Genomic DNA, 563,107 nt, shown 5'->3' with positions numbered 1-563,107 from the left:
GATCAAAACGATTGGCTGTAGTTTTTATCCAGACATAAAAAAACAGATACAGTACAAGGGAAAACGTTGGGACAGACCTTCTCATTCAAAGAGTTTTCTTTATTTTCATGAAAATTGTAGATTCACACTGAAGGCATCAAAACTATGAATGAACATGTGGAATTATATACATAACAAAAAAGTGTCAAACAACTGAAAATGTGTCATATTGTAGGTTCTTCAAAGTAGCCACCTTTTGCTTTGATGACTGCTTTCCACACTCTTGGCATTCTCTGGATGACCTTCTAGAGGTAGTCACCGGAAATGTGTTTCACTTCACAGGTGAGCCCTGTCAGGTTTAATAAGTGGGATTTCTTGCCTTTTAAATGGGGTTGGGACCATCAGTTGTGTTGTGCAGAAGTCAGGTGGATACACAGCTGATAGTCCTACTGAATAGACTGTTAGAATTTGGATTATGGCAAGAAAAAAAGCAGCTAAGTCCAGAAAAACGAGTGGCCATCATTACTTTGAGAAATGAAGGTAAGTCAGTCTGAAAAATTGGGAAAACTTTGAAAGTGTCCCCAAGTGCAGTCACAAAAACCATCAAGTGCTACAAAGAAACTGGTTCACATGCGGACCCCCCAGGAAAGGAAGACCAAGAGTCACCTCTGCTGCGGAGGATAAGTTCATCTGAGTCAGCAGCCTCAGAAATGGCAGCTTAACAGCAGCTCAGATTAGAGAGCAGGTCAATGGCACACAGAGTTCTAGCAGCAGACACATCTCTACAACAACTGTTCAAAGGAGACTGTGTGAATCAGGCCTTCATGCTAGAATATCTGCTAGGAAACCACTGCTAAAGAAAGGCAACAAGCAGAAGAGACTTGTTTGGGCTAAAGAACACAAGGAATGGACATTAGACCAGTGGAAATCTGGGCTTTGGTCTGATTTTTGGTTCCAACCAACGTGTCTTAGTGCGACACAGAAAAGGTGAACGGATGGACTCTACATGCCTGGTTCCCACCGTGAAGCATGGAGGAGGTGGTGTGATGGTGTGGGGGTGCACTGCTGGTGACCCTGTTGGGGATTTATTCCAAATTGAAGGCATACTGGACCAGCATGGCTACCACAGCATCTTGCAGCAGCATGCTATTCCATCCGGTTTGCGTTGGACCATCATTTATTGTTCAACAGGACAATGACCCCAAACACACCTCCAGACTGTGTAAGGGCTATTTGACCTGGAAGGAGAGTGATGGGGGGGCTGCGCCAGATGACCTGGCCTCCACAGTCACCGACCTGAACCCAATCCAGATGGTTTGGGGTGAGCTGGACCGCAGAGTGAAGGCAAAAGGGCCAACAAGTGCTAAGCATTCTGGGAACTCCTTCAAGACTGTTGGAAGACCATTTCAGGTGACTACCTCTAGAAGGTCATCCAGAGAATGCCAAGAGTGAGCAAAGCAGTCATCAAAGCAAAAGGTGGCTACTATGAAGAACCTACAATATGACATATTTTCAGTTGTTTGAGACTTTTTTGTTATGTATATAATTCCAGATGAGTTAATCCACAGTTTTGATGCCTTCAGTGTGAATCTACAATTTTCATAGTCATGAAAATAAAGAAAACTCTTTGAATGAGAAGGCTTTTGAATGAGTGTCCAAACTTTTGGTCTGTTCTGTAGTTTCAACATTTCCTGCCATTTAGCCCATTCACCCCAGTTAGGTTGGGGCTGTGAGGGGCGATAAGCTAGCGGGAGAGAATGAAAACAGATGAATGATGGGAAAAAGGGGCAGGCTTACTCCACGCCAACAGTCCCGTCCCCAACCCAGAGGTTATTTACTCTGATTACGTGTATTATAATGTTGATTTCTCATGAAAAGAACCCCAGATCAGTATTTGATCCATTCACACATTCCTCCTCTAACCCTGCCCGGCTGAAATACTTTCATTTATGTGAACAACATGCACATCCATCTCTGCAGAAGTTTGGATGTTAGTTTTCGTGACACTGCCAAGGCCGGCTGTAAGATGACGTCAGGAAATGGGCGGTACCCACGCAGAGAAAAAGAGATCGAGTCATCTTACTTCCGTTTGGAAAACAGCTCAGAAAAATAACTAATATTTAATAAATAATGCATTCTTTTGTGTGCCATACGAGATATATTATCAGATATTATACATGGATATTGTTTCCTCTAAAAGGCTTGAGAATAGCAAATGCCCTTAAATGAAATGAAGACTTTCAGAAGGACAAGTCCTCATCTTTCAAAAAAAGTTTTATTTACAATAAAGAGCGAGGATCCATCCATCTGTTTACAACAGGAGAAAAGCCAGCCGTGTCATCATTTCACATCCGTGAAAACCGACCCAGAGATGGCGCTCTGAAGCAGGACGGCCTCCCAGTGCATGAAGAAATTCTAATGAAATCAAATATGGCGTCAGAGAGAGAAAAACAACACGTCTTCCTGACTGACAGGCAGGAGCAGAGTGGCGTTAAACATTCTGCTCCACGCTGCTGCAGCATCTTCACTCGGAGAACAGAGTCCTGCTGCACTTCCTGGTCTTTTTTAGCCTAAACCTGACTTAAAGTCAATTTAAAGTTGATCATTTGATTTTCTTGAAATAAAACAAGGGGGTGAGAAACGGTTTAGTCCAAAACATCGGCCGCCCAGCCGTTTGTTGCTGACAGTTCAGGACTCCCTCAATCTTCCCCCAGACGAAAGCCCTGCCCCCAGTTGTGTCGGCCCCCCGCCCCTCCGCCAGCGGGGTCCTGGGCAGCTGGTCGTCTGCTGGGGGGAGCTCCGAAGCCCGACACGCCTCCTCTCCTGTTGGGGAAGAACCGATACCTGGAAAAAAAGAGAGCGCTGTCAGATGTACCTCTAAAAACCTGCACCAGCCGCTCCCACCCAGGACAACGAGCGGGTCCTCCCATTCATTTGTACCAGAGTGAGGAACAGCCCCCCCCCCCCCGGAAGAGTCTGGGCTGCAAGGCTAACACACACTTTCTCCACTGAGCTTCAGCAAAACTCTTTCATTTGTAATGCACATCATCATCCATCTTTGGAAACGTTTGGATGCGGTTGTGCCGGCGTGTGACATCAGAACCACGTTGGTGTGTAAGAAAACGCCAACTTCTGTCGCTTTAAAACTTACAAGAACTCCGGCGTCGACAGAAAAGAGCGTCCCCCTAGATCCATGGGGTATTTGAACATGAGGAAGAAGAAGAGGTGGCCCACCAGGTTTCCCGTCAGTTCGTTCATAAAACTGCAGACAGGGACACATAAGGGGGAGGGGTTGGAGGGGTCCTGCTGGAACACAGCACTCTACACTTCAGAGGGACATCTTTACTCACGAGCCTCCAATAATGAAGTTGAAGGCCAGGATGACCCAGGGTAGATAATAGGCCTGAAAGAGAGCAGTGATGGTTGTTTATCGCCTTCATCACGGTTTGTTGTCACTGTGATCATGAAAGCATCTTCTCGACCCACCCACCTTAAACCGCGTTCCAAACCAGAAGGAAACAATGGTGTCTTTGTTGAACTGAGCCCAGACGTACAGAACCGACATGATGAGCGGGATCATGAGCAGCTGAAACAAGACGTGAAACGCGGTCAGAACCTCTGAACACGCCATGCAGACGTGACAGAAACATCATGCCAGCTGCAGAGGATCCTCACCTGCATGTTCATGAGCAACCCAGTTATCTGCAGAAGCAGTCAAGAAAAACAAGTTCATCTGGATAAAACATGCTGTAAGCCTCACTCTGACTCTAAAAGCTCAACACAAATTCAGAAAATGACCAGCAGAACCAAACAGAAAGTTTGATAAAAGCCCAAGACATCAGTAAATATAGGAGCTGTGAGCAGCACTGAGCTTCTGCATGTGACCTCTGTTCTGCAGGGTGGACTGACACCGGTCTGCTGGCACAGGGCCACCTTGACAGAGGAAGAGGAGCCGGGTCCAGGAACGAAGGACGAAGGAGAGGCAGGCGGTGCCGCTGAGTGAAGCAGGGGCGGACGGAGCCGTAGGTTGTAATTTATGACTCAGCTTTGAATGGTGGTCAAAGGATACAACAATGCAGATCCAGTTGAAGAGAAGCATGAACACGTAGTCTGCAGGTCTGCCATCAAAGGCCCCTACCACGGAAAAGGACATGATTAATGATGAGGACGTAGGAAAAGGAAAACAGCAAAGCAGAAAGCTCACCTGTCTCCAGCCGAGTGGAGTAATGATAAAGGAAGTACAGGTTAACAAGGTAAAGAAAGCCGGTATTGGGGGTTATTGGAAAATAAAAGGTGGCTGTGATCGGTCTCCAGATCTGAAACATAAAGCAGAAGGGATTTTAAGTATATAGGTTTGCTGCAGCACTTGTGAGTTCACTTCATTTTAACCAAGCAGGACAGTACAGCTCCTGAAGAACAACCTAGAACTACACCTAGAGAAGCCAGAACCCTGACTCCACTTCTCTAAAGTCTGATGGGGCTTCACAACACTGCATCGTACTCTGATGTGCTGCTTTTAGCTGCTTGGCCATGAAAACTTGAAGCCCACATGAGGTTTGGAGGTCTGTAGGGCTGAAAAACGTTGGTGACCTCTGGGCACTAAAGGTCTCAGCATTCACACAGACATGAAAGTCAATGAATTAAACTGTTTGGATGGGTAGGTGAATACTTTTGGCAACGTTACCCATGTTTGTGTGTTTCTGAGAATCTTTTTTGCCTTAAACAAAAGAGCCTCTAAGCAATTTTGAAAGTTAATGCTAGTTTAAAAGACACAGGAAAAGCTTAATTAAAAGAATTGGCGGTAAATTTTGTTTTAGCCAAAAATAAAACTACCAAAAAATGTATTCTTACATACTTTGTACATTTGAAAAACAAATTTGAAAGAGCAGATTTGGTTATTTTGCCGTGAACAGTATCTAATATTACATTTAGATATCTTCTCTTTTCTTAACATCTGAATAAATTTGTTTTAAACTGCTTTAAAAAAAACTTAAAGCCAACAGAAACAGTTATTTGAACTTACCTGAGATGTTAAAGTCCTTTATTTTGAAATTTTGTCTCTCTCTAGTGGAGTATGTCAGTATTGCATTCAAATAAATAACTTTTACGGTACCAAATGCGACACTAAACTGTTGATTGTCACTTGAACAGAAAACAAAACCTACTTATTTGCATTTATAATTTATAAAAATGTTTGCCGTTTGTTCATTCCGTATTCAGAGCACTATTTCCGGAAGATCTCCCCTCCAACGTCGCGGCCTCTGATTGGCTGCGCTCTAATGGAGGCCTGCGCCTGTTAGCCATCTGCTAACTAACTGACATCCAAAACACAGTAAAACGCCCTTTGAAACACAAAATTAACGAAGTAATACAACAACGCGTGCAAAGGGATCCATTTGACGAAACACTTACATGGAATCTGCTGAAAACCAGCTCTGGGAAGAGTAAGAGGTTTCTGAAATCGATCAAGCCTAGCTTCCCGATAAAAGGAACAGCTATGGAAGCAGCAAACCAAGACCGGGTGATGAACGGGATGCTCCTGAACCAGTCCCCGATGTCCGACATCCTTCCATAAGACTTCTGATGACTTCAAGTTCTGAAAAAAGCTTTCTCACTGGGGAATTTTAATAACTAACTTAAAAACGACGAGGCTGCTGTCTTACACCACAACCCATCCACTGCTAAGTTTACATGACGTGGCTAAGCACCGGTAGCAACTCTTACGTGAGAGACCCTCACTTCCGCCGTGACCTTTCAAAATAAAATCTCAACGGACATACATATTGCTTTTGTGAAAATGCATTTGAAATTTTTCAAATGCATGTTCTTAATAATTATGCAGCCAAAATAACAACAACAATTCGATTTAAAATGGTCCGTCAACTTACAAGGGGAAAGGTTTATTTTAATCTTGTTTTTGAAAGTATCTGGTCATGTCTTGGCCAGATTTTGTCTTGCAGACAAAGATAAACTTATAAATATTCAAAACTTTTTTTTAAAGTAGGCCTTGTAAAGGTTGAACCACCAATAACAAGTGTTTAGTTGAAAGCAGTATTTTTCATTTTTACTTTTAAGATTTCAGCTCTTACTGTGAAATTTGCATATTTCCAGTGTGGCCCCTGAAGGCCCGTACACACCGGGACGAATATTCGCCAGGCGTTATTCGGCAGCGTTTTTCACCACGTTTTTTGTGTTCACACCCAGGCGATTTTCGCTGACGATGAGCCGAGCGAACATGCAATTTCCTTCCCTGACATTAGATGGCGCTTAATTTAAACAGAAATACTCCTGTACACAAGGTGGCGCTGCGCTTCTTAAAGTCGCTTTTCACTCAGAAGAAGAGAGCAAGTATTTACGCGCTAGTCAGAATAATAAAAAGAAAACATGAATATTTCAAGCACCAGTAGCTCCAACTGGTGCTTGGTTCGGGGATATTTTAGAATGTCCGTCATTATTTCTTCGCGGCAGTGTAGACGCTACTTGGCGTCTATCTTCTTCGCTGGTATGTGTGCTCAGCAAGGCAGTTTTGTGTTTGAGCGCCCCCAAGTTGTGTTTTACTGTAACTTCAGAAGCTCCAGACACGAGTGCAAAAGCGCCATTTTCATTGGTCGAATAGATTTCGACGCGACGCGTCGAAAAAAACAAACAAACCCGAGGCGTTTTTTTTTTTGACGCTTTGACGCGTGGCGTTTTTTCGCGTCGGTGTGCACACTCTCACTGGTGCCCTTTGTTTAGTCACGAGGCGTTAAACGTGGGCGAAAATCGCCGGCGAAATTCGTCCCGGTGTGAACGGGCCTTTAGGCTGCAAAAACTGAGCAGACGTTCTAACTTTGCATTTTTAAAGTTTCACCCACCAACAGCCATCCGTGTGCTGTGACAGTCCACAAAAAGAAAGAAAAATGAAATCAAGAACTAGAAATGATTATTTTCCTTCATTTATTCATTTCATTCTTGTTTCATTGTTTATCTTGTTTCATCATTCCATTGTCATTGTATTATTTTTTACCTTGACATTGTGAATGGTGGTTGGGCCTTCTTGGATGGTGGTGGAAGGTGCTCTAGTAATGAATAAATTGATAATGATGAGTCAAACAAACAGTTTTCCTGCTGCAGTGTCACTTTTAAAACTCTTGGGCCATTTTTTTAACCCAATTCTCGGGTTATGCATGTTGGGATATATCATTGGGTTCTTTGAGAGCAATATTAAATTTTTTGGTTATAGTGGTTACATATTAACCCAATTTATGAATTATTTTCTTTGTTTTTCCAAGGTTAAAATAACCCAGAATCCATCCGGTTTATCTATGAGGACCACAGGAGATGACTGTGATGGCTCTATGACAGTGTTTTTCAACCAGTGTGCCGCGGCACACTAGTGTGCCGTGGGAGATGGTCAAGTGTGCCGTGTGAAATTGCCCTCATTAACTGATCTAAAAACATTTCCCATCTCCAGGATTCCAGCTCTGTGTTCATCCAAACAGGCCCTGATAAAACACTGAGGAGTTAGGAATATAAAAGATCGTAAAATACTTTTTCTTTGTGTTTATTTTATTTTATTAAAGACATTTTGATAAGAATGACGGCAGCGCGATTCAGCTGCAGCTCCGGCTGTATTTAGGAAAAGTCCCGCCCCTTTACCTGTCTCCACCAATCATTCTTGAAGGCTTAATCACATGTCATCAGTCTGACCAATCAGAAGTGGTTAAAGTCTTCACTTCCTTGTCCCGATTTAGCTCGTAAAGTCGCTCAGTTCTAACAAAAATACCAGCTAAAGCTCGTCTTTAGCGGTGTAGCTTTCCACAGAATCTGGTATCTACGGTGGCCCTGAAGTGCAAACCATTCAACAAATCACTCGATACAAAAACATTTTTAAGATCACAGCAACAATTTAAAAAGCGTATTACATTTTAGAAAACAAAACAAAATTTCAGAAACCAAAACATAAAAAAGAAAACAGAAAAAAAAGAAAAAAAGATTTCAGAAAAAAAAATTAATTTCCAGAAGAAAAAAAAAGAAATTTTGCAAAATGAAAACATTTCAGAAAAAAAAATAATTTCCAGAAAACAAAATGAAATAAAAAAAATGAAAAACATTTCAGAAAAAAAATGAAATATTAAAAAATGAAAAACATTTAAAAAAAAGAAAAAAAGAAAAACATTTCAGAAAAAAATGAAATATTAAAAAATGAAAAACATTTCAGAAAAAAAAATGAAATCTTCAAAAATGAAAAACATTTCCAAACCGGAAGAAGCAGGTACTATGGGACAACGCTGATTGGATGATGTTTGTCAATCATTTGAACTGAAAAGTATTTTAAATGAAGCGATGACGGATTTTATCGTCCAAACAACAATGTACTATAATAATCCACGTATTTACCATTTACATATTAAATCAAAAATGCAGCAAACAGATAATGAAGGTTTAAATTATTATTTGAATATTTCGTCTGAAGCAGAACGGTCACCCGGAAGTAGTTTGTGCGGATGACGTCCGTTCTGCAGGTAAACAAAGAAAGGGACGGTAAAACGTTAACATAAACGTTAATCTTTGAATATTTAGCGGATGTGATGACAGAACGCACGCAGAAATATCAACACCAACCAGGTTTACAAATGTTTCAAAATGTCGTGAGAAGATTCTGTCTAAAGCAGCAGCTGCGAAGAAACGGGTGTTAAAGACGGCGCACATCAGGAAATGCAGTCCCGCCATCCACTGATAAGGTATGGAGGCACATTTGTTTGATCTAATAAATGTAGCGTTAAACGTGATTTCTAGGTGGGTGTTTACAGACAGATCCAAGATCCTTCAGTCATACGTTAATGACAGGTTACCTCATCAGCTGGAGAGGGGGGGTCACGTGGGCAGGATTCTCAGACAGGTGTACCAGCAGCATAAATCAGCAAAGCTGTCAGGTAAACTGCAGCAGTTTGTGTCTCAGAATAACATTTATGAATGCTTCTTATTCACACTATTAAGATCTGTGACTTTAGAGTGTGTCAGTGCACAGAAACATGACAGTAAATGACTGGATGTGCACATCATCAGACATGTACAGGTGTGTAACTAACGATGGCAAAGTCTGTAGTGTAAAATAAATCTTTAAAAAAAAAACGTTTTAGTCTTTCAGGCAGAGGAGGAATACCAAATTGTTTTAGAATCTATTTTTTATAAGACTGAAATAATGTATTTTATTCTGAGTTTGGTGTTTTGACCCCTCCGTAATGAATTTCTGGTTTAACCCATTTTCTCCTCATTTTGATGAACTCAACTTTTTCCTGAATGAAAGATGAACGGCAGCTGATGTTTTTCTGTCAGGGATTTTTAATTTATTAATTTATCTCTGTCAGGGATTTCAATGGAGCTGGAGTCCAGTGCAGAGGAAGCTGCAAGCATGTACGAGCAGGAACTGGGGTCCCTTACCTGTGCATACCTCTGTGGATGTGATGCTGAGCAGCAATGTGGACAAAACTTCCCTGACATGACTCTTTTTGATATAGTTGTTAAGCACAAACAGACTTTTCCCAGATGCATTTCTTCCTCTAATAAATGTGACTGACAGGTACGCTGAGTAAATGCTGATTGTAAGCGCAACATTTGATTGACTGCATGAAGAAGCCCATAAAGGAAAATCCACAACTGTTTCTTTGTTTCTGTTATTGAATAACGTATTCATGTTAAGTTTTCAATAAATATACTGCATTTGCTATGAAACAAATTTGTTTATTTTCATATCCATTATTACAATCCTCACGTCAGCATTCAGTTTTTTCATTGACAAAAAAACATTTCTATACAACAGCTTTGAAAATCAAACATCATCTTTGTTAATAAAGCTTTAAAACCTAAAATGGTAAACATGGAAAAACTCCTAAATGAAGCAAGTCTAATATGAACATTTTAAACTGGAGTTTTGCTTAAAGGAACATTAAGTTGTTTGGAGTTGTACAAGTGTTTGATGCGATTCCTCATAGATGTGATTTCCAGATCATCAGCCCAACGCTAAAGCCAGGAATTATGCTTCGTCTTTCACTCCCCACTGCATCATTTACAACTAATCAGGCTTATGCAGCAGGTTAAAGACTTTTTTTTAAAGGACCTGCAACTTAAAAAAAAATTAGATATTAAGGTTAAATAATATTTATTGATTACATTGCACATAAATCATGGTGACTTGCCTTTACACTGCACAATGATCTGAATGACTTTAGTCTTTTTGTATTCCCATGTAGAGCTGCCATCTGTTCTTCTGCAGCACAAACCTTTCTGGAACTTCGCTTTGAGAAACTTCACCTGCAGAAATATCACATGTTAATTCAATTAAGTATTTTATAAACTTTTAAAGTTCATTTTTAAGTGTCAGTATATGTGTATATATGCATGGTTCAAAAATATACAATGCACTTAAATATTATTTCCCATAAGAACTTGTTTACTGATTTCAGTCTTAAAGTCGATTTTTAGCAACACTGATGCCATATAATTACTGTATAAATCCTAGAATCAGGCTGGCTCGGAGCTTTTTCTCTCATGCTGTCACCGAAAACGGGAACGGCTATCATGTGAAGACGGTTCGTCTCCATGGGGTTCTTTTTGCGCATGCGCAAGATAAAAAGAAATTATCTTTTCAAAGCAGCACTTTAACATCCTAAAATTAACATCCTTAGAGACATGTGACTGACAAAAGAAAAGATCACAGAATTGATACTTACCTAAAGATGATTGACAGCGTGAACCTCGCAGCCGTAGACATTAGCGCACAGCGTTCAAAGTAAAAGTGCTCACAAACTACTTCCGGGTGACCGTGTGTCAGGCGAAATGTTAAAAAAATAATTTTAAAGTTCATTAACAGTTTGCTGCATTTTTTATTTGATATATAAATGGGAAATACGTGGATTATTATAGTACATTGTTGTTTGGACGATAAAATCCGTCATCGCTTCATTTAAAATACTTTTCAGTTCAAATGATTGACAAAAATCATCATCCAATCAGTGTTGTCCCATAGTACCTGCCTCTTCCGGTTTGGAAATGTTTTTCATTTTTGAAGATTTCGTTTTGTTTTCTGGAAATTCATTCTGTGTTCAGAAATGCTTTTCATTTTTTAATATTTCATTTTTTTTCTGAAATGTTTTTCATTTTTTAATATTTCATTTTTTTTCTGGAATTTTTTTTTTCTGAAATGTTTTTCATTTTTTAATATTTCATTTTTTTTCTGGTTTTTGTTTTTTCTGAAATGTTTTCATTTTTTATTTCTTTTTTTTCCTGGAAATTAATTTTGTTTTCTGAAATGTTTTTTTTTTTTTTTGTCATTTTTGTTTTTCAAGTTTTGGTTTCTGAAATTTTGTTTTGTTTTCTAAAATGTAATGCTGCTTTTTAAATTTTTTTTTTTTTTTTTAATTGTTGTTGTGATCTTAAAAATGTTTTTGTATCGAGTGATTTGTTGAATGCTTTGCACTTCAGGGCCACCGTAGGTATCAGACCGTGGAACAAGTGAACAAAACCATGAAGCTCCGAAAACCGATCTCCGCCGGCCGTTTTTATGCACTACATCTCCCATGATGCATTGGGTTGTGAGAGTGACAGCGTAAAAGGAGTTCTGTTGTTAAACGTCTTGAAAACAACGAACACACTTCAAACTTTTTTTAAATCTTCAAACTTAACTTTTATTACATCTTTTAAAAACACTGCTTTATGATACCATCCTTAAACATTTTGGCCTCATGCTCCTCAGTGATCTTCTTTTCCACAGGAGACACTTGATTGGCCCTGGATCTCATTGAAAGATCCTCTTGCAACAAGATAGTGTGCTTCTCAACATTGGTCTTCCCCAGAACACCACAGGTGACTGTAGGCCAGTCGTTCACAAGTTGTTGAAGGGGTTCAGGTGAATCTGTGTCATAGGAGGAAACTGGGTCATAGGTCGTATCAGCCCCTGCAGGAGGAAGCTCACCAGGGCAAAGAGCATAGTAAATATCAACAGGAGAAAGGAAGGACGGTATTGCTGCTCTGCTCCACTTTTTTGGAACTTCAGCTGGAGGAATGAAGGAATGGTAGATTTATCTTTGGTCTTTTTCCAGACCATGAGTATTTTTGGCCAGATTGAGAACGACCCTGGACTTTGAGAGAAAATCCAGACCAGCATACGTGTAAATGTGCTACCTGTGTCAACTACAGCTTCAACCTCACACCCTCTAATGCAGTGTTTTTCAACCAGTGTGCCATGGGAGATGGTCAGGTGTGCCATAGGAAATGACCCATTCACTGATCTAAAACATTTACCATCTCCAAGATATCAGCTCTGCGTTCATCCAAACAGGCCCTGTGGCGGGGTCCCGCCGAGAAAAGATGCAGAGGAGCCAAGGTGAGGAGGTTCTGTCTTTTTTCAAGAACACAATGGTATTTCACGCAGGGCCGCCACCAGCACGCGTCACCTCCGTCACTCCTCCTTTCACTACCTGTGGTGCTCCCTTCTGAACGCTAAGCCACGCCTCTTGGGCGTTGCTCTCAATTATTGTCCAGGTAGCACCACAGGTAGTAAGTTTAAAACATAAAATACACAAATACACAAACAATAAAACACGGTGTGGCCCCCCCTCATCGTCTGATGGTGCCACACCGTCACACCATCCCCCTCCTCTGAGGGATCGACGATGTGCGGCGATCCAAAAACAGCAGCCCGCTGCCGCGCAAGCCCCACGCCATTGGGGCTGCATGGCAAAAAGGCCCCCGGTTCAAGTCCCAACTGGGGGACCTGAACCAGAACATCATAGGGGACCTCTCTGTGTGGAGTTTGCATGTTCTCCCCGTGCATGGGTGGGTTTTCTCTGGGGTCTCCTGCTTCCTCCCACCGTCCAAAAACGTGCTTCATAGGTTCATAGGTGAATCTAAATTGTCCCGAGGTGGGAATGTGAGTGCGTGGGTGTGTGATTGTGGACACTCTACCCAGCGACAGACTGGCGACCTGTTCAGGGTGCCCCCTGCCATCGCGCACAAGTCGCCGGGATAGGCTCCAGCAGCCCTGTGACCCCGAAAGGGAATAAACGGAAGAAGATGGATGGATATTAATATTAGTAATTAAAAATAAATAAATAAAATGTGTAAAATGATGGCATCATAAATACAACAACAATAAAAAGGGTGGTACATTAAAAACATTTAAAAAATAACAGTAGTCCTTATATAATTAAAAAAAAGTAAATAGATAAATTAATAAATAGATGAAGAATGAAAGACTTAAGCAATTACCAAAGTCATGTAAAAGCCAAATTAAAAAGGAGTGTCTTGAGCCTCTTCTTTTAATCCTGAACGACTCTGCAGCCCTGAGGCTCACCAAAAGAATTGTCTTCCTCATCTTTATCATCACTCTCATTTAAATACAAAGAATTTAGCAAAGAAGTTATTTCACTGACCTGTTGATGTGACAAATGGCCCTGCAGTGAATGCTGGGTCATCAAATACATGGCTGGTGCTTGGTCCAGTAACATCTGTTTTGTACTTTTTACCATTCTTTACAACAAAAATATAAAAAAATCTTTGCAAGAAAACCCACCTTTGTCCTCTGACTACTTGTGAACCTTCACAGAGTCCCTTATGTGGGCGTTGATTTCTTTCGTCTTGGACAGGGATGTGGTCGACCCGTTCTGGTAAATATTTGATGCCCACTTCTCTCAGCTGTCGTCGGGCACCTGCAGATTCCTGCCTTTTCTTGACCAAGTCAGCGGATAAGTCTTAATTGAAGGATGTTTCTCTACCATCTATTGGCAGTTTACGTCTTTGTCTTGCAGCGTACAGACAGAATCTTCTGTTTGTAGGTATAGTTGTGTAGCCTCATCAGAACGGTTTGTCCGCCGCCTTTGCCGTCTCGCCCGCTCACAGGGCGGGTACAGTGGGCTCTCTCAATCTTGAACTGCTAACGTCAGGGATTCATCATTCCCCTCAGCAGCGTCTTTAAGACCAATGGTTCAAATGTTTTGGTGGTGGCTTTGGTTCTCGCAGTTGTGCAGCCGTTCCAGCGCCTTCTGGAGAGTTTTTCCACGGACGCCATCTTCTGTGCGCTCTGCGCAGACTCATTCTCAAGGTCAGGACCAGAGTGATCATGCTCTCTTTAATGGAGTCACATCTCAGAGAGATGCGTAACTGGTTTGAGTATGGTCGCGATTTTGTCGTCTAGCTTTTCTGTCATGTTTTTGGTCATTTGTTCCACTCTCCCATTGTTTCTTGATGCAGTGCAGTCTTCCAAATCGTTTTCAGTCGTCACCTGCCCTCTGTTTTAGTGCCGTCTTCTTGACTAGCAAATGCGGCGCTAGCATTAGCTTTATGTGCACCAGTTTTTCTACCGTCCTTCTACCTACTTGGCATCGAGGTGTAAAAAAGTTTTCAGTGGACAATTCTAAACTATCATGGCAGCGTACACAGCAGAGAAAAAGAAAGGTCAATTCCTACTTTTCCTAGGGAGGAGGCGATGACGAGTACTCGTCTATTCAGCAGCGTGCACCACATCCCTCCCAGAACATTATTATTTGATTTTTATTTAACTAATAATAACATGGAAAGGAAAGGCTGCGGGGCATAAGAATGACTAAAATAGCATCATTGTAGTTAGAAAATTGTTTTGTCAACAAAAATGAGACACAAACTCTCTACCTCACATTTAATAATAGAGGGCTGTTCTCAAATGTTATGCTTAAAACATAACTACTGATGAAATAATGGGTTTTTAGAAAAAAAATTATAATTTACCATTTGTTTTCCTAGACTTTTATTGATAACTTCGATTCACAACGGGAAATCACAGTAAAAGAAAAAATGAAATCTGTGAGACGCTGAGACTTTTACTGTACACCTTCCAACATGATGAACTGCAACTTTTTGGGTGCTCTAAATTTTATAGACAAAATTTTTTTTAACATTTTAAATCCTTGATTATACTAAAATAAAAAGAAACTTATGTTGTATTTGTATTATGTCATATTTTATTTGGAGATTATCCTGAATTTGAATCCTGTATTTTGAAATATATGTCTGCAAATATGTACATCAATATATTTTATATGTGTATTACATGATAACAAGATAACTTCACCTTGCAAACAGATTTTCCTTTTATTCCAATAGGAGGTGGTTGTTCTCTGGGTATGTGTCCCATAAGGCGATGGGCTCTGACTCCTGTTCTCTGTGAAAGCTGTTTGCTGCTGTCCTTAGTTCAGCCACGTCCCGTCTCCAGAAGCTTTTTACTGGAACTTAAAGTAAATGCTGGCACTTCCTGTAAGCTTTTAGTGGTGTATAAATGAATCAAAAGGGCCAATATGTCTATATGTGCAATCCTCATATTGGCTGAGGACGATGAACCAATATCCATCCTAATTCTCATCTAATATTGCAGTTTTCTTTCTGTTAAATATAGGCTACACTGCAAAAACAGGCCCCATAGAAACAAGATTAAAAAATCCTTGCCCCATTGGCAGATTATCTTTAACCCTTGTGCTATCTTAGATGACCCCACCCCTTACATTGACGTGTTCTCCCTACCATGACAAAGGTGGATAAAGGTGGAAAGATTTCATGTAATCCATGGACACCAGTGAAGATCACAAATCATTGAAGAAGAAAAAAGGTTCAGCGCACTGTCTAGTGGGTCTAGATGACCCAACTCCCAATGTTAAAGTGCCTAGAATAGAACAAGGATTACATAAGCAACACATCTGCCAGTGGGGAAAGAATGGTCATGCCAAGAATTCTTATTTTAAGAAAAAAAGACATGTTTTCTCATGCATTTAAAAAAATGAATTTTCTAGCAAGACTTAAAACAAAAATGTTTTTCTTGAAACAATGGTCTTTTTGCTTTCTTAAGTTTCACCCCAAAAACATGAAGCGCTGATTTTTTATTCATTTACACAAACACAGTAATTCTCATTTGTACAAAGCTTCTATTCTTCTGACCTGGAGATAAAGTCAAATGTGAGTTACATTATTGTCAAAACAGGCATCAGACATGCAGCAGTTGATGCACTGATTAGGTACCAAGTATAAAGCACGCTAAGAGACACGAGTACAGAGGGAGTTTTGGAGTGAAAATCTGTCTAAAAACTGAATATAACTGCCAAGTTTAAAAACCCACTCTGATGAAAATCTGGTTTTTGTGTTTTATGTTTTTGTGACATTTTTGTGATGATGGAGGACATAAATAAAGAAAGTTAAGGTTAAAGCCATGCTATTCTTAAGCCTTTTATAGTAAACAATATCCATGTACAGTATATGATGATATATGGCACAGAAAAAAACATTTTTTATTAAATATTCGTTATTTTCCTGAGTTCTTTTCCTACCCGGAAGTAAGACGACTTGATCTCTAAGACACCGACTTTTGCTCCGTGTGGGCGGCGCCCATTTCATGACGTCAACATAGAGCCGCTTCTGCCGATCACCAGTAGCTCCGTAGAGAAAGTGGGTGTTAGTGTTAGCCTGGGGGCGGAGCTAGCAGTGCAGACTCTTCCTGGAAGGGGCGGTTCTCACTGGTCTACGTCACAATGGGAGAACCACTCCAGCTACTGCGGCAATGCACAAGCTCACTGCTTACAATAGATCAGAAGATGATCAGAGAGGGACTTTACTGATCATGTTTACTTTCTAAATTGGTCCCTGTTAAAGTTCCCTTGGGATGTCATGTCTTTCAGATGCAGAGCCGTCTGTAGTTCTGAACTGTCCTTTAGTTGTGTAACAAAAAGTAAATTATTAGACATGAGTAGATAGGATGAAGCTGATAATACATCTAAAAAAGAGAAGGAAGGTTTATACCTCAGCATCAGAGACAGACTTGTCTTTGCTGCGCATCGTGACCATAGAGTTTGTGTAGGAGCGGGACACGTCCTCCTGAAAGGCAGACTCTAACACATGCAGGATGGATTTGCGCACTTTGTCCTTGAAATCTTGGCCCATAAATACATATAGTATCGGATTCAGGCAACTGTTTAAAAAAGCCAAGCTTGTTGCTATGGGGAGTCCGATGGCGACGATGTTGTCGAATGTTTCACTTACATTTTCTCTCATGTGAGTTACTAACTCGATGACACCCATGATGTGAAAGGGAGCCCAGCACAGGAAGAAAGTGACGATGATGGCAGCGATGATCTTGAATGTGCGGCTGGACTGGCTGGCCAGGGTGCGGTTCCTTCTGAGCCGATGGATTATGACAGCATAACAGAAGACGATGACGCTGAAGGGGACGAAGAATCCCAGGAGGAAGCGAACGATGGTCATGGTCTGATGGCGAAAAAGGCGCAGCTGGACCACGGCTGGTGTCTCATAGTCTTCGGAGAAAGCAAAGTTATTGAAGCAGGAGATGCTGTCTTCGCTGTGGAAGGACGGCCCCGTGTCTCTGAAGATGAAGCACGGAGCGCTGAGAACCAGAGCCAGCAGCCAAACACACAGACTCACACAGGAAGCTTTGCGCACATTTCTGTGGTTCTGAGCCCAGACGGGCCACACCACAGACACACATCTGTCCACACTGATCACCATCAGAATATAGACGCTGGAAAACATGTTCAGAAAACTGATGGTGGTGTTCAGCTTGCACATGAACGTCCCGAAAGGCCAATGAAAATCCAGGGCTGTGTACGTCACGCTGAGCGGCAGGAATGCTGTGAAGAGAAAGTCAGCCACGGCCAGGTTAAGAAACCAAACCGTGTTAACGGTTTTCTTCATCTTGAAGCCGGTCACCCAGATAACCAGAGCGTTCCCAATCACACCCAGGAAGAATGCCAGGCTATAAACTATGAGAGACATCATGTTGAGGGACTGTCTCAGACCCGCATGCTCCTGCAGGAAACTGTAGTCATCCCTGTAGTCCGACTCATCCTTGTCATCATAAAAAGAGCCATTTTCTTCATGTCCAGCTGATAAATTCATTTGGGAAGCTGTCATTGCAGCCATCATTATCTTACAACCTGAAAATAAAGAAAAAATAAGTAGGGAAAAGACACTAAAAACATTTATTTAGGTCCCAGTTTAACTCCATTCACTGTTTTTAAGTTTTCTACGAATGATAAAAGTTTTCAGAAGACAAAGGCACATTCATCTGAGGGATGAATGCCATGCCTTTGCATAAAACAGGCTTTCATGAGAAAAGAGTTAGTCTTCAGTCTTACTTAACGCTACAGCGGAACAAAGGAAACGGCTTGCGCAGCGCACGCAGAGTAATTAACACTGGAACGGCTCTATGCTGCGCGCGCTCTTAGGAGCTGCAAACCAACTCATTCACCTAAAATACTGGAGACATTCCTTCTGACACATCTCCTTAAAAACAGTCCTCGGTGCGTGGATAGGAGGTCTTACCTGCGGGACAGCAGAGCCCGGTCCGGCGCGAACGTGGAGTCAGATGAGACTGCGCCCCAGAGATTCACGCACCCGCATGACGCGAACGCACGCACCCACAAACCCCTCCTTCCAAAACAAAAACCTGTTACTTTCAGGAGCAAAACACAGAAAACTATAGGGTGCTTGGGAATAAGCGGACACGTATCAAGTTCTGAACTGCTGCAGAACTGATGAGCAGACTCCTGCCTGCTTCACGGCAGACAGGGAAGAAAACTCACAACAGCAATCAAGCAGATGAATGTATGAAGTCATATTTGCAAAGCAGGTTACCAATAAGAAGAGCCTTGACTTTTCCACCAATCATCCTGCTCAATAACAAGTTCCTTTCCTTGTGGGTTGCTTGAGGTTAAGTTTATTTGCCCAACTTTGGCTGTTCCGCTCAACATCTGAGCACACATGCTTTTACCATCCCCTGGCTTCATTCTGCACTTCATACAAGTCACAGCACAGTCTGAAAATAACCTACCAAAGACGTTTTATGGCCTTCTTTACGTGCTGCTGGGTCTTCTTGATTTTAGGGGGCATGCAGATGTGCCTTTGTTGTGTCAAACTCTAAAAATAAAGAAGAACTTTAATCTCTTTTATAATTCTTTTTTTTATAAAAAGTTTGAGCCGTCTTTTGTGATTTTTACCCAGCTGATAGGATGAAGGAAACACCTAATGCACCACAAGCAGACAAAAATGTCTTTAAAGCTTTAAAAACCTTGGAGATAATAGTGTCAGTCTTTCTAAAACTTTTTAGGGAGATTTCATGACCCTGCAAGGAAGGTGAGTGTCCCTAAATAAATCCATCAGTCTTCTTTTTTTCCCTGCCTCGTGAGTGTTTTTTGTAAACTACTTCAAAAATGTCTTAAGGCTGAGGATGATGATGTGGGAGTGATTGTGTGCCCTGCAACAGACTGCCGACCTGTCCAGGGGGTACCCCACCTTCACCAACAGTAGCCGGGACAGGCTCCAGCAACCTCGTGACCCCGAAAAGGATATAGAAAATGTATCGATGGACGGACGGACAGACGGACATGACTTTTTCAGAAGTATTTTTGTTTAAGATTAGGACACATTGGAACAAAATCCCTTGTCAACAAGCCAAGGATTGCAGACAACTCCAAGGAAGGAAAAAAAAGGAACTCCTTACATTTTTTTTTTTTTTACTTTTTCAGTTTTAATCTATTCCTTTTGTGACTTTAATTTTAAATTTTGCATCTTTTAATCTATTTTGTTGTTAAAATACAACTAAAATCACTCGTCAGACTTCTTATCAACTTTAATTAGAGTTTCTTCTCTTAAGAGAGGAAAAATGAATGTCATCAAAGTGCACAATTGGTTTATAACATCATTGTAAACAAGATTTGATAAATTAATAAGTGTTTTTTTTCTTATTGTACTTTTCCCAACAAAACATTTGCAGAAATGAAGCTAAAATCTTGAAATAACAGCTCGTCTTCAGCTGTTTTTTTCACAGAAACTGCAGTCAGTGACATTCAATGACAGAGGCTGGACACTGCAAAGATTTGAAGCTACAGTCTGAAAGGACATTTTCTTCTTTAAAGGTAAAACTAAAGTTGTAGAGTAGGCAAAGACACAGAAAAGCTGTAAAACAGAAGACAGTCATCTACAGACCCTGGAAGTGTGTCTCCAGAGTAAAGCTGTCAAGAAATCTGACCACATGGTGTCCAGACTAAAATGAGACACTTTTAGCTCATTTTTAGGTCGTGAAATGATGATGTTATGGCTTTAAAGCTTAAACTCAAGAACGTCAGGACTAAAAGTTTGATCGGATTAAATCAAATGTTAGTGCCGACACAAGAGCTGGGTGCTAAAACGGACCCAAATGTGAGGAGGTGGAAGTAAAAGAACTGAGAAAAGTGTGGGACCCTAACAGAGTACGGACACTTTTGCAGCCCATGTCTGCACAGAGAGACTTGCTGAAAGCCAGTAGACTAACTCCTGCTGTTTCTACCTCTGTTTTCTTTGGAATATGTACCTAAATACTTTAGCATTTGAAAAACTTCCTTCCTGAGCGCTATGCCTGAACCAAAGGCAATTTATTACAACTTTCGCAACAAGTCTAAAAAAAAGTGGAGCCAGTGAATTTTTTCCTCCCCTCCACCGTTCAAGTCAATTTGTAGCACTGAATGACATCCCTCTTTCAGATTCATCCCTTTTTTCATGTAACTAATCAAAACTCTTTGTGGGAATAAACCTTCTGCATGGGTTTGAACTGAGCAGCGGTGCAGAGCAGCTTAAAGGCAGATCACTTCTCTTGAAGCTGCAGAATATATTAATAGTTATGTCAAAGCTATAGTTTGAGGGAAGCCTTCAGAACCCTGAACCTGCCAGAATTCCTGATTTACCAACCAAACATACAATTATGTGTGTGTCACACAAATACCACTCTGGGTGTGTAAAACCACCAGTGGGGAGTTGAGGAGAAATGAGTCATGGCATAATGAAAAATGCATCGTTGAAGCTCCAGTGTTTATTGTCATTGAGTGGAGCAGCATTGTCCAACCTATCTGCTGTAGCCTATAGATGAGTGCTATATGAGCATATTCTTTTGCTGCATCTGTGGGACACTGAAGTACTAATTACACAGTGTGGCACTGAGCATTACTGCAGTATAACCAGTACTTTTCTGTGTTTTGTGCAAACGCTGTAGTTTAGCAGCTTTTCTAAACTTTACATCTTCAGCTCAATTCTGAGGAGACTTTTCATGCTGTTGTATTTACGTCCCACACCCAAACCTTACGGTTAACAGAAAGACGCAGACTAGGAACTTTGTGAGAAACCTGGAAAGTTTGTTGGTGCCATTGTGGTGCTGACTGGAGTTCAGACTTTGACTCACGGCAGTGAAGATGCCAGGAATTTTGTTTTTTCAGCTCCAAACCCGTGTCGCCCCTGTTCATTCGTATGGCTCAGTGACTTTTTTTTCTTGCACTACTGCACCACAAGCAGGGGGGGGGGGGGGGGGAGCTGAACCCCAAACCACTTCCTCATCATATTGGGCGCTGCTTGCAACCACAGCATCTGGGTCCTTTGGCAGACCTGAGGGGTATGAATAAACAGCCTGGATCATGTCAGACAGAAAACAAGACTGGTTGTGCATAACCACTCAGATTGTGACAAAGTTGCCTCTGTCTGGCCAAAAGTATTTTGGGTTACACATTAGCAGGAAGTGGTTGAGCGGGGCTGCCAGATTGTGAAATAATGTGAAGCTTTCATCTTTTCCAGGCCTTACAGCCAAAAAGAAGAATAGGAAATGTTCCCTAAAAAAGTGTGGATGTGTATTATCACAATTTCTGCTAAGCTTCATGAGCGTTTTCCTGTTAAAACTGAAATGTTATTAAGTTTATTAAAAGAACTGTTTGGAGGAGGGTCTTTGTGTTTCAAAATCAAGCAAAAAGGTGAAACATGAAACATGTTCGTGTGTCTGACAGAAAGAAAACTCACATTCATGCAGATATTATAGTCTGAAAGGGATCAGAGAAGCAAAAGACGTCCTTCAACAAGAGAAGGAGGACCTTAATATGTGATTCATTCCACTTAGAGTAAAAAGCTGAGATCTAAAGAAATACCTACAAGTAAAAAGGCACTAAAGAAACAACTGTAATGTTTGTTTTATGCCTAAAACTAACTAATTGTATGCAGACACAAAAGAAAGTTAATGTGAACGTTCTTGATTTTCCAGAGATCCGTAGAATTTTTTCAATAAATTCATTGTTTGTGTGTGATTACAGACATTTAGTTTCTGCTTCTTTTTGCAACAAAAAGAAATGGAAGATTTGTCAAAAGAGCGTTTTAAGGCCCGGAAGCACACACTCCCACCCTGGCCGATGCCCCCCCACTGACTGAACAGCTGCCACGCCCTCGTCCTGCTTCCATTCTGCCCCTGCCACCCTGGTCAGAGCTGCACGGAACAAATTCATACAAAAACAACGACATTTTTAAAACGGTGGCTTTTCTCTTGTTTGTATCTTCATAGCAACCATTTTAGTTTTTGGTCGTCTTGGGTGACCATCATCTCTCTGTGATTTATATTAGAATAGGCAAAAGTAAATGATAGGGTTATCTTGGCGTGCTCACATTCCTCATATGTTCCTTTCGTGTGTCATGTCACTTTGTTCAGCTTGAGCCAATGTGTTACATTTTCACTATTTTCTGCTCAAAAATATGACAGCAACAAGGGAAAGCCTGTTTTGCGAGCTCATTGAACTGACCCCACTCAAAACTATAAACTTTGAAACCAACATTTTTTTCCCAAGTGGTTTAACCAATGATACATGAGGAGTGATGATAGATTGAAATGCCAAGGAAGAGTTTCAATTTGTCCTAAAGGTGTTTGTTTCTGGAAAGTTAAAGATGGCATCCTGTTCCATTTGTCAAAAGTCAAATAAACCTCGGTTCTGGTTGTAGACTTACCGTAACCTGCTGCTGTGTGTGGATAATTTCATGAAGATTGCTAAAACAAAAGTTTTCTTTTCCCATTTTGTGGAAAAATGTAAAAATCACCAAATTTCAAAATTTTCCCACCAAATGGCCACCAAGCCATAGGTTCTGTGGCCATCCCATAATACATTTTTTTAAGAAGTTAACCTTTGTAAGTACTCATCGTGTGTTGGGTCATGGGATGTATGTGTTAACGGAGGGGAAATGTTGGGTTGGGTTTTTATTTGAATTTCTGTTCTTGTTTTTAACTATAAAGCGCTTTGAGCTAAGCGAGTACGAGAGGCGCTTTTTATAAATAAAGTTTGATTTATTTGGATTTGATTTAAATACCCTTTGGATATTCCTGACACCTCTGTTTTGATTTTGTCACTAGATTTCAGCTCCACTTGTTTTTTTGTTTTTATGGTTTTGCCTGCGTGATGTCATCATTTTTTGGGGGGTGTTCACAATTCCCAAAATTAATTTTAAATAGGTACTAGGGCGGTTCAAATTTTAATGAGTTTTTGGTGGGAGTAAATATAAAGTTTTAGAACTATCTGGCTGACATTGATATAGGTACAAAATCTGTTTAATGTAAGAAAAACTATAAGGAAAAACCTAACATCTCCCGTAGCAGAGAAGTAGAGAGTCCAGAAGCTTTGCAGAGAAGCTTGAGCATCAGCATCGTTTTTTAGTGCAGGTAGTTTTGAACTGAACCTGAGTCATCTGTTACAACAGTGACAACAAAGTTTATTACTACAGGAAGTGCAAATGGTTTTTCCATTTCGTTCATTCAAGATCAAAGATGTAAGAAAACATTTCTCGGCACCGGTGTCTCCCCCCAGCTGCATGCAAACCCAGAACTCTGCATATGTTTTACACATCAATGACGTCTCAAATTTGCAGATGTTGCAGACATATGAAGCATAATCTGACACTAGTCATGAAAAATTATAATAGACTTTCTAAAACTTGATGAACTTGATGAAGTGTCGATACTATGGCCTTAGAAAGCATAACCGTAAAATTCCCTTGAATATTTTTAAAGTTAATCTGACCTGGGGTAATCAAATCTCAGCAGAGGCAGCTAGAGGATTACTAAGAAGTACAAATTTAAAAGAGCTTTATTTTAAACGATTATCACTCTATTCAAAGTGATAGGTAACATCTGTTTTTTAATTTTTATTAATAATCGAAATATTGAACATGGACCAAGTAAAGTCCTGCAGAGGGAGACAAAAATACTGGGCATCTTTTTTTGTAGAGATTTCCAGTACACTCACCACGTCCATAAGGAAGTTAACATGAAGCACCAAGGAACATTGACTATTTGGAGTCTTTGGTCATGGAGAAGAGCACGGTGGCAGCTGTCAGCGCGTCTTTCACCTTCCTTCTTTCCTTCCTTGCGCACCTGTTGCGACCCCATTTAATAACCTTGGGGCGTGACTGCCGTGCGTCAGGTGAATCGTCCATAACATAAATAAATAAACCCATGAACATAACACAAAGACCACATCCAGAAATGACAGTGGATAACATATTTTTTCACAAAAAAACACGTTAGTTGCCTCATACATAAACACAGGTAGGACTAATGTTTCTTTTTTTTCACAGTCATAATGTGACCCCGTCACAGTCTAACAGACATCTTGTGCCTGGAGGGAAGAAACTACATAAGTCAGAGCTCTGTCTCCCCCTCTGGTCACCAGTGGGAACCGTCTCCAGAGCTCTAACCTAAACTTCCTGGATGATCCAAACCTGACTCTCATTCACTCATCAACCACAGCAGACTTAAACACCACACTGAGCTGAGCGCAATACAAAGCATTGTTTGTACCATTCTCCCTTCATTACTGTTTTTTTTTTTACTTGTTTTGTCCAACAGCTGAGCAAACAGATTAGAGCTGAAGGCCTTTTGTGTTGGACAGGTTTTACTATTACAAAAAGAGGTTATAGAACTTCCAGAAACCAGAGTGTAGATGTGTTTAAACCCCTTTTTGTTGTATTATTTTTATTTATTTATTTGTTATATTTAGTGTGTGGGGGGAGAGAGAGGGGAAGAATTGAGGGGGGGGGGCAGTAAAGGGAAGAGAGGTGGAGAAGGTGGGGAATACAAGCACTGATTTGAATAAGTTATTATTTTAAGCTGTAACAATTATACCAGATCTGCTGGAAAGACAAATATTACATTAAAGGTGAAATTCTGACACTAAGATGAGTGGAAAACATCTGTCCATCAATATACACTGTGGGTTAAGAGGGGGGGGTGAAGCAGACAGGGAGCAGTGTGGCAGTGTGCACGTGCACGTGGGGGTGGAGATACATGCATGCTGCCGACGTGAACCGTGTGTTCATAAGGGGAACCAGATCCTCCCCAGCCAGACTAGGAGAGGGGAGGAGAGACACCCAGGCCAGATGCCGAGACAAGGGCCAATGACGAGGCCAGGGCCCCGAGAACCCTTGAGCCGCCCACCACCCGACCGGCGCCCCGTCTCTGTTATACTCCTGAGAACAGGGGAGAAAGAATCACGAGAGTGATTTATGCGTGTGTCCCTCATGCAGGTGTTTATTGCAATGAGGAAGAACAGCGCGACTCCCCCTGGTGGTGTGTGAAGTCATGACTGCTTGTTTCCAGAACATTCCCCAAGACATCACAGTAGATTAGTAGTCTCATAAATATATTCAGCGCTTCAGTAAACGTTTAAAAAAAAATATTAACTTAGAAGTGCAATTATCTATTAACCACCATATCTCCGCAAGCTGCCCCCCCCACCCCCCCCACACCACATAACCCTACCCTCTACCTACAACCCTCCTCACCTGCCATATTATCTGACCCTTCCTCCCAAACCCCCCTAATCCCCACTCTGTGATGGAGAGGGAGAGCCCCAGAGGATTCTGGTGAGCCAGCCCCCTGGTCCGTCCCACCCATGCACTCTCGCACACATACTCACAATCTTCTGGTTGCCCCCCCACCCCCCGTCGCCACGCAGTTGACCGACCCCCCAGCGTCGCACGCCCGACCACCACTACAGCCAACAGGATACCCACAAGCCCGGCCGCCCTGAAAGGACCAGGCAGGTGAAGACTGCCCCCCCCCGACCCCACCCATGTATGATGGTGTGGGTGTGCTGTGTGTGTGCTGCAGGTAAAACAGGAGGTCTCCAGTGTGGCGGGCCCCACTGCTGCCAAGCCACAGAGCCCCCAACTCCGGGGTCCCTCTGTGTGTGTTGTGCATTTGCTGTGTGTGTGCTGCTAACATGCAGTGTGTGTGTCTAAAGTGGAAGTTCAAATAGTGGGGAGGGACCAGTGAAAGATGAGCACGGATGTTTCTTTTCCAGGTTTCAGAAGTAAGATAATGTTGTCACATCACTCCTGTGTTAGTTTCGCTCCATTGGCTCCCAGTTGATTCCAGAATCAAGTTCAAGATCCTCCTGTTAACCTATAAGGCCTTACATGGAATGGCCCCGTCCTATATTAAGGACCTCATAGTCCCTTACCATCCAATGAGAACACTTCGCTCGCAAAATGCAGGACTGCTTGTGGTTCCTAGAATTAGTAAAAGTACGGTTGGAGGTAGAGCGTTTAGTCACCAAGCCCCTGTCTTATGGAATAAACTCCCAGCTCATGTAAGAGAGGCCGACTCAGTTTCTACATTCAAAGCTAGACTGAAAACATTCCTCTTTGGACAGGCTTATTGTCAGACTAGTTAGTATTCAGAGATTATTTAACTTAATGTTAATTTGTTTAAATTAAACTTAATAATAACTATTTCTTTTAAAAGGCTGCTAGAAGTTGAAGCTGGGGTAACTATGGTGCACTGGGGTTCTGTCCTCTTTCCTGTTTTTACTTCTACCCTTCCTCTCCTCTATTCTTGATCATAATTTATCATTTAGTTCTCCATGCCTCTGTTTGGTGCAGTGCGATTCATGTATTGTCCCTCTTTTCCTCTCCCCTCCTGGGGAGTGGGAGTGCTTCCAGACTCCAGTTGGCTCATCCGTGCTCCAGTTCCTGACCGTTTACCTCGCCTTTGCTCCTGCTCCTACACCTGGCTGTGGATCCTGCCTCTGGCTCATCTCTGGCTCGTCTCTGCTCTGTGCCTGACCGAGTACCTCGTCTCTGCTCCTGCTCCTACACCTGGCTGTGGATCCTGTCTCCGGCTCGACTCGCGCCTTTGACTGTCCCCACAACCACGGCTGGATGAAGCTCGTCTGCTGGACTTTTGTATATGTAGTTGTAGATTTAGATAAGTTAATTCTTCTCTAAGATTTCTGGTAAATCGCCTGTCCGTCCTGGGGGAGGATCCCTCCTTCATGTGGGCACCCCTGAGGTTTCTTCGTTTTTTCCGGAATTCGTTTTTTTAGGAGTTTTTCCTTACCGCGAAGGGGGGTCTAAGGGCAGGGATGCCAGTATAGCTTAGTCAGTTTGTTAGTTCATTTTAGTATTTTCTATTGAACTCTTTGTATTCGTGATCCTTTTGATTTCATGTTTTACTTCGAAGCCCATCGAGACGACTGTTGTTGTGATTTTGGGCTATACAAATAAAATTGAATTGAATTGAATTGAATAATATTAGCAGAATTCATATTTGGAGGTAGATAATTGTTATCCTTAATCTCTATTGTTATTCTGAGAAAAATGGGAGCCAAAATTTGCCAAAACTCTTTATAAAATTCTGCTGGGAAGCCGTCTGGTCCTGGGGCTTTTTTACGAGGCATGTTGGTCAATGCTTTATGTAGCTCTTGTTTAGTAAAAGGGAACTCCAGGGCTTTGATTTGTTCCTCTGTTGGTCTAGGAAAATCTATGCTATTGAGAAAACTGTTGATGTCATTGTCTGAAGGATCAATTTGGGATGAGTAGAGAGATGGTAAATGGTAAATGGCGTATACTTATATAGCGCCTTTCTTCCTACAAGGACAAAGCGCTTTACAGTCACAGACCCATTCACCCAGTCACACACACATTCACACACACAGTCTCACACTAAAAAAAAGTTTTTAAAAACAGAATTTATTTCGGCTGGATCATGTGTTGCGTTTCCTGTTAGGTCTATGACTGATGAAATAGTTGTCTTCTCTTTGTTTATTTTGAGTTAATTTGCCAAAAATTTCCCAGATTTATTACTGTGATCAAACCTCTCCAAGCGTAGTCTCTGTAAGAAAAACTGTGTTCTTTGATTAGTTATTTCATTTAATTCGATTCTTACTTTCCTTATTTGTGGTAGAGTTTGTTCATCCGGAGAGTTGCTGTAGGTTTCCTCTAACAGTCTGATTTCTTTGCTCTAAATCCACTAGTTTAGAGTTTTCTTTTCTTTTTTGTGGGAGGAGAAGGCGATTATTTTGCCTCTCATGACTGCTTTCCCGGCTTCCCATAAAAGGCATGAAGAAATACCAGGGTGGTCATTATTTTGAAGATATGAGGACCATTCTTTAGCAAAGAAGTTGATAAAGTTAGGGTCTCTGAACAACGATGTATTGAACCTCCAGCTCCTTAATGAAGGTGGTGATGTTTTGTTTTTAAGAGTCAGGGAAACTGGTGCGTGGTCGCTGATAGTAATGGGGTGGATCTGTGCTTCAGTAGCTAAACTCAACAAAGAGCTGTTGACCAAGAAATAATCTAGCCTGGAGTATGATTGATGAACTGTGGAAAAAAAATATAGGCTCTCTTTATGGGGTGGAATGAACGCCAAATATCACAAAGACCAAAATCCTCCATGTACTGTTTAACAGTGTTTGTGGATTGCCAGATTCTAAGATTTCCTGTGTTATTTAGCCTATCCATCTCTGGATCTAAACACATGTTGAGGTCACCCGCAATGATCAGCGATTTGTCTGTATGCTCAGATAGCGCAGAGAAGAAGGAATGAAAGAATTTAGGGTCATCTACATTGGGGGCGTACACATTAGCTAAACATAGCTGCGTATTTTGAGTGGAAAGAGTGACTATTATAAATCTTCCTTCTGGATCTATGACTGTACTAGTTTCTGTGAATTTAATTTCCCTATTTATCATAATTGTTACTCCTCTCTGTCTAGAATTATAGCAAGCTGAATATATCTTTGGAAAATCTGCTGTGGCGAGAATATTCACTGAGGAATTAGACATATGAGTTTCTTGAAGAAACGCAAAATCACTTTTGAGATCTTTTAATTTGGTCAATATTTTCAGTCTCTAGTTCCAGCTCCATGCACATTCCAAGTAACTAACCTTAGGGTGGACATGCTGCTGTTAAGGTGAATGTTAGAAACTGTTTGTTATTGATTGAGGCAAAAATGAGTATATATGTACACATAATGGTGTGCTTGATGTTGCTATGAGGCTTTATGTGTAATGTACAGTGCATGTGATGTAATGCTGGACATGTTGAGTGTCTAACTGTGTTTTGCAGATCAGTACTATTGTAGTGTGGCTGAGTTATATGGCAGCTTAGGTGTGGGGAAGGGAAAATTATGTGAAAAAAGAAAAAAGGGAAAGGAGTGGAGAGGGGGGGGGGTAATTGAGAAAACAGGGAGGGTAAAAAAAGAACAAACCTATCATAAACAGGTTTGAAGCTGCTGAGGAGACTGGTGGTGATATTACCTAAAGTGGAAAACCTTTATGCCCCGTGAGTTATGCCCAGTGTGTCACATATAAGCATATGAACCTGTGCAGAGAGTGTATAGAGTGTAGGTATATATCTGATTTAGAATAGCCAGGGAGTGACGTTTGGGTCGCGGTGGAGCTGTCCATTCACATAGAGCCGGTCCACAGAGATGACAGCAGGGGCCCCTTCATTCAGAAATTTCTTCCTGATGGGGAACAGGATCCTTCGACGCTCCAAGATTTCTTTGGGGAACTGATCATCCATCCTGAAGTCGGTCCCCCGGAGCTCCCTGCCACGGTGCCTCACTTCTTCCTTCTCTTTGTGGAGCACAAACTTGGCCACGATGGGTCTGGGGCTGCGGTTCCCAGGTCTCACTGCTCCCATGCGATGCACACGGTGAAAGTTTATGGTTTTAACTTTTTCCTCTGGAAGCTTTAGATGGGTTTGAATAAAGTTTTTAATTTTTTCCTCTGCGTCTTCTTTTGGTGTTTCTGGTATTCCCATGAGCACCAGGTTATCTCTCATGGATCTTGATTGAAGATCCAGAATGGACTCTTTGATCTTCTTATTTTCCTCAGAGAGTCGGCTCATTCTATCAAAAAAGAGAACTTACCGACTCTCTCAGCGCTGAGTTCTTTGCAGTCAGGGTTTCCACTTGCTTTTGGGAAAATTCTAGAGAGTCCTTAATTTCTTGAAATTACAGATGAAGAACCTCCAGGAGGGAAAGACAGCTGTCGAAGCTGGATAGCATCAATGCTAAGAAGCATATCCCACGCATTGGATTCAAACTCCGTCTTCGGTGGAGAAGCTCCCGGTGATTCTTCGGGACGGCTTTGCTTGCTGGGGGGCGGCTGACTTGCTTGACTGAGAGGTTTTTCCCATGACGAAGTGCTCGTACTGCTCGTCCATGTAGCGCGTCAGGCTGTCCAGGTCCTTCTCGCTGCTCTCCAGGACGGTCGGAGTTTATCTTCGGTAAATCCGAGGAAAATTAACACTGGGAGGGTGTGTTTATTCCCAAAAAAGAAAAAAGAAAAGGGGGAGAAAAACATATGCTGCTTGTTTGTTTAGCTTTCCAGGATTAGATCATCTTATTTTCCACCAGGTCTTGAACAGATCCGCGTCACAGCTTCATGCGACCCCGGAAGTCTGCCTTCATTACTGAGTGTTATATCTGGACCTGCTCTACTGTCTACTGACTTTGACCCTGACTCTGTTTGCCTGCCATCTGCCCCGACCCTTGTCTGGATTTTGACCACCATGTCTCTCCTCTTATGATCTCATGCCTGTCATTGACTCCTGCCTGCCTGACACTGATTAACTTTTGTGGACTTTTACCTGAGCTAATAAACCTGCTGCATTTGGATCCAGCCATCTGCCTGTTCTTGTGACAGAATACTTCACCAAACTTGGATCCAGCAGCAGGAGTTCCAAGGCCGACAAACCTGAAAGGGTTTGCTTCTTTGTTGCTGGAGCACGGTTGCCAGCTCCAACATCTAAACTGTGCGACTGAAGCCAATATGTCACGGCTGCAAATCAAACCGCATGTCAGTGACACATCCGTTGCAACTCCTCTGGTCGCTCAGTCATCAGCGTCCGCTGGATGTGGCACACTCGGAGCAACACTCGTTCACGCACCGGGACCGAGAATGGCGCTTCCGGACGAATTCAGCGGGGACGCCAAGCAATGTGTGGGCTTCCTCATGCAGTGGATATGTTTCTGCGCAAACAAACTATGCCTCTAACCCACGGAAGATGCTTAACTCTTGCTGGTGTGCTCCCTACTGACTGGAGAAGTGCGAGAGTGGGTGGCTGCGCTTTGGTCTGGAAGTATGTTACCCTTCCACTCATATACTGGCTAACACAGCAGCTTCGGGAGGTGTTTCAGGTTCGAAAAATGCAGTCAAATGGTGACAAAGAGAGGCAGTGCAGTCTACACAGGAGAGTCTCACTCCCAGAAGGAACAACTGCAGACATTGAGGACAGTTACAAGAACCTGGCAAATGGCAAATCCACAGGCAAATGGCAACCTGGAGCAGGCAACAAGGAAAGCTGCCACAGCTGAATACCTCCGACGAGTAAGGCAAGTCCTGAGAAGCCAACTCAATGGCAAGAACAAGACCCAGGCAATAAACAGCTACACACTGCCAGTTATCAGATACCCTGCAGGAATGACAAGATGGCCAAAGGAAGAGATACAGACCATGGATGTTAAGACACGAAAGCTCCTCACCATGCATGGAGGGTTCCATCCCAAATCCAGCACCCTGAGACTGTATGCTAGCCGCAAGGAAGGAGGCCGAGGACTAGTGAGCGTAGAAGCCACTATCCAGGATGTTTCATCCTGGATAGTGGCTTGGGGCTGCGGGTGCTCTCCGGGGGCGGAGCTTGCACTCTCTTTCCCCCAATGCCTCCCTGCTCTCTGGCTTTGGGGGCCCTTTTGGCGGTCCTGCTGGTCCTGGCCTGGGTGACAGATGTGATTGCCCAGCAGCCAGTTGTTCTCTATCTGCTACCATGCGGGTGTTGGGGCGTTCCTGGCTGCCGCTGCCGTTGTGGCGGGGGTCTTGGTGTGGGGATGACTGGACACTCTCCCTCCTTCCTTTTACATTCCATCGTCCAACTTAGACGAACATAAACCAGGGCAACCCGTTTTGACATCATTATATATATTATGCATGTATATATTATTCAAAGGTGCTCATTACGTCGATCGCGATCGACCGGTCGATCTTCAATGACATGAGTGTAGATCGCGGGCCAGAAAAATTAAAAAAAAAAAAACTTATATTCGCGATAGAGAATAGGTTGGGGGGGCAGTGTGGGCGCGCATTCATGTTGTGTGTTACGGAGGACGGTAATAAAAGAAGGTTCCCCCCGTTAACCCGTTCTGGAGAATCTAAGGATCAGAACAGGGAGGAGGAGGAGGAGGATCGCCTCGGGTCCCCCGCGCTTCTGAACACAGTCGGAAAGGGGAGAAAGAAAAAAAAGTTATCGCGGGAAAGGTTCAACACCACGCTCTGCCATTTAGCTGGAATCTTTTTCAAAAACCGCCCAGTTGCGATAAGAGCCCTGGAGTTTGGCCTGAATAGAGCTGTCACCCCAAATATTAATCCAATCGGTGACCTCGCTTCCCTTCCACTGACTGATCTCAGCAGCATCGTCCACCATGGTTGATGTTTACGTTCTCGTTCCCGCCTACTTCAACGCAAAATGATGACGTTTGTTGCGTGTCGATGACGTACGGTTCGGAATCAAGTCGCCTGGCCGGTCAGACGGCGGTCGCAATTGAAAAGAACGGCTACAATTCGGATTCAGGACGGCAAACCCACGGGGCCTGGGTCGCAACTGAAAAGATCGGATCTGTGTCATTCAGGCCACCTTTACACTGCATTGTTCAAGTGACCCAATTCCGATTTTTTCCTCTCACGTGGCACAGATCGGATATGATCGGTGAATGTGTAAGCAGGACAAAAGCGCATGGATTCCGTGTTTCTCAGATCGGATACAGGCCTCTCACATATGTGGAAATAAATCGGAAACGAATTGGATACGTGCATTTGCGTGTGCCATGTAAGCAGACAAATCGGATATTCCCCTGTAAATGCGAGTCGTACGTCAGTGACGGCAACTCAGGAGACCACCAACTGAGATCACATGACTTATTAAGGTGCTTTTTGTGCACTGATTTTGCTGTCAGCATGTTACCTTTCAGCCTCAGGCTTCAGACTGTAGTCGGAAACCGCTGTTATGTCCGGTCTGGTCCGGTCCCGGTCCGGACACAAACGGAAACTAATGAAGCGGGACACCGTTGCTATGGAACAGCAGGCTAGAAGCCGTTTATTTCTTTGGGGGGCGTGTATGATGGGGACAGTGTGTGTGTGTGTGTGAGCGCGCGCACTCGTGCTTGCGTGTGTGTGTGTGTAAGGAGAGAGCCCCCCTCTCTCCTGTGAGCGCGGAGCGAGGGACTGTCGGAGAACCGTAAATTAAAAATAAGATGTCTCCCCCCAAAGTTTTGGAGTCTTTGGGTGAGGCTGAGGGTTCAGAACGGAAAAGAGAACCCCGAGGAAATCTCCCGTGCGTTTCTGACTACGGTCGGAAAAGAGAAGTCATCGCGCAGGAAAGGTTCAACACTTGGATCAAACTGTTAGTACAGCACGTCTGCAAACACTTCCTCATTCAAAACTCAGAGAGAGAACATAAGACGGCCGACCAGCCCTCATTTTTACTCCCCCATGCATCCCCTCAGGAGCGCCCAAGGCAACGCCTCCTTCCGTCGCCGCCTTGCCTCCATGACAACCGCAATCACACAAAAGACAGAAGGAGGTCCGCGGAAGGCGGAAATCCTGCTACGTAGTCCTCAGAATGTCCACGTTTGATAGTTTCAGCATTGTATAGAGGAAATGCAAAAATCAGACACGGGTCACTTTTAAAAGATGATGTAAGCGGGTCGTCAAACAAATCGGATATAGTTAGAAAATCGGATATGAGAATCAAGACCTGCAGTGTAAAGGCGGCCTCAGACTGTCATGAAAAGATCGGAATTGGGCCGCTTAGGGGCAAAAAATTCGGAATTGGGTCATTTCAGCCTGCAGTGTGAACGTAGCCTATGTTCCCGGCAGAAGATTGATTTATTGAAGCCGCCCCGCGTGTGTCCTCCTGCTATCAGCTCTGCAGGTCTCGCCCGATAAATACGAGTTCATTACGAAGCTGTTTTTTACGTGGCTCGCGCTTCATGCGGAGCCAGCAGCGCCTTTGAAATGCCATAAAAATTGAACAAACTAAAATAAAATTTAATTATTATAAAATACTTCCAAAGTCACAGGGAGCCACAACAGAAGGATGAAAGAGCCACATGTGGCTCCGGAGCCATGGGTTGCCGACCCCTGACATAAACACTGACTTGAGCATGAACATATCAAGCTCAAGGCCCCAAAAGATAGTAAGCTCGGTGAATGTCTCAGGCAATAGAGAGTAAAGGATGCAGTGCTGGAGGACAGATCCTCATGGGAGGACAAGGACCTGCATGGCATGTACTACCATAACTGAAGTAGCTGATGTCAAGAAGTCCTACCAATGGCTAGAAAATGTAAGATGCTGGCAGGGAAAATAATAATAATAATAATAATGGATTGGATTTATCTGCGCTTTTCAAGACACCCAAAGCGCTTACATTGTGTCCATTATTCATTCACTCCTCATTCATACTTGGTGATGGTAAGCTACGGTTGTAGCCACAGCTGCCCTGGGGCAGACTGACAGAGGCGTGGCTGCCATTTCGCACCTTCGGCCCCTTTGACCATCACCGGGATCATTCACGCACATGCACACACCAGTGGAACCACACTGGAGGCAAGGAGGGTGAAGTGTCTTGCCCAAGGACACAACGACATTTTGGCTGGTGGGAGCGGGGATCGAGCCGCCAACCCTTCGGTCATTGGACGACCCGCTCAACCACCTGAGCCACTGTCGCCCCAACAAAAACATAACCCTGTTATTTTATTAACAATTTTTTGTTGGACCGGATGGGAAAAAAAGGAGGGAAGAGGAAAGAGGGATGTTAGAGAGGGGAGGGGAGTGATTATAGAAGGGGGGGGGGGGGGGGGTTAGACCATGAAGCAGTATGAAGCAACAAGTTGCTGGATGTCTTTAATCATTACCGTCAGGTTTAGAAATAATACAAATCTAAAAGGGGCCTGTCCACACACACACTCAAATGTTATAAACATATCTGTTGGCTCCAAAAAAGTTCAGATACAAACATGTCAACATGTACACAATGCAATTATTGTTCACACACGCATCCATTATGTCATTATGCCTTTAGACCGGACAGAGAGTGCAAGCCCCAGCCCGGCCAGGAGCGCACCCTGGCTGGGCCCGCGCCAGAGGGCCCAACGCAGGGCCCTGCCCCCGGAGAGCACCTGCAGCCCCAGACGAGCCGCCCACCACCACCCAGGAGTTCTGAACATCCCCCGACCCCAGGCACGGGCCAGGGCCCCTCAAGGGAGACCCACCCAACGTTTCAGGCAGCCAACCACCCAGCCCATAGTTGGTCCAGGAGAGAGCGAGGCAGGTGCCGGCGACCCCTACCCAGGAGGAAGACGCCCCAAAGAGGTGGGGGTCCAGAAGGAGTATTATAACCACACCACAGGGTTACGGACAACCCGAGGCTCAGATGTGATGTGATCCTCGGCTCATGGTCTTGCCAGAGAACTCAGGGATCCCTCTCCCTGCGTGGAGAAAGGGCCGCCGGGCCCAGGAAGTCAGTCAGCACCCAAGAGACACGGCTGCCGTTGCAAAGGGCGGTTGCTGGTTGTGTCTTAAATGTAAACATGTCTTGCACCTCTCGAACACTGTATTAAAGCGCTTCGGGCCTTTGAGGAAGGTAGAACAGTGCTTTACAAGTATCAATTCTTACAAGTAGCAATTCTTTGCAAAAAGAATGCTAAATCAAAAACAAGATATGAATGTTAAAATCTTGCCTGTCCGCTGAATTATATTTGCAGTTTTCAAATGTTTTGTCGTTGTTTTTCTGCTGAAAATGGCTTCAATGCAATAATTTTATCAATTCTGAAGGAGATACATGCGACGGCAACAAACAGGCCCATCAGGGGAAAGAACTTATCAGATTAAAAACAAGATTTAACAGGAGGAGCCAAGTCAAATTTTTTTTCTTTTTTTGGTAATTTAAGAACTTTCCGTATCCGCCCATATAAGTTAGATGATCATTTGCCCAAAAAACCCTGCAACTTTAAGTCTTTGGAGGTGAAGTCAGGAGAGTTTAACTCACTCTAAGAGTTTTTCAAAAAAAGGTAAGTTGAATCTGTTTCTTTATCAAACAAAATAAATAAAATTTTAAATGCTGCAAGAAAATATATTTAATATTTGTGTTCAAGTTTAAAAAATAAATACAAAATATTTTATATTATATTGGCAAGATTTCTAAAACCGCATTTTTCCCAAAAATTTGTTTGCAAATATCTTTTTTTTAAATGAATTTGTAAAATAATCTGACTGCATTGGTTAACAAAATTGAGTTAAAAAACTAATTGGTCAGGCATAAATGGAGACAGCTGCTTCATGTGCCCTTAACGTTTCTAAATATCTACTTTTGTAACAGTCACAGAGCAGTCAGGAAGTACTTCAAAATAAAATTAATAACATTTAATTGGAAAATGTACATGCAAAAGATGAGAAAAGTTAACTGAAATTGTAAGTGTCTTCATTTTTCAAGTTGTGCGCCCAAACATTCACATTTTTCAAGTTGTGCGCCCAGAAAGGAGTTAGACATGATGGGGTTGATAAAAAATGGTGGGCGAACTTCCTGAGACGATACAGTCTTTAAGGGAATATGAGAGTTTCTTATCTGATGACCTCTTCCACATGGGTTAGAGAAGCGGAAAGTCTGAAGGATCAACCATTTTTAACAATTCCACCATTTTTATATTTGTCTGGATGTTTTATTCAAGGTATTTGTTAAACTTTTTTGGATGTGTTGGATGCTAGAATATAGAACTTTTTTCCTTTCTTGCCAATATGTACCAGTTCTGAAAACTGTTCAATGCTTTTTGGATCCACATCTCTGGCCACTGCAGAACATGTTTAAACAAGTACGATGGTTGTTTCTGACAGACTCTTTTCTTCCTTTTCTTTGAATGCAGGTCTCAAGACGGCCATGGAGATAAATGTGACACTGTTTCCTTCCACTGATACGATTGATTTCTCAGAATATGACGGCTTTGATAAGTTTGCCGAGCTGAAACGGGCTCTCCACATCATGTCTCTGGTCGTTTGCAGCCTGGTATCTTTCCTGGGTGTGATTGGGAACGCTCTGGTTATCTGGGTGACTGGCTTCAAGATGAAAAAAACTGTTAACACAGTTTGGTTTCTTAATCTTGCTGTGGCTGACTTCCTCCTGCTGATATTTCTTCCCTTTCACATCATTTACGTGGCTTTAAACTTCAACTGGCCTTTTGGTGCATTTATGTGTAAAATCACCTACACATCACTGATGTTGAACATGTTTGCCAGCGTCTTTCTCCTGATGGTGATCAGTGTGGACAGATGTGTGTCTGTGGTGCGACCTGTTTGGGCTCAGAACCACAGAAATGTACGCAAAGCTTCCTTTGTGAGTCTGAGTGTTTGGATGCTGGCTCTGGTTCTCGGCGTTCCCACTATGGTATTCTTTGACACCTTGGAACTTGAATCTGATGGTATAATGTGTTTAGATAAGGTTGACTTAATTTGGAGACAGGTTATGACAATAACTCCCTTCCTCCTTGGATTCAGCATCCCCTTCATTATAATTGTCACCTGTTATGCTGTCATTATCTATCATCTGAAAAAAAAACGCACCCTGGCCAGCCAATCAAGACACGCCTTTAAGATAATTGCTGCCATCATCATCGCCTTCTTCCTGTGCTGGACTCCCTATCATCTCTTGGGGGTCATTGTCATAGTGGATGAAATGACAGACAGTCTTGATGAAACATTAGGACATATCATAAACATTGGATACCCAATTGCAACAAGCCTGGCTTTTCTCAACAGCTGCCTGAACCCTCTGCTCTATGTGTTTATGGGTCAAGATTTCAAGAAAAAAATCTATAAATCCCTCCCAAAAGTGTTGGAGACTGTCTACAATGAAGATGGGCCGCTCTCATGAACCCACAGAAGCTCAACGGCTCCTAAAATCTAAAGGTTCAGCTGTCAGAATAAAGGAGATCTGCAGTGTGTCTTCATTGACTTTGATTGTTTCTTAAAAAAATATTAAAGTCTTTGTTGGGTTAAAATATATAAACAGGCTATTCAATTGTATGAACTTTAGAGTTCATTCCCATCAAAAAAAAATCCATCCGATTTGAACATTACTTGGATGTTGGTACTAATTTTTGCCTTTTTCTTGTTGATTTGTCTTCTTAGTATAATACAGTTTTAAACATATCATTGTTTTATTGTTTTTAGCAGACCATGTACTCAGAGTTAACTTTTTCAATCTTGTAAAGTTTTCCTATTGCAGTTGTGCAACATATTTTATTTTTACCATAATAGGTTTTTTTGCTGCCTGAAATGTGAACTTTAAATTAGGAAAATAATACTTGATCATTTAAAGTGTTATCATGTGCTTTTATCTTGTTTTTAAATAAAAACTTTATCTAAAATACAATGTAATTAATTGCTGTTTACAATACATCGACATCAACAGTAAATTGGGTCAGACATGACATGATGAAGAATGACCTCTTTTTTAACTTTTGTAAACTCCAGTCAAAAGAGAATAGTTCGAGGTGCAACAAGGACCTGTGGTTCTCTGCTTCTGGAAGAACATGCTGCCATCTGGTGGCCTAAAAAAGATGGGGAGGATCAAACGCATTTACTGAAGTACCTGAGTACTTTTTTTATAATTTCTTGTCGTTTTTTATTTTGCATTATTTATTTTCTTTATAATGTGTGACAGATGTAGTGTACATCATATCATAGAGTATATTACAATGAGAATAGTATTAAAAATAGCTGCAACTACGACATAAATAGTTATACAGTTGTAATTAGATACATAATCTATTCTAGGCTATGTAAACATGGCAGCACACTCGCTGTCTGCAGTTACAAAGTTACACACAGAGGCTAGCTACAGTGTACATTATTTCAACTTCCCTACACTCCTACCTTCTGAACAGTAAAACAGTAGTTATGCATCTTTGAATATTAACCACACTTCTCTACTTTGAGCCCTATTTTCTCCACTTTTCTCTGTTTTCTGAAAGCAGCAGCTGATGCTTTGAGAGTCTTTTCATGTTAATCATTGGTCGGGCTCTAGATGTGTAGACGTGACATCCAGGGACCACGTTTGTAATGTGCATCAACAACACCCCCCACGCTTCCACTGTGACTGTGTCAGTCAGATTCAGGCTGACCAGGTCAGCTCTTCAACACTAACTCAACCTGTCATGTTTGGAAGAAGAGAAATGCTTGCATAGGACCCACAGAACACCGTTCCCACTGTACGCATGGAGGAGTGGTGTTCTGTGGGTCATATGCAGCACTTCCACTGCCAAGCATGGAGGAGGAAACATACTTTGGAGGCGATTTTCTGCACTGGAGCCATGTACCGTCAAATTCTGAGAGGCTCCTGTACTCCACCAAGAGGCTTCAAACGGATCGTGGATGGGTCTTCCAACAGGATAATGATCCAAAACAAAGAGCCAGCAACCAAGGAGTGGCTGAAGAAGCAGCATATCAAGCTCAGGAGGGGCCAAACCATCTCCAGACAATCCATTGGATTGTAAAATACCAGGCTGCTTCTGTGTCCAAATTCCAATAGAAATGCAAAATAGTGCCCCTGATGTCATGCATTTTCATTTGCATAGCATCACCTCTTATATTATGGAAGCGATTCTGTAGCATAATTTAAAATAAAAGTCAAAACCAGAAATGCTTTTCATTTTCAAAATGAAGCTCCATCAAATGACTCAAAATTAAAATGAAAAATCAATCCTTCAAACTGGTTTTTCATTTCTACTTTAAAACAGCTTATTCTGTGTCATAATTAAAACAAAAATGCAAAGAAGGGATTGCATTTTCATTTTAACATCCACCCTGCTAATAGTGTCACATTATTCAATTCGAATAAGCATTTCCAGAGGGGAGGCGGGTCGATGATGTCACTGCTATCTCCATGTGTCCGGCTGCTAACAGACACAGACATGCTAGCAGCAGTGTAGCTTTGTGTCAGCGGCAGAGGAGAGGACTTTGTGATGGTTGTGAACTTTTGATGATTTTACACAGCTTCTCAGGACGACGTAGCAGCGAATCTGATTTTGCTGTTCGATGACAGCTGGAGCCCAATCAACAGATAGCAGATTTCGCCATGCTAAATGTTTGCTGGTTGTACCAACACGCATTCGGCGCGACGCTGCAGGAGACTATCTTCTAAATGTGCTTTACTATTGTGATCATTATTAAGGGCCTGCTCGCTCATTTTTTTTTTTAAATCCGTGCGGTCAGTGCTTTTCTTCGCTGCAAGGAGGACCAAAAGACGGGTTAGCATTAAGCTAATATGTGCTAAATACATTAGCCGTGTAGGTACTAAAAACTCTGAACGGGCAATGACCACCTTGGATGTAAATATGTGGGAATTACATCATCCTTTATTTTGTTCTGGACACCACTGGAAACACAAATTCATATGATGGTTTCTCAGATCGTAGCAGCATTTCCGCCTTCGGCGATCGGGAGATTCGCGTTGCGGGGCTTTGTGCTCCGCTATGTGAAGGCAGCTACCGGTCCGAAGAAAAAAAGCTTATTGGGGGGTTCAACGAACCGCGGTGCGTCTGAAGGAGGACCGCAGAAGGCAGAAATGCTGCTACGTCGTCCTGAGAAGCTGTGTAAATTCATCAGAAGTTCACAACCATCACAAAGCCCTCTTCTCTGGCGCTAACACAAAGCTACACTGCTGCTAGCATGTCTGTGTCTCTTAGCAGCCGGACACATAGAGAAAGCACTGACGTCATCGACCCGCCTCCTCTCTGGAAGTGCTTATTCGAATTGAATAATGCGACAATGTTCGCAGGGTTGATGTTATGAAATGAAAATGCAATACTCCCTTTGCATTTTCATTTAATTATGACACAGAATAATCGTTTTTTAAGTAGAAAATGAAAAAGCATTTTGAAGTATTGATTTTTCATTTTAATTTTGAGTCATTTGATGCAGCTTCATTGTGAAAATGAAAAATCATTTCTGTTAATCCATTATAATTGTCAAATTAGACATTTCTAAATGAATTATGCTACACATTTACCAGAGAACCTTTTGAAAATGAAACGTCAAATACCATTTTCTTTATCATTTTAATTAAATGACAGAATAAGCAGTGTTGAAAAAAATGAAAAAGACTTTTGACGGATTACTTTTTCATTTTAATTTTGAGTCAAAAAATACAGCTTCATTTTGAAAATGAAAAAGCATTTCTGGTTTTGACTTTTTTTTTTTCATTTTTAATTATGCTACACATTCGCTTCCATATTATGTCAAAATTCAAAGTGAAATGCAAACTGTCAGACTCTCATCAGGGCAGGGCCTACCACCCAAATTTGCTAAGTCCTGCCTCCACTTCCTTTGGTTGACCGACTAAAAATATTAAAGACTTAATAAAATCTTTGGTTTCTACTAACGTGTTTGGAGCTGAGGAGGAACACTCTTCCATTCACTGATTTAGGATTTACACTCTGACCCATAAACAGATCTGAAGTAAGAAGTGGAGGTGGAAGGCCCCGACCTGATTAGAGTCTGACAGTTTGCATTTCGATTTGAATTTTCGTAAAGCGCAATGCTATGCAAATGAAAATGTATTACACCAGGGGGCGCTGTTTTACCGATGATTTTAATTTGAATTTTGACACAAAAACAGCCTGTTACTTTACAATACATTAGATTTTAAGATAATTTGAAATCAATTTAAAGCCAACCATCTTTTGAAATGTCATTTTTAAAAATAAAATTGTAAATTCCAAAATGCATTTTCATTTGAATCATGACATCAGAATCCATGACAATTTAAAATGCTATTGATTTTTTATTTAATAATTAATTTTGTTTTCAAATATTCATATTGAATTCTAAATCTTAATTCTAAATTTCAAAATGTATTTTTACATTGCAAGCCTGAATTGCAAATTGAATTGTCAATTCATAATTGCATAATTATTTGAATTAGGACTCAAAAAAACGTCCATAGGGTTTAAATGCATATTTCCCTCATTGAAATGCTAATAAACTGACATCACTCCTCTCCTCACTGCTGAGAGTTTGGGTTCACCCATCGTATTTTCCCTCACGAACAAGCTCCAATTCTAACAGGATTTTTTTTTCCGTCTGCTTCCGATTCATGATTTGAACAAAGAAACTCAGAAATGTAATTTTAAAACAGAAAAATACGGTTTTGCTGTTAACATTCACCCATTGAATTCAAGGACAGAAAAGTAAATATCCTGGTTCTACTGCTCCCTTCATCAAAACATACCTGTAGTCATTCTAACCCAGAGGTCAAACCCACTTCTTTAATGGCAAAAATAGAAAAAAAACTACCATAAAGGTAAAGTTGATTCGCCTGAGCCCTGAGAGGTTAGGAAAGGAAATGTCATTTTTATTTGAGCATTCTTTTATACCAGTACAAAAACAAGAAGACTCTTTCACACACTGCTAAAAGCATAATAGCAGGAATCGAAGGGTCTAAGCCACAAGAAAGTCAACGGCAATGATTACGTTTCCATAAATTGTATCAAAGCTTGGTTGGTGTAGTGTCATGAATAGGGACATTTTTAATTCCTAATATGTTAAATCAAAGTGATTCTTTGCTTCTCGTTTTCACAAAAGTAATCAAGTTTAATTAACAGACATTTCTTACTTCAAATACATGACATGCTAATGACTACAAAAAGAAAGTTTAGACTTTTGTGTAGATGTTGTGTCATGGTGATGGACCACAAATTGAATAACTGTAATTCTGGACCATAATTCCCAATCAGCCCATTCAATGTCACATTTAAAATTCAACAGCTTTCTATTGGCATTCCTTAATCTATCCGCTTTATATTAAACACAACAAACAACACGTTCACAATGTCAACACATTCTGATCTTGCAGGTTTCAGAATTCTTTGTCATGAAAGGAAAGTACAACTCATGTCAGTCTTTCCTCCAAAAAAATAAAAGCTTTCAAAAAACCTTTTCGTGTTTTAATGATGCAGCTCATCTGCTTTGTAACAACACTATACCCTAAAAATGATTACAAGTAAAAGTACTGAGTTCACGTTTGCAAATAAAACACAAAAATGCATAAAAATGCACCAATGAAACAAACAATAGCAAATAACAATGAAGAGCCACACTTTTTACCCCCCTCCAATTTTATTTTGAAATAATTAGTGAGACCTCGCGCTTTAGGAAGGCCACAACCTGTGGGTTCATATAGGGAATACCTTTGCTAGATCTGATATCTGATAGCTGCAGCTTTTTGAAACTGTTGAGTACAAAACAATCCTGTTAAAGCAGTCTGGTAAGTCATGCATTGTTTTCAGAGGAATGAGATGATTGGTGCTGGAGAAAAGAGTCCAAGCAGGAAAAAGTCTGTGTGCACTCTGTGCACTCATAAAGGTCTTCGGAGGAATTCTCCATTTGTTTCCGTTTATGCTTACTCCCATCATCTTCTACATCGTCAATGTTATTCTTTTCCTGGTCAGCCAGAACATTTCCAGACGTCTGTCCATCATCTGGCTCTTCGGTGCTTGGGTGATTCTGAAGATGAAGCTCAAGGGATGAAGAGTTCCTAAACTGCGCTGGACACTGAGGACATTTATTGGGCTCCTTCTTGTGATAGCGCAAGTGGCGTTGGTACACGCACAAAAGCCCGAACTTCTTTCCACACTCCTGACACTTGTAGTTGACTCTCCCTGTTTTCCCCGACTGCTTCTCCTTTGGATTCTGCTCACTTGAAGTCTGCTCGCCATCTGATACATCATCGACCACGCCTTTGTGTTTGTCGCTATCGAGAGATTCTACAGAAGACCCGTTGTGAGGAGCTGCAAGCAAGTGTTTCAAGTTTGGTTTCTTGTCCAAATCAGCTTTGTGGTACATGGCTAAATGTCTTCTCAGATCGCAGCGCTGTGGAAAGTGTCTACCACAAAATACGCAAGTGTGCATGGTACCTTTGTGATATCTCATGTGGCGAGATAAACTACTGGAATGATTGAAGACACGGTGACAGTGCTTACAGGGGTGCAGCTTTCCATTAGGGTTACTAGTTCTACGCCTGCCTTTGGGTGGGATCTTTCGCCTAAAAGGTCTTTGGGATTCTTGATTTAGTTTATCTATTTCTTCCTGAGTTTGATGTGTGATGTGATGCTCCTTTAAAGCTGTTAATTTTTCAAAACGATCCCCGCATAAACCGCACCTGTAGGGCCTGAAGTCTGACTCGGTGTCCATCTCACCGCTCCCACTCTTGACGTTGATGGTTGCACCATTGATGTGGCAGTTCACAGGTTCCGTTTGATCAGCATCGACACAATCCAATTCGACTTCGGATGCAAAACCAGCATCCAGTTCTTTTCCCCTGCAAAGGTAGACTGAGTGGGTCTGGAAATCTGACATCCAGAAGAAACTCAGTTTACACTTCTTGCAAGTATATGTTTTCTCCAACTTCTTCTCCAGTTTGTTCTCTGCTTTGAATGACGCTTTGGGCGAAGAGTGCTTCTCTTTTTTATGAGCACTAAGGGCATCCACCTTCAAGAAGCGTTTACCACACTGACCACAGCAGTGAAACCTCTCTTTGCTGTGTTCCTCAAGATGTTTCTTCAGCCGGAGTCTATCTTCAAAGATCTTGCAGCACAAAGTGCACTTGTAGCCTCTTTCTGTGTTTCGATACTGCTGATGGCGATGCAGACTCTGGAGGCTGGTGAATGATCGGCTACAAATTTCGCAGCGGTGATGGACCTGAAGAGACTTGTCAGGGTTCAAGTCTGTTTTGAAAAGGTCTTTGTGAGGGGAGGGCTGCAGCCGGGAACTTGGAGACGCTGGTTTAGCAGAGTTTGAGAACTGGGACGGCAACACTCCAGAAGAAGCTGGTTTCACAGACGACTGTAAAGAGTTAAAACAGTGCGACTGCGAAAGTCCGTTCACAACAGTCAATGTGCCATTTTCCTGAAGCACGTACTCCCGAGGGATTTCTAATCCGTCAGATGAACCATCAAAGGAAAATGAATCCAAAGGCCCGTGACTGGTCATGTGGGCTAACACACTGGCATACTGACTGAAGCCACCCCCACATTCAGTGCAGATGAAGCTACATTGTTCCTCACTGAAATGAGCTGCAGAAATATTATTCACAGCTTTCTGCTTCTCCATGATGAACTGATTGTGTCTGTGGGCTTATGGCATCCCTCTTTAACCTTGAAGTGCGACTTGAACTATCCAGGTACAGTCGACATTGATCCTTATGTGGAAGACAGCCGGCTCACTCATCACTGGTCCAGATTGCTGCCAGTTTTGTTGCTCCTCCATGCTATCCTACAACCTGGATGAAGAAATACACAAAAATAAAAGAGTAATCAAACAAAACAAGTCATTCAAACACAGAAAACACCATTTTAAGAATGCCTGCACTGTCCCTATTAACCCTTGTGCTATCTTAGATGACCCCACCCTTCCATTGAAGTGTTCTCCCTACCATGACAAAGGTGGATAAAGGTGGAAAGATTTCATGTAATCCATGGACACCAGTGAAGATCACAAATCATTAAAGAAAAAAGGTTCAGCGCACTGTCTAGTGGGTCTAGATGACCCAACTCCCAACGTTAAAGTGCCTAGGATAGCACAAGGGTTAAAAAACAAGAAGATAATTCAGTTTTAAGTCCCACTCTGATCATCTTTTGGTCGACTTTAAAAGGGTTCCCAATGGTCTTTTAATTATAATTATACCGTTTTTAACCCATAAAAAATAGTTTTGTCTTCTAGGACATAGTTTTTGAGAAGCTCATTGGAAATCTGCCGATGTGTTGTGGGTGGGACCGATGATGCAGAACAAATTCAGCTTTTCCCAAGACAAACCCTGTTACCACATTACAGATACAGCTCATCACGCAGACTTAGCAAAGATCCTGAATGTGGGTCTCATCAAAACGGTGGTGACGCCAACCAGGAAGTAACAAAACGTTGCAGTACCGCAACTGACCAGAGGGGCTGGTGCTTAGAGAGCATTTTTGCATCGACCCCCATCTTAAAATAGTAATGTTCCCCCCTCAAATAAATACGACGGAGTTTTAGGGCCACGGTGAGGAAAAAAAATTCTGGCCAACGTGGCGAGATTAAAGTCGTCATGTCGACTTTAATCTCGTCATGACGAGAAAAAACTCGACACAAAGTTTCGAGAAAAAACTCGTCTTGTCGAGATAAAAGTCGAAATAAAGTTTCGAGATTAAAGTCGCAATGTTGCGCGCGAGAGAAAAAAACTCGTAAATTTACGAGATTATTGTGGAAGTGAGAATGCAGAGCAGCAGGTGAACGCCGTGCAGCAGCAGATCAGACCGACTAAACGTAGTTGAACAGGTGAGCTGAATGTTTATTGATAACGTTCCAAATGTCTGGAAGCTCATTTGTTTGATTTACAAGTTATTAAAGTTTTATTTATTGATGGTTGGTTTGCAGGATCTCTGCCTCCATACTCTGCAGCCCGATGATGAAGCCGGCATCGGGTGTCCCTGCAGCTGTTTACTTGAATCCTTTCTTCCTCCACCAAAGACAAGATCTCTATGTTTGTGTGATGCTTCCGTCTGAGGAGGAGAAGCACTTTTTGCCTTTTTCAACGTTGTAATGCTAATATAATAGACTATTTTCATTCATCTTTGTTTTTTAATGATCAAACGGGTCGCTTCATCTGCAGGAGGGGGCGTATGTAACACTGTTTACTTCCGCATTGGTGATCGGATGACAGGTTCATGACGTAATGTGACAGATGAACTTCAGGGTTTGTGAATGAAAAGGAGAATAAAGGCTGCAGCGGTCCACTACACCCAAACGTTTCTCTGAGCTCCTTATTTTACAAATACCCGGAAAGACGGCTCCACTAACAATAATCTGATTTTGAGTCGCCAAAAGGTTCAGCATCTCTTTGTTTTAAACCTATAATCCGAAAATAAAGCTTCACAAAAGGCTCTACATCTTTCATCTTCAAGCTAGGCTCCGATAAACAGATAACTTCGGGGTTTTCTCCTTTTTAATCTATGAATTTTTTCCTGTAAATTTACGAGTTTTTATCTCCTAATAAAATTACTTTTTTCTGGTGGCCATAAAACTCTGTCGTAAACTCTTAAATACAAAGCCACTAGCTCACTAACAGCCATAACATTGAATACTCCTGAAAGACTCAGCTTCACTGCTCGCGCGCAACATTGCGACTTTAATCTCGAAACTTTATTTCGACTTTTATCTCGACACGACGAGTTTTTTCTCGAAACTTTGTGTCGAGTTTTTTCTCGTCATGACGAGATTAAAGTCGACATGACGACTTTAATCTCGTCATGTTGGCCAGAATTTTTTTTCCTCACCGTGGCCCTAAAACTCCGTCGTAAATAAACCCCTTTAATGCCAGGTGCTTCAACTTTTTATGTCATTGATGGCTGCATATTTAATTCATGACAACTGCGGGGCGAAGTGATTTCTTTTTGTACATTTCTTTTCAGCTTTGTTTATTGAACATTTTCAAATAACAGACATTCCAGTGCAAAGTGTTTACAATTATGGATGAGGAAAACAATCCAAGAATGTCACCACTATGGATTCCTATACTGTTCATAATTAAATAAATAAAAATTTAATTAAATAAATAAATAGGACCTCATGCAAATACACTATCAACCAAGAAATCTCTCATAAATATATAAAAAGATCATGAAATTGTGAAAAACCTGCACACTGATTTTAAATTAGCCATAATATCATTCAATATATTCATTTTACTTTAAAAACCTGTTCATTATTTTGAAAGAGCATTTTAAAATATTCATTTTTAATCATGTTGAATATTATTATAATTCTATGTCTTTTATCAGAACCTAGTTTTTCAAAATCAATATTTTCCAAAGTAGCTTTGTTTTATTTCATGTTGCTGTTTTTCAGAATGACATATTTATTTCATGAAGAGCTTTTTCAGCAGAATGAGTCTATCTGTCAATCAGTGAAAGTGGGCAGGATCTAAACGCTCATTGGCTTATCCATGGAAATCGACTGATATTCCTCGATACCCGCTCAGCGGTGTGCCGGTCAGAGAGATTACACATTTCAGCGATATCTGCACGGCTTTGCTGACATTAGAGATCAAATAGAGACAAACTATCCGTCTGCTGCAGAAGATGCAAACATGGACGACTCTGTTTTTTTAGTTTGAGGGTTTGTGTGGACCAAACCACAGAGGATCTCCCGTCGTCCACGTCTCAAAGCCCCCCTTGAAACACTCCTCGTTCTCACGCCATTCACTCAGAGCTCGTCTCTGCAGCTAACAGCTCTGCTGTCTGTGCTCACAGATCCAGTCTGACGTCACGGGAGGCGAGCTGGCGGCCAGACTGGCTGGGGAAAGCGGAACAAGCCTGCTCGGGCCTCCTGAACCTTATGATATTTTTCTATTTTCATTGAGACAATGATTATAAATCAGGTCCTCTGGCTTTATTTTTCCCTCTCGGGGAAAATGTTGAACCTTTCCTGCAATGACATTTCTGACCAAGGTCAGAAAACGCAGCGGATATCCGGGATTTGATTTGGGGTTCACGTCCCCGTTCTGACCCTCCACAGCGAGTTAATAAAAGAACTGTACTTTGGAGGAAACCTTTTTTTACTATTACTTGCGCTCACACACACACTTGCTGCGCGCTCTGATTTACACGTAATTAAAGACGTAGTTTGACTGCAGGAGCTGAAGCAAAGACTCTCTCTGGGATGATCTCATGAACTCAAACATGGAAACATTGATATTATTTAAAACTATTCAAACTAAATAAACCTGATCTTTTAACATTCTCCGTGTGCATTGTGCATCCATGCATTGTAAGTGAGATAATCACAGACACCACTCCACATGTGGCTATCAGGATAAAAACATTAGCTGGTAGCTCCTCCCGCACGCGGCATGGTGCGGGAGGAGCGTCAGAAAGAAAAAAGAAAAAAAAGAAAAAAAAGATTTAAAAAGAAAGGAAGGAAAGAAAAGTGCAGATAGGACCTTTCAGTCATATACACGGCTAAACAGAAATGTTTTAAGTCTAGATTTGAACATGAGCACAGAAGAGGCCTGTCTTACGACTTCAGGGAGGCTGTTCCAGATTTTAGCTGCAGAATATTGAAACGCTGATTCCCCTTGTTTAGTTCTGACTCTGGGTATCAACAGGAGGCCGGCGCCTGAGGTCCTCAGAGTACGAGATGGTTCATATGGCACTGACATGTCAGAGATGTACTTTGGTGCTCGGCCATGGAGAGACTTGTACACAAGCAGAGCTGCTTTGAAGTCTATTCTTTGAGGTACAGGGAGCCAGTTCTGAGACCTGAGCACAGGACTAATGTGATCATACTTCCTGGTTTTCGTCAGGACTCGAGCAGCAGCATTCTGGATGTACTGAAGCTGTTTTACAGCTCGTTTGGAGAGGCCGGTGAGCAGGCCGTTACAGTAGTCTAACCTACTGGAGACAAATGCATGAATAAGTATCTCCAGGTCTCGCTTTGAGATTATGTTTTTGATTTTGGCAATGTTTTTCAGGTGGTAAAATGCCGCTGATGTTACTGACTTGATATGGCTGTTAAAGTTCAGGTCAGAGACCATGATTACCCCTAGATTTCTGACTTGATTTGAGGGTTTAAGAGACAGAGAATGAAGGTAGCTGCTGACAATTTCTCTTTGTTTCTGTGGGCCAAAAACAATAACTTCGGTCTTGTCTGAGTTTAGCTGGAGAAAGTTGTTCTGCATCCACGCACTGATCTGTTGGAGGCAGTGGCTGAGTGAATCCACCGGCCCATATTCACCTGTTGTCAGTGACACATAGATCTGAGTATCATCTGCATAGTTGTGATAAGAAATGTTATTACTGCGTATTAACTGCCCTAGTGGCAGCATGTAGAGGTTGAACAGAAGGGGTCCCAGGATCGATCCCTGGGGCACACCACAATTCAAGCCCATGTAGTCTGAGACACAACTCCCAATTTCAACAAAATATTTCCTGTCTTCCAGATAAGACTTGAGCCAACTTAGGGCAGATCCAGAGATGCCAACCCAGTCTTGGAGTCTGTGCAAAAGGATCCCATGATCAACAGTATCAAAGGCAGCACTCAGGTCTAGCAGGATTAAGACAGAGACTTTTCCATCATCAGTGTTCAGGCAGATGTCATTGGTTACCTTGATAAGAGCAGTTTCTGTGCTATGATGGGGTCTAAAACCTGACTGGAAAACATCAAACGAATTGTTTAATAAGAGAAAGTCAGTGAGCTGTTGGTAGACAACTTTTTCAAGGACTTTTCCTAAAAATAGCAGATTAGAGATAGGTCTGTAATTATTCAGTACAGTGGGATCAAGACCGCTCTTTTTCAGGAGGGGTTTAATGACTGCAGTTTTTAAGGCCTCTGGAAATATTCCAGATTGAAGAGACATGTTAACTATTTGAGTAATTGATGGCAACACACTGTTCAAGACAGACTTTAGAAATCTAGTGGGTAAGACATCAAGGCAGCATGTAGACGAGCTCAGACGGGTGATGGTCTCTTGGACAATTTGGTCAGTGACAGGTACAAAGTGAGACAGCTTAGAGTGAGTAGGTGGCCGTTGGATAGTTATATGTGTTGTGGAGTTGATGGCTTTTTTAATGGCCTGAACCTTGTCATTGAAAAATACAGCAAACTCATTACATTTGGGTGTACAAACCAGTTCTATTGGTAGCTGGGTTGGAGGGTTAGTTAATCTGTTAACTGTTGTGAACAGGATACGAGAGTTGCTGCTGCAACTTCCAATTATTTCAGAGAAGTACCTTTCCCTTGTTCTGCATAAGATCTGGTTGTAAACTTACAACTCCGCCTTATATATTCCATAATGAACCTCGAGTTTTGACTTGCGCCACTTTCGCTCGGCTCTGCGGCACTGTTGTTTCTGTGCCCTGACTAGATCATCATTCCTCCAGGGAGCTTTCTGTCTATGTTTTCTCAATTTAACTTTCATAGGGGCAATGGCATCCAGAACATTCAAGATGCTAGAAGTAACAAAATTCAGCATTTCATCAACATTGGCACCAGAGACGTTTTCAGGGTTTATCATTTCTACAAACTGTGCCCTAGTGCTCTCATTTATTTGTCTCCTTTGGACAACTGCAGGGCCAGGCGGTGGTTTGGGAGCAACAGACAGGTCAAAGCAAAATAAATGAAAATAAAATGGAAAAAAATAATAATAATAAACTCGCAATTTGTAGTAAAATTATGAATTTAGGAGGAAAAATTAGTAGAAAAATAGTTTAGTTGTAATCAGATGGCAAGACCACGGTTTTGACTGTAGAAAGGGATTCCAGGTAGCCTGAAATGATTTGATTGAGCCTTTAAGTGAGAACCACAGCTTCTCAAGTTTAAGATTGTAAAGCTCTTCACGGAGCCAGTGGACATTCGAAGGGGAACAGGGATCTTTCCAGTTCAGTAACTCTACTCATGTTCTGTAGCAGAGTTGTAAAAAGCAAAGGCCGTTTCATTGTGCCTGGTACAGCAACATCCGGAGCAACTCAAAACATTGCAGCGATAATTCCCATTTCATTGCAACAGTTTAAAAATTATACTCCAAATGACCCTCATCGACATAGGTGACAAACATCTAACATAATAGGCCTCCATCCAATTGGTCAACAACTTGAAGGCGTACATCCGATTGGTCAAATGCATAAAGGCATTTATTTGATTCGTTAAATACTTCAAGCTGCCATATGATTGTTTTAGCACATTTAAGGTTTACTATTTATTGCGATTTTTTCCGTCTTCTGCGATGTGCACATTGCAGAGCTGGAAATTGCGATTACGATAAATTTGTGGTATATTGTGCAGGCCTAATATACACTGACCAAAAATATAAACGCAACACTTTTGTTATTGCTCCCATTTTTTATGGTATGAACTCAATGTGAAACCAGTTCTCTGAAATATTGTTCACAAATCTGTCTAAATCTGTGATAGTGAGCACTTCTCCTTTGCCAAGACAATCCATCCCACCTCACAGGTGTGCCATATCAAGATGCTGATTAGACAGCATGATTATTGCACCGGTGTGCCTTAGACTGGCCACAAGAAAAGGCCACTCTGAAATCTTCAGTTTTGCAGTTTTGCAAACGCTGAACAATTTCCCATTTCCACGTCGATTATTACCGACATCTGTAGCTTGTCAGATGCAATTAAATAGATGGAAATAAAATGCCCCATCACAATTCGTAATGACGCAGAATGGCTGATCTTGCGCTCTTAGAAGATGTGGCAAATGGAAGAATTCGGAGTGAACGCATCTTTAGACAGCAAGAAGACTTGCTGGCAAATGAGGACGATTGGCTTATGAGCCGGTTCCGACTTCCTCCAACCGTCCTGTTGGACCTCTGCGGGCTTTTGGGCCCGGCGTTACAGAGGAGCACTCGGAGGAACCACGCCGTGCCTGTTTCACCCGGTGCATCTGGCGCGTCGGTGTCCCCCTCCGCCTCAGTCACCACTCCACTTAACAGGGATTCCCCAATAATTGCCGCCAGTCTCTAATCAAGAGGGGTCAGCTCCGGTGTCCCCTTTCCCCCACCTGTGGTAGACACAATCTGGCGATGGAGCGCTAGACGTTTTTTTGCCTCGACTTTGATGTCCGACCATTTCTTTTTTATTTCGTCCACGGTCCGAAGTTGTGAGGCTACAGCATTTACGGCGTCTGCCACCGTTTGCCACTCAAGTGCCTTTTTGGCATTAGTAATGCCCACACTGTGCCCTCCAAACAACATTTTTCTCCTCTTTTCCACCTCGCCAAAGATAACTTCTACTTCACATTGATTGAAGTTAGAATTTTTTGATTTCCTCTCTGTGTTTGCCATGAATTCGCAATCAATGAATATTAACTTGTGGGTGTTTCACAGACTATTTATGGGCAACTATGGGCGTGTTATGAAGCCGCAAAATCTGTGCTACATTTAGAATTGATTGTGATTTATTAAAGGAAAACTCTGTAGGATGTGCGCGGGCCCGGTTTTATAAATCTGAATATTTCTGTGCGTACACACTTCCTATGTTTCATCCGTACGCCACTTCTGACGCAAATCCTACGCAAAGTTTTATAAATGAGGCCCCAGGTCCTCTACCAGAAGCCTGGGAGCTTGAGGGTCCTGCAGTATCTTAGCTGTTACTAGCACTGCGCTTTTCTGGGCTGAGAGGTCTGAGGTCTTTCCAGGTATCTGTACCACTCCTCAAGCTTGGGGGTTACAGCCCCGAGTGCTCCAATTACCACAGGCACCACTGTCACCTTCACTTTCCATGCTTTCTCCAGTTCTTCTGAGTCCCTGGTATTTCTCCAGTTTCTCATGTTCCTTCTACCTGATGTTCCCATCACTTGGCACTGCCACATCCACCACATAGCTTTTCTCTGTTCTTTATCCACCACTACAATGGTTCGCCATTACCATCCTGTCCATCTGTCTCTGAAAGTCCAACAGGATCTTTGCTCTCTAATTTGACATTGGGGTTTCCGGTCCACAGGGCCCCAGACTGCGACCAAATGGTCGCATTTTGCGACCAAAATTTGAGAGTGTGCGACTGAATATTACATCCAGTCGCACATGTGCTACTAGTAAATTTGCCTCCCCTGCCTTTTGAAACAGTTGTGTTGTAATATTGGGCTATATGAATATAACTGACTTGAATTGAACTTTAAAGTGCAAAAATTTTATTTTACAATGCAAAGGCCCTTTAAAGTAAAAACAAAGACATGCATAAAACTTCCAGAATCCACTGCGACATGAACCTTTATTTTAAGCATTTCCTTTTTTTAAAAGTTATACATTTTTATTGTCTTGTGATTTTAATTTTACGTGTTTGTCTCCATGTTCCTCTCTAGGCCTGTGTCTTGGCATGGACAGTGGGATTATAATCCAAAACAATCCAACATTTCCATTTTTACGGTAGAAAAATGTTTAATCATAAGATTTGTGACGTGTGTGATTCATAAAAAGGAAAGCTTAACATTTGAGTGACTGTTCTGTTTATTCACACTGATGTTTCAATATGCAAGTAAAACAAATGGAACTATGGGTCAAAGTCAGGTCTGTACAACATGTATTTATTTTTGAAACCGGATCAATTATTCAAAATATCAAAAGCATTAACCACTAACAACTCAGTACATTTAATCCCCTGATTTATGGAAAGCATAGGGATTTTTTTAAACAATCACCTGACATGATGGCTGTCTGCCACAAAGCAAAGGGGTGATTGAATTGTTTTACATTCATGTCGAGTAAACACAGTGCTGGGATCAGCATCATGCAGCCTCTGGACATCCTCTTTCATCCTGTGCACCGCCGTTGGACCCAGCAGATGTGGATGGCCGTCACGCCCAAGTCCCTGTGATGGTTTTATTGAGCTTTCTGATGCCCGACAGACTTGACCATCACCAATAATCCAAACTGTAAATGTAAGAAAAAGAAAGTAGATTTTATTTAAATGTTTTTACACGTGGTATTTTTGCAAAGACATTTTAAAATACACAATGGAAAATCTTTTATCTTGCTTCTGCTCCAGATCCATATGTACATATTTATTGACAGAGTCTTTTTTTTGTTCTTCAAAGAACATCACAGTTTTTACTTTGTCAGCAGCAGAACAGCACCAGTCATGTTTAAGCTCTTCAGACCGGCATCCACATGCATGGACATCACATTTAGGGTTCTATTACCACAGTAGTTCATTCTGCTTAACTGGGCCCTGTGACTGTTTGTGTGGAGGGTCAGCTCAAACAGGAGCTCGGGTCTAAAGAGATTAATGACAATATGTTCAACTCAACTTAGGGGGAAAAAGAAAAACGTCTAACATTGTAATCACAACATTATGTATGGTCATATGCCAACAGTTTGATTTAACATGAGAGAGAAAAAATGACGTTTTCGTAGATTACTGTTGTTAAAAAATGTGTATATAAGGGTTACAATAAGATATTATAATTTGATGCAACATATTAAGAACTCAGAAATGACATATTCAAACTTGTTCAGGGTAGAGGTTGGTCATGCTAAACACGTAATACCTGAAAATATGGATTTGTTATCAAAACGTCCCTTGCACAGCTGTACTTTAAAAGTAAGGATGGCTTGATAAAATTGATGAATTGATCTGAACTGATTCAAGCATGATAAATCAATAATCAATCCATAAATGTAGAGAATGATCTTCAATGACTTGCCTTTTCTAGTGACCTAAAGCTTCACAGCAGTAAAGCCAAGGTCTGCTAGCTTGATGATAACGTATAATGGAATTTCCATTAGGTATGCTAATGCTAACGCTCGGTCGACCTAAATATACATTTCTGACTAAATGAACATCTTTATATAATCACAGGCAGGGATTGTCAAAACTCTTTACAGGAAAATAATTTTTCTTTAAGTGACCATTTGTGGTCTAAAGCACAGTATCCCTTTTCTGAAAGAAAGAGCAGAGCTGTAGCGTGAGCTCCACCTAGAGGCCAAACTGAAACACCCTCCAGGAGAGGCAGAACATAATGATCTGCACATTTTTGTTGGAGCTTCTCGTTTTAAGAGATTGTGTAACGCTGTATGGTAGGCCTGCACAATATACCGCAAATTTATCGTTATCACAAGATCAAGCTGTGCAATATGCATATCTCAAAAGACAGCAACATTTGCAATTCATGGTAATCTTAAATGTGCTAAAACAATCTTATGGCAGCTTGATTTATTTAACGAATCAAATAAATTCCTTCATAATTTGACCAATCGGAAAGACCCTTTAACGTTGTTGACCAATCAGATGGAGCCCTTTTATGTTAGATTTTCCCTCCTATGTTGATGAGGGTCCGTTGGAGTATAATTATTAAACTGTTTTTGGTTATTTCGCTATTTGTTTATATACCGCAAATTATATCGTTTTCGCAATATTGATCACTCATATTGCAAGTTTTCCTCATATTGTGCGGCCCTACTGTATGGTGTTAACAATCTTATTGGTTTATTATTTCACCAATACATTTTACAGCGCGTGAACTTTCCCAGATTAATATAAATATCTTTAAAACATATATAGATAATTATTGTATTTTTATACAAATATGTCTAAATGTGTAAGCCGTGTAAAATAAAAATTGAATTGAAATGAATTGAGTGGATCAAAAACTAAATTTTAAACAATTGTGAATCGAATCAATTGTGGAAATTATTGGTGAAAACTCCATTTAAAAGCTTTACGTATTCAGTGTAAAACACCAAGTACTTACCTTTGAAGATTCTTGATGCAAATATTAGTCCACCGCTGCGTTGGGGAGCTGGAGACTTTAGCCAAAGCTGGTAAGCATTAGCATGGAGATGTGTGGACCAGCATAAACCGTGGACAAAAAGGGGAAAAACGGCTTCATTCGGTTCTGCCCCTTTCCCCATATTTGAACCGTCAGAGTTAGTTGGAGTTAACTCCGGCCAATATGGCTGCGTCGGTGAGCTGACAATTCAAGCCTTAGCCAACATAGGGGACTGTAGAAGTCAATGGGTGACGTCAGAGATGCTCCATCCATTTCATATAAATATCTATGGTCTCATCCATAGAAGCTGCTAGGCACAATGAGGCATAAACATAAAGCAAAAATAAAAGAATGCTACCCTTGCACTAAAAAAGAAAAAAAGGGGGGGATTGTGTGTTTTTACTGTTGTTTTTTTACTTTGTCATAAAGAACATGTTTTTTTGAATTTACACAGATCCATTTATAAAATCTAAAATAATCAAAGGTTGTGAAATGGAGAAACGCAGTGGAAGCCTGAACCGTGCGTTAAAAAATAATAATGCACACTTCAAAGGCCATTAACCTGCTTATACCATGGTCACTTACAAAAGCAATACATATTAACCAGGTTTTAGTCCTTAATTCTTGTTTTTTTCCTGATTTGCATCGCTTTTCTCACAAAAAGCGGACTATTTGTTACGTAACAAATAGTCTGCGTCACGCCGCACTACCGCTGCAGTCAAGATTCGGTGATATAAAGCGATATATATATATATATATGCTGATCTTTCCGATGAGTTGAATAAAGCATCAGTTCAGAGTGAAAGTTCACCTCTTACCGCTTGTTTTTGTCCTGATAATGAAGCAAAAGGTTGTTTTAAAGAAGGCGGCGCAGCGAAACAAAACATCTAAGCTAGGTGACCGGAACTTCTTTTTTCACCGTGCAGTTATCCTGTGGAATATCACTTTTTAATGCACACCCAGCAGCCAATCAGAATCGAGTATTGACCCAGACCATGGTATAAGTAATCGTAACCGCCATCCCCTGATGTCAATCATGTTCTGGGGCCTCATTTATAAAACTTTGCGTAGGATTTGCGTCAGAAGTGGCGTACGGATGAAACATAGGACGTGCGTACGCACAGAAATATTCAGATTTATAAAACCGTGCGCACACACATCCTACGCATCTTTCCCTTAATAAATCACAACCAATTCTAAATGCTGCGCAGCTTTTGCGGCCTCATGACACGCCCATAGTTGCCCATAAATAGTCCGTGAAACGCCCACAAATGAATATTCATTGATTGCGAAATCATGGCACACACCGAGAGGAAATGAAAAAATAGTAACTTCACTCAATGTGAAGTAGAATTTATCGTAGGCGAGGTGGAAAAGAGGAGAAATATGTTGTTTGGAGGGCACAGTGTGGGCATTTCCAATGCCAAAAAGGCACGTGAGTGGCAGATGGCGGCAGACGCCGAAAATGCTGCAGCCTCACAACCTCGGACCGTGGCCGAAAAAAGAAAAGGTCGGACATCAAAGTCAAGGCAAAAAAAGTCTAGCGCTGAACCCCCCCCCCCCCCCCCCCCCCACACACACACACACACACACACACACACACTTACCCGTGGCAGACACCGGAGCTGACCCCTCCTGATGAGAGACTGGCGGCAATAATTGGGGAATCCCTTTTAAGTGGAGTGGTGACTGAGGCGCAGGGGGACACCGACGCGCCAGATGCACCGGGTGACACCCCCCCAAAAGCCCGCAGAGGAAGTCAGAACCGGCTCATAAGCCACTCGTCCTCGTTTGCCAGCAAGTCTCCTTGCTGTCTAAAGATGCGTTCACTCCGAATTCTTCCATTTGCCACATCTTCTAAGAGCGCAAGATCAGCCATTGTGCGTCATTACGCATTGTGATGGGGCATTTTATTTCCCTCCATTTAATTGCATCTGACAAGCTACAGATGTCGGTAATAATCGACGTGGAAATGGGAAATTGTTCAGCGCAAATGTAATTTCTTGTTGCTTTCTGAATGGTTGAGACCTACGCCATACATTGTTTTATCAAAAATAAAACAAACTAAAGGCATATGCATGAATACCATAATTCCGTACCTTATGAAGAAATGTTTTACTATGAAAACAACTTTCCCCAGTGGACAATTAATGCATCTCTCTCTATCTATCCACCTGTCCGTCTGATTGCACCTATATCTGCTCCGCCAGACGGACACACTGACGGGAATATCAGTTTTCTACATTATTTCGTTCTGTTAAATATATTATTTATGAGGATGAATTGCACAACATGCCAATATTGCAGAACATATTTCACTTTTCTTTTTGCAAATAATTGTTCATTTGAATTTCTGTTGTAATTTTCGTTTGACTTTTTTGTTTGTTTCACTGCTGATCGATCAAACGGGTGTTGGTGTAGCTGTTAATTGTGAGACTTGCTTTGTGAAGTCTTCATGTTATTTAAGAGAGGCAGTATTGTCATTTTCACTTTCACGTGTTTCTTCCATCTGCCGACGGCGTCGCCGTTTCTCATTTCACCCGTTTTTGTGCGTACGCCTGGGTCAGAGCTTGCGTGAAGGACCGCACATTTTCCCGTCAAGTTTGCTTTTTATAAATCTCAACTATTGCGTAGAGAGTGGCGTACGCCTTCTTTTGTGCGTACGCAACCTTTAGAAATGAGGCCCCTGGTGTTTAAAGTTGGGCTCAGCACCAAAAATGAAAATTTTGAATTGTAAAAACATAAGTTGACAATACAAAAGCAGCAAACAAACAACATTTCTTTTGTCGATAGTCTCTTTCACTCCATTTTCCTCTCATATTTTCCATACTTCTTTTAAGCTTAAAATGTATTTTATTCCTTCAAATTTACAATGTGTACTTTTAGGTGTAACCCCCCTACCCCTACCATCCTTTTCATTCACTTTAAGTTGATCCCATTTCACTTAACAGCCCATCATTTATGGAGTCCCAAACTGTTCTTAATTAAATAAATAAATTTTACCTTGTGCAATCACACAATCAATTATTAAATATCTCATAAATATATAAAAAGATCATGAAATTGAGAAAAACCTGCAAACAGATTTTAAATTAGCCATTTTATTATTAAATATTTTTCATTTTGCTTTAAAAACCTGTTCAATATTTTAAAACAGCATTTTATGTTTATTTCATAATGAGCTTTTTCAGCAGAAGGTTTTTCAAAATTTCATGATCTTTTATATATTTATCAGAGAGTTATTGTTGATTGTGTGATTCCACAAGGTCATGATTATTTAATTAATTATGAAAAGTTTGGGACTCCATAATCATGTAGGTCTAAGAAAGTCGCAATCATATGTGTTTCAAAGTTTATTTATTACTCACAAATTTTCTATAATTTTCTTAATTGTAACAATCTGGGGCTCCGTCACGTTTTCATAATAAAGGGCACTGAAATTAAATGTTTTATTCTTATACACTTATTTAATCGTGATCTCTTTTTAAGTCAGTCCTGGTCAAAATGATTAATGACATTGATAATAATTATGAAAGCGGACACGAATATTTCTATTCATAATAAAAGCTTAAATGTTCCTCATTACTTCAACTGTAAGGATGAACGTATATAATCCACACAAAAAAAAAAATCAACATTTCCACAAACACTTGCATTTGCCACACTTACAGTGGCAATCATTATTTTCATTCGTAATTATATGTTTACAACGCAATAAATACAAATATAAGGCATAAAAAGAAAGATGAGCGATAAGAGGCATGTTTTGGCAGCAGTTGTCCAGTTCCAATGTTTACCTGATCATTTACCCAAATAATAACCGGAAAGTCTTCACAATGACCATTTGTTGCATTATTATGTATTTACAAAACACTTTAAAAGTCAGACTATGGAAAAGGCTCATCAATTATCCTCTCCTCCTTCATCCTCCTGATCCCACAAAGCATGCACTTCTGAACAATCAAAAAATAAAGGGTTTCTGGGGGCGAAAACAGACTTCCTGCAGATTTGATAGTCGAAAAAGATACACTATGTACTTGTTCCACACATACTTTTCGAATGATCTTGCTGTGAAATAAGAGCACGGAAACGTGATGGGACAATGACCGAAAGAGACGACCATAGCAGCAAACACACATCAAACTGTTCACAGAGAATTAGCACGAAACTGTTTTTCTTTGTGATATAATTTCATACACGGTGGCTAAGCTAGCTGTTGTTAGCCGGAGCTTCGCTACTGCAGGGGAAACGGTGTTACGCTTTTGCGACGCAAACATTATAGAGTACCAAACATGAGCCAGTTGCTGAGTCTATTTAGGACTTACCGGAATCTCCGATACTTTCTCGAATGCAGTAAGTATCCTGTTTTAGTCTGCAGGAGACCGTCGCCTGCTAGTTGTTGAAGGCCCGGCGGGTGTCGCTGATCTTCTTCTTCCTGTGCAGTTTGCGCGCGTGGTGCAACCAGCGTTAAGGACCACTGCTGCCACCTACCGGCCACTGCTTTCACAGCTCTTTGTTAATCAGAAGAGAGGGACACAATTTACATATTAAAAATATAAATAAATGTTGTCAAAAAATTAACAAGTAAATAAAATAATGATAATTTTTTGGGAGGGTTGCAATGATTCACTTTCCCCACGATTCAGTTCAAACCTCAGTTTTCGGTCACGGTCCGATGTATGATTTGTGTATTACAAAACCAACAAAAAACTAATTAATTTAGAAAAATCCCTTTTTTAATTAGCTACCAAGCAAGTAGCAAAAAAAAACCAAAACATTTCAACTGGCTCATACTAAGCCTGGTGACATGTCATAAAACAATATTTCATAAATCCTTCAATCTAGTACAGCACATCTTTGACAATCAGCGTAAACATACTGGTATGCTGTAGTGATGCAACGTTTCCCTCTTCCCCACCATTTGGTTCAATGGTGCAACATAGGGTATAAATGTAGATACATCCAGTTTTAAACAGAGAATTGTGGCATCACTATTACTTACTCAGGTGTGCAACCAGACATATTTGGCTCTTTCATCCCTCCATTGTGGATCTTTGGCTTTAAAGAAAAATGCTGACAATTTGAATAAAAAATGAGATTGTAGTTTTAGTTCAATTGTTTTAGTTAGTTAAGTTATTTATGTCATTTGTTTTTAGAATTTTTACATGCCAGATAACTAAACAGTAAAATGGTGACAGATTGAGTCTAATGTAAGGGTTGAATATTATTAGAAAAGGTTAAAGCACATACATAATTTTTGGATTCTATACCAATTTTATAAATTTTATTATTAATAGTAAAAGGACAAAAATGATGACAGTGTACGAAAAGACTAAATGATAGAAAATGTCAGTTTTGACTTGGCTTTCTTTGCATTTTTAATTCAAGTACATTTGCTGCAGCAGGAGGATCTTATTTGTTACAGGGTGGATTTTATTTTGAAAAGAACTTGTGTAGGATGTCAAAAGTAGAAGAAGTAAAAAAAAAATTCAATAACTCAGAATCAGTTAACTTCTCCCTACTCCATTTCAAGCAATAAATCAAACTCTACTTGACCTTAGGTAACAATCATGTTTAATGAATCAAATGTGGCCCAAGTCTGCAATTTATAAATATCTGCAAAAATCTCTATTTATGATTTTCAGTAAGTACATTGTTATTTTCCTCTTACATTTTTCTTAATTTTTCTTTATTTTTTAATCAATGCGTTTTTATATTTCTGAAATGAATTTAAAAATATCTGTGTCGTCTCTGTTGTATTCTCTGCAATTAGTGCCTGATACAAACCTATACATTTGTTGTAAATATTTCAAAGCTACATTTCATAAATGAAAGTCTTAGTGGACTCATAAACATGAATACAACAGTTAAGTGGTACATATGGCGTTTCATGGCTGCCATAAAGTGAAAGGGCGTAAAGACAACTGAGCGGGCGTATTCAGGAACTGAGTGAGGAACCTTACAACATTCTTACCGAGCGACCCCACATTTTACAACTGCATGCCTGCAATCCTAACTGAGCCGTGATCCCGCGTGGTCAATTCTTCTTTGCACCCTCAACAGGATTTGGGCTTAGTGTTAGGGGGTGTGTTTGTCACTTGGGGGCAGTAACCTTTCTGGTTGATCTGATTGGCCAAAATTTGCATGTCTAATCTGGCGAGGCAGTGGGGCGGGACTTTCATTTCTTTAGACCAGGGGGTGGCTGGCCCGCTCTGAAAAATGAAAGTCCCGTCCCGCTGCCTCGCCGGATTAGACATGCAAATTTCACCCCTGAATACCGCCCCCCAAGTGACAAAAAAGCCCCCTGACACTGAGCGCAAATCCTGATGAGGGCGCAAAGGAGAATTGACCACGTGAGATCACGGCTCAGTTGGGATTGCAGGCATGCAGTTGTAAAATGTGGGGTCGCTCGGTTAGAATTGCACCTGCGCAGTTGTAAGGTTCCTTACTCAGTTCCTGACTACACCTGCTCAGTTGTCTTTACACCCTTTCAGTTTATGGCAGAGATGAAACGCCATAAGTACATAGGTAGTCCTCTCCTTCCCCTCCCTTCTCTGCTCTTTCTCCCAAGATTGGACCCAGCTGTCGGTACTCACCTCATCAGTCCTCCTGCTATTTAAGATGAGCCTTCTCCAGCAACCATCGCCAGTTTGTTGCCCCTCTATTGTGCAGTTCCTGGTTTCATGCTCGTTTATGACTAGTTATGGCTTGACCTTTATTGTCTCAAGTACTCACGTCTACCTCCTTGTCTACAGGATTATTCGCCACGAGTGCCGACCTGGGTTCACTCATCACCATCTGGTTACGCCTTAAATTCCAGACCAGCCGCTCCATCAACCCTCATGTCTAATACCGCCGGATCTCCAAACTCGTCCAAGCGTCACTGCAGAAAAGGGTAGGCACAACTTACCGACTGGACCTCTGTTCCCACCGCCTCTTCCTCCGGGACTCGCGCTCATCCATCTCTGAGTGTCGTTCCTCCATCAGCCACGAGAACACTACTACACATTACTTTCAGCCTGGACAATAAATCAGTGACTTAATCCATACCTATGTGTGGGATCTTTCTGGGTTCCAGCAACTGGGTCTTTTCTTTGTTACTACTGATTGGTTTTAGCCAGTGAGAAACTGCCCCAAATGGCTCCCTTAAGGCCAGAACACACCGGGACGAATTTCGCCCGCGATATTCGCCGATGTTTAACGCCTCGTGACTAAACAAAGGGCACCAATGTGAGTGTGCACACCGACGCGAAAAAACGCCACGCGTCAAAGCGTCCATTTTTAAAAAACGCCTCGGGTTCGTTTTTTTGGTTTGACGCGCAGCGTCAAACTATATGACCAATGAGAATGGCGCTTTTGCACACGTGTCTGGAGTTTCTGAAGTTACAGTAAAACACAACTTGGGGGTGCTCAAACACAAAACTGCCTTTCTGAGCACATATACCACCGAAGAAGATAGACGCCAAGTAGTCTCTACACTGCCGCGAAGAAGTAATGACGGACATTCTAAAATATCCCCGAACCAAGAACCAGTTGGAGCTACTGGTGCTTGAAATATTCATGTTTTCTTTGTATTATTCTGACAAGCGCGTAAATACTTGCTCTCTTCTTCTGAGTGAAAAGCGACGTTAAGAAGCGTAAAGTTGCGCAGCGCCACCTTGTGTACAGGAGTATTTCTGTTTTACATTAAGCGCCATCTAATGTCAGGGAATGAAATTGCATGTTCGCTCGGCTCATCGTCAGTGAAAATCACCTGGGTGTGAACACAAATAAACGTGGCGAAAAACGCTGGCGAATAACGCCTGGCGAATATTCGTCCCGGTGTGTACGGGCCTTTAGTGTTAACCCTTGTGCTATCCTATGGGGTCAAGATGACCATTGACGTGTTCTCCCTACCATGACAAAGGTAAATAAATAAAAAATACAAAAAAGTAATAAAACAAATGATTAATCAATTATTGAAAATGGTTAAATTGACTTTTAATATTACTTCACTTGCTCCAAAAAAAAAAAAGTTGATTCATGATTTTTCCTAATGTAGCATAATTTTGCACATATTTTTAAATTTTGATTCTTGATCAAATTTTGCTATGAAAATTCCTGAAACAGTGTAATGTCTATTATACTGATATAGTATTAGATTGTTATCATATCAATGACTTGTTACTCAATGAGTAACATGATCTGCATATATTTTGGATACTTCATTGCCATGTTGATTTCTAAAAGTTTTTTTTTTTTTACAAAATAATTTAAGCAAATCATTTTTGTCATGTGCTTTATTGATATTTCAAGATTCTTAATTCTGTCTGATAAAAGCTAAGAACCGGATATTGATAAATCATGTAATAAAATGGTTACAGTATAACGGGGTGGGATTATATAAGTTCACTTCCTTCCACTCCCTTTCAAGCAATATTTATTAATATTTCTAATTATCCAAAGTTTGATCAGTTATTGTACGAATGTATAACTGATGATTGTATTGTTTTTTGTGTATTCTTATTTGATTGCTTGAAATAAACCATTTAAAAAAAAAGGTGGATAAAGGTGGAAAGATTTCATGTAATCCATGGACACCAGTGAAGATCACAAATAATTGAAGAAAAAAGGTTCAGAGCACTGTCTAGTGGGTCTAAATGACCCAACTCCCAATGTTAAAGTGCCTAGGATAGCACAAGGGATAAGGGTGGCATAGTCGAAGTTTGACAGGTGACTCTGCCTCAGTGACAATCAACTACAACACACACTACGATCTGATGACGAAGACTTCCGTTGAAAAATGTCCGGTATGTTGAAAACATAACCGCGTCTGATAACAAAAGAAGCAAGAAGTCAGACAGTATTTTAATGTTGTGGAATGTATCTGAGATAAACTTATGGAATTTGAATAGTGTGCTGTGTTTTACCTTTGATGTGAAGCACTGTGCAAAAATTTGGCAAATAAACACTTTCTGACCTTTTTTTTTTCCCCTTTTGTTTCTTTTATAAAAGATTGTTCTTTTTGTGTCCCACAGATTCCACATTCTTTTTCATTCTCTTTTTTTAGTTCAATTTCTTTCTATGTTGGGACATGTTGTCATTTCACCTTCTGATGACCTGGAAGACCAGGAAAAATTATGCACAGATTATTAAAAAAAACCATCAAATTTGTCAAACTTCTCTAAAAAATGGGCTGCATGTTGACGTTTGCATGTTCTTCCTGTTCATGGTTTTGCAATTTCCTCCCACAGCCAAGAAAAGAACAACGAAAAAACCCCAAACACATAAGTCTAATCAAAGACTGAAATTTGGGCATTTGTTGATCACTTTTTTTCTGGCTGAAGTCCTGAAGAAGTTCAGGACAAGCATCTATGACTTCTATATCTCTAACATTTTCTATACATCAGATCAATTAATTTAAAAAAGGAGCTGCATTGTGAATTTTCTATCCATAGATGGGTTTGTCAGAGGGTACTGCAGTTTCCCCCCACTGCCAAAAAGAACAGGAAGGATGTTCATGCCTGCTACAACAGCGAAAAGCAATTACAGTAAAAACATGACATAACAGATAAAGTTGCTTGTAATTTCTGCAAAAATAGCACAGTTTATTTAGAGTAAAAGAAACACTCCCAGAAGATTGAGACCTGATGGTAAGGACATTTTTTTATCTTAAAAAAATTGGTGTTTGTTAAAGTCCCACTCCAATCATCTTTTGATCAATTTTTAAAGCGTTCCCAGTGGTCTTTTAATTATGATTACGTTTTTATTGCCACAATAAAAAATCCTGTGTTGTTTCTAGGACAGACTGTCTGCTGAGCTTCAGTGGTTCATTAGCAATTTGCCTTTAAAATGTGGGCGGGACTATTGGCGTGGAGTAAGCCTGCCCCATTTATCATCATCCCCTTGTTAAAACCATTGAATGGCCACTCTCCCTCCACCTTAGAAAAGCATAAACACTCACACGAGCACAGGTGTTAGCTCACCTTTGCACAAATAGTTTGCGTGACTGAATGAAATGTTACACACTAGTTGGTTTGAATGCATAGGTATCCATGTGTGAACATTATTTGTATTGTGTACATGTTGACATGTGAATATTTTTGAAGCCAACAGGTATGTTTATAACATTTGAGTGTGTGTCTGGACAGGCCCCGCCCCTTCTAGATTTGTATGAGTTATCAACCTGACCGTAATGATAAACATCCAGCAACTATTACAAATATAAGTAAGATGAATAAAGTTTAGCCTGAATTACAGAAGGGGTTTGTTTAGACATACCTCTGGTTTGTCAGAAGATTTATAACCCCTATTGTTAAAGTAAAATATGTCCAACACAAGAGGCCTTCAGCTCTCATCTGTTTGCTCAGCTGTTGGACAGGACAAGTTAAAAAAAAAAGAAGAAAAAAACATTGACAGCATAAAGGGAAAGGAACTGAGAAATCCTCCCCCCTAACATTCCAAGTAGGAACTACCTCCAAGATGCCTAAATTCTACTGAATTCTACTGAGGAATAAAGAGCTATTCCTTAGTCATTCCATTTGTCAGAATAACCATTCTTGCTCTGATACCTTTTTCTTCATGTTTGTGCTAATTTCCCAATTATTATCATGATATTTTTTCTTTGTCACAAGTTATTCATGTTATAAACTGACCAATCAGATGCCTCAGTAAAAGCATGTGGTGCCCGATGTCCCCACCTCGAACGTTTGATTGACAGATTCTCTTGATCCGCTTTCAGTGAAAGAGGTGTGGACTTCGAACAAGCTTACTCCTGACTGCCGACAATAGTTGCCATAGAAACGCTGACTCAGACCGACTCAGACGAACCATGTTGTCTGTCTCCAACATGGCAACATTCATATTTTGCTGGAGCCGGAAGTAAGGCATTTTCTATGGGTGACTTCACACCCGCTCAGTCCACTTCCAACAGTCAATGGTTAACACACTCTTCCGCTGGCTTACAGCCCCACATCCCCAAACTAACAATACTGATGCAGCCAAAATGATGAGCAATACTGGAGATATCCATCTGTCACAAGTCAGAGCTCTGTCTCCCCCTCTGGTCACCGGTGGGCTCCAGAGATCTAGACACACTACATCTCCCAGCAACCCCAGCGCACACTTCCTGAATGCCACACACCTGACTCTCATTCACCCAATCAACCACAGCATATTAAAGGAATGCATTGAGCCTCACACACCCTAGCTGTGTCCGAATTACCGCCCTAACCCCTAACTACTAAAACCCTATATAGTGCGGCACTATATAGTTCTCTATATAGTTCTCTGAATTTTCAAAACAATTCGAACACCCGTGCTCACTAGTTTTCTCTTTCGGGTGTTTTCAAATGGCGCTTGGCACGAAAACAAAGCGGCGCATTACCGCCACCACCTGGTCTGGAGGGGAACTACTTCTATTCAACGCCGAGAATGACACCCATTTGTCAAAGTAAAAATATAATAAATATGAACATATTATGAAGACTATTTATGAATCTGCTGTGAAAACGTGGCTGATTTATAAAAAATAAGATTACAAACACATTGGTGTAGATTTTATGTATTTGTTGATAAATAAACCCTCAAGTCATTAGTCCATGGCAATATTTATTTTTGTGCCGCTGAACGATTTACGGGCTCTTGCGAGGAAGCATTTTTTTTCTGTAGTTTTATCTTCTACCTTACTGAAAATAGCTTTATATATGAATCTGTCCGTGTTCCTGGCAATAATTCAACCGTTTTTCGTGAGATCAAACCAAAAACGAGCAGATATGCAGAATCACAGGACAGCAAGGAGGAGGAACAGACGTCTCAGAAGATTTCCTCTGGGTGCTCAAGGTTATACAGTCTGCTGGGTAAGAGTTTAACATTCTTTTTCAACACTGGATTATGAACTGTATAGTCTAAATACATGAAACACTTGTGAGATCAAAGTTTAGTATTTTTTATTCAGAGTCAAACCATATCACTTGTTTTAAACAAAAATACTTTAATTTTTAAATATTTATATAAAAATCCAAAAACCCAGCCAAAAAAAACCCACGAGATTTTCCAGCATTTATAAATACGTCATAAACTAAAATTTAAGACATCAGAATAAAATGAAACCTTAAAAAAAAATCAGATTTCATTTTCTCAATGAAATAATTATTTTTCTATTTTACAGGGTCTTCCACGTCTCTACTGCTTTGCCAACATAAAGGTGTCTGTCGTGGCCCTTCACGCTGACGGTCAGTCCCACACAAGACCAGACCGGCAGACCCGCAGATCGGTTGACCTGCAGGACCATTGAGCATCTGGTGGAGCAGCTTTGGGTTCCTCACACGCTGGGGGGTGTACAGGAGACTGAGGTCCTGGTGTTTCTTTTCTGGCTGGCGTGTGGCACATCTTACGGTGTGGTAACCTGGCCTTTGACATGCCACGGTCCACTGTAAGTGACGTTGTCCACAGGACGGCAGACCGGATCCTCCAGCTGATGAGCAGGGTCACCCAGCATCCAGTGGGAATGAATTGCCATTAGTCACCTCTGGTTTTATAGCAGCTTGCTTGGTCTTCCACCTTCCAAAAGGTCGTGGGGAACACTGATGGCTGCCACATAAGAATATAGGCCCTAAAAGAAAATGCAGCTTGTTATTTTAACAGGAAGCTTTTTTATTCCATTCAACTGCAGGCTGTATGTGACTAATGCCAAATTTAGAGATATTTTTGTTGGGAATCAAGGATCAGTCCACAGTTCACAGGTTCTACGTAAAAGCCCAATTTATGTAAATCAAACATTACCCACCTGAAGGATCCTTTTGGGTGATGGTGGGTATCCCTGCATTCTTCATCCCATCACGCTGCTGACACCCTACAGGGAACTCATGAGGAATGCGGTTCAGGCCCGTTACAACCAGCACCACGCCAAGGCACACTCTGTGGTGGAGAGAGCATTTGGCATTATGAAGATGAGGAGGAGAGCAATATTTCTGGGGGCACTGGAAGTAAAACCAACCTTTGCAATGAAAATCATTGCCTGCAGTCCAGTTCTGCACAATCTGTGCATCAGCGAAGGGGACTGCTTGGAGCCACAGATGTTGAGCCACAGCAGGAACCAGTAGGACGGGTAAAGTGGCGTCCGTCTGCGAGGACAAATCTCTGCTTTCCTTTCAGCTCCAACTGTGACACACATGACTCTAGAAGACCAGGATTATTGTTAAGATGTATAAAAATAAATGTTAACATATAAAACGAAAATGTAAATATGTACATTTGATATTTATATGAAAATTCTTTTGAGATTGTTAAAAATGGCTCAGATTTAAATAATGCATGTAAATAATTCATTTTTGTTACTGCATTTATTAAACAAATTGCAAAAACAACGATGACGTTACATTTTGTGAACAATATTTTAAACTCAGGTAAGCTTAACAGACTCTCCTGTCACTCTTTGTCCCTTCGTGCTCTTTCCTCCTCTCCTCTTTCAACAACAACCTTTACCCCAACATGACAACGATTACAGTTTAATGATAAATAAATACAAATCTGATTAAGTGTGTCTTACTCCCATCCGGCACGAGCTTGCCTGAAAACAAACAGGCTATCTTTCTCCATCCACAGATGGATCAGATTTTCCTTATCCTCGTCAGTCCCTACATATATAAACACATTTAAAAAATGTGTTAATAACTTATTACTACGGTTAGAACTCACTCATTTTTTTATGTAATATCAACAGCGTTTATTTTTAGCATTCGGCGCTAATTCGCGCTAGCGTTAGCTTTAGCATTACCGAAATTGATGAGCTTCCAAACAATGTAGGTTGTCGATTGAGGAATATAACATATTAAACACATCATCTTACGTATTTACAAATATATTTTACAACAGATACTTGATACTTTTGAATATACTTACATTTTTAAGTCATCTTTCTCGCGCAACCGTCCGCCATCTTGGAATAATTCAAGCGCGGTGTATTGTGGGTCACACGCAATGCATTCTGGTATGAACGCAGTGCATTCTGGGCAATATTCCCCGATCGAGTGAGCATCGATCCACACTGGTTTTTCGTAGAGAATTCTGGGAAATTTCTAGTGCACATGATTTTTGAACTGTAGATTCGGACAGCACTACAAAATGGCGACCGCACTATATAGTGCACTATATAGGGGTTAGGGCGGTAATTCGGACACAGCCCCTGTGTCCAAATTACCGCCCTAACCCCTGTATAGTGCACTATATAGTGCGGTCGCCATTTTGTAGGGGTGTCCGAATCTACATTTCAAAAATCGAGTGCACTAGAAATTTCCCAGAAGTCTCTACTAAAAGCGAGTGTGATTCGATGCTCACTTGATTGGTGAGTATTGACCACAATGCATTGCGTTTGAATTATTCAAAAATGGCGGACGGTTGTGCAAGGAAGACGACTTAAAAATGTAAGTATATTAAGTATTATCAAGTATCTGTTGTGAAATATATTTGTAAACATGTAATATGACATTTTCAATATGTTATATTCCTCAATCGACAACCTACATTGTTTTGAAGCTTATTAATTACGGTAATGCTAAAGCTAACGTGAATTAGCGTCGAAGGCTAAAAAGAAACGCTGTAGATATTACATCAAAGGAGATAGTTCTGTAACATCCGGTGTTGTTCGACGCACAGACATAAGTTGATGACGTATGTGACATGTGCCGGAAGTAAACTAAATGTTCATTCCCACTGGGAAGCCGGATGACCCTGCTCATCAGCTGGAGGACGTGGTCTGCCGTCCAGTGGACAACGTCACTCACGGTGGACCGTGGCATGTCAAAGGCTCTGGCTACCACACCGTAAGATGTGCCACATGCCTCTAAAAAATCCACCAGCCAATCAAAATCCTCACCGAGAAGTACGAGACTTGATTGACATGCAGAACGGCCAATCGAACATCCTCTGATGCATACGTCACTGCAGACGTGTGTTTAAAAACACTGAGCGCAAACTCTTTGTCATAAGAGAGTTGCTCTTTGCCCCGCGTCACGTCAAGTTCCCGGCAGAGGACGCGGAGTGTTTATTGAAGCCGCCCCGCGTGTCTCCTCCTGCTATCAGCTCTGCAGTTCTCGCCCGATAAATACAAGCTCATTAAGGAAGCTGTTATGTCCGAGGCACGCGCTACGTACGGAGCCATCAGCGCCTTTGAAACGCCTGATGCTCCCCCTATTGCATGGTTTACAGCAGAGCATGACACACGATGGTCACTGCTTTCTGTCTTTGTAATAAAACGCCTCATCTGTTAATACAAAAGTATCTTTGTGTAATCTCACTGTGTAGTTTTTAATCATCAGTACATAAACAATAATGTTACTAATAAACATAACTAACAAACATTTACTAATAGTACTTTATATATAAATAAATAAATATATATATATATATATATATATATATTTATAGGTAGATCTTCAAGACATTGTCAATTCAAAAGTAGCTCACACGCCAAAAAAGTGTGAGCACCCCTGGCATAGAGGGCCAGGACAGACACCTTTATGTTTGCAAAACAGAGACGTGGAAGACCCTGTAAAATGGAACATTAATTATTTCATTGAGGAAATTAAATCTCATTTTTGGAATGTTTCTATTTATTTTGATGTCTTACAATTTAGTTTATGAAGTATTTATGAATGCTGAGAAATCTCATGTTTTTTTGGCTGGGTTTTTGGATTTTCATATTAATTTTTAAAAATGAAAGTATTTTTGTTTAAAACAAGTGATATGGTTTGACTCTGAATAAAAAATACAAAACTTTGAACTCACAAGTGTTTCAAATAATTAGACCAGTGTTTTTCAACCAGTGTGCCGCGGCACACTAGTGTGCCGTGGGAGATGGTCAAGTGTGCCGTGGGAAATTACCCTCATTAATCATTCACTGATCTAAAAACATTTTCCATCTCCAGGAAATCAGCTCTTTGTTCATCCAAACAGGCCCTGATAAAACACTGAGTAGTGAGGAATATAAAAGATCTTAAAATTACTTTTTCTTTGTGTTTATTTGATTCTATTAAAGACATTTTGATAAGAATGACGGTATTTACCTGCAGCTATAGCGGTTTGCGGGAAAGTCCCGCCCCTTTACCTGTCTCCGCCAATCATTGTTGAAGGCTTAATCACATGTCAGCAGTCTGACCAATCAGAAGTGGTTAAAGTCTTCACTTCCTTGTTCTTAATTCTGCTCATAAATTCTCTCAGTTCCAACAAAAATACCAGCTAAAGCTCGTCTTTAGCGGTGTAGCTTTCCACAGAGTCCGGTGTCAGACCGTGAACAAAACAATGAAGCTCACAGACGCGAGTCTTTCTGCCCTTTTTCGGCAGTTTTCACACTACATCTCCCATGATGCATTGGCTTAAAGGGCCAGTGTCCCAGCGCACAATGAGTGCGCGTGAAATGTCTAGAAACCTCAACGGACAAACAAACAGTTTCTAAATTTTCTAATTTAACTTTTATTTCATCTCTTAGAAAAAACAGCCGCAACTTCCTGCTTTTTTGGCCACAATTATCACAAAATGCACGTGAGATTGCGGGGGGGGGGGGGGGGTGTCGATCAATAGAGACCATGAATTTCTGCTTTTTTTTTTTTTTTTTGGATGCTGGTGTGCCGCGGGATTTTTGTCAAGGTTAAAGTGTGCCGTGGCTCAAAAAAGGTTGAAAAACACTGAATTAGACTACCGTATTTTCACGACAATAAGGCGCACTTAAAAGTCATAAATTTTCTTCAGCCAGCAGGGGGCGCCCCATGAGCCGGTGCGCCTAATGTGTAGTTGTGGGACTGCTTCGGCAGAGAAGTAGTAGACAGCATGAGAATGAGGGGATAGAAGTGAGGACGTGTTAGAAGACAGCATGACAAAGGACAGGGAAGTGAGGGCATGAAAGAAGACACCCCCCAATAGAGAGTTTAACATTCTTTTTGAACACTGGATTATAAGTAGTATACCGTATTTTCACGACCATAAGGCGCACCGGGTCATTGGATGCGGGCTCAGTTACGGGGGATTTTTCCATTTTTCCAAAGGCGCACGTTAAGGTGCGGGCACGTTAACGCCCCGTTCAGACCCTCAGCGCTTCTAGAGTGGTTTAATAAAAGAACCAGTCTATTCTTTTAGAGAAAACGTTTTTATTCTTCTCCCTAACTGGGTAACACAAACTGAAGACACGCACTTACACGCTCACTTGCGCTGAGCGCCTGACCCCCCTTCTTGCTCTTCTTTTGACCTCGTTCTTTCGGTCATGACCCATAGCTCATGACCATAGGTGAGTACTGGAACGTAGATCGACCGGTAAATTGAGAGCTTTGCTTTTCGGCTCAGCTCTCTCTTCACCACGACGGACCGATAGAGCGACCACATAACTACGGACGCCGCTCCGATCCGCCTGTCAATCTCACGCTGTCCGATCTTCCCTCACTCGTGAACAAGACCCCAAGGTATTTAAACTCCTCCACCTGGGGCAAGGACACTCCACCCACCGAGAGATGGCAAACTACCTTTCTCCGGTCAAGGACCATGGCCTCAGATTTAGCGGTGCTGACCCTCATCCCAGCCGCTTCACACTCGGCCGCAAACCGCCCCAATGCACACTGGAGGTCCCGGTTCGATGAAGCCAACAAGACAACATCATCTGCAAAAAGCAGAGAGGAAATCCTGTGGTCCCCAAACCAGATCCCTTCCGGCCCCTGGCTGCGCCTAGAAATTCTGTCCATAAAAACTATGAACAGAACCGGTGATAAAGGGCAGCCCTGCCGGAGTCCAACGTGGACCGGGAACAGGTCTGACTTACTGCCGGCTATGCGGATCAAGCTCCTACTCCGGTCATACAGAGACCGGACAGCCCTCAGTAAGGCTCCCCGGACCCCATACTCCCAGAGCACCCCCCACAGGATGCCACGGGGGACGCGGTCGAACGCCTTCTCCAAATCCACAAAACACATATGGACTGGATGAGCGAACTCCCACAAACCCTCCAGCACCCTAGATAGGGTGTAGAGCTGGTCCACTGTTCCACGACCGGGACGGAAACCGCACTGTTGTTCCTGAATCCGAGGTTCGACTATCGGACGGACTCTCCTCTCCAGTACCCTGGCATAGACTTTCCCAGGGAGGCTGAGGAGTGTAATTCCCCTATGGTTGGAACACACCCTCCGGTCCCCCCTTCTTAAAGAGGGGAACCACCACCAATGTTAAAAACACCAATTTCATTATAAAGGATCTTTAATGCTAAGGCTTTTAATTTTAGGTCATAAAGGAATAATACTTCACTAACTATTAACTGAAAAAACAAAGAAACAACTGCAACCAATACATCACTAAAAAATCAAACTTTTTGAACTACTGTAAATGCTTGAAGTTGTTATTCCTACAAAGATTATTTTATTTCAGATCAGCGAGGCAGCCCCCAGGCTTGACCCCTCCCAAACGCTCTCTCACTCACACATACCCGTCTTGTTGCCCCTTGTCACCACACAGCAACCTCTGCCGGGCCCCAAAAACTCCCTGGCACCGCACGCCCAGCCAGCAGGACCCCCAAAACCCTGGCCGCCCTGAGAGGACCCAGGCGGGTGAAGCCGCCCCTCCACGATCCCACCTATGCACCATGTGGAGTGTATGTGCTGCAGGAAAGATAGGGGGTCTCACTTCTGCCGAACAGGAAAGCCCCCCTAACCCTGGGGTCCCTCTGTGTGTGGTGTGAATGCATTGTGTGTGGTGCCAACGTGTAATGTGTGTTGTTTAAATTGACAATTAAAATTGTGGGGTAAGTCGCTGTGAGACGAAACCGGGTCTTTCATCGTGTCATCGTGTCCCTCCACCTGTACACCCCCACAAGGTGGGGGTGTACAGGTGGAGAGGGTGGAGAGATGAATGAAAATATCTAAGATGCAAGTAAAAGTGGAATGGAGGGCGGGTTCCTAGGTGCCTGTGCGGATGGGCACAAACGGGAGGAGAGGGCCTCCCCTGGCAACCGGCCCCCCACCCCCCTCCCAGGCGATCGAGCAACCATGAGGTCGCCAGCCAGCCGCAGACAGTGGCCAAGCCAGTGTCAGCGCAGGGAACAGCCACCAGAAACGGGCCCAGAGAGGGGCCCAGCTCTGCACCCAAAGGGCAGGAGGCCTCAGGGCCATCATTCATGCCCCCAAACATACCATAAAACAAAGCAAAAAAAAGACCGTCTCCCCTGTGCTGTGGATGCATTGCTGGGCTGCTGCTAAGCAGAGCTGACTGTTTTGAGTGGAAAGAGTGACAATTAGTCGTAGTCGTAGTAAAATATTCCATCTGGGTCTATGACTATGTTGACTTCTGTTAATTGAATTTCACTATTTATCATGATAGCTACTCCTCTCTGTCTAGAATTATAACAAGCTGAATATACGTTTGTAAAATCTGCTGTGGCGAGGATGAAGAAACAAGAAGTCAGTTTTGAGATCTTTTAATTTGGTCATTATTTTCAGTCTCTTTTCTCTGGTCCTGGCTCTGTGCACTTACCATGTAACTAACCTAAGATAAGATAACTAACCTAGATAATGTATATTTTTGATCAATACAAAAATAAGTATATAGCCGTACTAGTGATCATGTGGTTGTTAAGCGGCATTATGTGTAATGCACAGTATATGAGATGTAATGCTGGACATGTTGGGTGTCTAAGTGTGTTGTGCAGATCAGTACTAATAACTGAGTTAAGTGGCATCTTAGGTGAAGGGAAGGGTAGATTGTGTGAAAAAAGAAAGAGAGGAAAAGAGTGCAGAGGGGGAAATGATTAAGGGAACGGGGAGGGTTAAATCAGAACAGGTCTGCAACTGCTTATAGAAGAGACCTGTGGTGATACAACCAAAAGTGGAAAACTTTTATTACCCGTGAGTTATGCCCAAATTTGTCAAACATAAGCATAAACTATCACCTGTGCAGAGAGTGTTAGGTGTGTGGATAAATATCTGGTAGAGCCAGGGGGTGACGTTTGGGTCGTGGTGAAGCTGTTCATTCACGTAAAGCTGGTCCACAGAGATGACAGCGCCGGCCCCTTCACTCAGACGTTTCTTTCTGATGGGGAACAGGATCTTTCAGTGCTCAGAAATGTCTTTGGGGAACTGAGTATGGAAAAAGCTCCCAGCTCATGTAAGAAAGGCCGACACAGTTTCTGCATTCAAAGTTAGGCTTCAGACATTCCTCTTTGGACAGGATTATTATCAGACTAGCTGGTAATCAGAGATGATTTAATTTACTGTTAACATGTTTGAATTAAACTGAACAGTAACAATTAGTTGTTAATAGGCTGTTAGAGGTTTGAAGCTGGGGAAAGTTTGGTGCACTGCGGTTCTGTTTTCTATTCTCATCTACTTCTCCTCTCCTCTATCCTTGATCATTTATTCATGTATTGTCCGTCGGAGTGATTCCGGATTCCGTGCTCCTCTACCTGACCGGGTACCTCGTCTCTACTACTGCTCCGACACTTGGTTGTGGATCCTGCCTCTGGCTGGTCTCGCACCCCTAGCCGTCCCCCAACTCTGTCTGGATGATAAGTTAATTCTTCTCTAAGAGTTCTGTTACATCACCTGTCCATCCTGGGGGAGGATCCCTCCTTCATGTGGACACCACTGAGGTTTCTTCTTTTTTTCCGGAATCCTTTTTTTTTTAGGTGTTTTTCCTCAACGCGAAGGAGGGTCTAAGGGCAGGGATGTCAGTTTAGTTAAGTCTGTTTAGTTTAGCCATTTAAGCCATTACCTATTGAAATTTATGACTTTATTGTCCTTATGATTTCATGTTTACTATACAATTACAGGTATTAAGCCCATTGAGACAACTATTGTTGTAATATTGAGCTATATAAATAAAATTGATTTGATTTGAATCATCCATTCTGTCCCCCGGAGCTCCCTGCCACAATGCTTCACCTCAGTTTTCTCTTGATGGGGCACAAACTTTTCCACAATGGGACTTGTCCTGCTACTCCCTGGTCCCACTGCTCCCATGCGGTGCACCCGGTGAAAGTTGATGGACTTAACTTTGTCCTCTGGAAGCTTAAGCTGGGTCTGGATGAACCTTTAAATTTTTCCTTGGCATTTTCCTCCAGCGTTTCTGGTTTTCCCATGAACACCAGGTTGTCTCGCATTGACCTCGACTGAAGATCCAGAAAGGTCTCTTTGATCTTCATGTTTTCATCCGAGAGTTGGCTCATCCCATTGGTGAGGGATTTTACCAACTCTTTCACTGCTGAGTTCTCTGCAGTCAAAGCTTTCACTAAGAAAATTTCAGAGAGTCCTTGATATCTTGGAATTCCCGATGAAGGAGGGAGAGACGGCTGTCGAAGCTGGATAACTTAACATTGATGCTCAGAAGCATATCCCACATGTTGGACTCAAACTGCATCTTCATTGGAGAAGCTCCTGAGGATTCCTTCAGGCAGTTCCGCTTGCTGGAGGAAGCAGGCTTATCTGTCACAGAGGTTTTTCTCATGATGAACTGGTCGCCAATGTGACCCGTCAGACTAGCCAGATCCTCCTCCCTGCTCTCCAGGACGGTCCAGGTTTTTCCTCTGTAAATGCGAGGTAAAGTCTAGTGGTGTGTTTTTAACCAAAAGGAGGAGACAAAGAGATGTTGCCTAGTTTGTTTTCGTTTTCAGGAGCAGATCATCTTTTTTTCCAGTAAGGTCTCGGACAGATTTGCATCACTGCTGCATGTGGTCCCAGAAGCCCATGCATATAATAGTAAGAGTATTTTTCTTGCAAGACAGAAAATAAAAGAAAATTTTTCTTGAAACAGGGGTCTTTTTGCTACCTTAAGATTCCGTTTTTGCAGTGTGCATAGCTTATTCAGCTCTCAACTATAGGTGTTCTCTAAAAGGTAAATAGCTTATATTTATTTGGCTCTTTACCTTCCTTGAAACCTTAAAGCACTTTACAGTCACAGTCCCATTCAACATTGCACACACACATTCACACACTGATGACAGCTCAGCTGCCAAAAAACTGGCACCAACCTATAACCACCAAGAACAATGCTGGGTTCAGTGTCTTGCCCAAGGACACTTGACACATGGACAGGCAAGACGGGAACTAAACCTGCAATATACCGATCAGAGGTAAACCACTCTACCACTGCACCATAGCCGTCTTGCTATTCATGCTTTTGTGTCGCTAATTTGTGACATACCATTAAATGCAGGATTCCACTTAATTTAACATAACCTTGAACATCAAAAACATTGAAGAATATTTTTTTTCATATAATTGGAAATTAAGTCAGGCATGATGGGTTTAAAATGCAGCGCAATGTGTTTCCAAAAAGAAAAACACATGTGGGAAATAATATTATGTTAATACTTTCCAAATATATACACATTTTTGCGGTGTTTCCATTAAAAAAATGTGAATATTCTCAAATCATTCCCCTATCCCTGATTATCCAGCAGAGGGCAGCATTATGCAAACATTCTTCCAAAAGGCGAGAAGTGGCCCATCTGCAACAGTAAATAAAGACTCCAATGAAAACAAAGTGGGTCTTTTCTTATAATGAAGGACATTTATTGTTGTGCCTTGCAAGGGGAAAGTTACAATAATCCAGACACCTTTATGAAAAAAGAGTCACTTTTAATTGGACATCAAAACAGAGAGACACAACAGTCAGCTCAAAGTCTGCACGCTGCCTAGCAACCACAGTATCTCCAACTGTCACCAGGACGAAACACTCAATTCATCACATCTTTATCCCCTCTTGGCATAGCCACTAAAATGGCGCCAGTGCTATAGATGTGCTGCCGGTCTGCTGCTTTGTATGACTCTGAGTGTGAATAGGGGGACACCAAATCACACAAGATTGCTTACAAGAGAACTGAACTCCTGGCTCTAAAGAAAAGTAAGGTTGGAATAAAGCATGACATTCCCAAAGAGTTGAGAAGGAGATGCAGAGGGACCAGAGCCGGCGCAAAGTTAAAAGCAAACAGTCCTGACATCAATGTGGCGCTACCTGGCTTCTCCTTGGTATGAGCTGACAGAGACACTGCGGCGTGCTGGAAACGTAAAGGAAGCTGCCTCATATTTTACATCAACAATAAGTTGATTTCTTTTTCACTGTTTATTTTTTTTGTGTGTGGTGAATGCAAGCAGCTGGCCGCTTTCTAATTTCCTTTAGGATTCCTTCTTTTTCTTCAATAAACCAATCCCAACATCTCATCAAAAGTATTCCACCGTCAAGGGATGTTCATTCAGTCATCTTCTTCCATTTGGTCACAAGGCTTGTGGGCAAAGGCACGGGCCACCCTGGACAGGTTGCCAGTCTGTCGCAGGACCACATAATATCACACTCTCACACTCACACCTATGGACAATTTACTGTAGAGTTGCCAATTGACCTGTGAAGCGACGGTGGACAGTGGGAGGAAGCCGGAGACTCCGGAGAGAACCCACGCATGCACGGGGAGAACATGCAAACTCCACGCAGAAAGGTCCCCCATTGATGTTCTGTTACAAGTCCCCCAGCCAGGACTTGAACCGGGGGCCTTCTTGCCGTGCAGCCCCGTCAAGGGATGTATATACCCAAATATTACTATACAGGACATCCTTTGCAGAACTTCAATACATGTTGACAAACTTTTTATCTCTCTTTTTTTACAACTTACAAGAACATTAAAAATTTCTAACTTTTTACAAACCATAAGCAATTCTTGAACACATTTCACATAACTCACGGTACATAACACTTTTGTGTTCTAACAGTCATTTGAGAACAGCGTGGAATAAACTGACCAGAGTCCACCCAATCTTACACACTTTGAGGGAGTTCCCCAACACACTGGCCTGCTGACATGTCAGAGTCTTGTTGCTCATAAGCAACTTTAATGTCCAGTCTTCTGTTTGTTCTTCTGATGTCAGTCTCTTTCTGAATCTGGGTCCCATTTGATCACTGTGTCTTCTGAAAACCTTGTCTATCTCACATTTTCTGACCTTAAAGGATACAGAACCTGTTTGCTATGTGATCACCCCAGAAATCCACTTGGGACCTCGTTCAGGTGTGTTTCAAGTATACAGTGTCATGGTTCCCCCGGGAGCTTCCACTGATTGGACCCAGCTGCAGCCACTTCCATCATCAACCCCACAGTATATCAGAGGGCCGGTATCCAGTATTCATCGCCTGATCGTTGCCAACTATGGTGAAGTACCTGGTCTCATGCTCCTCGTGTTCTAGCGAACTTCTGATTACTCCTGAACGTCCCACTCAACCTATCATTCTGTCTTTAGGACAAATCTCTGCAATCAATCTCCTACCGCCTGGGTCCAGTTTTCCATCTCGTTCATTCTAAGCCATCATCACGCCAAGCCCTCCAGCCTCGCCGTGCCACACGCCAAACTCAACCACAGCTCCACCAGCAGTTCTCCGGGATCACCCCCTGAACAAGACCCCGCTACCAGAGGGTTTCTTACCGCCAGTCCGCTCCTCGCCACCGGACTCCCGCTCCACGGATTCCCCTTCATCCTTGGCAAATAAAATCAGTCATTGCCAACAGGCTTCGAGCGTGATCTTTTCGGGTTTCAGCATCTGGGTCTATTTTCGTTCTCAGTCATGACATACAGGTTGCTAAAAAGTAAATCCTTTGCTACTGCTCGCTGATAGTAATAGAACTTTTGCTGGTTTTGTCTTCTTTTTTTGTGTCATGTTTTGATACGGCTTACTGTGTCATTTAGCAACTTATCGGACATTGTTGGAACTGCTTCTTCATTGGTTTCTGGCTGGCCATGTGCGTACTCTGAATCTTTGCCCTTAGAGCTGTTCTTGTTACTCTCCACAAGACTCTCAGCACTTGTTCCATCTGATTGACAGACCATGCCACAACTCCCAACTTTGTGATGGTCTGCAGGATCCAAGTGCTCAGTATTTACCACCCAATCAGCCGTACGGTCCAACTCATCACACTCTGAGTTCACGACTGAAACATCCTTATCAACACTGTTTACATCACTCCAGTTGGGGGTGACACTGAATGATGAATGATGAATGAAGACATCAGCCCTTGTTCTTGATCCAACTCAAATTGTAGGAAGTTCACTAACAGGAGCAAGTTACAATGGACCCCTTTCTCCTGTCCAGTGGCTGTGTTCCTGATCCAGTAAATGTTACACTTGGAGTCTCTAGACACAACAGTGTTAATGGTGGAGCTCCACTTGTCAGCAAGCTTCATTCTGCCGTCTTCCCTCTTGTTTGCCAAGAGAACTTGGTTGCCCTCATCAATGTCCGTGTATTTGGTTCCCATGTTTGGACAAGACAATATAACATACAGTACAGACCAAAAGTTTGAACACACCTTCTCAGATGTTCTTTTATGTTAATGACTATGAAAATTGTAGATTCACAATGAAAGCATCAAAACTGTGAATTAACACATGTGGAATTATATACATAACAAAAAAGTGTGAAACAACTCAAAATATGTCATATTGTAGGTTCTTCATAGTAGCCATCTTTTGCTTTGATGACTGCTTTCCACACTCTTGGCATTCTCTTGATGAGCTTCCAGAGGTAGTCACCTGAAGTGGTCTTCACTTCACAGGTGTGCCCTGTCAGGTTTAATAAGTGTGATTTCTTGCCTTATAAATGGGGTTGGGACTATCAGTTGTATTGTGCAGAAGTCAGGTGGACACACAGCTGATAGTCCTACTGAATAGACTGTTAGAATTTGCATTATGGCAAGAAAAAAAGCAGCTAAGTACAGATAAACAAGTGGCCATCATTACTTTAAGAAATGAAGGTCAGTCAGTCCCAAAAATTGGGAAAACTTTGAAAGTGTCCCCAAGCGCGGTCACAAATACCATCAAGCGCTACAAAGAAACTGGCTCACATGCGGACCGCCCCAGGAAAGTAAGACCAAGACTCACCTCTGCTGCAGAGGATAAGTTCATGCGAGTAAGCAGCCTCAGAAATGGCAGGATAACAGCAGCTACTATTAGAGAGCAGGTCAATGGCACACAGAGTTCTAGCAGCAGACACATCTCTACAACAACCGTTCAAAGGAGACTGTGTGAATCAGGCCTTCATGGTAGAATATCTCCTAGGAAACCACTGCTAAAGAAATGCAACAAGCAGAGGAGACTTGTTTGGGCTAAAGAACACAAGGAATGGACATTAGACTAGTGGAAATCTGTGCTTTGGTCTGTTCAGGTCCGGTGACTGTGGAAACCAGGTCATCTGGCGCAGCCCCCCTATCACTCTCCTTCTTGGTCAAATAGCCCTTAAACAGCCTGGAGGTGTGTTTGTGGTCATTGTCCTGTTGAAAAATAAATGATGGTCCAACTAAACGCGAACCGGATGGAACAGCATGCCGCTGCAAGATGCTGTGGCAGCCATGCTGGTTCAGTATGCCTTCAATTTGGAATAAATTGAATAAATCCCCTCCAAACTTTTGGTCTGTACTGTATGTCCATACCGTAAATGGCTTGCCCTTCAGCCAATGACTAAATTTTTTGCACACTGACCACTTCAGTGCCAAAAATTCTAAACGGTGAGCTGGGTATTTGCTTTGAGTGTGTGTAAGGGCTTTTCCGGCGAAAGCCATTGGCTGTGCTTTTGTCTCACCATCAGTCGAGACATCTGTTGACAGGATGAATGGATGGGATGGGCAAGGATGACAGATTCCATAAGTGCTACCTTAAGACGCTCAAATGAGTCACCACGCTATTGTTTCCAATCATTGACTTGCACATTTTTTTGAAAACATCAGTACCGTGTGCATTTCCTTTCCTTTCTTTTGGGGCGGTTGTGAGTGCAAAATGGTGTTTGGCTATTTTTAAACGATCTTGGATGAACTCCTAATAATACATGACCATGCCTATGAATAACTTGATTTACTTTGGGGAAAGCTTCATCCCATCCTTCATCATGAGGTCTGTCACAGTCATTGACATTATGCCTTTGACCTTGTCAGGGTTGGTTGACACTCCCTTACTGTCCACAACATGTCAGAGAAATTTAACACTTCTTCTTAGTAGCACTTTTTTGGGGGATTACTTCAGCCCATGGGCTCTCATTCTGTTAAAGACCATATCCAATCTTCTCATGGGCTACGCCTCATCAGGTGCATAGACCTCTACATCATCCAAATAACAGAGGAATGTTAAGAATTTCTGGTCATCAAATATGCTCAAAAGTCCCATGAAACTCATTGGGCTATTGCACAGTCCTTGTGTGAGTCTATTGAACTCATAAAGGGCCGTAAGCATTGTCAGCTTCTTGTCCTCTTCAGCCATGGCAATGTTGTAGAAGCCAGAGGTCAGGTTCATTGCACAGAATATGGAGCTTCCTCCCAAAGCTGTGAGACACACTGCTTGGTGTGGTACAGGAAGGGCCTCTTTCATTATGCGAACATTCAATCAGCAGTAATCCACACAAATCCTGAGGTGTCCATTCATCTTCCAGACAAGGACCAGTGGCAAAGCCCACTTACTTTTTGACTAAGGGATGATCTCAAGTTCTTCCATCACCAAGACCCTGAGTTCATGATACTGCCTTAGTAGAATGCTGGAGTATGACAGCCTGAAGGGTCTGGTGTCGGACAGTTGGATCTTGTGAACTATGTCTTTTGCTGACCCACAGTCTTCTGAACAAGCTGCAGGAGCTGACCTTTCCAGTAGTGGGACACCTCACAGGAATCAATGTCCAGGCTCCCGAGTCCAAGTTTGTTATAAGGCCTCTTGGTAATCTGTTGAGACAGGGCCTTGGGCATGGTCTGCACGTTCATTGCACATGGTCTGATTTTGCACCTCAGTTGCATCCAGGTTGGGGGCCTCATCCAAATCTTCTACAGTAATTAAGGCCAACACCTTTGCCAACTTTGCGTTTTTCGTTGTCGGGTGACTACTTTTGCTGGACGTGTTTAGCACCCTGACTGGGATCCATCTCTCACCATTCATGGTTGCTACAGACCTACAAACGATCACATCATTTTATAGCCCAATCCTCTTGACGTTTCGACCAGAACAGCACTGCCTTTAGAAATGGCTGAGGTGGCTGGCAACTTGTTCCAGACATAATGTTCCTGCTTTGGTAGTTAAGTCATGGCCAAGGTCAACTTAGCTGTCCCAATAACATCAGGAAGGATTTCATCTATCCACCTGTTAATGCCAAACATGTTAAGGAACTGGATTATCTCAGGCACCTCTGCTAACTCAGGCCTAATCAGAACCTGCCAGAACTGTGCTCTCCCCTGGACCGACCGTGGGCCGGGTGGGTGGCTGCCTGGAGCGGGGAGGGGGTCTCCCTCATCTCGTGCCTGTGGTTTGGCTGGGGGGATGCCAAGAACTCCTGGGTGGTGGTGGGGTTCTCGTCTGGGGCCGGGGGTGCTCTTTTGGGGCGGGGCCCTGCGTTGGGTCCTCCCGGCGAGGCGGAGAAGCTGCTCTTCTGGTTGGGCTGGAGCTTGCACTCTCTGTCCCCCTATGCCTCGTTGGTCTCTGGCTTTGGAGGCCCCCGTGGCAGTCCTGCTGGCCCTGGCCTGGGTGGCAGATGTGATTGCCCGGAGGGCGGTTGTTCTCGATCTGCTACTGTGTAGGTCTTGGGGGTCCTGGCTGCCGCTGCTGCTGCTGCGGGGGTCTTGATATGGGGAGGACTGGGCACACTCACTTTTTCTTCTTATATTCCATCATTCACCTTAGAACAACATTAACTCACTTAAGCACAGGTGTTAGCTTACCTTTGAACAAATAGTTTGCGTGACTGAATGAAATATTTCACACTAGTTGGTTTGAATGCATACAAATGCATGTGTGAACATTAGTTGTCCTCCACTGTCGGTCCAGCGCTTGCTTCTCCCACAGCACTCCTCCACTGTCAGTCCCGGTGTTTGGTCATATTGGGGCTTCTCCTCCAACTGCTCTGTCTGGCTCTTCTCGGGCAGCAATTCCTAAGACCAGAAGTGGGAGGAAGCACCCTGCCATCTCCTCGCTTTAGAACCCCTCTCGTACGAAACCATATCTCCCATTGGGCACATCTGTGTCCAATCCAGCAACAAAGAGGTGCCCCTCCGGATTTTACAAAACAAACAAGAATATAAACACAGTTCACCCTGTTACATGAGAACATTCGTTTCCCTGATATGGAGGAATATTGCTTGACTCGGCTGTGGGAGGCTTGGAGCAGTCTTTTCTTTGGTGCCAAACTTTTAAGCACCTCAGGCACCTTTTTTCAATCATGCAGTAAGTGTTGAATGTGAGCTGCGTCCACAGACATGGCAAGGGGCATCACGGCTAAATGGGGCAGGTTGTGGCCGAGCAGTAAGAAGGGCAGGCTGACTTGCCTATTTCAGCACTATTCCAGCACTCTGGACTCAAAATTGCCATGATGTTGATTGGAAATTGTCCAAGTCCCAACCTTCCTTATGTCTGGAAGTACACGCCCTCTCTGAAGTATAGGAAGCATTAGATAAACACCAGAGGGAGTAACAAGCTAAAAAGTCAATTTACATCTTTAAAAAACATAAATTTACGAGAAAAAAGTCATAACTGTTAAATTAAAAAAATAAAGTCCTAGATTTACAAAGGTTTTTTTGCAGTGCAGTTTGCTTGAGTTATGGAGGGTAAATAATCCAAAACGACTAGAAGAAACAGGTTGATGGTTGGATCCCTTCTTTATTCTTTGATGGCTAACTACAGTCAGGACCAACAATATTTGGACAGAGACACGTTCTTTCTAATTTAGTTTCTGTACATTACCACAGTGAATTTTAAATAAAACAACTCATATGCCATTGAAGTGCAGACTTTCAGCTTTTATTCCATGGGTTGAACAAAAAGATTGCATAAAAATGTGCAAAACGAAAGCATTTTTTAAACACAATCCCTTCATTTCATGGGCCCATAAGTAATTGGACAATTGACTTCCATGCTATTGCATGGGCAGGTGTGGGCAATTCCCTTGTTATGTCCTTATGAATGAAGCAGATAAAAGGCCTGGAGTTGTTTAGAGGACTCGTCCTTGCATTTTGAAGATTTTGCTGTGAATAGACAATATGCAGTCAAAGGAGCTCTGCAGGTGAAAAGAGCCATCATTGAGCTGAGAAAACATAAAAAAAACATGCGAGAAATTGCTACAGTATTAGGAGAGGCAAAACCAACAGTATGGTAAATCCTGAGAAAGAAAGAAAGCACTGGTGAACTGGGCAACGCAAAAAGACCTGGACGTCCACGGAAGACAACAGTGGTGGATGATCGCAGAATCATTTCCATGGTGAAGAGGAATCCGTTCACAACAGCCAAACAAGTGAACAACACTCTCCAGGGGGTAAGCGTATCAATATCCAAGTCTACCATAAAAAGAAGACTTCATGGACTTCCGGGTGACCGTTGCAGCACATGGACGTGTGAAAAGAAAGCTCCCACTAACCAACTGCAAAATAAGAATAAACTCCGCCAAAAACTCGAGGAGCACGACAGTACAAGGAGCAGAAAGCAAGAATATGAGCGGGGGCCTTTCAAAAAAGAAGAACCCAAACACACAAGGCAAAGAAGACAATGACATCGAGAAGAAAGGCATGCTAGCACCAGAAGCTGACATGGCTAACTTTCAGAGCAGCCTAAACAGCATTAGCAAACAAATCCAGAGTTTGCATAGCGAAATGAAGGCTGACTTGAAAACATTCAAAGAAGACATCACGGCTCAAATGAGTGACAAATTATCCGAATTCAGAGAGGACATCAATCAGAAGTTGTCCAAAATATCAACAGAGATGAACGAACAACAAGAGAAGATAAACGCAGCTGCGGCGCGGACGGAAGGGATGGAAACGTGGAGCCGTGAAGCAAATACTGTGCTGTGTGATTTAATGAAAGATCACAAAAAGATGAAAGAAAAGTTGGATGACCTGGAATCGAGATCAAGGCGGAACAACCTGCGCATCTACGGAGTCAAAGAGGAGGCGGAGGCGACAGAAAACTCGATGGCTGCTTTTATTGACAAATGGCTCAAAGAGGAGTTTTCACTAAACATGGATCTCCAGATTCAGAGAGCGCATCGAGCGTTAGCTCCAAAGCCAAAGGCAAGTCATCCTCCACGGTCTATTGTAATATGCTTTCAACAATTCACCGTGAAAGACTTGGTGCTCAAAAAAGCGTGGGACAAAAAGATCGTCATGTACGAAGAGAAAAGGATCTTTTTCGATCATGACTACGCGGAGAGCATTTTGCAACAACGCAAAGCATACATAAACATCAAAAAGGTGTTAAAGAGAGAAGGAATCCGCTTCCAAACTCCCTTTAATAAAATGCGCGTGCACTGGCCGGGCGGAGTTGTAACATACGCGGATGCCGATGACGCGACCAACGATCTGAGGAAGAGAGGATACGAGGTGGAAGACCCAGTGGGACGCACCAAGGAGTTTGCTCAGGCGGAGAAACTACTGTCAACTGGAGTCGCTACGTGGAAACCGAGCAGGAAAGAGAGACCAGGACAAGCAGCCAGACGAGCACGCACACAGCTCCAGGAATTTCAGCACAAGAACACAAACGAAGGATGAGTAAAAAAAAAAAAAAAAAAAAAAACTTTTAAGTGAATAATTATAGTTGAAATCTAAATTAGAATATGACTTGTTAATATGCTTTGCCTTGATGGGTATTAAACCCGAGAAATGTTGGATATGTGGAAATGTGAATTTGTTGTGCGAACTAGGATGGGTAAATTAATCCGGTACGGGATGAATCTCATCACTAGCAAGGGGCCCTCACTTTTTGTGAGGTCTTACCCCTTAAAACAAGAAGGGAGCCGACTTAATACTACTATTGGTGTCGACTTTCCTTCATGGAAGCATCTGTTCATGTATTTAGTTAAAATGTGTTCTACACTTTTGTTTCAGTTATTGGTTGAAGAAGGTACATCTAGAAACCTGCAGATCGAATATTATTTTGTAAAAGACTCTATAACCATTTATGGATACTAAAAGAAATGAATACCAACTCCTGTCTCTAAATGTAAATGGTTTGGGAAACCCAGTTAAAAGGGCCAGAATTATGACTAAACTAAAGAAAGAAAAAAAGCATATAAACTTCCTGCAAGAGACTCATTTGACAAATGCAGAACACGAAAAATTGAAAAGGTTTGGGTTCAAGAACGCTTTCTATAGCTCACACAGCAATCCACGGAAACGGGGAGTAGCAATATTGATAGCAAACACGGTTCAGTTTACATGTAAAAGGGAGGTTAAAGATAAAGAAGGGCGATTTATTATAATTAAAGGAGTAATTGACCAGACAACAATAACGCTGGTAAATGTCTATGCTCCACCAGAAAGTACTAAAGAATTTTTCAAACTTTTGTTTGACACTATTGCAGTTGAAGCAGAAGGTATATGCATCTGTGGAGGGGATTTAAATGTGATTATGGACTATAACCTAGACACAACCAGTAAGAATAAAAATAAGAAACCAACCTCAAAATTTGTAAAAAATATGTGGAAATCAATGGGATTTATTGATGTGTGGAGAGATCTCCATCCTCTACAAAAAGATTACAGCCACTACTCGGAAACTCATTCTGTTTATTCCAGGATTGACTATTTCTTCATGCAGAAAGAGCAGATGAGCACAATAATAGGCTGTTACATTGGAGTAGCTGATGTATCAGACCACAATGCAATTTATTTAAAAATTAGACTGAAGGGCAGGCAAAGAAATACTCTATGGAGGCTGAACGCAGGAATTTTAAACAATAAAACAGTGACCAAACAAATTAAAATAGATATACAAAATTATCTTGAATTAAACAACAATGGGGAATCAAATCCAGCTATTATATGGGATGCACTAAAAGCAGTGATACGAGGGAGATTTATTGCAATAGGAAGTCAGATGAAAAAGGAAAGAGTAAAACAATATGAGACACTTACCTCAGACCTGAGAGAAATGGAACAAGCCTTTAAAGACAACGCAAATCAAACAACAAGACGGCTAATCAGTGAAACAAAAAAGAAGATTAATGACATACTTCAAAATGAGACCGAAACAAGAATAAGATACTTACAACAGAACTATTACGACTCAGGCCCCAAAGCCACAAGGCTGTTGGCTCGACGAATACGGGAAAGACAAGTAGAACTAAACATTAATAAAATTCGAGACCCTAAAACAAATCAATTAAAATGTAATCCAGAAGAAATTGAGAATATATTTAGGGACTATTATGAGGACTTATACACTGAGCCAAAGACTGCAAAACAAGAGGAGATGCAAACCTTACTAGACTCATTAGACCTACCTTCAATAGGAACGAAACAAAATGATCTCATGACAGCAGAAATTTCCACGGAAGAAATTAAAAAAACAATTGGCAAACTGAAATCAAACAAGGCACCTGGGAGTGATGGCTTTCCATCAGAATGGTATAAAGAATTCGAAGAAATAATTATTCCACTGCTTCACTCCACTTTCAATTGGATTTTATCAAGTGGACAAACTCCACCCTCCTGGAAGGAGGCAGTCATTACAGTACTTCCTAAGCCATTAAAGGACAAGGAACATTGTCAAAACTACAGACCAATTTTATATTAAACGTTGACTATAAAATATACACCTCTATAATTTCAAATAGACTCCAATCATTTATATCAAACTTAATAGATGAGGACCAAACCGGATTCGTCAAAGGTAGACAAACACACGATAATATAAGAAGAACACTTCACATCATAAACAGTATACATAAAAAAAAATTATCAGCTGCCTTAATAAGTTTAGATGCCGAAAAGGCATTTGATAGAGTCAATTGGGAATTTCTATATTTAACATTGGAGAAATTTGGATTCAATGAAAAGTCAATTAAGTGTATCAGTGCTCTCTACTACAAACCAACAGGTAGAATCAAAATTAACGGATCCCTCACAAATAGATTCAGTCTCGGACGGGGGACTAGACAGGACTGTTGCCTTAGCCCTGTACTCTTTGCCCTTTATATTGAACCATTAGCCCAAATGGTGAGGCAAGACTAAAGGATAACAGGATTAGACATCGGTGGACAGGAACATATTATAGGCCTGTTCGCGGATGACGTTATGATCTATTTATCAGATCCAGTCAAATCATTTGGTAATTTGATGAAGATTTTTGATAGATTTGGTCAAAGCTCAGGATACAAAATAAATATAAATAAAACTCAGACACTCATGTTTAATTGCGTTGCAAATCAAGGTTTAAAGGATTGGAAGATAAAATGGGATGCCAAATCACTTGAGTACCTGGGGGTGAATATACCTAAAGACCCAGGAAAACTTTATCAGAATAACTATGAACGTATAAATATCAATATCAGAAAAGACATAGAAAGATGGTCCACATACACTCTAGGATTAAGTGAAAGAATACATGTTATAAAAATGAATATACTACCACGCCTCCTTTACCTCTTTCTAGCTTTACCAGTAGAGATCCCACAATCCCAATTCCAAAAATGGGATAAACTTATATCAAGATTTATATGGGAAGGAAAACGACCAAGAATACGATACCACACTTTACAACTACCCAATATTAAGGGGGGAAGAGCCTTACCTAATCTAAAAGAATACTTTAGAGCTGCCCAAATACATCGTTTAGTATACTGGTGTAATACAGAGTATGTTGCCCGATGGAAAGATATAGAACTTTTTACACCCAAATTCCCAATTCAAACATGTATGGGGGAAAACGGGGTCCCAGCCACTGCTAAAGAGCATTTAGATCTAAATCCAATAACATTATTTACTCTTGAGAACTGGTATTATGTTATAAAACAATTAAAATTAGGTAAAGAAATCAGATTGTTGAAATGGACAGCATATGACGACAAATTTAGACCTGCACAATTTGATCACAGATTTAAACAATGGGCTGACAAGGGTATTACGGCCATGTGCACAATGATAAAGAAAGGTGAAATGAGAGAATTTCAGGAACTTAAGGACACATATGGTCTAATAAATCAGGACCTATTCAGATATATGCAAATGCGAGACTACTATGAAAAGCAAATCAAAACAGAGGAACACAAAGTACACCCAATAATTAAGACATTTATACAGGCCTACAGTGAAAATATTCCCAAGATTATATCAGTTCTATATAAGCACCTTATGGAATCAAAAATGGGTTCAACTCTATATGTCAAAGCAAAATGGGAAAAGGATTTGAGAGAGAAAATCTCAGAGGAGAAGTGGGATGATATGTGGAAAGTTCACCAAACCACTACGCAGTCACTAAAATGGCGAGAATTTGCCTGGAAAAATCAAATAAGATATTTTATAACACCACAAATCAAGGGCAAACTAATTAAAACTCAGCAACTCTGCTGGAGAACTTGCATGGATGAGGACTCAAATCAGACACATATTTTTTGGGAATGTGAGAAAATAAAGCCCTTCTGGGACACCATCCACTCTGCTATATGTGTAACACTCAGGTATACGATACCCCAAACCTGTCTTGTGATGTATCTGGGTTACTTAGAGGGAACAGTACATAAAACGGACCAAAACCTAGTAAAAGTTCTTCTTGTGGCAGCAAAGAAAGCCATAACTAAGAACTGGCAGAAGGCTGAAGCCCCAACACACAAACAATGGATGTATATTGTGGAAGAAATCCAAACAATGGAGAGACTTACATACAAACTAAGAATGAAGGAAGAAAGATTTCTGAAGGACTGGGAAAAATGGTTTTTGTACAAAACAAGAAAAGGTTATGACATATTGTTAACTCTGTGATCAATATCCTGGTTAGGAGGAAAATTTCAACCTGACAACTTTACGTACCTTCTTGTACTAATTTTTCATTTTCTTTGGATTTTTGTTCAATATATGCTGTTTCACTGCTTCTAACTTTGTTCCTGTGTTTAAAAACAATAAAAAGATATTTGCAAAAAAAAAAAAAAAAAGAAGACTTCATGAAAACAGATGCTGGGAACCCTGGCCTGGGTGGCGGATGTGGTCGCCCGGGGGGGCGGTTGCTCTCTATCTGCTGCGGTGTGGGTGTTGGGGGGTTCTGGCTGCCGCTGCTGCTGCGGCGGGGGTCTTGGTGTGGGGATGGCTGGGCACTCTCCCTCCTCCTGTTTACATTCCATTATCCATTTTAGAAGAACATAAACACTCACACGAGCACAGGTGTTAGCTCATCTTTGCACAAAACGTTTGCGTGATTTAATGAAATGTTTCACACTAGTTGGTTGGAATGCGCGTGGGAACATTATTTGTATTGTGAACATGTAGACATTTTTGGAGCCAACAGGTATGCTTGTGGCATTTAGGTGTGTGTGCGGACAGGCCCCGCCCTTATAGACTTCTGAACCTCACTGTAATGAGTATAACCATCCAGAAATTTGTTGTCATGGTGCCTGTCAGCTCTCTTCTCCCTCCCAGCTCTGCTCTGCTCCTGACTCACCAGCTGTGACTACTCAACTCATCAAGACCCAGCTCTACATAAGGAGACCCAGCTCCAGCATTCTTCGCCAGTTCGTTAAACCCTGATGGTGCCTAGTCTTTTTAAGTCCCACGTCTGCCCCCCTTGTCTTGTCCTCACGCTAATCTTGTTTTTTTGTTGCCTCAGGAACTTCATGCCACGAGAGTCACCCGAGTCAGACGCCACCTCGAGCAGCAGCAGCTATCCTCCTGAATCCATTGGAGAGTTTACTCCTTCTAGATCCTCTAGCCACGCCGCTCACCAAGAACTCCAGCCACGCCACTCACCAAGAAATCCAGCCACGCCACTCATCAAAAGCTCCCGTTACGCCACGAACTCCGAAACTCACCTGGACTTCCGGCCTCACCTCGGCCACGGCTTCGCCAGAACCTCCAGCCACGCTCACTCCCAAGTCTCATCAGACCAGAAAAAACAAATCTTGTTTTCTCACCTAACTACTTGCCTGTTTCCTCCTTCCGGGTTACAGCATCTGGGTCTGTCTCGTGTTTGTATCATGACACTTGTTGCTGTATGCTGCTTCATGGTGTTACCCCCCCCCCCCCCTTTCCCTTCTATATTCACCCTCCTGATCCCCCCTCTCTACCATCCCTCTCTCTTCTTCCCTCATTTCCTTTTCCGTCCGGTCCAACACAAAAGATTTTCAAAGTATTAAAATGAATAAAGTTTGGCCTTGATTACAAAAGGGGTTTATTCAGACATACCTCTAGTTTGTCTGAAGATTCAAAACCCCTCTTGTTAAAGTAAAATATGTCCAACACAAGAGGCCTTCAGTTCTCACCTGTTTGCCCAGCTGTTGGACAGGACAAGTTAAAAAATAAAAACAAAAAAAAGAAATAGATCTTGTCTTGCACTATTTCTCTGTGACAATCATCCCAAAGTGAAAAGTCATTAACTGCAAAATCAGTAGTCCAGTGTACAGGATCTATGTGGCAGGGCCTTGCTTCAAAAGATGTACAGTGGCTTTTTTCTTTTTTCTTTTTTTTTTTTGCTTTACACAACATTCAACGTGCTTTTAACATTTATTTCTGTTTTGAGTTACAAAGACTTTCCACTAAACTGCGTTAGAATGCTGATGAAGGGGGTATTCAACAGAATGTGGGTTTAATTACTGATGCAAAACCCCAAGAAAGAAATTTCTCATTTTTCCTTATTAACACTGCGAATTAATTCTAATTAGACAATCTGATATTTTTTCTCAAAGCCTATGATGCTGTCAGAATGCAAATAAATGCAATGATAGATGTAATGATTTGGAATTTGGTTAGATACTGCTTTAACCTGAACCCGACCAGGTTGGTGTGGGCCAGAGTATAACTCTATCCTCAAAGTGCATAGATGACACTCAACAAGGGAGGTGCATCTTTTTTTCTGGCACTCCTTTTACACTGTTGAGCACATAACCCTAGAAAAGGAACATATTGTTACGTTATCTTATATAATATAATTCTCAGTGCTAAGTGGTTTTTATATACTTCACAGTTCTTTGACGTTGTTTTAATCTATTTGTTTTACCTTTAATATGCAGAAATGTTCTTTTTTGACTCTTGCTTCCCTGACTCCCTTTTCTACTTTCCATGTTTTTTATTGAATGATTGGATATGTGTTTTTTTATTTTTTGTGTGTGTGTGTGTGTGTGGGGGGGGGGGGGTTAACAAACAATTTAGCATGAAATCAAAAAGACACTGTTGTTATAAAAAGCATGAAAGGATCCTAAAGTGACCAAAAAGTATAATCCTATTTTTCGAGGCACCATGACTGACAGTATTGGAGTACTGAAGCTATTCTTGAGGTGATTTTCAGAAAAGATTTGCAGTGACTGTGGCACAAGGGAAGGAAACCAGCTGGACAAAGTATTCGATTGTGGTTATGGCTCTTTTTTTTGTTTATTTAAGACAAGATAAAAACACAGAATTATGAAAGTGCCATTATATCCACCCTGTAATTATGGTGCACCAGTGCTACACCTTCATTCAATCTTTACCTTAACTTAAGGTTCCACAGGGAGCATTTCTGAGAAGTGCCTCTAATGACTTGCTAACACCACACCATAATAGGGATTACTCACTGTCCTCAGCTACACTCACAACACTTCTTTACAGTTTGTGCCAGGGCTCAGTAGGTGACAGCGTTTATTCCTTCTTCCGCCCATGAGACACTTCACAGCCTACCTACATCAACAACATGTGACCATTTTTGTTTGTCATCAAGTCTAACAGACACTGAACTTCAGCTCCAGAACAGAAAGACTTAATTATCATAATGCTCACGAGTGATTTTTGTTCCCAATTAAATGGGTAATTGGCTTGTAGCACTAAGAGGTCCAACAATAGGTGTCACAACTTACTTTGTCACATTTCACCCTCACAGCAGAATCATACTCTCAATTTTTATTAAATTGTCAATGCATGAATGTTTAATACCATTCAAAATACCCTGGTGCTGTTTTATGATAAAATATATAGCAAAATCCTCACTTCAACTGCTAACAAGAGCAAATGAAAGTGTCCGGAAGTTTGCGTTTCCCAAGTCGGGTCATAACAATGACTCAAAATTGGGACCTGATTCCTCCACCAAGGACACCAAGCCTAAACTGTTAAACTGGTGGTGCTAAAGTACCAAATGGTACAGAGAGTAGCTGTGAGTAATTGTTCCATTAGGGAATGTCTATAACAACTAGAGCAGGGCAGCATGATCCTGGCCTTCGAGATCTACCACTGTGCTTGTTTTCCAGCTCACCTTGCCCTTCTCACTCATATCTGGATCAGGTCTGCTAAGTCAATCATAACATTGACTTATCTGTGTCAGGTAATGAGCAGCAAATAGGGAAAGGATGGCTGGAGAACAAGCAGAGTGGTAGAGCTTGAGGACCAGGATTGAACAGCCCTGACCTATAGACTTTCTTCAATCTTAATTGTTATTGTGTTGACTTTCTGTGAAATTGACCTGCAAATTTCTAAAGTTTAACCATGACTGATTGCTCAATTTTCTGGGTACCTATGGTTCTGAAGCAGAGCAGATCATGCTAAGGACATAAAGAAGTACTCCTGATGCGACTTAATTGAAAGTCTTACAGATGGAGCAACTCAACCCCAACTCATACCATTGGGGCACAGGCATTAAAAAAACAAATGTAACAGTTTGAAAGACTCTAGACTTTATGGCTCTCTGTGTGGCAGATTATCCCCAATACCATTTCTGTAAGAAAATAATAACATATATTTTCCCTAAAAAAAGGTCAACCATTACCACTTAAACCATTTTTCTAGTCTATAGGCAATATCAGAAAGGATTCAAACTACCCCTCAGCAACATTTAACCACTTGCATATGTTTAACCCTGAATAGCTGATTTGCAAATAAGCATGTGACAACCTGAACAAATGCTGTGCAATTCAACTTGATTTGGCATCTTGCCTCTTCTCAAAAAACAGCTTGCATTATGATCACAACTGTTAGCACTTGCCTTTTTTATATTGAATGACCTGCCAACTACTTTGCGTGGTGGCAAGGACGAGGACCTGTGGGAGGGAGCGGAATTGACTTGAAGGAGGTGCGAAAGATATGGGGGCAAGGTTATGAATGGCTTTGTAGGTTAAAAGAAGGATTTTGTAAGTGATCCGGTAGATAATGGGTAGCCAGTGAAGGTGCTTAAGTACGGGTGTGATGCGATGGAAGGAAGGGCTCTGAGTGATGATGCAGGCGGCTCTTCACGTGTGCTTACAAGCACTACACTTAAAAGAAGCACAACGAAGCCACATGTAGAGTAATACAAGCAGTTTCACAATTCTTTGAGGCTGTGTGGGCAAAGGACCATTGCTTTTTACAGGGGTTTAAATTGAGGGGACAGGGGCAGGGGGGGTCTTAATTGTTTACAGTCAAGGTTTCATAACCATTAACCAAGTAACAGCCCAGATAAAATACAGGGTTGTGTCAGGATGGGCATCCGGTGTAAAAATCTCTGCCAAACCACATGTGCAAATCAGTGAACCGTTATTCACTGTGGTGACCCCTGAAAAGATTCAGGGATTCTTCGAAACATGCTTTTATTATTGTCATGGTTATTATGAAGCGCCTGTTCGCTCATCATTTTATTTTTAATCCGTCTGGTCAGTGTTTTTTTTTGTGGTGAAATGGGGCCGGAAGAAGGGTTAGGAGTAGGCTAATCGGTGCTAACAACATTTAGCCTTTGATGAACATAAATCTATGTGGGAAATGCCGCAATCTGCAGCTTGGCTGCACGTAAATATGTGGGAATAACATCAGCCTTTATTTTGTCTGAACACGACTGGAAACACAAATCCACGAGATTGTTTGGTGTTTCTAATGACATTTTTGCTTTGAAAAGCTCACACACCCCCGGTGTGAGCTCTGCTCGGAGACACAGTTCTACCGGGAGACAAGGTTCTCCTGAGTTCCGGAGCTCGTTCACCTAAAGCTGCAGGACGGATGGCAGTCCGAAGCCTTCTAAAAGTAACAAAGCCTCCTCCCCTCCCCTCAAACACAAAGCTATAAGTCTGGCTACTCTGCTCAGAGACAGCTATAAGTCTGGCTACTCTGCTCAGAGACACGGTTCGCTCGGTCCACCAGCAGCTGTGCCTAGACCGCGCAGAGTTCGAATGTCGTGGGGGGGCATTAAGCACTCCTCCCCAGCGCCCTCTCCCTTGGGAGAGGCGGGGAGCCGGCGCGGCAAGAGCGGAGCCCAGCCGGTCGGTCCTGTTTTGCTCCAAAGCCTTCCCTGGAGCGAAACACCTTCTAAGCATGACGTAAAACCAGAGTAGTAGTGACCCATGATCTGAATGAACTGTTTACATGCACAACGATCTGATCAACAATCAGCATAACCCACCTATCTCGATTGGAAAGAAATTTTGATCTGAACGAGTTTGATCGGGACAGACTATTCCGAACGGCCTGTTTACATGAAGCATTTTTCTTCTGATCAGGCATTCTTTACGATTACCTTTGTCCATGTAAACACAGCAATTGTTAACTACATCGTGTGTATTACTTGACTGCAATAAGAATTATCTGCAGTTCTGTTTTCACAGCAAGGATTTTTTTCCTCTATGTTGGCAACTTGTATAAAAAAAAGATTCCAATGATCTGCCTTGGTCAGAAAAGTGCCTGATGGTTAAAAAGAATCTCGTGAACATTGAATAAAAGTATATGTTTCATTCTCCCTAAAGCAAAATCAACGAGGACCATCCACCAGTGCACCACAAAATAAGATTGAAGTAAGTGTGCATTCAGAGTTTCAGAGATGTCTGTGACCACTTGATCATCTGTTCTAGTGGTGTCTTTTGGCATTGCCTTTGTCTGTGCTTCCTTTTTCCATGGGAAATGGTTCTTGCTGGCTTGCACATGCCCACTGTACAGAAGGGGGTTTTGAAGTAGACCAACAGCAGGAGAGGTGGCGCCATTTTAGAGCAAATCCTGCACACAAAATGGTTGTAAGAGACTTGTTAACCCTTTGTGGTCCACATTCATCCACACAGTCTCTGCTCCAGTGCCTACAGACAGTTGTGCAGCACAGACTTAAAGGTAGGAAAAGTACTCATGGTCGCAACCCCGCCCTAATGAGGACTCCCTCGGGTTCTGAGTCACCCAGTCCACGTCCAGATCTGCCTGTGAATCCCTGAGTTAAGGCAAGCACAGCAGAGGGAACAGACCCGCGCTGCGCCAGTCAGTCCGTAAGGAGTCGTGCCGCCGTCCATCAGGCAGAGCCATAGAACGCGAGGGGGCGGGCTCTATCCGAGTCCCCGCATCTTGTCATTGGTTCTAAGCCCGCAGTTGTATAATCTGCACAGAAATTCGTGTTTATTGTTCGTATATGCACGGACTAGGATCGTGGAGGTGGATTTTAGCCCAGCGGGGCGTTGTAAACTCAATGTTCCACATTCATTGCAGCGCATAGCAAGACGAGGAACTCTGACTGAACCACTACACCTCAGCTGATAATCCACCACGGCGAGATATCTGGTTTGTGCCTCACGAAGATCATCGAAGACGTCGCCAGAGGAAAACTCCTGCCGCTTCCTCCCCCTGACAAACAAAGCCGACTAGTAAAGCCTGTGGATGGGATCTGTGAAGTGATTGTTATTGCCATACGTAACGTAGCGGATAATCTCCGAAAGCGGAGCACCTCGGAGCGACATAGAGCCACAATCTGGTAAGGGTTCTCTGCCGAACCGATGTTGCTAGCTGCTCTGCACCAATGCTAGCTTGCTAGCTCCATGCTACGAGAAGCTAATGCTCCGATTAGCAGCTAACGACTGCGGAAAAAGGGGGCAAACACGTGTCTGGAGCCGCACAAGGCTTCGGTTTTGTGGTATTTTCTTCTTTAAGGAAGATGAGTGTGTTCCACCGTTTTGTCTCGGTTCGCTTGTCAAAGTTCAGACTGGGTAAAACCAAACTAGCAGCGAACTAACCACAACGCTAAGAGACGCAAATCTATCTATCTTCCAGAAGATAATCGTTCGGTTTGTAATACTAATCTGAAAGGAAACGTTAAAGAAGAGGTCTGTGGGAAACTCACTGGAGGCTTTTCTGCTCCAAAATGAGCATGTCTGCTGCCTTCTAGTTCACACAAAAGTAACTAATGATGAATGTCCTGGATCCTGCGAGGTTTTCACAACTGTGACATGAATGATGTGCTTTTTGTGCTGCTGGGGATTCTTTCAGAAAACTTTAAGTCACTTTATCTTTACATTTTTAATCTCTCAAGAGCAAAACAATTCATCGTGTCTTGCTGGTCATGCAGCTGAGATTTTCCCATAATGTCACATCAGCAGTGGATGAGAAATTCCCAAACTGATCTGCATCACCTATATAGTATTTTTTTTTTTTGGCTTAAGCTAAAACATATGTAGTTCATGAGATTGACAGAAATTTGAATGTTGATAAATTTTGTTTTGGAGATTTTTTTAAAGAAATATTACTGTAGTTGCCAAACAGAAAATAAACCATCTGAATTTGTCATATTAATTATATAGATAAACTATAATTTTGGTTTATTACAATATTTTTTGCATTCAAATTACGTGGATGTAAAATTGTAAAAAAAAATACTATACATTAATATATTAAGCAATATGACATGTAGTTTACCTTTAGGGTTCAAGTAGATTAGTCTCAATGAGATTTTGTAGTTTAATTGAAAATTACTATAAAGGTTTCATGCAACAAACTCCTTGCAGTATCTTGAATTTATGTTGTCCAAATTTTTTTTTTGTTATATGGGAAACCAGCAGGTACTTGTGATGAGTCACTATATTCTTTTTTATTTTATTTTTTTGAACCTTTATTATTTATTATGAACATCGTCTTCTTTACTATAACAACCTGGGAGCGTCACGTTTATGAACACAATTTGGACAATCATCCAGCAGCGAATGTAAACAGAGGCACAGGTCGTGAATTGGCAGCACGAATTGAGTTCAGTGTGAACTTAGCATAAGAACGTGTGCATTCCTACTTGAACTGTGGTCTTACTGAAAATCATAACTTCAGTTATCTCGCAATTGAACTGTTGTGTGGTTATTTTGCAGAAGAGATTGACAGCCCCAGCTCCAATTCCCAATTCTACTGCCCAGCTTTTTGTCCAAGCACCCCCACCCATGTAGACTTTGATATGCTGGACACAGTTGATTCAGGCTATCAACAGTAGCTAAGGAAAGAATAAAAAGGAAAAATGGAAAAGAAAATTGGTAAGATATTGGCTTACTTTAAGGTTCAACTCACAGCACACCCAATGAACTGTGCTAACACTCCTAAAGGTGTTGACTTATGTCCCTAGCTACTGCATAAAGTCTTTTACATTCAATTCCCACTTCCCGTGCATGGCAAGCACTTGTGCCGATGCAGTAGGTTGTTCCGATTATATTTATTGGCCTAGAGATCTGTCACTACTTGTACTAACAACACCTCTATAACAGTCTTGAGTCCTGGGCCAGTCCCTTTGCACACCTCTGCAAGGCAGGCCCGTGTTCACGGATACCAAAAGAGCCATATTGTAGGGCCAGATCGACCCTGGCACCTCTGAACTACTGTAGTGAGTTGGCCTCAAGTGTCAATGCTGGGTGTCTCTCTAACACACCAAAAAATAAAAGGAAAACTGAATGGAAAGAGACATGGGTGCCACCAACTTGTCATCGATAAATGTAGTGTTGTAAGGGGTTTCTGAGCCTTTCTCATTTTTGGCCAATGCTCTGCCCATGCAAGCAAGTGCCTGTTTAAAAGCATACCTAACAAAGTCAAGGTGTGAATGCTTCAATATTCATTGCCTATTTAAATAAGACTATCCTGAGTTGTCATCTGTCAACTCAAGCTACAACCATTCATTTAGTCTTAGTCACAACTTCCCTTACAGGTGGATACGGGCTACCTGCGGGCGACAACTGGGGAGATCTAGAACATTTTAAGATGTAGACAACCCGGTTAGCCCATGAGGTAAAAATGTTTAAGCCTCTTTTTTTATATATATATTATTTTTACTATGGTCATGTTGCAGGCGACATTTCATGGTGAACACTTGAACGTGTATTAGGGTTGGGCGATGTCCCCTAAATTGGCCGTTGACGATGTTTGCTGTCAACCATCGGGATGGACGATGACATCGTCGGGGAGGGGGGGCTATTTTTACATTTTTCGTTCTTATATAACTGCTATTTGTTATTTTACTTTTTTTTATTTTATTTCCCAACTAATGACAAATCCGCGATGATCCAGTTTAAACTGAGGGAAGTGACTTTAACAAAAAAAGTAACAAACAAAATAGAAAAGAAGTAGTCCGCGACCGCACTTAACTAGTCAAGTGGACCGGCGGAGCGTGGATTTACAGCTTTGTGTTTGATGGGAAGGGAGGGGGGGTGCTTTGTTACATGAGCGGTATGTGTGGGAGATTTAAGACTGTGATCTGTCCCGCAGCTCTAGGGGTACGAGCTACCGAACTCAGAACTGGGTCTAAAAGTGTGTGTCTGAGCACAGCTTGGATCGTCAGCACACACAGCGGCGGTGTGAGTTTCAAAGCAGAAATGTCGCTCAGTCCTTAGAAAACAATCAAACAATGACGTGGATTTATGTTTCCAGTTGTGTCCCGACTAAATAAAGGCTGATGTTATTCCCACATGTTTACATGCAGCGCCACCCAAAGCTAATGTTGTTAGCTCATGTTAGCATACTGCTAATTCTGGCTTCTTTCCGGCTCCGTTCAGAAAAAGCACTGACCACACGGATAAAAATTCAAATGATGAGCGAACAGGTGTTCCATAATAACCGTAACATTATTAAAAGCACGTTTAGAAGATCGTCTCGTATATTACCAAGCTGACATGTCAATGTATATAGCCGCTCGGCGCTGTTTAACATCGTTTTGTTTTGAATTGTTACATTCTTCAAAGTTTAAAGGAAAAAAAAAGCCGCTCGGCGGAATTTATATCCCCTTCCGGTTTTCAAACCCTACTGCGCATGTGCGAATGATTTATTCCAACCGAAAGTGTGACCTTAGTGAACGTTTTTATATTCTGAAAACATTTTTCTGGGCCCATGTACACGGTTGGATTCTAATCCGACCATTGATCCCATCAAGGTACATGTAACCGCGGCTTGTGGTGTCGACTCACAACGTGGCGGGGGCGTGGCATCACGATGGTGTCTCTCCATCGTGATGTCAGTCACCCATCACGATCGGCACAACCCTAACGTGTATCAGAAAGGTCAGTAAGAAGCCAGTATGCGCAGCTCAGTCATGGCTAGAATGCGGCCTAAAGGCACCAGATGACAGCATTACCCATATGTCATAAGTGCGTGTAACTACATTATCTTCACAATATGGTAAATGGCGTATACTTATATAGCGCTTTTCTACCTACAAGTCCCAAAGCGCTTTACAGTCCATTCACCCAGTCACACACCCAGTCACACACACATTCACACGCTGGTGGCGGCTCCGCTGCTGAACACGGGCACCAACCTCCCACCAAGGTAGGGTTCAGTGTCTTGCCCAAGGACACATCGACTCATGGGCGTGCAAAGCGGGAATCAAACCTGCAATATTACGATCGTGGGTTGGCCGCCCTACCGCTGCGTCACGGCCACCCCCAAATACTTCATGATACACTTCCTACATGTACAACAATCATTTTCATGGCATTCCTTAAGGTGGCAGCACAAGCCTCAACGGAACTGCAAGACACACCCACGATCCCTTTCAGATGCTGCTTCACCTGTCTACTACCCTCTATGGGCACTGACAACTCAAAACCCACAGCACCCATGTTGGTAAACTCCCTGTATGGGTGCATGGGACTAAGCTCTTAGTTTATTTAGTCTTTTTTTTTAATGATTTATGAAGTATTTGAAATTTAGTTTCATACCAAATGACAGAATTTGACTGGGTTTAAACCTACCATTTAATCAGACAAACTATGATAGGTATTCTTTGACTGGAAATATAGTGACAAGGTAAACAATTGTCTGATGTAAAGAGTATTACTGCATATCTTTCCTACAAACTATTTCTTTAAACTGCCAAAAAATATTCAGGCTGAAAAATAAATCTCTAACAACTTTGCTCCATAAAACGTTTGGCTCTTATATAATTTTCCCTCTTTCAATTGATAATATATACAATTATAGTAATTGTCTCATGAAGTATATGCAAGACAAATGTAAGTTGCACATGCTTGTAATGCTGGTATTCAGCGCCCTTAAGCTACACTCTTGCTGTCTAAGATGTGTGTACTGGCCCCTAACTGGTCATCCGCACATGGTTACAGGTGATGCAAAAGTCCCCGTAGGATGACCAAAGAAGTTCACACAAACTATGCTCCGATTATCTAATTTCCTAATTGCTAACAGTCAGGCTGCATGCAAGGAGCACACACCTGTCATGTGAACAGCACTAAACATGTTCTTACGCGGTATGCAGAATTTTGGGGATGGAAAAAATTATTAATCCATATGACGTGCCTGAATCTCACCTACTTCACCCTTAAGGCTAGTTTATACTTCGCAGCGATCACCCATCTCCTCAATCGTATCACGCAGTCACGCAGTGTAGTTCATACTAATGTATGCTGATTTAGCTTGTGACAACTTCATTAAAGTTTTGAGTGGCATTTGTACTTTTCCAGCAACACGATTGTTTCCAGCATTTATTTTTAACATAAAGGATATCTTGCCTATAAACTTGCTTTGTGAATACAAATGCAGGTACGTTAAAGGCGGAGGATTAATTGGTATGTTTGTCTGGTAAACAGAGGCAGGCAATACAGCGTTATTCGTCACTCCAGGGAAGGCGTCTCCACTGTTCTTGAGTCCAGTAGCGGCGTGCTTTACACCACTGCATCCAACGCTTTGCATTGCACTTGGTGATGTGTGGTTTGGATTTAGCTGCTCGGTCATGGAAACCCATTCCATGAAGCTCTCTGCGTACTGTACATGGGTTAATCTGAAGGTCACATGACGTTTGGAGCTCTGTAGCAATTGTCTGTGCAGAAAGTTGGCGGCCTCTTATCACTATGAGCTTCAGGATCTGCTGGTCCCACTCTGTCAGTTTACGTGGCCTACCACTTAGTAGGTTGTTCCCAAACTCTTCCATTTTGTTCTGATAGAGCTGACAGTTGACTGTAAAATATTTAGGAGCGAGGACATTTTACCACTGGATTTGTTGCACAGGTGGTGTCCTATGACAGTTCCACGCTGGAATTCACTGAGCTCCTGAGAGCGGAACAGACTTTCACAGATGTTTGTGAAAACAGTCTGCAAGCACAAGGGCTTGATTTTATACACCTGTGGCCAGGCCAAGTGATTAGGAAACCTGATTCTAATCATTTGGATAGGTGAGCAAATACTTTTGGTAATATTGGTGTGTCTTTCCAGTAACTCGTTTTATTTTCTATCTAGTTGTCAGGACTCTCTGTGTCTGTGTGTGAAGTTACGTATTTCTTAACTTCTTATAGTGTTAAAAATACATTTTTCTGGACAGAGAGCTCCGCCTATACATACTCTAATTGCTCGAAAGAAATTGAGGTTAAACAACGCAATTTGCATTCTATTGCACTACCGGTGTGAAATACCATGTGAATTATGTAATTAGCAGGTGTCACATTTCCCAGATTGTGGCAATTCCCCTCCAATGGCCCTGCGACCCAAGGGATTACAAATCGCTGTGATGTATAAAACAGCCCGTACTTACCCTTGCATGTTGTGAAAGTATTTGGAACAACCTGTCCCCAGTGGCATGCCCTTAGAATAAAATGTACAGTACAGTACTGTACAGTACCGAAAATGGTACAGTTTTATACCAGTGCCACGTCATTAATTTTCAGTAGGCTGATAAGTTTCAGGCCTTGTTTTAGGTATTGTTAACAGAGCTGGTGTAAGAGCAGGGCAACAGTGCAGACACAGAGTGCACTACGTTGTTTTGATGTGGGTTAAAAAGACTGGCCATTCTCCCTCCTATCCTCACTGGTTTTACTTTCTAGCTCCAGTGTAAAGGGGAGGGGCAGCTTACATGCTCTCATGTTCCTCCACTGAAAAGGGACAAATTCACACGTAAAGCAGAGCGTCCCTGAGCAAAAAGGTCCTAATTGTGGCTATATTTTTCTCAAGTAGCTAGCCTGCAGATAGCACGCTTGGTCTTGGACTGTTCCCTCAGAGCGTAGGTTTTTAGAGGAATGCTCAGAAATTGGTGAATGGGGTTGAACTTTATAATACACTTAAAAGCTCAAAAAGTTTGTTTTGCATGTTATAGGCCCTTTAAGGGTCATTATGTTAGTAGAACTTATGTCTATCACTGTGTCTGTTTTGTCTGTCACTAGCCGCGGTTACATGGGCAAAATATCTTGATCGGATCAATGGTCGGGCTAAAATCCAACCGTGCACATGGGCACAGAAAACCTTTTTCCGATTAGAACAAACGTTCACATGGGTCACACATACGGTCGGAAAAAATCATTTGGGCATGCGCAGTAGTGTTAAAAAATCCCGGAAGGGGATATGAGTCCCGTTGTAAACAAACGGCTGCCACATACATTTATGCAGCAGCTCGGTAACATACGAGACGATCTTCCAAACGTGCTTTTGTTAATGTTATGAATATTATGAAGCGCCTGTTCGCTCATCATTTTATTTTTAATCCGTGTGGTCAGTGCTTTTTTTGTGGAAGAACGGAGCCGGAAAAAGCCAGTGTTAGGAGAGGTTAACACGGCCTAACAACATTAGCCTTTTGATGGACACAAAAGCCAGGACCATGCGGGAAACGCTGCAATCTTCAGCTTGGCTGCACGTAAATGTCTGGGAATAACATCAGCCTTTATTTTGTCGGGACACAACTGGAAACACAATTCCACGTGATTGTTTGAACAGTTTCTTAGCACTGAGAGGCATTTGCTTTGAAAAGTTCGCTCAATGCCCCGAAGCCGCTGTGTGAGGTGGCGGCCCAAGCTCTGCTCGGACACACGGTTCTCCAGAGTCCGGCAGCCGCTAACCCAGAGCGGCGGGACTGCTTGTTTATATGACGCGTTTTTCTTCTGATCAGGCGTTCTTTCCGATTACTTTTGCCCATGTAAACTCAGCTACTGTCTCTGTATAAGGCATGTTCATGGTATCCCCAGAACAGAAAAACGGTTCTCAAATCTTACTTTCACTTTATTTTGGGAGTTTCCACCTATTCTTTAAAATGTTTCATTCACTAAGATTGTATTAACCTTTATAGCCCTTGTAATGAATTTTAATGAGAATGACATGCCTTTGTCAAAAGATCCTTATCATGAAGCTTGTCTTACTTCTTCCTGAGATCTGTTACCTACTCTTGAAGTGGTAATAAAGAGTGCCAGTTTACTGCACTGGTGCCTCTCCCACAGTCCAGCACAGAGAAAAGAAACATGCAAAAGATAGTAGGCAGTGTGAGAGACTCCTTTTTTTCTGCCTTTTAACCACCTTGGGTTAGGTCAAATCCAGGAAGAATCAATCTATCAATGCCTGAGATCTGCCCATTTTATTTTTTTGCCTTTAATTGTTTTTGGCTATCCTTCTATTTGTTTTTCCCAACCTTTCCTTCCCTTTTTCTATGATAAGGCACCATTGGACATGCATTTATTAGCTTTTGCTTACTGGCGAGATGACTGTAAAATATAACATAAATAAATGAAACATTAACGTTGACAAACTGAAAGTCAGACTTCCCTTATGACTAAACTAAACAAGTTCCTGGTTTTACATTGACCACTTTTGTCTGTAAATCAAGTTATACATACTTCCTTGCCTTTCTTGCATATCTTGCTGGACCTGCCAAGTCAATCAAGTTTAAAATAACATTTTTCTCAAAGTTTGATCAAATGCCTTGTTTTGTCAGCCATATTTGTTCCATTGGTGAAGTTGGCTTTAATTGGATATGCTACTTTTTAATTTATAAATACTATTTGCAAGTAAAGTTTGTGACTTTTTAGAAAGATAAGTTACACGAAAAGACATTTTGTTTTCTTATTTTTTTGGTGGGTTCGGATTGGTTGCCCTTCTCCTTGTATAGTGTTAACCCAGAGGTGAGCAAACTATGGCCCAGGGGCCATATATGTGGCCCGTTAAACTATGTAATAACTGAATAAATAAGTAATCACTAAAATTAATTATATTAATAATCCTAAATATTTTATTTTTTCTGTATTTCACGTGTCTCCCGCATAGATGGTGCACTACAGAAACTGTAGTTTTCTGACTCAGACAGATCATTCCAACAGCACATGAATGCAGCATTTCTTTATGTTTGTGTTGTCCCTGAGGGACATCAACGTTATGGCGCAGTTTCACCAAATGAGAACAAAAGTCAAAGTTATAAAGTAAGAATTCCAAAATGTTCAGTTGTAATATACATACCCATATACCCAAACCTCGAGTCTTCATTAAGGGTAAAATTTACATTTTGTTAAAAGAGCACTGTCTACCAATCAATACATGTTCAGACCTATCAAGATACATTTTAATTTTTTTCTACATGGCAGGTTTGGTATTAGCATTTTATCACCACTAAGCTATGTTTTTGTAAGGTTTATGTTTCTAAAAATAGGCCACCCTGACAGGAGAGGGCAATGGACTTGCCTCATTTCAGCCGAAGACAACTTGTGCATTTTTAAAAAAACGTACAACTATCTAATTAACTATATTTTTTCTCTGGCTTCTGGAATGATGCAGTGTAACTTCTTGGAATCATCTCAATTGCACATCCATTATGCCAATCTCCCATTCCACCACATACCAAAGGTGATTTATTGGGTTGAGATCTGGTGACTGTGGAGGCCATTTGAGTCCAGTGAACTCATTGTAATGTTCAAGAAACCATGATAAGATGATTCCAGCTTAAGACTTGGCGCCTTATCCTGCTTGAAGTAGCTGTCAGAAGATGCGGGGTATCACATTCACCCCGCAAAAAGTTTATCAGTCCTGAGAAACCTTGAAATCATGTCAATTTGTGTTTCAAATCGTGTCTACACAAAATAAAGGCTGACGTTTTTCCCACCTATTTACAGCCAAGATGTACATTGTGGCATTGCCCGCAGTACGGAGTTTAAATGCATCCTAAGCTAAATGTTGTTGACATATTAGCCTGACTCTAAACCCTTCTCCTGAATCTTATGATATACACATGTGGAGACTATAGGAATATCTACATTAGTTTTTATTCTATGTAATGTTGAATAACCAAACAGACCAATATACAGTGTGGCAAACAAGTATTTAGTAAGCCACCAATTGTTCAGGTTCTCCCACCTAAAAGGTGAGAGAGGCTTGTAATTTTCTTCATAGGTAAACCCCAACTATGAGAGAAAAAATTAGAAAAAAATCCAGAAAATCACATTGTCTGATTTTTAAGAATTAATTTATAAATAATAGTAGAATTAAGTATTTGGTGACCTACAAACAAGCAAGATTTCTAGCTCTCACAGACCTATAACTTCTTCTGTAAGAGGATCCTCTGTCCTCCACTTGTTACCTATATTAATGGCACTTGTTTGAACTGGTTATTTGTATAAAAGACACCTGTTCACAACCACAAACAGTCACACTCCAAACTTCACAATGGCCTAGAACAAAAAAGCTGTCTAAGGACACCAGAAACCAAATTGTTGACCTGCACCAGGCTGGAAGACTGAATCTGACACAGGTAAGAAGCTTGGTGTGAATAAATCACCTGTGGGAGCAAATATTAGGAAATCCAAGACAAAACACTGACAATGTCCCTCTAACTGGGGCTCCTAGCAAGATCTCACCCCGTGGGGTCACAATGATCAGAAGAACGGTGAGCAAAAAACGGGGACCCCCTGCTAAAGCCAGTACATGTGCAGGCCCGTCTAAAGTTTGCTACAAAGCATTTGCATGATCCAGAAGAGGAATGGGAGAATGTCCTATGTTCAGATGAAACCGTAAAGAACTTTTTGGTCGTGTTTGGAGGAGAAAGAATGCTGAGTTGCATCCGAAGAACACCATACCACGTAAAGCCTGGGGTTGGAAACATCATGCTTTGGGGCTGTTTTTCAGCAAAGGGACGACTGATCCGTTTAAAGGAAAGAGTGAATGGGGCCAAGTATCGTCAGATTTTGAGTGAAAACCTCCTTTCTTCTGCCATGGCAGGTGAAATGTGGCTGGGTCCTTCAGCATGACAACGATCCCAAACACACATTTCCCGGATAATAAAGGAGTGGTTCCATGAGAAACATTTCAAGGTCCAGGAGTAGCCTAGACAGTCTCCAGATCTAAACCCCATAGAAAATCTTTTGAGGGAGTTGAAAGTCCGTGCTACCCATTGACAACCCCAAAACATCACTGCTCTAGAGGTGATCTGTGTTGAGGCATGGGCCAAAATACCAGCAACAGTTTTTGAGGACCTTGTCAAGACTTACAGGAAATGTTTGACTGCTGTCTTTGCCAACAAAAGGTATTTAACAAAGTATTGAGTTAAACTAATTTGTCATACTAATTTTCCACAATAATTTACAAATAAGTTATTTAAAAATCAGACAAAGTGATTTTCTGGATATCATTTCTCATGTCTGTCATAGTTGAGATATACCTATGGTGAAAATTAAAGGTCTCTCATCTTTTTAAGTGTGAGACGTTGCACAATTGGTTGCTGACTAAATAATTTTTTTACCCCCCTTTAAGTATACTTGACTGCAAAAGTAACCACAAAAGCATAGTTTCTGGAGAAATATTTAGAGGATTGTCTTTCTCTTTTGCAGGTGGCCTGGAGTAACATCCTCAGGATTTAGATGCCAGCCGACATTTTACCATCAGGTACAGCAAAGTCTTAAGATTCCATTCTCAAAGCTACAGTCAGATATTCAACTCTCACTGTGCGATGGGTAGGCATCGGCAGAATCTTCTACATTGGCTGCCGCAACCCCATCTTTCTCAAAAATTGTTGGTGTAGTCATGAATGCAGAAGGCGGTAGTCAAACGACAGTCAGGTGGGGATGACATCATTACCAAAGGAAGCAACAGCTGGGCAGTCACAGCGACTCCCCAGCTGGAAGCAGCTCTGACTGGATGATGTGTAAATTTTTCTGGACAGCGGCCGTCCATATCAAGTGCTACCAGTAGCCTGGGCAATGTCCCCTACGCGCTTGCTCAACCGCGCACTGTTAACACAATCTCAGGGCACGAGAAAATATGTGCAGCACAAAAAATAAAATCGCATACCACTGACATACACAATTTTACTATTTAAATAAAATAAAAAGTTACAAACTCAAATTCATTAGAGATGTGGTGTTTTTCAACAAAACAAACAAATTATAACATGATGATGGGATAGGACTCACGGTTTGCCGAGAAGCTTTCTTTATTTTATTTTTCCCCTTTCCTCCCGTGTTTTAGATGTTCACTTAAATGCTCAAACAAGTTCATCCTTCGAATTCTAGATCCGAATATCACATCAGTTGTGCGCACCCGATTTATGCAAGTACCTCACGAAAAAGAAGAAATGGACAGCTTCAGAGTCACGGCACCTGCATTGAAAGGTCCTCGCAGTGGTCCTCAATGAGCTCATACAGCTGGTCTGTATGCACAGGTGCATGAAAAATTAGAGGAAACATTCTTGCCACCGGACTAATACCGCCCTACCTCCAAATGTGCCACAGGGTTGGCTGACCAATGATTGTCCAGTCACCGTTGAATTTTAACTTTTTTACTTAAAACCTCAGCAACCTTGGCGCGCCATGTAAAAATGAAACTACCGCTGCCTGATTACTAGTGCCACTGCGATTGCCACCTGCCAAATTTGCTGAAAACTCGCATTTAGGTCACCGCATGGTGGCATTTATGCATATGTGACCGTAGCTAAAGTTGTTTATGTTTCCAAATGTTCCTTCATCAGTCCAGTGAACTGAACATTTAAATGTTTTTTATACATTGCACAAATTAATTATTTAAATTGTTCTTGGAAATGCTGTGATAATCAAATATTCAATTGTAGTATACTTCTAATTTGGGTGGCCTGAATTGACTTCAACTTGAGTAAAGCAAAAAAAAGTTTTTAAAGACGTTTTGCGCTTTTGAAAGAGTTCAAAAACTGAAAAAGTCCCACCATCCATCCATCCATCCATCTAACGCTTAACCGGGACTGTGTCACGTGGACAGAGGTCTAAGCAAAGATGCCCAGACTTTGCTCACCTGGGCTGGGGTGGCTGGGGTGTTTCCAGGCCAGCCGAAAGGCGCAGTGTCTCCAGCGTGTCCTGGGTCTTTCCCGGGGCCTCTGCCCAGTGTGACATGCTCGGAACACCTCCCCAGGGAGTCATCCAGGAGACATCTGGACCAGTTGTCTGAGCCACCTCAACTGGCCCCTTTCGATATGGAGTAGAAGCAGTTCTACTCCGAACGTGACCCAGCTTCTCACCCTATCTCTAAGGGAGCGCCCAGCCACCCTACGAACAAAGCTCATTTCGGCCGCTTGTATTCAGGACCTCGTTCTTTCGGTCATGACCCAGAGCTAATGACGATAGGTGAGTATTGGAACGAAGATGGAGCGGTAAATTAAAAGCTTTGGTTTTTGGCTGCGCTCTCTCCTAACCACAACGGATATAAGACAAATACTGCTACAATCCGCCTGTCAATCTCACGCTCCAATCCTCCCTCACTCGTGAACAAGACCCCAAGATATTTAAACTTCTCCGCCTGGGGCAGGGACACTACACCCACAGAGAGATGGCAAACTACCTTTCTCCGGTTGAGAAACATGGCCTCAGTTTAGCGGTGCTGACCCTCATCCCAGCCACCTTACACTCGGCAGCAAACCACCCCAATGCACGCTGGAGGTCCTGGATGAAGGACCTCCAGTTGGCTTTATCGAGGAGGTCCTAGATGAAGCCAACTGGACAAGATCATCTGCAAAGAGCAGAAAAGGAAATCCTGTGGTTCCCAAACCTGACCCCCTCCGGCCACTGGCTGTGCCTAGAAATTCTGTTAATAAAATCTATGAACAGAACTGGTGATGAAGGGCAGCCATGCCAGAGTCCAACATGCACCGGAAACAGGTCTGACTTACTGCCGGCTATATGAACCAAGTTCTTGCTATGGTCATATAGAAACCGGACAGCCCTCAGTAAGGCTCCCCAGACCCCATACTCCCATAGCACCCTCCACATGACACCACGGGGGATGTGGTCGAAAACCGTCTCTAAATCCATGGAACGCATATCATATGGACTGGATGAACGAACTCCCACGAACCCTCCAGCACCCTAAATAGGGTGTAGAGCTGGTCCATTGTTCCACGACCAGGACATAAACCGCACCGTTGTACCTGAATCTAAGGTTCGACCATCTGACAGACTCTCCTCTTCAGTACCCTGGCTTAGACTTTCCCTGGGTGGCTGAGGAGTGTGATTCCCCAGTAGTTGGAACACACCCTCCGGTCCCCCTTCTGCTTCCTCAAAGGAAGGCATGTTAGTGGGATTGAGGAGGTCCTCGAATTATTCCTTCCACCGCCCAACAATGTCCCCAGTCGAAGTCAACAGCTCCCCACCCGCACTAAAAACGGTAGCTGCAGAGAACAGCTTTCCCCTTCTGGGGCGCCAGATGGTTTGCCAGAATAATATCTTTGAGGGCAATCGATGGTCATCGACATGGCCTTACCAAACTCCCCAGGACCAAGTTTTTGCCTCCGCAACAGTCTAGGCCGCAGCTTTGGTTCAGATCAGGGAGGCCATTCCTACCAATCTCGCCCCTCCATGCTTTACTGTCATTGCCCACGTGGGCATTGAAATCGGCCAGGAGGACGATGGAGTCTCCTGTTGGGTTACTTTCCAGTACCCCTTTGAGAGACACCAAGACCGGGTCCTCTAAACTGCTGTTTGGCCTGAAGCCGAAACCACAAGAGACTCTCCCCCACCCAAAGACGAAGGGACACGCCCCTCTCGTCCATCGGGAGAACTCCAACACTTGGCGGCTGAGATGGGGGCACACGAGTAAGCCTACACCAGCCTGCCGTGTCTCACCATGAGCAACTCCAGAATGGTAGAGTCCAACCCCTCTCTAAGGCAGTGTTTTTCAACCACTGTGCTACTAGTGTGCCGCGAGAAATGGTCAGATGTGCCTCAGGAAATCATTTATTCTCACGGTTCTAAAACATTGACCTTCACCAGAAAATCAACTGTGTTCATCAAAAAAGGCACAGGTTTCATGCTGAGTAGTTTGGTGAACGCTTTGTGGTTTGTTCAGTATAAACTCACTGGATCTTTCAACATCTTGTGCATATGTCATAAGGAAGGCGAGAAAAACTTTTGTCTGTAGCTCCTCCCACACGCGGCGGGAGCGTCTGATTTCTAAATACACTTTTGGACAAATGTCGAACAGCAACTTTGTGTGTTAAATCAGAAGCAGAGGACGTGACTTGTGAACAGACAATTGATTTAAATGAAGTGCGTAGAGGGATGAAGGGAGGGGGAGGGAGTGGTCAATCCGCAGTACACATCTGTGCAGAACTGGGGCAAGTGATCCATATGTATCACGGATCATATATGCACCCCTAGTAGCTTCCCACGGGATCGGGTGTCAGACTGTGTAAAAAGTGAATAAAATAATGAAGCTCAGAGAGATGACTTAGTGCGGCATCAGAACCACTGCTTTTCACTCTAACTCCCATGATGCATTGAGTTAATGTGACGGCGTCTCACACTGCGCTGCTGTTAACTGTAATGAAGCACAACAAACGCAAACAGTTAGTAAATATTCTTTATAAAAGTAGGAAAACAGTTTAGTTTTCCCTCATGCTTGAACAAAGGAATCATTAACAGTCAGAGATTCCAGACTTTGCTCCAAGTCATCTTCACAAAAATAACAGCTATTTTGTAATAATGTCTGCATTGAAGGACAAATTCAATTTCAAACTTTATTCACGTTTGAAAAACCTGAAGAATTAGAATCTTTTTATTGTCTTAATGCAGTGCAAAACAAAATTATTTCCAGCAACTCTCTTTAATAAATACTTATACATAATAAGATATACTGTACAATAAAATAATATGAATATTGCATATAAATTTAAAGTGCAGCCAGAGCATGTCAACAGGGATAGGGGATTGTACTTTCTGCGAATCTTCCCAGAACAGAGAATATAGTGAACTTTTCATGTCACCCTATAAAACTCCAAGTAAAGCAAAGGAAATACATTTCTCACAAAGATATTCTTCGTATAAGTCCCCATAGGGTGTTATGTACATCTTTGATCTTTTTTTAGGTATGTTTCTGTCTTTTCCTGTCCTTTGCACATTGCTGAGACCATGCTTTCTGGTTTTTCTTTATCTCTTCAGTAGTTCTTGTTTCCTCCCTTCCATTTCTTGACTCACAGACTTAGTCCTCAGGGCTGAGTGTTGTTGCACCATTCTCTCTGTCTCTAACCCTCCCCCACTCTAAGCTAGTCTCATTCCCTTGCTGCTCCTGTCAGCCTTGCTACACAATACATCTACCTCTGTCTCTATAGTGCTTACACCTCCTTCAAAATTTGATCAAAACAGTACGCGTTTGTCTTTTTAAGATCTGGAGATCCTAAACCATGTGCAGTCAGTTTTTACCATTTCTGTTCCATCAGCCTAGTTGTCATTTCAGTTTATTCTTGTTTATTGTAGAGTTACCTTAGATGTGCTTTAGAAGTCTAAAGAGATGGAACTTGTTTTTAACAGGAAAGATAAAATATATTTAGATCATCAATATCTTTTTACCTTACTTTATTCCCTTTCATAGTTTTTGATGGCTTTTTTTCTTCCTGGTTGGTTCAGAGGATTGACCACAAGTTCTCAATGGGATGAGTATCTGGGGAGTTTACAGGCCATAGACCCAACATTTTAACCTTTTGTTCCCCGAGCTACTTAGTTATCACTTTTGCCTTATGGCCCGGTGCTCCATCGTGCTGGAAAATGCACAGTGTTCACTAAACTGTTGTTTGAAGAAGTTGCTGTAGGAGGGTGTTTTGCTACCATTCTTCATTCATGGCTGTGTTTTTGGGCTAAATTGTGAGTAAGCCCACTCCCTTGATGAGAAGGGACCCCACACATAAATGGTCTCAGAATGCTTTCCTGTAGGCATGACACAGGACTGATGGTAACGCTCACCTTTTCTTCTCCGGACAAGCCTTTTTCCAGATGCCCCAAACAATCGGAAATAGGCCTCATCGGAGAATATGACTTTGCCCCAGTCCTCAGCAGTCCATTCATCATACTTTTAGCATAAGATCAATCTGTCCTTGATGGTTTTTTTTGGAGAGAAGTGACTGCTTTGCTGTCATTCTTGACACCAGGCCATCTTTCATCTTGGACTCACTGTGTGTGCAGATGTGCTCACACCTGCCTGTTGCCATTCCTGAGCAGCTCCGCACTGGTGGCACTCTGATCTCGCAGCTGAATTCTCTTTAGGGTAGACCATCCTGGCGCTTACTGGACTTTCCTGGATGCTCTATAGCCTTCTTAACAAGAACTGAACCTCTTTCCTTGAAGTTCTTGAGGATCCTATAAATTGGTGATTTAGGGTCAATCTTAGTAGCCGCGGTATCCTTGCCTGTGAAGCCATTTTTATGCAACGCAATGATGGCTGCACGCGTTCCTTTGCAGGTCACCATAGTTGCCAATGGAAGAACAATGATTTCAAGCATCTCCCTCCTTTTAACATGTCTAGTCTGCCATTCTTACCCAATCAGCCTGACAGAATGATCTCCAGCCTTGTGCTTGTCAACATTTTCACCTGAGTTAAGAAGACAATTACTGAACTGATCTCGGCACGTCCTTTATTGACTGCAATGAAATGCAGTGGAAGGTTTTTTCAGGATCAAGTTAATTTTAATGGCAAAAAGGACAATGCAATTCATCTGATCACTTTCCATAACATTTTGAAGTATATGCAAATCGCTATTATAAAAACTTAAGCAGCAACTTTTCCAATTTTCAATATTTATGGCATTCTCAAAATCTTTGGCCAGGACTGTAGTTTAAAACAAGTTCTTTTTTGCTCTCTTTTATAATTGCAATTTGGACAAATGGGTCAAAATTCTGCAAAATGTGTAGTGTAGTGCTTTTTTTTAAGTGTCCTACGATGCAAAGGATTTTGTGGTGTCTTGTACGCATAGACTAATTGTATGCATGAATGTATTTACACACAGGTTCCCGATAGGATGTAACTTGGATTATCCTGGACAGTGTTTACATGTCCAAAAACAGGTGAGATTTTCTTCTATATCTCTGTTTTTAATAAGATATTGGTTTATTCTTCTAGTAAAATGTCCCTGCTTTTGTGTGTTGTTTTTAGGGTTGGAGGCACTAACCCCTAGTTACCCACAGAGCATGGCTCATGGGTGGGATTCATACTTTCCCAGCCTTCAGCCTCGGTCATCAAATCCTGGGACTGTAAAGAGGGCAGGAAAAGAGTCGGAAGGAGCCTTTTCCCAGCATTCGGAAAAGTACATGGGACATCACAATTTCTCAAGTACAGGTCCTGCTCAAGAAGCTCCAACTCAAAACTCAAACCACACAAACTATTACTATAATAGCAGTAATGATAATCCTAGCACGGACTGTGCTTATCAGAGGTACTGTGAAGAAACTGAGTGGCTAGCTGGCAGAGAAAAAATTGAAAAAAACTACATGCAAAGGTGTGGAAATAGCAGTTTCCCAGATTTTGCTAGAGATGGAATACCAACATCAATAGAGTCTTCATCTTTTGAACAAGCTGTTGAAGGACTTAACAAAGACTGTGAAATTACTGCTGCTTCTTGTCTGGGAGACTACTCAAATGTCCACAGTTGTTCTAATCCGGACGCTAGTGAAACAAGACCTTCCTGCAAATTCATGTCAGGTAACAGGATTTTGAAACAGAAACCTCACGACATTTTAAAATTTAGCGTATCCGAATGCTGTTTCTCTGACAGTAGAAATATGAATTTTCAGACTGATAACCATTGCACTGGTTTATCTGGGGCCGAAAAAAGTTTCCCATCAAACATAGCACCTACAGAAAGCCTAATTGCATGTGAGCAAAATGACAGAAGTTTGGATAAAATGGTTAAAAGCGATGCAGGGTACTATCACTTTAAACCTATATCATCTATGTTGCTACCGGCAGAGAGGGAGAATGAACATATTGACAAATTTCATGTTCAGAACGATGAGGAAGCAAAGAGAGACTTGAAAGAAGATCCATACCCAAACTTGTCGATGGCTGATAACTTTCCTGGAGATGGAATTGGTCACTGCCCAGCCTCTATTGAAAGCGAGGAGATCCCCTCAGCCTCTTTGGTTGTATTAGACCATGGGCTAGATCACATTGATCCAGCAATCTTAAATGAAGTAAGTGATGGAAGTGGAAGACCATGTAAACAAAATTCAACTAGTGGTCAAGATGAAAATGTGATTAAAGGAAGGGAAGACAAAGGCCAGGCCCTGACAATCCAAAAGAATGAGTCAAGTTTGTGTAAAACTGAGATTTCTGAGGAGAAAAAATTACCCACAAGTTCTTCTGATTGTAGTGTTGAGAAAGTGGAGTCTGGTGATGACACAAAGGAAACCAAGAAAGATGCCTCTCAATTCTTAAGCTCCCTTCCTGTCAACCAGCTAAGCTGTAAAGATACCCTTCAACTGATCGACTTCCCTTTGAATTGTAACAACAGTAATTTTGAATCCAGTTTACAATTATCTGATCACCAATCTAATGAAAGTGCACCACAAAGTAATCAATCCTTTCCTGATTATGATAAGGGCATGCAAAGTGTGGACAGTCATGTAGGGTCTGGCTTACAGTCACACATTTCAAATGACCAAATACACAAAGAACTATCAGCAAAGCTTCCCAGTGTCACTATTGACCTACCCTCTAAGGATAAAGGCTCTGAAAAGAGTCAAGACACTGGCATTCAGAAAGACTCCTGCACACAGTCTAATCATCCAACTCCAGAAGGGCCAACAAGTTCAACAGAGACTGTAAAAAAGCAAGCCCCAAGTATTTCAGCAGATTGTGCTTATGGTAGCCATATTGCCCTTGGTGACATCCCATCTGGTTGCAGTGCTGATAACAGTAACAATGTTGCACATTATCAAAACTCCTGTTTACAACAAAATATCTCTGACATGAATGTACACTCGTGTCTAGAAATGAAAACAGGTCCACACAAAAATAATACTTCTGACTCTTCTTTGGATTCTGTTGGTCCCAGAGAGACTTGTGATGACCAAATAAATCACTGTCAAGAAAAACTAAGTAAAAGTGAAAAATTTCATAATGATAACTGTAATACACCCAATCTAAATCCAAGATCTAAACTGGAATTGTGCTCCCAGCCCAACTCTCCAAACACAGATGTCGATTCCCATTTTGATAAAGATCCAACTGCCAGTGATAGTAAAATGTCTACCACAGTTGTAGAGAATTGCAGTGTGCAGCCTCCAACATCTGAAAAGGAAAATGACTCTGGTGAAATGGACTGTATCGAGGAACTTCATTCTTCAAATGTTGACATAAATTCATTTTCAGAAAGGGAATGCAGTTGTCCAAGAGAGAAAACAAGTTTATCGTTGTTTTCTGATCCGTGCGAGTCACAGCTCAAAGTTCCCTTGGAGCAAGAACCACCTATTCCTCATGAAGATATTTCTGAAAATGCAAGAGAGTCATTCAAAGAATTGGATTCTTTTACAGTGGACGAATCAGTGTCTGACATGCTCTACGGTGAACCTTTGTCGGGAGAAAGCTCTTCATGTGATGCTGACGAAGCAGATGCTGCATTGGACCAGTGCAAAAATGTATCGGTGAGCAGGTCTGAAGAGAGCAGCATGGATCACACCAAGAGATCATCTTTTCAACTAAAACCTTCCTCACAGATTAGAAAAAAGCTGCACCCCATTGTCTTATTAAGGGTCTCTGATTCTGTGGATAAAAGGAATACCTCTTACCAGTGTGCAGATTGTCAATATACAACCCAAAATGTTGACAATTTAATTGAGCACCACTGTCATTGCCATTCAGAGCTCGGCTTTGAATTCTGCAAGTCTTGCAACACTTACCTAATGAAGAATGAACAGAGAAGAAAGCACATTTGCAATGTGACTGGACAAACCTACAAATCTTCTTATTCCATCCCAGAGAAGAAGAAAAGGACTCATGGACGCCACAAGTGCAATCAGTGCAATATAGTTTTTTCAAAAATACTAGAGTATGTCAAGCATATGCGGGGTCACACTGGCAAAACACCTTACATGTGTAATCGCTGTGGCACATATTTTGCACAGCCCGGTTGTGTGCAGAGGCACCTGAGCATACCTGGTAGATGCAAGCCCTACAAACTGCTACAGACAAATTCAGATGCTGTTGTCATAAAAACTGAAACAGAGTCACAAATAGATGTTACACAAAACATTCTTCATCAAGGAATGAAGGAATGCTACATCAAACTTGTTGACATTTCCAGGATGAATCTCTGTCATATTTGTGGTAAAAGCTTTGCCAGTGCAAAGAAAGCCAAAAAGCACATTTACTCTGTCCACAATAGGAAGAAAGTGCAAGCCTTAGTAAAGGACACAACCACGAATGTCAAAAGTGAGAACACTGCAAGAGTAGAGGATGACACGAGCAGAAAATATCAATGCCCCCTTTGTCCTCGCACTTTTAAATTCTTCTACAACAGGTCTCGGCATTTGCGGGAATGTGCCACAAATGACGTTTTTGGTGGCAAGGGTAAATCTGGAGACAAATACGTCTGTCCCTTGTGTAAAGGCAAGTTTACATCCACATCTAACAGATACAAACATATTAGGGAGGTTTGCATACGGCGCTGTATTAGTCAGCTCGCAAAAGAAAAAACAATGGGATTACACGAGGATAAATGTGAACCACCTAAGGAAAATGATCTGAAACCCCGGTTGACAGAAAAAATAAAGGACAGCCTTTCAAAGGAAAACCAACCACCAACAAAGTTGCCTCGATACAAGTGCAGTCACTGCCCTGCAGTTTTCTTTCATGCCTCTGGAAAGTATAGGCATCTAAAGAAACATGAACTCTTTAAACTTACTGGAAAGATCTTTAAGTATAGGAATTCCATTTCCTCTACAATTTCTAAACCGGAGCCTCCAAGTGATATGCAGACTGAGGGTGCTAATCAGTCCCAAACAACAGCTGAAAGCAGAAGTCCCGTGAGTTGTCGCTTTTGTGGAAAAAACTTCAGTTTGTTAAAACTTCTGAAGAAACACCAACGATGTCATCGTGGTGACAGACCGTACCGCTGTCTTGAGTGTCGAAAGGGATTTAAGCAACGAGCCCATCTGATTGGTCACAAGAAAATTCATCAGAGGAGAATACAGTGCACTGTTTGCAGAAAGATTCTGCCAACTATTGGAGAACTTATCCAGCACAGGCAGGAGCATCTTAAAAGAGGTGTGCTTAAGTGTCCAGACTGTGATTTGGAGTTCCAATATCCTGCATTTCTGCTTCGACATGTGAAAACCCATGAAAATAAAGACAAGAAAGCAGATAAACTGGAAAAGGAAGCATCAACAAAGCCATTGGAATCCTTGGAAGCTGTTGAAAAAAATGAAGCAAAGCAAGTGCAATGTTCCTTGTGCAAAGAAATGTTTGAGGATGCCCACACACTAAGAAAGCACTGCCTTACTCATATTTCAAAGTCCTGTTTGAACCAATGTCCATTTTGCAAAACAAAGTTACGTCATCGTCACAACTTGCTGCGCCACATGGTCAAACATACAGGAGAAAAGCCCCTGTACTGCAAAGGTTGTACAAGACGGTTTTACAAAGAAACAAGTCTCAAGCTTCATGCTCAGAAGTGTTTAAAACCAGTCTCATCACAGTCTCAAAGTAAGACAAAGAAACGCTTCAAATGTTCTATTTGTCCACGGAGCTTTTCTAAAAAGGACCGCTGGAAAAATCATCTTCTGGGCCACAAGAAAAAGACACTCAACTTTTGTTCGAATTGTGAGCAGTACTTCGGCAGTAACAAAATTAGCAGTCATTTGAAGGATTGTAAAGGTGCAGAGCATGCCGTCGACAACAAGTTACCCCCTTGCAATTCGACTAGCTCTTCAGAAATCCAGACTGTCCATCAAAAAGCCTCTAGGGCTGATTCATTCAAGACATTCAGTTATACATGTCCTTACTGCGAACAGAAATACAGGTTTAAATCGATATTCTTGCGACATCTAGTTTCACATACTGGAGTACAGCCTTATCCATGCACGTACTGCCGTGAGAGGTTTAAATCTCAGACCCTGTGCTTACAACATGAGGCTATCTGTGGTGGTGCTGCTAATGAAGGACTATCAAAACCCAAAGCTGATGGTCCAACAAAAATGGACTCCATTAGAGAGACATCTCTGAAACCCCATCCAGACAGTGAAGCTCAGTACAAGTGCAAGTTCTGCACAAAGACTTTCATGAAAGCAAGAAACTTGAGACGTCATATTTTGACACACAATGAAGTGAAGCCATACCGCTGTAAAGCTTGTGACAGCTGTTTTTCACGATATGATCATCTGAAAGTCCACCAAGCTCGCTGCAAAGGTACAAAGACACGACTGGAGGTCAGAATCCCCAAAATCAAATTGGAGGATATTGGAAAAGGTTGGCAGGCGAACTTTGAGAAACAGGAACTTATAAAACAGAACACATTTGACTGTGAAGTCTGCATGAGAACCTTCTCTTGTCAGTCTAAACTGTCCAGACATTTCACTATGTTTCATGCTGTAAAGCCTTTCAAGTGCAATCGCTGTGGCTCTGCTTTCTCTCATGAAAAAACTCTGAAACAACACTTGAAAATAAAGAAATGTGCCCCTAACAAGCATCCCCAACAAGGACCAAACTCTTTTCTTTCATTGGGAACACCTCGTACAACCTCTAATGATAAAGGGAAACTTTATAAAGTAAAAAATCGAATGCTGATGAGGCTCCAGCCATTTGCCAACAAAATGCTGAAATATATTTGCAGTTTTTGCCCTCGTGCTTTTAAAAACTCATGGCAACTACAGATCCACACTCGATTACACACAGGAGAAAAGCCATATCCTTGTGAGAATTGTGGAGAGAGATTCATAAGGAAGGACTATGTAAAGCGTCATCAAGTGAAGTGCAGCCGAAAATGTCAGCAGAAAAAAGTTCTATGTGAGAAATGTGGTGGATTTTTCTCAGAAAACAAGCTTGCAAATCACAAAAAAGTTTGCACTCTAAAGTCGGCTTCACCAGCAGTTTCCTTGCAGTCAAACAGTCACCAAAGTCCACCAAAAGGATTTTCATGTGCATACTGTAGTTTGCGCTTTTTGCTGTTTTCACAGCTGCAGGAGCATTTTTTGAGTACCCACAAGATGGAAACAATGAAAGAACCAGTCTCAACTGCTCCTCTGCAACAACTTCTGTCTGACATGCCAAACATTAAGGAAGAGCCCACTGATGAGGGTTATGAAGGGGAGCTTTGTAATCCTTCAAGTTCCCCCTGTAAAGTAGAGTCAGCTCCCACACCTGTCACCGCAAAACAGTGGGTCTGTCAAAAGTGTAATCTGACTTTTACCAATAAAGCTGGACTAGCTGGTCATCAGCGTGTGCACCAAACAGGACATCCCTTCAACTGTAAAAGCTGCAACAGGGGTTTCTGGAATAAAACTCAACTTCGCAATCATTTTAGAAAATGTAAACCCAGTGCTGTTCATTTTGCAGCAAAAGACTCTGACCTTGAAACATACAATGAACTCCAAATAGAAAGTGAATCAGAAGTGTTGCCATCTATGTCTCGTAAGGATGACTTGGAGGATAAGTCAACAGAAAGCAGCCAAGTTGCAAGCAAAGCAAAGAAGAATGTATCATACCAATGTTCAGAATGTAATGAAAGTTTTACCGATGGCTTGATGCTAATCAGTCACCTTGAGGACCATGGTAGACGAGAACAAGAGAAAAAGATAAATACATGTGCCAAGTGTGGACAGTGGTTTTCCAATCCAGCACTTTTAGAAAAGCATATGAAGCTGCATGGAATTAGCAAGAACCACTCATGCACGATCTGCTTGCAGACATTTTTCACCTTGTCTGAACTTGAAAGACACAAAGCCAGTCATGAAATTAAAAAAAAATTTGCTTGCAAACTGTGCAAATCCACTTTCTGGACCAGGCCATTGTTATGTGAGCACTACACTAAAGATCATGAAGATGTTATATTTAAGTGTCAATTCTGCAGCAAAGCCTATGCAGTGAAGAAATCCCTCTCTAGACATTATAAAAAGTGGCACACCAAAGATTTGAAGGACCTTGCAAGTTCAACCCTAAAAAAGGGCCCAGTTGAACAACAACCTGGCAGTCAAGTAAGCACTACTGGTGAAAGTGATGAGGATGACCCTAACTGTAGTGACAGCAACTCTGATGCTGCTCCGTACTTCCCATGTCATGTGTGCGGCAAGACCTTCCCAACGTCAGAAAGTCTGGAGGATCACCAGCTTTGTCACCTGGGTGAAAAGCCACATGAATGTTCAGAGTGTGGTAAATGCTTTTTCCAGGCATCCCAGCTGCAGCAGCACCAACGAATGCACAAGTCTGAGTTTCAGTGTCAGATTTGCGGCCGGGGCTTTGTCTCCCTTTTTGCATTGCGGAATCACAAGCATTCTCACGGGAAGAGTCGTCCACACCGTTGCTCCAAGTGTGATCTTAGTTTCACTGGACCCATACAGCTGGCAGAGCACATGTCAACCCATCGTGAAGAGAGCTTCCCCTGTGACATTTGCAATAAGGTGTTTCAATGCAAAAGCAGTAGAGCTGAGCATCGGAAAAGCCACTCCAGGTCAGGTGACTGTCCCTCGCCTTCAACCTCAGTGGGAGAGTCTTCACAATCTCAAAGCACCTTTGCATATACGACAGTCTATAAATACCGCTGTGGTATTTGTCGCGAGCGTTTCCGAGATCCAGAGGAGCTTTCAGAGCATGGTTGCATGAAGGCTGTAGAGCGACACTACCCTTGTAAAGACTGCAACAAACACTTTCTTCATGCATCTCATCTAAAAAAGCACAGGAATACTCACCATCCATCATGGCCTCAAAGAGAATATGCATGCAGCCAATGCAACAAGAGTTATTCCTCCTCAGAGCACTTCACTGCCCACCTCAAAAACCATGTGGAAGCCGCAGATGAAAATACAAGCGGAACACCTTCAAACACTTTCATGTGTCCAGTTTGCTATCAGTGTTTTACTGGTGCCTCTGAACTGATTAGTCATTTTTCCAAACACCCTGATGTAATGTCTAAAACAGAAAAAATTAGACTTCACCCCTCTGAAAGCAAGCAGCACAATTTAACACCAACAGATAAATACGAATGCACGGTGTGTAGCAAGAGCTTTGAGGGGGGCGATTCTTTCCGGCACCACCATTGCTCCCAGAAGCAGCTGGTAGCAGCAGAAAGACTGTTGGTAAAAAATTCTAATCATCGTTTAGCGGAAGAGGACGAAGAGGATGAAGAGGAGGACGAAGAGGTAGATGTTACAGGAGAGGACTTGTTCAAGTGTTTTGACTGCACAATGCATTTCTCTTCCAAAAGTGCTTTGCTGGAGCATCAAAACAAACAACATCCAAATGGGAAGAAGTTCAGATGCGGAAAGTGTGGAAAGACCTTTGCCAAGAAAATTTACCTCCGAAAACATGAAAGTAGACATCAGAAAAATGAGGCTGTTCAACCCGCAGTTCAGCACCCTGACAAGGGGCTGACATGTTCCCGCTGTAGCACCACTGTAAACTCTGTGCAAGAATTGTCTTCGCACATGAGACTCCATGCTGAAAAAGAGGCAGGAAGCTTCCGCTGTGACATGTGCTACAAGTCATTTAGCCACAAACTGCTTTTGAAGCAACATCAAGAGAGTCATGTTGGTGAGGTTGTGTATGAATGTACAGAATGTGACAAAGCTTTTGCTTTCCCTCATCTTCTTGATGAGCATCAAAAGACACATGGTGGTTCCTCCAAGTAACCCTACTCTTTGAGTATCTTGAAACTCCCTCCTGCCTCAGTTGTCAGTGTGAACTTCACAAAACGAAAATCTTTGTTTTTGTTTTTCCTGAATCTTGAAAGAGTTGAGCTGATTTTACATCTTGGCCTGTTTATGTTTATGTTATGTTTATCGGTTTGTGTTTGTTCCAAAATTGGAACAGTGGAGCCACATTTTTTTTGAAAGTGTAAATCCAAAACCTTTAGCTTGGGAATTTTCAAGATTGTGTCTTAAATAAACCCAGAATCCTAAGGTCCCTTGGCAGTTTGGTTGACAATGTATTATTTAGTGTATTTTAATCCTCTGGAGTTTTGTATGTTATAACAATTCCTTACTTTGTATATATACATAGAATTCATTTTGCTCTCTTTCCTTAAATCAATGTTTGTATTTTTCTTTCTTAGGATATTGTGTAAAATCTAATGTGCATTGTAAAGATTCTCTTGGTGGACTATTATTTTGACCTGCAAAAAATGGTAAATGTTTTACTGAATTGATTGAGTCGGTCAAGTAAAGTTACCTACAAAGTTTCTTCGTCTTTTGTTTTTTCTTTTCATAATAGGTTTTTTTATGAAGTGCACCATGCAGCCAAACCTGTACCCCAAACAGAAAGTTACAACCATGGAGAAACAAGGGTTAGATGACGTCTGGTTTTCAGGTAAAAATCTAAGCACAGCCTCATAGCTGTGTTGCTATTTCCTAGAACCAGTCATGGTGTTAAATCCCTTGGCAATAGGTTTCATTTTTAACCTAAATCTTTTACATATCTGCAGTTCCAGAAGATTATCTAAGCTGTGTGTGATCTAGCAAACTATTCAGATTCACTCAAACAAACCAAAAGAGCAACCAAACAGATAGAAACCTACAAGCAAGCATCTTCATGTGGACTTTTCTTTGATATCCAAATAACCCTCCAAGGCTTCAGATCCAACCCTTGATGTGACACAGGTGGCTTGTCTTTGAAATCAAACTCTGAATTTCCCAGAGGCAAGTTCACTTCTAAAATGGCCACTTGAGGAAAGTATTCTTCAGCTAGATGGTTCCATTTACTTTCGGTTTATATAAGTTTACGACTGGAACAAAAAAGGCTCTTGCACAAATGGCCATTTTTGGTGATGGACTGATTCTATTTCAACTTTCCAACTACAGTTTTACAGCAATACTGCCCAGACTTCATTTGACAGCCATGTATTTGTCTAGGAAACAAAGTCTCATGAGAACTTTTAAATACGTAACCATTATACTATGGTCTCAAATAGAACTGCCAGCATGTGATGGGGGGGACATTGGCAGAATCTTCAAGATATCATACTGCTGCCCAATTTATTTTGAAAACCGTTGGCAAGGTCATGAATGTAGACGGCGGCGGGGGTCAGGCGTTGGTCAGTAAAGCGGGCCGTCTACATTCATTACCATCATTATGAAATCAGGCGATAGTTGGGCAGCCACAGGGCAGTGGCAGCTGGATTTCCAGCCGGTAGCAGCTCTGATAGGATGATGTGTAAATGTCTCCTGACGGCGGCCGTCCATGTTAATTGCCATTGGCCGCCAGCCGCCCAATAGCCGGCAGATTGAAATGCTCAAAGGGAGTATGACATTTTATCTCATACTGTAAGAGCTTTCTTTCATTTATTTTTGCTCCAGACATTTAATATTCAGTGAATCTTAAGGACACAATGCTTACGAAATCCTCAAAGCCTCCCAACTTTTTTAGTGACCATTGTTGACGAAACCTGCTACTAGGATTCTCTTATAAAAGCCATTACAGAGCTGATAGTTCAATGGTTAACTGAAGCAAAGCACAGTTGGCTTGTTCAAGCTCTTAGTTTGCTTCATCATTTCTAAAGAGCCAGAGTTCAGTTTTGACAAGTTTTAGTACAGTAACTACCAGAAACCTTAAAATTTTAATTTCAATTTGATCTTAAAGTGACCCTGTCTCCTCTTGTATTGTATTATATGCAGATGGGAATGATCTGCAACGGTCAGACTCAAGTCACTATTTTGACAATAACTTGTCCCAACACTGTATACTAATGTCCAAAATGAACAGAATACCACAAACCGTACTTCAACCAAAGGTACAAGAAAAGTGGAATTGCAAAAAACAGCAATTACAAATTTGTGCAGAGCATTTCGCCAATCATCTGCAATAAGCAGTCAAACGTTTTATTCCATCCTGCCTTTAATCAAGTACCTCTAGCCACAGGACGCCAAGAGGGTAGAGATGTGTACGTTTCAAAATCCACAAAGGGTTTCTGACCACTAAACTTTGAACCCTAATAATCCTGGGGTTTCTTGGGGTTGTCTTCTACCCATGGTGGCTCTCAGTAAACACTGCTGTAGGAGTTAAAGACTAAAGGTAAAAAGGGAAGAACAAGCTCCTGCATGTTTTTCTCTCTGAAAGACCAACTGACATTAAGAAAATCTTGCCTGTCTCTGGCTTTTTAGTAGAGCTTAAATTTCTACATTATTAGAGGTGTGCCTTTTTGATTGGCGGATGGGTGGACCCATGGGAGATTATTATTGCACTGCCTGTATACCTACAGTCATAAAAGAAACAGGGTGAAAAAACAAAGCAGAGATACCGAGTATGAAAGGACAAAGGGAAAATGGAAGCTAGTGTCTGCTGTGATGGAAAATGTGTGGTGGTTCATCTGGCTGCCCCCTCCCCCACCCTTCTGCTTCTCTGCATTCAAGTCTGTGTGGAAGCCTGAGTCCTGGCTGGCTCTCCCAATACTGCTGCAAGCCTGCAGTGCAGCTCAGCCAAGAGCTGGAAGGACCCCGCCTGTCTGAGCGGCAGGGCATTGGGACCGACTGAAATGGCTGTACCTCGTCTGCCGTAGTTTGCTGGATACATTTCTATTAGATTAAGACAGGATCTGCATTGCAGTCTTAATCTTTCATGCAGAAATTTAACCTTGATTAAAACCCATTAAGTTAAAATCTATTAGCAATGCTTCAGCTGAGAAGTCTGTCTCTACATGTCTACAGTCATCTAGTCAGTCCATGGTCACACTGCAGGCAGCCTCTCTAGAACATGTGGGTCACCACGCCCCACCCCTCTACAGGCAGAGCGAGACTGAGCGCGGTACTGGCATGATGTCAATCCTACTTAAAGAGACAGTAGCAATATTACTAATTCTGGAAGAAAACACTCATCTAAAATGAAATTATGTTACTTCCAATTAAATTGAATTACTAATTTGTGTATTGTACTTTTCCATAACCTCAGCAGTTTTTTCACTTTATTGTTATTGATCAAGGCCATTGACCTCTAGATGAGACAGGACAAGGATAATCAATGAAGATCAACGATATCAAAGAAACAACTAGAGCTATTAGAAGGGGAATATTTTAAACAAATACTGTGTAACCATAAATGCTACCTTCAAAATCTGACAAAAACTGTGGATGAAGTGAACAGCTTTTCAAAAGTTTTTTTCAGTTTATGGAACAGAAAAATTAATCGGATGCACACTTTGCAAGTGTCAGGGGCGTAATAAACTGAGAAGAAGACCGACAGCAGCCCCGCCTCCTGGATTACCTGACAAACTGACCACAGTTTGTGACACGTCTGACCAGGTGATCAGCACCACAGGGGACTATACTCTCACCTTTCCTGTTCATCATGAAACAAGTCATCTGCTGAAATACCTAAATGATGGACAAAAGACTGAGTATGGGGCTGCACGGTGACAGAGTGGTTGGCACTTTCGCCTCACAGCAAGAAGACCCTGATTCAAATCCCAGATGGGACCCCTCTGTGGAGTTTGCATGTTCTCTTCATGCATCTGTGGGTTTTCCCTTCATCCTACAATCCAAAGACATACTTCATGGGTTGATTGATTATTCTAAATTGCCAATAAGTGTGACTGCGATCAGAGACTACCTCATGAATTGGAATGGTATGCCAGCAGAACTGACTTCAACCTCATGGAACACTTGTGGGATGAGCTTAGGCACCAAAAACCAAACCAGTTGATTCCAAAATAAACAGTTTGGCATTAGCAGAAAATAGTTGGCAATCTTTTCTTGAGTGCATCTGCTCTGCTTCTCATTGTAGCACCATTTGAAAGAGTAATAAACAGGCTGTTATGTCTGACAAAGAGTGCTGTTAGAACAAAGAGAGAACTTGCTCCAGAGTTTATGTTGCAGGTGCAGAATAATGCATAATAAAGAAGAAAAAAATCACATAACTCATGCTGGAGTGTGTTTTATAAGTATTTATATATTAAAATACTGCGGCAAGAACAGTCATTTGATCTTAAAAAAGCAAATCAGTCCCCAAGCCGGTTTTATCATTAAAGGTTGATTACAAACAAAGTCTTTTTTCTGAGGCTGTTTTCTGAAAGACATAATAATAAAGTAATTGTCATGCGTTTTATTTAGAACCACTAAAAAGACTCAACAATCACGGCAATAATTCCTGCCAGGATGGAACATAAGGGTTTGCAAAACTAGTTAAAAGCAAGTGTTGAAAAGTTCATTGAAGTTGTAAAACAAAATCACAAGTTCAGCACCATGAAGTAGAGACTGAAGTCATAGATGCTTTACATTCTGGACACACTGCAGAGGCAAAACTGGTGGTTGATTGCAGAACAGCTTGCAACTGTTCAGGCTGTAGGACACCCATCCCCACCTTTTGCAATCAAGTACTCTTACAGAGAAGGGGCTAGAGAAAGTGCCGGCAGGCTTGATGACATGTGGTAGATACACAGAAATCTCCCTTCTGTTTTATCAAGTCTTTAAGTTGGTTTAACAACGGGTGGATACAAGGTATAGAACCCTGCTTATAAATGTTGAGATGTATACGTTCACAATTTATAGTATTGTAGGCAAGCAATACCTCATCTAGCTTCAATTACATGTATTACAGCAATAGGCACGAGTAGAAATATTTTCCTCCCCATCCTGACCTGGGAGTTTGCTTGGTAGGCTCTGGGTTGTCGGCTCCCATGGAGGTAAGTAGACAGGAGTGGTTGTGTCTTAAGGGGAATGCAGATCTGTCTTGCAGTCTTATTGAGGTTTGTCAGGCCACCTTAAGAAACATCATGAAAATGATTAATATGATTTTCGTGCATGTGGTAAGTGTAATGTGAAGTATTTGTAAAGCAAATGTGAGCGAAAAGAAGGGTCTAAGGGCATGGATTAAGTTTAGCTTTGTCTGTTTAGTTTAGCCATTACCTATTGAATTCTATGACTTCACCTTCTTTAGGATTCATGTTTATTAGAGAACCCATTGAGACAACTATTGTTGTAATATTGGGCTATATAAATAAAACTGAATTGAGTTGAGTTGCATGCACTTATGAGTTGTGCTGCTGGACTGTGTGTTCATGCCTCAATCTAGTCATTAGTAAGGTGTGTGTACTGGCCCCTTTCTTACTGCACACAAATGCCGTACACACAAGGTATATGATATATAAGTGCCTGTGGGATGCCCACACAAACTATGCCCTAATTTCATCATTTCTAACAGCCAGGCTGCATTCAAAGAGCCCACAAAGAGCACACACTTATCTCTTGAACAGCACTAATTGGGTCCTAATGCAGTGTGTGCCACCTGAGTGCCCATTTTTTTGCACGCAGACAGCCCATTTCAATGGTAAGGGTATTTGTAACTAAGCTTTAACTATGAACCCAGTTAATCTCTCAGTTCCAGAAAAAGCTAGCTGACCAAGAAAACCTAGTAGGTGGAGATCCAGTGTTGAGAGACGGAGGGGCCCTCAGGAAGAATTGAAGGGTTAAAGTGGTTGAGTGCAACACCTGCCCCCAGGTGAGCAGACCATTTGATTGTGAAGGGGATCCTCTTCTTTCCTGCATGTCGTATTCCAGCATATGACCACCAAACCAGAAACTTTACGGTGGAATGAAATCTGCTTTAATCTCTTAAGATCTGAGCTAAAATTTTAGAGAAAATTTTGAGCTTTAAACATTTGGTCACAGGACCCAAAGTTGAGTAGAATAAACCACTGCGGTCATTTAACCCTAAATGTGAAGTCCACGCATGACGACTGTGGGTCTGAAAAGGTTAAGCAAATCTCATGTTCTACCTCGACTAAGCAAAGAAAGAAAAAGCAGACAGCCTAACCATTACAGAATGGGGAGCTGCGAACCCAGGCTGATTCCCTCAAGGGTCAACCAACCCCCATGAGGACTCCACTCTATTGCAAATTCAAGGGAAGCGCTTCTATTTCTGTCTGCAACAATGCAGCAGATGGAGCTTGGCATTTTGCCTTCTGTGAGTGAGAGAACAAGCGGTCTAACTCTTGCTTTTCAGCAGCAGTGACACTGGGGTGGGGTGGTATCCCTTCCATCTGAGGGAGTAAAGCACACCACATTTAACTGAATGGTCTGCCAGACCTCTCCCACTTCACAGAACTGGGTTGTCTGCAACTGGTCAAGGTGGGTTCTACAATCCATCAAGAAGGGCGTCAGATTACAACTCATTTAAAAAAATCCTCTTTTACATGCACATCAGGCAAGATTCCTAAGGAGGAAAGTTCCTCTTTGAACAAGAGATGGAAGAGTTGTCCGATACCCACAAAGGAGAATGAAAGCCACATTGGAACTCCAGGCCAAGTACCTTCAACCAAGGTAGTGCAACTTAAGAATGGTGACATGTGTTTTGTTCATTTTTTTTGCAGATAACTGGTTTATGTTAGTGGCCAAACCTTCCTCACCCAAAAAACCTGGTGTTCAGTTTTAAGTGTTTTTTTTACCGGTTTATGGTTCTGCTATTTGGTCTTTCAGTGAGTCCAAGAATGTTTTTAAGTGCCTTTTTAAGTGGCTATTTTGAATCATATGGCTTTATGGCCACGTCCACTAGCCAGGAAGTTATAATAACCCTTTCAAATGGAGAAGTACTCACCACAATTGCCTCTGTTGGCGGCTAGTGGCATACAGAAAAGATCAGTGAACAGAAAATGCATCCTTTTAACACCAGAGATGTTGTCTTCAACACCTTAAAAACATACTCTTTGATCTACCGTAACCGTTCATGTGATCAACTTAAATCAGCTGATTCTGACGAGGGGGAAAGCTGTCTTGCATATCAGCTTTGCACCAAATTGCAACACATTACTAACGCAAAGTGATGCATATTAGCGCAAAGTTGCTTTTCTGCACTTCAGAATAGCTGGAATTATGTTCATTGTATAAATGGTTGAAGAGTTAAGGTAGTCAAGAGAAAGTCAACACTGGAGACAAAGCTTGGTGTTAAAGGATTGTTAAGACTACTTACACAAATTGTTTTAAGGTGTTAATCATCGAAACACAAATAGGAGTTCGGAGACTGTGATTGAACACAGTGGCAGATTGAAACACGGGTCATCCTAAATCTTTGGTTTCTGAAACTAACCGACATTCTGGGTGTTTAAAAATTTGGTGGAGATCTATTGGGTGTGGGGGATCTGATATAAATATGTATATATGGTACTGCGCTCCATCTGAGGATTGTTGACACTATTCAGAGTACTTCTACACAGTCAACTAGGACATTCTATTGTCATAAGTGGCATGCGTTATGCAAAATCAGTGAACGGTTACTGTAACATTGCAAGACTACATTTACAAAGGCAGAATCTGTTTACTGCTGGGGTTTACCAGGCAGCTGCATTGCCTGTCTCTTTGGCTTTCAGGTGGAGACAGTTGGCAACCACCTTTGAAGTACTGCTTCATGAAGAATGATTAAAGGAAGCACTATTATATTTTAAGTTGAACTATGCACAGGAAAACCTACTCCTAGACACCATCTTTCCTCTGGGTTGTGAAAACCATTGCTTTGGCATATAGCAGCAGGAGTCTTCAGTACCGCAATGGTCTTTGTGCACATTCCATAAGGGTGACTGCATGCTTGTGAGGTTTGTTCAGGATGTGTGTGTGGGCTTCACCTCATGCATTTTTAAGGAACCCTTGCACATTCTGTCCCTTGTGTGGGATTCAACTGAAGGCACTACTGGAGCAGCTGTCAACTTTACATGCATGTCTGGCCATCTGTTTTTCAGGGTTTGTCCCCGTAGTGAGGCACAAAGTAATGCTATGATAAAATAACTGTATTTCATGCGCAGTTCTCGGAATACCAAGAGGGAGTGAGGCTCTGAAAACTAGGGTCATATAAGTTGCATAATATTTTCTAAAACATTTTTCAAGGTTTCTGGCTAACCTTGATCAGTCGGATTTTTAACCATCAGTGAGGTCCTTCCCTTTTTTCAATTGTGGAGTCATAGTTTGTAGATGTGTGTCAGCATTTCCTCCTGGTACAGTTGGTTGTTGCCTGATTTTATTGTTTTATGTCCATGTCAATTCTTCAAGGTGCTGAATCATTTCTGGATCTCTTAGCTTATTTTCAAATGTTTCTTGATTGTTTTGAACTTGAGTTTTTTGTCTGCAGGTTTTGGATGATTTTGTTTGCAGTTTAGGGAAAGGTTACAGATGTTGTCCCCATCTCTGAACTTTGCAATTCTGTCAAGAGGGCCAAAAAAACAAGCCACAAAGGATTTTATGAATCATAGCTTGACTGCTCTGCCTTTCCAAGTGTTCTATTGTAGTTTTTTGTGTGTCCACAGAAATTATTAAGGGAATTCAAGCAATAACAGATCTTTTCAATCAGGAAAATCAAAAACTCACGTTGATGGATTTTGCTTTGCCCTGTGCAAAGCAGGTGCCAGGTTGGTAGAACGTTTTGGTAAGAACTCTACTCGTCATGTTTGGAAGAGAAAGAATGCTGAGTTGCATCCAAAGAACACTATTTTTACCATTTTACCTACTGTAGTGGCCTAGACAGTCTCCAGATCTCAATCCCACAGAAAATCTTTGGAGGGAGGTGAAAGTCTGTGTTGCCCAGTGACAGCCCCAAAACCTCACTGCTCTAGAGGAGATCTGCATGGAGGAATGGGCCAAAATACCAGCAACATTTTGGGAAAATCTTGTGAAGACTTCCAGAAAACGTTTGACTGCTGTCATTGTCAACAGAGGGTAAATAACAAAGTAATGAGTTTAACTTTTGTTATTGAAAAAATACTTATTTTCCACCATGATTTACAAATAAATTCCTTAAAAACCATTCAATGTGATTTTCTTGATATTTTCTGATTTTGTCTCTCATAGTTAAGGTTTATCCATGATAAAAATTAAGGGCCTCTCTCATCTTTTCAAGTGTGAGAACTTGCACAATTGGTGGCTGACTGAATACCGTTACTTTTTTGCCCCACTGTGTAACACTATTCTCTCAGTGGATGATAGCGGAGAAACAGGTGCAGCATCACAATTTTCAAGCTACATTCTCACTGCCCTAGGCAAAGCATCCAGGTCCAATAAAAACATCTATTTTAATGCACCTTATTGCACATTTGAGGTTTCTGTGCTTAAAACTCTTTTGTTTACATGTAGGCAAATATTTAGGACTGTTTTAAGGCTTTATGTACAAAATGAGTGGCCAGTGAATGTCCTCATCACCAGGTCTATTCATGATTTTGGTTTCATTTCTCCTTTTTGCAAAAGATGTTCTCTGACCTTAAATGTGCACTAGAGGAGATTACAGTCAATGAGAATTAACACCTAGTTAGCGGCCATGAATCTCAACTGCAAAAGGTGGTTTACCCTCTCAAGGTGGAAGACCTCCTGCCCCAAGCTGAAGAGTTGCAGCATTTTGAGTGTAGTTCGTGAGCGATGGATTGTGAGACTGACTGGTAGACAAGTGCAGGAAGAGCAGTAACGCAGTCACTATATTGATTGGTTCTAGTGAAGAAGGAGCTTGTCATGATATGTATGACGTAGCAGACCCAGATGCTGGAACCCGAAAGAAAACTCAGACGTAGTAGGGATAAACATGAGGTCTTATTTTTCCAGATGGAAAAAGTAATAGAGTCTTTAGAGTTCAGGATTTGGCTGATGGCCAGTAATGGCAGCAGTCTTGCCATAGTTGGAGTTTTCTTCGTGGCTGGATATGAAACGAGGCGAGAGTCGTGGCGTGGCTGGAGCAGAGCATGGCAGGAAGTGAGGCTTGGCAGTGGCAGCTCTTGGAGTGGATGGTTCCAGGCGGACACTCGTGGAAACAGACCTGAGAGGGAGACGACAAGGCAAGGTAAGTTGCACGGGGGACTTGAGAACACGAATAGACTAGGTGACCAGACTAAGCACCGTGAAGGGCAACGAACTGGCGATGAATCATGGGGCTGGATCTCCTTCAGAAGATAGATAGATGACTTTATTAATCCCACAATGGGGAAATTTCATTTATCTGTGGCAGCAAAAATGACATTCAGAAATAATCTATATGATATGACATCAAAAAAGGACATCAAAAATGACATTCATATTTAATTATTAAAAATTATTATTAAAATCATTATGAAAATTATTATCAAAAATGAGATTCGTATTAAATAAATAAATAAATAAATATTAGATATTAAATAAATAAATACAGCTGTAAAAGTGTAAAAAACATGTGGTCAAATGCAAAACATGTGATCAACTGTAAAAAGCATGTAAAACCCTTTTTTTTTTTTCAAATACAGAAAGATAAGTAATAAAGTACAAACCAAAACAAACAACTGTTCAGCAACAAAAACAATTGAAAATTGAAAAACAACAACAACTGCAACAAAAGTAAAATGAATAAATGAGGGAAAGAAAGAAAAACACCCCTGTGACTGTAATGTGTCACTGTAACACGGTGTTGTACAGTCTGATGGCTGTGGGGAGGAATGACCTGCAGTAGCTCCTTCTTGCACTGCGGGTGTAACAGTCTGGTGGGGAAGGAGCTGGTCAGCGCCTCTACAGGTTGGTGCAGGGGGTATGAGGTGTTATCCATGATGGATGTTAGCTTAGTTAACATCCTCCTGTCCGCCACCTCCTCGATGGACTCAAGTGTTCAGCCCAGGACAGAGCCGGCCCTCCTAACCAGTTTGTTAAGCCTCTTCAAGTCTCTGCCTGCACTGCCCCCCGCCCAGCACACAACCCCAGAAAGGACCACTGAGGCCACCACAGTGTCGTAAAAGGTCCTGGATGTTCACCGGTGAGTGTGATGGTGAGGACCAGCTCCTTCGTATTGCTGGTGTTTAGCAGCAGTTGGTTAATTTTACACCAGCCAACAAAGTCAGAGATGACTGTCTGAGAATTTCTGCAGATGACAGTGGTGGGAGTTTTAGGTGAAGTCCGATGTGTACAGGGTGAACAGAGGGGAGAGCACAGTCCAAGCAACCAGATGTTGGTCCACACCTGCAACCTCCAGCTTCCTCCTCAGCAGTGATGGCTGGATGGTGTTGAAAGCACTGGAGAAATAAAAAAACATGACTGTCACAGGGCTCCCAGGGGCCTCCAGGTGAGACAGGGCCCGATGCTGCAGGTAGATGATGGCGTCATCCATCCCAATGCCTGGTCGATATGCAAACTGCAGCAGGTCCAGTGCTGAGCTCACCTGAGTGCGGAGATGGCTGAGGATGATCCTCTCCATAGCCTTCATCAGGTGGGAAGTCAAGGCGACAGGTCTGAAGTGGTTCGGTTCCGTAGGACGAGGTACCTTTGGAGCCGGAACCAGGCAGGAAGTCCTCCAGAGGACTGGTACTTTCTCCAGTCTGAGGCTCATATTAAATATGAACATCATCACCTCACAGAGCTGGTCTGCACACTCCCTGAGGAGCCTGGAGGTGATGTTGTCAGGGCCTTTAGCCTTCCTGGCCTTTGTTCTCCTTAACTCCATCTTAACCTGATTCAGGGTGAGGCAGAGGGGGGTTGGAGGGTGGGTGGCCGGTGGCTGGTCTGGGGCTGTGAGTCGTTGGGGGGGTCCCTTTGCTTCTGTTGGAAGAAGGGCAGAGTGGACTGCTTGGTGCTGAGGTGATAACAGCTGGAGCTGGGAGGAGAAGCCAGAGCTGGAAAGGTGTGAAGAGGGGGCCGTGTGGGTGGAGACTGGGGGCTGGGCAGAATGAAATCTGTCAAATCTGAAGGCGGTGAGCAGATGAGGTGAGTGTCCACAGCTGGTTCTAATCATCAGAGCAGAGGGGAGGGGGAGGAGAGACTGCCAGAGGCACCATGACAGTACAGCTGCTCACCTACAGTCACCAGCCATCATCCTCGCCAACGGATCCACGTCCTGCAAAAATAAATCACCGTAACTTACCTTACACTCTCCTGTCTTCTTTCCGGGTTCCAGCGTCTGGGTCTGTTTCGGTTCTTGCAAATCATGACAGAACGAACTGGCCAAACTCCTGACCCAGCTGACCCGGAAAGACTCCGTCTCACCATCTCGCAGCAAGGTATCCTTCTTAATCATCAAGCTGACGCACTAACTCAAATGGCTTCTGCCCAACAGGACCTTTTCAGCCGCCTTGATAATATAACACAAACTCTTATGGAATGAACCGGACAAGTTTCCAACCCTACAGCTGCAGCATCTCATCCTCCTCCCGGAAACATCCCGGCTCCCACCTCAGCCACGTCCCCAGAAAACTTCCACCTCCAGCAGGAACCTTTCTATGGAGATGTTGAAGCTGTTGAGGGTTCCTACTCCAATGCTAACTAATCTTCCAGCAGGCACCCAGCTACTATCAAACTGATCACAGTAAAATTACTCTCATAATAAATGCGCTACGAAATAAAGCTCTCCAATGGGCTCAAGCTTTTCTGGCCGCCCATCCCATCTTTCATCTACCACTTGAACGTGTCATAGGAGAATTTAGCCTAGTTTTCGACCAGCCACAGAAGCAGGAAGAAGCCATCAGGCAATTGCTTAGCCTCAAGCAACGCAATCGCCCAGTCAGTGACCATGTGATCGATTTCCGTGTTCTAGCTGTGGAGGCTGGTTGGCCTGAATCTGAGCTCAAATGAATTTTTTATCAATCCCTCAATGATAAAGTCAAAGATCATTTGTGTTCCCAGCTAGAAGCTTATCACTTTGAAGACCTGGTTACTGCAGCTCTACAATCTGATGTCCGACTACGTGAGGGCAAGCCGAACGAGACCACCAGGACAGTGAGCAATTATCCAGCTCTTCGAACTACTCTCCCTTGCCTAACCTCTCTTCCCAGTAAGGCCTCAAAGCTACTAATTACATCCCGGAGGAACCCATGCAGGTTGGACACTCAAAGCTGACTGCGGAGGAAAGGCAAAGACGCAAGGAAGAAGGTTCGTGTTTCTACTGCGGAAATCAAGGCCACCTAGTGAACCAGTGTAAGCTCCGTTTAAACTTCAGAGCCCCCCGTTAGTTTACGAACTACGGGGGGAAAATCATGCTCGTTCAGATAAGGATAATTTTTCTTCGCCCCAGTCAAGATCTGTCACGATTCCAAGGTTCATGAGTTAAAAGTCCTTATTGACTCTGGCGCTGAACAAAGTCTACTCGACCAAAACTTAGTTACCCGACTATCACTGCCCACCGAACCCCTCAGTTCTCCCATTAAAGCTTCCGGGTTAGGTGGACAACATCTGTCTAGTATCACGCACCGTACCAAGCCCATCCTACTCCTCACATCCGGTAATCACAGAGAATGTTTACAATTTTTTGTCACCCAAACTCCCCAGACCCCCATAGTTCTTGGTTTTCACTGGTCACAACGTCATAACCCTCAGATTAACTGGTCCAGTTATTATATCACCAAATGGAGTACCTTTTGTTTAGCTAACTGCCTCCATTCCCAAGTCCCATACCGTCTCCAACGTGACCTAAACCGCTGATCTGTCTAAGTACCCTCGTGTTACCATGATCTGAAAACATTTTTTTGCAAACCCAAGGCTAGTAATCCTTCATGGTCGTTTTTTCGGGACCAGAAAGGCTATAAAATTTTGCCTTTAGGCAAATTATATAGCACTCTCGTTGGGTCACATCCGCCCCTCCTCCTCTCCTGTCGGTGCAGGGTTCTTTTTTGTGGAGAAAATAAATAAGACTTTACGACCCTGTATTGATTACCGTGAATTAAACCAGATCACAGTCAAAGATAAATACGCTCTCTACGCCCTTTCGGCCTCACTAACGGTCCTGCATTTTTCAGAGACTTGTCAATGACGTACTACGCGATTTCCTCCATCGTTTGGTTTTTGTCTACCTTGACGACATACTGATTTATTCTAACGACCTCTCCCAACACGAACATTACGTCCGTCTCGTCCTGGAGAGACTCCTAGAAAATCAGTTGTTTGTGAAAGCCAAAAAATTTGAGTTTCACCTTTCCACAATCCCTTTCTTAGGTTATATCCTGGAGGCAGGCAGCATCCGTCCCCGATCCGGCCAAGATCGAAGCTGTCTCTAAATGGGAACTACCTGACTCTCGTTAGAAGCTTCAACAGTTCCTGGGGTTTTCTCATTTTTATCTGTGATTCATTCACAACTATAGTGCCATTGCCGCTTCTCTCACTCAACTCACCTCCATCACCAAACCTTATATTTCTCTTGCAAACTCTCACCCTCTGAGCAGAATTATGGTGTTGGCAATAGAGAACTCTTAGCGATTAAGCTCGCTTTAGAAGAGTGGCGTCACTCGCTGGACGGGGCTGAACATCCATTCATCATATGGACTAACCATAAAAATCTGGCTTACCTATGTTCGACCAAAGGCCTCAACTCTCGCCAGGCTCGTTGGTGCTTGTTTTTTGACCGCTTCAACTTCATCATTACTTACCATCCCGGCAGTCGCAATATCAAACCAGATGCTCTCTCCAGGAAATATAATCACTCTGACTCTGCCGACCACTCCACCATCATTTCTGCCATGCATTGTGGGGAACTTCACTTGGGACAAAGAAACTAGGTTTTTACAGGCCTAGGATGAGGAACCCAACCATGCTCCCTGTCCCCCAGGAATGTAGTATGTACCCTCGTCTCTCAGATCTCACGTTCTTACATGGGGGCACGCCTCGCGTATCTCCTGCCATGGTGGAGTTCACAGGACTCTCAACCTCCTGAAGAAATGGTTCTTCTGGCCTGCTATGGAGAAAGATGTACGTGAATACGTGGCGGCTTGCACCACCTGTGCTCGCTCCAAAACATCCAACTCAGCTCCTGCTGGTTATCTGCTTCCACTGCCCACTCCTAACCGCCCTTGGTCCCACATCGCTGTGGACTTCGTTACTGGTTTGCCACCCTCTCATGGACACACAGTGATTTTCACCATTGTCGACCACTTTTCAAAGTCTATGCATTTCATTCCTCTTCCACAACTCCCTACAGCTACCAAGACAGCTGAAAACCTGGTCAATCAGGTCTTTTGACATCATGGGATTCCCTTGGACATTGTTTCGGATCGTGGCCCCCAATTCATCTCGCAGGTCTTGAAGGCTTTCTGTTCTGCTCTGGGTGCTACCACTACTTTGACGTCCGGGTACCACCCGCAGTCCAATGGCCAGGCGGAGAGGGCCAATCAAGAACTTGAAGCCCCACTCAGTTGCCTGGAACCCCAGAACAGCTTTGATTGGTCCAGGTTTCTGGTCTGGGTGGAGTATGCTCATAATACTCACCCATCATCTGCAACAGGGATGTCTCCCTTTGAGGCCTCCCTTTAGGTACTCACCACCTTTGTTTCCGTCACAGGAACTCGATCTGGAAGTGCCCTCAGTCCAAGTCCACCTCCAGCGGTTCCAGCAAATTTGGCACTAGGCCAAGGCCGCTCTCCTCTGCACCAAGGAGAGCAACTGCCAGATAGCTTATCGCCACAGGGTGGTAAGACCCACGTACCAGCCTGGTCAAAGGGCTCTAGTCGCGGAACATCCCCATCCAGGCTACCTCTCGGAAACTGGCTCCCCGCCTCACACCATCGACAAGATCATCAACTCTTCCTGTGTCCGCCTCAAATTACTTGCGGCTCTCAAGGTACATCCCTCCTTTCATGTCTCCCAGATTAAGCAGGTCCACGAGAGCCCTCTGTGCCCGCCGTCCGCTTCCCCTCCGCCCGCCCGAGTCATCAACAGGCCAGAGGAACGCTCATTGATCTCCCGTCCCCTAATCCTGGACCATTCCCTCATCTCAGACTTCTGCCGGGCTCACCCGGACCGGTGTCCTGGACCGTCGGGTGGTGGTCGTTGAGGGAGGGTACTGTTATGGTGCCTCTGTCAGCTCCTCCCCCTCCCCTCTCTGCTCTGCTCCTGAGGATTCCCAGCTGTTTTCACTCAACTTATCTCACCTGCAGCCTTCTCAAGGAGATCCAGTTCCAGCATTTATTGCTAGTTTGTTGCTCCTCCATGGTTCTTAGTCTGGTCTGTTATGTTTTGCTCTCGAACTCTTTTCTCAAGCTAATCTCTGCCTACGCCTTGCTTCCAGGAAAAAAAACCTCCACGAGTGTAAACTTGGGAACCACCTCTAGAGCCTTCGGACCTCCTTGTTTACGCCACGATCCTGTTCATGCCTGACCTCCAGCACAGCCCTTGCAGTAAGACCTCCAGCCACACCGCAACTTTAAGCCTGAATTCCCGTTTCTCACTCAGATGATCACCTGCAGTCGCCAGCCATCATCTTCACCAACGGATCCACGTCCTGCAAAAATAAATCACCTTAACTTACCTCACACTCTCCTGTCTTCCTTCCGGGTTCCAGTGTTTGGGCCTTGGAGAAACAATCAATCACGTGAGGATGATGGTGTTACCCTGAGAAGGTGTCCAGTGATGAAGTCCATGGCAATGTACGACCAGGGGCGACTGGGTACGGGCAGAGGATGTCATAAACTGGCTGGAGGAGAGTTGGAGGACACAGGTGGTACAAGCTGTGATGTAAGATCTAACGTCTCTCTCGATGGATGGCCAGAAGAACCATCGCCATAGAAGATTAAGGGTCCTCTGGATACCAGCTTGACAGGATATACGAGAAGCATGACCCCAGGAAAGCACATCTGGATGGAGAGATGTGGGCACAAACAGAGTGTTATTAGGAACAGAAGGATGATCTGGCTCCTCACCTTGGGCTTGTAAAACTCAAGACTCAATATTCCAGGTAGGTGAGATGATGGTGGAAGTGACTGGATCTTTACTGGAGCTGAATCTCCGTGAGAGAGTGTCTGATTTAACATTCTGACTTTACGGCCTGTAGGTTATGGTAAAATTGAGGAGGCCGTGGTGCAGCGGTAGGGCGGTCGACCCATGATTTTATTATTGCAGGTTCGATTCCCGCCTTCCACACCCATGAGTCGAAGTGTCCTTGGGCAAGACACTGAACCCCATCTTGCCTCCGGTGGGAGGTTGGCGCCAGTGTTCGGCAGCAGAGCCACCACCAGTGTGTGAATGTGTGTGTGAATGTAAGTGTGTCACGAGGATAATGGGCCGGGATAATGGGCGCTAAGTGGCGCCACTCCTCCAGGGCGAGCTTTATTGCCAATAACTCTCGATTTCCCATGGTGTGATTCCGTTCAGCCAAGGAGAACTTGCGAGAGAAAAAGGCACATGGTTTTAGCTTGCCAGAATTATTTTCTCTTTGAGACAGGACAGTTCCCACACCAGAATCTGAAGCATCAACCTCTACAACGAACTGGCTGGTGGGGTCGGGCTGTATGAGGATGGGAGCTGAGACAAAAAGTTCCTTGAGTTTGTCGAAGGCAGACTGAGCCTCGGGACCCCAAGTGAAGGGTCTATTGATGGAAGTGGGTTGTGTAAGAGGGGACGCTATGGTGCTGTAATTTCTTATGTATTGATAATAGAAAATAGCGAACCCTAAGAACTGCTGTAGTTTCTTTCTAGTTTCCAGAGGTTCCCAATTGGAGACCGCCTTGATCTTAGCTGGGTCAGGTCTAATGTTGCCTGCCTCAAAACTTTAACCCAGGAAGGAAATGGTGGACACATGAAACTCACATTTTTTCCGCTTTAACATACAGTTTGTTCTCGAGTACGCGTTCCAGCACGAGGCGTACGTGATTAATGTGTTGAGTGATGTCTTGTGAGTAAATGAGTATATCGTCCAAGTAGACGAAAACTAAATGATTAAGGAAGTCTCTGAGAACGTCTTTAACTAGACGTTGAAAAACTGCAGGGGCGTTGGTAACTAGATATTCAACGTGCCCTAACGGAGTGTTGAAAGCAGTTTTCCACTCATCCCCCTCCTTTGTACGGACCAGATGGTAAGCATTACAAAGGTCCAATTTAGTGAAAACTTGGGACTTCTTCAACGGAATCAAAAACAGAACTGATGAGGGGAAGAGAATATTTATCCTAAAATGTGATCTGGTTGAGTTCGTGGAATTCAATGCAAGGATGTAAGGTCTTGTCTTTCTTTTCTACAAAAAAGAAACCTGCCCCAACCGGGGACGAGGAGGGACGGATAAGGCCAGATGAAAGGGCCTCCTGAATGTATTTTTCTATGGCTATTTTCCATGGTGGTGTTGCCACCGCTGCAGGGACAGTGTTTGATTCTGCTTGGCTGGGCACATACTGGCACGGAACTGTGTCAGTAACAGGTGTGCGAACCCAGCTAGCTGGGAGGAAGACTGTTACACGGTGGTGGTTGGAACCCAGAATTGTTAGCATGAGTCTTCAGTCAGTGTGTTTTGCTGCTTGTGTTTGTTGGTTCTCTGCTCTGTGAGGGTTGTGGGGACACTTAACCTTAGGTGGGGGCAGTGTAGCGACCTGGGAATTAGCCTTGCCTTCAGCCACTAAAAATTAAGGGAAGTGGGGAATCTTGATGTGAAAACCATGACTGAGAGGGATGGGAACAGAAATGACCTCCATGCTGTTTAACTGTTGTTGTGTTCGGATAAATGGGCGTTGATGCTGAAAAGGAGATTTTGCTTTTCTGCCTACTTCTTCCTCTCTGAGACTGTCTGGAGCACGGACAGCTCTCCAATGAAGCCACTTACCGGATGACTTCCGGTTCCGGGTTACGGGCAGGGCGTGTGGCGTGCCTCTCTGCGAATACAACTATCTTATCTTCAAATTACTTAAAAGGTTGATTTTCCCCAAAAAAGAGAGCTGACAATGCCCCCGAAGAAACCCCAGGAATACGAAGACCTCAAAAAGACTCTTGACATTATTCAAGAAACGCTGAAAAGTTTTATGGAACAAGTGTCGGCTAAGCTAACGCCACTTTGGGAGATGATGGAAGAGTTCCGAAGATTTCGGGCTCAAAACGAGCAGCGAGAAAACCGGGTCGAGATTCTGGAGAAAAGACTGGACGATGTGGAACAGCAAGTAAGGATGAATAATGTCATTCTCACTGGAGTACCAATCAAGCCTCGAGCGAAACTGACAGCAGGAGCAAGCACTGCTAATGCTAGCGCTAGCGTAGCTAGCAGTGCTAATACGGTGATCGGGGCAGAGTCTTTGGAGCAGCAAATACATTCATTTCTCACATCTAAAGGGATTTCCCTGGATCTCAATACCATAGAGACCTGCCACCTGCTCCCCAGGAGAAAGGAGACGGATAAACCAGCGATCCTCATCAGGTTTGTGAATCACAAACACAAGCTAGCTTTGATGAATCAAAGGAAGAATCTGAAGGGATCTGCTGCTTATCTGAACGACCATCTGACCAGAAGGAATGCTGAAATCGCCAAACATGCCAGGCTTCTCAGGAAGCGTACGCAGATTGAGAACACTTGGGTTAAAGGCTGCAGGATTTACGTCAAACCGCTCGGTCCAGAGGACCGGTCCAAGGTTCTGGTTGTGAACACCATGAAAGACTTTGAGAAGTGTTTAATCACGGTCGTCTGAAAAAACATGGAGTAATAAACCAAAGAGCCAAATAATTTCAAGAAATATGACAAGAAATATCCCGATTCATCACTTTCTCTGTATGTCTGACGTAACCTGAATAACAGCAGAGTTCTAACCTGCAGACAACTTGACCTCAACTTTCACCGTCGCTGATATCAGCTGAAGAAGGATATGGACCTGAATCTAATGTCTGCAGACATAACATCGGAGAGAACTATTAACTCTGTTTAAACCCAGAAGTACGGCTGTTATCAGTAAAAGAAGAAATGCCAACCTTGGACAATCGACAGTTATGGACCCTTTTTACTTTCCCCCTACAGCATTACTTTATTATAAAAAAAAAAAGTAAAACAAATGATTAATCACTTATTGAAAATTGTTAATTTGATTGACTTTTAATGATATTACTTCACTTTCTCCAAAAATTGATAAATTGATTCAAAAATCTTTCCTAATGTAGCATAATTTTGCACATGTTTTTAACTTTTGATACTTGAAGAAACTTTGCTATGAAAATTCCTGAAACAGTGTTGTGTCTACTTTACCGATATAGTATTATGTTTTATTCATATGAATGGCTTTTATAAGTAACATAATCTGCATATATTTCAGATGACTGATCTGCATTTGCCATGTTGATTTCTAAAATAGTTATTTTTGACGTAATACTTAAGTAATTCATCTTTGTCATGTGCTTTATCGATATCTTATGATTTTTAATTCTGTCTGATAAAAACCGGGAACCGGATATTGATAAATCATGTAATAAAATGGTTATAATATAACGGGGTGGGATTATATAAGTTTGCTTCCTTCCACTCCCTTTTAAGCAATGTATAACTGATGATTATATTGCTGTTGTGTATTATTTGTACTTAATTGCTTGAAATAAACCATTTCAAATCAAAATCAAAAAAACTTAATTAGCAGCTCTGCTATACTGACGTACCAGCTGGGTTGTTACAGTATGTTTTAGTGTGAATGACCCTAAAGTTACTCAACTTACACACCTGTACCAAAATTGGCACAGGTCAAGTGTCAACATTTTGAATATTAAAAAGAAATGGTGCCTAAAATTAATGAAATGATTCACAGACAACCATAATTGTATTCTGAAGGCTGTGAAGGTTTTGGTGAACTTCAGATTTATAGTTTGTAAAAATAAAATTGTTGAGTGTGATATGTGTTTAATGGCAACATTTTAAAAAATCCTGTATGCTTGTACTTTGATGGATCTCAACCAAACTTGGCAGACTTAAACATCTTAGTGTAGACTACCACTGTAGCAAGTTTGGTATTGATTGAGTTACTGGTAGTTTGGTGCAAATCCAACCAGTAGTTTCTGCGGTATAAACTCCTCCCGTCTATAGCGCCCCCCTAGTGTTGGACTTTTTCCAACTTTGGCACAGGTGTACAAGTTTAAGTTTCCCACCAGGTCCTTGAATTTAATCTTTCAATCTAATGTAATTTACAAGACATAAACAAAAATGTAACGGTTAGCGTTTTGCGTAAACCTCTGATGGCCGTAACTTCGTACAGAAACAAAATGTTTACACCAAAAATCAATTTTGGATAGAGCTTCATTAGTACCTTCAACACACCAAATTTGACATTGATTGGGTGAAAACCCTAGGACAAGTAGCGTTTTAAATGGTTTGCATTCCAGGCGACATAGCATAAAAAAAGTCTTGGCGGAAATGGGCGCGGTATCAAAGGACGCAGAATGATCCAAAGATCACGGGGATGTAAAGCAAATCCAGTGGGACACATGATTTAGGATATGTGAGCCCAAACGTACTTGGTCCTGGTATAGCACCACCTAAAGAATGACACGTCGTTTTTGCTGTCCAAGGTCGTGTCCAGGATCAGACCAAAGATTCCAAACAGTTTAGCTTACAGGGGTCTGGTTAAGGCCACCCATCGAGTTTTAGGGTGGGAAGAAAAAGAATAATGTACAATAATAAAAAACATAATGAAACAATAGGGTTCCAGCACACTGGTGTGCTGGTAACCATGATGCTTTGCATCTGCAGTTCCCAGCCCTCCGTTGGCTTGGACCCCCAAAAAGGTAGTAGAACATGAATGATCATTCTGACAAACAGAATGGTTGCTATCAGCAGGTAATTCCTGTTTGGAACACTGCGGGGCGAAAAGTCACTCACTCCAGTTCTCTGACACAGTCAATGCTTGTGATAAAATCGCACCATTTATTAGCCTACTTTACAATCCAGATTCAAAGTTTAAAGCACCGTAACAGAACCACAGTATGTATTAACCCTTTGGTTTTAAATGGGTTTTAAAAGACAAAAAAACAAAATGTTAAAACACAAAACAATGGTTGCTGTTTAACCTTTTATATTTAGATCTTGGTAGATTGGGATATTATTTACCACGTGTCTTTTGGTCCCCAGTTTAGCCCAGAAATGTTCCATCTCACGTCAGTCTCCTGAGCCTGCCTTCAGTGGAAGGGGTGTGGCCTTCTAACATGCTAACTGATTGGAGAAAGTGGTTGCCATAAAAATGTAGACTAAGACCAACACAGACCAATCCGTGTTCGGCAGCGGACACTGATTGTAAGAAGGTAGTAAAGGGCTTTAAACGGCTGCTGCGGGTTTTTGCCACTGACTTCCTGACCGCACGCAAATGTTTTTGGCATGGGACGTGCACGTGGTACGTAAGTGCCTGTGGGATGCCCACACAAACTACACTCTGATCGTCTAATTTTCTCATTTCAAATAGGGGTGTGTACTGGTGATACGAGACGTATCCCAATATTGTACCAGAACACAATTTTCTTTCTTTTTTTTAAGGATGACTTAGAAAAAAGTACCTGAATTTCAATACGTCTTTCATTGTAATAAAATTGTAAAATTCTGTTTATTTAAAGATCAAAATGTTAAGCACTGCAACTGTTTCTCAGATATAAATTGTTTTTACCCAAGCAAATTCAGTGTTTTTATTTTGGTAACTTAAATATAGAAAGAAAACAGTCGACATTGTCTGATTTTCACAACAAAATATATTTCAGTACAAGAAAAAAATGGAATGAATGTGTTATTTTGACACTTTTTAAAAAATCCCTTTGAATTATCATTTAATCTCTGCCAGTGTTGCTGGATGAAGTCTTGATTTTTACAGCCCAAAAATAATGAATCAGTTAGCCATAATTAGAAGTAATTAATTATCCATTGTTACTTCCTGATTTGATTGAAAGTCCAACTTTAAAGTTTTTTTTTTTACATTTTTTATAGAAAGGGGGGAAACAAATAATCAAACACTCATTCTTTTTTGAAGCGCAGCTTCACGTCAGATCTTAACACTAAATAAATAACAGACAAACGCAAACTAAATGCTAAAAATGTATGTCCCTTGTGCTAAGTGGGGTCTGGATGACCCCACTCCCACTTAACGTGCCTTGGATATCACACAATGGATTAAATAGAGGTGTGGAGATCAATCAAATAATACGCGAGTCTCGCGAACTATCCGTCAGCCCTGCATATGAGCATCTTTCATTATTCTGATTAACGGCCCTGAAGGCGGCACCGCGAGGAAGCGCAGCGACGCCGAGAAGAATCATCAGTGGAGGTCAGACCACCAGCGGCCACGGGCACGCGCCGCCGCGCGTTCATGGAGGAGGACTGCCAGAAGCCTCGCTCGGTGTGCGCATGCGCTCCCTCAAGCACCCCGCGCTTTCTGCAGCCGCAGCTGAAACTCGGTCCGGCGCTGTTCCTCCTGGCAGAGCATCGCGTCTGTTCAGCACAGAGCAGCTTCCCCGGAGAGCCTGCGCCCCGCACGGCCAGATGTCAGCCGAGCTGCCTCATCCTCCCCGTCTTTGTGGATCCTCTGCGGCTGGACACAGCCCCGCTCCTGTGGCTGGTGAGTCGGAATGTGCAGCCGGTCCCCGTGCTCCTTCATGGGTCGTGGAGGCTCGGTTACCGACCACATTCATCCCTCCGGCCTGTTCAAGAACGTGGCCGGCCACCTCCCCCCGCTTAGCTTTCACTAGCACCCCCTCCAATGAGGATCTGGAGTCCGTCCAGGTTTGGACTGGATGCTAATGTAGCCAACGTACTGCTGGTTAACGTGGCTAGGCTGCTATCGGGGGCGGAATTCCTCCTTTGGTTGGTAAAACGGGAAAGACTCGGTGGGGTTTTCGTGAGCTAGAAGCCGTTTCGGGTTATCGGTCCTTGAACGGTCCAGTCTTTCCAAGGATTTGACCGTAAAGCTAGCAAGCAGCTAGCACAGCTGTGCGTTTGTTTGTGCTCCTCTGGTGTTTTGGTTGATTAGAGGAGAACTGGGAGCCTCAGTCCTGAGCTGTTCCTCTGGAGCTGTTCCTCTGGAGCTGTTCCTCTGGAGCTGTTCCTCTGGAGCTGTTCCTCTGGAGCTGTTCCTCTGGAGCTGTTCCTCTGGAGCTGTTCCTCTGGTGCTGTTCCTCTGGAGCTGTTCCTCTGGTGCTGTTCCTCTGGAGCTGTTCCTCTGGAGCTGTTCCTCTGGTTCTGCTCCTCTGGTTCTGCTCCTCTGGTTCTGCTCCTCTGGAGCTGTTCCTCTGGTGCTGTTCCTCTGGTGCTGTTCCTCTGGAGCTGTTCCTCTGGTGCTGTTCCTCTGGAGCTGCTCCGTTGGAGCTGCTCCGTTGGAGCTGCTCCTCTGGAGCTGCTCCTCTGGTTCTGCTCCTCTGGTTCTGCTCCTCTGGTTCTGCTCCTCTGGAGCTGTTCCTCTGGTGCTGTTCCTCTGGTGCTGTTCCTCTGGTGCTGTTCCTCTGGTGCTGTTCCTCTGGAGCTGCTCCTCTGGAGCTGCTCCGTTGGAGCTGTTCCTCTGGAGCTGCTCCTCTGGTTCTGCTCCTCTGGTTCTGCTCCTCTGGAGCTGCTCCTCTGGAGCTGTTCCTCAGCATCAGTCTACACGTTGAAGTGTTGTTTGGGTTGAGAGTAGGAAACTGTCCAGATGTGTTTTGAGGGGAAATTTGGGGCTGATGGATCATTAGCCTTTAAAAGTAAACAAGAAACACTCAATAAAAACAGTCCTGGCAAAACAAAACCATTTTAGTTATGAAGCTGCAGTTTTAAAAATCTGTATTATTAAACTCTGGTGTCAACAAGCCTAGAATGAAGGACACTATGAGGCGTTTTTACCATCATCACAAAGTATTAGTGTTGTTTTTGGAGATGTCATCCAACACAAAAGCATGAATAAATCGAATAAATGTTCAATTCCTCACAAAAAAACAGCCCTGAAGTGGCATTTTGATCTATTCACGCGTTTCTTAGTAATCCAATAAAAACCTGCATTCTGAGCACCAGCCCCTCCCAGTCCACAAAAACGAGCAGGTCCCATTCATTCCTATGAGACTTAGGACCCGCCCCTTCCAGGAAGGGTCTGTTATCCCCGCCCCACCCCCAAGATAAAACACACCCACTTTCTCCACGGAGCTAATGCTGATAAGCAAAAATGCTTTCCATCTTTGCAAAAGTTCGGATGTTGTTTGCCTTTGGGGGCGAAATGCAGACATGCTGCCGAGGACGGCCCTAGGTTGAGGTCATGAAATGGGCGACGCCCACACCAGCAGGTGCCTCCGAGATCGAGTCTCTTACTTCTGGGTAGAAAGGGGGCTGCAAAAATGACTAATTTAATAAAAACAAGAATGTAATTTGAAGTGATATCAATTGATAAAAATTTTAAGGAACCGTTTTGGCCCTTTGAGGGTCACGGGGCTGCTGGAGCCTAACCTGACCACTCGTTATTTGACATGAAGCATATCATCATCCTATCAGTGAGGTCCCATAGTTTGTACCTTTGCCAGTTTCACATTGTGTTATTAACATTTCTGGATATTACTTTTGTTTTCCCAAGTAATTGTCGTTGTGATCTTTCAAATATTTTTGCATGGAGTGATTTATGTGATTTATTCTTCAGGGCCACCGTAGAAAAGCCAACTGAAACATTTTTCTTCATTGTTACTTGATTCTTAGCAAATCCAAAAGCAGGTTTTTCTGAATTTTTGGTTTTCTGTTGTATTAATACCCAGATCATTTATCAAACTGTGACTCAAAAAGTGAGGTTTGAATCAGTTGGTGGGGACAGTGAGTCGGTCAGCTGGATTTTAAACATTTAAAGTAATTTAAGTTCAGTTATTGTTATAAAAATGGTTGGATTTAAAGTAGATGCATTTCTAAACAAAGCGATCATTGAAGGCAGAGACCTTTAAAGTGGTTCTGCCTTTTCTGTGGAAATGACGTTGTGTTTGTTCTTGCAGGAAGGAAGCTCCCGTCTTCTCCTGCAGGCCTGCCCTCACCTCAGAGATGCTTGGCTTACAGGGAAGCTCCTCCTCTCCTAAGGTGTACCGCTGTGTGGCGTGCTCAGCCACCTTCAGTGGGCTGGCCTCTCTGTTAGTGCATCAAGCAACCCACGCAAATACCCTCCACAAGGCGTCCGCCCCGCCTGCCGACCAGCACCAAGCTCCCTTTCAAAGCACGGACTCGGCCAGCGAGCGCCTCGCTCCGCCTGCTGTCCAGCCCGAGAGCCCTTCATCTTCTTTTTATATTTGTGACTGTGGAGAGGAGTTTCAGGACTTTGATCTCATGCTGGAGCACAAACGCTCCCATGCCTCTCAAATGCAGCTGATGCAGCCTTCAGAAGACGCACGTGTCCAGGAGGTTTTGCCCGCGCCCGATGAGTCATTTGCCCCCGTGAGCCAAACAGGCTTGGTCCTTAGCTGCCCCTCTACTTCCATATCCCCCGATGCTGAAGGGCCCACATTAAATACCTATAAAGGTGATGTGGCCTTGGAGGAGGATGTTGCCATGGTGACGCCTCCTCAAGGCCAGTGTTTAACCCCTGAAGATGTCAAAGAGGAACGACTGGAGAATGTCAGCATCTCCTTTGAGCGAATGCCAGATGCTGCAGAGGACGGCTTCCAGGAGAAGGCCGGTCAATCAGACTTCAGTGAAAAGGGCGGCCATTTACCTAAAACCGATGTACTAATGAAACTGCTGGCTTCAGCTTACACCAACCGCTTCCCACCTCCACCGTCACCAACAGATAGTCAAAGCAACACAGATGTTTCACTCAAAGAAGAAGATGTGCCAGTTGACATAATGCCCCTGGAGAAAGCAGATGTGTCCCAGGGGCATGACCTCTCCATCGCCCAACTGAAGCGACTGCTGACGAAGCCTGGAGTAAAGACCAAATGCCCCTCCATTAGCACTGTTCTAAGCCTGAGTAGGAAGAGAATTGTGTCTCTAACAAAGACTTTTTCCCCCGTTGTGATCCTAGAGACCCGGCAGAAGCTCATGGATTCCTTTAACAAAGGCACATACGGTAGATACCAATGCGGGCGCTGCCGCAGAGTCTTTCATAACATCGACCGATTGACCGAGCACCACTTCTTGCACAAAAAAGAGCGCATTAAATGCTGCCGTCGCTGCAAACAGCTGATTATCGGGCGCCTGCCTTTGCCTAAGAATCACGTCTGCCCTCAGATGGCAAACAGAAGCAACCAGGGCTCAGGCTCTGTAAAACCTAAGTTCCCCTTTGCTCCTAGAAAGGTGCCGCTCCACAATCTAAACAACACAAAGAAAGTTTTCTACTGTCCGCTGTGCAAACACAGCTATGCCCGCAGGTGGAACCTCAAAACGCACCGTTGTCATGCCGACGCGTCAGCCGTGTCCAGGCTGGGTAATCCCTTCCACGGAAGGCTCGCGCTGAGGCCGGACGAAAACAGCGAACTGTTCACACATGAAAATCAAAACGGATATTCGGATTTCAGGAACATTGGTGTCGGAACCGAGCTCATGGACCGCGTCAAGGTTGAGGTCCCGTCTCCAGCTGTCAAGCAGTCGGACGTTTCACAGACGGCCTGGACTCCTCCGGCAAAGTGCTTCTCCCCATTCTCGAACAAATCCTCCATGAGGGACGACAGCCTGTCCCTGTCTTTACTGCAGGAGGGAGCAGAGTTGAGCTGGGGGACAGACGCTTTAGTCAGCGAAGGGAGTAACGAAGGAAGGTGGGCAGTGCCAGGGGATGAGGGGATTCTGGCCTTTTCCTCTGCAGATAAAGCCAGCGATGACGAGGATGCTATGGCGTCCGGCTCAGCTGAACAGGCAGACGGGGTGTCCCAGGGCTTGCACTATTTTGTCAGTGATGGTGTGAGGCGGTACCCGTGTAACAGGTGTCACAAGACATACAGTCGAGCCACCACCCTGAAGCGGCACCTGCGGCTGTGTGGGTTCAGGCCCGGTGCGTTCAGGGTCGTCCCGCAGGCTGACGGTCACAGTTCTGTTGTGCCACACGTCAGCAGCGTCAAATTGTTCCCCTGTTTTGTTTGTGGAAAAACCTTCAACCGCAAGGATAACATGATGGTTCACAGGAAAAGATGCCAGTTGCAGCGAACTTTGCAGGATGTGGATAGCGGGGCGGTGCCGCACAGTTTGCCAGGCGGCGCAGGAACAGACCGTCCGCCCCAGGAGGACGAGGCGGGAAACTGGGGCATCATGGGCCTGCCGTCTGTTCTTCCAAGGAGGGTGACATGTGAGTGTGGGGCCAGCTTCACATCTCCAAAGCTTCTGGTGGAGCATCTGCAGAAGCACGCCCAGGAGACGTACACATGCCCAACTTGCGGAGAGACTGTTAATTCTTGGGCTGACTATGAAGTTCACCTGCAGATCCACATGCAGTCTCATCACCAGCTCCTGAAGGGAGTGCAGCCCCCACGGACCCACCCTCTTCTGCTCCGATTTCAGCCCCAGCCAGCGGAGCGTCACCCACTGAAACACCCACAGCAGCTCCTAAATCCTGGGAAAAAGCAGCGCATCGTTTGCTCCAGATGCGGAAACAGTTTTGCGACTCGCTGTTCCCTCCGAAGGCACATATCCTGGAATCGCTGCAAAGGCGTGCGGGCCACAAATCCCCCCACACCCAAGACCTTCCGCTGCTCACACTGCAACTCTGACTTCCCAAACACCATCAGCCTCCTCTTTCACCAGCGGAGCGGAGCCTGCAAACCCGCCATCAAGCCGGTCCGCTGCCCCGTTTGCCTCCGCTGGTTTGGGACTGTGGAGAGTCTGCAGAAGCACCTGCTCACCCACAAGCAGTCCGAGTCGTACCGCTGTGACGTGTGTCAGGGCACGTACCCCAACCTCAAGTCCCTGAAGAACCACCGGCGGAGGATCCATCGCATCATGGCAGGAGACACGAGGCCCAAAACTCCAGATCTGCTGCCCTCCTAACGCCGTTTTAACAGAGATGTCTGTCATTTGAATTCTGCTCTCTACTTTCCACATCAACATGTGTATATATGATCTGCTTTTATACTTAGTCAGTTAGTCATAGAAAACGTTCAGTTTTAACGGAGCGCAAGTGTCGTTTTAGTCAGCTATGTCCAGAATGTCAATCGGTGTACACATTTGACTTTTTCCCCCAGGAAATCAACTCTATATTTCTTTGCCTTGTTAGCCTGTAAATTGTTTAGTGATGAAAGGTTTTCAACAAAAATGTTGATGTAGTTTGATGTTGTTCCCTGTGGTAATAAATCAGCTTGATGACAGTCATTAGTAATTTTATTTTGCTTTACTTTAAAGGTTAACAAAGTGTAAAAAGTTCTAAAAAAGGGCTCTAGTCAGTAAAAGTCCCGTATCTTTGTAGAGGACATCGGGATGCATTACAGAAATTCCCAAATGAAAAATACTCTTGGCAAAACTTTAAATATCCGGGTTCTGACACTTCAAATTGTTTTTCTTTTCAGTTCAATCTTTTCTAACCGTTTTTGTGAAGGATTTGTGTTTTACTTGTCTCGCCCCTGAACATGGATGAAATGATCAATGGATGATCTGGAAATGGTCAGATTCAATTCCTACACTAAGAATGAAGGGAAAATCAGCTGTTTGACATGGAAAGGACGAGCAGGGAAAATGAGCAAAAAAAAAACTGCTTCAGGAAATGTTATCATTTGTTCAAACCACTGGTTTGGTTATAACGTAAGGATCTTTGGAGAAGATTCATGTCCATGATGACTTTTTAATGTAAAAAAATTTAGGATTGATGATGTAATGGACATGTTTTATGCAAAGAGTAAAATAAAACTCACTGCTTCTTTTGGTATAATAGAAAGATTTAATTAAAAATAAAGGGCTACTCATAAAACCAGACATCAAAATTCTACGAAAAAGTGATTTGGAAAAATGTTAGAATTTGAATAAATCCTTATTTTAATTATTTCTGATAACTTTAAAGTTTACTTTGTGATAATGCTGAAGGCTAAATTTCCATCATTGTAAACTACTAACTAACCAAAATTGGTTAATCTTGTACTCCTCCAGAAAATGTACCGCTATGCTGTACTCTAGAAAAACAAACATGTTTTTAGGTTTATAAATTCCTGTAAAAAAAATCTAAGAAAAACTGCTGGATTAAATTTTATTTTTATTATTAGATATTTTAAAATTCAAGTATATGTTTTTTATTATGACATCACGGTTCCAATTTCCAGAAATGATTTTTCTTCTCATTTTGAAAGAAATGTTGCAGATTCGCGTGTATGCCTGTAGGGGGCAGTGTGGAGACAGACACCCGGATATCGCGCCGTGGAGCAGTTCTTTTCCGTAGAATAAAACTTTTTTTTTTCTCTTCCTCTTGTTATGTGGGGTAGTAAGAAGCTAAGTGCTCGCACTCCATTCTCATTTGTCACTAAACTTGCCGGTCCAGTTTGGACATTTTGGCAAACGTTAATTTCTCCCCGTGGCTTTCTAAGGAAATGTCTATCTACCGGTTCGTTCTTATTCCTGCGTGAAGGTAAGGCGGCAGAAACGGCGGTTAGCTAGTTAAGCTACTGTTAGCATAAGCATGGGGAGGCAAGCCCGCCTTAACAGCATGATATTAATTGATAAAAACACGGTGCTACAGCATTCATTGTGGGAAAAGAGACGTGTGACGCCACTTTATTTTGTTACTCATGCATATAGTTGTACAATATTAAGCAAACCAGTTGTAAAATGTGTTGCATTTCTTTACTCTTTTGTAAACAACAACGGCAAACTTTGTCCTATATTTGCCATTTTTGGACATTTTGAGGAGAAATCCCTAAGCAAAAACTGTTCTATTAAGTGTATTAGGTCAGTACATAGTCAATACTAAAAGTGAGGCAGTGTACTTGAGGTTTACCTTTTGGTGTACTATCTTAGGGGTGTAACACTTAATCGACCTGACCGATTAATACATTTAATTCTGCAGTCCAACCACATTGACCATCATTGTTCTGTACCAGGGCTCACCAACCTTTTTGAAACTGAGAGCTACTTTATGGTACTGAGCCATACGAAGGGCTACCAGTTTGATAGGCTCTCCTGAAATAATAGATTTGCCGTTAGTTATTTATGAACAATGGTTAATGATGCTCATATATGGTAAAGGATTCATTTCTCACAATAATGATCAACAATAACAACAAGGCGGGAAAAACATATCAATATTCACCCCTTTATTATTCTCAGTAATGTTACATTTTCAGATCATCCCTTACATTTCATGGGAAAACTGTGCCATTTCACTATGTTGCTGTTTATCAATGATGTAATGTTAAGGAAAACTCAACTTACATATATCTTTAAATCTTGTCACATTTTGAGCTAATGCCCAAATCTGCAGCATTTTTTATTTTATTTTTTTTTACAAAATTGTAACTGCTACGTCATGAACACACTTTTAAATTGAACAAATTTCTTCGACTTTTCCATGGCACTGCCGTGTTTCCACTGACAACATCTGGTGTCATTGTGTGTGTGAGTTTTAGCTCCAGTGTGTTTAAGACCTCACAGTACCTTTCTGCCAGTTTGTCAAATGTCTCAGATGCAGAAGCAATGTCTTTCCTGCATTGACTGCACAGAGGGAGAGAGCAGCACTTTTCTCTGTAAATCCAGAGAAACTGTTTATGATTTTATCAACGGCAGTCATCAGGTGCCCATCTGCTGATGAATGATGCAGTGGTAATGCAGACATTTTGGGAAGTCTGGGTCAGCTTTACGGTAAACGATGTTTTAACGTATACGCGAGGCTGGAGAATGTCCCTCACCGATCCTTCCTCATCAAAAAACCTTCTGAAACATTTCTGATGCTTTGGAAAACATTTATTAAAATGTACAGAACATTTTATTGCTCAACATAGTTTTATTAATTTATTCAGAGGAACTGACTGAACCGTAGGAGTGTCACTCTGTGCCGTTAAACCAGGAATCCCGTGTTTCCTCAGATACCTATACTATACTGTACTACACTATACTATACTATACTATAACGTTTAACAAAAGATGACACCAAACACGGATCATTGCAGTCCAATGTGTGGACAGACTTTGAATAAAGTCATGTGACCATCCAGTGTCTAGAATGTTCTAAGAATGTTCCCTTTGGATTCTTTGGATGTGGAAAAACAACAGTGGTGAACTTTAGGGAACTACCATGTGAATGGATTTGACATTCATTCTAGTTTACTTGTTGGTTTGGACACAGATTTCATTTCCACTTGATGATCTGGAAGAAATCCAAGAATCTGGATATTTCTCTCTGAGTCACACTGGATAAGTTTTGGACCGAATTGGATCGTTCAGAATAAACTAATATCGTCAACCAAAAATGAACATGTGAATCTAATCATTGTTCAAATGAATTGTTACACAGCTATAAATATTATAAAATGTTCCAATTTAGTGTGAAGAACTATTCAGTCTTCAGTCACTAAACATACATTGCCTATAATAGGCTTTTTATACTTATATTCAAGTATACAAAATAAACTACAAGTGTACTTTTTGGTAATGTGGATTCTGTATTTGAGACGGCCAATTAATGTTAGCTAAATAGTCATCCTTTAATAATAATTACATTTCAATGATTGTTTTGTCTCGTCAACAGAGATAATTTTATAGAGGGCTCCACACTACCAGCGCTCATTGACATCTTCCCTGCCTGATGATGAAGAGAGGGAGTCAGATCCTGCAGAACATCCTGAGCAGCAGCCCCAGCACAGACCAGATGAACGCCGGACACTTTTGCTTCAGCTGTGAGCAGATTTTTGGGAGTCGGAAGGTTCTGGAGGAGCATGTGTGTTCCTCCGCCAGTTTTATCTGCTCCTGTGGAACAGAGTTCAAGGAATACAACGCTATGAAGCAGCACAGCTCAACACACGAACCGGGTCACCAGGTGCTGGACCATGAAACCATAAAGAAGCGAAGAATTGAGAAGGTGCTAGAAGAACAGGAAAAGATTAAAAAACTACAGCAAGCCGAGATTCTGAAGACATCTAATGTGAGAAGAGTTCCACCGGTGTCGTTGCAGAGGAAGACGGTTCTGCCAACACCCGGTGCTTCAGCTCTAATGCCACAAAGGCCCGGGCAGTTTTCACAAGTGCCTAAGGTGTGTCCTCCGCTGTCACAACTGTCATCAGTCACAAAGCCCTCTGCCAAAAATGTACAAAGCGTCTTTGGGGGCGCCGGCGCACCAACTGTGGACCTATGGACACTTTATCAACCAGTTGTGTTGATAAAAAGAACTGATGTTTTGAACAGGAAAAAGCCATACACCTGTGGAAAATGTGGGCAGAGCTTCCTATCAAAGGCTTCTCTCGTCTCCCACCACAACTTGCACGTTACAGATAAAGTCTCGGGGTGTGTGGGATGTGGGTTGCTGCTCTCCAGTAAGAAGTTAGTGCCACGCTTCCATGCTTGTAAAGCCACAAACAATCAGACCAAATTCCGACTCGTCACGGCAAAACCGCTAGATTTCAAGCTGCCGAGTGGACCTGCAGTACTCTGGAATGCAGTTCATCAAAAACCTCTGATCAATCTGCAGTTGGAGAACAAAAGTCCTTTTCTAGCTGTTAAAGGTGGCCTAGCACCTAACGTCTCCTCCATCTCAGCCCTGAAAACTCAGAACATCCAGACGTACAGGAAAGTACTGCAGTCAAACAACCAGCCCACTGCATCCAAACCCACTGGCTTTTTATTGCCGGCAAAGAGCCAAAGCCTCAAGCTAACCAATAGAAACTCTGCTTCTGATATTTTCAGCACTGCTGAAGACTCGTCTGCCCTGAATGACTTCCAGTGCAGGGTCTGCAGTATTCTATTTCAAACCCCTCAGCTGCTTCAGAGGCACAAGTGTGTCAAGGCCCAGGAGTTTATGGCACGGCACATGAAAGAGGCCAAACTTCCACCCAAATCTTGCAGCGGAACACCCGCGACGACCAATTTTGCTCACATGAACGGTGAGAGAAAGCTAGGACTTCAGGCAAACCAACTCAGGGCTGTGAGTCTGGAGAAGGGTGTTCCGGGAATCGGGGAGTTGGCCGGCGATGCCGACGATGACTGTTACATTGTTGAAGCCGGATCCGCCAACCCCGCTGAGGTTATTTACCAAGTCACGTCGTCTGTCCCCATCAAGACTTAACGAAGCCCTTTCTGCGTCTCTTTTCACCTAATGGACCAAATGTTTCCTCTGATGATCAGAAACCTTCAGTGAGCAAGAACACTGTGCTTCCTGGACTGTGTTTACCCCCCCCCCCCCCCCCCCCCTTTATATAAGTTAAGTTAATAAAGTATGTGTGCAAACATGTATGTTTGTTGTTGAAGCAAAACATTCAGTCACACTTTGAGAGGTTTCAAATGATTGATTTTAAAGAAGAGGAAGATGTTCATCAGTTTTATTCTGATATGTATAAATACATCTGTTCATCGTTTACCATAGATAATGTATTATAATAGTCCTGGTTTTGTGTTTTTAGTACGATTGAAAATGTAAATCTGTGGCAATTAGGCTCCAACTTTGTTTGTTCTTACCAGCTTTACTGGATTCATGACATTTCTGAAACATTAAAGTATATTTTAAAGACTGTATGGTTTGGTAAAACATCACTATTTAGATCACATTTTATACATGACAAAAAACTTGAATAGCTAAAAATAAAATCTGGACAGATCATAATTTGACAAAGAGACTTTTTTGTAACCAACCTTATATTTACTTTCATATTGATCAAAATCTAATACTTTTATTTTCTATTTCTGATACCAAATTAACATTTTTTTATGATTCACAAAAGGGAGAATTGAAGCTGCAATAATTTAAGGAGATGGGTCGACATGATGAGGTGAACCTCCTCGGCTTCCATCCAAATGCGATTATGAGGCGTTCATGGAACTCCTGTTCGTTGCTAAAGCAGATCAAAAATGCTGATGAACATCTGGTAGTAAGTTAATAAGCTGTCATCGTTTAATGTGTGGGATTTTGGAGTCGATGGTTCTGTGTACAAACCTTATTAACTGCATTTTGTGCGACTTCTGAAGGAAACAGCTACAAATATCAGTGATTTAGACTTCAAGGTATCTGAATAAAAGTGAGGCTAGGACAGAAACATGCTATTTACATATTGCCATCGTTTTCTTCTTTCTTTCTTAATGCATTACATAGTAAGTGAAAGTATATGTATATCAGAGTCCACCGTGAGTTCTTGACGTTGAAAACATTTACGACAGCACGTGAAGCCTCCATCGTGTTAGCCCACGTTGCTCGATAGTCATTATTCGGGCTCTTTGTCCGTGGATATCGCGTGTCTCAGAACTGCAAACTGCTCCGAAAAGAAGACCAGGGCTGGAGGTTTCCAGCAGCTCGCTTCCCGGCTCCCCGTTTCCCCGTAAAAGGTGCCAAACAGCGAAAGTTTGCTTTAGTTAGCCGGTGTTAGCTCGGACAGTCGCGGTTCGTGCGCAGGCAGGCAGGCACCACTCTCCCTCCACGCAGGACAGCTGGCGTGATCCTCCAGCAGCCGCAGGAACGATCCTCGCGCTGGTTCAGTTCGGAAGAGGCGGGCCCGGTTCACTGGTTCACTTGACGGTTGTTCCGCTGGGTTTGTGGCGCCTGTGAGGCGCTGCTCTCGGTCTGGCCTAGCGAACGGGAAGCTCTCTTTGTTATTGACCGCATTAGCCTCTCCTTAAACCGAGACACCTGCGGAAAAACGCCTCCACGAGCCCCACGCGAGCTCCTTCCAGTCTGTGTGGTCACCTATGACACGTGTTTTGTGAGCGTCACCTGAAGTGAGATAGAGAACAGCTATGAGTAACAATATCAAAGCATACCTACATGATATCTGAGAGAATCGGATTACTTATGGTCCTGTAAACTGGATAATCTGGTGTTTTAATCCATATTCTGTCTGTCTGTAATCTCAGAAAATGCGCAAAGAGTCAGAAGTGTTTCTGGTGAACCAAAGACCATCCATGCTGTTCCTGGACTGCAAAGCAATGGGAGGTTTTCTGCAAACCTCAGGCTAACTTTAACCACATGAACCACAGTTTCACGTCCAGGTCTCAGCCTGCACACACATGAAACTCTCCCATGGAAACCGGGTTCTTAACGTGTTCTTTGTGTCTTCTTTATGTTGGAGGACATATATTGAAAACAGTAAGATTAAAAACGGCATTTCTGAGTTATTCTTGGCTCAAATTGAGCCCATTTGTGACGTATGAAAAACGCTGGGTGGGCCACGAGCCCCTGCTCCAAGCTCTCAGCAACGGGGAGGGGAAGAGGGGCGGGGTTGCTCTGCACCAAGCGTCCTGTCCACAACTCAGGTGAATTTCTAGTGAATTAGTGCCGTTTTTCAGAAAACAACACAGATTTGATTGAGGCTAAAACCTCCTAATCATAAGTGAAAGACCACTGGACATGCTTTTCCATAGAGGACGACCAGAGTGGGACTTGAACCAGTTACCTGATTTCTGAAGTGCATGTAAAGACGTTAGATCTGGCTATTGAGAAATAAACAATCACTCAGAATGATTGCTTCCTGACGGCGTTTGGTTGGAGCTGGAAGGAAGATTTTTCCGGTGGGGGACGTCCAGTCCTCATGCAGTCGTGGGTTTCCGCTGAAGAGATGCTTCTTTCATGAAGCTGCAGGTTTTCCTATGAGATCCATGGACACAATCAGCCTAATTTAAGGAGTTGTGGCAAACTGCATATGCATTCATTAACATTTTATTTTTAAAAACTCTTTTTTTTCCTCACTGCAATTGATCGTTCCTAAAGCAAGGCATGGTGACATGGTTGAATTTCCTTTACATGTCGCTGTTTTTGTGCATTACAGCTTCCCTGTTGCTGTTTAATCCACTGACTCTTGACATGGGGAGTAAAATGTCCTCCAGCGGAGGAAGCAGTGAGCAAAATACAAACTCTGACTTAACTTCTGCGGCACTCCTCCCTCGCAGTTCCTTGCCTGACTCCTCGGAACCCAAGCAGGTAGCCAGCACGAGAAATTACAGAGAAAAGACACGACTATTCCTAAATTATAGCAGTGCTGTTGTAACTTCTATACTGGGGCACAAAAAAGTATTCAGTCAGCCACCAGGTGTGCAAGTTCTGCCACTTAAAAGGTGAGAGAGGTCTGTCATTTGCATCATAGATAACCTCAACTATTAGAGACCAAATGAAAAGAGAAAATCCAGAAAATCACATTGTCTGATTTTTAAAGAATTTATTTGTAAATAATGGTGGAAAATAAGTATTTGGTTAATAACAAAGTCAAACTCAATACTTTGTTATTTACCCTTTGTTAACAATGACAGCAGCCAAAGATTTTCTCTGAGTCTTCACATGGTTTTCACAAACTGTTGCTGGTATTTTGGCCCATTCCTCCATGCAGATCTCCTCTAGAGCTGTGATGTTGTGGGGCTGTTGCTGGGCAACAAGGACTTTCACCTCCCTCCAAAGATTTTCTACGGGGTTTAGATCTGGAGACTGTCTAGGCCACTTCAGGACCTTAAAATGGTTCTTATGAAGCCACTCCTTCGTTACCCGGGCAACGTGTGTTTGGGGTCATTGTCATGCTGAAAGACCCAGCCATGTTTCATCTTCAATGCTGATGGAAGGAGGTTTCACTCAAAATTTGACCATTCGTGGCCCCATTCATTCTGTCCTTTACACGTATCAGTCGTCCTGGTCTCTTTGCTGAAAAACAGCCCCAAAGCATGATGTTCCCACCCCCATGCTTTACAGTTGGTCTGGTGTTCTTTGGATACAGCTCAGCATTCTTTCTCCTCCAAACACGATGAGTAGAGTTCTCACCAAAAAGTTCTATTGTGGTTTCATCTGATCCTCCAAATGCTCTCTAGCAGACTGTAGACGGGCCTGCACATGTACTGGCTTTAGCAGGGGGACGCGTCTGACCCTGCAGGGTTTCAGTCCCTGGTGGTGTAGTGTGTTCCTGATGGTAGCTTTTGTTACTTTGGTCCCAGCTCTCTGCAGGTCATTCACTAGGTCCTCCATGTGTTTCTGGGATTTTTGCTCACCGTTCTTGTGATCACTTTGACCCCACGGGGTGAGATGTTCCAGGGAGCCCCAGATGGAGGGAGATCATCAGTTGTCTTGTTTGTCTAGTTGAGGTATGCCCATCATGAAAATTACAAGCCTCTCTCATCTTTTTAAGTGGGAGAAGTTGCACAATTGGAGGATGACTGAATACTTGTTTGGCTTCATGGTTTGTGGCAAAACACACAATTCAATAGTTTGTTGATATTTAAACTCCTTAGTAGGATTAGATTGAACTTTTTACTGTGGGTTAAACCAGCCAAACCCCCTACCTCTAAATCTTAATCTTACTTTCTTCCATCAACAGATTCCTAAAAACTGCGGTGAGGAAGACCTGGATGAGGAAGATAAAATGGGAGCCAAAGATCTGAATGAAACCCCTAATGAACCAAACTCTGATGAGCACATTAACTCTGAAACTCTCGGCAGAGCTGATCATCAGCAGAACGAGAATGGGCCGGCAATGACGGACTCAAACCCCCAGGAGAATTCAGCGACGGGCGGCGATGACAGACCCGTGCAGGTCAGCAGGAAGCGTGGGAGGTCGCGCAGAAGAAAGCTGCTGGTTAAGCGCAAGAAAAGGGCTTTTGACGCAACAATTCCTTTACCAGATAGTTTGATCAACCACAGTGCTGACGCTATGCAGAATTCTGTTGAGGACCACAGTAGTTCACCTCAGACAGACCCTCCAGACTCTGGCCGAAATGATAAGACAGACTTCTCGTTAGGGAAAAAACAAAAAAGAGGAAGACCTAAGAAATCAGAAGCAGCTTTTGATAACTCAATTTCTGCACCTCCTCCTCCTCTTGCTCCTGTTATTGTCAGTGGCCCTTCACGCAGCCTGAGGAGTAGAGGACAACCTCCTTCATTCACTCCAGAACCCTCTGACAAAACACCCCAAGTAGCTTCAACAGAAAACACAAATGCAAACCTTTTTCCTGGTGTTACAAGAAGACGGCGCAAGCCAGTGAGTAACCTGGAAGTCGTAGAAAACATGTCCAAGCAGGATAATTCCCAGAATGCCTTGTCAGCACTGAAAGACGGCAAAAACTGCGGCGAGGGGGCGGATGAACCAACGGAGCCGAAAACCGATGGAAATACTTGTGGGCGAGAGCAGAACACCCAACTAACAGAGAAGTTGTTACCACTGGAGCCTGAAGCAAAGCCTTCAGAGAGTTTGAAATGTTTAATCGAGATTAAATACCCTAAAGTAAAAGAATCAATCAGTGTAGATGATACTGAGAATTTAGAAACTCCAGACGCTTCTGGTTGTCCTGTAGATCCGCAGAAGGATGAGGCTCCGAGCACAGATGTTACCATTGAACAAACGCCGAAAACGGAGCAAGTTCATTCCACTCTTGAGGCCACTAATCCGGAACAAGTTCTAGCTAAAGCTAAACCTAAAGTCTCAGACAAGCAGCAATGTTTTTACAGGCGCAAGAAAGGTGCTAAGAGAAGGAGAAGGCGACCTGTTCCTGTGCTGGAGAACCTAGAAGAGAAACAGGAAACGAGTGAGAATGCTCCACAAACAACAGACTGCCCTGAGGTGAAACAAGAGGACTTTACCGATGCGAACGGAGATGTCACCTACTCGAAAGATGGCAAGAAGCTGCATAAATGTAATTACTGCGGTCGCCTTATTCAATTTCTGTCCCAATTCCTAATCCACCAGCGCATTCACACGGGAGAGAAGCCCTTCAAATGCAACGAGTGCGGAAAAACCTTCAGCAAGAACTCCAACCTCAATCTTCATCTGAAGAACCACAAAAAGAACACCATCTATCAAAAATGTGAGTTCTGCAAAATCCGAATCGCTTCCTCCGAGTACGACTCACATATGAGGATACACGACTTGGAGCAGGAGACGGTCAAGCCGGAGATGAACAGCAGAAGCAGAGAGAAAACCCAGGAGCTCAGCGGGGGCGCCTCCCCGGAAAAGGAGAAGAAGGTCTGCCGGTACTGCGGAAAAACCTTCCCGTTCCAGTCAGCTCTGGTGCGACATGTCCGCGTGCACACGGGAGAGAAGCCCTACAAGTGTGACATATGCGGCAAAGCCTTTGGCCAGTCCTACTTCCTGCGTGTTCACGAGCTCACGCACCTGTCGGTGAAACGTTACAACTGCACGCGCTGCAAGAAGTCCTTCGCTCATTACAGCAACGCCAAAAACCACACGTGTCGCCCCGCAGGAGCTGGCGGCGGCTCTCAGGAGAGCAAATCCCTAAAGCCTTCGCTGTCTTACACGTGCCACATCTGCAAGAACGTCTTTGACCACCTGCAGGAGTTTAACTTTCACATGAGACAGCACACTGGCGCCAAGCTGTTTCGCTGCTTGTATTGTGACAAGCTGTTTGGTGCATTGTCTGAATTTAACGCCCATCGGCGGCGCTGCGCCGCTATGAGGAACTTGGTGGGCAGTCCGATGAAGGAGGAGGAGACGCTGTCGATGATTCACTACACGGTGCCTGCACTTAGACTACACCCATCAGGCTTTAGTCCGGCTCCTGCACCAGCTTTGAGTTACAAAGTGGAACCAAAACGGGTCAGGCGGAAGAAACGCCCCCTCCGTGTTCATGCGCCGTTCCAGGCGACGGTCACGCCGCCTCAGCAGCTCTCTCAGCTGGTGTTAAAGCTTAACAAACTAGACAACAGATCAGACCCCAGGAAGTATCTGTGTCCAAACTGCGGCCGGCAGTTCCGGCACATGGGCCGGCTCCGAGCACACATGCTGACGCACGGCCCCGGTCAGACCTACACCTGTGCCTGCTGTGGCAAGACTCTTGAGAGCTGGAAAAACTTTTGGGTTCATCAGAGAATCCATCGCCAGCGGCGCGGCCGCTTCACCTGTCTGCAGTGTGGCCGAGGGTTTCGCTTTGTCGGGGCTTACAAAAAGCACATGAACGAGCACCCAGAGTTTCGCTGGATAAAAGAGCGACCCAGAAAGCCCTTCCTGCCTTATCAGTGCGAGCAGTGCCGATGCAGCTTCAAGACTCTAGACCTGCTGTTCAGCCACCAGCTCTGCCACTCCTCTGACCAGGAGGCGCACAAAGGCTCCCACTTCGACTTCTTGATCGATGACAACAGCCTGCCGTCCAATGGTAAACTTCCCAACTCCTCCAACAGAACTGGCCTTTCCTCGCCCCATTTAGAGGACATAAACAGCCCTCCTCTGAGCCGCTGCCACAAACATCCAGACCCTGAAAGATCGCCCCTGGTTCCTGTCGTTTCCTTTGCCCAGAGTCCCAGTCTGGATTTGGAGAATTCGTCTCAGGATCCTAGCAGGACACCCAAGAATAAAGAAACCAGTCCTGGCCCAATCAGTAAAAAATCCCCCAAGAAACCGTTTGGGTCTTTAAGAACTGTGAAAAGACTTTTGGCTGAGAATAGCAGCAAACCGAAGGCGTCATCGTCAGACGTACGATGTGCCATGTGCACAGCTGTTTTTCAGGAGGTTTCAGACCTTTATCATCATTATTTACAGCATGCCAGAGGTCAGGTGTAGAAACAGTTCATGTAGGAGTAGATTACAGATTGCGTTAGGACAGATGCTTTACTGAAAGTCTCTTTACTTTGTTGCTTAAACACACAAAACAATCATGTTCTCAGACTCAGACAAATATTGGCTCCAAGATTTACCTTGGTGCATTTGTTGAGGATGGGACCAATTCTACCTTGTTCAGGTCAAAGTCACAGATGTTTCCTAGTTTTGGAGTGAACATAGTCTGCACTTTTTTATCATTGAAAAGAATGTTCGGTTTCATTCCAGCTTTGGCTTTCAGGTTTTGTAGAAGCATAAAACAGAGAGCTGTTTCTTGGTGATGCCTTGCTTTGTTTTATGTAAGTTTATGCAACACTGTTTTCAAAATTAAAATGGACTTTTGTATCATCGTGTTCTCTGAGTCTGTTAGTAATAACAGATCTGTGATTTTTAACCTGCAATGTTTATTGAGCGGGGAGTTACAGTAGTACTTCAAATATGATTTAAAAAAATACAGAATTGGTCTTAGGTCATGATCCCTTTGAATGAGGACAATAAAAAACAAAATGGGGCAAACTTAATTACTAAAGAATCTAGAAATGGTCTTTTCTCCTTTGCCTCATGAAGGTCAAGAGGTCAAAACATTTTATTCATTCTTTTAATTTTTAGTCGGTTTCTTTCAGAGTGACTTTAGTTGGAGGACATGGTGTTGCGGATCCAGGTGTTGTAATTGCAGACCTTGGTGTAGACTCCCGGTCTGTTCTTCTGGGCACAGCCATAACCCCAGGACACGATGCCCTGCAACTGGTTGTTGCACACCACGGGGCCACCGGAGTCACCCTGAAACGCACAAGAGTCGTGAGTTCGAGAGCCCTGCCACAGCCCGCTGGAACACGGGGCCGCTTTGGCTCATACCTGGCAGGAGTCCTTTCCTCCCTCGAGGAAACCGGCACAGAACATGTTGGAGGTGATCTCGCCGGGGTAGGAGTTCCTGCAGTTGGTGTCACTCAGGATGGGGGCATCAAGGCACATCAGGCGGTCGGGGTAGTTGCCTAAAAAAGCAGAAAGTACAAAGACTTTGAGCTTTGGTGTCATTGAAGAGTTTACAGAAAATGTGTCAGCGTTTGACTGACTTCCACTGGCGCTGGTGTTTCCCCATCCGGAGATCAGGCAGGAGGTGCCGGCAGCAGCACAGCTGGAGGGCAGAGACACGGTGCTCACATAGCTGTTCAGGCTGGCGGGCGTGCTCAGCTTGATCAGCATGATGTCATTGTCCAGGTTCCAGCTGCTGTAGCTGGGGTGGCGGATGATCTTGACGGAGTCGATGAACTGCTCGGTTCCCTCATTCACAGCAATGTTGTGCTCACCAAGACGCACCTGGATACGACTGTGGGAGACGCACAGCAGCCATGAGCGCACAACCTCACTCTTTGCAGAGAAGATACTAGAGAATCTATTGCAAATCAACCACACTTATTTAGAAGCCAAATATTTCTGATTGGGTGTTTGCTCTTACGACTGGTAGCAGTGAGCAGCAGACACCACCCAGGTACTGGAGATCAGGGAGCCTCCACAGAAGTGGTATCCCACATTCAGAGACACCTGGTAGGGCACAGAGTTCTTCCTGCACTCGTAACCCCCAACGATCTTGTCATCCTCAAGAGGAGCAGCATCTGCAAATCAAAGCCCGAGAATTTAAATGTCATCGAAAAAACAGGCAAACCAGTCAACCAAACTGTATTTGGAGGCCTACATGCTGCAGCACAAAGGGCTAGGAGAATGAAGAACTTCATGGCTGCGTCCTAAACTGTGGTGCCTCCTCAGCTCTGCTGCTGCTCTTTATAAAGACCTAAATTACGTTATCTTGCAGCTTTTTATCTAAAGTCTCCTCCCAAAGGTTTTTCCATGTCCCTGTTTTTGTGTTAAATATTACCTCTGCGTGGGAAACAGAAAGCTGGTCAGAGACAAACACCTGTGGAGTTCCATGAAGAGTCACATATGTGAATAGGAATTGGACTTTCTTGGTACTGAGGATTCCACTGGAGATGAACATAAAGAACACGAGCTTCTGATTTCTGTCTGGTGCAGTGATAGACAGGTAAACTGTCATGGGTCACCCATCCATCCATCCGTCCATCCATCCATCCATCCAAGCGATCACAAAACATTCAGTTGTCACAGGGTACGCGTCAGGGCTGTCTTGGCACTTAAAACCTTACCATCAATTAGTGGAATCCAAAGGGGCAGTAAGGCACATAGATTATCTTTGTATGCAGATGATTTATTGTTATATCTGTCAGACCCCATTCTAAACTACCCTCACATAATTCATGCTTTAGGAAATATGGGGCATTGTCTGGGTACAAATTAAACTTAAGTAAAAGTGAACTTTATCCTCCTGTTAATGATCTGGCTCTCCAAATACAAAATAGTGCCTTACCATTCCAAATTTTCACAAATGACTTTAAGTACTTGGATATCAAGATTACAAGAGATATGCAACATCTCTATCAAAAAACTTCTGTAATTTATTTGAGAAGACTACATTAGACCTAAAGAAGTGGATAAATCTTCACCTATCCCTAGCAGGAAAGGTTAATTGTATTAAAATGACTGTACTCCCCAAATGTCTTTACCTTTTTCAGTGGATACCACTCTATATCCCTAAACAGTTTTTTAAATCTCTTGATAAGGCTTTTGTCTCATTTATATGGTATAGAAGGAAACCTAGGATATGGCTTGAATTGCTAAAGAGGTCTAAAAATCAAGGTGGATTAGTCTTTCCCAACTTTCAGTACTATTACTGGACTTCAAATGGAAATATCTTACACTGGCTCCACAGTCCTGATGTGGACTGGTGCCTTCTTGAAGCTGCATCATGCATCTCAACTTCTCTCTGCACTCTGGTCACCTCTGACTTGTCTCTCTCTGCCCTTTAACACACGAATAACCCAGTCGTCATAAATACTCTTATGGTTGCAGTTTAGACTGAACTTTGACTGCAGAGATCTCCTATTAATTGTTTCAAAGACATGTACATAAACTCTGTCTTTGCTAGCTTTGATGATCTTTCACATAAGTTTAATGTCCTCCAGTCTGGCCTGTTCCGCTAGGTCTTGCCTATTTGCCACTTGCTTCAGCATCATAACTCAGACTTTCCATATTTACCGTCACGCTAAGGGATAGATGCACTTTTAGAAACCCCAAGTAATTTAAAACATACAATTCCTTTAAGAGATAATGTGTTCTTTTAGCTTTCATATTTTGCATGTTTTATTGCTTTGTAATGATTTATAGGTGGATGTTGTTTTTGGTTTACATTTACCAAAACACTGACACGTCATTTCTGGAGCTACGCGCTGATTGGTCCCCTAACAGCCTGTGCGCTGACGTCAACACTAAGCGCCTGCCTTGGTTTCTGTTTCGGCTGCAGAGCTAACAGCTGCTTCAGCTATGTTTTGGTTAGATTTGGCCTCACGTGTGGAATTTTCACAGGTAAGACATCCACCACGCTCCTCTTCCCGGTGGCGCGTGCTCGTTCGTCGGCGCTAGCTAGCAGGAAGCTGCTGCTCCAGCTGAAGCAGCCTGTTAGCTAACAACTAGCCCCGTTAAGATCAGAACTGACTAATGTATGCAGAATGCGCAACCATTGCGGATGTGGTGCAGAAGGACACTGCGCAGCGATGCGACCGCCGTCAGCTTCCCGCGGAGTAACGGAGCTTTGTGTTTGCGTTCCAGCTCAGGGCCCGACTGTCAGCTGGATGATGATCATGCAAAGCAGCAGCAGTCTGGAGCAAACATGTCGGTCTGCTGCAGTCTGTGCAGCTCACCACACAGCCGTGCACGTCATCTGAAGTGCTAAGGTGGAGTCAGACTCTCTATTGATCAAATAACTGGAACAGCGTTGATTTGAACTCTTGACCAACTATGGCTGAATAGTTTTGGTTGATCAGATCGTCACTAAACTGCCTCTTCATGTAGAGTCCACAGTGAGATCCACTAAATTGTGTTGATGGGGCAGAAGCTGCCCGTCTCAGAATTGGCCTGCAAGTCAGTTCTGCTGTAGAATCAGATCTGATCCATGACTGAGTACTACGAGGAGGGGGGGCTGCTGTATGAGCAATCACCTCCCATGCACATCAAAGTGGAGTCTCCAGAGGGACCCTTTGGAGGGGGAGCCTCCGAGAACGGCTTCCCCAGGGAGGATGAGGACTCGGACGGCAGCTGTGACCAGAGCAGCTCCTTACCTGGAGGACTGCCGTTCAACGTGGTGGTGGTGCATCCCAACATCATGGCGCCCGGCATGTCCTCAGACGACCTGCTGTCCATTGAGCAGAGTGAGTGTGAAAGGAGGAGCAGCTTTTGTTCAGCCTTCCCCTGCTGGAAAACCTCTCTCTCTCTCCCCAGACAGAGCCATGTCTGCTGCTCTGGCTGCAGGCGGAGCGGGAAAGAGAAAGAGCCGTTTCAGCGGAGCGGAGCTGGAAGTGCTGGTGTCGGAGGTCACCCGCTGCGAGGGAGAACTCTTTGGCCCCGCAGGGAGACTCCGGCGGCGAGAAAGAGAGCGCATCTGGGCTGGAATTCTGGAGAGGGTCAACGCTGTGTCCAGAGTCCCACGCACTCTCAGAGAGGTAAAAAAGCGCTGGGATGATTTAAAGAGGCGCAACGGAGGCAGGCTGGCGGACGCCCGCCACCGCACCTGTTACCTGCCGTCCAGCAGGGGGGCGTCCATCCTCGGGCGTCCTTCCCAGCCAAGCCCCAGGCTTCAGCACGCCAGACAGAAGCAGAGCTCCAGGCCAAAGCCAAGTTTTCCCTGCTTTCCTGACTCTGACACAGGTGATAAAAGGTTGTCTGGTGTGTTTTCCTCCTTTTTGCACGCAGACCCAGCTGAAGTCTTGTGTGGTTCTGTCCACGTTCTGCAGGTTTGGGAGTGGACGGGTCCGAGAGGGATGGTTTGGAGAAGGACGAGGACAATCCTGAACGGGACAGAGACATGGGAGAACCTGAGTGTGAACCAGTGGAGAACAGTATGGAGGACAAACTGGGATTGGGATTGGGTCTGGGAATAGGACCGCCCCCTCCATCAGAAAGATGGCTGCCTCCGTCTCCTCTCTACAGTGCGCCCTTCCTCAACGGCAGCCCCCAGCCCAGCAGTCCTCAGCCGTCCCTGGGAACACAGCAGGGTCCTCTGGAAGCCCCCCCACGCAGCTCCTGGCTTGAAGATGAACTTCGGGGGTTGGGCGAAGCTGCCATCCAGCTTGGAAGTAGGATAGAAAAGAGCCTGCAGGACTTTGGCGAGGGTTTCAGACAGGACATGAGGACCCTTGTTGCTTCACAAGAAGCATTAGCGGTCAGTCTCCAACAAAACAATATCCTGTTGCAAAGGCTTCTGGGAGTCCTGGAGGCCCAGCAGCAGCAGCAGCCGCAGCAGCATCGTGTACAACAAACCCACCCGCCACAAACGCCTCAGCACCACTTACAGTCCACCCAGCAGCAGCTTCAGCACGCGGACTCCCAGCAGCACCTGGACACGCCTCCACAACACCAAACGCATCTGCAGCTGCACGTTCCCAAGCACACCAACGACAGCCCCGCTGGAGAAGACGCGCCTGCACCTTCGTCTCCAGAGACACACGACACCTTTCCCTCTGAGCGAACCGTAGACTTATCTGGAGATGCGCCGAGACCGCGGCGAGGAAAAGCCATGGAGCACAGGCGCAGGAAACGGCGCTGAGGAGAACCTTCTGACAGACTCAAATGACAGAACTGATGTTTGAAGGGCAAAATGAAGCGACCCTTTCTTGATTTTTTACTGATGGTACTACTTATATACAGTTTTAATCCTCAAATCTGGGAAAAATCCAAATGTGGAATCCATTTAGCTATTAACTTTAGTGCAGACGGAACGGAAGCAGGTCAATGAAGAAGACTTAAGTAACGGGTGGCCCTATGGGTAATTAGAAACACTGCTGTGACACAGGACTAATGGCACCTTCAGCGTTCAGTATCTGGAAACATAGTAGAGGTGGATGTCTGCCTATAATAACTGCAGCAGAAATGTCAAACCCGGTTCTGCTCTAACTCGTCCAGTAATGTCTTACTACTTCTGATAATCTAACTATTGTCATAAAGTACTTGTAATCTGCAGTGGTTGCCATACATTAGAGGGAAGCAGCTATTGTAAATACCTGCTGACGTATTCTTGTGCTTTTTTTAAACTTTACTTTGAATGGGAGCGCTTTATGGCCCCCCCCTGAGGGAAATACAGGGTGCCGAGTTGTTGATCTAAGCATCTGGCCATGCGGTCGCCGTGGCTTTTACTAGTTTCATGATCCAACATTTGATTGGACCCTAAAGTGTTTGAGTAAGTGCATTTTCAGGACAAATGTCTCATATTTTTAAAGGGTTTTTAAAGGTGTTGGGGGAGAGAACCACCCTTGCCTGTATATACTTTAATATATATATATATTTATGCTTCATTTTAAAAGCATTCATAAATATGGAAGCTATTGATAATCTTGCATGGATGTAAATAGTTTCACCCAGCAGTGTACGGCCATCGTCTGTGTAGTTTTACACAAGTCATGTTATCTGGATAGCAAGTGTTACTGATGAAATGTAAGAATAAAACACAGCCATGGACTGCAAATGACACCAACACTTGTGGATTTTTTTAGATACAAAGCTGCAGGTTTGTGATCCTCTTGTGCTTTTTCAGGAGTCCCAGCACCAAGAGCCTGAAACAGTCTTTGGATTTAACTCGTCTGGTCAGTTGTTGTATTTGGAGATCTATATGCTTACATTTTGTTTGTATTATGAAGTTGTCTTCTTTGAAAATGAAGCTCCAATGCCGCTAAATTCAACTATAAAGATCATTTCAACTTTTCACAACCAAATACTTGTCCTCGACTATAAAACTTTACTAAATGTGTCATTTTATTATACTATGTTCTGCAAATACTTTAAAGAGATATTTTCAGCAAAGTGCCTTTTATTAAATCAATTTAAAGCATTAAATAGTTGTAATAACTTGTGGTAGTGCTAAAAACTTTCTTTTGGGGACTTTGTCATTAATTTAACATACATTTCAGACATTTAACATCTTCAAATTATGAATGTTTTTGCAAACAGGCAGAATCCCATTAATAGGTAAATTCACATCATAAAATCCCAAATTCTTCATATAAAAATACCAAATAAACAAAACAGAGAGGTGAATTGTTTCAAAAACATTTGATAAATGTTAAAAGACCCATTTAAAAGGGCAGCAGTGAGAAAGTCAAAGTGAGGACGGGAAATGCCAATTCAGTCATGAAAAATTACAGTTCAGTCTTAAATTTTTAAAAATAAAATTTTAGAATAAAATCAATTGCATTTTAAATTGTGGGTTTTGGTACCATAAGTTGAAAGGAAAACGCATTTTACAATGTTGAGTTATCTGTATTCAACTATTTTAGCCTGTTTAGCATTAAGCAAATTACAACATGGGGTCACTTTGAAAGAAAAGTAATCAAAATTAACCAAATATGCCATTAATGTTGTGAAAACATGAGAATATGATTGTAAAGTTATCAGAAAAATGCTAAATTTTATGAGAATAAAGTGGTAAAAGTATTATTCCAAACATTGTAATTTTACAAGAAAAAAGTCAGAATTTGTTGAAAAGACGTACTTTCACAAAGACCATGCAGCAGGTTCAGCCCTGAGCCGTGGGATTTTCATCCAGTTTCTCTGAATTGTTTGTAACATCAATGAAACAGGCAGTGGTGGAGCTAGAACATTATAAATAGGGGGTGGGAGGTGTAATAGACTGGCAGGGTGGCAAAGTGTAACAGGCCATTACAAATGAGAGGATAAAAACATGGATTTCAAGCAGTTTTATTATTCTTATTAATATGAAAACAGCAGTTCTTTTAGCCGCGGTGCTATTACTAATGTAAAACTGTAGCAAAGAAGAAGCTTGTACTGATGATTTCGTAATCGTGTGTCAATAATCGTACTACAATTGGCTGTCTAATCCATAACTACTAAAAATGAGTTAGGGGACTATGTAGTGCCCTGGCTTGAAAAGCAATTTGGATACCATGCTCACTACTTTGTTTTAGCTGCAAACATGACGTCATGGATTTGACATCGTAAAAACTTAATAAATACGAACATTTTACAAAGACTGTTAATGGATCCACTGTGTTCTGATGATGAAAACTTGAATGGCTTGTAAAAAATAAATTAAAATACCTTTTTTTTCCCCACAAAATGTGTTCAAGGTGATCCATAATCAGAAGTTTAGTGAGCATCCATGCACACCAGTTTTTGCAGAGAGTTCTGGGAAATTTCTAGGGCACTGGATTTTAGAATTGTAGGCTATGTCCGAATTCCTTCCCTACTCACTACATAGTGGGCTATAGTGCCTTCACCATTTTGTAGAGCTGTCCGAATCTACAATTCCAACATTGAGTGCCCTAGAAATTTCCCAGAAGTCTATGAGAAAAATGGCAAGCGCACTACATAGTGCACTATGTATTGTGTAGTGAAGGAGTTTGGACCCAACCATTGACTCAAGAATGGGGGGCAGCTGCCCCTCAGCCGTCTTCCTATTGCTTCGTCCCTGCAAACAGAAACTGTTTGTCTTTGTTAAAACTTTTTAAAAGCTGAATGAAGTTTTTCCCCCCCAAAAAAGTACAACTCTTTCTTTGTCAAATTATGACTTTTTGAAGCATACTTTCACGATTTTATTCTTTCAAATTGTTGAAGTTTGTCAAAATTATACGAATTAACTATGTTACATTTTATTTTTTTCTATGGTGGCCGTAATTCTGTTTATTGTATTTTAAATATTCGGCAGCATCTTCAGGTACAGGCTTCATCTTCCTGATACACACATACTTTTGTGGGAAATGCAACCTTCAAGTTATTTATTGAGGCTCAAAGTTTGTGCCGTAGAAATAGTTTGTTTCATTAATGGTTTGTGCATCTGAATTTAAACTGACGTTACGTGGAAATGTGTAATTGAACACTTCATAATAAATGTCTTGAGGTCGAGGACTTCATCTGCCTCAAAACGATAACAGCTTTATTTTGAAGGCGCCCGCCGGAAATGTAGATCCTGCCTTCTGTGATCCTTGCATGCCCTGGACAAGGGGCTGCATGGGTGAAACATGGCCGCCGCAGACCCAGCGAAGTCTCCGGAACGGCTGAAAGCCTCCGACAGAGAGGTGGAAGCATCAGTGGAGGAGGCCGAGGCGGCGGGGTCGAGGTGCAGCGCCGTGCCGTCGGACGAAGCACCGGCGGCGGGTCGCCCCGCCAAGGATGGCGGGGCTGATGTTGGGAGCGCTTGTGTTCATAATGCCAGCCTCTCCGAGGTTTGTGGCGAGTCCGGCGCTGGAGCAGACAAAACCCAGGAGCGGGCGGCGGCGGAAAAAATGGCCGAAGCCCCGAGCGGTGCGAAGCGGGCATTCGACTGGTCAGAAGCCGAGGAGGAGGAGGACGAGCGGGCGAAAGCGGTGACGGAGGAGTGCGGTATGCTAGCAATGTTGATGGATTATCATTTTCCCTTTAGCTTTAGCCGAGGGGCTAACCTGGCTGCTGCCTCACTAAACTACAGATATTTATTTATGGACATACTGTTAACGGCTAACGCTGCAAATCTGAGGCTAAAGTCTGCAGCAGTCTGTCAGTCACATGTTGTTGACTTTGTGTTACTCTGAATTGTTGTTTGTTGCAGGTCAGAGTGATGCCACTGAATCTGCTGAAGAGGTGGAGCAGGAGGGGCCTGCGGATAACACCACCACAGCTGGAGAAAAGCCTGCCAAGGAGGAGAACTTACACTGTGATGCAGCGAAGGACTCTGCAGCCAAGGGCGTGGGTGTGAGGGAAGGCGAGGAGGCGGGGCCAGATGAGGGCGAGGCTGTCCAGCTGTCGCCCAAACAGAAAAAATTCACTTTGGAGTGCAAGGATTGTGGGAAGAAGTTTGACCGCCGCGAGACCTTTCAGCTTCACCGCCACTTTCACATGCACGAGGACGAGCTCACGCCCCTCACCTGCAAGGAGTGCGGCCTCACCTTCCAGCACCGCAGCAGCCTCATCAAGCACAGGAACCAGCACAAGGGGAAGGAGGAGCAGCTCCTGACCTCCAGGAAGGAGGAGGGGAGGTTTCAGTGCGCAGAGTGCCTGAGGATTTTCTTGTCAACAGATAAACTGAGGGACCACAACTGCAGCAGCACCGTGGAGAAGCCGTACCACTGCCCGCTGTGCCGCCAGGATTTCCAGTTCAAGGTGTCCGTCACAAAGCACATGAGTAAGCACATGATGACGCGCTCCAACAACCACATCTTCAAATGCCAGGAGTGCAGCCAGATCTTCCCCAACGCCACGGCTCTGCGCTTCCACCAGAAATGCCACCCCGCCCTCAAGCCCTACGAATGCCCCGAGTGCGGCATGGTTTTCAAGCACTACTCCGTCATGGAAGACCACCGGCGCAAGCACGCCGACAACAGCCGCTCCCACACCTGCAGCATCTGTGGCAAGGCTTTCAAGTACGGCAGCCTCCTCCATCAGCACCAGTACCTGCACACCGGACAGAAGCCCTTCCGCTGCCCCGAATGTGGCAAAAAGTTTGCCTTCGCCCAAAACATGAAGGCGCACTGCCGCCAGCACAGACTGCGTCAAAACAACTCGCTCTGCGAGCTGCCCGGCAAGCAGCCTCCTGCTACCGTTCGGGATCCGGTTAAAGGGGCGGGGAAAGAGAACTCGCACCAGAGCGAGGAGCCCAAACACACATTTAACTGCCCCCTTTGTCCTCAGACCTTCAGCGTACCGGCCAACCTGAGAGCACACATGCTCATCCACGAGGCCGAGTACGAGAAGCTGGAGCGATCGCCTCGGCCCCCGACGGAGAACAATAAGGTTTGGGAGAAAGGACACACCTGCCCCTACTGCCCCAGTATTTTTCGTGAGCAATCCAGCCTAAAGTTTCATTGTCTTAGCGTCCACAAGTCAGCCGGTCAGTCTCTGGAGGCTTCGCCAGCGTCTTCTCAGAAGCAGCTGAGCGCAGTGGGCAGCGACGGCATCCAGGAGAAGTTGAAAGGCGAAAGCGCAAAGTCCCACAAATGTCCCGAGTGTGAAAAGACATTTCGCCACCGGTCCGTGCTGGAGTTGCACATGCGCATTCATTCCAAGGACAAGCCTTACCAATGCAAAGTGTGTGGCAAGGGCTTCAGGTTCAGTAGTTACCTGCAGCAGCACCTCATCATTCACACAGGCAAGAAGCCATACAAATGCCCCGACTGTGGGAAGGACTTTGCCTTTCTGCAGAACATGCGAACGCACCAGAGGCTGCACCAGGAGAAGCCGTTCCGCTGCACCCACTGCCGCAAAGGCTACAGCGACGAGGCCCAGCTGCAGCACCACATGCTGTCGCACAACGGAGACAAGCCCCACAAGTGTGAGCTATGCGACAAGAGCTTCGGGCTGGCGTATCTGCTGCGCGACCACATGAACACGCACACGGGGGAGAGGCCCCATCGCTGCGACGAGTGTCACAAAACCTTTTCCTGGTTCAGCAGCCTGCTCGTCCATCAGAAGATCCACTCTCGGAAGAAGCAGAGTTTGGGTCAGATGAAGGGCAGGGGTAGAAGGCCAGGGAGGCCGGTGTGGGGCTGGTCCAGACCCACGGGTGCTTCAGAGACGGGGGCCGCTCAGCACCCAGGTTTATACCCAGTTCCTACGCTGACAGAAGCTGAGTTGCTCAGAAGGGCACCCCAGCCTCCATCTTCCATGCTCCCGTCGCGCCTGGATTTACAGAACCGGCACCCGAAGGAGCCGTGGCTGCCTGAGGCCCAGCCTGTGCAGTGGAAGGTGGACAGCGGGGAGGTGACGCCCATCTCTGCGCTGCAGCAGCAGCACGCCCCGCAGCAGTTCGACTCTGCAGCACAGGCTGGGCTGCAGCAGCAGAGGAGTTCGGGCTGGGCGGAAATGTTGACGCCCACCGGCCCCTCGTCCGCCCAAAGCGCTGACTCGCACGCAAAGGAGAGCGCCTCTCATCCAGCAAATATGCCAAAACCGCCCATCCTGTCCACGCTGGGCGAGTTGAGGCAGCACAAGCCGTCCTCTTGGAGTTCCACGCCCACCTCGGGGGGTCCCGTCCCTTCCACGTCAGTGCAGCAGGACTTTCTGATTCCCTCCTCGTCGTACACGGATGGAGCAGCCCTGTGGAGCATCAGACCCTCGGTGAACGCGCAGATCTCTCCTAACAAGCACGGACAGGACCCTCAGCTGCTGAGGTGGGCGAGCGGGCCGGTGGCACCGCTAAAGGAGCCCTCCACCCCCACTAAGAAAGAGGACCGAGTGTGGGACTTGGCCGGTCCTCAAGTGTTATCGTTGACTGTTTCTCAACTCGACAAACCCTGGACTTCAGGCTTAGCCGGTGTCTCCACCTCAGCCCAAATAGACCAAAGCAGCGCTCTGCCCATCTCAACAGCCCCTCATGGGGTTGGTAGCACTTTGTGGGACATCCAGTCGCCCCCAGGGGTTCCAAAGACGTTAAACTCCCCAGAAAAGCTGCTAAACAATCAGGACTTTCAGCTGCAACAGAAGCAGATATCAGCTGGGTGGGCCAACATGCAGCCAGCAGCTCAGAAGGCCCCCATCTCCCTCCCATACGAGCCGCATCGCTTCGGCCAGCCCATGGCGAGCACAGTGTGGGGCTTCCAGAGTAACCCCGTGGGTCCTCAGGCGCTGCTGTCCGGACCGCTGAAAGCTGGCGGCGCACAGGAGCAGCAGCCGATGGTAACAGGCACGCAAATAATCATAAACCAGCCCTCCCCTTTTTTCTCCCCCCCTCTAGCTCCGCTGCCCCCGCTCGGGTTGCCCGGCCCCCACCCTCTCCACTCCGTTGCGCTCCCACGACCTCCCCACCCAAACCTGTTTTTCACGCCGCAGGCCGTCATGAGCGAGAGGCCTCACATGCCACAGACGCTGCCCCTACCTCAACTGGCCCCGCAGGCCGAACCTCACAAACTCGGACCCCGTCTGCCTTTTGGCCCCGAACGGCTTCTTCAGTGCATGATATGTGGCTGTTCCCTCCCCCGGGAGCTGGATCTACAGATGCATTACCTGCAGCACGCACAGGGGGAGATCTGACATTGACACTAGTATTCTAATGTTGTTCCATTCTTCTCAGTTAAACCTCCATCAGTGGACTTTAGCGGCGCCGCTTCACCAGTATGTGAGCATTAGGTAGGAGATGAAACCAGATTTAGTTTGCACATTTTGACCCGGTTCCTTTCTAGCTTCATCTCTAAATGCAACAGTGTTGTGTGTGTGAAATGAAGTGTGTGCACAGATGCCGTTAACATGGTTCCACGATCTTCTTGATGCGTAGTTATCCCCATTTTTATTGCCAATAACCTGTAGACTGAAATATTATTAGTACTTTTATAGTTTGTTCCATTTGTACTGTGTTCCTCCGTGTACAGTATACTGTGTGCCTTTATGAGTACAGTCTGCATGTCTGCTGTCTTGGTATTCTAGGCCCTAGTTTGTGCATAAGTTAGACTCTGCAGCGAGACTTCGACTCCCAAAATGCAACTTTTCACAACGACTCCATAAAGAAACGTTTTCTTTTGGAGAGGCGATGTCTGCTGTTATGGTCACAGTTCTCAGAAAATACAAGGATGATTTTTGTCCAGAAGAGGAGCAAAGGTGTGGGTCCAAGAATCAGTGGAGAAGCTATCACAGTGATGCGGTCAGAGACCGAGCATCTGTGAACAACGTGTAAAGATTTCTGTCTAATGGAATCACTCAAGTAGTCCAGATATGGTGCCAATGTAGAATCGCTGATGACACTGTTAAGTTTTGTAATAAACTCAACTTGGACTTGAGTTTTGGTTGCCAGGATTTTTTATTTTATTCATGAGGATTTTTCTCATATACTAAGGGTGTCTAAAAATAAGGTTGAAGCTAATTTTAACCCTTGTGCTATCCTAGGCACTTTAATGTTGGGAGTGGGGTCATCTAGACCCACTAGACAGTGCTCTGAACCTTTTTTCTTCAAAGATTTGTGATCTTCACTGGTGTCCATGGATTACATGAAATCTTTCCACCTTTATCCACCTTTGTCATGGTAGGGAGAACACGTCATTGGAAGGGGGGGGGGGGTCATCTAAGGTAGCACAAGGGTTAAAGAGCCTTAAATGCTATAGATGGTTTATTTAGGTTAAAATGAGCATTTATATAAAATTCCTGGTTCAATGAGACCAAAAACCTTTTAACATTATAAAATGCTTAGAAAAAACCCTCCTCCTGTCTGATAACTGCTTTAGGTTTCCCTTTCTTTCAATGGAGATTTCTATTCAACAAAATGAAACAGAATAATAACCACTTTCCATAACGCTGATGGTGTTTCACCCATTATTAAATTCAAAGTTCATATTTCAGGACTTTTTTATAGATAATTCATGCAAAGTAAATTATGTTACACCCGTGTTGTTGGTATTTCTCTTCTGTTCAAATCTTTTCTGCATTTATAGGAAAGGTAAAAGAAAAACTCAAATTTAAAGAAAGCTTCTTTTATTGAATGCTTTTATGAGCTGCTTTCTTTGAAACGGTGTTTTCAAAGGAAAATATTCCAGGATGGAGAGCAAGAAAAAGAAGAATTTAATTCAATTTACAGATAAAAAACAAAGGTTTTTCTCATTTTCAAAAGGACATTTTGAAGGTTATTGAGTTTATGTTGGGACCAGCAGTTCAGTGAAACTGAATGCAGTGACAAGAAGGGCTCAAGTTTAACCTAAAAATAGGCCCAGATTTATATAATCTAGTCAAATCAAACCGATATTCACACCAATTAGTTCAGATCTGTGAGTCAGTTTTCCTTTCAAACGGTTTATTTGTTTTTTCACACAAAAACTGCTTTTCGGTGAGTTTGTGATGTGAAAGATTAGGATTATATTGATCAAAAATCACAAGTAAAAAGAACACTGTGTAATGTTCTTTCAAAACAAGCATTAAAATGTCCCTAATAAGATGAAACTATTTTTCAAACTATTTTCTTTTACTATGCAGGATATTCAGATAGCATTTGAGTCAGTGTTGCAGCTCCTTCAGTAGACCTGGAATAAGACAGCATTCCTATGAAAAAAAAGAAAAACAACTTTATAAAAGCCTTTTAATGAGATTTGTTTTCACAAATTAAAAACAATTTTGACAAATCTGCAACTTTATGAGATTGAACCCTAATCTTCTGCAAGATAATCTTAATCTTATTTCATTGATTTTCATTTTCAAGAATATTTACCTTTGCAATAAAAATAAAGAACTTTTATTTTTCACAAGTCAGAGGCCAGTTTATGTCACAAAGAAAATAACACAATACTTCCTCTGACTGTCAAATTCGAGTCTAAAAAAATATTTAGTCCAACCAAATAATGAAAAGATTATTTTCTGTAAAATGTGCCGAAATTCATCCGGTTTTAAAATTAGTGCAATTCCAACTATTGTCCAGTAGGGGGCAACATCAAACATCTCAATTTTTCTGAAAGTAAACAAAGAAGAAGTTCCAGCAGGCGATAAAGTCGCACTGCGCATGTGTAAGGTAATTGTTTTGTCCATCAAAACATGAATTAATTTATCACATGCAGCACTGATACAATAGTGTAAGTGGTTTAAAGTGTGTTTCTCTCCGTCTCTTTAAATGGACGGTCAGCGAGGACCAACGGCAGTGAGCTACCCGGACGCGAACCACGCCATGATGGACGAGCCCTCCGCCGCAGAGTCCGGACAGGACAGAGCGACATGCAAACCGCCTGTGTGCGGCCTCGGCCTGCCAGACCCCGACAACAACCGCAGCCCATCGGCCGAGGACCCAGCACCCGGTGAGTCTTCGGTCATTCGCTGCGTCCCCAAACGGAACCGTCCCTGCTAGCATCAAGCGCCCCCCCCGGTTCATGTACCGTAACTTCAACAAAACATCAGGCGGACCGCAGTGAATAACGTGGAACAACGAGAATGCTGCTGCCAGAAGAAGCAAATAGGCACTCAAACTGCTGTCTGTCTATAAATACGCGTTTGACTCCGGAAATATGATTCTAAAAAATAAAACGACTGGGATCATTAACCAGAAATCCATCAGGTCTGATGCGTTTACTGACACCCTAAAAGCCGGATAATCCAAAATCCCCTCACACTTTGGTGCATTAGGATTCTTTAAACTCGTGTATAGATAGAACGATCACTTAAACTTATATTTTTGAACATCTAGTTTATAAATTAGAAAAATAAACGTTCGCATTTTTTTGCAGATCAAACGTACAAATTTGCCTCCCAAAACCAAAAACCACAGCATGGTGTGATTATTAAAGGACCGATATCATAAATCCACCTTTTAGCTCCGTGTATTAAAATGTCATGTCCTCACAGAAAACAGCCACAAAGAAATATTTTGATCCATTCATACATTTCTGATCTCTAAAAATCGGCCTCCCAATCCATAAAAACAAACGGTTCTCACATTGTGACGTCAGTAAGTGGGGAACCGCCCCTTCCAGGAAGAGTCTGCGCTGCCTGGGTGAAACCATTTCTTTTGGGGTGGGGGGGTTCGGTAACATTCTTCTCCTTTTCCCAAACGAGTTTCTCAGTAAAATGTTTTTTGGTGGCAGATTAGATAAGATTTGTGAAAACGGATCATCTGAGACATTTGTCAGTGATGTTTACCTCTAATAGAAGTTTACTTTCACATTTGGATTCAAGAACATGACAAGTATTGTGCTTTTTAAATGTAAAGTTCTTGTGGGATGAAATGTTTTTTTATTTACATTCTGTGCCAACAGTTCAAATACTTGAATCTGCTTCATGGAGATTACAATTCTTATGTAGGGCTGTAGCCATTCATTTTAACACTGGAACGACCCGATTCGATCCAGTTCAATGGATCCAGATCATCTTCATCCAAACTTCCAGCAGTCAGACTCAGACAGAAATTCCTGCCACTGAACAGTTTTCCAGATTCTTGGATTTCTTCCAGATCATCAAGTTAAATGAAATCTGTGTCCAAACCAACAAGTAAACTAGAATGAATGTCAAATCCATTCACATGTTAGTTTCCTAAAGTTCACCACTGTTGTTTTTCCACATCCAAATAATCTAAAGGGAACATTCTTAGAACATTCTAGACACTGGATGGTCACATGACTTTATTCAAAGTCTGTCCACACATTGGACTGCAATGATGGACTGATCCGTGTTAATGACGTCACACGTGTGTTGTACGCTGATGCACTTGGTCGTTTTTACGTTTTAGTAAATCAACCCTATTGTATCAATCCAAATGGTATTTCCTAAAGATCGATTAGAATCAAGTCATTTCTTTCTAAAATGAGTTTATAATGGTATACATCTGATCAACAACGTGCCTCAGACAGATTGATGTGGTTGGATCGTCCAGCTTGACATTGTGATAACGATAAATTTGCGATTTAAGATGAATATTGTTTATGAATGAGTTTTTTCTCAGTTGTTAGTCAACTTTGTCATTAAAAGATTTTTCATCTTCTCTGGTTCTGATCTTCTTCTTTGTAACCACAGATTTGTCTCAGTAAATTCAGTCAATTTTGTAAACGTATTACATTTTTATTAAATAATTAAGTCTGGGTCCCCAAATGTTTTTCATAAAAATGAATTTAAGGGGCCTGTGTCATGAAAAATCAAGTGTTTTATAATTCTTCTCTATAATCAACACCAAAGCGGTATTTTCATCCATTCATGCATTTCTGAGTATTCCTCTAAAAAGCTGCTCTCTGAGCACCAGCCCCTCCCAATCCATTAAAACAAGTGTATCCTCACAAAGTGAGCCCCCCCCCCCCCCCCCCCCCCGCAGGAAGAGTCTGAGCTGCCAGCCCCGCCCCCAGGCCAACACACACGCCCCCTTTCTCCGTGGAGCTGGTGGTGATCGGCTAACGCCATTATTTTCTACACACATCCATCTTTGTTTTCGTGTTAGAAACAGACACTCTGATGATGTCACGCCACATCCACAAGGAGGCGGGGCCTCAGAGATTAAGGGCTGCAAAAATAACTCGTATTTCATAAAAAAAATCCTTCTTCAATGTGCCACAGATTATATATTATCATATATGGAAATAATTTACTCTGAGAGGCTTAAGGAAGGCCGGATGCAGGCTCTAAAGAAAAAATGAATGTTTTCATCAATGTCACTCACCTCATTTTCCTTTTTCTTTGTGTATAAAGTTTTTCTGGTGTTTGTGTTCATTTATACATTCTGTAAACTTCATTTTGCTTTGAATAAAGACATGTTTTGCACTTGTTTTGTCATCATTTTATTTGATCCTTTCTTTTCTTCTGTCGAGACAGGAGTGGCTTTGACCTCCTATTTTCCCGTTTCTATTTTTAGGGTTTGGGGTTTTCTGCTGTCAGGATTGTGGAGAAACCTTCAAGGAGGGAATGGTCCACAGGGAGCATCGCTGTCAACACTCGCATCCAAACGTGTCCTTGAGCGATCAGTCTACCGACCCGCATGACGCCAATAAGGACGGGAAAGCCCCACATATTTGTGATCTGTGTTTCCTGTCGTTTACGGCGGTGGATGAACTCCACTGGCACCTGAAAGAAAAGCACGCTCAAACCTCTGCCAAGGACTCGGAAACACTGACCTCTGCTGTAACCAAGACGCTGTGCCATCTGTGTCCAGACTGTGGAAAATCCTACACCGTGATCGGGAACCTCCTCAACCACATGCGTTCTCATAAACAACCCTCCAAGTCAGTTTTTCACGGCCTGGAGCATTTGAAAAAGAAGTCCTTTCAGTGCGAGTCCTGCGGGAGGAGTTATTCTCGCGCCTCGGCCCTCGACGCTCACCGACGATGCCACGAAGAAAAGCTGGTGAAGTCCAACGCCAGAGGCTCGAGAGACGCCACCCCGTCTGTGGTGGAAGCAAAAGAAAATGTGCTGGGGGAGGACTGCGACAGGCTGCCTTTCAGGTGTGCATGCGGTAAAGCTTTTCCGAAAGAGTTTCACCTCAGGTCCCACCAGAGGTTGAGCCACAACAGCCGCTGCTCCCCAGAGGTGAAGAAGAAAGCCAAGAAGAGCGACAAGTTCCAGTGCAGCGAGTGTCAGAAGACTTTCAGCAGCCAAGTTGCCCTCTTGAACCATCAGAAGTGGCACGCCAAAAACACCAGTACTTCAGGAGGACAACTCCAGTGTGAGGATTGTGGGAAAGGATTCACCATGCTGGCGTTTTACCACAAACACCTGCGCACGGCGCACAGCAGCGAGACCCCTGCCAAGTCCTTCCTCCACCAGGTGTGCCAGCTGCAGAAGAAGGCCTTTGAATGTCAACACTGCGGCCTACGCTTTTCCAGAGCGTCGGCGCTCCAGTCTCACGCGCTGCAGCACACGGATATCTTTGGAGAAACCAAAGAGGAGGTGCCGCTTGGTTCTGCAGCTTTATCGCCCCACAAATTACCAGAACAAAAGGAGGTCGAGCACCCGAAAGGTTCTACGGAGGAAAGTTTCCTCTCCTCAAATAGAGCTGAAGAAGTGTGTGCTGATGAGACGGAGGACGACACGGAGAGCTACGATCCCGGGGACTTTATTGTCCAGGTGATCAGCGCGAGCGAATCAGAAGACGAGGCGGTCAAAGACCCAAACCCCGACCTGGAGCTGCTGTGCGAGTCGGATCAGGAAGGAAGAGATCCTGGGGACGCCGAGGTTTTCACTGGAGGTCCGGCGTCCAGACAAGAGCTGGACCTGAAAATAGTTCAGATTGACTTTGGGCAGGCGGGGGAGCTGTGTCCAGAGACCACCGGGGAAACTGAAAGGTTTGATCCTGTGGGGCAATATCCAGGCTTTTCCCCTGCATCGCTGCACGCTCGCACAGCGTGGCACGGGGAGAGTAAAAGGCGAGCTGAAGGTCAGTCAGCGACGGCTTACGCATGTGACGCATGCAGCTTTGAAGCTACTAGCTATGAAACATACCACCATCACCTGCAGAGCCACAATCAGAGCCGCAGCAACGATGAGTGGAGCCGTGCTGAGAGCGCAGAGACGAAAACGTTCACGTGCAACGAGTGTGGAAAAGCTTTCTCCCGTCTGTCTGCGTTGGCCTCTCATCAGCTGCGTCACCCCAAAAGAAAACCGTTCCAGTGCTCAGACTGCATGATGTCTTTTGTGCATGCTGCAAGCTTGTTTAATCACAAGAAAAGCTGCACGGCTCGGCAGACGGACGCCATTTCAGCCCGTAAGAAAGAATACAACCCCAAGAAAACTCTACTGGGCCCAAAGATCTATCACTGCGAGCAGTGCGGAAAGGGCTTTTGGTCCCTGGGGGCCTACTCCCACCACAAACAAAACCAGGCCGAGTGTGAAGATCTGAGGCTCAGGAAAGGCGTGCCGGGAACCCTACAGTCTGTCAATGGGCGCTCGCGCTCCTGTGTGAAGGTGGCGTGCCCGGTGTGCGGCAGGAAGTTCCGGCACAAAGGCATCATGACGCTGCACATGCGCAGACACGAGAACGGAAGTCACCAGTGCGAGCTCTGCAGCCGGACGTTCCGCCTCTTCTCCAGCCTGCTGCGACACCAGGTGGTGCACAGCGCCCAGCTGCTGCCGCCGCCCGCCAAGTCTTTCCAGCATCAGATGGAGCAGCTGAGGAAGAACACCTACGGCTGTCCTGACTGCGGAAAGCTGTTCTCAAGAGCCAAAGCTCTGCAGTTTCACATGAAATGTCACGGTTACGAGAAGGACTGTTCCCCATCGTCCGCACAGTCCTCTGCAGCGCTGGAGGGTCTGCAGTGTGCATCCTGCCGCTCAAACTTCAACAGCAAGGTCTCTCTGAAGGCCCATAAGAAACTCTGCATGAAGAAAGACCGTCAGGGAGCGGAAAAAACAAACGCAGTCCAGGCCAACGCCTTCACACCGGAATGTTCCCACCAAATGACAAAAAATAAGAACTTCAGTCCAACCAACGGGAAATACAAGTGCAACGAATGCGACAGAGATTTTCCCGCTGTGGGAGCTTTAAACTTTCACAAAAGGATCCACACTGAAGACCAGCCAACGTCAGGATCGCATTCTGCAGTTTCTCCTTTGAGAAGCGTAAAGAAAGAGGAGCTGAGGAAAGAAGTGTTCCACTGTCCTGATTGTGGGAGGAGGTTCATGACCAACTCCGCCCTGGGCTCGCACAGGCGATGGCACAGAGAAAAGAAGTGCTCACGCCACCTTCCAAAAGAGGAAGACTCTCAATCCGCTGGCAGCAAGACGGAGGAAGGACCCTTTCAGTGCAACAAGTGCAGCAAACAGTTTTTCAACCACAGAGTCCTTCAGCGCCACCAGACCTTTAACTGTCAGTGTCAAACCCAACCACAGAGTGATCCTGGAGAAGCAGACACGACGTTTGAACAGGATTTAAACTCTAAATCAGAGCGTGTTGAAGTGTTGAAGGCGGCAGACGACAACCCAGTTCAGAGTGATGTCAAAGACCATGAGATTACAGAGACTCCAAAACCAAAGGCTCACCACTGCCCCCTCTGTCCCATGACCTTTGCAAAAGCCAGAGGTCTCCGCGCTCATATGTGGCAGGCCCACTCAAAGGTCCGGAAGGCCAAAGAAAAGCTTTCTTTAAGTGTAAAGGTGGAGCCGAATGTTCCCAACAGTGAAAGAAATAAGACTGAGGAATGGGGACAGAGCTGCATCTCTGGTGAAGGGATTGGAAAAGTCCAGGCCCATTCTTCCTTAAAAAGTGGGAAAAAGGGCGGCTCCACAGACGACAGCTGTGAGGAAAAGCTGCAGATCCCCGGTCCTGGAAGCAAAGCTGACGTTCTGCTCCCTCCCAGCCGCATGTGGGAGCCCACCATCAAATGCCTCTACAAGTGCGACAAGTGTGGCAAAGCTTTCCAGACAGAGGAAAACTTAGGAGCTCACAGAAGCAAGGCCAAGAGCCGGCTCTTCTGCTGTGCTCTGTGCTGCCACAGCTTCTGGACGGAGAACCAGCTGCAGCAGCACCTCGCCTGGCACGACCAAGTGCGCCGCCGCCTGCCCAACCAGCTGCGTTTCAGGATCAACATCCCTGCAGGGCTGAGGGTCCCCGCTGAGAAAACCAGCCACTCCCCTTGAACCAGTGCAAAGCAGACCCCCCCCATGCTGCTGCAGCACTCCTTTATGAAACCCCTCCAGCACAGACGGTCTGCTGCTGCTGCTGCTTCATCAGGAGACGTTAATGGCCTTGAATTATCGATTTGCACTGAACAGAACCCACCCAGTCCACCTGGACATTCTGCTGACGGATTCTCAGGCTTTCCTTCACACTGGACTAACATCTGTCGCTCACATTGGAGAAAATGTTGTTTTTTTACACATGGTCTTCTGAGCCACAGTTTCTTTTTCTACATCAGACATGAATGCCGTTCTTCACATTAAGTGTGACCATAAGGGGATCACAGTTTAAAGTTGATCTTTTGGAGCATTTTCTGAAGCCAATGTGTCGTTACCTAAAAGAAAAGCTGCTCTTCACTAAGTTCTACTGACTTATAGAGAAATTCTGCTGCTACATCGTTCATTTTGGAAATTAAGATTCTGCACATTCCTCAGAAAGTTGAAAATATCTGTTTTCTTTGTTAAAAGTAACGTATATCTTGTTTGTTTTTAGTTGTTTCATAAGCGCTGGTTTCTTTTTGTTACTTTTTGTAATTGCAGAACGACTGTCCTGCTAAAATGTAATAATGTTCCTGCACTAGATGTTAGATATATTTTCTTCCTCTAGGTGACTTTATTTTCCCATGTGACGTGTTTAACTTGCTTATCTTTGAGATAAATACTTTAAAAGGCATATTCTTGTCACATGTGGTTAATTCAGCGTCTTTGACTTTTTTCTTTAAATACATTTTTTTTAGGAATTCGTGCGGTTTCCCTTTAAGATAACGTTTCAGTTTATTCCACATAAATGGAGTTTCTTTCCTTTTTTGATTAAGTCAAAGGTATTGAATGCAGGTTTGAAAGATTTCATGTGAATCAAATGTTTAGGTGTGTTTCAGGTTTGTTGTTTAGAGGCAGCTATATGATTCATAAAAAGACTTTTGGTCAAAAAGACTTTTTTGACCAAAACAGTCAAAAAATAGTCAACTATAAGACTGGCAACCAATCTGCAACATTTCTATCTCGTCTAATTTAGGCCTTCGGTTCCTCTTTTCAGGGTTTTTACCACAAAGTGTCGTTGAAACCAGGAAGGTCACCCAACAGTCAGAACCACTGACTGGATAATAAATTACTGCCAGTGGTTCAAACCAAAAATGATCTGCTATCACTTAAGGCAGCTATTAATATTTCAGTACAACATGCCGCTTCCTTTTTTCTGATTATTGATCAACAGTTTCAGACTGTTCTCTCAGTTTCTTAGCTGTTATTGTAATTAGACCTTTTTAAACACGTTTCCCAGAGCTAGCAGGGACGTTAAAGCTGTTTCCCTTAATCCATTCACATCTATTGATGCAAATGAGCACCAAAGCACCTCTGCTCTAAAAGCAGAGCAAAAACACCAACATTTACAGGATGATGTAATTTTTTACATCTGATGTTGGAACCTCCACATTTTTCTTGCAGATATTTTAGATTTTGCTGTAACGTTTGCATCTGGTTGTTCTGTTGTGAGCTAGCTGTATTCCTGCCTGCTTTCAAATATCAAACATCATTTCAGCTCAAACATTTGATGGAAAAATGCCGACTGAATGTCGTCTTGTCTTTTTTTTGTAGTCGAAGAGTGCAGCCTGACATGTGAGGACTGTGGCCTGAGCTTCACTCAGCTGCACACCTACAACACTCACCTTCACCAGCACAGCCTGGAGGAAGAGGAGGCTCCACTGGGAGAGCGGAGGAGTCCAGGAGCAGGCGTGGGAGATGAAGATGCAGACGTGGGCACTTTAGTAGAAGCAACAGCAGAAATGGCTGGAAAGACGGCTAATCGGGGCTACTTCTGCCACACCTGCGGAAAGGCCTACAAATACCTGGTTTCATTCAGAAAACATTTGAGTATTCACAAAAGCAAACCCCAGAAAGACAAAAACCAGAGTGAGCAGCATTTGCGTAAGTACGAATGTCCGGATTGCGGGATGTCGTTCATCAGGCGGACGCGGCTGATCAGTCACCTGAAAGTCCACAGGGCCAGGAAGATTGTGACCATCCCCAAATGTGACCAGTGCAACAAAGACTTCACATCTGCCAAGTCGTGGCTCTCGCATCTTCAGATGCATAAGGAGAGGCGGTTCTGGTGTCTAAGCTGCGCTCAAGGCTACACGGATGAAGTGTCTCTGGACAAACACCTGCAGAGACACAGTCTGAACAGTTTCAAGAAGAAGATGGACAGTAAAGTTCAGAGAAGTGGTAAAATGGTTTACAAGTGCGAGGCCTGTGGAGAGGGCTTCCCTCATTCCAAAGCGTTCCTATCACACCAGAAGAAGCATGTCCAGACAAACTTTGGGATCTTGACTCAAGAAGAGGAGGGAGATTCTGGGACCAACGCCGAGCTTCTTGGAGATGAAGACTCGGAGATGAACGCAGACGTGGGAGAGCTGCCTAGAGGGGAGGAGGACACGACCGCCGGGAAGAGTCCAAACCTCAGTGTGAATGCGGAGGCGGAGAAGTCTGACGAGTCGGATTGTGGAGAACCCGTTCATTGCTTCAAGCTGGCCAAACTGCTCAGCTGGACTGAATTAGCTGCAGAAAAAGCCCCAGACGATCCCAGCACGCTCAGAGAACACAAGTACTGCGAATGGGAGTGCATTTTATGCGACTCGGGCTTTGATGAAGTGGCCAAGCTACACTTGCATTACACAAAACATGCAACAGGGGAGATACCCATTCCACAGGAGTGAACTGTGTGCAGAGGATGGTGAAGTCAAAGTTCCACCATTGCATATTTTCTTTTTTTTTTAATTCAAAACAAGCCAGTAAGCTTTGTGACACTGACATAGAAACATCAGTCTAAATCTGGTTTTAGATAAAGTTAAGTTGGAAACCCGATTAAAATCTTCACCATTGTGGTTGAGTGATTCCTGTGTCGGCTTTTTGCAAGGACCAGCTACCTGCATGACAGCTCAGTGAAAGATGAAGATGCCTGGTCCTTGAACATCACAGAGGAAGCTGGTGAATGATTCAGGAACCTGCTGCATTATTTTGTGTGAACTGCCGTTTCTTGAGCAGTTTCTGTGACAGACAAACATTTTTTACTGCTCCATTTAAGCTAAAGACTCTCTGAACCAGCAGAACTTCTATGAGATCCTTTCTATGCGAGTTAAAGAACAGGACAACTGCTGTTTGTTCCAGTTATCTGGCAGGATTTTGACCCATCTGTTTGTATCATTGGGTTGGTTGTTTCTTATTTCTGATGACTGCTTTTTCCTGCATGTTGTGTTACAAAAAACTGATTCACCAAATAAAAACACATTTAGAAGAGTCAGTTTGATTGCTTTTTTTTTTTTTTTTCCTCTTTTTTTCTCGTGCAAACCTGTAGTTTTGGTGCAAAAAGTAGGTAAAGTCAGGGCGGTGTTCTCCCAGAGGCTAGATAAAAATAAGCCATTCTGGATTGAGGTAAAATAACCCAACAGATTCTAATGCACACTTTGGTTTTTGTATCTTTTAATTTAAAACAAATTAACTTCAAATGCAATTCAAATGTCTTCAGTTGAGCTTTGGTCCTTGATTGAGAATCTATTTCTAACCATCTTAAGGCAGGTGAAACGTGAGCGTCACAGATAACTGTGTTAATTCACCTTTTAAGACTTTCAAAGTAACAAAGAAGTAGAAAAACGACTAGTTTCCTCCATAAACTTGCCGTTCTGCATCAAGGATGTTTCCATGTCATTAATGGCATAAATGTGGGGTATGAAGCAGTCTTTCAGCTGGTTTTAGTTTTATGCACACACCTGCATGTAATTCTAGAAAAGACATTATCTATCATTTAGATATTGGATTCTATATCGGTGTCATTTGTCATGTAGATTCCATCAAAGTAAGAAGGAAAACAATTCTATTTTTGGTGCAATAAAAAAAATGTCTACTGGCTGCAATAGTGACCCTGTTGACCCTATAGCTACACTATTGAAACATGTAGTTGTAGCGTTAGATACGTTAATTCTTTAAGAGTTCTGTTCCATCACCTGTCAGTCCTGGGGAGGATCCCTCCTTCATGTGGACTCTGTTTTTTTTTTTTTTTATTTTAGGATTTTTTTCCTCCCGCAAAGGAGGGTCTAAGGTAGGGGTGTGTTTGGAGATACGATACGTATCCCGATATTGTACCGGAACACATTTTCTTTCTTTTTTTTTTTAAAGTACCTGAATTTCAATACCTCTTTAATTGTAATAAAATTGTAAAATCTGTTTATTTAAAGATCACAATGTTAAGCACTGCAACTGTATCTCATATATAAGTTGTTTTTACCCAAGCAAATTCAGTGCTTTTATTTTGGTAACTTAAAATATAGAAAGAGAACAGTCAGGTTTGTCTGATTTCCACAACAAAATATATTTCAGTATAAGAAAAAAAATGGAATGAATGTTCTAAAAGTATGATTAAGTAATAAAGTTCTGTTTAATTTCAACATTGCTTAATGTAGCTTCTCCAGAACCTTTGAACGGTTCAGGAGTCTGAATGGTGCTTAAAACATAAAAGGGTAAAAAAACACAAATTCTTTCCAGAAACAACAAAGTGATGATGATGAGGCAGCAGCAGGACAGGATGAAGGAGATGCTTTAATGTGGCTAAGATGCTTTGTTTACATGACAGTCTGCTCTGCAGCTGCAGCCACGCTTTCTCACACGTGGAAGTAAACTAGTAATGGTCATCGCCACGATGTCGGCCTTTTTTCAGAGCGTTGTTCACATCCCTCTGATCCATCAGGTCGCTAAACTAGAATCTATTGCTGGGAGGTTCTGCAGAACTTTGACCCGCTTTGCCTCTTTGACAGCATTTTAGCCGATGCTAAGCGCATTAGCCTATTAGCCGCTGTGCAGCTGCAGTACTTCACTCGTTCTCATCTGAGCCTCTAAAAAGCACCACAATCTGTGTTTTTATTTGATACTGGCAGCAACATGGAACAGAGTTTCTGTTTGGGATCCATCCCAAGTAAAAACTAAGTAGTTCATGACCGCAGTCCTTCGCCTGTTCTGCCGGACTCAGGAGAAGATGATTTTGTTTTTAACCACTGGCAGCTGGAAGGCTCCCTACAAAATACTCTCAGGAAGATATTTATGTTTTATTATTTATGAGCATCCTTCTGCAGATGTTTTTATTTCAATTGAATATTTTTAATTGGTATTTGTGAGGCAGCTGCCTAGGAAGAGTCAAGCAGCTTCCAAAGATGTTTTGCTTCATTTAACTTTTTTTTATGAGGGTTTGAGTTCAAAATTACACATTAAATAAAGCCTGATTGAAAGTGAGTTTTTGCAAAATATAAAGATTTCCTGTGATGGGAAAATACAAATTCTCTTTATAAATAAATGAACAAATATCAACGATGAAAGACCTATTTCTTCTGTGCATTTATTACAGATATTTCTGAATATTTTAGACCTGATTTATGACTTCTGTGGTTTGTTGAAAGGCAAATCACTAATTCTGAACCAAACAAATTAATTAAGGTTTAAAATCAGAACATTTATTTAATATTTTCTTGTCTTTCCTTTTTGACGTTGTTTATTTACCGTTTTTTAAATAATCATTTTTACGACGAATTCTGAGAGAGGTTTTTGAAAAGTTTGTCTCCTAAAAAGACAAATTCTGTCGTTTTATCTTCTAATACTATGACTACAAATCCCAGCGGCTGTTGGGTGTGACGTCACGAGGTCCGCAGCTTGTCTCGTTTGCTTTGTGAGCGGCGGCGCTGGGATGTTTTGGGCGGACTAGTGAGCTCAGGTAAGGCTGCTCCGCATCTTTCTTTTCGCGACGGAGCCGCACGTGCCTCCGTGAACGAGGGCGCGTGCAAACCGGATGACTTTCGGGCACAGCAGGACCAAAATGCAGAGATTTACACCCAGATTTGACATCAGGGAGAGAATTAGGCTAACAGCTACCATTATATCTGCGGTTACAACGTGTGTTTAGAAACCGATAGACTTTTTTTTAGAGTAAATTGTCGTTGTAGTTGGACCTGCGGGAATGGTAAAGTCCGGCAGCTGCCGCGTGCGTGCAAACGGCGAGCTATTGTAATTCAAATGTTGAAAGCTCCACAGTCCCAGCTGTCCCTGCGTGGACAACAAAGATGCTCTTAGCTGCCGAACAGTTGCTGCCTGCTGTTGTATGAAGGAAACTGTATTGTGTGTTGATGGAACTGTGTTTGGATGTGGAGCCTTTGATTTGACAGAAACCCAAGAGAAGCATGCAGAGTCCATCTTTGACCCGGACGGACTCCATCCCTGCCTCCTCATCGGCCTCAGAGCAGCCCGTGGACATGGTGGCTGAGCCGGAGCAGCAGGGACCAGAGGGACAGGCGGGGGACCACCCGGCAGTGGCTCCTGCAGACCCCCAACCACCAGAGACGAGTCAACACACCCAAGGGGGAGCACAGAGCCCTGCAAATGTAGCGGCCATGCCAACAGCAGAGGCTGAAGATGATGCCAAGAGAAGCACTGAGAGCAGCAGTGGAGCGAAGACAAACGTGCAGACCGTCAGGAGATACGTCCCTTCCAAGAAAGCAATGATAGATCCTCTGAAGATGGATATGACCAAATCGCTGGTTGAGCCACTCTCATGTGAGTATTTCTGATGACTCCTTAGGGTTTGACTGACCAATTCCAGGTTTTTAAACTGAATAAATCTGAAAACCTTCTGAAAACTTTTCATTGGAAGGATTGATTTGTTCTCTATGTGCGTTGTCCTACTCAAACTGCCAGAACCTGAACTGAAAAAGACATTTAAAGTCCACCTGAAAATGTTTGGCTTTCAGAAACTTTACATTTCTGCAAAAACATGAAATTATTTTGATTTTTTTTTTTATTGATTTATTTCAAGCATTGTACTCAAAGCAATAAAGCAGGGGTGTCAAACTCATTTTGGTTCGGGGGCCACATTCAACCCGTCTGATCTCAAGTGGGCCGGACCAGTAACATAAAGGCAAAATAACAGCTTTATAATTGTTTTTTTTACCCAATTGGGAAACATGCCTCAACCAACATGGTAGCCTTATCATTTCTTATTACACATTCATTCACAGAGGCCAATGGATCTTAGATAAAATTAATTTCACTTTAAAAAATATTGGTTTATTCAATTTTATACAGACTGAATATTTTAAATCTGACACTGAAGCGATCCTGATAATAAATTCAAGAGGGGCTACAGAAAAAAATGAAACATCTTCCTAAAATGTAAACGTCCAAACGATGACAAAATTACACTAAATTAAACTTGCAAACATTTGTTTGGAGTTTGGAGTTAACCTCCTTTCTCTCCTGAAACTTCACCCGTCCATAGATATCAGGATTGAAATCCTGTGCAGAAACACATTTACTGTCATTCAAATGTGAAAAACACATGAAATGTCAATTATTATTATCATTCATTATTATTAGAATCTTTTCCTGGTTGCTGCCTGAATTTTGTGGCAACACCTGCCTTCTTCCTGACCTTTGATGGAAGCGCCATCAGTGACCAAAATTACTTCATGTGACCAGTTCACTTCAACATCGTCCAGCACAGTAACTAGAGAGCTGACTATGTCATCAGTTGTTGTGTCCAGAAACTCCAGAAACTCCACTGTGACGTCTCTTCAACACCACTAATAAATATGCACAGCTGTACATATCTGTGATGTTGGTGCTTTCATCAATAGTGACAGAAAATACAATAAATGACTGGATTCCTTCAAATGGCTGCCCATGTTTCCTCAGAGATGTTGGATCTGATCGTAATTCTTGACAGACTCAGGTTTAAGGTCGACTGCTTTTTGGGAACAAGACTTCTGCAGAAAATCAGAAAATGGATTTGGATGTTTGCTCCAACTTGTTTGCAATAAGGTAGCTATCTGTCACTGCTCCATCACTGACGTCACGGCTGCAGTAAATCCAGATGGTTATTTATCGGTCCAGCTAATAGTTGCTAAAAAAAAATTCTTAACTGCAAATGGTGAAACTTTTCTTTGTTGAGAGTCTCATAGTGGTGCTAAATGTTATATTCTTGGAGAACCTGTTGATGACATACCAAGCATGCAGGTTTGCATTCAGCTCTGTGAACAAATAAAACGCTTACAGGGCTCCAGACTGCGACCATTTGGTCGCATTTTGCGACCAAAATTTGAGAGTGTGCGACTGAATTTTACATCCAGTCGCACATGTGCGACCAGTAAATTTGCCTCCCCCACCCTCCGTATTTTTTTAGACATTAAACGTGGAAGGGGCACGTCAATGATCAATGAAATAATCAATGAGACGCGAGCGAACACGCACGCAGGCAGACACACACACTCGCGCACATACTCATGAAACGCGAGCACGTACACTCTCGCGTGATGCCCGTCTGTGAGGCGGCCACTGCGTGTGAGAAGAATAGGGAAAGCCACTGTGAGTGGCTAAAATGCGTGTAGGGGGAGGGGCCTAGAGATAATCGAGTGTGCGTAAACATCTGTGGGAAGGAAACGGAGACAAATATCACAACCTGATATGTGCGTCTGAACTATGGGTAAGCGAACTATTGATTCGTTCTTCCGACCTGCGGCTAGTGTACCAGTGCCAGAGTGTACAGCAGGGGTCTCAAACTCGGGTTTGAGATGATATTTTGCGGTCCCCGCCTTAATATGAAAGTTCAATGTTACTGCAGCCCGCCAGTTTTAATGAATGACACTTTTTCATTGTCGTGCGCGGAGCTGACCAACCAATCAGAGTGGGGTATATGACTCTTGGGGGCGTGACAATGACAGGGCTTGAAAGCAGGACACCTGACAGCCCCCTCCCTCCCCGGACCACATTAAGGAGTTCCTTACTTTCCTTTAGAACGTATCTATTCGCTGGTAATTTTCTACATACATGCAGTCCGTGCTAAACTTTTCTCTGGGTCACACAGACCCGGAGGAAGGTTTAGGTTTTGGTTACGGTTACGGCGGCGCATCAAAGGGTTTATGCACGGCCGTTACGGCAGCACATCGCTCCCGCGGGAGTCGGGTCAGCTGAGGAGAATAAATGTCCCACATGTACATGCATGACAGCTAACGGGGCTTGAACTTTAAACACGCTCGAGCAAAAACATTAGTTTTATACTCACTGAAAATACGTGGGGAAAATGCAACGATAGACGTGTTTGAGATGAACCGGCGGCTCGCCTGGATCGTTGGGGAGACCAGGCGGGGGGGGGCTGTGAGATGAAAGCGAATCTGCAGCAAGACTGAAGGAGGACAGGAAATTGGAGTTGTCCTTAACATTCAATTTAGTTTTAATATTCTTCTCCCCCTTAGTATGATCTGTGTTATTATATATTTTATGATTATTTTAATGTTTTGTAATGGATGTAGCCTTTTTTAATGAATTGGTATTTTATGTCACACACTAGGTGATCTGCGCAGCGTTGAGTTCACCTGGGTGATCTCAAACACGCTTGTTGTGCATCTTGGCTGCACCTATTTGGTGTCACAAAGATAAATTTCCATCAGTTTTCTTTATTTGTACTGTCATGACAGCGATGCTGCTGTCAGTTTACCTTCTTGTTGCATCTTCAAAAGTGCAGAATAAAATGTGACACTGAATTTGAAACAGCACATTTTAATTTCTGCATCTATTATTAAATTATTTATTAGTAATACAGTGGAAATTAGTAGATTTGGTTAGCATGTTGATTTTAGGTATGCGCCCCTAAATTTGCTGGTTGTGCCCCTAAAATTTTCAGTTAGGGGCCACTGTGCTCCTAGTGAAAAAAGTTAGTCTGGAGCCCTGGCTTACCATTATCCTGGAAAGCTCAGGACTTCACTTCAACCTTTTTTTTATTTTTGACAACATTTTGGTCATTAGGTTGTCACAAATGATCATCCTTATAGCATTGATGTGGCTCACAAGGAACCAAACTACTGCCTACCCAGACACAGAGCTGTTAGGTTTCGTTTTTGGCACATGCAGAGTTATGTTGTTTCACCTGTTAAGCTTTTCCTTTGCTCCCCCTAGTGGTGGAATTGCGCATTTCGGTTATTTCTTTAAAAAATCATAACTTGCCACAGGAATGGACTAGAAACTTGCTTTCTTTTTTAAACATCCTTATGATTTTTACTCTTCATGTGTGGGCCAGACTAAACCACCTGGCGGGCCGGATACTCGGGCCTTATCCAGCCCTCGGGCCATATTTATGCAACTCATTACAGAAATTATGAAATGCATAGATTAAAAAGACAGAAAATAAAACAAAACAAAAACCTCACTTGAATCACATTTGCTTAATTAAATACAGTGATCATTAACTAAAGTATAAGTAGAGTTTGATTTATTGCTTAAAAAGGAGTGGGAAGAAGCTATCTTATATAATCCCACCCCTACTGAGTTCATTCAATTGATAGTTTTACAGTGTTTTAAATCCAGTTCTGATCAGATAGATTCTCTTGAAAAAAGTCTTCTAACAAAATCCAGTGCCTAGAAATGATTGATGATCTTCAGAAAACATTCATTCATGATTTCTGTAAACAGTAACGGTACCGATATGTAATAATAATTGATTATCATTAGAACACATGATAACATTAAACCTGTAATTATTGCTACACTAATAATTTTAGATTTGATTATGCTTCCATCTACACTTTGAATACTGCAGTATGTTTGGTAGAAGCTTTAAAAAAGCATATTTCTTTGAAACTTTCATTGATAAACATTATCTATACAGTGGGGCAAAAAAGTATTTAATCTTTTGTAAATGATGTTGGATAGGCCTGGGAGAAAAATCCATTGAATGAATTCATTCCAATTTTTTGTTATGGGCGATTTTAAAAATCACTAAATCGAGTTTTTGTGTAATTGTGCATTTTTGGCTCCCCAGAGCTTCCGTAGCGTTAGTTTCACACGGTGGTATGGCAAGAGACAAACAACATCATCATAGCACACACAAAACAGCAAGCGGGTGAAGGCCCGTACACACCGGGACGAATATTCGCCAGCGTTTTTCGCCACGTTTATTTGTGTTCACACCCAGGCGATTTTCGCTGACGATGAGTGGAGTGAACATGCAATTTCCTTCCCTGACATTAGATGGCGCTTAATGTAAAACAGAAATACTCCTGTACACAAGGTGGCGCTGCGCAACTTTACACTTCTCAAAGTCGCTTTTCACTCAGAAGAAGAGAGCAAGTATTTACGCGCTTGTCAGAATCATACAAAGAAAACATGAATATTTCAAGCACCAGTAGCTCCAACTGGTGCTTGGTTCGGGGATATTTTAGAATGTCCGTCATTATTTCTTCGCGGCAGTGTAGACGCTACTTGGCGTATATCTTCTTCGCTGGTATGTGTGCTCAGCAAGGCAGTTTTGTGTTTGAGCGCCCCCAAGTTGTGTTTTACTGTAACTTCAGAAGCTCCAGACACGTGTGCAAAAGCGCCATTCTCATTGGTCGTATAGTTTTTGACACGGTGCGTCAAACCAAAAAAACGAACCCGAGGCATTTTTTAAAAAGTGACGCTTTGACGCGTGGCGTTTTTCGCGTCGGTGTGCACACTCACATTGGTGCCCTTTGTTTAGTCACGAGGCGTTAAACGTCGGCGAAAATCGCCGGCGAAATTCGTCCCGGTGTGAACGGGCCTTGAGAGTGGGAAGTTTGTTCCCAAGAAAGGGATAAACTCATCTGTTGAACTGGTGTGGGTTTACTGCCACAGACGTGGAGGATGGACATTTGGCTAAAGTCCATCGCAGTCAAAGGAGCAGCACCACAATCCTCTTCCAACACCTGGGGAAACCTTTTATTACTGTTCTCCTTCACACGTGACACCAAACATGAACGTGCAGCCCCAACACTTATGCACGCGCTCATTCCTCCTACACGCGCAGCTGCTGACACACACACAGTCATTCTACAACAGCTATATAGTTAGTTCATTAGTTAGATAGTTGTTATTGTTATTTGTTAATAAAGAATACTGCGTTGTCATTATCACTCGTACTGGTATTCATTTGCCGGCGGGGGGTGGGGGGTATTGACCGCAACTCATGCTGCTTCATCAGCGCGGTGATCAAAAATCCCACACCGTCACAGCTCTAGTTTAGATCTTATGGGCACAAAAAAAAAGCGACTTCTCCGGTACCGATAGCAGAACCGTTGAGGTCAGATCTTAAGGATACTGTGGTCTTGAAGAATGTGGCCCATTCCTCCATGCAGATCTCCTCTAGAGCAGTCATGCTTTGGGGCTGTTGCTGAGAAACACAGACTTCCAACTCCCTCCAAAGGTTTTTCTACTTTAGACGGGTCTGCACATGTACTGGCTTTAGCAGAGGGACACGTCTGGCCCTGCAGGGTTTGAGTCCCTGGTGTAGTGTGTTACTGATGGTAGCTTTTGTTACTTTGGTCCCAGCTCTCTGCAGGTCATTCACTATGTCCCCCATGTGGTTCTGGGATCTTTGCTCACCGTTCCTGTGATCATTTTCCCCTAGCATGATGTTCTCATGTGACGACCTGTGATAATGTCCAGCTGGAACCATCATCACTGAATGAGTCAAATGTAGCAGCTCTCAGTTTAAAGCTGAATGGTGGAAAAGTTGAATCCATACTGAATGCCAATATGTTTGTGTTGAAAGTGTCAAACATGTGATTGTGCTGAATTTAAGAGGAATTTCGTATTATAGTTTTATATCATAACACCAGGTTTATAATAAGCCAAATCAAAGCTTTTTCTGCATCATTAGTGGCTTATTGGCAGGTTTTAGAGTAAAGTAGATTTGAGTAAACCCAAATAAAAAACGTGACTAAAACAAACCAAGGTCTGAACCAAATTTTGGGGAAAGTGAATCTCTCTCTCTCTCCTGTGAGAGAACGCTGCCCGTTTTGTGAGGCATTTTGAAGTTTGTGTAGAAAATCTTCTTGTGACTTTCTGTCTGTGAATGAAATTTCTGAGTAACTCAGATGATGACTTTCTTACTTTGAAAAGTTCTTTCAAGACATATTTCAATGAAAGGTCCCAATGAAGATTTAGATTTTATCATTTTGATGACAAACTGGCTTTTTATCAGTCGTTTTCACAGCTGAAAGAAACGTTTTGTGATCATCTAAAGAAACACTTCATGAAGACATTTTAAACTTAAAGAAGTAGCATAATATTCATATTGAATTCCTCTGTTCTCGTTGCTGATCCTTTTTGCCTGCTCACACGTTTCCCCTCCTGTTGTCTTGCAGCCTCTCAGCTCTCTCTGCACTGCGTCGAGTGCCACATCATCTTCAGTGACCACAAGAGCAAAGACCGCCACGTGAAGCTGAAACACCCAGTAGAATATGAAAAGCGCAACCTGAAAAACGCCCTTTTTGCATGTTACGTGTGTGACCGCCATTTTACCAACTCCACGGACCTCATGGCCCACCAGAAGGCCCACACTGAGAAGAAACCCTTCAAGTGTCCCGTGTGCGATCAGGCCTTCAGGAGGTCCTCCGAGCTCACCAGTCATAAAAAAGCTCATTTCGGCCTGTTCGGCTACACCTGCACGGAGTGCGGCAAACCCTGCAAAACGCTGACATTGCTGAAGTATCACCAGCGTACGCACACAGGAGAGAGGCCGTACGTCTGCAAGGAGTGTGGGAAGAGGTTCCCCATGCCGAAAGCTTTGCACAAACACATGATCTCCCACTCTCCAGAGGGAGCTGAAGGAGAAGAAAAAGACGACGCTGCCAAAAAACGAGCAAAGAAAGATGAAGGTAAGAAAAGACTGAACAGAACAACGGACACGTGCAACAGAAAAATAATGTTGTTGTTTTAAAATCTTCTCCTGCATTTTAGGTTCTCCTCCTGTCAAACTCCACTGCTCCATGTGCAAGGCCACTTTCAAGAACTCCAAGACTCGCCAGCGGCACATGAAAATCAAGCACAACGTCCTCCCATCAGGGCAAAGCAAACCTGTTATCACCCCCATTTCGATCTCACAGCCCACGCGGTTGCAGCTAGAGGCCGCTGGACCTCTGCAAAAAGTTGATGCCAACATCGACACAGCGCAAATACGCAAACTTATAGAGTCGCTGGGCACTGTGAAGAAAGTGAACCAAGTGGTTCTGTTGGGTCAGGTGCCGGGTTACGCTCCACCACTGGAATTGCAGGCGGATTCGCAGCCAGCAGGGCCTCTGGATCCCGATCTAAGTCCACCGCAGATCGATTTTGGAGGACTGAAGCCGCCCGAATCCAAGACGACTGGACTGGACACTTCCAATTATCCGTGTGGGTTCATGGACCAAACCATCATTCTGGAACCCATCACTCCTGATGGAGAAACCCCCCCCCTGTCAGAGCTGGCATCCTGTGTAGCAGCAGGCGAAACTGCACAGACTGTGGGAGAGGTGGTTCAGAGGCCCCTGACCAGTGAAATTCTCTTGGATAATATGACCTGCCAGAACGAGGAGAATGACCTTGAACAAACATTCATATTAGAACTCACCCCAGCTTTGACACCAACTGCAGAACTGGAGCACTCCCAGACTGAACCACAGAATATGGCTCCGTCCTCCTCTCTGGTGCTGAACACGGACCAGGAGGCTGCAGATCAAACTGCCAAAAAGTCTGCCCTCAATGGGCAAGACGCCAGCCTGACAGAACCGCCACTTGTCTCCACAGCCCAGCTGGATGGAACATCTCCTTCCTTAGACCCAGAGCACAAAGAACTTCCCTCCAACCCTTTGGATTCACCAGATAAACCCTCACAAGTTGGCCCCAATGAAGGCGATGATGCATGTACGAAGATGACGGGTCAAGACCAGTTGAGTGAGGGCGAATTAAAGACACAGGAACACAATGGAGAGCATTTGTCTGAGAAATCTGGAATGGAAGGTAAGAAGAACCATTCAGAAGTGGAGTCGTCTTCTAAAGCGGCAGTCCCGTCTGACATGCAGTCAAAACATGTTCCTCAGACCTCAGAACTGGCCCTGAATGTCATGTCTGCTCAGGAGCTGGTGAAAGTGCGCAAAAGAAAGCCGGCCAGGACGTTTTTCTTTCCAGGATACATTCAAGATCTGGCCGGGTCCATTTACAAAGACGACTTTCTGATCGACGCCAAACCAGCCAAGCGGCAAAGAACAAAAAAGTCTCATCTTGTTGTGAAATTCAGTCCTCAGAGCAAAGACAAGAAAAATAAGAAAAAAAAGCAGGAACCGCAGCAGCCAAGACCAGAAGATCTGACTAAAGGTAAAGCTCCGGCTAAGAGAACACCTGAGAAAAAGATGTCCTTGTCACCAAAGAAAGGAGCAAAGGGAAAAAAGGATGCTGCAGGGGGGGGCGGAGCATCAGGAGTTGTCACAAAGTCCCCTCCAACCCCAGTTGCACAGGAGAAACAAATCAAAGAAGATGTGGGTAAAAACAAACTAAAAAAAAAAAAAGTAGGGAACGAAGATGCACAAACGAGTGGGCAGAAGGCCGCAGCTTCACCTGTGTTCAAAAAGAAAAAGCAACCAAAGGTTAGACAAGAAGTTTCACCCAAAAGTGCAAAAACTGAAAGAGCTAGGAAAAAAACACCAACCAAAAAAGTCAAAAAGCCAGAAGAACCGAATTTAAACGCAGTACAAGACTCTCTGCTTTTATTAAAAGGCCATAAGCAGCCCCAGCTCAAAGTTTACAAGCTGGACCCTTCCAGGGCGTCGAGTCAGCCTCAGGACGCCTCCGTCTCCAAGAAAAAGGGAGGACGGGCAAAGAAAGCTCTGTCCCTCATGTCTTCCTTGAAGTCTTCTCAACCTCCACCCGATGCTCCGCCCAACAAGCCAAAGGCCACCAGAAAACGCAAAGCCTCGTCGAAAGTGGAAACTGAAGGAGTCATAACCTCTAAGCGAGCCTTGGAGTGCAAAGACTGTGGGGAAAAGTTCAGTGACGTCTCATCGCTTCAGAAGCACAAAACGACCGCACACACCGTAGAGAGTCCAAGTCTCACCTACACCAACGGAAACATATTTGAGGGCGTCTCCAGGTTGGAGTTTTACCCGTCCCCGAAGGTGTATGACGGCGGAGCCGCGGGAAAGAATGCAGCAACAGGGTGGGACACTGAGCCAGAGATGGGAGAGATGACTGTGGAGGACAGGGAGCAGAATGTCTCTTTCCCAGCTCTGATTCCATCCCCATCTCTGCCGGTTTCTCCTCCAAATGTTGACATAAATGCCTTCCAGGGGGCAAGTAGAAGAGACGAGAACAAAGCCTCCCCTTTAGATGTTTGCTCTCGGCCCCGTGACATGACTGCTGGCAAGGATCGCACAGATTTCCTAGAGTCCGCTCAGGCGAAGTCCTCTGAGAGGAGGCCGCTGTTTCCACCAGAATGTGCCTCAAAGAGCCCCAACTCTGAATGTGAAGCCCAGGGAACCACCGAGGAAGACTTCAAGGAAGATCTACTTCTAGAGGTTGACTTGGTTACTGTTGGGGAACAGAATGAGAGAGACAGAAGTTCTCTGGATGAAGACACTTCTACCCAAAAAGATTTAAACACCAGTGATTCTGAAAGTGATAAACACCCCGAGCAGATTTGTGATGGAAGGAGTGAAAATGAGGTAACTTCAAAGACTGTGTTTTGCTCAACCAATCAGGTGAAAGAAGAAGAGGAAGAGATGTTGGTGCAGAGGAGAGGAGAGGACCAGAAGAGCGTTGTGATGAGTAGACGTAGGAGAAGAGGCTCAGAGCCCAGAAGAGGAGATGCCATAAGAAAGACGGGATCTGTTGGAGAGTCTCAGACGGAAACTGAAAGTGAGCAGGATGAATGTCAGGTGGTTTATGAGATACACTCCGTCTTCTCGGACCAGGAGTCTGACACGAAGACCAGCCCTGGATTCAGGACCATGAAAGGCCCTGCTTCTGTTGCGTTCATCCCTTCTGGTCCTTCAGCGTTTGACAAATCCTCTGAAGAGCGTGTAGTGCTGGAGCTGGAGTCTGTAACCACTAGTGTTCAGGAAGTGATGAACGAACACAGGCTGCATGGAGACGGGGAGACGGACAGGGAAGCAGACCAGTCTCCAGGCATCGTGCTGGAGAGGTTCCTGACCTCCAGACAAAGATCTTCTGACAAAGAGGCCTCCTGCAGGGCTGCAGACCAACGAGAGGTGAGAAGGAGCGTCCACTGACAAACCACTCCCACATTCGTAGGATATATCATTTAGCTCAGCTTAAGCCAACAATACTTGCCACTGTGGGAAGTACCTACACATCTGTGTTCAATATCTTCACATTTGAAATCCAAATCCTTTTATTAATAGAGTCCTTTCTAGAAAATCCAGTTTCTTCACACCCTGACTCGTGTCTAGGTGTTGTTTGTAGATTTAGAAATAGCTTTGAGCCCCAGAAGACATTTTGGCTCGTTCGCTATGTAAAAAATCCATTTTCACCTACAGTACTAGGTGTGTGCAAATGTTTTTACTCAAAGCTGCAGAAAGAAGAATTGTCAAAAGAATGTGGTCCTTGCAGTCAGGATTGCTGCAGCCCATCATTATTTAGACATACCTCACCGTTTTTTCTTGTCACAGGGTTTTGATGGTGTTTCTGAGAAAGAAGTACAGTTTGTTGGGAGCCAGGAGATCAAAGTTGAAGAGACCCCGCCGGACCCCACACTGCAGCCCCCTGCCTGTCAAAGCAGGCAGAGGGCCGGTCTCCATCCACAGCATAATCGAGCCATACGGACCGTTCTAGTGAAAGAGGAGAGCGGCCCCCTGCTGAACGCTGCTCTGGACGCCCAAGGCAGCAGACGGATGCAGTGGGCAGTGGAGCCAATCAGCAGCGGGGGGGCCGATGGGCCGTGTAAGTGCTCATCAGCACACACCCAGCTTTTAGGACGTCCTTTGAATACAGTCAAACAAGGAATAAGTATCTGGACATCATGTAGATGTACAGACACACACACAACTTCATATTGTGATTGCTGGTCTGTTGGATTGTGATTTTGTTTTTCTCTGGTTCACAGTGAATTTATGTAAAACTATTTCAAGATTATGTTTCAATGTTATGTAAAACTATTGTATTGTATATGTTAGTCTTTCAAAATTGATACAGTAGTAAAATTTTTAAAAAGTTTGAACGTGTAGATACATTAATTATCTAATAATTGAACCACTTCCTGTTAGAGGTAAGGAACACCATTTCACTAAATATTGATTAGTAATGGAGTTAGTCATGATATATTCACACTGCTTGTTAGGATTTTTGGGTTTCAGACATATTTTATTAATTTAAACATGGACCGGGTCAAATTGACCCAGGAACATCATCTCTGTTCCTCATATATGAACCTAACAGGAGGGTTAAATGGCAGATTCTATCTCCATGTTTTTGTCTGTGCAGTAATTGAGAATGGGCAGAGCCCCAATGAGGCACGCAGGAGTCCAGAGTTCAACACCAAGCAGTGCATCTTCTATCCAGTGAAGGAGGAGGAGCGGGAACTTCTGCTGGCATCTGCTCAGACCAACGCTGACACCTTCAGCCTGGAAGGCTTCGGTGATGGAGCCCCAGCTGAGCATCAACCTGCAGAGTGTGATGCATGTGAGTAGCTCTTTCACTTCCACACGTTTACCTTTGATGAAGAGGATGACTTTGTTCTTCTGCTGTTAAATCAGATGGAGGAAGACTCTCTGCTGCAGGCTACCAGAATGGAAGCCTGCTGTCAGAACCAGAGACTTCAGACTTCACTGACAGTCAAGGTTCTTTCATTTTTCAGCGTGAAAAACAAACAGAACCCTTTTTAATGATCTGGTAACAAGAATGTCATTGGCTCTCTCTTAGCTTTCTCTGACTCGGAGTGGCAGCCGTCAGATGTGCGGGACTTTCTACTCAAGAGTTGTGATGACGACGTGAGCGGCTTCGAACTGCCTGATCCTCAGCGTGACACAGAAGCAGAAGTGATGGCTTACTTCAACAGGAAGCAGTCCAGCAGCTCGCATGAGCCCAATCACACATCCGCGAGGTACAAGGACACTTGGATTTGAAAGTGGAAACAAAAATGGACTCGGTTGTCCTCCAGAAGTGATCCAACAAAGTGAGACCTAAACTTTCACCAACAGTTTCTGTTTTTCATCTTCTAGTTTTTCAACATCGAGTCATCTGCAACCCCAGATGAATGGAACCAGGACCAGAGAGCCCATTGATTACTTTTCCAAATATTTTGGTTGGGATACTTGGGCAGAAACTTCAACTTGCACAAACAAACTCTGCAAAATGTCAGATCCTGTCACGTCTGTAGACGTTGCACGGTTTGTTGGTATCCACATCGCCATGGGAACTTTGAAGGTCTGCACCTTTGCTTGTTTATTTCCCAGAAGTCTTTGTTCCTATTGTTGGATCATCTTCTACCTACATGTGTTGTTTGCTTTCAGTTTCCCAGTCCAAGGCTTTACTGGGAGGACTTGACGAAGGTGCCCCTGATTGCTGACGCCATGCCCCTGACTCGCTTTGTGGAGCTGTCCCGTACGTTACAGCTACCTTCTCCTGCTGAAGAGCAGCCACCTGGTGATGGACAGTCCAGAGATGACGAGGGGAGGGACTTGAACTGTTCACCAACACAGATGGATCCTCTGTGGAAGGTCCAGCCAATCCTGGGCCGCTTCAATGCTGAGTGCCAGTCGTTGAGAAAGGAGGACAACTATGCCGTTGACCAGTATCCACTTCCTCTGACCTGCAAGACTCGCGAAAGTGGGCCGTCTCTGCTCTGCACTGCACTGATTGGACTTGGTGGTTTACTCTTGCATGTGGATCTCAATGTGGATCCCCCAGATAAAGAAGGTGTCGTAGAAAAGATGGCGCCTAAAAGTAGCATGGTGTTTCTTTGCAAACAGGAGCTTTCCACCCCTGCCATGATGGAACGCCTTTTAGATGCTGGGGTTCACGCGGCCGGTAAGGTGGGAGGAGCTCGAGGACAAATCGGAGATGAGTTTGTGAGCTCCGACGGGAAGCTGATGCTCCGCAGATCCCACAGCGGCTTCATACTTTCTACAGCGGGGAACGGTCGGAGGAGCATGGCTTCCCTCACCAGCAGCTTCCAGAAGGCCCAGATGTCGGCTCGCCTCAACAGAGATTTGCTAAACCTGTACTCCACACCTCTCACGGCCACGCCTCCACACAGCTGGCCCCAAGCGGTGCTCTGGTACCTCATCGATTTGGCTTTGGTGAACTCCTGGCTTTTGTACCGAGAAGATCACGGGGCAGCTGCTGGAGCTTTGACTTTCATGGCTTTCAGGCTGGATGTTTCCAAGGCGCTGACCCTCTCCGGCAGCTCAGACACACAGGACTCCATTCCTCCTCAGCCTCCATCAGAGGAAACCCACGGGACAAGCCAAACGCCCAGTCCCATGCTGGTGGAGGACAGCCCCCTGCCCGACGCCGCCACCCGCTACGACGGCGCAGGCCACTGGCCGGAGCAGCTGGCAGAGGGGGAAGGGGGCAGGTGTCGTTTCGGGGACTGTCAGAGGACGTCGCGAGTTTTGTGTCTGAAGTGTTGCGTCTTTCTCTGCATCTCACGAAATCACAACTGCTTTTTGAATTTTCATAACCAGGACAATATAGGCAGAAAATAGTCTTTACTACTGTGTACTTGTAGTTTATTTCACATTGTGTTTTTAGAATGTAATGCTCTACATACACCCTGATTCTGCACATCTTTTTATTGATGCCCTTTTAATCTGTAGAGTCATAACCGTGACCTTATCGTTGACCTTTGTGATGCGACATAACAAGCCCTTTAAGAAACAGTGTTTTTTATAAAAGATGAATGAAAAAAGGGTGACTACAGAGACTATGGAGATGAACTGTGAAGAGAATTGATTTTAGTTTACATTCGACTGTGAGCTGCTTTTTGGATCCCATCCGTTTCACTGTTATTTATTCTGACAATAAAAGACAAATAAAAGCATAAATGATCTGTATTCTTACATCCCAGCTACACTTTTCTACATTGTGACTGATGCATTGTATTGTTTTGAAGTAACACAGGACATGGCATTAAGTAAAATGCTTCACATCAGCTCTTACCTGCTAAATTATAAAATCTGCCTTAGCAGCTGATTTGATGCTTTTGGAAACAAAAGCATCATCTACGTGTAACAGAAATGTTCATAGAATTCAGGGCACGTTTCCAAACTATTAAGGCAAAAGTCAGCCAGTTAAACATTAAGGCCTGTGTTAAACAGCAGCTCTTTTGCAGACATGCGTCGGTTTTCTGATGACATCTTTTTTTCACACATTACAGCACAGTTTTGTGTTGACCTGTTCTGCCTCAGTGTTCTTCATGAATTTTACTGCTTTGTGGTTCTGTGATCAATTCTGACAAAAATCTAAACCAAATGAGGGAAATTGTTTTGACAGTTTCAACACAGTGGGATACTTAAAATTCAATTCCTATTTCTATTTATGTGCAGTTTGAAACGCTGTGTGATCATGAAATAACTTGTTTTACATTTCAGAATGTTAAAAGGAAAAAGTTAGAATGGTATCAAATGTCCTAAAACTGAATTTCAGTAAGGAGAGATCTTAGAAACAGGAGCCATGATGTATTAGTGTTGCAGAAAGATTTACAGAAACAAATAAATCCATGTATTGTTGGCGGTTAGGCCCTGGGCCTTGATGTCTTGTGTGTTTGGGATAAGCTCCGGCATTAGATGAATGAAGCGCAGACCCTGATGGCGGTTTAGGGCCAGACCACAAACCCCCATTCTGGGTAGAGAACGGGAGGAGCAGCGGAAAATCATCTCGAATGGAAAGAATGAAACCTCCATGAATGTAACCCTTGTGCTATCCTAGGCACTTTACCATTGGGAGTTGGGTCATCTAGACCCACTAGACAGTGCTCTGAACCTTTTTTCTTCAATGGTTTGTGATCTTCACTGGTGTCCATGGATTACATGAAATCTTTCCACCTTGGTGAGCTGTTTTGCTGTTGGTTCAGAATCATGCAGTCCCTGGAAGTGAGGCAGACCGTATTGAAATTGCATCAAAGCTTCAGAATACTATATGGATTTTTTAAGACGAATAATATACTTAATATTCTTAAAGAAAACCTTCAACATTAAATTCAGATTAGACGGGTTTAGAAGAGGGAAGAATGGATGGATCAACCTCTACAACATGAGTAAAACCAGGACGTCCGACCACATCAGTCCTGTCCTCAGTCTTTGCTTTCTGTTGCACATAGAATAAACTTTAAAACAACTCGACTTGTGTTTAGGTCCCTCCACGGCTTAACACTAAAGTACAATGCATCTCTGATATTTGGGTCTCACTAAATACTCTTAGAAGGACAGATCTGCTGGTGCTCAGAACCAGGGCTAAATCATTTGTTTAAGTTTTGTGCATCTAAAATCTGGAACAGTTTTTCTGATGTTGGATATGCTTTTAGTAAAAAAATGTCTTGTTCAGGCTGAATGTTATATTGTTTAAATCAGTGTCTGAAAACCTTTAATCTGCACTCTACTCATTTGATCTTATTTTAAAATGAATAATTATACTGGTTTATGTGTAATCATGACTTTTAGAATAATATTAAATAAGAATAGTGCAGATGTGTGTGTAATAGCAGCTGGATGGCTCTGTTGGCTGATGTAGGACTGGGGCATGGCAGACCCGGGTTTGAATCCCAGGGGCCTCGGCGAGCTTCATCCGGTGATTTATGTGTAATCTTTGTCAACATGTTTTAATGTTCTGTTTGTGCTTGGAGGCACTTTGGATCGCTCTGTATGGATTCCGGTGAACAAATGCTTTGCTGTTGGCTTCTCCTTTGGAAAGTTTAAACGTTTCAACCATTTGAGACGGAAAGTTCAAGACTTTTCCCAGATTTAGGAAAAAAAGTTTTAAAATCAAGAAAAGAAAAAGTTTCGATGTCGATGTGTTTTTTGCAAAAAAAACAAAAAACATTACTTTTTAATGCATATTTAAAAACATTTCTTTAAACACATTTTTCTAGTTTTCTTGTGTTTCAACGACTTACATAATTGTTATAAAACCAATTTTTACGAATTGTTAGTTTTAGGACTTTTACAGGCAAAAAAGTAGAAACAACATTTCATTTAAATCTAAAGAAAATTGCCTAATTGTTGAAGGATTGTGTTAAAAATGCCTTGTGTTAGATTCATTGACACAGGTGCTTATTAAACTGTTTGTTCTTTTATTTAAAAATACCTTTTTCTGTTTTTATTTTCTTTTATTAGAAAAAGTAAAATCATGTTTTAACTCAATTTCAAGCAAATTATGTCATTACCTTTGATCAAGCAGTTTTAAGTAAATATTAAAATCATCAACATAATTTTAAAAAGTTCTTTCTGGTCACGTGATAAACACGACATAGAACCACGTTACATAGAATGTTCATGCTACGAAGACTACCTATTTTTCAGTTTTCTTTTACTTTTGTCATTAAAGTGCTTCCGATTTTTACCATTACTTATAACAGTTAACGTGCACGAAAAAATACCCGTTACTTTATGGTAACGATGAGAGAGTTTTTGTCCAGTGCTCTGTTTTTCAGAAAGCATGACCCCCCCCCCCCCCCCCCCCCCCAAGAAGAGTAAAACTGCTTCTTAACAAGAACAGTAAAGCCATTCCCGTGTATTATATGACGATTGTAGGTTTTTATGTGAAAATAAAAACATACACTTGACAGAAAGCAGCACAAACCCCCGCCATCTTGACTAGTCCCCCCTCCATCCAGGAAGTTGTCGATCTTTTGGTTCTATGTCTAGGGACAACTCTTTCAGTCTAACTCCCTGAAAGAGCGGTCAGCAGGTAACGGATGCCCACTTCGATTCTATTATTCTGATAGTTTTGCGATCACGGCGAGGACCGCAGCTGTTTTTCGTAGTCAGAAGCTGCGCTTAGCCTCAAGGTGAGTGGATCAAACTTAGTCTGAACAGATGAATGACGAAGCTCCTCTAGAATGGCATCGGTGTTTTTAGCGCTAAACGGTGGGAAGCTAGCTAACGTTAGCCCGCTCAAAAAGCATGCTAGTTGATTTATGGTGTTAGCTGCGGCAGAATAAATGAAAGTCAATCAAATATGAATGCAAAGTAAATGCTTCTACATATTACCATTTTTGTCTGTGTGGTTTACGCGGGAAACTTAATATTTAGCACTTGTTTGTGTAGCGGTGAGCTAGTTAGCTTAGCAGGCGGCCTTCACGTTCTGAGCGAGACCTTGAGCTAAAACTTCAGACTTGTTTTGATGGAGTCGTGGAGCTATCATCGAGTCTCTTGCTTTGTTTTCTGTTGTCAAATATATATTTGTGTAAACTTCTTAGTATTAATTTGAGGGTTTAATGCTGTAATGGTCTATAATGAGGTGTTTGGATCACCGCGACAACAGGCGCTGTTCGTCAAACTGAGTGTCTGACTTTCTTAAATGAAACCAACCCGTTAAGTTTTCATTTTCAGTCGCAGAGCATCGCAGTATGGAGTCTGATATCTTAAACATAGAGGACATCGTGATGGGCCGGGCCGTGCCGGACCCTCCTCCTGAAGCCCCCGCACAGAAGCCCGCACAGCCGTACAGACCCACCGCCTACAACGGACCCCCACCTCCTTCTGTTCAGCCTTGTAAGCGATGCTGCTGCTGTCTGCTTGGCTTTGGGTCACCAACGAGGCCTGAATCTGATCCTTTATTCACAGATCAACATGAAAACCTGCAGTGTTTTCAGTGCTTTATCACGTTCTGCAACGCCAAAGCCAAGGAGAGGCACATGAAGAAGAGCCACCGAGAGGAATACAAGCAGCAGCTGCAGCAGGTACTCACCCCCCCACAGACCCCCCCTCCATCATGTGTCATCTATTGGAAACACGTCCCCAGTGGTCTTTTCATTTAGCTTATGCTGTTTCAGGCATAAAGACATTTTCTGGGACATGGTTTCTGCTGAGCGGCAGGAGTTCATTTGAATTTTGCCTGAGTTGTGGGCGGGGCGATTGTGGTGCCACCCCCTTACCATCATCCATCTGTTTACATGCCCCCCCCCCCCCCCCCACTAGCTTACAGCCCCTCACACCCCCAACCTAACAGAAATGGTGAGCAGTATTGGAGCGATGCAGCCGAACAGTTGAGATCCAGATTCAGCTCAGACCAGACATTTTAATTTAAAATGTTTCCTCTGCTGCTGATGCACTATCAACAAATACTCAGAAATGACATTTGAAGGTTTTATGTTCTACTGAGTGGGTCTTTAAAGTTATTCCTTCCCCCCATTTATATTTAGTTCATATTTTTAAAGTCTTACAATTAAATGCTTTTTTAATTTTTATTTTACGACAGTCTACTTTTTTTAAACTTCCTGTTTTCTTGATTTACTGTGATGTTAAATATTTGGAAATTCGGCTCATACATATTATATACAAGAAGTGTGTTTTTGTTTTAAGTTAAAACATCAAAATATTATGCTACACAAGTTAAAACCACTAAATGTATTGATTTAGCTTCTTGTTTTTCTTTATTGTCTTTTAATTGGCACTCTCTCATGTTTTTCACAGGGAAACACACTGTTTACGTGTTACGTGTGCGACCGCACATTTCAGTCATCAGAGGAACTAACACAACATCAGCCGACGCACAGCAAAGACGACAAGCCCTTTAAATGTGTTCACTGCAAGGAGAGCTTTAAAACCTTCTCTGAGGTGAGAACCTGTCATTTAGGCCAGAGCACATTATCCTGACAGCTCCTGCTTTGTTTTTGTAGAATAGATCTTCGGTTACACTCATTATTCCTGTATTCTTTTTTTATTTATTTCACTTTTTCAGCTCACATCCCATAGAAGACAAGTGTGTCCAGAGAGACAGCTGTGTTGTAAAGATTGCGATGAAACTTTCCGTAGTGCCGGATTGCTGCGAGCTCATCGGTTGACCCAACATCCTCGCCCAGACGTGGAGGCGGCGGAGCTGCCAGAGGATTCCACCAAAACGCATTGCTGTAAGAAATGCGGTCAGGGCTTTGAGGCTGAAGCCGAGCTCCTAGCACACCAGGAGAAGTACCCCGAAGGGCAACAGTGCAATGGCAGTGCTTCCCCAGTCAAGAAACGCGGGAGACCCGCCAAAGTGGAGGATCCGGCCAGCGGCGAAGTGAAAGGGAAGCGAAAAAAGAAGGAGGAGTCTAAAGTGCCAGAGGAGGCGGAGGAGAAGGCCAGCAGTACACCAGAGGCGGCAGCTGCCCCTGCAGAAGAAAAGGGAAAAGCGGGCATAGCAAAACGAGGCCGTCCGCCTAAAGCCGTGCTAAAAACCGAAACGGAAGATAAGAAAAGTTCTGAAGAAGACGGCCAAGCCTCGACGAACGAGAAGAAACCTAAAGGCGACGCCGCTCCTGCCCGTCAGCACCCCTGTCCTGACTGTGAACTCACTTTCCCCGGCTTGGTTCAGCTCCGCGCTCACAAGAAAGAGAAACACGCCCCCCGGAAAGCCCACCCCTGTGAGGAATGTGAGGAGAGCTTCGCTCGGCCTGAACAGCTGGACGCCCACATGTCCCGGGCGCACGCCGTGGGCCGCTTCTCCTGTCCGACCTGCGGAAAGAGCTTCAGCCGTGAGCGCACCTTAAAAGCTCACCAGAAGAGCCACCCAGAGGAAGAAGCTGAAAACCCAAGTACCAAGAGATAATTTAGACGCTGGGATCTGCAGGAAAGGCTTTTTTCTTCCTCCAATCTTTTAGCATCAAGGTGTCTCCCCTCTTTTTCTTTCTTTTAAACTGAAGAGACTCTGTAGTCAAGATGTTTCTGGAGAATCCAGTTTTAGCAGATTGTTGGATTGATCATTGAGTTTTTGTACAGATGCCTCATGAATTGACTAATCAAGTGTTTAAACCCACATTTTGTCATGAATAGATCATTTGTAAAAAAATTAAACAATTTCTTTTTCTTTTTTTTAAATTAGTGTGTGTTGTACTTTGTGGTTGAAACAGAACAGTTCCCCAGAAAAGATGGCTAAAGTCTATTAGATGCTGAGTAGATATGTTTGGATTATTTAGACAGTTTCTTCAAAGAGATGTGTACAGCTTCCTGGTTATGTTTGTTTTTGTTACGTTGCTTCATAAATTAAATAACATAGGAAAACATTTTAAACAATGAAGTAATTCAGAAGTGATTTTGGCTGGTTAGCTTGTGGACAGAAATGATCCATTGAAAATTTGATTTGTTTTTAGGTTCAAAGTGATTCTTGAAAGTTTTTCTCTTCTAAGCTAGTGTTTCACTTGCTATCCTCTTTTATGACCTTAACTCCAGAAGGAAGCGTGTAAAGTCCTTTTTTTCCACTCATCGGGTTGGTTTTTCACTGCAATGTTTGTGAACACTGTAAAAACAGTAATAAATCTTGTTATCATGAGGGACGAAAAAAGCATCGTCACGAATCTTCTCTTCTCGTGAGTCAATGGAAAAAAAATGCAGAAGGTAAAATGTTTATAAACACTGGAAACGGCTTTTTATTTAAGAAAAAAGCTAAACTTATTTTAATATGTAAATATCGTAAATTGTGTTTCGATTGGTAGAGAACCCATATTCTTGTAGCTTGTATAAGGATTATACAGTTTTTATTTACGTGGCCTTTACTGTCATCACTTGAGTATTTTAACTTCGTTTATACCGCATTAAAGTTAATTTTATCATTCGCCTTGTAGAAAGTACCTTATTTAAACATTTTTAATGGATATTTAAATTGCTTTTGTCACACTTGAAATCCTGCAAAAGTGAAACCAGTTCAGAGCGCCGATGTGTAATACCACCCCCAGACGCTAGGTGTCCTCAGACTCTGCAGCCGCCGTTTTACATTTGCCTTTTGTTGTTTCTACCAGTCTTGGATTTGCCATCGAAAGAACCGAGGGTTGCTAACCTGCTCTGTAGTTGATTTTAGTTTATTATTTCAAACTATAAGCAAACACGTGTTCTCGTAGGGTTTAAGTATCATATATGCATAAAAAAGCCCTTTTCTCCAGTAAAAACCGTCCAGTTGAGCGTAAACGTCCTCAAGCTCTCGTCTCGGCTCCAGCAGACCTGAAGGTGTGTCGCTGCAGGTGAAGGCATCACCAAAGTTTGAACAGGACGGAGAGCAGGAATGCGGATGTAGTCACCAGAGCAGTGAGCGCAAATATTTACTATCACTTGTGAATGTTGTACGTGGCAATTAGCTGACGCTGAACACCTGCGCGTGTCATAACTGTCGTCCTCAGCCAGCAGTCATGTCCACGAAGGGCATCCGGCTGACAGAACGGGGACTCCCGGACGTCCTGCTACCGGAGCAGACCTCCCTGAGACGGTCTGCCCGGTTGCTCCCATCCTCCCCCTCCTCACCCGCAGCCCCGCTGAAACGGAGAGGACCGAAAGCTGGTCGGGAGGGGGAGGCGGTGAAACTGCCCTCTGACGTCAGTCGAAGCAGAATGTCACCCCGTCTGTCAGAAACATCTGCCCTCAAGCGGGCAAGAAGATCCCCGGGTCTTCAGGAGGACCAGAGCGTCAACGGTTCCTCCGCTGGAGATGCCGAGGAGGAGGAAGAGGGAGGTGCCCAGGACCCCTCCCAGAGGACCACCGGGGAGCAGGACGGCGGGGAGGCAGCTGACGAGAAATCCACGCAGGAGGAATCCACGGAGGCGCCGGAGGCTGAGGATGAGTCTGACGACAGTGAAGTGTCAGACATGTACGAGGAGGAGGAGCTGGATGATGAAGATAACGAGGAAGAAGAAGAGCTCAGCAATGGTAATAACTTGACAGAACAGACCATTTCTGTTGTATTTTTGACACACTTGTCACCCCAAATGTTGTCACACGTCATTTTCCAAATCCGTGCGTCCAGCCCTGAACCCTTTTCTCAGCCGCACAGACCCAGAGGAAGGGTTAGGGTTAGGGTTACGGTTAGAGTTGCAGGTTAGGGTTAAACCACCAAATAGTGCCTGAGGGCGGCTGTTTCTGCGGCTTACCGCTCCTCCAGGGGATGGATCAAATGCTGATACGCATTTCACACTCCTAGGTGCCTGACAGATAATGGTACTTTAACTCTAAGCTTGTTTTTAAAATCCATGCTTGGATGCACTTAAAATACGTGCGAGCAATGTGCATGTTGCTGCACATTTAACGTGTGGCCATCATGAATTTCCATCACTTGTGCTGGTCAATAACATCAACCTAAACAAATCTACACCTGTTACACAGGGATGGCTTCAGAGTTAATCATCACAAAAAGTTTTGTTGACCAGGGGTCTTAAACTCAATTTACCTGGGGGCCACTGAAGGCAGGGCCTGGCTGAGGCTGGGCCGGAACTGCAGCGCGTGCACACACGTGACACGTGTTAGTATCTGAGAGCCAATGCCAGTTTGAATCAGAAAATGTAAAAAATCCAACCTTCTCAGACTTTTTACTATATTTTATAACATGAAATAAGATGAACAAGGACCCTGGTGGAAACAAGTTGTGTGTATCTTCCTCGGGTACATCCCTTCTTTGGTAGTAAAAATACATGGAACATGTACTATACTATACTCTAATATTAACTTTTTTCTGTACAAAATTTACGTATAAAACTCTCAACAAATAAAATCTAAATAAAAAATCAACAAGTAAATCAGTAATATGTTTCTGTTTATTTAGTCTTCTATATCTACTGTTTTCTAATTTAAACATCCTTATTAACACAGTTCAGTTAACACTGTTTAATATAACTATTAAACACAAAAGAAGACTCCAATTCTACAGTCCTGTAAATCATTCAATGGTTCTTCTGAACACGGCCTCTCTTGTCTTCTTCTCACTGCTGGACACTTGGCAGCACTTCCTCCCAAATAGCTGAGACCCTCAGTGTGGATGAAGATGATTGACAGGAAATCTGGACTGGACTTGGACTTATTGAAATTGAAGATGGAGAAGTCAGAGAATATGTGCTCCAATTTTGAGTCTGTGTTGAATGTTTTTTTAAGTTTGCTCTTTAAAACGCATATCTGTAAGAGAAAAAAAATTCAGTAATCATTTTTTAAAATTTTCTTTCTTATGACTTCTACACATTTAACCCCGGTCACAAGTCATTTTATAGTAGCCAGTCAGCCACTCCTATATTTTCATAGTTGAATTCAAACTGTGGTTTATAAAAGACCGGGTGCTGTTCACTGGAGATCAGAACAATCGTTACAGATACCTGAGATCAAAGAGAGGCTCAAAAACTGATGGAAATTCATGTTGGCAACACCAAATAAGGGCAGCCAAGATGCACAATAAGCGTGTTTGAGATCACCCAGGTGGACAAAACGCTGCACAGATCACCTGGTGTGCAACCTATGTTTTTGCTCCAATGTCACCTGTCAATCATCACAAAATATAGCGAGAAAAGGGGTGCAAGCAAGGCGCCAACCCATCAAACGCAGCTGGAAATTTAGTTCTGCGCTGACTGCGAGCGCCTGCATGACTACAAACCAATGCATTGTGGGAAACGGTGTCTTGATGGTTTTTGTAGTTAAAGTGATCAATTAAAATACCTATTGATTAAAAAAATAGGCTACATACATTTCAAAACATTAAAATAACTATAAAAGATATAATAACATAGCTCATACCAAGGCTAAAGCCCTTGGTCGGGTCTCCAATAACAGACAGATCCTGGGTGACGAGTTAAAGAGTGGTTCAGAATTCTCTGATGACAAGAAAAATCAAGGACTCAATTACGTTGCCTGGATTGGCGTCACCGGGACCCCACTCTGGAGCCAGGCCTAGGGTTGGGGCCCCCAGGCGAGGGCCTGGTGACCAGGGGTCTTCACACTGGCCACGGTCGGGCTCAGCCCGAAGGAGCGACATGGGTTTGGGTGGTAGTCGAAGGCGGGTGCCTCGGCGGCCCAAACCCCAGTCATGGAACTTGGCTTTTGGAACATGGAACGTCACCTCTCTGGAGCCTGAGCTGGTGCGAGAGGTTGAGAGACCTTTTAAATATAGTTGGGCTCACCTCCACTCATAGCCTGGGCTCAGAAACTCAGTCCTTAGAGAGGGGTTGAACTCTCTACCACTCTGGAGTTGCTCAAGGTGAGAGGCGGCGGGCTGGTGTGGGCTTACTCGTGAGCCCCCATCTCAGCCGCCAAGTGTTGGAGTTCACCCCAGTGGACGAGAGGGTTATGGAGGGGCGTGATTGGTAGGAATGCCCCCCCTGATCTGAACCTGAGTGGTGTTTTGTTATTGGACTTCTGTGCTCGTCATAGTTTGTCCATAACGAACACCATGTTCGAGCACAAGGGTGTCCATCAATACACCTGGCATCAGGACACCCTAGGCAGGAGGTCAATGATCGACTTTGTAGTTGTTTCAGATGACCTTGTGTCTTGGACACTCTGGTAAATAGAGGGGCAGGGCTGTCGACTGATCACTATCTGGTGGTGAGTGGATTCACTGGCAGGGAAGGAGGCCGGAAAGACTTGGAAGACCCAAACGTACTGTGAGGGTCTGCTGGGAACGTCTGGCTGAGCCCTCCGTTAGGGAAGTCTTTAACTCCCACATCCGGGAGAACTTCAAACAGGTACAGAGGGAGGTTTGGAGATTGAGTCCGAGTGGACCATGTTTTCCACCTCCATTGTCTCTGCTGCTGCTCGGAGCTGTGGTCACACGGTCTCTGGTGCCTGTCGAGGCGGTAACCCCCAAACCCGGTGGTGGACACCGGAAGTAATCAGAATGAAAAGTACTTTATTGATCCCAGAAGTGGGTCATTGGTGTATTACCGTAGCAGTAAACAAAAGAGAAAATAGAATAATGTAAAACCAATAATATTGACAAATAAATAAATAAAAAGGGATACCGTCTAGCTGAAGAAAGACTCCTACCAGGCCTGGCTGGCTTGTGGGACTCCAGAGGCAGCCGACAGGTACAATCTAAGCGAGCTGCAGCCCAGACTGTTGTGGAGGCAAAAACTCGGTCCTGGGTGGAGTTCGGTGAGGCCATGGAGAAAGGACTATCGGTTGGCCTTGAAGGACTTCGGGGTGAGGCTGTCTATCACCCAAGCTGAAGTCAGTGAGGTAGTCAATGAGTTCCTCAGTGGCAAGGCTCTGGGAGTGGACAAAGTCCACCCTAAGTACCTTAAGTCTCTGGATAGTAGTTTGAAAGGTAGTTTGCCATCTCTCGGTGGGTGAAGTGCCCCTGCCCTGGTGGAGGAGTTTAAATATCTTGGAGTCTTGTTCACGAGTGAGGGAGATTAACAGGTGGATCGGAGCGGCGTCCGTAGTTATGCCGTCACTGTATCGGTCCGTTGTGGTGAAGAGAGAGCTGAGCCAAAAAGCAAAGCTCTCAATTTACCGGTCGATCTTCATTCCAACACTCACCTATGGTCATGAGATCTGGGTCCTGACAGATAGAACCAGGTCCCGAATACAAGCGGCTGAAATGAGCTTCCTCCGTAGGGTGGCTGGGCGCTCCCTTAGAGATATGGTGAGAAGTTTGATCACCCGCGGAGAGCTCGTTGTAGAACCGCTTCTCCTCCACATTGAAAGGAGCCAGTTGAGGTGGCTTGGGCATCTAGTCCGGATGCTTCCTGGACTACTCCCTGGGAAGGTGTTTTGGGTATGTCCCACTGGGCGGAGGCCCCGGGGAAGACCCAGGACGGGGCTGGCCTGGGAACGCCTCGGTGTTTCCCCAGAGGAGCTGGAGGAAGTGGCCGGGGCGAGGGAAGTCTGGGCATCTCTGCTTAGACTGCTGCTCCTACGACCCGGACCTTGGATAAGTGGAGGAAGATGAATGGATGGACATGAAATAGACCCTTTCTAAAAAGGACAGTAAGGAACTCCTTAAAGTGGTTGGGGGTGGGGGTGGGGGGGTAGGGGTGTCAGGTTTCCTGCTCTAAATGTTTCCCTGCTTCAAGCCCTGTCAATGCCCAGTAACGCCCCCAACTACCGCGGGCCGCAAGTTTGATACCTGTGATCTAGACCTATTTAGTACATTTTCAGGTCTAAATGTTGTCAGTTTGAAGCTGTTTTATCAAAAACATATTGATGGTTGTTTGTTGGGTTATATTCATTTCTAATTATAAGGTTAAAGTTCCACTCTGATCATATTTTGATATTTTGTAAAAGAGTTTTTTAATTAGAATTATGACGTTTTTAGCTAAAATCTAATTACTTGTGTTGTTTTCCAGGACATAGTTTCTGCAGAGTAGCAGTAGTTCATTAGAAATTCCACTCTGGGTTGTGGGCGTGACCGTTGGCACAGAGCAATCCTGCCCCAACTTCTTGTCAGTCATACGTTTACATGTTCTCCCACTCGCTTAGAGCCCCTCACAACCCCTGGCTAACATAACTGATGCAACAAAAATGGTAAGTAATATGTGAGCCATCCAGCCCCACAGTTCTGATCCAGATTCCAGCTCAGACGAGGAAAACAAAGACGTTCATGGATCTATTTGTCTCCAGCTGGATGCATCAGAATGGAGCAGAGCAGGGAGCTTGTGGCTCACCTGCATATTCTCCATCCATCTTCCTCCGCTTATCCGGGACCGGGTCGCGGGGGCAGCAGACTGAGCAGAGATGCCCAGACTTCCCTCACCCCAGCCACTTCCTCCAGCTCCTCTGGGGGGACCCCGAGGCGTTCCCAGGCCAGCCGAGAGACGTAGTCTCTCCAGCGTGTCCTGGGTCTTCCCCGGGGCCTCCGCCCAGTGGGACATGCCCGGAACACCTCTCCAGGGAGGCGTCCAGGGGGCATCCGGACTAGATGCCCGAGCCACCTCAGCTGGCTCCTTTCGATGTGGAGGAGAAGCGGTTCTACTCCGAGCTCCCCGCGGGTGACCGAGCTTCTCACCCTATCTCTAAGGGAGCGCCCAGCCACCCTACGGAGGAAGCTCATTTCAGCCGTTTGTATTCGGGACCTCGTTCTTTCGGTCATGACCCATAGCTCATGACCATAGGTGAGTATTGGAACGTAGATCGACCGGTAAATTGAGAGCTTTGCTTTTCGGCTCAGCTCTCTCTTCACCACAACGGACCGATAGAGCGACCGCATAACTACGGACGCCGCTCCGATCCGCCTGTCAATCTCACGCTCCGATCTTCCCTCACTCGTGAACAAGACCCCAAGGTATTTAAACTCCTCCACCTGGGGCAAGGACACTCCACCGACCGAGAGATGGCAAACTACCTTTCTCCGGTCAAGGACCATGGCCTCAGATTTAGATTTAGATTGCTGACCCTCATCCCAGCCGCTTCACACTCGGCCGCAAACCGCCCCAATGCACGCTGGAGGTCCCGGTTCGATGAAGCCAACAGGACAACATCATCTGCAAAAAGCAGAGAGGAAATCCTGTGGTCCCCAAACCAGATCCCTTCTGGCCCTTGGCTGCGCCTAGAAATTCTGTCCATAAAAACAATGAACAGAACCGGTGATAAAGGGCAGCCCTGCCGGAGTCCAACGTGGACCGGGAACAGGTCTGACTTACTGCCGGCTATGCGAACCAAGCTCCTACTCAGGTCATACAGAGACCGGACAGCCCTCAGTAAGGCTCCCCGGACCCCATACTCCCAGAGCACCCCCCACAGGATGCCACGGGGGACGCGGTCGAACGCCTTCTCCAAATCCACAAAACACATATGGACTGGATGAGCGAACTCCCACAATCCCTCCAGCACCCTAGATAGGGTGTAGAGCTGGTCCACTGTTCCACGACCAGGACGGAAACCGCACTGTTGTTCCTGAATCCGAGGTTCGACTATCGGACGGACTCTCCTCTCCAGTACCCTGGCATAGACTTTCCCAGGGAGGCTGAGGAGTGTAATTCCCCTATGGTTGGAACACACCCTCCGGTCCCCCTTCTTAAAGAGGGGAACCACCACCCCTGTCTGCCAGTCCAGTGGTACGGTTCCCGACCGCCACGCGATGCTGCAGAGACGTGTCAGCCAAGACACTCCCACAGCATCCAGAGACTTGAGGTGCTCAGGGCGGACTTCATCCACCCCCGGGGCCTTGCCACCGAGGAGCTCGTTGACTACCTCAGTGACTTCAGCCCGGGTAATAGACAGCCCCACCCCAATGTCCTCACTCTCCGCTTCTTCAAAAGAAGGCGTGTCAGTGGGATTGAGGAGATCCTCGAAGTACTCCTTCCACCGCCCGACAATGTCCCCAGTCGAAGTCAACAGCTCCTCACCTGCACTGAAAACGGTGCCTGTGGAGAACTGCTTTCCCCTCCTGAGTTGTCGGATGGTTTGCCAGAATTTCTTCGAGGCCAACCGATAGTCCTTCTCCATGGCCTCACCGAACTCCTCCCAGTACCGAGTTTTCGCCTCCGCAACAGTCCGGGCCGCAGCTCGCTTAGACTGCCGGTACCTGTCAGCTGCCTCTAGAGTCCCGCAGGCCAGCCAGGCCTGGTAGGACTCCTTCTTCAGCTTGACGGCATCCCTTACTTCCGGTGTCCACCACCGGGTTCGGGGGTTACCGCCGCGACAGGCACCAGAGACCTTGTGACCACAGCTCCGAGCAGCAGCAGAGACAATGGAGGTGGAAAAACATGGTCCACTCGGACTCAATGTCCCCAGCCTCCCTCGGTACCTGCTTGAAGTTCTCCCGGATGTAGGAGTTAAAGACTTCCCTGACGGAGGGCTCAGCCAGACGTTCCCAGAAGACCCTCACAGTACGTTTGGGTCTTCCAAGTCTTTCCGGCCTCCTTCCCCGCCAGCGAATCCAACTCACCACCAGGTAGTGATCGGTGGACAGTTCCGCCCCTCTCTTCAACCGAGTGTCCAAGACACAGGGCCGAAGGTCGCCTAAAACAACTACGAAGTCGATCATTGACCTCCTGCCTAGGGTGTCCTGATGCCAGGTGTATTGATGGACACCCGTGTGCTCGAACATGGTGTTCGTTATGGACAAACTATGACGAGCACAGAAGTCCAATAACAAAACACCACTCGGGTTCAGATCAGGGGGGCCGTTCCTACCAATCACACCTCTCCAGGTGCCACTGTCATTGCCCACGTGGGCATTGAAGTCCCCCAGGAAGACAATGGAGTCCCCCTTTGGGGCACTTTCCAGTACCCTTTCGAGAGACACCAAGAAGGCCTGGTACTCCGAACTGCTGTTCGGCCCGTAAGCCGAAACCACAGTTAGAGACCTGTCCCCCACCCGGAGGCGGAGGGACATGACCCTCTCGTCCACCGGTGTGAACTCCAACACTTGGCGGCTGAGCTGGGGGCTCACGAGTAAGCCCACGCCAGCCCGCCGCCTCTCACCTCGGGCAACTCCAGAGTGGTAGAGAGTCCAACCCCTCTCTAAGGACTGAGTTTCAGAGCCCAGGCCATGTGTGGAGGTGAGCCCGACTATATCTAGACGGTATCTCTCAACCTCTCGCACCAGCTCAGGCTCCTTCCCTCCCAGAGAGGTGACATTCCATGTCCCAAAAGCCAGGTTCCATGATCGGGGTTTGGGCCGCCGAGGCACCCGCCCTCGACTGCCACCCAAACCACATTGCACCGGCCCCTTTTGAGGTCTCCTACGGGTGGTGGGCCCATGGGAGAGTGGTCCCACGTCGCTCCTTCGGGCTGTGCCCGACCGGGGCCCGTGGGAAGAGCCCCGGCCACCAGGCGCTCGCCTGCGAGCCCCGACCCTGGGCCTGGCTCCAGAGCGGGGCCCCGGTGACGCCAATCCGGGCGACGTAATCGGGTCCTTGTTATTACTTATCATAAGGGGGTTATGCATATTCTCTACATCACAAATACGATCTCTTTCCAATAGTATCTTTTTCATCTGCTTCTGATTTACTATTTGAATACAGAAATACTCAGAAAAACAACTTAATTTTCTTTCTTTCATCACAAGAACATGTTAAAACACCAATAACAGCTTCTGATACAGTATTGTCTTTTCTTTTTTCCCCAGATGTGAGTCATTCCAGTAATTTCCACTGCACGGTCTGCAATCTCCAGCTGTCCTCCAAGTTCAAGCTCCAGGACCACATGAATCTGCACACGGGGGCACGCCCATACTGCTGTGCGGAGTGTGGGAAACGCTTTTGTCAGATCTACAGCTACCGCTTGCACCTGCGCACGCATGCCAAGACCAAGGCGGAGTGCCACTGGTGTCGCATCTGCTTGACTGGCTTCAGCTCCCAGGACCTTCTCAACAGCCACCTGTCAGCAGCCCACCTGGAGGACGTCTTTTACGAGTGTGACCTGTGCAAGCGCGTCTTTACCTCTCTGAGCGCGTGTGAAAAGCATGTGGAGCTGCACAAGTGCATGGTCAACATCCTGTGTGAAGTGTGTGGCCGCAACTTCCCTTCAGAAAAGTCGCTGGCGCGTCACATGAAGAAGAGGTGCCTTCACAACTTCAAATGCACGGACTGCTCCGAGACCTTCACCAAGAGGAACGCCCTGCTAAAACACAGCTTCTCACACCTGGGCCTGCTGCCCTACACCTGTGTTCGCTGCCGCTGCCACTTCCGTCTGGCAAAGCTGTACCGCCAGCACAAGTGTGAACCCCAGCGTATCCACTGTGTGGCGTGTCTGAGGAAGTTCCTTAACCAGGAGGATTTCCAGCAGCACAAAAAGGACACGGGCTGCTGGGGACACCAGGAGCCCAACCAGAAAACAGACGAGATCCGGTGTTTGGAGTGCGGGCAGAGATTTGACACGTCAGAAGAGCTGAAGAAGCACGCCGGCGCTCACCAGAGGGTGCTGAAGTGTGCTGAATGTGGGAAAGGGTTCAGGTCTGCCTTACTGTTGATGTCCCACATGGGGGGCCACGCCGGCCAGTCGCCGTGTTTCTGTCAGGCGTGTGGGCTGGGCTTCCCCCATCAGCAGAATTACGACGGCCACCTGAAAACATGCGGGAAAACCTCGCAGGCTTCGGTGAGTTAGGAGCGTTTCATTGTTTTAGTGCATCATGCATGCCATGCTGGCAGATTTAACAAAAAAATTATTTATTTATTGTCACTTTTAGTTAAGTAAAAAAATGGCTAGCATTAGTTTACTCCAGCTAAACAGATTTGAGGCTTGAAGGCACAAAGAGGAACAATTCCACCAAACCCAGCGTTACTCTGAGTGGCAAATACCGACACCCACACCTACAGCGCCCTCTAGTGGGAAAGTAACAAACACATGAGCCCATTTAGTTCTAATAATGACACAAGTTGCACCCCCGACCAGAAAGCGTGACTTTTACTTAGAAAAATATGGTAGTTACTTTTCAACTACTCTTCTGTCTTTTCTACCAGAGATAAGGTGGTGCATGCAGGATGGTGTGCAAACCTCTCCTGACTTTATTCTAAAGCAATGCAGTTTCATGTATTTTGTTTGTTTCAGAGTGCCACCAAGAAGCACACAAAGTCTCTTTGTGAGAAAAAGAAGCTGCTTTCTAAATCAGCCGGCGCTCCTGATCCTGCGTCCAAGCATATCCCAGAATCCCACACTCCTAACTCCTCTGATGGGCTTTGGAGGCTCACTCTGGACAAGCAGCCGCCTCCCGGTGCAAACCTCGTCTTGTTTCTACCCGTCTGTCAAACCAACGAGCTGCCCCTCCCTTCCATCCCTCAGACACTGTCATTTGAACCAATACAGACTCTGCCTCAAGCATCTCCCTCGCCGGTTTCTCAAGCTGAACTTTTGGGCGTGAAAGCAGCCCTCAGAGTGCAGCCAAACTCTCCATTTGAGCAGATAATGGACATCAAGGACGATGAAACGGCCCCTCTGGATTTGTCCAAAAAGCGCAACTCGACTGAGCTGCAGCTCTCCGGTGTTCCTCTCCTTCCAGTTAAAAGTGAGCCGGAGGAATGTGAAGTCTCAGGGCAGTCCATCTGTCCTGAAAGGCCAGAATTTAAAGAACCTAACAGCCATCAAGTTGAAATAGACGGAAAAAAGATGGACCCGTGTTCTGAAGCGAAGCGCCTTCAAAGGTACCCCATAGTTCTGTCGCTTCTTAATGCCAGAACCGCTTTCCCTGGACCAGGAGGAGATGTTAAGAGAGAAGACCAGTCCCATCTCCATCCTGGTGCCTCATCGACCCGCTGCAGCCAGCTGGAAGACATGCGGCTGAAGGACGAATTCAAAAAGGACCCGGATGCATAAAGAAGGAGCAGGAGTGAGAAGAACTTTAGTTTGCAATAAGCACACAAACCAAAAATGGCACTGATGTTACACAGCCACTACTGATGATGAAGATGAAGCACATTACCAGTCCTTCAGGTCAAAGTCGTCATGGAAGCTCCATTCACAAATGCACTACATTTGTTGACTTGTCTTTGGGATTGTGTCCATTTGTTATATTAACAAATCCTTTTTACACAGTTTCCGTTAAAAGCTAAGTATTTTTAGCCCTCCTTTTGACACTAGCATGGATAGACTGTTAAATTATTGGACCTGAACATATTTAGGATTGTTCTTCTGTGAATATCAAACATTCCATTTTTCATTCTGAACTTTCTAAACTGAAAAGACTATGCAGTGTGTGTGGGATCTCTGCAATAACTAACCTTCCTTCCATGCTTTCCTGGTACGTGAAACAAAACCCTCTGTCCTTTTGGATGTGTTGAGGTTTTTTTCTTGTTTTCTATAAACATTTAAAACATTGGTTCCTGGAGTTTACACTTTTCTGCAATGATGTCTGTTTTCTTGAGGCCAATAAATATTTATCCGGAGAAAGCACACGTGTGGACATTTCTTGGAAGAAAACTAAAACCAAATGAAAACCTTTTCTACAGAGGTTTGCTAAAATGGCTTTATTTATCTGTTAAACTATTTTAAAAGTATTCCCAGCAGTCTTTTAATTAAGACTATGCCTTTTTTTAGATGAATCAAATCAACCTGTGTTGTTTTCTTGGACCTAGTTTCTGCAGAGAAGCTGGAGTTCATCAGAAGTTCACCTCTGAGCTTTGGGTGGGACTGGTGCCGCAAAAGATTGGTGCCCCCCTTCCTTCTACTGAGAGCTCTCTGTCTCCAGCTAGCCTATAGCCCCTTCCACCCCCAACCTAGCATTACTGGTGCAGCAGAAATGGAGGCAATATCTGAGCTATCCAGCCGTACAGTTTAGATCCAGATTCCAGAAAATAAAGACGTTCATGGATCCATTTGTCCAAAGTGATGCATCAGAATAGAGCGGAGCAGGAAGCTTGAGGCTCCGCCCAGCGTAACTTCTGCATCAACCTTTTTTTAATGCCATTTTTTTGTCTGCTACTGATTCACAATTTCAATAAGGAATTACTCAAAAATGCCATTTTAAGCTTAATTTTCTTTCTATATGTCCATCAGAAAAATGCCACAAGATCATGTTGAAACCACCAAACATAGTTTTCATTAGAATGGATCTTTAAATAACTTCTTTATTAGTTGTTCCTGGGAAAAGTCTGATGAGATTTCAAAACTAAAACTGAAATAGTTTTAGATTTTTTCTATTTGCAATATCACTATTATCCAAAATAATGGAAATGTTTACATTTTCAGAAACCGTTATGTATTTTTAAAAACATGATACTCCATGTAGTCACACAACTTAAAATTAGAATTACTTTATTCAACCTAATTTCTTGGGTCTATCCTATGGCAACTTAACCTTCCTCTGTTTTTGGAACCTAAAGCTGAGGTTATCCGCTTCCTTAGCCTCAAACCTATCGAGGTCCAGTAACTCACATAAGTCAATGTTCTGTTTAAAAAATTAAGTCCTTCCTTAATTTCATGCTGTCATTTAGTTTAGGATGTGTTTTAATTTTTAATTTTTGTGTTTTAAATTTTTTTTTTCCATAAAGAAACATAATACTCTGCATACTTTTTTGGATAAGACTTGTCTAAATTAATTTCCTGAACCAAAAATGAACATATAACTAGTGAAATGTTTTACTTTAAAAAAAAAAACTTTATTATACAAAACGGAAGTACAATACAAAACACGATTTTACAAAATAGATATGCCAGGGGAGAATACATATTACATGCATTTAACATAAAAACATTCCGGTTTCTACAACTTTCATATAAACATAAAGCTTTCTGATGAACACTTTTGGAGATGTTACTGAGATACGTTTCAATTTGTTTGAATGTTTTACATTTTTTTAAAAACAGACAGTAAAGTTCATTTGTGATAAAATCAATAAAAAACACAAAGGTTGAGGTTTGCTGGATGACGTCATCACGTCATCTATTTTTGAAGGTAAGGGTTAAAATGGGAAATATTGTCACGTGGTTTCAATAACCCGGAAATAAAAAAATGTTGACGGTTTATTTGAACTGAGGAGTGTGTACATAAATAAATGTGTTTTTCGTGCATGTATATCGGTCGTGTTAAGCCGGGATGTATAAACATGTAGTGACACGTGTCTCTAAATGGTCTCCGTTGTCTTAAAACGTCGTTTCTCGTGAAACCGGCAGAGTGACGCGTCGTTTCTGCCTCCATGGACAAAGACCTGGTAAGTGGGAGTCTGTCGCTGTAACGCGCACGGAGCGGCGGGAGGTTCGCGCACGCGGCCTCGCTTCTCACCCCCTCTGTGCCCCCGCAGCAGGCTCCGTGTTCCTGGGCGGACATGCATCAGTTCATCGGGGACCTCCTCTCATCCGGAGCCCCCCCTAAGGGCCAGATGGACGCGCGGAGCGCTGCGTGGGGGGCCGCGGCTCTGGGGCTGAAGCAGGCGGCCTCGGTCGAACCGATCCAGCCCTTCAGAGCGGCGCCGGACAGGAGGGGGGCCGGCCCGGGAGCACGGGAGGCCGGGCCGCTAGCACGGCTCCAGCCGCTGAGGAGAGGCCCGAACGCGGGAAGGGAGGGTAGGTGGAACCTGGAACGGTAAACGGTGTAGGTAAAGATGGACGGAAAGTGAAGTGGATCAGTCTGAAAACGTCCATAGATTCACTTTGTTTTGGGTCATTTTGATGGTTTTTGAAATACTAAACTACCTCATGGTTAGTATTAGAATGAAAAATAAAATTAAACAAAAACCCTTATTGTACTTGATGAAAGCCAGTGTTGTGCTACTGACCTCCCAACTGTGATACATTACAGATTACTTTTTGTTTAAAAGTAATCCCTTTTCTTAAAGAATGACTCTGGGAATTGTAATGCATTACAGGTATTACTTTTAAGTTACCTTTTAAATAAAACATGCAAAAGCAGATCATATTAAATAAGAAACATAATATCAATATTTGATTTAGGCTAAAAATAACATCATCATAATTAAAAGACCACTGGGGATATTTTTACAATAGATTTAAAGATGACTGGACTGAGACTCTATAGAATAGAATTTCTATTCTATCCAAATGTCAACAGCATAACAAACACAAGATGTACCGAAAAAGGAAACTACAAGTAAAAAGGATCAAAATAAAAATGTAAGACCTTTTTATGTTCAGATGGAGACTGAGTGCTGTCGGATGACGAGGCTAAAGCCAAACAGTCATTTTCCTTTATTCATTCCAGGTGATGTGAGACGCAAAAAACAACCAAAATTCCCAAATACTTTGCAGTATTTTTATGAAAATCTTTTGCTTTGATCAGTTACATTTTTATGAGTTATTCTAGCAGCTCTTGCAACCTAATCTTTTGGCATTAATTAGCTTTCTCTTACCTTTAAGGAGTTAATTGAAAGTACAACAATTTAGCTTAATAGATAAATATCTTTATAGCATATTTTTTGCTGTTTCTTTCTATTTGTTTGGCAGATTTGCATCACACCTGCACGTGTCCCAGCTGCCCATATTCCAGCTCTGCGTCGTCCTGTGAGGCCGTCTGCCCCCTGCAGGCATTGCAGTCAGAGTCAGCCTGCCAGCCCAAAGACCCCAGCAGCATGTGCTCACCGGACACCACCGTTCCCGCTGGCAGCAGCAGCAGCTCAGAGCTGAAGTCCAGGCGGAGCAGCCCACCGCAGGTGGAGGACGCTGACAGAACTGGGAGCGAGCAGCAAAGCTCCAACACTCCTCCTTCCAGGGCCCCCCCGTGCTCTTTATCCCAACTCTCCGTGTTTCCGTGTTTCTGCTGCCATCAAGGCCTGAGGACCTGCTCCCAGGTTCTGGGGAGTCAGGAAGGCACAGACCCCCCTTTTTCTCACACCCATCATCATTTCCATCACCACCACTGTGCCTTGACATCCTGCCTGCCATGTCCTCAGCTTTCGGCTCCCCTCAGCTGTTTGTCCTGCCCCTGTTCCTTCGGGCCCCCCCGGCACAAACAGGCGGAGGAGCAAGAGGCGAGGGGGCGGCGGCCTCTGCTGCCGCATCCCTGCATGCACTGCATGGCCTCTTTTTCCAGGCCGTCACAGCTGCTGCAGCACCAGCGCGCGGAGCATGCCCACAAGCCGCACGGCTTCCTTTGTACGGAGTGTGGGAGGGCCTTCAACTCCCACAGCAACCTGCGCATCCACCTCAACGTGCACACGGGGGCTCGGCCCTACAGCTGCCCCGACTGCGGGAAAGGCTTCAGTCAGTCGGGGGCCCTGAAAATCCACAGGCGGACCCACACGGGTGAAAGGCCGTATGCATGCAGCTTCTGCGATAGGGGGTTCCCCAATCTGGCAGGCGTCCGGGCCCACCAGAGAATCCACACGGGGGAGAAGCCCTACCGCTGCGGCCACTGTGGAAAGTGCTTCACCCAGTCAGGAGCTCTGAAGATCCACGTCCGCATTCACACAGGAGAGAGACCCTTCCTCTGCAGCCTCTGCGGAAAAGGCTTTTCCAACCACTCTGGGATTCGCTTCCACTATCGGACGGTCCACGGCTTGACTGAGGAGCACACCGGGGAGGCAGCTTGTTCCCCTGGGCGCCCGAGGACCTCACATAACCGTCCAGACCCGGCCTCCCACACACCGGCTCCTCCGGGTTCCTCCTCTCTTCCGGGCTCCGCCGCTCTCAGTGGAGCTGAGGGCAGATCACCCAGAGAAGGAGGCAGCAGGCACAAAGCTGGACTCCTGTACGCGTGCGAGGACTGTGGGCTGTGTTTCAAAGATGCCCCCTCCAGGAACAGACACCAGACTCTGGAGCACTACTCCCATGAGAGGAGGGAGGAGGAGGAGGAGGAAGAGGAGCAGAGGGAAGAGTTCAGTACCAGAGAGGCAGTCTGAGAGTTCTATGTCAGTCATTTTAGAATTAAGTTCATATAAAAGTTATATTTCCAACGTTCTTTACCAAAAGCATCCATTTGCTGTAACACATTAAAGAGCCACTCTGAAGAAAATCTCTGCTTTGATGTTTTTAAAATGTTCTTGTGGCATTTTTCTGATGATGGAGGATGAGCTGGTGTCTGACTACTGCTGGTCTGGATGGCTCTGATGTTGCTCACCATTTCTGTTGCAACAGTAATGGGGGGGCTGTAAGGAAGGGGGTGGGGTTGCTATGTCCCAGTGGACCCGCCCACAAATCAGAGGTGGATTTCTCATTTCTATTGCTGCTCTGCAGAAACTGTCCTGGAAAACAGGTTCTTTGCTTTGGTAAAAGAAAACCATAAACTTAATTAACCCTTGTGCTATCCTAGGCACTTTAACGTTGGGAGTTGGGTCATCTAGACCCACTAGACAGTGCTCTGAACCTTTTTTCTTCAATGATTTGTGATCTTCACTGGTGTCCATGGATTACATGAAATCTTTCCACCTTTATCCACCTTTGTCATGGTAGGGAGAACACGTCAATGGAAGGGGGGGGTCATCTAAGATAGCACAAGGGTTAAGACAGTAAAACATTTTATGAAGGTGTCATTCACTGACAGATTTGTGAGCATCTCTGAAAAAGGAAAGCTCCTTTGTCTTTTACTGTGTTACAGTCAGAGCTGTTTTCGATTTTTTTTTATTTCAGTTTGCTACAAGACAGAAAAAAGAACCATTAGATCACATTAGAACACAGTTAGAAAAATAAACTCGGCAGTGCCATCTGGTGGTTAAATGTCATCATAGCACTCCTTTGTTACAGTGTACCACTTTAGAAATAGTCTTGATCTATGGAAGCAATTCTGTAGCATAATTAAAAATATAAAATAAAGTCAAAACCAGAAATGCTTTTCATTTTCAAAATGAAGCTGCATTTTTTGACTCAAAATTAAAAATCAATCCTTCAAAATGCTTTTCATTTCTACTTAAAAACTGCTTATTCTGTGTCATAATTAAAATGAAAATGCAAAGAGTGGATTGCATTTTCATTTTAATATCCACCTTTTGAACATTGTCGCATTATTCAATTCCACTTAGCATTTCCAGAGAGGAGGCGGGTCGATAACGTCACTGCTATCTCCATGTGTCCGGCTGCTAACAGACACAGACATGCTAGCAGCAGTGCAGCTTTGTGTCAGCGGCAGAGAAGAGGACTTTGTGATGGTTGTGAACTTCTGATGATTGGAACAGCTTTTCAGGACGACGTAGCAGCATTTCCGCCTTCTGCTGCCCTCCTTTGGACGCACTGCGGTTCGTCGAAACTTCCCCTCGGACTTACATCATCTTTTATTTTGTTCTGGACACCACTGGAAACACAAATTCATCTGACGGTTTCTCAGATCGTAGCAGCAGTTCCGCCTTTGCCGATCTGGAGCTTTGGATCGCGGGGTTTCGAGCTCCGCTATGCAAAGGCAGCTGCCGGTCCGAAGACAAAGCTTGTCCGGGGAGAAGTTTCGACAAGTTCACAACCATCACAAAGTCCTCTCCTCTGCCGCTGACACAAAGCTACACTGCTGCTAGCATGTCTGTGTCTGTTAGCAGCCGGACACATGGAGATAGCAGTGACATCATCGACCCGCCTCCCCTCTGGAAATGCTAAGTGGAATTGAATAAAGTGACACTATTAGCAGGGTGGATGTTAAAGTGAAAATGCAATCCCCTCTTTGCATTTTTGTTTTAATTATGACACAGAATAAGCTGTTTTAAAGTAGAAATGAAAAACCAGTTTGAAGGATTGATTTTTCATTTTAATTTTGAGTCCAAAAATGCAGCTTCATTTTGAAAATGAAAAGCATTTCTGGTTTTGACTTTTATTTTTAATTATGCTACAGAATCACTTCCATGTTTAACATTGTGGATGTGTTAAATTGTTAAATAAAATGCATTTATATCTATGTTTTTGAAAAGTGCAACTTGTGATTAAACATTTCATCAGTTGTAGAACTGTCAGTACATCTGTTGCTGCTCATCTTCTTGTTTTTTTTAGTAATCAGAAGTCCATGTGGCTCCAGATAATTCAGTGCTGAGTGACGCCATCCATCAGTGAGTGGACACATGAGACACTGTCAGGTCAGCAGCAGTGGACCGCACAGTCCGGTCAGATGTCCATCAGTAGTAGCTCACAAAGGCTCCTCGTATGTGTGTTTGTGGAGTAAATCGTCACTTGCTTTGGGTTCTGCATACACCTTCCTGGTGGGGGGAGGACCGTTGGCATTTGCAGCAGGAGTGCAGTAACCATTGAAGAGCAGGCAGTGTGAGGGGCAGTCATACTGTCTGTGGCTGGGGGCTGCCCTCACACCTGCAGACGGGACGGGGGGTCCGTGGCCAGCCTCGGGGGACAGCTCGCTGAAGGGAGTGGCGTATTCCGGCTCTGGAGGAAGCGGCTCGGCATACTCTGGGAGGCTGGCGGGAGTGTCGTAGTGGACGCTGGCCAAAGGGGCGGAGTAGTCTTTTCCAGAAGACGGTCGAAACGTTGAACCCAGTCTGTGTCCAACAGCTGCATAGTCTGGAAAAGGAACCAAAACCACAGACCTAGACTCAGAAGCATACAAGGAGATCAAATATTCTGCACTATCGATACCGTTACGCCTTCATCAAACTGCTCTTATGGAATGTCTTTGGGAAAACCTGTACGGAGCACAAGGGTGGCCCCCAGAAATATCCAGATCGTGGGCCACTTGGTGATGAAATGTTGATAGACACGTTTTGTCTATGAACATGCTGCAGACATGTTGTAGCAAACATTCAGAGAACACAGAAGGATAAAGTAGGGGAGACATGGCCAGGTTGGACAGAATTTTCTAATTTTCAACCCCACAAACTCTGCGAAAAGTGCAAGGGCCCCCCCAAGTGCTGTTCTGGTGATCAATGCATCTTCCTAACAAGCAGTCTGACTGTAAACATTTGCAGGTACCTGCCCATCACATGTTCACCAGGGCCTGTGGCATGTGCAAGCTGTCAATAAGGAGGAGTCACTAACAACTAGTGTGGCCTAAAGGCACCATGGGACAGCCTCACCCATAAGTGCCTTTACACTGTGTTCCAATTTATTATGCAAATTGTATTTAAGTATCAAAAAGATGAAAATCTTTGTTTTTCAATGAAACTCATGGATGATGTTGTGTCTTGGGGCTCTTTGGATCACTGACATAAATCTCAGACACCTGTGATAATTAGCTTTCCAGGTGAGTTCAGGTAAAGGATAAACTCCTAAAGAAGGCCGTTCCACGTCATAAAGCAGACCAGCATTTTCAAGCAAAACGGAAAAGAAAAAGGATCTCTGCTGCAGAAAAGTGTGTAATAATTAAATGCCTTGGAAAAAGAATGAAAACCGTTGGATATTTCACAAAAACTGCTAGTGTGATCATCGTCCCATGAGAGATTGGAGGCTGATTCAGAGCACATAGGTTCATGCAGATAAGAGCAGAATGAGGAAGGTTTCTGCCAGACAGAAGCTGCTAAAACACCATTACAGACCAGCAAGCACAGATTTGAAGCTGCTGGTGAGTCGCACCAACATCAAGATGTAGGATCCTTGCAGTTCTATGAAAACCTTCTATTCACCCCCCCCTAAACAACACTCACAAGCAGAAACAGCTGCAGTGGACCCAGACATACATGAAGACTCATTCTATAACAGTCCTGTTCACTGATGAGTGCCGTGAAACCCTGGATGGTCCAGATGATCAGGGGCCTCGAGGGCCAACCTCCAGCTGGATTTCCAGAAACCCTGCCTCACCTGCTGCTGATTACCTGCATCAGGTGTGTTTAGCCAATAAGGAGCTTCAATGGCAGGTTGGTTATAAAACATGCAGGACACCGGCCCTTGAGGCCAGGAGTTTGACACCTCTGATAGATGGAGTGGTTGGTGGATGGCCACCACATCCCAAGAAGGCTGTGATGTCAGCAAGGAGGAGGCAGAGTCGTGAGGAGAGGGTTGGTCGGCCCCTTGAGGGCTAAAGACGAGCTTTAGCTGCTATTTTTGTCAGAACTGAGAGACTTTACGAGCTAAATCGGGACAAGGAAGTGAAGACTTTAACCACTTCTGATTGGTCAGACTGATGACATGTGATTAAGCCTCTAAGAATTTCATAACTCATATTCCTAAGATCTCAGTGTTTAATCAGGGCCTGTTTGGATGAACACAGAGCTGATATCCTGGAGATGGAAATGTTTTTACATCAGTTAATGAGGGTAACACCCTGGTTGAAAAACACTGGTCTAATGTTTAGTGACTTGAAAATGATGCTGACTGTCTTTAGAAAAATCATCAAAAACATGCATAATAATTTGGAATGGGCTGTAACTTACGTTACCCTTACAAATACAACTTGCATGACAGTTGTAAATTTGACTTTCATGACGTCCCTTAAGGTCTCCCCCCCCAAACCTCCACGAGCTCAGACAACCCAAAAACCCGCAGCACCCAAACGGGTCATGTGACCGGGGTTTTAGATCAGACGTCCTCAACCTCTGTGTCACAAATGACTTGAGGTTTGTGTGTTACTAAATCGTAACCGCTGCGTCATGACACACGAATAGAACTCTGGGACACACAGCAGGACACCTCTAACGCACACAAGGCCCCACAGCTTCCAGAAGGAGTGCAGAAGCTGACACCCACAGTGTCACCTTCAAGCACAGATGCCCTCACCGTCCTTACACCACCCTACTGGGATTCAGACGCTTTGGTTCTCATCAACACATGAGCAGCTTTCACATTCTTATCTCAGCTGTTTACAGGAGCCAGCAGCTGACATTCCTCAGTGACACTGAAAAGGGAAGAATTTACAAATGATTCTGTAACTTCTACAGGACTCTCCTTCACTTTAAAATCACCAATAATCTCTTTGGATCCTCAGCAAATGAAAGAAATACCAGTTCATTTAAATTGAGTTCAGGGATTGTGTGTGAGAATATGGATCACACTGACACATGAAGCCAAGTCCACATTTTGCTTCAAAGGTTCAAAGAAACCGTCCTGCCGGGTCTTGAATCAAGTAAAAAAAAGTGAAAGAAGTAGATGTTTTAGTCTGATCCAGCCTTCCAAAGCATCAGAGAGCCTCACAGCTGCAGGCGCTTCTGTGACTGCAGACCCCTCCTACACACTTCTCAGGTGTTGCTGCTTCCATGCTGGATTATTTAGCCAAATCTCAGTATAATTTGATGTTTTCAATCATCTTCCAGACACTTTGTGTTTGTTCTTCCACAAACCTGACAAACAGTCGTCAGAGATTCACTTCCAACATTCAAAGCTTTGGGCCAGTTCCAGCGCGAGCAGACACGCTGGAGCCTCCCGGCCTGAAGAACGACAGGCCGCTGTGCTGGAGCCTTCACATACCTGCTGGAGGACCCCCCCACTACAAACACACCCTTAAGGCCCGTACACACCAGGACGAATATTCGCCAGGCGTTATTCGCCAGCGTTTTTCGCCACGTTTTTTGTGTTCACACCCAGGCGATTTTCGCTGACGATGAGTGGAGTGAACATGCAATTTCATTCCCTGACATTAGATGGCGCTTAATGTAAAACAGAAATACTCCTGTACACAAGGTGGCGCTGCGCAACTTTACGATTCTTAAAGTCGCTTTTCACTCAGAAGAAGAGAGCAAGTATTTACACGCTTGTCAGAATAATACAAAGAAAACATGAATATTTCAAGCACCAGTAGCTCCAACTGGTGCTTGGCTCGGGGATATTTTAGAATGTCCGTCATTATTTCTTCGCGGCAGTGTAGACTTGGCGTCTATCTTCTTCGCTGGTATGTGTGCTCAGCAAGGCAGTTTTGTGTTTGAGCGCCCCCAAGTTGTGTTTTACTGTAACTTCAGAAGCTCCAGACACGTGAGCAAAAGCGCCATTCTCATTGGTCGAGTAGATTTCGACGCGACGCGTCGAAAAAAAAAAACGAACCCGAGGCGTTTTTTTTTTTTGACGCTTTAACGCCTGGCGTTTTTTCGCCTCGGTGTGCACACTCTCGTTGGTGCCCTTTGTTTAGTCACGAGGCGTTAAACGTCGGCGAAAATCGCCGGCGAAATTCGTCCCGGTGTGAACGGACCTTTACACTGGAATCTGCAGGTCCTTAACCTGCTGCCATGCAGAGTGGGCCAAAAGCTTCACAGAAAACCAGGCAAACACTGAAACAAGGAGCGCATGTTTGCTGGTTCCTGTTGCTCCATTTCACCGCAAACTCAAAATCTTTCTAAGCCTTTCTGTCCGTCTAGAAGGGATCTTGAGACACTAAGAATTACCACACTCCTCACATCCACATTGACTTCTATCACAGAGCTTCATCCCCTTCAGTAACATTGTCTTACATTCTCTCTCTCATCGTGTTTCTGTGATGAACTTGACAGACCTCTCCTTTTACAGGGGGCAACTTACGGAATCAGTGACTGTAAAACACTTACCTCACTTGCCTCGGTGTAAATGTGAAGTCAAATGGTTTTGTTTTTATATCTGTAACCCTCCCCGTCTTTCTTATAAGAATTGAATAGACGACCATCGAGCTGACAGAATATGATGCTTGCACCTGCAGACAATGCAATTCTCTAAAGATGATGTGTCAGTAACAGCAACAATGGCCTTTTCTGCATGGCTCCAAGATGAGAAGTGTTTAAATACACCGGAAGAAAGAGAGCAAATTCTACAAAAAAGAATCATTTCTAAAACACTTTAGTTACTGCATAATTCTGCTTTATCTTACTGACAATCTCTGATCATTTTAATCCAAACTAATTCTCTTGTAAGAGTTTGACAGAAACACATTCTTTGACTGACATCCTCATTCTTTTAGGATTCATGACGGATGTCTGAGTGACGGGCTCCTTACTACAAGAGCCAAGTTGTGACTGGGGAGGGGAGTGGGGGGGGGGGGGGGCTTTACCCAGCTCCATTTGTAGCCCCCCTCCTTTCAGAAAGGCTTCACAAAAAGGAATGCTTATGGGCTCTGGATGCCCTGGGGAGAGAGCTGCCATGAGCTGTGCAGCCACACAAAGGAAAAGCTCGGATCCAGACCCTCCCAGCATTTAGTCTGATGAAGAAATACACAAAGATTCCTCTGACACTATTTGGTTTTGGAGAAAACTAGTGAGGGGTGGCCACAAGATTTTTCTGCTACTTGGAATCCCATCTTAAGTTATACGAAGAAGTGAAATTTCATCATTTGAACGAGTGGTACAGTGAAGGGAGGAGCAGAGGGTGGGGTGGGGTCATGCTCAAAGTTCTCTACATTTTGATCAATCTTTTATCCCTTTTTTTAAATGCAAAATGCTAATAAAACGTCTTGGTTTCGATAAATAACATAAAGGAATGGTGTGTTTACTGGGCTCACCGTTTAGAGGAGGAGCAGGAAGAGCATCATGGACATTTCTCTGCAGCGGGTAGACCAGCTCTGATGCTGGACAGGAGAGACTCTTGATGCTCTGACAGCCTAAACGCACATCAAAATGTTTGAACTTTGGGTGAGAAAAACACAAAACACACCTTCTGCCTCACCTGAGGGTGTGGTGAACTTCATCTGGGAGTCTTTTTTCCTGTGTGGTGAAAAGAAAACAGCAGTAAAAACAAAGAAGAAGAAGAAAAAACAGAGTGATTTGTGTGGTGTACCTTCTTTTGAACCAAACGCCAGCCACCATGAAGCTTCCACACACGACGAGTCCTAGCACCACTCCCACCACCACCACCATGAGGTGGAGCCTGGAGCCTGCAAGAGTGAGAGTCTGTGTGATGGAGCAGCCCAACCCCAACCAGGGGGCCGTACTGCAAAGGTGGGCTGCTCAAATGTACTTTGTGTTGTTTCCATGATGACGGCGGCTTCAGAGGGACTGGGGGTCGAGTGCGGCTGCTTGGTTTCCATGGTCACTTTGACGGGTGGAGATTCTGCTGCACAAACGTAAATAACATCTGAGAAAACCGGATCCTGCAAACGGATGAATTGGGAGTGAAGCTGAGTGCTGACCCTCAGGTGTGCGTCTCCTTGAAGCTGTCTTAGTAGTCTGACAGCCCATGACCTGGATCTTTGCTGATGCTCCCCCCCTCCAGTGTATTGGCTGCAGCCGCACAAACCGAGCTACCATGGCTGGAAACAGGCTGTTGAGCACCCGAAGGTGGCCTTCTGTGTAGGCCAGAAACACCTAGGAGCCACAAGGTTATGGACTGACAGTGAAGTCTGCAGGTTTTACGTCAACACACTCGCAGACGTTCCGGCTCTCAGAGGGAGGCCGCTGCAGGGGAGTGAGTCAAGAGGCGAACCCTGCACACAATCTCCGTTCCCAAGAAAAGTCCATGTCTGCAGTGGCTTCACAGAACATAATGCAACACCCACCTTTTTGTCCCTGCTTAGACCCCCCCTGTAGGGCTTCCAGTTCCTTCTGTCCTTGCTAAAATAGAGGCTGAAAGACTCAATGTAGGACTCCGGTAAGCCTGTAGTTATTATTCCTAAAAGTGGAAGAATAGATGAATGATTACTTGAAACCATGAGAAATCTAATATTTGCACAAATAAAACCAGCTTTATCCATTCAACCTGTGACATTGCTTCTGTCAAGGAGCTCTATTTCCAGCCAAGGGTTGGGATCGCTGCTGTCTGCCGTCCAGAGCAGGACGTCCATGTTTGTGGAGGATGGGAACGTTCTGTGCTTTTGACCGTCTTTGTCCCAGAAAGACGAGGCATTGAGCCCAGAGACAGGCAGGATGCTGTTACATTCTATTAGAAGAAAGAGGGAGGCGTCCGTCAATGAAAGAGGTCCTTTATGTTACTGGGCCTCATTTCATATACCAGCTATGAATCAAGAAACACCATGAGATTTATGGCTCCCATTGAGGAAAAGGAACATCAGAGCTCCACAGATGAGGACCAATCAGCAGAAACGTAAACCAAAGGCGGATGCTGGAGTCATCTCCTACCTTGGATGAAAAGCAGCTTCTTCTCAGACAGCGAGCCCCTGTCAAAACATCAGCAGTTACAGTTAAAACGGACTACAAACAGAAGATCCAAACGCTGCAACTCACATCTTAGAAAGGATCCCGTTGGAGAAAGCAGATTCATAGAGCGTTAGACTCCTCCCTCGAGTGACAGCGATGCGACCCCCCACGCTGTCAGACGTGGCTCCGGCGTGCACTGCAGACTTGCACAGCACAGAAGTCTGTGGCAGGGAGAAGGCGTGAGTGGTCGGGCCTTGGATTGCGGCTCAGCAAACCAAAACAGGCTGAGCTTACATCTCTGTAGCCCAGCTCAGAGTTCCCCCAGACGTCCCCCGTGACGCTCTTGCATCCAGCAGGGCAGTACATGCTGAGGACGACCACGTGTGAGAAAGGCTTCGCTGAAACCTCCTTCCTCAGGAGATGGAGATGATGAATACTCACCTCAAGTGCTGAGAGCTAAAATGAGATCCTCGTTGTAAACATGAGATCAGGTCTGAAAAGAAGCAGAAGGTAAACTCCTCTCAAAGAGTGGATTGACTCAATCTGTCTGGTTTACAAATAACCCTCAGCATGTTTTATTGACCTGAACACCCGCAGGTTCACAGGGAGACAGGAGTGAGCTGTCATCATGTGTCTGAACAGAAAGGTGATGCTCTTCCTGAGATCAGTGTCTGCTCAGCTTTAGACTCCAGTGAAGTAGAAAACATTTCAGATGAGCTCATTCAGTAAAAAAGCTCTAAGCTGTAATCATGACCTCCCCTCTAGTCTCTTCTGCATTGAGATCTTACATTACAACAAACACTGATTCCTATTTGTCTGAAAGACCATTGTCAATGAATTCAAGCAGTAGAGTCTAAAGCTACGTACACACTGGGCTTTGGATGTGGTTCAAGAAGGTGCTAAACGTGGGTTCTTGAACGTTCCTTTAGCCCTTGGTGTTCACAATGGACAAGCAGAGAGGGGCTTCTCCTTTTTTCTCTTTTGGTACTGAAGCGGCTTGGAGCCAAATGTGGAAGCCGTGCAAATCTCTGGAATCTCGTGAATCTTGCTCCAGGATTTTTCTTCACAGTTCTATTCCGAAATATGAAAGACTTGTTGTCAAATAAATCCAATTATTCATTTCCGCTCCATGATCAACCCTAACCCTTTTCTTCCATAACTGGAAACAATTATGTGACACAAGAAAGGAAATGCCTCTTTTTCTATCCTGAAACAATGAACCGGTTCAATCCGTTCGTCCACCTGCCGTTCTAAGCCCGTCTCAGATGATGGACGCACTGAAGGACGGACAGATGACCCGCAGGCATACCTGGGTGGAGGTCTGTTGCATATGAGATTAGGAAGCCGCGTCCTGAGCGGTGTGGGCCGGACCGGAACGTCACCGTCGCCTCGTTGCTGTCAAGCGTCACGTTCTGTGGTGTTGCATGGAGCCTCCCGCACAGCGGACCTGAAGGCAGACAAACCCCATCAACACGACTGTCACAGACATCAACGCTATCCCACTGTTTGGGTGGACGGCTGCCTGTAAACTGATAGGACGCGGTCCAAATCCAAGGTCAGAGCTGGAGATCGGAAAGTTGAACCCTAAGCAACACACTCACATTTGCCAAAAATGTTCAACATAAAACACTAATGACATCCAAATGTAACCACACCGGCTTTTTTCCGCTGGTTGCTGCTGTGAGGTTTTCCGTCTTCGCCTGCTCTGTGTGGCTGATCATGTGACCTCAAGGGTTTACAGGTCGTGTTGCTCCATCATAACTCTTGTTGTCTTAACTCTGTTTGATACTGATTAGATGAATCCCATATTTCCAGATTTGGATAACTGAACACTGCTGACCGTAGCAGAAACAAAACAGGGATAATCGAAACTAATGAAGCAAATCAACTCCAGACCATGATCCTACCACCACAGTTGAATCTGGCACAGTGCTGTGAGAGTTTCAATTTCAGGTTTATTACTCTACACAGGTTTATTAAGAAAAACCGCCAACACTAAAGTCCACAGATCTGACAGAACAGAAAGACCTTTTTGGGCTGGAGGGGGCTAAAAAGCTGAGCTTTCTGTTAATTCCTGGGTTGTTCTGGACCTTGAAAAAAACAAAAACTTCCATCTAACTTTAGTTCATCCTCTTTACCTCCAATCTACACCGGTAAGGTTTCACTCCAATCACATTTTGATCTATTTTCAAAGCATTCTCAGTGGTCTTTTAAAAACTATTATGCCACTTTTAGCTAAAGTCAAAATACTTGTTTCATTTTCTAGGACCTAGTTTCTGCAGAGCGGCAGTAGTTCATTAGAATTTCCTCTCTGAGTTGTGGACAAGACTGTTGGTGTAGGGCAACCCCCCCCCCCCTCCCTTCCAGTTGCAGAGCAGACCAGTGAGCTTGTGCCCCCCCGGTGTTTTTCTCCTTTTCAAATGTTTTTTTTTTTCTGGCTCCTGATTCACAACAATTTCAATAAAGAAAGACTCAGAAATTCAATCTTAAGTCTAATTTTCTTTATTTATAAGATGGTCCGAGTCAATGCTCGATTCTGATTGGCTGCTTGGTGTGGAATAAAAAGTGATAATTCACAGTGATAACCGCACGCCTAAAAAAGTAGTTCCAGTCAAATGGCTTAAATGTTGTGTATCACTGCGCCGGCTTCTTTAAAACAACCTTTAGCTTCATCATCTGGACAAAAACAAGCGGTAAGAGGTGAACTTTCTCTCTGAACTGATGCTTTATTTAAACCATCCTGACCATGTATATTGTTTTCCTTTGACGCTGCACTCGAGGTCCATGCCAGCTCAGCTGGCTAAGCAGCATGTTACCATGACAACGCGCCGCACCATGTAACAAATAGTCCGCTTTTTGCAATCCATCAAAAAAAACAAGATTAAAGGACTAAAATCTGCTTGAATATTTTTTTCTTTTGTAAGTGACCATGGTATCACGACGCGAAGAACACTGTCGGCCATTATCCCTCACATTTGTCCTCCATCATCAGAAAAATGCAACAATAACATGTTTAAAAACACCAAAAACAGCATTTTCAACAGAGTTGGTCTTTTAAAAGCAGCTCAGACTGAGTGACCCTGACCCGCATAGATTTATGGTCCATTATTGCACATGTACTGATCACCTGACGTTTGCTGTCCAATTGTGTCAGATCACCAACAAGGAGTTATCCAGTAATAGTTACAACCTGAGAGAAATACTTTTCACATGCAGCCGTGCAGACTAAGAAAATCCTAAATTTGACGTTTCCAAGTGGTTCTGTGTTGAAATGATGCATGCAGCTGGAGACCTGAACTAATGGCTGTAAATGTAACAGCAGCAAATATCTACACCCTCAGGGCCCCACCTGATCCAGCACACTGCACAATGTCTGTCTGTGAAAAAACAAGGATCGTCTTCAGTGTCAGCTGAACAGCGAGCTTTGAATGAGAACTCACAGCTGGGAAAAAGTCAACGACAGGAAAGTTAGGAATTCCCTTTTGGGTCAACATACCCATTTTGAGTTCCCCCTTCTTGTCTGAGATGACGAGTGAGCCGTTGCTGCAGGCAGGACTGGTCTCCACGTCGAAGTCTCCAAACAGCAGTTGCAGCGTCCGCCCCTCTGGCACCCGGAGCCTCCACCTGCACCAGATGTTACTTGGGTAGGTGCCAGGGTAGTTCTGGGATGATAGGGTGCCAGACTCTGCACCCAGCAGCGTGTAGCCACAGCCATTTCCTGAGGGACGAAGGTGCAAAAAGAATGCAGCGTATGAACCTCTGCATGTTTTTGCATCAACTCTTATTCAGATACATGACGAAAGAATTTAAGACCTGATCATGTCTTTTCAGGCTGCAACTGCAAACGTTCTTCTCAGAATACTGTGTCATTCTTCACAGAGCATCCACTATATTACCAAAGGTATTAGCTCATCCATCTAGATCAGGGGGTCCAACTCATTTACACTGAGGGCCACATCAGCATAAAGCTGTCCTCAAAGGGTCAGATATAACCTAAATGTAATGAAAAATAAATGTAACTCCTCCTTAATGTTAAATAACTCATATTTATTTATAATAACTTTTTAAAGTGACAATTACAGCTGCATAGAAAACATATGTTTGCTTGTTACTCTAGCATAAATCCTTTTAAATTTTGTCAGTTTATTAAAACTCACATAACTCCGTTAATGAAGGATCAAACTGTCCAAGTGAATAAAGACAAATAAAACTGAGCTAGAAAGAACATGTATGACATCTGTAACATTTTACATAAAAAGGCTGCACACAGCCTTACATCCAACTGATGGTTTGATGACAACAATTTGTCTGCATACACACATAAAACCTGCAAATATTGAAGAATTACAACTGCAGCTACACATAAATAATATGTAATCAACTAAAAAAAAATTATTTTAAGAAATTAAATACTTTTCTGCTCTCGTGGGCCACATAAAGTGACATGGGGGGCCACATTTGGCCCCCGGGCCTTGAGTTTGACACATGTGATCCAAATGATTAGAATCAGGTTTCCTAATCACTTGGCCTGGCCACAGGTGTATAAAATCAAGCCCTTGTGCTTGCAGACTGTTTTCACAAACATCTGTGAAAGTCTGTTCCGCTCTCAGGAGCTCAGTGAATTCCAGCGTGGAACTGTCATAGGACACCACCTGTGCAACAAATCCAGTGGTAAAATGTCCTCGCTCCTAAATATTCTACAGTCAACTGTCAGCTCTATCAGAACAAAATGGAAGAGTTTGGGAACAACCTACTAAGTGGTAGGCCACGTAAACTGACAGAGTGGGACCAGCAGATCCTGAAGCTCATAGTGATAAGAGGCCGCCAACTTTCTGCACAGACAATTGCTACAGAGCTCCAAACGTCATGTGACCTTCAGATTAACCCATGTACAGTACGCAGAGAGCTTCATGGAATGGGTTTCCATGACCGAGCAGCTAAATCCAAACCACACATCACCAAGTGCAATGCAAAGCGTTGGATGCAGTGGTGTAAAGCACGCCGCTACTGGACTCAAGAACAGTGGAGACGCCTTCCCTGGAGTGACGAATAACGCTTTTCCATCTGGAAATCTTTTGGACGAGTCTGGGATTGGAGGTTGCCAGGACAACTATACATTTCGGACTGCATTGTGCCGAGTGTGAAATTTGGTGGAGGAGGATTTATGGTGTGGGCTTGTTTTTCAAGACTTGGCCCCTTAGTTCCAGTGTAAGGAACTCTGAATGCTTCAGGATAACAACACATTTTAGACAATTCCATGGTCCCAACCTTGTGGGAACAGTTTGGAGCGGCTCCTTCCTCTTCCAACAGGACTGTGTACCAGTGACCAAAGTAAGGTCCATGAAGACATGGAGGACAGAGTCTGGTGTGGATGAACTGGACTGGCCTGTACAGAGTCCTGACCTGAACCCCATAGAACACCTTTGGGATGTTTTATTGCAGAGACTGAGAGCCAGGCCTTCTCCACCACCATCAGTGTGTGACCTCACCAATGACCTTTAGGAAGAACGGTCCAAAACTCCTAGAAACACTTCTCTACCTTGTAGACAGCCTCCTCAGAAGCTGTAATTGCTGCAAAGGGTGGACTGACATTATATTGAACTCAATAGAAATGGGACGGTACTTCAGCTCATATGTGAGTCAAGGCAGGTGAGCCAATACTTTTGGTGATATAGTGTGTTTACGGCCCGAGCACACAAGTGTGCAAAGGACCATATTGTTTTCTCGTGGGTTGTTTTTCTTTTTTTTCCCCTCTTCTTCTTAAATTTGACCCCCTGAAGATGCACAAAACACCCACCAGAATTTCAAGGTATCTCCAGTTTGATGAAATAAGATGTATTTTAAAGTAATCGACAGTGCCAAACACATGCTTCTCATGACGTTAGAGAAATGATCATGGGAGGTCTCTGGCACCTGTAACCATCCAAGCACGTATTCACCCAAACAAAAATTAACCTTTGACCCACGGATTGGATGCCATCTAGCGGCAAATTGTGACATCACAGAATGTTTGACTAGCTAAGCATTTACCTACAGTCTCCAAAATTCACACACAGACTCCATGTGACAGAGGTGACTGACTAGAAGGGTTTGCTTGACCTTTGACCATATAAGAGGTGCCAAATGAAGATGTTAGCCATGACAAGAGTTTTTGTGGATCAAGGGTTTAGCACAGCAGTAGCAGGGTGGGGGTGAAGGGGTTTTGGGCGCCGTGGGCAGCCATAAACGGCGAGGGCCATTCAACACTGCTCACAGCTTTATGCCACATTAGTTCATTTACATCCATAAAAGTGGAATTTTACTTTTAAATTGAGAAAGCTGAAAACATTCTCATTTATAAAACATTTTAGTGCATCTAGAATTTGTCACTGCGTAAAACACACTGTTCCTTTATGCAAGTGGGTGACAGAATATTTTGAAAGTCATGCTTTCCTGTCAAAAATAAAAGCAATTTCCAGCTGATTTAAAGATAAAGGCCAAAAATCCAAAGGACCGCAGACGACATCGTCATCCATTTCCTTAATTAAATCTCCGCCAGCTGTTGTTGAGGCGTCAATTGAGTAACAGCCTCCGACTGCATGTGCCCTGCAGACACGGGCATGTTGGAGGAAATAACTTGGCCGTGACTCAACTCCCACTGAGGAACGTGCACAGACACAAGAATCAAACTGCAAATACGGCAAAAGATTGAAGTCTTTGTTTTGTTGTTTTCCTTATCTTAAAGAAGGAAGGAGCAGGAACTGCGGAATAGTTTCCCAACCGGAACGTTGGTTCAGTAAACACTTTCACAAACGCTTTAAGTGGACCAGAAGAACACAAATATTTAGACAGTCTCTGCTGCAGACGGAAAATGAGTCTGCAGGGATGAACGCGGTTTGTGTAGATCCCACTCCAGGTGCTGACAGGACTTCCAAGAATGGTCAGAACGTGGAAGAAGTCGGTGAGGTCAGTCTGAGTGCAAACATCCGCCACTTCCTCAGACTTCCATATTTGTCCTCTGTTTGTTTGTGGAAGGAAAACCTTTAGACGGCCGTGTCCTCTCCATGTGTCACACATCCTGCAACACACCGGACATTTCCCGTCTCCAACCAGACCAGAAAAATCCAAAGATTCTCTGGAAACCCACTCAATCCACTGGATTAGTCACCTTCAGGTGAGAGGCAGGAATGCTGGCTGTTCCCCTGAGTGTCATCAACACACATTCAGGTTAAAAAAAAGAAAAGCACTGAGACTGTTGCCACTGGAGTTTTTTCTGTCTTCACAGCAGCAGACAGGCCGTCCACCTGAGCTGTCCGTCACCACAGCCTCAACATGCTGCAGATGCTGACGGTGTTCTCACACCAAAAGGCCCAAAGCAAACCACCTCTGCTGGGTCACAGAGGAATTCAGCCGCAGTTATCACTCCTTCAATCATCTTCTGTGTGTGGAAACGTAGAAGATGGACAAAAACAACAAAGCCCGGCAGAGAAAACCTGCTTCAGATCCTCAAATCACAGCCTGTTTATTTAGAAAAACCACTGGGATCAGCAGAAAACCCTCAATAATAACAATTAAAGTAGATGGAGGCGCTGATTTAATAGAAACAATAAGATTATTTTCCAGCATTGAACCGACAGTAAATTGGGAAAAAAAGATTCAAATTAAGTTCAGTAAAAACTAGGGTGTGATTCTTTTCTTTTTTTGTTTTTTAGTAATGACAGTTTTTGTAATTTCCAAGTCAATTGAAATAGAAAAGTGTCTTTTTCACTTTTTAATCACAGTGCCGGGTCAACTTTTCAAACCAAACCGGACTAAAGCTAGCAGAGGCTACGACTGTATGAGATCTGAGGATGAGGATTGTGACAGAAAAACGTCAAAGTAAACAGACTTGTTCTCACCCTCTTGGCCGTCGACGTAAAGGACACAAAGGAGCGCCAAACACCCAGAGGCCAGACTCTTCCTGACAGCATCTCTGGAGTCTTCCCGCTCCGCAAACATGATTCCCGGCCAGCGCTAACAGTGAGGCGCTCCGCGGCTCCGTCCGTCCCTGCTTCGCTGAGAAAAGTTGGACCGTGAAGAGTTGGATGTTTCCTATTGGCTACGACTCACAAACTCGACTTTCTATTGGTTACATGGCACTGTCAATCAAGGACCCACGCATTCCAATCTCAAAAAGGGGCGGGCCGATGCGGCAGACGGATGCTGAGTTCATGGAAACGCCTTTAAAAGGAAAATGTGGCGTTTTTACTGCCAGTTTCACGAGCTGGCTACTTTAGGAAGTCACTTGATACAAAAAGACAAAAAAAAGTTATGAAAGTTCGCACGCCAATGTAAAGAAATGTTATGTTTTAGACTATAATTAAGGTGTCCAAACCTGACACCTAGCGGTGAATGTATGCAATTACAAAAACAGGAGACTTGCAAAAGAATGAAGAAACAATAAAAAAGGAACGTATATTAAACCCCACACTAATCCTGCACACATAGAAACTGCTTTATTTGACTCATTGCGCCAACGACCTTGAAACTTGATTTTTGATTCAAATGACCCGTCAGTTCCGGAGCGCAGTGACCGATTTAGGCATCGCGTGCCAAAGCGCCGCTCTCGTGACAGCGGGACAGATGCTTCCCAGGCAAAGGCCGTCTTCACGGCGGGAGCCGCGGAGCGGCAAAGAGGCAGACTGCAGCGTCTCTGTCCCGCAGCGGATGCGGCCCGTCCCGCTGAAACGCGGTGAGTGGAACTTTATTCACTTTAGGAGTCGCGTTAAAGTTGGCATTAAGAGAGGGGAGGTGGGCACGAGCGCACGTCAGCGAAAGGAGGGCACGCGACCGTCCGTGCCCACAGCCTGATCTGCCGTAAGCCACTTAACGACACGGTGTATATAATATGTGGATCCATTTGTTGTGGCCTGTTTTGCATTGAATGACTTTGTGTGTCTCAAATGCAAAATACCAACAAAGAGTTTTTTCTTCTTCTGTTCTCAACATTTTAATGCAACACAATAATTAAATGATGACTGAAAACATGTATCCTCTAATCCCTCACCGCAGCATCTGGTTTCATTGCTCTTCTAGAAATTACAACAATTTACAAAAATTTCAATAATGAATGTCTTTATGTTCACTGTGGCCTGGTTTAAACTACAGAAAATCACATCTAACGTAATTAAGACAGAATTTGTCCCAACCCAATTTGTATAGTTTATCTGTATTTTTGGAATAACGGTTTTACAACCAAATTAGGAAGCGGAGGACACTACTATCTGTGTTTTTTCACAACACATCACGTTAATAATGCTAGCTTTAAGCTTTGGATGCATAGTGCTTTATGCTTAAATGTATTCGGTGTTTTCCATCCCATGAGTGTGTCTGTCTTTACCCTGTTGTTATTGACCTGCATGGAGCAGCAAAGCATCTTGGTTGTGTTTAGCCGCACAAAACATTTTCCAGTTTGTTGCTGCTTATTCTTACAGCTTTTTGGAACAAATGTTAATCTCTTGGTTATGAAAACGAGAACCTTCCTTGACATACTGTTGAATAAATAATAGATTACTTCTTAAATGTGGGCCAAGTTACTTGGCCCACATTTTCTTTTTCACATTCTCTGAAATGGTCAGAGATGCCTAGAATGCAGCAGTTAAGTATTTTATCAGTCAAATGTAAATAACAGTTTTAATGCAGAACTTAATTGGAAAGGTTTTCTTCCAGATCTGTGTATTAAGCGGCGTGCATGCGGCGTGCATGCTGCCTGCATGATCCTTTGTGCGTGCAGCTCAGCTGGCGTTGCTTTTGGCCGGTGCTGAAGTCACTCTGTCTTCAGGGCATATCAGGACAGAGAAGGAGCAGTAGAGGGAACAGAGTTCTCCTGCAGCTGCGTGGGTAGCACGATTATATAAACAAAGAACAAATGAACATTTTGTTGACAACATTACAAAATTACTTATTTTTCTTAACTAATTATCTATCAGTATATTGTTCATACTATGATATATTTAAATAATACAACATGAAGCTAACATAATACATGCATGAAGCTGCTCTCAATAGAAAACTCCTGTAAAGGATGACCTGCAGTGTCGAACTCTGTCTCCCTCTACAGGACAACCTGGGACATTGCACCCCATCCAATCCTCACCATGGAAACTTGTGAAGGTGACAGATCATATTTTTGTTTTTTTGCCTGAACTTTATTTACATTTTTAGGGTAATTCAGATAGAAATAAACTTCATAAATATTGATTTGATTTTGATTTATTGATTTATTTCAAGCATTGTTGTGACGGTGTAGAACCGTCAGCTGCCGCTGCAGGCGCACACGCATGCACACACGCTCGCACACACACACGTGCGCATAGACGCGCACGCTCGGACCCGGTAACACGTCATTTACATCAGCTTACCCTTTTCATTCCGTCCCTATCCCTCTGCAGGTAGCCCTGGGTGCACACTAGGTTGCCGACTCACCATCCCCATGCATACATTAACACGAAGCACACACGACGCCAACATTAACGTTGGTTTGTTTACCCGGAAGTAACCCGGTAACCCGGAAGTGGTCATGGACACCCTGGGTCATGTGACGCATCGGTCACTGTTTGTATTTATTTTTATTGATGATTATTGTTATTTTTCTGTACACGACACAGAATGTTTAGTTGAATGAAACTGTTTATTCCTGTATGTTTATGTTCTTGAACAATGTAAACACTTGTCCCTATTTTCTCTTTGGACTGATGGAGAGCAACGCCCAGGAGGAGGGGCTTACCACTTAAAAGAGAACCAGATACAGCTGTCAGTGTGGGAGTCTGAGTGGAGAAGTTGGAGAGTCTGAGAGGAGAATTTGGAGTGTTGGATTGGAGAAGTCTATGTTGGTTAACCTTTGTGGAGCAATTGGTGTGCTCTATTCTTGCATTAAAGTCAAGAATACTTTCACCTTGGCGCCTCTGCCCAATCATTCCCTGGTGGGACCCACGACAGTTGGTGTCAGAAGTGGGATAAGCAGATGGCTGGCCGCAAAAAGGTGAGACACAGAGGTCTGCGTTCCCAGAAGGAGGAGATGGAACCAACATCGGATGCAGTCCCTCTGTTGTCCAATTCATCCTCTGAGGAGGAGGTGGTAGATCCTGGTGCCTCGGGTGGTTCTCCAGGCCTGACCAAAGGCCCAGAAGGTGACTTGGCGGCTATGATGAGAGACTTCCTCCGTGGACAGCAGCAGCGGGAGGACAGATTCATCGCTGCCCTCCAAGGTTTGGAAGCCTCTTTTTCCAGGGCAGAGCACCATTCTGGTCGGCGGCGTAACATCAGTCCCAAAGCCGCTGGACCAAGCTCAGCCGCAGTGAGTAGCCCAAGGTTGGATCTGCCAACACCAGCTGCAACGTCCCGTCGACGGCATCCAGTGGCACAGGAGGACTCCAGCTGGTCAGATCAACCACAGAGCAGAGTCAGTTTACAGCCACCTGATTGGAGACCTTACATGGAGCCAAAGGTCCCTCCATATCAGACAGGTGAGGACATTGAAAATTACCTGCTACGTTTTGAACGGATTGCCAGGACGTGGAGATGGCCAGAGACTGAGTGGGCATGTCGCCTGGTGCCACTGCTGTCCGGAAAGGCGTTGGAGGCCTACACAGCAATGGACGAGCAGCAAGCCCACATCTACAAGGACCTGAAAGACGCACTCCTGGTAAAATTTGACATCTCGCCAGAAACTTACCGTCAGCAGTTCCGGTCTACTGTGGTGCCATCTGGGGAGAATCCGACTGAGACATACCACCGCCTGAAGGGCCTCTACCGTCGCTGGATCCGCCCAGAGCAACACAGCAAGGAGCAGATCGGGGAGATCGTCATCCTGGAGCAGCTGCTGCGTGTGCTTCCAGCTGACGTGAGGACGTGGGTGAAGGAGCATGACCCGGAGGATGGCCTCACCGCTGCCCGGCTTGCGCTGCAGTATCTCAACGCTCGACGAGGAGCGTCTGCACGGCCGTCGGGTGGGGATCAGCGTCTTCCCATTCAAACCGCTCCACTGAGACCTGCACGGAGAGACTTCCATCAGGCAACGCAAGGTACCAACCCAGCACCTAACCAGCGAGCGGCGGGTAAGGACCTTGTGTGTTTCTATTGCCAGCAGATTGGTCACAAAGCCTCCGTATGTCCAATCCGCAAGACTAAATTCACAGGTGCTTGCTACGCACCCAGGCCAGAGACTGTCACAGGAGCAGGGCCTGTGCACATGGACAAAGACACTTTCCAGCCACTTAAACAGGTGACTGTGAACGGACAGCAGGTTACTGCTATGTTGGACACGGGCAGTTTTTTTTCTCTGGTCAAACAGAGTTTAATCCCTTTTGGTGGACTTGATTATAGCAGGCAAACAAGTGTTGTGTGTGTTCATGGCGACCAACATTTGTACCCAAAAGCGGATGTAACAGTGACCATAAATGAACAATCCTATCTTTTGACTGTCGGGGTGGTAGAGAACCTACCTGTTGATTTAATTTTGGGGTGTGATTTACCTATGTTTGGGGACTTATTAAATGAGGCTACTGAAACAGCTAAAGCTAATGATGAGCTAGCTGTTACTGTCTCAGCACCTGTGCTAACTAGAGCTCAGGCTAAAGCGGGAATGCAAAGTCTTCCACGTTTGGATGACGATTTCTTTGATGGAGGCAAAGAAATGCCCAGAAAATCCCGTCGTCAAAGACGGTTTGAGAAAAAACTTAAGTTGCTGGATCCTGAGATCACAACAACAGCAGAAACATTTGACATACCCGCTGACATTTCGGCTTTGCAGAAAGAGGACCAAACTTTAAAACCATTGTTTGCCAAGGTGACAACAGAGAGTGACAAATGTTTGGGAAATGTGCGGTTTATTGTTGCTGATGATGTTCTGTATGCAGCTGAAGGTGAACACCTACGGTTAGTTCTTCCAACCACCTGCAGGCCACTCGTCATGCACTTAGCGCACACACTCCCATGGGCGGGTCACCTGGGTCGTCACAAAACCTATCTGCGGGTCAGTTCACGTTTTTTCTGGCCATCAATGTACACTGACATTCAGACGTACTGTGCAACATGTCCTACCTGCCAGAAAACTGCAATAACACACAAGTCTGACAGAGCATTACTACACCCACTTCCTATAATTTCCACTCCATTCAGGAGAATAGCCATGGACATTGTTGGACCTTTACCTAAGAGCAGTAGCGGTCACGAATACATCCTGGTGGTCTGTGATTATGCTACACGGTTCCCAGAAGCTTTTCCCCTGCGCACCATTACAGCTCCTGCAGTCATGAGAGCGTTAATTCAGTTTTTCTCCAGAGTAGGAATACCGGATGAAATTCTGACAGACCAAGGAACCAACTTCACCTCTCGGTTGATGAAACTGTTCCAACAGCAGCTTGGCATCACTGCCATCAAGGCGACACCGTACCACCCACAGACCAATGGCTTGGTGGAACGTTTCAACCAGACCCTGAAGAGGATGCTGCAGAAGTTCGTGAGTGACACAGGGAAGGACTGGGATCGTTGGCTACCATTCCTGTTGTTTGCTTATAGGGAAGTCCCACAAGCTTCAACAGGCTTCTCACCATTCGAACTCCTCTATGGCTGGGATGTCCAAGGCCCACTGGATCTCCTCAAGAAGAGCTGGGAGGCCAAATTCACAAAGACCTCAGAAAGGGGTGTGATCCAGTTTGTCCTGGAGATGAGAGAACGGTTGGCAAAGTACAGGGAAGAGGCAGAAGTCAACCAACGAGAGGCCCAAAGGAGTCGGAAGACGTGGTACGACCAGCAGGCCCGTCACCGTGAACTCCTACCAGGTCAGAAGGTTCTGCTACTTCTTCCCTCTTGTACCAGCAAACTACTGGCAAAGTGGCAAGGGCCATACACCATTCTCCGCAGGATGGGACCTGTCACCTATGAGGTGCACCATCCTGACAAAAAGAAAGAAAAGCAGACATACCACGTGAATCTACTTAAAGAGTGGAAGGAAGGTGCTAACCATCCAACAGAGAAGTCTTTGCTAGTGAGAGCTGTGAAGACTGAGGAAGACTTGGACTCTGATCTGGGAGCACTGACTCACTCAACCCCTCCGTCTCTGTCACTTTTACCTCCGGAACAGACTACACAGATAATGGACTTATTTCGTGAAACGCCATCTCTTTTTTCTGCACAGCCAGGAAGAACTACACTCATTAGCCATTCCATACGGCTCCAAGATGGACGACCAATCCGGCAACGGCCTTATCGGGTACCACAGAAGTTGGTGGGAAGGCTGAACGATGAGGTGAGGAAGATGCTGGAGCTAGGTGTCATTGAGCCGTCCAACTCAGAGTGGAGCAGTCCGGTGGTGATCGTTCCCAAAAAAGACGACTCACTGCGGATATGCATCGACTTCAGGAAACTGAACGCCGTTTCGGAGTTCGACGCATATCCAATGCCGAGGATTGACGACCTGCTGGAGAAGATCGGGGCTGCTAATTTCATCACCACTCTTGACCTATGCAAGGGTTACTGGCAAGTACCTCTCAGCAACACCTGTCGACCATACACGGCGTTCAAAACACCTGCTGGACTGTTTCAGTTTACAGTTATGCCTTTTGGTCTGCATGGAGCACCAGCCACGTTCCAACGCCTGATGGACAGGGTGCTGCAGGGATGTAACCACTGTAGTGCAGCCTATTTGGATGACGTGGTGATCTACAGTCACACCTGGGAGCAACACCTAGATCACCTGCGTCTGGTCCTGAGGAAACTACAAAATGCAGGCCTGACCTTAAACGTGAGCAAGTGTGAGTGGGCCCGGAAGGAAACTCGTTACCTGGGGTACCTGCTGGGAGGTGGTGAGGTGCGTCCGCAGGTGGATAAAGTTGAAGTTATCCGCAATTGCCCTCGACCACGCACCAAGAAAGAGGTACGCTCCTTCCTGGGGTTAGCTGGATGGTACCGGCGGTTTGTCCATCAGTTCGCCACCATTGCAGCTCCTCTCACTGCCCTTACAGAGAAGAGGCAGAAAAACCCCGTGACCTGGACAGATGAGTGTGAACAGGCTTTCCAAGCATTGAAAAATAAATTGTGTTCCTGTCCTGTTCTCAAGAGTCCTAACTTTGATCAAAGGTTCCTCGTCCAAGTGGATGCCTCAGCAGTCGGACTTGGTGCTGTCCTGGCTCAGGGAGACCCAGGTGAAGAGCGACCAGTCCTGTACCTCAGTCGGAAACTGCAGCCGAGAGAGACAAGGTACTCCACTGTGGAGAAGGAAGGACTTGCCATTAAGTGGGCGTTGGATAGCTTGAGGTACTACTTACTTGGCAGAGAATTCGACCTTGAGACAGACCACAGGGCCCTGACATGGATAAATACCATGGAGGACCACCACAACCGGCTTACGCGCTGGTATCTGGCGCTTCAGCCGTACAAATTTAACGTACGTCACCGTCCCGGAAAACAAAACATAGTGGCAGATTTCCTGTCCAGATTGCCGCACATCGCCAATCTCCCAGAGGAGGGGGATGATGTGACGGTGTAGAACCGTCAGCTGCCGCTGCAGGCGCACACGCATGCACACACGCTCGCACACACACACACGTGCGCATAGACGCGCACGCTCGGACCCGGTAACACGTCATTTACATCAGCTTACCCTTTTCATTCCGTCCCTATCCCTCTGCAGGTAGCCCTGGGTGCACACTAGGTTGCCGACTCACCATCCCCATGCATACATTAACACGAAGCACACACGACGCCAACATTAACGTTGGTTTGTTTACCCGGAAGTAACCCGGTAACCCGGAAGTGGTCATGGACACCCTGGGTCATGTGACGCATCGGTCACTGTTTGTATTTATTTTTATTGATGATTATTGTTATTTTTCTGTACACGACACAGAATGTTTAGTTGAATGAAACTGTTTATTCCTGTATGTTTATGTTCTTGAACAATGTAAACACTTGTCCCTATTTTCTCTTTGGACTGATGGAGAGCAACGCCCAGGAGGAGGGGCTTACCACTTAAAAGAGAACCAGATACAGCTGTCAGTGTGGGAGTCTGAGTGGAGAAGTTGGAGAGTCTGAGAGGAGAATTTGGAGTGTTGGATTGGAGAAGTCTATGTTGGTTAACCTTTGTGGAGCAATTGGTGTGCTCTATTCTTGCATTAAAGTCAAGAATACTTTCACCTTGGCGCCTCTGCCCTTTGATTTATTGATTTATTTCAAGCATTGTAGTCAAAGAGTTTGATCTATTGCTTGAAAAGGAGTGGGAAGAAGCAAGCTTATATAATCCCACTCCTACTAATATTGCCCTCAGTGGTAAAACGCAAACATTTTTGCAGCAAATGCAGATGTTCTTGTTCTGTAATGTTTAGATGATGGGAAGGTGGAGCAGACTGAGTATGGCTACCGTATCACTTGTGGAGACAGCAGGGCGGTGCTGCTCCTGAAGAAGTTTGTGTGCCCTGGGATCAACGTCAGATGTGTCCAAGTAAGTTTATATATTTGTTTATGTATTTATTTATGTAAACAATGTTACACCACAGCAGCTTTATCTATCCAATGAAAATTTTTATGGATTCATTTATTTTTCATCTAAAAATCTGTCCGTCTGCTGGAGACAAACAACATTTTTCATCAGCTCCTATTCAGATAAAGAAATACTTAGAAATGCAAATTTAAACTTAATTTTTTTATATATGCCCTCCATCTTCAGAAAAATGCCACAAGAACATGTTAAAACATCAGAAAAAAGCTTTTTTTAAAATCAGATTGGGACTTTAAAAATATTGTATTCATATTTTTCTTACTTTTGAAAATCACAAACAGTACATCATCACGACGAAACATAATAATAAAGGGAAATTCTTGCATCTGCAACTGAATCACAATTCCTATTGCTTTTTAGGAGGTCTTTTTGTTATCCGTAAGAATATTTGTAGAAAAAGAGATTATTGTGTTATTATTTTGATGCCATGACATTAACATATCACTAAAAAAGTTTAAGAAGTAACCTGAAGTTGCTGAGGAATATTAGTGTTTTCATTTGATAAGACATGTATTTAAGTAAAAGTAAAATTGTCGTTCTAGACTATACTCTTACTAAACAATTGTTTTAAATTTCTCAAGTGTCATTTGAGCAAATGTAACAGCATACTTATTCGTTTTAGTATAAAAAGTAACCACTACATCAAATGATCTTTTTCTGGAATGTATTTGTTACTCGCTTCCCTTTTATTAAAGATCACACTCACTGCAGAGAGATCGTCTGTCTGCTTTGGCCTGAGAAGCCGTCTCACTCCCAGCATTTATCGCACTCAGCTGCTTCTTGGAGAAAACGGAGCTTCATCTGGGATTTCACACACATGCCGCTCAGCACTTTCCCACCTTTGCTGTCAGACAAACCCAGCAGAGGTGTGAAGTCCACATCAACAGGACTGGCCAATGCTCTCTTGTTACACACACAGTCAGGCCTTGCTTTGCTCCTTCACACTGTCAGGTGTGCATGGATAGATGTCCTGGATGTCCTTCAGAAGTTCTTCAGTGTTTCTTTTGTGGTGCTCTGATTACAGGATATGTTGTTGCTGCATCACTCACTTTGTGTTGTTCCCCACAGTTTGATGACCAGCTCATTAGTCCTAAGCAATTTGTGCACCTGGCAGGGAAAGCTACTCTGAAGGACTGGAAGAGAGCCATCAGAGTGGGAGGGGTCATGCTCAGGTAAATATAGCAGCTGCTCAAACTTCTGTTTATTACTCTGTTGAGTTGGGGTTTTAAGGCTGATGCCTAAAGTGCAGCCTGTAGTCTGCAGTTGCTGTTTTTTCATCTCCATTCCAGACATAGAAGGTAAAGCAGGCGTCTGCTGATAGGAGGATTTGCTTGCTGCCTTGCTGAGTGACGCTTTGTCAGTCTTGGATGTTGTTGGTGTCATGGTAAAGGGCGTGTATGGAAATGAGTTATGTGCATCTTCTCTTTAAACCCTTGTGCTATCCTAGGCACTTTACCATTGGGAGTGGGGTCATCTAGACCCACTAGACAGTGCTCTGAACCTTTTTTCTTCAATGATTTGTGATCTTCACTGGTGTCCATGGATTACATGAAATCTTTCCACCTTTATCCACCTTTGTCATGTAGGGAGAACACGTCAATGTAAGGGGGGGGTCATCTAAGATAGCACAAGGGTTAATCTTAACCATTGACTGGATATGACAAGGGAGGGGGGGCAAACTTGTTGCAAAGAGGGCCAGATGTTCTGAGTAAAACTATGTCAGGACAGCCTGCATTCTTTAAACCCTTAGTAACATTAAATATAAATGAAGAATTTTATGGAACGTTTTTTTGTATTATGATACTTTCAGTTTCTTTTCATCTGAAAAGTGGTTTTACCAACATCACAGAGCCAACTCAGGTGGAGCTGAGTCTGCAGTGCACCTCCACCTGAAGGCCACAGACCACTCGTTCCAGGACAGGGAAGTCCGAACTCTAGCCAGAGAGAAAGGATGGTTAGAGCGAGGAGAGAAAGAAGCCATCTTTGTCAAGAAGGAGAAACCTTCTTTCAGGTCTATGATGGACTTTTAGGGCAAGTTTACAAAGATTTTTTTTTAAATTACGACTTTTAAATTGTAAATTTGCGAGTTTTTTTCTCGTACATTTACAACTTAAAATCTTGTAAATTTACGAGTAAAAAGTAAGATTAACAAGGAAAAAAACCCCAAAGTTGTTTGTTTATATGAGTTTAGCTTGAAGATGAAAGATGTGGAGCATATTGTGAATTTATTTATTTGTTTATTCGAATTTATTTCCGAAACAAAGAAATCCTGAACCTTTTGACGACTGAAAATCAGATTATTGTCAGTGGAGCCGTCTTTCCGGGGTTCGGTGGCGGTAAAGCGCAGTTTCATGTGTAAAATAAGGAGCTCAGAGACACGGTGCGGAGGACTGCTACTTTATTTTGCCATCATCATTCACATACCCTGAAGTCCATTTGTCACCTTACATCATGAACCTGTCATGCGCAGAACACCAATGCTGAAGGTAAACAATAGAACGTTGAAAATGCCAAAAAGTGCTCCTCCTCAGATGGAAGCATCACACAGACTTAGGGATCATGTCTGTCATGGAGGAAGAAAGGATGGAAGTGCAGAGCTGCAGGGACACAGACGTCTTCATCAACGTCTGCAGAGACCCTGTAAGCCCCGATCAATGAATAAAACATTAATAAATGCTAAATGAAACAAATGAGCTTCCAAACATTTGGAACGTTATCAATAAACATTCAGCTCACCTGTTCAGCTGAGTTTAGTGGGTCTGCTCTGCTGCTGCTGTCGTCAGTCAGTCATGTAATTTCTTGTTTGTTTGTCTTCTTTAGTTGTTTTTTTGATTGCTTGAAAAAAAATGATTCCAATTAGAGTTTTATGCTTTGGTGCATTTCTCACAACAGTATTAAAGTTTGGAGGACTGCTAAATGCTTTTTCTCAAAACAATTAGTGCGATCTGGAAAACCTGGTAGATAACCTGCAACAGTGAGTCACATTTCAAAATGGAAAGTCACTTGAACAAAAGCAAGTCTCTTCATCAAAATGGATAGTTTGATCCTAAAGGCAAGTATTTATGACAATTAAAGTGTCAGTGTTGTTAAAATGACAATGTATGACTCCAGCATCTTTGAATAAATGAAGTCAAAAGGTCTGAACATGTTTTCATTGGGACAGATTTCTCTGGAAGTGTTCCCAATGTCCTGTAAAGTGAAGACAGCATCATCAAGACATTTTGAAACTAGAATTCAATAAAAACTAAGACACTGAATGTGCTCTTAGGGGACCTCTTCCTTTCACTCCTTCTAGGTTGTCATGCAATCCTTTATGACGTTAAGAAAAAGAAACAAATGTCAACATGCTAAATGTTTACAGTACTGTACCATAATACTATTTTCTTTATTTTGACATCACAGCACACTATGTGTGGTGAATTGTAAGTCTACATGTAAAGGCTTACCAGGTCATGTCCCAATGCAAACCAGTCGTATGACTATGATAGTACAGAACAAATGAGTTTGTGCTGAATAACCATAAGTTACACCTGTTCTTCCAACGAAACCTAAAGTCTGAATAGAGGAACCTACGGTGCTTCTCCCAACATTTTGCTGCATGCTTTGACCAGCCACAGCCATCGTGAGGCCATCGTTTACCACATGATCCACAAGTGTGCCTGGATTTGATCAGCTATCTGTTTATGTGGTTGGCCTCTTCCTCCACCCATCCTCACCATAAAATATATTTTTAAAAGAATGTACAAAATGATGGGCAACCTGTTCAACAGCTTTGTGTGCAACGAGATGAAGACTATTAGTTGTGGAAACAATGACTATGACCTGTACAAGTATTGTAATTTGGACGGACATGATTCAAAGAAATGAATAATGATCAAAAGCAAGACAAAAGGGATCATTTTGCAGAGATTTGGATTCAGTCATTTGCTTCGTGTCCAACAGCATTTGCTGTGGAATGAAATGAAGATGAAACTGCCAATAGGTTGTGCCCCAATAACTGAATGTTGTGCAAAGTTTAATTCTGTTGTGAGAAATGCACCAAAGTGTTTGAGAAATATAGTATTCTATTCTAACTCCCATGTTGAGATCAAAAATTCCAGTGACAAAAACCCAAATAGAAACTGTTGCATAAAATAGTTTTTTTCCAGATATTCAACGATATTATGGTGTCTTTCTGAAGGAGAATGATGGACTCTGGGGAGATAGATTTCTATCGGCACAATCACATGTGCAGCAACACCTGCCGCAGCACTAAATTCAACGTCCGGACCAACGGCCCACGGCCCTCTATGGGGACCCCCATGCAACCAGGCTCATCCTGTGTGGCCCCTCAGCCGTCTGGAGGACAGGTGCCCCCCATGACAGGTAGATTGTGTTTGGCATGAACAGTTTGCTGTTTTTATGACACACTTTGAATTGACACATTTGCAACCCTTTGAAAGAGCTCTTGTCCCCCCATGATGCAGCAGAGGGGCGTTTGGAGAACGAGAGCAGAGCAACAGCAGGCTGGAGTAGTGGTCTGCCACGGCTTGTACATTTCACAGCATCCAGTTGGCATTCTCTCAAGAGAAAGAGAGCTGACACACCTGGTAAGTATTCACTGGTCGTTCTCTGGGAATATTTAAACTGTGGCTGACCTGAAGTACTCGTCTATGGCTGCACAGTAAATCCCCAATGGAGTGTGTTGTGTGTTCAGTTGAATAATTCTGTGGTTTATATGCAGGTCATGGGTTTCCTGTCAGTTAAACGACGTGTTGTTTTACCTGTGGTCCATCTGCCGTCTTACAGTCACAGCTGTTTGTCCCCTGTATCTGCGGTTCAGCCATTCCTGCATACTGTTGTTAAAAAGCTGCTGACAGCAGACAGGCTCGGCGTCACGCCCCTTTATTTAACAGTAGCTGGCATTTTCAGGTGTGTCTTTTTCCTGCATGGTCCAAGCTTTGATTTAAGGGCATTTGAAGGTGACCTGATTAGGCATTGTTCCAGGTGGAGCAGGCTGGAGTAAAACAGCCTGCGGTGATCCTGTAAATGGCAGACTGCAGACTGCAGATTGCTGCACCCTCAGGATTCCTTTTTGCAGGGCTTAAGACAAATGTACAGTTCCCGGTGAGGCAGCTTGGGTGAAACTTTTGACAAAGACGGATAGATCAACTTAAAGCTATATGGCTTCTACAATGCATTTAATTCTCCTTCAAAATACTTCCTGTTCTTGTGGCCTGCTGCAGTGGTTCACGTCACACCTACAAGCTTGTTCAAATGACATTTTTTCATCTGCCCCTGATTCACATCGATTTGAATAAAGAAATACTCAGCGAAGCTATTTTACGTAATCTTAACTTTCTTTATATATGTTCTCCATCATCAGGAAAATGCCACAAGAACATGATAAAAACACCCGATTCCTCATTTGCAGTGAAGTGGGTCTTTAAATGTTAGCATCCTCTCCAAATCCTGCTCCTTATTCCTCCTTAAATAATACTTTTCTGCTTTCCATCTGGAGATTTCCTCCAGTGTTTTTTCTGTCTCAGATCTTCAGCTCTCCCCTCATTCTTGCTCTTCTGTGTTTTTTCCCTCAGCCCACACACAGAAAGATCTGTTTTCACTCACAAACCCTTGATTCCCAGCTGTGGCCGTCTTTGAACCCCCTCTAGATGGAGTCCTGCGTCTGTGGAGGGGCGTGGCAGACTCGGGCCTGATGGGGGAAGTTCTTTCAAGTGTCCAGAGTGAACTGTTGACAGCTCTCCAAAGAGTGGAGCTTTGCAGGGAAAAGGCCGACCTGCAGGAAGCAGGTACAGCTACTTCAAATCTTTATCTGACAAAGAAGTTTTAGGAAAATAAGCTAAACTTGATTCCAGGAAAATTCAGATAAATGTCTCTAAACCTTCTTGGGGCAGGAAAGGGAAGGATTTTAGTGCATCTTTAGGGATATTGTGAAGATTCCAGGTTTGTAGCTTAGTTTTGATTCTCTTGTCTTTGGCAGATACTTTCATGTTGAATTCCCTGTGTGAGATGTTTGGGCTTTTGGAGTCAGTGAAACAAACTGTGGACATAAGATGCAGGCAGAGTGAAGAGAGCAAAATCCATCACCGTGTTTATGGTGAGAAAGCTGCCGAGAGTCAATACTCTCAGTGCTCAGCGATGCAACTTTTACAGTTAATATCTTGTTTTTCTGCAGCGCTGAATGATATCCTGGGGGAGGGGAGCAAGCTGAGTTGCAGATCTTACACAAACTCCTCCTCAAAACAGTATCAGAGCCGGAAGAACCGCCGCACCCAGCGGGACACTGCAAAAACAAAGACAGGGATCTGTTCTCTGTCTGATGTCGACTTGGGATCTGCATCCCACAATGGGATTTTCCCCCAGTCCTCTTCCTTCACTGATCCTCGGGTTGGAGCTAGCAAGGCATGCGGGGATGGACAGGGCAGTCTGAGGGAGCATGAGGTCAGCAGGGCAGGAAAGCAGGAGACGGCTCAGAGACAGGAGGACACCGTTGTGAATGGACAGAGGTCAGACAAGCTTTTGGGACTCTGCCAACTGAAAAGGGAGGATGTTGGGGACAAAGAAAGTCCAAGCAAAAGCAGAGAAGAAGAGAAACATAACAATATGGCAAAAATGTGAGGGAATGTTAAAAAATGCCAAGATAAAATGTTCAAAGGTTTTAGGTGGGTGGTATTTTGAGCACAGCCTCCCCAGCACTTCTAAGAAGAACATTGGCCTGTAAGGAGATTATCTGCGTTGATGTTGTTTACTCCTGTTTCTGAACGACACATAAATGAGTTATCAGGATTGTTGTTTCTCCTGCAGCGCGGAGACAAGACAAATGTAATTCCCGATCTCAAAACAACAAAAATCAAGAAAACAAAAGCTGTTATGAAGCCAAACTTTACTTGATCATATTTCCTTGATTTTGATCTTATCTCACATTTTCTGTCACTTTTCACGAGATCTCCTTGACATTTTTCAGTTAAATGCCACTCTCACCATTTTTGGATCTTTTTTAAAAGCATTCTTAGTGGTCGTGTAACCCTTGTTCTATCCTAGGCCCTTTAACGTCGGGAGTTGGGTCATCTAGACCCACTAGACAGTGCTCTGAACCATTTTTCTTCAATGATTTGTGATCTTCACTGGTGTCCATGGATTACATGAAATCTTTCCACCTTTGTCATGGTAGGGAGAACACGTCATTGTAAGGGGGGGGTCATAGGATAGCACAAGGGATACGTGTGATGATGCTGTTTTTGGACAAATTTAGAAAAAAAAACTGTGTCGTCTTCTAGGACATAGTTTCTGCAATACTGCTTTGGTATGCACTTTACTGGCTAATTATGTACAATTGTTAAAAAAAAGATTCAGAGAATTGCAACTTTCTCCAAATGGCATACCCACAATGCACCTTCATTTGATAAATTAAAGATACACTTGATATTCATGTATTTGCTCCTGGCCTGTATGTTTGAATATAGTGCACATAGTGCACTATACACCACCTTCACATAAATAATTACTTCACGTTCAAACGCCAAATTCACCACAGGCTCCTGAACGACACTTCAACAGAACACGATGTCAAGGGCCCACATCATGAAATACCTACGCTGACCTACTGCTCTCTTCAAACTCCCTGTCAATCTACAAAATCAAATAAAAAGAGACAGCTAGCCAAGATCTAATTAGTTTATGTAAATTGTTCCTTTGTTGTCATATGTCCTTTTATTTCTTTGTCTTTATTTGTATCCATTTTTGGGTATCGGGGGGGGGGTCTCAACATTAGCACCTCTGCATGTTTTACTGTTCTACTCAATGTAAATGATCGAGTCTTAGCATCTGTTTTATTATCCTGTCTTTTGTGAAAATGCTGTTCATGTGACAAAACAAACAAACAAACAAACAAATCACAAATGAGCTCTTTTTCAAACGGGATTCAAATGAGTGAGCCTGCCCTCACTTTCCATCACTCCTTTGTTTTACATGCTTACACCCCAGCCTAACATTACCAGTGCAAAGAAATGGCGAGTAAATTGGAGCAGTTCTGAGCCAGATGCCAACCGGGATGAGGAAGATGATGTACATGGATCCATTTGACTGCAAGAATGAAACGGAGCAGAAAGGTTGTAGCCCACCAGCTGTAGCTCCTACCTTACGTCACTGTTACAACCTTCTACAAAAGCTTTTTTGTCTGCCCCGATTCACAACAATTTGAATAAATAAATACTCAGAAAAGGCCATTTAAAGCTCGATTTTCTTTACATGCCCTCCACCGTGAGAAGAATGCCTAAAGAACGTGTTAAAAACACCAACAACACCATTTTCATTGGAGTGGGTCTTCAGACATTTATTTTGTTGGGTAAACATGTTTGAAATCCTACGTTTTGGATCAATTCAGAAGTTTTCCATAGGTTTGTTTTTAACCTCAATATACTGAAGATGCATCTAGATCTGCGCAGTCTGTCTGCTTTTTCAAAGTGAGCTGTTAGTGACGTGATGTTAGAAATGACTGTTAACTCAAATCCAGTGCTATCATATATTAGCATCTTTCTGCTGCAGTAAAAAAGGAAAATGTTATCTATAAGCATACAAATTCTAATGGAAATGAAAGTCTAGATTGAACATGTGAGGAAATGATCACAGTTTCATTAAATGCTTAGTACACAGTTAATTAAATTTTTTTTTTTAATGCCAAGTAGTTAAGAATTTAGGAATATGGTGAACTTTCAGCACACTTTAGTTTAAAATTGTGTTTTAATCCTGATAAATCGCAACTACTTGGTTTCTTTAGTTATTATTTTCCTCCAAAACAGGAATTCTATCTTAAAGAACAACTACTTTTGTTTGCCTTGCAGCTATGACTCCCAAATGATGCTCACAGGCGTCATTCTTTGCAAAACAGCTATGGAACTCTGTGGAAGCAGCCCATGTGATTCACTGCTAAGTACGCTGACAGACAACCACAGGCTGCCTTTGACAGCCTCTCTCAAACCTGTGATGATATGTTATTATACATTTGTGCACAGCAGTGGCTGTGCAGATGCACTTGTGTGTCAGAGGTTCTGATTGGCAGCTGATGAAATGACTCTCATCCCTGCATCCCTGCTGCCACATGTCCTGCTGCTGGGAATCAAACAGTGTTTTTCCAACATTCTATTATTGCAATCTTCGCTCGAACACATTCAAGCCCAAACACTCCCCTCATTTGAATAAATTGCTACTCTCTGCTTTGAACACCAGGACACGAAACGTCTGCCGTACATCAAACAGGTGTAATTACAGGTGTTATCCTGACATACGTTCTGCTCCTTTTGTTAAATGAATTTCCCGAGCAACATGTCGTTCATCCGTCATTCAAGGCTAACCACATTAGAGACTGCAGAGTGCACTCATACTGGAAGCATTAGATGCATCATTTGGCTACCTTTAATTCAATCTGCAGCTTTAATGTCCACTCAGAACAACAGAATGAATGATGAACTATCTGCATAATTGCATTCTGATCCAACAGAGTCCTGGATGGTTGGAGGTGTCACATGGAGGAGAGGCTGTGACGCCCCTGCTGCTGGTGTGTTTAACCTAAAAGTTAAAGATAAACAAAAGTGTTTAAAGTGATTAAAAAAAACATTTTAACCACATGAAGACTGCTTGGTAAATCCTGACAAACACTCAACTCCTGTCATGTTTCATGACAGAGAGGAAGGGAGACATTCATCAAATCGCCGACTCCTTGGATAAACTGTTGCACTGGTATTAAATGCATTACACATTATATGTTGTGCTTGAGAAGAGTCAGACTTTCCTAAAGCTATTTTGTCCCACACGATACTTCTTGCAAATTCAAGTCAGGTCTAAAGTTTTATATCTGACTGAAACTAGTTTTATCTTCACAATACAAGACTTTACTACACACAACATGAGGCACCAGACTGTCTTCGATGTGACAACAATGTCAATAGCTACAAAGAAAAAAACAAAGTCTCAAGATAAAGAATCAAATGTGATGGATGCATAAATTCTCCTTCAAATTCTAAAATTATTTTAAAGTTTTATCCTGTTACTCATTATCATTCCTACATTTGTATTCAAAGAGTTTTTAATCAAATGGATTTGATTTGTTTCCCTTTTCTGCCTCTTTGCACAGACCTACTGAATCACAGAAACACACCTGACTCGAGGTGAAAGCTAGTTTTGTGTTCATGCAACATCAACAGGTTTGTTGTTAAATTCTGCACACATTATTATGGTTAAACTTGGTGAAAATTCAGACAATATTAAAAAAAATCTTTAACCTTATATAACCATTCGTATCACATTTTTGAGACTCCTGTCTCACGATTAAAGTGATTAAAACCTTATAAACCCTTTAGTTCATCATCAGTCCACTAGGGGCAGTAGAACGATTTTTCCAGTTCATTTCAAATGGCTGCTTCCATGAAATCATCTAGACCCACTAGACAGTGCTCTGAACCTTTTTTCTTCAATGATTTGTGATCTTCACTGGTGTCCATGGATTACATGAAATCTTTCCACCTTCATCCACCTTTGTCATGGTAGGAAGAACACGTCAATGGAAGGGGGGGGGGGGTCATCTAAGATAGCACAAGGGTTTAATTCAGTGTTATTGGTGTAAATGATAAATGATGTTTCCTCGCATACTTTCTGGCTCCTCAAAGGCCCGAAGCGCTTTACAGTCACAGTCCCATTTACAGTGATGGCGGCTCCGCTGCCAAACACTGGCGCCAACCTATACTGTGTGTATTTTCATTTTCAGTATGAAAGAAGAAATGTTTATGTTTAATAAACATGATATTACACTGCATAGTCAGGTCATTCTAATTGTAAAGATAAAACTCAAACCTTTCTCTCAAAATGATAATTTTTATTTTAATGTAATGTCTTTGAATACTAAACGCTTTAAACAATGTTCAGCTTGTCAAACTGTGGCATTTCTATTTTTAGTTAAGCTTGTTATTTTAACACCTTTAAAATTTTATCCTCTAGCTTAAACAGAGCAGTTCATGTAAAATGTATGTAAAATGATGACTTTAATGTTATCTTATGATCCAGTCTTTTTACACACTTTGAGATACTGTCAGAGGGAATTTAAAACCTTATAAACAAGGCAATATCAACAAAAGTAAAATAAGAAAATCCCTTTTGGACTCTTTTCAATTTTAAATGCATTTAAAACGTAGTCAACGTGAAGTTGATAAATGTAATATTGTGAAAGAAGCTGGGTTTGATGTAAACATACATTTGAAGTTGTTTTTTGATGAGTTCCAATTTACTTTTTGGATTTTTTTTTATCCCATTGAGAGTTCTCATCTTAGCCCTTGTGCTATCTTAGATGACGCCCCCCCCCCCCCCCCCTACATTGATGTGTTCTCCCTACCATGACAAAGGTGGATAAAGGTGGAAAGATTTCATGTAATCCATGGACACCAGTGAAGATCACAAATCATTGAAGAAAAAAGGTTCAGAGCACTGTCTAGTGGGTCTAGATGACCCCACTCCCAACGTTAAACTGCTTAGGACAGCACAAGGGTTAAATCTGGTCAAACGCAGCCTCGATGCTGCAAAGTCAGTTTCGGAATCGCAATCAGCTGTTATGACATGAACTGGCCGCTTGGAGGCGCCCGACTCATATTCCAAGTTGCGTGAAAGCGAAGGCTGTGAGGAGGAAAAGTGGGCTTGGGGAAAAATCTCTGCTGAACTGTTTACCCTGACGTCAGTTTGCAGAAGTGGCTCTGCCCTGTCTGTCTCCTCCAGTGTCTCCGAAACTCCTCTCAGTGAGAGCGGAGGGGGAGCGCATGGGCTCCGCGGTGGCACCGAGCGGCCGGACCCCACAGGGTGAATGAAACCAACGACCTCCTCTCCTCTTCAGAAAGTGGACTAAAACAACCACACGATGAACACCTGCACATTTCTGCTGATCTTGACTGTTCAGATTTACGCCGACGGCATCGAAGGGCCAACAGGTAAGGCCGGCCGGGAAGCTCGGGAAGTTTGGATGAGCGGAGAGAAGCGCGCGGGCAGGAAGAACTGTCGCCACGGGGGAAAACGACAACTTTGGGGTTTCTGTGAGAGCCGCTTGGTAGTAACTTTACTAAGTTAGTAGAATGGAGGACTAAAGTTTTGTTGGTTGTGTTTGGGGGCTGAGGGGGCTCCCGGGTCAGCGCGCGGGGGCTGCGCGCCGCTCCGCCGCGGCTCCCCGTCAGCGCCGCCGGAGCGCAGAGAAAAGCTCCGTCCAGCCAGGTGGACGCTCTTTACGCGCAGTGCCAAAGCCTGCAAAGCCTGCGCATTTGAAACGGGCGAAAAAAGAAAAATAACCCTAAAAAAAAAAAAACTAGAGGCTGGCACCACATTCCAATCAATATTTACGAGCACGATTCCCACAAATCCCTCCGCAGACTGAACCAATTTGTGATGACATCCAAAAGCTGGAGCTCTTCCACGCTGGAAAAGGGCTGCCAAGTCCTGACTCACTCACTGACTGCTTTCAAAAGTTTACGCTCGGATGTGCTGTGCAACCCTGAGATAAGGTCTGGGGCTGATAAAAATCACATGATTGATGGAGAATTTTGTGCATTCAATGGGGCAATGCAGAATATTGGAGGGTTTTTAAGGGCTCCAGTTAGTGTTTGTTAGGCCTGATTGTGTTTGGATAAAGAATTTAAATGAAAACATGTCTTTTCTACACTGTAAATTCCCAGTGAGATATAGACACGGAGACAAAAATAAGCATCTTTTTATGCTCCAATAAACCAAAATGTATTTATTTCCCTCCTAATTTTGTAATTAGTCCTTCATGCACTGTAACAACATCAACATAATGATCCAATTATTGGAAAAATATGGGTTAAGGGAAATGATGAAGAGTGGAAACAAGGCAGTTCCGGTTTTCATCACAGCATTTCGGAGCATCAGACCTGTTGAAGCTGCATGTGTTAAAGGCTGACAGCAGCACGTCACAAATGACAGATCAAAGCTCATTTGGATGAATGTGCCAACCCAAACAGCAGATGCCAGGAGGCCATCAGTGTTAACAGGCTTCCCATCAGAGCTTTTTTTGGCTTGTTGCAAACAGTCAGTGCCATAGCAGGTGCTGTCCTGCCTCTCCACGTTCTGCCGCCTCACACGCTCCTCCAGCTGTGTAGAGGCTCTCCGAAGGCCAAGAAGGAGCAGCGATGCAGCCTGCCTTCCTTCACCGCTGTGATTCATCCAACAGTTATCGAAATTCCACCTCTGATCTAAACCCATATTTTCCCATAAGTCTCCCTCTTATTCTGCCACGGGCTGAAGCTGCTGTGAGATACGGAGACTGTTCCCTGCTCTAGACTGACTGCAGTGCGGATGATAAAAGAAGAAAAAAAACACCAATCTGATACATTAACTCCTCTGTTTTCTCTCATGGGAGCAAGTACTCATGTTCAGTCACCGTGTGTCTCTTCTGTCAGCTCTGGAAATCGTAATTATCGCATGTTTCAAGACTCATTTGCCAGTTTGATGTAAAGTTAATATCCTTTTTCATCATTTGAGGGAATGAAAAGAACACTAGGATCCAAATGAAAAGCACAACCTGGAGTGTAATAAAGACTTTTTGAGTCAAACGTCTGTATGCACCACAAAACAGAATCCTAACATGACACTTACAAGCTAACCTTATGTTTTTTATTGAGACATTGTATGTTTCTGAGGCTGGCTTTATGGCAGAAAGGACAACTTTACTTTTCTAAAATACAATTATTGCAGAAAATCATCAGATTAATTATAGAAACAGACAGATATGCAAAGCTGTAACTGTTAAAGATGCTTTTTGCACACATTTAATATGCTTTCTGGACCAATGTCGATGTTTTCTGCTTTGTTTGGTGTGATTATTTTGACATTCTTCATCTGTCTGTGCCTGTTTGCTGCTCTAGCATCTTGGCTCTTAAGAGTCCATTAGATGTGCTTGCTGTAATGAGCATCTAACTGAAGGGGGGGAAAAAACAAACGAGCCTGAGATGCATTTGCAAATCAGTGTAAAAAAGACATTTATTCTGGATAAAGTGTTGCCTTCCACGGTGGATTCTTGGGTTTCCTGAAGGTCCCCGTCTGTGGGCAGAGCACACGGAGCCAGACGGGCCTGAATCCGACTCCTGGAAAGCCTGGCTGATTTTCTGTATAGTGGGATCTCAGGCAGTAATTCCCGGAGCAGACGGAAAACTTTGCATCAAGGAAAAGAAGAGGAGAAGGAGGTGGAGAGGGAATGTCTGGGAGAGAAGAGGAGAACGGCAGAGGGATTCTTTGTTTTCCACCGAGCCCTCGGCAGGATTTGAGCTCGTGTGCGCTTGCTGTTCTGCCTTCAGCAATCTGTGCGTGATTAAACTGAAACAAAGCCTTTGCTGCTCTGCCTCCTCTGCATCAACTCCATTGTAACACGAGCCCGTGTGCAGTCCAGCCAGAGCCGGGCTGGCTCGCCGTGCTCAGACGACCAGAAGAAACATTCGCATCCATCATGCGTGCTCAGAGAATCCCGCCTCATGCCAACTGTCATGGTAACGGATGGCGGGTGCTCCTCATCAGTGAAAGCATGTAGGGCACCCTTCTGACTCGAGCTGTTCTGGTTTCTTATTCGGTTGGGATGCATCTGGGCTGTGCTGAGTGTGCAGACATTTCTGTATGTTGGGCTGATGCTCCAGCATATCCTGGGAATGTTGTGGTTAATTAATCCTGCCAAGCATTTGGCTGTTCTCCTTTTAATCATCACATGGCTGGAGTTCTAAATGAGCTCTGACTTGCTCTCTGTTCAGTGCTTTGTAGGCAGTTGTCCTCCTTGGCTGAGCATTGTTTGATCCCTGAGGTTGAGAACTGGCTGGGAAGATAGAGAGTGTGTGTCTTTGGTAAACTTGGGGCCCAGACTTTTATGAAGTCTTTCTGGTCACCAGAGAGGACTGCAAAGAGCCACTCAGAGAGAAAATAAATAGCTTGTTAATAATTATATGGGACAATTCTCCCTATGCCAGGGTCTGGAGTTGTTGGGATGCTGTTAGAAGATCATGAACACCAACCACAAAACCAACAGTCCCACTCTGATCATCTTATGATCCATTGTTCAGCATGTTCCAAATTACCGTACAAATACTATGTTTTTATGATTTTTCTAAATACTTAATGCACATAAATGACAGTCTGCATGATTTTCAATTCACTAACCATTAGAGTATATATTACATGTTATTGAACAAACCTAAAGATAACAGTATTTTTGTTTAAATTACAAACCTTCACAACATCTGATAGATTCTAAAGAACTGAAAATGGTCTTTTGTTGAATTTGTTGCATTAAGAGGTCAGATTGACTGAAATCAAAAGCTGTTTCAATCAAAAACATTTGAATTCTTGCATCCATTGAACCTGTGAGTTTTTTGGGAGTTTCTTTGCAGGATGTCAGAATAGCCTCCCAGAGCTTCTGTTGGGATGTGAACTGCCCCCCACCCTCACAGATATTTTGTTTGAGGATGCTCCAAAGGTTCAAAATAGGGTTGAGGTCAGAGGAGGATGGATCATCCACGACCTCTGATCCATCTGGACCATCCAGGGTTTCACGGCACTCATCAGTGAACAGGACTGTTATAGAATGAGTCTTCATGTATGTCTGGGTCCACTGCAGCTGTTTCTGCTTGTGAGTGTTGTTTAGGGGGGGGTGAATAGAAGGTTTGCATAGAACTGCAAGGATCCTACATCTTGATGTTGGTGCGACTCACCAGCAGCTTCAAATCTGTGCTTGCTGCTCTGTAATGGTGTTTTAGCAGCTTCTGTCTGGCAGAAACCTTCCTCATTCTGCTCTTATCTGCATGAACCTATGTGCTCTGAATCAGCCTCCAATCTCTCATGGGACGATGATCACACTAGCAGTTTATCCTTTACCTGAACTCACCTGGCAAACTAATTATCACAGGTGACTGAGATTTATGTCAGTGATCCAAAGAGCCCCAAGACACAACATCATCCATGAGTTTCATTGAAAAACGTTTATTTTTTATTTATTATTTATTTTAGACACTTAAATACAATTTGCATAATAATTTGGAACACACTGTAAAAGCGTTCCCAGTGGTCTTTTATTTAGGATTATGCCGTTATTAGCCAAAGTGGCCAGTATGAGTTTTTATGTAGCAAAAATGATCCTTTTCCAACAGACCTTTTTTGTCTGCTCCTCATTCACAATGATTTCAGAAATGCAATTTTTGTACCAAAGACAGGTTTCAGGTCAATTTCTATCCAAACTCAAACCAGTATCATTAGGAGAGATAAACCACTGATGTCAGAAGTGTGACACATTTGTCAGTAAAATTTGTATCTGTGGAGATTTATTCCTTTTTACCAAAAGGAGCGACCGGAGTTTGTCATCACTTATTCCCATGAACGTTTCCAAACGTTTAAGGTCAAATGAAATAATTAAAGTTAAAGATTTTTTTATTGGTGAAAGTAGGGGTGTGACGATAACCGCATCAGCGCAATTTATTTTTTAAAAGTTTTTTTTTTTAAAGTTCTGCATATGGTGCGTGATTGGAACTATGATAAACACATGAAACACATTCATCTTTGCTGATAATTTACTTTTTCTGCTAGTCCTGTGTTCAGACTTGTTCTCCTTCACTCCCTGCACCGCGTCTCTCACTGCCTCTACGCTGCACGCCGTGCGCTCCCTCTACTCACACACACGCACATGTGTGCAGTTTCAGAAGCGCACATCCTCATTCAACAACAGAAGTTCCGTCTCGTGAGGAAATACGACAAATTTACTGCGTTCTAATTATTCATTTCCATTACAAGCTGCGTGCGTTCTTGAGTGCGCGACACGGCCGCCCGCCAGAGGATTTTGTGTTGGGGGGGCTGGGGGGGTTATTACTGTCCTCCTTCACTCCATAACACCAAACATAAAGATTAGATTTTGATGAATATCACTACATGTTTTGTTTGGGAACTATTTGTTACGTGTCTGCATAATAAAGGCGGAGCCTCCTGCCCCGTGTTCTTCATGGGTGTCGGCTTCATGGCTTCCAGAAAGGTGACAAAGTGTCTGCAGTCTGTTTATTACTGGGGGATATATAATATTCTGAGAATATGTCTGTACCAGAGAGCACAGGTGAAACTCACGTGCAGCTGGAGAGCGGTCCACTGCAGAAGAATCAACACGCACCCCCAACACACGTGTGCGCGCTCCTTCCTCCTACACACGCAGCGCGCTGACACACACACACATAGTCAATCTACAACACCTATGTAGTTAGTTTATTAGTTAGATAGGTATTAGTTAGTTGTTACTGTTATTTGTTGATAAGGAATAGTGCGTTGTAATTGTATTCATTTTTGACACGGCCGTCGGGGGATTTTGTGTTGAGGGGGCTGCGGTTAACCCCGACACCGCGCCCCCTGCTGTTTCACACTGCAGTGATCAAAAATCCCACACCGTCACAGCTCTAGATGAAAGCGCATAAAGCCGAATCTTTACTGAACCCTCTACCCACACCCCCCAAATAAGCAAGCACTTTGATTTGACATCAAATCAAAGCAGATTTCTGATTTCATGTTCTGTTGTGCATTTGTCCAGATTGTCTTCTGTACTTTTGTTTTTTTCCCATCTCTTCCTTCATGAATGGGGAGGAGTTTGCAAATAGTAAGGAAACGAGCTGCTTAGGATGTTTGGAAGTGACGTTGTTCATGTAAATTTGGTCTTCTTCAAGAGCAGATAAATGTCAGACTGTAAGAAATGAAAGCTGACCGTGGGAGCGATTGTGCAACATTGTGTTTTAGGCTGAAGCGCTCAGTGGTTGCAGCACCGCTCCTGGAGCTTTCACCAAACTAACGACATGCGGCGTGTTGTAGCTAAGTGTCAGAGGCTTCTTGTGGCTCATTGCTATGTTCAGAACTCATTTGTTGCCCTGCTGTTATACCTGCTGTGAATGTTTTCAGTCTGGACACATTACTTGCCATGCTGCTGAGACATTGGCTGACCTGACACTGATAGCAGGGGCTCCAACTGCCGGATGTCTGAAAACTTTTTCAGAACCCTGGTGGAGGTGTCACGGCTCTGGAGATTTACAGATGCTGCCCTGCCCTGGCTTGCCTTTTCTGTTCTCAACAGTGGCGACCAGAGTGCGGGTGTCTGGGCTCTGGTGGGCAGGTGCTATTATTGATCCTTCAGACTCTGAGAAAGTCTACTTTTCTTGGATTTGATCAAAGCAGTATCCCTACTGTTGGAAGTGAGTGTCTGCCTAGAGTGAGACACGGCCGCTGGGACAGACGGCTGCTGAAAGATGTGACGGCAGACAGAGAACTTGGTATGCAGCGGAGAAATTGTGTTTGCATTGTGTGGAGTACAAGGAAAGGAAGAAATAGTAAATCTGTCAGTCGTGACAGAACGAGTCACATTTCCATAGAACACGGCATAATGTATATTAATGGAGACTTGCTCCTATTTCCACAGAGTTTCTTCAAGTCTTTGTGAGGAGAATGTGTGATGCTTTGGTTAAAATACCTCATGAAGGCTGCAGTGTGACTCAACTTTCAATTATATTCATATTTTTCAGAAACAGAATCAAAGATTTTTATTTCATGTGATTAAAAAAAAGAAAGAAATCTAAACAAAAACATTAATCAACCTGGTTTTGGTTTACAGCTCATGTGAAATTAATGGATATGAACAACATAAAGGAATATTATTCATAAATAAACATACTGAACACATTAAATACAATATTTGTCAAAAACACATTATTGAGTTTTTGAAAGGGGATGGGAAGAAACAAAAATTAAATCATGTCAATGTTTGCCATAATATGAAACATGATATCTTTATAAGTATACAGAATGTATCATTCCCCAGACAGTAAACATATTATAGTGCGCTCATTTGCAATTAGGGCCTACCTATGTGGCCTCAAGGGTGCTCAAGTCTGGGTCTCAAAAAGGATTCCTCTGGACATTTTTCAGGATTAGTGGATTTTGGGGCATAGTTTGACCCCAGTGCTTAACCTGTTCCTGAGTTTGGTGCCGCACACTAACACAAACACTTTTCTGTGTGCTTCTCAACAATTTGGTTTTGAAGTTCCTAGATCCTCTAGGCCTCCTTCTCTGTCTCAAAACAGTTCTGGGGTATTGCTGGGACATTAGGACAAGCTCTTACAGTTTTAGAATCCCATGATCATAAGATTGCAGGTTCAATTCCCGCCTTGCACGGCCATGTGTCGAAGTGTCCTTGGGCAAGACACTGAACCCCACCTTGCCTCTGGTGGGAGGTTGGCGCCAGTGTTTGTGTTGGCCACCGTGAATGTGTGTGTGACTGGGTGAATGTGTGTGTGACTGTGTCTGTAAAGCACTTTGGGCCTTCGTAAGAAGGTAGAAAGCGATATAAAAGTATACGCCATTTACCATATGATCAAGCCATCAACTTTTGAAGTACAAGGAGAAAGAAGATGTAGTTAACTCCCCAAATTTGTATACACTATGTGAAATATGGTTAAATACATGTGCAAAATAGTATATCTATAGTTTTAAGTAAATACACTTGGATACATAATTGGATGAAACATATTGAAACACGTATAAGAAGTTTTTTTTCCAAAAGCTAAAAAAAGCACACCAAGAAATGAAATCATAATTAACACACATTAAATGCAAGAGAGCTAAAAAAAAAAAAAATATATATATATATATATATATATATATATATATATATATATATATATATATATATATATATATATATATATATATATATATATATATATATATATCAAATCAAAATTGTTTTTTTAAATCAGGTAGTGCCAGGCACAACTGCAACTGATCTAAATTTTATTCACCAGTATTTGTGTTTATGTTGCAATATTCAACTAAGTACTGAAAAATGTACTATCAAATTTACAAAAACCAGAGTGTCCCCTGCCTTCGCCCACAAGTGTCCAGGATAGGCTCCAGCAGCCCCGGGACTCCGAAACTGACAAAACGGAAAAAGATGAATGAATGAATGAACAATTTTGTTTTACTAGTTTTTTACAAACCCAAATTCAAAATCAAACAAACCATCAATCAGAACAAAACATTGAGGTGAACCAGTGTGTGATGTAAGTGCAGTAAATTACGATTGCAAAACTCCCAACAAATACAGTGATTAGAAAACATCTGGCGGGTAAAGGTAGTAGATTTAGGAAGTGTTGCTGCTTATCAGTATCTGATGGTGGACTAACAGGTTTTCTTCTTGTTTCGTCTGGTCTGAGCTCAATGTGAGCAGCTCTGCCCCCAAAGAAGCTGCTTGTTGTATCTGTGTGAAGTTTGCAGGTGGATGTGACAGATTGACTGGATCTTTGTTTTCACATTGCTGTTAAAAAAACGGGGATATCAGTTGGCTAAGCCTGATGCTTTTTTGTTTTCACGTCATAGCAACGCCCATGGTAAATTAATATATTGGCATCTTTCTCTCAACCTGCTCTTAAGCCTCATTTGCAAATGATTTCTACTCAGTGCTTCTTGAAAACATACTTTACTAAAACTGTCTGCGAAGGCCCTTTAGAAGCAGAACTGGCCATTTTCAGAGGGTTAAGTGTTGTACCAGTGGCGCTGAAATGTTGTGCCTGTCTCTGCAGGGCTGTCCAACGTTCAGCAACTGGAGAGGGCTAGACAGTAAAGATAGCATTTAAACAGGGACTTCAGTTTAATACTGAGCTGGAGGTGGAATATGGGGAAAGCTTACTGTGAATAATAGTTTGAAATGAGCCGTTCTGGTAACGGAATAGTCTATTCAAGGTTGTGTAAAATAAACAAAAGATCAAAGGAGACATAATGCTCATAAATAATTAAATAAATATCCTGACAGCATTTTGAATCAATACAAGTATTGCCAAAAAAATTATCGCGATTTTTCAGCAAAACGGCTGAGTGTTGTGGCTCCCTGTGCTTTTATTTCTGTGGGAAACTGATCCAAATGGACTTTGACAGGTTCAGGTTGCTGACCGCTGGTCTATGGTATCATAAGACTGAACCGCACTTCTTCTCCGCTGCTTTTAGCAGCAAATACTGACTCACACACACCTACAGTGCACTCTAGTGTTTGTTCCTATTTATTAAAAAATATCACATATAAGTCGTATCTGAGACTTATATGTGACACAAAACCTGACCAAACCAACTTATATCTTGAAAAATACAATAGTGAGTTTGACATTTTCTACATTTTGTGCTGCAAAATCTGAATTTTTTTCTTATTTTGCAGCATTTCATTAGTATTTCTTTATGTAGCGATAGCTGTCGTGTTTTCATCAATAATCATCTACGGACACATTTCCATTTTCTGTTTGAACTAAAAGAAATTAAGAAGTGAAAACATTTCTCAGAGCACAGACAGAGAATCCATAATCCATTTCTGCTCATGATCATTTCCTTTTATTAAGAGCAAGTAAAAGTCTGAGCTTCTCCCTCTGTGGTGCTGCAGATGCAGCAATAGTCAAAAGTTGAAGTTGGAGTTGAAGATGGGGAGAACAGACAGCTTTCCTCTCGACTGGGCTGGTGATGTAACATTAGTCTGGAAATCGGAAATGTTTTCAGGCCTGCAGGCAGCTGCAGACAAGGTGACAGCTTGTGTTTTTAGAGGAGTATGTTGTCCCTTCAGACCTGCACAGAAAAAGGGTTGCATTCATGAAATACCTCCTTTAGGAATGAGTGAATAAATTAACAAAACAAAGCGGCTGTTATGGTTTTCTGCTTTATTTTACACCACTTCAAAGCATCTGCTTAAGTTGAGGGATGGTCACAGGAACATGTCCAGAATCACAGATGGGCTAATGTTTGTAGAGGAGATACGATTATGGGGAGATTGCTCAAGAAATAAACAGATGAGCAATTTTCCAGAAAAGATCCAAGGAGTGCTGTGAGTTACAACAGATCCAGCCGTTGGGTTTTGTCCCTTAAGGTGGAGCTCCAGGCTGCAGAGAAAGTGGGTCTGCAAGACTGATGCTGCAAGTGCTGCTCCTGATCCCCCTGCCCAGCGGAAAGAAAGCCTCCCAAGCAGTTTATATTTAGACCACTGCTGTGTTTGTCTCCTTTACCTCTCTCTGTGTCAACAGATTAAGGGCTGTGGAAAGGATGCTTGTTTCACGTCCAGGTCGGAGTCAGGGTCGCGCTTGTGTTCTTGATATCTGACCTGTTGGACAGCTGCCTTTGTAATCCGAGCCCCCAACACTGCTTGAAAACCACTTTGTTGTGGATATTCGTCCCCCTGCGGGGGTAAGAGAACCCGCTTGTCTTTGTGCAACGGAGCCTGTCATCACACCAGAAGTGGCTCTTCTGGTTTGACCGGTCCCTTTGGGCAAAGCAGCCCTCTCTGGTGATGTTCTGCACGAGCGTCAAATGGAGTCCTGCACACCAACCTTCATCACAGGGGTCTCCAAACTTTTTGCAAAGAGAGCCAGATTTTATGAGGTGTCAATGTGTGGGGGCCAAACATTTGACCACAGGTTTACAATGAGCTATTTGATGAAAACGTTAGTGCAATGGGATACTTTTGAGCTCTTCACATAAACCAGAAATGATTCTAAATACATTTTTACCAAAATTATCCTGTTCATTTTTTATCTTGAAGACTAGAAATAAATTAAAGAAAAATAGGAAAAAAATCTTTGACAACATTAAATCTGGGTTAACATTAAATGTTACATTTTATTCACTATTAAATGCTCACTGTAAAATTTTGACTGTGGTTTTGATCACAAAAACAAATAAATCTGTTCTTCTAGTTTGGCCTTCAAGCTTTAGGGTCAAGTAGCCAAAGGTTTCCAATGGGTTAAGACTTAATTTTGCAATCATAATCAAGAAATCGTACACAAAGTCCTTAGAAAGTGCTGGGGGTTACATATTTTTGAGTTTATGACAGGAGTTTGGGGGCCACTATGAATTTGATTGCAGGCCGCATTTGGCCCATGGGCCAGACTTTGGACATGCCTCCTTTATCAAGATGGCAGAAGTGGAACAGTTTTGAAATGTATGAAAGCAAGCAGAATATCTTCTATTCTAACCTAAAACAGCAAAGTATATGAGATTAAAGTTTAAAGCAAAGTATATTTTTCAAAAAATATATTTAATATTCAAATTGTACCTTCCTCTGTGTGCTAACACTGTCAGCCGGGTTCTTGGTCATTATTGGAAGGTCATGTGCTAACATTGATATGTGAACCTGTCTAAGAGTGACTTAGAATAGGACTTAGGCATCAACTGACTTTAATTGTGAATGAAAAGTGTCAATTTGAGCTTGTGTTTGATTTTTATGCTAATTTAAATGTCTCTGAAATCCCATTGGAAGTGAAGGGGATCGTCTTCTCCCAAACTGGAGTTGTGGATTTCCTCCAAAGCAGTGAGAATGTTGCTTGCAATTTCATCACAGTTTCATACAGCACAGACTTACCACAGATTCTCACAGACACATTAAGAACAGGATTGCACAACAGCTGTAACCCTCTGCTTCCTTTAGGCCCGCAGTGCCCCGCATCGGTCAGAAGAGGGAATCTGCACGTCAGCCTCCGACTGCTGACTGGGTTTAAAAGCTTTTTCCAAGTGACGCTTTGTTCTGCTTCAGGTGCTGAAGTGAGACCGAACAAAAGCAGAGCCTATTGATTTCTCAAACAGAGCCTGTCACAGTCGGCCCATTGTCTTCCTCTTCCTCTTGAAGTTCTCCCTTTCGATCCTACATGACCTCCCATCACAAGCCTCCTCTCGCTGACATGTGGCCGCTTCAGCAGCTCCTCAGGGATCTGCGGCTGCTTTAAAAAATCTCTTTTTCTAACTCTCCTGGTACTTCCTTTATGGGTGTAGTTAAGCTAGTTAGCTCGCCTTTACCATTCCCACATGAAGCAAAGCAGGGTGTCTGCACATTGAAGTCACTGTTTCTTTGATTAAACCTTGTGTAGCATTATTTTCTCTACCAAGCGTGTGTTGGTGCCTCTCAACAGAGAAGGAATTTTGCGTAAGGAGTTATGTGACTTGTTTCTTGGTCAGATTCTCACAAAGACGATACCTCCAGGTCAAGGAAATGTGCTGTTTACCTGAAAGAAAATCAGGGTTTTCCTGCTTTTTTCTGAAACAAGTAAAGGTTGTCTGATGAAGCTGGTGCTTGGCATTGATTTCTGTAGTGATATTGTTGGCCTAGACAGGATTTTTTTCTTCAAAAAACCCTTCATTTGTCAACCTATATCATGCAAAGCCTCCTTTAAAACCCAACCGAGACATGGATGTTATAGGAGTCAACCTCCCATTGAAGCTCTGTAGATGCCATGAATGAAGTGTGGTCTTTCTTATGGTGAATGAATACAGATTTGTTTTGATTATAGCTTATTGAGTAGGGTAATCAGCTGGTGGGTCACATGTTTGTGGGCGGTGACATTAATTGACTTTAAGTCACCTGTGGGTTTTCCATGTGTAAGATGGAAGGGGGGGGGGGGGGGTGAGCTGGGTTGCCGTATTTTTTGTTGACCGCATTATACGCTTTAGTGCTTTTTTCTTGAGTCCTTGTTTTTTCTCTTTTGTGATCACAATATAATAAGTGGATTTAATTACCTTCATTTTTCATTATTAAAACTTCAAAATACAAACTTCGTTATGCTCTATGGTTGTTTGAGCGCGTCATTCAATACCCGGACCCACCCGGCGAATGTTTGCTTTTGAAGTCGCTTCAAGCTCCTTATTGGCTAAACACACCTGATCCAGGTAATCAGCAGCGAATAAGGCAGGTTTTCTGGAAAACCAGCAGGACGCCGGCCATCGAGGCCTGGATTTGGGGACCGCCGGTATCCGCCAATTACCATTCTTTGTCTAGTTGGTTTGTTTTCACATGGCTCTCACACAAATGAATCAAAAGCGAAAGCAAACCAAAAAGCCTGAAATATTCACACAGCTCCAAACGCCACTCACCTGTTTGACCTAGATTGGAAAAAGCAAAAAGAGGAGTACTGGCTCGCCTCAATACTCCTATGATCATGAGTAATAAATGTGGAACCTCATCACTACATTAATTTTACTCTGACCTTTTACGACTTTTTTAAGAATCCTCCTCCTGCAGTTTGTGCAGTGGGGGGCTTATTTCACACCCTGTAATTTACAGTTCTGAGTAGTTTTTCCCTTCACTTCTGTGCTTTACTTCACCTTGAAAAGGACTAAGACGATTGGACCAGGGTTCACTTGTATGCAGTGCACCAGGGTTCAAGTGAATGAACCCTGCTGTTGATCAAGCCTGCCAGTGCAAATGCATGCTGGGACAGCACTTTGCCACAGAGGGCAGCGTGGTTTACCACACGGAGAGCTTGTGGACTTTGCTGCTCTGATTTTCTTTGCTGTAAAGCTGCACATGCTCTCTGTAGGCTAGTTGAATGCTTTTCTGTTTTTTTAGCAGAAGTGGGAGACTTCAGGAGAACAGAAGAGTATTCAATTGTGAGTCTAAAGCTTTGTGACCGTTTCAGAATCCCCGAATCCAAATCAGCCACAGGCAGAGTTCAGGTATCTTGCGTTAGCACAGAAAGAATGCCTGGGGAGCCCACAGAGTGCCGCTGACAAAGAACTTAATTCAAAACCGCAAAGAAAAGTAATTATTGCCCAGCTCTATTGTGTGAATCAGTGTGTGTGCATGTTGACATGTGCATGTTGGTAGATTTTCTATGAGCCAGATTGGTGATTGTTCCCACCTGATTACTTTGACATGTTTGCTGAACTCCTCTGCCCATTTTGAGCTTCCATAAATGACTGGCTTGTGGATTATTACAGGGGTCTTTGTTTCCTTTATTCTTCTGTGGAAGGAAAATGGAATTGAAAAAATAAAATAAATTAGTAGCACACCAATCCTCAGACGCACTGCTGTGTTGATAAATGTGTTGCTGTGCAAAGTAAAGAAGTCAGGCTTTTCTGTAGAAGCAAGCGTTTGGGGGCAGAGTGTGCTGGTAGAGTATCATGAGTGCTGGAGGCCTCGTTGCATGGTGGCCCTGGCCTTTGTCTGTTCGGACTGCCAGGGTAATTAAGAATCAGCTTAGTCTGGGATTATGGCTGGAAGCAAGCTGATCACAGGGGACAGGAGAAAAAGCATTAGGAGAATGGTGGTTAATGCGGGCTTTGCTCTGCTTAGCAGTGCTATCATGTGACATTAAGACAACAGACAAAGGAAGCCCGTCGATGCTAAGATCCTAGCTCTTTGTTAATGGGCTTTTCCGTAGATAGCTTTGTTTATTCTAATGTACGGCATTTCCTTCTTAAGCCTCCTGTCCGCATGGATGTTTTGGAATTTGTCTTAGCCCAATGACAAACTTCTTGCTCTACATCTCCTTGAGGTTTTTTTGCAATGTTTGAAGGGTATTTAACTCAAAGTAGTGGTGCTGAAATGCAAGGCTCTTTGGCCCCCGTGTGAATGCCCATGCCAACACATTCTAACTGTTTTTGAAACGTTTTTGTGAAATGCAATTAGTGTTCCTATTAGCTGAGTTAATAAGCTGTAAGGCGAGACTAAAAGTGTGATACCCTTGGGCTCTTGTCCTCTTCTACTTAAGGAAGCATGGCCGCTGAATGGATGGCCTTTGTTTTAGCAAGTGAAACAGAATGAGATAAGATACCCAAGTTGTTGTTTGTCCTGGCTTCTTGTATTTAATTATCTATTTTGTGATCTGGTGTAACCCAACGCTTGCAGTTATTACTCCGCCTCCATTTCTACAGAGAGCATATGGACCCAGGCCCATCTGAGAGGGAAGGCATTTATGTCAAACAGAGCGAGGTTTATATCAAATGCATCATGTAATGAATTTTTTAGTTTGCACTGAACCTTTCTACCTGCAGGTAGGTGCACATGACTCAACAATACAGTTGAGACCTCACTTTTGGAGGGGCAAGACCCCGAAAAGCCCGAAAACGCCCAAAGGGGCGTAAATCAAGGAGAACTAAGTCCAGAACAAGCGGCAGACAGGAATGTGTTTTTGTCTGGTTGGAAAAGTTTCCCAAAACTAAAGGAGGAAATTCCCTCCTGCCAACTTGGCTTAATTGGAATTTCAGAGTGAAGAGTGAGTCTTATTGTGTGTCACCAAAAGGAGGAGATAAGGATGGGTTTGGGGAGATGCAGTGGTCCTCTGTGATTATGGCAAATGAATTTCTTTTACCTCAAGAGAGGAAAAGACTTCTCACTTGGCTGGTCACCAGCTGGTGTGGTTAGGTGAGCCCACACCTCTGGGAGTGGGCTCATACAGAGCGGGGGCTGCAGTGCTGAGGATTTATCCCAGTTCAGTGAGTCCCTGTGGCACCACAGGCTCGTCCTGAAAGGTTTAAGATTGGTCTGTCCATCTGTTTGTCCTTTTCCGCAGAGATTAGGGAGAAAGATTTTTCTCCAGTAGAAATAAACGGATGTGAGTTTGGCTGATAAGTCCTGGTAGAACTTAATAATGGAAGCTGTGTGGGTGAAATTGAGGGTTTGCAGGCAGTTTTATTGAAAAGAAAACATGCTTTTCATAACACTGACAGTATTGTGTGGTCCTGTTGAGCTGCTGTGTGGAAGAACTGCAGGAAACGGCTGGAAGGGAGGAAGCCAGATAAACCTCTTTTACCAGAAATGCTTTAGAGACAACTTGATACATTTTAGATTTAAATGTTATCGTGTTTTTGATTTTAAAAGGTGCATGATCGACTAGCGTGGAGCTACTTAGGGTATCAATTATTTGTATTTATTATAATAGAGTCTTAAGTGAGGCGTAGGCTAATCCTCGCCTAATTGTGGTGTGGTCAGTTCAGGAAAAGAAGGGTTTACTCCAGTGAATCTGCTTTAATACATTTGTCTCACGGTAAAACTATTCCTGTTTTTCTGAAAGGCTTTTATGGCAGAGCTGCAAAAATTCCACTCCGATTATCTTTTGATCTATTTTTAAAGCGTTCCCAGGGGTCTTTTAACTATGATTGTGCTGTTTTTAGGCAAAAGCAAAAACCTGTGTCATTTTCTAGGACATAGTTTCTGCAGAGCGGTTGTAGTTCATTAGAAATGTGCCTCTAAATTGTTGGCATAGTGCGACCCCGCCCCCCTTCCCCTTCTCTTTACTGAGAGTCGTACAGTTTTGATCCAGATGCCAGCTCAGATGAGGAAAATGAAGACGGACATGGATCTATGCATCAGAATGGAGCAGAGCAGAGGGGCTTGTGGCCCGCCCTGCAAATTTTCTACGTCACAAATACCATTTTTTCAAACAATATTGTTTCATCTGCTCCTGATTCAAAACAATTTGGATAAAGAAATACTCTGAAATGCTATTCTGAGGTTACATTTCCTTTCTTTTGTCCTCCATCAAGAACATGTAAAAAACACAGTTTTCTGCTTTTTTACAGCTGATTTCAGTGTCACTCACTACAAAGTCAGTCTTTTTAATAGGCCTTTTTTTTCTTTGCCAACTTCAAATACTTTTATTACTTAAATCGACAGAGTTTTTTGAGAAACTTTTCCTAGTATTTTTAAAATGACAGCCCACAGATCCACTATTTTTGAGTATAATGTTCATTTTTAGTTTTTTCTTCTCTCACTGAAATCAGTGGAAATAATTGCCTACTTGACTCTTCAAACTTTAGATTTTTTCGTTGTTGCATTTCTTGGTAAATCTTTTTGTCATATCAAATTTTCTTAAACTTTTTGACAAACTTAGGAATAGCAGATTTGACCTTTTTGAACACAGAAAGTCAAAAGCAGCAAAGAAAACATGGAAGGTTTTACTCCATAACAAAGAGAAGCTCACTAAAGGGTAAAAATACACTTTTTTCTTCTTTTATCTGTCTGAAAGGAGGTTGCTGTGATCAACATTCCTGTGTTGAAGCTTTTCTAGTCAGAGGCAGGCACTTAAATTCCTTCATATTTTTTAAAAAATGTAGCTCATTAGGAGGCTCTGATGATAAATAAATTCCTCAGTGCCCTCTCAAAGACGCATCTTTGGCCCTCTGTGGGCCTCTCTTTACGGCTCTGTGATTCCTCTCTGCATGACGTCTTGGTTCTCCCGTCCCTCCAGCTTTCCTGGTGTCTACGGTTTGCTCTGCGTTTTAGGTTGCAGGGAAAAAGGACGAGCGTCTGATAGCAGAGCTAACTCTTAGCGTGTGTGCGTCTGCACGGCTCCCCAGGCACTCATTAAGCCCCCGTCTGAAGGCGTGTATTTCCTGGGGTTGCTCAGAAACATGCACACCAATGCAGAGGCTAAAAGGCCCCCAACAGGGACATCATTTTCCCATCCTGGGGCTTCTAGAGAAGGTAACTTCATTAGCCAGTTTCCAATGTACGGATTAATTTGATTATAGCAACTAAGTCTCTGAGGTGACAGTGGCATAGATCACAAATGTCACGCCCAGATTTGCATTTTGGTTGGAGGATTGGTGTGTGCGGTGTTTGCATGCTAATGCGGGAGTCAAGGGAGGGTCAGTTGTTTCACCTGGGACACTTTGTGGCTCTGTAATTTGTAGAGGGACTCATCTTTAGGTAATGAGCAGGTAGCAGTCTAAATCCTCCCTCTCTATCATTTGCTTTAAGGAACTCACACTCACTGAAAACACACGCCGCTGCCTGTGAAGCCGCGGCGTTCCCTAAGACCTCAAACATGCTTCATCCACTCCGTCTTTCCTTTTGTTTGCTGCCGCTCGTACACTCACCATCAAAAAATATGAAAGTCGAATCTGCTTTTCTTTTGCTTTTGCCTCATTTATGACACACGTCATTGCTCAAACTGACTAAGCCCATTACACTCCTATAACTGAAAACCATCTTCCTCTTCATTTCAGTCTCTGCTTTAGACCTTTAGGTGTGCTGAGTTTGACTGTGGGACTTGCAGTTTGGAGGACCCCAAAGCTTGTTTAGATTGCAGTGTCCTCAGTCTTCAGCATCATGCAGGGAGGGGCCTCTGGATCAACACTTTGAATCTCTTAAGCTACGTCCACGCAGTGATGCCCGTTCCAGAACAACCTTTTAGCATACAGTGTTCACACTGGACTGTCGCTTCCCGATACCACTGCATTTGGAAGAGGCTTGCTGCGTAATGTCAAAGTGATGCAAATCTAGCAAATCTCACTCCAGGCTTTTTCTTTCACAGTTCTACGCTAAGAAATGTAAGACTTGGTGTCATCCAGTATATTACAGCCAGACACAGACTGCAATGAATAATTTCTCCTCCATGATCAATGTTCAAACGGTTGGCAGTTCTGTGAATGAAATGGTACATTATCCATACGTCACCACCAAATCCCAGTCCCTAACTGGTCAAAGTTGAACTTTCAATGCGCGTTCAATGGTCACAGGTTTTGGTGACTGGTAAATGCGAGAGTTTTGAATGTGGAAGGCAGGCATGCACATTTACGAGCATTTAGGTAGACTTTTCATTGAAAGTGGTTGCTTGAACGCTGAGCCCAGTGTGAGCCTAGCATTAAAGTCCCTCTCCGATCCTTTTTCTTCACAGCAGAGCCAAGGCCTCATGGGATGTATGTGTTCACGGAGCGTAAAGGGTGGTTTGGTTTTTGTAATACCTGTGTATGTTGTTGTTTTTAAATGCAAAGCGCTTGGAGCTTTTTATATAAAAAAGTTGATTAATGTAAAAATGTTGCCAGTGGTCTTCTAGTTATGATGATGCCGTTTTTAGCCAAAATGAAAAAACCTGTGTTGTCTTCTAGGACATAGTTTCTGCAGAGTGGCAGGAGCTCACTAGACATTTACCTGTCCTTGCCTCTGGTGGTAGGCAGGCGCCTGTGTTTGGCAGCGGAACGGCCACCAGTGTGTGAATGTGTGTGTGACTGTAAAGCGCTTTGTCCTTGTAGGAAGAAAGGCGCTATATAAGTATACGCCATTTACCTGTAAACTAGGGTTCATTCAGACTGGGAAAACAGTTGGTTCCAGACCCAGTCCACTTAATTTGGTCCGGATCGAGTCCTGAGCCTTGGGTTTGGTTTGTATTCAGACTGCCGTCAAGCGGCCTTTCCTGATTCGAACCAAAGCTTGTAAACAAAACTACGTGACTAAAAACCTCTTCACTCATTGGTTAGGAATTATGAGGGCGGGGCAAAGCAACTAGAGGCAGAAGTTATGGAAGACCTGCAATTTCCAGTCCTTGTCGGGGTAGTTCATTCAAACTTTATATTTCGCTGACAATTTTAAGCATCTATCAACGTCAGGCTCAACACTTTTTACTCACTTTTCATCATTTCATCATGTGACGACCAGCTATCGTCGTTTTGGTTCAGTTCTTCTGCTCCGAGAAAGGATTGTATTCAGAACCTCAGGGGGAGGGGAGCTTGTGGCAATGGAAATGAAATTTTAGGCTCAATTTTCTTTACCATCAGAAAAATGCCACTAAAGCATGTTTAAAACACCAAAAAGGGCTATTTTTTAATCAGAATGGGTCTATAGAGAGGTGCTGTTGAAGGGGGCTCTTGTGAAGCATTTGACCTCATTGGGATCCTTTTTTAGGGTTTCACCTGTTGAAACCAAATGGGTTTCTGCAAAGGTGACTCCAGCCAATTGTGCATTCTCCTGGCAGATGTAAGATAACAGCGAGGGGAAGGCTTTAGTGTCATCTCAGACTAAAAGGTAAGTCTAAGCCCTCCGCCGGGCTCCCATTGAGGCTGTGTTATCTGACCTAAATGCAGAGGACACTCACACACGCCTGGGCTTGTCAGGAAGCAGCCTTGTATTTAGCCAAGCATTTGGAGCGGGTGCAGGCAAAGCTGCAGAAATATGGATGCGTGAAGATGAGAAGTGGGATACATTTTGCATCACCTGCCGGCAGCTGCGTGGTTGTCGTCAGTCTCATGCTCACAGGCCAGATTCAGAGGAATTCTGCAGGAAATGAAAGGAAACCTGGACTGGCTTTAAGAGGCTCCAAGGGAAAAGAACTAAAGCAAAAATAGATTATAATTCTGACAGATAAAAGAGCAGGTTTGTGCATAAACTGTATATTTAGCAGGAGAAAACGTGATGCTAATTACAGCTTGTGGATTCGCGCCGTCGTTCTCATGGCGCCGTGTGTGGCGGTGTTTGTGGCGGAGCCACCGGCAAACCCAGACAAAGAGAGTCACTCAGGTGAATCATTAGTGGTTTTAGCAACACGAAGGCTCATAACTGCCTTTGTTATGTTATTATCCGAGCTGCAGCTGAACTCCTGTTTTTCTTTCCTCCAGCGACGTGTCGGCTGCAGAGCTTCCTGTTTCTGTAAAACCTTTCCAGCTGCCTCTACGGGGAAGCGCTGCCCTCTCCGCTTGACCTTTGATAAAGTCATCCACATCCAGGCTCTCCCACCGGAGATGGAGCGAGGAATGATGGAGTGATTAGGATTTGCTCTTTCAGCTGCCTGCAGATAGGGTTATGTTTGCTGAGCTGGGTGTGCCTTTTTAAGGTTATTGTATTGTCTGGTAGAAATATGAAATATTGTTGATGAAGAAAAACCACGTTATATATTAATGTCGTCTGACGTTGGCGGGCTGTGGTATTTATTTTATGCTCATTTATAAAGACTGTTTTATTGCTTTATCTTCTGTTTAATGGAGTATAAAAGGTTTGTTCAGTGTTTCATTGAGGCTGTAATGAGTAGTTGATGAGCTGATTAGTTTCTTAGATAGAAAGTGCAGCAATGGTACAGTGTTGGAATAACTCTTTAGTTCATTATGCTAAAATACCAAATATGTGTTATTAATGAACACAATAACAGCCATTTTTTAATAACAGACTTTGGATCAAGACAATGCAAATGTCATTAACATGACAGAACTAGAAGAACAGAATGCAGATAAGATGTTTTTTTTCCCATTTGTTTTAAACTTTCACCTGGGTGTTCCTCAAAGTCTGGACATCTCCTGTGGGAATTTACCTGTGACAGTAAATATGACAACCAAAGCTTTTTAAGAACCCAACACAAGCAGTTAGAAATAATCCATGTGAAAGCATAGAGTTTGAAAAGATACGGTTAAATCCCTGAACAGGATGTTACCCAGAAAACACAGGAAAAACACTGTATAAAAATGAAATGTACATGTGTTACCATTAATAAAGTAGTATTAGTACTACTTTATTAATAATTAAGACTTTTTTGTGTGATTTTGAAATATTTTACTCAAAAATAGACTGAAAGATCTACATGACTTTTAGTTTTTAATTTGATTGATTGAGCTGTTATCTACTTTTAGGGCTTTTTTTAGTCCTGCTTAAAAAGGAACATTCAAAGAAAATAAACTAGATGTTGAATTTCTAATAAATCAAATACTTTCATGAGGAATCTTAAGTAACAGATAGATGTGCAGCTTTAACAAACTAGATGGAAAACCCATGAAAACATGAATATTTAATGATTGTGGACACAAATTCAATTAAAGATGAAAGTGTAAGTATAAAGAGTAGAGCAAAAAAAATGAAAAAAGAAAATACATACAAATAAATATGAATTACTGGCAGTTTTTTCTGTTTAGGACTTTAAAGATGAGCAGATTTTGGTTAAAGTCTGGCTATAATCATCTTTTGATGCATTTGTTACCAGCTTTGCTTTTATTGTAATCATGTTGATTTAGCCCAAATTGCAAAACTTTTTCTAGAACATAGTTTCTGCAGAGCGGCCGTAGTTCACTAGAAATGGGCCGTAGGCACGGAGCAACCCCGCCTGCTTCCCTTCCCTGTTGCTGAGAGCTTCCCCCCCCTCAGCGTATTTTTTTACATCACAATCAAATTCTTTTTCCAGTGGCGTCTTTTCATCCGCTCCTGCCTGATTCACAGCAATTTTAAGAAAGAAATACTCAGAAATGTAATTTAAGCTCAATTTTCTTTATACATTTTCTCCAGAAGAACACGTTGAAAACACCAAAACCCAGTTTTTGTCGGAGTGAGTCTTTAAAGAAGGACGTATTGGTGTTTAAAATATCACGACGTTTTCATGTAGTGCCACACAGATGAATTTTGCTGCACTTTGGCTTTTCTTAGCTCTTCTCTCCTTACTGTATGCTCAGCAAAATTCATTCTTATCATGCAAGAAGCGACACAGAGAGGTTAGAAGAGGTGGTCATGCTATTATAACTCGTCAAGCTCCAGGTCTGTTTGTCATCCTTTTCTTTGCACTCCATTCACATCTCGATCTGCCGGATCTATTCATTTGACACACTTCCAACCCCCTGTACCCCCTTAGGCTGCACGCTCACAGGGGGACCACTGTTGATTTGGCTGCCTTTTTCTAGCTTTTCTTGCATTATCTTTAGATGTGTGTTGGCATGTTCTTGGCTGCAGGTACAAGAGCTTTGCATGTGTTTAATGCCAACGGCATGGAACGCTACAAGTTGAAAATGTTTTTATTTTTTCCCAGACTGAGCGTCAGACTGTTTTGGAGTCATGCAGGTTAGCCATAACACTTTTGTTATCTTCTTCTTCCACTTTCGGCTTCTCCCATCAGGGGTCGCCACAGCGAACAAGTCGCATGGTAAATTTGGCAATGTTTTACACCGGATGCCCTTCCTGACGCAACCTTCTCAAGCCGGGCTTGGAACCGGCAGAGGTAGAGAAGGGAACAGGGAGCAGCCCGGGGTCGAACCCGGGTTTCACGGACGGAAGGCGCCGCAAACCAGCATGAGCTAAACTGGCTCCCATCTAACACTTTTGTTATCTAGTGTTGCTAAAGGGTGAAAAACATATTTTTCGGTGGGCACAGTCTACCAGAAATTCCTCTGGCTCTTCCCCATCTTTCCTCACACTGGTTTTATTCTCTTTGACTTATTTTCTGTCTCATGCTTTCCTCAAAGACTGTCCACCTTGAGATTTGTGATACTCTGCCCAGGATGAAACCTCGCATCAGCCCCAGCAGGAGGAGCAAGCAGAGCCAACTCTGTCCCTCAGCAGAGCCAGAAAGCAGTGTGAGATTGACGGGCCGTGCAGCCAGATGCGTTCTGCTTCACTGGTCTTTGTGTGTCTGCGTGAGGGTTTGTCATTTGCCAGATAGAGGGATGACTGCGGAGCGAGGGAGGGGGAAAGCCAGGGCCAGGAAGCCATTTTTTGCTTTCACCAAGTTTACATAATTAAGGCTTTGTTAAACACACCGCGTCTGTTCCAAGTATCTGCTCTGATCACAAATGCAAATTTGTCTCGTGGATGAGCGTCGAAAAGCTTTGCAACAAGTGAAACACAGCTTCCATACAGTCAGTAACTCTCATGTTGGATGAAACTGAATTCCAGGTATTTAAAAAGTTAAATTAAAAGAAAACACCTATTATAGGTTAACGATCTTTTAAATATTATATCTCAGATCCTCAGACTGACAGGCTACAAGGATACAGAGACTCCAGAGAAACCACAATGATTAGCCACCCCCCAGGACTACACAGATTTGTGGGGCGTCAGCACCAAACTGGACATTTATCACACACTCCACCTCGCTCTGTCTCCCCCCACAGTACGGAAAACCCACTTCTCTATATGTGCAACGAAACAACAGCACACACCAACACTAGCGTGTGGAAATAATGAAGACAGGAGGAATGTTTGCTTTTTGATCTGCGCCGCTCCGATAAACACAAACGAGCGGGAGAGCGGTGCATTTAACAACAGAGCTTCATGCATTGAATAAGAAACGCTGACAAACGGCGTGCACGAACCTTGATGATTCACAATCCTGAATACAAACAGAAACGCCAAACAATATGCCGCCTATGTGGCTGGAATGTCTTATGCATTCAGAGGTCAGAACAGCCATTAGTATTGGCTATTTTTTTATATTTGCCTCCAAAGCAATTCACACGTCATTGAAAATAGTGTCGATTACAAATTGAGTATAGTCGATTGTCAATATATTTCTACTCCACAGCAGTTGAATTAAGCAGTTCGGAGTAGAAATTCTGCTGTTTTTTAGTCAGTATTTTCGTATTTTCAACAAACAGCTGTAATAAACTAAGAATGTCATCTCCAGACCAGAGAAGACATGTTTTACACTACACAACTTACTGCTCCATAAGGCGCACTTAAAAGCCTTAGATTTTTTTCATAAAAAAACATTGCATCTTAGAATCTAGAGTGCCTATAGATTATATCTGGCTGTGCTCACTGATGTCAAAGCAATTTTGGGAGGTACACGGGACTCTGTCAGAATGTCAATCTGTTTATTCACGAGTTCCAAGCAAGTTTGGGATTTGGCATAGTCACAGTAACCTTTGTTTTATCCGTATCAGTCTGGGTTTTATGTATTACAAACAAGTTGGAAGTTAAAAGTATTGTGTGTAAGCTAATGTGGCTAACGCTTCTAATGTGGCTTATATGTAGGGATCTGCAAGCAAGTTCTAGAGTTACTGTGAACGCAGTGAATAAAATCGGACTGACGGACTTATCTCTGACTTTTTTGTCTTGCTTAACCCTTGTGCTATCTTAGATGACCCCCCCCCCCCTTCCATTGATACCAGGACAAAGGTGGATAAAGGTGGAAAGATTTCATGTAATCCATGGACACCAGTGAAGATCACAAATCATTGAAGAAAAAAGGTTCAGAGCACTGTCTAGTGGGTCTAGATGACCCAACTCCCAATGGTAAAGTGCCTAGGATAGCACAAGGGTTAATGCGCCTTGTACTTCAGTGTGCCTTATGTATGGCATAATTAAGAAACACAAAACATTCATATAATCTGGTTGGCTCTACAGAGTGGAAACGAGTATTTGGTGGCTTACGTTTTTGACTTAAACCTAAAAACTTTGTTGCTGCTCTTGAAGTAACTTTACCGACTTGTTTGAAAATGGCCCTGATTGGCACGCTGATTGACTTTTCCAGTCCCTCTTCCTCACTCTGTGAAGATTTGACAGGATTGAGGTCTTGTTTTCCTCTTGCAGTCACGCCCTCTCTCCGCTCCGCTGTGAGTGACAGAAAGGAGCAACAGATCGAGTTGAAGGGAAATTAAAACTTAATTAGAAGATGATTGGCATCCAAAGATAGCAGCTGCTGAGTGTTCATGGTCTCCTGAGGGCTAATAGAAACCAAACAGTGTGGAAGTTGCATCAATCAGATGACCTGAACCATGGCTCTAATTAAATGCTGATACATTTTTGGCAGCTTTCGTTTTCTGTATTCCTTCAGAAGGTTAAATTGTGCTTCTTCTTTGAGACCAAGCATTCGTGTTAGAGTTTTTAAATTAAAGTCATGCATAATTAAGCCTGTACCTGAAACAGTATCTTATCTTTTAGTTATTTTTAACATGCCTAATGCACCCTTTGTCACTTGCTCATGAGCTGGCAGAATACCTGCCAAATGCAAATAACACAAAACACAAGATGGAAAGTGTTTACCAAGCAGTACAGTTAATGAATCTCATTACGGCGTGCACACACAGCACTTATCTATTCATATACTGTGGTGACACTTCAATCCAAATTCAATGCTGTGATGTTGAAATGAAGTGACAGACAACATATTAGGTAGTGAGATGATAAGAAGAAAATGATAAGCTGTCCTGTTCGTGCCGTTGTTCATCTGCACTGCAGTGTTTCCATGTCTGCTTCTTCTTGGCGCCTGGGTTTCACTTACAGGCTGGCAGTGGGGATGGGCTTGTTTGGGCTTGCCTTAAACGAGCTCTTTGCTGGCTAAACAAGAGTAAATTGCATGTTTTGTCCTCCTGCACCTGGATTTGTCACAACGCGGCCTCCTTCGACCTCTTCCTGTAAATAATCTCTCAGTTGGGCAGACAAAACAGAATACAGCAACTGCTTACAAAGGTATTCTGTAGAAAAAAAGTGTTTGAATTTAGCTGTAATCTAGTCTTTGTGCTTCAGCAATGACAGAGTTGGGGAAAAGATCTTGTTCACTTTATACCCATGAAAAGAAAATGGATCCCTTTCAGAAGTGGGCCGTAGGAAGCTGCCTGCACCCAGAGAGACCTGATGGGAAATGTCTGAAGTGTGAGGTCATGTGACTCAATGCTTTGTGTTGGATCGATTTTCAAATAGTTTAAAAAACAAAGATTGGCTATCTTAGCAGACAACATAAATACCCTGGCTTTTAAAGACAATATTAGAAGTTAAGATGCTAAAGGTAAAATAAAGTTGAAGGCTGTGTTCAGACTGCTTAAAGTGACCCAGTTCATTTCCCCAATAATCTGGAACAAATTTTCAATCTGGGACCAGGAACTGCTCTCTGACCCGTCTTTGGAGACTGAGTCTCCTCAGTCTGAATAGGCTCCGTGCTCAGAGCGGAACAGGTGGACTAAAACGGCCTCCGTAAACAAGGAATAACCATAGCAACCATGACGATAAGATACAGTAACTCACTGAAATGTGGTCAGATGAATGCAGGCTCATTAGAACAACTTTAACATGATACACACTGCTCCACACACTGTTTTCCTGACCATCTATACCCAGCAGCATCTTTATTACCCTACTGTGGTGTTCATGAGCAAAGATCCTGACTCCAATTCATCCATTAATCTCGAGGAGCTGCTCAGTGGCCACAGGTGGACCTGCAGTTTTTCTGGGAAGCTCCCAGTTATGAAAATGTGTGTGTTTTTGAAGACAGAGCTTGCTCTGTGTTAATCAACACTTTGGAGTGAAAGTACTTTTAATCTGAATTGAATTTCAAAGCTTACACTTTATGTTGTAGATTTTAATTATTCATTGTTAGAATAATTCAAGACTTTTGAATCTAGTGTCCCTTTACTCCATTTAGGTCACTTTACCCTTAAAGACCCACTCTGATGAAAATCTTGCTCATGAAGGAGGACATATATATAAAATAATCAAGGTTAAAATTGCATTCCTGATTAGAAAAGGGCAGTAGAACAGGCTTGGCATATTTGTTTAGAAGTGTCACACTTTTCTCCCAAAAGTGCTACTAGCAGTCTGGAGTGACCTATATATGTTCAGTCATACCTGTTAGTGTGAATGTGCCCTGATAATATCCATCCATCCATCCATCCATCCATCCATCCATCCATCCATCCATCCATCCATCCATCCATCCATCCATCCATCCATCCATCCATCCATCCATCCATCCATCCATCCATCCATCCATCCATCCATCCATCCATCCATCCATCCATCCTCTAAACCTGCTTTGTCCCAGGTCATTGTTAGGTTGTGGTCTATTACAGCTCTAGGGCGAGGTACACCCTGGAGAGTTCGCCATTCCATTCCAGAGATACCCTCATTATTTTCGATAACTCATTTTAGAACCAAGTCTACATTAAATGTATAGACAAAGTGAAAATATGAGATGCATTAGGTGGTTATAAGGTCAGAGATGTATCTGTTTTACTTGATTTGTTGGATCAATGATGAATCAATGAACCAACTAATTAGAAGAAAGTGGTTAAATGTCAAGAAAAGGTACAACTGGAAATGTTAGTTTACCCGAATCCTTCTTTTTTTCAAACTTAAAATCGCCACAGATTTTGGTAATTGTTATGGTGTTCATACAATATTTATGGTTTGCTGCTTTTTTAGTAAATTATTTGTATTCTTATTTAGCTCTAAACAATATAAAAATATTCAAATACTAAAGGTTAATATATTTTAATAAAAGAACTCCAGCAGAACATGCACAATAAATGAATGAGGTATAAAAGATCATAACTTGAGGTTCACTCAGAGGAAAAGTTCTATATTGTAATACCTAAATTACAGATCTACATGCAAAATGTCAATACTGGTGTGCAAAATAAAGAACATCTGTCGCTTGCATTTTTTACACCAAACATTGGACAAAACATATAAACCATGTGAAACATCCAATAAGTAAATTATGATATAAAAGTTCCTTTCACATGAATAGTAAAGAAAAATCCCAGGAAGCTGCTGCACAACAGTTTTGGCACACATGTCAAAAGCAGTCGGTCTCACCTAAATGCCCCAGAGTTCCATAAGTCATTTTCATAATGCACAGCATGTAACGAGGTAGCAGCAGTTAACATTACTCAGTCACTTCAAGGAAGCAGCTTTAATGTGGCTCTGACCTATCGTGGGCCTGAAGAGCCTGCAGGAAGCATTAAGCACACCATAGCTTTGCTTGCAGCCAATCAATAATAGATCTGAATGCTAATTAAATATTCTGCCTTCATTATGTGCAACTCCTTGATGATAATCTTCATAAAACTACAACAGCATGTTTGGTTACCACTGAGAGATGTAGATTCATGAAGACAGAACTCTGTTCTGTTTCTGTTCTTCAGAGAAAAAAATCGCTGGAATAGAGTCAAATCATTTGTCAAGTTGTATTTTTTCATAGAATGACATCTTTTGATTTTATAATAACAATAACATTTTTTTTAATTATGATTATTTTTTTCTTCATAAAATGAAATCTTTTGAGGCTGCACGGTGGTGCAGTGGTTAGCGCTCTTGCCTCACAACAAGCGGTTCAAGTCCCGGCTGGGGGACCTGAACCAGAACATCATGGGGGACCTTTCTGTGTGGAGTTGGCATGTTCTCCCCGTGCATGCGTGGGTTTCTTCTGAGGACTCCGGCTCACCCCCACTGTCCAAAAAAACATGCTTCATAGGTTCATCGGTCACTCCAAATTGTCCCCAGGTGTGAATGTGAGTGTGAATGTGTTTGTGATTTGTGGTCCTCCGACAGACTGGCGACCTGTCCAGGGTGTCCCCCACCTTCGCCCACAAGTGGCCGGGATAGGCTCCAGCAGCCCTGTGACCCCGAAAGGGAAAAACGGAAGAAAATGAAGGAATGAATGAATGAATGAATGAATGATATCTTTTGAGTCTCTTTTTTACAAATGTTAATCCCTTTCAGGGACAATTATTTTTTACAACTGAAGAAACAACAGTTTGAGCCGTTCTTTGGTCGTTAATCTTTTGAAACGATGGAACATTGTGTGCTCAGTGAAACAGATAAGTGTGGCTCAAACTGTCTCCTTTGACCATTGATTTTCTATTTTGTGGAACACCGTACAATCTGTAAAGCACATCAGGCCATTATTTTTATTGCATTTCTAGGATGATTCTCCCACTGCTCTAACTGTCACACTGCTGCATGTCAATTTGGGAGTGCTGGTTGTTAGCCAGAGGGGTGTGAACAGGACTGATACTGGAACCTGCTGTAGCTCATGTCTGGCCTCTCCCGCTCTCTTTCCATGTCAGTTTGTTTCTGCTGCTGCTGTGAAGTCAAAGTGACATTCTGAAGTAGCCTTTCACCGGTTTTCTTAGACATGGTTCTGTCTCCTGTGAGGTCAGTTGCGAGACCCTCTGCGTCTCCTCTTAGGCTTTTTTCTTCTTAAATGTTGCAGCTGTTGCCTTGGCATGCTTGCTGTTTGTTCATTTAAGTGGAGTGCACACTGACAGCTAATTTGTCCTGCTCAAGTCATGGCTGTAATTGTGCCTGGAGATGTGAGGACTCAGTGTGAGGCAATGAAGGGACAACCAACTTCATGCAAATTTCAGATTACCAGGGAGCTTTAGAACATTTGCAAATTCTGCTTCATGGAGGATTCCAAAGTTTTGGTGTGATTTAAAAATATTTTGTAGTGGGAATTCTTGCCTTAAGTGTCCCAATGAAGACACACCTTTTTGTCAAGATTGGTAAAGCTGTTGTTGGCAAAGAAAGCAGGTCAGGCCTACAAATAAGTCAGCTGAGATCCTCTCTGCTGTAGAAGATAGATGGGCACAGGGGCTAAAATGCTAAAAACAGAACAGCCTTGTAAATGCAGGTTTATGGACTTTATATTTGTATGTGCTTCTCATAAATATATGGCTTATAATCTTGCGAGATTAGCGATTTTTCTTTAACTGTTTTCCTCCAAATCTTACAAAACTGGCAAAAACACAAAAAGAAAAGCAACAATTTAGAGACTATCCCACGCATTGGTGAACCATGGCAGACTTGAATTGTTTTTGACTTTTTCAACCCAGGAGGTGTCACCGGCGACGCCTAAACGACACACGCTGTGTGACACACTGTAACTTCTCTGCTGTTCACGTGATCAGTGTGAATACGCTGATTCTGACACGGAGAAAAGCGGCTTTTCTTATCGGCTTTGCACCGATATGCAGTGCAATACAATACTAACGTAAAGTGTTTCATGATGACGCAAAGCCGCTATAATATATAGGATAACCTGCTAGGTGTTTAACGGCGCTCTGGAGCTCCTGTTCTGCCCCAAGCTGCAGTCCTCGTCTAACAAGGTCCGGAAATAATGCTTATTATCTCATACAGTGAATAAGAAGGAGAAGGAGGCAAAATACAAACCAATCAAGAATGATAAGTGTGAAGGAGGTGTGCATAAATTTACTCATGCAGAGACTTTGGTCTCCCTTTCATATGGAATTTCTTAGACTACAAGGACTGCCAGACACCCGGGTTTATAGCAAGGTGAAAGCGCCACAGGCAATGTGGTTGATTTATAATGTTCACAGACTTTTCCTTTGATTGATCGGCACTACGCTCTTTGATTTAGAACTGTGTATCAATCAATCAATCATGTGTGCGGCTCCAAGCTTCGCACAGACTGTTTTATTTTCTTACAACACTCCAAGCAATCCATGCAGTTACTCCTCTAGGGGGAAAGTGGTGTTTTTTCCTTAGTCGCTTCATACCTGGATGAATGTCTTCCGAGTCTTAAAGTGATTTCATGATTTCAGGACAGTGGACTTTTTGGTTTCAGCTGCTAGAGATGAAGGAAAAACAAAAGATTTTTGAAAATTCAAACACATAACCTCATAGAGAAAGACTATATCGTGTTTTATTGTCACGTCTTTTTTTTTAAGTCACTGGAATGTTAATATTTTATACTTGTACACCAGCATCCCTTTTTTGTGTTCAAAATCACTGTCGCTGAATGGAAACTGATCCTTGATTCTCTTTTAAGATGCTTCTAGACTACACCGTGACACTCCTACATTCTAGGACACACAGGAGTTTTGGAAGTATCTTCTTGTTGAGAAACATGACGTATCATCATGTCTGCGCACAGCATCCCAGATGGGTGGGATGTAGCGAGGAGTGTCAAAAATCCTCCAATTTATTGACCATAACATAAGATTACAGGGCAAAACAACATGATAGATGACATCAAAACCACGACACTGCATTTCACAAGACAACACAAGATGCCATGAAATAATAACACAACATAACATAATATGGCATGACAGTGTGACAGAGGCATTTGGTCTAATTTCTTACTGACCAAAAACAAGAGCTGGGCGATATGGTCAAAAAAGAAAATCTCAGATTTTTTCATTCCAAATTGGATTTTTGATTTGAATAGATTTTTTTCTCCCTGCTTTTATTTTCTTTAACAAAAACGACAAATGATGGAAAATATTTAACAAAAAGTATTTTATTTTAACATCTCCTTTGCAAATTGGCTCTAACATAAAGTTCAACTAAACCCAGCTGTTAAATTGCTGCAAATCAATGCAGCAGATGTTTTGGGAGCTACTGCTAGCTCGAGCATCTCCTAAAGAGAAGTACTAGAACGCAGTCGGCAGAACAATCCTGGTAGAAACAGCCTTAACACAGATTTTGATGTTTGTGGTTTGATGCTCCAAGTTAAAAGTCACAGAAACCAAAATCTCATTTTTGACTGACCAGACAAGTTGGCTGGTAGATAAAAAAAAGTCTAACGACCAAATTCTGTACCATAAAAACAATATCATGTTAAATGCAAACAGAGAGGAAGTCACAACATAACGCAAACAGATAAAAAGTTCTGAAGAACTCCTGTATTGTTTTCTAATCAATCTTTGTTCTCTGCTTTTGGCGTTTTCATGCTGTCTATGAAAGCTTTGATTTTCCATCCCAAATGAGTTGTTTGTGTTTTCCTCCTGGAAACGGGGTTTGAGTCAGTTACCTTTAGTCTGAACCAACGGGAAAGATTCAAACCTGCTGAGAAATCAGAGATTTACTGAAGGGGAGCAGATTGACAGAAAAAGCCTTTTTTTTCTAATTCTGCCTCCAATTGATTCATTTTTACATGAAGCCATAACAAAAACAGCCTAAAAACATGATCATGTTTTGGATGCTTGCCATTGAAAATAAAGATACAGCAATCTCACAAGGGGGGGGGGGGGGATTTTTACCTCTGTAATGTGGGAGGGACAGTACATGAATCGCACTGCACCAAACAGAGGCATGTAGAACTAAATGATGAATAATGATCAAGAATAGAGAAGAGAGGAAGGGTAGAAGTGGATGAGAAACGAGGACAGAACCCCAGTGCACCATAGCTACCCCAGCTTCAACTTCTATTATTTCCGGACCTTTCAAAATAAATCAACAATCCTTGTTAAACTTTCAGTTGCTGTAAGTCCAACAGGTTTATCCTCCAGTTGTATCTGGATCCTGGTAAAAATCCTCACATGTTCTGCTGCTTCAGCAGCTTAAACTGAAGTTACACAGAGAAAAGTAGCAGAATTGATGGGGTGGGGGGCACTTCTCGCAGCACATGATTGCACTGTTTTCCCATTTTAAGAAAAGAGCAGAGAGCTGGAAAAAATAAAAATCTTGATTTTCCCAAAAATAAATTTTCTAAAACAACAAATTCGAATTAATCGATCAAATCGATTAATCGCCCTACCAAAACTCAACGAGAGTCGCTAAGCATCACTTTGTTGTTTAGAAAAAAACACTTTTTAAATATTTTTGTGACAACTAAGCCATTCCTAAATATGTACAATAATAATTTCTTTGGCTTAAAACATTAGTAAATATAAGAACATTTTAATATAAAACTCTGCTGTCAAATAAAATCCTTCTGCTGCAGATCTACTTGAAATTAAAATGTATAAAAGCCAATTCAATCGTTGTATTTTCTACAATTATGAGTTTGGTCTGCCGTCATCGTTTTTCCTCCTTTTACTTTGGAACATAAACATGACAACCTGGATGTAGAATCAATAAAAATGGATACATGTAAGTGCAATATTTAACATATTTGAATTTATGAGGAATGGAAAAGCACCTCTGGATTTTAGTGAATTGTTAGTAGTGGTCCAAAAAAGTTATTTTACTTTTTTTAAAATACCCTCAGTTAAAAAATGTAAACATGACAAAATTAAAATGATCTATTATTTATTCAAAGTATTATCTTATTTCTCTGAAGCCAAAGGTCACAAAAGATAAGATAAGATAAGATAAGATAAAGATACAGTACTTTATTAATCCCAGCTTGGGAAATTGGGTTGCTCGTCCGCACACAAACACACAAACAATGGGTGACAATAGAAAACAGAACAATCAATCAGAAAAAAGAAGCATCAGGGAAAAACAATCAGTTTGTATGACTGTTCTGGAAAACCAGACAGACCTCAATTTATCTATTGCAAATGGATGATGAGTTATAGAGTCTGACAGACTGAGGTAGGAATGATCAAAAGAGAGATTAAAGCCTATGGTTCAGCCCAAAACTCTCTGGCTGTTCAACTTCCATCCAGTACATCCACTGTCTCCTGCAAGTGAAGAAGCAAGGATCCTTCCAACTCCCATAGCAAGACATTTCCTCCAAACATCTCATCAGCACTTCAGCCAGGGCTTCTTTGTCACCATTGTTTTCTCTAGTCTCCTTACTGCGTATTCCAAATACAAAGTCGGATTTGCACACAGTGACATTTAGGAACAAATACTTGTGAAACTGTATTCCCAGTATTGGGCAACCAGTGAAATGTAAGCATTGCTGGTGATAAGAAAAAAGGAGTAATCTCATTACACATTTGTGTTCCAGTTTAAAAGAGTCCTAATGGCATTTGGGATCTGTGGTAATTCAATCTAAAATCTGACTGCTAACATTAGTACAGGAGGATGTTTCTGCATTCCCAAGAGTAATATTCAAATAGAATTTCATTTACATAGTTCTGTAACAAATACATCTTTACTATTATTAAATCAGTTTGATTTCAACTTTTGTACAGAAAGGAACAATTTATAAATTCTGTATGAAAATTCTTTTATACTGCGACTTTCTCCACTTAATAAATTGGACTAAACACATTAATATCTCCTTTAAAAATAAAGGTTACGAATTTGTGTAGAAAAACTGGGTTCGTGTGGCAGATTTTGCAACGTGCAGCTCTTCTTTGTATAGCTTTTTTCAAAGTATCAAGCTTTTCTTTTCCACACAGTGATTCTGGAACAGTGTTTACATTTTGCAGATTGGCAAGCTTACCCTTGTGATAGGTCCTTTTTAGAGGAAAGCCAGACTTTATATGCAGATTAGATGCAAAGTAGTTTCTACAAAGCAAACTCTGGTCAACGCTCACTGTTTGTTTGGGCTATCTGATGCTTTGTTGAAATATGTAGACATTCCAGCGACAATAGCAAAGAATGGGAGTGAGAGTGTGCATGCAGAGATAAGTTCTCATCTGGAATTGATTTCCTAGATATAATGACACTAGTTTGGGTTTATATCTTTATATTTGCTATAACATATAAAATGTAAAATATTTTTTTCTTTTTTAGCTGCTCTCTTTTATAGGGGTGTAACTGTACGCTAAAATCTCACTTCGGTTCGGTACATTTTGGTTCCGTACTGCTGTTTAACAAATCTGCCTGATATGAACTTCTATTTTATAAACTATTATTTCATTATTATTTATTGTGTGTGTTTGTGTGTGTTCTGCTGCCAGACAACTGGATTTCTCCCTTGGTAGATTAATAAAGTTTTTAACTCTATGACTTTGACAAAGCCTCTTGGATAAGAGGCGAAACGTCTTCTAACTTTAATAACCAAGTCCAGATGACATCCCCTAAACCTACTACAATGGAACCAACCTGGATGAATGAGAGTCTTCATAGACATGTTTCTTCTAACTTTGGAAAGGATACCCTCCAGCTGGTACAGGAATTGGAAAAGACAGCTAGGAAATTGGCGGACCACAAGAACCACGTCAGGTTCAACATGAGGTGCAGACAAAGCAACGTGATTCCCAAAAGCCTACAGATAGGCAAAGGGGTTAAAGGACACAGAGCCGAGAACATCATGCACAGAGCCAGAACCCAACTTTTAAAGGACAGAATCAGACAGACGTATTTCATCATCAACAACCTGGAAGGTAAAATGAAGAATCTACAGGACAACTTGGCCGCAACTGTTACTGAAGAAGTTCTTGAGAAGATTGTCGGTTTCAACTGGACAGCACAACTGGCACAACACCACAAAAGCAAGCAACGGCAAATCAAGAAATTTCAGATTCTCACAAACCAACAACAGATCCTTAAGGACAGGCTCAACAGGGAGAATAGAGGAAACCACACCAAGGCACGGATTGATAGAGAGAGGTGGATTAAGAATATTTCTGACCGGGAGCTGACTCAAACGGAGAAAGAGGTAACAATGGGGACACCAAATCATATCCCCGTGGTAGACCTCATCACAGCTACAGAAACGGCCATAAAGAGGAACAATCTGACTGGATCTCAAGCTGAAGAATTACGACTCAAAATTTCGGCGGCACTGTCCAGTGCCAAACCACCACCGTCCAATCTTTCCTCAGATGAAAGAAAGGCCTTGACAGCCCTGGAGAAGGACCAAGTATCAACATTTTACCAGCGGATAAGGGGAGATGTACTGTGATCCTGAATGCGGCGGACTATGAAGCCAAAGTTACCAACCTACTCAGTGACACCACCACATATGAAGCACTGAGAAGAGACCCAACCAGCGGCTACAAGAAAAAGGTTATAGACTGCCTACAAAGACTGGAGAGAGATCAAATCATCGACAAGCCTCTTTATTACAGACTGTACCCGGTTAATACCACTCCATGCATTTATGGCCTCCCAAAAATCCACAAGGAAGGAATACCACTGAGACCCATTGTCAGCAGCATTGACTCAATAACTTACAACATGGCTAAACATCTGGCTACTATTTTGGTCCCTCTAGTTGGCAACACAGAGCATAATGTTAGGAATTCACAAGATTTTGCAAACAAAGTCAAACATCTTCTGACGAGACGATGGTGTCTTACGACGTAACTTCCCTCTTCACCTGCATTCCCACCACGGAGGCAGTGATTTCAGTGAGGAAGAGATTACTGCAGGATTCTCAGCTACAAGACAGAACAAATCTGACACCAGACCACATCTGCGAACTGTTGGAAGTGTGCCTCAACTCCACATATTTCCAATTCAGGGGAAACTTTTACATGCAGAGGCACGGCTGTGCTATGGGCTCTCCAATATCACCCATTGTGGCCAATTTGTACATGGAAGAAGTCGAGAGAAGAGCCCTGGACTCTTTCCCAGGTACTACTCCAAGCCACTGGTTCAGATATGTGGACGACACTTGGGTCAAGATCAAAAGCCAAGAAGTGGAGACTTTCACAGATCATATCAACGCAGTTGACAAGAACATAAAGTTCACCAGGGAAGACACAAAGGACAACACCCTAGCCTTTCTAGACTGTGCTGTGATCATTGGAGAGGTCCTGGAGTGATAAAGCAGCTGGGTCGGTACAATGCATATGGAAATGAACCGAACCGAAACTGCCGTATGGAAACAGTTCGGTTCAACCACGTGTATCCTTACACCCCTACTCTTTCATCACCAGAGGGATTTTTAAAGGGACAACCACCAACATTCTGTTTTTATGCTGCGTGCAAACACAACACAATTCATGAATCAAATTCGCAGTGGATGCTTCTATTTGGTCGCTTGTCAATTTTGCTACTGGACGCTTGTCCAAAAATATGTTCAAAAACTTAACTTGGACTCCAAATTAATAATAATAATAATAAACTTTATTTGTATAGCACCTTTCCAGATAAAAATCACAAAGTGCTTCACAGTACAACACGATAAAACAACAGTAAAACACAGTAAAAACACATGTTAAAAAGAAATTAAGAAAAGGCTATTTTAAAAAGATATGTTTTTAGCTGCTTTTTAAAAGAAAACACTGAGTCCACAGATCTGAGGCTGAGTGGAAGAGAGTTCCAGAGGGATGGGGCCACCGTGGCAAAGGCTCTGTCTCCTTTAGTCTTTAAACGGGTTCTCTTAACAGCCAGCAGACCCTGGTCACATGACCTCAGTGACCTGCTGGGAGTGTATGGCTGCACCAGGTCTTTTATGTAGACTGGTGCTTGGTCATTAAGAGCTCTGTATGTTAAGACCAGGATTTTAAAATGCACTCTGTAGTGAATGGGGAGCCAGTGCAGCTGCATTAACAACGGGGTGATGTGTGAGAACTTGGATGAATTGGTTAAAAGCCTAGCAGCAGCGTTCTGGACAATCTGGAGCCGTTCTAGAGATTTTTTACTTAAACATGTGAAGATGGAGTTGCAATAGTCGAGACGGGAGGATATAAAACTGTGAATGAGCATCTCCATCTCAGAACGGGACACAACTGGACTCAATTTTGAAATGTTTTTTAGATGATAAAAACAAGAGCGAACGAGTGACCCGACATGGGAGTCCAGGGATAAAGCCGGGTCTAAAGTTACACCTAGGTTCCTGACAGAGGGCTTGATAAAAGAAGCAAGTGAGCCGAGCTCATGGATTATCTTGGGGAGACAACTGTCAGGAGCACAAACTAGGACCTCAGTTTTGGCTTCATTGAGTTGGAGAAAATTGCGTCTCACAAGCTCTGATCACTGACATAAAATTGTAATTGGATGCTCCTGACACGTGAATTGTATTCGTTGTCAATGCAGCTTTAGGCTCATTAAAAAAAAAGCACCATATTGAGCCATAGAAACCACTAGATAGCTTAATACACAAAACACCATGTCTTATGTACTCCAATGATTAACAGTCCAATTTTACATAAACAAACCCTCAGACCCACTGAATTCATCATGAGCCTGGATAAATTGTACACAATGCCCCTTTATGTAGAGACAATTGTAATCAGTTCTGTATATACACAATAGGGAGGTTCACACTGTAACTGTGCCATGGTGTAAGCCAAGGGTTGGCACTGCCAGGCCTCGAGGGCCGGTATATCTGCATGATTTCCAGATATTCTTGCCCTACTCATGGCTGATTACCTGGTTCAGGTGTGTCCAGCCAACCAGAGCATGCCAGAGCAGGATATGTTGGAAAACATGCAGTGCCCACCCTGGGGTAGGCGAGCTGCTTTGGTTCTGTTTTCACCTCAGTCCATTTGGTTATTTTCTAAACCTTCTGAATCCCTTTCATGGGGTTGCTGGAGCCTATCTGAGCTACGTTTGGGAGAGGGCTAGAAAGGCCCGGACAGGTCACCAGTCCGTTGCAGGGCAATACAACCCCAAAAACGCACGCCCAAGTGTCACAAATTAACCCATGAAGCAGGTTTTTGGATTTTTGGTAGTCAACTAGATTTCAGCCAGGGTCTTTTCATTGTGAGGGGAGAGCACTAACCACTACACCCTGATGAAGCCTCTCTTCATCTTAGTCCATCCAGTAAATTTTACAAGGATGGTCTTTTCATTTGTTTTTTTAATTGGCCGAAATGGCGACCACCACAAAGCTACCAAAACTGGCTTCAACTGATGCAAACTAATTGGTGGAATCAATGCATACTTTGTCCAACTGCAGAGACACAGAGCCATTGGTCTTTTTAAGATGCTTAATTTCAGGACAATCACTAAAAGTAATGGCACAAATCTTTTATCAGTTTTAAGTAATATACATCCATTATTGTATTGATATGGATATTCCTAATCTGTTTTGGGTTAGTCTGAACAAGAAGGACGTAACTAAGGTGCTTGTGATGCACAATATTTTCTTCTGGATTATTGTTTGAGCTCAAGGCAAACACTTAGACTGCTGTTTATTGATTCTGGAGATGTTTAACTGCCAGATAGAAAACATTGTAAACAACTGCTCTGTTTAAGAGAGACAGCGATCTCTTTAATGACACGTCTATGTATGAATGGAAAATCAATATTTTAGGGGGATTCTTTCTGTTTTTGTTTTCCACTAAACCACTCACATTTGACAGATAAACCATAAAGACGCAGATCTTGTTTGCTGTTTTTTATCTTAAGATGAGTCTTTTATTGGCTTTTCAAAATCGATTTGCATGCACACCACAGGAAAACTTGGCCCAGATATTGGCAATCCGTTTTTTTTCTACACTAGCAACTTAAAAACGCTGGCCTTTAGAAACTATGTCAGCAGACAGCAGCCAATAGACTGCAGGATTGGAGAGTAAATCAAGGAATGAAAACACACTTAGTGCAGAGATCATAATTACAGCATGGTCTGACCTTGTCATGTGCAATATCCATTTAGCGCCAGTGTTAAGATAGGATGCAATATTCTACTGAATTGTAAATCCAAACTCACAGTGTAGGAATGTGTGGATGGTCTTAAATTACAGCGAGAAAGCTGGATACTTGATGGAGCCTGAAACAGATCCCAGGGCTTTCTCATGGAGGAACTTGAGAGGTGGCTCAAATAATTTTAGAGTTTAATTATTGCTAACGTTCATGCAGCGTTTCTACGACGAAGCTGAACACCGAGTCCTGAAGGCACACACTCCCTGATGCGTGACCATTTTCTCCACCTGTAATCGGTTTGGATGCAAAGGTCTTGTAGACCCGGCCTTGTATATCCTTCTCTCACGCCCACTTCCTGACCTTACTGTTCATGGTCTAAAAAATGTGTAATTCTGGAGGTGAACCGCTGCTCCTGAGATTAAGTTATGCATCACTCTCTTAATTCCTGCAGACAAGTGTGCGTACACGGTGAACCCAACTTCTGCAGCATGTCACCAACTAACACATGGCATAAATCATTCTCTTAAACGCTACATTAAGTATTAATCATTCTCAGTGCTGTCACTGTCACACTGCTTGGTGGGCCACAGGCATGCAAAGTGTGATTAATGAAGGTGCAGATTTACGGAGCCATTTCTGATCCTGCACCCCTTTCACCTGATGGTCGACATCAGGAGCAGCTGGACTGCTGATCTTCTCAAACTCCAGCACCCACCGTTATGTGGGATAACATTTTCTTTGGTGTGGAAAAGCTTATTCCTTTCATTGGGCAGGTTATAACAGGAGATATGTAATACTTGAAGAAAAGTCAATTGAATTGTATTTCTTTGAGTTTAATGTCTACTTATTTGAATATTCTTAAATTTCAAAAGCTGTACTCCATTTTCTTGACTCATCTTAATGTAATCTCTCTCAATCATATCTAATAGCCCACAATCTTAGACATACCCTTCTTTTCCTGTGTTCCTGTCACTGACTGTGTATCAGAACTGGACTGAGTTTTTTTTGGTTGTGAAACGAACGTCACAATGTTGGAGCCAGACGACGTCAGTGAGCAGCAATTGGTCCGAGTCACCGTTTACCAATCAAACTTTATTCATAAAGCACCTTTCATATAAAAGCATAACACAAAGTGCTTTACATTAAAACAAAACAGAATAATATAAAAACAAGCATGAAAATTAAAATAAACAAGCACAATAAATAAATAAATAATAGGGCCCCCTCCCTCCGGACCTACACACAGCCCCCCACTCCTTTCACACAACCCACCCCCTAACTGATGGGGAAAGACAATGAGAAATAAGAAATAGGCTGGTTAATAGGTTTCTATGGTAACGACTCTTGCCAAATGGGAGTGAGGAAGTCCACACCCTTACCATCGAAAGCAGGCTCAGGAGAATCAGTCAACCAAAAGTTTCAAACACTCCACGTGAGACCAAACACTTCCATTGAGTGAGTTATAAACTGATGGGTCAGTTTATGACTTGAATAACTAGCACTATAGAAAAAAATGTGGAAAAAAAGAGAATGATTAAGAACGTGTTATAAAAGGTACAAAGCAAGAATGGTTGTTCTGACGAATAGAATGTTTGAGTAACAGCTAGAGATGGGTTTCGTTTAGGTTTTAACGGTACTACTACTCTTATTGATACTGCTTATCGATCCGGTATTTTAACGATACTCTTATCGAAAAATAAATAACTAACAAATTTAGAACATAAAGTGTTTTATTTCCTTATTATGCAACAACATTGTTTTATTAACAAAACATTTCACTTTATACATGATAATGTTACAATACAACCCTGGAATGCACGTGGATGTGATAGACCAGGGCTCGGCTACCTGAACCACTCAAAGAGCCATTTGGATCAGTTTCCCTCTGAGATGAAAGCACAGGGAGCCGCAACACTAGATGTGTTAGAAAAAATGTTTTTACCGATATATCACCATAGTTCATTTGGCAATACTTGTATTGATTCAAAATGCTGTCAGGTTATTCATTCAATTATTTAAACTAATTATTATGTGTAGCAGCAGTCCCAGTATAGCAAAAAATCAAAAATATTAAATATAGACATTTGAGTTAAACATTTAGATCCTGAACTGAGGTGAGGATTCAGACGGAGACCAACAGGGAAAAAGCGATGACCCTTATAGTACTTCTTGTCGAGGAGGTTTATGAAGAGGCTGCATCTACAGTAAAACCAAAACACAAGAGTTTGGGGAGCAGTTGGTAAAAAAAGAAAAGGTTTCAACAACAGAATTGAAGTCTGAGTATAAAGTAGAAAATGTATCAAAACGAAATTTGTTCACATTTCAGCTTATCCCTTGAGGAGTCGACACAACAAATCAGCTTTCTTTGACTCACACAGGTGGTTTGGCAGAGATTTTTACCCCGGATGCCCTTCTTGATACAACCCTGTATTTTATCTGGGCTGGGGACAGGCACAGGGGGACCCAGACTTTGTCCTCTTTGTGGCTATATGGTTGGGCAGTAGCATGAAGGGTCTTGCCCAAGGATCTACAATGGATGAGGCTCATTACGCCTCCTGGGAAACAAACCCTGATTTCCCATGTTCTAGTCCTAGGTTGGGAACCACTAGTGTTAAGAACAGACACAGACACAGAACACAGAACCAGTGGGTACAACTTATAGATGCTGCAGCGATTTTGCGTCAGGATGGATGGCCTTGAATTCTAATAGATCAATGTGCCAAACTTATGGAAACATCCCTGAAGATATAATTAATACCAAAGGGATTTCTACGAATTTTTCAATTTAACAATAGACTTTGTACATAGACTTCAATATTCAGTGTATTTACATTTTTTTAAACTATTCACCTCCCAAAGGATCAGGTTTGTTCATCCTCGCAGTTTTTTGCAGCTCTTATCCAAACAGCAAACACAGCACTGCCTTAAACGCAAAAAGATACATTTAGAAAAGCCTTTCGTTTACTTCCATCATACACCTTAACAGTTTAAAGAAAGAGGAAGTTGCTGACAAGAGGTTTTTTTATAAATAACATTCAAACATTGAAATAAACACCTAAAAATGTTGATATGAGAAAAACACGTTTCCAATAACTTTTAAGCCTCAAAATATACAGTGAAGTGTTTTTAATCAAATCTAATCAAAGAAAAACGTTTCAATAATGCTGTCAACAAAAATCTTTTCATTATTGCAGTTTTAATGGCCACCCAAATCCTCAGTGGAGGCAGAGTTCTCTTCGTCATGGCTCATCATGTTTCTAAACTGGCCTTGCAGATATGTGCGGTGGCAGCATTGGCTTCAGGATTAACACTCTCCTGTCTTGCACGCCCCACTCTTGCCACCCCTTTACCCCTCGGTGAATCCGCTCCTGCTCTTACTGCCACTGCCCTCGCGCTGATGTTGATGCAAAGTGAAAGACCACTGGCGCTCATCTGACATCCCCTTTCAGCCCCCTTCTGTGTTCGGTGTCCAATCTACTGCCTTTGTATTCCATTTGCTTAGCTTGGGGCCCTGAACATTAAACTCCCGCTCCACCCTTCGTCCCCCCCCTTTACTGCACTGCTGCTGGGTTTTTGAACTCTTACTTGCAGCTTATGTGGTTTGGCGAGCCGAACGAAATGAGATACAATGCATAATTATGCTGTCAGAGGGCATCATGATGGGATCATCATAGTCCCTTGATGTCCTGAAAGGGCCCCTTCTCCTGCGTTTTAACACTACTATCTTCATAGCCACAGTGGATGTTTTGAGAACTTTTGCCTACTGACAAATATTTGCTAGACATTAGGCCTGGGCGAAAAATCGATTGAATTAATTAATTTGAATTTTTTGTGATTTCAAAAATAACTAAATCGAGTTTTTGTGTAATGGCGCATTTTGGCTCCCCAGAGCTTCCGTAGCATTAGTTTCACACGGCGGTATGGCAAGCGACAAACAACAACATAGCACACATGAAACAGCAAGCGACAACATGACAACCAGTGAGAGTGGGAGACCGCGACTCCTGCTGCTTCATCACCGCTCTGATCAAAAATCCCGCACCATCACAGCTCTAGTTTAGATCTTGTGGGACACAAAAAATGCAACTTCTTCAGTACCGATAGTCTGCTACAATGACAATGTTATTAAAAAGAACCCACAGACTTACTGTACTTTAAAAGTGTTGAAATTACATGAAATGCACACATTCCCTTGTATGTTTAGTTTTAAAGAAGTTGTATGGCTCTCACAAAAATACTTTTAAAAATATGTGGCCTTCATGGCTCTCTCTGCCAAAAAGGTTCCCGACCCCTGCTTTAGAAAATGGTGCTACTCTCAAGGTGAATGTTTGTCTCCTTTTAGTCTAGACTACAAAGTGTGACTGAAAAGGCCCGTTCACACCGGGAAGAATTTCGCCGCGTTTAACGCCTCGTGACTTAACAAAGGGCACCAATGTGAGTGTGCACACCGACGCGAAAAAACGCCACGCGTCAAAGCGTCAAAAAAAAAAAAACGCCTCGGGTTCATTTTTTTTTTTCGACGCGTCGCGTCAAAATCTATTCGACCAATGAGAACGGCGCTTTTGCACACGTGTCTGGAGCTTCTGAAGTTACAGTAAAACACAACTTGGGGGCGCTCAAACACAAAACTGCCTTGCTGAGCACACATACCAGCGAAGAAGTTAGACGCCAAGTAGCGTCTACACTGCCGCGAAGAAATAATGACGGACATTCTAAAATATCCCCGAACCAAGCACCAGTTGGAGCTACTGGTGCTTGAAATATTCATGTTTTCTTTGTATGATTCTGACAAGCGTGTAAATACTTGCTCTCTTCTTCTGAGTGAAAAGCGACTTTAAGAAGCGTAAAGTTGCGCAGCGCCACCTTGTGTACAGGAGTATTTCTGTTTACATTAAGCGCCATCTAATGTCAGGGAAGGAAATTGCATGTTCACTCCACTCATCGTCAGCGAAAATCGCCTGGGTGTGAACACAAAAAACGTGGCGAAAAACGCTGGCGAATAACGCCTGGCGAATATTCGTCCCGGTGTGTACGGGCCTAAACACTGCTGGGACTTTGATTCCAATAGTGAGTTCATTCATTTATTATTTATCCCAGAGATGGGGGTTACATTTGTCTTGCGTTCGATTAAATAAAAGCAAAATTTGCTTTAAGTTGCCTGCCGTTTGTACTTTCCTTGCTTTCCTTAAGTAAGGGGGGGGGGGGGGGGGGGGGGCACAAGAAAAAGTCAGAAATAGAAATAAAAATAAATAAATAAATAAAATTGGAGATTTTATTTTTAGGCCATATTGCCCAGCCCTACTAGACATATTCTTTGGGACTAGATGAATGTATATGCATGAAGATTGCTCTGATCCTCCGCAGGTTGAACTTTGCAGATAACTGTTGCACTTACCCCATATGCAATTGAAGTTTGGTGGCTTTGATGCCAAATGGGAGTGTTTTCCCTCTTTTTCCACTAAACTTATTGTGAATGAATTCTTGTAAGAAAAGAGTTAAAAGTCCAACCAAACCAATACAAAGCAATCATAGCATCAAGCTGTGAGAGAAAATAAAAGAAATGCTACATCTCACATACCATAATCTTGCTTATTTCTGTCCTTTGGTTACTTCTTATCAACATCAAACCAAAATTCTTTTCAGTGCTGTTTTATTTTTTCCAAATTATCAGTGGTTTTATTGTAAAGGCCTCTAAAAACAAGGTGGAAATGTGCAAACTTCAGTTGCATTTGCATCATTTGCATCATTTTACTGTGGAAGAATGAACCTTTAGTTCTGTCTGGATATTTTCTAATTTAAACAATCACCATGCTCTTGAAGTAAAATGGAAGGTGGACAATCCAGTGAGACTCAGACTCAAGAGTGTGAAGTTAAACAGTTTAGAAAAATATTTAAATTAAAGCTACAAGTAGCATTCAGCAGGGTCGAGCACGTGCGACTGCCCCACCAGCAACTTCCTGTTCGAGCCGTTTCATGTCGTTCTTCCTTCTGCATTCTGGAGCTGCAAGCTAATGTTAACATGACATTAATCCTGTTAGATAAAACAGGATTAATGATAAGAGCGCAACTCAAAAAGACGATTTCAGAATAAAAGTGCAACTCAAAAAGACAATTTCAGAATAAAAGCACAACTCAAAAAGATATTTTCAGATTAAAAGCACAACTCAAAAAGACAATTTCAGAATGGTGCAAAAGCAAATCGGCACCTGAGAAATATTATTGTGCTTTGGGTTAAATCTTTTGGTTGCAAATTATGGGTTTTGGTTCTCAATTTAGGCATTTTGATTCGCGGATTTGGGGTTTTGATTCGTGGTTTTATGGTTTTGATACATTAGGCGCGGATTTGACACCATAGGCGTGCACCTAATACTTAAGAGCATATATGATTTAAAAAAAAGAATTTTTGGCTCATATGTTTGTTATTTTCCCACTAACAACCACGAGAGGGCACTGTTGGTTTGTGCATCAGTATTTGCTGCTGACAGGATTGCAGAAGAAGATCTTCCAAAACAAACATGGAGGAGAATCTGATTGTTTGCCTCCTGAAAGTTTTTTTATTTGCTGCGAGACATTATTGTTCTTGTTTTTCAAAATTTGGACTAATGCGTGACAACGCGTCCTCAAACTGGGTTACAGAGAGACAGAAGTACCGCTGAAGGTGCCGTCATTCAGATGCAGCTTCTACAGTAGACAATAAAAGATCACCATAAAAAAAGACCGAATGATTTGTTTAAGTTGATGTGTTTACCGAAGATTGTTTAGAGCTCCTCAAAATACATAAACCTGATCTCTCAATGTCATGCATTGTAAATAAGATACAGTCAATGCTTCCATGTTAGGATGAGGCTGAAAACTTGTCAGTAGCTTCTCCCAGGCACAACTAGAGTATCTAGTGTATGAACCAATTTTTGGACAAGCATTGAGTATCAAATGCTTGATAGAAGATAGAAGATAGAAAAAAAAAGCAACGAACACGACTTTGATGAGTGAATTGCATTCAGTGTAAATGTAGAAATACGCTGGGAACCTCAGAAGCATCACACTTTTCTCCCAAAAGTGTGACTTATACTCCAGAGCGACATACAGTATATATTGTTTTCTCTTCTTTATCATCTATTTTTGTGCTCCTGCAACTTATACTAAAATACTGTAACGTTGGATTTCACATGACCACGCTCTGTGTCCATCTCTTTTACAGCCATTGGTACATAGGCACATACTGTACATTTAAACTGACAGCTAACAAATTCAAACAATGAAACTTTGTGATAGATGTTTGTCTTTATTGAAGTTCCACAGATCTAATAGTAATTTCTGTATAATTTCATTTTATGATTCCGAGTTTTTGGCCTTCTTTGAACATCTTCTCTGTGCCTAAGCTTGATGGATTCTTTAGGAAAAAAAGGTGAAGCGTGCCAACATGGTCCATCTAACCATTGGATAGTGTAAGTAGGATATTAGAGAAGCAGAGCCGCTTAAAGAACCTTTTAGCCTGGCTCTCTGGTCTAATACCAGGTGTCCCCCTGGTATTTTCCCCTTTAATCTTCTCAGTGAGCAGTCTCAAACTGCTTGATCCCTGATTAAGACCTTTAACTTATTTTACTTTGGCTGAGTAATGAGGCTATAAAAGCCTCATTGTGAGGATTGGTCTGAAAATGGCTCATTGCATGCAGTCAGCAATTTAAGACTCAAAAAGATACAGTGAAACTTTCAAAGTAAAACCTGTAATTTTACAGCGCGGTGCAGAGTTTCATCACTATAATGAGGAGCATAATGAAATATAAGACACTTGAGGATTGCAAAATGTCTGTTTCTGTTCTCTTAACGTTTCATTTCCTCCCTTCAAGACCTTTCCAATGACGAATTTGCACCTTTGTGGATATTGTTGCACAAAAGTGCAGTCATTTTCAAAGGGTAGGAGAAAACCCTGAAGTAGATGCTTCTTGAAAGGATTGGATTATTTTTTGACCTTTTCTAAATCGCTCTGGTCTCTGAAAAGCAGCTAAACCCCTCAAAATATATCCAAGGTAAAAATGTGTTAGGGGGGCATAAATGTCCTAAAGAATCTGATTCCTCGTCTGAGCAGAGATTTGATGCTCAGACTTTTTGATTCTTTTCAACTTTGGAACAAAAAGATGTATTTTGCTATGCAGCATTGCTGAGATTCTCACACAAATGTTAGTATAAAGAAAGAAAAAAAAAAGTTTAGTTATTTAATCAAGAAGGACTTGAATTGATTGGCTTTGGGAAATTAAAAGCAAACCCGTCTTTAATTTGACGATGCTGCATATTTGATAGATGCTTCATTTGATGTCTTTCGGCATCCACATTTGAAAGAGAATTGGGTCATCTCAGATGAATTTAAGCAGGGAATTAAATACAGAGGTATAGGCATAAATTTGTAATGTCAAATCTCAAATGTGCAGCACTTAGGCTTGTGTTTTGTCACTGTTTGTTAAAGGGAAACTTCTGCTGCGGATGATGAAAATCAACAATGATGAAACAGCCTTGTCTCAGCATGATCTCAAATTGCTCTGCAGATGCAGCCTCTCCCACATTCCCTTTCTCAGTGAGTGTGAGCCATCTGTGGCTGCAAACCTTTACTTCCCTCCGCACGGGTCCCACGACTGGAGCTCAATATGTGAGGATTAGGTGGACGTGGCCTGTTGGGGTTTCTATCTGTGTTCTGAGCAGCTGGGGGGGACATTGCAGTGGAAATATAGCAGGGTGGAGATACGTATGTGAACCTCCCTAAGCCCTCATGTTGGTTTAGTTAATGAAGCCTGATACATCATAAGACAACTGGGAATCAAAGAGACATTTTCAAGAAAGACTCTTCCATGCATTGCTGTTAAACATGGTTACAGTGCTCATATTTCAGTCTGCTTTAAAAATGATTATTTTAATGATAACATATTTTAAATGGGTAGTAATATGTTACATGTTTGGTAGCTAAAGGAATATTTCCAATTGTGTTTCTCAGCAAATTTTGACCAATAGGCCATCAGTGACAATTTACGTCAGGATTGATGTCAGTTCTTTTTTTTTTTTTTTAAATGAAAAGTCCTTAATGGTCTTTCTTATTTACAAAATGTTGCATGCTATTTTTAGTTAAAACACACATTCTTAGACGTATCACATTGACTGGGTGTGGGTCTGTCCTCCAGTTAGAAGGTCACAGGTTCGCTTCCCAGGGCGGGCAATGAGCCAAATCCAGTGTGGGTCCGTAGGCAAGACCCTGCATGCTGCTGCCTATCTGGTTCTCTCTGTGCCGTGAAAATACAGTGTTGGGTCAGGAAGGGCATCCGGCGTAAAACTCTCTACCAAAACACTTGTGCGAATCAGCCAATTCACCGTGGCAACCCCTAACGGGATAAGCCGAAAGGTGAACATTTCTATCAAATCCCGTTTTTACAGATATGTAAAAATCTGTAATATATCTAGGTATTGGCTGAATACAAAACACATCAGTGTGGTAGAGTCTTTTTAAGATATGAGCTTGAATAAGATTACAATATTGCCAGTCATGTAACTCAGCGTCTGGATTGGTGGCTTGTGGAGGCGACCACAGAACGGGTTAGGTTGGTCTATCAAAGTAAGTAAAGAAAATAAGGCAAGCCAATCAAAAGTAGCCATTAAAAAAAAACTGACTTGAAACCCAAAAAGGCAATAATACAAAAAAACACAATCGTGAAAACAAAAGGGGCTAAAAAAGGATTCTGACCAACATGAAGTAACAGAAACCAGATAGACTGAAGGTAATAAGAAATCAGTTAGGCTAGTTCAATTAAATGTAAACTAAGGTTTAAAGCTTTTCTTAAAAACTCAAAGTCTAATAGATAATTTGTGAAAAGCAGATCTTCACACTCACTTTCCCTAAAGAGGAAAACATGAATGTAGATGTTGTGTGGTGCAGATGTGCTCTATGTTCTTTGTTGGCCAGCAGTCATCTGTAACCGTCGGCTCCTCTGAATCGTGCTAGAGGTCCTTTTTTTTCAGCTTCTGTCTTCACCTGCACAGGTTTAGCCTCTCTGTGAGGCTAATGGGAGCCAAAGAGACCCTGTTCTGCTTTCCTGTAGGTGCTTATAGGTTAAATATGATGTTTGGGTAAACAAATCTGCTTTGGCTTTGGAAATGCCACATGCCTTAGGTATGAAATAAATAACAGAAGTATTCTGGCAGCAATCTGACTAATTATTCTGGATCTCACAACTGCTGTCTTCCTTTAGATCTGTAATCTCAGAACCCGTGCACACAAAAGCACACCTTTAGCATGACCACGGAGTGAACGCACAATTCAGCACGCTGTGTTTTCCTTTGAGACGTCGGCACATGTGAAAGCCCTTCAGCGCTAACGCTGATGAAAGCCGCTCAGGGATTTCTAGAATTGCTTTTCTTGGGTTGAGTCTTAGCTCGCCAAGGAGAAGAGAAAAGACAGCTGATCAGCGGTGAGACAGAGTGGCGTTACTGAAAGACCCTCATCTGCCTTTCTGTATGACTCAGTGGAAAATGTACCCCGGGGAGAGTGGCGCCTCTGAAGTTAAAGTCTGGCTTCTGGGGTAAGTTTGAGCCCATTCTTCAACCCTCACCTTCTTCACAATAGGCCAATAGTTTAATTAGCTCTAACTGTGAGTGTTGGCAGCCTTCCATCCCTCTGTTCCCACTCAGACAACCTAAACACTGCCCCCTACTGGTTGACTGTAGTCCAAATGGCAGTGCCCCTCCCTTTCTTCTTTCCCTTTTTCTGTCACTCTTAGATTATTTTTGCAAGATTTTACTGACAGACCCCAGCAGCATTTGCATTTCCCATCTATTGATTTTTATCTTAAAATTGATTATATATGATAATGGATTAGTTTATGTAAATACATAAACATATTGTTTCTCATGAAATTTCAGATCAGACTGCTAGTATTGATAGATTTTTTGCTTTGGTTTGATATCTAAATGCAGATTGGTGAAAGGCTCCCTCTGGGGGAGTCCTCAGAGAGCTGTGACTGAAGCACAGATAATCGTTTTGAGCGTGGCGTTTTCTTCCTTTCATCTGTGCTCCCTGGAACACGGCTCAAGCGAGGCCCAATGGTCCACGCTAACTCTAAGCCTGGTTTCTGCCCCTCACTCTCCTTTCTCCTATGACACGGTGTCGACAGCACCCTGTTGAGACCCATTGAATGGGTGTGAGCGCAGCCGATTCTTTACCCGCTCTATTTTCTGGTGCTTCCACTTAATTTTGAGTAATAATACCTGAATGGATGAAAATGAAGCAGAATGATGTGGAACATGAGCTGCTAAATTACCTGTTTGAAAAAAAAGGCAGTTAGTGAACAGCACAGTCACAGGTTTTTATGGTTCTATCAAACAGCATTTCATTGACTTTAAATGAGGTACTCCTGGAGATTGTTGTTGTTGGGAGGATCATCTGTCTCTAAACGTAAAAAAATCTTCGAGTTTGAAATCACATCTGGCTGGACCAACAATGTCTAGAAAGTAGACCATGGGGGGGGGGGGGGGTGTTGACCACGACTCCTGCTGCTTCATCATATTCTCCGTGGGAAAGACGGGGTTTGTTATAATTGAATTCAAACCTTAGACCCCAGATATGAGCTGTATTGTTCATCCTTTAGAGAATGCTGCTGCTCTCAAGGTGAATGTTTGTCTCCTTTTAGTCTAGACGACAAAGTGTGACTGAAAACACAGTTTGGACTTTAAGTTAGTAACCTTTTTGTTTTGGACAAGTGAAAACAAGTGTAGAATAACAAAACAAGACAAAAATTATGTTAAACAAGAAAATTATATAAAACAAAATTATATAAAAACACAAGTCAAAAAGGGAGTTAGAAGAAGAAAAATGTTATACTTAACTTTGATTCTAAGAGTGTGTTCATTTATTTATTATTCATCTCAGAAATGGGGGTTACATTTGTCTTGCGTTTGATTAAATAAAAGCAAAATTTGCTTTAAGTTGTCTGCCGTTTGTACTTATTGCTTTCCTTAAGTGTGTGTGGGGGGGGGGCTCGGGAAAAAATCGGAAATTGAATTAAAAAAACTAAAATCGGAGATTGAATTTTTAGACCATGTCGCCCAGCCCTACTAGAAAGCATGAAACACTTAACGACTTATCAGCACGTGTGATGAGATAGACTTAGATTGTTTTTAATGTGATAACACAGACAGAGCCATTTTGGATTGATGTTTTTCTGGAATGTCACCTTAAAGCTGTGGTGAGCGTTATTACCGTTAGCTTTGGTTTCATGGACAGCTTTTGTGTTTGCCCAGTGCCAAAATCCCAGAAGGTTTTAGTTTCCTGATCATCACAACTGTCCTCCTTGTGTGGTGAAGTCATATCGGAACCTCTTTTGTTTCAGGGTTTTGAGTACTTGTGCCTTGGTGTTCTGTGAAATAGTTTCCAGCTAATTGGTATTTTGTGCTTTGGCATTTTTTGATGGTTTCGCCCATTATTTCTCGCGGGGGTCGATCACTACACCCCAAATTTATGTCCACTAGACCAGTGTTTTTCAACCTTTTTTGAGCCACGGCACACTTTAACCTTGACAAAAATCCCGCGGCACACCAGCATCCCAAAAAAAAAAAAAAAAAGCAGAAACTCATAGTCTGTTTTGATCTACAGCCCCCCCCCCCCGGCAATCTGACGTGCATTTTTGTGATAATTGTGGCAGAAAAAGCAAACTGTATGTTCGTTGTGTTTTCAAGACGCTGTCCCTTTAAACCAATGCATCATGGGAGATGTAGTGTGAAAACTGCGAGAAAACGGCAGAAAGACTCGCGTCTCTGAGCTTCATGGTTTTGTTCACTTGTTCCACGGTCTGACACCGGATTCTGTGGAAAGTTACATCGCTAAAGACGAGCTTTAGCTGGTGTTTTTGTCGGAACTGACTGAGTTATGAGCTAAATTGGAACAAGGAAGTGGAGACTTTAACCACTTCTGATTGGTCAGACTGATGACATGTGATTAAGCCTTCAAGAATGATTGGTGGAGTCGTGGAGACAGTAAAAGCTGCGGGACTTTTCCTTACACAGTTATAGCTGCAGCTATTTCGCGTTACCGTCATTCTTATCAAAATCTCTTTAATAGAATCAAATAAACACAACGAAAAAAGTATTTTATGATCGTTTATATTCCTAACTACTCAGTGTTTTATCAGGACCTGTTTGGATGAACAAAGAGCTGATTTCCTGGAGATGGTTAATGTTTTTAGATCAGTTAATGAAAACTTTGTTGTCCCTCATGAAGAGGGAGGGAGGGGATTGTATCCTCATTGAGTTCTATAGCTTCTTATAATAATCATTTTCTAAGGGCAGAATTTGTAAAGTGGGATGTAAAGCTTCAGTTTTTCGTCTCCTTTTACATCTCTCCGGCTTCAGATGTCATTTCTGTTTGTTTTTTATATTTCTTCGGTCCTCCATCTTTGATTGAGCGACTGCCTGTGTGTTTGGGGCCTCTAAAGCAGCAGCGTTCCTGCATATCACACAGAGGAATAGGTGCCAACATGCCAGTAGCTCTCACGCTGGTTTTCCAACAATTATAAATGATCTGAGAGTGGACTGGCTCATTGGGTGTCGCAGCATTAAGATGGATGCAAAACAGCACCCGATTGGACAGGTGGTATGGTGTCAAAATAGAGCCTAAAGTATTGCGCATCAAAACAGTAAAACCGCGCATCAAAACCCCAAATCTGCGAATCAAAATGCATAAATTGAGAACCAAAACCCACAATTTGCAACCAAAAGCCTTTCCCCAAAGCACAATCCTATTTCTCAGCTGCCGATTTGTTTTCTCGCCATTCTGAAATCCTGTTTTTGAGTTGCAGTTTTATTTTGAAATTGTCTTTTTGAGTTGCGCTTTTATTTTTTGAGTTGCGCTTTTATTTTTTGCGGTTTTGATTCTAAAACCTGTCGACACGTAAAAACAGCGACATGTCAGTCAAGGGGAGGGGAGGCGGGACATCCCTGATATCCAGAAGCTCATTGGCTGCCGAATAACACCGAGTCTTACGTCAACAGACCAGTTTAGAATGTGCCGGTAAGTTTTTCATGTTTTTCATATCTTTTACTATATTAAACGATCAAACTTGTACTTTATTTAACCAGAGGACGCCAGCACAGTCAGATGAGGAGCTCCACCAGTAGCTGCTAGTGAAAAAAGATGTTAGAAAGTTAGATGTTGCATGAAAAACTATCACCATAGTTCTCCTGTGTTAGCATGCTAGCTAGCTCAATGCTAGCGGGGTTTCCAGCTCTTTTCATGACTTTTATGGATTAAACAAAGTCGATTTTTTACCACAGTGTCAGGATCGGTCATGTAAACCTGGGAATAATTGCCCGTGGATTGTCACTATGGTTAATCAAATATGTTATAACCTATAAGGTTTCTCAATATTTTTCAGGGTTTATAGACAGAGGGAATTATTGAACAGAGCAACAATATTGCTGTGCCATATTTACAAAATGTATGCGTCTGCACTATGCAGACTGGCATGATTCTGGTATGAGTGAATCAGAGCAGAGTAAATTGTAGCAGACCAGCAAAAACGTGCTTTATTCCCCTTAAAATTATTCCAGTATTAGACATCAATAGAATTATTAGTATATTTAATTGGGTGGTGGTTTTAAAATTGACTATTGCTGTATGTCTGTTGTTTTCTATAAGGGCCGTTGTTATGCATACCATAACAAAAAAGGCAGGAATACTGAGGCAGCTACGACGTGGATGTCTACAACTTCTTTAAGGTAAAGAAAACAATTTTAATCTTAATTTTTCTCTTCTTTTTTTGGTTAATTAACTTTGCTGTTTTTGTTTCTTTCCAGATGCAGGCCCCAAAGACGTCCCAGTGTGATGCAAAGGCTGTCCGGCTGGTTCACAGACATCTCCTGTCAACTGAAAGAGAAGCCTTTAACATAGTTGTCCATTTTGACCATGATTGCATTGACAACATGCCCAGGCACACTGTCTGCTTCCCATTTCTCAGTGCCTGGACGAAAACAGTGACTTTTCCACCTCAAGTCTTTTAAGGAGTTTTAAAAACAGTTATTTTAATTTCTCTGAATTGTGGTTCAGAATTTCACAGAATCTAATGCACTTGACTCTGTGTTTCAAAGATGATATTTGCAAAACCATCAGTCTTTTGTACAAAACACATTCAATGGTCAAACATTAAAAAATGAAGCTTTACAAAATACCAGTGGTGATTATTAGCCATTTATTTTCTTAAGGGGGGCAGTATTTTGTAAGGCAGATGAGATCTGTTCACATTGTTAGTTTTTGTTACATCCTGCTGTGATGACATGCATAGATCAGTACATAGATGTTAATGTCTTGGCCATGGTTTTCTGATGTCCCACAAGGGTTGAACAGGTCTGAGAGGAGAGAGGACAGCCACAGAGGGAACAACGACTCCAACAGTTTCCTGCTCTGCCTGGTTTAAGTTAGACTGTCATCGTCCACAGCATCCTGCACACAAAGAAAAATGTATTTAAGAAAGTTAAAATGTGTGTGTGTGTGTATGTGTATGTGTGTACTCAGTAGCTGCATATTGTGAAAGGTAACTTCCTGTGTTAACCTGCAATCTTTAAGGTTGAGAATAAAATTATTTTGGAATACAGTTCAGAATCAGAAAAACTTGTGGGAAATTTGCTCTGGTACCTCAAATAAAAATTGTGTTTCTGAATTGTGTTTCTTTTATTTATTTATTTTAAATAGGGATTAACTTGATCCCAAACTAGGAAAGGTGTCACTTTCTTGCAGCAATATGTTGCTCTGTTGTTCAATCCATCTGTGTAATCCCTAAGGAAATATTGAAAAACCATATATATACATGAATGTACTTCTTAAAAAACTATTTGATTAACCATAGTGACAATCCACGGGCAATTATTCCCAGGTTTACATGACCGATCCTGGCACTGTGGTAAAAAATCGACTTTGTTTAATCCATAAAAGTCATGAGAAGAGCTGGAAACCCCGCTAGCATTGAGCTAGCTAGCATGCTAACACAGGAGAACTATGGTGATAGTTTTTCATGCAACATCTAACTTTCTAACATCTTTTTTCACTAGCAGCTACTGGTGGAGCTCCTCATCTGACTGTGCTGGCGTCCTCTGGTTAAATAAAGTACAAGTTTGATCGTTTAATATAGTAAAAGATATGAAAAACATGAAAAACTTACCGGCACATTCTAAACTGGTCTGTTGACGTAAGACTCGGTGTTATTCGGCAGCCAATGAGCTTCTGGATATCAGGGATGTCCCGCCTCCCCGACTGACATGTCGCTGTTTTTACGTGTCGACAGGTTTTAGAATCAAAACCGCAAAAAATAAAAGCGCAACTCAAAAAATAAAAGCGCAACTCAAAAAGACAATTTCAAAATAAAACTGCAACTCAAAAACAGGATTTCAGAATGGCGAGAAAACAAATCGGCAGCTGAGAAATAGGATTGTGCTTTGGGGAAAGGCTTTTGGTTGCAAATTGTGGGTTTTGGTTCTCAATTTATGCATTTTGATTCGCAGATTTGGGGTTTTGATGCGCGGTTTTACTGTTTTGATGCGCAATACTTTAGGCTCTATTTTGACACCATACCGATTGGACAGGTGGCAGCTGTAGCAGGGAGCTGGTTCACAGCAGGCCAAAGGAGTATGGACCTGCGAGAGCCGCCCTGATGCCAGCAGACAAACAGGTGGGAATGGATGGTCAGTTGGGTGGGACTCCAGTACGGCCAGCCGGAGGTGGAAGCTGTTAAAAAGCAAAACTACACTCTGATTCCGACTTTTATCAACCTTCCATATGTTTCTAATGCTTCAGACATTGTTGGGGTGTGGTCTGGTACTGTTGTGTAGAAACGTCCCCCGGGACAGTAAACTGAGCTCACAGCCATCTGGAGTAGCAGGTTGTCTGTTTGTTCCGCAGTGGAGGAGGAATCTGATGTTTTTTCCCCTTTCTCCTAAATCTCTCCACGAAAACAATCCTGAAATCCCAGTACAAGGCAGTGCTGGATGTGTAGCTTTAAAGTTGTCAAAATCTATTTTGGAGAAAAATTGCAGCAATCTTTGTATAAATAATCAGCAAGTATTGCTTACAGCGAAGACCTTTTTGACACTGTGGATTATAGCTGTCTGCAGCTGTCTGGGAAAAATATCTGGTGTAGCCTGCTTCCAACCTCCTCCTCACATAAGTAGACTTTAATCCATTCCTGCGTCCCCTCTACTGGAACAGTGTCGCAGGTGGCATTAAACATCTTTGCTTATAATCTTTTTAAACGTCAGACACAAGTCGAAATAGACGGTTCCTTCTCTGATTCTGTCTTTGGAGCAGGGCTGGCCAACCCTGGTCCTCAAGAGCTGCAGTCCATCTTTTCCGTCTCCAGACGGAAAAGATGGACGGAATGACAAAGTCCCAGTGTTTTTACTGTAACAGATTTTTGCTCTTTCAGTCATCAACAGATGAACTCTCTAAACCAGGAAATGGTCTGGAAAAGACTGGAACCTGTGCTGTCACGTCACCTTTTTTAGAGGTTTTTGATACGTTGATGTCGTAGACAGTTAGAACATGTACCTTTCCAATCGTTCCCTTTTTGCTTGTTGGTACTCAGAGTTTTGGACACAGCTGACTGGAAACAGCCCACATGCTTTGCATGTCTGAGTGTTGAATGAGCCTCTTGATGGGGTTTAATAATCTTTTTCATTGTTTCAGCTGACAGCTCCCTCGTTAGGGCCCATGTTTTCTGTCAGCCAGCTGCAAAAGCTTGTTAAACTCGTCAGGCACTCGCTTTCAACTGTGGGAGAAAATTTGGAAGTGTGGAGGTCCATCAGTGCGGTAAAATACTACTGAGTCACATCCGTTTACTCCATACAAAGGAAAACATTCAAATGAAATACAGTAAACCCTTGTTTATCGCGGGGGTTACGTTCCAGAAAGAACCCGTGATAGGCAAAATCCGTGAAGTAGAAACCTCTATTTTTTTTTAACAATTATTATACAATTAAATACTCTGTTATACATTGAAAAGAAGAACAAACCATTTTACAGGCTCAAACATTTGTTTCACAAATCAAAGTACTTTAAAAACGTTTTTTTTTCAACAAATAACTTCTGTACAGTACTGTCAAATAATAATTTTAATCATCAATGTGAACAGAAGGCTTCAAATCGCGGAGATTAGCCCCGCCCACCGCGACCCGAGAGTAATTGAATTAAACGGGAGAAAATTTAAAATGATCATGAAAAAAATACAAAGTACAAACGGACAAATAGTGGCTCAGGTGTATTTCAATGCTCTTCAGTCTGAGAAGCTGCAGTGTTTTCTCCTTCTGAAGCCCGCGGTGCAGCTGTGTGTTTGTTCGGGAGAAGAACATAGTGATTGACAGTTGGTGTCGCTCTTTTTCTATGGGTTTTAGAGAAACAGGAAATTGCAAGATGATTTGCATGTACGTAATTTGGAAAGCTGATTTACGTACGTGTACTTATTAAACTGCAACATTATTGACGCGCAGGTAGAGAAGAAGCGGAGTGACTTTTTTAGCCAATCAGAATGCAGAACACAATGCACGATGCAAATCCGTGAAGTAGCGAAACCGTGAAAAGTAAACCGTGATATAGCAAGGGATCACTGTACTCTAAAAGTGATTATTATGGCCTGCAGTCCTGGACTGCACTGTTTTTTGCAATTCTTCCTTCTTATTGAGCAAACATTTCACTCCACCACATGCTGAAAAACTCACCACATTTTGGATGCAGCTAGTGTCTGGTGAAAGTGAATTTTGGGCATAGCGATCGACCGCCGCAAGAAATTATGACATCAGTGTGCGAAGCAAAGCCATCAAAAAACTGAATGGGGGCAAAACCTCTTACGAGGTTCAAAATAATATTTCAAAATCTGCTAACAAAACCAAAACACAGGCATCGGGTATATTCAAAGACATTGTTCAGAGTCCATGGGAATGACCTGCAACTTTGAAGCCCTATTTGTGTTTGTCAAATTTCACATTATGGCACAAAATGCTAAAGAAAACTCGTTTGTGCAATCTTTAGAACATTTCAAACTCACACCATCTGGTCAAGTCTACAACCACAACCAGAGTTTTGTTGACCTTTGACCTCTAAAAGAGGCCCTCAACTAGAATTTACCCAAAACAATCACTTTTACTAACAGTTACAAATTTGAATTCCTCCAATGCCTCCAGGGATTTGAATGTATCGTCATATGAGCATAATTTGGAAGCTACTTGAAAAAAGTAGTTGACTTTAAAGCTTGTAGATTTTGAATGGCGTTAGCCTGGCGAGCTTGTAAAAGTTACATTTCAATGTTGCTCGTTGGTTTTTTACCAGTATATTGGGAAAATGTAATACATGATTGACATATGACATGAACATCTCCGAAGGGTGGGCGTGGTTAAAAAAAACAACCCTCTGTTGCCAAGGAAGTTAAACGGCTGCTTTAGCAGATTTTTCTAAAAATTACATAGACCTGTTCATCAGGCAACCAACAGGTAAAATGGTTGTTATAGAGATAAAACCACAGAAAAACACACCATTTTGAAAAACAAAAGTTTTTTTTCATGAATTTATTATGTGCAGCTCTGACCAGGGTGGCAGGGGCAGAGAGGGAGAGTGAGTGGCGTGTAGCAGCCGCTCAGCCAGTGATGGCGAGTCAAAAGGGGGTGGTGAGGGCAGGCAGACATGGCGTCCATACAACCCCCCTTGTGACTTTAATTTAGCTTTTTTAAAAACCAAAATGTGACATTTTTTTCACTAATTAACATTTAAATCTTTACATTATTTAATAATAAAAGTCTTTTTTTTCTGTGGGGGCTGCACGGTGGTGCAGTGGTTAGCGCTCTTGCCTCACCGCAAGAAGGCCCCCACTCCACCTGAAACAGAACACCAATGCAAACTCCCACTTTCTGTGTGTGGTTTGCATGTTCTCCCCATGCATGTGTGGGTTTCTCCAGGGACTCTCACTTCCTCCCACCCTCCAAAAACATGCTGCAGAGGTTCATTGGTTACTCTAAATTGCCCGTGACAAAGTTTCTTTAATTTTGATGCTAGCATGTCTGAAGTGACAACGTTTGATTTGTCTTCCTGAGCTGCAGCCTGATTGCTGCTGTTTTAAGATTAAAGGCATGCAGCACATTTCTAGAGTTTGCAATTTAGTTTTGACTACTGTGGTCATAAGCAACAAGAAGGATCAGTTGAAATAGTGGCAGTTTGCTGGGGTCAAAATAAAGTTGGTGGAGTTTTGTGACGGTGTGTTTAGTTGTGAAGCTTCTCATGGATGACGCACTTTTACCTTTGTAAACACACAGGCTTTGGGCTGTTTTGGAATAGAAATCAAAAAGGTTGTAAAGGATTGTGGTGCCCTGACTTCATAAGGCTTTAGTCACAATAATGAGTCACCATCATTAGTGGACGCTTGCACTGACTATTGTTCAAAAAGCACCAATGATGATGGGCGTTTTAATTGTTCTCATCTATTAATGAAGCCTGTTCTCATAGGAAATAAAGTCCCTCCAGTTCCCACCCTTCATTAAAAGCCTTTATGATGTCTGGACAGCTTCCAAAGCTGTCCTTCTAAAGTTCACATTATTTTTTGTCCTTTAAGTGAATCCCTCATGAAATAGTTTCATAGTATAAATGAAAAAAGGTGTTGTGTTTTTTTTATTGATAGAGTATCTTGTGATGATGCAACTTCTTCTCCAGAGCTTCCAGGCTTCTCAGATTTACAAAGCCCTCCCCCCAAAGCCGAACTCTTTCTGAAGAAAAACCTCTTAGAAGCAGTTCACATGCTTGTCTTACAACCAAAAAGATGTATTTCCCAGAGATAAGAATAAGGATGTTTTGTTCAGCTTTTTGATGATTATTACAAAACCTTTTCCTCGGTTTTGAAGTATTTTTTTTAATCTCATGACTTTGATTTTCGTGGCATTTGGAACGGATCCCCAGGCGGTGGAGGGGCTTTTATGAAGCATAAGAACACTTTTTCAGAAGGTTAGGATTGTACCCTGTAAAAAGGGTGAAATTATCTGTTTCTTTTGTCCTCCTCTGATGTTAAAGGCGAGGAAAAGGAAAGACACTGAAGCAGACGCGTCTTCTAGTAAACGGCAAAAGAGCTGTAGATTTTGATGGAGAAACAACAACAGAAGGAAAGGCGAGGAAAACGCTTCCCATCCTTTTGTGTGATCCGTGCATCCGCACGTTAGTCGACTTGAAAGGCTGCAGATTGTGGAGACAGCAATTGGCTGCCTTTATGTGAGTGGAATAGACAGGCAGCTGTGCGCTGAAGCAGCTGCGGGGTATGTGCTTTAGCAGAGTTGATAGATGGAAGTTTTCTTTTCCCCCAAGAATTGTGACACTACAGGTAGTTTGAAGAGGGAGTCAAATCTCTGTTGTTCTGGGTTTGCACACATCTGGCCATGATTAGTTGAAATGACAAGTGCCTCCAGCTCATATTTGTGTCAAAAATTGATTGTGATGCTCAGAAAAGCATGTTTTTTACCTACTTTGCTTGTGACCTTTAGATGAACCTGTTCTCTTTGGGTCAGGAAGGGCTTCTGCAGACGGTTTTATGAACGCAATGATCTGCCTCTTTCCCATAAACTGGTTATACAACCTCAGAAAGGTCATTTAAAGTTGTTTAAATTACTTTTTTTATTTGTTTTTTTCACAATAAACCTGTACTTCTCAGTTTTGCTAAGTCTAAGCTTTAGTTTTAGGTATGTATCTCATTCAAAGTAAACATTTTCTTAGTATCGTATAGCATAAATTATCTTAAAGTCCCACTAAGATTATCTTTTCATCATTTTAAAAGTTCTTTTAGTCTTTTAATGCCCCTTTTAGCCAAAAAAACAAAGCTGTGGTGTTTTTCTAGGTCTTCGTTTCTGTGGAACAGCATCAGAAATTCACCACAGAGTTTTGGTGCTTTACAGAATTGAATCGGTTAGTTCAAAAGGGGCCCAAGTCCAAGAGGTTTTTTTTGATTTGAATTGCATAGCTTAAAGGGAGGCTACACCAAATGATTCCTACTTTACCCAGATTTAGCACCAGTTCATAGCTTCCAAATGCTATAATATGAAGCGCCTCACTTTTATAGTTTCAGAGGACTAGCAAACTAAAGTCTCTGGACTTGGGCCCTTCTTGAATTAAACAGGGGTGCTGCCATATTGAATAACTAGTGCTGCCAGCTATGGGATAAAGCTAAACCAATGCAAGAGAGGCCCAAGTCCAGGAATTTTGCACTTAATGCATTTTAGATGTCAAGCATAGTCAATTCATTACAACGGACTTGGGACTTTTTTGCACATAATCCAATAGCTTTTCCCTTGAAGACCATAAAACATGTAATATCTCTATTTAGAATAATTGTGGACTTGGGCCCTTTTTGAACTAACCGATTCAATTGTAAACTTGGATATTAACTAAACAGTGATAAATTCTATACATTTAGTTTACCTCTTCATCTTATTCTGAAATTCAACTTTATATTGTAGCAAAAGCATCAAATCCTCCATTTTAATTTAATTTGAATGAATTTTGATCGAAGCCTTCACTACAGTTTTTATGATTTTTTTATCTAACCCTCTTTCTTGACTCCCCGGCTTAAAACCATCAACAGCAACACATTAGGATCTTGTGGAACGTCCCTATTTTGAGACTCTCTTTAATTATTTCTGCAAGGAAGCTGTGGATATTCATTTACTTTTAACTTACATTTCCTAATTAGGTTTTTTATGAAGTGGCTGCCCATCATCGTCTCTAAAACCATTGGGTGTGCTTAGAACCGGAGCCCAAAACAGATGCTTAAGACTGAGCCAGCAGGCGCTTGAGACTCTCCTGCTAATTAAACTGATTTATTCTGTGCTCCTTTAGATTTTGGTTTGCTGTCACAGTCCACTTGTGTCCCCCGCCTAACCTTCTGTGGAGATGAAGGGAGCTGCAGAATCAAGATGAATGTTGCTAAGTAAAGAGAAAGGATGGGAAAGCAGTTTCAGACAAGAAACTAACCCAAAATACAGCATTTTGGTTAATAAGTGTCACACTAATCACTGTATCCTATCATGAAAAGACGATTTTTCCCCCCCCCAACTTAAAAACCTGAAGGTATTAAGTAGGAAAGAGATTATTTATGATCTGTTTTTTCTGAGAAGCAGAGAAGAGTAGCTTGGACCACTTTTATCAAGGTCACCTTGTATTTGTTTCCCCTGTTTTGTCCTCAAAGTGGACAGAAAGGACTGATATGAGAAGAATAATGCTTTTGGCTTTATAGTATTGACATCTGAGACACTTTTATCATCAAGCAACCATCAAAGATGAATTATGGCACCAGTGGTTTTACAAGAGAAAGATGAATTATTTTTAAGATGAATTGCAGCTGACTGCTTTATCAGGGCAGAGAGTGAATGCAAAAAAGTGGAATGAGGTTCATGGTTCGCACAGCTCTACAAGAATTGCTCAGTGTGGGGGTCATCCCTATTATTTAATAGTGTTGGATTGTCTGAGTTGATTCTCTCTGAGACTGATTAATCTGGTTTGATCCTAGGAATGGAAAAAATGTAATTGATTAATTGTATATAAATAAAAACTAAAAACTGATCTATCTAAATATCTTTCTGGGAAACCGACGTCCGACTTTTCAAGATAAAACCGAGTGTACACGAACGATGTCACGTGACTTCCGAACGAACCGAGTACGCCCAAAGACGTGAGCGGCATCAGCCTCAGCAGACTGAGTTGGACGTTGATGATGATGACATTTCCCTAGAGGAACTTGTCTGAAATTACTTGCACCTGCATGTCTTGTTTACTGTAAAAGATCAGGGATATTAGTCTTTACTGCTACTGCAGCGCACAATGCAAACATGGTATAATTTACACATGTGTTTATTCGAAATAGATGTCGTATTATATTATCATCACATATAAATATTACTTTATATTTGAAATGCTGTACTAGTCCCAGTCCATGCAAGTGTTCTAAATTTTAAAAATACTCATTAAGTTACAGTGTTGGTTACTGTAATCCATTTTCTTATATATTATAGGGTAAGATAAAGTATTTTCATTTGACCGTAACAGTATTTGATTTACATGGCAATACTTTGTGTAACCAGATGCTTCAATATTTAGTAAAATGTTTGTTTTTAATATTTAAAGAGTTTTTTTTCACAAGAGGCAGTTAATATTAGATGTATAGAAGAAATAAAGATGTAAGTACTGACATCTGAGTAGGTTTCGCTGCTCATGAATATTGCTATCAACGGACAACCAAGAATTGGGGAGGACAACCAAATATTACTTGCCAGGTTATATATATAGATATATATATATATATATCTATATATATATGTCATATATGTATATATATATATATAAGCAGTATGTTTACCTCCATCTCCAAAAGAGATGATTGTACATCATGAAGCCAGTCTTCTCTGACTGATTACCTTTCTTTTTGAAAGGGCAACCATCGCACTTTCAGGAAGATAATCAATTCATGTAGGAAGGAAAAACATAAGGTAGTTGCCCTCTGTTTCTTTGGTACATGACATTTAGGGAACTAATAATGCAATTATTTTGTGACAGACACCTGCTCTAATTAAATTCTCTCCTCAGATGCTGTTTATCCAGTTAATGTAGACTAAACTAAAATGTTATTGAAAATAAAGTATCTGACTCTGTCTTGTGACAGAATTGATGACAACTATGTACCGGTATACCAAATATTTGTAAAGATGTAGTTTTGTCTAGTGTATTAATATTATTTCTAGCAATACATAATTAGAATAAAGTGTTTTATTATGAAAACAGAAAGCAGCGCCTGTTTGGGTTTCATGCTCTGCTGTAACCCTTGCGGGTGTGTGTGTGTGTGTGTGTGTGGGGGGGGGGGTTGTTGACCTAACGACTGCTCCGTGGGTGAAAGTGCTGGCTTCTTGGCAACACTGCTGCCTCAGTGGGCTTGGATCCCCTGAGTGAGAACTGCAGAGCAGGAAGGCTGGCTCAGACAGGGCGTCTCTGTCTCGTCCCTGATTGAGGAGGGGCCACCTGGGCCTCTAATGCTCCTGGTCCTCTGCCTGGGACTGGGCTGTTAGCAGCTGTCATATGCAGAAAGAATTTGCGTTTGGTGTTTTTAACACGCATGTGCAGTGACTTATGTATGAGAGGATGATTGACTGGCCGTTCTGCATGTCAGTCAGGTGACGTACTTCTAAGTGACGATGATTTGCTGACAGATTTTTTTAAAATATGGGCTGTGTCCGAAGTCCCGCCCCTTATCCCTAACTACTAAAAAAACTATAAAGTGCGGCACTATGTAGAGCCCTGGATTTTAAAGCAATTTTGACTCCAGTCTTGCTACTTTATCTTTTATTTTAAAGCGGCAAATAAGATGTCTCCCATTTCACGAAATTAAAATCTAATGGATATGAGCGTTTTGCAACAATCATTTATGAATCCACTGACTTCTGAAAATAAAAACGTTGATAGCTTATTAAGAAATACATTTAAATACATTTTTTCTGCAAAAAGTGATCAGACGCAATGCATTGTGGTCAATATTCGCCGAGCTAGTGAGCATTGATGCACACTGGTTTTTTGCATAGACTTCTGGGAAATTTCTAGGCACTGGATTTTGGAATTGTAGATTCAGACAGCACTATAAGGTGGTGACCGCACTATATAGTGCACTATGTAGTAAGTAGGGAAGGATTCAGACACAACCTAATTTTAATTTTTTTATTGTATTTATCTTTGATGACCTGCGATCCTCCCACATGTCATATGCAATTGAACCGTCGATCGTGATCTAAGAAAAGAGCACCCCTGATTTAAAGTTTAGATTTTACAGAATTATTTAAAAATATTAAATGGAATATTTTGCTGGACGTAAATATTAGAATGCTATAAGGCTATTTTCTGGGTTCGTACGGTCATGAAAAACATGGACAAGTTTTGGAAATCTAATATGCAATTTCTACTTTCCACCACAGGCAGGTGGGGTTCAGTGTCTTGCCCAAGGACTCTTTAGCATATGAACGATGTAGGAGCTAAAGGCCTAGAAACTATTTAACTAAGTTCTAGCTCCTTTGATACACTGAGATGTGCGACGCCAGAGTTGATTGAAGCGGGCTGTCGTTTCCTTATACGACGAAGAAAAATGACTCTTTCACTCCGATCAACTTTGCATTACTTTGTTTCTTTTTTTAATTTACACTACTGAACGGATTGGACTACTCTTTTGCTTCATTTCCCGAACAAGCGGTCGGAACTCATTTCTCCATCTGGCTCATGCACACCTGTGTGTGGTCAGATCATCAACCAATTTATAATTGACAGCAAAACATGAAAACAGCGACACCCACAGGACATGTTTCTCAATAGGGCTCCTACAAACGACTTGGGAGAATTTCTGCCAGGCAGCTCAGCAGTGCGTTTACCTGTGTACACCTCCCCGTGGATGGTTCAGCCCAATTAACTCACCTGTTCTGAGACCTACTTAAAGAACCAGGTGTGAGCTCTACACCCCCTGTCATCCATTTCCACCAGCGCTGCGTTGTCGCCCCCCCTCCCCGGCTTCCACCTGTGAGCTCCGTTAGGGGTAGTTTTATACCCAAAGTTTTTACAGGAAGATCTTGTTTTACTGTTTCTGAACGGAGCCTTATGCCAAACTAAAAGAAAATCTGGAAAATAAAGCTTTCTCTGCTGCTTGAGTTGTCTGACTGAAATGGGTGGACAAGGTTGGAATTGAACCAACAATCCTCCGATAATGTCTATGACACGGACACTTTGTGGCTTTTCTACTTTTAATTGCAGCTCATCTTCTAGTTTTCATGAGCAGATGAGGTCAGAGCCCAGCCTGTTTGCAGTTCTTTACTTTTTAGTTCCTGGTTCTGAAGAGTTTTTTGGATAAAAATATCTATTTTAAATGGATTGACTTTCTCACTGTTATGTCTAAAGGAATTGTTAATACTGTTGTTATGTTTTAGCCTAGATAACTGCTTTTTAATGATATATTTGCTCAAATGTATGAGTAGTGATTTGGCGCCCTTTGTTATTTCTCTTTTTCTCTGCATTGGGTCACAAAAGTCACCAGCATGGAAAAACATTAAGTCTTTATAATTGTTAAAACATTCATATCAAATTAAAGATGAAGGTTTTCCTCCAAAACAGCAGAAACAGTAAGACGGAGGAACTGCCACCGACGACAATAGTCTGACTGAAATGTCTTTAGTTTTGGTTTTGGAATTTCTGTGAAAGGTTATGAAAAGTTATGGAAAACCGTTGCTAAAAAAGTATACGAACCCTGATATATTCAGACTAAAAAGTGTTTGGGTTTCCTGTATGGAAAAGTCTGCCCCCCCTTTTCAGCTTTAGTTTTAGAGAATTAAACCTTCGTGGTTTAAAAAGCTTCGAAATCAAAGGTTTTAAAGAATAATTATATCATTTTCCAGCTCAGGTTTGACTTTTTCCTGCTGAAAGCCTCACCTGCACTCCCTTCTCGGTCATTTCCTTGAAGACTGTTATATTGTCCTCCTTCAGATGCATATTTCATTGTAGTCTGCCCCTGAAGCTGATTACTTTTGCCGTGCTTCCTCACCATCTCCAACCCTTCTTTTCTCAATCTGCTTCCTGTCCCTGTGACCGGCCCCATCCAGCCACCAGGGTTGAGTTATTAATGCCTGGGGAGGCAGAGAGGATTTCATTCTGTATTCAGGTGCGGGGATGGATGGCTTTCAGAGGCAACCAGGGGAGAGCTGCAGAAGAAAGTCCCAGTAGAAAATAAATATACCTGCCTGCTGTTGATGCATAGGGCTGCTATCGCTCCCATGCAAATCATCCACTCAGTCTGTTCCACCCATTCCCACCTGGATCCCCACCAGCCTCCCAGCTTTAGACCGGAGTTTGTGTGAAGGAGTGCTCGGCTTACCAGCAGCCTGTTTGTCATGTGTTCCTGTGGATTCAATAAGCAGTCGTGCCTCATTGAGTCATATTTCCCAGGTGGTTTGATAGGTGGAGGTGTTGCCCGTTCTGACTGCTGGGCCACTCAAGGAAGCATTGGCGGTTGATATCATGCCAAAGAAAAAGGAATGTTTTATTTTTGGTTCAAACAAATTAGTTGGACAATACTGAAGCGTTATTGTAATTAGTCCAGGCCTAGCTGCTTTAAATCCATCTGTTTTCTGAACCTGCTGAATCCTTTGGGGGTCCTGGGGTTGCTGAGGTTTATCCCAGCTGCTGTTGTGCAACCTGAACCCGTTTCCAGTCTGTAGCAGGACCTCACACCCCAACACTCACACCTAGGGACGATTTGGAATCCTTAATGAACCCATGAAGCGTGTTTTGGGGCTGTGGGGGGAAGCTGGAGAGCACCCACACATGAACAGAAAGAACCTAGCTGGGGTTTGAATCAAGACCGTTATGCTTTGAGGTGGGAGCGCTAACCATTTCACCTCTGTGGAGCCCAAAGCTAAATCTTAGTTTAACATCATACATTTTTGTCTATAATACAGATATTTAATGTGAGCCAATCTCCTCCATCATAACAGGCTGTTTGTGGTGAAGCTCCTCCTACACTCAGCGTATTACGCTGATGTTTTCTTCTACTTATCTCACTGTTGAGCAGTCATACCCACGTAACAGTCAGGGACGAGTTGTAAACACCAACTAAAGGCTTTAGACTCTAAAACGGTTTGCAGTGTAACTAACCCTGTCTGTGAACTCTGCAAGCATACAGAAACAGTCAGGACACTCCACAAAACACTTAACTTTAGTTATTATTTTTAGAGAATCCCTGATAAAAAGACTTGCTTTATTCATACATGTACATTGACACTTGATCGTCAGACCGTGTTTGTAGTCTTTAGAAAATACTTCTCTCAAAACTATATCTTTAATTTCATTTAAATATGTTTCATCTAAACTTTTTAAATGGTAACTCCTTTTTTGGTTTAAGCATTATTCCATGTATAAAATGTGACTTTCTGGAAGGAATTTTAAGAATGGTAAAAAAATAGGAAAATGTTTCAGTTCTTCCATTCCTTTATTGACATTTTATCAAACCCACCTGGGTGTTTTAGCCAGTGTTATCACTGAAACCTTCAAAGAAGATTGACTTAGAGAATTAGGACTCAGACAAAGATTGACAGTGTCTGTCTGGGATATTCTATGCAAAATACTTACAGAAATATACACATATAACTATGTTTATCTAAAGTACCTTTTTTTAAAAACATTTAAAAAAACAATTTGAAGAGGAAACATGAACAAAACAGGCTATGAAAATTGTGTTTTTGCTGTTTTTACCATGTTCTTATGCATTTTTCTGATGATGATGGATAAAGAAAACCAAAAGTTACATTCAATTCAATTCAATTCAATTCAATTCAATTCAATTCAATTTTATTTATATAGCCCAAATTCACAAGAACAGTCGTCTCGATGGGCTTTGTAACGGTAATAGAAAAAATAAAACATAAAATCAAAAGGATCATGAATACATAGAATTCAATAGGAAAATACTAAATTGAACTAACAAACTGACTAAACTAAACTGGCATCCCTGCCCTTAGACCCTTTGCGGACAGGAAAAACTCCTAAAAAACGGATTCTGGAAAAAAGGAAGAAACCACAGGGGTGTCCACCTGAAGGAGGGATCCTCCCCCAGGACGGACAGGTGATTTACCAGAATTGCATTTCTGAGACTTTCTTCATTCAATTGTTGTGAAGGAGGAGCTGATGAAAAAAAGCAGTTTGAAAAAGAGCTTATTTGTGAAGTGGAAAATATTTTTGGGCGACAGATGAACGTCTTTGTTCTCCTCGTCTGAGCTGGAATCTGGATCTAAACTTCAGCTGGATAGTCCCAATATTGCTGCCATTTTTGATTGCACCGCTAATGTTAGGTTGGGGATGTGAGGGGCTGTAAGCTAGTGGGAGGGTGTGTAAGCAGAGAGCTCAGTTATGTGTGGTAGGAAGGGGGTTACTCCACGCCTAGACTCCCACCCACAACTCAGAGATGAATTTCGGAGGAAATCCTGGCGCAGGTTTTTGGATTTTGGCAAAAAAGTGGTCTAATTAAAAGAGCACTGTGAAAACCTTTACAATAGAGTTGGTGGGACTTTCAGAATGTCCACCTCTGCCAAAAACCCATGTTTAGCCACCATGAGTCTGTATAATGCAGACTTAGATTTGGACAAATGGTTTGCATCATGTCATGAAAGGATGATGTTTGCTGTTTTTTGCTGTATGTTGTCAAATGACTATAGATCGGTTCCGCTCTAACGGACACCTGATGAGTTTTTTACCTCTCTTTGGCAATTTAGCCTTCCAAACATATAATCAATCCAAACAACAGCCTCCTGTGCGAGACGTTGTGTTTGCTTTTTCTCACTCAGAGAGCTGAAACTTTTAAGAGGCAAAAGAAAGATTAACTACAGTTCTTCACACTTGGATGCATGCAGTCTTAAAGAATCCCACCTTGTTGTCAGCGCTGCCTCAGTCGGAGGGGGGCTCAGCCCACTTTGCAGAGATTTGGGACCTCAAATAAGCTTGGTCTAGATTCCTTTGGCTTAAAAATATGCAAATAAAGACAATGAGCAGGGAGCAACAATATCCAGTGTGCATAGCTGACACTAATTAGATAGCAAGGCGATGGATTATGCCAGCAAAAAGAGGACAAGATAAGAAATGTAAAATGAGAAGCTGCATGTGGCTCTGCTGACAATATGAGCAGAGAGACTTGTCGTCGTGACAAAGTGTAGACATAAAACGAGGGAACATGTTTACGTATCGCAGGGGATGTAGCGGCAAATTGAGGCATCTGATGAAAATGTTTCCACCTTCTTTATGTCCTGATGAAATCAAAGAGAGCTTATTGCATCAGAGTGAGCGACTTGAGAGGGAACATCTGATGTTGGTTTGAATGAAATCAGAGAGCAGCTCTATGAATGCGCTGCTGAACATATAGGATCAAGGATCAAGTCAGGCCTGAAAAACAAAGCTTAATGTATAGATGACTATTGAAATGGTCAATATTAGGGGTGTGTTTGGAGATACGATACGTATCCCGATATTGTACCAAAACACATTTTCTTTCTTTCTTTTTTTTTTAAAAGTACCTGAATTTCAATACGTCTTTAGTTGTAATAAAATTGTAAAATCTGTTTATTTAAAGATCACAATGTTAAGCACTGCAACTGTATCTCATATATAAGTTGTTTTTACCCAAGCAAATTCAGTGCTTTTATTTTGGTAACTTAAAATATAGAAAGAGAACAGTCAGGTTTGTCTGATTTCCACAACAAAATATATTTCAGTATAAGAAAAAAAATGGAATGAATGTGCCTTAACCAATAAGGTTCTAAAAGTATGATTAAGTTAATAAAGTTCTGTTTAATTTCAACATTGCTTAATGTAGCTTCTCCAGAACCTTTGAACGGTTCAGGAGTCTGAATGGTGCTTAAAACATAAAAGGGTAAAAAAACACAAATTCTTTCCAGAAACAACAAAGTGATGATGATGAGGCAGCAGCAGGACAGGATGAAGGAGATGCTTTAATGTGGCTAAGATGCTTTATTTACATGACAGTCTGCTCTGCAGCTGCAGCCACGCTTTCTCACACGTGGAAGTAAACTAGTAATGGTCATCGCCACGATGTCGGCCTTTTTTCAGAGCGTTGTTCACATCCCTCTGATCCATCAGGTCGCTAAACTAGAATCTATTGCTGGGAGGTTCTGCAGAACTTTGACCCGCTTTGCCTCTTTGACAGCATTTTAGCCGATGCTAAGCGCATTAGCCTATTAGCCGCTGTGCAGCTGCAGTACTTCACTCGTTCTCATCTGAGCCTCTAAAAAGCACCAGAATCTGTGTTTTTATATGATACTGGCAGCAACATGGAACAGAGTTTCTGTTTGGGATCCATCCCAAGTAAAAACTAAGTAGTTCATGTCTCATAACAATGAAACAAGCTGCCTCTCGCTGAAATATTGTAATTGTTCTGTGTGCGTGGAGCTGCTCTAAGAGGCTCCATGTTCTCTGCTACCAACTAGTGGTCAGAGGGTGAAGTGGACAACAAGAGTCAGACGCTGAAGGACGCTCAGAAATAATTAAATAAATATCTTCCTGGCAGCATTTTGAATCGATACAAATATTGCCAAATCACCGAAACAATTTTTTCTAACACCCCTAATCGATATGGTTATACTGCAAAGCATTTCCAACACAATTTCTGGAAAGCATGGAATTTTGGATTTAAAACAACCCTATTTTACATGCGGGGCAAACAAGTTCAGTCATTTTCATCAGTGCTCTCCAACTCCCGGGCCGTGCACTGGTACGGGGCCACAAAGAATAAAAAGTACTGGCCGGTCCACGACAAAATTGTCTGACATTAAACTGGTCGGTGGCTTGAAAAAGGTTGGGGACCTGTGATAAAAATTAGTCTATTTGTGAATTTGGCATGTTGTCTAAATAAAGTGAATATATGTCAGGAACTGGTGGTGGAGGACCCAAAATGCAGGAGACCCGGCTCGGTGACAGAAATGAAAACATTTAATAAACTAATGGAAACATGACAAACTATGGGGAGAAACAAAAAGGTGACAAAGAAGAAAAGACAGAGACAGATCAGGAACATGAAACTGACAAAAAGGAAACCAAACACATGACCAGGAACAACCAAACCAAGCCAACTGACTTCCTAGGTTCTGCTATTATCAGACACGGTTGTGTTTTTTCATGTAACTAACATGTTTCGATGGACGTCTTCGTCAGTCGTCATCAGGTGGCAGTGTGACACACTAGTCTAGGTCAGTTAACAAAATGTGAACGTTATTAAACTAAAACCAAACCAAACCACAGAATCCTTACAAAATATTGAAAAGATATCATTTCATTCTGCAACAAAATAAAAAATTGTATATTAATGGCAAAGTCTTTTCAACAAGCTAAGTGATTCAGTTCATTCATAATTAATTTAGCCTAACAGTCCCTAACAGTCTGTAACACTGAGCTGTGTTTATTGCTTCATCTTGCTCAGATTAAATATATGAAAACAAGCTGTCAAATTACCACAAGCAAGCGTCCGTATAACATCCATCAGCTGAGAACGGAGAGAACAGCAGAATCTCTGCCACAGAAAGCTGCCAGCGTCCGACTTTCTGTTGGTCGCTGCACTAAATTATGGTGTAATTACTCAGGTAAAAAATGACCGATGGCATTCCACACACCCACCGGTCCTCTGGAGGCGGCAGAGGTGGGGGAGTCATGACGGATGAGCTGCTTCTCCCCCCTATCTCTCACCCCGTTTGTTCTGAGGAGACGACACTCCCGGCCTAACCTTGCTCTCCTCTTCTGGATGATGAGACGCTTTCTGTGAGCTGTATGCAGGCTTCATTTACTAAAGCAGCAGGGAATAATGTAGCAGCAATGCTGGGATGTGTCAGGTCTCATATCTCTGGCTGGTCTATTGGAAATAGACCCTAGTGCGGGGGACAATTAACCTCTGGCCTCAGCCGCAGATCCGTGCAGTAACATACCAACCCAGGGAAATAAATCAAAGCCAGAGGGGAGGATGCACACTCTCATTCTCAGGTTTGGCTACTAATATCACCCAATCAAGCAGGTAGAGATGCTGCACTCCGCTTCCATCGTGTAACCACTGGACTGTGGGCACAGCTGGGTGATATGGAATTCATTTATGTCATAATATCGTTTTTCATTTCAAGCAATAGTGATAGATATCACGTTATAAACCAAATAACCATTTTTGTCAAATGTAAACGCTCTGTGGCTCATAAAACAAATGTGTGATCTTCAGCAGGTTGTTTTGATTCAAATATGTATTTCTTATCATACTTTAAACATAACAGATGCATTGAAGGAGCATGATAAAAGCTAAAGTTTTCAAGTTTTCAAAGAGAACATATATAAAAACATAAATAAAACAGAAGTTGATCAGAACTGCTCCATCAGTTCCATGGAAAAACAAAACATGAATGTTTTGTATAATTCATTTGTAGAATGAATTCTACAAATGAATTATACAAAACATGAATGTTTTGTATAATTCATTTGTAGAATGAATTCTACAAATGAATTCTAATGTTTTTATGTTTCACAGAACAAACATAAAATTGACAAACATTTTGTCAACATCCTGTGAATCTTCTAGGAACTAAAATGTAATAGTCAGAGTTTCTTCTGCTAGTTCAGACTGTTGCTGCTGTGCAGGTCTGAGCGTTGTTGTTTTTGCTGGAGAATCATCTCTTCTTTCAGTGACATTGATGCTTGAAGTCTCTGCTTCAGCTGATAAAATGGTTGCTGCTATTTCCAGGTTTAAATGGAACCTGCCTCCTGCACAATTTACAATGCAAGCAACTCTGTTTTTTGGGGGGGGATTTTAAATAATAATAATAATAATAAGTAATAACTCCACATAGGGGCCGAAATTTTCATTTTTGAGTAATGTTTGCTGTTAAAAAAAATCTACCAGCCCAACATGAGCGGGGTTTGCGTTTCAGCTGCAGCTCAATCAGCAGCAGCCATGCAGACCCACATGCTTTCCTGATATTTCAATTTATTGTGAATATTTGGGGCATTTTACGCTCCCAGTAAAGGGCTGTGTGTAGACACAACAACTAATGAGGGAAAAAAGATTCCTCAGGGTGTGTTTGTGTCATGTTCAGCAAAGCAGGCCCAACATAACAAGTGTGTCTGTTTGCTGCTTAGTGCCAAAAATATTACGAAAAAACAAAACAAAAAACTGACTCAGCTTTTAAACCTGAACACAATAAAGGAGCTGTTCTAAATTCGCTGCCTTAGAGCCGTTAAAAACAAACATCTATTCAGAGTTCAGGCTCTAACCAAATGGACATAGAAAACCCAGACTAGGTCAGACTTAGGTCTTCATGCAGCTAAAGGTGGACCACGTCACACCACATCTGCTAATGATCATATTAGTTTTCTTTTTTTTTGCATGAATGGAAAATCCAGGGCTGTAAGATACAATATCTGATCACATCAACACCATAAATGTAAAAATCTGGAGAAAAAAAAGTTGAATTTGAGTGAAATGCTGCACTTCTTACTGAATCAAATCCCTGCTTAGACCAGCTTTGGTTTAAAAAAAGAAGTTTTATTTTCCAGAAGGTAACATTATTGAATTTACAGGCTTAAATCCTTGAATGTGGACTTTTTTTTTAAACAAAAGCCACTCAATGGAAATGACACTTTTGTAAAATGAAGATTTTTATATTGAAGTCTTCTTTCTTCTTGAAAGATCCACTAAAAATGGACACGTTCTTGTAGCATTTTTCTGATGATGGAACCATGTATTAAGAAAATTCAGATTAAAATTGCATTCCTGAGTTTTTCTTTATTCAAATCATCAATCTGGCGAGCCACAAGCTTCCTGGTTGACGGGGTTCCACAGCGCCAACATTCCCACAACTGTGAGGTGAATTTTGAACGCACTACTGCCTCTCTGCAGAAACTAGGTCCTAGAAAGCGATATAGGTTTTTTAAATTTTGGCTAAAAACAGCATAATCATAATACAAAGACCACTGGGAGAACTGTTACCAAAGATCAAAAGATGATCAGAGCAGGAGTTCCATTATTTTCTGTTTTTATTGTAAATTTTGAGTATTTTCAACAGTTAATCTTCTAAAGCTTATGTTTGTTTGCTCTTATATGTATTCCTTCTCTTTATTACTTCTCTTATGGTGCCTAGTGTTTCCCTTTTCTTTTAGAAACCTTGAATACTAAAATCCCCAAATATTTTTATTTCAGAAAGTGGCGGTCCACCTTTTTAAAAATCTAGAATCAATAATTCATCATTTATTTGGCATTAATATTATTGAAAATTTAGATTCATAACTGCATTCACCTTTTACCTATGTCATAGCAACATTTATATTAATATTTCCTTAAAGCCACTGCATCCATTTCAAATATTGTTTTGATTTCAGTTCTACCATCACCTTCTTCACACACTTCTATATTTATCCATGTATGTGGACAATCTGGGATCTTTGACTTTGAATAACATCCACTTCAGCTTATAGATATTACCTTGGCAGCTTGAGGAACTCTGTCCGCTTTGTAAACCGCTTTAAGTGTTACCTATGAGACTCCTGCAGGGAACAAGCCCGGCTCTCAGCATTCCCATCCTTCAGGCATAAATTGTTTTGTTTTGAATGAACGTAGCTCTAAATTTAGCTAACTTAATGGAAGGGGTGAAATGTTAAACAGTTTAAAATACGAATGAAATAAACTCCATTAAAAAAAAACATTTCAACTAAAACGCACCTTATTATTGTCTTGTTACGTCACTCCTACTTCACTTCCTCTTGAATGTGACCTTCACAGTCAAAAGAGCAAACACAAATCTATAATTCCAGCAGTTAAATAGACTTTTGTTGCACTGCTATGCTAAACAAAGAGATAAAAATGCACTATTAACCTCGTTTAAAGCTCTACTATTTTACATTTTGATTTAGTCAATGACTCTTTAAACACCAAGACAGCTAAGGACTGGTGGTTCTTTGCTATATAGTGATCATTTATCTTAGTGTTTGATTTGATTTTTTTTTGTTTGATTAAAAGAAGTTAGAAGGTGGAGGCTGTTCAGTGGGGCAGTGGTTAGCACTTTTGCCTCACAGTGAGAAGGCCCTGGTTTGAATCCCCGCCTGAAACCTACAGAACCTTACATGCTCTTCTCTCCGCCTTCCTCCCACTGTCCAAAAACATGTTTCTCAGCTCAATTGGGGACACTAAATTGCTCCTTGAGGTTGTGTTGCCCTGCAACAAGACTACCAACCTGTTCAGGGAACCCTACCTTCACCAAATACTAGATGGGATAGGCTCCAGAAACCCCATGACCCCAAAGGGATGGAGGTTAGAACAGAGTCGTCTTAGCAGGAATTAAACCTTCTTCTCCTTTATTCCTAACTACAGTTGGACTTCCTGTTCTGTCAGCGTTAGATATGATCACATCCAAATCATTCATTGAATTTGGCAATTTAATGAGCGGAGCAGTACCGGGACAGATAAATGCTACGTTCTAACGCTACGTTCACACCGCCCTTGGTAACCCACATTCAGTCGACCACTTTCACGTGTATGCGTGTGTTTCTGGCTTCAGTGTTCAAAATTGTTGCATTCACACGTTGGCACACAAGTTTCCAAGACCATTTTGGGCTCTGTGTGCAAAATATGAAGCCATTGAAAACATGTTGAAAGTTAAACCAGTTGAACTTTGACCAATCAGGGTCTTGGATTTGGTAAGAACATCTGGATGGTTTCAATTTTAATTCATAGAACTGCCAACCATGTTACCCCTGTGCCATCCTAGGCACTTTAACGTTGGGAGTTGGGTCATCTAGACCCACTAGACAGTGCTCTGAACCTTTTTTTTCAATGATCTTCACTGGTGTCCATGGATTACATGAAATCTTTCCACCTTTATCCACCTTTGTCATGGTAGGAAGAACACATCAATGGAAGGGGGGGGTCATCTAAGATAGCACAGGGGTTAATAATAAAATTGTGGTTTTTCCCTGGACGGAATTCTACGACACCAAGTCTTTCATATCTTGGAATAGAGCTGAAGAATTATAAGCCTGAAGTAAGACGAGCAATACTTTGACATCTGACACCAAGCCTCTCCCAACTGCTGGACATGCACTAGTGAACGGTAGCAAAGTAAAAGAAGAAGCCCCTTCACGCTTGTTCAGTGTGAACACGCGTTCAAGAACATGTGTCACATGCCCAGCCTGAACGGGGCATAAGGCTTAACGTGAAACGCGGAAGATAGGTTGATGCGTCTAAAAACACAAGATGTAAGTCCCAAAATATACAAACGTCTGGGAGCAAAAGCAGGAAAAACCCAACAGAGCAGCTGGAAGTCTAGAATGTGGAGAGTACAAAGAGTCTGTGGAAAACACCAGGAGAACTGCAGGAGGCAAATGCATCAGAGGGAAGACGGAGCTGATGGATCCCAGGTGTGGCAGAAGATTGGAGAAAAAAAACAATCATATACTGTATATACACAGCACAAAATTGATTTGGTTTGAATTACAGCACAAATTCTGTGTTTTTTAGTGCTTTTTTATTGTTTTCTATGAAATTAGTTTTTTTGGGGGAACTTCCTTCTTTCAGCCTTTTAGGCAGTGCCACTCAAAAGCTTTCTCCCACAGCCTCCATAAATGAATGACTTTAACCTTCCGTTATCTTTGACATGAGCATTAAAAAGGAGAATAATGAATCCTCAATGCAGGGAGAGCGGCTGTGTTTTTGTCTGCAGACCGTCATATCCAGAGCATTTGTTTAATGGCAGATCAGAGAAAAGGAATGAGCAGCAATAAAGCCGACGAGTGCAGGGGTCACCTTCAGTACCTGGCCGTCATTATTCCTGTCATTAGTATGCCACGTCTCATGCTGTCCTGCTCTAATTATTACTGACACAGGGTCGGCTCTTTTGACTGAGCCATTCAAACTGCCCACTGCCGGGCTGTGGTCCTCACATGATCGACTAATGTAAATTATCGCCACAGATGCAGAAAAGAACGACTGAAGCCCATTAATCTGGACCAAAAGGCCCATTAAAGCCATCGCTATTCAGTTTTGTTCCAAAAATGTGGCTCTTTGGCGCAACAGATAGCAGAATGCGAGGAATTATGCTAATCACCATATTCCCCAGAGAGTCTGCGCTCTCCAAATGTTACCGCTGTTTGTTTATGCCTTTGGAAATGGGCTTTTCGATACGTATTTTTGTGGGTGGTAATTGTCCTCGGACGCGGGGGCAATTATAGCTTTCTGTCTGAGTCTGTTTTCTTTGGAGCAAGACTGCAGTAATTACAGCAGGTGACTGATTAAAGGAGAGCGGATCGGTTGACGTTTTGACAGCACCAGTGCAGCCTGCAGGACTTCTGCAGATTCTTTATTTTACGGTCTGAGGCGTGAGCTCCAACTCCAGTTATGGTGCATATCATCATTTTTAAGATGATCATCGGGTCATTAAAGCACCCGCCAGAAAAGGTTCACCATCCCATGGTTAGCATGCTTAGCTGAGCCACATCAGAGCAGTGGTCAGCCTTCACAAAAACACTCTTCTGAGGCCACTCCTCTTCGTAGAGAGCTGGTCATTGTGGCTTCAACAATTAAAAAAGCTAAACAAATGAAAACAATTACAACATTACATCTTAGAAATCACAACAAAATTCCCCCCGAAATAACGAAATGGAATTCCAAACAAATGAAACAAAGGCTACGTTCACACTGCAGGGCTTAAAGCTCAATTCGGATTTTTTGAAAAAATCCGAATTGTTTGCTAGACCGTTCACATTTCCAAGTAAATCCGAACTTTTGTGATCTCCAGTGTGACCTGACACGACCCAAACGAGACCCGCATGCGCAGAAGCCAGAAGAATACTCAACGGTGAACGACGTCACTTGTTGTTTGCGGAGCAAACGTTAACAATGGATGTCAACAATAGTGTTGTCAAAAGCGGAGCTCTTTTTGTAATATTAAATTTATTTTCACGAAGGAGCAGCACAATTACAATCTTCTCATTTTAAGAAGGCATTGGAGTCGGGATCGTCTGTACCCAATGTAGTGGAAGAGGAATGCGTATGTGTTGGGGCCGCGCGCCCGCGTGTGTGTGAGCAAGCGCGTGCCGCGATAGAGAATAGGGGTATTGCGGCACGCGCGCGCATTCATGTTGTGTGTTACGGAGGAAGGATGACGGTACTAAAAGAAGGTTTCCCCCAGATTAAATTCTATGGACTCTTTATTAACCCATTCTGGAGAATCTAAGGATCAGAACAGGGAGGAGGAGGAGGATGGCCTGGGTCCCCGCGCTTGAGCACGGTCGGAAAGGGGAGAAAGAAAAAAAAGTCATCGCGGGAAAGGTTCAACACCACGCTCTTCCATTTAGCTGGAATTTTTTTCAAAAACCGTCCAGTTGCGATGAGAGCCCTGGAGTTTGGCCTGAAAAGAGCGATCACCCCAAATATTAATCCAATCCGTGACCTCCCTTCCCTTCCACTGTCTGGTCTCAGCAGCATCGTCCACCATGGTTGATGTTTACGTTCTCGTTCCCGCCTACTTCAACGCAAAATGATGACGTTTGTTGCGTGTCGATGACGTACGGGTCGGAATCAAGTCGCCTGGCCGGTCAGACGGCGGTCGCAATTGAAAAGAACGGCTACAATTCGGATCAGGATGGCAAACCCACGGGGCCTGGGTCGCAATTGAAAAGATCGGATCTGTGTCATTCAGACTGTCATGAAAAGATCGGAATTGGGCCACTTAGGCGCAAAAAATTCGGAATTGGGTCGTTTCAGCCTGCAGTGTGAACGTAGCCAAAAGGACATTTTTGGAAAAGCAAAAGTCATTTCCAGGAATCCTAATGAAATGTAAAAAAAAAAGATACAAAAGAAGAAAGCAGAAAGGTGTGGACTATGGGACATTATGGCTGATTGGATGGTGACGTTTGACTTCCTCCAAATGTGCCTTTAGTGTCTGCATATTAAAAATAGTTTTAGTACGGAGCATTTCCAGTGTCGCTTCAAGACAAAAACCCTTTGATTCAAACATCATCTCCAATCAGCAACTTTCAATAATAACCACCTTTTCTGGTAAAAAACTTTGGAAAATAAAAGTAATTTGCAGAAATTAAAATGAAAGGTTAAAAAATGAAACAAAAGAAAGAACAGAAAAGGTAGGTACTATGGGACATCATTTCAACAGAGCATTTTTTGGTGCAGCGATGCTGGAAATGCTTCCTACCAATCATAAGATTTTGTTCGGACATTGAAGACATAGTTTAAAGAACAGCGTCAGAAAACAAACCGTGTCCCATTCCACCCACCATTTCCAATTTCTTATTGTGTTTTCTTTTATAATTCTAATTCTAATTCCTAGAAATGACTTTTGTTTTCTGAAATGTTTTAATTTGACTACATTTGATTTTTTTGTCATTTTATTTGATTTCTAAAATGGAATGTTGTTTTCTTATTATTTGTTTTGGTTTTTAATTGTGATTGTAATATTTAATATGTTTTTGCATCAAGTGATCTGTTGAGGACCACCCTGTAAAAGTGGTATAAGACTGTGGCATAAACATGTTCATTTGCTCCTAGGAACCCATTAGTGTAGCAGAAGAACATCAGAAATGTGTTCTGTATGTCCCACATCATTTTCTTTTTAGGAGAATGGGTCTTGGTTCTTATGGGTTCCCAATCTAGTAGTTTTAGATCTTGTGTACTCCTTTAACTTCCTGGATTTCTATGAAATCTAATCCCATTTTTTGCCCTCTTCCAGCTGCTGGCTGCACGTTTGAAGAGGACTCAGACCCTAATCTGTGTGACTTCACCCAGGGGGAGGAGGATGACTTCGACTGGGTCTTGTTTCGAACCTACAGTTCACCTTTGTCCAGTTTTGACCTCCTAAAGGGTAGGCACTTTTCTGCTTTCTCTCCTCTCTTAATTGGTTTATCTGCATCAATCCTGGTGAACCGAGACGATCTGACAGAAACCAAGTTTGGCTCAAAAACTGCCTTCCAGTCTGATAAATACATAAACATCAAAGTGTAGGAGGGAAACTGCACAAACTAGTCCCGTCCTGTTTCCATTATGCATCAGGTTTAATGACACACCGGCGTCCGGCGCGTCAGTCCTGCACACCCTGAGGATAATTTGATGCTAACCACCCTCACTGGACTAATGGAAACCAGCGTTTTCCTGCAATCATCCCCTCTATAGGTGTTTGCCGTATGGGAGAGACATGCATAACTCATAAGACTCTCCTCCATTTCTGCATTAACAAATATCTACAGGGACCTGACAGAGAGAAGACTCCGTTTTTAGCTTCTCAGCAGAAACAGCGGTGAGCTTCCTGCTGAAGTGCTTTTACTGAAAACCTGAAATATGATTAGGGATTAGGCTTCCCTCGGCTGTGACCAATCAATCTGTCTATAAAATGGTAATGAGAACTGTGCAAACTCATGGGAAAAAAACATGCATGGAAGTGTTTATTATACGGGAAGGAGAGGGAAAACATGCATGCTTGGTAATGGCATGAATTTTATTAAATGTGGAGGGAAAAATGAACCGGATTTGTTCCGGTTCATGCATTGTGCTTCTTTGTGTTTTTAGAAGCTCACAGTCGAGGTTCCTCCATTTGATCAAAGCGTTTAAGCTGACAAACTTCATAAAAGCGGGAAGCTGTTTACATGGACAACAAACCCTACAAACATGACCTGACGTTCAATGGGAGATGTGAAACCCTCAGGAGTTTAAGTCTCCAAGACAACCACCTTTTCCTCCTTGTGATGTACACACGGAAGTCAACAACACTGTGTTGTAAAATTCACATTAGTTCTGACATTTGCTGATAAGTCTACTAATAACAGACAAATCGCATTTTTAAGAATTGCAGGAGATTTGCATCATACCATACATGTGTTCTCAAAAATAAATAAAAACAGGGTTTTTGGGTAATCATGTTTTTAAATATCAGATTAGTCCTGCTTATGACTTTTTGCAGGCGCACTAGACATCCCCTGACATTTCATCCACCCATCCTTTTTCTTAACCAGCCATATTCCTTTCGTGGTCATGGGAGAACATGTTATGTCTCAGGAAAAACGGGAGAGTTAAAGGATTTCTCTGGAATCTTATGGGGGCTAAAGAGCAGCCCTGATGGAGGGTGGCAGTGGGGGCAACAGGTAGATTAAAGATTCATTATTAGGGTTAGACTCACAAATGTTGGGAGAATACCAACTGAACACACCAGTTTATGTTACAAAACATGCTAGCAAGAAGCAAATCCATCCTTTCATGCAACACTAAAGCATTTTGGAGTCACTCCCACTTTTCCATGTCATACTTTGATGTTTGTAAATCTGTTAACCCCTCAGCACCGTAGCCTTAGCCTCTGTGTTGACATTCTTTGGACTTCTGTAACTTTTCAACTGTTTATGCCGTTATTTCCAGCGGATTCTGAAGCTTTGCGCTGAGCTGAAACACTTTACAGGCAGTTATCCTAATTCAATCCTGTGTTCGATAAGTCCCACGTTTAATTCAACGCCATACCTTCTTCACCTCCACATCATCAGCATTCCAGTGAGGATCTCCTGAACTACCATTCACGGCTGGCGGTGGGATGATTAAATCTTTTCCCTTTGGGTTTAATTAGAACGGGCTGCTGCCGTGGCCTTTAGAGCGGCCCGGGACCACTGCAGGTGGACGGAGGCAGAGGCTCAAGTCTGCACACGACGAGGCGGCAGCAAAACCTCTGAGTCTGATCTTTCAGCACCAGGAGATACACCGTGTTTGTTCATCTCTTTGCTCACCCATCAGTTCTGCATGAGCAGCACTGCTTGACTTGCATTATTCAACCCGCTGTTGTCACTTTGAAGTGAAATCTCAGCTTTCTGCTGTTTTAAAGTTAAAACAAAAGTCAAGCTGGATAACCTTGATATACAGTTTATGAAAATGATCAAAGTTTGATCCTTTACTCCACTTTCCTGCTAAATCACTTTTAATGTTGACTTCTGTTTCACACCAAGGTGGGGGATAACAAGAGTTTAGGAGATATTTACATTGGACCAGTATTAGCTGTGTGGAGCTGAGCAATTGTTGTCAGGGGAAGATTAGTAAACACAGCTGAGATAGCAGCAGCTTGTGGCTCCCAGGAGAAATTAGTGACTACCGCTCCCATGAATCATAAAATAATCTTTACGAAAAAAGACGGCACAGAGATCTTAATAAGAATGGCACACTTTTATCACAGCTTGGCTCATTTTTGAATGGGATGGATATTGATCATCTTGGGCTCTCTTGCTGTTTTAATGAATGAGACGTCCATGCAGGAGGATGACCTTGTAGGGAAGAATGTTTTTGCTTGTCAAGCGCTCCTAGTTTCTCATCATTTTTCCTTTTTTTAACCAAAATCATTTGCATTTAAATTCAAGGATCCTCTGCAGTATTCATTATACTGTTTTATATAGGGTTTGCCGTAGGGGGTAAAAAAACCCTATTCATCCATGGCCTTACCAAGTATGCTCCTTGTATGAAAGCAGCGCTCACTGAGCCTCTATGTTGGCATCAGTCAGTCCTGTGTGTCTGTTTGTTTCTCAGAGCTGAAGCAGCAGTCTCTGGAGCTCCTCACCATACATGGAGCAGAGGAGCAGGTGCCCAGAAGTGCTTTCTGGGACTTTGTCCATCTTGGAGGTTTTTTTTCCCTCTGTTCTGCCTGCATTCCACACCACAGTCTGAATAATATTACATGAGATCTCCTTGTATCTGTGCCAGAAACTTCTACTACATGAGTTCAGCATGCAGGATTTGAAGTAGTTAAATGCTGCACCCACCGGCGCACATTGAAACCTAACTTACACACAGAACATTATATGAAATGGGATCCATCATAAAAAACTGGTCGGTTTCGTAACACAGAAGTTTCTCCTGGGTTGGTTGTTGGCCCTCCGCAGGATAGTGGGATAGTGGGGTGTTTCTCCTCCCTTTTCCAAATACAAATCATTATTAATTCCAAATATACCCATATTTTTGGGTATTACCCATTACATACCCAAACTTCCAAATACAATTTCATTACATAAAACAGCACATCACACTAATCTGTTGGCTGAAGCTTTAAGCTTAAGGACTAAACAAGTTGGACATTAATGTCACCTCATCACGAGTCGACGAAAAAACTACATTACATCACTTCCTACACCTGCTGGTCTCACACATAAATATGAAACTGAACGATTTGGGATCGCTGCACTTAAAGGATAACACAGCATTATTTTCTAAATTATTTTGTAAAGCTCTTTTTCGCCTAAAAATGTTAAAATTAATAAGATTTACACTTTTAAATTTGCACTTTGCCTACTTTTGCACTTACACAGCAAAACCCACTGTCTTCCTGTGATACTATAGATGTCTTATTAATAGAAATGTCCCTGGGTGAGAGGCGTGTTGCAGTCTTGATATGTAATCAGTCCACCTCTGTGACATTCACAGCTTAAAATATAAATAATCGAACTTGCATGTCGCTATGGGAGGATGCTGCAGCTTCAGGACATGTTTATCTAGTTTAATGGAAGCACCATATTTTGGACAATAAAACTGTTTTAGTGAAACTATTTCATATTCTTCTTTCATCACCATATTCTGAACAGGAGCTGCACATGCTCAGTTCGTCTCGTGGGAAATTATGGGCCTGCACTCATTCATCGCTCTTTGAACCTGACCCCCCTGATTGCCAACCTGACCTTCAGGCGCCCTCTGTGTGTTGTTCTAGCATTTAACGTCACAGTGAACTCTTCCTGGACAGTTTATGCGTAAAAATCTCTGTTTGACTGGAGAAGGTTTTTTTTTATCCGTGGGAACTAAACAATAGTTGAAGCCTTTTAAGATTTGAAGCTGACTCACAGGCTGATTGTGGGTCCTTAAATAACACGTTTGAGTAAAAGGCATTCATGTGGTCATGAATAAGTTAAGGCAAAGAAAATTGTCCATGACGTTTTATCACAGCCTAAAGAATACTATGGTTTATTACATAATGCATGGTAAAACCGTTTGTATATTACATGTAATGCAATGGCAACAAGTCAAATAGTAATATTTTAAAATAAGAACACATATTAACCAGCCAAACTCCATCCATTCATTTTCTGATCCTGCTGAACCCGGGGTAATTGACTGTTTAATGGAATTAGACTGAGTGACCCCTCCCACCTCAAGTTCCAAACAGGAATTAACTCGTCTTCTAGACGGAGAAATAAACAGCTATTACTCAATCATTGTATCTGCTACAGACTTTTTTAACATGTTCTTGATATTCTTGGTTATTCTTTCATCATATTTTTTCTTTATTGCAAGTTTTTGAAGTTTAATACCATGATCCTGGTTTATACTCGATTCGCAATGGCTGCTGGGTGTGCATTAAAAAGTGATAACGCACATTATTAACCGCACGCCTAAAATAGAAGTTTGGTCACATAATCTATATGTTCTATATCACTGCGCCGGCTTCTTCAAAACTAACTTTTGTTTCATCATCTGGATAAAAACAAGCAGGAAAGAGGTGAACTTTCTCTCTGAACTCAGTGACGTGCGGTGAGGTTAATGGCTGGTGAGGCACTGACGTCATCCGTCAGATTTACAAACATATGAACCATACTGAGTAACTTATTCACCATTTAATTGACAACAAAATATCATTTCAACGTGTTTTTTTTTTCATATACAAACTGCAGCATAGAAAAAAGCACAAACGTTATTATCATCTTACCTTTACTTGTAAATAAAGTCCATATGCCGCTCCTGAAGAAAATGACTTGCCGCTTGCTATCACTTATTCTATTGTTTTTTAGCGTCATAATCTCAGGGCTCACCGGCGCCCCCTAACATGAGACACGAGAACTGCTGGCCTCATCCAGCGGCTTTTTTGCCGGCGTTTAGCGCTCAGCACAAGAAACACGTCCCTCACATACAGTTATTTATAAAAACAAACACTGTACATCATATACATCTGCTAAATTATGTAAACTCAACTCATATAGTACAAGTGATTGGACCGACATACAGGGAGACAGCAGTACCGTCTAAGTGCACAGGTATTGCGCAATCCAAGGTAAGGCTCAGCGGGCTGGTGCCTCATCGCACGTCACTTCTTAGTATCTGAACGGCAAATGCGGAAATTCAGCGATTTTGAAAAGAAAAAACACCCAAAAATGGTACATTTAAATGGAAAATGACTGCAAAGCACAAATTACTGATTAAATATAATAATTGAATTTATTTTTTCTCTTTTCTTCCCATAATAACAGGTGAGGCACAGCCTCACCTGCCTCTCCTGACTGCACGTCACTGTCTGAACTGATGCTTTACTTTTCTAATTTATTTATATATCGCTTTCCTTTGCTGCTGCACTCAAGGTCGGTGCCGGCTCAGCACGTTGTCATGTTACTGTGACAACGCGCCGCTCCACGTGACAAATAGTCAGCTTTTTGTGAAAAAGCAATCCAAACCGAAAAATAACAAGAATAAAGTACTAAAAACTGACAGAATATTTCTTTCGTTTGTAAGTGACCATGGTATAAGCGGGAGAATGGCAGACGAATCAGAAATTTCAAATCAGAAATCAGAAATGAATGCACATAACGTCAGATGGTTCAGGCCTCCATGGCGAGCGTTAATTTCTGATAATGCACACTTTGTTGGCCATTAACCTTTACATAAACCCACCAATTAGATCCCTCAATAACACTATGTGGTTCCTGCTGGCCCCTGCGCCAAGCGCTCAAAATCTTTCATTGACAAATTCTCCCAAGCTTGCTTTTAAATGGTAGAGGTGTGGATTTCCAACAAGCTACTCCTGGTTGATGAGAGTGATTATCATAGAAACGAATACTCAGACCAATCTCTCCTCACTGACGTTGTGTGGCTCCAGCATGCTGGCCTCTGTATCACGAAAAAATGACGACCTACTGTTGGTTTAAAGTGGGGTAAACCCTGAACAGTTTACCAGGCTGTATCAAAGCCACACACTTACACAAAGACTAACACACATAGGGGCAATTTAGAGTCACCAATTAACCTGTGGCACTTTTTGGACTGTGGGAGGAAGCCAGAGTGCCTGGAGGAACCCCTGCATGCACAGCAACAACATGCAAACTCCACACAGAAAGGACCAGGCCGGGATTTGAAGTTTTTACTTAGTTGATTCTCTAGCTTTGACAAATATTTAAAAAATGTGTGATGTGGTTTTTGAAGAAAAGTTTCCTGAGAAACCATTGAACAAATTGAATAAAGTTTGATTGATTGATTGAACAAAATGAACAGGAGACAATTTTCATGTGGATGAGAACTGAACAGTTCTTGTGTGGGAACGCTGCACAAACTGGGAGAAAATAGGTTAAAACTCAGTAAGTGTTTTGTGCATCATTTACCGTATAACTTCACTTGTATTAAGTGTCTGATACTTTTTATGATTTCAATTTAGTTTGAAATATTTTAATAGAACAAATTTAAAAATAATGACTAAAAAATCATCAAACTGATTTTCTTAGTTTTTGTGGCACAAGCTGCTTTTCTGTTTGGTTTTTTAATAGTTATTTTTCATCAGTGTTTTTTCCTTGTTTAGCTTAAATCTCTGTATACTTGAAAATAGTTTTTTTAAATTGGTTTTAGATCAGAAACACTAAAAACTCCATAGTTAAAAATAACCCAAGATATGTTTTTTTTAACCCAACCCCAAGGTTAAAAGGGGTCTAACTTTTTTCAAGATTAATTTTAACTCATAGAAAAGATAATTCAGGAAGTACATACATTGGATTAAAATAAAACCCATATATCCCCCAAAATCAGTATTACTTCAAAAGGTAAACAAAAAATAGATCCCAACATTGAATGACCCACAAATTGTGTCGATGAAATAACCCAAGCATTTTATGAGAGAAATTAAAAAAAGTATTGATATGTAAACAAATAGTCTTAAGTTGTAAATGAATAAATGTAGAGTGAAATTGTAAATTGACATGGAATCAGTTCAGTATTTTGGCAGTGATGCTCTAGTTTTTAATCCAGTTCTGTGTACCGGTAGTCTCTTTTGTTACTCTCTTTTCCACAGAAACTAAACCGAGAATAGTTTGAGATGTTTTCAAGACAGCTGTGGCAAATCTGTGACTATCCTAAAAGGCTTTAGTGATTTTTTAAAAATGTTGGACCCGCCAAAGTACTTAAACACATCAATCAATCAGTCAGTCAGTCAGTCAGTCAGTCAGTCAGTCAGTCAGTCAGTCAGTCAGTCAGTCAGTCAGTCAGTCAGTCAGTCAGTCAGTCAGTCAGTCAGTCAGTCAGTCAGTCAGTCAGTCAGAGTAAAAGGTTTGAAAGTCTTCCCCAAAATACAATCTTAATTTCTTGTTAGGTGTTGCAATCTTAATTTCAACCCTTAATTTTTTATTATCCCAACCAAAGAACAAAATCAATTCAAACATTGTTTTTATTGCTTCTTGCCTTTGGTCAGCAGCATATTTTCCAGAGTATAGGTCAACAAAGATGCGGCTTATACCGAGAAATACGGTAATCGGCACTATCAATATTTTTGGAAACATGTTTTCAGAATGTGATCTACCATTTGGTGGAGCAGGCAGTTACAGGGTTCAGTTTAGGTGTTTTTTTTGTTGCTCCATGAAACAGAGGCTGACCTTTCAAAGTTCTTTTTGTTTAGTTACATCACCTGTCAGCACGTATCCTGTTGCACAATCCGTTTCTATCTCTCACTACAGAGTATTGAATAACAATGCAGTCCATACTTGAGAGCTTTAACACACACACACGCACACCCACACACCCACACACCCACACACACACACACACACACACACACACACACACACACACACACACACACACACACACACACACACACACACACACACACACACACCCACACACACACACACACACACACACACGCACACACACACACACAAACTACTGGGTCAGACAAAGTTAATCATGCATGCTCCAGGACCTCAAAAGAGTTAATTCCTGTATGAATCATGGCTGCTGCAGTATGTGCGTACTGCAGCAGCACACTCTCTGTAATGACCTTAGCAAAGCTGATTCTGATAAACACACATGCCGGCCTCCGTCCATACCTCCGGCATTCTCCCGCTGCTGTCCCCTGGGCAGTTTCATTATGGTCTGTACCATCTGTCACCTCTCACCCCTGGCTGGCCTCATCCACTCACTGGGACCACATATAGTTTACTGTGTGAGGCACTGACAGTGACCTGAGATTCATTTGTGTCTCCACGGGATGAGGCCAAGCAAGGAGACACAAGCGTTCGTGGTGGGAGAGGTGTTATTATCAGAGCTGCTCAGCTGATTTAATACCTAATTAAAGTACCTGCCTCCACCTACCCCCTCTGGGAGTCTGCATGCACAGATGCTGTAAATGTAATTCCTGTTTTCTACATTTTCTTACATATTCTAAACCTAAAGTCAAAAACTGCTTCTTTAATTATGGGACTGAAGTGTCTGGAACACATTTGCTGCATCCAACATCTTCCCAGTGTGTTGCATTTAATGGATGGTCCCCACATATGTAATCTTCCATTGCAATAAAACAATGGTTATATCTGTCCAGCCTTAGCTTTTATATGCTTTACATCATATGTACACATCTGCCTTCCTGTTATGGATGTTGAAATCAGAAGCTGCTTGCATACACTTTCACTTGAAGACTAAATCAATGTATGTTCCAACCAGAACTGTGCAGCACTTGCAGTTTGCAGGCGCAATATCAAAATGATCAATGGCTCAGTCCTATCACATGTCTGTGCCACAGGCCAAACGCTGATGGATCTGTTTTTCAGAGAGCCAGATCTGGCTCACCTCTTCAGGAGGAGCAGTTTCTTGATGAATCGTTGCAGCGTTTTTTACACATTTCGCTCACTAAGGATGTGAAGAGGTGATGGTTGAGTAAACCCTAATGAAAAAAGTCTAGAATAACTTATTTTCTTTACAATAAAAAGGGATGAATTATTGCTGAACCTGTGATTAATGAAGGTGAAGGTCTGCCGTGTCTGTTCAGGCTTACTAATTCATCTTGAATTTGTAAAAAACAGAAGTTCTTTTGTAAAAAGACGATTGTAAAAGCATTCCCAGTAGTCTTTTATTTAGGATTCTGCTGTTTTTAGGCTAAATAAAAAAAACTGTGTTGTTTTTTAGTACATAGTTTCTGTAGAAAGTCACCTCTGAGTTGTGGGGGGGGACTGTTGCCAAAGAGCAATCTCACCCATCTTTTTACACTCTGTACTGCTAGCTTACAGCCCCTCACACTCTAACACAACATAGCTATAAGCATCAAAAATGGCAGCAATATTGGAGCTAGTTGTACAGTTTTGATCCCGATTCCAGCTCAAACTAAGACGGATATGGATCTAATCGTCTTCAAGTGGATGCATCAGAATGGAGCGTAGCAGGGAGGTTGTGGCCCACCCAGCATATTTTCTAAACCCCATTTCTCTATTGCTCCTAAATCACAACGATTTAAATGAAGAAATACCGGGAAATGCAATTTAGAGCTTAATCTTCTTCTTATATGTCCTCCATTATGAGAAAAATGCCACAATGAATAATGCATATACATATTTTTGTTAAAGTGGGTCTTTAAAGCATTTTTACAGAAGTTTTAAGTTCCAGCTCAAACACTTTAATTCAGAGATTGAAATTGGGACTGAAAAGTTTCTGTTTCCCGAAAAGGAAACTCTTGACCCACTGGGATGACCACAAATGAGTCATTACCTTGTGGAAAAGGCAATCTTAATAATTGATAACTGAAGCACAGTTTCCTCATAGGGTATCTGAAGAACATAAAGTCCGTCACCTCGAAGAAACTTTAAAGACATGACAAATTAATTGGATTGTTGTTCAGGGAAGTGAGCATCAGCTCAACACAGTGAGGAGGAATCATTACTGTGAATAATAGAGACACATGGGAATGATGGACATGTTGCCAGTCTTTGAAGTCTGTAGTCTAGCTGGAGTCCACTTCTTTTGTTCTGTGTTGTTTCCTTGCCCACACGCTGGCTCCCAGGTGACGGCGGAGGTATGGTAATGCAGCCTCCTTTGGCTGCAGCCTCCATCTAATTAGTGTCGCTTTAGAGGGAGAGCTGCGGGGCTTTTATGTGTAAGGTTGCAGGTTTAACAACCTAATTGATGCTCAGGGAGCTCCAAGTTGACTGTCTTGGTGAACTACCTCAGCTGGGGGTAACCCTCCCCAGGCAAGAGGGGTGATGAAGATCAGATCGTAGGGAGTTGACACCTCCAAGTTTGCAGTTTTAGTTCAACTTTTCCACAATTACTTAGTTGGACAAAGTGTTTTTTTTGTTTTAATTAGTTAATTATTGCTTATTTACACAAATATCTTATTTGATGTGATTACAACTATCGTTTTTGCTTTTGTTTCCATGAACCAACCAGAGAGTTGACAGACCCTTTGACTCCTCATAAAACTGCCATCATCCAGCTCTCTAAAATGTAACCTGATGCGCCGCATGGTTTGTTACTCAGGACCATGTGGGAAATCCATCCTGAAAAATGTCTGGAAAAGGACTTGACCCTTAAAAAATACTAAGTTTAACCAAATATTTGTCCCCATCTGCCAGCAAAAGCAGTGGGAAAAGCAAACTGTTATAGTTATATACCACAGGATAACCGCACGTTGAAAAAAGTAGTTCCGGTCACCTAGCTTAAATGTTTTGTATCACTGTGTCGGCTTCTTTAAAGCAACCTTTAGCTTCATCGGTTGGACAAAAACAAGTGGTAAGAGGAGAACTTTCTTTTTGAACTGATGCTTTATTCAACACATCGGAAAGATCAGCATGAATATATCGCTTTATATCGCAAAATCTTGACTGCAGCGGTGGTGCGGCGCGATGCGGACTATTTGATACTCGGCACTGATTGATACTCAAGTCAGAGTCTCAGGTCCAAGTCCCCATCTCTGCTTCCAGGCAAACTCAGACCTTTGTGAAGGTTTCCACTGGAGTTCATTGGAGCGGTCACACCTGCCAAAACTATCTGAGGAAGCAAACGCAGGTTGGAATCAGATGTACAGGTGTGAATGCACCAAAAAAGTAAAAAATCACATCAAAAAGAATCTTAATGAACCCCTTCTTGCTACCTGTTGGTAATTCTCAGCATTAAATTTAGAACTCCACTTAGAATCACCTTGAACGGAAAAATCATTAAAGAACAACCCCTTTTTTTTTGTCAGGGCACAGGGAAACCCAGAGAGGCAAAGGGTCTTGCCTAAGAACCAAGGCTAGATTTTGGCCCATTGCTTATCCTGGGAAACACTCCCATGTTACCTGCATGACAGTCACCCAGCCAACTGAGCTATCAAGCCACTTGAAGAGAATCTTTTTCATATGATTGGACAAAAGTAAGGCATGAAGGAGTTAAAGCAGGTTTTACCTCAATTTTGTCGATACCTCAAAACTCAAAGGTTTAGTAGGCAAGCTTTCTAGAAAAGCTTTCAGTGATACTTTTCAAACACAACTTTTATGCACTTTAACTGTACTCTGCTTTGTAATCCAATGAAAGCAAAGTTTCAATAGCTGGAGTGTTTCCCTATGAGTCACTGCCAAGACAGAGTGCACATATTTATTTGTTTTAGGCTTTCTGTTTTTTATTTAAATCCCTATTCCATTGTGATCCACATACAGTTTTAGGATGAATCCACATCTACCATTTTCTTAAAGGAAGAAAAAATAACACAAAGCTGGCATCAAAGGGAAATTTTAAAACTGAATTTGGTTAAATTAATTCCATTTTAGCCACTTTTTTCTAATAGCAATTGATTACCAATGTTCGTATTCAAGAATCAGAAATGGATTTAACTTCAAAGACGTTTCTCTTTGAACTTGTTCCTCTAAATATTTCAAGTTAGATTTCTTTTTCTTTTTATCGCACATTCATTTTTTCTGATGATCTGAAAGTTGCAAATAAGCTTTTTGTGAAGTTTTTTTATTCATATTTGCATGTAGATCAGAACACATTCTATTAAATGAAAAGAGTAAAATAGCAAAACAGGAAAAATATTTGTTCACGAGCTAAAACTCTCATTCCTTTTGCCATAGCTGAGATGCTTGTGGGGATTTGCACACAAATGATGACATTTCAGAACTACATGGATTTAAAATTGCTTGATTAAAAGTCTTCTTGCGTAGTGCAACTTAACATGTCATCAAGGCTGAGCTGGTATTTAGTTTTATTTTTTCAAATATCCGTTTTCTTAGTAAATCAACAATCAGCTTCTATTTGTAAATCGAATCGAATCGAATGTTTGCTGGACATCAGTGATGTGGATATACTTGGAATTAATTGTTGAAAAATAAATACAAAAACCCTAAATAAAACCCCTTCACATGTTCTTTGTTAATATGTGCATTTTGTTTCAATGTCTAGTGCTCAAAAGGAAACTTGTGGTGGCAATAATCTGCTTTGTAAAAGAAGAAAGATTTTATATGAGAATCATTATTTGAAAGCTAAATAAGGCTTTTCATGGAGGTGATTTTTGCTGCGTTGCAACAGGTTCTGCTCAGCGGGCCCTCTGAAGACCGGGCCTCTGAAGACTGGCCTCGGTAACGGACGTTCAAGTCACCACTTCCAATGAAAAGTATATGGAAACGGGTTTCTATGTTCAAAACTCTTGCGATCACGTGTTGTTACGCACATTTTTAAGGACATTTTTGGGTTATATGTAGAAACCGTGTGGTCATTTCATGCACTTTGAAAGTTAAAGCAGGTTGGATTTAGTAGTTTGGTTTCTCTTTTACACACACAAGTGCCAAATGTTTGAAAATTGTTCATGGAGGAGAAATGAATAATTGTGGTTTGTGCATACATTTTCCTGAAAGATAACGGTGCTATGGCTCCAGTATACAATGAAATTAATCCTATAACAAACTCTATGTCATCTTAATTCTTAAATCCTTGGATTTCTTTATCAGTGATTTTTGGTCGTTTAATTGTGACTTTATGCTCGTATTACTGTCCCTTCCATTTTTTCTCTTTTTGATTAAGATTCCCCTCAGAAGCAGGCCTTCACACGACTGAATCCATCGTGCTGTGAGATGAGAAAGCTGTACTCACTGAAGTCTCACTGACAATGACTGACTTGGGCCCAAAATATCAAAGTCGTTTACCGCTTGGTGAGGCTGTAGAACAATGATATTCCTGCATATTTTTTTCTACAGACATGCTGTGGGCAACAGGTCATAGGAAATTCTTAGAAAACACATCAGAGTAAGTAATTGTTAAGGGTAATTGTCATTTTTTCCAACCCCCTAAACCCTGGGCACTGGGTTTGTTAGTGCTGTTCACAAGATAAGTGGGTGCTCCATCCATGCAGCATAACTGTTAGAATTTAGGATATTCGACCATTAGAATGAGGTTTATGTCGGTGTCCTATGGGCACTCACCCTTATCTCCTTCCTCCCTCATGCCTGCAGCATTTGCATGCAGGGACTGAGGGGCCAGTATCATTAACAACTACAGTGAGACTTAAGGGCACTGTACGACAGCATCACCTGTAAGTCATAAGTGGGTGCAACTCACAATGTCCTTACAAATACTTCACAAAACACTTACCATACGGACCAAAATAGGACGCTCCATTTTCACAATGTCCATTGAGTTGCCTGCATATGCCTCAAGAAAACTGCAAAACATACCTGGGCTCCTCTTAAGATGCAGCCACTACGCTTTTAGACCCTCCACGAGCCTGGACAACCCTAAAACCTGCAGCGCACATATGGGTCCACCCCCTCATGTGGGTGCATCTGACTAAGGCTTTATCGGTATCGGCTGCTTTTCAAAAAGAACAGGGGTTACTGCAGTGAAGTCTGCGCTCATTCTTAATAATAATAATAATAATGGATTAGATTTATCTGCACTTCTCCAGACGCTCAGAGCGCAGTCTGTCCATTATTGATTCACTCTTCATTCATGTAACTACAGTTGTAGCCACAGCTGCCCTGGGGCAGACTGACAGAGGCGTGGCTGCCAGTTCGCGCCTGCGGCCCCTGTGACCATCACCGGGATCATTCATACACATTCACACACCAGTGGAGCTGCACTGGAGGCAGGGAGGGTGAAGCGTCTTGCCCAAGGACACAAAGACAGTTGGCTGGGAACCATCGACCCTTCGATCATTGGACGACCTGCTCAACCGCCTGAGCCACTGCCGCCCCGGTCTTCAGAGGGCCCACTGAGCAGAACCTGTTGCAGATTGAAGGATTTACAGAGATTCTTGCAACTGAAGGAATTCATAGATGGTCACACTTTCAAACTTCAGAGTATTGTACTGGAGATCTGTTGCCATATAAAACCATAGAGGTTTGATCAATTCTTTTGTGTATTCATGAATTTAGGATTTTATTAAATTGAGTACAGAGCTTGCATTGTCTGTGTGGTTGGAGGTGGATAATGATAAACAGGAATAATGCATGATGAGAGGAGGCAGCATTGATCCTCTGCCATGAGATTGAATTATTTTGGTGTTTTCTCTGAAGAGGACATGTGGCAGGAGGGCCTCCGAGTGTCATCAACGTCTGTTAGGTTGTCATTGATCTGAATTCCACTTGACTTTCTGAGGCTTGTGTAGGTAGTGCTGACATATGTTCAACACACCTTCTCCAAGGTGCAACTCCTTCCAGCATCGCTAATGTAATAACTCTTGTCGTGCACAACTGTTGGTCAGTAATTGATATGGAGGCACCACTTCTGGGCGGAGCCATTTGCAAGAAATTGTGTAAACTGATATAATAATGAACAGAAAGGGCCTGATGCAAGCAGAATGGCTGACTGCAGATGGATGACTGTTTGAGTCCTACACAATAAGCAATACATCATGTCAGGTCTCAGGGGTCCTCTGCTCTCGATGAATGTGCCGGTTTATTACTGGGTTCAGATGCCTTTGACAGAAATGGAGCCCAGTTCTGACCATTTTCCTTTTTCAGTTTCTCTCGGTAGGTAGAAAAGTGAAATACATTAAAAAAAAAAGTATTTTTATTATCTTGAATATGTATGAAATAAAAAAGTGGGACAGAATGTCACAAAAACAGAAATATTATCTAAAAAAGGGAAAAAAAAATCATAACAACTCACAACAAAATGTCACCACTGTACGTTCTGCACTAGGGCTGAAACGATTCCTCGAGTTACTCGATTACAAAAATTCCTCGAGGCAAAAACTCTGCCTCGAAGCCTCGTTACATTCCTATGACGCGCACTATACGTGCGGCGCAGGGATTTGATTGTGTCACACGGACCGTTTATTCACACGGACCTTTTGAATTTAGTTGGCGCGATGGCGGAGAATAGATCTATAAATAAACGGCAGAAATTGTCTAAAGTGTGGGATCATTACACACTTAATAAAGAAGACAACAAGGTGCAGTGTCTCTACTGCAAAATAGAGCTGGCATACCACAACAGCACATCTTCCATGATTCAGCATCTGAACAGAAGACATCTGCGTGACCACTGGAACCCCGACGCCATAGGCGCGGGACCCGCGCGTGCCGCCAGCATCGAGCGAGTGGCGGTGTCAGCCGCTCCGCCCCCCTCCGCGGCGACCAGCGCGGGCCGCCTCAGCGTGGGCCGCCTCAGCGTGCGGCGAGAGCCCCTAGCTGCGGTATTCAGGCGACCGGGCCTGCTTTGAACATTCTAATTTTTTCAAAGTAAACGCTTCGGACCCCGCGGGACACTCAGCTAAGAGCATCGAGGGGCCGCCGGGAGGCAGGGGCTGGGACAGGCGGTAGCTCGTCTTTCGGCGGACCGCGAGGCTTCTTAAGCATTGTAAAAATAACAAAAGCATTATGTTTACACGGAATATAAACGATGATAATGATCAAATATGTTTTTCTGATTCTTTTATTTTTAATGGCCTTCCACTTTGGTGTTGTGCCACCCTTTCAAAGTCTTCTGCCCCCCCCCCAAAATGTTCTAGCTCCGCCACTTCTCAAGACCAACTTAAAAACACTAAAAGTAACATTTGCATCAGAACGGATCTTTAAAATCAAATGAATGTTCATTTTACAACCACATCATTTTTGTTATGCATTATTTGTTTTGGTCGTTCAAAAACGCACACGAATCGTTTTATCCGATTACTCGATTAATCGATCGATTAAGTACTAGGTTAATCGATTACAAAAAGAATCGATAGCTGCAGCCCTATTCTGCACTGTGGGGTGCACCGGATTATAGAGCGCATTAAGCGAGACAAAGAGTCATAGATAAGTGTGTCAGTTAGTCAGACTTTATTGGCTGTGCTCACAATGACTCTAGAACTTGTAACACACTAGACGTTAGCCACATTAGCAGCGTTAGCTGCATTACCATATTTACGATACCTGTAACTCCTGACCTTGTTTGCAACACTTAAGAAAACGACTGATACCACTGAAACAAACGTTACTGTGACAACGCTATATCCCAACGTTGTTACTAACAGGTACACAAAATAAACACAGTCCAACACAGCTACACGTTAACTGTGTTAGCGTATACAGTAAACCCTTGTTTTTCGCGGGGGTTACGTTCCAGAAAGAACCCGTGATAGGCAAAAACCGTGAAGTAGAAACCTCTATATCTTTTAACAATTATTATACATTTAAATACTCTATTATACATTGAAAAGACAGAACAAACCATTTTACAGGCTCAAGCATTTGTTTCACCAATAAAAGTACCTTAGAAACGTTTTTTTCTACAAATAACTTCTGTTCTGTACTGTCAAATAATAATTTTAATCATCAATGTGAACAGAAGGCTTCAAATCGCGGAGATTAGCCCCGCCCACCGCGACCCGAAGAATTGTCATTATAAAATAATGATTTAAAAAAGTACAGTGGGACAAATAGGTGTATTTAACTGCTCTAAGTCCAGACTAAGCCGCTGCATCCTGACTTTACTCTGCAGTGTTTTTTTCTTTTGCAGCCCGCGGTGCAGCTGCAGGTGTGTTTGTTCGGGGGAAGAAGAACATAGTGATCGGCAGTTGTTGTCGCTCTTTTTTCTTCTTCCCAAAAACATCAAAAACATCCTTATACACCGACATGCCAACATCAAGAGAATTTGCACGTACATAATGTAAATTTGGCAAGCTGTTTTACGTACGTGTACATATTAAACTGCAACGTTATTGACGCACAGGTAGAGAAGAAGCTGAGTGACTTTTTAGCCAATCAGAATGCAGAACACAATGCACGCTGCAAATCCGTGAAGTAGCGAAACCGTGAAAAGTAAACCGTGTTATAGCAAGGGATCACTGTACACATAAACAGCCAATGAGATATATAGGCTAGAGGAGCTGCGCTAGCTTGTTGCATATGCAAAGTTGGACACTATATTGTATATGTCGAGGTCCCTGTTTACTGCTGTGCTACAATAATACAAACATGAATGCGACATTTTACAAGTAAATTATTACCATCAGGTAATAAAGATCTGAGTGAGTTTACTATCAGTAGTAAACATTTAGGCTGACTTTAGCCTATTCAAAGTTAGTGGTAGCTTTGGACTTAACACTCTATTTTGTCTGGCAGGACCACCTTTTTTTTGGTTTTATGGAGGATGACCTTAGTATTTGTATGTGTGTTTGACCAATCTGGTAAGCAGATTACTAAGCGGAGGAAAAGAAACTAACCAGGATTTCCTCAGTTGCGGTGAGTTTAGAGGGAAGAGCCCAGCGCAAAATCCCAGTTGGGTACATGTGGTGTGCGGAAAACTGCCTGCCCAGTGGCATGGGGGTGCCTGAGTCCTTGTGATGGAGGCGGGGGGGGGGGGGGGGGGGGGGGGGGAGAATCCACTTGTGCATTTGCCCTGCGGAAGGCTCCAACTCGATAAACCTCAGTCGCCGTATGTTTTAAGGCAAACCTCGCCGGCCCGCTGACCTGTGCGCACCGTTCCCGGGCGGGGACCGGCCCTTACACAACGGCCGCAAACAGTCTGCAGCGATGTCAGATCCACATTCGACCCATTTATAAACACGGACCAAGGTGTCTAACAGTTTGTCTTTTTTTTTTTTTTTTTAACTTGTCCTGTCCAACAGCTGGGCAGACAGATGAGAGCTGAGGGCCTCTTGTGTTGGACATATTTTACTTTAACAATAGGGGTTATTAATCTTCATACAAACCAGAGGTATGTCTGAATAAACCCCTTTTGTAATTGAGGCGGAGAGAGCACCGCCGGGCCCAGGAAGCCGGCACCCAGGGGACACGGCCGCCGTTGCCAAGGGCCCCGTACCCCCCACCAGGGAAGGGGTAGGGGAAAGATGGTCATAGGTCCCACCTTCCTTGCAAAATGTGTGTGCGTGTATGTGTGTTTGAGAGGATGTGTGTGTGCACGTGTGTGTGCATGTGTGTGTGTTTATGTTTGAATGTATATATTGAAGGGGGAGGGGTGTGTGTACTAATGGGGGTGCAGTTAAAATTGGCGGGTAGGGCACTAAGGGGACATCTCCTGATTACTCACAGTGATGTCCCCTCACCCTCCCCACCAAGGGGCCCTAAATGTCTAAGGTGCGGTTAAAATTGGCGGGTAGGGTGCTAGGAGGACATCTGCTGCTTGCTGGCAGTGATGCCCAAGCACCCCCCCCAACCAAGGTCGCTACATGTCTAAGGTGCAAATAAAACCGAAAGAGGGGGGGCCCACTCCATACGGCAACCATTGGAGAGCCCCCCCCCCCCCAAGTTAAATAAATAAATAAAAGCTCCCAGGAACCTTCAATTTCCTTTTTTTTTTATTTTAGTTTTGTCCCTTTCGGGGTCATGGGGTTGCCGGAGCCTATCCAGGGGACACCCTGGACAGTCTGTTGCAGGGTAGAATGTCCACAATCACACATCCATCCACTCTCACACCTATGGACAATTTAGATTTAGAGTTGCCAATGAACCTATGAAGCATGTTTTTGGATGGTGGGAGGAAGCCAGAGTCCCTGGAGAGAACCCACACATGCACAGGTAGAACATGCAAACTCCACACAGAAAGGTCCCCCATTGATGTGTTTTTCAGGTCCCCCAGCTGGGACTTGAACTGGGGGCCTTCTTGCTGTGAGGCAAGAGTGCTAACCACTGCGCCACCGTGCAGCCCAATTTGTTTTTTGTTTTTTAGATAAAGCTATGAGGTGCAAAAAATACAGTAGCTGCTTACAGACTTAAAGTTAACTGTTCTATATGCCGAAAGGTGAGTAAAAACAACATGCAAATATTCATATTTCATTACATGGTTAAAATAAAGATGAAAATATTTTCTAGGTTGGATGCGAATACTTGTAATTTTTCAAAACGATGAAACCATATGTGGTTAGTTTGTTTTATTGTGGCATCCTTGACTGCAGACAGTTGATAATTAGCTTCTCCTGACTTTATCATTCTTCATTAACACACCTGACATGTTTACTTCCAGACGAAACTATTGAAGAGCAAATGAAACTAAACAAAATCCAAGATGAGATTGGCAAACCTTCAACTTTGTTTTACATGGTTGTAGTTTTTCTTCAAACCTTTACTCCAGCTGAGATTTATTCTCTGCTTTTTATGAGGTCCAGAGTTCAAGGGGAGACTTTTATTTTAGTTAACAGCCCACAGAAAAAGCTGGCATGTGGTGGACAAAGAGGTTTGGAATTCTTTGTGTGCCCTTTTCCCCTCTCATTCATTGAAGGAGGGCAGCTTGCTCTGTGTGGGGCGCATGTCTTAAATTGGGCTCTGCTATCAGCGCCGCAGACAGAAAAAGTTTGTTTGGTGCCACCATAATCTCAAGCATCACAGGCTTCTTCATGCTGAGCTGTTCCCTGCTCCTGCAGAGAGGATGATTGTGTATTTATCCAGGACACACAAAGCAGGACATTTATTTATTTTTCCTTCAATACTATCTGGTCGCTGGCTAACGTTTCCCCAAGTGGACTTCAAGGTTCAACTTGAAAACAGTTCGGAACTAAAACTATTTTTACACTTTGAGTAACATGTATGTGAAAACTTGAGAGAAAAGCTCCACTTAGAAGTCTTTTCTCATTCCTGCATTTGCAAAAATATGGTGAGGCAGGATAAACCCTGAACAGTTCACCAACCCTGCTCAGGTGACAGTACAAACCTCAAAAACACTTTTTCATCTCACAGAAATCACTGAAGTTTTATTTTCCCCTGAATCTGCTGTTGTTCCCTCGAAGTGTTGAATTTCTGGATTATATTCATGTGTTCAAATTCTTGAAAGGAACCTTCAAATAATGGTGCTTGAATCAAGAAAATATGCTTAAAACCCTTTTATTTATTATATTACGTGTTGATAATCTCTAACATCATTAGCACAAAAAAAAAATCTATGTTTTATTCACCTATAATAAGCAATTTAGACAACAATATGACTGCTTTTTACACAGCAGCACAAACGTGTACATTTCATATATTTCAACTTAAATCTGACCAAGAAACAGTAATAATTGAATTATTGTTATGTTATTGAGGTCACTGTGGTTATATTAAAGTTCATTATATGAAGTAGCAGTCTTGCCCCCCTTCAATCATTTTGAAAAGGTTCACCTTTGATGTAACATTCGTCTTTCCAGCAGATCTGGTATAATTGTTACAGCTTAAATTAATAACTTATTCAAATCAGTGCTTGTATCCCCCACCTTTTCACCTTTCTTCCTTTTACTCTCTTCCACCCTCCCCTCACATTCTTCCCCTCTCCCTCCCCACACACACTAAATGTAACAAATAAATAAAAAATAATACGACAAAAAGGGGTTTATACAAATCTACACTCTAGTTTCTTGAAGCTATATAACCTCTTTTTGTGATAGTAAAACCTGTCCAACACAAAAAGCTTTCAGCTCTAATCTGTTTGCTCAGCTGTTGGACAGAACAAGTTAAAAAAAAAAAAAAAAAAAAGAAAATGTTCACCAAAAAGAAGGCACCTTTTATCATAGCTCCACCTCCTGGAACCTCAGTAATAACCAGATTAGATGAGATTTTGCTGGCGTCTCTGATAAAGTGGCCAGTGCACTCGAAAATGTTGGTGTCCTATTTAGAGCCACAGTTGGGATCAGAAATAGAGAAATCTCTCTTGAGCCCAGCTTTTGAGCTACAGTCTGACAATGTTTATTTTAAACAAAACCGAGGAAACTATTTGACATCACTGTAAGAAAATTGTCCTTTTTGTTTTAATATTCAGCCGGAAATCACATATTTAGGAGGACAGCTCCTCTTCAGAGGCAGGAGAGAAGGAAAAGACGAGGAAGAGCTGGCTTGCATGGGGACTCTTCGCTGTCAGTGGAGTGTGGGATGAAAATATGTCTAAGAAGATTATATAAGAAACAAGCGTTGAATAGAGGAAGTTCTGCAGACATTTTGTTTTTCCTCCTCTGTAAATGTCAACATACAGTGCATTGCAAGTGTGGGAGCAGGGAGGTCAAGGCAGTCTCTGGAATGAGACATATTCATTTTGAGGTGTGTGTTTTTATGGTGTCTGCAAGATTATTGCATTCGATTCCTTTTTCACAGTCATTACAGTCTTTACTGCCTCCATCAAATCAGCTCGGTCCCTCCTACCTTCAAAGACACTGACTGCAATTATGGAGTGCCAAGTTGGGTGTGTTTTGCGATCATAATCTAAATCAAAATCATTGGCCGCTGCATGAAGCCTCCACAAAAAAAAAAAAAAAAATCTCATCATCTAAGAGAATCACAAGAAAAAAACAAAATTAGAGAGCGAGGGAGTTCAGTCTAAGCCTTATGATCCCTGCTGTCTTGGAGTCGATGGTGAAGGCCCCACAGGTGTGTTCTTCTGAGGAAAACTCCCAGATTATTAACGCTAATTACTGCCGAGGTTTCTCAACTTAAAGGCGTCTGACGGCTAAAGTTGGGAACGACAGGGAGATCAGACACAAGTGCTGCTAACGCATGACAGAGAAATGGCAAATTGCACAACATCACAAATGCACACAATTTTCTAACAGTTGACTTACAGCATGTTCTGAATTCACAATGATGTGAATAAATCCGCGCTGCCGCTTTATGTGACTTTTGAGGACGATGCCATGAGCTGAAACCTGGAAGCCCTGCATCAGTTTTATTGTGACAGTGCAATTATGATGCCTCAGCTCCCACTGCAGCCATATGTGGGCGGCTTCCTCGTCACCTTGCTGAGGGCCATGCTCTCTATAGAGAGCGATAGAAAAGGCTATAATCATAACTTCTGCAGAAGCTCATATTCTTTTAAGCTCTTTGCCTGTAATGTTTTTCATTGCGGAGAAAACAGGGAATTTCAAATCTAACTTGTGGGAAATAAAAGAGTCTTTCTGTCGCTCTTCTCGTCGTCTGATGTGTCCGCTTTGAGGTGGCGGGACAATCTGCGATGCACAGCTGGAAGCCTCTTATGTGGCTCCCTCAAACAGCTGTGGGGCTCGCACATCGCTTAACCTAATTTCTTTGGGGCCTTTTTTGGAAGCAGAAGAGTCATTCCTGCCCAGGATCACATGTGCTCATTTTTAAATATATACACAAAACCGCCTCCACAGACGCTTAGCTTTTTTCTTATCTTTGGAAAGACTCCCTGTTGACTTCATGCGTTCCATATGATCAGCGTTGTGCTGTAACACATTAAAGATTTCTTGTTACACTTCAAAGAACACAAGCAAGAAACTAAAGGGAGCCCACACTTTTTCAGCATGGGAGTTACTTTCCAGACAACAAGTTTCAGGTATCTGTTGTAGCCACTCCTCCAGCTTGGGGGTTACTGCCCCGAGTGCTCCAATTACCACAGGCACCACTGTCACCTTCACTTTCCATGCTTTCTCCAGTTCTTCTCTGAGTCTCTGGTATTTCTCCAGTTTCTCATGTTCCTTCTTCCTGATGTTCCCATCGCTTGGCACTGCCACATCCACCACAACGGCTTTCCTCTGTTCTTTATCCACCACTACAATGTATGGTTGGTTCTCCATTACCATCCTATCAGTCTGGATCTGGAAGTCCCACAGGATCTTTGCCCTCTCATTCTCTACCACCTTCGGAGGTGTTTCCCATTTTGACCTTGGGGTTTCCAGTCCATATTCTGCACACATGTTCCTGTATATTATTCCAGCCACTTGATTGTGGCGCTCCATGTATGCTTTCCCTGCCAGCATCTTACACCCTGCAGTTATGTGCTGGATTGTTTCAGGCGCCTCTTTGGACAGCCTACACCAGGGGTCGGGAACCTATGGCTCGCGAGCCATATATGGCTCTTTTGATGGTCACATGTGGCTCGCAGACAAATCTTTAATTATACTTTTTTTTATCATTAGACCAGTCCTTCTCGGGCGCGATGCGATGCCAGAGGCGCGCAGTAGTAGCAGTGCTTAGAGAGAGAAATCTGCGCCAGCGCTATCAGTTACTATTATCTATTATTTCACAGAGTTTGTACCAGCTGGAAACCTGTGAATTGCCGTGCCTAAAACTACGCGCTCCCGTCTCTGAGAAAGAGCGCGCAGATGCGGGGACGGGATGTGAGAGGGAGAAAGCAGAGGGTGGGGGTGAGGGGTTGTGGGGACCGGCAGCAGGTGAATCGCGCAGGGATTGTAAAAACGTAAAACCCGCTGCCCGTCACTCACTGCAGCGTGTGAGTGTGTGTTTGGCTCCGTATCTGCATGTGATCAGTCTGTCTCACATCTACAGAACATTCAGACCTACGATCACGTTTAAAGTCTCAACGCCTGCATGAAGCAGAAACTCACCACGTATCAACCAGACTAGACCATCAGCAGAACTACCACGAGAAATACTCATTATTTATTAGCAACAGCATAACGATGTTATTAAAAAGAATCCACAGACTTATTGTACTTTAAAAATGTTGAAATTACATCAAATGCACACATTCACTTGTATATTTAGTTTTAAACAAATTGTCGCGGACTGAGTTGGGTGGCTGTTGGGCCGCTTTAAAAGTTCTGGAGTTCATGGAACGCATCGATCATGCAGAGATCTGATTGGCTCTCAGTTCTGTCGCTCAGCCTGTTGTTAGGTAGTTTGGACCAATGGGGTTCAGCTATGGGCCAAATAAGGGAAATGGGAGGGCTGGAGCGGGAGCAGGGGAATATAAAGTTGGGAGAAGCGCTCTCGTGTCGGCGGGAGAGATTCAGGAGTTGCTGAATTAATTGTACGGCGTTTGTTGCGGTCTACAGTAACCAGAATAAAGAACCTTAAAAGAGGTTAAGTCTCCGTGCCTCAGTGTGGGAAAGGGACACTACATTATTGTATGGCTCTTTCAAAATTACATTTAAAAATATGTGGCGTTTATGGCTCTCTTGGCCAAAAAGGTTCCCGACCCCTGGCCTACACCTTGGGTCTTGTCTGGTGTGGTAGATCTACACCTTGGGTCTTGTCTGGTGTGGAGGATCTACACCTTGGGTCTTGTCTGGTGTGGTAGATCTACACCTTGGGTCTTGTCTGGTGTGGTAGATCTGAGCCTCTATGGCTCTGGTGCTCAGGGCTTGTTCCTGAGCTGCCAGGATGAGTGCTTCAGTGCTGTCCTGTAGGCCAGCCCTTTCTAGCCATTGGTAGGACTTCTTGATATCAGCCACTTCAGTGATGGTCCGCTGGTACATCCCATGCAGGGGTTTGTCCTCCCATGAGGATCTGTCCTCCAGCACTGTATCCTCTGCTCTCCATTGCCTGAGACATTCACTGAGCACACTGTCAGTTGGGGCCTTGAGCTTGATGTATTTATTATTACCAAAGGTACACGCAACAGTAATACCCCCCCGGGTATTACTGTCCTCCTTCACTCTGTAACACCAAACATTAACATGTGCTGTTAGATTTTGATGAAAATCACTACGTTTTGTTTGGGTCTGTGGGCAGGGCTCTGGACAACATCCTGAGTGGGCTCAGATCCCTCGGGCGGGAACTGCGGACCTGGCAGCAGATGCCGTAGCAGGACGGCAGGGTCAATAATTTAGATGTGGAAACATAACTGAATCCAAGGTCATTAGTAAAGCCTTGGACTGCTATGCTAAGATGCATCTTTCCAAACCATTTTAACCATTTCAAGTCTATATAACACTTGTAAATGTTTCCAGTTGGTCCACTCTGCCTCTTTATAAAACTACAACTACACAAACCCTGTTTCTGCAAACTACATCAACACAAAAATGTAAAGTAAAGAAAATGAGTGAGAGTGGAAAAAAGCACAAATCTGGAACAACTTCACTTTCATTAATAAGTAAAGAGGAAGAGCGTGGAGGAAAATAATTCCATGTAGAACCGGCTCCGCAACCAACCTGCACAGGAACCTGAGAGAACCTTCCCCAAAACAGGGCAGATTAACACTGACAGAAGAAACCAGATCGACTCCTTAAAGATGCCTTTGCTCCCTGCTCTGCTTCATTCTGATGCATTCACTTGCGGACAAATATATCCATGTACATTTTTTTTCCTTGTCTGAGCTGGAGTCTTGCTTGAAATTGGATCGCTCGCCCTTTTAGTTGCACCGCTGATGTGGTTGGGGTTATCAGTGCCTGTAAGCTAGCGGCAGAGGGTGTAAATAAAGGGATGGGGGGGTATCTGCAGAGGGTAATAATCGTAATTAAATACTTGGAATGTTTTCACAGTAGATCATAAGATGATCAGAGTGGAGCTGTAATGTAAAACATTGAATGGGACTATTCTTTTATAAATTGTACCTTAGGGACACAATAAACCTCCTATCCTGTTGAACCACAGAAAATAAGAGCTGTTAAAAGTGCTAACAACACAAGACTGACTCACAGATATGTTTCATTTCACTAAGTCCCCAAACTGCACCTTTACACCTGCACGTCTGCTCTGCAGCAGCTTATCGTGTTTTCCATCCTCTCTCCATCTCACACTCTCAGCTAGATGTCTCACCCAGCGGTAGTAAGATATTGAGCATGAGATGACATTACTGTTCTGTTCCCGAGCTTCGTGTTGCTGCATTACAAATGCCTTCTGAGCAGACGTGCTGCAGGAGACGAGCTGGAGAGCTCTCTGGAGAGGCGAGTTGTCTGCAGCAGAATCCAGCAGATTTCTGCCGTCCGGCTCATTGCTGTTGGCAAGAGCGCCTCCAGGTGAGAAGCTTCCCTTTGGTTTTTTCCTCTCTGTGAAATATCAGAAGAGTGTGTCCATCTGAAGAGACTCAGACCTATTTCTCCATCATTAGTCCTTCATGTTTCTGTCCCTCCCCATCCACGACATCCTTCACCCTCCAAAAGCTTAGTGAGACACACAGACAACGGCGATGCTCAACACTTCGATTCAATTAGAGGCTTATCTAATGTGGACGATTTCCGCAACACACTTGCCCACTTTCTGTTTTTAATTGGATCTGGAGAGGGACAAAAATAAAGCCCCCCCCCTCCCCACACACACACTTCTGCTGCTTGATTACAGAAAGCACAGACTGTTCAAAATTCCAGAGGCTGGGTCAGAGTCCCGATACCTCCTGCTAAGATTAGAGGGCCAGATAACCAAGATTTATTAGCCAAACATCTAGACAATTAATTTGCAAGTGAGGCTAGACTAATCTTGTTTTCATAGGCTGGAGGCCCCCCCCCCCCCCCCCACACACACACACACACACACACACACACGCACGCACACACACACACACACACACACACACACACACACACAGAAAATGGCTTCAAAGACAGCGCTTTGCAGACAGCAGTACTGCTTCAGTATGATGGTGTGTGTTTGTCAGACGGCTCTTCAGGGCACACGAGAGGCGTTGGGATGGATGGCTGCTTGTTTACAGAGGCCGATGTAAATCCTCTCCCTGACGCTGGAAAGGTTTAGCTCACTTCAAAGGCCCGGCTGCTGACGCCGCTTCCTCTCGCAGACTCATCTCCCTGAGACCCGCTGCCCCGGGAGTCTGGGCAGGTCACGGAAACATGCAGCTCGCGCTCTCTGTTCTTGTCGTGCTTGACATTTAGACTCAGGAGTTCTCCAACTTTAAACACGGTGCACAGATGGCCGAGGAGCTTTGTTTTAGACATGAAGTAAGCTATCTACTCTGGGACTGCTGCTATTTTGGAGCAAAAGTCTGGCTAAATTTATGTGGAAGGTCGCTTTTAGAGCTGCTCTTAGAAAAGGGAAGAACAAGCGGTCAAGTCCCAAGCGCTGACTAACTGTTAACCGCTTAACTGAGGATTCAGCGTTTGACAGAATCATGATAAGCCGCCGCCGCCGTAGCTCATTATGCACTTAGAGGAAGCAAAGTGATTCCTGAGCATATGCTGCAAAGCCCTCGAGGAAATGGGAATCCGCTGTCATAACAACCCTCAAAAGATGATGGGCAAATCATAGGCGTGCGTGCTAAATATCTGCCTCGTGCAATAATCACGTTTAGATTCCTGCAAACTTCCCAGCATGACATCATATCACACTCCCACCCTTATATCCCTACTTTTTCCTCTCTCTCTCTCCATATAAATAAGCGTTTGATTAATAGTAAAACCAAATCTCGCCGGCACACTGCAGTGAATTCGTTATACACTTAGGATAAACTCTCACTCTCTGCTGTCTCCTTTGACATGTTATGTTCTAATTTCATCGCCTACGTATTTTGCTTGACGATAAAGTATTTATATGATGTACATATACATAAGCAATAACACGTTTATGGAGACAAAAAGCCAATTTTGGAAAGCGGCATGTTTTTTGGCCAAATATTACAGCGCTTTAGCTCCCTGTGGGCTTTGCATAATGCAGCACTCGGGTCCATGTGGGGGTGATATTACAGGAGGGAAGAAGCACAGATGTGCTGCACGCCTTAAAAATAACACCTGCATGCCCAGCAAATTCCAGCTGGATAAAAAGAGGCTGGAAAAACAATGCAAACAGCACAGAGAGGTAAGCAGCTTCATCTCAGGTGCAGCTCGAAGGCCCCGGTTCACTAATCTCTGGCTCTGTGGATCAGCGCCACAGTCATTCTTAGAGCTCATAACCATGACAGAGTGAGATATGAACACCTCCATTCCAAGTTGCCAAATTTGGAGCACAATACATTCACCATCCATTTAGCCACAGCGGTTCCAGACAGGCTTTATGGGGGAACCAGCCAAGTCTGGCTCCATAACCAAAACAGAAGCCAGCATTGGCGGGCCGGATATAGGCATGGGCTAGGAGGTGCAATGCCCCCCCAATGTGATGGCCCTGCAAAATCAACAATTCATTAAAGAAATACAAATTAAAAGGCAAAAAAAACCTCACAAAAAGATCATTTCAGTTCTGCAATGACTTAAAAAAACAAAAAAAACACATGATCTTTTATTTGCTTTCTGTGTCTTTGATGTTTGAAATGATTTTCTTATTGTTCTCTAAAAAAGTGCACTAACTGCATGCTTTTACTGGGTATTCAATCACTTTCTAATCCGTTTTATCCTTTCGGGGTCACGGGGCTGCTGGAGCCTATCCCCGCCACTCGTGGGCGAAGGCAGGGGACGTCCTGGGCAGGTCACCAGTCAGTCACAGGGCAGAAAACAAACAAACAAACAAAAACTATAAAAACGTGAAAATCACCAAATCTCACACTTACCCACAAAATGGCCGCCAAGCTGCAGGTCCTTTGGCCATCCCATAATTATTTTGTTGGTAGATATCAATAAAAAAAAGTCATTTTCGCCCCATTTTTGATTTTGTAACCCTTGTTCTATCCTAGGCACTTTAACATTGGGAGTTGGGTCATCTAGACCCACTAGACAGTGCTCTGAACCTTTTTTTCTTCAATGTAAGGGTGGGGTCATCTAAGATAGCACAAGGGTTAAACAGATTTGTCTACCATTATGTCATTGTATTGTGGGAGGGGGTTGTGCACTGTACCCATAATTCATTTTTGCCGGGAACTGGGTGTGTAGACATTTTGGAGATGTGGCGGGGTGAAAATGTTTGCTCAAAGGCACAGAATATTTATTCCTGGGTGCAAAAACAATATGGTCCTTGCAGTCAGGGACCAAATAAAAGACATAAAACTGCTAGATTAGGAGGTCATGTTTACTGAAATCAAAGCTATTCCAATCCAAAACATCTTAATAGGTCAGGTTCTGTTTGAACATAGGATCCCTCCGTGCTTTGAACGTTCCATTGAAGGTGTGAGTTTTTGGAGAGTGGATGTGGATCCTGAGAGCTCCCTAAGGCTGGGGCTTGGTGGGACTTTTCCCATCCGCTCTTTTGCAAACCTCCGCTGTCTCCTCCACTTCCTAATGGCCACGCTGCAGCCCTTCACACTTTGGCAGTTGACAGTTTTGATCTTTTTTTTTTAAGAAAAGGTGTTGATAAAAGACCTGGCAGGCAGCTTGGTGAAGTCTGAGCTGTCCTTAGAGAGTTAGAAGCTAAGGGGCTTTGGGAAGTGAAACCGTTTTTCTCTGCTGTGCTTTATTGATTGTCTTAAAGCAAGCTTTGTGAAGGCACAGCGCCTTACCGGATGTACCAGGGATCGTTCCTGCTCTTGTCTGTAAATTTTGCAGTTTTTCCTGCATTGAATTCCCCCGCAGACATCGAGCAAACACGACTTTTAAAGGAGCGTATGCTCTCATGTCCTTACAGGCTATTTACTGACACACTGTGCCATCAAGACGCAGATTAAGCACACAAACTTTGTTTCACCATGCGTTTAATGTACAATCAGTCTAGTTCCAGTCTGTGAGGCTAATGACCTGCTGGAGGACAAACAAGTGAATCCTGCCACCAATCACCTTCAGGCACGCTGATTTCAAGGAGGAAAGCGAGGCAGCAGAGCTCAGCAGCTTTGCACCCCTCCATGCTGTCATTAAGAGTCAGAATCTGTTTTCTTTGTGTCGATGTTAATCACTCCTCACTTTTCATTTTGGTGCACAAAGCTGGGAACCCAAGGCGGTGAGATGAAAACTTCATGGCTGCACGGCTGTGCTTGCTTTGCTGCATTTTGGTCTTGTTTTTTTGGCTTTTCCTCATTGAGGAAGGTTTTTCTTCCTCCTCTCAGAGTGTCGCTGTCAGGATGAGGGAGTCGCAGCTCAGCCACAAACAACAACACTGTCACAAAAGCACAGGAGATGGCTTCAAAGACAAACCCCATCCAATGAATTAGGTCTAATATTGTTAATTATACAGACACTGCTGTTTTAAACAGGATTGTGTAATCAGTTTCAGCTTTTCTAATATCAGTTGTTTCCTCATGACCATGTGCAGTGGTCTGCTTATGGCCCTTGTAAGTGTGCATGTTGGTGAGAGTGCTGTCTTGTGAATATTGAATCCCCCTCTCCTTGCTTATGCAGTTGCATGTTTTCTGGCTCTGTGGAGCTGCCAGGAGTTGGATTTTTGTAGTCAGAAAGTAAAAATGTTAATTATGTAGTTCTGGAAGCTTTACAAAATTTGCATTTGTTTCATTCCACAGTGGAAATGATGGGACAGTCCCTCACTGTGACTGTGTCTGCGACACCTGCTCGTCCTCCCATCGGGAAGCTTGTGCTTCCAACTCATCTCTGCAAATGATCAGAGATCTTTTTTACTCAGAATGTTTTTAAAACGGCATAATTTCTGTGTGCATGAATGGAGAAATGTTGCTTTAACTTCATAAGTGTAGTCCATTTACCTCTGCTAATGCAGCTTTGTGGGTCAAATGCAGGTTTTTATGATCCGTATTTAAACCACATTTGGAAACCATTCCATTACCAGTGTTTGAAAACAAAGTCAGAAAATGTGAAGGATTTGTGAATATTTTGACAGAACTGTCAGCCTTCAAGAGTGTTTTATCAAAGGTGTGTTCATATAAAATTATTTCATCAAGTCTAAAAAAGCACAAACAGACAAATTAAATACAGTTTTTAAGTATCCAGTTCTTTTTATATGCAAGTATCTTTTTGGATTTTAGATCTGAAGTCAACAAAAAAAAAAACCAGAAAAACAAAACTATTAAGGTTCTTGATGTTTGTCTTTAAGTTTTTTTTTTCCCTGTCAAGACAACATTTATCAAATCAAATCAAATCAAATCAAATCAAATCAACCTTTATTTATATGGCACGTTTACAACACATATAACACAAAATGAAACGGCAAACAATGCCAACCCCCCCCCCCCCCCCACACACACACACACACACCTATACACACACACCATGATAGAAAGAGTGATAAAATGATGGAATGTATCATATAATAACATAAATAAATAAATAAATATTAAACTAGAAAATTCTAAATAAGGTACTTTTAAATAAGAAAGCAATTCTAAGATTTCTGCCAAAACACCAACTATATTCAAATCCACCGAAACACATAAATGATATGATGATGATTGTTTGCTTATTACAATGTTTTATTTTGTAGATCCTGTTTGCTTTTTGGAAGTTAAAGACCCAATCCAAAGAAAACAGTGTTTTGGGTGTTTTTAACATGTTCTTGTGGCATTTTTCTGATGATAGAAGACATATATAAAGAAAATCAAGCTAGACATTGAATTTCTGAGTGTTTCTTTAAAATGTGTAACTTATTTGGGACATAAAATATAAAACTGGGCGGGCCTCAAGCTCTCTGCCTCACCCTATTCTAATGCATCCCTTAAAGAGGACTAGATCAAATCACACTCACCCTTTTTGTTGCACTGGTAAAGTTTGGTTTGGGGGCTTCGGGGGCTGTAAGCTAGCGGGAGAGCGTGTAAACAGAGAGCCCTAAGCACTGGTGAGGGGAGGGGGCGGTGGGGTTGCTGTTTCTCTAATTTAGGGTGTAATTGTGAAAAACTGTTTTTTCTATTCCAGTGTTTAGCCACTTATGTCTACTACGTAATTAAATAAGTTAATTTGACCAGAAGTCAGACAAATTTAGGTTTGGAGAATATTCTCCAGCACTTATTGAGTTTTTACATCTCTCATGTCATATAGCAATAGTTGATCAAGCAGAACAAAGACCCCATAAAACCTTCAGGCTCTTATCTAAAGTGACAGACTAACCAGCAGGTTTAAAGGTACGACTTTTCCATTTGGACACTAACTCCTCATGGCAAACAGCCAGGTTAGGCATTAAATGTGACAGATTTCCATAAACAGAAGTCAAATGCAGGGGCCTAACTCACTGCTTCCATTCTGTCCACAAAAGAGGTGGCTGACACTCAGCTTTCTGAGCAGCTTCCTAACAGCAGCGGCTTTTTGCTTGTGGCTTTTTTGTGAGATTTTTTCTGCAGAGCAGTATTTCCAGAGGCATTTTGTAGGTGGTGCTTTTATAATCAACGGTTTCCATGGAGTCATTGTTTGGGAAAAAGGTCCTGGAGTGTTGGATGAAAGGAAAGGCAACCAGGTTTCTTTTTTTTTTTACAGTAATAAAGGCTATCCGCTGTGCAAAGGTCAATCTCAGCTGTAGTACACATTGTTACCACCATTTTGCATGTGTGCATAAAAAACACGCAGAACAGAAAATCTTCAGGCTTTAGAGATGATTCAACAAACTGTGATGAAAGCCAATGATTCAGGGAGTACCTGAAATATTATGAAGGGCATGAAAACCACTTAGCTTGTAGTTTTTATGGCCCAGGATGAACAGGTAACCCCCCCCCCCCACACACACACACATACACAGCTGTCTGAACCCCCCCTCCTGCCGTATGGAGGAGGATGCAACAGAAAACAACAGTACACAGTTTGAGCACTGATGACAAACTTGGTAAACTTTCAAATTATTCTCATATCTCCAAACTATAAAATGATGTTCTGAACAGAAATCGCTCTTGCCTCACAAGTTCAAGTCCCAGCTGGGGGACCTGAAACAGAACAGCGGTGGGGGACATTTCTGTGTGGAGTTTGCATGTTCTCCCGTGCATTCATGGGTTTTCTCCAGGGACTCTGGCTTCCTTCTGTCTAAAAACAGGCTTCCTAGGTTCATTGGTTAATCTAAATTGTCCCTAGCTAGATGTGAGTGTGTATGGGTGTGTGATTGTGGCCCTGCCTTTACCCATAGGTGGCCGGGATAGGCTCCAGCAACCCCGTGACCCCGAAAGGGAACAAACGGATTAGAAGATCAATGAGTATTTGAAACAAACACAAAAACGTATCTGTAAATATAGCCGTTTGTTGTCTAGACTCACTATTCATCTCCAGATCACAAACATCCTGCACACTATGTGAAAAATAGAAGTAACATAGTTAAATCAAGTATCATAGAGGTGGAACTATAAAGGTTCGCTTCCTCCCACCCATTTTCAAGCAAACAATTGAACTCTTTTCGACAACTTCACATTTAATGGATTCAGCCATGTACTGCATAGGGCTGTGGATTGTTACTTACCATCCGGTTGAAGATCAGTGATTCACAGATCAAACCAGAATTCTTTCTATTTAATCAAAATGTGTCTGAGTGGATGCTATATGTGTGTCTTTTTACTGGAGAAAAAATAATGATTAATTTCATCAACATCATTTATACATTTATTTGGAACAAGAGATCGGAATCAAGAAAAAAAAACCAGATAAAAACACAGATTTTGGAAGAGAGAAATGACATTTGTCACTTTAAACAGTGTCACACTCAAAGGTTTTTCTGTCAACTTCCCGGTAAACTTTAGCAGGAAACAAATAGAATGTTACTTTTGCTTTGGATCATTTTACAACAAATCCTGAAAATTCTCCACAATTTTTGCATCCTCAAAGTTTTACTGACCACAGTTCCAGTAGTTGGATTACACGAAGAGAGTAAATGAAACACAGCAAAAACTGAATAAAAAAGTAACAAAACACTAAACTGACTACTTTGTTTCCAGCAGACATGACTTTTTTCACCTTTAGAGACTGATCACAAGATTTTCTTAAAATTCCTAAATTCTTTTTCATTACACTTTTTAATTCCATTTTACTAGTCTAATTTTTTTATTCCAATCTATTTTTCCTTTTTTTGAGATGTTTTTTCTTCAGAACTTAACTGGACTTTAGCATCTTTTTTATCTCTGAAAAACACTTGATAGCTTTACTTTGAGAATGTGAAGCTTCACCGACACTTTATCCACTTTGGGTGACAGTAGCACATTTGGTTTGATTAGCTTATATTCTTGGAGGCCAGATGGCTTTCCTGACACACACCTGTAAGCAGCAGCGTGAAGGGTCTCACCTAAAGACCCACTGAATTAGCTCATTGCACACCCAGAGAACCAAACCCTGGTTTCCCACATGCAAAGTCCTACACCCAGCCATCCAGCCATCCAACTGCTCTGCAACACACTACATGTAGTTAAATAGGATTGAACTGAATGCACACTATAGACATTTAAAATGAATAAATAATCTTTGCTTGTGGATTATATGGACTTTCCCTAGAAATGGTGTGCTGTATTGTTGGCTAAGGCCAAGGTCAGAGCTACAGTAGCTGTCAGACTGATGAGTGCTTCTAGCAGAGATTGAACGTCTGCCCACCAAACAGGGAGGACTGACAGTTAATCACAAGCACATTACACCTCTGGGATGGGTGGACCTGCAGCCTCCTGCCTTTAGTTCAGACTTGCTTGTCATTATGATGACTCTGCGGCCTATTAGTGTCTACCTCAGATTTATCCATCAGGTTCTAGACTGTGGCCTTGAATGGGGCTGGTCCTGGCATCTGTCCATCCACCAATTCCCGAAGTTCTGCTGCGAAGCACTGAAGCCAGCCTGGGTCTGCCCGGCTCTCACTGCTTCACGCCAACGCTATTGTTCACCCCGCTCATCCAGAAAGTTCAATTACGCGAGCATCGGCAGTAGAGCGGCGTGCTACAATACAAATCTGCAGAGTCAGAGAGACGCTTTGTCACTGTGGAAGCTTTGGAAGTGCGTTATAACCACATGGTTTCCACTTCACTGAAAGCTGGCAGACTTTTTGGGGGCTTTTTGCAAGGTGGAAAAAAAACAACTGACAACTAGGCCTACTTTAGACAAGCAGAGTAATTACTGAACAGCAGCTGGAGGCACTTCAAGCTGCATCTATCAGCAGGAGTGGATTTATTAAGAGTATGTTTGTGTGCACAGAATGCTTTCACAAAAAGCAGATTTCATAGGGGACTGATTTATTACTTTTCATTTCAATGTACAGGGATAGAATGTGTGCCTGAAGCAATACAGTGGAAATCCAGTGATGCAGACTCTGATGCAGAGCAGCTAAAGCAACTCTGATTTGGTTCGTGTTCCTGTGAAGAGACAATTCTGCTGTTTGAGAAAGAAACGTCACGGAAGACATTCTCATTTCCCTTTGTGACTCAGTCATTATCTCTGCTTCAAGTCACATGACCAAACCCTGGCCTGAATTAATAACAGACTGCGGCCTTTGTCCCCCCCGAGTCTCTCATTTTACCCCAGGGGCACGTCTCCACGCTGACCTGTAAATGGGATCCATCATGATAACGAGGAGTTAATGAAAATCTAATCAAAAAAATTACCCTGTTGCTGGACTGTCTCTCCTCCCTCCGTCTGTCTGTCTTCTGTGCCTGGGGGGGAAGGTTTCAATCCCAGCTCTGATTAGTGGCTGATGAGCAGCGCCATCCTGACCAAAATCCTAAAATGTGTCTTTGCACTCCAGGAGTCAAACTAAATCTAACTTTTAACGCAGAAAGGGTGAGCAGAGGATAAAAGTGACGGGGGTGTCGTCTGTTTCATCCTCCTCTGGGGTGTTGGGAGGCAGGAGCAGCCTGCAGGAAATGTTTTAGGATACGTTCACACCAGTGACACACGTTCAGAATGCACATTCTTGGTGCTTGGTCCAAAATGTCATGGAATGCTCAATTTGTGCATAGAGCCTGTAAATGGTCCTTATAATGTGCGTAGCTACACAAGAACCCCATGAGTTTTTGAATGTGTAAACCTGAAACGGAGATTAACACGTGTTTACGGAGACTTTTATGGTCAGTGGTCGTTTGAATACATGTTGCAGAGGTAGGTGTGAACGTAGCCTAAAGATTTTAGCCGAACCGGTTATAAAGATCTGTCCTTCAGGAGACTTTAGTCCAACTTCTCCCCAATCAGTGTTTTTGTACGCATATATCATACAGCAGGTATCACTTCTATACAACACTCTCTTCATTGATTTACCGTCTACTAATGCATGGAAAGAAAGGCCTGTCAGCTTGGAGAATAAATTCATTTTTATTTATTCTGTTTAGAGTTGTTTTTTCCTGGATGATTAAATTGCTGTTGCTTAATTGATGTCATAAAGGGAAACCTTAAACACGTTGAAGGTCAGTATAGATATTGTGATCTTGGACTGTGTAAATGTAGGCGTTAAATCTTCAATAAAGAAAGAAACATGTGTACAGTCTACAACAATATAGATTCTCAGCAGCCAATACCACAAAGTAAATGCTAACTTGCTTTCTTGGAAATCTGTTGTTTTTTCTGTTATGGGAACAGTCTGCTGTTTAAAGCTGGTGGAAATCAGGCCCAAAGTCTAGGAAAAACATCATTTATAACTCTCCTCTTACAGCAAGATTCTGCCTGTTAGTGGTGTACCTGTACAGACGGCCATTGTAACCCATTAATATTGTATTTCACTGCCTTAATGGAGAAAATACCTTCTCTACAGATCGTGATAGATTGCCGAATAAATGATTCTGCGTTTATGAATATTGCATATTACTGTTGGGAAAGCTCATTAATTGGGCTTTAGGAAAAAAGCATGGCTTTCAGGCGCTTTAATGTGTTCACTACAAGTGATGGTGATCTGATAAAGTGTGGCTGAGAGCCAGCAGAGAGACTTTGTGGCTCCCTGCAGCACTGCTAAGCAGCAGCTAAATGCGATGACAGGCAAATCTGTCCTCACATGTTCTCTTTCATCAGCTTCTTGGGTCAGTGTGATCAAAAAAGGGGAGTTGTGACCAGTGTGGCATATCACTGCTTCCCAAATGTCAACCAGGATGTAGCCTGCAGCTGTAGCGTGACGTGGGCACAAAGAAGAAATGTGCTTGTGTGGAGACTGCAGTTTGGCTGAAGACTTCACGTCTGATTTATGCTATGTCTTTGAGTCTGCTAAACTGTGGTTTTTTCTGCTCAACTGGGAAGCTTTTTGGGCTCATGCTGTCGAGCAGCAGTGTGGGCTGGCTCTTCGACCAACAATGATGCATTGTCCATTGGTCACTCTTTACACCAAGAGTATTCAGGATCACCTGGTTACCTAGTTTGTTTGTCTGAGATTCAGGTTAAATCCTGAGCGCATGGTTGATTACGCTCCAAAGCAAACTGAGGGACCCCGGGGGAGGACAGCTCTCTTCCTGTCATATGCAAACACAAACTGAAACAGTGTAAAAAGCTGAAGGAAGCTGCAGGAAGTGTAGCAATGTGCTGATCCACTAGGGTCATCTTGGATAAAACAATCTTCACACTCCAATTTCATCTAAACCTGCATACGTGACAGATATGTCATGTTTGCTTTACAATTCCATCTTCACAATTCTCAATGTTCTAGGAATCTAACCAGAAATCCAAAGTATAAAAAGAAAAATGGGTTTTATTTGTGTTGATGTTTTGTAGCTGTATAAAGTGTCTGTGGTGAGACTGGGAGATTGTTGGTTTGACTCCATGGTCAGGTCATTCTAAAACCTCAGAGGAGAGGGAACCCATTTCTCCCTGCTTGGCTGACACTCAGGATTAATGCTTGGATTTGGAGGTTAACTCTCCAAATGGTTCCTAAGTGCCAGCAACTGCTGCTCACAGCTCCCTCAAGGGGATGGGTCAAAAGCAGAAAACAAATTTCACATCAGGTGGGTGACAGCTGGTAAGATCTTTTTCTTTACACTCATAGGCTTGTTAATGGAACCATTCCTTACGTTTTGGCAGCGAGGTGATCAATTTTTAGTAAAATACCTGCATTTACGTTAAAGTCTATCTCTCTATAATTGTGGTTACATGTTTAAACACCTTCTAAAGCTACAGTTTTTAAAGTCCTACTCCGATCATTTTTTGATCTATTGCAAACGCGTTCCCAGTGGTCTTTTAAATATGATGATGCCGCTTTTTGCCAAATTCAATAAACCTTTGTTGTTTTCTGGGACCTAATTTCTGCAGAGCAGAAATTCACCTCTAAATTTTGGGCGGGACTGTTGGCACAGAGTACCTACAGTACACTCAACCTAGCTTTACTAAAACAACATAAATGGTGAGCAATATTGGAGCAATCCAGCTGTGACAGATGCAGCTCAGACGAGGAAAACAAAGACCTTCATGGATGTTGTTGTCTACAAGTTGATGCATCAGAATGGAGCAGAGCAGGGAGCTTCCCCTCACACGTCCTATGTCACACCTACATTCTTTTTCAAACAATAGTTTTTCGTCTGCTTCTCAGTCAAAACAATTTAATAGAGAAATACTCAGAAATGCAATTTTGATCTAAATATATATATATATATATATATATATATATATATATATATATATATATATATATATATATATATATATATATATATATATATATATATATATATATATATATATATATATATACCGTAAATTCCGGGTTATAAAGCGCACCCGCTTACAAGCCGCACCCACCTATTTTAACGTGCTTTAATATTTTTGTACATACACAAGCCGCATCAGTATACAAGCCGCTGCCTCGACAAAGCGCGTCCTGACTACCAGAGTGTAAATGGCTCATTACCACACTGTGGGCAGGTACTGGCCTTGTCTCAAACTCATGTATCTAATTACACCCACATCTGAAACAGCATGGACCTCTATTCTGTTCACAAGTTCCTCAGTTATGGGTTTTTTTATTTGATTTTTTAAAATTTTTTTTAACTTATTGACAAACTAGGTATCATACATAAAATTACTAACAGTAACCATATAATCAACATTACATCCCTCAGTTATGATGAGGAAATTTACATCCGCGATCCCCCATTTCCCATGAGTCTTAGGGGCTAAAGGCGGGGCCAACACCCGGCTCGCCACACTGTTGTTCGTGTTTAAGAATGAGCAAGGAGCAGCAGTGCATGGAGGGGTGAAAAGGAACAGCTCTCCTTCCACTTGTGTCGCGGCAGCATTATGGTACTAACGGGGCTGGTTAAAAAACATCAGTAAAATAGCGCGCGCCTCAGCGCGGCGCGTTCGTCAGAAGCTTCCTTTCACAACAAACACTTGTTGCTCCCCGGACGCCTCTGCGCTCCGCGCTCGCCAAGCGGGCTCCTTGTCTCCCCTTCCTATCCGAAAAGCTCACACGGCGGCTGTGAGCTTTTCAATGCAAAATTCCGCTCAGTCAGAAACCGTAAAAACGACCAAATGGATTTGTGTTTCCAGTCGTGTCCCGACAAAATAAAGGCTGATGTTATTCACACATATTTACGTGCAGCCAGCCGAGTCACTATGACTCAGAGGTAAATACACTTGTGAGCATGCGCTGTTCTCTCTGTCACGCAGCTGACCGGCATTTCCATTTACTGATGGGGGATTTTTCACGCTGCTTTTAACGATTGCTTTTAACTTGAAAGCTTTATCATATTGTAGCGGCGATCAAGTGCACGTTGGGTCTAATGGCACCAAAGGATTCTGGGATGCGGCCGGGCATGCGTGTTTCTTTTTGTTGAACCATGACTGAAGTGTCTAAGACCTGAAGTGAGGTCCATGCTGTTTGGCTGCTCAGAGGTGTGTTAAAAAAAATGACTTGTGCTTGGTGGTGGATGGCGCATACAAAACCATTCACCGAGCCCGAATGTTCGTACATGGCGGCCGCTAATCAAATCCTTAACTTAGCCGCGTCACAGAATAAGCCGCAGGGCTGTGAGCGCAGGAAAAAAGTAGCGGCTTGTAGTCCGGAAATTACGGTATATATATATATATATATATATATATATATATATATATATATAGGTAAATGTGGCATTTTTCTCTCCATTATGAGAAAAATGCCACAGGAACATGTTAAAAACCTGATTTTCATCAGAGTGGGTCTTTAAGAAACTATAAATTGAGGATCAATCTTGATCTAGGATCTGAGGAAGGACCACCTTGTTACTGTAATGAATAGCTGGTTGGACAGCATCAGCCATGCCTCCAAAGCACACGTGTCAACTAAAGCTGAGTGATTTCTATGTTGAAGTATCACTGACAGAATGCTCTGTCCTTATTGTGATGTAGCCCGCAGCGTGGAGGCTCAGTTGGCAGTGATGAGAGCGTGCAGGACTGCAGAGAGTGATTTTACTGATTAGAACACTTGTAAGAACTGGAGAGGAAATAATCTCGCTGAAGTGTGGCATCTCTTCAATGGCTGCTTTCCAAAGCTTCTTTGTTGTTTGACTGGAAGAGATGAAGTACTTTGAAATAGTGTTCTTTACCAGTTACTTAAAAGTAACTTAAAATGAAGAAAATAGAGTTTTGGGTGTTTTTAACATTTTCTTGTTGCATTTTTCTCATAGTGGAGGATATGTGTAAAGAAAATTAAGATTACAATAGTTGAGCTGTGTAGTCTGCATTTCTTTCTTCAAATTGTAGTTAATCAGGAATAGATAGAAAAAAGTTGTTTGAAAAAGCTAGTTGTTACGTACAATTGGCTCTGCTCCATTCTGATGCATGTGCTTGTAAAGTAATAGATCCATGTACTTCTTTGTTTTCCTCGGGCGCGCTGGCATTTGGAATCTTCATTTTAAGCAAGCACCGCCCACCTGACTTCCTAGCCAATCGTGATCTGGAATGGGACAAACCCCCACACGCCACACAGAAGACAGGCTGTGGATGTGAAGCACTCTGGGGGGAAAAATGGCTCGCAGTGGATTGAACTACATCAATAAACTGTGAAGTAACACGACACAACTTATACTAAGTAACCATAACGACGTTGTAGTGGAGTAATAAGAATTAGTTAGATTACTCCTTTACTTAACTTGTTATGCCGTTAGTAACGCAGTTATACTTAAACAGTGTTACTCTCAACACTGACGGCTGGAGAGCTCTGATAGTGCTCACCATTGAATGTGAGTGGTAGGGTGGGGTTGTGAGGGGCTGTGAATGAGCAGGAGAGAGTGGAAACAATGGGATGATCGGTAATGAGGGCAGGCTTACTCCACGCCAACAGTCCCACTCACAATTTAGAGGAAAATTTCGGATAAACTACTGCCGCTCTGCAGAAACTATGTCCTAGAAAACAACACAGTTTTTCTAGTCGGCTAAATCTAAAAATGCTTTCACAATACATCAAAGGATAATTGGAGTGATACTTTATCGTTTTTTTCGTCAGCTATAATTTTTTTTTTGCTTTTTTTAGGTAAATAAAACCAGTTAGGAGTCCAATAAAGGAAACGTCTAACTTACGATCCTTCAGAACCCCCTCAGTGCAGTGTGCAGTGTCCGAGAGGCTTTCAAAAAGTCTACATCCTCCTGCTGCCCTTCTTTCTTTCATAATTTGGTTCTCTTGGGTAAATCTGGCTGTTGATCCTAAACTGCCTGAAGGGCGATTCAAAAGGTCACTGCCAGCTGCCTTTTTCTTTGGGAGGAGGACAACAACACTTGCTGACGTGGCCTTATCTCCCCCAAATGCTAGGAGGCTCTGGCTGCTTTGACAAAAGCACGGGTTTTATTTATTTCCTGCCTGATCGTCAGGCGACCCTGCTAATTTCTGTCCCGTACGCAGCGAATCCCCAGACGTGCATGTAATGGTCCGCTGGCCGCCTACTTGAGGCGATAAAAAAGCGTGGAGAGAGAGCAGTCACGGCTCTGGCTTTGAAGGAGAGGACGAGATAAAGTAAAGCAGAGGGAGATGATGAGTTGTTAATGGGGTAGACAAAGGAAACACTTTGGGAAAAGGTTAGGAGAGCCTCTTGGCATCGACTGACTCAATCCTTTCTCTTCTGTCACCTTTGAGCAGGTTTTCTGCAGTTTAAACAAGGGCCTGGGAGAACAGCAGAGCTGCAAAATGCTGAAATGCCAGATGAGTAAGAGTCCAAACAGGACAAACCGCCAGAGATGAACTATGATAGCAGATGAAGTGAATATTGTTCCATTCATTAACATTTAAAAAATGAATGATTGAGGAGACGTTATCAGAAGCTGCTCTTTGATCGATGAAAGAACCACAGCCTTTTTAAAGAACACAGAATGTCTATACTCCTCACTGCTTTGAAAATGGAGGGAAAGAGAGGCTGCTTGATGGATGGGGGCGGCGATAATAAAAAATGATTTGAATGGAAAGAAGGATTCTGTCAGAGGTGGAGCTGTAACTGATGGAAATGAGGGAGGAGGTGGGCAGGTAGGTTGGGGGGGTTGGCTTTGCTCTTCAGGCGTTTGTGTCAGCCGAGTGAAATCACTGTCCTGCAGCAGAGCGGGGGGCTGACAGTCATGTTTCAGTGGCTCTGTGTGTGTATTAGTAAGATCTATTTGTTCAATTTCTATGATCTCACTTCAGAAAAACGTGCAAATCACAAGTTATTTTTGTTCAGTTTTATGTAATCATCTGTAACATGAAATATTGGGCATATTAAGCCCCTCCCATGAGTAAAATGTATCCGATCACAGATAAAGAACTGAGGCCTGGTGTTTAAGGTTTGCTTTGTTGTGCATCCTTTTATCCACATTATGTGGAATGTTCTCTCTTTTTAAGAAGTATCACATATGTGTTTCTTACTTAAATAGCAGAATGCCAGCTCCCGTACCTGAATTGGAAAGCAGGAAGCTCCAAATGTTGTAGCTCCTTAAAAGAACGCTGGAGCCAGTGTTTCCATTTTCCACAGATTTCAAATAATTTCAAAACTTTTGGAAAAAGTTTGATCTTCTCTGATCACTCTATTTATATTGTGAGTTTAAAGCACACATTTTATGCTGTACAACAATGTTTATAAGTTACAGAGAAGGGAATTTCCTTAGAAATCAAGTCAATATCTACTATTTTTATTGGATCTGTGTATTTCTGTCTGCATTTATGTCAAAAAAAGAAGCACAATTTACTTATAATTTAAAAGTAACAACAACACAAATATGAAACAGTCCAACATTTTCAAAAAGGTGAAATAGAACTTTGTGGGTCCAACTAGGTTTTGATTAGCGAAAAGGACCAAATGAGTCTTTTAATATCAATTATTGTAGAACTCTGGATTGGGTGAATTAAACTCCAACCTATGTGCTCAAAATCAAAGAGATGGCATCAGAAATAGTAGCATTTTATCCGTTCTGGTTATTGGAGAGAAAAACAGTAAAAGTCATATTATTTGCTATCTGATGAAACTGCAGTCATCACCTCCTGGAAACTGGAGCAACCTAATTGAACAGAAAAAAGGGTCTATATCCAAAGAAGTCTTATTCCTGTGAAAAGCAGGATGGAAAAGACTCAGCTCGATAAAGCCATCAAGAAGGTGGAGACGTGCACGTCTGGCTTTGTGTGTGGGGTTGTCTTTGTGTGTGTCAGAACGTAACTGCTGGGGATCAATATGAAAAGATCTTGTTTTTCGAGTTGAGCTGTGAGGCCTGGAACACTGTGTGAACAGAGCGGCTGGCAGTCAGGAAGAATCCTTTCAATGGACGTCTTAAAGACATAAATTAAAACAACAAGTGAATAGATCTTGAATCAAGAAATACTCAGAAATGCAATTTGAAGCTTAATTTTCTTTATGTATGTCCTCCATCATGAGAAAATGCTACAAGAACATGTTAAACACACCAAAAACACAATTTTCATTGATGTTTGTCTTTAATCAATATATTTATTATAAAAATGTTTTTCAACAGATTCAGTTTATGAATCAACGTTGTAATAATTGGCAACAAATCACAAGCTTCACGTGGATTTCTCAGTAAACTCAGAGGGGGAACTTCACCAGTCAGAAGGATGGACATAGATTTTAAAACAATGCTTTAAAAAAACAAGCAAAAAAATCCTGTACCTTAAATATTTTAGAGGTTATAAAAAATTCCATTTCTGATCAGAGATGCAGACATTTTTAATGAAAGGGGACACTCAGTGCTTTCCATCTGGATTTTCTCTGTGTAAGGTCAGCTTCAGCCTCCCAGTAGGAACACTGTCATTGTGTGTCATTGCTGTAAGTCGATTAAGTCTGTGTGATGTCTTATTATTGCTTTGTCCCCATATGAGATCTTCCATTAGCAAGGAAACATTTCTATCCTCTCCACGGGTTTCCTTTTATCAAAGCCTCCATCGATGCTGTTTACATGCCTCTGAGCTGCGTCCAATTAGACGGCGGGTCAGACAGGCACTCAGAAAAGAGGAAAGAGACAAAGAATCAAAGAAAAACTTTACTTGTTCTTTACTTGTATGCTTTAATGGCTGAAAAAGTGTCTGGAACGGTAGACAAGAGCTGGTTTTCAGTCAGGTGAATGATAACACTGATGTGCCTTCCAGAGCTCCTCTGCTCCTGCGCTTTGGCTATTTATTCTTTTACTAACTGCAGTGTTGTTGGAGATGTGGAGGACAGCAGCTAACAAAGGGACAGTCGGGGGTCAACCGCCCGACATCGAGGATTCTGCATGGCTTCTGAAGGAGGAGAGAAGAGTGAAAGGAGGAGCATTGATGAGAGCGGGGCTAACAGCAGCAAACAGCATCAAAGAGGCGTTCTAAGCCCTAACACAGCCTCTGATGCCAGTATCGACAGACCTTTGGTCCATCGTGTTCTCTGTGTACTTGAGATTACTTGGACTCTGGCCTTGGATGTCAGAAGAATAAGGCTTTTGCTGAGTGGCTCCTATGGCCAGAAGCTTGAGCAAATGGAAATAAGGGAAGATAAGAATGCTTAAGCATTACTTTAACGTAGCAGCTGCTTTGTTCTCATGATATGTAAATACCAGGGCATGTGATGCACAATCCAGAATGTGTTGAACAGGCACTTCGAACATGCTTTTAGCATACACTATTCACACTGCACTGTAGCTCCCCGATCTTAGCGCATGTATTCCCAGTTGAAAGAGGCTTGGTGGGAAATTTCAAAGCGGTGCAAATCTTGCTCCTTTTCTTTCTCAGCTCTATTCTAACATATGAAAGACTTGGTGTCATATAATTCTGGCCAGGCACAAACTGAATTATTAATTTCTTCCTCATGATCAATTTTCAAATGTTTTGCACTACCATATTTAGAAAAGGATGCCATATATACGTCACTTCCAAATCCGAGTCCTGGATTTGTCAAAGTTTAACTGGTTTAAATTTGAATGCATGCTCAATGGGTGCTTGTTCTGAGTCAGAAAACTGACTCAAAAACCTGCATAGCAACGTGTGGAAGCCCGAAATGCGCATATATACATGCATTTACATAGAATTATCAGCAGGAGGGGTCACTTGAAAGCACGTTTCTGAGCCCAGAATGTAGCATCACACACTATACCAGCTAAACTACACAAGAGTTCCCCGTCTTCTGTCAATTTCCAATGTGCTCCCTGATCCGGTCGATCAGTCCTGTGCCACCACGCCCTGCTCACATCGTCCTCATCTCCTTCCCGTGTCTGATAATGCCACCCCCATCCTGTGACCAGGTTGCAGTCCAGCAGCTCCTCAATATGAATGATGATGCTCTGGATCAGCTCTAATCTTGTTAAGGATGTTCTTTTGCCCTTGGGAGGAACAGCAATAGATAGATGGAAGTTTATCAGATTTGATGGTGCTTTGGAGTGTAATCCATGAAAGGTGTCTGGTGTTTGTGAGTGGGGGCCGGGGCTTTGCCACAGCATTAAGCAATGCAGGTTGATCTTATTTTCCGGTTGATAAGGATCAAAACAGGAAAAACAGCACAGATGGCTGCGAGAAACCAAATGTAGGAGGAGGATAATTAAAGAAATGTAATCTGTACATTTGAAAGATCCTGGTTGTGCCAATTAAATGGTTCATGTCTTTTTTAAAAGCACACACACACACACACGCGCGCACACACATACACACACACACACGACTTATCATCATTTCACTATTGATGAAGTTTTTTTCATATGCTGTAAACCTGACCATGAAAGCACAAGAAGAGGTTCTTTCAGATTCACTACAGCCTGATATTTTTTTCAAAATGTCATAGGTTTGTTCCTTAAATTTTCAGTCGACTTTCAATTTAGTGAGCTCCAGTTCATGTATATTTATAGTGAAATTATAGAAACCACAATGTAAGCGAAAATTGCTAGTGATAAGTTAAGAATTTTGGGCAAATTGTGTCCATTTGAAAGATTCCACAGCTATAAGATGTGAGGACATTTTCAAAGGTTCCTGAAGTTACTCATGTATGTCTATACCGGAACATCTGGAAATAAATGCAGGAAGCAGATCAAGAGGGTTTGGACGCATTCAGAGAAGCGACACTGACAATGTTGGTAAAAGGATGCTGAGGTTGGAGCTACCAGAAGAAGACCATAGAGGAGGTTCATGGATGTAGTGAAGGGCGGTTGGAGTGAGCGAGGTAGTTGCAGAGGAGAGAATTATACAGAAGTGGATGCTTCACTGTGGTGAGCCGTAAAGGGAAGAAAAAGAAGTCAACTTCCTGTCTGACGAGAGTTTAAAGGGGTGAGCAGAAGCTCACTAAATAAATAGTGGGATGCAATAAAATAAAATCAGCCCTCTGATTAAAGTGAAATACTAATATACTGAAGAACTTGGTGCAGGAAATGTGGTCGGGTCTCGAGTGGCAGGAAATGCTCAACAGGGGGCTCAAGGAAGGTTGGAAAAGCAGGTTGGTAACAGGAGGGAGGGATGTCTAATAGAGGGGCGGATGAAAAAGAAATGGGTCTGATAATCCAAAATGCCTTCCTGAGATCTGAGCCAAGTCCAAATACAGAGATCCAGGATGCAGAATCCAAGAAGAGTAGGAGAGGAAGATCTGGTGGGCAGAAAGGGCCAGAGGCGGACAGGGAAGATCCAGTTGACAGGTCTGGTTCCGTATCACAAAACCAGGCAGAGATTATCAAAGCTAGAGTTGATGTAGTGCAGTCAGACGATGGAGCAGACCAAGCTGCTTTAAAATGGAAGACACGGGTGAAAGTAACGCAATTCACTCTTTGAGGTAAAACTGAGGAAGTGGTGAATAAGAGTGCCACTGTGTCAAAATAAAAACTGCAACAGGAAGTAGTGCCAGAACCACAACAAATTTCATAAAACAAATCAAACAGACACTGTTGTCTCAGATGTGTTCAACCCAAAATCAATTGTTCTTAAATGAACTTAAACATTAAAACAACAACAACAACAACAACTGTGTGGAGACAAAAAGAAGAATCTGACATTCTGGACATGAGACTGTTCTGCACACTGATGCAAACACCTGTGTGACGCTGTATGCAGACAGGCAAAACAGAGCTCTTCAGTCAGGGGTTTGCCCATTGAGCAAGACCATTGGTGGTGCCACAAGGGATGTCCTGATCCAATCACGTGATCGGAAATCGGGCGCGATCATGTGATCCATGGCTCGGTTAAAATTGGATTTTGTCTCCGATCAGTATGGGTCATTTAATTTATTCTTATTATGATCAACGCTTTATATTTCAAGCTAATTATTCCAGGTAAATATTCTGCTAGGAGTCTGCATATCATGAACGGATCACAACATTTTACTTTGGCACTAGTTTGTGAAGGAGATTCACAAAACTGTTCAGCTAAGCAAGCGAGATATTCACAGATTTGGACTTTCGGGATCAATAACTCTTTTAGAAACATTTGAAACTGACAGCAAGTGTCTCTGTTGGCTTGTCTTAATGCAAACAACAGCCTACAAAGGCATTTGAACAGAAAAAAGATGATTGGAGTTGTGTTTCTTTTTTAATGAGAACGGTGTCATCCTGCTGCCGACAGACAGAGACGCTGCCGGAGAAGGAAATTCAATCCCTTAAGGCCCAATCCTTTGTTATTTCTTTTTGACAGTTAAGCACAGTTAAACACTGTGGTAATAAAACCCAAAATGGATGTCCATGCATGTGGAAAGGCCTGAGGAGGTTCAAATAAATAATCCCACATTGTCTAAAAAACAACCAAAACTAATCATTGGTTACATTGATGTGAGTTATTCCTTTATACTCGTCATCATATTTATGCCACAGCGGTGGTTTTAAAAGAAAATCATCATTTATTTAAAAAAACTTTTGAATCATATTTGATCAAAGATGTTGAATAGTTCTACAGTCACCAAAAATTCTCCACATGACTACTAACCTCCAGTTTTTACTAGTTGTCAGGAACTGGTGGTGGAGGACCCAAAATGCAGGAGACCCGGCTTGGTGACAGAAAAAGAACAAAACTATGGAGAGAAACAAAAAGGTGACAAAGTAGAATAGAGCAGATGACCTGACAAGGATGAACAGAAAACAAGACACTTAAATAGGCTGAGGGCAATTAACTGGACTGAAGACAGCTGTGGATCAGGAACATGAAACTGGGTTTTTTTTCCAGGGGGGGTATTCCAGGAAGCATGTTTAAACTACCCTGACCTTAAGCCTGAACTCTGGCTGAAATCCTCCTGAACTTGCTTACTCTGGGTATGTCGGTTCCAAAAGACCGGATATGAGTTAGAGTAATTACGCTCGACTTGGTAACCCTGGGTTGATGCACGTGCACAGCAAGTACATAAAGACATTCTCAATAGATTGCCGATTTCTGGAGTCACCATGGAAACGCGTGGACTAAAAAAGAGAGTGCTATACTTCAGTGAGACGGAGATTTGAATGACGGCGTATGAAGATTACGTCCATTAAAAAAGTTATACGGCTGCATCATCAGCAAAAGAAAGAGTTTCTGCTTGGAGAAAAAGAACAGTCAAAGTAAACGCACGATTTTCTGATCTTATTTCCATTGTGACGCATATATATATATATATGTAAATACTGTAAATGAAATACCTCAATTGGTAACAAGTAATTGAGTAAAATTTATTCAACCTAATTTCTTGTGTCTACCCAACTCAATAATTGTTTATACAACTCAAATTTACATATTAATCTAACTAAATGTCATATTACTCCAATTCAATTAAATAGTTTCCCATCTTAATTAATCGTAATTCTTGAACTCTCGTGTCTAACTTTGAGGCCGCAGATATTCTCATTGTTATAACATTAAAATGATCATTCAATGTGGATCTGCACTACGAAGTGAAAAAACCTGTGCTGAATAACCTCATCACCCTCTCCCTCCCTCTCACTCATGGTGCAGAAAGAATTAAACATTACAGGATAGAATAACTCAGCAAAACTCAATAAAACAGATAAACAACTAAACACATTTGGTCAAAAACCAACACTTAAACCCAAAGCCGTCCAGCCAGGCAAAGGGAATGATATCCCACAATTCCTTGCGGTGCCGATCTAACAGCAGCACCAAAGTTACACCTACTTAATTGAATTAATTTGAATGAAAGTAAAAAAACTGTCTGATAACTACGCGTTACTTTTTAAGTTGACTGAACTCAAAAATAATTTATCTTAACTGAAGCAAATAATTAAGTTAGATCAAAGTAAAAAAGTTTATGTTTCCAACATCCATACATGGTCTTATCCCCCTCTCATGGCGGAAAAAGTATTATCTGAGCTTTTTCATCCACTAAATCATCTTCAAATGGACACGTCATGCTGCTTCACCTCTCTGAAAACAAACTAACCTTCAACTAAACCTGCTCCAGACCAGGTTATGTTCAGAGCATGAGTTGCTATGGCAACTTGACATACCCTGAAACATACCTCCATTTCTGGAACCGAAATCTCAGGTTATCAACTTCCTTAGCCTCAAACTTACTGTGATAACTCACATAACCTACTTTCTGGAATACCCCCTGGTGTGACTGACAAAAGGAAACCAAAAACATTACCTAGAACAAAGAAACCAAACTACAGAATCCTTACGTAGATAATAGTTAAACCTTTTTTAGTAGGTGGTAGTTGCATTATTCTTACTTGATTTTTAAAGCTACATCACAGAAGTGCTATGTTCAAGTGTTAAACGATAAAGGAAGGTTAATAATTTAAAAACAGATAAAAAACTGGATCTGTTTAATAAATTTGTTCATTTTTTAAATTTGTTACTAAAGTATCAGATTGGTCCTCGGTATTGGCAGATACTCAAAAACGAATGACTTGGAATCGGATTGGGCCCAAAAAATACTTGGGACATTCCAGCTGCAACACAATGTTTTTGCTAAAATTGAGTATTTTCTTAGATATATTTTTAGTCTTCGCCTGGTTACAATATATCCCAAAGCTGTCCTATGCAGATGTAATTCTTTTCTGTAAAAAGTTCTTTTAATATTTTAGTTTTATTTAGTGAATAAATTAGTGCTGTGTGTCTCATTCTTTAACTATAAACTCTTAGAGCTACATAAAAACATTCAGTAAAGTCGACCCTGTGGTGTAAGGTGGTGTTAATGTTGGCCTTTTGTGTGAAATGGGTTTGTTGAAAATGTACAAGCACAAGAGAATGACTTCAGGGGACGAAAACAAATACATGCATGAAGGTTTTATACACTATTGCCACTTATGCTAACCTAACTTTCAGTTTGTATTAAAAAAAGCCTTTTTTTGCACTCTGGTTTTGTCTAGATAGAAAAACGCACAAGTTAATAATTAGATTTCTAGCATGTCAGTATTTAAAACCAGATCCTTAAAAGCTACAGAGGCAGCACCTTTTTCAGCCAATTTGTCCTTTTTGTCATGTTGGCTGCTTTGCACAGTTTTGAAGTGCTTTAAGGGAAGAAAATACAGCATATCACAGACTGAAATCTGAGTAAACAAGTGAAATGACCTCATGTGGGAGGACAGAATAATGGCAGTAATGTAATCTTAGCCTCTCTCATTGAGCATCATCTGAAGGAGGGGCTGCTGACACTCTGAAGGTGGCAGTTGGACACACAATCATGAGGTTAATGACCAGGGGGAGTACTTTTTCCAATAAATTCAAGGATTTCTTAAAGAGGTATCATTGTTTTGTATGTGAAAGGTGGCAGCAGAGACCATAACCTCTGTCTCTATTCAAGAAACTTCAGCTTTTCTCTGCATATGTCCTCCAGTGTCCCTATTTCCAAACAGAGCTAAATTAAATGGCCTTAGGCCTAAAATTAACCTGCCCAACCCAAAAGCACTCTGCCCTATAGTGTTCCAATCTTTGATCAATGTTTGACCCTGAAAACCTTTTATTTCTGGTCCTCTTATATTAGCCATCCATGGCTTTTTAGAGGAAGTTCACTGGTTTTACCTTGTGGTGTTTTTTTGTTTGTTTGTTTCCTTTCAAACTGGACCCTGCAGATGTGGTGTGCTCCTTTCGGCTCTGGTAAGACGGATAAGCAGAATGCGTAAAGTGGTGCAGCTGAAAATCTTTCCTGCTCGCATTCACAGGCGTGAATTTATGGGGACACTTGTATTTTATGTAAAACTAACATTTGGGAGTTAAACTGCTGATGCCAGTTTCTGCTGAAAACATTAATAACGGCTAAATTGCACAAACAAGTGGAGAAGTATTTGGATGGGGAAAAAATGCACCTTTATGTTGAATAAATACTCCAGAAATATTTTAAAAATCAAAAGTCTAAGGCTGTGTGCAAATGCCTTCAATGTGAGTTTTTTGGTTCCAACCACCGTGTCATTGTGCGACGCAGAAAAGGTGAACGGATGGACTCTACATGCCTGGTTCCCACCATGAAGCATGGAGGAGGAGGTGTGATGGTGTGGGGGTGCTTTGCCAGTGACACTGTTGGGGATTTGCACACTGCAGGGCTTAATGGTCAATTCCGTTTTTTTTGAAAAAAAATCAGATTTTTTTTTTGCAACGCCGTTCATGTGAACTTTTGTGATCTCCTGTGTGACCGTGAAATGACCCAGAAGTGACCCGCATGCGCAGAAGAGTACTTAACGGTGAACAACGTCACTGTTGTTTGCAGAAGTAGCTAACATTAACATGGATGTCAACAACAGTGTTGTCAACAGTGGAGCTCTTTTTGCATTATTACATTTATTTTCCCAAAGGAGCCAGCACAATTACAATCTTCTCTTTTTAAGAAAGCATTGGAGCCAGGATCGTCTGTACCCACTGTTGTGGAGTGGGGATGTGTATGTGCTGCGGCTGCGCATGTGTGTGTGTAAGAAAGAGAAGAGAGTGCGTGCAGCGGGGTAGGGAATGGGGGGGGGGGCAGTGGGGGTGCGCATTCATGTTGTGTGTTACGGAGGAAGGAGAATGGTAATATAAGAAGGTTTCCCCCAGTACGGAAACGTCTCTACTCAGGGTATGCAATGATTTGTTTTTAACTATCGATTCTGGAGCTCCTGCTGTTTTAATCCTTCTTGACCGTACCGCTGCTTTTGATACAGTGAATCATGATATTTTACTCTTACGATTAGAGCACTCTGTTGGTGTGAAAGGCTTTAGTCCTATTTATCCAATAGGAGTTTTTCTGTCCAACTGGGACCATTCTCATCCACAAAGGTCCCACTTGGACATGGGGTACCTCAAGGCTCAATTTTAGGCCCTATTTTATTTTCTTTATACCTGCTTCCACTGGGCTCCATCTTTGAAAAACATCATGTGTCTTATCACTGTTATGCGGATGATATCCAGATTTATCTACCCTTAAGTCCAGGGTGTAGAGAACCTACAAAGGTGTTTAGAGGAAGTTAAAGCCTGGATGAACCTAAACTTCCTCTGCTTAAAAGAAAGTAAAACTGAGGTCCTTCGGTTTGGGTATACGGACCTCCTGACAGAATGCAGCAGTGCCATTGGGTCATTAGACTCTAACCAGTCTTTTATTAGGAATCTTGGGGTCACTTTAGATTGTCGTTTTAAATTTGACAAACAAGTTAGTGCAGTGGTCCAGTCCAGCTTTTATCATCTTAGATTAATCCGTAAAGTGAAGCCATATCTCCCCCATGACACCCTGGAAAGGGTTGTTCATGCATTCATCTTTCCAGACTGGACTATTGTAACTCCCTTTATTCCGGGATCGACCAGTCTCTCCTCCGCTGTCTTCAGCTGGTCCAGAATTCAGCTGCTCGACTTCTAACGGGGACCAGACGGCGTGATCACGTCAGACCAATACTGCGCTCTCTGCACTGGCTGCCTGTTTCTTTTAGAAATGATTTTAAAATCTTACTCTTGGTTTTTAAATGTTTACATGGTCTGGCACCTCCTTATCTTTAGCAAAGGGTTTCACGAATGCAGGAGGTTAACTGAGAACCTCAAATTTTATGCAGCAAATAAGAGCCTGCATATCGGGCCATGCAGCTTTATGTGGAGATGATCAGGAGCGAGACACAGCCGGGCAGATGGAGCAGGGGTGAGTGCTTTTTAAACGGACTCCTGGAGCCTGAGGCTGTAAGGCAGCCAACTATTATTTTGTGCCAAGAAATCAGAAGAATCTCTGAATACCCCTCCTCTTCTTCGCATCAGCAAGGTCATCCAACACCTTGAGAGCTGTCGTCCTGGCACATGACTGCTCCAACTATCATAGCACCTCCAAAGAATAATCGTAGTTATAAACTTCTGCAAATAGAGAAACTTCTGAAACAAAATCAGACACAATCTGTCATAAAACGATACCAGTTTGTGTGTGGGAAAGTGGTGAGTTGTTTTTTACATTTGGCCCCTGGCGTCTTGTCAGTAGAGAAAGTTTTGTCCTCCTTATGCGTAGCTATTTGGTACTGAAAGCTCCACTTTAAGAAGTTCAGTGTGGTTTTGCCAGGGAAGCTTCTCAGTGTGGATGTGCAGACTGTGTGGAATTAAAAAAATTATTCCTTTGTCTAGCCAGTCACCATTTACATCTGAATGGAGAAGAAATGTCTCCAGGACACCTGGTGCCAAGGCTGTGAGTGATTTTGCTCCACTGTGCTCGTTTCAGAAAGACTTTGGTGCACAAAGACAACAGATTTTCTGATGTGGGCAGACAGTCCAAATGTTTCCGTGGTAATCACATTAACCAGAGGTTGGGCTGATGCTTGTAAAAGGGCAATGAGGTTATATTGTCCCTATTAGGGTAGGTTTATAGGAGGGGCGGTTGTGAATGGTGAAAGTTTGTGTCCTCATGCAGAGGTTTACTGATTCTTCCCCACCATCATCCACTTTACAAGCATTATTTGGACTGGCTCCATCCTAATTGATCCCCTTATTCATGCCTTCCTATCAGCCGAGCATAGACAACAGTGAGTCATCTAGTGATACTTTCACTTTTCTCCTCACTGGTTCATTTGGTTTCAAGTAGTTAAATGGGCCGCTAGGTGGCCTGATGGTTAGCACTCTCGCCTTACAGTGAGAAACAAAATGTATGACTAAAACTTCTGTTCCCTGAAGGGAACAGCACATGTACTATGGGATATCGCGCTCTCGTGTGTCTGGCTGAAGACACCTCTGTTCATGACTTCAGGCAGATGATGCACAATGACAGGCGTGCAGACCCACCCCTTTCTTGTAAAGCCCTGTCCTTGGCTTCTTCACTGAGTCACTGCTCAGCGGGGCAAAAGTGGGCTGTAGCTTTTTCCTCTCCTTCAGGAAACATAAGTAATAGTCAACACATTTCTTCGCTTTCAGTCGATTCACTCAGTACAACGCATACACTATGGGACATATATGCATGCTCTGCAAGCAGCTACCAGACAACAGCAGGTATTAGGATTTGTCAGGTCCTAATGTTGTGAGAAGGACATAATGAGCCACTGTGCAGGCTTTCACTTCCAAACGGTAGAACTGTATGAAAGCGTGAGGCGAAGACCAGCTCGCCGCAGCACAGATGCCGCTCACAGGGATCCCTGAAACAGGGCCCAGGACGTGGCCATGCCCCTGATTGAGTGGTCTTTCACACTGAGGCAAAGCCAGGCGTTTACAGCCGTAAGCTAAACGGTTAGCTTCAACAATCCAATGTAAAAGCCTCTGCTCAGATAAAACTCTGCCTTAGCGGGATTAGCAAATCCCACAAACTGCTGATGAGATAACCATGTGGTCCAAAGTGTGGCTGTACATGCAAACTAGATGCAGACAGCACGCGCTGTTTCACATGTAACAAAAATGTGGCTTGTAAGGGCGGGAACACCAGTAACCTGTCTAAACACTGCGCTAAAGTGTCCCATATTCTAGCTGAAAGGTGCGCAGCAGTTGTTTGAACAGGTGTGTATGCTAGCAGTACACATGTGGAACATGTGACTAAAGTGTTGCTTATCAAAGATTATGACTACCGGCAATTTAAAAGCAATGATCATATATTAACAGGCTGAACGTTTATATTGTGCCTTAATAATAATAAATGACCCAACATACAATGCTAAATACTTATATAGCGCTTTTCTACCTTCTTCAAGGCCCAAATCGCTTTACAGTCACAGAACCATTCACACAGTCACACACATATTCACACACTGTACTTTCACAATGTAAAACTAATTAAAATACAACATTGTGCATTTTTATTTCCACTGTTTTTGTTCTTTGCAGTGAAGAGGTTATTTGATATTGTTGGAATAATGTCTATAAGTTATCTCATATTTGTTTTTTTATGCATAAGTGTGTGTGTCCAACTCTGTTTCACCGGAAGGTGGAGGTGACACCCTTGGGAGAAAACGATTATCTTTGCGTTTTCCCAGAATCCTCCTGAGAACTTGTGTGTTAGCTGTGTCTAGAATGAATCGAAGGACGCTCTGTGTTAGTTATCCGTGAGAAAAGGCTTTGCAGGTCCAAAAATGATGTGGGAAGGCTGTGAAAAGACAGACATGTCGTAATCAATGTTTTCTGATAGTGCTGCAGCGCATATGTAAATTAGGGAATACCCAACAAACTTAATAAAAGGGGAAGCGACAGAATATGTGCCAGAGTGGAGAGAGATTTGCTGGGTATTATCTCTGTTCACTCTCCTCGTAAAACGTACTTTGGTCTGTTGTCTTTCTTTCCTTATGTAGTTATTCTGATGTTGGAGGTTGTTTTAACCCAACATATATATTCTGCATTTTGGTTCTGAACATTCACTAAATTCCCAAAAGTATTCGCTCACCTGCCAGGACTTGCATATAAACTGAAGCGCCATCCCAACAGTGGGGTACTTTGCAGTTTGGGGGCCCAGGCGAACAATAGGATGGGGCCCTCTGCAGTCATTTTAATTAATTGTTTTTAGTCTTTACCCATAGAGTAAAAAGTCAAATAACTTCCTTACCGTCCACTTTTGGACAACGTCAATGTCAAAAATCCAAATGATTTGATAAGACTGTATCCCTTGTGCTATCCTAGGCACTTTAACATTGGGAGTTGGGTCATCTAGACCCACTAGACAGTGCTCTGAACCTTTTTTCTTCAATGATTTGTGATCTTCACTGGTGTCCATGGATTACATGAAATCTTTCCACCTTTATCCACCTTTGTCATGGTAGGGAGAACACGTCAATGGAAGGGGGGGGGGGGGGTCATCTGGACCCCATAGGATAGCCCAAGGGTTATTGTCAGATTTGAAGTGAAATACATGAACTATCTCATAGAAAGGGAGGACGGGAATAAAAATGTCTAGAATTTAAAAAAAAAAAAAAAAAGCTTTACATTATTAGCATACCCTGAGTAAACTAAAGGAACAATCAACCTGACTTTATCTACTTGATAAACATTTCCCATCATTCTTCGCAAACCTCTGTAAGACTGAAAAGCCGCTGTATTCAAGTCGTATTTCTAAATGAACACAGTGTTTTCCGTAATCAGTGTAAAATACTTCTATCTGCTGGTTTCATGCAGCCGTCCCTCTTCTCTAGAAAGAAATGTATTATAAATACCTGAATTGCAATATCAGGATACAGTGGCTAATTATTGCATCCGGCATCAAATAGTAAACTTAACAAAAAACAAAAAAAAGATAGAATGTTCTTCATTAAAGTTAAAGCTGCTTCAAGAAACTCTGGCATCACAGATAGCATTCTTCTTTCATGTGAACCAAGCTGCCACTCACTCCAAGCGTTTCTGGGACAGATTCATGTGCGACTTTCTTATTGCAGTTTTTGTGGTTGTAAATAAATTAGCTTGAGATATTTTTTAAAAAGCTACATTTTTGCCTTATTTTTTTTTATACAGATCAATTAAAAGATACTTCTGGGCTGTAAAACAAACCATTTATTTTCAATTTTAATTTAAGTTCAGAGGCAGAAGAAGCCACTTCAAAATGTTAAAAATGATTAAGTTTCAGTGCTGAGCTCTCAAGGCTTTTAAAGTTTTGAAGTTTTAAATGAATTACTTGAAATGTATTCGAACTACATATAAGATAATCTGAAAAATTAATTGGGTGAAAAAATGAAACAATTTGGACATCTCAAAATAAAATTCTGCCTGAGGAAACACTCTTTGATTTGGACTTCATTCAAAATAGCTACTACGTTTCTTTTTGTTAACTATTTTAAAACACAGTTTTTGTTCTTTTACAACCATTTTTATTAAGAAATGAGATTAAAAACTGGATATCTGTATCCAAATAAATATGCTTTGTGGTACAGCTGTTATCGGGTGCTGGCAAAACTTGAAAAGCTGTGATAGTGCTTGAAGTGTTGGAATCCTGAAGTCCTGGACAGCGCTTGTAACTGAGGTGACACTTTTTCCTGCTCTTTTCAGGGTCCTACATGTTGGTGAACTCTTCCCAGCATGCCGCAGGTCACCGGGCTCAGCTGTTGCTGCAGACTCTGAGTGAAAACGACACTCACTGTGTCCAGTTCAGCTACTTCCTGTACAGCCGCGATGGCCACAGTCCCGGGGCCCTCAGAGCATACGTGCGCGTCAACGGTGGTCCACTTGGCAATCCGGTGTGGAACATCTCTGGTTCTCATGGGAAACAGTGGCATCAGGTGGAGCTGGCTGTCAGCACCTTCTGGCCTAATGAATACCAGGTATGAACTTTTTGATCTTTGTCTCAAATGTGGTGAAACTGCTGTGTGTTTCTTCTCTTTGTGCGATGTCACTTGTCCTAGCATTGAGGATTGGTGACTGACAACGCATCATTGACCGGCATCTTGTAAAGCTGGGGGAAAAAGTATCAGAGTGAGACTCTAGTGATCACTTTCATTTTAGCCTCAAGGTGAATCTTCTGTTAATTACTTGCATTTGCAATTTAATTAGCACATTCCCTTGTGAATGTTAACGCTTGAGCTCCCTAACTAGACGTGACGAGGGAATGCCTGGCAGGGATATTACACTGAGGCTTGTGTTTCTAGCCGCCTCCGTTCATTTCCTCGGCATGCCATTACCTACTTAAAGAAGACAGACGCTGACTGGCATGCACCGTAGGTGTCTGATGTGCTGAGGGTTTGTAGACAGCACGGTCAGGTGAGCATGAGGGTTTATCCGTCTATTAATCCAATTTTGTCTCCCTGAAAACACTGCTGAGCTGTCAAAAAGCAATTAGGTTGAGTAGTGGGCATTTTATCAAGAACTGTCAATCCCCTTGACTTAATTAAATTCAATTCGGCCTCGCAAAATGTGACCTTCACTTTGTTAATATTAGTCCTTCGCACTGTACAACCTGGGGTTAGATGCATCTGGAGGCTTTTCAACCAACACCAAACAATAAGATGAAGCATTTTGTTAATAGAGATAAACAACAACATGCACGAGCAGCCCTCAAGGTTCAACAAAGAAAAACCTGCAATTCCAGTTTCCACAATCCTGAATAATAATTTTTCAGTATTATTATTAGATGCTTATTTCAATGTTTATTAAGCATTGGTTTGATGTTTAATCAAACTGACTGCACCAAGATTCCTAAATCCTGCAATTAATGATTTGTGTGTGAATACAAGCGCCCATATGCTACATACACACCGGCCATGTGATGTACATTCAAGAACGCGCTGAATGAGGCTGTGTTCACAGTTGGAAGAGGCTTACTGTGACATTTCCAAGTGATGCAAATCTTGCAAATTTAGCTCCAGGCTTTTTCTTTCATAGCTCTATTCCAGGAAATGAAAGACTTGGTGACATATAATTCTGGACGGTCACAAACCCCAAATATATATTTGTCCTCCATGATCATTTTTCAAGCGGTTGATACTTCCATGTTTAAAAAACACACTCTCTACATGTCACTACCAAATACGAGTCCATAATTGGTCAAAGGTCAGCTGCTTTAACTTTCAAAAGCCATGCGTTTTGTATGAAGAGGACGAAGACTTACTTAAAAACCTGCGGGGGTCGACGCCGCAGTCACAGCAGGAGTTAATGGGTTCACTTGGGTGGGTTTATTTCATTATTATTATTATTATTATTATTATATTAATTATTTTATTATTATTATTAATATTATTATTATTATTTTATTATTTATTTATTTTTTGGGGGGGGTCTGGGGGGGCAGTGTGCTAGTCCTTAGGGGGGCCAGGGTATGAATGGTGGGGCTGGACCCCCTGCCCCCCGTTCTGGCACCGGGACCCTTCCTTGCTGGCTGTCTCTCGGTGCCGCGAGGCTCTGGCCTCCAACTGCGGCTGGCTTGCCGTTTCTGGCTGCCCGGCCGCTCTGGGAGGGGGGGCGCCTACCGCGGCCGGCTGGGGGGCCGGTCGCTCGGGGGAGCCTTCTCCCCCGGTTGTGCCCATCCGCCCGCTCCTCCCCGCTCTCACCCAAACAAATATTGCACACAGGCACATAGGGCCCCGGGATCTGGATGGGAGGGGTATGCTGGCGGGGCTCACTGGGGATGCCCCTCTCTGGGTTCTCGTTGGCACCCGCCCTCCTCCCCGCTTTTTACTTGCATATTAGACACTCTGATTCATCTAGGGCCTTGTGGAGAGGGTCTGGTGGAGGGGGGCACGATGAAACATCCGTGCTCACCTTTCGCTGGCCCCCCCCCACAATTTTAACTTTCACTGTAGACACACACACTGCATGCTAGCAGCACACACACAGCAAATACACACCACTCACAGAGGGACTCCGGAGTGGGGGGCTTTGCGGCTTGGCAGCGGTGGAGCCCCCCACACTGGTGACCTCCTATTTTACCTGCAGCACACACACAGCACTCCCACACCTCCATACATGGGTGGGGTCGGGGGGGGGGCGCCCGGTCTTCACCCGCCTGGTCCTCTCAGGGCGGCCGGGCTTATGGGTATCCTGTCGGCTGCGGGAGGGGTCGGGCATGCGGCGCTGGGGGTCGGCCGGCTGGGGGGGGGGTTACTGCGTGGCGGCGGGGGTAGGGAGGGTAACCAGATGATTGTGAGTATGTGTGTGTGAGTGCATGGGTAGGACCGACCTGGGGGCTGGCTCGCTGGGACCCTCTGGGGCTTTCCCTCCCCATCACAGAGAGGGGAGGGCACTGAGAGGGTTGGGGAGGGGGGGTCAGATATTATGGCGGGGGGGGGGGGGGGGGTTGTAGTGCGTAGGGTTTTAGGGGGGTGGCTGTGGCTGTGGGTGCGTGGCGATCCCTGGGTTGCTAAGGTCGCGTGCCTGGGCTGGCTTGCGGGGACGGGGCGCCGGTCGGGTGGTGGCTGGCTCATGGGTTCCGGGGGCCCTGGCTTCGTCCCTGGCCTTTGTCTCGGTGTCCGGCGCCCGGTGGCCCCCATGGCTGCCGCCTGGTACGGCTAAGCGCTCCTGTCTTGTGGCCTGGGGGCCGGACACTGGGTTCGCTTGTGCCTCTGGGCATTGGGGGGGCCCCTGTAGGGGGGCCCTCTCTGTGCCTGGCTGGTGGGGTGGGCGGTCCCCTCCTCCCATTTTTTTTCGCTCATCTTAGTGTCAGATTTTCACCTTTGATGTAACATTCGTCTTTCCAGCAGATCTGGTATAATTGTTACAGCTTAAAATAATAACTTATTCAAATCAGTGCTTGTATCCCCCACCTTTTCACCTTTCTTCCTTTTACTCTCTTCCACCCTCCCCTCACATTCTTCCCCTCCCCCTCCCCACACACACTAAATGTAACAAATAAATAAAAAATAATACGACAAAAAGGGGTTTATACAAATCTACACTCTAGTTTCTTGAAGCTATATAACTGTCATGACTTGAAGGATTGACAGACCCAGACGCTGAAACCCAGAATGAGGACAGGGGGGTGAACGGTAAGGAAAGGGTTTTATTTATTCCAGGAAAGTTGGTGTGGCTTGGAGGGCAGCTGGAGAGAACAGCGGCTTGTGGCGTGGCTGGAGGTAAGAGCGCAGCTTGGCAGAGCTTGAGGTTTCCACCGGACTGTAGGAGGACTCGGACTGACATCCACACTGGAGACACTTGGAGACTGGAATCCTGAGACAGGGAGAGGCAAGATTAACACGAGGCCAGACTTAACATAGAAACATGAGCTAGACTTAAGACCAGGTTTAGTCACCATAAAGGGCAACGAACTGGCGTTGGCTAATGGGTCTGGATCTCCTTAAGAGCAGAGCAGGTGATGAGGTGAATTGGTCCCAGCTGGTGGAGTCAGGAGCAGAGCAGGAGGGGGAGGGGGAGGAGACTGACAGGCACCATAACAATAACCTCTTTTTGTGATAGTAAAACCTGTCCAACACAAAAAGCCTTCAGCTCTAATCTGTTTGCTCAGCTGTTGGACTGAACGAGTTAAAAGAAGAAAAAAAACGGAAAAAAAAAAACCTGCGTTGTGATGCGTGAATGCAAAAGCTTTGAACGCAGAAGCCTGAAAGCCACATATACGACTACTTTTCATTGGAAGGAGTCGTGTGAAGGACGCACGTTGCTGAGCCCGGTGTGAACGTAGCATTATGGGGGGAAAATGGACAAACCTGGATGGGGCACGCAGGTGGCCACTACAAAACATCGTAGACTGCTTGGTAAGCCCATAGAGCAAAAATATTTATCCTTATTTCAGTTTAGTTTGAGTGGGCATCCTACCAGTACCCTATGGGCACTTGCATATCACTTGCCCACCCCGTGTTTGCAACATTTGCATGCTGTCAATTAAGGGCCAGTACTCACACCTTACTAAAGACGAGAGTGTGGTGAAAGTCAGAGCACCGTACGACAGCATGACCTGTACGTCATAAGTGTGTGGAACAAATTACCGTACAAATACTTCACAGAAATTTTACTACAGGCACAACAAACCATTTTCACGATGTCTCTTGGGGTGCAGAAGTTGACCCATATGGGTTCATTCCGATGAGCTGAAGCTGTTAAGAAGTTAAAATGTAAATGCAAATACAAAAACCCAACATTAACCTAAAAAAAAGAGTACCATTCATTTTTTAGGAGTGAATAATGCTACAGACACACAATACCACAATAATTGCCAAAAATGTAAAGATAAATGCTACATAAACAAACAAAAAACCTTCACTTATCAGATGCAGAAGATTGAGTAGAAGCTAAAATGAATATTTTCTCATTTTGTGTGATGTCATTCAGTAACATGTTGCTACGTAGCCACAAGGGGACCCCGGTCTGGGTCCCCCTGTGCCAGTCCCCAGCCCGGGTAAAATACAGGGTTGACAGGAAGGGCATCCGGCGTAAACATCTAACGTCTAACCACTTGTGCAAATCAGAGAAAGCTGATTTTCTGGGCTGACCTCTGAAGCGATAAGTTGAAAGGTGAACAACAACAACTTATTTAGCGCTTTTCTACCTTCTTAGAGGGCCCAAAGCGCTTTACACAGCCCCATTCACACACTCAGACAGTAATGACAGATCCGCTGCTTGCTTGCTTGCTTGCTCGAATGCATAACCACCAGGAGCAGTGTGGGTTTAGTGTCTTGCCCAAGGACACTTTGACATGTGGGTGGGCAAGGCAGGAACCGAACCTGCGATCTTCCAATCAGAGCTTAACTGCTCCACCTCTGCACCATCATTAAACTCAAAAAGAACCCAAAATGATTATGATGACCTTTTTGGCTTTGAAACAGGACAAAGTTATGGAATGGTTTTTTAGGTGTTCCCATTCATTTTCAATAAGATATAATATTTAAAAAGGCCTTTCAGGCAGTGGCTAATAAGGTTGGAAACCAGGGGTTTTATCTTTCATGATGTCTTGTATCTAAAATCTTGTTACATCAGCCTCTGTGTAAAATCTTCATCCTAAATGTGAATGGTAAATAAAGCTGTCACATAAACACAGCACAGTGGAGGAAAAAAGAATCGTTCCCCCAGAGGTTTATAGAAATATCGTAAAATTATAAAGGGCATCAAATTGCTATTAAGTGCATTACTCATGTAAAACTACTTGGTTACTTTGCCACTTGACTGAACAGGCCAAATACCTCATAAACAAGCTGCTGAGGTTATCTGCCACTGAAACGGCTTAATTTTATTTTATAACAAATAATAAACTTCTCTCTGTTGCATTCCATTTAAGAGGAACTGTCACATTTCCAGAATAGCATTGTTCGATGTTCTGAACAGGAGTTCTTTTCTTCTGAACAGTGAGAGCTGAAATGGTTGAGTGCTCTCTAAAGTGCATTTTTAAAGTGTATGTGCCTTCTGACATTAAAAAGCTCAATAAACACTAGATTTTACAATAGGTAAATCAAAAATCCCGTACCAAGTTCTAACCTGCTTTTTCTTTGCTTTGTTAGTAAGATCCACTTGTTCATCTGTGCTTGGTTAGTTCTTCCTCCACATTTTACTTTGTCCTTTTTTTCCCTGTGTTTTCTAAACGTGTCTGTAAACAGTGATGGCTCATAAGTGAGTCAGATTTATGCATTGGCTGCCAGTTAGAGATTTGGGTTTATAATTGTGTGCATGGGTGGAATGGTGCAGGCAGTACAGGCTATAAAGATGGGCCAATCAGCTTCATTGCCACCTATGCAGTCTTTTTAACAGAACCACTTCAACTGTGAAAAGTCTCTTTTCTCTCCTGCTGGGGAAAGAACTTGAAATTAATTTGGCTAAATTTTATAATACCAGGTTCTTCAACTCCCACAGTTAAAAATTAGGCTTGGCAGATTGATGTGATTGTAAAAATACAGATCTACCTTTGGCTTCACTGCCCACTCCTCCAGCAGTTCCACTCCAACTAAAGCGAAATGAAAGAGATTGAAATGGACAAAGCTGCAGTGTCTTTGTTGGATTTTATGAAACCAAATTGAAACAAGTGTCCCTACAGTCCACTGATGTAGTCCTGAAAACTTATACGGGAAGGCCTATTGCACCTGAGGGCATCGTTCATATGAAAATAAGGCTAAATAATCAGTCTGCAACCCTGCCGATGTATGTTGTGAAGGTCAACGCTCCCCCACAGAGTAGCTTAGAGCCATTAGGACCAGGTGCTCTAGGGACTACTTTTTACCTACTGTTACTTAGATGACATTTTCTCCAGTTTCCAATTGAAACAACTCATCTGAAAGCATTGGATGCAGTGCTGAGACGGTTAGTAGTGGTTTGCATGTAAAACAGGGCAAGTGTTTGTTTTTCAGGACTTAGTTGGGTACCTGGGTGACATTATTGATGCTGCAGGGCTCCACAAGTCACCTGAAAATATGTGCGTGCTATTGTGGAGGCACCTTCACCCAGAAAGCAGGGCAGCTATGTTATTTCCTGGGAATTATTATTTATTATGAACGTCTTGCTACAAAAGAGTCATAAATAGACTTAGTCAAAAGCTTGTGAGTCAGCATTTGGTAAAGCAAAGGCACTAGAGGTGTGTAAAAACTAAGTAAAAACTAAGTAGTTCATGTCTCATAACAACAGAACAAGCTGCCTCTGGCTGCAGTCTTCCTGTTGTCTTGTGAGGTGTGTTGCTGCTCTAAGAGGCTCCGTGTTCTCTGCTGCCAACTAGCGGTCAGAGGGTGAAGTGGACAACAAGAGTCAGACGCTGAAGGACGCTCAGAAATAATTAAATAAATATCGCCCAGGCAGCATTTTGAATCGATACAAGTATCGCCAAATGAACTATCGCGATATATTGCAGAAACGATTTTTTCTAACACCCCTAGAAGGCACTGCTAAGGCACTTCTAAGGCTCTGCTGGTGTTGCAGGATGTGTTAACACACTACAGTGCTTAACTGCTGTGTCTTTTATTCTGTGCTCTCTCATGTGATGCTAGATGGTAAAGACAAGCCTATAGCTTTTGCTTCCAGAACTCTGAGCAAGGCAGAGCCACACTATGCGCAGCTTGAGAGGGAGACTCTGGGGATAGTTTTTGGGGACCGTAAGTTCCATCAGTACCTGTATGGTAACAAGTTCACTCTTCTCATGGATCACTGCCGTTTAACTTCCATTCTGAGCCCTCTATAAAGTATTCCATCAATGGCTGCTGCTAGAATGCACTGCTGGGCTTTGTGGTTTTCAGCTCACGAGTACACCAACGAGGACCACAAAGGAGAGGCTGATGCTTAGCACCTCTACATCCTCTGGTTTGGTCGTCAAGTCTGTGCGAAAGGGTTCATGTGGACTTTGCTGGTACGTTCAAAAGACACATGTATCTGTGTGGTGGATGCTCATTCCAAATGGCCAGAAGTACAAATAATGGACAGCACCATGTTCTGTTCAGAGGAGTACTACAAGTTTCTGAGGTACAGCGATGTCACTCTGCACCTTATCATTCTGCCACCAACTGCTTTGTGTTGTGGAAACTTGATGCCGATCATATGGTGAGACGTTCAGAACCAGTGCATCAGGACGGGCAAAACTCTGTTGTTTGAACATGTTTGAACATGAATACAAAGCATCTTCTAGTCAGCCGGAGTTACCCACTGCTGTGAGCACTCCTGATCACATGGTTGCAACTGATCAGAAACGGAATAAAAATCAAGTATGCACAAAGGCAGGGTTGGGTGAAGCACCTGAGTTACCTCAGGCTGAATTCAGTCCTTTGATGGAGCCTGTGAGGCGCTAGTGAAGAAACTAAACCACCTGCGAGATACTGGGATTAGCCTTAAACATTAAAAAAAGAAAAAAAAGTGCTATTTGGGTTTGTTAAATGTGAGTCACAGTTGTGTGGAAATAAAACAAGATAAGTTAAAACTATCCTGTAAGTGGGGAGATCTTATGTGTTACTACTGGAACTATAGTGGTGACCACAAGGGGGCACCTGGTTATCAGGAACTGTTCTGTAAGACAGTAAATGTGCTGAGAAGCAAGATGAATGTTAAGGGGAGCCTGAATAAACGCAGAGAGTCTGCTCCATGTTTGTTCTGTGCAGCACCAGAGGCCACAAACACAACAACGTATGAATGGCGTCCCTTTCAGCTCACAGAAGTACCAAATTGATCATGAAGTTTGTGGTTAACAGCCTACCTGGCTGGAATTCTATGACAAACAGTCTTTCATATATTGGAATAGAGCTATGAAAGAAAAAGTCGGGAGTTATTCGCGCTATTGCACCGCTTTGACATGTCACACCAAACCTCTTCCAACTGTAGGTGGTGGACACGTTCGTATCAGGTAGTGCCAGTCCAGTGTGAACTCTGTTTGCCAAAAGCGTGTTCAGGAAGGCGTCACATGTTTGCATAGATGAGGTATTTCTGTGTTTGTTAATGTGAAGATAAATACATACAAGGGTTAAGCTGTTTCAGTAGATCAGAATTCTAAGAATTGCTTTTGGATCACATCTCACTCACCTGCTTCTTTTTGACCCAAAATGTATTCCTGTCATGCCCTCAAATCTCTTGCAGCTGAGACATTTTTCTTATAGTGCCCAGTTTTAGACTGCGGGCTGTTGGATTTGGCTCGTTATCCACTTTACCTGTAAAGAGCAGCATGATTAACCTGAACAAAGAGATGTTTTTCTTTCTTTTTTTTGTTGATCCGATCTAGGAGAGACATGATGTCAGTAACCTCTACAGATCTGTCTGGGCATGCACAGGCTGATAGTACTTCAGCTGTACCTTGCATGGTGCTCACCAAACCTCAGTCTGCCTGCAAGACCACTCTGTTTTTTCTGTAATTGACTTGTCATACTTTTGAAATTCCCATTAAATATCTTCAACTTAATATTTTTTGTATCTTTTCTATTTTCCATTTGTGAGGAAACTGGTTATTCTAAATAGGACTTTAAATAGGAAAATTAGGTTCGTACCCACAGCTTCCTGCACACAGAAACAAATTAAATAATGACTCAGAGGCTATACTTATCTTTTTGAGGGAAGTATTGCTTCGTACAAACAGCACAGACATTTTGTACGAAGGGGACAGACAGATGAACATGATGGATTCAAAGTCTGAACTCTGAGGCTCAGGAAGATGGGCTTGGTATAAGAACCCTTCATTTGCATATTCAGAAGATCATACACTGGACAATGGTGTGAAAATCACACCCACAGGTTGTTACTGGAGAGGCGCTTCAAGGCTAAAGTGAAGATACCTCTGAGGCCTTCACGGATGCTTAGCAGAGCACACATGCACAGAAAAAAGGGAGGGTGGGAAGAGAAAATAGTTTACTGTGCTGTCTTCCAATGTAATATAATTTTGAGTTGATAATACGTGCTTAATGAATTAAGTTTGAATCATTAAAAAAGTTAAAAGGGAGTTTCTAACTATTCTTAACACCATTATTTACAAAAAATAGCCTAAATTGAATTTTTAGTGCCCAGAACCCAATTCTAACTGCTGTCCTTAACAATGGCAGGTTTATGTAGTTCTTCTTCCATCTGCGTTTGTCGTGTTTATGAAGTTCAAACTGTTAGTTATCTGAGCTTCACAAAACTGTGCACCTTTTATACTTTCTTTTCCCTGTGACTGTTAACTGTTAAATTTTTATTTTCATGAACTGTTAAACAGACCATGATCATTTAGTTTTAGAAAAGCTCAAGGGGATTCAGGCTTATCCACATGCTGACATCCCATAATTCCAATCAGATTTATCAAAGAAATCTACAAATATGCATAATGTCATAAATCCTTCAATGCAAAGACAATGTTTACATGTTAAATGACAGGCTGATGGTCACACCAACATGCAGAGAATGTTTCCTGTTCCTGCTCACAGGTAAACATGCCTTCCCTTTCATCCTGCTTCCTGCCATGCTGCTCTAAGTCCTCTGACTTCATACTGCCTCAGAGTACAAAGACAGCAAAACAAACTGCCCCCACAAAGTCACAAATGCCGCGGCTTACATCACTAATCCCTTGGCAGTCAAAAACCTCATCATTGTGGAATGACATTGAGTCTTGTCCCGTTGCGAGCTATCTTTCCCAGCGACTGAACAGAGCAGGTTGGGTGGGTAGGAGGGCAACAAAAAGGTGGGTGTTTGCTTTGGGGAAAGTCCTCCCCCAGTGTTAACGCGTACATAAGACATGGAGGTCAATGAGAAAGCAGAAAACAATGGAAATCTGCAGCAGCCTGCCTGTTTTAGAGCAGCCCCTTTGAGTTTTTGCTTTAAAGGTGTAAACTTCAGCTTGTGTGATTATAACGAAAATTTTGGTTTATTCAGATTAGCCCTAAGTCTAATGCAGTCAGTCAGTATTTCAGTAGACTCCTTTAAAAGCAGCAGCAGAGAGGAGGCTCTTTTTTTTTATCACTTCTCAGGACCAAAATGAATCACAACAGACTTCAAATCTGCAAGTTTCCCTGCCTTATTAGATTTCAGGATATATTAGAGCACCCGGCTCCTCGCCTGCAGGACGTTGATATAAAATGTCGGAGATTTCAGTGAAGAATGCTCACATTCTTTGGTGTAACTGTATCTCAGTACCTTGTTTTATCTACACGCAAATGCTGTTTGTGCCAGAAAATGTCATTGTTCAATGAAATTAAAAAGGAATCTGCTGAATGCTCGGATGATCACCAAAACCAAAGGGATTAATATGCTGTTAACCAAATAAATCACTCCACCGTTGTTTACGCTCCTGCTGATGTGTTTTTAGATTATATCAGTCAGGACATGTAAGAAAAAGCTGAATTTTATATTCTGTTACTATTAAACAAATTGTAGTTAAATCCTTTTGTATTTGTGCATATAATTCCAAAGCTGTCATATTTTAAATAAAAGAAATACGTATATATATATATATATATATATATATATATATATATATATATATATATATATATATATATATGTATATATATATATATATATATGTATATATATATATATATATATATATATATATATATATATATATATATATATATATATATATATATATATGTGTATATGACACAAACCAAATAATATAGTTAAGATTTGGATCTAAACTGTTGTTTTATTTTCATGAATAAATCTTGAATTATAAAGAGAAAATTGAATTTTTTTCATGAACAGACAGTACAGAACAAAGGTGTGGACACACCTTCCCATTCATTTGAATGAGAAGGTGTGTCCACACTTTTGGTCTGTACTGTATGTATTTTTTTTTACTGTTTTAAGCACACGCGTTCTTAAAAATAAAACACCCTTTGCAATACAGCTGAAGCAAATTCACTCAAAGAAAAATTAACATAAACATAAAAGTAGCCATTCTGCTGAATACAATCAGTCCACTTTGGTGAGCCATCATTTCAGTCAGACAACTCATGCAGTAAAGAAATATATTTTCACATTCTTTTACTTGGCATAAAGCTCCGTTCAATTACATAAGACAATATCGCCATAGAAAACCTTTGGGTAAAACTAGCCCTAACAGAGCTCACAGGTGGAAGCCGCAAGCGAATGCAACGCTTGCGGGAAAGGAAGAGAAGGACTGGACACGCATGCACGCCTGGACTTAAATAGGATGCTGAACAGGTGAGTTGATTGATTGAATAATCCATTTTATTTAAAGCGCCTTTCAAGAAACCCAAGGACACTTTACAAAACAAAGGTTAAAAAATAGACATTAAAAGCACAATAAATATTAAAGACAAAATCAAAAGTGAATCAGGAAGGGAAGGCAGAAATAAACAGATGGGTTTTGAGCTTAGATCTGAAAGTTGGAACAGAGTCTATGTTATGGAGATAAGGGGGGAGGGAATTCCAGAGTTTGGGAGCCGAGCAGCTGAAGCCTCGGCTTCCCATGGTGACGAGGCGGGCTGGAGGAACAGAGAGCTGAACAGAGGAGGAGGACCGAAGAGAACGAGAGGGGGTTTTGATATGGATGAGGTGGGAGAGTAAAGGAGGAGCCAGGTTATGGAGGGCCTTAAAAGTGAACAGGAGGAGCTTGAATTAGATTCTGGAGGTTATGGGGAGCCAGCGCCGCTGGTGGAGAACCGGGGTGATATGACTGAAGGAGGGGGTTCTGGAGATGATGCGGGCCGCTGAGTTCTGGACCAGTTGAAGCTTATTGAGGGTTTTTTGGGGAAGGCCAAAGAGGAGAGAATTACAGTAATCTAAACGGGAGGTGACCAGACTGTGAACCAGGATAGAAGCAGAGGGGACGGGGAGGGAGGGGCGTAGACGATTAATGTTACGTAGATGGAAATGGGCTGACCGAGTAATGTGATTGATGTGGGACTGAAAAGATAGTGAGCTATCTAGGATAGCTCAATGAACCGCCCTAGGGAGGAGTAACCAGTTCAAACGCTCTGCTCGAGTTGTCTTGTTATACTTTTTACTTCTGCTACTCTATTCCAAAACACTGTTGTGCAGCATAAGATATTGTGTGCTTTAAATCTTTTTTTTATTTTGTTTTACAAAATAGATCTTAAAGAAAGCCAAACTTTTTACCAGCATTTTGCTCTGTAGGATTCACAGAGCACACACAGACCTGCTGATTTAGATTAACGTCAGCAGATTAACTTTACAGTTTACCTGCATCTTTACAAAAGGGCAAACATTTGGTTTAAATTCAACTACCTGTAGAGCTCATGGACATAACAAAGCATACGTACTAAAAGCAATCCTTGCTTGCTTGTGCTTTGTAGCTTTTTCTGAAATTTTGATGTAACACTTTAACCGGAGAGGTTGCAGATTTTTGAAATGCTTTTCGACCTACTGGAACTCTTCCAACGTTTACACGATCATTTATTCTACGGACAACTATGACTTTGTGACGTCACTTTGATGGCGATTATGCTTTCTTTTTGTTTTTCTTTTATTATTTTGTGTTTATGTAAATAATATATTTATGTGTGTGTGTGTGTTTAACGTGTAAAGATTAAATATATAACGACTAGGGGTGGGAATTAATAGGAATTTTCTAACTCTTACTTTCTGTTTATTATGCTTATTTATCTATTTTATTTTGTTTTTAAAAAGTAAAAGAAAAACAATCAATATAATAAGTTTACAAAAATAAATGTTGAATCATAGCGTGAAAACAAGATTTTAGAGGAACAGATGACACTGAAGGGTGGATAAGGTGACATAAGAAGGCGATTGTTTCATTTGGATTCAAAACAGGAGTAGAAGTGTCATGGTGTGGGATTTGGTTCCTCAGTGATGTGATAAAGACAGAACTGCTTTTCGACAAACAATTCCACAAACTGATCTCTTTTGAACTATGACGGTGACATATTTTTAATCTGTCCTGCAGTTTAGAATATTTGACAAAAAAGGTTAAAACTGCAAGAGATGAGAAAAGCAGCTTTGGATTTGGAAATGGAAGTGTAAGATCACCTTGAGGTGCCTCGATAAAAGATGCAGCATTAGTGTGGTGTACATTGGCACACTTCCCTCTTCTTCTGATTGGTAGACATATTGCAGTACCTGGAGAACCCTGTTATCAAATATTAAAGATGTTATCTAACCCTCCAAGGCTCCAGACTCAAACAGAAGACATATGCTCCCCACTCCTTTGGGTCTTTCACTTACCTAGTTTTTTAATCTGCTTCAAATGTCAGAAAGTTCTTAACATTTGTTTTTTTTTTCTGTTTAGCAATACATTTTTTTCCTAGTAAAACTGAAAATATTTTCTATTTTACTTTTCACCTCTTACCTTTCAGTTGTGTTTAAGTCTCTGTGAAAATCTTACATTCTTAGCTGATTCATTTAATCTGTGGATCAGTTCCATTAATTTGCTTCTTAACAGGACTTCTACTCTCACAGATTGAACTTTCAGCTCCTCCCCTTTTCTCAGATGAGTCCTTTACACTCTGCTTGACAGCTTACCGCATTAAATCTAATATCAAATGATTTATTATGTGCAGACTGAAAAAGTATAGGGGCTGCAATACAAGAACAATTAATCAATATTTAGAGTGATAAAAATAACTCAACTGGGGATCTTAGGGAGAAATAACTCATGGTATTTCTTCTCGCCAAGCCAGAGCTGTCTCACTTTCATTTCTTTACACTGACTTCAGGAATTGATCCTCTTGGATTAATCCGATATGAGTTCAAATTTACAGGTTTATACAGAATTTTGGTTGTTTTTATAAAAAAAAACAACAACAACCACTAAATGATATTAAATAAAATAGGAATTATAGACATTGCTGAACTTTTTTAAATTATAAATATTACATTTAATTAAAACATTGTGTGGATTACTAGTCCATAATAAAACAAAAGCATTTCATTTAACGCATTCATTAATAATAAGCTCAGTGGAGAGTTAGGATCTTGAAAAAGTAACTATAATATTTTGTTTGTGTCATTTTCTTTAGCATTATCAGAATCTTATTTTTCCACAATATTTAAAAATCTTTTTATGCCTGGATTTATGAAAGAAAACACTTCAGTTTTGCTTTCAAGTTGATGCTAAATGAACGTCATTTTGGAGTCAAAGTGGTTTGATGCATATTTCCATCAGTAGGGCTTAAATCAGAGAGCAATTTTCACCTTTTTAAAAGAAAATCCAAATCCAAAGGTGGAGTTAGAGCTCCTGTCAAGTTCCAGGGTCCTGCCACAGCTCTTCCCTCTTTTTGGCTCATGTCATTCTCCACCTGTGATGCATCAGTTTGTTGTGGCGTTTCTTTTTATGTTTACATCAGGTTTACATTGCAGATCTTCTTTTCCTTTCTGACCTCTTCCTTATTCTGCTCAAGCCCGCAATCTTTTGCTTCAGCGTCGCACTATAAGTCAGTCTAAGTCCTCACCACTTACCCTGTTTCTATCCTCCAACCATGCTTCAGCCAAAACCCTCAATACCAGGGACCCTCTTGGTGCCGACCATGCCCCCCCCAGTCTGCTGAGCGTGCATTCCTTGCCACCCAGGAATTCCTATGGATGGATTCTGGCCGAAAAGCTCAATATCACATTCAGGGTCCTCTAACTTTATTATCAAAACTTGACATCAGCTCCAAGTCTCCTTTCATAAACCTTAGTCCCAACTGCCCTTTTGGGTGGATGTGTGCTGTCTAGGGACAAAAAAGGATCAGTTTGCACGGGACCCACAGGTGGCTTTTACAAAAAATCAAGGTTGTATATCCCTCGCTAAGCCCATATAGAAAAAATGAATGTTATGGTATTTGAGCAACAGGTCATAGCGAACACTTGTACAACACATGGAAGGTAAGAAAAACAGGCATGTTGAACAGATTTTTCCTTTTTTTCAATCCCCTCATATTCTGCAGACTGTGCACGGGGCCCATGAGTGCTGTTGACGTGATGAATGCGGGCTCCTTGTGTGGAGCCTAGCAACACTTCACGACACACTTACCACATCCATTCCAGTTTTATCAGCCTCAAGGGAACTGCAGGACCTGCTTGCGCTCCCTTTCAGATGCGACTCTACACCCGCCTGGACAACCCAAAAAGCTGCAGCACCCGTCCGGGTCACCCTCTGTACGAGTGCTATAATCTCCATCTGGGGAAGAAACCCACAGTGATCCGCCTTATACGGTATTATCCTGGTTTTGGTGAAACAGAGAGACTGCAGCCCAGCTACCAACGTTGACATAAAAACAATGATCTGGGTCATCCATCTTTCATCAGCGTTCTGTCGCTACATCTCTGCATGTCTGCACTATTAGAAACCTTTTTCCCTTTAATTGGTTGTTTAGTGTGGAGAAGAGAAACGAAGGGAAGCTGTGTCCATTCATTTTATGTGGAATATAGCAGATTGAATTCAGATTCTAAATGTTCATGCTGTGCTCCCAGATGCGGCTGGCATTTCCACCTGAACAGATTTTCTTTGTGACTGAACTTTTAAGGAGCTTTCATTTCATCTTATGTGAGACATGAGTGGAACAGTGAATACAGTGACAGTCCTGTTCTGAAGAAATGTGCTTGCAGGACAAAGAAATCCTCTCTTGGTTTCCTGCTAAGAACCAATATTTCAGGGTACTGTAATAAGTTTTACTGATTTGTATTTTCTATGTGTTGTAAATGGACTCATGATATGCCGTTTTCATTTGCAATGGATAGCTATTGCCTTTTTATATCTTGTGAAAACAAGGTACGTCTTTAGAATAAAGCACAGGCATACAAAGTCTCACTGGGTAAATGGCTTTCAATTAAAATCTTGGAAGCTTTTTATTGAAACAAATGCTCTGAATTTCTCTTCCTTAATAACCTCTCTTCCTAATGGCTGAGAAGACAAGGGATTAACCAGCAATCAATATCTCCAGTGCTTTAGCTCAGGACTTTTTTTCTTCTTTCCTTGTAGGCCTTTGTCATGATGTCCAATAAGTGTTTCTGGCTAATTTTAATGTAAGACTAATGGCTTTACAGTTTGTGTTTACATGCTTAATTCAGGTCAATGTTGCTTGCTGTGAAAACATTCGGTGTGAAAGCAGAGGCTCTTTCTTCAGTGAGTAGACACCCACCCAGAAGTGAGGGATGGAAAACGAAGAAAACAGGAAGTGTTCATATTTTTTCCCTCAAAAGCTGAGCATCTACTAGCTCAAGTTGGAATCTGTGACTCTGAACCAAATATAAAACAGCATCTGGAATTCTATCAAACTGCTAGAGACCCAGCTGTGCCATCTTCATTCCACTGTCACCCCTCCTCTGTCTTGGTTCGCTCCAAGCTTCCACCTTGTTGTTGTTCCTGATCCCCTCACGTATGATGATGATCCTTCATTCAGGGTGCTTTGCAAGGCCACCCAGTTGTTTTTCTCTCTGACTCTAGGATGTTAGACGGTATCTGTCCCACTCACTGTAAATGTCTGGAATGTGGGACACAGGTCCTCAAAAGGCTGTTGCAGTTTAATCATAGACATGAGTGTTTTGTGAAGGGGTCTCCAAACTAAGGCTGTGGAACCAAACATTTTTCAAATTTTGGTCTATCATCAAGAAAAACAAAACAGCCCAGAAAGTCAAACTTTACTCAACTTATTCACAAACAGCTGAAGCACAGTCCCCGTGGACTCCTGACTCCAGAACCCATAGTGCTCCAACAATCCATCAAGTGATGAAGCTTTGTAGTTCACCAAAGTCGTACTAAAACATTTGGACAGATTTTGGAGCACCATGTCGCACAGAAAATCTATTGAAAATTCTAAGTGTGCCTTATGGTCCGAAAAATACTGCAAGGGTCACTTATTTCTGATTTACAAATTTATGGCTAAGGTGCACAAACAACAAAAAATAAAACTGTACTTTTTATTTTTTTTTTACTGCTGACGGTACACTACCTACTACTACATGTACTGCATTGAGATGATCCTATATTGTATCTTTTTTGAAAGGAACCATGTGGACCTCAGTCAGAAGTTATAAACTTTTTTTATTTTTATATAATTTTACAAAACTCTGTGGAGTTTTTGTTTTTGGACCTACACTGTCCTTGTGGATCAGGTTTTTGGAATTTTCTCTGAATTCTGCTTTCCTGAATGTTTGGACCCATGTTTTTGCCTGCCACCTATCTTTTTGTCTACCTGCCAGCTTTTAGGTTTCTTTATGAAAAAATAGTCCCTCTTTACTGCTGGTTCTGTTGGTTAACAACCTTGAATTGCAGAAAAGTGTTTCATTTTTTGTGTTGAAATTTACAACAGCCAAATACTTCAAATTTTGACTCATCAGTCCACCTGCTGCTATTTTCTGCAATCCAGTTCCTGTGTTCAGATTAGAACTAGGATTGGATTCTGTGATCTAATCTGATTTCAGATTCCTTCTTTCCCTTTTGAACAACCCATTTTCAAGATTTGATCCAATCCGATCACCAAAATCCAGCGTACCAACTGGCCCATTGTGTTCACAGAAACAGTTGAAACCCGATACTAACGCATGTACTCACAGGTGAAAGAAGCTTGCTGTAAAATGTCGAAGCAGTTCAAATCTCGCGAATCTTGCTCCAGGATTTTTCTTTCACAGCTCTATTCCGATATATTAAAGGCTGACACAAACAACAGTTACAGATTTTTCCTCCATGATCAATGTTCACATGGTTGTCACTTCCATGGGGAAACCATCCATACGCCACTACACAGCCAGAGTCCCTGACTGGATGAAACTCAATGGGTTTGACCTTCAGCACGCGTTCAGACCGCACGTTTTGTACGTAGTGCCCGAAACCCAAGACTTGCATATGCATGGGTTTACATAACATTTCCATTGAATCAGTTGTTTGAACGCGTGTTCCTGAGCCTGGTGTGAACGTAACAGAAGAATTGATGCTGATATGAAGGCAAAAGGCAGAAACATCAAATATTGAATTGATTTAGACTTTTATTCTATTTGCCCACTTTGCATTTTGTAAATTGATAAAAATAAACAAATATCATTCATAATTGTATGAATGCATTCTTTCTTTACATCATTCTTGCACACCTGTCAAAACATTTGACTGTAGATAAAATATTTTTGCAAACTGGAATAGGAAAATTAATTATTTAGGTCAAGAATCTTTAATAACTCTTTAATAATGATGGTGATGGTCAGAGGGGCCGTAGGCGCGAACTGGCAGCCACGCCTCTGTCAGTCTGCCCCAGGGCAGCTGTGGCTACAACAGTAGCTACCATCACCAAGTATGAATGAGGAGTGAATGAATAATGGACACAATGTAAGCGCTTTGAGCATCTGGAAAAGCGCAGATAAATCTAATCCATTATTACTATTATTATTATAATAACATAAACAGTCGTATTTGACAGACTGAGATTTTAAAAAATCCATAAGATGTCCATCCTTTTGTTGACTTTGTTCTTTTCAAAGACAGACGTGTGGCAGCACAGAGGACAGAAGAACATTTGGGTGTATTTATAGATTTGTTTTTGGCCTTTTGTACAAGTCAAGACACAGTGATTGGAAACATGTTGTAATCAATATGTTCTGAGATTATGAGGAACAATAACTCAAAGTGGCCTTTGATCAAACTTGGTCAAGGGAGGGCCGTCCTTGGTGCTGTGAAAACAAACATCCCCCCTGTGTCTCGTAACTCTCCCATTAATACTGGAATGATGATTTGATATTGATTAGGCCTCATGAGAACCCACCGCTCATCCAGCTTATTGTTCTACAGGACGGCATGAAGGTTTGTCCTCCCAAGTCTCATGGTCTTGTTCAAGCGGCAGGATCTGCTGTTACGGCTGCACAGGCGTCCGTGCCCTGAATCCATAATATGGCTCATGACACATGCAACACATTGTGCACCCGGTGATGAAGCAGTTATTTCCCATGGCCCTGCGGACCAAAACAGAACATATCCATCTCCGTTGTTGATATATCTGCGTTTCTCTTATTTCTCTCGTTGCCTGGGCTTTTGTTTTGGGTCGGCAGATGTGTAATGGGCTGATTAGCAATGAATCCATCTGTCACCGCAGGGAAAGCAGAGCTGTAGACTTTCAGGGCACTCTGCAGCTTTTAGACAGTTGCTCTTAACATCTTGGTCGTCTGCACACGAGGTCAACTCAAGTGTGTGCATCAGCCCCACAGTCACATCTGGTCATTGTGTGTTTGTGCTCACTTTTGCAGGTGCTGATTGAGGCCACCGTTTCCAGGGAGCGTCAAGGTTACATCGCTGTAGATGACATCATGGTGCTCAACTACCCCTGCTGTAAGTGCCCCTTTTGACTGGAGTCCAGCTCAAATTGTTTCGACGGCAGAGCTAAACGGTGTCGAATTTTTTTATATCGCGATATAGTTTATCATAAAAAGCATAAACATTACAAACTAAACGGAAAATTAATACAAAAACTTCTAACTTTTCATAGAGAAAAATAAATGAAACAGATCAGACTTGATCAGAACTGCTCCATCAGTTCCATTTAAAAACAATGGACATTGACAAACATTTTGTCAACATCCTGTGAATCTTCTAGGAACTATCAGAGTTTCTTCTGCTAGTTTAGACTGTTTTTGCTGGAGAATCATCTCTTCTTTCAGTGACATTGATGCTTGAAGTCTCTGCTTCAGCTGATAAAATGGTTGCTGCTATTTCCAGGTTTAAAAGGAACCTGCCTCCTGCACAATTTGCAAGGCAAGCAACTCTGTTATTTTTATTTTAAATAACTGTAAAGCTCCACACAGGGGCAAAAATTACATTTTTTAGTCACCGGAGAAGTTGGCCGGTAGATTAAAAGAAATCTGCCATAAAAGCATATTTTTTACCAACCATTAAACAGTATTTTGCACAGAAAAACCTAATAATTTTTTTAAGAAAATGAAAATGCATAAAAGTAACATAAATGTATGAAGACGTCTTTATTGTCATCTAACTGTAAACTTAAATTCAAACATGTTAAGAAAACAAACAACAAATTAACAATAGATTTCCTAATTCTGCCTCCAGGTGATCACACTCATTCATTCATTCATTTTCTTAACCGTTTTTCCCTTTCGGGGTCACGGGGCTGCCGGAGCCTATCCCGGCCACTTTTGGGCAAAGGCAGGGGACAACCTGGACAGGTCGCCAGTCTGTCGCTGGGTAGAATGTCCACAAAGATACACCCATTCACTCTCACACTCACACTCACACCTAGGGACAATTTAGATTGGCCAATTAACCTATGAAGCATGTTTTTGGATGGTGGGAGGAAGCCGGAGACCCTGGAGAGAATCCACGCATGCACCGGGAGAACGTGCTAACTCCACACAGAAAGGTCCCCCATTGATGTAGTTTTTCATGTCCCCAAGCCGGGACTTGAACCGGAGGCCTTCTTGCTGTGAAGCAAGAGCGCTAACCACTGTGCCACCGTGCAGCCCCAGGTGATCACGTTACGTGAAATCATAACAAAAACAGCCTGAAAACAGATGAATGTTTTTGATTATTGTTTTTAAATATCATTAATCAGCACAACATCTGACAGGTCGCCGTTTTTCCAGAGAGACTTTTTCTTAATTTTATTTCTAGTCTTCAAATGTAAACTTGAGAGTCATTTTGGTTCAAATGTAGTTAGATGTGGTTTTGGTTCTATGTAAAAAATAATAATAAAGGAAAATACAACTGCAATAAAATTGTTGAGTAAACCGATCATTTGGGTTTAATCTTCTCAAAATAGTGTAAGAATGCAGGCAGAATGGTTGGCCCTCACAGTCTGACCTCACCAAATATGGCCCTCTCTGCAGAAAGTCTGGACACAGGTGAAGTGACCACGGGGGTGGGGGGTGTTCCTGTGCGCTTGTTTACCTCACGTGCAGACGGTAGAGGAGGAGAGGACAGAGAAATTCACCAAAAAAGAGAGATAATAAACATTTACTCCCCATTTGGCGAATAACCCTCTAACTTTTACTCGCCGAAGAGGATAAAATGCTCGCAAATGTGTTCATTTCAGACCCTTCAAAACAAAAGTCTATCGCAATTGATTCATTTTTCTATTGATAAACAGTTCTATCCTGATATATATCGTTATCGTTCCATCGCCTAGCACTGTTTGACGGGAAATAAAACCTAAGTAGGATCAGGTGAGAACCTGACCTTTTACTTCAGTTGGAACTGTTGTAAGAACCTGTCATGTCACCTTTTTTCTTCTTTGGATAAGTAAATAAATATAACTTTAGAAATGAAAAGAAAGAGAAAAATCTAGGAAACATAATGTAGGTTTATAAAAACACTACTTCAATAAATTATATCAGAGGCTTTTTGACCACATTTTATTCAGGTTAATGTTAAAATGATGACTTTGTCGATGTTCTTGGGTCATTGGTCGTTTCTATTATCCAGTTTTCCACTTGTTTTTCCTCTTTCATATGTGACTTTAATGTTGTCTTTAGTGTGTTTTGATAGTGTATAATTTTTCAGTCCTCTCAGTGATGAAAAGATTTTCAAGTCAGTAATGTAAAACACGACTGAAACAGTTTGACCTTCAAGCACTGAGCTTAACAGTTTGTACAAAGTATTTATGCAGACGCACTCTTTCTCACAGACAGAGTGTTCTAGACTTATACTTTGTGGAAGGATCATATTTTCCCAGAAGTTTTCTTATTTTCTTTGATGTCATCTTTGAAAACTTGAACACTTTTACATACTTGAGCCTGTTTGTATGTGAAAAGCAGCAAGATTGCATTTGTTTTACAACAGCCCTCATTGGTGATCACCTCAGGGAGATTCTTTACATGCCTACAGAAAAGGGTTGACTGGAATAATCCGATTTGTGCGCATTGACTATGGAAATGTGATCATCAGATCATCCGGATTTTTGGGAACCTAGGAAGCATATTTCCTTAACTTTAATTTTCTTTTATTACTTTAAAGTTTTTCTTTGATCTGTGGTAAACAAGGCGGTTTCCCGACCGTCGGCACCACCTCTACAAATAAGATCACAACTAGAGGATCTTTCTATTGTTGTCACGATACAAATAAGAAAACTATTATAAAGTTCAGAAAGAGAATGTTCTGCTTCTCTTCCATGTGGTACTGAACTCCACCCACTCATCACTTCAACATGTGAAGTGATCACGTCTCAACCAGTTGTCTTCGCCATAGTTCAGAACGCACCACGCCACCCAGACTGCGACGCCTGAAACAAGCAGCCACCAGACCACCGCGCCGCGTCCTACTCCTTAAAACGCTTCGCAGGACCTCTGATCACGTCTGGGCATACAGAGTCCCTGATTGGTCAAAGTTCTGCTGTGTGGCGTTCAAGCAGTCGAAAGTTCAACTAGTTGAATTTTCAGCTCTTGTTCAATGAACGGCAAGTTCATATGTAGAGCTTGAAAATTGGACTAAAGAATTGCAGGACACGAGAGGTTTGAGTGCAGGAGCCTGAAACACCAGTTTACAGGTGTTACATAGACTTTTCAGTGTAAGCGCTTGATCGAATGCCGGTTGCAGAGGCCGCTGTGCTCCTAGATTGACACACGAATTGCTTTTGGTGTGAACACAGCTTTAGGTGTGCAGACATAACATTTGGAAAATCTACATGTGTAGATTGTTCCGTCTACATACCATTTTAGAAAAGAAAAGACATTTTAAGAAATCTGAAAATGATCCGATATTGAGCGTGTAGGTAAACTGGCTCAGTAATGGCACAGTACAGTACATATAGTACATTTTTTTAAGTAATGAAACTCTGCTTTAGCTCTTATATAGTTTTATTTTATTTATTGATTTACTTTTAGTTTTTAGTGCCACCTCTTACAGCTTTTTTAAATGTCACATTTCGTAAAAATCTGTCCAGTTTTGAGACAAATGCCCTGTTTTGTTCTGAGGTCTTTTCCTGGTAAGTGGCGTTTTAAAGCTTCATGAAATTGCCCTCCCTGCAGGGTGGATTCTATTCCTCCCCCAAATGGCTCTCTTTAGTGCAGGACATTTGGAGGCAGGTCAGAAAAACAGAAGTGCAGCAGTTCACCGTGTTGTAGCCCTGAAGTGTCTCCTATAAAACACTGTCACCAAGACCTCTGAGCTTAATACTGCTGTCAGTGACATGCTAACATTGCACTGAACACAAGGACTCTGTGCCTGTGTTTACCCCACATGGCCCATGCTGCTGTCAGCTGAAGCCACCTTGAAGGATATTTCTCCTCTCATATGAGGATTGCTGCTTTCTTTTCCCCTGGTAATATTAATTTGCCCCCTTCTGTCCCAGGAGAAGTGTGGTGATCACAGACACACCTCCAGTGATTTAATCAAATGAACGACGATTAAGAGATTGGGTTGCACTTACACACACCTCCCAGAGGGCCCCCGCGTTACTCTGAGACACAGCAGATGGCATCTCCTGACTGCTCCCACTGAAGGCATTAAATAATTAAGGCTCTCATCAGGACCTCAACATGGCTTCTGATGTGGCACCAGGCCAGTCTGCATCATTCAGCACCAAAAAACAAGAAAGGAACGGAAAGTGTCACATAGCTAAAAATAGAACCAACTTATAAATGCTCTTTCCCTCATTACAAATTCCTGTTAAAGCCTAGTTGACATTTGCATTGTATTCTCCTGAGTCGCAGGCTTTGACTCTGAAAGCAGTGTTGCAGTTCAATGAAATATTTATCACGCTAAAGAGTCCTGAGGATAAGATCTGACACATTTAGCCGTACAACAGTGCAGCTCCAGACAACTGTAGGGTGTGTTTTTTCCTCATGCATCCATTTTAGTGTTTGTTTACTGTATGTTTGCCTCTCAGACATGAATAATGAATGATCCTGAGGTGGGAAAGTCAGTCAAAGGAAACGTGGCCACATGTGGGTCCCAATGCAAAGCATCCCTACTTACTGTGCACAAACAAAGTCTAGAAATTGACATCTTTCTGCAAAATCGCAACTGGGTGTTGTGCAAAACCAAGCAAGACACAAGTGACCCCAAACATTACTCCTCCCTGATGTAGCAGCTTTTCAGTTGCAGTGCCATCTCAGCCTGTCAGTCTCACAGAGTGACACGTCAACTTGTTCTAGCCAGTTTCTCAGAGATGACTGGCAACGCTGCTGGCATTAACCCAGTGATTTGGCTCTGCAGGGGTTTGCTTTTCTCTTCTCTATTGTTGGATTTGGGTGAGAGGTTCACTCCCACACACTGACTCATTGGCAGCTCCGCTCAGAATGCTACAACATAATTAGTAATATTGAGGACAGACAACGCTCACTTAGTGAATGTTTCTTTAGAAAACTAAAAGGTTGGGTTAATCTCTTGATGGAAGGAATTTTTGCAGTTTACCGTGTATTGATCCTCTTCACACTTCATTGATCCTCTGTCTGTTTGTGTCCTTTACAATAAAGAAATTGCATTTTGCATGTATAACTATTTTATAATGTCATGTTGGGGTTACTTGATAAATCTCCAGTACTTGTCTCATTTTAGTGAGTCTATGTGATAGAAGTAATCGTTTTTGTGTTTTTCTATTGGTGTTTCTGTGTTTCAGCAGGTTTGATGAGCAAATGCAAACTGAGGACTGTTGGAAACTAAAAACTTAGTCACATGGAGAAACATATCAGATGCATCAGATAAAATAGCAAATCCATTGGGAAAATTTATTGGAAACAGACATAAATGAGATGTTTGAGAGTCCCTGTTTCATTGTGACTGTCCTCACAATTCCAGTTAAACCTTAATGTTTGGGTCACAGTTCGGTTTCAGTTTGATTATGTGGTATATCATTAAACAACAACAGCAATAGAAATCAGAAAATCCTATTTTAAATTTGCTTAAAAGAAAATAACAATGGAAAAAAACTTACAGTTAGCTTATAGTAAGCCTGGTATAATGTAATAAAAAATAAATAATAAATCTTTCATAATTTAGCACAGCAATTGTTTGACCTGTGTTATTTAAGTTTGTACAAATGCGTTTGCAATACCTGAACATCTTTAATATTTGTACCAGCAGATTCATTTTTGTATCATAGAAAAAATTGGTAATTATGTTTTCAAGTAAAAATCCTTTAGATATTCACTCAATGTAAAAAACTCCAAAAAGAGAACTTTGAAACACTTGTAAAAGCTGAGTGGCATTGTTAGTGTTTTCATCTCACAATGTCTCCCATTGTTGATGTCTTTCTAGATAAGGCGCCACATTTCTCGAGGCTTGGAGAGGAAGAGATCAACGCTGGCCAAAACGCCACCTTCCAATGTGTTGCTGCTGGGAAGGCCTCGGAGGCCGACAAGTTCCTGTTGGAGGTCAGTAGTTCAGGGTTTTGGTTAAATGGTAAAAATGGCGTATACTTATATAGCGCTTTCTACCTTCTTTCCAAGGCCCAAATCGCTTTACAGTCACAGTCCCATTCACCCATGCACACACACATTCACACACTGATGGCGGCTCCGCTGCCGAACACTGGCGCCAACCTCCCATCAGAGGCAAGGTGGGGTTCAGTGCAGTGGCGCCTCCAGAAATTTTTCATGGGGGTGGCCAGTGGGGGGCCACATTTAATCTTGGGGTGGCACACAAAAACCATGAGCTATATTTTTAAAATTCATTCTACCAAACGTAGTAAAACAACCTTTAGAAAACCAACAGAAAGATAAATGCCTACTGATATTTTGTAGAACATGAACTTATAGTAGATACTACTAGTATAATAACTAATAGATACTAGTAGATACCATTAGTAGATACTGCTACTGATATATATACATTTTTTTTGTTTATATTTAATGATTTGGTGTGTCTGCTTGGGGTGTTCGGCTCTTGACTGAGAGATATCTATAATAAACAAAAAATGAAATCTGTTGTTCTGAAATAATAATAAAAATATCCTTCTAATTATTAATTATATCTGTTGACATTTCTATTCAGACTAATAATCATGAAACATTTTTATTATTAGGGTAACCTAATTTTAACTTCACCAGTTGGTCCAGGAACAGGTGGAGCCCCTGCTTATGCTGAGTTCTGCCTTGCTTCTCTGAGCAATGATGCTGACTGTCCCTCCTCTGATGCCGTCTCATCTTTGTCTTCCTCATTCTCTTCTGTCATTCATGCTGCTCTGTCTCATCTTCCTCCTCCTCCTCACTACTCCTCTGTTGCTCTCCTACCATCTCTTTCACTCCTTCTGCTGCACTTTTATTCTTAAAATAAGAATATATGTTGAATTTCTCTTCATTCTCTGAAAATGGACAGACACAAGCATCAACTAATGACTATAGGTAACTCTGTGGAAACAAAAACACATCAAAATGTTGCGGTAACACAACAACCAGTGCTTAAATAGTGCCATGAAAATGAGTGGCTTGTGACAGGGACATCCTTTTTTTACTTATTAATAAAAAGTAATGACACATCTACCACCGCTGATGATGTGGCGTATTTGCACCAAGTATTTGCACACTGGGTTTACATGTTTTGCAGACCGCATGTTTTTTACACCTTTGCAGCTGTTTTTATTTAATATTTAATATATATTTCTTTATTTAATAAGAATCTAATTTTTGATAATAATTTTAGTGATATTTTTAATTATTTAATATAAATGTCATTATTGATGTCCTTTATTGATGTTATATTATACAGATTATTTCTGAATGTCGTGTTGCTGCCACAGATAAATGGAATTTCCCCATTGTGGGATTAATAAAGTCATCTATCTATCCATCTATCTATCTATCTATCTATCTATCTATCTATCTATCTATCTATCTATCTATCTATCTATCTATCTATCTATCTATCTATCTATCTATCTATCTATCTATCTATCTATCTATCTATCTATCTATCTATCTATCTATCTATCTATCTATCTATCTATACAGATCTAAAGTACAGTAAACAGATTGTTAAAGACCCACGGAAAATATTTAACAGGAAAAGAAACGTAGCATTTTGGGATGTGTGATTGTGTGTGCGTGCGTGCGTTCACGCGCGCACGCGTGTGTGTGCGTGCTGAAACCGGTGCTCGCGCAATGCAGGAAGAGAGGGGGGAGAGTGCGTGAGGGTGTGGAGCGCGTACACGCGCGGTCAGTCGCCGTTTTTGACTTAAAGAAAAAGTAATAAAGAAAGTTCATCTTTAGTGACTGAGACTGGTTCTTTTGTCTGACCGAGGATCTGAGGGTTCGAACGCGGAAGTGAACCACGCGTCTTATTCATTCTGCATCCAGCGGCTCCTCTTGTCTGCGCACTCAAAGGCAGCAGGGAGGGGAGGGGGTGAGGGCCGGTTTAGGTGATCAGAGCGACTTGCCGCTTGCTGGCTGTGCATTTGGGATGAAACGCACAACTGATGCTACCACAGCTTATAGTGGCTACTGGGGTGGCCACTGGGGTGGCCAGGTGTCGGAGAGGGGTGGCCGTGGCCACCCCTGGCCACCCCCTGGTGGCGCCACTGGTTCAGTGTCTTGCCCAAGGACACTTCAACACATGGCCGTGCAAGGCGGGAATCGAACCTGCAATATTACGATCATGGGTCGACCGCCCTACCGCTGCACCACGGCCGCCCCACAAACACCTCACAAACTATTGTCTCTTTACCACCAAGTAATCTGGCCTCAAAAAGACCACTTGTTCTGAGAGAAAAGGCCTTTTTCTTTTTTAGTCCGTACAACTTCTTGGAGTTTCTTCTTCCCACAGAATCTGAGATATTAAATTTGTAATTGAACTACAAGCAAAGAAGAGGCCTTGCAGGAGTCTGCTCCTGGGGGGAGTCCCCAGTTTTCTAAAGCACCAGCAGGAACCCTCCAGAACTATGTGATCCAAAAGAATCGATTTGGCTCAAAGGACATTTGAGCAGAAACGAGCACAAAGCCCAGCCTCCAGCTACAAAGATGTAGAACAGACAGAAGCCATAACACCGTCAGCAACTAACCTCTTAGTCAGTATGCATCTTGTTTTTGGGTCGCTTTGGGGTTATTTCTGCATCTCTTTGTGTTTGTTTTTAGCTGATTTTTCTCTCTTTGTACTCCTTTGATTGACTTTCTAGCTAGAAATTGTAATTGCCACTTCAAACGTTGCTGCTGGCTCAGGGGGCAGAAGTGGAGCTTCACATGCCGGCTCAGTCAAGCAAAATCATTTAGTTCAGCTGAAGATTAAATTCTTCTGAATAGTTTACACCTCTAAAGAGTTGGTAAGACAAGGTTTTCTCTGTTTTTAAACCATTCTTCATCCCGGAATAATGCGTTCAGAAACAAAGAGGACTCACTCGTCTGACTGCTGTGAAGGCTGGCCTCAAAGTGGTTTTGCTGCTTTCTGCCAAACTTCTTCTTTCGATTATAGACGTTGTTCTGGGGATTTTACTTTTCATCTACAATGGGTCGCTCAGTGAAGGTCGAGTGGATCCATATAGCCCCCTCTGTCTCTAGAGTATAGCTCAAACATGAGAGCCCCAATTAAAGAACCAGGCATGGTTTTTCTGCACGGCGTTTTTTATTTGATTTTTCTTTTTCTGTCTTGCTTCACTGCAGTCACAGTGAATTCAAGGCTATTTCCATTTTACATCCCGGGCTGCCAGGTGCTAATTATGGTCAAGCTGGACAGACCCACTTTATTGTCTAAATAGGAGCTGAGGCATTCAGGTAATTGAAGTGTCCTCGTTCACACCTCCTTCACCAACCACCCATTTTGTGGCCGTGGAAAAAAAAGGAAGACAAATGCTTTGGGTAATTAGCTGCTTTAACCATCCAGACGCCAGCTGTAATGAGATCTCCAGGCCTCTGGAATCCTTGTTGCTCCGCCTCCTCGTCCTTTTTCACCGCTTTCACATCTTTCGGTCCTTTATATTTTTCCTCCACATGAGGACAAATCAGTGCTTTGTGTTGATATGCACCTGTTATGTGTTTACCTTAACAGCTGCAGAACAGTCTTGGCTGCAAACACATTAACAGATCGTTGTGTTTTCCTCTCCAATTAGTCACAGCCAGATTGGTTTGCTAACATGGAGCAATCTCATGCGTTTTTGATTTTTTTCCAATTCTCCCTCACTGAAAAAAATATAACAGTGGTTTAACTTAAAAAAATTGAAGTAATCTGTCACACCTAATATATTTGCATTGTATCAATGTAAATGAATAATATAGCCTAACCTATTTTTTTTTATTTCGGTTAAACTGATTCTGTGAGGTGAAGAAAAGCAATTATTTTGAGTTTCTCTAAATCAAAATAAATAAGTTCTGTTTTTTACTCAATGGAAATGTTCTACTTTATCTAACCTGAAAAAAACGACTTGATATAATCCATTTTTTAATCTTTGAGCAATTTACTTTTTAAAGTTGTCTCAGATAAAAATGTCAGGTTCACAATCTAATTAACTGAATTAAGCTTTAGAATTATATATTGATGTACACAGACTCAGAACACATTTCTTCATGTAAACAATATTTATTGTTCCATGAACATATCCACATCCAAATTTACAAACATGACATCTTTAAGATGTATAAACATCAAAACTGTTTCCCAATACCAATACACTTAAGTGAGGGAAAAAAACATTAATTGACGCTAACTTATAGCTGGCTGTTCAGTCTGAAAACTTTTTTCATCCATCACTATCTTGATGTCTGTTGGTGGACAGAGAAGATCCTCTCTCCCAGTGAAAAAGATCGCCATGGTTTCAATCTGTGGAGCATCACTGTCCAGACCGTTCTGCAGACATAAAAAAAATTAACATATTACAACTGGCGCGTTGCTCTAAAAGGTATAATTTTGTTTTAGTTAAATAAATAAGCCTCAATGTGTATGCTCACTTTGCTTTATCAATGTTTCGGGATTAGATACATATGCCTGTGACCCCATAACATATTTTTGACTGTTAACGTTAAGCAAAAGTTGTATTCAAAGCAAAGAAAATTTAAAACAGAAATGTCAAATGCAAACTAAATGTTGTATTCATTTTTGAAAGTTGTGCACAAAGTCTTAGTATTTGTGCACAACTTTATCTTTATGAATATGTTTCTTGTTGGCAGTGATCTTAACCCATACAGTGCCATGTTCCATTTCCTACATCATAAAAGAGTGTCATAGTTGAGAGGTGGATAACCTTACCTGGTGTTCTTTAATGAGGTGCTCAAAAGATTCACCAAGTAGATCATCAGAGATTTTAGGATGGCTTCTCCTCTGATGGTAATATCAACAATCTGAAAAGAAAGCTTGTCATTAGTTAAAAGTTCACTTAACCACACAACTACTCTATGGACCACTCATGTCATACAGACCCTTCATCCAGAACTTCTAAGATGTTGGTGGTCTGCTCTTTCACACGCCCTCCATTGCTCCTGATGACCTCTAGAAGTTTGGTGGAGTGTTTGTCCAACTGTGCAAAAAACTTTGCCTCCAAAGTAATTGTTGTAACTCTCAAGAAGTCTGCATTTATCTGAAAATGAAATCAGAGAACATGGATGATGATGGTCCAGTTTGTAATGTTTTAGGAGTTCAGATCGTCTTGAATAAGTATGGGCACAGTCTTTACATTTCCACGTCGATGAGTAACTGCGGAAAACAAACAGGTGTTTAGGGTGTAGGGAGAGCAATGTTATGATTGGGCCTTCATCACAATTGCATAGGTTGTACAAAACAAAAAAAAACTTACCAAAAGTTAGTCAAAGGCTTCCAGACTGGATGCAGAGCAGAAACCGAAGAGTGTCTTTATGAAAAAATAAATAAAAATAGTCATTACAGATGATTACAGACAGTGGAAATCTCAATGATCATACACGATAATGACAGCCACACAGTTTGGAGCCTATTCTCTCTGATTATTTTTATTTTTTGAATGTTGACAACAGGGAAAAACTGGGAAGTGTCACAGGCTCCTGCAGCCGCTTTTGACATTAAAAATGTGTCTGTGTTGAGTGTTAAGGATCCTGCTGCCGTATCCCATAAACTCTTTTTTTGTTCAATCATTATAAAAAATTTAATAGGTTTATTATTATTAACCTCCGACGACATACTCTGTCAAGTGACGTAATATTCACGCATGCGTGAACGGTCGGTTCGGGGAGAGCAGTTGTCCCTGTTAAATTCAATAAAATATCCAGTGTAACATAACGTAACACGGCTCATAGATGTTTTCCTGTAGTAAATAACATTCGACAGCAAATACACCACAAACAGTGTTTGATAGCAGTGTTGCATCAATTTGTACTCCCTATTAAAGTAAATTCACCAGTCGCAAAATACGGCATGAGAGCCTCACTGTTAGTGCTAAATGTTAGCTTAACTGCACAGCAGCTAAAGTTGAATTTGCAGCAGAAAGTGTAAAAGCTTAAAATTCTTGGGGAAAACTCAAACCAATGCAAGCTTCGAAAACTGCCGACTGTATTTAAATTAGTGCTTTTGTCTTATTAGAGGTAAGAACTTACCTTTAAGCTGCTGCTGTCGGTCTCCGGGCGGCGGTTAGTTCCTCTTTTCCAAACAAACTTACTGCTGCTGGGGGTTGGGGACCGACTAACGTCGTCTGAAAATTGTGTCCAGGCAGTGAAGGAAATCCTCGTTTAAATGTACAAGGAGAAAACGACTGAACTAATTAATATACAATGATTTTTGTTGATGTTGTTTTACCTTACTTGTCGAGTTGTCGCTCTGAGAAGCAGTTCAGATTATGGCAGAAATACGGCCCGCCAAATTTGCATTTCATTTAGTGCGCATGCGCACATCAAACTCAACCTAATAATTGTGCTTTCACAAAACGAAAAAATTTTACTTTGGTACCCTGTTATCATTTACATTAAAGTAAAGTAAAAAAAAACAAAGACACATTGCATAACTTCTAAGAATTGAGTTCAAGAGAGTAAATTAAAATTTTTATATTAATGCAATGAGTAGAAACGTATCAAACTGATGACAGCAATGGTTTACTTTTTTCAGTGCTGCCTCCATGCTCTAATCCACGAGCTCGGGGGCAAAGGGGGTATAGAAGATGGTTTGAGGAAACAACCATGTATGAGTTAGTTTTTATTCTTCATTCCTGAGGCAAGGCAGCCTGTTAACCCTAACCAGTGGGTTTGTGTTTATGTTTCTCTTTGTAAATGATGGATTATGGGATTATGCGTTTTTTTCAAGCCTCAGATAAGCTAACGAAAAGAGATTAAGATGGTCAGTCTTTCTCGATCAGTCCTGACTTACCCAACGTGCTTTGATTTGCTTTTAAACAGGCAGGTCTGAGATAAAGCAATCCGTGTTCTCCATGTCGCACAAAGACATTAACCTGACAACACGTGAAGGAAAAAAACATCAGATCATATGTGTTTAGCTAAGAAAGGGTGAGTTTGACAGATGCTATTTCTTTCAATGGTGTAAAACAATGTGAGAAATTCCCTCAATCCAAAGCGAAGCTCCCAGGATTCAGGAGTCAAATGTCCAGGATGTGGTTTTTTACTTTCTTTTTATTCTTTCTTTAAAGACCCACTCTAATGACAGATGTTGATGATGTTTTTTGGTGTTTCTAACATGTTCTTGTAGAATTTGTCTGAAGATGGAGGATGCATATAAAAAAATAAAGAGTGAAATTGCATTTCTGAGTATTATTTATTCAAATTGTTGTGAATCAGGAGAAGATGAAAAAATGCCATTGGAAAAAGCTTCTAGCAGTGATGTACTGTAGGTGCTACAATCAACAGGCCACAAGTCGTACGCCAACTTCAGCATCGTCCGACTTTTAATGTGTAATGAATCAATACAAAAAACCCCAGTTTAAGTACCACTATAATACCACTATAAGTGTTATTTTCTAAATATAGTAATAAACGTGAACCACCATTTGAGGAACTTTATTAGCAGCAACCTCGTAACATTTAGGATGGAGGAGCCTTTTAGTGCCAACATGAAAGAAAAAGAAAACCTATACGGTAACACTTTATATTAAGATTCCTTAACAAGCTTTGTTAACACATTAACAAGCATTATAAATTAATTTATAGGGTGTTAGTAAGACATTTATTAGTACAATAAGTCTAATAAGGTTTATTAAATTACTTAGTTAACACATTTACAAGCATTATTATTAGGATGTTTTCAAGATGCTAATGATGCATTTACTGATATTATAGGTGCCTAACAAATGTGTCAGTGTTAATAAGCTTAATAAGATTTATTAACAACCTTTGTTAACAAATTAAGAAGTATTATTATTGTTTGGGGTTGTAGTAAGATATTTATTAGCATTATAGACGCCTGACACAAGCCGAAGTGTTCATAAGCTTAATAAGTTTTATTAACTAACGTAACAAATTAATAGGCTTTATTAATGTGTCAGATGCTAGGAAGATATTTATTAGCATTATAGATGTCTTGCAAATACCTGAAAGTGTTAATAAGATTTATTAACATCTAAAGTCAGACCATTGTCTTCTAAATCCATATTACTAAACTGCTTATAAGCTTTACAAATGTATTAATTAACTTTGTTAATAGTTTATTAATTGTTTTGCAGCACCCCATCTAAAGTGTGGACGTTTTTTTACCACAAACAACCCCAAAGCATAAAGATTGTAAAAAGAACTTTATGACATTAAAACAGACTAAACATACACAAATCGTTCTGTAAAAGATATATAAAAATTTAATTCAGACAAATAATTTTTTTTTAAACATATATACTGGTGTTGGATGACTAGCATCATAGCTAATAAGGATAAAGTATTAGCATCTATCGTGAGTGAAACATTCATTGCAAATCCCATCACCAGGAGACAATTCTCTGCATTCAATGCCAACTGCATTCAACCACTGTTGCCTTGCTTCAAAGTCCACAAGAAAGTAAGTTGCACAAGCCAGTAACTTTTGAAGAACGAAGACAATAAACCTACAGGAGCCATGCTAAAGCTAACACGCTAACCTGCCCATCTATGAATCAAAGATGGGCAGGTTAACTAATGTCACCATTGGCTAATGAATCTGTCAATCAAACTCAACAGCAAAACAGGCGTGCTCACTTTCAGCCAATTGAATGGCCTCTTAGACTTTGCTTTCACACAGGTGACGAAAAAAGCCCCGCCCATCTTTGATTCTGCACCGGTCGGTCGTTAGCGTGTTAGCTTTAGCATGGCTCCTGTAGGTTTATTGTCTTCGTTCTTCAAACATGACTGGCTTGTGTAACTTTCTTGTGGACTTTGAAGCAAGCCAACAGTGGTTTAATGCCGTTGACATTGAATGCAGAGAATTGTCTCCTGATGATGGGATTTGCAATGAATGTTTCACTCAGGATAGATGCTAATACTTTATCCTTATTAGCTATGATGCTAGTCATCCAACACCAGTATATATGTTTTTTATAAAAAATTATTTGTCTGAATTAAATTTTTATATATCTTTTAATTACAGAACGATTTGTGTATGTTTAGTCTGTTTTAATGTCATAAAGTTCTTTTTACAATCTTTATGCTTTGTGGTTGTTTGTGCTAAAAAAACGTCCACACTTTAGATGGGGTGCTGCAAAACAATTAATAAACTATTAACAAAGTTAATTAATACATTTGTAAAGCTTATAAGCAGTTTAGTAATATGGATTTAGAAGACAATGGTCTGACTTTAGATGTTAATAAATCTTATTAACACTTTCAGGTATTTGCAAGACATCTATAATGCTAATAAATATCTTCCTAGCATCTGACACATTAATAAAGCCTATTAATTTGTTAAGTTAGTTAACAAAACTTATTAAATTCAGGAACACTTAGGCTTGTGTGAGACATCTATAATGCTAATAAATATCTTACTAGAACCCTAAACAATAATAATACTTCTTAATTTGTTAACAAAGGTTGTTAATAAATCTTATTAAGCTTATTAACACTGAGACATTTGTTAGGCACCTATAATATCAGTAAATGCATCATTAGCATCTTGAAAACATCCTAATAATAATGCTTGTAAATGTGTTAACTAAGTAATTTAATAAACCTTATTAGACTTATTGTACTAATAAATGTCTTACTAACACCCTATAAATTAATTTATAATGCTTATTAATGTGTTAACAAAGCTTGTTAAGGAATCTTAATATAAAGTGTTACCAACTATACAAATAAAGTCATAAAACTATGAGATAAAATTTGAACCTTTTATGAGAATAATGTCATAAAATTCTGAGCAAAAGTTGTAATTTCATAAGAACGTACAATTATGAGGAAAAGTTACAAATGACATGGAAAAAGCCACGTTTTTTCAAAAGTAAAGTTTGTTTTGCACACGACCATCCACATTACGTGTTGACTTATATCATCAGAGCATCAATTTATAGAAATCCCATAACGCTTCAGTTCATCACAAGAAGCTGAGATCAATAATGCATTGGACCTGTGCAACTACAGTATAAACAGTACACCTGTCAGAAATCCACTCCTTGTGGGTCAAGAATCTTCTTCTGCACAGGTCCAGTTTCTTGCAAATTCACTTCAATGTTTCAGTTTAGCCTTTTGCTAAAAGACTTAACATATATATTTTTTAAACCAATCCTGAAGTAACTGCGTACCATGTGCTCTACGTCTCTCGTACTGACACATCATTTTGGTTCTTTTCTTTGTTGTTTTCTTGGTAAACGTTTTTCTCATAAATGTATTGATTTAATCTTGTAAATGATCATTTTATTCACATCAAATGTTGATTTTTTTCTCAAAATGGTACGGCTTTAATCTTGTAAAGTTTTTGACTTTATTCTCATGTGAATTTATTTTTTCATTTCCATAGTGGCCCTAATATTCCGTCATATAACATCCGACAGTTGGTTGCTGAATATAATCCATTTTTATTATCATGGTCAGTAGGAAAACCTGTCACAGGAAATCCACATTTGGAGTAAAATCTCCTGGTTTTTGTCTATTTAACGCAGCTTTTCTTTTATTTGGAAGTCAAAGGCTCTTCTTCTGTTTCCTCACTGGATCTTTTCTGCTAAAAGAAACTTTTCAAACATGTCTGTTTTTTGCTAACTTTGCTATCTTGAGGGTTTCGGTTTAGCATTCGGAGCAGCCGCTCAAAGAACGTAGCAGATGTATTTTCAACGTGTCACCGAGCGAGCAACTTGACATTTGTCAAGAATGAGTCCGATATGTTGGGGAGAATTCAGTCATTTAGCTAATAAAAATGTCCTTCAGAATCAGGTTATAAATAAAAGGAAAAACATTAAGTTGTGTTTTTTTGTCCGCAGCCCGGTTCTAATGTCCCATGGACCAGGAGCTGGGGACCAGTGTTCTATAGTCTGGGTCATTTAACAGCATTTACAATCGTAAATCATGTAAAAAATATATAGTTTGAATGTTAAAGATAAATACTGGAAGACAGAAACATTTGCCTGAATGAAGCAGCTCAGACAGCCAAATCAGACACTTTAAGAGACAATCAAACAACTGTTGTCCATCTAATAATGTTGAATAAAGCACTAGATGTGCTCTTCCTGCCTTCACCAGTTTTCTCAAACGTCCTGGTCACAAATCTTCCTTCATAATCGATACCCAGTGCTTTGGTGATGGGGTAGCCCTTTAAAAGCAGTCCTTTCAAATGCACCCCTGTGAAACACTTGCATGCGTGTGCATCTGTGTATGTCTCTGCACGTGCCGCCTGTGATGAATGATATGTGAGAGAGAAGGGCACCGCCTGACCTGTCCTGCCTTCTATAACCCTGTCCTTTTCTGCCTTCCAGAGACATAATGGGGACATTTTAACAATGGCATCGGTCAAGCACCTCAGTCATCGGCGCTTTGTGGTGTCTTTCCAACTGGACAGTGTGCAGCGTTCCCATCAAGACCTTTATCGCTGTGTCACGCAGTCCCTCAGGGGCTCAGGAGTTTCCAACTTTGCTGAACTTGTCGTGAAAGGTAAAAACTTTATTTATTTACCTCTGAACAGGACATTTCATCTTTTTTAATTGGGAGGTTTATAAAGCTTCCATGCACAATTATTGCCTATTACAGCTTTGTTTAAGAGGAGGGAGCTTATGAAGTATGAAGCAATGAAAGTTATGCAGATTCATTGTCCCTGCAAGGACCGGTCAAGGAAAAAAGGCAGAAAAACTAAACGCTTTCTAAAGACTTTTGCTTTTACTCATTAAAACTTTTGTCTGGACTTTAATCTATTTTATATATTTGCATCTCCAGTCAATGTTTTCCTCAAACGTGTTCAGAAGTATTTTAGTTACTGCTATAAAATGTGATGCATTGCAATCAGTTTGGGTCCTAATATTTCTATATATTTAAATCTTTAAAGCCAAAAATGCAAAGCTGCTTTAATAAACCATAACAACCAAATACTAATTTTATTTTTCTCTAAATGTCCCTCAGAAAAGAAAAGAATGAACATTTAAAAGTTTCCAATGAATGCAAATTTGACAGGAAAATAGTTTGATGAATAATATAGTAGCTGTTTCTATACGGACTCTTCTGCCACATTCGAAAAAATATTTAAGATTCAGAGATGTCTAGAAAATAATTAGCTAATCAAATTAAAAATATCTAAGGGCTCAAAAAACGAATAACTTGTTTGAAGATATTATTCCATTCAATTCCATTTTTATTCAGCCCGATATTACAACAATAGTCGTTTTAATGGGCTTTATACCTGTAATTATATAGTAAACGTGAAATCCTAAAGAAGATGAAGTCATAGAATTCAATAGGTAATGGCTAAACTAAACTAAACTAAACACTTGGAAGCTGCACTTGTTAGGTAGTTTCTGCAGAGCAGCAGCAGTTCATCAGAAAATGGATATTAGTCCTCCATCATTAGAAAAAGCCACAAGAACATGTTAAAAAATACCAAAGACATCATTTTCATCGGCGTCTGTCTTTAAGATATTAGTAAAAAGGAAACATGCAAACACTCTCCCACTATAAAAATGTCTTAATGATATGACAGAGAAGACATGTTGTTGATTCAAGTGAATGAAAAAGATGAACTAACTAAAGAATAACTAATTCATTAGAGCTTGTTTCCACCTAGTTTTTGGTAAACACTTCAAACTGAAGAAGAAATAGATGCAACCAAAATAATGAATAAAAACCTAAAAGAAAGACGGGTTAGTCGCCAAGAAAGAGAATAGCCAGCTGCAGGTTTTACTAATCTATTGAATAAAAAAACCTTTATCCAAGGCAGAAGGCTGCTGCAGTTTGGAGGGCGAGCACAGCCTGCTGGCATGGCGGGCTCCGACAGCTCGCGTTGTCAAACATACGGAGTCCTGAGCTCTTCAGCTTTCTTTCAAAAAGCACCTGACCTGACTGGGATTCCTGCAGCCCTTGTCATATCATGAACCACAGATGGTGACCTCACTCTCATTACTCACCACAACCCCACAGTCTGACACCCTCTGACAGCCTAGTAATGATACTGCAGAGTGAAGGTCTGATGGCATAACAGACTGCAGCTCTCAGCTCAGTGAGGATGAGAAGAAGGGATATGTGAACATCTTCTATCACATGCCCTTCATGGATTTCTTTAAAGCCTTAAACCATAAAAGATGAGATTTAAACAGTCTGAAAATGTTTCATGCCAACCTGCTTCCTTTGATTGATCAGTTAGTTGGAGTGATCATTTTTAGGTTGACTGAAACACAGTTTCAACATTTAATTTCTTTATAAAAACCTAACTTTGTGTTTTATATTATATGTTTTATTGCATCAGCAATCAGTAATAAGCGTGATGCTGATCCAAGCAACCATCCTATCCTTGATAGGAATACAATATCCGATTCGGATCAAGTCTAAAAGCGACCTAATGATGATATGAATGAAATCAATGCTAAAATGAATCCTCCCTCCCCTACTGTTCAATGAGAACGGCTCTCTCTGTGCTGACAGAGAGACAGCAGTGAGAGGGCTGCCAAGGGACCGTCTACAAAGTGCATGCTCTGGGAAAAGTGATTAAAAAAATAGAAACCCCAAAAAAAAACAACCAAAACAAATAAACATTCATGCTGAAAGAAAGTCATCATTCATTTTTGAGAACGTTTAATTGAGACATGAATCTCATTTAGTCAAAAATATTCACTAGTTCTGAAGAAGTCACCAGACTTTCTCACATGACTAATTATTAACTAGTAGTAGTAGTTATTGGTTAACTATCTTTTCTAGTTGATAGTTGTTCTCTGTTTCAGTGTTCTGACCATGAAATAACTTTATCAATGTGAAATTCTAACTTTTTAAATCATAAATATAGAAAAAAATCGTGATGAAACTAAAAGAACCACCAGGAGAAAATGTGTGGTTTGAGTGGATACCTGAAGGGAACGATCAACGCAGAAAAACAAACAAACAGACAGAAAAACATATTAGCAGAATCTGCAAACTGTCAATTAAGTGAGGAAGTTTGATCACTGTGGCTGCTTTCCGAAGTTGTCCTTTGATTAAAGATGGAGTGGACCTAAAGACGAGCTGCTGCAGGCTTAGAGGAGCATTATAGAGTGGAGGTGAGCTTGTGGTAATGTTGAAAGCCAAGAGCGAGGAGGGCCATGAAAGACAGAGACGCCTCTTCAGGAATGAGGGATTAGTCACAGCTGCAGATCTCACTCTGATCTTTTCTCATGCTTTGTCCTTGTTTCTTTTCATTTCCCACCTCTGCCTCACACTTTTGCCCGTGTAATTGTTCAGTGGGTTGCAGCGGCTTGTAAGTGACGTTTGAGCGGAGGCCTCCGCAATTAATTCCTGTCCGACAGTGATTGTCCGACTCTTTCTTGGGTGGTGGAGCAGCTTTTGAGGATCCCTCACTTACAGAGATGTCTCTTTCTTTGCATTACATCCACAGCTGCTCCTTTCAGTCTCCACTTTGAGGAGATACATAAAAGGCCATAAATGCCGCATTCATGGCTATGACTAATCTGGCATTTAAAAACTCTTGACCTGCTCACATCCGGCTCTTTCTGAAGAGTTATCTAAGTCTGCCTGCACAGACAGTGTCGGATGTTTGGCCCACATCGGCCGTTTTCCCCTTCCCTGATGATGTGGACTCTAGCTGTGTGAGGCGGCTGGAGTCATGCAGATCCACCAGTTTGGGCCCAAACCTGGCCCGACAGCACTTACAATGACCCGTATTCAATTCAATGTGACCTTTGGGTCCCTTCCTGTCCATGTGACACTTGCCAGTTCTCTAAAGCTCACATATGCCAAAAAGGGGCACCGCACTGCGACCTAAATTCCAATTTTTCAGCAAATTCAGCAGGTGGCCCCGCAGTGGCCCCACGGTGGCCCCCACAGTGGCAACACAGCAACACTTGCATTTGGTGGCGGCAGTCGCATTATTACATGCTGAGCGGCGGCCGAAAAAGTTCAAAATCCACGGCGACCGGACCATTTTTCCCATGGGTCAGCCTCCGCCCTGGCACATGTGGAGGTTTCTCTGTGGGCGTCCATGGCATAAAGTTCCCTGTGATTTTGAATGTGTTTGTGCGTACACACAAGCTCCCTGAGGGCACTGAGGACCACTGTGAAGCCCCCCCAACGCGTGCAGCACACGCCATGACTCTGAGGCTGTCCTTGTCTCCTTTTTCATGCCATAATTATGTTTGTAAGTGGTATGTAATTTCATTTTGTGTGCTGCACATATTTTCTTCTGTCCTGAGAATGTGCAAGCGTACACTACCGGGCGGCTGGTGGCACATCTGGAGACATTTACACATCGCCCAATCAGAGCTCGGCAGCCCGGCTTTGTGATGACATCATCCGTCTGCATTCACAACCAGCTAATGTTGAAGATTCTCCCGATGCCGTCCCATCGTGCCGTGACAGTTGTATGTAGTTGTATATGTGACCGCAGCTGAAGTGAGCAGAAAGCAGGCCAGCAGGCTTAGTTTGGACATCCTCATTCTTTTGTTTGCATATTAGACTCTCTTCTGTACTATCTCATATGAAGACAATAAAGGTTTTAAAGAAGAAAATGAAACGCAGCTCTTGTTTCCTCTGACAGTACCTCCGTCCCCCATCGCACCGCCTCAGCTGCTCCGTGCCGGCTCCACTTACCTGATCATCCAGCTCAACACCAACTCTATCCTGGGAGACGGCCCCATTATCAGGAAGGAAATTGAGTACCGTGCTAGCCAGTCTCCGTGGTCAGAAGTGCACGGAGTCAACATGGCCGCCTATAAGTTGTGGCACCTGGATCCAGACACGGAGTACCACATCAGCGTGCTGCTGACTCGGCCCGGAGAAGGAGGAACTGGCCCTCCTGGACCTCCCCTTGTGAGCAGGACGAAATGTGCAGGTGAGCCCTCACAGAGTTCACTTTCACAGGCCAGCTTCCTCAGTGTGTTTGTTCAGCTAATGTTGGTTAGCTAGTGCTGCACTGAAGCAAGAAGCAAATGTCTTTTTACGAGTAAAGTGGATGATCACACATCTTTCTTCCTCCGCCCTGTGAAGCTGAATGAATTCAAACTGTGGTGACATTTGTCTGAATCTGACTCCTACCTTTAGCCACGTACAGATGTTGAAACCAAGTATACCGTTTATTCAAAACTTCAAAAAGAATTGAAAGAAACGAAAAACTGCAACAAAAAACACATTTTGTTTTTAGTCTCCATTTTAACATAAAAAAGAACAAGGTTTAAATTGTTGTAGCAAAAGAGCTGTTTTTGTGAATTTACCTTCACTTGATGCTCAAGAGGTTCTTACAAACGTTTAAATGCAGCACTAAACATTGACTAATGATCAATCCAGTTCCAAAAGCAGCAGATTCCTACATACACATCAGGTATGCGATTCTGCATTTAAGAACTCGCCAAACGCGGGTTCTTAACGCGAGTTTATTTAGCCCTTGGTCTTTACACTGGACAAGCAGAGAGGGGCTTCTTTTTCTTCTTCTTTTCTACTGTTTACTAGAACATCTCTGCCATCTAAAGCTGGAAGTTGTCTGGTGTGAAGCGGTGCAAAGGAACGTAACACATGCCTGCTCCACCATTTCACCATTTATGGTGATCACAGTTAAATAAATGCAGGTTATAGAAAACAAATAACAGAAACTAAATCAAGTAAAAAATCTGCATCATGTAAAGTCAAACAGCGTGTTTTAGCCGTTTTACTTTGTCTGGATATGGCTGTTTTTTTATTTGTTTTGAAATATATATTAGGCTTAACTTGCCATTAGACACGTAAACAGTATTTTATTTATTTTCTATTTAAAAAAGGGATACTGTGTGCATAATTTGTTTGTGTAATTTGTACATTTGGAGGACTCTAGACTCATTTTTCCACTTGTTGTACTTAACTTTTTCTCTTTGGTGCAGCAGCATGAAAGTTCGGTGCACTCACCTTTTTGACCACAATCCCTTATTCAGCATTTTTACATGGTCCCTTTCCTTTTTATGCACTGTCAATATCAGCATTTGGACTTGAAAATGATTAACTTACAAACTTGTAATCAAAACAAAGTCCTTTATTTGAAACAAAGTTCTACATTAATGATTAATTACATGAAAAAGTTGCTGTTTCAAGACCTACTCCAATGAAATTGGTGTTTTTGACATTTTCTTGTAGCTTTTTTCTAATGATGGAGGACAGATGTAAAATAATTTAAGATTAAAACTGCATTGATGAGTAGCTCTTTATCCGAATCAGAGCAAATAAAAAACACACAGCAAGAGAAAGGGGTGAACCAAAGTTTGCCTGCTCTGCTCCATTCCACTGCATCCTGTCAGACAAATAGATCCATGTGCGTCGTCGTTTTCCTCGTCTGAATCTGGATAGCTGCAATATTGTTGCACCAGTGATGTTATGTCGGGGTTGTGAGGGGCTGTAAGTAGCATAAACAAAGATTTCACGAGAGACCTGCTGAGGATTACTCCCGTACAAACAGTCCCGCCCACAACTCAGAGGTAATGAACTCCTGCTGCTCTGCAGGAACTGCAGTATGCCCAAGAAAACCACACAGTTTTTCACATTTTTGGCAAAAAAATGCATAATCATAATTAAAAAATATAGTAGTAGTGGGACTTTAAACACTTCACTGAGCTAAAATGTAAGCTAAAAAACTTCGTATAAAGTTTTGTGATTCGTACAGAGCATGTCCAGAATTTCTTCACAGGTATGTCCTGTTGTTTAATTTATTAATCAATGTATTTTTTTATAGCAGTGTCGATGTTTGGGTCAGCAGTTACTTAAATGTCTTTGGTTTGAGGCGCTTCATGTCAGATAACAGCATGATGTCCCAAAACACCAACTTCTTTCTAGTTTTTTCTTTGTAATTTTTAACATTTTGATTTCTGAAAATTACCTTGTTTTCTGAAACGTTTCATGTTGGGTTTTTTTCTGTTTCTTGTTTCTTTTTTTAAATAATTATTTGTTTTGTGTTTTTAATTGTTGTGATCTTTAGGATGTCGTTGCTTGAGTGATTAGTTGATGGGATTTGAACTTCAGGGCCACCGTAGTTCATCCTTGACCTAAACAGGCTTTTTGGAGATGATCAAGGTAAATGAGCTGATTGTGACGCAGAGAAAAGCGGCTTTCCTTTCTGGCTTTGCGCCAACATGCAACACATAACCAACGTAGAGCTGTGGTGCAAAGCCCCGTTTCTCTGCGAAGGGATCCGCTGATAGACGATGGTTACACAAACACCTTACAACCGTGTGGTGCTGCATATCAGCACAAGAATCAGCTGGAATTAAGTTAAATGTGTTGACGGTTGAAGGGTTGGTAGTCCAAAGACTGTGGACTGGAGCTAGAGCTCCAATGTTTTAGGATTTTAACAGACTTTTTCCTCCACTCCAACTGCCCCGGCACCAGGCACACGAGCACACGGAGCCAAACTGAACGACTCAGATGTCCATTCTCCTAAACAAAAACTTACATTCTTATTTATGCGACAACATTGGTTGGACTGTAGAGCCCTGATTGGGCCCCTCATGTGGTACATTTATGTAGTATGATATTTATAGTACCATTTAGTTTGACTCTAAGCATAAATGCAAAGTGGGATAGGCAGTTAGTTCTTCGCAGGGATGTTTATGATGCTGTTACTGACACGCGCCTCACAGCTTTCCTCATTCATTGTTGGGTTTCTATTTTATAGATGCCCTCTAGTGTTTCCTTTGCAAGCAATTGAAGGTTATGTTACACATATGGTGTGAGGTTTCCCAGACCTCAGAAACTCCGCAGGCTACCTTCATACAGAGCAGTATGCTTTATTGTCTTTTATCAGCATTCTTTATTCCTCAAAATCAGGCAATGTTTGGAGAGATAAAAGGCTCTTTAGTGTCTTGTTGGTCTTGGAAAAGCATATTATAATGTGTGATTGACAGCACTGATGCTCCTCTGAAAAGACTTATTAAAACATGTTATGTATAGGTTAATTGGAGTGTGCAGGGATGACACAATGCAGAAACCCTGAAAATAGGTGTGTGTGGCAAAAAGAAATGAAGTATACACATGGAGGCTGCACTGATTCCCCAACACAACTCTTCTCTGGGAGTTTCAAAATCACTTAGGTTCTTACATTTGATGCAGGATGTAATAATACCAACTAGATATACAGCAATACCTGCGATAATGCCAGTGTGGAAGCTCTGAGCTGAACCTGCCTGCTGAAGACGCTGAAAACACTGAAGCTGAAACTGCTGGAGACACGGAAACTGAAAATGCTGAAGTCAATAGCTAAATAGAAGGCTAAAGCTGATTGCTTGCTAAAATATTAGCTAAACTCCAAATACGAAGAGAGAACCTCAGTAGATGTCAAACATGACTAAAACAAACTGTTAAAGAAGTGACTGGAGCCCAAAAAGGTAGAGTGATGCTAATACAAAGACTTAGCGGTCATTTACATAATCAACTCATACAAACTGAAATCTGGTCAATGTGTGTAATGAAGTGGATTTGTAATGGATTTTCAGCACACAGGGGAATCAAAGCTCAAACATGCTTCAAAAGCCTTTAGGTGTGTGCGTGTGTGTGAGATGGACTGTTCCGAGGTCGTCATGGAAACGAGCGGGTCCTTTAAAATATAGCTGTGCACTGGGCCCAAACAATGAAAGAAATCATAACCTTTTGCTCATATTTGGGGCTGCTGTAAGAAAACAAAATGCCTCTGGGTTTTCAGAGTTAGATTGTCCAAAAGCCAGGAAAAATGCCTACGTTCTGATGTAAAAACCTTTTCTGTTAGGGACAGAATGACAGAGTTTAAGCAAAATGAACCAACTATCCTCCACTCTCCTGCCTGGTCCGCAGAGCCGTTCACATAGACTATTCATTCAAAAGCTCACATGAGGACTTCAGCCTTGAACATCTCGAAAACCGTAAGGAGTTTTAAAAATAAAAATACAAGTTCAAGAGCCCAAAGTCTGCTAAGTAGTTTAAAAGTTGAATGATTTCTGTAGTTGAAAGTCTTCTTGAGTTCTATTGTTCTGTAGAGCTGAGAGTTTTTAATTGAAAAAGGGGCATTTGAAGATTCTGTTAGGCGTTTTCAATGGAGGTAAAATAGCGGTAGTTAGTTGAATAATTTAAAAAGTTAAAGCTTTTTGTAGTTGAAACTTTCAAGCACCCATCTCCTGAAGGAGCTGAACAACTGCTGAATAGATGAAGGCGTTGAAGAACTAGGGGCGTCCAAAAAGTGTACGGAAGAAAAACAGGAACACTATTGTGTGAATGCGCCACAGCATTCACACAATAAATGTGTCTCCTTTGCATGTAATGAAGTCGATGCAAGAAAAGATCCTCGGCTCATGTCCGATGCCCAGCAGCCACACGTCATAACTTTTAAGTCTTTCATTACAACAGCAGACTTGTCAGGATAATCTGCTGAAAATTAAATCAGAGGAGCTGATAGAGGAGCACTGACGCAGTCACTGATGCACTTATCGCATAAGAAAAGGCACATTTGTTATCGCTGCTGTTCTCTGAACTCTGGAGCTGTGGGAGACAGAGAGCGAGACTTTAATTGCTGCTCACATGGCTCCATTCGTTTGAGGCTTATTCAAAAGATAACAACTAGATGCCTTGAGTTAGCTTTTTGGATATGAAATGTGCACGTTTAACAAAAGAGGGTTTTGATTAAAGAGTTGTGATGGCATGTTGGGTTGGGTTCTACCATGCAGACTATGTGTAATCTGCATATCTATGTCTGCTTTTGCATTGAATCATGTTGGCATGTTTAAATAGCATTCTTTTTGACACACATATGGTTATCTTTTTGATATTACATCAGAAATCTCCAAAACATTTTGATTATATTTAAATTTCAAATTAAAAGCAGTAATGCATGTTCACTTTGTTTTACCTTCATTTTCTAGCGTTTAATAAAAAAACTTTTTTCCCCCCAATATCTGAGGATTAATCTGGATTTGCAGCAGAATAAAAAGACTTTCTCCCTCATTAATGCTGAACCACTGCAATAATTCTGTAAGACGTGGAGTCCCATGGGGTTTTCAAGATCCCAATCACAAAGGAATCCATCTGCCTATGAAGTGAACTATCTTTCCTTGTAAGAAGAAGAACTTTGGATGCTGACAGCTTTAAGCAGGTTTTAGCGCTGATCAAAGAAAAGGAATGTTGGCTTTTGCCCTCTGACTTTGCTAATGTCATCTTAGATTGGATCAGTTGGCTAAAGTGAAAACAGGACACTGTTCTGGTTCTGCATTGCTGCTTTGCAATCAAATATCTACCTTTATTTTGAAATTTGCAGAATTTTAACAAGACTCTAGGTTAAGATGAACAATCCCAATGCATTGGGTTGGTTTAAACTCTTTTTTGGGGCTTTCTGGTTGTCTCTGTCATTTTAGATTTGGGCAGAGAAATAACTCAAACATGATTGACAGCTGTTGGAACATAGGCCAATGGAGAGCTAGCTCTGTCATTCAAAATTCCATACCCCTGTTTTTGCATAATTATGAAGTATAAAATGAAAGAATGCTTAAGAAAAGGTGACATAAGAGATATGAAATTGACCAACAATATATTGGTCCTAAATATAATCTATAACCACAAAGACAAAAATACCATTCATGCAAAAAAACTTGTAAGCAACATTTTCTTTTTTAGTTGTAAAATTCCATTCCAGCCTGCAGCTGGCTAGAGTTTTCCTTTCTCAAAAGAGCTTTTATGTGGCAACTAAAGAAAATTAACTTGAACTATACAAATTTTTAAACCAGTTTTGTCGGGTTTAGTTAATGACCACTATAACTAAATAATCAAATGTGACTTAACTGTGTCTTTGTTTTTTTCTGTTTTTTTTTTTAATATATGCATTTCATCATTTCTGTAAAGAGTTTAATTAATCTGTTTGAATTTTTTATTGTATTGACTAAAATGTTTGAAATCAATCAATCAATAATGCTGCATTCACTCCAAACAGCACTTGTGTGTTGGGGTGTCCAGTTGTAAACACCAAAGATGTCATTGCCAACACCTAAAAAACACGTGCTCTTTGACATACCATAATATTTGACAGTTTACGCAATCGATGCAAATCAGCTGATTGTGATGCAGTGTTGGTTTTGCATCAATATGCTCATCATCACTAATGTAAAAGGCTGCATAACCATGGTAACGAACCTGTCTCCACGACAGGATCAGCCGATTTCTGATAATTGCGTCAACGGTTGAAAAGCCATGAATGTAAACACTGGAGCCAAAGTTCCGGTTTTATCTTAAATGCAAAAACGTTATCGGTGTCTCCAAACAAAGTTCATCTGATTCTAGTCAGATGAACTTTGAAGTCTGTGTAAGAGTACAATTTTAATATCAAGTATCCTATTTGTACTCCAATTACTTGATTGTTCTGCAGTCATTGACAGACCATTTGAGCATCTATCAGTCCTGATGGACCATTATATCATATAAACATTACAACCACTATATCATATCACCATAATAACCATTATATTATACAGTTAAGAACTCTCTTTCAAACTGCTTACACTGAAATTCAATTCTTCACATTAAAAAAGTAGTTTAGGTTAAGTTGTGTCTTGTTTTATTTTCTGTTAAGCATCTAAGCCAGTGTTTTTCAACCACTGTGCCGCGGCACACGAGTCTGCTGTGAGAGATGACCACGTGTAAATGATTAATTTTCACTCCATGTTCATCAAAAAAGGCTCAGGTTTCACACTGAGTAGTTTGCCAACGCCTTTGTGGAGATCTTCAAAATAAATGCACCGGATCTCTCAGCATCTCCTGTGTCTTTTCTGAGGGCGAGGAAAAACGTTGGCAGTAGCTCCGCCCACACGTGGCGGGGAGCCTCATGTGCTCTGCTGCCGAACACTGGCGCCAACCTACCTCCAGAGGCAAAGTGGGGCTCAGTGTCTTGCCCAAGGACACTTCGACTCACGGGCGGGCGAGGTGGGAATTGAACCTGCAATCTTACAATCATAGGTCGACCGCCCTACCACTGCACCACGCCCGCCCAAAATGTCAACATCTTCACATTTTTGTGTAGTTACAATTATTTATAAACATTTACATTATGTTGGTATTTTGTGTGTAAATTTGATCAAACATGCTGTTGTTATATATTTGTTCAAAACTCACTCTTTCACAAACACAAAACAATATTTTAAAAAGATTACAGTTTAAAAAATGTAATTTTATTCAGTTATTATAAGGTTCACATGAAACTTCATTTAAAAAAACTGGAGGGAAAAACAACCAGCTGGGCAAACTTTTAACTACCGTAAATTCCGGACTACAAGCCGCTACTTTTTTCCTGCGCTTACAGCCCTGCGGCTTATTCAGTCACGCGGCTAATTTGTGGATTTATTTTGCGGCCGCCTTGAACGTACTTTTGATCTCGGAGCTGGGGTTGAATGCGTAATCCAACTCCAAGCAGCAAGCCAATTATTTATTTACACACCTCTAAGCAGCCGAACAGCATGCACCTGACTTCAGGTCTTAGACACTTCAGTCATGGTTCAACTGGTGAGTTCTTTTAACCAGCCCTGTTACTACCATAATGCTGCCGCGACACAAGCGGAAGGAGTTCTGCTCCCCCGTTCGCCCCTCCATCCACCGCTGCTCCTTGCTCATTCTTTAAACACTGACAACAGTGTGGTGACCCGGGGAATAGCCCCGCCTTTAGCCCCTAAGACTCATGGGAAATGGGGAATCGCGGGTGTAAATTTCCTCATCATAACTGAGGGATGTAATGTTGATTATATGGTTACTGTTTGTAATTTTATGTATGATACCTAGATTGTCAATAAGTAAAAAAAAAAAACTAAACACACACAAAAAAAAACCATAACTGAGGAACTTGTGAAACAGGAGTGACGTGCATGCTGTTTGTTAGATGTGGGTATTTTCAAATACATGAGCTGACGCTATGCTGACTCCTCCCACAGTGAGGTTAAAAGCGTCATTCAGTCTTGGAGTCAGGACATGCTTTGACAGGCTGGCCGCGTTGCTTATTGCATGCGGCTTGTACACTGATGCAGCTTATGTATGCATGAAGGAAGCTCAACACGTGAAAATGAGTGGGTGCGGTTTGTAATTGGGTGCGCTCTATAACCAGGAGTTTACGGTAGTTTAGTTGTTTAGTTGAAAATTGTTGCAACTTTGAGGAAAAACAGCTGCAACTTCAAATAGTTTGTGCCTCAATTATTACAAAAAATGCATGTGAGATCATGGAGAGACTGCAGATCAATACAGACTACAGAGTCTGCTCTAAGCAACATTTCTTAGCTTAAATTAGTGCCTCTCCAGGATTTGTCACAAATGTAACATTACCACTGGAGGAGAAAAGCAGCGTACCAGACAGCTCCATCCATTCTAATTCATGAATTTGCAAACACATAGAGCAGAAACAATATTGCAGAGAAACAAAAACACACTCAGATGTTGCAGTCATTATCTTGGTCAGACTCTGCAATGAGTGTGTTGTATGGTCACAGCCACAATAAATGGAGAGCTTGGAGTTGCCTTACGGCAGTGAGTGGATTTGTGTCTTCCACGGTCATCACTCTTCTCCGTGCCCAGGGGTCTCTCTCTGCCACACACCATCCCTCACATATTTTCTCCTCCCCTGCTCCAGCAGAACCTCCCTTCCAATGACATATTGAAGCTCGTCTCCTCTCCCAACAGCCAAAGACACCACTCATTCATCAGGCATTGTGTGAGCTCACAGCCCTTCTCTCTCATTCTCTGCACGCCAACCCCAACCCAATCAACTCACATAAGTCACAGAAAAGTAACAACATAATAAATGCAGATGAACAAAAATGTTCATGTGTTTTCAAGAAACGAGTGAAACCGACTAGAAGGCCTGAACCGGTCGACGGTTCACAAAAGATGGAAATAGCTCTCACGGTTGTGAAGTCTCTGAATTCAGTCTTTAATGATGTATTTACATTTCAACCTCTGCAGTATTAGCTTGTTCAGCCATGTGTGGGAAAAGCAATACTGCTGGCTTTGCTGAGCTTTTGAGCAGGACATTTAGATGCAGCACTTGTTTAGTGCAGAAGGATGTAGGTGAAATTAATTTGGCTTGTCATTGTCCCTTGATTTTTTATTTTCCCCAAGGTATCTGAAAAGCTGTATTTGACAGATGGTTGAAATTGTTTTTCTGTTGTGCATCTGCATCAGACTGACTCGTACACGGCTTCATTGGGAATGACGCCTCTTACACGGGACTGTTGTTACACTCTGACAGTGAGCTCCAATGATATAAACCTCATCCACCTTGTTTAGTTTTCCTCTAAGACACTTTCCCCACCTTCATCCCACAGCGCCCCGCCAACCCTCTGGTTTGCTGACTCCACATTCTGCCATCACATTCCAAGCATAAATGATTGCAACTATAGGAAGAGCAAGACAAAACAACATATTCTTGTTTTTCTTGACTATGGCTATTTTCCCCTGTTCTTTTGAACCAGTTAGCTTGCCACCTTGACTGTATACAGAAACATGCACACCCCTTGTAGAGTCAAAGTGTCCTGGTGCGAAGGCTGTAAAACTAATGGCTGTGAATGTGAACAAGATTCCTGCCTGGCTCTGATGGCCATCCAGGTGTGCTTGATGAGCCGTTGCTGTGATTATCAGCACGGTGCATTAGCACAGCTTGAAGTCCTTCAAGTAAAACACAGTAGAGATGCAAGCATTTGTACTGCAGGTGGTCCCCAAACTGTGTTAATGCGCTTCCAGCTGCTGTGGGGTTCCTGGACCTTCTGGAGAGCCCCTTCTCTGTGACCCTTTTGATCAGCTATGACTAGGAAACATAGAAGCATGGCTAAAAAAGAGCCTAAAGGAAGTACAAGAACTATATTTGGTCTTGGCAGGTCATTTATCAAGCTTTCAATTGGAGCAGGAGCTTTTTATATTTTGGCCGTTTGGCCAACGATGAAACCCAGGAGCAGGAAGGTCATGACACAGATCCTCGAATTAGCAAAAGTTTTAAGAATAAACAGAATAAAAAACAGAGAAGGTTCAAAGACGCTGAGACACAGAACCCAAGAAGGCCACACCTTCTTTGGAGCTCAATGAGAAAAAGACTGCAGCTGTGACTCTCACAGCAGTCCTCAGAGGAGTGGAGGGCATCCAGGAGAAGTCACAGCCTGCCAGACTAATCAAAACATAAAACCACCACAACAGGCATTTAATGACATAAAGTTGTAAATCTCTGCTTTTGTTTTCACTATGAGAAGTGATGTTTAAACTTCAATCAGTCTTTCCTCAAGTCCAGTCTGAAAGACAGTTACTTCTTGTGTAATTTAGACTTTCCTAGAAATACATTACAGTAATAATTTCATAGTAAAACACATGCAAAAGCAGATATAACGATTAAATCTTCGTATCTATAGTTGTTATACTCTGTTATGCTACATTCACACTGAAGTCATTCGAGGAACATCTTTCAATGAAAAGTCTACCTAAACATGTGTAAATGTGTGTTTCGGGCTTCTGCGTTCAAGACTCGTGCGTTCACGCGACACTCGACAAGTTTTTAAGTCCGTTTTCAGGCTCTACATACGAAACATGTGGCGCTTTGAAAGTTAAACTAGTTGAACTTTGACAAATCAGGGACTCGTATTTGATAGTGATGGTTGGGCAGTGTCCTTTTCAAAACACCTGAAGTACCAAACTTTTGAAAAAAAGGGCAATTAAGATCTGCAGTTTTTGAATTTTATGACACAGAGTCTTTCATATATCAGTGTAGAGCTGTGAAAAAAAGGCCTGCATTTTGCACCCAGCCTATTCCAATTGTAGGTGGTGGACATATGCTAGTATTACTGTATAGGTATGGACTGTATAACAGTCAGTGTGCACACTGTATGCTAAAGGTACTTTCACAAACCCACATTTAGTGGATTTGTGACCGCCCCACATATACCCGGTGTGTCTGTAGCATGACTGTTGGACTCATAAACGCTGATGCCATCCAGCAAAAATGGAGTTTAAAGCGGTGCTACATATGAATAAAGCTGTTTGTAAAAATGTCACACCTTCACAATTGTCATGAATAGAATCCAAAAGCAACAAACAGTATTACAGTTTTTGACTCCAAGCTGTACATCAAAATAACTCATAAGATTTCTTTTTGGTCGTAATTTAGTTTGTTTATTGCAAATTTATGGACAAAACAAACCATAAATTCCTGCATCTCTTAATCCCCCCTCTGTATTGATCAGTATGCAGCTCTAGGCCTGTATCCATGAATGGACGCCTTTGGAATACAGACAAATAAGACAAGGCAGAGGGGAAGGGGCTGCACAAATATCCACTTTGAGAAAGCTCATAATGAACACACTGTGGCCTCTTTGGTGGTGCTTCATCAACTTTCCCGTTAAATGCCTCTTTATTTAGCTTTCAGACTGTGCGGACTATCATCTCCACCGTCAGACAATCCTCAGTCCAAGTGAATGATGCTACATCAACGTCTCTTACCGGGTGGAGTGCAGCCGGCTACTTTGTGGTTACTGTGTCCACTCGTTTATTGGCCGCCAAATTTCTTTGGATGAGGTTCAAATCAACAGTCTGGTCATTTTCCATCTATGTCTTACAGCAAAGGAAAAGAGAAAGCTGATGAGTTCTGAGGCCTTAGCGTAGATCGGGAGTGATAGAGTAACACAAATATGGACAACAAAAAGGGCTCAACATAGAAAGAGTGATTTCTTTGAAAAAAATGCCAAAAAAAGTTTAAAACAGAAAAATCCATGTGTGGAGTTGTGTTCGTGCATGACTGCTGTAAACTCTTAAAGACATTTTCCATTTCTTTGAGTGTATACAGCTAGGCTCAGTCACACATGCCTCGGCGTTGGACCCAAGACCTTGCCAGCAACCTTAAACTACCTCAACTTCCTCCCATACTTCCTATCTCTGTTGTCATTTCCTGCTTCCCTTTCTCATTACTCATAATGCCCCATTAATGAGTAGAAATACGCTACATTATGTTGCATATTACCAGACAACAAAGAGTTGAATGGGTTAATAATGGCCACTGATTAATGCCTCCATTGATGCAGAGGATGTGCTTTGCCTAACTTGGCCTCTCTTCAGCGTCAGACATCCTCTCAAACACGTGCTGTCCTGTGCCTCTGTGGACAGAGGGTCCCTGTATCTTTCAGTGAGCCGTTACCTGGGGGGGGGGGGGGGGGGGGGGGTATTACAGACAGCGCTGTTGTTCATTAAGTCACAGAAGGTCAGTGTTAACTCATTGGAAACCAACACAAATTTAGCTTCTTCTATAAATAACAAGCGGCCATCGTTCCCATGACCCAGCAGTAGGAGGTGACCAACAGTAGTGGATGTCCTTGTGTGACACTTGTACTGCAGTTTTGGACTTGACTAAACCTCGGGGCAAAGAACTACTGTCAACTGGCTCAGTGACAGAAATAAAGGGGCTGTTGGGAGACGAACGGCTACTCACAGTCTGCACTCCTAATTAGTGCGAATGTTACCCGTCAGCAAACTGACCTCTGTAGTGTGAGCGGGCATTATGACAGCATAAGCAGGGGGGAGAGAACTGCATGGGGAGTCCTGGGATCAGGTTGCACTATTTTTTTATGGCAACGTTTCTGTCTTCATCCAATATTGTTTCTGATGAGCTTTTCTAATGCAAACTTGTCCCCTTCTCCATTTCCTTCTTTTTCCTCAAAGAGCCCATGCGGCCCCTGCGAGGACTCACAGCCACAGAGATCCAGTCCAGGCAATTGACTCTGCAGTGGGAGAATCTGGCATTCAACCTGACTCGGTGCCATACTTACTCAGTGTCCCTGTGCTACCGCTACACTATGGCGGGAGGAGGTGGAGACCACAACACCACCGTGCGCGAATGCCTGGCAGTGGAGCACAACGCCTCGCGCTTCACGTTGCGTGATCTGCCGCCATATCACAGCATCCACGTCCGTCTATCGCTGGCAAACCAAGAGGGGAAGAAAGAGGGCAGAGAGGTCATCTTTCAGACTGAGGAGGATAGTAAGTTCCTTTGGGCATTTTAGTAAATGTAGAATGTAAAATCTGCAAATCATTGATGATTTTCAAAGAAAATGAATTAATGATTAATATTGTTTAAGTATGTTCCACTTGCTTTCAAATAATATAGTGTGATGTATTGAAAATATATCAAACTACACTCCAGCACTCCTTTGAAAACGAGATTTTAATCTCAATGGGACATTTCCTGGTAAAATAAAGGTTGAATAAAAAATTAAATATAAGCACTATGAAGTCGAACGGAAACAGCACTAAAAAAGTCTATCAAATGTGTCTAAAGTTCTCTTCTGGTTCAGGTGAATCCATATGGTGCAAAAGTAACACATTACTGTATTTTCCATGCTAGAGGGCGCACCGGATTATAAAGCACACTGTCAATAAATGGTCAATTTTTAAAATTGTGTCATATATAAGGCACACCGAACAATAGGGAGCAATGAAATACTTGCAATACAGAAACAATATTATTAAAAAACTACAGGATTATCATGAACATGTGAAAAAAAGGTGACCGAGCAGGAATGGTTGTTCTGACCAACAGAATGACTGAGTAATAGCTGTTTATTTCTTTATAGAAGTCTATGGGATTTTGGCTTTTTGGAGTCAGCGGGTACTTTCTATGTGAGGAGGACAGGGTTACTCAGTCCAGTTCTCTCATTCGGTCAGTGACAGCAACACATAATTATCTACCTTGATAACTAAGAAAGAAACAAACTAAACTACATAGACTACTATTAAAACAAGACACACAGGTGTCTGAAGGTCTGCTGTTTTGATTTTCATCAATGATCATAAAGTTTCATCCAAGGCCAAACTATTCTTAGTCTTGGTTTTGTTTAGGCACTTTACATTTGAGTAGAGCAGCACCAGGACCAGCTTAGCAATGGTGACAAGTTACCGGATTCTCTTCACCATGTCCATCTGTCTTGACGCGTTACCTGACTTTAAGCGGCTGCTAAGTTAAAACCCCAAAGCTAAAAAGCTAATGAAAAAACAAACATATTTGGAAAGTTCCTTTGGAGAGAAAAGAGTCAGAGAGTAAAACAAAAAAGAAAAATAAAGTAGCTATTTACAGACAAAACTAGGAGTTTTCCTCAATATACATATTTATTGAGACGATTATTCCCACGTACCAGAAGCCGCTCTTCTTGATATCGTTCATCAAATAGTCTGCAGACGCAGATAATTAAAGTAGCGTTTTTTGCTCCAATCTTTTGGAATAAAGAGCAGAGCTGTAGCGTGAGCTCCACCTAGTGGCCAAACTGAAATGCCCTCCAGGAGAGGCAGAACATAATGATCTGGACATTTCTGTTGGAGCTTCTTATGTAAAAACACTCTATGGTGTTAAAAATCTCATTGGTTTATTATTTCACTAATTCATTTTACATTGTGTGATCTTTCCCAGATTAATATAAATATCTTTAAAACATTTATGGATTATTATTATTATATTTCTATACAAATGTGTCTAAATGTGTAAGCCCCGTAATTTCTTTTTAACCTATAATAAGGTACTTTTACCACTTACTTTGTTACAAACTGAACATTTGTATTTATTTTCAGAATTTAATAAAATAAAATGGGTGCATTTAAAAATGTTTGACTTCTAGTACATACAGTATGTCAATATTTGATCATTTACTTCTTAATTAGCTCTACTCTAAAAGAAAGTCACGTCTATGTTCAGAGATGTGCTTTTATCTGGTTTGTGTCAAACTTCATGGTTTCTGCATTGATGCTGTTTGCATGTCTACGGTGCCTTTATTCAAACCAACAGTTGCTGCTGCGATGTTAGCCACCTCATTTGTCTCAATGAGGGGCAGCTAAATAACAACAACAACTGTTTACGCGGCACAGCCTGCTAATGTTCAATATTATAGCAGACTGTCGCTGCCAGGCTCATCTCATGATTTATTAAACAGAGGAGTGGGTTAAGTAACACATTTTAACCTTGCTGATGGTTGAATTAAACAACATCTATTAGCAAGGTGCCCCTGTTAATATTAAAGCAGGTAATTATTGCTAGTGGAGTTTATTTAGAGTCATGTGGAAAAAAAAAAGGTGCAGCCTCAAAGAGGGATCTCATTATTTCATCTTTTTTGTGTCTTACATCTTGATAATCCAGCATAAGATGAAACACAACTCCTGAAAAAAGTGAGTCAATAAAACTTAAGTCAAAGTCAAGAAAACCTGAAATATAATTTACTGTAAAAAATTGTACCAGCCAGGTTTTGCAGACTGAATGCACCTGATCATGTATTTATGATGGCAAGGACCTTAATAAAAGGCTGAGGTAGTCTGCTGGTCAGCAGCAGTAAAGTTTATGTCCACACAATGTCAAGGATGACAGACAAGAGCAACGATCTGAAAGTAGCAATTCTTACTGTCAGTCAACTCGAGTAGGGATATAGGGCCAATCTTAAACAATTTCCAGTCCACCCTTTCACATTGAGAAAGATTGGTCACAAGTGGACAACATTCAAGATGATCCACAGAAGTGCACGCTGCAGCCATTTCACAAGGCCGTGCAGGAAATCAGGCAGCTGAGTTTTGTTTCCTGACAGGACAATTAGAGAAAGACTGGTCGAGTGTGACGTGAATGGAGGGGTTGCTAAAGGGAAGCCTCTTCAGCCCTGACATGACAATACTGGCAGCACAGTCGAGGTTTGCAATCTCGCATCGGAGCAACAAGACATTTTATTTAGACATATGACCTCCGCCTTGTTCGGCTGCATTTGGTGGTAGAAGGTTAATGATTGGGGTCTTGTTTTGCATTCATAAAAAAGCAGACATCATGTAGTCAAACATTTTTTATACAAAAGTATTGTAACCCTTGTGCTATCTTAGATGACCCCCCCTTCCATTGACGTGTTCTCCCTACCATGACAAAGGTGGATAAGGGTGGAAAGATTTCATGTAATCCATGGACACCAGTGAAGATCACAAATCACTGAAGAAAAAAGGTTCAGAGCACTGTCTAGTGGGTCTAGATGACCCAACTCCCAATGTTAAAATGCCTAGGATAGCACAAGGGTTAAAAGAATTACCAATCTGCTCTAACTCTTTTATTTATAAATGACATTGTTGCACAGTGGCCTTTTGTTTGCTGTTGTAATGACTGAAAATGATTGAGACTAAGCTAAAAACCCAAAGAAACAATGACCAAAAAGACAAAGCTCTGTGATAGAGTGTCCGCCCTGTGACTGGAAGGTTGTGAGTTCAAATCCAGGCCGAGTCACACCAAAGACTCTAAAAATGGGACCCAATGTCTTGCTTCTTGAAACTCAGAATTAAGTTGTTGGATTGGGGGGGGGGTGAATCCACCAAATGGTGTCTGAGGCTCACTGCTCCCCCAGGGGATGGGTTAAATGTGGAGAACAAATTTCACACACCTAGTTGTGTGACTACTAATAGTACTTTAACTTTAACATGTTCTGAACTAAACAACCCTAAGGGATAAGGGACCCTCAAGGTAAAAGCACTGAGTTGTCTGTTTTATATGGATTTATGAAACAGACTTTATGTCTTAGTTAAACATGAAGATAATCCAGAAAGAACAATGGTCCACGCAAAGCCCTCACCTCGAATTGGTGTAAACGGGCAAAAAAAAAACAAAAAACAGAAGCAGTTTTGTAAACAGGTATGGCTGCTTTGATGGTCTTTTAAGCTATTTAACAATAAATAATAGTGATTACTTTAGATGTTAATGAATGATGGAATGTAAAAAGAAGGAGGGAAAGTGCCCAGTCATGTCCACACCAAGACCCCCGCCGTAGCAGCAGCCAGGAATCCCCCAACACCCGCAGAGTAGCAGTTAGAACACAGCCACCCCCGGGCAATCACCTCTGCCACCCAAGCCAGGGCCACCAGGGCCGCCACAGGGGCCCCCAAAGCCCGAGAGCAGGGGGGGGGCAGACAGTGCAAGCTCCAACCCAACCAGGAGAGCAGCCTCCCCCCGCAGCACCGGAAGGGACCAATGCTGGGCCCCGCCCCAGGAGAGCGCCCCTAGCCCCAGACAAGCAACCCTTCACCACCCAGGAGTTCTGGGCATCCCCCCATCCCAGGCACGGGCCAGGGCCCCCAAAGGGACACCCACCCCACACTCCAGGCAGCCACCCACCCACTCCAGGCAGCCACCCACCCAGTCCACAGTTGGTCGAGGTGAGGGCAAGGCAGGGGCCGGCCACCCCTGCCCAGGAGGAAGACACCCAACAGCAGTGGGGTCCACAAGGAGTGTGATAACCATGGCCTGACCAGGCAAACCCACAGTTGGAATTTGGAGAAGGCCAGCGCTCGAGGGGAAGGACCAGAACCCACACCACAGGGACACAGACACCCCCAGGCTCAGATGTGATGTGATCCCCAGTTCTTGGTCTTACCAGAGAACTCAGGGATCCCTCTACTTGCGTGGAGAGAGGACTGCCGGGCCCAGGAAGCCAGCACCCAAGAGACACGGCCGCTGTTGCAGAGGGCCTTGTACCCTCTGCCAGGGATGAGGTAGGGACCACTGCCAAGTAGCTCCTCCCCCCAAGCTGCATTGCAGGCTGATCCCCCCCGTTAATTGAATGAGCGCAAAGACAACTGAGCGAGTGTACTCAGGAACTGAACACAGACGTGCAAGCGCAATCCTAACCGAGCGACAAACCCCCAAGTGTTCGTCACTTGGGGGTGGTAACCTTTCTGCTTAATCTTAAAAAAAAAATGTGTGTCAAATCCGGCGAGGCAGCGGAGCGGGACTTTCATTTTTAAGAGCAGGGGTGTCTAACTGCAGCTCTTGAGAAGCATGCAGCTCTCGGCTAATACGCGTGCAGCTCTTTGCCTCTTATCATATTTTCTATATAGCGTATTTTCACGGCCTTAAGGCGCTCTTAAAAGTCTTAAGTTTTCTCCAAAATGTACAGAGCACCCTATTGTGCGGTGTGTCTAATGTGTTGTTGTGTGACTTCGGTAAAGAGGACAGCATGAGAACAGTAGGGAAGGAAGTGAGGATATGAAAGAAGAACCCCCTCCAGTAGTACAAAAGTGTAGGTATGTGCATGATACAGAACACCATCGTTTTGGAAACCCTGTAAATGCCGCCTGCAAAGAGCCATGGTAAGCAGAATAAAACACGTGTAACCCTTGTGCTATCCTAGGCACTTTAACGTTGGTAGTCGGGTCATCTAGACCCACTAGACAGTGCTCTGAACCTTTTTTTTTCAATGATTTGTGATCTTCACTGGTGTCCATGGATTACATGAAATCTTTCCACCTTTGTAATGGTAGGAATAACACCGCAATGTAAGGGGGGGGGGGGGGGTCATCTAAGATTGCATAAGGGTTAAATCTCAGGTCATTCTGTTTTGAATACTCATTTTTAGAGAGGTGTGTTGAAGTAATCCTATTTGAGATTTCTCTCTTTTCAGTTAAGACAGTTTTCCACCTTTTAACTGGACTATGCAACCCGTTTATATTCATCATTACCAAGTTTTCAGACCTGCTGTTTATTTAGGTAATTGTTTGATTAGCATGTTTAGACATGTGGTATGGACCCCCAAATTCTTCAGTAAAGGTTAAACAAAGAACATATTCATGTACAAACGCAAGAGAACAGAAGAATCAAACTTAACAAACGTGAGCTTCCAAGGTTAGAGGTCTTTTGGTTAAGACCCTGTTGTGCCATTGAAGGCACTTTCCTCATGTCACGGGGTGGGAGGCTCGAGAGCCGGTAGGACCCAGATGCAGAGGCGGAGGCATGTGGTTCAAGGGCAAGGGGTTTAATTATAACAAAAAAGCGCTGCAGAGCAGGATTACAAAACAAACAAAACTTACGTTGGCGTGGCTTGGAACTAGGAACAAGGAACAAGGCATGAAGACAGGATGACAGAAAACACCATGACAAAGCTAATGGACCAGCACAGGAGGAAGGCAGAGACAAGACTTAAATACAGACAGGGCAGACAAGACACAGGTGAACACGATCAGGGCAGATGGGGACCAAAGGAAGTAAAACTCAAGAAACCAGACAAGACAGGAAACCCTTTCAAAATAAAACAGGAAACAGAACCAAACAAGACAGAACAAGAACTAAAACGAAAAACAAGACACAACAAACTCAAACCATGACACCTCATCAAACAATGAAGGGGACTTTCAATGACTTTGGCCTCACTGAAGAAGGTGCATTCCAAAAACCATTCTGTAACTTTACATTTCCCTCTAAAGCAAAATGTGTCTGTAATACTTTATATTAAGATTCCATAACAAGCTTCGTTAACACATTAACAAGCATTATAATAGAATTTTTAGGGTCTTAGTTAGACATTTATTAGTACAATAAGTCTTATAATGTTTGTATGTTTAGTCTGTTTTATTGTTATAAAGTTCTTTTCACAAGCTTTATGCTTTGTGGTTGTTTATGGTAAAAACTGTCCTCACTTTAGATGAGGTGCTGCAAAACAATTAAACAAACTGTTAACAAAGTTAATTAATTCATTTGTAAAGCTTATAAGCAGTTTAGTGATATGGATTTTGAAGACAATAGTCTGACTTTAGATGTTAATGAATCTTTTTAACACTTTCATGTATTTGCATTACATCTATAATGCTAATAAATATCTTACTACAACCCCAAACAATAATAATACTTCTTAATTTGTTAACAAAGGTTGTTAATCTTATTAAGTTTATTAACACTGACACATTTGGTAGGCATCAATAATGCCAATAAATTTATTATTAGCATCTTAAAAACATCCTAATAATAATGCTTGTAAATGTGTTAACTAGGTAAATTAATAAACATTATAACACTTTTTGTACTAAAAAATGTTTTATTAACACAATAAAAACTCTATTATAATGCTTGTTAATGTGTTAACACAGCTTGTTAAGGAATCTTAATTTAAAGTGTTACCATGTCCACTTTGATGTCCACGTTCTTTTTAACCATCTATTTACTATGAAGTACTCACTGATGGATTTTTGGATCAAAACATTCTGATCTTCAGTTAGGCTCAGTCCTGAGCTTTTTCCTTGTGGCCTGGACCAGGCTTGCCCCTTTGGTGGTTCTGCTCCAGGTCGGTTTTGCTCCAGAATGGTCTCTGGTGATTTGACTGTCAGTGAGAATCCTCTCCTGGACATGTCTTTCTTCAGTGGCTTCCTCCACTGTGTTGTACTGTAGATCTTGACTCTTTATATTTCACTTTCTGTCTGGCAGAAAAAAAGAATCTGGATCTGGATTGTCTTGAGGGTTCCGTGTAATTCAGCATACTCTCTCCTCTTCTTTGGAATTAAAGGGGTGGGGGGCTGGGGGTGTGGTCATGGTCCAGGGTCACTTCTTTACCAATTACTATGAATCTTTTCTTTTGCCATCCCTTTCAAATGATGATTTATTTCGCTTTAACACTTGATATACGCCACTATTAAGCGTGGGGGGGTCTTTGAAGGGCCGGGGGCCCAGAGAGTGGTGGGCCAGTTTAAGGTGACGTCCTGTGTCTAACCTACTCTATGCTCTCGTGTAGCAGGTTCTCCACAGAAGTGATCACAGAGGGCTTGTCTCATTCTGCTGCCTCTGGAACCCCGTAAATCTGCTTTCTATATCCTACAACTTGTCCTCAAACTTTATTTGTAACATTATGAGTGCACTCATATGAATTCCTTCTCAGTTTTTCTCGATTCCCTCTGCCTCCTTCAGTCTAGAAGTTGTTTTGGAAACGTCCTGTCTGATAGCCTGTAGCTGCTCCTTGTTTTCTTTTTAAAAACCTTTTAGGTCTTATAAAATGACCTCCATTTCTGCCATGACTCGTTGACTCTGATCTCTTTTCTTTGCCTCGTCTCCGCTTCCCTGCGTTTTTGGCATCGCTCAAGTTAGCCATATTTTTGGCCTTGTAAAAAATCGTACTTCGCTTAAGACAGACTCTGGTTTAGATGTTTATCTTTTCCCCTCTAAATAAGACGTTAACCAGTGCATTGTTTAACTCTTGAGGGAGATTCATGGCTTGTTACTCTGGTTAATCAGCCATCTCTTTGGTGTACCAACCAGAAGTCCCCAGACCTTTTTTAATTACCTCAGCTCTTCTTTATGAGACGTTTTGGAGAACCCAGATGTTAGCAAATGTAAAGATCTTGAAAGATAATAAAATTTAATTAATTAGCTTAAAAAATGTCCCAAACATGCTACATGGGTTAAATGGTAACTCTATATTGTCCATTGGTGTGAATGTGAGTGTGTATGGGTGTGTGATTGTGGCCCAGCAACAGACTGGCGACCTGTCCAGGGTGTCCTCTGCCTTTACCCACGAGAGACCCCGAAAGGGACAAAACGGGCTTAGAAGATGAATGAATGGATGAATGAAAAAGTGTTAAAAACAAGAAGCTAAATTAAGACATGACTCTATCAACCTTTAACTAACAGAGAAAAAATAAGATCACAAAGAATATTTAAACTGAGGACATGATGACTAGTTAGGGATTTTAAACTTGAATTAGATGTGCAAGTGAAAGGGTAAAGGAAAATAGAAGCTGACTAATCTAGCTGCCTATCAACATGGGTGGAACCTGAGGACCAGGAAAGATGAACACAGAACCTCACATATCTGTTATGTCTTGGTCATAGCTCACATAGCTCATAGATCTTCTGATGTTGATAAAGCTTTAAAAAAATCTATGATCTTGTAGATACAGCTCACATTAAAGCAGGCAACCTGACCAATCTTAGGCTGAATTAATATTACATAGGTTTTTTTTCCTCTTTTCTGATGAAAATTGTATTAAAGAGAAAGCTTAGGCAATTCCTGGATGAAATTCTGCACCTCTCACTCTTTAGGTTTTATTTTTCCTTGGGCAGCAAATTGTCTGCTTGGTGGCTGAGGGAGAAATCAATGAAATCCATAAAAATATCAAAGCCCAAAAAATTGTCTGTAGATTACAGCCAGATAGAAGCACAAGATCAAGAGAAAACTAGATGAAGTATCTTCTACTGCTTGGATAACGATGAGCATATTGTATGTACAGAGAGAAAGACTGCAGCGTTTTAATAAGCTGTTTTGTCCTCCAGACTCGAACTCGTTTTAAACAGTCAGCTTCACTGTTTGGCTCTTGCTGTAGCCTCAGGCTAGAATCTCTCACAGCTGTCTGCTTCTGTAAGCTGCTCACTCAGATCGCTGGGACACAGACGGCCACTGTACGGCCCCAAAACATCAGTATGCTTCGACGTTCGTGGTCCTATTCCTCAGCACTTGACTCAAAGCGGCTATTTTGTCCTTTAATATATTAAAATATTGACAGATTATTGGTATGAATTTCTTATACTACTGTAATATTTATATTTTTTTATGTGAGTTATAGATACATAATTTATGCAGCTCATAAATGAACAGACTCTTTTATCTGATATTCCCTGCATGCTCGCCGCGGCTGCCAGAGTCTCGTGTGGCGTATTGTTCTGAGCCACTGTGGCGTTAAATCCTGTCATATTGACAGAACTGGCTCATGGTGGGATCAGCACTTCAATTTCTCTGACAAATGTTTGCTCTGACAATTTCCCACAGTTCCCGGAGGTATAGCACCAGAGTCGCTCACCTTCACCCCGCTGGATGACATGATCTTCCTGAAGTGGGAGGAACCTGTGGAGCCCAACGGTCTGATTACTCAATACGAGGTGAGGCGGCATTTCCATCTGCATTTAATGAAACTCATTTACTGCCCTACTTCTGTCTAAGAGCTGAAGCCGAAAGAATTCTAAATAAAAAAGACCCTCAACTGTTCAAGTCCCAAGCAATCACTTTAACAATGCAGGAAAAAAATCCATATTTTGACACCAAAGGGATTCTCAATGATAGGTGTGACTAAAGGCTTTGTGTCTGTGAGAACGTGTTGGGTAGCATGTATACTATTACGTATTACGTCAATTAACACCAGGAATCTCTTGGAACAAGCAGAAAAAGTATACAATATGTAAAGATAGTAAAGTAAAGAGTATAAGTTGCAGCAGTAAAAAAAAAGAAAAACCTTTGGGAGAAAAGTGCAACGCGTTTGAACCAATCCACCTACCAGCGGAATGCTGCGTTCTCACCAAACGCGATGCACTCGCCAAAGCTGCGCACACTTGCTCCTTTTCTACGCCCAACATATCTGATGCTCAATGCTTGTCCAAAAGTGAACTATAAATAAACTTGATGCTCTAGTTGTGTTTGGGAGAAGCTACCGCTACATGGAAGCACTGACTGTATCTCTCATTTACGATGCATGGCAGACTCGGATGGCGTTTGTATTCTTGAAGAGGTCTACAAAAACATCGGCAAGCACATCTCCATGTCTGGGTTTATCAGATCGTTAATCTTTTTCTTTGTTTGGTGAGGTTTACCTGCAGGAGCTGCATCTGATTGACAGCGTTTATAGCTGTGCTTCTGTTTCTCTGTAACCCAGTTTAGAGACTTGCTGTCTCTCACTAGTCAGAGGAAGAAAAAAACAAAAGTAAGGGGATATTCACATGTATAATCTTAAAACACCTGTGGCCATTGCTGAACATTTTTCTTCGCCGCTCCTATTTTAAAAACTGAAAATATGTGTTTTAATGTAGCCACACTTAAAATGTTCACTGTGCCACTTGGTAACCATTCCAGTTTTTACAAATACCCCTTGAAATATGTGCAGCCAACACAGGAGAAAATTGCCTTGGACACACTTAAAAGATGTGCAGAAAATGCAGCAATGTACACTTTGGCCACACATATTATGTGTGGCCAACATCAATTTCCCTCAGTTTTTGTGGTTTGTCGCATGTAAAATTTGTGCAAAAAGTATCAGCCAAAAAAAGAAAAAAAAATGTCTCAATGAAAATAAAAAATATTTTATAAAGTTCAGGGGGGAACAATCATCTCCTACATGTTTGCATGGCGCTTCTTCTTCTGTGTTGCTGTTAGTAGCAAATAGTGACACATACACCTAAAGTGCCCTCTAGTTGGTTGTTAGTGTGAAACTAAATAACTAAAGACTAAAAGTGAAATAGCTGAAGGACAAATAAAGACTAGCAAATAAAGCTTAAGTCTGTTGTTAGTGGGAAAATGACAAATACGAGCCATTCCTTATTTTTTTATTAAACACATATAAGTCACTCCTGAGTATAAGTTTCCCCCCTGGCCAAACTATGCAAAAATATGTGACTTGAACTCTGAAAAATACAGTAATCACCCAAATCCACAAGTTCTACATGCTTTAGACTGAAAGGTATGTACAACTTCTGGAAGTACGAACCCTAATAAGGTCCAAACGGTGATAGTTTTTTCATGTTGTTTTTTAAGCAGGGTGCTGTGGTTGACTGGTGTGATGGGAGATCGTCACGAGCCATGGAAAATTATTCACTTTTACCTAATTGGTCTAAAAAACATTCAGCATTGCCTGGAAATCTGCTTGGTGTTCATCCAAACAGGTGGTGGTTTTACACCTAGTTGGGAGAAATATAATAGATCATAAAAAACTTTTTTCTTCGAGTTTATTTGACTCTAATTCAAGACACTTTGATAAGATTTATGTCAAGGGAAAAGTGTTTAGATGTGTTTTAATGTCTACATATAAAGTAAAATCTAAATTTGCACTTTTTAAAGCGGCTTTGGGGCGGTGTGTGAGTTTTTCAAGGCAGGAATGCCGCTCAGTCCCTAGAAACCGTTCAAACAATCACGTGGATTTGTGTTCCCAGTCATGTCCCGACAAAAAGATGGCTGATGTTATTCCCACATTAATGTTTAGCCAAGCTGCAGATTGCAGTTTTTCCCACATGGATTTATGTCCATCAAAGGCTAAATGTTGTTAGCATGTGTTTGTTAGCCTCTCCTAGTCCTGGCTTCTTCCGGCTCTGTTCTTCAACAGAAAAAGCACTGACCACACGGATTAAAATTAAAATGATGAGCGACAGGCGCTTCATAATAACCGTAACATTAATGAAAGCATGTTTAGAAGATCATCTCTTATATTACCGAGCTGCCACATATATGTATGTAGCCTCTCAGTGGAACTCATTTCCTCTTCCAGTATTTCACACACGACTGCACATGCCTAAATGATATTCCGACCGACAGGGTGACCCATGTGAACGTTTGTTATAATCGGAAAAATCTTCTGGGTCCATGTGCACAGTTGAATTCTAATCCGACCATTGATCCGATCAAGATATTTTGGACATGTAACCGTGGCTTATGGTGTCGACTCGCAGAGTGGCGGGGGGCGTGGCATCACGATGGTATCTCTCTGTGATGGTATGGTCCACTGCCTTCACCAGTCTGTCACAATCACACACACTTACAGTCACACCTAGAGCCTGATGAACCTATGAAGCATGTTTTTGGACAGTGGGAGGAAGCCGGAGTCCCCGGAGAAAACCCACGCATGCACGGGGAGAACATGCAAACTCCACACAGTTGGTGGTGGAGTCAAAAAGGTCAATATCAGAACAGATAAATAGAAATTGAGGGAAAATATGGATTTGAAGGATGATTTAAAGCAACAGTCACACATTTGTAAAGTGTAATAAATCAATGTTTGTCTGCAATAATCAGTTTAGAGTTGCAAACCTTAATTTTCTGTTCTTTGAATCTAACTGGAAAAAAAGAGGAAGACAGGTTTAAGGTAAACAGATGACTTTGTGACTCCTTCCTGTAACTGTTCGTTGGGTACAGTATTTTTAGTTTGTCGAAAGTTAAAGCTACATAAAAGCAAGCGTCTGCCAATTCCAGGGAGGGATAGAGAAGCACCAAAATTGTTCCAGGGTATTTGGAAACAGTCTTGTGAATGCAGCTCAGGAACAAGAGAGAAACTGTCCTTAGAGCTCGTCTCGAACCAATCTTATGTTCTGTAGGGCCTGGATTCAAACTACTAAACTGGAACAGCTGTTCCCACTTCAACAAAGATTGCTTGTAATTAAATATAATCAGGAATGAAACAAGCATTCATTTCTTGGCACCGCAACCTCTGACTTCATTAAAAGGCTTGATTTTTTTTTAAACAGGCTTATGGCTCACGCAGGAACAACTGAACATTAACAAATAAAGCTTAGGTCTGTTTAGATTGCAAGCCATGGGAAACTATTATATATAGAAATTATAGGTTCATCTTGAGAGCATAAATCTTTGATCACCTGTGATGAGTGGAAATAGTGCTCCATCAAATTTCTGAGAATTTAACCAAAAGATAGGAAATCTTGTTTTTTTTCTCTTTTTGATAGAATATAGTCTAAAACAGCTCAGTTTACATACCAAAACTGACTTCATTGAAATAGCGGCATGTATTCTTCTCGCTTGGATGATATCTGCTGTGAAAATGTATTCCAGTCTCCCAAAGGCTCCTGGAAATCAGAAAATTAGGATGATTGAAAGTCGTGCAGCCTGTAAACCGAAAAGAAATCCCTGCTTTATTACATGTGGTCTTCCAGAAATGACTTGGACAAAATCTCAACCCTTTTTTTTTTGTGCATGTGATTGTAATTTAAGAGTTAAAAGAACAAGCTTCCCTTCAGTTAGTGTCTTGAAAAATGGGACCAAATCAATGCTTTCCTGAAAAAGCTTCCAACTCTCCCACTGGCGCTCATACTTATTCAGAATTCTGTGTCCTTTTCTCTCTGATATGATCTTCAAGCATGGAGCAAGCCAAAATCATCTCTCCATCTCTGCTTCACCTCTGTACTTTGTCTGAAATCTTTGATTTGATTTCCTCTCTGTGCGGTAAAGTACTTTGGATTGTGTTGGGAAAGTGCTTCATAAATAAAGCTGAAGTGCACTGAGGAGCTGTAAGTACACAGTTTATGGCTGAGCCACTTTGCAAACGTGTTTCAACTCTAAACTTCCATCTGGTGCTCAAACATGCATGTACTTAATATGTCTGCTTTGCAATTTAGCAGTCATACCTGGGGACAGAAAGAAAAGTTGTAAGAAACAGACAAGAGAAAACCAAACAAGGATGTCCAGACTGCTGCTGACAGCGACACTGAGAAGAAAAAAAGTGGGGATTGAAAAAAGACCCATTTATTGGAGGGGAAAGAAAATGTATCAAATCTTTTGTCAAATTCCATTACGTATGACCTAAAACAGACAAGTAGACTGGTCAGAGCAAGGTTTGCAGTATATAAATTTGCCCAAAAAAGTTGATTAAGTTCAAATGAGGTCAGTGAAAGTTGACCAAAACGCTTCCTGGTGTTCTATGAGGCAGCTCCTTTAAATTCCCACCCTGTTCATCTGTTGATCCATTGTAAAAGTGTTCCCAGTGGTCTCTTCATTAGTTTTTGGCCAAAATAAAAAAAAAAAACTGTTTTCTAGGAAATAGTTTCTGCAGAGCAGCAGCAGTTCATAAAAAATTCCCCTCTGAGTTGTGGGCGGAGCAGCCCCACAATACAGAACAACCTGGGCGGGAAACGTCTGGTGTCCTTCTTCCTTCATTTTCACTTACCTTGTTTGTGCCTGGTTTTCCAGCTGCACAGTGGCAGACAGGAAAACGCTCCAGAGGGTCACCTCCACAGCCCAGAAGACTATCGGTCAACCTCTCCTATATCTGGAAGAACTATACAGTTCCGCCGCCTCTGAAAACATGTAACGCCATTCATCTCACCCCAGACATTCTCTGTTTACACTGCTGCCTTTGGGCAGAAGATACAGAACAATTAAATCAAGGACAAATAGACTAAAAAACATCCAAGAGCCATCCTAGTTTTAGAATTTGAGTGACTTTTTAATACAATTTTTTAAAAACCTGTTTGCATAATATAGGAGCCATGAATCGGCTGGACGTATGCATGTGTGTCTGACTTATCTATTTGGTTTTATTTCATTTTATGTATGTATTTGTTTACAAATGCACCGGAACTGCACTGCACTCATTTCAATGTATAATGTGCATATAACCCCACTGAACCCCACCTTGCCTCTGGTGGAAGGTTGGCGCCAGTGTTCAGTGTGTGAATGTGTGTGTGCATGGGTGAATGGGACTGTGACTGTAAAGCGCTTTGGGCCTTCAAAAGAAGGTAGAAAGCGCTATATAAGTATACGCCATTTACCATATAATGTTCAATGACAATAAAGTCATTGAATTGAATTCTGTGCATTATTTTACAGTCATTGAAGTACATACACCTTTATAGTAGAAGTGCAGAGCTGTGTGTGTGTGTGTGTGTGTGTGTGTGTGTGTGTGTGTGTATATGCACCGAGTGAAAAACTCAGTGAGGCATTTGCAGGCATTAAACTCCTTTGACTGGCAGCAGGTCTTTGTGTTTTTCCTGATGGGAACGTTCATTTCATAATATAGGCATTCACACAATACACATGTTGAGTGCACGTAATTATGCCTTCAAATGAAGTGGATCTGCTCTCACTCCACTTCCTAATGTGCTTGCCCTGTTTGCCGTGAGGTCAGCTCATTTAGCTCCTCTATAAAAGGAGAAGTGGAAATCTCAAGTAGGCGAAAACATCTTAAGAAGACTTTACAAAAGTTTCCACTTTTCAAGGACACTTGGCGTTTTACATTAGTCGACCGCAAACTCACGTCAACCCTGACTCAAACAATTGAAAGTTTTTTCTGATGGAGTGTGGCTTTGATAATTGTTTTTAATGTTTTCACCTGTCTGACTTCACAGCGACAGCGTTGGTGAAGTGCCCTTCATGTAAAATTAGAACTCCCGAATGAGTAATCACAAAATCAATTTGAAAGGCTAATTTGTTTCTGTGAACTACATTAAACACGTTCTACTGATTTCGATGCGTCTACTTAATGAGTTTGTCTTATTAACTAAGACTCATCTTGTCTTTCTCTGTTGTAATGAACAGATCAGTTACCAGAGTATTGCATCGTCTGACCCGGGCATCAACGTCCCAGGACCCAGGAGAGCGGTGTCCAAGCTGAAGAACGAAACCTACCACATGTTCTCCAACCTTCACCCGGGAACCACGTACCTGATCTCCGTGCGCGCACGCACAGCCAAGGGCTTCGGACAGACAGCTTTGAAGGAAATTACCACCAACATCTCAGGTGCGAGGACTTCCGTCTTGCTTTCACAGCTTAACCAGCGGCTGCAATGTGGCAGACGATCGATGCACAAACAGCTTTGCCATCACTGCAGGCACAGGCTTTGACTGTTTTGTAGAAAGTTGTACCTGAGGACTATCTTTCACAAGAAAGCCTTAAGCTTTTATGCATTTGATTTTTTTTAGAAAATAAGGAGTAGCTGTTGGAGCTGTGGAGCAGATCTGACCGCTGACATCAGCCTTAGCGGCCATCAAGTGCTTTAGAAATACTACAGCCAAAAGATTTAAGTTAGATTCAAATACAAATACATTTGAACTCTGCTCTGAAAATGTGTCTCAAATTATTTATTTTAGAGCAGTGGGTACCAACACCCGGGCTGCGGACCAGCACCGATCTACTGGACAGTTGGTACCGGGCTGCAGAGGAAAAAAAAAACACAACCTACACTCTTTCTGATTCTGAAGCAAGATTTATTTTGAAAAACGACTGGATTCTACCACATCCGAATTATTCTCGATGCACGTCAAGTTGCTAAATACATCCGCTAATTTCTCAAAGCAGCTGCTCTGACCACTAAATTGAAACCCTCAAGCTTGCAAAGTTCATAAAAAACAAAGACATTTGAAAAGTTTGAAAACAGAACAGCCTTCAAAATAAAATAAATCTGCATTCAACAGACAAAAACCAGGAGTTCAACTCCAGTGTCAATCAAAGAATTACATTTTAAAAAGCTAAAGTTCCGTTTGAGGTGAGGGTGGCCGGGGTGTTCCAGCAAAGGTGGCTGTACCGACAGGTCTCAAAAGTGTAATGTATGCCCTGAGAATAAGCCTATTCACACAAAAGAAAGCTGTTGAAAGGGCTCGTCCAATGTTGGACATGCCTTGAATTTAGTGGCGGACCGTGAATTACACACCTGGGCCTTCAGTAGTGCTACGTCTGAATCACTCAACCCCTCATTAAGCATTTGTATGCCTCTAAATAAACTGAATAAACAAAACAGTGAACGAATCTCGCTATGCAACTACAGCCAGCAAAAAACATTAAAAACAACCACATCAATTTGGAATATTATATATTATGAGATTTATCATTTTACTCATTAAAAAATCTGATTATTTCAAGACAAATTCCAGCCTGCTATCTTTCCTCAAAAACAGTTCAATCACCCTGTCATGTAGATCAGCAGTCCCCAACCCTCGGGTCATTTGGTACCGGGCCACACAGAAAGAATAAATAACTTACATGACTTCCGTTTTATATATTTCGGAATCTGAAAGATGTTTTATTTTGAAAAATTGCCTGATTCTCTGTTTCATCCGTCTATGTCTCTTGACGCAGGCCAATTGGCTCTTCTCGGTCATGTGATAGGTTACCGCTAAAATAAAACCAAGGAGCTAGCAAAATGAATAAAAACCAAAAGTCTTTGAAAAGTTTCTTTGCCAAGGGGAAAAGGCCCAGCCAGGAGACAGAAGAGGAGCCTTCCACTTCCAAAAAAGAAAGCTACATTTAATAGACAGTACATTATTTTAACACAGTGAGTGTAGGAAGGGGAGAGGATGATGACACCTGTGCCATGTACAATGTCATGCCTGTCAAAATAAAAGCTCAGGGTTCGTTTTGTCAAGTCTTTGATCCTCCCTCATCCTAGTATTGCTACAATAATAATCCGCCTATATTTGAAAGAACGGTCCGTGAAAGTTTGTGTGACGTCATACCAGTCTGTGGCGTGAAAAAGGTTGGGGACCACTTATGTAGATTATAGCGCTTCAGAAGTCCTTTTCTACTCCATCAAAGCCAGTGCTGAGAGCAGAGTCTGTCCAGTTGTGTTTCTATGTAGGTTTGAATCCGCTTTAGAGCCCAAAATGTCCACTGGACAGACGCAGTGGACATGGGGATGGTCAGTGCCAAACACACATATCGATTGTGCTGCTTCAGGATTCACTCAGAGTTTTCTGAAGAAGGAAGTCATGGAGATCAGTGGAAGATTTTCCTGCTAAATCCTCCATGGAGTCTGTTACAGTCAACTCTGTTTTTAACTGATACAGATCAAAAAGTGCTCCGTGGCTCTGTGTCAAACTGGGCAAGGCTGCATGTGACTTCCTGAAACTTCTGTCCAATCAGAAGGTCTGTATACCATGAAGTTGACGAAGCCTGCTAGAAGGCCCTGCTGACACCAACTCACAATCTGATTGGTTGAAAGAAATGAATGATAGACACTGATTTTGCATCACAGGACCTTCAGAACTCTTGGAAAAGGCTCTTATCTTGCCTGGCAACAAAGGACAGCTGAAATGTGATTGGTTAAATGCTCCAATGTGAAAATACGTCTGTCTGGAAGCATCATGACCATAAACGCTAAATGAGGGAATGGACAGAACATTTGGAGTGATTTAATGAGTACGCATGGACAAAATATAATTAACACATGCTACAGATATTTTTTGAAACCTTCAGAGAAGACTTTGAAGGCCCTGACGGCCCACCGCTCCTTGAATTAGTATAGAACAATGGGTAACAACTCTGGCGAGAGCAGTTCAGATAGTGCAAAGTCCAGCTTTTATTTTGGTAGTCCAATTCTGCTTATGGGCAAGTTAATTTGCATATTAGCAAAATATTTAGTTTGGGGCTAACATTTAGTTTCACACTTAATTCTTTCTCTTTCGGCTTTTCCCATCAGGGGTCGCCACAGCGAATCATCGTTTTCCACCTCACTCTATCATGGACATCTTCTACCCTAACATTAGCCAACTTCATGTCCTCTGTTAAGACATCCATATATCTCCTCTTTGGCCGTCCTCTTGCCTTCCTGCCAGGCAGCTCCATCTCCAACATCCTTCTACCAATATATCCACTATCCCTCCTCTGAACATGTCCAAACCATCTCAGTCTTGCTTCTCTGACTTTGTCGCTAACACAGGCAACATGAGCCGTCCCTCTGATGTACTCGTTCCTTATCCTGTCTAACCTGGTCACTCCCAAGGAGAACCTCAACATCTTCATCTCCGCTGCCTCCATCTCAGCCTCTTGTCTCTGTCTCACTGCTACCGTCTCTAACCCATAGAGCAGAGCTGGTCTCACCACTGTCTTGTACACCTTTCCTTTGAGTCTTGCTGACGCTCTTCTGTCACACAACACTCCTGAAACTTTCCTCCACCCGCTCCAACCTGCCTGCACTCGCCTCTTCACCTCTTCTCCACACTCCCCATCACACTGAACTGTTGACCCCAAGTACTTAAACTCCTGCACCTTCTTCACCTCAGCCCCCTGTAACCTAACGCTTCTACCTTGATCCCTCTCGTTCAGACACATGTATTCTGTCTTACTACGACTGACCTTCATGCCTCTTCTTTCCAGAGCAAACCTCCACCTCTCTAGCTGTTCCTCCACCTGCTCTCTACTCTCACTGCAAATTACAATGTCATCCGCAAACATCATTGTCCAGGGAGATTCCTGTCTTACCTCGTCTGTCAGCCTGTCCATCAGCATAGCAAACAAAAAAGGACTCAAAGCTGATCCTTGGTGTAGTCCCACCTCCACCTTGAACTCCTCTGTCTGACCTACAGCACATCTCACCACCGTCATACTTCTCTCATACATGTCCTGAACTACTCTGACATACTTCTCTGCCACTCCAGACGACCTCATACAGTACCACAGCTCCTCCCTCTGGACCCTGTCATACGCCTTCTCTAAATCTACGAACACACAATGCAGCTCCTTCTGACCTTCTCTGTACTTTTCCATCAACATTCTCAAAGCAAAAATGGCATCAGTGGTGCTCTTACGGGGCATGAAACCATACTGCTGCTCACAAATCTCCACCTTCTTCCTAAGCCTGGCTTCCACTACTCTTTCCCACAGCTTCATTGTGTGGCTCATCAACTTTATTCCTCTATAGTTGCTGCAGTTCTGCGTGTCACCCTTGTTCTTAAAGATCGGGACCAGAACGCTTCTCCTCCATTCCTCAGGCATCTTCTCACTCTCTAGAATCCTATTGAACAACCTCGTTAGAAATCCCACTGCTGTCTCTCCTAAGCACTTCCATACCTCCACAGGTACGTCATCAGGACCAATGGCCTTTCCGCTCTTCATCCTTTTCAGAGCCTTCCTAACCTCATCCTTTCCAATCTCTGCTACTTCCTGCTCCACAACAACCACATCTTCCTCCCTTCTTTCCCTGTCATTTTCCTCGTTCATCAGCTCCTCAAAATACTCCTTCCATCTTTTCTGTACACTCTCCTGGGTTGTTAGCACCTTTCCATCTCTGTCCTTAATCACCCTTATCTGTTGCACGTCCTTCCCATCTCTGTCTCTCTGTCTGGCTAGCCTGTACAAGTCCTCCTCTCCTTCCTTTGTGTCTAACCTGTCATAAAGCTCATCGTAAGCTTTCTGTTTGGCCTTTGCCACCTCTCTCTTCACTCTACGCTGCGCTTCCTTGTACTCCTGTCTACCTTCCTCAGTCCTTTCTACATCCCACTTCTTTTTAGCCAACCTCTTCCTCTGGACGCATTCCTGTATTTCCTCATTCCACCACCAAGTGTCTTTACCGTCTTTCCTCTTTCCAGATGACACACCTAGCACCTTCCTACCTGTTTCCCTGATAATCTCTGCTGTAGTTTCCCAGTCCTCTGGAAGCTCATCCTGACCACCCAGGACCTGTCTCAACTTCTGCCTAAATTCCTCACAAGTTTCTTCATTCTGTAGCTTCCACCACTTGGTCTTCTTTTCTGTTTTCCCTCTCTTCTTCTTCCTGACCTCCAGAGTCATCTTACACACCACCATGCGGTGCTGTCTGGCTACACTCTCTCCTACCACCACTTTGCAGTCATTAACCTCTCTCAAATGACCTCGTCTACATAGGATGTAGTCCACCTGATACTCCTACCTCCACTTCTGTATGTCACTCTGTGTTCCTCTCTCTTCTGGAAGTAAGTGTTGACTACAGCCATTTCCATCCTCTTCGCAAAGTCCACCACCATCTGTCCCTCCAGATTCCTTTCCTTCACACCAAACCTGCCCATCACCTCCTCATCACCTCTATTGCCCTCACCAACATGCCCATTAAAGTCTGCTCCAATAACAACTCTCTCTCCTCTGGGGAAACTCTCTATGACCTCATCCAACTCACTCCAGAATCTCTCCTTCACTTCTAACTCACAGCCAATCTGTGGCGCATACCCACTGACTACATTCACCATCACCCCTTCAATTTCTAACTTTATGCTCATCATCCTGTCTGAGACTCTTTTCACCTCTAGAACACTGTTTACAAACTCCCCCTTCAGAATCACTCCTACCCCGTTTCTCTTCCTATCAACACCATGATAGAACAGTTTGTATCCTCCTCCAATACTACGTGCCTTGCTGCCCTTCCACCTTGTCTCCTGCACACACAGTACATCTACCTTCCTTCTCTCCATCATGTCTGCCAGCTCTCTGCCTTTCCCTGTCATTGTGCCAACGTTAAGAGTCCCTATTCTCAAACCTATTTTCCTGCCTTTTCCCTTCTCTCTCTGGCCACGGACCCTTCTGCCTCCCCTCTTTCTTCCACCAACAGTAGTCAAATTTCCACCGACACCCTGTAGGTTAACAGCATCGGTGGCGGTCGTTGTTAACCCGCGCCTCGACCGATCCGGTATGTCTAAAGTGTTGTGGATGATTCGCATGGTTATTTTGGCAATTTTTACGCCGGATGCCCTTCCCGACGCAACCCTCTCTATTTATCCGGGCTTGGGACCGGCACAGAGGCAACTGGCTTGCAACCCCTGTGGCTAGATTTTTAGTTTCACACTTAATATTTAGTTAATATTTAGTTAATATTTAGTTAAAAAGCTGAATATTTAAGTTGGACCTAAATAATTTGTTACAAAGCTTAAATGTTTGGTTTGGAAAATAAATATTTATGTGAGATCTAAATATTTAATTTGCAAACTAAATGTTTAATCTTATAAAATCAAATATTAGGTTTAAAAACGTATCTTTCTTTTTGTAGACTGAATATTTACTTATAAAAAATATTAAATACATTTTTAGATAATATCCAGCTTGCTAACTTAATATTAAGCTAGTTAATGTAACAATTCAAAATAAATAAATTAAAAGGTAAAAAAAATGCATTTGAAAAAGGAAAGCTGTTTTTTCCCTCCTCAAATAGGCCAAATAACTAAAAATGTTGCTGTTAATATTTGATTGTCACCCTTTACAAACGGGCCCCCAGCCTCAACTGAAGGGAAATAACAGCTTCATGCTCTTACAGGCTGGTCCATGAAAATCTTGTCTAACACTAAACCCGTCCATGGCCTGAAAAATGTTGATCACCAATTTAAACTATTAAGGTCAATAATTTACTTTTCATATATTTCAGTAAAGCTATACTTGTTTGGATTTACCTTTGGTTAAAGAAGTCTTCTTTTCTAGCCATGCCTGTGCATTCTGTCACTGTATGAGCAGCTGCTACCATCAAGAAGGCAAAACATTTCCTCTGATACTTTAGACAGAACTGTTCAAAGGAAACAATTCATCTCTACAGTAGAGACACAGTCCTATTGTAAATCCCAACAATGCATTACCAGTTCTCCTGTTCACAATAATCACGCAAAGTACTGTTTGGATTACTGAACTGAATATCAAAAGAGCTGCCACACTTTTAAAATGTACGCTAATGACTTTTACTGATCTGTGTGCGTGTGGTTACAAAAGAGACTCTCACCTGGACTTCAAAGGCAGTAGATTTTTCTGAAAAAATACCTGAAAATCACAAAAGAAAGCCGAGCAGCTTCCTAAATAATGCTTAAAGTTACTTCAGCAAACGTCATACAGACCATCTTGAAACAAAAACTAGGAGCTTGAAACATCTGGTTACTGAGTGAAGGACTAAAGACTCTTAGGCTACGTTCACACCAAACACAATTCATGTGTCGGGGCCGTTCACTTTCAATGTAAAGTCAATTTCCAGATACAATCAGTGGTCATGCGGCGTGATTTGAGCATCGTGGTGTTTCAAAAGTTCACATTTCTGAACTTTGGCAAAGAAGATGCGTCATGGAGGAGAATCTGATCGCTTTCCTGAACTTTATGATTTTTTTTTTATTATATATGGAGACAATAGTAAAAAATGTCCCTAGTTTTTCTCACTTTTGTTTTTTCCGTCCTCGAACTAATGCAGGACAAGTTGTCAAACTGTGTCACAGACAAAAGGATGTACCGCTGAAAGCGCCGCCGATCATACGCAGCTCCTGCAGTAGTGGCCAAATTTGACCCCTTGGGTTATCGGGTAAAAGATCATGTTGCACCAATGAAGAACATTTGGTTGGACCATTTCTCTTTCGTCCTTCCCAAATAAACTCCCTCATTTGGAATTGTTGTAACCTGCACATAGGGGTTATTCACTAGGAGATCAATCAATCTTTATTGAAATAATTCTGGGACAAAACCAGATCAGTGATGACGTTGCAGTCTGTGCAGCACCGTCCTCCTCCTTCCTTCCTACTCCTACAGTGTGGAACATCACAGAAGGAGAGCTTCTGGTAAATCTGAACTGACAGTTAACAAACACTCAGCACCTTCAGCAGGCTCTGCTGTCACCATTTTTCAGTGATGCCAGCTGCACACATTTCCTTCCAAAAATGCACGAGTACATTCAGGTGGATGGCTGTCACGGTTATCCCCGGGCCACAAACATCAAATTGTCCTTTAGCGCCTCAGACCTTTAAAGCCAACCAGTGCACATCCGCTTTCTCCCTGAAACCTCACCTTAATTGATTTCAGCTCTTCTCTGCTGCTCTGCAAGCAAACTGCTTTTTAAAATGATAATTATCTGTGCCTCATGAATAATTTTCTTCCCCTCTTTTTTCACTAATTGACTGCTTATATAAAAAAAAAAAGAAATGTGCCACTGCATCCCCAGGGAGGAGAACGACTTTAGCCAAATCTGTTTTAAATGAGAAAGCCATTCATTTTAGCGTCACTCTTATGATTTTTAATTGGACTTGTGCCAAACCAGAAGAGGAATTCAACCAGTGCACGCACAGCAAGTGGATATCGAGCAACTGTAAAAGCTTGCATCTTTTATTCGAATTACTTAATGAGTATTTTCCAAACATTAAGTGCAATCAGTCGATGTGACACTTCAAGGATGAGTTTGTTTGTTTGGAAATTTAGAAGCAGCGTCAGCGGCTGAACACTGGCACCAATAAGATGTGCTTTTGTGTGTATGTGCTGGGGTGGCTTCCAACCTGAACATCTGAACACTTCTGTCTCCACAGCTCCTTCGTTTGATTACAGAGACATGCCGGGCCCGCTGAACGAGACCGAAAGCACAATTACAGTGCTGCTGCGTCCCGCCCAAGGCAGAGGAGCGCCTGTCAGGTGAGGAGGATGCTGCCAATGGCTTTGTCCCAATTCTCTTCTTTCTCCGTAACTACTTAAACACAATAAAGTTGTGGATGGTTTAGTAACCCTTGTCCTATCCTAGGCACTTTACCATTGGGAGTTGGGTCATCTAGACCCACTAGACAGTGCTCTGAACCTTTTTCTTCAATGATTTGTGATCTTCACTGGTGTCCATGGATTACATGAAATCTTTCCACCTTTATCCACCTTTGTCATGGTAGGGAGAAGACGTCAATGGAAGGGGGGGTCATAGGATAGCACAAGGGTTAAAAGATAAATTAAATACATTTTTTTCACATGAAAAATCAACACAATTCATTCTGCTCTTTGTATGCCACTCTACTAAGCATCAACTGGCACTGGTCTTTTGCAGAGACTTCTGGGAAATTTCTAGGGCACTGGATTTTGGAATAGTAGATTTGGACAGCTCTACAAAATAATGAACACACATTATAGTGCAGAGACTTGAGGGAATTCTGACACAACCAATGTGGAAGCAGCACTGAATTTGTCAATAAAAATGTCAATGAATATCCCCCCTGCATCCAGCACGTACCAGGTGGTGGTGGAGGAGGAAATGGTGAAGAAGGTGAAGCGGGAACTGGGGCCTCAGGACTGTTTCCCGTTGCCCATGCCGCACAGCGTGGCCCAGGCGCAGGGTTTGCCCCACTACTATGCTGCTGAGATGCCTCCAAGCACCCTGCCAGAGGCCAGTCCTTTCACTGTGGGCGACAACCACACCTACAACGGCTACTGGAACAGCCCACTGGACCCCCGCAAGAGCTACCTCGTTTACTTTCAGGCGATGAGCAACTTCAAGGGGGTGAGTGACCTTAAGCAGGCCTTTTGTTTCTCAACAACTTGATGTTAATGAGATTCTCCGGCGATTGAGGCTGCAGGACGTTTGGTATTGTCAGAGCTCACAGCCCTTTGAAGGAGGGTTTAAACGGTTTGATGATGGAAAAACAAAGCTGGAAATTGTTATTTTCAACCTCTTTTCTTCTCTGCAAACACACTTTCTGAAACTGGAAGATGGAATTACTCAGAAGAAACAGCATGGTCCAGTTTAAGTTCTTTTCCAACATTCCAAAGCTAATTTTTCTCTACTCCTCTCTTGTGTCAAGAAAAAGGAGATAATCAGACCAACATAAAGTCATTTCAAGATCTTTTATTAATCTACTTTGGAGTAAAAAAACTGAAAGTTTACTTCATTTGAATGAAAGCTATTTTGAATATTACAACTCTGTGCTGGTCTGTTGTTTTCAGATGGTATGTTAGGGAATGCTGGGATATTTTTGGTTTCCTTACAAAAACTCTCTGGGTTTTATCCCTTTAAATTGTGATAGTGTGCTAAAATTGCAAACAGCACATTTGAGGATTTTTCCACAATTTGTCAAGAGTTTCAGATGAGTATTGAGAATGCTAAAAATGGCAAAACATTCCTTAATTGAAGTCAAAGTACGAGTTTTGAACAGTTAATAAAAGGCTAATTTTGGTTGGGAACAGTCTAATCATCTTATGACATGTGAAGCAACCTATGATACTAAAAAGTGACAGACATCAGGGAAAAACTACATTCCCCCTGGAAATGCTGACTGGATTTGATTATGGGACAAAATGCAATCCCCTCTTTGCATTATCGCTTTAATTATGTCACAGACTGAGCGGTGTTGAAGAAGAAAAAGAAAAGGTAATTTGGAGGATGGATTTTTAATGTGATTATTCAATTGATGGAGGCACTTTGTGAAAATGAATTTCACAAAGTATTTCTGTTGATCAATTTTAATTGTCAAATTAGATTTTTTTTTAATTGAATTGTGCTACACATTTACTAGAGAACTTTTTGAAAATAAAATATTAAATACCATTTTCCTTATAATTTTAATGAAGTGACAGAGTGAGCAGTGTTGAAGAAGAAAAAAAAGCCATTTGGTGGATTCATTTTCATTTTATTTTTAAGTCAACGAACGCAGCTTTATGTTGAAAATAAAAAAGCATTTCCGGTATTGACTTTTATTTTGAATTATGAGACACAAATGCTTCCATAGGTGTGAAATGTTGAAACAGTATAAATCTTGCCAATTGCTCCAGACTTTTTCTTTGATGGTTTTGTTATGATATATGAAAGACTTGGTGTCATGTGATTCCAGTTACCGTATTTTCCGGACTATAAGTCGCCCTTTTTTTCATAGTTTGGCAAGGGGTGCGACTTATTCTCCGCAGCGACTTATATTAGGAATAAATTGAAATAAATACATTGTTAACCCTCCTGTTATGTTCATTTGTGAGGAACAGAGATGATGTTCCTGGGTCAATTTGATGTATGAGGTATGTTAAGTGTTTAGAGTATGTTAAGTGACTCAGAGAATCAGCAAACTTTTTTCACAATAAGATCTTGAAGGCTAACAACATAATATTTTATTTTAAAATTATTTCATAGATTCAGAAATGCAATAAAAATGACAACTGTTTCTACAAATAAAGGATGAAAACAGAGTATTAGTTGGCCAATGATGCTTCATGAAAAGAACAAATAAATAGGTTTGAGAAAGAATTACTGTGAAATTATGAGATAAACAGTCTGCTATGATTGTGTCATATGAGTTTGTGCAAGTTATTAGTTCTTGGTCTCAGATTTTGTCAAATAAATTTCCCGTCAAAATGCGACTTATAGTCCAGTGCGACTTATCTGTGTTTTTTTCTACTTTATAATGCATTTTTGGGCTGGTGCGACTTATACTCCGCAGCGACTTATAGTCCGGAAAATACGGTATTCATTTCGCCTTTGTGATCACTTTTCAAATGGTTGCCACTTCTGTATATTGAAAAAGATGCTACCCTTACATCACTACCAAGTCTCACTCCCTGATTGGTCAAAGTTCAACTGGTTTAACTTTGAACATGCGAACAGCCGCACGTTTTGTACATAGAGCCCAAAACTGGACTTAAAATTTGAACGTTAGAGTTTTGAACGTAGACGCCAAACGAACATTCATGTGCAATTACATACTTTTTATTGGAGATGGACTTGAGTGCGCATTTCCGAGCTCAGTGCCAACGTAGCTTTCGACCCACAAAATCTTATCTAAAAAGTCCCACATTATTGTACATTTTTCACACCCTTCCCAAACCTGTCTCAAACAATTCTTAATTATTTTTAGCAAGAATCTGTTAGATTTGTTTGTATAGAATTCATATCTGTAGAAATTAATTTAGACTGACAAAAACAAGAGCTGGACATATCTGGCTCACACATGTAGTAAAGTGTACTGCCACATTCATGTGTGCAGAAGGACTTTCTAATAAAAAGTTGCCATTTCATCTATTGTTTTGCAGTTGTGTGTCTTCAGGTGAATCCCAGGGATTTGTTGCCCCTGCCACTCTAACATCTGTTTTTGCTGGGCTTTATTGCTCTCAGACAAAGGCAATCATGAAGTGGCTGTTGATAAAAAATTATTATGAGCTGGGAATAAGTCCAATAAAGTCGGACCACTGATGTCTGCTCTGAGCTCGTCTCTGCCTCTATGAATGTAGGTTAGAGTCACATGATCAGGGCAGGAATTCCATGCGCAGCAGTTCCTGTCTTTCCAACTCAGTGAAGACAAACACAGAGGGAGTGCGGAGTGAGCTCTTCACACAACTAAACTGCTAAGTATTGGATTAGATAAGGGAGGACCGGCTTTACCAGCGGATGGGATTAGGGTCTGTTGTGCCTGGTGGGGGGCCAGAATCCTTAACCCAAAAGAACGGGGGCACAGTGCCTAATCAAGCAGGCGACACTGTCCTCATTCTGACAAACACTGGCACTTCAGCCTGGAAATACAGTAGCAGTTTGGAATTTAGGTTTGGGTGCACCAAAATGGAAAGCCACATGGAGACAATCCCACCAGGAGTCACTGCAGTATAATAAGTGTTACAAATCATGATGGAAAATCAATTGTAAAAAGTATAAAATAGCATATGCTTTTTTTAAACTGTATCTTCTTCTTACCATTTCAACGTAACCGTCCAGTAAAGCTCAAGAATTCTCTGTGGACTAGTGATGTTTCAGCTAATGTTAAGCTTTAATGTCCTTTTCCATGCTGCTGCTTCTTCTCCTGTAGTAATTATGCATGGCAGGTATTTAGCATTTTAATTCTGCTTTTCAAATAAAAAAAGGTTGGGTATAAAGAGAAGACTTTTGCAATCCAAATTATATTTAGTATGAAAACTCATGAATGTGCCAGGAGAAGGATGATTTTGCGTTGTTTCTACACAGAGTGGAGATGCATTTTTTACAGTTTACTTTTCCAGGTGTTTTCCAGCAGCTTCCAGGAAAATGCAGGAGTTCTTACCTTAAAACGTGACAGTGAAAAAGCACCCTGTGTTTGTATTTCAAAAGTTTTGTGATTAAAGTTCCTTTATTTACTGAAGTGCTTTTGACGTTTTGTGAGCTCGTTGGGTGTTGGCACTCACTCACGATTGTCGGTTTAATTGGCTCCTCATTAAATCAGAGTTTGTGTTGTGTCTGTGTGGAGGATAAACACTTGAAAGACTGCAGATTTCTCAAGTTTTTCAGACCTCCATATAGTGATTTATAGCATCTTTATTTGCACTCCCCAGCTCTACACACACTTTTGCTGAGGCGGTGTAAAATTGCGAGTGTGTGCTGCACTGTTGCATGTTGGCATTTGTGTTTTGTATTCAGAGTTGCCAGAAATCAGCAACAGCTCCTCTGGCATGACTGGAACGCTATAGAGAGACATGCGATGTGTCTTCCACAATACAGAGCTTGCCAATTAACTCTTCTGCTTAGCTGGAACACAATGATTTCGATGTACAAATTACAGAATGGGCTTCTGCCCATTACAGCAGCCTATTTATTTTGCACAGTAAATAGCTGAATGTATCTTAATTTGCCAGAGCCTGAAGTAAGTGAATGTATGACAGGTTGCAAATGCCCCGGAAAAGGGCTTAGATGAATCAGCTTTAGTTTGGCCTGAAATGTTCTTTCATAAAAGTTTGTCCTAAAAAAACTCTGCGTCTCCAGTCTGCAGTCTAAAGTAAAGTAGTGCTACAGTTTTATAGATTGTAGCTCGTTAATGAGAATGTAAGATATGCCCATGTAGCCATCGCATCAATCCATATCCGCTATGGGTTCCACATTTTTTCACTTCCGAGGAGCCCATGTTACAGAATGACGAGAGCACAACTGCTTTTGCATTTCATGACGACTTTGAACCCAAGTAGTCCATCAGTTAACTAAGAGGCTGTGCGCACTTGACAGTTGGGCGAAGAGACTAAATTTGTAGCTGAAGGGGAGATACACACCCTTTGCAAAACATTTGAAAAACATGGACATGTGTGTTCATTTCCATAATTCCATTCAAAAAATGTAACTCTCATAGAATATAGATTCAAGACCCACTGTTGAACTGATTTTAAGTTTTTGTGTATTTTTTGCGTGGGTTCTCTCCGGGGTCTCCGGCTTCCTCCCACCATCCAAAAACATGCTTCATAGGTTGAGTGGCAACTCTAAATTGACCATAGGTGTGAATGGAGTGAACGGGTGTGTGAGTGAGGACATTCTACCCTGCAACAAACTGGCGACTTGTTCAGGGTGTCCCCCCTGCCTTCGCCCACAAGTGGCCGGGATAGGCTCCGGCAGCCCCGTGACCCCGAAAGGGATAAAACGGTTAAGAAAATGAATGAATGGATGAATGTATTTTTTTTACTTAGATTAGGGTTTCGGCTCATAAAACCCACAAAAACAGGTTTTCAAAAAATTAGAACGCTGTGGAGAAATCCCCATTTACTTTTTGCAGAGAGATAAAGACAGAGGTTATGACACATCAAATCAATCAAAGTGAAGGATTTTCAAAATCATATGTTCAACTTTAATACTTCAATACAGCTTGTGGTATTGCGTGGAAGTTATGAAATTCTTTCTTAATCATTGGCGTCAGCTATTTGTTCAATGGTCCTTTGCTCCTCATTTAACTTTTAACAAAACCCCATTCATTTTCAATGGGGTTTAGGTCTAATTGGTAGGAGTGAAGTACTGTGATAGCACTGGCATCAAGCAAAGTTTTGGTTTTTCTGGTGGTATGGGCAGGGGGCAGGTCCTGCTGGAAGATAAACTCTGCATCCTCAGCAGAAGGAATCTAGAACATTCTGGTAGACTGCAGCAGTGATGTTGGATTGAAGAAAGCTGAGTTTATTAACACCAGAGCTGGACATTGGAGCCCAAATCATGACTGACTGTGGAGAGTCTACTGTGGACCTCAAGCAGCTTGGGTTCTGCTCCACCAGTCTTCCTCCAAACCCTTGGACCAAGATTCCCAAATTAAAGGTACACTTTACTTTCCTCAGAAAACAGGACCTTGGACCACTGGCCAATGGTCCAGTCCTCCCTCTCCTGTTCAGACGTTTCCTCCGTTGGCCCAGGCTCAGAAGTGGCTTGACCCGAGGAACCAGACAGTTGTAGTCCATCTCTTGAATGTTTTGAAGCTGTTCCTCCACCTCATTCCACTCTTTTGGAATGTCTGCAGGTTCTTGAATCTTGTTGTTTTGATGATCCGCTGAGGTCCATGGTCGTGTCTTTTGCAGGTTCACCTTCTCACGCCGCATTTTGGCTTCCATTGGACTTTCTGTTGATCTTCTTGGACACAGCGCTCTGTGAACAGTCTGCCATTCTGCAATTCTCATTACCTTACTGACCAGAAGGATGCCCTGGACGGCACCCCCCACCCCTATGCTCCTTTCCAGCCCCGCCCTCAATAAATTAAAGCCTGCATCTATACAAACACAAGAATAAAATATATTATTGATTTTGTTTAATTAATCACATACAGTAACTATAATATACTTGTATAGTTGAATTCATTATTAAGAGATAGGATGTAAGTTATTTCATACTTAACACAGGCTGGCTGGTTGTGGTAAAAACAGCCTAATTTTTCAGTTTTTTTGTCTTGAGCTGAGTACAGCCCTGACACGAAAAATGCACTAATTAATTCTGGTCATTTCCGTCAGCTACATGAAAGAACATCAATGGAAACTAAAGGACATATTCTTCTGTTATTTGTGCTTATAATTGCCATGATTGTGTACATTGCATCTGAAGCATTGACTGTATAGGAGAAAAGCAGAAGAGTTAAGATTAAATCCACCAATAAGTTAATTAACAAAACTGGTCTAATGAAGTGCAAACCTTCATTAGCCAAATTCTGCTCAACATTTTACTCCTCCATCAGTAAATGTGGTAAATCTAGCCACAGGGGTTGCAAGCCAGTAACTTCTGTGACAGTCCCAAGCCCGGATAAATAGAGAGGGTTGCGTCAGGAAGGGCATCCGGCGTAAAAATTGCCAAAATAACCATGCGAATCATCCACAACATAGGAGGTATATGGATGTCTTAACAGAGGACATGAAGTTGGCTAACGTTAGGGTAGAAGATGTCCATGACAGAGTGAGGTGGAAAAGGATGATTCGCTGTGGCGACCCCTGATGGGAAAAGCCGAAAGAGAAAGAAGATCAGTAAATGTGGTTGTATTTGGCACCAAGTAGGTTTGAATTCTGGACACTGTCTTCATTCCTTCATTCTTGGAGTGTTTTTGTCCCTCTTCTCTTCCCTTCTCTGGTCTTCTCTGGTCTTCTCTGGTCTTCTCTGGTCTTCTCTTCTCTTCTCTTCTCTTCTCTTCTCTTCTCTTCTCTTCTCTTCTCTTCTCTTCTCTTCTCTTCTCTTCTCTTCTCTTCTCTTCTCTTCTCTTCTCTTCTCTTCTCTTCTCTTCTCTTGTTTCTAAACTAGAGACATGATGTTTCCTTTAATCTTTTGTCCATTTTCCACAACCTTGAATCGACTTTTACGTGTGTCAAACACCCAGAGTTAAGATTAATGAGATGATGGAAACAAATTCCTTTTGATGCAGACGTGTTTTCTATTTTTTCTTTTCTTTTACTTTTCAAAAAATCCAGTAAACCCAACAAAGTATAAAAAATATATTTTTTAAGTATTTATTTATTAAAAGTAACAGTTAGTTTGTTGCGGCTCTGGAATCATAAGCGGTGAGTCTAAGCCCCTCCCCCGCCTCTCTATTCAGGTCCTCTGCAGTCCCCCCCCCCCCCCCCCTTCTCTGCGTGTTCTACACAGACAATGCAAAATGTTGACATTGTTGACAATTGGAGCAACAGGGAGGAGCCGTAGGAGCAGGGAAGCAAATCGGATTCAGCCATAAACATACACAATCTAACCAGCACTTTGGGAGCAGCTCCTACTCTTTGACGTATTGTCTATTATTTAACTGTAGCAGTTCGTCAGAAGTAAACTACCCTGTGGTGTCACTTTGTATTACTGGTTTGGAGGATCTTTAGAAATTCTTCTGAAAATTGATTGTGTAGAGTTAACAGGAAAAAAACGTTTGACTCCTTATAAATATGCCAATTGCATCAATTGTTACACGATGCCTCAATTGGCATCTGATAATGAATCGGTTCCATGGAATGGCAGGAACGGAATCTCATCTCATTCCTGGAGCTCATTAGTGTTCTTTGAAGAAGGCCTTGTTCAGAATGCTACCATTTCATCAGCAGAAATTTGAATAAAAGTCATTTGTTTCATAATGAGTCATTTGGTTTCAAAGCCCCCCCGCCCTTTGAATTATGCAATCTCCCTTTCAAATATCATCCTGCAGCAAGAATCTCTAATCTTCTTCAAGAGTGATGCTGTAGATTTTAAATTTTTTCTTCTAATTTTAAAGCGACCCTCCTAACCCAGAAGGAATTTTGAATGTTTTTTTTTTATTGTCTTTGATAGAATATGAAGCACATTGTTCTTTCCTATAAGCAGAGCACAACCCACTCGTGAATTTTTAATCACATGGTTTACTTCAAATGCTCGGTGGATTAGGCCTGCTCTTCAAACTTTCATTCACCGGTGTGCTTTTATGTGTTGTCATACTATCAGGCTGCTTTATTTCAGTATTTAATGTCATCCTCTCCTCTTTCATCACATCTCTTATGCCAAATGCAAAAAGACGCTCTCCTCCTGATGCCTGTTTTCTTTTTGTTTCAGGAGTCGAGAATAAATTGCATCCGGATCGCCCGCAAAGGTAATGATTGTGAACATTTTTCTTCCCATCAACACTCTGACCTTAAATGCATTCCCGTGGATCCAGTCTTTTGCAGAACTGTTCACTTTTGCATATTTTATGCAAGCATGTAAAGATGTAGCTGAGTTCTTTTGATTTATTTTCCTTCCCGCTGCACTGGTTTTCACCTCTCTCTCAAGCACACGTCTGGACGAATTTCAGAGAAAGGGCAAAAAAACGGGGGGGGGGGTTAGAGGTTAGGCTTTCATCCTGCTTGTTTTGGACAGACGCTGGAACACAAGGCAGTCCCTTTGTTATCATCAGCCCAATGCAGAGCTACATCTGAGGGCATCGACCTCGGTGCCATTCAAAAGGCCTCCTCCAGATCAAAACTTCCAGGTGAAACCACCTTGGTGTATATGAGTGAGCACTCCCAGTACATGAAAAGGGCAGCCAAACTGACTCTGAGCTCCAGTGGCAGGAGAATCACTCCACCACAGAGTCCTGTTGGATCACTGAGAGTACATGCAGGCAATGCAACAGCAAGCCGATCTTTGTGAGTAAGCCGATGTGGCAGGGTTTCTCTTTCAGGGAAGGCTTCAGTTTAAGAGCTCATGAAGAGAAAGAAGGCTCTCCTCAAGCAGAAAGCCAAAAGGCGAGGCTCAGCTCTCACTCCATCTGCCCCACACACACCGCACAGACATTGATTAATTATGCCTCTCCACAGCAGTGGAGTGTACTGCGCTGACTTCTTGTTTTTGACCTTACACAAAGGCAGAATTGGAAACAGCTACAGCAAGCAATTGTGTAATTATTCCATAACATTTGCCTCCTGCTTCCTGCCTTTCAAACTGCTGCAATCAATCAAAGAGTGGACTAAACTATTTTTACCTGAGACATGCAGTCAGATGTCAGACTCCAGGGAGACTCCTGCAAGCCAGAGGATCTTTTTGTGGCTCCTTTGCAAACGCCATGATTCCTCAACCGTTACTGTGCATCATGGGGTCCTGAGCCTTTATTAACAAGCAGCCCATCACTGGTAAAGTGGAGGCAAATGATTTTGGCTTGGATAACAAAGCTGGAGATTGCATTTCAACTTCCAGGTGACAGTTTAATTAAGAATGCTCTGGCAGGCTCAACACAACAATAGACTTCCATTTCTCCTTTAAGTGCCAATTTCCACCAGCAGGCAGCTGGCAGGTGCATGGATTCAAGCAGAAATCCATTTCATGCTCCTGTTTGGCTTAATAGAAATTTTGAGGCTAAATGTGGCAAAACAGCCTTATCTGTTGAAAACTTCACCAAACTGAAATAGATTTCTTACCCCCACCACTAGTTTTGTTTAGCATCTGTGTTAATGTAAATGTAAATGAAGTGGTATCAAACAAACCCCCTGATCGAAGTTGGAGACAGTTTTTATGAGTGGGGTACTTTGCTTTGTCCGGTCACATCGGCTCACAGACAGTTAAATGTCTTTGGACGATTACTTGAAAAGAAGCCAGAAAATCTCTTTACTTTTATTCACCGTCTGATTCAAGTTGACCCCACAGCCTGTCCTGGGTGGATTCCACAAACGGGACATTGAAGTTCCTAAAACAACATTAGGCGTCAACCAGATCGATTAACAAAAACTTCTCCATTCGATCATCCAGACAGTGATTCATATTTTCCACTCCGCTGTGCAGGCTCTTGCCACATATTCAAAGATTCCTGCCAAATAATGAAATGATGTTGTACTACTTTCATCTCTACTTGAGATAAGGTTCAAAAGCAGTCCTGAGGTGCCTGTGGGTGCACAAAGTTGGACTAAAACATGGCTGTGTTTTCATTTTTCCCTGTCCTAGATTCAATTTTTCCCCTAGCTGACTGTAAGATAGAGCCTTATCCCCAGGCGTGTTCTGACTTTCTCCTGCTCTCCAGATAGTTTGTTCTGTTCCAATGAGCTCGTGAGGGCTGGTTTCAGGGCTGGCCAGGCCAGGAGGACAGCCTGAGATAGAATAGAAAAATAAAAAAAAGTAGATCAGTGGGCCCTTCAAACAAGACAAAGACTGGACCGCTGCATGGAACAATGTTTACGGGTGTCCAGCTTTACGCTTCAAAGATGAAAAGCCTTTTATGAAATAAATGACCTCTCCAGGGCTTACTGACAGCAGGGCACCTTGAGTTTATTCCGTGAGTGGACAGGACATTTAACCCATTTTCTATTTGGTCTGAATGTTAATAAAATACATATAAGTTTCCTTTAATGTTGCTAATAATGAATGAGAAGTAAAACAATTTTCATTGTTCATCCAAAAATGAAAGGCGAGTAAAAAGTGTTGTACCTGACATTGATACTGGCGTTAAAAATCTGAAAAAGTGAACTATAACGACAAGGATTGCAAAGTGCAGGAATTCCATCATTTTTGCCTCTAGTTCCTTTGCTTTTCTGGCCAATGACTGACAATGATCTTTAGTCACATGGTTGTTCACAAGCTTTGGTTGGAAACAGGAAGTCTAAATACAGACCAAATGCAAAGTTCAGATCCTAACCCGGACCACGTTAAGTGGAGTCGGCCCGGACCAAAGGTGTGCTTAAGTAAACCTCCTCATGTCTGCTGGGTTTGTGTTGTTGTTTTGTTCTTTACGCTGTTTTGAAGAAACTCTGTTTCTCCAGCATCGTGCAAAGACCACCGGAGCGTTCTGGAGAGGACCCAGCACTCTGAGGACATGGGGCTGATTCTCGCTGTCTGCGCTGGGGGGCTGGTGGTCCTCGTTCTGCTGCTGGGCGCGGTCATCATCATCATTAAAAAAGGGTAAACCTCCTCCAAACGAGCCACTTTGTGCACAGTCACAGCCCAACTTTTCTTCTTCCATCTTTCATTGTTTTGGTGCATTTCAGTGATTACTTCTCATACTTGCTGAACTTTGTAAAAGGTCGTGGACCAAAGCCAGCTCTGCGCTGTTTTCTTTCGTTTGTCTTGCACCAAAGGGACCAAACAAGTCATCTGAGCCTGTCTGAGTGTGAAGTATTTAATTAAAGACGGATGCGATTCAATTAGCCACTTAATTACGCATACCAAGCAGAGGCCTGACCCTTCAATGAGTTGGTAATTGGGAGCGAAAAGGTGTGCTTTTAGAGATTATTAGCCAATAATCCCACAGGTCTGTAGTGAATTGTTTGCACGTCTGTCTCTGTATTTTTATGGCTGCAGCTTTAGCTGTCTGCAGGTCAAAGTCTCATAAAACGCTTTCAATGAGATATCTAAAAAAAATGAGATCCCAGATAAGGATAAGTAGGAGCTCAATTTTCTTTAATTAAGTTGCTGACACAGACTCCAGACTAACATTGCTGGTGGTTCAAATAACCGCTGTTCTGCACAGCTGCTGCACTTCCTGCTTGTTTGAGGAGCCGATTTGCTGCAACAGGAAGCCATATTCTCCACTTTGGAGGAGGTGTAACACTAAGACAAATCTAAGCGAAAGAAAACACGCATTTCTTTGCTTGGCTGTGTGTTTTGTCTGTCAGCAGCTGCCTGATCTCAATAGCTTGTGTCATCTGGCCAGCTGGACACATGAAGGGTGGTTCTCATTTTGTCCGGTTTCAATGCATTCTGCTCTCAGCTGACATTGCTTTCATCATACATTTCTTCCCTCTCTTGACTTTTTATCCTTCCTCTCCTGCACTCTTTCCAGAAGGGACTACTACTCGTATTATCCGTAAGTGGCTCCACCTCTTGCTTCTCCATTGTGTCGACCCATCATAATGCAGTATTTGCTTTTGTCCTGGCTGTCAGTTGAGTTTTAAAAAAAGGCGTTTCTCCCTTTCTTTTCCAAGAAATCTGTGAATTTTATTGTTTTTCCTTTTCTTTCAGTCATTCGGTTCCTCTTAATATGGTATTCATCGTGGGATTTGCGTTCCATAAATAACACGTCATAGGTGTATTCACTAAGTAGGCTTCTAGAAGTTTTAGGGCTGTAAAGCCCCTCAATACACACTACATAGACCTTTCTCTTGCTATGTTCACATTGGGCTCAGAAACACACATTTAAGCGACCACTTCCAATGAAAAGTCTATGTTAAAGCACGTAAATACTCTTTGCGGGCTTCCACATTTAAAACTCTTGTTCACACGTCGCTTTGCAAAATATTAGGTCAGTTTTCGGCCTTTACGCAAAAAAATGGATGTCCATTGAATGCACATGGAAAGTTAAACCAATTGATCTTTGACCAATCAAGGACTCAGATTTGGTAGGGGCATATGGGTGGCATCCTTTTCAAAACACTGAAGTACGAACCATTTGAAAGTTGATCATGGAGGAGAAAACAATAATTGCGGTTTGTCCTCAGCCGGATTGATGTGACACCAAATCTTTCATATATTGGAATAAAGCAGTAAAAGAAAAAGCCTGGTGCAAGATTTACAAGATTTGCTTCTACAATTCACACCAAGCCTCTTCCAGCTGTGAGTACATGTGCTAGAATCGGGTAGCGACAGTCCAGTGTGAACACAATATGCTAAACTCACATGCCTGGTGTGTACGGAGCTTAAGACAGACATGAAGCATTTCTCACTTGTCTCTCTTGTTTAAACCCTCAGAGTTGAAACCCTTGGAGTAAACTAAGTCAGTTTTTTTAAGTGGAAACCAAAAATGGATCGCGGTCAGGAATATATATAAATGTGGCAAACTGAACACATGCTGTTCAGGAGACATGGCACAGAGGCAACTTATTGACAAGGCCTGTAGCCAATAAGGACTCAGAACAAAGTGTGCTGTTTACAAAATGTAAAAGAAAGAGAAAAAATACCATGCAGATTTGCATTGAAAGAAAATCCACAAAACAGCGACACTGCAAAGATGAACCATGATATAGTGGTGGACCACTGTAAAAAGCTTTTGTTTTCCTTTCTCTGTCTTTATCTGTTTGATCCGATACCTTCTGAATGGCTGTTGTTCCCCCATCTTCTTCCCTATGCAACAGAAAGCCTGTGAACATGAATAAGACACCCATCACCTACCGGCAGGAGAAGAGCCACATGGGCTCCATGGAGCGCAGTTTCACAGACCAGAGCACACTGCAGGAGGATGAAAGAATGGCCCTCTCCTTCATGGACACGCACACATGCGGCACGAGGAGTAAGACAAGTCACATGAGCAGCAAACACAACCGTGTCTCTTAGCGCTATTTTTAAGTCGACACAATATGTTGCCCACTATTTCCCTTAGAAAACATTTCATTCCAGTTTTTTGCATGATTTAATACACAAAAGTAGTGAGCTGCATGCAATTCAAGCTGAGGAGAATCCTTTCTGTGGCGTGTGTCAGGTGTTTCTTCTGCAGCACAAAGGAAAAGCACAACTATTATTATTCAGAATATTTTACTGAAAAAAAAAGACAGATTATAAAAGATAGAAATTGCTTTGGCTTCCAGATGATGTCTTCCCTGACAGACAAAGCATGTGACACGCCTGTGGTGTAGACACATAAGTGAAACCAGTGGCTGCTGTCTCAAATGAACATGCAGCTGTTACCGGGGTTAATTCATTTTTTATCGCAACCTGTCAGTTCCTGAATTTTTTTTATTTTCAGAACCTCGCAGAACCTGTACGTGTGCTTGTCGTTGGTTCAGGTGACGCTCGTAGTTCGGTGAATGAAGCCAGCAGTCTGCTCGGAGGCTCCCCGAGGCACCAGTGTGGACGGAAGGGCTCTCCCTACCACACGGGGCAGCTCCACCCGGCCGTCCGAGTGGCAGACCTGCTCCAGCACATCAACCAAATGAAGACAGGGGAGGGCTATGGCTTCAAACAGGAATACGAGGTAAAAAACTGTCTTCTGTCTGTGTCATCGGCTCACACACTTAAATATCAACATTTTCCTTGAAAGTTTTTTTAAACTTTTTTGAAAGACGGAATCAAAAACGTGTACCAACAAACTTTGTGAGAGTGAGAGGAGAATGTAGGACGTGGATCACAGATTTGCTGAATGAGCTTTATTATGATGAGGAACGGCAAGTGCACATGACAGAGCCTACCGTTAGGGGCCGGCACCCAACGGTCCACCAGGCTGATGGCGGTGGAAGTCAGCAATGAGGGCAGCGTCCAAGATAAAACGAGAAGGAACCCACAAACGCTCCTCAGACCCAGAACACTCCCAATCCACAAGGTACTGCACACCCCGGCGGTTCGGCTGGTAAAACACATCATAGACGGCTCCTCATTCCATGCAATTGCAGCCACCAGTGTTCTGAACTCAATAGCAAGTAATGGGATCAAAAACTCTGTTCAGTTCCGTTGCAAAAAGTTTGAACGAGGAACAATTTCTGATCTTTGTTCCTATTCTGCTGTCACCCATAAACCTGCTGTGTCAATCAGTGGAGAGACAGCAAAAAACACCTTATTTTCCTCAGTGGGAAAAAAAGAAGGGTGTAACGTGAAATGGATCTCACAGTGGAGTAATAGAAGCTCTGCACTTTACTGAATCTCCTGCAGAACATTCTGGAGTGCTTCATGGTTAACAACCCAAGCAGCAGGGCACGTGGACGGTCTATCTGATGTAAAATTACTATGTCTCTCAAGCAAGTGATTCATGCTGGCAGATTTGTCAGAAAAATTATGCTCATAAGAAGGGATGAATACCGATTCCCGGTATTGAACGAGCCCCAGGGCAACATTCTTCAAGACCGCAGTATCGTTAAGATCTGACCTCAACGGTTCTCCTATCGGTACTGGAGAAGTCGCATTTTTTTAGTGTTCCACAAGATAAAAGTGTTATCTGACATATTTAACTCACCAAGTCGGTCAATTTTCTGTTAATTAATGATGATATTCTCGCTGAAGAGGAGACGTCTGTCTGGCTATTTGTGTGCACGGGGGGCGGGGCCGTTATTCAGACAGCACGCGGTGCGCGCGTAAAATTAATTAAATCTGCGTTGGTTCCCGTGTGGCGTTGGGGGGGATTCCGGCTGCCGCTGCTGCTGCGGTGGGGGTCTTGGGGTGGGGATGGCTGGGCACTCTCCCTCCTTCTGTTCACGTTCCACCATCCATTTTAGAAGAACATAAACACTCACATGAGCACAGGTGTTAGCTCACCTTTGTACTAACAGTTTGCATGACTGAATGAATGAAATATTTCACACTAGTTGGTTTTAAGGCATAAGTATGCGTGTGAACACTATCTGTTCTGTGTACATGTCGACAGGTGGACATTTTTGCAGCTAGCAGGTGTGTTTAATACATTTGAGTGTGTGTGTGGACAGGCTCCGCCCCCTTTTTTTTGTTTGTTTGTTTTTTACTACATTTGAACCTTACCATAATGATTAACAACCAGTAAACTTGTTGCTTTATGCTGCTTCATGGTCTTATCCCCCTTCCCCTCCTATTATCACCCCCTACCCCCCCTCTCTCTAGCGTCCCTCTCTCTTCTTCCCCTCTTTTCTTTTCCGTCCGGTCCAACACCAAAGATTTTCAGACATGATTGAAATTAATAAAGTTTGGCCTCAATTACAAAAGGGGTTTATTCAGACATACCTTTGGTTTGTCTGAAGATTAATAACCCCTGTTGTTAAAGTAAAATATGTCCAACACAAGAGGCCCTCAGCTCTCATCTGTCTGCCCAGCTGATGGACAGGACAAGTTAAAAAAGAAAAAAAAGAAAAAAAAAAGAAAAAAAAAATCTGCGTTGGAGCACCCCGACTATCGTGTCAACCTGCTGCTATGATGACCGTATTTTGCACTCTGTGTAGGACACACTGAGGAGCACGGGAAAAACGACTCGCTGCTGCAGAGGATATGAACAGGTGAACGGGTAGAGAGGAAAAGCAGGTAGAGAGGCGGGGGAGGGGCTTTGGCTTCAACTGCCAGAGACGGAAACACGGGCGTCAGATTTAAACGCAGCTTTCACTGCAGGAGTTGAAGCAGAGACTTTCTCTGGGATAATTTAATGAACTCAAACATTTATTTAATTTGTTTTATATTTAAATCATGACAGCAATATTTCAAAACATTGCTGTTTATTTTTCTTTTTTTATTCTTTCTAATTTTTTCATGTATTTTACTTTTCAAGTTGGAAAATGTATAAAGTAAAATGTTTTGTTAAAAAAGTATTGTTGCATAATGAGGAAATAAAACACTTTATGTTCTTAATTTGTTATTTATTTATTTTTCGTCATCAAAAAGTATCGATAAGAGTATCGTTAAAATACTGGATCGATAAGCAGTATCAATAAGAGTAGTAGTACCGTTCAAACCTTAACGATACCCATCCCTACTCACAAGCACAGTGTTCTGTATCAACATTAATCCTCCACTCAGCAGCTGATCTGGGGTCCATGGTGGCCAAATCATTCTCTAGCGCCTGAACGCTAATAAAATGGACAACCAGAAATATTAACCAGGACGGCATGCTAGTAGGAAGTGTCTGTAATCCCAGCAGGAAGTAGGAAATTGGTTTAACTTTTAGTTCCAAGTTGCCGTTTTGTAGTCCAGGGAGAAACACGCAGCAGAGATGCATAGAGAGTCGCAGAACATGAACAGGCTTAGTAGACAGCATGGAAACTCTTGAAGACCTTGACTGGATCAGTAAATAGGGACATAAGAGATAGGCAGTCCTATCAAATAGAGCTTTAAAGTTGAGTCCTATTTATTTCCAATGGCAAGAAATGATAATAAATATTTTTTTAAATATTCATATAAAATCAACCAATCTAAATGCTACCAAATGTAATAGCATAGGTATCTTACAGGAGCTCTACAAACTACACGTTGTTGCATCTTGATAGCTGCTTTCTTGTAGGACACATGTTAAACTCAAGCTGGTATATACTGTACTGCTAATACTACAAATCCCACAATGCTTTGCTAGTATGTTGTCGCAGTCAAAAGCGGCAATCACTCCTTTTATCTGTTGTCAGTCATTAACAGCCATGCTCCAGTCACATTGGACAAATTAAGTCTACCCTCCACAAAAATGGCCAAACAAAAGATGGACAACAGGAGCTTTGAAGACAGGTGGAAGGCATATTATCTGATCAGAAATATAAAGACAGACCTGTTTGTCTTATGTGCGGAGCTAACGTGGCTGTACTGACAGAATATAACATAAGAAGACACTATATGAAAAGGTTAAAGATTACATATTAGTTGTGAATTTTTCAATAAACTTTGAGTTTGGCCGTGACTTTAATTCACTGCTTAAGTTTGGCCCACTCAAAATTTTGTTGTGCGTCAAAAAACTGACGGACGCTATTATAGATTTTATTTTCTTGCCAAAGGTCATAAATGAGCAGTTGAAATAGGAATGTATCATTGTTTTAAACTCATCTGGTAACATAGCTATTGTGTCCTGGGTTTGCCGCAATTTTGGTTTTTATTACAATGTTTAGAGAGTGGTTTTTACAAGCAGGCATTTCTTGTTGAAGCAGTTGACCACTGTGCATATATGTGGTTGAGGTTTTTAATATGGATCCTGACTTAATGAATAAACCTCTACATAATGTTTTTTCAGGAAAACGGTTGTCTCATGATGTCTTTGTTACTGCTTAGTGAGCTCACCAGAGGCCTCAACACTGCTGCAGTGACTGCTTTGGGATTACATATTTTCTTTCCCCATTGCCTCCTCTTCTTCTTACAGAAAGAAGTGATGTGTTAGAAACTGATTTGCATAAAAGACTAAATACTTTTCACAGAGTTTTTTTTCATCAAAAGTTTAGAAGAATTTTTATCAGGAACTCATCTTTCTACAGTATGGAGACCTTTTGTTACAATTTGTAAAGGTCTCTTTTTTGTGGTAAAGTTTTTATTTTTAGGTGAAAATTGACTTATTTTATTAGTTTTCCATTCAAAGCTCTTTTTACCCTGCAAACCACATTCACAGAGCTGTCCTGTCTCTAACAGTCCTTTTATGGGGCAGACTAGGGTTAGGTGTCGTTCCTAAAGGCACACGACATGGCAGAGAATCAAACTGCCAGTTTTCCAATCACCATACTCTTGCTTTTCTATTTGAGCTCCCAGCAATTTTTAAAATCTACTTTTGAGTTTCTCTTAAATTAAAAGGTGCAAATCACCAAATCCTTTAACTTCCAGCTATGATCCAGTAGTTCTATATAAAAGTTTTTGATTAGCTGGTAAAATGTGGCACACAGTTAGGAAACTGGCTGCCATTCAATAAATGCGCCGCACCACCGTGATTTCACCATGCGGTTATCCTGCGGTATATCACTTTTTAATGCACACCCAGCAGCCAATCAGAATCGAGTATTCACCCGGACCATGGTACAAATATGGATTCATTCTGTTTCTGATTAATTCTATTTTATGTACAGACTATGCATTTTACGTGTTACTAATTAGGTTGATTGTTAGCGTAGTTACAGTACATTTGTATACGTGTTTACATACCTACAGTGTAACTCTTTTTCTTAAGGTCAGGGGTTACAGGTATTGTGAATGTGCTAACGTGGCTAACAGGTAGCATGTAACAAACAAGTTCAAGAGTTACTATGAACAAAGTGAATAAAGTCTGACTGATGTACTGTCAGAAGTCAGAACTCTGTCTCCCCCTCTGGTCACCGGCGGGACCGGTCTCCTGAGATGTAACCACACTATACAGCTCCCAGCATCCCCATTGCTCACTTCCTGGATGCTGCACACCTGACTCTCATTCACTAAATCAACCACAGTCTACTTAAGCTCTGCACTGAGTGAAGCTGAATGCAAAGTATTGTTTGTGCCACTCTGCATTCCTTACCAAGCATTATATCTGATCTTCTGATTTCCTGACTCTGTTTATGAATCCGTTTGCCTGTCTCCTGCCCCGAATCTCGCCTGAATCCTCACTACCCCTGTCTGTCCTCTGATGATCTCATACCTGTCATTGACTCCTGCCTGCCTGACCCTGATTTAGCTTTGTGGACTTTAAGCTGAGCTAATAAACCTGCTACATCTGGACCCAGCCATCTGCCTGTTTTTGTGACATGTACGGACGTACCGCTTTTTCTTTTGTTTTGCTTAATGTGTCTCGGTGCACCTTATATATGACATAATTTCGAAAATAAACTATTTATTGACTGTGTCCCTTTTAATTTGGCATGCTCTATACTGCAAAAAATACACTACATTTACTGAGGAAAATATGAGTAAGTGAAATAAGGACAATTTACATTTATTAAAACAAGCCACAACTAATACCAATTTCACATATCCTTTGTTATAAATGACCCTTTATGAAGCCAACAAAGTCTATTTCTGTTTTTACACAAGCAGCGCTGACATCTTGCTACCATGCTACATTTTGACAAACACCATCTGAGAACATTCTGCTGACATTTATCTTTGTACAGACAGAAGAAATTGCAAATCATCTTACAAATGACAGAAATTCCTGTGACATTTGAAGTTCCCATTAACTCTGGAGATCTAAGCATAAGAGTTTATTATAAACCCTGATGGATTAAAAGAAGAGTCTAAATACAGTTTCAGCTGCCAACTGTTTCTACTACAGAAATTCTGAGAGTGAGGTTTCGGAAAACAGGCTGATTAAAAAGAAAACAAAAAAGGAACAGCAATGAAATAATTGAAACTTTTTTTTTTCATTAGTGTTTTTGTGTATCTTTGTTATTTGTTGCTATGTTAGAGTTCTATGTTGTTCTATGTTTGTTCTATGTTTACTGTTTGGTAAAAATTGGAAATGTCACTGAAAGCTCAAAGTAAAAAAGAAAGCAGAGCAGCAGATTTGGGCCTTTTGGCTTTTTTATGCTCTACTGTTTATCCATCCATTCCTTTGTCCATCCCTCCTTCCATCCATTAGTCAATCCATTTGTCCAATCATCTACCGTTCATGCATTCAATCAAGCATCCATCCACTATCCCTTGTAGCATGTAAGGGGTCCAATTCAATGAAGAATTTGACTTTGCCTTACACAGGACACCATCAGATTATGTAGCGTGAGAGTGAGGAACATGTAATGTTTTATCCCAATGTTGGCAGAAAATTATTAATTTTAGTAAACTGAAAACTTTATAAAGTTACCCTTTAGGCTACCACATTTGTAATGAAGGAAAAATGTTACTCATTGTTTATCAGCTGTTACCTATAATCAAAAAAGTAATGATTAATTTCTAAGTCTCTCAACCATAGGCTGTTCATAGCGTTTGAAGGGACTTTACTATGGAAGAGAAATAATGAAATGAAAACAACAACGTCCTTTTAATATATATTGAATAAAATGATGTTGAACAAGCAGGAAATACTAGATGTAAGAGCAAATGATTTATCATTTATCACCCATCCACCATCATTCTAAGATCTATCTGTTCATCCATCCCTCTGTTCTTCCTTTCATTCCTTTGTCAATCCATTCAACCATCTTTAAATCTGTCCATCAATTCATTCATCAATGACCCATCCATCTATTCATCTACAATCCATCCATCCATCCGTCCATCCATCCATCCATCCATCCATCCATCCATCCATCATCTGTCCATCCGTCCATTCATCCGTCCACCATACGTCCATCCATCCATCCATCCATCCAACCAACCATCCATCCATCCATCCATCCATCCATCCTTCCGTCCATCCATCCACCATCCATCCGTCCGTTCATCCGTCCATCCATCCATCCGTCCATCCGTCCATCCATACGTCCATCCATCCATCCATCCATCCAACCAACCATCCATCCATCCATCCATCCATCCATCCTTCCGTCCATCCATCCACCATCCATCCGTCCGTTCATCCGTCCATCCATCCATCCATCCATCCATCCATCCATCCATCCATCATCTGTCCATCCGTCCATTCATCCGTCCACCATACGTCCATCCATCCATCCATCCATCCAACCAACCATCCATCCATCCATCCGTCCATCCGTCCATCCATCCGTCCATCCACCATCCATCCGTCCGTCCATCCATCCGTCCACCATACGTCCATCCATCCATCTGTCCATCCATCCGTCCATCCATCCATCCATCCACCATCCATCCGTCTGTTCATCCGTCCATCCATCCATCCGTCCATCCATCCATCCGTCCATCCACCTTCCATCCGTCCATCCATCCATCCGTCCGTCCATCCATCCATCCATCCATCCATCCATCCATCCATCCATCCATGTTTATGTAACCTATTGTCATCCATTTGAGTTTAGTTACTAGGACACTTTTTTCAATTCTACAGTGATACATATGTACAAGTATTTTACATATAATCAAAAAACAACCTCTGATGTGATTTCAGTTGGCATGAGTTAATGCCTTTATCTCTGACTGGTAATTCTCCCTCTGCTGATAACTGACAGCACTGAAGAGAAAATCTGTCTAAAGGGAGAACAGATGAGAAGGCAAAGAGGGATAATTGTAAAGAAGCCCCTCTCCCCCTCTCTTCTAACCCCCAATATCCTTTTCTTTTCCCAGTATAAGTATTTACTTTTTTTGTGTTACCCAGTGTGGTGCAATAAAAATGCAACAGCACCCGTGAACGGCTCGTAGAAAAAAAATTGGCTATAGAGATACATCAACCTTGAAAAATGTTTTTTTCACATCATAATTACCACAAGCAACATTGAACTTATCTGATTTCTTACTGTGGAAATGATAATATATAAAATATATTATCAAAGGATTGACACAAAAGGAACATACTGTAACATTGGTTTATTACTTTTAAAGTACATTTAGGCCACAGGATCAAGGGTGAGTGTAGCAGCTGAAAGCTCATGGGAGAAGATGCTAATAATCTCTCAAACTCTACAACTACACAGTTTCACCCTTTATGATAGTCTTCACACAGTACTTATGGCATCAAGGGGTTAAACATTGGAATTCTAAATCTTTGTGAGGATTCGTCAGCGGTAACATGCATAAAACAAAAAATAGGGCAACCAGGACAGTAAAGACTGCATTTGTTGGTTGTTTGTTCCGTGTATCACGCCGCTTTGAGGTTTGTGACAAACTGCAAGGCCTCGACTCATCATTGTGAACTGTACTCTCGAGTGGGATGGTCTTCTCTGTCCACCAGGAGGTTCAAACACTGGTGCATTTTTATTTACAAATCTCTTCTTGGACTTTTACCTTCCTACATTTGCAGCCTGATCAAGCTGAGGACTGTGGAATCATACGGACTGCGCTCAAATGACCATCTATCGCTCGCCGTTCCATTTGCTCGTACAGAACTGGGGAAAAAGGCTTTTGTCTTTTCTGCCCCCTCCACATGGAACACTCTACAGAAAAGATGGAAATTAAAAGAACTCATTCCTCTAAATATTTTTTAATCCAAGCTGAGATTTGAGGAGAAAGTCACTTTTAACTGTACCTGTTTTACATGAGTTCTAATTTTTATTTGTTTTTAATGTTGACATTTTTATTGTAAATGTAATTTATTGTTTCCCCCCTAGCCAGGACTCCCTCGAAAAAGAGATTCTTAATCTCAATGGGACAATTCCTGGGTAAATAAAGGTTAAATAAATAAAATTTATATTGCTGTGTGGCATGTGCACATTAGCAGACCATCTGCAGGCTCAGCAGGTCTTGAAATACATGTTTGAAACTGTTTTGACCCCAAAACACAAAGGACTGGGGGACGGTTAGTAGAAAGTAAAAGTCTTTTAAAACACACTTAAAATTAAACTTTAAAAAAATGCAGAAAATATATTAATAAAACAAAGTTCTTGTGTTTTTTGTAGGAAGTCATTTGGAGCTCAAAAGAAATCAATGAGGTCCATAAAAATGATGATGAAAGGTGATTTTATAAATATTGATTTGAGCCTTAGAGGTACAATTTAAGTTTTTGAATCCTAGTTTTATCTTTTTTTTAAACTTCTTTTACATATTAAACCAGTGTTGCACCTTGGTTTCATCAGACCTGAAAAGGTCAATTTAATTCAGGCAGAAATATAGTTATTGATTTCTTTGAGGAATGTCATTGAATTTTTTGTTTTTGACACTAATAAGTGATTAGACTTTAAATTAGACAAAACTGAAAGCAGCCCCTCCCCCCTGCCGTCTTATGACATACACTGTAAGCTTCACCAGACTCAAAGTAAACCCAGGTTTTTCTGCTGTGAGAGGAAACCCTTAGCGGTGCTCTACATGTTGATGGGTGTTGATGTACTTGAAGCATCACAGCCCAAATACATGTCTGCAGGTTAGATGAACTTAAATCTATGAAGAATTCATCAAGGCAGGTTCAATCAAATGTAATCACTGAATATTCAGTCATCTCTCCATTTTCCATATTAGCCTCATCCCTCTCACAGTGTGTGTGTGTGTCGGTGTGTGTGTGTGTGGGTGTGTGTGGGGGGGGGGCATTAAAAGTTCCTGTTATGGTCAAACTGAACCCATGAACCCGGAGCCATGCAGAGATGGGAACTGTTGCTATGAGGATGTAGCTCTTTTTTTGTGTGTGGTTTTTTTGTTTGGGGCTTTGTTTCAAACCTACAGCAGCTCATGAAATTCCTTATTAAGAGAAGTGAAGAAGAAGTAAGAGAAGTGTTAATTGTATGAATGCTAGTGATTTTAAAATATCCTGCTGGATTTTTGTTGAGCTGCACAGTGGTGTAATGCACGGAGTTTCAATGGCAGGTTGGTTGGAAAACATTAAAGACACCGCCCCTCGAAGCCTGGATTTGGGGACCCCTGGTGAAGTGGTTAGCGCTCTCACCTTACAGTAAGAGGGCCCTGGTTTAAATACCGGCACAAGCCTTTCTGTATGCGGTTTGCATGTTTTCATCATAAACTGTACATTTATTAATGTTTTAGAACATAAAGTATTACATAAATCAAAAGAATTGTGCTCATCTAGCAAAAAAAAATAAAATTTTTAAAATTTAAACAAATACCTCGTCAGTAGATGTTTTTTTTGTTTTGTTTTTGTAATACCAATCAATGCTTTGCTGTACATCAACATATGCCAAAACATATATGAGGTACAACTTAAGCATAAATATAGTTACCGTAAATTCCGGACTATAAGCCGCTACTTTTTTTCTGCGCTTACAGCCCTGCGGCTTATTCAGTGACGCAGCTCATTTGTGGATTTATTTGCCATTTTTATGCAATACAGACATCGCCATGTTGGAACCAGAAATTGTCAGTAAGCAGTGATTGGTCCAGTTGGTCTGAGTCTACAATTCTATGGCAACCACTCTCGCCATTCTGGAATGAGGCATCTGATTGGTCAGTTTCTAACTTGAGTGCCTTTCACTGCAGAGTAAATACGGAACAAAAATTGGATTAGTAAGAAGAAATATCATGACTGAACAATAGCTGCTTATTTCTCAGAAAAAATGTTGCTTCTTGGAGTCAACAGTTACTTCTTGTTGGGGGGGGCAGTCACATCGGTATTCATATACAGTCAATGATACTAAATGGAAATGACATCTCTAAGCACTTAGCCAATCAAAAGACAGGCCTCTGCGAGCACCTATAGAAGTTAACCAATTAGAGGAAAAGTTATGTCCCCTGAAAGAGGAAGAGGTCAGAGGATAAATGTATCTGCTTTAAAAAAAAATACTTTTTAACCTATTTCAATTATTGTGTAGTGGTGAATAATATATCTTTCAAAATGTGTAATATGGCTTTTTTAGGAATCTCACTAGCAGCCTCTGAAAACCTTCAAATAAGATGTCCTGCTTCCTTAACTCTACCAGCTGGGTCATTGTCCAGCACCTTTTAACATTGTATTTGCTATAAGGCACGCCAGGCATATTTTTACCTCTGTGCAAGTTTTGTCCTTCACTGAACCAGAAGCACAGATAGTTTTTGGGAGAGAACATGATTTATTCCTCTTCCTGCTGCTGGGGTGGTCTCTGTCTCTACTTGTGTGATTCAGAGAAAACAATAAAGGAGTTGGACCTCAGCATGTTTCTCCCCAGTGCAGCAATTGTGGCTGAGAGTTGAGTAGACACTCTGGAGGTAAAGTCCATCTCAGTCACCCCGGGTCTGTGGCGTTTATGAAAAGAAGAAAGTAGCTTTTGTCTCCGGAACATGCGTCTTCTTCTGAAACTCTACCTGTAGACTCATTAAACAGTCCCTTAAGGCCAAAGCACACTCCACTTTAAAAAATCAATACACACCTCTTTGTTTGCGTTTTTATTTCTTGGTGTGTGTGGGTGTGTTTTGATGGATTGTCTCTGGCTGTTTTAAAGGAAAATGATCTGGAGTATCAGATTACTCTCCCTTGGCAGACATGGGCTTTTATTTCCCTGAGGAAAAGCTGCTTTTTGCAAAAACAAACATTGATGAAGAATTTACTCTCTGTTGAAAGGGTGGGGGTTTGTATCCCTATTGTATTCCCTCTGCTGAGGTTTTACTGTTACCTTCCAAATATAGCTCCTGGTGTTTGGACCAGAGGGATGGACTTATGGAAACACAGGTTTACACTTCAGCTGAGTCAGCAACTTCTTGTGTTTTATCAGAAATAAAAACACAGATTTGGACTTTTTGTCTACATGTGGGGTTGCTGTTTTTTTCCTGACAAATAATTTAGTGACACTATAGTTGGCTATTTACGTAGAAGGTACTGTAGTTTTATTTTATTAAAGAAAATTTTAGTTAATGGTAATTAGACTGACAAAAGGGAAAAGGGGTCGGTCCTTGAATTTCTTTGAGTCCCAAGTCGTTCATTTAGGGAATACAGACAAACTGTTTGTACTATGGGTGGATAATCTCTAAATTCACCCACTGGATTCTGAATGACAACAATGAAGCCTAAAATGGGACGAGCACTTTAACTTCACCCATGTTCCTCTACCATCACAGACAGTTGAGCGCTAATAAACCCAATGACACACAAACTTGTCATAAATACAAATCAAAGCAATACTCATTTAAAAAGTTCTGCAGTCCTTTGAGACAAGTTTAATTGTGTTTTGATGGTGCTGTGAGACCATCCATCCATCCATCCATCCATCCATCCATCCATCCATCCATCCATCCATCCATCCATCCATCCATCCATCCATCCATCCATCCATTTTCTTAACTCACTGTATCCCCTTCGGGGTCACGGGGCTGAAAGAGCCTGACTTGGCTACTGTAGGGCAAAGGTGGGGTACATCCTGTACAGGTCACCATGGTATGGTAGGGCCACACAATCACACATGCTCAAAGTCACACCTGGGGAAAATTTATAGTAATTAATCATCCTATTAAGCATATTTTAGATTGTGGGAAGAAACCGTCATAAAAAAAATTGAAGTTGAGTTTTGGTGTAGATTCAGCATTTGTACAAGAAATTGGGAAATTGATTTAATTTGAACACCAGGTTCTGGGGAACTGCAACATTTATTATTTCCAGATTTGCATCAGACACAGCATAAATGTCACCTCTTGAAGATTTTACATGTTTTTTTTTATTTTAAGCAGTTTGGGGATTTTCTATAAGATCTTGCCTGAATTTGTCTCAACATTGTCTTTGGTCTGAGACAAAAAAACAACAACATTTAATTCTTTTTGATTTGACCAATTGATCATTTATTATTATTATATACCTCTATCTGTTCCCTAAGAGCTAAGCTTCATTTGCGTCCATTTTTGGTAGTTTATTTTAGGTTTAGAGAGACTTTTCAGAACCGCATTTCATATTAATAAATGACTTTGACTTATAATTATGACATGATGAATCTTTTCACATAAGTTACGCTACTGGAGATGGTTTCGAGAAAAAACATCTAGGCAGCTAGATGGCTGTAAAACAACAACAAAAAAAGGTTTTCATTGATATAAAACACTTATTTTGTCTGATTCTCTTTATGAAAATCACCTCACTGATCCATGCATTTAAATGTTTTTCTTTCTACCAAATTATTACCCAGCTTGCTTGGGTGTTTTGTGTCTGCTACTTTTCCCTCTGGGGACTGAGCAGAGGAGGGGTGGGCGAGAAACCAGGAGAGCTCAGAGCTTTTATGTCAGAAATATAGCAGAGGGTGGAGAAAGGAAGGCAGAGGAGGTGGATGGGGAAATAAGTGATGTAGAGATGTGAAGAAAGAAGCAAAAAGATCTTTGGAGGGGAGTGTGAGGAAGAGTGTGTAATCCCAGGTTTGATTAGACCTCTTTTTTGCAGCAGAAATGCATCTTCAGTTTCACATCCTGACATGAGCAGCGTTTAACCCAAGTTTCTTCTGAATCAAATACTGGTACAGACGTAAATAAGTGCAGGTTTGTTAGAGACTTCTGTGTGGTACATAAAAGGAGAGAGGCACACATGACAGGAAATGTTAGCAGCCTCTCAAGCATAACGTGCAGAAAGAGCAGTGTGCCTTCCTAAAAACAAAAAAAAAGGGATAAAAATCAATGAAAGAAATGTCAAAATAAAGGTAAAAATGTATCCAAGCAGAAGTTCAAATCAAATCAAACTTGATTTATTTAGCACTTTTCCTATAAAACATAACACAAAGCACTTTACACTGAAACAAAACAAATGAATAATATAAAAACAAAAATGAAAATTAACATAGAGCCCCCCCCTAGACCTACACACAACCGCCCACCCCTTTCCCACCTCCCACCCCCTAACTGATGGGTATGGACATGAGCTTGAAAGCAAAATACTGGTTGTTAATAGTTATTTGGGACCTCCCTCTCTGTGAATAGCTGCACGACCAGCCAAATGCAGCCTCACAGGCGGGGAGCAGCCTCACCACGTCCCCTCATGGAAGACCTGTCTGTCATAGTTTGTTAGGAGGAGCAACAAGACACGATCTCTGCTGTCAAGAGGAGTCATGAGGAAGTCTGTAGGATGCTCCTAGAAGTATATCTTATAGTGCAGTGGTTTTTAGGCCACGGACCGGTTTAATGTCAGACAATATGTTCACCGTTCGAATGGGGCCAAAGTTGGTGTTTATTATTTTTTAGCTTCCGGTTTCTGAAAAACCTATTTTTATGTAAAAATGCTACTAAAAGAAATGTAGTTTTACAAAAATTTTAAAATATTAGGTTTTTGCAGATGACGAGGATCCGTGAAGGAAAATTGACAATTTGTAGAAATTGTTTCTGATTTCTAAAAATTCAATAAGAGTAAGGTCGTTTTTTCCCCCATAAAATGCCCTTAGAACATTGAGCACACTCAGATCATCTTTCAGAGCAAAAGGATTTTTATTTTGCTTTTACATAAATTCTGATTCATTGTTTATTTTTAACACAAGAACATTTTCTGTGCTAATGTTTCTTAACAGCTGGTTAAATGAAGCAAAATACAATGCAAAATAACTTCAGTAGAAGTTAAACACCGTAGTAAAACAGCTATTCTGTATGTACAAGGATAAACCTGAATCCACCGTGTCTGCATCGTTATTACCTGCATATGTGAAATGTTCTAGAATCAGTCGCCGCGTATCGAGCAGACCGGCTTCTGCTCCGTGAGAACAACCGTCACAGTAAATACATGTCGAGGAAAACTCGACTGGTTTTGTCTGTAAATAGCAGCTTTGTTTCCTCTCTGGCTCTTTTCTCTCTAAAGAAACTTTCCAAATACATTTCTTTGTTTTTCATTAGCTTTTTAGCTTTGGGTTACTAACTTAGCAGTCTGAGCTGCTGCTAAATGTCACATCAAGACAGACGGATGTGGGGAACAAAATCCTGTAGTTTTCCAAAAATAAAACGTCCTAACTTGTCTGACACTAAATCAGACAAACAAAATGGAAATAATTCAAGGAACTGTGTGCATTTTATAATGTATTAAAACAGTAGGCCGCTCCACAAATCTGCTCAATTTAATCGTACCAACCCCTCATCAGCTTTACTTTTTTCTCTGCAGAGCTTTTTCGATGGGTGGGACTGCACAAAGAAAAAGGACAAAATCAAGGGGAGGCAGGACACTTTGCTGGGATGTAAGTAGTTGTGAAACATTTTACTCAAATGAAAAGACTGTAAAAACATAGGAAGTAACAGCCTTGTTTTCTTTGATTCCTCAGATGATCGCCACAGAGTGAAGCTCCACCCTCTACTGGGAGACCCCAACTCTGATTACATTAACGCTAACTACATTGATGTAAGTCTAATCCTGCTTTTCTATCTGTGCTTCACACGAGATGGAAATCCGCTGCGTCTCTGTGTCACTCTGTCTGCCGGGCTGCAGCCCATCCTCTGTCACTCCTCTAAGCCCCTCAGTCCGCTGCCCCACTTTCATCCCGGATACTTTCATCCAATCAGGCACCTTTCTCTGCAGCGTTTGCTGTTAGGTGCTGCTCCGGATCCCTGACCCGCACAGATTTTAGTTCACAGTGAACACCTGTAAATCCTGTCGAGGGCTTAGGGTTAGATGAACGGTTTGTAGGATAAGATTTTGTCAAATATGACTTAATTCAGTGCCTGAATGAGCCAGATGGAGATAAGACCAATCCAATGTTCACCTCACATGCATTTGCTGTTAACGTGTCTGGCACAGCCTCATTCATGCATGCTCCCATCCATCAAAGCAATGCAGTTGTCAATGTCAAGAGTTTAGGAGGGAAACAAATAACTACAGATGTGCTGGAAGGTTCCAGCCAGAATGAATCTGCTGTTGGTGTTTGTTTCAGTTACGTCAGGGGACTTCTCGCGTTCTGCAGAGGATTTCTTTATCTCCCAAGATTTGTTTAGCATGTTTTCTAACACGAGGCTTCTGTAAAGTAAATATGGCAGTCTGTGAGATGTTAAGATGTCCCCCTTCTGGACGTGGTTGATAAGTGATCAAAAGATCCGCCTCCGTCACCATGAGATGTATACTTTTTCAGTAAATAAAACACAGTCCTCACACATCGTTATTTCAAAATGGAAGATTTTGACCTAATTCTACTACAAAGCCTTTATTTTTGCCCAGTGTTAGTGAAGACGCTATTGCAATGAGGGGCATTAAAGGGCCTGCTGTGTGTTGTGCGGCTCAACATCAGTCCTCAGAGACAAGGCTTTAGCGAGAAAACATCCTTTAGAAGCCACTACAGTGTCAGCGATGTCACTGTGTGACAAGCCTGATCTTTGTGCTGATCCAAAGCAGCACATATGTGCAACAGCTTTTTCCCCTGTAGGGCTCAACAGACACACTTTGTCTGCCTCTGAAGCTTTTGTGCTTGAAGACTTGACCACAGGGGTTTTATTGCCCTGTGGTGTGGGAAGTTGTTAGTTGTTGCTTATTTAACACTTCATAAATGGTTTATTATTTTTTGCTGCAAAAACGTGCATTCAGATAAGTTTTTCAGTTTCAGTAGCGTTCGAACATCTAAACAGTTCAAATATTTGCTCACATAATTTACAGAAAATATTCAATTCTAAAATGTGTTTCAAATGCGTCACTGCTTGTTACATAAAATTATTTTTTATTAATTGCACTAATAAATTAGCTCTAATTTTTAGAAAATGTTCAAACACATCCTGGCCTTGGATGCAGGTCTGTTTGAAGTACAGCATGGCGTGCACCGTAGGCCTATATTGGAGAAAGCAGCATGATCGCCTGCTGCAAGCCTGTTGGACCTGATCAAACAGCACTGGAGCACTCTTGTGGATGCGCCTTTGTGCATTTTCCCTTCCAACAGTTTATCAATTTTTACAGCTCTTGAACAGAACCGCTGGGCTGGTAAAAACGAAAAACAAACACAAACAATGTAACCTGTGAGGAGCTTCCAACAGTCTGCCTTGAAGTTGGTGTCACATTGGACTGACTGATGGATTTCACTTACTGGTGTAAAAAGAATCTGCTGCATATATGAAACAAACGTTTCATCTCTGTGACACTTTGCAAGACATTTTCTGATATGATGCATTTGTCCAACTCAGAATCTTTCAAATTAGATTGGTTTTTCCTTAAAAACAACTAACTGCAAGAGGCCTCTGCTTTGCATTTGTTTGGGCATTTTTATCTGCATGGCTTTGTAATAAAAGTTCATGAGTCAGATGGGTTTTGTTGTTATAGATTCTTATTTTCCTTTGTATTTTTTTATGATTTTTTCTAAACTTTAAAAATGTAAAGACTCAAAGTTCAGGTTATTGAATTTTTTAGTGGTCAATTTTATTACTTAAATCAGCAAGGGCAGGAGAAAGATGTAATTTGGAGAATTGAAATTGAAATTTTTAAAATTATTTCTAATTTTACAAACTCTACATATGTTGTAAGCATCCACTACCTCCTCACCACGCCAAGGTCACCCACTTTGTGAGGTTGCTAACTCTTGCGTGTTAATTGAAGAGGAAGAAAGTGACCAAAAACCTCAATTTGAGTTTAGTCTTTTTAATAAAGGTTGGATCAAACTCGTACAGAGTGCTCTGGGTCTCCACCATAAAAAAAGACAAGGCTAAACTGGTCATCTCTGCCCTGAGACTAGGGGTGTGCCAAAATATTGATATGGTGATATATCGCAATATGTGGTCCATTGATTGATTCTTGATGCGTCTTCATCAAGTATTGACCTTTTATTTATGTTTGGAGACCCTGTAAAACGTTATATTAATCATCCTTTGATAAGACGATTCTTCCGAGGGTCGATAGGGGGCGCTCGTTGCGAGATTGGCTGTCGCGGACGGTCGAAGAAGAATACACAAACAAAAACGGCGGAAGGAAAAACAAGGAGCATAGCGAGAGCAGCAAGTTAAACGACGCGCCGGCACATATTGTGCAGGTGAAAAAATGCAGTTTAACAAGCCTGTGATATGTGAGCCTTAAATGATCAACCCCTAGGTTTCTAACTGTGGAATTGGAGGACTACTGAGCATTAAAAGCCATTCTAAAAAGGTACATTTTTAAGTGACATTTGAAGCTGTTTAGGTCAAATATCATGCACAGTTCTGCAGGAATGTTTTTCCATAACTCAGGGCCGAAAATGGAAAAAGCATGGTTACCTCAGTGTTTCTGTTGTGACCTGGGCACATGAAGCAAATGTTTTGATTAACGGACCTTAAGACTTTAGAAAGGCTGTGAACAGTTACAAGCTCAGACCACTAAGAGCTCTAATAACAAACAGTAAAAGTTTGAACTGAATTGTAAAATGAACAGGGAGCCAGTGAAACTGGAGAGATGTGTTCTCGTCTGGATGTTCCAGTTTACAGTCGTGCTGCTGAATTCTGAACCGACTGGAGACGGTTCAGTGATCGCTGGGTGACACCAAAGTACTGTCAGGGGTTGAAAACGGGACACAAATGCAGGACGGCGAAAAAGCTTCAAAAACAAACAAGGTTTAATCACAAGTAACACGAAATGTCTGAAGCAAACTTACAGAACGATCCGGTGACAAGTAACAAACAGACAAGGGTTTAAATACACAAATGTAAATGGCAAACAGGTGAGCAGACAGGTGCCGGTGATGACAGGTGAAGTTACCTAGTGAGACAATGGAGCGCTGAACGGAAGTAGCAAAATAAAAGCCCAAAACCGGAAGTGAGAAAACACCCACCAAAACCGCCCTGGCCCCGGCTCCTGACAAGTACAGAGTTGCAGTAATCTATCCCAGAGGTAAGCATGGTGTGGACGGCTGCTCTAAGATCCCTGCAGCTCAGGGAAAGTTTAGCTTTAGCTAAAAGGCGCAAGTGATAAAAGTTCATCTTGACAACATTGTCAATCTGTTTGTCAAATTGAAAACAGCTGTCAAAGATAACTCTCAGATTTCTAACAGCAGTAGAGTCAGCCTCAGAGGTGTCACCAAAAACACTTTAGCAGGGTGGACTCTGTGCTGTGCCGAGATCAAAATCTTGAATGAACCTTCCCAAAAATTAAATGATTGTCTAAAAGGACTGCAGCTGATTAAAAACAACTTTTCTAATATTTTAGATAACCGTTCTAAAATGAGATAAACAGAGGTGTCAGAGTGAGATTTTTAAAGAAGAGGCTTAACCACATTTTACATGTTTTACAGCAGATAGAACAATTCTAGAGCTTAAGGACACGTTAAGAGGATTCAAAGGTCCAGGCAATGGCTGTTCTACACAGTGGCATAAAAAGTGGGTATGCAGCATATACATAACCCAAAGGGGGCGCCAAACCGATATGGTGAAAATTATTTATAGTTCGTATTTTTTTATTTCACAGCTGTTTGTGCACATATAGTTTCAGTAGCAGAAGCACATCGTAACTGAGCGGGCACCCCCGCCGCAGCCGCCCCTCCCTCACTCGGGTCTTGTACAGAGAGCGAACTCCAGCACGTGTCCGCCAGAACGTGCCAAAGCGCTCTTGCAGAGACACGCGCCAGGGCGGGCTGTTGATTGTTGTTATTTGAATTGTGTGATCATCTAGTGCAGGGGTCGGGAACCTTTTTGGCCAAGAGAGCCATAAACGCCACATATTTTGAAATGTAATTTCGAAAGAGCCATACAATAATGTAGTGTCCCTTTCCCACACTGAGGCACAGAGACTTAACCTCTTTTAAGGTTCTTTATTCGGGTTACTGCAGACCGCAACAAACGCCGAACAATTAATTCAGCAACTCCTGAATCTCTCCCGCCGAGACGAGACGAGAGCGCGTCTCCCAACTTTATATTCCCCCCCTCCTGCTCCAGCCCTCCCCTTTCCCTTATTCGGCCCATAGCTGAACCCCATTGGTCCAAACTACCTAACAACAGGCTGAGCGACAGAACTGAGAGCCAATCAGATCTCTGCTTGACGCGTTCAATGAACTCCAGAACTTTTAACGCGGCCCAACAGCCATCCAACTCAGTCCGCGACAATATGTTTAAAACTAAAATACAAGTGAATGTGTGCATTTGATGTAATTTCAACCTTTTTAAAGTACAGTAAGTCTGTGGATTCTTTTTAATAACATTGTTATTCTGTTTCTAATAAATGATGAGTATTTCTCGTGGTAGTTTTGCTGATGGTCTAGTCTGGTTTACGTGGTGAGTTTCTGGTTCATGCAGGCGTTGAGACTTTAAACGTGATCTTAGGTTGGTATGAATGTTTTGTAGATGTGAGACAGACTGCTCACATGCGGACCTGGAGCCAAACACACACTCACACGCTGCAGTGAGTGACAGGCAGTGGGTTTTACCTATTTACAATCCCTGCGCGATTCACCTGCTGCCTGTCCCCACAACACCTCAGCCCCACCCTCTGCTTTCTCCCTCACACATCCCGTCCCCGCAACTGCGCGCTCTTTCTCAGAGACGGGAGCGCGCAGTTTTAGGCACGGCAATTCACAGGTTTCCGGGTGGTACAAACTCTGTGAATTAATAGACAATTTTAAACTTATACTAGTGCTGGCGCAGATTTGTCTCTCTAAGCACCGCTACTACTGCGCGCCTCTGCCATCGCATCGCGCACGAGAAAGACTGGTCTAATGAAGAAAAAAAATTTGAATTAAAGATTTGTCTGCGAGCCACATGTGACCATCAAAAGAGCCATATATGGCTCGCGAGCCTTAGGTTCCCGACCCCTGATCTAGTGATAAGATTAAATTGAAAGGCAAAAGAAAAAACAATCGGGGATCCAGACAGAAAACGCAGAAGGGACAAAGATGTGGTGTGAATGAAGAAAAGTTTCTCTAAATGGTTGAGAGACAGCAGGTACGTTATAGCAGTGGTAAAAACAGGCTGGAAACATTCAGGTCTAAGCTACCAGTAAAATGGTCACAAGTGTCTTGCAGCTGTACTGAGATGGATTTACAGTATCAATAATCATGAAGAGAAAATAAAGGAACTTGTTGGTACTGATTTTGTTTTAAAAAAATTCTTTAACCAGATGTACCAAAACACTGAAAAGGTTTTATCTTTTGACTAAAACAGCACTAAATGATGATAAAAGCTGCTCCTATAGGCAGGAATAGGAAGAAGTGCAGTATGTGTGATGGTGGGTTAGATGGTGGTTTTGTTTCTTTTTATTTTGTTAAAATTTTGGATAATTATAATGTTTTAAATGACTATTAAATTTACAGCCTTTTGCTTGTAACCCTTGTGCTATCCTAGGCACTTTAACATTGGGAGTTGGGTCATCTAGACCCACTAGACAGTGCTCTGAACCATTTTTCTTCAATGATTTGTGATCTTCACTGGTGTCCATGGATTACATGAAATCTTTCCACCTTTATTCACCTTTGTCATGGTAGGGAGAACACCTCAATGGAAGGGGGGGGGGGGGGTCATCTAAGATAACACAAGGGTTAATATCACTTTGGCTGAACGACATTTTGGATTTTAGTTGAACATTTGGAGATGTTTAACAACAATAAATAAATCTATTCTATTCTATTCTATTAAACCACTAATTGATATCCAACACAAATATAATTTAAAATTAAAGATGTTTCTATTTTTACGTATAGTTTAGTGTCTTATTCTCTGAAAATCTTCCTAACACAAAGTTAATATCAAACAGCTGTGAGGATGGAGAGAAAGATGAGAAGAAAGAGAAAGAATCAGGACAGATGGAGGAAAGAAACAGGCTGGTCTGATGGTGGACGTTCAGGGCAAAGCCAGTTCAGAACAAGTCAGTCATTTTCAAATAGTATTCTTAATTTAAAAAACATGCATTAGCAAGATGTTTAATTTATTTAAAACAGGAAATAATTGATGCTTGGCCTTATTATGATTTAGTGGAGAAGAACACAGACAAGAGGTGAAGCAGACAGACGTGAGTTGGTGATGCATCTGATATCAGAGAGAGCAGAGATGGAGGAATCATTAAACTATTGAAGTCACAAAAACCTAGATGCTCATTCTGCTTTAAACTTCTGCTGAACACCTGTTCACCTATTTTGGAAAAACAAGTGCAGACACACATGACAATCAGTCCCAACAGAGAAGAACGAGGAGTGAGGTCCAGATGATGATGATGATGATAGAGAGAAAGAGAGACGATCAGCTGATGATGAAGAGGGAGAAGAACAGAGACGATCAGCTGATGATGAAGAGGAAGAAGAACAGAGAGAGGAGGGGGCTGGGGCAAGGCATTACTCAGAGGATCCTTCTGAATGGCCTTCACCACACAAATTTGGGGGGAATCATTGATGCACGGTTGAAAATAGCTCACAAAAATGTTCTGCTGGGTCATATCCAGAAGAAGTACTGAGAAGATGTTTAGATAGCCTTAGGAAGGGTGGATGGGAGCTTCTTTTATGTGCATTTGTTTTATTATGTGCATGTCTGTGTGATTGCGTGTGTGGGGGGTATTTTTTTAATGTGTCCGCATACCCCTATGAAATTCGGTAGTTGGTCCCCTGGTTCTACACTAACTAACCCCCCCGCGCGCACACACAATGACATTAAATAACGTAAAATAATTTGCTCTCCATAGAAATATATTATGTCAAAATCATACAAACATGAACATGTTGCAAAACAAAACAAACAAAGCCTGGAAATATTAATAATAGGAAATGACAAATCATATCATTCCATTTTCTTTGCTCTTTTGTCATTTTTTTAAGAGCTGGACTCCTGGCATCAAATATTTGGCATTTTCCTAATTTTGTGCAACACCAACAGTAGAACTCCTCCAAAAACCTTGATACATTCATAAACAAAAGACCTAATGTTTCTTTATGAAATCAAAAAGCGCAGCTGTTTTACTGCCTGCATTACCTCCTGTTTTTATGTCAAAGAGGTTATTGAATCCAGCTAAACGTCAGGCAGACGTAAAAAATACAATTTAGGGGGAAAATAAAGACACGTCATCAAAATGTCAACAATAGTTAATAAAGAATGACATTATTAGCATGAGTGAGTAATCTAAAGGCACGCCACGATCCAGGTATTGCGCAATCGAGCCTACGCTCGGTGTTCACCTCGCTGCCTGCATGCGTGCTCCACACCCCTCCCCTTTTTCTTCACACACATTTGTGGCGCCTTCTCAAAGACAGGACTGTGCCCAGCTACGGGACGCCAATTCGCAGATTTTTAGGCTGTTACAAACTCTGTGATATAACAGGTAATAGTAACAATAGTGGCACAAATCTTTTTTTTTTCAAGCAGTGAGATGCCGCCCCCCCTTTAAATTAAGGCAGGCCATATGGCCTGTGCCTAAAACCGCTACTGGGTCTACAGTCTCAAAAGCTTCCTTGAGAATCTTAGCAGAATTCACATCAAGACAGCAGTTTGTGGATTTGAGTGATTTGACAATTTGAGCAAACCACTGGAAGTCCTGAAATCCAGTGAGGAACTCTCCTGTTGTAGAGGACTCGAAGATGTGACGCCAGTAGAATGGAACAAGTGCTTCACTGATTGAGGAGGGGGCTTTGATTTCAAAAGTTATGGGGAAATGACCTGAGATAGCTGTCTCAGATATTTCAATCTGTGAGTCATCTTCATCAGATCATTAGCAGCACTATCAGTTGTACATTTTTGAATTTTTTTAGAGGGGAAATAAAAATTGTTTTTCAGTTTTTGTTATTCAAAGTCCCCCTCTGATGAAAATCGTGTTTTTTGAGTTTTTGACACGTACGTGTGGCATTTTTCTTATGAAAGAGAACAAATGTAATAAGAAATCATTTCATTATAAGAGGTCAGGCAGGCAGGGTCAAAAGCAGGGATGAGATCCTCAGAGGAGAAACAGGATAGTCAAGATCCAGGCGAGAGTCGAGGAAGGCAAACAGAGTCGGAAACAGGGTCAGGAGACAGAAGATCAGGTTGGTATTCCAGAAAGCAGCTTATGCTAGCTCCCACGGTAAGTTTGAGGCTAAGGAAGTTGATAACCTCAGCTTTCAGTTCCAAAAATGGAGGTGTGTTTCAGGGTATGTCAAGTTGCCATAGCAACTCATGCTCTAAATATAACCTGGTCTGGAGCAGGTTTAGTTGAAGGTTAGTTTGTTTTCAGAGAGGTGAAGCAGCATGGCGTGTCCATTTGAAGATGATTTAGTGGATGAAGACTTTTCTACTTTTTCCACCGTGAGAGGGTGATAAGACCACATATGGATGTTGGAAAGATAAACTTTTTTACTTTGATCTAACTTAACCCTTGTGCTATCCTAGGCACTTTACATTGGGAGTTGGGTCATCTAGACCCACTAGACAGTGCTCTGAACCTTTTTTCTTCAATGATTTGTGATCTTCACTGGTGTCCATGGATTACATGAAATCTTTCCACCTTTTTCCACCTTTTTCACAGTAGGGAGAACACGTCAATGTACGGGGGGGGGGGGGGGGTCATCTAAGATAGCACAAGGGTTAATTATTTGCTACAGTTAAGATAAATCATTTTTTTAGTTCAGTCAGTTTACAAATAACAAATAGTTATCAGACAGTTATTTTCCTTTCATTCAAATTAATTCAATCAAGTAGGTGTAACTTTGGCGCTGCTGTGAGATCGGCACCACAAGGAATTGTGGGATACCATTGCCTTTGCCTGTCTGGACAGATTTGGGTTTAAGTGTGGGTTTTTGACCAAATGTGTTTAGTTGTTTAGCTGTTTTACTGTGTTTTGTTGAGTTATTTGTCCTGTTATGTTTAACTCTTTCTGCACCATGAGTGAGAGGATGATGAGTTTATTTAGCACCACTAGTGCTTAATGGTGTACTGGTACCTGGCGCCTTGTCAAAGAGAAATAAAAGAAGCATATCAAACAAGAGCTTGGGTCTTCAGAGGTTAAATCATTTGTTTTAAGAAAAGTTCCACAGCTCAATAGCTGCGGTAACATTGCTAAATATCGGATCGGATTAGAATTGTGTACACGGGCCCCGAAAAAAGTGATCTAATTTTAACAAGCGTTTCCATACGCCACACCTTCGGTCGCAACAAATCCTTTGGACATGCGCAGGGCTCTCTAAAATACTGGAAATGGCCGTAGAAGAAGAAACGTTGAGTTCCATTGTAAACAAAGAAATCTGCAGCATAGAGCAAGGCGATCTTCTAAACGTGCTATAATTGATTTTATGATTATTAAATAAATAAATATATATATAAATAAATATGTTTGCTCATAGAGGTATTTTTAATCATGCTTTTTTTCTAGGCTGAATGAAGCCGGAAAAAGGCTCAGGGTTTGGTTAATACATGTCAACAGAAACATTTAGCCGTGGATGAACTTCAATGCTGCAATGTGCATCTTTTTTTTTGTTTTTAACTTGTCCTGTCCAACAGCTGGGCAGGCAGATGAGAGCTGACGGCCTCTTGTGTTGGACATATTTTATTTTAACAATAGGGGATTATTAATCTTCAGACAAACCAAAGGTATGTCTGAATAAACCCCTTTTGTAATTGAGGCCAAACTTTATTAATTTCAATAATGTTTGAAAATATTTGGTGTTGGACCGGACGGAAAAGAAAAGAAGGGAAGAAGAGAGAAGGATGTTAAAGAGAGGGGGGGGGGGTAAGAGGGTGATAATTAGAGGGGGGGGGGGGGGGGGTAAGACCATGAAGCAGCATAAAGCAACAAGTTTAGTGGTTGTTTATCATTACGGTAAAGTTCAAATGTAGTACAAAAAGGGCGGGGCCTGTCCACACACACACTCAAATGTTATCAACACACCTGCTAGCCGCAAAAATGTCCACATGTCAACATGTACACAAAACCGATAGTGTTCACAAACGCATACCTATGCCTTTAAACCAACTGGTGTGAAATATTTCATTCATTCAATCATGCAAACTGTTAGTGCAAAGGTGAGCTAACACCTGTGCTCAGGTGAGTGTTTATATTCTTCTAAAATGGACGGTGGAATGTGAAAAGAAGGAGGGAGTGTGTCCAGCCATCCCCACCCCAAGACCCCCGCCACCCGGCAGCAGGCAGGGAACAACCACCCCCCGGGCGACGAAATCCGCCACCCAGGCCAGGGCCAGCAGGGCCGCCGCGAGGCCCCCAGAGCAAGAGAGCAGGGAGGCACGGAGGGAAAGGGAGCGCCGCCTCAGCCTAACCAGAAGAACAGCCCACCCGCCACGCCGGGGGAGCCAACGCAGGGCCCCACCCGAGAAGGGCCCCCACAGCCCCAGACGAGCAACCCATCACCCCTCAGGAGTTCCGGGCATCCCCCCGCCCCAACCCCAGGTGTGACGACGGGACCGAGGCAGCCAACCGGCCGGGGCAACCACCGATTGCCTCAGCGGAGACCCGCCAACCCCCCAAGGTCCCGTGCCAATAGTGCCCCCCCCCAGAACGCCCCCCCCCCCAAGCAGGGCCACCGCCAACCCCCCCCAGCACAGGCAAGGGGACCACCCCCCAAGCCAAGCCAGACCGCCACCCCACCCCACCACCACGTACCCCCACACCCAAGCCCAGAGGACCACACAGCGCCCCAGCCCGCCCCACCCAGGCACCGGCCCCCCATGCAATGCATTGTGCATCTTGACTAAACGTAAATATGTGGGGATAACATCAGCCTTTATTTTTTTCTGGACACGGTTGTTTACACGGTTTATAAGGACTGCGCAGCATTTCTCCATTCAAAAGCCGTCTCCGTTAGCTCACACGCCGTCTTAAAGCTGCTCCTCTGCTCCGAGACACAGTCCTCCAGGGAGACGCGGTGCTCCTGAGTCCGGCAGCTCGCTCATGCAGAGCAGCCGGACAGACTGCGTTCTGAAACCTCCTTCAAAACACCCTCCACTGCCCGCAAACACGAAGCCACAAGTCCGGCTGCTCTGCTCAGAGACATGCTTCGCATGGGTGGAGCAGCTGCCGGTCCTGTTTGCGCCCTCTGGAGCGCCACATCGTCTATGCATGACGTTAAACCCAGAGCAGTAGTGACACACGTTGAGGAATAAACTGTTTATATGCACCATAACCCACCTATCTCAATCGGAAAGAAATTTTGATCCGAATGAGTCCGATCGGGTCAGAGTATTCCAAACAGTGTGATTACGTGACGCATTTTTATTCTGATCAGGCGTTCTTTCGATTACATTTGTGACTGCAGCTATTGTTGTAGACCTATCTCTGTGGTTAAAGGAAAACAAGGATGGCCCCATCTTGAAGTTACTCAAAACACAGGGATGGGGGGAAATGGATTCAAGCTGTTGCAATGTTAAAAAAAAAACTTTTTCCTTTTTATATTGGTTTACCGGTACTTTATTTTTCATTTTTAAAGCCTTTTTCTATTACTGTTTCTTTTATTACAATTGGTACTTCTATTTAAATGATAACTAAAATTAAGAAATACAGGCAGAACTACACTAAACATAGAGAAAAAAGTTTTTTTGTACCATGAATTGATTTGATACAGTATATATTCCTTTAAACCCTGTCCTAAAAATGTGATCATTTTCCATTTGAAACATTTAAAACCAATTATAAAACAAAAATACTCTAATTTTAGCGTTCTCTTACAGGTTGTTGCGCCCCGGTCTTTATTTTGGGAGAAGATTGACCTCAACAAAATGAAGAAATAACAAATTTTAGATCAACAATATTTAATTAAATTTACAAATTCAATAATATAGGTTTTTCAGAGAATTAGGCCGTATGTGAACCGTATATCCCAACTCCTCCAATTGTAGGGGCTTTTGGAGGGGTAGGGTAGGTTTTTAAGGGCTAATCCTGGCAGCGGAGGGATGCTCTGCTGCTGATGTCATTATGCTTTTTATTTTAGCGCTAGCAGCTCCCCGCTAACGTAGCTGACCTGTGACTACTGATGATGTCATTGAGTGGGAGAAACGTCCGAAATGGAAGACACTATTTTACCCTATACCTATAGGGAGAGTAACAGAACAGCAGACAGTTGTCGTCTCACTGATGATCACCTAGAGTGAGAATCGCAATATATTTCACACATACCTGACACAGAAGCATTCCGTCTTCATCAGAGTCATCACCAGGTGCTTTGGGTGTTACGTGCATAAACAGATGACTGTCACTGGGGCGGAGTCACCCGTCAAAGTTTGAAGGGTGACTCCGCCCCCCGCTGTCCGTCTGCTGCTGGAGGATGTTGCTCCTTGTGTGGGAGAGCAGGAAGGCCCCTCCTCCCGATTCATAGATGTTTGGCTGTCTGATCTCTGCTGCCTCCGTGATCTCTCTGCTCTGCTCTCCCACACAACGTCATCCAGCAGGCGGCGGACAGCGTCAAAACATGGCAGGCATGTTTCAGAGATGTTAGGTGTCTGATAGCAAATGAAATAAGAACTTATGAGTTTTCATTTTGTGGCCACAAATGAGTATTTCAGTATCTTCAATTTGTATTGCTAATTTAAGGGCAGCAATTTTAGTTTGTTGCCACAAAATACAATTTTTGCACACAAAACACCAATTATAGTTCACAAAATACATTAGTATTTTTTAAGTTAGCATTTTGTGGCCACAAAATAGTTTTTTTGTATCATCAATTCCTACTACTGATTTCTACCCAAAAAATACAAATACTTGTTTTAAAAATGTTTGTACTTACATAATGCTAATTTGTGCGCATAAAATGCTACTAGAATACTACTTTGGTGACACCAGATCCTAAATTATGGTCAAAAAATGCTAATTTGTGTGCACAAAATGCTAATTCATGGCCACAAATAGTTTTCAGAAATGTTTAACAATGTTTTTTTCAAGTCACCCAGACGTTACAGCCAGCAGTCTCTCAAGCAAGCAGCTCATAGATAAATATTTGTTCCAAGAATTCTGTTTTGTTTTTCACTCTTGCTCGAGTTTTAAACCTCCTGCATCAACTATTTTCCCATGGGATTTAGCAGCGAGATTTCTCCTGCAGCTAAACTTCAGCCCAGTTCTGATTTCACCTGCTTACAGCATAACAACAGTCAGAACCTGTCGGGCTTTGTTTCAGTGCCCTGTGGTATCCCACCACAGCTGTCCCACAGCAGTCTCCTCTGGCTTACAGCATGCAGGCTGCAAAGATTGTTTTGGGTTACTTATAAAATTCAAGGGCAGGAATAGTCAAGGTAAAAATGAAAACTACAAATAAATTAGCCAGTTCCTGCATGTAATTTGGGATAGCCTTAAGCCAACTTCCTCTTACTGATCTGGATTCTTTGTGTTGCATCAGAGAAATCTGTAGAATATTTGAGAAAAAACATTAGATTTTTGTTTTCTTATCCAGAAGTAAATATACTTTTCATCCATTTCCTGCTTTATTTTTATTTTTATTTAGGGTCTTACTTTTACACACTTTGTAAAAAAATCAGTGTTTATTTATAATTTATCTTTTGGAATTTGTTCATTAAGACCCCAAAGTGTACAAAATTTCTGAAGCAACTCTTAGATTTGTATTTCCTAGGTCTATGGACCGATTTCCTTTTTACATACCAAAAAACCCATTTCATAACAGTTGGAAAAAAAACCAAAAGATCAAAACTTGATCCAACAAGTTGAGCTTGGCTTTTAAATTCATACCAACATGTGCCCTGTACATCCTGCATTTGCCCACACACGGGTCCTGCCACCTGTCTGCAACCACGCCTGCTAAAGCTTCTTTCATTAACTAGCCTATATGTCTTCTTTTTCTATTCCCCATTCCATTTCCTCGACCTTGGACCTTGTAGATTCGGATTAACAGGGAAGTAAGTACTGAACTGCTTGTTCTTCTGCCTGCCATCGCTCTATTATTACAACCCCCCACCTCTTTTCCAACTTTCTTTCCACTGTCCTCTATCCACAAGTGCTGGAAGGTCAGACTTTAACTGAATGTCATAAGTGGCCAAAAATCAAGACATCTAGACGTTAAGGCACCAATCCTGAGCAGAGGAGTGGTGGTTTTGTGCTGATAAAGTTTGGCCAAGGCCGAAGGTATTGTGGATAGTATGGCTCATAGCAGTGGTCATTCATCTCCATTTCAAGCACGTCCAAGTTTTTCTCCCAGAATGTATTTAAAAATCCATCAGTGATGCTGGTGGACAACAGAACCACAGCCTCTGCAGAAAGCAGTCACCCCTAGAGCTGCATCACGTTGGTTCAACGAGAGCTGGTTTGCTCCCATTGTTTCTGACCTGTCAAGAGAGTTCTGATTGTTATGTAATTGTGGCATCAATTATCCTTCAACCTGCTACTGTTAGCCAACCCTGAGCCACTCCAGTCATGGGATTCAGCAGTGGCATTTTCATAAAACTACAGACGTTGTTATCTTATGCAATCTGCTCGTAGGAGGATCTTGTTTGTACGGCCTGAAAGTGTTTACTTGTCAAAGTCCCCTGAGTGCTTGTGGTTGGATTCAGCTGCTTCAAGGCCATTGAGTGGGAATGCTTCTTCATTCATGTCCACCTCATTCCCACCGTGTGGAAACATCTGTTGTCTGTATCAAAGCCGGTCACCTCCTTTGATAGACAGGTTTTCAGATTACTTTACTGTTTACTGCATTTTTTATGTGCCATGCATTGATGTGAAGTCTGTGTATTATGGTTTTTTTTTTGTTATTTTTACTTGAGTGGACGAAATGGCGGACAAACTATATGTAGGAGCATAATCTACCAGTGAAGCTTTTTCAAAATTAGACATCAAACAAATTTAGATAAACCCAGCCAGCTGAACGCACTTCCTTAGGAATACGTCAACAGTTTTTAAATGGAGGTTATTTAAAGATGTAGTCTGAGGAAATTGTGTTTTTTTGTAATGAAAATTCAGCTTAAAATGGCATTTCTGAGTGTTTTGTTTGTATTCCAATTGTTGTGAATCAGGAGCAGACGACAAAATGCTGTTTGAAAAATCTTGTAAGTGTGACTTAAAAGCTACGACACAAGCCCCCTGTTCCGCTCCGTTCTGATGCATTGTAGACGACTAGATCCATGTACTTGTTTTCCTCATCCAATCTGGCTCAAAACAGTACGACTGGATAGCCCCAAAAGTGCTCCCCATTTTTGTTGCACCGGTAATGTTAGTTTAGCGGTGAGAGGGACCACACAATGTTAGCAGGGCGTGTAAACAGATGGGTGATGGGTAAGGGTGCGGGCTTCCTCCACACCAACAGTCACACAACGCAGAGGTGGGTTTCTCTGCAGACACTATGTCCTAGAAAGCTACGCAGGTTTTTGATGTTTGCTAAAAACTGCATAATCCTAATCAAAAGACCACTGGGAAGGATTTTATAACAGATCCAAAAATGATCGGAGTGGGACTTTAAAGTTTGGGGCAAAGACATTGTCTGGACTCCATTGCAGGAAAATGAAACAGTCTAGGTCAGTAGAACAGCAGTGGAAATAAGGAAGAAAAAGGGCGAGACAGAGAGCCCCCACCCCTACCCCGACCCCCACACACTGTACAGCTGCCCCTGAGGTAAAGGTGTTTTACTCAGCATGTCATCCTGCTTTTCTCTTTCAGGGCTACCATCGATCCAACCACTTCATCGCCACTCAGGGTGGGTATCCCTGCAAGGCTGTGGTGTGTGTGTGGATTCAGGGAGCGGGGGGCCGTGTGGTGTTGTTTACTAAACTAAGGATGATACATCAAATCAAACTGTAACTTCACTCTCTGTGACATGTAGTGCAATGGTTTATACAGAGGGAAAACTCTGTTAGTCATGTGTAAAGTCCCCTCTTAAAGGCCTGTAGAGGGCGCTATTCTCTTTGCTGACCAAAGATCCCAAGTGGCTTTTTTTTTTGCGAAATCACAGAAACATGTGTTTAATGTAAAGTCTCAGTGCTTCTAATGGAAAACTGAAATGTCTCTGTTCTTCCCAACAGGACCCAAGCAGGAGACTTTGTATGATTTCTGGAGGATGGTGTGGCAAGAAAACTGTTTCAGCATCGTCATGATCACTAAGCTGGTGGAGGTTGGCAGGGTATGTCTTTGATGGAAATGTGTAATACCAAATCTCACAGTGCATAAAAAGCAGCATACTAAGCTTTTCTGGGACCGTTTATTTTATTCACTCACACTAATGAGTTAGAGGGAACTTTTGCAGAAAGTTCGGTTAAAAAGATTGTAAATGTTCATGCTTACATGCTCTTCAGAGCTGTGATCCTGAAACACTGAAAAGTTTCATTGGTCATGGTAAATGGACACACCCGTCACTCATGCCATTGTATACTTCATGTCATCACATGATCCCAGTGTGCAGAGTGGGAGAAAGCCACTGTGCCTACAAGAAAAGCATGTCGGCAGAAAATGAAACAGCTCTATCATACTTTTCCAAAAAAGTTTGTGAAAAGTTCTGTTTTTAATGCAACTTTATTGCAGTTTAGTTTAGAAGTAAAATGGGTTTCTGACTTTGATGTACTTTTAAGCACAGTAGGTTGTTGTTTTCTTATTATAGGGGAAAAGTCAGACTATCTGTTGACTGGTGTTAGATTCAACCTACATGGCATTTAGACGGGAATGACACTGACTCTATAACCATCCGTCTAGTATTACTGTGCACTTCTGTCTGTTTAGTGTCAGTGGGAAGGGGGGGGGGGGGGTGTCTCATGAGCTTATTTCAGCTACCACAGGGTGAAGGTAGGCTGCACCCATTGACTGTGGAAGAACTGGACCGAGTGAACGTGCTATCACTCACAGAAAATGGCTTACTTTCCGCCAACAAAATGAAGACAAATAAGTCGCCTTTTTATGTGATGTGGGCCGTGGTGGAGCCACATGACGTCAGTAACCAGTGATTGGTCGGAAATCCGTCGATTAGACACCTCGATCATTGGACGTGTGGGCCAGATGGCACCACGTACTGTTTTTGAGGCAGTTTATATCACATCACACGGCCACACACAAATAAGCATTAATATTTGCTGCAAGAGAAAAATTAGAGTCACCAATGAACCTATGAATGATGGCTAACTGAGATGAAGCTGCGCTTCTCACAATAAAAACAAAACAAAAAACACAACAAGTCCTTTTGAGGCCCTGCAGGCTTCACTGTTCTTATTCAAAACATGCATAACAGCATAGTTAAACTATAAAAAGGCCATTTGTGTGCAACAACAAGTGTATTCAGCTAATACATTTTATCCAAGTGGATAAAAAAAACATGATTGTTATTAGCTTAAATTTTATGGACTGCAAACATCCTTGAGCTGCAGAACGAGCTGCCTCTTATCCTTTATCTTTGAGACAAAAAAAGTATGTTTTCAACTGTGGAACGTTAAAATGATGCAATTTTCTCCCTGTAGCCTTTTATCCAATTTGCTTCTCCATTCTCACATTTCTGGAAGCTGACAATAAATGAGAAGTGGTCTCTGTGTCTCCATCTGAATAACAACTCCATTAAATGAGAAAAATTACCCCTATTATGTCCAGTGTTGTTCTAGAAAAAGAAAGATGGCCTCTTGCTCCTTGAGCCATCCTCCATTATCTGATTAATTGGCTCTCTCTGTCTTTGCCCAGCAGGATCAAAAATATGTAATTTTTTCCTACAGAATTTAATGGGTAAAAGCCACAACGGTATGTCTTTATTCTGGGTAAATTGACAGCAAAATGATGCTGAGAGCCAATGCACAAAGCAAACATAAGTCCACAGTATCTACAGTCTACCTGCCTTTTTTCCCTTTTGTGTCAAATATAACTCACTCAGAAATGTTGTTGGTTTGAATGTCAGGAGCATGCAAAGCTCAGAGCTGCTCTGGTTTATAACAGGTGAAGTGCTGTAAATACTGGCCTGACGACAGCGAGATGTACGGCGACATCAAAATCACTCTGCTAAAGACGGAGACTCTTGCTGAGTACACAGTCCGCACCTTTGCCTTGGAGAGGGTGAGCTTTTTTTTTTTTTTCTTCTTTTTTTTGGCATGCAAAAGGGATCTGTCTGCAGATCAGATGGCGCCTGACATCACTGGCCGGAAGCGGAAATTATAGAATAATTCTAAAAGGAGAAGACCCTATTCCTAACCCTAACCTTCACCCCCAAAGTGTTCAGAATTGTTGAAAACACTTTTTTACAGCTTAAAATGGGGGGAAATGTTACTGTTGATGCTGTTGATGTCTGCAGCCAAGTCCAAGTCTTTTTTTTTTTTGCTTAATCCATGAGTCCAGCAAATGCTACTGGGAGGTTAAACTGGGCAGTCCTGGGAGCTAGAGTATGCCTGCATGCCTGCCTGAGTGGCCGGCAGGCAGGCGGGAAAGCAGGGAGTCCCCCCCACCGCTCGCTCTGGCATTCTACTGGGTGGCAGGCCTGGTGGGCGATTAGCAGGGGTGACAGTGCACGCTATGCGCAGCCCAGCCAGCCCCCCTGGTTATGGGCAAGTTTGAGAAGCACGTGCTTCCGGTGACACTGCTGCCTGAGTGGCCCACAGGAGAGTGCAGCCAGGCTGCTAGATCCCAAATAGGGCATTCAAGACTTATTTCCACTAGTTCAATGGTGCATCTCCATTGTGTTGACAAAAAAATAGAAGATTTAATAACCAATTGGAATGTTTCCATCACCTCAGTCATGTCTGCTTCTGCCGACCGTCCCTCCATGAGAGTTCAAGTCCGTTGACACATCATTTTGTGGTGAAAAGCTGGAGAAAATGGAAACAGGTCTGGGTTTCAAAATAAAAACTTCCCGACTGGGGGATCCAAGGCCACTCAGGCAGCAGTTTTTCCCAGTAGCAGGCGCTTTTTAAGCCCTGGCCCACGGAGCAGGGGCCGCCATTCGTTCAGCCGTGGTTAGGCCACCTGCGCTTTAGAAATGTCCTGCGGAGAGCAGAGCATGAAACTCAGTAACCACTGCCTTATCTGTCCTAGTTTTGCATTTAACACAACAAAGCTTTCTCCTCACAAAGATTAGTGTACTCTTACTATGTAGTTTTTGAGTATTTTTAACTGAATATATAGTAGAAGTTGTCAACTTCGAAGGTGACTAAAGTGACTTTGGTGCATAAGTCCAGACCTTCTTGTTCTATACATTCTGCACTGTCACCTATAAAAAAAGTATTCGGTCTAAATAAATGCAGCTAGTGTTATTACCTGTCAGAGTAAGAGTGAGGCATAAACGGCACAGATAGTGACTTGACAGGATTTGGCCTGATGAGGTACACATGTTAAACTGACAGGAATTACACCCAGCAGCTGCACCAGTGCCCTTCAATCTTCCCAGCATGGCTTTTTCCATGTTATGCCCGTGGTGGCTTCCATCCTGTCATTCTCACGGGAAGATTTCTGACTGGAGAGGCTCAGAGCCTCACTGGCACAAACACAGCATTATCATCACACTGTCACTGTCACTGTCACTCTCTTGGCGGCTGCTTATTCAAATCAGCTCATATTTGGGGACTGGTTCAAACTTGTTTTCAGACAGATTTTTTTTCCTCCTTTTGCAGTTTCTTTGCATTGACTTACTTTGTGTGTACTGAGGAGGAAACGGCTGTGTGTCAACAGCAGGCTCCTAGTGTAAGGCAGAAGGCTTCCAGCCCCCCCAGAGCATCACTAATTTCTCCCTGCAAATCTGTCACACTGCAGCTGCTTCTAACCTGCCATTCCCAGAGGTTCTAATGTCAAACGAGACCAAACCCGCCATGCAAATGTCCTAAGCTTGCCACAATGAATCCAACATTTGTACCAGCTGCAGGAGTCTGGACTTTTATGGGAACAAAGTTTAGATTTAAATTTTGCTAAAGTGTTAAAGCTTGTTAAAGTAAAATATGTCCAACACAAGAGGCCCTCAGTTCTCATCTGCCTGCCCAGCTGTTGGACAGGAAAAGTGAAAAAAGAAAATTGAAGTCTGAATGAACTTTAAAGACAAGTCCAAGGGTTATGCAATTATTATTATTATCCAATGTGTGTGTGTGTGTGTTTTATTTACCAGAGAGGATATTCCACCAAGCATGAGGTCCGTCAGTTCCACTTTACATCCTGGCCTGAACACGGGGTTCCTTATCATGCAACTGGACTCCTGGCTTTTATACGAAGAGTGAAAGCCTCAACTCCTCCTGACGCCGGTCCCGTGGTCGTCCACTGCAGGTGGAGGACTGCTGGATGCCCTGCTGTTAGCTCTCACCGCATGGATTCAGATAAAAATATCAATGATTACCTCATTTATATTAGATTTGGATTGATATCATATTTTTTGAGTCCTTTAGAAAACTCAGTGTAAGGAAATGACTTCAAAGCGTCTCAGGTACATCAGTGCAGTGTTTCCCAGCCCAAAGCATCCCCCCAATTAAGAATCCAACAAAAACTCTGCTTTGATGTCACGGTTCCCCAACCAACTTTTGGGTTTTTTGCTTGTCACCAGAAAACCAGAGTCACCATGTCAGGCTTTTTAAACATTTGAGGATACTAGTAGATAATAATACATTTTGATTTGATAAACTTGATAATTCAGATGAACTCTGACAAATAGTATCAATTGGTTGATAATCCACATGTATGGCAGTAAAAGTGATAGTTTGTGGCTGAATTTTAGTATGTTTTAATGATAAAAGTGAGACTCCAAAAATAGTTTTTAAAACCACTGGTGGTTCCCCTTCCTCCTGTGTCTTTATCTCTTTTTCACACTCTGAATATCAGTAGAGGAGGGTTTCCAAATTAGAGGTTTCATGACAAAAAACAGTATGTTTGTGAAGAAACAATGGATGGTTCACTTTCATCTCCCCTCTTTAAAACCTTCAGACAATAAAGTACTTTGTGTTAATACATTTTTACAAGTTTTTTTTATCACAGAACCTTAGCAGATGAATATTTAAAACACTTTGTCCTAAACAAAATCTTCATTTATATCGAAGAACTGGCAGTTGTATTTAATTCAGTGTTTGCTTTTGAATTTAATGTTGAGATGTGGAAGTAGGTGTTTCTTCTGAGGGGCAACGAGGTGAGACTTTTCTCTTTACATCCTCAATTCAGGATCTGTTCACAAGCAAAGCCTAACGTTGTGGGTTAAAAAGAAGAGAAGAGAAAACTCTTGAGTGGAAAAGGCTTCGAATGGATTCTGCTGCATTGAATATATGTGTCTGACAAAATCGTTGCATCTTTTGCATGGTTTCAGTGCGGGGGCAGGGCGGACCGGCTGCTACATCGTGCTGGATGTCATGTTGGACATGGCAGAGTGTGAGGGCGTGGTGGACATCTACAACTGTGTGAAAACCCTGTGCTCTCGTCGCATCAACATGATCCAGACTGAGGTCAGTCAGACTTCCATCTCTAACCAGTCTGTGCAGATCTGAACTGAATGAATCAATGACAATGATCAGAAAACTCTGTTTGACTTTCAATTTACCCTGAAAGTGAGAAAAAAAGTTTCTGAAAGGCTTACTCCTAAACTAACTTCTGACTGGAGGAAGGTAAATTATTTAAAGGAACAGGTGTAAGATAGTGTCTTTAATTAAATTATTTTTAAAAGTCCTAGTATAATTAAATGTGTTTAATTTAATATTGTAGATGTGGCATCTCAACTCAAATATTGTGGTAGTATAGTAACATTTGTTTTCATTTTGCATAATGCCTTCGCCCACAAGTGGCCGGGATAGGCTCCGGCAGCCCCGTGACCCCGAAAGGGATAAAACGGTATAGAAAATGAATGAATGAATGAATAATTATGTTAATATTTTACTGTACCTGTGTGGTTGTGTGGAGCTCAGAGAGGACAGTTATTGCTGTGGTGAAGAGTTACTGCAGCTGTAAAACTGACAGAAGGTTAAAGCTCCACAAAGCACTCTTCACACTCCATCTAAAAAAGGTCAATCCTGTCCTTTTTTGAGCAGGTTCTTCTAAAAGCACTAATATGCTTACAGATAATCTAGCCTCTATAATCCAAATCCAGTGTTAAAATCCAACTTTTTTGAACAGAACGGAACGGAACAGAACAAAAAGCAGGTCAAGATCTAAAACCAGAACAAAAATAAGAAACAGGCTCCAGGCAAACCTGTAGTTTTGTTCATTCTGGCTCCAAAGGACTGTGAGGATAGACAGGTAATGTGGAGAGTGGTCAGTCACCTGATAAATAAAAGAGGAGAGAAGAAGGTGGGAAAATGGCTAAATATGCTAAATACACTTGTTCATTAAAATAAGGGAGATAAATGGTGAGATCACATTTTTATGAGAAAAAATAAAGATTTTTACCAGGTTGTAGTTATTGCTTATTGCTAATTGAAGCTCTGTAAACACACCTATATGTGCTTTTCGGGCTGCCACTGTTACAAACAGACAGGCAGACGGCTGGTTCCATGTACAGCTGGTTTATTGAACAGACGGGAAGTCAGTAGAACTAAGGCAGGGTTGGGCAGGCAGAGGTCAAACATGAGCAAAGCAGCTTCAGGGGTCAGGCTTCGGTTATTGTAGGTCGAGGCAGGTGGTAGACAAACAGAGTCGGGTTCCGAAATCAGAGCAGAACCAGTGGCAGGTTAATAGAAGATCTGGGGCCTCATTTATAAACGTTGCGTACGCACAAAAGAAGGCGTACGCCACTCTCTACGCAATAGTTGAGATTTATAAAAAGCAAACTTGACGGGAAAATGTGCGGTCCTTCACGCAAGCTCTGACCCAGGCGTACGCACAAAAACGGGTGAAATGAGAAACGGCGACGCCGTCGGCAGATGGAAGAAACACGTGAAAGTGAAAATGACAATACTGCCTCTCAGAAATAACATGAAGACTTCACAAAGAAAGTCTGACAATTAACAGCTACACAAACACCCGTTTGATCGATCAGCAGTGAAACAAACAAAAAAATCAAACGAAAATTACAACAGAAATTCAAATGAACACATATTTGCAAAAAGAAAAGTGAAATATGTTCTGCAATATTGGCATGTTGTGCAATTCATCCTCATAAATAATATAGTTAACAGAACGAAATAATGTAGAAAACTGATATTCTCGTCAATGTGTCTGTCTGGAGGAGCAGATATAGGTGCAATTAGATGGACAGGTGGATAGATAGAGAGAGATGCATTAATTGTCCACTGGGGAAAGTTGTTTTCATGTTAAAACATTTCTTCATAAGCTACAGAATTATGGTATTCATGCATATGCCTTTAGTTTGTTTTATTTTTGTTAAAACAATGTATGGCGTATGTCTCAACCATTCAGAAACCAACAAGAAATTACATTTGCGCTGATCAATTTCCCATTTCCACGTCGATTATTCCCGACATCTGTAGCTTGTCAGATGTGATTAAATAGATGGAAATAAAATGCCCCATCACAATGCGTAATGACGCACAATGGCGGATCTTGCGCTCTTAGAAGATGTGGCAAATGGAAGAATTCAGAGTGAACGCATCTTTAGACAGCAAGGAGACTTGCTGGCAAACGAGGACGAGTGGTTTATGAGCCGGTTCCGACTTCCTCTGCGGGCTTTTGGGGGTGTGTCACCCGGTGCATCTGGCGCGTCGGCGTCCCCCTCCGCCTCAGTCACCACTCCACTTAAGGGATTCCCCAATTATTGCTGCCAGTCTCTCATCAAGAGGGGTCAGCTCTGGTGTCCCCCCCCACCCCCACCCCCCCACCCGTGGCAGACACACTCTGGCGATGCAGCGGCAGACGTTTTTTTGCCTCGACTTTGATGTCCGACCATTTCTTTTTTATTTCGTCCACGGTCCGAGGTTGTGAGGCTACAGCATTTACGGCGTCTGCCACCGTTTGCCGCTCACGTGCCTTTTTGGCATTAGAAATGCCCACACTGTGCCCTCCAAACAACATTTTTCTCCTCTTTTCCACCTCGCCAAAGATAACTTCTACTTCCCATTGAGTGAAGTTATGTTTTTTTCATTTCCTCTCGGTGTGTGCCATGGTTTCGCAATCAATGAATATTCATTTGTGGGCGTTTCACGGACTATTTATGGGCAACTATGGGCGTGTCATGAAGCCGCAAAAGCTGCGCTGCATTTAGAATTGGTTGTGATTTATAAAGGGAAAGATGCGTAGGATGTGCGTGCGCACTGTTTTATAAATCCGAATATTTCTGTGCGTACGCACGTCCTATGTTTCATCCGTACGCCACTTCTGACGCAAATCCTACGCAAAGTTTTATAAATGAGGCCCCAGGTCTGGATGTAAAAGCATTAGATATATTATATAAAAATCAAAACATTTCTTACCCAAGCTCAGGTCCTCTACCAGAAGCCTGGGAGCTTGAGGGTCCTGCAGTATCTTCAGCTGTTCCTAGCACTGCGCTTTTCTGGACTGGTTTGGGGGTTACTGCCCCGAGTGCTCCAATTACCACAGGCACCACTGTCACCTTCACTTTCCATGCTTTCTCCAGGTCTTCTCTGAGTCCCTGGTATTTCTCCAGTTTCTCATGTTCCTTCTTCCTGATGTTCCCATCGCTTGGCACTGCCACATCCACCACAACGGCTTTCCTCTGTTCTTTATCCACCACTACAATGTCTGGTTGGTTCGCCATTACCATCCTATCAGTCTGGATCTGGAAGTCCCACAGGATCTTTGCCCTCTCATTCTCTACCACCTTCAGAGGTGTTTCCCATTTTGACCTTGGAGTTTCCAGTCCATATTCTGCACATATGTTCCTGTATATTATTCCAGCCACTTGATTGTGGCGATCCATGTATGCTTTCCCTGCCAGCATCTTACACCCTGCAGTTATGCGCTGGATTGTTTCAGGCGCCTCCTTGGACAGCCTACACCTTGGGTCTTGTCTGGTGTGGTAGATCTACACCTTGGGTCTTGTCTGGTGTGGTAGATCTGAGCCTCTATCGCTCTGGTGCTCAGGGCTTGTTCCTGAGCTGCCAGGATGAGTGCTTCAGTGCTGTCCTGTAGGCCAGCCCTTTCTAGCCATTGGTAGGACTTCTTGATATCAGCCACTTCAGTTATGGTCCGGTGGTACATCCCATGCAGGGGTTTGTCCTCCCATGAGGATCTGTCCTCCAGCACTGTATCCTCTGCTCTCTATTGCCAGAGACATTCACTGAGTACACTGTCAGTTGGGGCCTTGAGCTTGATGTATTTATACATCTTGGATGTTTCATCCTGGATAGTGGCTTCTACGCTCACTAGTCCTCGGCCTCCTTACTTGTGGATAGCATACAGTCTCAGGGTGCTGGATTTGGGATGCGTAGCTGTTTATTGCCTGGGTCTTATTTTTGCCATTGAGTTGGCTTCTCAGGACAAATGACATCCCAAAGTCAGTACTGTAGATCCTGGTGGTGTGGATCAGGGAGTCAATGTCACGCTCGCTCTTAGCATATAACTTGATGTCATCCATGTAGATGAGGTGACTGATGTTGGCCCCATTTCTGAGTCGGTATCCATAGCCAGTCTTGTTGATTATTTGGCTAAAGGGGGTTCAGACCTATGCAGAATAGCAGTGGGGACAGAGCATCACCTCGGTATATCCCACATTGGATGGACACTTGTGCAAGTGGCTTCCCATTGGCTTCAAGGGTGGTTTTCCACAGCTTCATTGAGTTTCCTATGAAGGCTCTTAGAGTCCTGTTGATGTTGTACAGCTCCAACCATTCAGTAATCCACGTGTGTGGCATTGAGTCATAGGCTTTCTTGTTATCAATCCAGGCTGTGCACAGGTTGGTGTGTCGTGACCTGCAGTCTTGAGCAACTGTTCTGTCAACCAGGAGTTGGTGTTTGGCGCCTCTGGAGTCTCTACCAATGCCCTTCTGTGTGTTGCTCATGTTTTGATCCATGTGCTTATTGTTCTTGGTTGCAATGATGCCAGATATGAGCTTCCATGCAATGGAGAAACAGGTTATTGGCAGTTAGATGGGACTGTTAGATGGGATTTGAGGGATCCTTCTGGATCAGGATCCTTCGCCCTTCCGTTAGCCTTTCGGGATGAATCCCATCTCTAGCAGCTGGTTCATTTGGGCTGCCAGGCGCTCATGGAGTGCAGTGCTCTTTCTCCTATATACTTTTCCAGTACTGTTCAGTTTCTAGCCTTGGTGGGTCTGATCGGCTGTTTTTTCACCCTGCCACTGAGTGTACACTTTTGCAGGTTGAGTTGCGAAGAGCCTGTTTATTCGTCTGGCTTCATTGTCTCTTGTGTGCCTCTCCAAAAGATGGACATCGTGACTTTGCTTGATTGCAGGGCTCATTAATTCTTCACTCTGACTCATCACTCACTCTGTGCTCATTTTTCGTTGTGGTAAAAATATCTGCCCATTTGGAGCTCCATCTTCCAACTTGCTGTGTTTTATAATGCAGCTTTCCAGCCCACCAAGGTTTTTCCTCAAAATGGGTTTTAGCATTAAATTATAATCAAACTCTGTGAAGCCCACTGTGTTCTCCAGCATTTTCAAAGGAAACAGAATTCCGACTGGGAAGAACAAAACTGACCTCCTGCTGACTTTAATTTTCTCCTCTGCTTAAACTGCAGTTTTAAATGTTCTGGCATGTTTTTCTTAAACCCACACAAAGTCATGTAACCCTGTTGTCTTTTGCAGGAGCAGTATATCTTCATCCATGATGCCATTCTGGAGGCGTGTCTCTGCGGCGACACCTCCATTCTGATGAGCGAATTTGCTGTCACTTACAAAGACATGTTGCGAGTGGATTCCCAGAGCAATTCTTCGCCGCTGCGAGAAGAGTTTCAGGTGAGAGTGGGCCCAGCTGGGATTCAAATAGTCAGGGATGAGTACAATTGTTCTTTTAAGCCTTAGTCACATGCACTGGTACGGGTGCTGCGGGTCTTTAAGCTATCTGGGCGCACAGAGAGTTGTAGATAGGAGTGGCCTCAGCAATGGGGCAATAAAGTATGTAGTCAGCCACCTTTTGTTCAAGTTCTCCTACTTAAAAAGATGACAAAGGCCTGTAATTTTCATCATAGGTATACCTCAACTATGAGAGACAAAATGAGAAAAAGAAATCATATCAATTTATTTGTAAATTATGGTGGAAAAGAAGTATTTGGTCAATAGCAAAAGTTTAACTGAATATTTTGTTATACAGTGATCCCTTGATTATCGCGGGGGTTACGTTCCAAATAGAACCCGTGATAAGCAAAACCCGTGAAGTAGAAACCTTTATTTTTTTACAATTATTATACAATGAAATTCACTATTATACATTGAAAAGAAAGAACAAACCATTTAACAGGCTAAATCAATTGTTTTTTTAACAAATAAAAGTACTTTAGAAACGTTTTTTCAACAAATAACTTCTGTAGTGTGCTGTCAAATAATAATTTCAATCATCGATAAGAACAGAAGGCTTTAAATTGCGGAGATTAGCCCCGCCCACCGCGACCCGAGTGGATTAAACGGAAGAAAATTTAAAATGATTATGAAAAAAATAAAAAAGTACAGTGGGACAGATAGTGACACCGGTCTTCTTTTTCACTGCTCTTCATACTGAGCCGCTGCATCCTCTGCAGCGTTTTTTCCTTCTGAAGCCCGCGGTGCAGCTGCAGGTGTGTTTGTTCGGGGGAGGAACATAGTGATAGGCAGTTGTTGTCGCTCTTTTTTCTTCTTTGCTAAAGATCCTTATACACCGACATGCCACCATCGATTATGTTGGAGAACTGTAATGAACGGCTCATCAAAGGGTCCCATTCTTGAGCTACTCGCTGAGTGACTTTTTAGCCAATCAGAATGCAGAACACAATGCACAATCCAAATCCGTGAAGTAGCGAAACCGTGAAAAGTAAACCGTGATATAGCAAGGGATCACTGTATACCCTTTGTGGGTAATGATATCAGTCAAACGTTTTCTGAAAGTTTTCACAATGTTTTCACAAACTTTTGCTGGTATTTTGGCCCATTCCTCCAAGCAGATCTCTTCTAGAGCAGGGATGTTTTGGCCTGTTGCTTGGCAACACAGACTTTCAACTTCTACCAAAGATTTCTTATGTCCATATCTAAAACACAATAACTCACAACACAACACTTTAACTCACAACACAATAAGTCGCAACACTTAAACTCAAAACGGAAGCCCCTGACGAGTCTTCATTAGCAGCTTATATAAATTTAGACATTTATTATTTTTTGAGAGATTATTGATTTTTAAAGAATGGTCTGAATGCTCTGAACTTGCACTTTGTTGACGGTCCCTTGGCAGCCGGCTCACTGCATGTCTGCATATACTGCAGGAAAAGAACACTTCTCATCAAAAGGGAAAAAAAACATCTTTTTTCTTTTGAAATGCATTTGTAGTTCACTCTCTGTGTTAATACTAATTGATTGAGGTACTTGCTGTGACATTTGAACGTTTATCAGAGGAGTTATTGAGGCCGGAGGTCCGATTCTGTGAAGGTCTGTCAAACTTTTCCGAACTGATATTTTTCTTATTTTCATGGTGACAATAATAGAAATAAAAAGGCCCCCTAATTTTATTTTTGTTTTTATTTCCCCCTCTCTGGTTATTGAGGGACATCGAGTCTTCAAAGTGGGTCACATAGACACATAAACATGCGGAAGGAAGCGGCTTACAGACAGACGGCTCTCAGATGGAGCTGGACAGAGGCTGCAGGAGAATCTTTGAACCATCTTATGAACCCTGAATAGAGACGTTACCGATGTTTTAGCCTAGTTGAAACTTTAGAATAAAAGCACTTCACTTGTATATTTACTAGTACTTCCGTTTTAAGTTAAAGTTTTGCGACTTATTGTGTTGTGTTGTGAGTTGTTGTGTTGTGAGTTGTTGTGTTGTAAGTTAAAGCGTTGTGTTGTAACGAATTTTAGTATGTTATTTTGTGTTGTGTTGTGAAATCTAAAGTGTTGTGTTGTGACCCTTCTGGGCCACCGTAATTTTGCCATTACCTATATTTAAGCTTAACTTTAAGTTTTTCAAAAGTGAAAAAAATCTGAAATTGAATGCAGGTAAGTGCTGATACGATGCCTGTAGGATGGCCACATCAATTATGCTCAAACTGTCAATTTGTTGTATTTTTAACAGGGGACACGCGACGGGCGCACACTTATGACATGAACAGCACTGACAGGCTTCCTGTGCAGTGCGCTGATTCGTGGGGGGTTGAAAAAGAGCAGAAATCTGTAGGATATGTCTGTGTCTCACCTACTTCAACTGCTTACTCGTACATGTTCCTTAAGTGTTTGCTACAACCTGACGCCCACAGCATGCCTGTAGAAAACATTTTTCACATTTTCAACTTATAACCAGGTTGTCTACCATCGTGAAATTGACAGATTTTTTACTTGCAGACAGCCCGTGTCCTCCTGTAAGGGTAGTTATGACTAAACCCACATACATACACATCTGAACGTGGGTGCTTGAACGTGATTTTGGCATATGGTGACCACACAGGACTGTCGCTACCCAATACTAATGCATGTACTCACAGTTGGAAGAGGCTTGGTGCAAAATGTCGAAGCGTGTTGTGAATCTTGCTCCAGGCTTTTTCTTTCACAGCTCTTTATGAAAGAGTTGGGAAGAACTAAACGGATTCGGGCCGGCTGGGCACAAACCACAATAATTCATTTCTCCTTCATGATCAATGATCAACTGTTTGGCATTTCCATGTTTTGAAATTGATACTACCCATATGTCATTAATAAAAATGTGTCCCGGACTGGTCTAAGTGAACTAGTTCAATGTAAGTTCAATGACCATGCATTTCGTACGTACAGCCCGAAAAAACATACATAACAACGAGCAAAACATGAGAATTTTGAACATGGAAGCTTGAAACAATCATTTACGCACTTTTTCATAGACTGTTCATTGAAAGTGCTTGAATCCATGCTTCCGAGCCTGCTGTGACTGTAGCATAAGGCTTTGGTTGTTTCAACATGAAGAGAGATGGTTTCCATTTTTGTCCTGTGACTGATGGGCCTATTAAATTTCTCTCTGGGGAGAGCAGTCAGAACAATTTATTAAATTTTGATTAAGTTCCCACAGACATTACCTGCTTCTTCCCCCTCCATCGCCTCAACACCATACAACTCAAAATGAAACCGATTTGGCGCCTCCATTCATTTCCATCCACACAGCACTGAAAGACTACGTGTGCATTGTTCACGATTAAGGAGCAGCGCTGTAGGTGGTGCAGCCCTGCGCTTACAAACTGTTCCCATCTTCATGAGGGAGGATGTTTCTTTGATCTGGTGAATCCATCTGTCTGTCACTGATGCTGAAAGGCTCTCCACCACCCAGTGCGCTCTGCCTTATCCAACAGCCAACCGCCGCACTGAGATCAGACAGTTATAGATCTATTATTGATGCTGTTTATTAGGCATCCAAATATCTTTACAGTTGATCTAAAATATCTGGTGAAATTAATCCTTTTTTCTTTCCTTGAGTTTCTTTTTAATCTTTTTTATGAACACTATCAATCGGCTTTGCCAGACATTTTTTCCTTTATTCTTGCATTCCTGGTTTGTCACATCTCAAATCTTCCTTTGCTTTGAGTTTGTTTTATCGTTGCTTGAGTTCTTGAACATTCCCTCTTGCAGACACTCAACTCAGTGACTCCCCATCTGGATGTGGAGGAGTGCAGCATTGCTCTGCTGCCCAGAAACCGAGAGAAAAACCGTAGCATGGACGTCTTGCCGCCTGATCGTGCCCTCGCCTTCCTGGTGACCACAGAGGGGGAGAGTAACAACTACATCAATGCTGCACTTGCTGACAGCTTCCACCGGCAGGCGGCCTTCATAGTGACCCCTCATCCTCTGCCCGGGACCACAGCAGACTTCTGGAGGCTGGTCTTTGATTACGGCTGCACCGCAGTGGTCATGCTGAACCAGCTAAACCAGTCCAACTCTGCCTGGGTAAGGTCTCTGCCAGATTTGCTGTTATTTTATTATTTGTTTTAAGGTCATGTGATTTCTTCTTTTCTTCTTCACTCTGTGTCTTACTGTGCTTTGAATAGGTTCCTTCATGCTTTTTTTGTTAGACTTTGATCCTCAAACATTGGCCTTTGAAGAAAAGACTGGATCCTAGCTTTTCTAGGTTGAAAGCCCAACAACTGTACTCTGAATTCTGACACATTCCTTGCGAGAAACTTGTGTCAAAACTGATGTGTGTACGATAATGGGACAAAAAAAAAAAAATTAAATTAGATCAACCCGTTCCCCGCGACGTTCCAGGCGACGGCACGGCGGAGCGCGGCTGTGGCGGACTCAGCCCACTGAGTGACGGCTGGGTCTGCGCGAGCGACAGGCGTGCTCCACCGTCGGTCGGCGGGATCCTCGCTTCTCCATCCTCCGCGATGCTAGCCGTCTGGCCGCTGAGCGATGGCGTAGCGCGGTGTCACACCGCTGCCAGCCGCCGAGTTCCGCGGAGGAAGGAGAGGCCGAGGATCCCGCTGGACGAAAGCATAGCGTGGTGTCGTGGACCCAGCCGTCAGTCAGCGGAATCCTCGCTTCTTCTCTCCTCCACTGAGCCCGGCGGCTGGCCGCGGTGTTGCTGGGTACGCGACACCGCGCTTGTGCAGACCCAGCCGTCGCTCAGTGGGCTGAGTCCGCCGTGCCGTCGCCTGGAACGTCGCGGGGAACACGTTGATCTGATCTAATACATTTTTTTTTTCAAATGTTATTCCATTTAATTTATAATAAAGCTGCTCAATGGGCTCCGTGCACGTAACTAAGGAGTTCTACTTCCGCCGCCTTGAGTGTGAGGCCGACCATTTCCGGCTTGCGACTTCCAAAGCGGCGACACGGCAGATTTTGATTGCGAAAGATGGCATATTTCACCCGTTGTCTACAAGGTCTCCCAAAAATCGACGTGAACGACATCTATAGTATTGTCGACCAGTGCGTGGTTACATGGGCAAAATATCGTGTCGAAAAAATATAGTGTCGAAAAACCGGAAGGGAAATGTGTCCCGTTAAACAAACCTTTGCTGTCTCAGACATATTTATGCAGCAGCTCGGTAATATACGAGGCGATCTTTCAAACGTGCTTTCATTAATGTTATGACTATTATGAAGTGCCTGTTCGCTCATCATTTTATATTTAATCCTTGTGGTCAGTGCTTTTTTTGTGGAAGAAGTACGGAGCTGGAAGAAGAACCCAGTGTTAGGAGAGGCTAACAACACAGGCTAACAACATCAGCCTTTTGATGGATGCAAATCCAGGATAAACCATGTGGGAAACGCTGCAATCTGCATCCTGGCTGCACGTAAATGTCTGGGAATAACATCAGCCTTTATTTGTCGGGGCACAACTAGAAACACAATTCCATGTGTCGTGATTTTTTTGAACAGTTTCTAAGGACAGAGAGGCATTTCTGCTCTAACCTCACACACACTGTGTGTGCTCTGCTCTGCCCTCGCGAGTCCGGCAGCCGCTAACCCAGATCGGCGGGTCGGCTCGCAGTCCGAATTCTCACACATAACAAAACAACAAAACGCACACGTAACAAAGCACCCTCCCCTCAAACACATTAATAAATCCAGCTGCTCTGCTCAGAGAGGTTCACTCGGTCCACTGGCATCGGAGCCCGAACGCAGAGCTCGGATGCCGGGTCCAGACCTCAGTGGACACGCATCCCCCCCGCATCTCCCTCGTGAGGGGTGAAAGAGAGGGGAGACCCAGCGGGGCGAGAGCGGAGCGGGGCTTTGCGCGGGGCGTCCGCAGAGCAGCTGGTCGGTCCCGTATGAGCTCCAAAGCTTTCTTTCAGTGAAACACCGTCTCTGCATGACGTAACCCAGAGCAGAAGTGACACACGATCGGAATGAACCGTTTACATGAACAGCGATCGGTATAACCCACCTATCTCGATTGGAAAGAAATTTTGATCCGAACGAGTCTGACCGGGGCAAAGTATTCAGAACGGCGTGTTTACATGACGCATTTTCTTTCCGATTGCTGCAAATACGAAACATGACTCGTCTTGCTTGGGGTGAAGTCCTCCCGTCGTGTTCACCATCCAATCGGCTCTCACTGACACATATACTGGAAAGCTATGAAAGCTTATATTAGTACTGTTGTACTTTGACGAATTCGCACACAGGGGTACACAACAATGTTGTGATGTCTTTGTCACACGTTGAAACACCAAACGCCTCTCTTTTACCCGAAATCCGCTCATATTTACTCAAAACTAGCAACTCAACAAAACTCCCCACAACAATAACACGACCGACAGGAAGTTGTCGGCCTCACACTCGAAACACAGACGTTAATCGGAAGTTCTATCGTGCACGTCGGCTATAGCCCTGGCCCTGTTGTCCTGCTACAACAAAGATGATCTTCCTGCTGACGTCCGTTCGCAGCCGTCTAGCTGCATGTCTGCATTTAAAGCACGAAGAGATCATTTCTCATTAAAATGGAGGAAAAAAATGAGTTTATACTTTAGAAATGCATTTGTGGTTCACTCTCTGTGTTAATACAAAATGATTGAGAGACTTGCTGTCACATTTGAACGTTTATCAGAAGAGTTATTGAAGCAGGAAGTCTGAATCTGTGAAGATCTTTCTTTACCGAAACTTTACCTTTTTTAACTTTACCAAGTCCTCTAAGTCCTGCACTCTGATTGGTTGACTCTGCCTCCTCTAACCCTCCCTCCCCCCCTAGTCCCATTATCGGACACAGATCAGTTTTGACACAAGTTTATTCGCAAGGAATGTGTCAGAATTCAGAGCGCAGTTGTAGCGCACTTGTGATTTGCGCCAGCAGATTGGAGCACACGCAGAAGCACATTTGAGCAGTTGGAATCACAGATTTGAAGTTGTAACTCTAAATGAACACATGCAAATGGAAATTTGTCAGTTCACAGCAGAAAATGTTTACATACAGATGCAGATTTTTGATGCACAAGTATTCACATTCTATATTACAAGTTCTCAAATCAAATCTACAAGTGCGTTCTTTTTGGAGCATTTTTACCTTCATAGTTTTACCTTTGATTTTATTTCTTTCAGAATGTAAAGGCTCTGCAGTTAAACCTTTTTTCAAATTTGCTGCAGAGGAAGACATCATGTTGTGCAAGAAGTAGAAGTCGCTTTAAATTTTCTTCCGAGGCATTTTAGAGCATCGTCTCCAAACGCCTTGAAGTGTTAGTTAAACCCAGAGCTGTGAATAAAAATTAACTTAAATGATCATTTTTTTATTTCAAAATGTTGGTTTCACAATAGCTCTCAGATTCAGCTTGCAAATTTGAAATGAAATTGCAAGTCTTAAATGTTGCAGTACCTCAAATGACCACTAGAGGCTGGCTTTAAAGGATTATGATAACTATGTAAAAAAAACAGCAAAGTAAAAGTAAAGCACAATAGAGGTGGGATTATTTTAATTTGCCTCCCCCCACTCCGTTTGAAGCAAACAATAAACGTTTTGTTTATTGACAAACCTCTCATTAGTGGATTCAGTGTGTCATATATGTCATATTTACATATGGTTTTTATGAGTACAAAGATGTCTCTTTATGATTAAGAGTAGTTATAATGGCCTGATTGACATGTGTATGTGTATACATGGGTACTGTATCTTCATTTACTTTTTCTTATTTTTACAGTCAAGTTACAACTAATCATCTTAACTGTGGGCCACCTTGTGGCTGTTTGGTTAGGCAGCAGTTCACACTGGATGAAGCTCATCATGGCCCCTGGGGATGGAACCCTGGTCTCCCATGTGCCAGCCCTGCGCTTAATCAATATAGCATAGAAAAGAGGATGTGGACCTTGTTTTGATTTCAGCTTCAAAAAGAATCAATACTACTGTGTCTTAACCTAAATGTTTGAGCAGCTGATTCCATAGCAGCTTCTCGTTCACCTTTATAGATGCTTTTGTTAGAACTCTTCCACATTCTGATGCTCTTTTATTTTGATGAGCCTCACAGTGTCAGCCAGCATTTAATGTTGCCATCCTGTTTCTCTTAATAATAAGAAACCTTATCTTTGGTGCACAGAACTAGAGAACTATGTTCCTCATCTTGCAGTCACTCAAACAGCTTACACCCCCTCTGTGCTGCGTTTTGGTCTGTTTGACAGTGGGATGGTACCAGAATATCACATTCTCTGCTCAAACTCAACACGTTTTTATCCTGCTTCCTTTATTGAAATGTGCAAAAAATTGATAAAGAGGATTTCTGTATTGACTCTTAAGTTTAATGCCTCTGAGAAGGTTGTGTTTTCATGTTTTCTAATGACGTTTCTCATCACCTCCTGTTCCCCGTACAGCCTTGCGTTCAGTACTGGCCCGAGCCCGGTTTGCAGCAGTATGGACCCATGGAGGTGGAGTTTCTGTCCATGTCAGCAGATGAGGATGTCATCACTCGTCTGTTTCGGGTCAAGAACGTTACACGGGTGAGTCATTTGGTGATGGAAAAAAAACACTGCACTGGTCATCTAAATAATATCTCACCAAAGTCAAAGTTTTGAAATATACTCAAAATTTGTCTCTTTTTATCTGCAGAACCTTGTTTCCATACCAGCACTTTTAATTGTTTTATTTCTAACTTGCATCCACTTATCCTGCACTGGGGGCAACACTCTAATCAAAGATTTCCAGACCTCCTTCCATAGACACCCGGGGGTGCAGACCAGTCCAGAGACATGGTTCCTCCAGTGTGTCTTGGTTTTTCTCACACCCTGTTTCAAAGGCAGTGCTCAGGTACCCTGCAGAGGCACTTGTACCTGGAATCCTGTCCTTAAAACTACTCATGACTGCAAAAACGGAATCTTAAGAAAGTAAAAACACCCTTGTTAAAGAAAAAATGTCTTATTTTCTGTATTGCAAAAATAATCTTATCGAGAAAGAAATAACAAAATAATCTTAGCTACATAATTATTTTCTTAAAATAAGAATTCATGGTAAGACAATTTTTATTACCTCTTTGGCAGTTTTGTTTTTGTTTGCCTATGTGAAGAAAATGTTTCAAACGTAAGGAGTTTTTGACGTATCTAAGGGGCCTGGGTTTGCAGTGGACATGTAAGGGCAGGACTAAAGACTAACCATTAAAACTGACTTTTTGCTCTTTTTTTTGTACCATAACAGACCAGAGTCCCAACATGCACTGAGAACAGGTTTGACAAACCAAAACTCCCCTCAAATTCTCCTTAAAGATAGTGATAGTGAAGCTGGCAGATGTTCCTCAGCCAGCTTCTAAAGCACACTTATAGATATCATTTATGATGTATTTTATATACTGTACATTCACTTTTACTTACTGTTTTCTAATTTATTCCCATTTTATTTCAAAACGTTTTGACACATCAATATATTAAACTTTAACACTTCTTTATTAATCTTTAATGATATATAGTGTTTATTTATAATCAGAACGATAGATAGATAATACATCTTCTACTAAACAGATTAGATTAAAGATCACATTTTAGAGAACATAAACACAGTTTAAACAGTCATATATGCTGCAACAGGATATTGCTATTTTTTGGACAGTAAAAGGAAAACTTACGTATCAGTTAAAGTGGCAACTCGCATCGAAATGCATGCAAAGGTAATTTCTCATCTCTCCTTTTTTGCTGCCATCAGTGAGCTTAACGCTTTTTCTCCCTTCTGTGCCTGTTGGCACATTAAAGCTAAAAGAGCAAACTTTGTTCATGTGTCACATCACATTTCTGCAGCACAGCATTGCTTTAAGCTGCAACCTATTTAGTTTCCAGTCATTCTGCAGGAGTGCAGATTTACAAATCCACTCCGATCATCTTTTGATCTATTTCTTAAAAGTGATTTTTGCCAAAATACAAAAAAAAAAACATTCTATGTCACTATTCCCCCACTAAATTGTGGATGAGACTATTGGGTAGAGCAGCCCCGCCCCCTTTCCCATCCCTCTTCTGAGAGCTCTTTTTTTACGCGTTCTCTTGTTAGATCACAATGATTTGAATAAAGAAATACTCAGAAATGCAATTTTAAGATGACTCCTTATTATATATGTTCTCCATTATTAGAAAAATGATCCCAGAACATGAGTGGGTCTTTAAGGACATCATGTAAATAACTAAGATTGAATTATTATTTTTGAATGCCTGGGCAGGTATGCATGTTTTCTGTCTCGGCTTTGCATAAACACATGTATGCTTTTTTTCCCTTTGCATCACTCTCTACCAATTACAGAAGAAATCTGAAAGCACGTATCCCTCCCCTGTGTCATTATAAACAGCAGCCAGAACTTCCTCTGTTGATTGGCATCCTCACTTTGTCTGGCAGCTGCTCTTGGCATTCCCCTCCCGACCCAGTGACAATTTTTTTCCTCTGTATGTGTCACAGTCAGGAGGAGGGCAGCACTGCAAGGGAGAGTCAAATCACACAGAAAGAGCAAACACCTCTCCCACTTTCTGCTCCTTTTTCGTTGCATTTTCTGTGTATTTTCTGTGTGTGACAATGATGTAGAAGAGTAGGGAGTAAAAGTCAGAGGAAGTGCATGGTAAGCATGTGCCTGTGGGAAAGTTGTAGGGAAAAGGAGAACACTGAATAAACTCCCACTCCTCTGAGGAGGTTCCTCATGCATCATTAAATGTCTTTTCCAGCCCAATTTGCATGATTTACAGTTCTTCACTGGTCCCTAATGTTAGGTGAGGTTCTTCTGCACAGGGTTCTGAACACAAAAGGATCTTTTCCTGCACAGCACGGGGCCTGTTAACACCCTCAGACCAATTTATCTCTACGTCAGGCTGCTGAGTTAGCACAACTCAGAGAGCAAGCAAGAAGTCCAGGGAGCTATTGGAGCCAGCGTGTGAAGATCTACTGAAGCAGCCTGGACGTTTGTTACAGTGCAGACAAGAGGCTGAATGCTGACATGTGTTCCCTGTTGTGTTTGTGTCTGAAGCTCCAGGAAGGCCAGCTGGTGGTGTGTCAGTTCCAATTTCTGCGCTGGTCGGCCTATCGAGACGTTCCCGACTCCAAGAAGGCATTCCTCAACCTGCTAGCTCAAGTTCACAAGTGGCAAAGAGAATGTGGAGAAGGACGCACTGTTGTGCACTGCCTGTGAGTTATCCTATGAGAACTTTACCCAAAAATGTGTAGAACACATCAGACAAGCAACATATGTAAACAGCATTAGAAATAAATCTAAAAGATAACTCAGAGAACCTTTAACAAAACAGATGAGAACAGAAGCAGCAATTCACGCAGCCCGTTTTAGAAAATAAATCGTTTGAGACGATTTATTTTTGGAAAAATGTAGATTTTATTTTCCCAGCTCTCTGCTCTCTTCAATCCGCTGGTCTCTCGCAAAGCGCAGATGTGAAAACAGCAGCAAGCAAAGAAAAGCTACTTCAGGAGTGAACATGTTGGAAGCACACACCTCTACCACTTGAAACTGGGCTTGGGAGAATCTGTCAAACGTTTTAAACTTTTGTCGTGGGACCTCATACTTTTATTGAACCATCTGATTGGTCAGTTTATAACTTGAAGAACTTGCACTACAGAAAAAATATGAAAAGAAAATAGAGGATTTTAAAGAATATGTTAAAAAAAGGTATCAAATTACAATTAGAACAATTTACACTGCAACACACAAGCCCACACACACACACATCCAGGCACACGTTACACAAGTAAGGTGGGGCCTCTGATCTTCTGTCTCCGACTCCAACCCTGGTGGGACCAGGCCCTCTGCAGCAGTAGCTGTGTCCCTTGGGTGCTGGCTTTTTGGGCTGGCGTCCCTCTATCCACGCAGGGAGAGGGATCCCTGAGTTCTCTGGTTAGGCCATGAGCCTGGGATTATATCACATGTGAGTCTGGCGTTGTCCTTCTGCCTGTGGTGCTGGTCTGGTCAGCACAAGTTTACCACGCTCGCTGGGACCCCCACCTCTCCTGGATGTCCTCCTCTTGGGCAGTGGTGATTGATCCTTGCCTTGCTCTCTACTAGACTTCCCGCGGGTCTGATGGGTGATTGCCTGGACTGTTGGGGGCGGGTCTCCCTTGGGGGGCTCTGGTTTGTGCCTACTATTGGAGTAGGGGGGTGCTCAGGACTCCTGTGTGGTAGTGGGCTACTTGTCTGGGGCTGGGGGGCCCCCTGGCACAGTGGAAGGGCTATTCTCCTGGCTGGGCTGGAGCTTGCATTCTTCATGCTCCTGTGCCCCCCTGCTCTCTGGCGTTTGGAGCCCCTGGGGCAATTCTGCCCTGTTCTGAGTGGCCGAGCTGGGTCACACGGCTAATGCAGGATTTTGGCTTCTTGGAGCCAGCAGGTACTTCCAACTCTTTTACAGTCTGAGGTTGGGTCTCTAAGCATTATTACACATGAAAGAAAATCATTTCAGCTCTATAAATGTGTCTATGTCATGTAGACACCCTCTCAGCTTCAGGACTATTTCAAATTGATTCTTTGATAAATAAAGTTCATCATTATAAGCATAACAGTGGATTTGATGGCATTGTTTATGATAATATTGCCCAAAGAACAACATGGACAACATTTCATGGAGGAAATCAGTCTTTTTCTAAGAAAAGGTCCAGGACAACAAATGACTGCTCCTGAAGAATAACAGTTAAAGTGCATTCATAACTGAGGGCTTATCCACAAGGGATGCATCAGAAAAATGTAGTAATATAGTTAAATCATAAGCCCCATGTTTTATGAGCGACAGCGACTGTCTCCTGCCAGAGATGTGGTGAGATTTATTGCGACTGTATTTTAGATGTGGAAAATCAAATTGTGCTGTAGTATGATGCGCTGTGGTTTTGTGGAATGCGCCATGTGGGGCTGCGCCCCTCCGTGAGGTCCTAAGCCCCCGGAGTGTGCACTCCGCTGATGAATATGAATAGCCTGTCGAGCTCATTGCTGACCCGTCACACGTTCATACCCAGCACCCCCATCACAAAGCACATCATTCAGTGCTGTCACACCGTGTTACCCACGACAACCGGGAAAGAGATTATGGAGATCAAATCAATTACAGCTTAATACAGAATGTGATGGTTCTCACTGCACTAAATCCAGCACTGCCAGACCACTGACGACGATTGATTACCTTAATATTGCTTGTATGGGCTGCAGAAGTGCCCAAGCCCAAATTCACTGCAGCTGTCTCCGGGGAGAGGAAGTGGATTTTCCACCACTTATTTAGAGATATTAGCTTTCAATCCATATTGACAGTATTTCACAGGGAACACCACTGTGGGATGTCATTTCTCAATATTTTCTTGTATTTCTCTGTATTTTTCTGTTTTACAAGCAACATAGTTATGATCTTATTTTTATTCCTGTGCGTTTTATGAAGGAATTTCAACTTCTGGAAGGGGGAGGTCTATTCAAAGACATTGTATTTGAGGGAGTGAAGTTTCCACCAACTTTTTTAGCGTTGCCTGGAGTCTGGTGTCAGCTTCATCACCCATGTTCATCGCTTGAGCTAGCCAGCCTCCTAATATTTGCTGAGGTTGATATAAATGTCAGCATTTAGTTAATAAATGTTAGCATTTAGACCCAATGAATTTCCAGCTTATATATTTAATTATTGGAATGACCAAAATGGTGATTGATTCTTCTCCTAAGTAAAACGTTTATTGATCAAAGCAGGAAATGAAGGAGCAGGAATGTCTTTATTTCATTTCATGGCGATTCGTTCAGCTGTTGTAAAGAGATTTCACTCAGCATCAGAAATGTCAGGCCCATATTGGCTCTGCAGAAAAATGTCAGGGGAACAGCAATTAGGCACTTTCCTGTTAGAGCGCTGACAAAAGTCTGTGCTGGATTTCACAGCTCTTAGTTACTGTGATGCTGCATAAGCCTTGAAGCATCCTGAGAACAAGTATGGCTAAATATGAACTAATATCATATATTAATAAGAGAAAGCCTTTGAAAAATGATCTTAATAAAAGGTCTCTCTCTGGGTCTGTAGCTTCACAATCAGAGGGAAGACTGCTGACTCAACAGATTTTCTTTCACAAAGAGAGCAAACCACAAAATGTTGTTAAACAAGAAAGGTTGCATTTCTGCTGAAATATGTTTGATTGTGTATATGCTAAAGGTGGTTGCTTTGAGTTGCTTGATTGCATAATTTTTAGCAGAAGAAGCTGAAGTTTATTGGAAGAAAAAAGTTTGATTAAATTGCTGTTTGCATAGTTTATGGAAGTTTATAGAGCTTTAAATGTGAAGCTGCAGAAAAGCTTTTTCATTGTGATGCTACAATTATGTTACAAAAAAACTATAGATGGCAGAAAAAAGTTTGCAGAAGTAGCAGTAATCAAACATCCATAAATGGCAGAGAAAGGATATTGGAAGAGGAAATGCAAAGATGTACCTAAAAAGTTGCTCTGGCATTTTGAATGTTTCTTACAAAACCATGTAAAATGTTAGTTACAGTAAATGCTTAAATAACCTTAGTAGCTGCTAAATAAAAAAAATGAGCTAGCATATTAACTAAAATATTAGCTAAATAAGCTTAAAAAACCTCATTAGATGCCAAATTAGCTAAATGAGCTGGCATAATGTAAATATTAAAGCTACAAGTAGCATTTAGCGGGCCCGAGCACGTGCCACCGCCTGGCACGAGCGACCGCCCCGTGAGCAACGCCCTGCTCGAGCCATTCTCGTTGTTTTTTCTTGTCCATTCTGGAGCTCCAAGATAATGTTAATATGACAGCAGCCTGTGGGGGGGGGGGGGGGGACTGTAATCTGTTTCCTTAAAGGACAAAGACTTATGCATATAGCATGAAAAAAATTCTTAAATCTAAGCCTCGTTTAGACCTGCTCAATTTCTCATCAAGTAGAAGAAGGTTTTTATCTGATTAAGAAACAAGCAATGATGATAATTGCTATCACTGTTCCTAAGAATGAGAACAATAGAACTCATTCAATTTCCACTACAATGTCTAGATGAGTGTCAGCTATGTCTGATAACTTGGCCAATTAGCTGGACCGGGATCTTGCAAAGTGCAGAGGGTTTACGTCCAGTGTGATGAGTCTGTGGACGGCAACAGTACAGCATAGCCTTTGGTTTCCACAAGAGAAGAACTCCTGACACATCTGCCCTAACAGACAACTACAAGAGGAGTTGAAATGTATAACACGGTGAAGGAGTTTTTGTGCAGAAAAAGGTACCATTAGAAAAGCCAGTAGCAGTGACTGCAGACAGGTTTCATCACTCACTGTAAGCTGTAAAGCTGACGCAGACTTTCCAAAATGTCTGCATTACTGCTGCGTCATTCACCAGTAGGCCTTATGTGCAGAAGTGATTGGCTCTGGACACATAATGACTCCTATTGTGAAAATCATAAAAAAAACCTCAGCTGCAAAGCAAAACAGCACAGGATTTTTAAGGTGCTATTGGTGGAGATATCTGCTGAATATGGTGAATATGAATATGGTGAATCTGAACTTGTATTCTTGACTGACATTACTGGAAAACTAAACCACTTGATCTGCGAGCTGCAAGACATTGGCAAAACTATATTTTTTTATTGACCAGCCTGCCTGAGCCAGTGTTTTTCTTGTGGGGATCTTTTCTGCCAGGGCTTTCCAGCTTGGTCAGTGGATGTTGCTGCAGTTGTCTCCCTTGCTGGGACAGCTGGAGTTAAACATAGCAGCCTCACGGCTGTGAAGTGGACCCCGTTGCTGTCCCAGTCTGGATGGGCACTGTGGTGATGTTCCAATGTTCAGGCTGGCTCCTGGTATGAAGAGATTCCCAATTACCATTTCCTAACCGCAGAGCCAAGGATGTGTTTACATGTTTAGGTCAAAAATGTGATGAACAGCTTCATGTTGTCTATTGATGTAAGTTTAAACCTAAACATGTTTCCCTGTTACTAATCCAGTTGATGTGGTTCTCCACCTGTGTCTAGGTGATAGAAAAGCATTTTTTTATATTTAGAGCTCTAAGCAAACAAACAGTTGTCTATATAAAAGAGCTTTTACAATTGTGCACTTTTAGCAGGTCTCTGAATACATGTGACCAATGTATAATGGATTTTCACAGACTTTGTTTAAAACTGAAGGTGACAGAGACTTTGGAGAAGTGGCTACATTATTCTGGACTTCTTTGTTTCATCCACAGAAGAGTAAAATATGTGATTGATTTTGAAAAGCTGCTGAAAAATGTATCTTTTTAAAATTGCAATTTCTAATTTGGGTTTTACATTTTGTGTTCCATTTTTTGTGATTTTATTAGAAAGATTTGTTATTTATTTGGTGTTTAAAGGTGGTACATATTGTATATACACAATCTTCTTAGAGACATTTGCTATATGTTGTGTTTGTTGTCATTGTAGTTTAATTTTATTGGATGTATAGACAGGAAATGTAGTTGCAGCATTGATTAAAAAAAGCATAAAAGAGACATTTACTGTCTGATGTTACATCTGTAGGAGTGTACTGAGGCTGGGTTTTGTTTTGGAGCACATTCATATGTTTTGTTTGTAAAAAAAAAAAAAAAAAGATAAAATATAAAGTTAATTGTATTTTGGATGAATAAAAAAGCAATGATTAGTGCTAAGGATGTATAAAAGACAAACAAAACAAAGGAAAATGCTGTATTTTAGGGTTGAACTAGGCTTTCTAACTGTTCTACTTTCTGTCTGCCACTCCTGGCTAATTTACATGTGAGCACACAGCCGGGGGTTGGGGGGGGGGCTAACTCCACTCCTGCAGCAGGGGAGACTGATGAAAAGCTTGAGGATGTAAGATTGAATAAATAAAATCCTAGAGTTGACCAGTTCATTTTATAAATGTAAATATTTTTTTATTTTGGTGCTGATAAACTAAACAGAAGTTATGATAAAAATATTTGCTTGAGTCAAAATGTCCCAAAATTTGCTTTTAGCACAATAGGGTGATTAAGGTGGTTAAATGTTTCTCGTACGTATAGTGCTGCTTTTCAAACGTGGAGCTTTGTAGGACGCATCTAATTCTGAAATCTCAGCTTCCTGAGACAAACGGCTGATTTCCTATAAAGCTTGATTATATGACTGCAACGGAATCGACCACTTCCTGTTTGGCAGTGCCTTACGCAGGCACCGTCAGATGTGCAGCCATGAAACTTGAGATGATGAGAGAAGAGCCTTCTGAGTATCTCCAGTTTTAATTTCATGCACATCGGAAAAAGCACATAGAAAATACAGGGCAGAATGTGCCCCATGCAATAACTAGGTGGCGCTATAGAGCTCGTCCAAAGTTGTCATATCCATGGGTTCAGAATGGAAGCTTCATCATATACATTGAAATTCAGTGAGATTGGACAAGGAATGTGCACATGAGAGCAACATTTGTCTGCATGGCGAGACGCCCAACTTTGCCGCTCTGTCAAGACCACACCCCGCATTGAAAGTTATGGCTTTTTATCAGAGTAAACTTCAATGGTTTTTCAACAGGTGGACGTCATTTTGAGGTGTGTCGGCTCATCCTACTTGGAGCAGTGATGCTCCAAGTAAAACATGTCATTTCCTGTTGCCAACAGGTGGCGCTACACCTGTTTCGGATTTTTTGACTGCAGATGTGTTCAAAGTCAGACTACAATCATGCACAACAAATTTGGATCAGATTAGATTATTTATGGCTGAGTAATGGCCATTTTTCTTTTCATGGCGTGATTTCGAAACGACCTCAAATTTTGACGCGCCGCCACGGTCACAAACAACCGTAAAAACTTAAAAGCTTCGCAATTTAATATTGGACATGTGTTTAGTTTACAAAACCAAAGTTTGGAGTCAT

The 563,107-nt window shown here is 42.3% G+C and overlaps 18 protein-coding genes and 2 long non-coding RNA genes across 40 annotated transcripts; 14 read left to right on the top strand and 6 right to left on the bottom strand.

The window, feature by feature from the left end:
- Positions 1 to 2,235: 2,235 nt before the first annotated feature.
- Positions 2,236 to 5,728, bottom strand: derl1 (derlin 1). The gene is made up of 8 exons (XM_004086644.2): positions 5,392 to 5,728; positions 4,184 to 4,295; positions 4,049 to 4,113; positions 3,655 to 3,681; positions 3,470 to 3,565; positions 3,330 to 3,382; positions 3,131 to 3,241; positions 2,236 to 2,823 (listed from the first exon to the last, which is right to left on the bottom strand). The coding sequence occupies exons 1-8, from the start codon at positions 5,542 to 5,544 to the stop codon at positions 2,679 to 2,681; spliced, it is 762 nt and encodes a 253-aa protein (XP_004086692.1). The 5' UTR covers positions 5,545 to 5,728; the 3' UTR covers positions 2,236 to 2,678.
- Positions 5,729 to 15,850: 10,122 nt separating this feature from the next.
- On the bottom strand, positions 15,851 to 24,704 carry LOC101175382 (chemokine-like receptor 1). 4 transcript variants are annotated; one of them, XM_023964471.1, is made up of 5 exons: positions 24,066 to 24,704; positions 18,824 to 18,909; positions 18,316 to 18,423; positions 16,777 to 17,927; positions 15,851 to 16,685 (listed from the first exon to the last, which is right to left on the bottom strand). In XM_023964471.1, the coding sequence occupies exons 4-5, from the start codon at positions 17,914 to 17,916 to the stop codon at positions 16,602 to 16,604; spliced, it is 1,224 nt and encodes a 407-aa protein (XP_023820239.1). In that variant the 5' UTR covers positions 17,917 to 17,927; positions 18,316 to 18,423; positions 18,824 to 18,909; positions 24,066 to 24,704; the 3' UTR covers positions 15,851 to 16,601. The 4 variants fall into 4 exon arrangements, with proteins under 4 accessions (XP_023820239.1, XP_023820238.1, XP_020557524.2 ...); XM_023964470.1 differs by having other exon boundaries at positions 18,316 to 18,909; XM_020701865.2 differs by lacking the exon at positions 24,066 to 24,704 and having other exon boundaries at positions 18,316 to 19,303.
- Positions 24,705 to 34,972: 10,268 nt separating this feature from the next.
- LOC101160719 (chemokine-like receptor 1) lies at positions 34,973 to 39,172 on the top strand. The gene is made up of 2 exons (XM_023964626.1): positions 34,973 to 35,476; positions 37,024 to 39,172. The coding sequence occupies exons 1-2, from the start codon at positions 35,122 to 35,124 to the stop codon at positions 38,025 to 38,027; spliced, it is 1,359 nt and encodes a 452-aa protein (XP_023820394.1). The 5' UTR covers positions 34,973 to 35,121; the 3' UTR covers positions 38,028 to 39,172.
- A 2,556-nt stretch (positions 39,173 to 41,728) lies between these two features.
- On the bottom strand, positions 41,729 to 60,856 carry LOC101160968 (zinc finger protein 93). The gene is made up of 2 exons (XM_004086665.4): positions 60,728 to 60,856; positions 41,729 to 45,434 (listed from the first exon to the last, which is right to left on the bottom strand). The coding sequence occupies exon 2, from the start codon at positions 45,263 to 45,265 to the stop codon at positions 43,427 to 43,429; it is 1,839 nt and encodes a 612-aa protein (XP_004086713.1). The 5' UTR covers positions 45,266 to 45,434; positions 60,728 to 60,856; the 3' UTR covers positions 41,729 to 43,426.
- A 37,632-nt stretch (positions 60,857 to 98,488) lies between these two features.
- On the top strand, positions 98,489 to 125,828 carry LOC105353746. The gene is made up of 4 exons (XM_011473320.3): positions 98,489 to 98,977; positions 110,043 to 110,097; positions 116,450 to 116,507; positions 116,596 to 125,828. The coding sequence occupies exon 4, from the start codon at positions 116,631 to 116,633 to the stop codon at positions 125,277 to 125,279; it is 8,649 nt and encodes a 2,882-aa protein (XP_011471622.1). The 5' UTR covers positions 98,489 to 98,977; positions 110,043 to 110,097; positions 116,450 to 116,507; positions 116,596 to 116,630; the 3' UTR covers positions 125,280 to 125,828.
- A 22,542-nt stretch (positions 125,829 to 148,370) lies between these two features.
- Positions 148,371 to 159,790, top strand: LOC105353747 (zinc finger protein 729-like). Its single transcript, XM_023964102.1, has 3 exons — positions 148,371 to 148,799; positions 151,171 to 154,138; positions 157,863 to 159,790. Exons 2-3 carry the CDS (start codon positions 151,217 to 151,219, stop codon positions 159,345 to 159,347), a joined length of 4,407 nt encoding a protein of 1,468 aa, XP_023819870.1. The 5' UTR covers positions 148,371 to 148,799; positions 151,171 to 151,216; the 3' UTR covers positions 159,348 to 159,790.
- Positions 159,791 to 159,915: 125 nt separating this feature from the next.
- On the top strand, positions 159,916 to 167,136 carry LOC110014808 (zinc finger protein 41-like). 4 transcript variants are annotated; one of them, XM_020701855.2, is made up of 3 exons: positions 159,916 to 160,146; positions 162,034 to 162,185; positions 163,561 to 167,136. In XM_020701855.2, the coding sequence occupies exons 2-3, from the start codon at positions 162,069 to 162,071 to the stop codon at positions 166,750 to 166,752; spliced, it is 3,309 nt and encodes a 1,102-aa protein (XP_020557514.1). In that variant the 5' UTR covers positions 159,916 to 160,146; positions 162,034 to 162,068; the 3' UTR covers positions 166,753 to 167,136. The 4 variants fall into 4 exon arrangements, with proteins under 4 accessions (XP_020557514.1, XP_020557513.1, XP_020557516.1 ...); XM_020701854.2 differs by lacking the exon at positions 159,916 to 160,146 and adding an exon at positions 160,479 to 160,597; XM_020701857.2 differs by lacking the exons at positions 159,916 to 160,146; positions 162,034 to 162,185 and adding an exon at positions 160,489 to 160,597.
- Positions 167,137 to 167,172: 36 nt separating this feature from the next.
- LOC101154931 (trypsin-3) lies at positions 167,173 to 168,604 on the bottom strand. The gene is made up of 5 exons (XM_011473326.3): positions 168,482 to 168,604; positions 168,245 to 168,401; positions 167,862 to 168,115; positions 167,644 to 167,780; positions 167,173 to 167,568 (listed from the first exon to the last, which is right to left on the bottom strand). The coding sequence occupies exons 1-5, from the start codon at positions 168,519 to 168,521 to the stop codon at positions 167,419 to 167,421; spliced, it is 738 nt and encodes a 245-aa protein (XP_011471628.1). The 5' UTR covers positions 168,522 to 168,604; the 3' UTR covers positions 167,173 to 167,418.
- A 1,474-nt stretch (positions 168,605 to 170,078) lies between these two features.
- LOC101162199 lies at positions 170,079 to 173,383 on the top strand. Of its 2 annotated transcripts, XM_004086668.4 has the most exons (5): positions 170,079 to 170,223; positions 170,467 to 170,591; positions 170,710 to 171,065; positions 171,136 to 171,561; positions 171,648 to 173,383. In XM_004086668.4, the coding sequence occupies exons 3-5, from the start codon at positions 170,810 to 170,812 to the stop codon at positions 172,457 to 172,459; spliced, it is 1,494 nt and encodes a 497-aa protein (XP_004086716.1). In that variant the 5' UTR covers positions 170,079 to 170,223; positions 170,467 to 170,591; positions 170,710 to 170,809; the 3' UTR covers positions 172,460 to 173,383. The 2 variants fall into 2 exon arrangements, with proteins under 2 accessions (XP_004086716.1, XP_011471624.1); XM_011473322.3 differs by having other exon boundaries at positions 170,467 to 171,065.
- Positions 173,384 to 175,814: 2,431 nt separating this feature from the next.
- LOC110014807 (zinc finger protein 16) lies at positions 175,815 to 180,605 on the top strand. The gene is made up of 2 exons (XM_020701853.2): positions 175,815 to 176,244; positions 176,450 to 180,605. The coding sequence occupies exons 1-2, from the start codon at positions 175,884 to 175,886 to the stop codon at positions 179,863 to 179,865; spliced, it is 3,777 nt and encodes a 1,258-aa protein (XP_020557512.1). The 5' UTR covers positions 175,815 to 175,883; the 3' UTR covers positions 179,866 to 180,605.
- Positions 180,606 to 181,777: 1,172 nt separating this feature from the next.
- On the top strand, positions 181,778 to 189,559 carry LOC101162669 (zinc finger protein 208). Of its 2 annotated transcripts, XM_020701851.2 has the most exons (3): positions 181,778 to 182,317; positions 182,429 to 182,597; positions 185,132 to 189,559. In XM_020701851.2, the coding sequence occupies exons 1-3, from the start codon at positions 182,309 to 182,311 to the stop codon at positions 188,845 to 188,847; spliced, it is 3,894 nt and encodes a 1,297-aa protein (XP_020557510.1). In that variant the 5' UTR covers positions 181,778 to 182,308; the 3' UTR covers positions 188,848 to 189,559. The 2 variants fall into 2 exon arrangements, with proteins under 2 accessions (XP_020557510.1, XP_023819978.1); XM_023964210.1 differs by lacking the exon at positions 181,778 to 182,317 and having other exon boundaries at positions 182,325 to 182,597.
- A 4,980-nt stretch (positions 189,560 to 194,539) lies between these two features.
- LOC101162913 lies at positions 194,540 to 209,747 on the top strand. Of its 3 annotated transcripts, none has more exons than XM_011473328.3 (10): positions 194,540 to 194,635; positions 195,069 to 195,471; positions 202,068 to 202,580; positions 202,663 to 205,943; positions 206,364 to 206,634; positions 207,175 to 207,372; positions 207,447 to 207,530; positions 207,613 to 207,793; positions 207,912 to 208,116; positions 208,203 to 209,747. In XM_011473328.3, the coding sequence occupies exons 2-10, from the start codon at positions 195,099 to 195,101 to the stop codon at positions 209,397 to 209,399; spliced, it is 6,303 nt and encodes a 2,100-aa protein (XP_011471630.1). In that variant the 5' UTR covers positions 194,540 to 194,635; positions 195,069 to 195,098; the 3' UTR covers positions 209,400 to 209,747. The 3 variants fall into 3 exon arrangements, with proteins under 3 accessions (XP_011471630.1, XP_023819860.1, XP_020557509.1); XM_020701850.2 differs by having other exon boundaries at positions 194,571 to 194,635; positions 195,084 to 195,471; XM_023964092.1 differs by lacking the exon at positions 207,447 to 207,530.
- A 2,803-nt stretch (positions 209,748 to 212,550) lies between these two features.
- LOC101155175 (zinc finger protein 668) lies at positions 212,551 to 216,171 on the top strand. Of its 2 annotated transcripts, none has more exons than XM_004086647.4 (5): positions 212,551 to 212,698; positions 213,243 to 213,404; positions 213,477 to 213,592; positions 214,326 to 214,469; positions 214,594 to 216,171. In XM_004086647.4, the coding sequence occupies exons 2-5, from the start codon at positions 213,260 to 213,262 to the stop codon at positions 215,437 to 215,439; spliced, it is 1,251 nt and encodes a 416-aa protein (XP_004086695.1). In that variant the 5' UTR covers positions 212,551 to 212,698; positions 213,243 to 213,259; the 3' UTR covers positions 215,440 to 216,171. The 2 variants fall into 2 exon arrangements, with proteins under 2 accessions (XP_004086695.1, XP_020557518.1); XM_020701859.2 differs by having other exon boundaries at positions 212,574 to 212,598.
- A 427-nt stretch (positions 216,172 to 216,598) lies between these two features.
- Positions 216,599 to 228,404, top strand: LOC101163156 (myoneurin). Its single transcript, XM_004086672.4, has 4 exons — positions 216,599 to 216,908; positions 217,001 to 217,523; positions 225,646 to 226,613; positions 227,067 to 228,404. Exons 2-4 carry the CDS (start codon positions 217,010 to 217,012, stop codon positions 227,826 to 227,828), a joined length of 2,244 nt encoding a protein of 747 aa, XP_004086720.1. The 5' UTR covers positions 216,599 to 216,908; positions 217,001 to 217,009; the 3' UTR covers positions 227,829 to 228,404.
- A 1,476-nt stretch (positions 228,405 to 229,880) lies between these two features.
- LOC101163399 (zinc finger protein 2) lies at positions 229,881 to 232,917 on the top strand. Of its 2 annotated transcripts, none has more exons than XM_023964370.1 (3): positions 229,881 to 230,161; positions 230,252 to 230,513; positions 231,411 to 232,917. In XM_023964370.1, the coding sequence occupies exons 1-3, from the start codon at positions 230,147 to 230,149 to the stop codon at positions 232,802 to 232,804; spliced, it is 1,671 nt and encodes a 556-aa protein (XP_023820138.1). In that variant the 5' UTR covers positions 229,881 to 230,146; the 3' UTR covers positions 232,805 to 232,917. The 2 variants fall into 2 exon arrangements, with proteins under 2 accessions (XP_023820138.1, XP_023820139.1); XM_023964371.1 differs by lacking the exon at positions 229,881 to 230,161 and adding an exon at positions 231,102 to 231,168 and having other exon boundaries at positions 230,400 to 230,513.
- A 1,936-nt stretch (positions 232,918 to 234,853) lies between these two features.
- Positions 234,854 to 250,389, bottom strand: LOC101163647 (discoidin, CUB and LCCL domain-containing protein 1). Of its 2 annotated transcripts, XM_011473333.3 has the most exons (16): positions 250,304 to 250,389; positions 249,682 to 249,838; positions 245,301 to 245,522; positions 243,114 to 243,251; positions 242,246 to 242,297; positions 242,099 to 242,171; positions 241,892 to 242,025; positions 241,787 to 241,824; positions 241,407 to 241,586; positions 241,207 to 241,319; positions 240,841 to 241,015; positions 240,669 to 240,764; positions 240,489 to 240,585; positions 240,378 to 240,415; positions 240,214 to 240,312; positions 234,854 to 235,388 (listed from the first exon to the last, which is right to left on the bottom strand). In XM_011473333.3, exons 2-16 carry the CDS (start codon positions 249,779 to 249,781, stop codon positions 235,003 to 235,005), a joined length of 1,941 nt encoding a protein of 646 aa, XP_011471635.1. In that variant the 5' UTR covers positions 249,782 to 249,838; positions 250,304 to 250,389; the 3' UTR covers positions 234,854 to 235,002. The 2 variants fall into 2 exon arrangements, with proteins under 2 accessions (XP_011471635.1, XP_011471636.1); XM_011473334.3 differs by lacking the exon at positions 250,304 to 250,389 and having other exon boundaries at positions 240,669 to 240,761; positions 249,682 to 249,920.
- Positions 250,390 to 250,408: 19 nt separating this feature from the next.
- LOC105353750 (glucocorticoid modulatory element-binding protein 1) lies at positions 250,409 to 265,406 on the top strand. 4 transcript variants are annotated; one of them, XM_023963904.1, is made up of 9 exons: positions 250,409 to 250,514; positions 251,883 to 251,935; positions 258,145 to 258,260; positions 259,386 to 259,489; positions 262,498 to 262,682; positions 262,784 to 262,906; positions 263,969 to 264,106; positions 264,298 to 264,414; positions 264,493 to 265,406. In XM_023963904.1, exons 2-9 carry the CDS (start codon positions 251,920 to 251,922, stop codon positions 264,933 to 264,935), a joined length of 1,242 nt encoding a protein of 413 aa, XP_023819672.1. In that variant the 5' UTR covers positions 250,409 to 250,514; positions 251,883 to 251,919; the 3' UTR covers positions 264,936 to 265,406. The 4 variants fall into 4 exon arrangements, with proteins under 4 accessions (XP_023819672.1, XP_011471639.2, XP_023819673.1 ...); XM_011473337.2 differs by having other exon boundaries at positions 262,760 to 262,906; XM_023963905.1 differs by lacking the exons at positions 250,409 to 250,514; positions 251,883 to 251,935 and adding an exon at positions 259,013 to 259,268 and having other exon boundaries at positions 258,151 to 258,260; positions 262,760 to 262,906.
- Positions 265,407 to 269,989: 4,583 nt separating this feature from the next.
- On the top strand, positions 269,990 to 556,887 carry LOC101164139 (receptor-type tyrosine-protein phosphatase U). 4 transcript variants are annotated; one of them, XM_023964670.1, is made up of 29 exons: positions 269,990 to 270,283; positions 350,794 to 350,925; positions 408,482 to 408,753; positions 428,453 to 428,534; positions 434,412 to 434,527; positions 445,912 to 446,086; positions 450,162 to 450,455; positions 463,262 to 463,579; positions 473,128 to 473,237; positions 479,383 to 479,584; positions 487,846 to 487,948; positions 488,522 to 488,795; positions 497,025 to 497,061; positions 499,697 to 499,835; positions 500,716 to 500,739; positions 502,004 to 502,158; positions 502,652 to 502,839; positions 517,783 to 517,855; positions 517,940 to 518,016; positions 532,329 to 532,346; positions 534,097 to 534,133; positions 534,459 to 534,556; positions 536,341 to 536,457; positions 538,490 to 538,644; positions 539,669 to 539,804; positions 545,037 to 545,186; positions 549,006 to 549,320; positions 553,674 to 553,799; positions 556,289 to 556,887. In XM_023964670.1, the coding sequence occupies exons 1-29, from the start codon at positions 270,214 to 270,216 to the stop codon at positions 556,448 to 556,450; spliced, it is 4,155 nt and encodes a 1,384-aa protein (XP_023820438.1). In that variant the 5' UTR covers positions 269,990 to 270,213; the 3' UTR covers positions 556,451 to 556,887. The 4 variants fall into 4 exon arrangements, with proteins under 4 accessions (XP_023820438.1, XP_023820440.1, XP_023820439.1 ...); XM_023964672.1 differs by lacking the exon at positions 500,716 to 500,739 and having other exon boundaries at positions 269,993 to 270,283; positions 556,289 to 556,886; XM_023964671.1 differs by lacking the exon at positions 532,329 to 532,346 and having other exon boundaries at positions 269,993 to 270,283; positions 556,289 to 556,886.
- On the top strand, positions 323,472 to 324,668 carry LOC111949006. Of its 2 annotated transcripts, XR_002875018.1 has the most exons (3): positions 323,472 to 323,512; positions 324,140 to 324,219; positions 324,298 to 324,668. It is a non-coding gene; the product is annotated as an uncharacterized LOC111949006 (long non-coding RNA). The 2 variants fall into 2 exon arrangements; XR_002875017.1 differs by lacking the exon at positions 323,472 to 323,512 and having other exon boundaries at positions 323,721 to 324,219.
- Positions 324,673 to 325,699, bottom strand: LOC105353753. The gene is made up of 2 exons (XR_002875019.1): positions 325,656 to 325,699; positions 324,673 to 324,940 (listed from the first exon to the last, which is right to left on the bottom strand). It is a non-coding gene; the product is annotated as an uncharacterized LOC105353753 (long non-coding RNA).
- Positions 556,888 to 563,107: the final 6,220 nt, after the last annotated feature.

Source organism: Oryzias latipes, chromosome 16 (genome assembly GCF_002234675.1).
Source record: "Oryzias latipes chromosome 16, ASM223467v1".
NCBI lineage: Eukaryota > Metazoa > Chordata > Actinopteri > Beloniformes > Adrianichthyidae > Oryzias > Oryzias latipes.
This window is presented reverse-complemented; position numbering and strand designations above follow the sequence as displayed.

Bases quoted from the DNA above. Each gene is read 5' to 3' on its own strand.
- LOC101154931 (XM_011473326.3), bottom strand. From the start codon at position 168,521: ATGAAGTTCTTCATTCTCCTAGCCCTTTGTGCTGCAGCAT. The intron at 167,781-167,861 runs GTCAGTCAAACG...CTGCTTTTTTAG, and splicing joins AAACACCAGCGCCAGTGGAA to GCAACTACCCCGACCGCCTG. The intron at 167,569-167,643 runs GTATGAGCCAAA...TGTGCGTTTCAG, and splicing joins GAGGAAAGGACTCCTGCCAG to GGTGACTCCGGTGGCCCCGT.
- LOC101155175 (XM_004086647.4), top strand. From the start codon at position 213,260: ATGGAGTCTGATATCTTAAACATAGAGGACATCGTGATGGGCCGGGCC. The intron at 213,405-213,476 runs GTAAGCGATGCT...CTTTATTCACAG, and splicing joins ACCTCCTTCTGTTCAGCCTT to ATCAACATGAAAACCTGCAG. The intron at 214,470-214,593 runs GTGAGAACCTGT...TCACTTTTTCAG, and splicing joins GCTTTAAAACCTTCTCTGAG to CTCACATCCCATAGAAGACA.
- LOC105353747 (XM_023964102.1), top strand. From the start codon at position 151,217: ATGCTTGGCTTACAGGGAAGCTCCTCCTCTCCTAAGGTGTACCGCTGT. The intron at 154,139-157,862 runs TAACGCCGTTTT...GCTCATTGACAT, and splicing joins CTCCAGATCTGCTGCCCTCC to CTTCCCTGCCTGATGATGAA.
- LOC101160719 (XM_023964626.1), top strand. From the start codon at position 35,122: ATGTCAACATGTACACAATGCAATTATTGTTCACACACGCATCCATTA. The intron at 35,477-37,023 runs GTGGGGGTCCAG...CTTTGAATGCAG, and splicing joins GAGGAAGACGCCCCAAAGAG to GTCTCAAGACGGCCATGGAG.
- LOC101162913 (XM_011473328.3), top strand. From the start codon at position 195,099: ATGCAGAGTCCATCTTTGACCCGGACGGACTCCATCCCTGCCTCCTCA. The intron at 202,581-202,662 runs GTAAGAAAAGAC...CCTGCATTTTAG, and splicing joins ACGAGCAAAGAAAGATGAAG to GTTCTCCTCCTGTCAAACTC. The intron at 207,531-207,612 runs GTTCTTTCATTT...GCTCTCTCTTAG, and splicing joins AGACTTCACTGACAGTCAAG to CTTTCTCTGACTCGGAGTGG.
- LOC101163156 (XM_004086672.4), top strand. From the start codon at position 217,010: ATGTCCACGAAGGGCATCCGGCTGACAGAACGGGGACTCCCGGACGTC. The intron at 217,524-225,645 runs GTAATAACTTGA...TTTTTTCCCCAG, and splicing joins AGAAGAAGAGCTCAGCAATG to ATGTGAGTCATTCCAGTAAT. The intron at 226,614-227,066 runs GTGAGTTAGGAG...TGTTTGTTTCAG, and splicing joins GGAAAACCTCGCAGGCTTCG to AGTGCCACCAAGAAGCACAC.
- LOC101160968 (XM_004086665.4), bottom strand. From the start codon at position 45,265: ATGGAGAAGCAGAAAGCTGTGAATAATATTTCTGCAGCTCATTTCAGT.
- LOC105353746 (XM_011473320.3), top strand. From the start codon at position 116,631: ATGGCTCATGGGTGGGATTCATACTTTCCCAGCCTTCAGCCTCGGTCA.
- LOC105353750 (XM_011473337.2), top strand. The intron at 259,490-262,497 runs GTAAATATAGCA...GTCTTTCTGAAG, and splicing joins GTGGGAGGGGTCATGCTCAG to GAGAATGATGGACTCTGGGG. The intron at 262,907-263,968 runs GTAAGTATTCAC...AACCCCCTCTAG, and splicing joins AAAGAGAGCTGACACACCTG to ATGGAGTCCTGCGTCTGTGG.
- LOC101162199 (XM_004086668.4), top strand. From the start codon at position 170,810: ATGACTGAGTACTACGAGGAGGGGGGGCTGCTGTATGAGCAATCACCT. The intron at 171,066-171,135 runs GTGAGTGTGAAA...CTCTCTCCCCAG, and splicing joins CCTGCTGTCCATTGAGCAGA to ACAGAGCCATGTCTGCTGCT. The intron at 171,562-171,647 runs GTGATAAAAGGT...CACGTTCTGCAG, and splicing joins CTTTCCTGACTCTGACACAG to GTTTGGGAGTGGACGGGTCC.
- derl1 (XM_004086644.2), bottom strand. From the start codon at position 5,544: ATGTCGGACATCGGGGACTGGTTCAGGAGCATCCCGTTCATCACCCGG. The intron at 4,114-4,183 runs GTGAGCTTTCTG...TTTCCGTGGTAG, and splicing joins CTCCACTCGGCTGGAGACAG to GGGCCTTTGATGGCAGACCT. The intron at 3,242-3,329 runs GTGAGTAAAGAT...CCCTGTCTGCAG, and splicing joins AACTTCATTATTGGAGGCTC to TTTTATGAACGAACTGACGG.
- LOC101163647 (XM_011473333.3), bottom strand. From the start codon at position 249,781: ATGTTTGCGGAGCGGGAAGACTCCAGAGATGCTGTCAGGAAGAGTCTG. The intron at 242,298-243,113 runs GTATGCCTGCGG...GCTTCTTTTCAG, and splicing joins TGCAACAGACCTCCACCCAG to ACCTGATCTCATGTTTACAA. The intron at 240,313-240,377 runs GTGAGGCAGAAG...ATGTGCGTTTAG, and splicing joins GAAGTTCACCACACCCTCAG to GCTGTCAGAGCATCAAGAGT.
- LOC101162669 (XM_023964210.1), top strand. From the start codon at position 182,417: ATGGACGGTCAGCGAGGACCAACGGCAGTGAGCTACCCGGACGCGAAC. The intron at 182,598-185,131 runs GTGAGTCTTCGG...TTCTATTTTTAG, and splicing joins GGCCGAGGACCCAGCACCCG to GGTTTGGGGTTTTCTGCTGT.
- LOC101163399 (XM_023964370.1), top strand. The intron at 230,514-231,410 runs GTAGGTGGAACC...TTTGTTTGGCAG, and splicing joins CCCGAACGCGGGAAGGGAGG to ATTTGCATCACACCTGCACG.
- LOC110014808 (XM_020701855.2), top strand. From the start codon at position 162,069: ATGGGGAGTAAAATGTCCTCCAGCGGAGGAAGCAGTGAGCAAAATACA. The intron at 162,186-163,560 runs GTAGCCAGCACG...TTCCATCAACAG, and splicing joins ACTCCTCGGAACCCAAGCAG to ATTCCTAAAAACTGCGGTGA.
- LOC101164139 (XM_023964670.1), top strand. From the start codon at position 270,214: ATGAACACCTGCACATTTCTGCTGATCTTGACTGTTCAGATTTACGCC. The intron at 473,238-479,382 runs GTGAGGCGGCAT...TGTAATGAACAG, and splicing joins GTCTGATTACTCAATACGAG to ATCAGTTACCAGAGTATTGC. The intron at 488,796-497,024 runs GTGAGTGACCTT...TTTTTGTTTCAG, and splicing joins CGATGAGCAACTTCAAGGGG to GAGTCGAGAATAAATTGCAT.
- LOC101175382 (XM_023964470.1), bottom strand. From the start codon at position 17,916: ATGATGGCTGCAATGACAGCTTCCCAAATGAATTTATCAGCTGGACAT. The intron at 16,686-16,776 runs GTATAAACCTTC...ACACAACTAAAG, and splicing joins AGTCTGTCTCTGATGCTGAG to GACAGTTCAGAACTACAGAC.
- LOC110014807 (XM_020701853.2), top strand. From the start codon at position 175,884: ATGGCCGCCGCAGACCCAGCGAAGTCTCCGGAACGGCTGAAAGCCTCC. The intron at 176,245-176,449 runs GTATGCTAGCAA...TGTTTGTTGCAG, and splicing joins AGCGGTGACGGAGGAGTGCG to GTCAGAGTGATGCCACTGAA.